Genomic DNA, 576716 nt, shown 5'->3' on the forward strand with positions numbered 1-576716 from the left:
CGAGATGCGCTAGAGCGACTCGGCACTCTGAGAGTTCATCCCGCAGATAGGTGACCAAAGTTCCAACAGGAGATGAGCATGAGAGGAAACTTCTCAGCGCTCATATTCCTTCAGGGCGCTCGGAAGATGAGATGAGCGAATCTCCGGTCTCCCTTTTCATACAAATTATGCCATTCTGTCATAAATATGACCGCATAGCCTCAAAGGTAGAATGAACACGAAAGTTTCGCATTTTTAAAATATCAAAATATGTTTCTATCCCCCTGTGAAGTTGAGTACTTTGCAAATCTGTTAAAAAGTTTAAACTAAAATATTATGATTATTTACTTTCTCGGGAATGGCATATCTGTAAAAACATTTATACAAAAATATGATGATTATTTACTCTCTCGGGATTGGCATAAGTTGCTCTTGTTTTTTTTAACCAGTGTTCTTGTTATTATAGTTCATTTTTTGCTGTAGCATTTTTTTATTTGTTTCGTTAAGAAAAGAAGAGTTTTTTTCGTGTTTGCATCAAATCCAGCTTGGTCTTTGCTCCATTTGCCGTTTTTCACATAGATTTAATGCATTTCTTACGATTAGGTAAGTTATGAAATGGAAAAACATTATAAATAGAAATGAAAATTTTATCTTTACTGCAACTATCTATTTTGTAAAACATGTGCCTGCAAACTGTACTGTATAATTTTTGTTCCTATGGATATTTTTTCCTGAGCCATAAGTATTATTCATCTATCTATCCATTCATATAATGTTAAATAATCCCCAAAATAAAAGAAAAATCAAGTAGAGCATGAGCATGATGCATATATATGCATCATGCTCATGCTCTACATATATTCTTTGAATTAGTCACATCATTTTTATGAATGTTTTTATGTACCTTGTGATTCTGCTTAATTTTCTGAAGTTCATTCGTAGTTTGTTTTAGTTTCTTTTTGATTCTTCAGAGTATTGGTTGAGTAGACGCCTTGGTGACAAGATTAAAACAAATGACTGTTGTACCAGATGCCAAATTAAGATGTGGGGAATAAAGAAAAACCATAATGTCAAGTGATATTGATATTTTTATAAATGCTTTGATACGTTAAGCATGCCCGCAAAGAGATGGTTAAAGGGAGGGTTCACTTATTTACCGTCTATTGTGATGGAAGTAGAAAAAAACAGTTTTTTCCGTTTATCCAAAGTATAATTCAAGTATTCTACTGATTAAAGCAGGTTTTATGGAGAAATTAAGAAGAATTTTGGCAGCCTACTCTTCCTTTAAATACTTCCTCCTTCAATTCAGAATGACACCTACCTTCATGATACCTAACCTATTCTCTTCCTTCCTCTCCCTCGTTTATCCAACACTCTACCCTCTAAAACTGTTTTCAACATCTCATCCCCGCTAACTACTCGCTCCACTGAATAGTTCACTTTCCACGTTCCCCAAATTTTCTTCTTAACATGATGGATGTCATGAGATGGAAAAGTTTTTGTCCACATTATATGAGACAGGTATTTTTTTAGCGCCGGATAATCATAGGAGTCTCTTTCTGACGCATGCGACATAAGCGAGTCGTGACTGCAGTCTGCCTCACCAACTGAATGCACAAGGTTACAACGACGAGGTGCGAAAATTAAAAGGAAAAGCTTACAACCGCACCCTGCCTTGCATTTCAGCAGCACTAACTTCTGAGCGACGCCAGATGTGTCGATATCTCTCGTAACTGGGTCGTCGTAATTAAAAAAAAAGAACGACGTAATCCGAAGATTGGCAACATCAGCACTTCTTTCGTTTCGCAATACAACCATGGTTGGGTTTGTGATCTTTACGCTAACAATCTTTAAAGGCAAAACGCAGATGGAATCCCTTGAGAACAGCCAATTGTTGCTTTAGCGGCGTTAATTGGTTCATTAATTAGTCAGCCAATTAAGGTAATGACTAAAGTCGACGCGTTTGTCCGGCAATATATATAGCACGATTTCATGGAGGCACGCTTCTAAGGCAACCGTTTCGTAAGTAATTAATCACATTTAAATACAAAAACATGGTTTTATATAGGGCTAAACTCACAAGCTACCCCTTAATTACAACATTTAGCTCGTATAGTGCCCGTCTTCCAACATCTGAGGCCCTTATGTGTTCTTCATAGCGTATTAGGACACTCAATTTGCTCGCAAGCTGCAATGGGCAAACGTTGACAGCTCTTGAAAGTCTCAGTAGCCAAGGTTAAAGATCCTCTCACGACCTCAAGAGTTCAGGGCCTACCTCTCTGCGAACTGAAATTAATTAAGAATACACGAAAATAATAACGACCAAAATTTCAGAGAGAAGTCCCGTCATTTATTCACGAATTTATTTAATCTGCTTACCTCACACCTAATCGCAGGATAAAAGATTGCATTTCTTCACCACCAAAGCTATTCACGTCACCCCCTTTCGTTTAGTATGAGTGCTAACAATCCAAACAACTATGACCCTTATTTTATAGAGCCATTAAATTTACTAGAGCATGTGTTTGTACATTATTCCTACCAAATAAATTACCAGTAGCTAGTAGTACCAGTGTGCGATTTTAATTGTCAGATACAATAAAACTCAAAATGGGTGAGATTCCGTAGTCGCATCGTTGATACTCGCTCCAAGTTCTCGTTTATCCAAGCTCAAATATTTCTGTTGAATTGTCAATGATTATTTGGAGACCATTTTAAAAATAAGCTACCATGTTCTCTTTGTGGATAGCATACAATAAACTAAACATATCTTAAGCAAAATTAGCACAATTTTCATATCCCTTCCATCACTACTCATTACATTGTTCAGTGTTTTCACGGTAACTGCAAAGTGCACCCAATAAAATGCTTGCGTTCCCATGTCTCAGTAAATAAGGAGTTTTGGCCCCAATTTAAGGACAATTATTTGCTTAAATTTGTACCTACCACCTCATGTAATATAGCAGATTCCTCCTAAACACCCTGCATACTTCTATCACTAATCAAATATTCAACCTGAAGGGTGTTATATTGGTGAGGGTAGAGCTCACCTCAGACTTAGCTGAAGGTATGTCAATGTCCACAAATTCATGGTAAGGAGGCCCAGTGCATATCGCACCTTGAGGATTGATTAGAGTTTTCCGAGGGCTTTACCCAAATTATGAACCGAAGACCCTTCGATCCAGCCTAGTACTCTACCTACTACCCTCTCTTCCTATTGGCTTAGTTACAAAAACGTATTTCATCTATCTCGGTAAAGGTTCCATAAACATTTCATCTATTTAGCAAACATCTTTCTAGAAAAGTACAAAATAGATTGATTCACTAAATATTGTGATTTTTTTCGAGGTTAAATCCATGATACATTAAAATTTCCTCCTTAATCAGCCCAAATTATACTAAAAATAAACTTCTCCAACCGATAGCGAAATAGCTACAAACTCAGCAAAGTGTAGGTAATTGATTTAATTTTATTGAATGAAGTTATTTTTTTGCATTTATGGCATTCCATTCCGTTCATAATAAAATTATTGAAAATTACTTGGTATTACATTTGTTTATATCGTTCTGTTAAAAATAAATAGGCAGCAATAAATTCTGGGATGGTAACCTCACCACAGATATTTCTTAGAGGCTGCCTTCAACTTCCTTTGAATGTAAAAAAAATAAACTTTTTATAATAAAAAACTGATTATATTGTAACATACTAATAATACTCTATTTAATTTAAAAATTATGCCGATTCTCCCATTGAAAAAGTAATGGAATAGGACTTAAGTTAGTCATTAAATATGAAAACATATATCAATCCGATCCAACTCAAAGGAACGACTAGGGTTAATTAATAATTTACGAATTCTCAGTATTAATCTTTGATTCAAAAAATACGAAATAGATTGATTTACTAAAAGTTGTAATTTTTTTCAAGATTGAATCCATGATTTATTAAAACTTCCTCCGCAATCAGGCTAAATTATACTAAAAATAAACTTCTCCAACTGATAGCGGAATGGTTTATAACTCAGCAAAGGGTAGATAATTCGTTTGATATTATTAAATGAATTTTTTGAATTCCATTTGGTTCATTGTACTATTATTGAAAAAAATACCATTTAACTAAAATTGTTTGCATTGATCTGTTGAAAATAAATACGCAGTTATGAAGTCTGGAATGGCAATCTCACCACAGAAATTTCGTAAAGGTAACCTAAAGTTTCTCTTAGATGTAGCCTTTAAATTATTTGAGAAGATTGTTTTTATGTTTTGGGAAGTAATAAAACTTGTTATATTAAAAACTGATTATAATGTAAAATTCATTATTCTTAACGTAAAAATGTACCATGATGTGTTCTTCCATTGAAAAAGTAATGGAATAGGACGTATATACTTAGTCATTAAATATGAAAACATAAATCAATACGATCTGAGTCAAGGAATGACCAGGGTTAATTAATCATTTAAGAATTCTCTGTATCAATCTTTGATTAAAGGCTACTCAGCACACAAATGCATTAATAAAAAAATCAACTGTTAACTCCATTTCTCATTGACTCATTAATTCCCCCTGACTGTTATTAGCACGAGTTCCCGTTTTCCAACTTCAAAGACGTTAATCACTATTTAGGTCACAAAGACGAGAGAAAAAAATTGTAAATTTTTTCAAGGCTAAATCCATGATATATTAAAATTTCCTCCGTAATCAGGTCAAATGCAAATTCGGAGGAAAAAAACATTCCTTTGTTTCCCAATCTAGCTCATGAAGATTAAAAACCCAATAATCAGATTCTTGGTATTATTAGAAATAAAATGGATACGTGAGAGTATAATTACTTTGTTGAGAAAAAATTACGTTAACAGATCCGACACAAAGTTAGATATTCATCTCTTCCACAAACATTCCTGCACTACGTTCGCAGTAAAAAGGAAAATAATGGATTAATATTAATCGCATACTTCACCAGAAAAACTTAATTTGACCGTTTTGTATGTAGATAGGCTGGAGAAGGAGGCATAAGCTATTCTAATATGTATTGACTACTATGCATGCTTGAGGGAGATAGATATTGGAAGCATATGAAATGGGAAACTCATAACGCTGCCGGTAAAAATACCTTTCTCAAGAAAATCCACAGGCAGGAAATTGAATACTTAGTAAATATGATATTGCAGTATAACTGGAGAGAAAATTAAATTTTCAATCCAATAAGCCGGTCTCACAGATAAGTTCAGAGTTTTAAAAATGTTAGCGAATTTGACGTACTGCCGTATCTGGCCCAGCAATCAAAAAACAAAACAAAAAACCTGTTGGGATAATATAGTAAATTTAGCAAACAATAAGTTCTGTAAAGAAAATACAGCAATCAAATGGTGCTATCGAATCTCAACCACAACTAAAATTTAAATCCAATCACATTGTTACAGCGTTTCTATGAAGATACCGCTTCCTTCCCTTTCTTTTTTTTCTAACTAACACTGTCCATATTCACCAAGTGGCCTGACTGACGCGTGTTGCATGCAATGTCACATAATTAAAAAATAAAAACAGTTTAAGTTGATGGCACAAATGATCTCAGTTGTCGGTTGCCTCCTCCAAATACATTGTTATATCTGCAAATACAACAACCAACCGGCTTATAATTTCGGTGGTAGATAGCCACGCAGGACACGGATATTATTTTATCATGGTTAGTATTCTATCTATAGAAATAGATAATTCCAGCCCTCGTTACGTAATCACTCTACTTTGAACTTACCTTAATAACTACAAGATTTAACATTAATGCAGCGCTACGTCACAAAAACTTTCAATCGTCCATAGCGAGATTAATTTGAGGCCCTAATGCGCTATTTTGCATGCACGTGTGGAATAGATTATTCCCAGCGAAGGATAAAAGGAACTTATAACTCGGCTGGAAAAAATGCCCATTAAATTCACATTTTTACACTCAACTACGTATTCGATAGTAAAAAATGCAAAGGCAGAAGCACAATACATTTTTGCTGCTTGAACACGTAGTATGAAGATGAAAGCCATGAAACGCATCAAAATTATTCGTGTTGATACGAATAATATCCAAAATTTTCCCTTTTTTGAAACTTAATGGTAAATTACTTCGCAAATATGTAACCATGGGAGCAAGCATTGATCCAAAGTAATCCAAGCCTCATGCTTGCATCCTTTCGTCACAGAAAATATTAATTTTCCATTTTAATAAAATATTTTCACTTAAAAATGTTTAACATTATTTATAATTGGAAAGTAAATTTTTGCTAATCGTAGACAATCTATTAAAATATCGATGAAAAAGGGAATATTTCCGACGTACTAGGGAAAAAATAATGCTAATGCTGTGAGTATTTAGAAAGAGGATTAATATATGAAAAGGTATGTGATACTTAGGAATAATAAATGAATATTTATGACACCACTAGCAATGGTTTTATTATCGTTTCGGCATCTATACACGCGTTTTCTTTTTAGCTGCAAATTCCCTCATCTTATTTTTATTCAATCTTCGTAGCGACTGCGCAGAAACCGATTGAGAACAAAGGAGAACACAATAATGGAGGGATAAAGGGAGAACGAGGGAGAATTGGGGATGACAAATGAGGAGAAGAAACTTCGGGAAGAGATAAAGGGTAAACGAGACAAACAGACTCGTTACCAAGTGACAGAATTCAGCTGAATGGGGCAGGGGAGTGAAGATGATGAACTTTATGGATGGAATGAAGGAAGGCACGAGGCTTTCAACGCCGAAGAATACGAAAACTAGCAAGAAATAAATATACTTGAGGACACGTTAGTCTTATTTGGGTGAACTCTTCTCTGGAATTCCGCAAGGGGGTTGGTAAGTAAATTCGAGACCGTCTTCAGATTTGTCTTCGGCGCGGAATTCGACTTCGAGTCCGTTTCCTAAGGCTTGCCCAAGACGAAGACGAAAGACAAAAGAAGTAAGCCTTTTAATTTGAGGTACCTAAGAAACTCTTATAGTTGCACGCACGTATTCTAATAATCCATCGTTACTTTTGAGACGCTAGAAGTTGTCATTTATTGTACAAACACTTTTTTCTTCGATTTCAACGATAAATAACGAAATAACTACCCAGGTGAATTTATCAGGCATTGCTGATAATGGCAAATGGATAATGCCATAATGGAAAACTCCGGCATCGTCTCCAGGGTGTTTAGAACCAAGTCAAGTCAACAAATGATGGAGTGATATTCTTTACATTCCTAACAGTTGCCTTCCAATCAAAAATATGTTACAAAGTACATCATGATAATTGCCCCTTCTTTAATCACACTCCAAACGATCAACTTGTTGGCATACCTGATTCTAGTCTAAATAACATTATCATTATTGTCTCCATGGACCATAATTTTGCTACAAGAACAACGACAAAAAATGTTTGGAAAAATAGGAATGAGACAAATCTATTAATTCCGGTGATTTTTATTTTCGATGAAGAATCATTGGAAAGCAATTCTGCATACTCAATCGGGATGCTGCTGCCACAGAACCTTCGAGTGTTTCGATAGATCGATCTTTCGGATAAAATTTCGATTTTTGCTAAAAAGTCGAACCTTTCGTTTCGATTGAAATTTTATTGGTCGGATAATAGATTTTTTTCTATCACTAACTCTATGGCAATAACACGCTGTTCTAGGTCTCAAAAACCCATTTCAACTGGTTTTCGAATGTATACAATAAAAATGTTTTTTACAAACTGTATTCAATAATTAAGTAAAATTATTTTAAAGAATCTTCGTTTTTTTCGATTAATCGATCTTTTGGTTAAAATTTCCAATATTTTTTGTTGAAAAGTCGAGATTTTCATTCCGATGAAAAATCGATAGTTTGAAAACCCTTTGCTGGAAAAATCGATTCCTCGGACATTCAATTTTGATCGACGTTTTTCCATCACTACCTCTATGGCAGCTAAATGCTCCCATTTCCATACGTACCCGATCTTTAAAGGCTTTCTCGCATAACATGTTGGTGCGAAAGAAGAACCACACTATTTTCCCCAAACCTTCTTCAACCCACCCCTACAATACCCCTAAACACCTGCCGCCTCTAATAAGCTCCTGGAAGACGTTCGACCTTGCTTCTTAAACCGTTTTTCATTGGCTTCTCCACCACCACCACCTCCCCCAGGCTATTGGGCTCCGGAAAACTTTTCCCCAAGTTACTCCCACCCCAAGACAACCGAAAGCATTTTTACGAGCTCTTTTAATCATAAGCCGACCGTTTAAACTTTCGCAAAGATCCTCTTCCTCAACTGCTGGTCTGCCTCATCGGAAATACGATATGAACCAAACTTATGATTGAAAAAGCGGGCAAGGCACATACATAAAAGAGAACTTGCCACCAACCTCCAAAAAGGGTGGGGCCCGGATGTTTTTCCCCTTTTTGATGGAAGTTCTCCTGTCTTTTTAGCGGTTATTACAAAACGGAAAACATCATCATTGGAAGGGAAAAAGAAGGCTATTCAGCCATCAGAAGTTCAGAACATTGCGGCTTTCAATTTTCAGCATTGAGGAAAAGAGATCGATGCAGTTTATCCCCGTCGTACGAACGAGTTGAACAAGATGTCGCTCCCATTTTCGATACCAGCAACAATGGGATCTTCAGAAACACTTACAGGGAAGTTATGCATCGTTTGATACGTCCCTTATGATAGTATATATGCGTTCTCAAGAGGCGCAAGGTGCCTTATCAAGGAAGGTCCCCCTCTTCCACACCAGTAACAATGAGAACTTCAGCCGGGTTTAAGCCGCGTTCACAAGGAGGTTGCAAATATCTGGAGGCGATGTATTCGGGTTTTAAGCGTGGTCAGGATTCCGCCATCTTGGTTTGACAATTTTCGGACTTAGTTTCGAACAGTGTACAGTGTACATATATAATGTACACTGTACACTGTTCGAGATTATAGAATACTTGATTATATATGTACACTGTCTCGAACAGTGTACATTTATAATCAAGTATTCTATTCCTTATATCGCCTCTGATTTATAAACTGAAAATGCAACAATGATTTCTTGATTGTCGTCGGAGTTTTCTGATCGTTCGTCTTACTACTATATATATATATTAAACTGTCCATTTAGTCATATTGTGGTGATAATACATCGTCGTGAACATACTTTCGTACTATTATTGCTACCGGACCGCTATCGTAAGATTTCCATTGGCTATAGTCTTTTTAATTAACAGTAGAAGTGCAGAGGAATGGATATTTTACACTTGTAAATTGTTATTTTCGGCTAAGCTAGTTGCACATCGGAACCACGGTGATTGACATTAATTTTTCCTTGGGAAAAGATATTCGAGGCATATTTTCATGAAGTCTTTCCATAATGATAGAAAAAAGGTTTACTAGGTTCGCTTGCTATAGTTTATTTTAACGTAGCAACGATCATGACAGAATATTTCACCAAATAGTTTGCATTGACTCTTATGGGGTTATCAATGTTTTGGATAAAGTAGGCGTGGCTATTCTTCCCAAGCACCCCCATTCCTGCCACACTGCGCTCAACGCTCGGAACCAGTGGTGCCCCCTCCAGTGTATGTACAACTTCCTTGCCCGTTCGCAACAAGTTAATAAATCAACTTGGATCTTGTTAAAGGCCGTATTACACGGGGAACGTACTTGCACAACGCGGGATTTTAACGCTTTTCAATATTTATTACACTTAACTTACAGCTAAAGCTCAATCTACTTAAATCTAATCTAAAATTATAACCTGCGAGTCAACTCCAGGGTGTTTGGCAGGAAGTTGTCACATTTTTTTAAGTTTAGCCTGAATAACATTTTAACTATCTCTGTGGACCATAACCTGCCTACAAGAACAACGACAAAAAATAATTGGAAAAATAGGTACGAGACAGATCTATTAAATCCGGTGATATTTATGTTCGATGAAGAATCATCATAAAGTAATTCTGGCATACTTAATCCGGATGCTGTTGCCATAGAACCGTCGACTTTTTCGATTGATCGATTTTTTGGTTAAAATTTCTATTTTTGTTGAAAAGTCGAACTTTTCATTTCGATTAAAAATTGATTGCCAGAATAATCATTTTTCTTCTATCACTACATCTATGGCATTTAAACGCTGTTCTACGTCTCAAATACCTATTTTAACTGTTTTTCGAATGTACGATAAAAATGCTTTTGTACAAACAGTATTATTTTGAAGAACCGTCGGTTTTTTCGATTAATCGATATTTCTGTTAAACTTTTACAAGTCGAAATGGATTGCTATAGACATTGATCAATGGTGCCGTCTTTCAGCCAATCACAACGCACGGCCTCTAACAGCGATTCTAATGCCTCGACTGGCTTCTAATTGAAAGACGATTGTAAATTATAAATTATACATGCGCACCCCTACATGCGTACATTTTCGTTTGTCGGTAACAATGTGTACGTCATCCAATGTGCCACTAAATTCATTTGATGCATTATTATTGATAAGTGTAATTTTATTGCAATACATATTAAAAATCGCTGAAACCCCGCTATTCATTTTGAAACACCCGGTATTAATTGCCGATTAAAGAAAACAGTGGCGTAACTATGGAGGGATGAGGGGGATAGATACCCCCCTATCTGATAATTTAAATCTGTCTTCCCGGAAAGCAGGTAATTTCAATATTTTGTGAATTAAACATAATCGCATTTAGAATATTTACTCACATGTCAATGTTTTGTCCGAAAAATAATAAAGAGCCTCAGAGAAATAAAAAAATCTTTGAAACTATTGTCTTGACATACAATAACTCCATCTGTTTGAAAGTAAATCTTTTACCGCCAAAATGGTGTGAAATGTATTTCCAGGCACGTCGTTTTTCAAAACTTTTCCCGGACCCACGTTGCCTGGGGGGGTGTCGCCACTCGCCACCCCAGGCTATCCCATCCCCCCCAAACCATATTCCTAGTTACGCCACTGAAAGAAAGTGTATTCAGAAGAAGGGAGAAGCCAAAGCCCAACATTAATCAAGGGAAATGTAAGCTTGAATAGATGGAAGAGTTTTTCTAACATCAAAACCAGCAAAGGACGAATGAACCCAGGAGTAGTCAGTAAAATGGAACCACAATGGCCAGCCACATTACTTTTTTAAACTATCTGAAAATTTAAATCTGTCTTCCCTGAAAGCAGGTAATTTCAATATTTTGTGTATTAAACATAATCGCATTTAGAATATTTACTCACATGTCAATGTTTTGTCCAAAAAATAATAAACAACATACTTTTAACTTCTCATCCGTGCTATGAAACATGGGCACAGGCCAGACAGCAATCAATCCAGCCCATAGAGCATCTGGAGAGGGCGTTAGCTGAAAAAAGTGAAGCCAGCAGAAACCTGTTTACCCGATGCGCTTTTGTTCGTCCGCCATATCCCTTTACCTCGCTCGCTCGTTTTCCCATAAAGGTATGTGTTAAGAAAATCACCTAATTTTCAGTATACCGAGGCTGCTGAAGCATTCTGAAGGTATGCTGATATTCTAGAATTCATCTTAATACTGGTATATTATTATCTCCGTTAAAAAGTGAGTATTTAACCTTGAAAACGACATATTTATTCAACCTTCGCAGATGGTTTGCTGCGCGGCTTACGGGTGCAGTAATTGCCCCGGTAAAAAGATACCTGGACTCACATTCCACCGGTAAGTTGCAAAATAGTCAATTATTAGTAATATCTATATCATTTGCTTGAAGTGCATGGTCAACCTTGTTAATTGTCTATGTATGTGCCGCGTGCAGCAGGTGGACTCATGTGCGGCAGTGTACTGCGGTTATTTGTTACTTATCCTTATCAGTGCTAAAATTGTATTATACTATGTTGAATTTTGTCATGAGTGATAATGCTTATCGTAATGAAGTAAAATATTTAAAAAAATATCCGTTCTTTTTCGGAACTCTTTTCATCCCTGCGTACCATCGCTGGTGAACATTTTTGTGTATTGAAATAATGGTACAAAAATGTGTGTGCCAATTCGCGGTACAAGTTGTGCGATGTGAGTGAATTTTGTGCTTCATTGAACACTTGGTGTTCAGATATTAGGTCTATTTAGAGCGGAGATACGCATGGCACTCTTAGCCACCGAAATTCGACATTAGTTAAAAATCATAACACATGTACAGGGATTTGTGGTTCTCAACCAAGCATTGGCAAATTAATGTTGTTTTCTACAAATTGTGGAAATTAGATCCAAAATGCAAAATTGTTAAGTTATTATACTGGCCTTACAATTGCGTCTCATGTTTTGAAAGGAATGCTTAGCAATATTTCAATTATCGACCGAAAAGTTATTATGATCATTAGCGATGACCAGTAACAGCACTTACTCGGCAAAAAAGGAACACGAACTTCTTCCTCTGTTGATGGGTTGATATACACCTTAATTGATCTTATTTAGAAATAAAATGCTCAGTCATAAAAATATTGTTGTAAAAAGCATAAGTTGATATGTATTAATGAACCACTTTACATGCCCAGAATGTGTTTTTTCTTGTTTCATAGCCCATTCATGTCACCTAAACTCTTAGAAAGTGGAGGGAACATGTTCTAATTAGTTTTTGCTGAGTTACAGCGATCTCTGGTTAATGTCATTTTTCATATAGCTTTTGTTCATCTTTTTTTGCTCGTAGGTGTTGTTTATATTTGTTTTTGTGATTACAACTTTGCTGAAGCAACAGCTCCTTTATCTATGCTATGATCAAGTTGGTGCCTCTTTCATTTTTTTTCAATTTAGTGCCCCTTTCCCTTTCATTGCTTCTTTGTGAATGTGTTCATCATGATCAATCATGTGTTTGTCTGTTTTGCAATTTGAAAAAAATAAGTAATTACCCTGTATAAGGCGATGAAAGTTTGTGGCACATATGGTGGTCTCCTACTAACTACTCGCCCAGAACTCATGATCTGTCAATGAATTTCCCCCTTTGACTCAACATATTTGTCTTTCGTTACAATTGTCACTTCAATTTTAATCAATGTGAATAACACTCATTAAGGTTATTGCTTACGATACAATAAACAATCTATTTTAGGCTATATGTACATTAGGTGCACGCATATGTCACACCACTACAATACATAGCAAACAAAAGTATGCACCTATTTTGTACCACACATGTGCACCATAATGTCAAGTTACTCAAATACTAGCTTGCAAAAATTCAATTTCATTACTTTCATTGGTTTGGCATTAAAGGGTGACAAAAATATTGCCAATTTTAGACAACATTAAATGGAATAGGATTATTTTGTATATGTGTAGTAAATTGTTCCCAATTTGATAAGGACCAACTCTGTTTACTACCAGTGTGGAAGTGCGGTGGCCTAGTGGATAGACCATTGGGCTACTGCTAGAAGCGTGACACCTTTTGACACATCCAACAGAAATTCTTGCATTTTGTGGTGGTCAAAGAAAGTAATCAGCCCTCCTATTCTGAATAGCTTCCATTCAATCACTTGTTTAATTAGCGACGAACTTCAAACGAACTCGAAATTTAAATTTCTCATTCATTGTTCTCCTGATGAAGTAGAAACTTAAGTAATAGCATTTTTCATAAACATCTAGAGGTTTATCTTGATTGGTGATGCTAAGCATTTGATATATCACACAGATTCTGCCCATTGAAATTGTCAAATAATTCCGATTTAGGTGTAATATAGGTAAAGAATTTATACATTTTTAATTGCAGGTTCAGCTAATCCAGTAGCCGATGTAATTGAGGTTGTATGAACGTACAAAAATTGGAAATGATCCCGGAGGTGTGGCGGCCTTCATCATGTATTCATAATGCTCTTGCCAATCTGAATATATCTTAATAGAATGTTACATCATGTCTGCCTGAGATTTATTGTTAATTTGGTTACTTTGCATTAATTGTATAAATAATCAGTTTCAATAGCATTGTTTAATCATTCTGGATATCTGAAAATGTAACATTTGATGGGTGTGTACATTATATAAGTTGGAAAATGGGAATTGTTTTCTTTTTTAATACCTCCTTCAACGATTCCATTTAACACAGCTGTTACCCACTGTGCATGTTCGCCTGATTTTGGGGAAGGAAAATAATATCTGAATTGTCAGCACTTGAAATTCATCAGACCCATTCTCAATTTCTTAAGACAGTATTGTTTTCATGGCAGTTTACTCGGAATTGTAAGCGAAATCTCTTTCGAGCTTGTCTCATAGATGATATTTTACTTTCCTAATGCTCAAAATTTTCCTTTGATGAGGAAGCCCTTTTGATTAAATGGCCATGAGGTTATTAACAGTAGTTTCGGAAATGATTTACACTGTGTAACACTTAGATATTGAAGTTACATATCCGAAAAAAAATGTCCGGCGATAAGAATCGAAGCTTGACTTCGCTGTGTTTAAAATTTTCTCATCAATACTTTTTGTAGAGAATTCATAAGTAATGGTAGGCATGATTCCCGATTGTTTTAAGTCTTGCTAAACCATATTATTTTCCTTGAATCACGATTTATGTATATTTTTGACGGATTATTAGCCAAATAAAATCTTGTAGTGCACGCAATAGCAATTAAACGTGATTATTATCGTAGCATTCAGTGTCCTCCCATTCCTCTCTCGTCCATTTATCCTTTTTTATTTACTTTCATAATTGAATTTGGTTTAAAACATTCTATTGTAAATATCAGAAGTTATATACTTTAAGGGTTCACATGCATTCGTCAGATATTTTTCAGCTTACGGCCGAAAATTAGTTGCTATTGTCGCAAGTGACTTGTCGTGCGTCATATTTTTAATTTGCCGCACCGTGGTTGAATCGTCTATTTCATCCAAAAGATGCATTTTTTCCGGTTTTATATTCAACAAATAATCTTAGCTCATCGGTGGGGACGACTTTTTCCGGCTGTCAGTAGGGAAAATATTGAGTTTCCTTTGACGAATATCCCATAAGGAACCATGTATTTCTGCTTCACCCGAGGTAAAGGAATATGGCGGACGGGCTGAAGTGCCACGCCCCCCTGGCTTCACTTTCCTACCGTGGGAGGGGTAGCTAACGCCCTCTCCAGATGCTCTATGATCCAGCCGCTTTCTCGGTCATCCCTATTTTCCCATCATAAGGACTCTTAATTGAATGAGGAGACAAGAGCTATTCGTAACAGGCCTCAATTGAAAATTTTTATTTCAAACCTCGATGTTGTCGCTGTGAATTGAAACGCGGGAGCTTTTGAAGAACGACATTTCTGGGACGTTTGCTAAATACAATGACAGTAATAACTGGAGCAGAACGAATGCATCCTGGTGGCCATTAAAAGACTATAAGAAAGGTAAAAGGAAATCAATTTCAGAAATGCCGGCACTTAATCCGGTCAAATTAATCTCGGACTCAAATACTCACTCGTCTCAAATGTCCTCGACAGAAGCAAATGCCGAAGTCACTGCGTTTGAAAAGATAATGTGGTAAAGCCAGCGGTGGATCTAGGTTTGAACCAAGATAGGGGGGGGGGAGGGCAAACCTTGGGCTAATCTGAAAAATTCCCCAAATTATCCAAATTTTGGAAATTTGGGATTTTCAAGATACAAAAAACGGCGGTTTTTACGATAATTCTTTCATTAGAAAAGATACTACTATGCAAAAATAGTAGGTCGTATTATTAGCACCAAATCGTGTAAGATAGGCCTTAAGTTTAATAATTATTTGTATTTTAATTCGTTAAGTTGGTAAATTTACCGGATTATATAAAAAAATACTTTTTAACAAAGTGATAAACTACAAAAATTTCGATTCTATCTAGCATGCGTTTCGACCCATTTGGGTAAAGCCCCCGTATACCCGACAATGTAAAAGCTCGTCATTGTCGGACGAAAGAAAATATTCTCACCTACCTCCGCAAAAAATAACAAATGATTCTATTTAGTTCGACCTTTTTCAGAGACAAATAGTGCTGTAACGACGGGCGTTTGCTTTGTTCCGAATTTATTTCCTTTTCATTACATTATTTATCTCCTTTACCATTTTCTTATTACCTCACTAATTCGAGCAACTTTCCCTTTTCTTTTGTCTCCTCAACAATCCCCATCCACAATTAATTAACAACATATATATACTAACAACATAAATATTTAAATATCAAACGTTACAGGGCTGGACTGGGCTATTAAGAGAATGTGCAACTCCCGCTCGACCGGTCTTTTTCGAGTCAACTATAGTCGGAGTATTTGTTTAAAACTTTATTGATCATCGAGAAAAAGGTCTTTAACCCCGGTCCCTAATTTCTCGTGGCCCCTATAGGCTAAATAAAATATTATAACGCGAACTAAATATAGACACACTCGTCGTTAATAAAACATGTCAAAAATTGAAAATATTTATTGAACTTTTTAACCAATAAAGATTATTTAACGGTGAAATTATACGTTTTTTATTTATTTTATTGATGTGGTGGTAAAACGTCGTGGAGCATTGTGGCCATCCGCATGATATGAAATCGATTTTTGGCCCTTGAATGGAAAAAGGTAGAAGACCCCTGATCCAGAAAGTTCCAGGATGATGAAGCATAATCTGAAATTTTTGGCATGGGTAAATGGTGACAATGGCACACATTGCTATTCCTGAAAGTTTTCAAGATTATAGAAGTTTTGAGGCCACGAAAAAAATACGAAAGCGGATGCAATAAGGCTTAAAAGACTGAAAAGACTTAAGACTTGTTGGCTTAAAAGACTGAATCAAAACCTTTTTCATGGCTGATGAATCCAGGTCCACTCATGGAGTATAGGAAACAAACAGTGCCTTTTCCAAATCCTGGTTAAGCTCTTGGACACTCCTGGCTATAATTAACGAGGTGGAAGCTGGCTATCCAGACTTGGTATGAATTCGACATGATAATTAAACTTGTCCAGCACCGTGAATGTGGAATAAAAATATTCTGGTCCAACCTTAAGGACAGGGAATTAGGGAGTTAAAAATGAACGAAGAGCAGTGATAGCTCTTTTTAAAGAGGCCCTGATATTGCGGCAGATGTCAAAAGTAGAGGCATTATATGGATTAAAATGGTAACGGAGAGAGAGACGCATACTATATTAATCTTCTTCCCCATTCGATAAGTACATTCCTTGATAGACTGTTGAAAATTGAAATATCTCGGTCGAAGCTGGATGCTCTCGTCAGCAGTAGTTACTCAGTGACCTCATTAAGGTGGATTCACACCGACGGTATTGTGGTCTTACCTCCCTTGTACTAAGGTAGGTAGCGAGTAAGACGACGTGGGTTCACACATGTGTGGCTCTTATGAGATTACTAGGGAACGGCATTACTCCGGCAAGAGATTACCTCTGGACCTCCTCAATTGAAATGATGTAGGCGGTCAAGCCATTATCACCTCCCTCCAAATCACGCTTGAGATCCCGTGTAGAGAGGGGTCTCAATGCCATTGTCCCAGAGCCTGCGACCACTGTTAGCTCTATAGATTATTCCAAATCCTCGTAATCTGAATACGATGCAGTTCAATCTATCAAATTAGGGATTTTTACACTGTTTTCCATGAGAGTCAAGCCCATTCGACTATGCTAGAAGCATATCAAGCTTATGGTTCGGCTGAGACAAAAAGAACTATCATCATCATAAGTCAACAATCGTAAGACATATTTGACGTGGCTCTAGAATATTCTCCATTCCGCTCTCCTATCCACTAACCTATTCATAGTTACATATTTCTTCCATTTTACATCTTTTAAAATCTATCCAGTGCAACTCATTCGGCGCGACCTTCTCGGATATTTAGGAAGAAATATGTAGAATGAATACCTTTCGTTTTTTTCGATTAAGTGACTCTCCATTTACATTCACTGGACATAAAAACCAATTAAGGGCACGTTCCTTTGAGCGCGAAGGAAAGTAAACACGCAGCTGAAAACATACGATACTACCTTGAAGGGTCTTCAACCCGCGGCTCCCATACCGCTACGGCCAACGGCTAATTTTTTCGGCCCCTAGAGGCTAAATAAAATATATTATATCACGAACCATGTATCGAAACACTCGTCAAAAATAAGCTATTTTAAAAATTGCATTGATTGATTCAACTTTTTAAACAATAAAGATTATTGCACTCTAAAATTATGTTTTTTAAAATTTTATTGATGTGTCCATGATAAAAAGAAGAACACAATGGTATTTTCCACACTTTTAATGTCACAACTCAGCACCCGACCATGGTTTCAACACGTGTCATTTTCAAGGTGAAAAAACCCAGTACTCTCTCGGTATATATACCCAGGCCAAGGTAGGAGTTGGGGGCACACCGAATTAGGTGTGGGGGAGTGGGAGGGGAAACGGTTTTGGTGAACAAGTGAGTGAAGGACGAAAACATACATCGAGTGGATCGGAGTGAAGGTCAGGGTTTTGACGTCATGGGGATGCATTTTAACAAAGGAGAGTCAGTACAAAATAAAACCTCATTACAAAGTCCATCCGGGCTATTGGCAATTTTGAATTTTTCCATAAAATCTAGTTTAAGCCCTTTGTCAATACAATGTAAAATATGTATGTCAAAATTGCTAAAATGGCTAAAGAGGCATAAATGATTAGCGAAACAAGATTTCCCGTCATTGTACATAAAGCTTCTATGTTCCTTCACTCTGTCTTTGAACCTTCTTCCAGTCTAGCCAACATAACAAATTCCACAATCGTCACATTTTAATTTATAAACTCCAATTTGGTCCAATCGATTATATTTGTCCTTAGAATCGAATAAAATCTTGTCAAGTGTCATAGGGTTATAAAATGATACATTGCAATTATTTTTAGGGAAGACATTCTGGAGTTTATAGGAAATATTTCTAATGAACGGTAGTTTGACCCAGCGGGTGATTTTTGTCGGGATCATACACAGTGATGTCAGTAACTTTGTGGATCTTTTAGAGCGATAGCGTTTAATCATCTTGTCTAAACACACGGTATTGAAGCCATTTCTTCCTGCTATGATTTTTATAATTTGGAGTTCTTTATTGAAGTTGTGGACTGTCATAGGAATATTCATTAGCCGGTGGATCATACACCTAAATGAAGCTAACTTATGTGTGTGGTGATGAGAAGAATCTACAGGAATAATAACATCAGTAAAGGTTTCTTTTCTATATATGTATAGATCATGCTTACCACCTTTTATAGAAACATTTAAATCTGAGAAATTGGTATTGTCTCCTCCAAATTCAGTCGTAAATTTAATATTGCTGTGGATGGAATTTAAAGGATTGTTAAAATTATTTAACTAAAATTGAGCTTAAATACAAAAAAATATCAAAGGGGCAAAATAAAAAATTTAAAAATTATACAACATTAACATACTTTGGGGCAACTGAGTTACCCCTCACAGTCACGGAAGGGTCTGACTTTTGCCTAGGACGTCCAGTAATGTTGGCAATGTGAAAATCATAATAATAATCCCCTTCGTGTGAAGTAGTGATGGGCAAAATCGATCATTTTAGTGATTCAATCATTTTGACTCGAGTCACATAAGTGATTCAATCACTATGATCGAAAAGACTCAAATCAGGATTCAATCACTATGATCGAAAAGACTCAAATCAAGATTCAATCACTATATGATCGTAAAGACTCAAAGGAGTCATGATTGAAAAGACTCAAAAGGAATCATGATCGAAAAGACTCAAAAGGAATCAAGATCGGAAAGACTCAATCAATGGATGTAATAAATCACTTTGAATAATCGAATAAATACTGCCTCATCTGCGTAGAGCATTGGTAACGCTGATTGCTATCCATATTATCATTTCATATACTATTTTAATTGTGAATTCCTAGATGAGTATATTAGATTGCAAAAATGAAGGAAGCAGTGTCATGAAAATATTTGGGAGGGCGAAACTGCCACAGTTTCTTAACACTAATAAAATAATTTCTAACTATAGTTGATCAAAATATAACACAAAATACACCACACACTATGCATGAATCTGATCTGCAGGATAATTTTATGAACGGCACAATAAAATATAACCAGCTTTAACTTCTACTTCTTAACGTTCTCCTACAGGAGTCATCTTAATATTTTCCTTTTACGTGTATTGGTGTTATTAATACTGATAACTGCTGGAAAACATTTAAGAAAAAGATTACACAAGTATTCAGTTCTTCATAACATAGTAAGTATTTAATTTTATCACAACTATTTCTGCCCTGACGAAAAGAGATTAAGCATAGGTCGTTCCAAATTTTGAATCAAACCGGAAACCGAGATGATTGATATGAAACCGGAAGTCGGAGTGATTGATGATTGATGATCGACTTGTTTAACGAAATGAATCATGAGTCATTTGATTCACCTAGTGATTCAATCTTTTTGATCGAATCGTTCATGATCGACCCATCACTAGTGTGAAGAATGCGATTCACATTTGAGTGTGAAACATCCTGACGGAGTGCGATAAATATCGATTCCCTTGAGACAAGCACAATGCCACCTTACATCACACGGTGATTCTCAGGAGCGTTTGTCACGAGTAATTGCCTTTTTAAAGAAAATCAACGTTTTTAACAAACTTTAAATTAATTTAAACTGATGCACACATATTTTTTATTTAAAATATTAATACATTTAATAATGTGTCATAAAACACTTATAATTTGTTTTACATAAGGACGGTTGCGGTGCAAAATAACCTTTGCTGTCGACGCACCCCAAATAACAAACTAACTAACTAATGATAATCGCCCTTGATAATTCCCTCAGAGTACTCCGAAACCAATATATCATCGGACCCCCTTATTGGCGGTGGATACCGCGATGGCGTCATTGTCGCCGAGGTTTAATGTCCACCTCAATCCGGACGTGAAGGGAGAAATTATGACTTTCCTGGCACAGTAAAACGTCAAAGCTCCTGTTCGAACGTCCAAGCTTTCCTGGGGTCGTTGAGAGGTTTGCGAGGAGAAAAGCGAAAGCGACCAAGCACTTAATCGCTTAGGGAAGGACGGACAGGTCGGTGGGCGGTGCGACCTTGAAGAGGCTAACCGGGGGGAAATCACATAACGCCGCGTCGAGCAAAAACCCTTTTCCCACGTACACAGAGCCCTAATACGTCCTCCGAAACGGTGATCTCGCTTCGAAAAGAAGGTTCAGAGGATAAATTTCGTAGTTAAGGTCACCGGAAGGAAAAGGGGTGACCTTTATAGGAAGGGCAGAAGGTTATATACAGTGATATCTCGTTTTTAGTCGGTTATCTCCCGAAAAACCAAAGGGCGAAATCCGAAACCGGATATCAATGAATCTAATTATTGAGCGTGACGTATAACATGAATTAATTAACTTTTGGAATAAGTTAATTCAGATTATTTAATGAGGAAACTCAATGAATTTGTTCTACACAGCTACACTCAAACACGTTTCAAAAGATTTATAACTCATTAAATCGGTGTGAAAATTTCACACAGACATGGTATAGCGACAGTTACTTTCCCTGGACCACTTCGGCTTCGAGGACTTTCATTTGGGAGTCTCCTAAGGCTTCATCTGTCTGTTAACCGAGTGATTAACGGACTAATCAAAAGAACCCGAAATAATAACTTTATTTAAAATAGTAGGATATAATTAGGGTACCAATTCCAAATATTAAAAGTAATTTAAATAGTAAATCGATGCAATGCTGCACCTGCCAAGTCGAAAGAGCTTATGTATGTTGTCTTATGCTATGCAATCTCTGCGCTGAATATTGAGTGCATCAATAATTGCTCCAATATGGGTTCTCATTATTTCCATTTGCTATTTAATCACAGTTACTATACTGATTTTTTTAATAATCCGTTAATCATTCTACAGTTAGCGGGCACATGAAGCTGAGGATGATGAAGAAGAGGATTTTTATTTGGGAGTGTTCAAAGGACATCCAACTGTTAACTGTGGAAAGATTGACGGATTATTGAAAAAAAATCAAAATAATAACTGTACTTAAAATAGTAGTGTATAATGAGAAACTATACTGAAACATACAAATCTTGTTACACTACCTATTAAGCAGAGAGATTATACAGCATAGGAGAGATACATGTATATACCCTTTCGACTGGGCAGGGTTAAGATTGGGCAGGCCAAAAATAGTTTGGTTAATGTCAGAAGTTTCTCACGTCGAACCAAATATTTTCTAATTGTAAAATACAAACCCAAAAATATCGTTATAGAAAATTCAAGCAGATTTAAGACGAGCAAAATTTATTCATGATTTTCCCGAAAAATGGATATGCACCAAACTCGCAAGACTGTGGTTTAGTTCGCGGTGAGATCTACCCACGCTTATCCAAACCAACCTTTGCAGTAAACCAACACTTACTACCTTCGGATTGTATCAATGAGTGACTGAGTGCATTTCCACACTTAGCGTGCACTTGTAGGACACTCCCTAAAGGTACGTCATCACCTATACTTCGGTTATTTCCTAGAATCATAATGCAACAAGGCAGCGCCGATGAATTACAACAAGCCTGTGTTACTTGCGGTTGACTCTGCAAAGGTATAACTCTGGCCACTAAGTAAACATAAGTCTTTTATACTCATTTAGTACAGATTAGATACCCACAAACAGTAAGACATAATTGTATAGAAATTATTCAGTAAAATATCGGTAGGCGGGAATTTATTTGAATAATTAAATCGTTGAAAAATCTTCCTGGAATCGAAATCGATGTAATTGTAGAATTCGGATAAGCATTCACCGCGCAAAACTGAACATGGTAAACGAAACTAAGGAAAACAAAACAATGACTACAAGATACGTAAATCTCATGCCATATAGGCCACCACATCAATAGTATATCGTCAAAATAAAAGTCTAGCTGCTTAATCGTGCATGCTCAAGTAAAAGAGTAGAGTTTATCAAACATGATCGACTCTCGATACCAAACTTCCATAAAAATATGTATACAAATAAAGATAGTACTTACCATCTACCGCGCAGCAACTTCTGAGAGTAAATCCCATTTCTGCTGAGGACTGAACAGGAACAATGTAGATCAAACGAACGGGTCGAGCAACTGATGCCGCGAATCTGCAACGATTCGAACGGGGGAAAAATATGGTTAAAATTTCATGAGAAAAAAAGAGGCATAATTTTTAAGAAATCAGTCAAAAAATGTAATAATTCGTACACTTTTATTGTCTTATTCAAGATCTTAACACAAACTGCATACGCTTATTTCACAGGGCAAATAGCCGGTGTAACACCGGTAGACTGCATCAAGAATTGAGTTATGAAGAAGTCCGCGCTCATAGTTTTGATTCAATACCCACAAGTCTATTAGTTAAGCTTCAACTTTACCTTCTAAAATATTTTGAGACGCGTAATAGAATTAATTTCCAATAATTCAAAGAATATTTTGTTGAATTGCAGCTATTTTAAGTTTTAACTATAATTATTAGATATTTAATGGCGTATATCAGCTTAAACTTAACGAAATTCTTGATTTTATTTGAAATTGTTCTTGAAACCTATGTTGGTTCCAAGAATGGGCCGTAAATTTCAATGTAACGGTGATTTTCAAATTACGAGTGGTTACCAAAAGATAAAACGTGAAGAAAAATTCTTAAAGAGAGTTGGTATCAAGAGTTAAGTAGGGAACAGTTATAATTTTCCCAAAATGTAAACTTCACATCCGCAGGGAAAATCCTTGAACGGGCGCGACAATCATAACTGAACGGTCGGATTATCTTTTTCTCGAAGAATTACTTCTTTAAAACTCAGGTTATCACTTAGAAATTTTCGGGATTTCTCGAGTACAGTCAGTTTAAAATTTTAAGTTTACTTGGTTATTTGACTCCTACGTGTACCAATTCTTTTTCGGGTTTCGATGAGTAATCACCATCATCAGGCATAAAATATTGAGTATTCATTTTATTATTGTAACCTAGTTACCTAACGGAAGAAGAGATGGATTTTGAAATGGACGCCAGAATAGAGGAAAAGGATGAGTAAAGATATTCGTTCACGATAGTGTTGCCCTGGTTTTCAGTAATTTTTTAAATTTCTAACTGCATTCTTAAATCTAATTCGCCGCGGCCGCTGCTTAATTTTATAATATTAATTTTAAAATCACTCCTATGGCAGTGATATACTTAGTATTTAGAAAAATTACTTCTATCATCTTTGTTATTTCTGTAGGCACTGAAAAGTTTTTTCTTCCTGATATCGAAAGATCAAAATTGTAAACTTTTACTTACACTCAACAAAATTTAGAGCCTTTCCCCGTGATCATGCCGAATTTCATGAATATTGCTGGATGCAAAGTTACTAAAATAAGAGGTCAAAAATGACACACGGCCTGTGGGACAGTCTGTACATTCGCCCTCCATTAATGCCGGTACAGCTTCACCAATAAGAATTACTTAAATAGGGTGGAGAAAAACTGTGCCACGAAATTTTAAACCTGGATAACTGATGCCAATAGGATCCAAAATCACCAATGATGTTTAGGTGGAAGACGCACCATTTATAAACTACATGAAGTTTTACCCAAGCGCTCCGATTGGCTGAAATTGTCTCGTATGCACCAAAATGGCAAACTCCAGGCCAATTGGAGCGCTTCGCTCAAAGTTTTATAGCTCAGAAATGGTGCATTTTCGACCTAAACATCATTAAAAATTTTAGTTTCTTCTGGCATTAGATATTCAAGGTTAAAATTTGAGACGAAATTTCTGTTTACCCTGTATATTTGCTTTAAATAAATATTTATTTCAACCGAAATTTTAAAAATGGAAGTTATATTAACTAGAACTTACAGCAAACAAGATGGTTCCGATATTACATTTAATTACTGGTGTTGAACATGATAAGTGTAGATTAATTCAATTTTTGCCCTGAAATTAGTTTCTTCTGGCATTTGCTATTCAAGGTTAAAATTTCGAGACAAAATTTGCTGTTCAACCTGTATGTTTGCTTCAAATACATATTTCTTTCAACCGAAATTTTAAAAAGGGAAGTTAAATCAACAGGAACTTAAAGCAAACAAGATGGTTCCGATAATACATTTAATTACTGGATTTGTAACACACTAATGGTGTTGAGTAATTCACTTTTTACCCTGAAAATTCTACAATGTTTTCTCTTAATAGGAAAATCATTCATTGAGAAATGAACGTTGCCACTTCACCCTATATAGGTAGGGCGTACTTTTCAACACGCCAAAACCCTTACTTAAAGGCCCTTCCTGTCCGCTGTAAGGGATGCTATGGGGGTCGTGGAACGGTTTGTGTGTGGACAAGGCTTTTCTCGGCTACAGCACACGACACCTCTGCCACCAAAACCGACCCGGGGGCGACCCGAGGAAAGCCTACGAAGGGGTCACGTGACCCCCGCAGCGCTGGTTCGCCTCGTTATGGACGCCCACCTCGTTAACCCTCTGGAAATTTCATGAAGCTCCCGCCGTCGCCGCGTCGGACGGGACACGTGGCACTGGGCGGGTGAGATTTGGCCCGCCGCAAAACCGGATTAAAACGCTGAAGGGGGCGTGGCATGGTGGTGGTCTAGTGATCCCTTCCCTGGCTGCGAAGGGGTTGAATTATGTGGGAGGAGGGGTCAGGTGGCTCTTTCGAGACTTTAAGGGGATCTGATCGCGAGACAAAGGTCGTTCCTCAAACAGCAGGTGTTCAACAAATGGAAATGTACACATATTTCCATTGATTGGTAATCGAGTATAAATAATAAGTCATATTATTTATATAAACTAATTATACATTCAAATAATTTCATATGGTGGGAAAGATAGATAGAGTTCAACAGATGGAAAGTTATACATGCACCCATTGACCGGTAATCGAGTATAAAAATACGTTATATTATTTATATCAATTAATAATTATTATATAATCAAATAAATTCATAGGTGAGGAAATATAGATCGTGTTTAACATATCAATAGACAAGTGCTAACAAGGCGTATCTCAAAAATAGCAACTTTTCAGGAGAGCAAAAAAAGATTAATTTTTTTTTACTTGTACAGTGAAATTAAAAACCAAAAGTTCATAAAACTGAAAAAGAAGCATTCATTTGCAAAAAAGAGTTGGTTTTTGCAGGTATTTTATTTTTTTCATGTTATTACACTTTGTTTAATATACCCGTCTCAAACCGGCCGAATTTGAAATAAGTGTTGTTAGAACTTAGCCATCTATATGGAAAGTTATACATATACCCATTGAGCGGAACTCACGTATAAAAATAAGTTATATTATTTATAATAATTATAGATTAAAATTAATGTATTGGCTACAAAAGAAAAGGGACAAGAAAACAGAGTGGAAAAAGGTCGAGGATAACGGTGCTGTGGTAGATGAAAAAGCCTCAGTCAGTCAGTCCCAGTCTGGCCGTATTTTTTCCCCTCTCATTTCTGGCTTTTTCAATTTACCATAGCACCCTTATCCTCGTATTTTTCTACTATGTGTTCCTATCCCTTCTCTTTCCTAACCAATGAATGTATTTGTATGTTAGCGCTTATGGGGTCGTGTGAATGAATGAAGTAATAATTATACATAGTATTTGTAAAAAAATTCATTTTATTACTAATTTCCATTTCACCGAAAAAGCACTACATTAGCCTTTAAATCGGATTTTCTTTCGGCAATCTAAAAATATATATTCACGAAACTCCATGCCCAAGGTAGGGGCAATCAAACCAGGTGGGACTCGAACTCGCGACCGGTTTCTCACCGAGAATGGTTGAATAAAAATAGGTAAATTAAATATTTTATAAAGAACTTAAGAAGGTTAGACCGACAAATTTAGCATGAGTAATTTCCAATAATATTACAAGCATGGTCTTTATAACATATTATCAATAAACTTCATCAAAATGCGGGCAGAAAAATAGGGCTTCTATTCTATAATAACTCGACTTTATCCATCAAAACTCAATTATTGCATATAAGGGCACTGAACGATGTAAGTGTTTAAGCGTATTAAAAAAATGTTAAGTGATGCTCTAAAATAATGCTGTTTCCACAGAGAATTTATAACACACCAAAAATATAGTTATTAAAATAAAATATATTTATATATATAATTTACTACCATAAATTGAGTTTTTTGCATATTAATTCATTATTGAAGTCAAATTAATAAAATTCTATGAAAGCGGTGCTGCTGTGGTCTTAATTGCATGTAAAGAAAATGCTAACTTATAAATATAAGGATGGAACCATACACATTCTCCGCACCCTATTTTTTATGTTAGCCGTTGATGGATTTTGCTTAGTATAGGAAATTTTTAGGATAGCATAGAATTTTTTGTAACATGTCAATTAACCAACACAAGAGACAGGAGAGAGAGAGGAGAGACATCATCATCACCTGACCGTCTGTCTTTCTGTTTGTCATACCACCTGTCTAAAAATTTGACCCCAGAAATTTTAGATACATCTCTCAGAAAAAAATAATGAAAATTCTTCTCTCTTCAGCCTCCTAATGAAAACGAAACAATGAAATTCCTGCGAATGTTCCCGCGGCGATATACGGGAACACGGTGTATAACAGGGGCCGGGGCTGAATGAGGTTCGGGGTTTATTGCATCTAGGAGATGCTATCAACTATCAGAGAGTATTGTCAATAGATTGAACAGTTATTGCTCATCTTCTGAAGCTATATTGGTTTAGTTAATTGAGTGCTAACGCGTGAGCTGAGAGTAAAGTGAATTTTAGCTCTTGTTTTCTAACTTCATATGATTTTGCATCCATGGTAAATTCATATTTAAGAGCTCAAATTACATTCATTCTTGGCATTTGTTTGAAGTACGTATAGTTATCGTTATTTTTGTGCAATTAAACGTTTCACTAAACGTCATTTTCGGGAATCAGTTCCTTGGTAGGCGTAAACGTGTTCAATGGTGTCAGGCTCAACTTTGTGGAAGTTGAAGTTCACAAATGAAAAAAACGACTTCGTTTTCTTCCACTAGTTCAAAATAAATTAGTGGAAGAAAACGAAGTCGTTTTTTCATTTGTAAACGTGTTCTTTGGGCGGAACAGGTGTGGCGGAACGGGGAAGAAAGAAAAAAATGGATAAAAGAATGATGGGATGAAGAGACAATTCTATGTTTATACTGCGGCGATTTTCCTTCAAAATCAGTTGAAGGCTTGGTCACTTGTTCCATTTGTAAGAAAAGGGGTCACAAATTTTTGTGCAGGAGTGGATTGCAAAGCAAATGATTATGTACTTGTGTATGCATGTTGTGATTTGGCCTCACAAAAGACTAAGTATAAATGTACTGCACCTAAAACTTCATTAATATCAAAAGACAAGAACATATAAGTTGAGTTTTTCTTTTGTCTCACATATTACATTTGTGTTTGTAATTCATTTTTTACACTGCCCCATTCCGCCTCATACCTGGGGCAGGACGGGGCCATAATTTTTCGTTTTTGGAAAAAATATAAAATTAAGATTATTTTCCAATAAATTATTGTATTTCCATGTTCAATACATTTCAAAAGGTGAGGTAGTTTTATTACACCACTGTGTGCTTGTTTTATTAATGTTTTGAACTTGATACCCCATTCTGCTCCGGGTTCTCCTATATGATGTGTGCAGTTTTCCGGCTACTCCAGCCGCATTCATCTGTTGCGAGTGCTGACAGTTTAAGCAGGATGAATTTCGAAACTGTAACACTCGTAACAGACTAACGCGCCTGAAGAACCCGGAAAACTGCACTCATCACCAACAAAATAAACTATCATAGGCTCATCCTGGATAATGCACATCATATCAGCCGATATATAACGAGACCCGTACCGTCTCGTTATATATCGGTTGTATACCGTAATATATCGTATCTCGTCATATATCGTAAACCATACCATTAATAGGTTGTTTAAAATATAATGTTTTGGATAGATCTCAAGATTAATTATTCATTTATTGCTGTGTAACGATCGCATTATTGACTTTAAGTTTTGAAAATTTTACATATATATTCGTCACAGATTTAAATAAAATATGGTAGCAGTTTTCCACAGTTTTCCGTGGAATAGTGCTACCATCTTTAATTTAAATATGCCGAACTTCCACCATACAACGCCTGAATCTATTGAACTTATTCGTCATAAAGGTATGATTTCGAGAATATTATTTAGATTGTCATAGAAATTTTGTACTGGTGATATTTTGGTTTATGTCATTACAATGCCATTAAACCAAGGTCTCCTCATGCTCTATCCAAGCCGACTTTTCTAAACATCTCACAGAGACTACTCCTTCTTCATCTTCAATGTACCGGGTATTTCAAAATTTAAAGTGAGCTAAAACGCTTCATAATATTTATAACACTGAACTGACAGCTATAAATGATACTTCAACTGAATGATCAAATCAATTTTTTTTTGTTTATTGTCAACAATGCTCATGTACACCCAATGTTTCCATCGTCATCAGCTAGGAAGAGCTAGTGGCAAGGATTTTGACGAGTGAAAAAATCGTTTTTTTTTTATTTTACTGTTCTCAAAGATGGAATCTGAAGTTAATGTGTTCCGTATCAAATTCGGCTGTAATACTCGAGATGAAAAAAAACATCCGTTCCTGCACTACCATCTGACCTTTCAGAATTACGAAACAGGATTAAAGCAGCTGCTGCAAGGATTACTCGAGAGGAACTAATTAAAATTTAGGAATAACTAACACATAGTCTTGACGTGTGACGTGAGATGATTCAGGTGCTCACATTGACCACTTTTAGGTTTTCATGTAGAACCGTTTGAGTAGCTCTTTTGAGGAGTAGCATATGATAAGTAACGAGTCATCAATCGCTCACAAGGGATTCCAAGTGTGACATAATGGATCGGTTATCCAGCTACAAGCCTCACATCCTTTTCCCCCTAACCCCTGCCTCCCAGCGTTCTCCCCACGCCCGGCAATCATCCCCTAGATTAAAAGCGATTTGCGCCAATTATTTTCGCGCTCTCTCGACAGCGGCTGCTACCGTCTGGCCATTAATGACGCGCCTCGTCGCCAATTCCAGCCTCAATGACGTTGACGTCTCGCGTCATCCTATTGGGAAGGATATTGATAGGGACTGCGCGGTGAGGTGATGACGCAATTACACCATCCAATCCGTAGCAATTATCACGATCGCAGCAAAAAACGTACTATACACCTTCGGGTAAAATTTGAGTATACTTTGCATACTTTGTTCGAAAATACTATCTAGATCGTCACAGAAAGGTTTTGCTGGTGATATTTTGGTGTATGTCATTACAATGCCATTAAACCAAGATCTCGTCATGCTCTATCCAAGCCGACTTTTCTAAGCATCTCACATTGACTACTCCTTCCTCATCTTCGATGTACCGGGTATTTCAAAATTTATAATGGGGTTTTAACGCTTCGTAATATTTATAATTGATTTCTATTTTTTTATACTTTGCATGTTGCAGCCGCTAAGGTTACATACGTTTTGAAAAAAATATCCCTCTCATCTGATCGTTTCTGACGCATCTATAAACATTGGAACGTTCAAAGACGCACACATTTTCTCTAAGTCGCTCCGAAAGGTAGGTACCTGACATTAATAGTTCAAGAAATCGAATTCTAGCACGTAACTTCAACTAATTTATCCACCAAATCCGTGAAAAAGGAAAGAATTTCTGCTTAAAAAGGCATACAATATGAGCTAGGTGATTTACGTTTCTTGAAAGAAATGAATCAAATAATGATAGCAAAGCAAAGAATTATCAGCAAATAAAGTGTTACGTATCGCGTAAAATATTAAAAACGGCGTATGATGAGCCTTCTTTGAGGAAAACAAGAATACAGGAAAGGTATAAGCGTTTCCAAGATGGCCGTGAAGACGTTAAAGATGACGAATATCACATCAACAACCGATGAAAACAAGAAAATGGTTATGAATAACTAGTATAATAAATATCTAATTGGGACTATTTGAAGGTGACAACACAAATATAGACGAATAAATGATTTTTTAAACTAAAATTCTCGTTATTTTCTGAAAACACCTCGCAGATACTATCCCGCAAGCCGCTCTAATAGACGTAAGGCGAGGTTGTTAGGACAACAGCCGTTAACAATAATAAGAAACGGACAAAATATGCGCTTTGGAGATAGTTTACTTCTGAGTCCCCCCTGGCATTCATTTAAGTACTTTGTTGTTCGGCGGAGAAACGAATTTTTGCACCAATTCGTTCTGAATAAAATATCCCTCTCATATCATCGTTTCTGAAGTATCTATAAACATTGGAACGTTCAAAGACGTGCAACTTTTCTTTAAGTCACTACGAAAGGCAGGTACATGATTTTTATAGTTCAAGCTATCGAATGCTAGCACGTAACTTCAACTAATTTATCCACCAAATCCGTGAAAAAGGAAAGAATTTCTGCTAACTATCAATCGCGTGTATTCATTAATTTACCCTCTAAAATATCCATTGAGACCATTGATATTTTAAAGTCAGTTTGGCATTCATTGAACAAATTTTTCTCTTGCACAAAAATCAACCTAGACACACCTCTCATGTCAATAACCGATACATGCTTATGCGAAAGGGCTGCATAAATCAGAAAAGATTACATCAAACAATAAAACCTAAAACTTTTCCAAATGACTAAATTATGACTAAAAATTATAATGCTGATAATTCTCCTGGCTTCAATTTTTAAAATTGCACTTGCTGCATCACGCATAAAATTAATTTGTAAACATGGTATTGTTTTGCATGTTCACAATTGAATAAAAAAGCAAGGAAAGATTTTTCAAATTATCACCAAAAATTGAGAAATGAAAATATTTCTATTTTATTTTTACGATTACTTTACCTTCCCCTTCCTTGTAGTCAACCCAAACGTCTTTTATTTGTGAAAGGAAAATGTAATTCACCTACACATTTGAAATAAAATACAGCCTATGGTACAACTAGAATTGTTAAAATTAAAAAAGGGGATGTAAAACTGTTGAATAATTTTAAATGATCATTCCGTTGGAATTGGTAAAACCGAAACGTAGAAAAGGTCATCAACACTCTGGCCGGGAAGATTTTTCATAAGTTAATGAATTATGTTATAAAATTGTAACGATCAATGCTGCAAGAGTCCCAACTTCCACAAAATTCCGCGAGATTTTCCAAATAAATTAATTTAAACGTACCATAATTCCATTATTACGAATTACTCCGACTTCGTGTCAAAACTCGGGTGATTTCCATAAATTCGTAAATTCGAACTCACAAATTTGTTCCTCATTATTCAGTTGTGGATAACATCGTCCACATCAACCCGGAAGACATTCTCTGGTCATAACTTATCTCGCTAATAGAGATAGCATCGACAAGTACGACGCCAGGTAAGATACCGCGATGAGATAATAGCGGTGACAGCCGTTGATGGATGTTGTCAAGATGGACGACTTTTGATAAGGTGCACGAACAGAACTTAGTCAGCGGAGAGATCACGATCGGTCAAGTCGGTCATGATCGGTCACAGGAAGAGATAAGACGATTCTGTAATACGTACACCTCTGTTTAGTTAATCAGTCAGGCAATTCCCTACGAGCGAAGTTTAGAGCTTTATGTCGGAGGGCAGCCATGCCAAGGATTTGGGGACTACGGAATAACCCCTAGTGAAACAGGGAGGTCCCCGGGGCTCTTCCATAGGAAATTTGTTTTAAATTAGCCTCTGAAAACAGCATTTCAAGTACTACCTACAAAGGTTAGTCCCTTAAGTTTCACCACCAGATCACGTTCATATTCTGTTAGGCGATAGGAAATGGATACCCACGAGGTGTAGTTTTTGTTTCAGCCGCCAACGCCAAATACCTTTCGAGATAATAACGATGGAAAGTACCAAGGAAACGCCTAAATGTATGCATCCCACATCACAACAATACACCGCTGGTGCTCTTCGTCTTGCAACGGAGTGTAAGGGTCTATTGTTGCACTTCGGTTTGCATACATTTAGTAGTTTTTCCTGCACTTTCTATTGCTAATATTCCGTGAAGTATAGAGCGTTGGCGGATTAAAAAAACGGCACCCCATGGGTATCCATTACCTTTCAATTTGCAAAATTTAAACGAGATCTGGTAGTGACACTTGAGGGACTCCCTTAGTAAGACTTAAATTTACATAAGCTTTTATATTTTGATTTCATTTTACTTCAGTGTACAGGCTTCGTACTTCTTTTTCGGATAAATTAAATATATTAAAATTTATTAAGTTGGGGACCAGGCTCCACCTGTACCCCCAAAAGTCCGCTCCTGTCCGTTCGAGTACGAGGAAGTGGTAGTGGGGTTTAATCTCGGAATGACCCTCTCCATGATAACCTGCGAGCCAGCTCTAGAGTGAAAAAAGATTTGATGCTTTCCTGGAGAGTTATTCTGGTGCACTTCTCTCGGGATTCCCATCGGGTTATAAACTCCGTTCCTGCCGGCGCACAGTGGGCTGAAATCCAAAAAAAGCTGGCCAAAACCACAAAAACGAATTTGTTTAGCTAGGAAGTTGAAAATTCACATAAATATGTTCAAATAAACTGTGCATAGCAATGGATAATCATCAATTAAAATCTTCAAAAACCCTCAAAATGAAAGAAGTGTTTATTAAAGTAGCATTACATTTTTTGTCAATAAAGCAATTCATGTAACCACAGTAAAGTTTTCTCGGGTTCCGCACCGGGTCATGTCCTCCATATCTCCTTCAGACGTTTCGATGAACGACTCGCCCAACGTCATCAGGGATACAGGAATCCAATCCAATCCATCCTTGGATTCCTGATGACGATCGGAGAATTGTTCATCGAAACGTCGGAAGGAGATACGGAAGACCCGACCCGGTGCAAAACCCGAGAAAATTTTACTGCAATTTTTCGTCGGGGGGGGAAAAAAACAAAAATTATATCATGTAACCCCAGCGATAGGATAAGGTTGGCAATTTTCAGAAAAAATCGAGGGTGGTAGCTTTTCGCTTCATTTATTCGATTTTGACATCATGTATATCGTAAACGTGTAGGCACTGGAAAGAATAAATCAGGAAAGTCATGCACAATTTGTTTAAAATTTTCATGTGAAGTTTCAATTTCCTAGCACAAAAAAATCGTTTTTGAGGTTTTGGCCAGCTTTTTTCGATGTCAGCCCACTGTGCGACGTTTCGTGCTCCGACTCAAGGCTCATCCACGGGGCAGCTGAATAACGTTTCGAGGAAATTGGCATTGTTATCGTGGAGCCACAAAACATTCATTACTGTTCATTCATTGAATAAAATTGTTACCGTTACCATTTCCTCCTCCGGCAACTTTTCACATTAAGAATATACCCTCTATAAACTGCTCAAAATCATCATTATAAATCGAAACTTTCAGGGAAAAAATGATCACCCGATGAAAATAAAGTGCCGATCACAAATAAATAAACGAAAAGCAGTTCTTCTTGACATGACCATGCGGGACTGGAAAGACCTATCAGCAAAAATGTTTGAGCCGCTCCGGAAAATGCATTTTTTCCAATCGGTTATAGATGTAGGTTTCTAGAGCTTTTTTATTATTTATTTTTCAATAGTCTTAACCGCATGTTCATTTTACCACCAGGCCAATGGTCTACTTGCAACGATTAAATGATAATATTAATAATAATTTTCGCTATCTTTCAATATTTCTTCGAATTGTTCTCTTTCCATTAAAAAGCGATAACATTTTCATTGAGAAAATATAACTTGATTAATTGTAGGTAATTTATTTAGTTCATGAATACTTCTATACCCCCTCAGGTATCCACCTGAATTAGCCGGGCAGGCTTCTCAACTTGTACATTCTAGTTTAATTAGGCTAAGACACGATTGGAAGTTATTACCAGCGAATTTTCGTGCTGCAGATACATTATTAAGAGAGCTTTATATCCACAGACATTTATATACCGTTAAAATATCTTAAAATAGTATGAAATATAATTCCTAATTTTTATTATTAATTTTAGTTTCTATTGGAATGATACTATGTTTATACTTTTAATATTACTGTTTTTTTACATAATATACTTAAAAGAGTATAAGCACGTTGATCTGGAATAAAAAGTTATACTAATAACTATGAGCAAGTATATTTTCAATCTCTCCAATTTTAAAGTCCCAACCCGTTCTTTCGACATGAAAGTAAAATTACATGAAAGCATTCTTTATTTCCTCAGATTCACTTACGTTGATGAATTTAAAAAAAATACGAGACACATTAATTAATGAATTATCAATTTTAAGAGGAAAAATGAAGAATTACTCAAGATATTAAACGCTTCCTTCTTACGGTCAAAAGGTAAGAAATCCTTTCTCCCCCAAGTTAACTCCATTCATTCGATTTCCAAACCAAATATTGGCATACCACACTCCCCCTCTCATTATTAATTCCCCCATGCCGATATACCCAGTCCCTTCCCTCCACTATTTGGCCTTCGTATTTGTCTCTCGTTCCCCTCAAAATCCAGCATTTTCGATTCTCCTTCAAAGTCGCTTTCTTCACAAACCAATGGTAGCTCACCTCATGCATTCGAACTGAATGTAGGTTTTTTTTTTTCAAGAAAAGAAATCCAAGCTAGCCATTTCTCCGTCCAACCTTCCGCAAACATCTATGCTTCTCATTTTCAGTCATTTATTACCTCAAACATTTCTCAAGGCAGTGGCGTAGTGAAAGGGGGAGGGTCCGGACCCCCCAAAATAAAAACAAAATTACTTTGCTTCAGCATAACAGAAAACCAAATATTGAAAAATTATTACATTTGCAAAAGGTCTGTATGAAAAATGAAGTTTTTTATCATGAAAGGTGTTAAAATTAGTTTAAAACCCTCTACTTAGTACCCTGTTTTCCAAAACATTTCCCCCTGCTTTTTGATATCCCCGAACGAAATTTCTGGTAACGCTACAATCTTCAAGAGAATGAATCAATGACAGAATCTAATTCGCTTATTTAGTATCGTGTCCAAGTTTTATTTTCATTGCTGTTCTAGAGAAAATTCGTACGTTATATCAGCTTTAATAGAAAGTATAAAACATTAAAATTCCCTGCCAAGGAAAAACTATTTCCTGAACTTGGAATCGAACTGTGCATCAATAGACACCCTTGCTACTACGTTACTCAGTTTCCTCAAATCCAGCTACAATTTTATCGACGTCATTGACGCCGGGAAGTTATGGTCCCTGCGGTCCACTCACGATGGCAGTCCGGGGGATGAGAGAGTTCCAAGAAGCATAAACCAAAAACAGAACCTCAAATCTGAATCGGTGAAATAGAATTTAATTTAATTTGAATTTAATGTATAATAAAACTAAAAGTAGAGCTAAATATTTTTTCAACCCAAAAGATCCAATACATAAATATAGCGTATAAAAACACGCTGACCAGCAGCAAACATAATGCCCTCATAAGAGAAGGTCAAAATTTTGCCATTTAATGGCAAAAATGTTTATTTATAAAAATATTACTTCAATATTACGGTCAATCACACGCATAAACTCGATTCAAAAACAATTAAATTGCTTGAAGTTAGCAAATCATGCATGAGAGGGTTAACTACGGGAGTACATGATTTTAGCTACCAGCCTGTGCGGAAGAGAACCAGGAAAAGTTTTACCCTCCAGCGTAGCGGAGTGTCTCGCAAAGGAGTGAACGCGGCAAAACTTCTTTCTTTCCTTTTCCCACTCTAACTACCTTATAAAATTCACGGTTTTTCCCAGGTTTACACGGTCTAAATGTCATCAAATCCACGGTTTGTAGATAGGGGAATTTAGGCAGAAATATTGATCACGTAACTAAAATCGGACGCACGTTAACTAAATATTTAACAAACGCAAAAGATGCCTTGAATGCAAACGCAGCAATGAAAGTGCTATCTCTCATGACGTCACCTATCGTTCGCAAAATTCAGGTCCGGCTAAAGGGTGCAGTGGTACAGCGACGGGGGAGGTTTTGGGGGATAAACCCCTCCCCCCCCGGAGCTCAAAGAAATTTTAAGTTTAATCAATTTTACTTAATTTGATCGATATTAATAATAGATTAGTGTAAGGATTAATAAAATATCCCTCAGAAAGCAGTAAAACTCACCATTTTCAACCATTTATCTTAAAATTCCGCAATTTATTAATCTCGTACCTACCGCTTATCCTGGTGGGTATTCCATACCCCCACACCCTGGTATTAATTGCACCCCCCCCCCCAGCCTTAATTCCTAGCTGCGCCCCAAAAGGGTGTGAGTGGGAAATTGGAGAGAGCAGGGTGGCAGGGAATTGAAGAAGTGCCTGATTTTTTGTCAGGGTTTAAGCAACATCAAAAATGTATAAATTTTCAGCTCCTTTTAGGAAATATCTAAACTACGCATTATTTTGACTAGAATTTCAATGATGAAATATATAGCTTCCACAGTAATTATGATTGAATGCAAAATTCTCAAGTTTTGACAGTGAACAATCTTGAAATTTGATCACTCCCAAAGGCTTCCCTGGGTTATAAAGGGTTAAGGTCATTGTGCTGTCATGGCTCACGGACCAATACATATAATTGCGCTTCGAACACACGTGTGTAGATAAATGCGTGGACAGTTTCTGCACGTGACTCGGCCTTGAAACATGATCAAAATATCGATGTTTCTGCCCTCTTAGTGCTATCCTTCTTCCTGGGTTACCGGCGAGAAATGCGGAGGGTATTTTCATAAAATGTAGCAACTAGGAAAAAAAACAATACAAAGCTATTTTATTATATATCCATAAGCAGTTTTTTTTTTATTATTGAGGTTAAACTGGTTAATCAAAAAAAAATATTTTTACGTATACTGAAAAAAAATATATCAATGTAATAAGATATAGCAAATTAGATAATGTACTATGTAAGGGCCGATATATCGGCCCGCCGCACTTTTCGCCCGAGCAGCAAAAGCCGATATATCGGCCCGCCGCACTAAAAGGGTTAATAATCTGTCAATCGTAGTTTTACAATCAAGTTTGAGAGATTTTTAAGGTTTTGATGACGAAATCCACGGCTTTTTCCGGTTTTTTTTTCACGGTAGACGAAATTCACGGCTTATTCACGGTTTTAAGGTTTCTACGGTTGAGTAGGAACACTGTTCTTTCTTTCTTATGCCTTTTGCAATTAGCATACAACACTTTTAAAAACGTTCCCGCAGTACAAGGGTTAAACGTCGTCAAGGGGCAGGTTTCACATAGATTGAAAAAATGAAAAAAGATTAAAACAAAAGATGCTTTTTTCTATAAAAAAAATAAGTATAAAATGCACTAAAAAGAAAAGAATAAGATTTTCATCACACGAATAATAAAGCACGGTTGCTGATTAGGTTCGTCAGATTTGAGCGTAGAAGAGCTAGGTAAGTGAGTAAGGATTGGCACGCAATAGTAATATCTAATTAGCACACACACGCTTTTTTTCCAAGTGATGAAAAGCCTTTTTTTATACGGTTTTTTTGGCAAAAGCACGCTTTTGATCTTTTGTTATTTTCTACTTTTTGGGTGGTGAATTATAAAATAGATTAAAACAGAGTTGATAAATAAATTTCTGAAAATAAGTTGTACCTAAAACCATCTGTTGAGAATAATTTTAAATTAGTCACTTCGATTTTAAGACTCCTAGTGGTATCCCGGCAAAACTGTCGTCAAACTATGACAACGTACGCGGCGAAAAACCCGGAAGAGACATGGAGAGATCCTCGAATCCTTGGTGATGTTTTCAAACAAAGCACGAAATACCTAAATATAAAATTTGACGAGCGAGTAGTTACTGGCCTCTATACCTTGGCTTAATACAGGGTGTTTATAAATGAATATCTATCTTTGCTACTACAGCTTTCTAGCGGATCGCGGCGGAAACATTTCACACACATGTGCATTGTTGCTAAAAAATAAAACTGTTTGAGTTGCTCTTTCATTTGACAGATAATTTATAACTGTAAGTATAATGTAATAAATATTATAAAGCTTTAAAACCCTGATATTCATTTATAAACAACCTTTATAATACACACGGCTTCGGCCTAATTCGGGGTGAGCTCTACCCTCACCAAACCGTACCAACCTTCCCGCTGAATCACTGATTACAAGAGTGAGTGAGATATTAATTATATTCAATGATAACCCTCACTTCTATGCATACGAAAAAGTTCTCTGCTTATTTTTAAATTCAAAACCAAGCAATGTCACATTCATTCGGTGAGGAAAAAATAATATAATGAAGTGGAAGATTTTTTCACCCTGGGATAGAGAATTTTCTGTGGCAGGTGAAACATGATGGAAACGAAATCCACTCTGTTTCACGAGAGAACTATCTTATAGATAGAGAAAGAGGAACAATGCAGCACTCCTATGGTGTTGCCAAGAGAACTAAACTAGTTTCTTGAGTTCTGTGGAGTTTCAGTCGGTACGAAACTGGGTTAAATCAGTGAAGAAGAGTCGCCCTTCGCTTTCAAGGTGGGACCCGAACCGCGATGGAGGATATATATTCAGCGTAAAAGACGTCGTCGGAGGGGGACAGTGAAAGAATGTTTGCCAAAGTTTGGTGAAATAGAGGCCCACGTGAAAACCCAGAGGAGCAGAGGCAAAACTTTCTCGGAACGTTCCGATGTAATGGGATGGTTTTAGGAACTGCAAAAGCTCGCGCAACGTGTCTTAAATGACGTTAAATGATCGGTTCCGAAAAGCAGATTGATGGAGGAACAGAATGTCTCAGCCCAGCACACGGAAAACCAATAGTAATTCGGATGGAAAGGCGATTCTCACATCAGTTTGCCTCACGGTTGACTTGCTACAGAGGAAACGAACGATAATAGGGCGGTTTCCCATTTTTTTAAATTGCCTAAATCGAAAGGTTATTACCCCTGGAGTACATACTTCACGCTTTCAGATGTTTTAATGACGATATCTATTTTTCGCGATTGAATGAAAAGTGAAAATTTTCAAGCGCGCGAAAACGCGACGGCCAAGTATGAATGCTGGGAAAAGCCCGTGTGACGTGTTTCTGGTTTCGGCTTCCGCCATGTGAGGCCACCTTGGTGCGAGTCTATGAGCGCCGCTACTATGCAGGCTGCTAGCACGTAGAAGTGATCTCCGCTATCAGGTAGCACTTGGCTTAAATAAGGATTATTAATACCCTATCAAACGAAGGAAACTTTCCGATCATCGGAAATTTTAATTGGTGATTATTGAGACATGTTTCCCTGAGCTTTGTGCCTCATGCATGAATTGGTAATCTCACACGATGTAAAACTCCTGACTACTCGTGTAGCATCTAGGTCCCTGTGAATCACGTGGAGTGGCATCGCATGGCCGCCAATCCGGCCTTTTTCAAATGGAGTTAAGTTTACCATTAACATTCGTCTAAACTGGGATTTCTTAAACCAAATAATTCGTATATTATGAATACACTAATGGTGGGTAACGAATCGCAATCAATGCCTTTCGTTTTCTTTGATGAAAGAAACTACCCTATTTGTCCTATATGTTTGGTTGTAATTTTTTGCTACTACTACATTTCTCAACATTTTTTGATAGCACGTTTACGCAGGCTGAATTAATTCTTCAGAAGCAATTTGTAAAAATTACTGTTTTTTTTCTTTTTGTAGCAAATAAAACTGTGAAAAAATTCACGAACTCATTTTTAACCGTATTTTATTTATTTTAAGGTTTCTTGGTTGCGGAAACATCACTTATACCACTCCTTTTTTTTAATAAAGCGACCTGGGTTTCGATGAAAAATCATCGTTATCACAGCTACGTTTGTGACATCGTTATCACAGTCGACCCCTTGAACTCAGCACGCAACATTACACCATTTAGGATAAAGTGCAGGTACGGATTAGGAATATAATATTAGGAATAAGGTTACGGATTAACCCTAAATTACTGAACCCGGCTCAGAGTCACGTGGTCACTACATCTTCGCTATTTTGAAGACGCTTTTTTACCTTCCAATGAGGTTATTTTTGTGTTTTAGTCAAATTAACTTACTGTTACATGATTGTTTATGCATATTTTAAAGTTCAAGTCATATACCTACATAGGTTTTTCATTGAACATATTTTTTCAACAATTTTTTTCACTATGATTTATAAAAATATTTCTTGATTATTCATAAAAAATACTTCTTAAGAATTTCGTCGATTTTTATATGTCAGAATTTTGATCAGTAAATGCTACACCAATCAAATTAGGCATTCTATGTTGATTTCATACACTTTAAACACGAAATATATTTTCCTTCGATATGATATCAGCACATCTTCATCCTTCAAGATGCATTACAGCGCGGAATTTTAAACACAGTTATTTATTTCAAGCGAAATTTATCGGAGAGCGTTTTATAAATAAGGGCTTCAGGCTAACAACATGACTATTATCTGACATTTAATTATTGGATTCGAAATATAGTGCTGGTGCAGAGGAAATCACAGGAGAAGACAGAAAATCAATAGTTTCTTCGGATGGAAAGGAGTTCATCCAAGTTTTTTTTCACGTTTGCCTCGTTAGGGGTGAAACCAAAGGTAGAATCCATTTCACCCTTTCATGGAGTGATTTTTGGCTCGTGAGATGACTATAATGAAGCCGAAATTACTGCCGCGATAAATTGATCCCAATAGATGTTTTCTCCCAATAAATGTTTAGGTGAAACGAAAGATATGGTTGGAGAGAGTGGCGGATCTATGGGGGGGTGTGAGTGGCGTAGCCAGAAAGAGGGTCCGGGGGTTTCGAACTCCTCTCCCCTCCCCCCCCCCCCCGAAATATAAAAACACAATTATTTTCCTTCGTAAAAGAAAACAAAATAGTAAAAAATCATGAATTTTCAAAATATTTCTTTGATAAATGAAGTTTTTTCGACTATGAAAAGCGTTAACATTATTTTATAATCCATTACTTAGTACCCAGTTTCTCAAAAATTTTCCCCCCTCGTTTTGGACCCCCCCCCTGAACGAAATCCCTGACTACGCCACTGGGGGTAGGGGGCTATAGCTCCCCCTTTGGATATACATTTTACACTAGATAGAATGGTAATTTTGTTCGGACCCCCACTACTACTAGGAGTTTGCCCCCTACTTACCCCCCCCCCCTTGTCTCTATCCAGGACGACTGTCACTATCGTACTGCCAGGGTACGGTAGTGACAGTCGTCCTATTAGCAAAACTATTGGGAATAGCGGACTATGCAAGGGGATAGAGGAGCGGCTATCAGGGGCCCATATTGGTTTTCCACAGTGAAAAGTAAATATTTTTGTTCGATTTCTTTTGATGATATTTGTTGCATGAATATAGGAACAAAGTTGAGTATTTTTCCTCGATATAAAATAGACATCTTTTGTATAATAGCTGCGATTACTTTGCAAGGAAGTTATTTTGTATCGACATGGCATTTGTGTTTCTGCGAAAGAGTGCTATGAGTATACGGTTGTGATATTTTTCCTGGGTAAGGCTTTGACACAAGTGAAAGTTATTTTTTCTTGTTTTAGATGCCCAGAATATGCGTGAGAAAGACTAAAACAGGACAGTGTGGCGGATTGCTCTATGAATACGGTTACAAAGAAGTAAAACAAGGGAGTTATTTACGGGAAGCTGCGGTAATACGCACAGTTAATCGCATGCCTTTGCTAAGATATGTTCGTAAACGTGATAGCTCTGGAGCGGACGAAAATGAAAACATTGTCAGCATGGGGTATGTTGCTCCCAGCCAAGTATTTTCGCCTCTCGACAGAACAATAGCAGCAGTTATCAAAATACTTAACACGTAGCGCGGACATTTATTTTAGACTATCTCCTTAAGGACTTAATATTTAGATAAAATTTCTTTAAGCCATAACTAGAAATGTTCACTCAACTTCTCAACTAATTTTTAATGAAGACTGATGCATTAACTATAGAGTATATGTGAAGACTGACATAATAATTTCAGATGCTAACCTACTGTATTAGTTGTAAATGATTGAAGTGCTCCAAGATTTTATATCTTTTGCTATTAAGTTGCATTGTTTTCAGAAAGAAGATTATGTCAAATACTTCATGCAATTAAAATGATTTCAGACCATTTTAGAGCATTTTGTAAACCTGTCGCTATCGACTCGAAGAACTGTCACAAACGCCCTTGGAGTGCGTGAGTTATACTTTTTTGTGGTAAGTTGCTCCTATGAGCTTAACAGTTGCGTTCAGGGATACAAATTTAATGAGTAATAATGTACAAATTACATTTAGATACACTCTTTGTTCAGCTTAGTAGACTACTTACAGAACTAAGGGCGATCACATGAAAACTGTCACAACTGTACCCAGTCTCCTCTACTAGCTCACATTAATACTTAATGAAATGCCGTACGGGATATCATTATAGGTTTTCATAAGTTTTGGGATGCTTTAATTGCATTCGGACGAATCATGAAGGCTGATAGAAATGTATTAAATGAGCAACTATTTCATGTACTAGAGGTCTATTTTTCTCTAGTACTCTATTTTTACAGTAAAAAATCTGAAAAAAACAGGCCTCCAGGCTGCGAAACACTCCTTCTCTCACAGTCCTCATAAACAACTCAGCGAGATGGTCTCACTCACCTCATAGTCATTAAGAGTAGACGTGTTTCTAGCGACGGGAATCCTTTTGGATCATTTCCAAGTACCTACCTACATACACCAAGTTACCGTAGCTTTGAGACAAGGGACGCTCTCCCCAGCTGGAATAAAACAAAGCGAACTTCGTCAATATCCCCTCTTAATCTCAGGGAACGGTAGGTGCGCAAGGAGCAATTTAGAAGATTAAAAACGATAAAAATGAATTCAGTTGAAACTGGATATACCGTCGAGTCGCGGAGGCAGCCAAGTCTGCAGACGCGGAAAGATTCGAATTAAAAGGGCATTATTTCATCGCGGGGATAAATCAAGGAATCGTTAAAATACGGGAGTGGGCGGATGGGACTCGCACCTCATCAACTTGGTAATGCGCCTCACGGTTCGTGGCTTAATCTCTCGAGGGTTATAAACTCGTCCGCATAAATGAATAATATCAACTGATAGCCGTCTCTTTTTTCCGGAATTCATCGATCGTTTTTAGGACCATTCAACTCAGTCGGTGAGGGATGAAGTTTTGTTCAGACAATAGGGTGGTTTCCTATTATTTTCTTTTCCCAAAATCGAAAGAATATTACTCCTGGAGTGCGCATTTCTTAGATTTTCGAATGACAATATCTATTTTTCGCGATTAAACGAAAAGTGAAAAATTTCAAGCGCACGAAAATGCGACTGCTAAGTAGGAATGATGGGAAAAGCCCGTGTGACGTATTTCTGGTTCCAGCTGTCGGCGTGTGAGGTGACCTTGGGGCGAGGCTTGAGCGCTGATACGACGAATGCTGCTAGCAGGTAGCTGAGTACCCTGCTAGCAGGTAGCGCTTGGCTTAAATAAGGGTTATTATTCCCCTATCAAACGAAGGAAACTTTCCGAACTTAGGTATTTTTAATGTGTGATTATTAAGAGATATTTTCTGTGCCTCATGCATGCATTAGTTATTTCAGACAATGTAAAACTCCTATATACTCGTACAGAAACTAGGTCCCTGTGACGTCACGTGGAGTGGAATCGCATGGGCGCCAATCTGGCCTTTTTCAAATGCGGTTAAAATTGACCGTTGCCATTCGTCTAAACTGGGATTTCTAAAACCAAATAATTTGTATATTATGAATGCACTAATGGTGGGTAAGGAATCGCAATAAATGCATTTCGTTTTCTTCGATGAAAGAAACTACCCTATTTCCACAGGGTCCCACAATCCTTCGCTCTATAAAGTTTCACGATTGAAATATAACTAACATTTTTGCAGCAGGTGATGACTTGAAAGAGTACAAATGTACGGTGTGGTAGTTAAACTGCGAAGTGTATTTTCCGACGAATACCTTACAAACGCCAAAAAACTAGCGGTAGATCAGATAATATTAACAAAATAAGTAAGATAGACTGCAGAACAGATAGATTCATAATGTCGATTTTTCTACGATCAATAAGAGATTATAACGGCAGCGTTAGAACTTACAAATAGGTTAGTTAAGTTGTAGTTTAGCCAACTAACTTATATATCCCTTTATGCATGTTAGTAGCAAGTAGTTAGCAATTTCTGCCTTCGCACGAATATGGGAGTATAATTTGTTAGCATGGGTAACATTTTAATGTTCATGTGGTGTACATATGGGAATCCTCTAACATGCTGATGATTAAACAACATCTGCCAAACACCCTAGAGTTGGCTTGCCAGTTAATATGTAGATGTAGACGTGTTTCGAACTTTTTATCTCTGGATTTATTCCACAGCATCAAGCCAAGATCTTTCAACCACAGAGTTACTCTTAAGGAGGCTGATGTATTTACGGAAGAACACGTAACACATTTGGTACTTTCCTCGATTTAAAATGAATAATATGAGCATTACTTTTACAGCTAAAAAACAGCAGTACATATAAAAGCTGTGAAACTCTCGGAATTCAACCCTGAATTCCCAGAAGTTATGATGAAGCTACGTTATAACTTCCGATAGTAGCATACTCTCCCGCTCAAATACAATGAAGAGGAACACAGGGTATACCTAACGGATGAGGTGTCGTTACGTTGAGCGAAATTCAAGAGGCCGTAAAGAAGAATACTAAGAACAAAAAGCAAAAGAATTGAAAGCCTTGAAATTAATCCAACAATAAAATATTGTAACGTTTTAATTAATTTACTCTTATTTTCACTTCACTTTCAAATATTTTATTAAACTTTAAATGATACAAACTCGGGAGCAAGGGAACACCCACGGCCGTCTTTAAACAGGCCGGAGTGACCGATATGGCAACGTCGCGCGCCCGTCATCTAGGAGGCCTGCGGGATTGCTCTCACCTGCGATCAAGTCTATTGTTTCGGCGTAGAATATCGGCAAAAGAAATCGTTTTGCGGCAAGGAAATCCACTAAAAAACTGCTGTTTTACTTACCTCGGCATAATCGTGCATCCATTGCTGATTGTGAAGCAGGAGCAGACAGGAATGATACAAATTAGTTATGTATAAAACAGATGATTTTATTGAAATATATAGTCACCGAATTGAAAGCTGTCACATAATTGTAGAGTATTTTCTCTTATTGGAAGTGTGTCTAGCGACATCCAATCTGTTATTCCTCACTTTAGTATAATTATTTAGAAATACATTTGCCAGAGTTTTAATAAATTTTGCAAAAAAATAACTGTTCGGTACATTGCACTGAAAACAGCTGTCTTCATAAATTCCTCTTAAATTATCGTCAAGGAGGATAATTTTAAGAAATGTAGCCTCATACTTTGGTTCTGCTAAAGTCATCATAATGGCCAAAGCATTAAGACCAACACTTATTACAGACATACAAGGAGAAATAAGTCCGTTTTACACGGTACACGGAATTGCGCAATCTGACGTACGTGCGAAGGCGCAATCAAAATTGCGTCGTGTAAAGCGGTGAATTGCTAGAACAGATGCGAGACGGCAAAATTGTAGCCCAATACCTGGAAATCCTGGGTAATAAACTAGAAGAAGGAGCAGAGAACCTGAGTGTAAATGACTCGGTAGAGAGAAAATGGCTTAATATAAAGAAGGCTATGGAAGAGGCTGCAAAGGAGACCATAGGAGAAAGAAAGAGAACAAGGATTGAAGAATCGTTTGATAATGAGTGCAGAAAAGCTATAGAAAGGAAGAATACGGATCGAAGAAACACCATCCAGAAAGAGACAAGGCAAAATGTCGAAATATATAAAGAAAGCAGAGGACAAGCAAATAAAATACTACGAAAAAAGAAAAAACAGCACTTAAAAGGGTATGTGGAAAAGATTGAGGAACTGAACGCACAAAATGAAGGTAGAAAGTTATACCAGGCAATCAAACGGATGACAAATAAATTTCAACCAAGAACAAACGCATGTAAGGATAAGAATGGGAGGTAGGTTGGAACAGAGGAAGAAGTAATGGGAAGATGGGCCGAGTACTTTAAGGAATTGCTGAATGTCAATGAGATAGATGAGGAGGATGGAGAAATGTTGGACATGAGGGTGGACACCAGTATTAGTAGGCTATCAATTGAGGAGGCGGAGGAGTCGTTGAAACGGCAGCGGAATGGGAGAGCTCCCGGGGAAGATCAAATTGTACCGGAGTTAATCAAGTATGGAGGAAAAAAATTAACAAAGAACCTACGTTGACTGATATGTGAAAATGGGAGAAAAAAGAGATGCCTGAGAAATGGAAGATTGGTTTAATTTGCCCTATATTCAAGAAGGGAGATAAATTGCAATGAAGCAACTATAGGGGAATCACATTACTAAATGTCACTTATAAGATACTTTCTTGTATACTGCAGAGGAGACTTAACACGTATGCTGAAGTAATCCTTGGTGAATACCAATGTGGCTTCATGCCCGGAAGAGGAACAACCGACCAAATCTTTGTAATGAGACATGCATGCATGGAGAAATGTTAGGAGTACAACATTGACCTACATATATTTTTCATTGATTTCCAGTAAGCTTTTGATAGTGTCAATAGAAGAAAAATGTTGAAGGCATTGGAGGGATTTGGAATACCAAAAAAACTAAGTTGGTAAATATGACTATGGAAGGATCTCAAGCTAAGGCCTATATCGGGGGCAAGACTAGTGAAGCCTTTAAGATAACAACTGGAGTAAGAAAAGGAGATTCTCTATCAGCAGTACTATTAAATCTGTGTCTACATGAAGCCATGAAAGAACTGGGGTTAGAGGGGACAATTGTGCATAAATCTACTCAGGCATGTGCCCATGCCGACGACATAGTTCTAATGGCACGGAATATGGATTCTCTGAAAGAAATATTCAAAATCTTAGAACAGAAGAGTAAGACTATAGGGCTCAGAATCAATGAGAGAAAAACGAAATACATGAAAATGTCGACCACGGAAGACAGAAGATAGACTCAAAACGTTACATTTGGGCAGTACAACTTTGAAATGTAAAATATTTCAGCTATCTCGGTACTAATTTAAACTGTAAGAACTCAATGACAGATGGGATTAACAAGAGGATAATGGGTGGAAATAGGGCTTACTTTGCTAATATTATGCTCCTGAAGACAACTCTTCTATCTAAGGAGATGAAATTCAAGATCTATAAGACACTTATGAGACCGGTCGTGACATACGGAGCAGAAACGTGGAGCATCTCCGCTGGAAACGAGCAAGCTCTGCGGATATTTGAACGGAAGATTTTGCGAAAGATATATGGTCCCGTGACAGATGAGGTAACTTGGAGGATAAGAACAAACAAGGAAATAGAAAATATTATCCGACACGAAGACATAGTGAGATTTGTGAAGACCCAGCGGCTAGCTTGGCTAGGTCATGTAAAAAGAATGAGTGAAGAAAGGATGCCTAAGAAGATTCTACATGGAAATATGGATGGAAAGAGAAAAAGAGGAAGACCGAGGAAAAGATGGATGCAGGATGTGGAAGAAGACATAAAGGCTATGAGGATTGTCAGATGGTGGGAGGAAGTGCAGAACAGGAGAGAATGGACAGGCGTCTTTACGGAGGCCAAAGCCCATACCGGGCTGTAGTAGAGACGGCAAAATAGCCCCTGTTCTAACGAAAATAGAACATGGGCTATTTTGCCGTCTCGCGTCCACGCATTCTCGCATCTGTTCTAGCAATTCACCGCTGTACACGACGCAATTTTGATTGCGCCTTCGTACGTACGTCAGATTCCGCAATTCCGTTTGCCGTGTAAAGTCTATGAAATAGGCATCTTCACTACCCTCATTTGAAATAAATGAACATGCACATATATCAATGGTTAAGTGCTGCAATGCCTTCCTGACAGCATACCCACAAACGTAATTGAGACCCGAATATTCCTCGGCAGTGATTAATATTGGTTTGCTCATAGTTTCCAGGAGGTCGAACTGATTGAGTATGAGCTCATCACCTTCCAACGCTTCAACTTGCAAATAAATAACTTACCTTCGACTACAGCTAATATGATAGGTTAAAAATGAATCTTCTAACGTCATCTCCTGCAAAAATAGGGTTTAGAGGAAGAAAATTAACTTCAAACGAGTCATGTCGAGTATCTTATTCACCACGAGTCCACTGTTGTAGAATGATAAACAAATAATAAATAGGCCTCCTCCGCGTTGTTGCCAAATATCATCCCTCCGGCCTGTTTAAAGACGGCCGTGGAACACCCGTCCGCCATAACTATCACCATCCGACTCCCCTTCCTTTTTCTTCCTCCCGCCGTCAACAATCACAACAATTACCTCACTCCACCTCTACTGCTTATTATTGCTTGAATTACGTCACACTAGTGATGGGGAAAAACTTTCCGTAATCGATTAATCGTATCATATGATAAAATTCAAGCATAATCGATTCAGGGAAAAAATCGGGCCGAAATAATCGATTACGCAGAGAATCGGTGAATAATCGAATCCAGCGCACGATTCTTGATGCCCCGTTCACACCACGATCGTCGCGACGTTGATCGCGACTACTGCACGTCTACACGTCTAAAAGTTACCATCGTAACTCAGTGCTGCCCTCGTTGTGGAATTGTGTCATTTAACAACTGACGACGATACTGCGTGAGGACATTGAAATCTTTGAAATTGAGAAGCAAATAAATAATATTAATGTTTTCATGTGCTAAAACTAAAGCTAGACCGAACTGCCGGTAAAACTTTAAAGAATGTAGGATTCATTATGGGAATCTGTCCACAGTTTAATAATATTCATGCGGTAAAGACAGTAGATATGTCGCTTTGCTACGTTCCAAATTGGAATATAATGTCAACTGGTCATCTTATTACAATATCGACTCAATCCGGCTTAAACGTGTCCAAAATAAATTTCTGAAGTTAAATAATTACGATATAGGGATCTCAATGTCTGATTACAACACTTCATATCTTCAATCTCTTGTTAATATGAAAACTCTTGTACGGCAAAGGATCCTCCAACAAAGGCCTATTCCTCTAGAAAATTATCAATAAATATTTAGATTGTTCCTATCTCCTTTATTAGTAAATATTAATGGATCCCGTCATTGCTATACAAATCCTCACTTGCTTGTTTTTAATTACCATAGAGGAAATTATGTCTTCAACTCCCAGCTACCCAGAATGATGAGGTAAAACTTATAACTAGTCATAACAGACCGTGAAGCCTTTAAGAATCTAAATTCTTCGAGAGAATATGTCAAAACATTCAAGAATATTCACGCATTAAAGACAGTACATATTGCTGTTATAATTTAACGAGAAAAGGCTTAGATTTCGGCTTGATTCGGCACAAGTATTGATATCTCCATGTCCTCATCTAAATGTTATAGTTATTTCTGGCGAATTTAATCGTGAAACCCTGTATACCATGATTTAATTGGTTTAAAGTTTGTGCATGTTTGTTATTTCCATCATCTGTGAAGTATAATGTAAGGATATATGGTTATGGGTTAACCTGTAAATAAATAAATGCATAAAACTGGTATAGTATAAAATATCCGACATCATTTGGTAAATAGAACATCAGAAAAAACTTTCCCACTACGTCCTTCCATTACCTGCTCAATAATGTCTTCAATCATTGCCATATATCTTTGATATATTAGAGTTATTTATGAAATATCAATTATTGTACCAAGATTGCAACGGCGCGAAAGAATCGTATATGCATCGATCTTCATTTCGATCTCTTTTTTCTTGGTACACTAGCGCTAACCATCGTAAGTTCGGCAGTGTTAGGTACTAAGGCCTACGATGGTAACTCTGCGCGTCCACACGACGTTTTGAGGTTACGATCGTACGGATCAACGTCCCGACGATCGTTGTGTAAACGGGGCATTGTGCACCGATTATCATCATACGATTATGGGGCGATTCTTTGGGCAAAATAATCGTGTGCTGAAGGTTAGGCGCTCCCGATTCTTTTGTCCATTATCGTCAACAATGACGCTGCGATTCTGTGGGTGAGGAGAACCCACCCACCCACAGAATCGCAATAATGGACAAAATAATCGGAAGCGCCTAACCTTCAGCACACGATTATTTGTCCAAAGAATCGGCCCATAATCGTATGATGATAATCGGTGCATAATCGTCTCAAGAATCGTGCGCTGGCCAAGTATTCGATTATTCACCGATTCTCTGCGTAAGCTAGGAAGATTGTTATTCTGTCCTGAATCGCTACCGTGCGCTACCGATTATTTGAGTGTGAAGCGATTCTTTTTGTGGCGTGGTAGAATAATCGTCTCGTAGGAACGCTAAAGACCTAAAGATATCGGCGCGCACCGTCTCATTTGTATTGAGTGAAAAATAAAATGCAAAGAATCGGTTTTATTGTCGTATTTTGAGATTGTGCGGATGCTGTAATGGTGGTATTTTGAAGGTGGGTGTCATGATGCGTGTCAAATAATTTAGTTCGTTTTTTAACTTGTAATATTAAGTTATTTTATCCCTGACATTCTTAGATCCGGATGATGAGTGGTAGCAATGCCTTCTTAAGCTTACGAAGGCATTAAGCTTAAGAACTTCTTAAGCTTAAGAAGGCATTGGTGGTAGTAATAAAGTAGCTAAGTTTTTGTCTTGTTCTTGACGGTGATATCGTCAATAGGTTTTTCATGCCATTATAGTACATGACTAGGAGATTGTTTTTCTTTACTCTCACTCAAATTTTTGTGGAAGTACTTCCACAAGTGACTCTTTACTGGTGCCATATCACTTTCATTTCTTAGCTTACACCGAACAAAGGATTTTAGTGACTTATGGGTGAATCGGCTTCAGATGAGGTGTCTGGGCTCTTCCACTTACGAGGTGTTATACATTTATTTACGATTGATTATTAGGTAAGAGTTGCCCAATTAGCTTTATTACTTATTGGCGGTGAAAAAAAATTGTTCGCCCTTGACCAATTAGGCCCTGTATTCCATATGAACGCTTCTTATTCCCGCCGATTATATTCAAATAATCGATTATGCAAAATAATCGGATGTCCATAATCGATTCAATAATCGCAATAATCGAAAGCAAATAATCGATTTTTACGTATAATCGATTATTTTTGCCCATCTCTACGTCACACCAAAACCAAAACAAACCACTCAAAATTAGGTGTTACAATATGAACATTTATGAAAGGATTGAAACGTAATTTAACTATCGTTATTAATTTAAGTAGCGTCGTCTAAATCTCAGAAAAACGATATTACATGTAGGATGGCAATTATAAATACAAGTATATTTTCAAAAGCTTAGAATTATCTCCCACATATCTCTTAAACAAATTTCTGGATTCCTATCGAATCGGTGGCGGCGGGGTAAAGTCTACGCCTGCCACACAGCAGGCCGCGGGTTCGAGCCCCGCCTAAGTTACGCCTGGGCATGATTGTTTGTATACATTAAAATTATCTACCGATTCGATCGATGGATTTTTCTTCCTCCTAGGAAAATCCACTAGGATTGGTAGAATATTAATTGCGTTTCGCTTGGTTTCGCTGTTGGTAGGGCCCGCCCGCCTTTGTGACGGTGCGGGATTCCTATTCCCTTCCCTTCCTTCCCTATCCCCGGAGGCGTCGTTGGGCTCTCATCGCGGCGGCGCCTCTTTCCTTGCTCCTTCCCGTCCTTCCCCTTCTGGGTGCAGAGGAGAAAAGCTAGCGGTTACAGTTCCTGCCCCAGGAGTGTATCCCCGCGAGCCCGCCCTAGGGTTTCGTTTCCATACATTAAAATTGTCAACATGTTAATAACCCCGATGTAAAAGGCCGCATAGAGCTATTTTAGGTGGTATGGAAAAAAAATTCTTGGGAGAATATGAAATGATGGATATAACTACGATTTTTGGAGCGAGTTCCATGATTTTTTAAATTATAAAAATTAGAATATTTCCACATTTCCTCTTTTTCAATCACTTTCTTAACAAATTGTGTAAAATTAATTAATTTTCAAAATATTTTTCATGCCAGGTTGCTGAAATATCTACAAATAACCGTAAGTTAAAGGAAATTACTACAAATCTCCTTCATTTCACGGACACAAAACTATTTTCGCTCTCCATTTCTGAAACAGGAGGAAGAGTTCTCGGGTTTCCAGCACGGACGTTACGAGGGCTAAGTCAGGTTGACATTCACCCTGAAGACGACAGTGGCGCCGACTCCATGGGGCATGAGGGGGCCCGAGCCCCCCCAAAAATTCGTTACAGATGTGAGGAAAAAATGTTTCAGGCTAGTTGATTTTCCCCGGAGTGTCCAGATATCGAGATTCGAGTGATCAGGGCTCTAAAGTTGATGATATGACTCTTCTAAAATGCTTAAAAAACCTAAAATTCACTACTTATAAAATTTACCGGGGCAAGGTCCCCGGTTTGGGCCCCCCCAATATTTTTTATAAGTCGGCGCCTCTGGAAGACGATGACAGGCTTAGCCTTCGAAACGTCGGTGCCGAAAAACCCTTGGACCCGGCTGGAAACCCTAGAACTCTTCCTCCAGTCTATTCGCCGGGAAAACCTTAAATCCATCAATTTCAGAAACATTTTAATGCTACGAGATACCACTATAGATACACACGGAGATTGATTCTTCCAACAGAATAACATGTCTCTAAACATTTCTGATCGATGCATTTCCAAATAAGTTAAAGTCACTCTGATTATTGAACTAACGAAATACCCACCGCATTTAAAATATACTTTTGCAGTTGATAAATGTGATCAGGCAATACAATTATCAGCAATGGAATGATGTTGGTGCCATAAATTTTCGATGAAGTAAACAGCAGACGCGTTGATAAAGAAAAATATTGGTCCTGACATCGGTAGTTTTTCATGATAGTCATGAGGGGTTTTGCGTAGGATCACTGACGTCACGTGACCTTTTGAGTTGGGCTGTGCAAGTTTAACTCGAAACAACTAACATAAATTCACGTCATGAATGGGCTTCCAATGTGTTTATATAAATAAATTTGACGTCAGAAGCCCTGGATGAAGTGACGTTTAACTGTCTCGTTGGTAAATTGGTGCTGTATCTGTTCACACACACGATCAAAGCCCTTACAAATAAATAAACAAAAATTTTATTTCATTAAAAAACTTAACGGAAGAAATTTTAAACAGCGAACCCTTGCTATAATCCACATCCAATATTAATAGTCTTGCCAACTTCGCCTACTATGAAAAATTCGACACTACCGCCACCAACGGCGAGCCAAAAAGGGAAAGCGATATACATCCTGTCACTTAATTAAAATAATATGGTTTATTAATCTTGAACATTGTCCTTTTGGAACATATTGGTTTTATACCGCACAATAGAGATCATGGTAAACTAACTAAAGAATTATTAATGGGAAAATAGAGGGATGGGAGGATAAATTACGGTAAAATAATAATAAAATATAAAACAGAAGGAGTAAAAATAGAAATTAGACATTCTAAAGGTTTACATATCGCAAAAAATGTTACTGACGAGTGTAACATAACATAAAAAAGCCACCATATTGTTTTTATATAATTTAAAACTGACAATGGTAGTAAGGGACGGGGGGATTGTTGTGAAGGAAAACGGGGAGTTGTGTATAGAGAGTTGAAGGAGACAGACGTGTTTAAAGGAAGGATCGGGATAAGGACTAAGAAAGGTGGCGGTGTAGCATAGAAAGGAAGAGAAAGCAGAGAAGGGGAGGCGCCTACGAGAGGAGAAGAGAGCGGGAGGAGAGGAATATAGCGGAACTCAGGATCCACGCTGATGCAGTTCATGGCGGTGGTTCAGAAGAGTGGTGGTGGTAGATATAAATGGAATTGTGATATCATGGTGGCTTTTGATGTTGGTTTTATGCTCTAAGTTTCAAAATATAGAGTTTGTTTCGAATTATATTGGAATTATTTGTTTATAAAGAAGAGAGGAGATTTTTAAAAAGTTACACGAGTTAGCATGAATAAGTACCTATGTTAGTATGAATAGTAATTACTCATGAACGAAACATTTTCCCAGCAAATCCCATGTTCAGTGAAGAGTAAAATATTTCACGCAAGGATTCATAATGAAGGAAGAAATTATGCAGACCATGGAAGGTAACCTCAAAGCTGCTATAAAATCCCATACTTCCTAAACATTTGCATTTTCACGGCCGTTTGCACCCATTATTTGAAGTCACACTATGACATTCCTCCACCTTGAAGTATGCGACAAAGGGAATAAGGCTCTTTATTTATTGAGAATGCAAAAGAAAAAATCTTCCTGTTTCCACTAGAATGACGCTTGTTACACGTATTATCTTCCCCATTAATGATTGTAGTACATTACTTTTAAATTTATTTATTTATTTATTTATTTCCAACTTCCCCGTAAACAGCACTTCAAGGCAATGACAACGGAGGATAAACAACACACTACACAAAAATCCATTCCCTGGATAGGGACCACCTACCCAAGAGGGATTCGAACCCACGACCTACGGTTTGGCAGGCGAGGGCTTCACCCCACCGCCACCGAGGCCGGCGAGAGATGAATTTTCGGTGGACAAACTATAATTGAATAACGAAATTTGGGGAAAATTGACAAATTCAACACGTATCTACAAATTTGACGGTGGAATATAAAGTTCGCCATGATTTTCTGAAGTCAAAAGCCACTACACTACTAAGGAAATCATAACAGAATATATGTAGTGTACAATTCTCGGTAGCCTAAATACAATTGCGTGATAGAATACGAGGAAGAAATTATCTCTAAAGCACGCCATAAAAATTGATTGTACATCGAAAAGCAATGCATTACAAGCATACCGTAGTCACGTGACAATTCGTTCACACACCTGAGGAGACCAAAATATTTAAGCGAGAAGAATTTAAGAAGAACTACATTCGCAGTGGCCGAACTACAATCTCCTTAGATCCAGGTAAAATATTCGGATATAAATTGAAGGTGTTCACAGATTTTGTTATCTTAGACCTTCAAATGGGAAAATTTACTCTTTATTTTCTAATCTACGATAAATTAACCAGGAACTCATGTCGCACAAGTATGTTAGACCTCATTCATGTAAAATAATGAAGTGGGGAAAAAAAGAGGAGGAAAATTTAACAGATATAATACATTCAGTCAAAGGCGATAGTGAAATGTAGGGGAATGAATGAAAAAACGCATCGAAGTCTCGTGACATTCTGCTCAACACCATGGAGGTAAAAGAATTCAAAGAAGAAGAATAATTCATAGATAACTATCAATGCAGTAGCTTAACTACAAAAGTGTGACAGAGAAAAGGTTCAAAAAATACAACATGCTCCCTTAAAAGTTAATAGAAGAATGCTGGGAAAAGAATCCCAAGCACACCGAAGTCATGTGAAAATTCGCCCAGCACCCAGGAGACCAAAACTAACAAACAAACAAACAAACAAGAAAATTTTGCCGTCAGCGACATCCGAGACAATTCTCTTCCGCGTCAAAAACTTCAAAGAAACGCGAGGAATGAACAAAAAAACATCAATGAAAGTAGTAAATTAAATAGCCCGTTGCAACGATCCGCGCTCCACATTAATATTCGCGAAAGTTTCGCCAACTCGGGAGGTGCCTCGCGTGCGACCGTGCCGCCACCAACGGTTATTTCACACAACTGAAATTTTTGAGCGTGCGGTTTCCTGCCGCTTCGTCGGCTCCCTTCTGCGCGCTCGCTTTTCGCTCGTCTTTTTTTTCGGTTTTAAGGGTATTGCCCCAGAACAATAAATCCCCCTTCGCATGACTCCCCACCCTACCCTCCTACTCCACCCGCACCCTCGCAAAGGACCGACTCACTCTCGACGAGAATAACAATCCCCCCGCGATGGAGGGAAAACCCTTACTCCCTTCTCAAAAACCTCCCATTCCAGCCCCCCGATACACCTTTTTCCACGACCCCGTACCCTAGCGTCTTTATTTTCCCCTACGCCCAACCTCCATCCCACGTACCCTTATAACCTCTTATCTCTGTCTCATACCTCAGTTGCAGTCCTTGTCTCCCTTCCTGATACCGTAAGCCCTTGCTTCGCCATTATCTCGCTACCTACCTGTGACCCTTTAAATCCACGCTCTTTATAACTTAACTACGTATTAATGATTTTAGATTAGCAGACATGAGAAAATTTTGTAACACCATTATTGAAGTGAACATTAGTGGCACAATTGACAGTAAATCGGTGGTAGTAGTAAATTTAATCAGTGAATTAAATAATAACGATTATTATTAAATATTTTACCGAATAAGGTAGGCTTACATGGAGTACTTGAGAAGTATTCTGGCAGTCTCCCTTCCCTTCATGTACTTCCCGTTTAAATACAGAATAAGATATTTAAGTACATTTTGGAAATGAAATAGGTGTTATTGGTAAATGTAAGTACTGATGTAAATAATATTTCAAATTTGAGTATAATTAGTGAAGTAAATAATAACAATTTTACAAAGTATTCCACCGATTAAGGTAGGTTTTCATGGAGTATTTGTCATATCTGGCAGTCTCCCATCCCTTCAATCCATATCTAAAAAAAAAGATAAAATAATTCTTGGAGTATAGGTTATATACATGTTGCAAAAAAGTTGTTAGCCAACGTTTCAGTTTATTTAAAACTTCTTCAGGGCTTAGTTTTGCACATATTTGTTTTTTTTATTAATATATATGCAAAACTAAGCCCTGATGAAGGTTTTAAATAGACTGAAACGTTGGCTAACAACTTTTTTGCATTATATATATGTGACATATACTCAAAGAATTATTTTATCGTCAATTAAATGAGGAAAAAGAATATTTATCTACGCACGTACGGAAACACAAATCGATCAATTTAGTGGAGCGGGGTGTAAGCTGATCCCATGCACGGTATACAGAAATCGTTTTTTACAATATTTGCTGTTACATATGAATACCATCATCGTACCCACTTTGTTCCCTTACCTAAAAACCCTACCACATGGCTATGAATTCCAAGTTCCAAATTTCCCACTTCTCTGGATACTATCTTTCCCGAGCAGCGCCGAGTGGCCTGCTAGTTCATAATAAGGCCTACTCCCTTTTATTCTATCTAACAAACTGGATACTTTCCTTCCTATCCCTCGTTTATTAAACATGCTCTTCCCTAACACTGTCCTCGCTAAGTATTCGTTCCATCCACATCTTCTTCTCCTTCATATCTCATCAAGAAACTGCCTCTCCTCACCCATCATGTCCAGCACTTCGTTGTTCCTCCTCCTTTCCGTCCACCTCACCTTCTCGATTATTCTCCACACCCGCATCTCGAACGCCTACAGCCTTTGATGTAAATAATATGGGAAACAATTTATTCTCAAAATGAATGCACTTGAATAACTAATTTTAAGAAACGTATCAATATTTTCCTTCACTTAGTGATTCAATACGAAGATTGCTTTGGATAGGTGATGGTAGATCTCACAGTGGAATAAGTCACAGCGCGAATTTCACATAATCAGTGCAAACCAAGTGGGGGGTGGAGCATTTCCTTTCCCAAGAATATTTAATACCTTGAGGATTTTTCTTTTGGAGAGTGCGAAGACTTTGAAGTTCGGGACACGAACCCGGGACCCTAAGTTAAGCAACCAAGTCCTCCATCTAATAGGTTATTCTCTCTACATATTCACCCTACGCTCCCCTACTTCCAGAATTCCTTTTCAAAGCCTCCATCCCCTTAAATCTAATCTGAATTATCTATTCTACGCACGCATCTACTCCACGTACCCCTATTGCCTCTTATTTTCCTTCTTATCTCAGTTGCAGCCCTTTCCTCTTTTCCTTATACCGTAAAGCCTCACTCCGCTATTATCTCTCAACATAGTGAATCTTCATATCCACACACTAATAACTTTACGACGCTTAAATAATTATTCGCAAGCGATCGAGAGTATATTTTAGAATATCATTAACCATGATTAATTGGTAAAAATTACATTCCCAAAACAAATTCACTCGAAAATCTAATTTGAGGAGTGGATCAAAATTTACAAATGCTCAGTTATTCAACCCGAAGGGTAGGTGTGTTTGGATAGGTGAGGGCAGAGCTCACTTCAGATAAAGCCACAATTGAGACCCATGGTTTTCCGTCTTTCGATTCGTTGTCAACATATCCACCTCAAAAAATTGATGCCCTCGCAGATAAGTTGATGACGTTACGCAATCGTGCCGAATATTTCACCTCTTCTCCGCTATTCCTCAGCCATTCATCGAGCATGAAACTTATGTGGTTTGTTGTCGTTCTCATCATTGTGACCAATTCTTCCAGTTCAACCTTAACAAGTAAATTTCACTCTGTCACTCAACCAGTAACTCAACCCTTCCGCGGATGTTTACACAGTTGAGCAATGGTAAAGCTCGCCCAAGGCTAAGATACAGGAAATTCCTTTCCCCGGGCTCCGTACACTTCGAGCATTTTGTTTAGGGTGTTCGAAGGGATTCCCCGGGATTCGAACCCGGGACACTTCAGTCAGATGACAAGCTTCCTCCCAACCTATGGGGCCATTCTGTGCTTCTGCTTTAAAATGACCGAATTCGTAGACCTGTAGGATCTTTAAATGAATCATTCAATGAGTCATTCATTACTCCAGTAATAAAAAATAGCAGGAAGGAAATTACCCATTCCCTTGAAAGTAACCATTTTAAGTGAGCCATCGCTCGTGTGATTTGCGGTCACTTATTGAACTACCAAGAAAAGGCCAGTATGGTGCATAATTTCTCACGTCATGTGAATTTGGGCCCAAGTTCGGAAATACATAATAACCCCCAGGTAACGGTGTCTCAATCAATAGAATTAGTAGCATCACTCGCTAGGACGACTCATTGTATGTTTTTTTTTCTTCCATTTTCCCAACCTTGCATGTATTTGCTATAGGAATTACTAACCGTTGGAAAGTTTTGTCTTTTCATGAATATGCACGAATATTTTATATTATGCGTTATATATCTATGACCGTGCGGAGTGCATGTAGCGCTTCTCTAGCATGCTGCATGTTGGTTTATTGATCACCGCCTGCCAAAACACCCTAGAGGTGGCTCGCAGGGTATTATGTAGATTTTTCACCCGTATCCAACGCTCTACTCAAATGGCGACCACGCTCCCCCATGAGCAAATTTAACAACTTTAAAACGCTCTAAATCACCAAAAACATTTCCCCAAAGAAGGTTGTTGATACCGTTATAACTCACTTCCCTTTCCAAACACTCACTTCATTCTATCCGCTCAATTATTTTTTGGGCACCCTCGTCTACTTCCCGAAATCCTCTCCTGATCCCCTTGCATTCGCACATCACCGAAGCCTTCTCCTGCAGACCTTAGCCACTTATTATCATGACCATCCCCTTCTTAGCGGCCATGCATAAATTATGTTATAAACTTTGCGGAGGAGAGGAGGTCGCCTTAAAATCCTACGGCAGCTCGAAGGGGAAGCGGGGGCGTAATCCAAAGTAAAGCAGATGTTACAAATGCATTTTTTTAAGTTTCTCACCTTAATATTAATGATTCTAACCTGTCGTGGATTAACTTATGTTGTCCATGGTTTCAACCGGTGCTGTAATTGGGAAAAAAATTTAGGCGGTACTCACCAAAAATTGCTAACAACTGAATATATATAATACATCCGGCCGCGATTGAAATGTCAAACTCCAACTCTAATATTATTTCCAAGGTGTGCCACAAGATAACTCTGAACAAACAAGTAAATAATCACCGTTTTTTCTTTCTGAGATCCATTGGACAGAGAGATCAGGACTCTCTGGAGATCAGGACAGGATAGGTGGGACCTTCGAAGGATACAACACACCGGGGCCGGGAACCAAGTCCGAGACTTACAGTCCGGCCGCCGAGAGTTGTCCGATGACAGCTAGGAGTAGGGGGCAAGGTTGCCAGGTAAGAAATGGAAACGCCCACACCACACGTAAACAAAAGGGTTCCCTTAAGAAAGGAACCAGAAGGGACGACGAGCGTGAAGGACCCAAAGGAAGATTCCTTTGTTTTGGCGATTCGCAGAAAGGGCTTGTTTTGGTGGCTCAGGCTTGTTTCAGTGCTTCATATCCATGAGACAACGTTGTATGACTGGGCGAGGGTATGAGGTGCGTTTGGGGGACAGCAATTGGCTGCAAACCGTGCAGGCGCAGGGTTCTCCGCCCCTCCTTTTGAACTGTCATCGGACAACTCTCGACGGCCGGACTGTACACGCCCGCGCTCCCGGCGAGGGGTTTGGATGGGAAGGAGCAGGGAAAGAGGCGCCGCCGCGATAGGGGCCCGTCGACGCCTCTGGGGAAGGGATAGGTTTGGAAGGGATCGGACGGGGTAAAACACCTTACCGCTATAGAATTGGAAAGGGCCCACTAAATAGCGAAACCAGGCATCAGCCATTAATGTGCCAACGATTTTGGTGGATTTTCCTATTAAAGAGAAAAATCCATCGATGAAATCGTTGGAAAATTTACAGTAGGGCTATTATTTTACAAATTTAAAAAGGCAGTTTAAACGGTCTGGCCTTTTTCTAGTGAGGTTAAAATTGACCATTGACATTACTCTAAACTGGGATTTCTAAAACCAAATAATTTGTATATTATGAATGCACTAATGGTGGGTAACGAATCGCAATCAATGCCTTTCGTTTTCTTTGATGAAGAAATCTACCCTATTTCAATGGGACATTTTCGATCACCCGTTATGCAGTGCCAACCGAGTGCCGTGTGCCTTCCATCTTTACGCTGAAATGAAGATGTGGCTATGAGGGAAGTGTTTTCAATCGGACGATGAGCTTCAGGACAAAGGCATAATTCATTGGAAGTCATTGACGGCAACATCCTATGAAGAACGTATAGTAAAGCCTGTCCACTGTCACGACCAATTCCTCAAATACCGAGGCCATTATGTCGAAAAAACACAAGTGGGCTCAATACGTACCAATGAAATAATTTTTATCAATCACTTAGTCTTCTGTTCATGACCCATCGCAGTTTGAAAAAACGCCCTAGTATGTTAATTGCGAATAAAATATTAATATTGTTATTATAACAGAGAACTATTTCAAAAAAGAGCATTAAATGCCATGTAAAAATACACATTGTATGGTCAAACACAACAGCAGTTTGTTAATTAAAAATTTTTATTATTATTATAACGCTGATTAAAATTACTATAAATGAGAGAAGAAGAGCCTGATAGACGAGTAAGTATTGGTAGCCGCGCTATATTATCCGACTGTATTCTCCTAGTGATGAAAAGCTTAGTTTTTTACTTTTAGCGCATTTCCTACTGTTTAGGAAAAAGCGTGTTTTCTTAATATTTGTATAATATTTTTATTTTCTACATTCTAATGGTGAATCATTTAATCGTTCAAAGCAGAGCTATAAAATAAATTTCTGCCAAAAAAATTATATATAAAGCAATCTATTTAGAACATTTTAAAGTATTTTTCCACGTGGAAATTTAGTTAATTGATTTTAGTACAATGGACGAAAATTTCAAATTTCTGATTGTTGATTATCGTATTGTCATCAGAAGCAAAGATGTGTGACAAATTTCAAGCAGATTTGACAATGGCAGTAGGTTAAAAAAAATTTACGATCCCATAGGTGAAACAGAGACACGAAGCAAGTTCAGAAAAGGCGTGTAAAAATAACAGAATGTGAATGTTTTAATATTAATATTTCAATTTACCTCACATTCACCATCTACGAATAGTATTCCTTTATACACCCATCCACACCATTATCTCTCCTCGTCCATCCAATCAAGCACCTCCTATTTCTATTTTTCAACCTCTCAATCTCTTCGTTAAATGGGAACTGGGTTAAAAATCTATCACAAATAACAATGTTTACAAAAACGAAACACCACAATGTGATGAAACGGAAACCGTTCCATATATACGAATATAATACAAATAATAATGGTGTCTCCGTCATTTATCCGAGCTTCAACTAAATTAGCCATTAATTAACATGCATAACAATAAAAAAATGATTAATCATGCATAATAATAAAAAAAAAACAAATTCAAACAAATTCACATTGTGAGGACCACCGATACTATGGAAACAAGTCGGTATAACAATAATGCTATACACACAATAAAGTTAAACAAAAAATAAAGATCACAGTGTGATGTAACAAAAACCACTCCATTGTATAGGTTAGTCGGAATTTCCTTCGTTATATGAGCCTTACACTGCAGAGCCGATTCCTTCGGGGCTGATTCCAGCCTATTCTAAGGAGGCCCCACATTTCCTCGCAATCACATACCTTAGCCGAAAAACCCCAGCTCCGTCCCTCGAAGGCCTTCCCATTTTTCCCAGCACCCGCCTCACCCTATACCTCCACTCATCTATTTCCTTTCCAATACCCTTAATGTCTCCCCTGCAAACCCTTACTGCCTATCCCCTCAATTTCCATTCCAAAGGCCCTTGTCCCCATCCTACTCCATACCCTAAACAATTCCGCTCACTCCTCCAATTCCAGTATCCTTAAGCCTATCCTTTTCAATACCCCTTTCAATACCCCATTTCCCCTTTTACTATATTACGCCAGCTCATTCAGGTTTCATACCAAATTTCTATCCACCAATTCCCTGACTTTTCTTTGATTTCCAGTCCTATTTATTTAGTTTCCTCGATCTAGACCCGCTACCTCTTCCCTGTATCAGCTAGAAGTATCTCCTAGCCCAGCATGTCTGGCACTTTGTTTCTCTTCCATTCTGTCTGTTTTTCTTCTCTATATCTGAACACCTCCAGCCTTTTCTCGTCCTTCCTAAGCGTCACATCACGCGGCATGCACCCCTATGACTCTCTTTAATAATCATAATGATATTTAATCAATTTCCCTACCATGAAATACAGGGTCTTTCAGGTGGAATCTGCAAAACCTCAGGAAGTGGTAGGGGAGAGAATTTTAAGCATTATTCGTCCATGAATATGGTGTTGCAACTCCTTAGTTACCGAGCTATGGCAACGCAAACATTTTTGGATGCACTTTGCAGTAGCAATGAAAACGGTTTTTCTTGGGTTTCCAGCCTTTTCGATATTTTATTTCACACTCGGGAATTTTAAAGACATTCAATAATTAAGGTTAGACGATTATAATTTTCTGACAAAATTAACCTTCGAGTTTAATTAAACGGGAGCTTTGAGCGAGTATCAACTATACGATTCAGCAATCTCGCCCATTATAAGATTAAACGATTCAAGCCTTAAAAATCCAGAGTAAGTATAAGATAAAATATCAACAAGGCTGGATGGCCATGAAAAACAGTTTCCATGGTAACTGCAAAGTCAATCCAAAAAGTGTTTGCGTTGCCATTGTTCAGTAACTAAGGAGTTGGGACCCCATGTTTATGAACAAAAACTGCTTAAATATGTCTCCCCTACCACCTCCTGAAAACTGCAGATTCATCCTCAAACATCCTGTGTATCGGTGTTGTGTATTTCGTTTTGCGATGTTGGTACCAGATGGTCCCAGCCGCTTTGCCAGTTTCAGGCAGTTTTTCGCAAATATCTCTCTTGCTTTATCACGCACTTATACTTTCCCGTACATATTTAGATTTTTCACAAAATTTTGCTCCTAATGAGTGCCGTCTCAACAACTTCTTGTTACAAACAGCTTCGCTAGCTTAAAAACCGTATTTCCCCATAAGATCCCATGTTAAATACTAATTTCATCGTCAAAATTTTCAAAAACGGCACATGGGAATCTCTTTTTATTTGAATAATTTAAAGTGCGTCTTTCAAATAATGTGCGACTAAAGTTTCATCAAATTCTTGTCACTTTTACGACCCCTTCAATTCATACCAATAGTTTGATTCGCCGACAAGAATCACTCCACCAATAGCCTAACTTGTGGCCTTAATGCCAGCAATTCCAATTCCAACGTCCTCTACGCTTATCGTTCCCTCACACCTCAACTCCCATTACAGAACCCTTCCCTCCAAAAACCCTTCTCTACTACACTCAACTCTTCCTTTTTCCGCACCCTCTACCTTAAAACCCTTAATCCTACCCTCCCTACCCTTGTCACCTGAGACTTTCCCCTCGCACGGCTTGGAAAACGCCAATTCCCGCCGGAATGAATTAACCTCATCCTCATTCCTCCGCTCCTCCATTCCCCACATTCTCCAGAGGGAGGGAATGAGACAGATGAAGAACGAAAAGAAGGGGAGTGCCGCGTCCCCTCTTCATCACCGCGAGACCGCTCGAGAGTCTCGCAAACCGTAATTACTGCTGAGTGCACACATTAACCTATTCCTGCATTATACTCTCCTCCCGCACACGCCCGCACAAGAGGTGAGACAGATGCGTGTGCGCGACGCTGTAACACGGCTGCTGGATTAGAATCACGAAATAAAAAAAAACATCGACACGAAGCAAATACAACGTTCTAACGTGAAATGCTTACCACTTGTTTTCCTAAATAATGAGAAATCATTTCCCAGATTAGTGTGTCGGAGTGTCAATTTAATAATAATAATAATAATAAAATGTCTTTATTCGGGCGAGGTTGAGACTATGAAGTCCCCTCTTCCACCTAACCCCTCCATAGCGTCAATGCAAACATATTAGAAAATAGTACACATACGTTTACAACACAAAGGATATACTATATTTGTGAAATGTCAGAAATATGAACAACTCTATGTGAAATTTTTGTGGAAAAAGATTTCTGTTTGTGGGAAAAAACATGAGGATAAGGGTGTAGTATCCTTCAGCGAAAAAACCCACAGCAGGTAAACGCCCACACAAGAAGGGGGGCGTGAAAAACCTGCGAATTTATATCAATTGATTGAATTAAATTAATTACATTTTAATTTAACGAATAGAAATTGAGCATATAACGAAAAAATATTTGGATTAGCGCCACCAGAGAAGTAGGCTGTGGCGGAACACTGTATTAATGAAGATCATGCCATTAGAAGGGGAGATGCCAAAATTCTCTGCCGCTCACAACACTATTGGGATCGCATAATTAAGGAAGCCATCGAGATCCGCCTCAGTCCAAAAAATATTTCAATCGTGATACTGGCTTTCATCCAAGCAATACTTGGAAACCTGTAATCAATAGCATAAAAATCATTAGGAAAGTATATCAAGAACTTCAAAAGACTATATATAGCTACCAGCCAATCGGACGACCCCTGAGCCTCATTGTTGTACCCGCCAAACGGTCTATTCGGTTCAGAGTGAAATTGGGCATTCAGACAGTAACACGTCTCAAGAATGGAAGACAAGTCGTTTTCCGAAACGTTGGCCAATACGACTGCATTAACCCGGCGTAGATACTGAGAAGAATACCTGAATAGTATTCACCAGGAAAAATTGAATTCGTTCAAATAACGAAAATTTTCCCCCAGCCCATGCGGGTTTATTTACTGTTGCTATGGCTCCGGATATGATGCTCCTAGCCCGTGCCGGCAGATGGAAAAAAGTGTGAAAATATTGAGGCTAATGATGGAGAATATTTTTCTATACATCTAAAAGAAGTACAATAGAGACTTTAAATAATATATCCTAGCGGTTCCAGTAGCCAACTATTCCAAATACTCAATGCTGATAAACAAAATAAGCGAAATGATGTCCGCAATATTGTCTACATGAGCTAAAGAGGGAATTAATACAAAATTTTTAATAAAAATTATATGCAATAACTTACTTGTGCACTTATTATTTCAGTTTAACATTACTCGTACTTTGACCAAATTATATACTTTCAACGTAAAAAAGGAGTGACTAGTGACCGCCCGGAGGCTGTGACTTGCTTTCGATTTTTTTACGTCGTTTCTTCGGCAACATATGGAACAGTAGCCGTCGACCCTTACTTGAAATTGTTTTCTGACTTTTTCATAAGTCCTACCTAATAGTATTCAATTTCGTTTTTAAAGTCACCGGCGAATCTAGAGATGACCGCACGCTTCGCCAATACTAAGGATGGATCACAATGCCATTTTTCCGCTCGCAGGGGGCAAGGGGGCAATAAAAATTCTGACGTGCCTGTCTAAAGGCCGTTTTACACGGGGCACGCACTTGCACAATCTGACGTGTGTGCGAAAGCGCAGATGCGTCGTGTAAAGTGAGGAATTACTATAAAACATGCGAGAATGCGTGGAAATGGTGGCAAAATAGCCCCTGTTCTAATTTCGTTCATGCATTCGCGCAATTCCACGCCATTTTGGAAATTAATGCAGTTCTAACCTGCGCAATTCCGTGCCCCGTGTAAAACGGCCTTGAAGGCCGTAATACACGGAGCGCGTATATGCACAATCTGACGTGTTTGCGGATGCGCAGTAAATATTGCGTCGTGTAAAGGCCGCTATACTCGGTGAACGACCATGCGCATGAAATCATCCATCGTGTACAACGGAAAAATTCGCGAATGAACTGTCATGCGCATGATCATTCAGTGAAAATTAGAACATGTTCTACTTTGATCCAACGATACTGCGATCGATCACGTGATCCTTCAGCATGATCATTCTCCGTGTACAACGACCATAGGCGGATCTAAGGGAGGGCACGGGGGTACGTTCCCCCCACCAGACCCTTGAATAATATGTAAAATTTTTAATACGGTCCCGTCATCATTGCGTTCGTTTTGTATTACGAGGTATCCTTGTGCCCCCTCCCAGAACGAAATGCTGGATACGGCCTTGCTTGTGCCCCCCCCCCCCCCCAGAAATAAATCCTGGATCCGCCCTTATAACGACCTTAACCCATTAGTGCATAAAGTTATTTTTTGTTGAATTTCATTTAGGAAGTAATTATTCTGGCAATTAAGGTTCATTTTAACTTATTTCTGCAGTTTTTAAATTTTTACAATCAATAGTTTAAATAATACAGCCCGTATGATATATCGGACGGTCAGTTTTCAGAGTTGATTACAGATTCAAAACGGTACAGAAAAACTTGATAGTTAAGAAAATAAAAAGACCATACTTGAGAAGGAAAATGAGATAAAATTTATCAACATATGGAGCAAAATACTACAATAAAAGTTAATTTACTTACCCCGTGCGGGTGACTGAAAATTCTTTGTCTCACATAAATGCTTCTCAAATCGATAAATTTAACGAGTCAGCCAAAATATTAGCAGGGCGGTGAAGACAGACATCCACTTGAACTTAATATGGTATCAAAATGTAGCACAAGTCAACTGGAGCCCAGAAAATAAATTAAACACGCGCGTCCGATATATCGGACGCTATTCACTGATGGGTTAAGGCGATGAATTGGCAGAATGCACGGACGTGAGCTAGAAATATAGCCGGTTCCAATTTCGTTTCTTCATTCGCGCAATTGCACGCCATAAAGAGAAATTAACGCAGTTCTAACCTGCGAAATTACGTGCCCCGAGTAAAATGATCTTCACACAGTGGGGCCTCCAGGAATTCAAACCGTGCCAACATTTTTGGGAGATGCGATCCAATAAGTGAATACCATTTCCCGAAAAATAACAAAAATCTCTCCAAAAACACCAGTCCCGAATTTTTCTCCGCTTACGGCCTATTCATTCAATCAACTGAACGACTTATTACTTCAATAGGAGAACTACCACATCAATCCAGGCCCGCGCTTGATCCCCCAATATGAGAGACTGTTTCAAATGAACGTTAAAGAGTCACTCGAACGGATAGTGGACTTGAAAAATTTTTAACTGTTCAATGACCGACCGAACACGACCAAAATGTCGTAACATGAAAAACTAAATAATTTTACCGTCGATTGCTCCCAGAGCAAATCGACTTCGTCGCAAGCTCCATAAATCGACCAAATAATCCAAAAGATACCTTTAATGAACTACAACAATAATATAAAGCAGCACTCGTATTTTTCACCAAAATTAAAGGATACCGTCAAGCCATTGATGGAAATTCGTCCGAATAGACTGATAACCTGTCGGTCACAAAGGCAACTAATATTCGAGGTAAGCATCTTACAATGCAGAAAACCCGTTGCCATAGAAACCAAATATAAATACACAGAAACCTCTACAGGAATGGAGATTTAAGATAAAAATTTTAAATAAATATTTTACCTTCACGCTTCAGTACTACAGTTGCACATAGGGGCGGATTCAGAATGGCTGGGTCCAGGGACTATGGAATACCCTTCATGAGAGAGGGGCGTTTTTACAGTTTTAGGGAGTGCTATTCTCCACTAAAAATACAACTTCTCTCACGTTTGGGACTTGTAGCCATGAATTTGCGTATACCCTGCCTTTACTTCTTCGCAATAATACAAAGCTATTAAACTACTAAAATTTTTTTGATAAAATTGGGGGGTCATGACCCCTGGGAGTTAATCCGCCCCAGGCTGCACAATGCTGAGTACAGATTCCAGTCATCATCAAGTAAAGGACGCTACCACACAGTGACAGCCTACGTCATGGATTTCACGCCTCACACAATTAATGATAGATGACCCATCACCATTAAAAGCTTTCAATAACCGCTTGAGAAAGACATACTTTCATCGACAAAATAAAAATTAATTCAAAATGTAAGTAACCACTATCAATAGATGTGTGCCATAATAAGTCACCCAATAAAGATCCACTGACACTTCCCGACATATCTTTGCTCCCCAATAACTATACCCATGAACATATATGTTCATGACTATACCTATGCATTCACGCACAGGCTGTTGACCCTGTTGACTGACCTGCAAATCAAGTAGGGCAACGGGAAAAGACACGATTCTTCTATTTATATCGACGAAATGAAGAGTTACCATAAGAAATTAAGGCTCAGACGTACCTACCTCACGCAGCACTTTTCCTGGAACTTGCACGATTACCAATGTCTCACTATAATTCCAAAAGTAATTAAATCCACGCAAGCATTCAAACTCACGCTCATATTCTGCCATTAAACTCGCACGCTCATATAAAAAAAGACTACCGTAATATAGAAAGCGCAATTTTTCCTTCCCAGCGAGGTAAATACGGTAAATTCATTAGCAGGCGATGTTTTGCGTTGACCTTCAACTTCTTCGAGCATCGAGATCTCCTCGAATACTTTCATCCGAAAGTGTTTATCTTTGGTGAATGACATAGCAATTTATCGAATAAATTTCTTGCCTTATTTTCATTCCAACGCAGAAATCTCAAAGAGTAAATAAACTGCAACTTTTTCTTTCGAACAGCAGGTGATGCAATGGAACATTTTATATTCTCTTTGAAGAATAGGTTTATGTATTATAAATCGTAAGAGCCCAGGATAACCGTAGATTGAGTGAAAGTATAGCATGACACGGCTTTGTGTATTATTTAATATCACGGCTCCAATAAATCATTAGGTACTTAACCCCTCCAAACTCAGTCAAAACTGGTTACAAGCAGATACCAATGTGAGCTTCTTATACCATAAATGAATGGAAACAACTCTGAATTGCAAATACTTGAATTAACTGTCCATAAATATTGTATTTTACGACTAAGTGGTGGAAATTTTTCGCAATCGATGGCATATTGTTATTCACTTTCAGATACCTACATGAATTTAAGAATTTTATTTGCGTTTCATCAATGAATTTTGATCTCCTGTTTCATTTTACAGACCTAGTCCAGGGTGAGCTCTCCCCTCACCTTACCAAACTAACCTTCTAGTTGAATCATTGAGTGAGAGAGAGTGATGATCTAGTGCAAAGTAGGTAATAGTTAGAATTATGGAGATGTTATCATTGATGCCATCACATTTCTTGCTCAAGTAAATGTTACTCTGGAAGGGTACCACTGGTCCATTAACCCCTTCAATTTATTTTCTAAATATCATACTCCTTTCTCCATTTATTTTTCCTGTGGTTCTTTTTAAACGGAATGGTTGGGAATGAAATGATATTTTGTACTTTGTAATCAGTAGAACAATGAAATAAAAGTTATTATTATTTAATATTAGCAAACCCTCTTCTGAGAAGAATATCCAGAACACAGCTATCGCTACTAATCTAAAATCATTTCATTCCTTCCAAGGCATCATATTTCATTTGGTATGAGTTCTTTATGCATACTATGGATGTTTTAACAATGTTTAACTTTCAAAATATATATGTTGTTCCCCTAAAAAGAGCTAAAAGTATGAAAATTTCATGACTAGCTGCTCTCGTCATTGTGCAATTTGGCACCGGAAGTTCATGACAAGCTAGGCTTGTCATTTCAGCGCAAGAGGTTAGCACTTGTTGGTGCCAATTGTCCCCTTAGTCCATTCTGATGCACAGTCAATTCCAATGAAAAGGTGGAAAATTTCACCCCTGCGACCAGCATACAGGGTGGAGAAAAATTGTCACAAAATTTTAACCCTGAATATTTGTTGCCAAGAATGAGAACCCAAGGGGAGTTCTTAGAAGGAATTAACACACCTGAGGAGGAACCCTGGAATTCTGCTGATACACCTGCGCTTCCTGGGAGGGGAGTGGAATGGGAAGGAACAAGGGAAGAGGCGCTGCCATGATTAGAGTCCATTGACGCCTGTGGGGTAGGGATAGGGTAATATCCTCGCCACTATGTACCAGAGAGTATGAGGGTTCTGGGCGAACCCTTAGAAGGATACAACGCACCGGGGCCGGGAACCAAGCCAGTGGCTTATACGCCCAATCACCCGGGTAGGGGCTGGAGAGGAAGGAAAAAGGAAAGACGCCGCCGCGATAGGAGCCGGTCGAGGCCTCTGGGAAGGGATAGGTACGGAAGGGACAGGACGAGGGAAAAAACACCCCAACGCTATAGAAGCGAAGGGGGCCCTATTATTATTAGCGAAACCAAGCATAAGCAATTAATGCTCTAACGATCTTGGAGGACCCTTCTATGAGGAAGAAGGATCCGTCAATCAAATCGCTAGAGCGCCACTATGTACCAGTAGGGAAACAAAATTACTGATGACATTTAGGTTGAAAATGCACCATTTTTAAACAATGGAAACTTTTCAACAAGAGCTCCAATTGGCCGCAAATTTGCCAGATGCTCTGGAGAGCTCATGATCGCAAATGCTTTGGCTGATGGAGATCAAAATGCATCCAAGGCAGCTTGCTAGTGCAGTGGCAGTGCGGCAGCCTTCAGCTAGTCGTGCCAGAGGATCCAGAAACAGGGCAACCTCGTGGCCAATTGAAGCACTTGATGCAAAGGTTCTGTAGTTTGCAAATTGTGTGTTAACGACCTAACCATCGTCAGTAATTTTGGTTCCTACTGGCATCAGCTATCCTGTGTAAAAATTTGGAGACAATTTTTCTCTACCCTGTATAACCAGAGTTTTAGTTTTGGATCATTGTCATCATAAATGTTTGACTATTTTTAAGCTGCTAAAAATGTAAAAAAATCCATTGCTGAAAAATGAAGTGAACACTTGAGCCGTCCATCCTTACTATGTCCGTTACAAGAACTTGTGGAGGGCCACAAAAAATTCAAATTCCCGCAACTTCTTCAGCCAGTCTCTGAAAAATAACTTTTAAGGGCTTTTTTCATGTTTTTATAATAAAAAATATCTCTAATAGAAATTGGAAGGTGTTCAGAGGCAGAATAAGAGTAAAATATTCTCTCAATCAGCATTTTCGCTGACATTTTTAATAAAATTTGGCAGTGCTACCATTAATCACAATCATACAAAAATATTTTACATCACAAGAGAAGAAGAAATTACCAAGTAAAAGACAAATAGTAATTTCTACCATACGGGAGGTAATAATTACATAGGACGTTCTATCTTTTAAATAGTTTTCCACATATGGCAATCATTTACAATGATGATATGAAAGAGCAGTCTTAAATAAAAAAAACTCTTATTATATAGAAATATCCATTCAATTGCACAGCAGTTACTAGAAGATCATTCACACATGAACGCACTCATTACCTGGTCACTTACCAGAGAAAATAATTTCTAATTAATTACAGGCAGACACATACTTTGTGAACTGATGGAAAACAAAAATACTGGCATTTACGTTAATTGCATAATTGAACGTCACTCTCAACAATTGCATCCCTCTCTTTTGTCTTCATTGTTGAATGTTTTTAGAATTCCATTATAACTGATACATTCAAATATTTCCTGACATGAATTTTTTTTAAATTTCATGCAAATTCATTGATCATGAGTTGGACACAATGTCATATTAAAGTAAGGCTCCGACTGAATAATAATCATATCCAGCATTTGAAAAGATAGTAGAAAAAGTCAAAAATATTTCAAATAAAAGATGAAGATTTGTGAAGCCACAATCCTATGGTTCACAGCATGTAAGCCAGTGCATTATTCACAAGAAAAATTGAAATGACTGGTGAATATCACAATTCATGACACATGTGAGGGAAATACAATTGGCTCAAATATTCTCTTTCACACACCATTACTGCAGATATTTCCTAGTACCCTACACACCAAAGGGCAATGTAGCAAAGACTACCATTAAGATCACGCAACTATCAAAGACATTTCATTCACTCAAAAAGCAGCTAAAGCGAAAGAGTCCAAGCTCTGCATAAAATGACTTGTTTCCGATCATAGTTTACTATGCAGTGATGTAACTCAAATAAAGAACACACGGCTAAAATGACACTTCCTATTTACGAAAATTAAACAGAATCTAGTCTTCATGAGGGAAAAATCACCATCCAACACTTATTATCCACATTCACATCTGTACGAACAATAGTTGGAAAAAGTTATTGCAGTACCTTCTATACTGCCAAGATTAGTTCAAATATTTTTCTCCTCAAACTCAATGGAATCCACTCCATGTCCTTAAGTGCTTGATGAATTTCTATCACAGAATTTGCATTTCTTGATCACAAATGCCTCATCAGAAATACATCATTACATAGGTAAGTTTTTTATGCAATATATATGACACAAAAGAGAATCCTTTCGTTACAAGGATTCCAAGCATTGAAATCAGCACCAAAATCACCAAATGAGATCCTAATGCAGACCTGTGTTTTTCACCTGTACAATTGCACATACTGCCTCTGAGGCAAGTCGTTTCACTCTCTTTTATGATGAGAGGTACACACTCAAATGTCACTTCATTCTGATGAGGCACCTCTCAAAGTTCCCTATAGTTCAATCATATTCATGGCAATGAGTACAAAGAGATACACATCCAGGATTAAATAATGCAATCCATTTTGTAAATTAAGTATAACAGTGACACGAATCAAGTAAAATGATGCCTTTCAGTGACAATAAAATTATTCCAGCATAAAAATAAAATATGTATGTAGCAAACATCGAATTGCTAAATTCAACAATAAGTTAAGAAAGAATAAACAATGTGGAGAACACTTCTGCATACACCAATTTGTTATATAGACAGAAATGTAGTGATGCAGGATGATAGCAATAGGAAAAAATAAAGAAGCATAGGTGATTAAAAATATTAATACCAGGACATTTTTCATAAATATAGAAAATAATAAGAAAATTTCATGATTAGAAACTTCAATATTATTTGCCTTACTTTGCTTCAGGGAGTTCTGAGCCTGAGGAAAGCCGTGTGATAACTGAATCGTAAACACAAAAAAACAAATTAAAGAGGTCCTAGCCATTTAAAATACTAAATAAAAAATTTCTATTATATGAAATTAATTTGAAAGGCTGGACATTAAAATTTCTACACAAATGCAATTAATAAAGTCATAAAAACTTCGACATAATTTAAATTACACATAATCTCCACAGTGTTTACTCCTTAAGAGTATAAGCAGGAAAAACAAACTGCCACTATTTCAATAATTTTTAGCAAAAATTCTTGTGACTACAGAGTCTGCCAACGTCATATAAATATTTCCTCAAGAAATAAATATGCCATTTATATGGTACATAAAATCACATCCCATCCTTCTCACTGAGATCCCATTTTATAACAAACTTGAGTTTTCATAAAGCTTCCTTGCAAACATAGACTTCCAGCTACTGGAATGTTTGCCAAAAATTGCTTAAGCCAGAGATTTACTTCGGCTGCCCTTACAAAATTCATATCTCTAGGGCAGACAGTAATAAGTATGTGAAAAAGAAAAAAAAGAGACCTCTGAATCGGCTATGAATAGAACTCAGATAACAGCAATTGTAACCCACTGTTTACTGAATAAAATCAGCTTCTTTCCACAGCTTAAAACTTTAGCCCGATAACAAGTAAGTACTGTTATCAATGAATCTCTTTATGTCAAGCCTTAGAGGGATGAAAGTCACCAATTCTAGAGGAAAAGGCACCAAATTGAAAAAGTATTGAGATTAAAACAACAGCTTAAAAACTGAGACCAACGTATAGTGAGAATTAATTAAGTAAAATATATCTGCCCAACTATTCCCGAATAGAATGTGAAGAATGAAAGGCATCCACTCAATAAAATACTCATTGCCATGCAGAATTTAAATATCATACGGATCTGTGATTGTTTCATGGGTCTACAATCCCAAATTCAGAGTTTGCTCCATGAACACTTCAGCACAGATTACACAGGAATCCGAATAAAGAGAATGCCTTGTGCAATGCAGCTTCAGATACACACAGGGATGTTTTTTTTATTACAGACGCACAGTTTTGGGAGAAGAATTGTCTCACACAAAAGACGAAAAGCCTGGGAGAGGTGCACGCGACCTTGCCATATTGTTGAGAACTATGCGCCCTCCATTAAGTCCGGGTTGTTGTTGCTGGGGGAGGGGAGGAGGTATTGCGCTGCAGTCGGACGTCTCCGACTTGTCGATTGGAGGGGGGAGGGGAGGAGGGGGCAGAAGAGATTGCGCATGGAGGTGTTGCGCATTGTGGCTTCGTAAGGCGTCCCTCATCAACTGAGACTGTTGCTGCTGAACGGAGGACGGCCTCACCACCGGTCTCTGCCGTTTCCAAGACTGACGCAACGAGTCATTGACGTTTGCGTAGTGGTTGACAAAAGAATGATCCGGATCCTCCGCTGGCGACGTCTCATGTGGCACTGAGGGACAGTCAACCATGTCTGAACCCTCGCTCAGGTCATCAGTCTCTGAGCCCTGGAAACATTAAGAAAAGCCATGAATTCTTTTTCTCTAAGGCAAAACAACATGCTCCTTCAGAAAGTTTCAAGCCAGTACTACAAAAGAACAAAAAATATATTCAACAAACAAGATCAGGAATAAATAAATAATTTAGAATCGCACAATGCATTATAAGTCACGAAATATCTACAATTTTTAATCATCGTAAAAGAATAGAAGACCAATTGAAATTCAAAAATGGTCAAAATGACTGGTTCGGCACTTTTAGTTTTAAGCCTGAATCACATGATCAATTTTTCCATTCCTTACTAGGAAAAGCTCCGGAAGTCCATTGATGCCAGAAAAAATTACCATTTCACAGAATTATTTTCCCCGATGGCTCCAGGAATGGAAGTCCCATCCCTTTTCCCATCACTTGGCATGTCCCTTTTTTCCTCTCTAAAACCTTAAAGCACTACACACATTCCGACCAGACCACCCAACTGTCGGGACCAACTACATTGGGAGCGACGGTTTGAGGGTGTGTAGGTCTGTTGCCCGACAAAAACAGTCGGACACGACGGTCGGGTGGTTGGTCCTGTCAGATCATCCAACCGCCAATTGTTCTACCCCGATTTCTGTGGCGTTGCAACGTCTGTACCATTATCTATCAATTTGAGGTTTGACCTTGCCAAGCAACTCCATAAAACACACTTTGCCCATCCACAAATAATTTCAGAAATCATTTCCATCCCATTCTCGAAGTAAATTCATAATAGTGAAACTTTAAGTATCCACTTCTTCACCCATATTCTTCTCTTTTTTTTTATGTCATCAATGAGAACTTAATTGGCTAAAGCCAAACCCACTTTTTGATTTTTCGAAAATTGCAGAGCAATAGCCAACACAAGCCGAAACCAACTTCAATCCACACAATCACGTTGTGTGCTAAGGAATATTTGGTAAGTTTGTTGGGTGGATCGGTTGGGCATCTGTAGAGCTGGCCCCGACAGGGATAAGGTCAGGGAGTTCGGTCGTGTCGGCTGATCGGGTGGGAATGTGTGTAGCACCTGGCTCCATTCTTCAGCAATCAAAATAAACAGCTGCTAACAGCAATTGTAAAGCCACGCTTGGCTTTTAATTGAATGGCGGAATCAAATACAGAAAGAGGCAGAATTAGCAATGAAGAAAGGGACAGTCGAAATAACCAATTGATTCAGAAAAGTCATGGGTAAAGCAATCACTCCTATGGGTACTCCATGAGAGTAAACTATAAATGTTAAACTTTATTCTCATGGAGATCAAACATTTCCACAAGATATTGCTGGACACTGTTGATTACATTCTTTTGAATCCTGAAAACCTATCATTGGAGATATCCATTTGAGGGATAGAAGATTGATCATGTGATTCAGGTTTTAGAACCAGCCATGAACATTTAACAGAGTCACGAGAAGGTTATTTACCTGAGAGTCAGTAGAACTCATTTCCGAGGGCTTCTCCGTGAGACTACTGTCGTCCGGGTTCTCGTCGTAACCCTTAGTGCTGCCCTCTTCCTCCTCTTCTTCATCCTCGTCTTCACTGTGGTATGCTACAGAAGCAGGGCTCGGACGAGGTGGCGATTTGCCTAGCATGGGCGTGGGGCCTGACGCCCCCAGACAACTTCCACCGCCCACCAATGCCCCCAGGGCCCCCTTGCGGCCAAGGGTACCGCCTCCTCCACCCCCACCTCCCCGCCTCATCGAGTGGTACATCTCCATGGCCAACTCCTGTCGTTCCTCCATGTCCATACGCATCGACTCCTCCAAAGTCTTCTGTGCCTCTTCTGGAATGGATAACAATATTTTAGTTAGTTTATTAATACAATAGAGAATATATATTGCATCTCTCTGGACTGTTTGTTAACCATGATTGGCAATACAATACGCTCTGAGATTGCTCAGTGAATTTAATTAGCGGCCTAATTTTGAATTTTCTAACCCTTCCAACTGGATTTAGGGAGACACACATGCCCCCCCAGACGCTTAAAACATAGGCAACGTTATTAGAATGGTTTTCATTTCAAGTTTGTTTCGTTTTGTGTGTTTATGGAGCCTAAATCCTTTAATGTCATATTAATAACTTTCATATCAAAATAAAGAGAATATTTTGTACAGTACTTTGTACATGTGTATCTTGTTTTTAATTTCAAGTACAAAGAGATCGTTTGCCTGCCAGACCTTCATGCCTCCCCAGAAAAAAATTCCTGGATCCGCCCTTGTTAACCCCTCAACGCTATCATGCGTACCCAGTACGCGCCCTTTCAATTTCGTATGCCGCCGTCATGCGTACCCAGTACGCTTCCTGACCTACTGTATATAATATTTTTTCTCCGCCAGATATTGCATGTTAAATTAAAACTAATTACTCTACCATTCGAAGCAATTTTTTTCCTCTCCAATAAAATATCCATAACGGCTTTATGCCTTCAAGATGTTTTTAAAATGCTTCGATAAAATTCCGTTTTAAACCAGCGCATTGACGACTTCGGTACAAAAACTCAACGCCTTCCTTCGACTGTTCTATCGTGAAAACTTCCGCCTATTCTGCTTGAGAGTCGTCAAGAGGGGTCAGCTACTTTAGCTTGAGATACGGTATCTTCTGAGCTGAATGCCTTCTCTCCGTCTTCTGCTTGTTTGTCGTCACCTCGAGCCCCAAGTGTGTTTGGCCCGCCTCATTAGTCCTCATAAGCTTAGCGTCCTAGGCGAAGGGGCCATGTGCTTCGCTCTGCATTTATTTTTTTATATTTTTTTTCTGGACAGTAATCAACGAAGATAAGATTCCATCTAAACAGTCAGCATATACCAGGGCCCCTTCGAGATATTTTCTCGTCTCTTGAGGGAGCTTCTGAACCACGAGCTTCAGTCCACTAGAGTCATTCATGCTGTGTGGTGTTCTTTCAGGCAGTGTGTTGAAATTCTCATCGGGTGTACTACCTGTAAGTGGTATTTTTTTATAATTGGGGATCCTACGAAATGGGAATAGCATTGAAAGGCAAAAAAAAGACTCGTAAGTGTGTTAGGTTATAGTAAATTCATTGGTGGGGTGAATTTCAAGGACCTGTTATTGCATTCGTAACTAATGGAAAGAAAACGCCATTAAAAGTGGTGTATGAAGTTATTTAGGAGACTATTGAATGCGGCAGACCTAAATTCATATGTTGATCATAGGAAAAAAACGTATAAAAATTTGACTTATCATTGGTCGAGGTAATATTTTTGAAATATCAAACGTCATACGAACTGTTTGGACATGGCCGTCACTCATTACACAATTTAGTTCCAAGACTCACAGAAATACATTTCCTAAAAAAAACTCCTGCAGCTGGGAAGAAATCAAAGTTTCAAAGGAGGTGTGCAGTTAGTGCCTAATATGGGAAATGAAGAGACTGCGTGTACTGGTGTGAAAAATGTGCAGTAGGATTATGTTTGGAATGCTTCAAATCATGTCACACAATGCAGATTTTCTAAGGTAAAATCATTTGAATATTCACATGTTGACGTTTGAAACATTAGCATGTGATTACCTAAATGAAATGATACGGTAATAATGGAAAAAAGTCAGACAAGTGGGCGGAAAGGTAAATTTCAAGTAGACAAAACGGGTAATCCTATCGAAAGTATCCGATATGTTATGACATTTTCAACCCCAAATAACTAAATTACATCATATAATTGTATTTTATAAATGCATGGAATGTTAGAGATCTCGTTGCTTAATCGAAACCAAATTAAAATCTTTCGATATTGAAAATTTATTCATTAGTTTATAAAAGGAGATACATAAAACAATAAATATTTTTTCAAATCGCTCGAAAAATTATTATGTAGTAGCGCATTATATTACGCAAGTTTACTAAAATTTTCAACGATACTGATCGTATATTACGAAAGATATAAATTATTGAATGATAGTATGCCAAAAAGGTGAAGTCATTTAAATCTCATCCGGCCGCTGAGATGGGATTTAATTAAATGCCCGCCGCGCTTGAGGGGTTAAGGGAGAACATGGGTAACCAAATGGAGGAAGTACACCTCTTTCATTTGGAGAGATCTATTTCCTTCCTTACCAAATCTATAAGGGTTAAAATTGGGACATTAGTTAAAAGATATGTCACAGTCAGAGTACAATCTTCCAGGGTTCACAAATTGTAAAGATATTTGCTAATATTGAAGGTTTTGAGCTGACAACATAATTTGCCTTAAGAAAGCGTCGTCAGCTGGAACGTAGGTTTATCTGATAATTCTTAGTCCACAGTGAATCTAAGGAAACTTTACTCATGCTATTCCAGGGTAAGTGTAACATCATAAAAGCCACTCTTTCTTTCTCTTTTCCTTCAGGAAATATTAAATATCCTCTCAAAGAAAGTATGTATGTATGTACAAAATCCCCAAGAACTAATCATGTGATACTCACGTTTATACTTGTAGCTTTTACTCTTGACGCACAGAACTGCAATTACAGTGATAATGAGGATAAGTGAGGTAGCAGCTAAGGCCACCATGAACCAAGTCTGACGATAAAATGGCTTTTGCTGCAAATATCCATACTCTAGGTAAAGCTTTGAAGGTGTCACAACCTGAAATCGAAAAATAAATATCAATTCCTCAAGTAAATAGAAAAATCCACTAAATAATAAGGGAAGATAGTTTTCGTGATTTCATCGCACCTACCCAAAGCAGCTTCATAAAATGCATATTTTTTCCCCATTCTTTACCTCTGAATTTTGTCATATCCAAGAATTTTTAAAATCGTATTTCCGCTCATTGGAGAAAGAAAAGTAGAGAGTTTGTGTAATAGTTTACTTCCTCAAGTGTGCAGAAAACAATACAGCTAATTCTTTGTTAATATTTTCACGGGTACTCGTCATGTTAAATAAAAGCTTTTGGGCCATGTCGCCACGTCAATTTTTGGGTGGCCCCAACGTTTCCTAACCAATGCTGGTTACTTTCTCAAGGGATTCTGTTAACTCAGAATCTATCACAGGATCCCTTGAGAAAGCGACCAGCCATAGATCACAGAATCCTTGAGAAAGGAACCAGCTTCGGTCGGGAAACGTAGGGGCCACCCAAAAATTGATGCGGCAACATAGCCCACAAGTTTTTATGTAACATGACAATACGGCTACTACACAACAGAGCAGTTTGTCTCCGGATATCCCTGTTTTATAAATATACTCCAGTTATAAAAGACAGACCCAAAATAAATGTCCAAAGCTATTCATAAAATTCATCTCATATAGGTAAGAACCTGATCAATTTTCAGTAGCAGCACTTAAAGTCACTATAAGAGTGCCCTTGCCTAAAGAGATGAGCATTCAGCTATGGAATTCTTGGTTCATATCTGTAATAAGCCAATTTTCCCCATACAATTGTATTCAATGATCTAAATAAATTTTTTTTCACATACCAATAAATAAATCATGTTCCTCCCTTCTTTATTCATCAATTGATAGCCAATTAAACGTATACATTCCCGTGAATTTTATATGGAAACAAATATGTTAACACTATGTTATGTAAAGCAAGGCACAGAAAAAAGTCGCACTTGAAAGCAACATAAATTTTTGAAAATAAGAAGTCCAAAATTGTTCCATGCATTTGTAAATTTTTTAGAATTATCTTTTACAGCCTTAAACTCAGTAAAATAATAGTTAAAATGTAACTCACAGCATCATCAGAGTAAGCAGGACAGCTGACTCCATATTTGTTGTGAGCGATGACTCTAAAAGAATAAGATGTGGACGGAAGGAGATTTTGATAAGAAATAGAGTATTCCTCCAGTGGGCCATTGCCAGTCCGTACCACTGTCTGCCAACGGCCATCCTCTGAAACACAAGTCACAGACACCAATTATAACAACACAGTACTCTAACAATGTATACACAGAGCAAAGGCGTCTCTCCATGTATACACAGAGCAAAGGCGTCAAAGTGAAGTTTTTGTAGCTAACCCACAGATCAATCGTGAGTTAAAATTCTAACAAGAGCTTTGCCACCCCTCCAGGGTAAGGATATTAGTGATTTTTCAAAAAGTAAAGTTTTCAGAGAAGATTATATAGCATTAATTTTGCAAGTTCACCAAACAAAATTATTAAATGACATCGAGGCTTACCATTACGCTGGCTCTCTATGTAGTAACCAAGGAGAGGTCCTTTTCCAGATGGCCCATTTCCCCAGCTGAGACGGACCGAAGAGGCTGTCCTTGCCACTGCTAATCCTCTTGGAGGAGTCGGAGATCCATCCTGAAAAAAATAAAATAACAGGATAAGTAATCCACCAATGAAAAAAAGTCGTAAAACCATAGTGGACCCAAAATATTTTGAGAGCCAATTTTAAAGTTTTGTAAAATAGCTTGAAATGTCAACTCTGCAATCTTTTATTTCATTTAATTATTTTTGATCTTGCTACAATTTACAAGAATATTCTTCCAAGATAGTCTAGAATTCAAAGAGGGAGATAATTTCAGGTTACAAGCCATTTTTTTCCATCCATCATCCCATTTTTAATGGGAGTTGTGTTAAGTAAGTTAAAAGTCCTCACAGAAAGGAAAATGATCTTAACACTGGAAATACTGCAATAAGACCTGACTACTCCTGGTCTTGCATTTTTCATATTATTGATTAAATAGTGAGTTAACACTTTAGAGATAACAGATAATGCAACATATATGCTCAAAAAATAATATTTGTAATTATTTTGCCACTTAGTCATGTCATTTTACCCAATTGAGCCCCAATATAATTTTCTAATCTGCTCTTAGGGCAACTTGCATAGGAATCAACACCCAAAATCACCTTTAATATACTACCTCAATCTAACACATGATTTTAAGGTTCCACTATTCTTATCCCATCTTTTTCACTCACCTGAGGACCAGTGGTGACATTTGCAGAGATGGCCGGACCAATCCCTGCACCATTTTGCACCTTCACAGTGAACATATACGTTGCCTCTTCCTCCAATCCTTGAACAAGCAACCAATGGCGACCAGCGGTTGTGGCACTTCCAGATGACACCACTTGTTTAACCTGCTTGCTGAATCCTGATTAGAAATAAGATGGAAAATATTAGGCATGATTTTACTACAAGTCACAATAATTATGTATATAGGGAACCCCATTACTTTACTTTGTATTTCATAGTGGCCACGTGATAACCCACAATTCACTATGCTTGGCAGTTGGCTTAAATCAGTAACCATGAGTCCATGTGGTGTAACGATTCTCTTTGCGTTTATAATAAATATTATGTGAACCTACATAGTGAGTATCCAAAGTCATTAACCAATATTACAGAAATTCAACACCCACTGCAGCTATTGATAAAATTAAAATAATTGCTTAACATTATCCTATGGCTAATCGATACCTCCACTGCAAAAACACTCAACAATCGCCCACTGAATGAAATCCGCTCATCTAATACTATTAGGGCTACTAGATGATTGGATTTGATTTGGTGGGCAATAGTTGAGCATATGTGCAGTGGAGGTATCATAATATCAACAGGCCTATATCTCAGGTTCTCTTTTTTGCTCTGAGTTTTTTAAATAGTGCTTGCTCATTGATGAGAGTTTTTTTCAAACAATTATATGGCTCAACAGAGTTGGAAATGTGAAGTGAACATGAAAAATTGACGTAGAATTTGAGTTTTTCCCGGCGTATGCTCTGCAGAAATAGTTCTTGGGTTTCCAAACAGGTGTGGATTTGGGTCACAGCTCTCAACGTTCATTCAACCCCTGAAGACGATGGTGGACTTAGTCATCAAAACGTTGGGACCTAAATCTACACCAGGTGGGAAACCCAAGAACTAATCCTTAATGAAAAATTGACACTCAAAAACATCTTATATGGACGTGGACTTACGTTCATTTGGCATTCGTGTCTCATATGCCACAACATATCCAAAAATCTCGCCGTTGGGATTTTGAGGAGGATCCCAGCCAACACGTAAACTATTCATTGTTATCTCCGAGAAGACAAGTGGTCCTGGAGGGCCAGGTATGCCCTGAAAGTAAAAAAGAATAGCATAAAATGAAACATTAATTGTAACTCTGCCGTAAAATTTGAACATTCACCTATAAGTTAAAGAAGTAATTTGCTAATAAATGTTACAGATTTTCAAAAAGGAAGTAGAAAAAGAGATTGATTTTCTTACAAAATACAGCTTTCTCAACAACAACTTAACTTCATTGGTCCATTGGTAGAAAATTAATTTGAGGGAGTAAACTTTGTCATTTATTGTTTTACATGGATTAATATCACTTTTAAAACATTTAGGTATTTTCCTTAGTGTATTCCAACGATTATTCTATGGTTTTATGTATTTATATTGTGACGAAAAGCCTCGTCACGGCGCATTCTGCGTCCATCTCTTCTCCCCGATTCATATTGGCGCGCGGCAACAGCGAGTGATGAGCGACCTTCTTTTCTTTTTCCTATGTTGTCTGCTAGAATTTAGCATGTCTTTTGTTTTGTAATGGGTATATAAGGCCCGGTATTGTGGGATGTGGGGTTGGATTCCTGAGAAAGCGGCAGTTGATCCGCTAGAGAAGACGGAGGTCAGCTGTGACAGTGCCAAGGTGGGGCGACAAGACGGGGCTGTGGCAGACGAGGGCTACGGCAATTTCGGAGGTCGGGCAACGCGACCAGGGGAAGGGCGTGCGGAGAGAGAAGCGTGGAGTACAGCGAGACACGAGAAAAGTGTCCTTGCTTTTTCGTCAGGACATCACGACATCGTCCAAGGATTTGCGGGAGGTGGTTCCCCGCGATCGACGCATCGTGACCCGGCGGCCAGGATTCGGACCCGCCGTCTTTGACACTTAAGTACTCTAAACCCTCTCCCGGGACGGGGAAATAATCCCGATCCCTCCCCCGCTCCAGCCAGCCCACGCGCCCTGTACGAAGAAAGTCCCCCAGTGTGCACGTGTGTCATCCTAATACTCATGTGGCTTCTGACACAAACTCACGTCTCTCTTTCTCGGTCTAAAGACCATTTTTAATTGTATCACGATTCTCCCGTTCTCGTCATCCCTTCTGGTTGACGTCAGACTCATTTTTGATTGAACAGAACGTGGAGCATGTAACATTTGAAAGTAGAACGACGAACATTACTCATAATTGCCTTTGAAGTGCAGCAAGATTTCGAGTGCCCGTGTCATAGCAATCTCTGAGAGTATACAGTGTTATTTTTGTCCATTTTTGTTCATTTACCCCAATAATCATCTCATCCCTCATTTACTAGATATAAGATTTCTCTTTCTTTTTGTGTATGGCATATTTGCTTCATTTTTATTTTTGCAAGTGTATCATTGATGTCTCGCCCAATTCAGCATCACTATTCCATCCCTCATTAGCGTTTAAGGACAGAAGTGTTCGTTTATTTTTCCCTAATAAATTTTTGTATGACAGTCATTCGCTGTGTACGAGGTCATTCATCCCCTTGCTGTGCCATTGTGTTTAATGCCGCGAGTTCCCATCTTGACCGCGAGCCCCAGAACCTACGAAAAATTAAGAACTCGGATAATAATCTCAGTTCGACGGTGCATGGCTCACGGGAGTGTACCGTCACATCTGGCGCCCGACAACGCGGGGCTCGATCAGGGGAGAACTTGCCATTTAATGTTAATGTTCGTTTTTGATGCCACGAGGTTGGCACGTGTTGATCAAACGGCGTGTCGGGAGTGTACCGTCACATCTGGCGCCCAACAACGCGGGGCTCGATCAGGGGAGAACTTGCCATTTAATTTTAATGTTCGTTTTTGATGCCACGAGGTTGGCACGTTTTGATCAAACGGCGTGTTGGGCGCGTACCGTCACATCTGGCGGCCAAGAACGCGCAGCTCGATCACGAGAAAACTTTCCATTTAATTTTAATGTTTGTTTTCGATGCCACTGTATTGGCACATTTTGATCATTCGGCGCTCGCGTCAGCTATTAGTGCATTTCACCCATATGAATGCGCGTGACCACGAGCCAACTCGTGATTATTATGTAATTGGGTTCAGGTTAGTCGACCATTTGTTAGTTATAGTGTCACGCCATTGGCAATCCATTCTCAAGTTTGAATCCGATTGTGTGTTTTTCTTGTACCATTGCGTTGTCGGTTTTCTTTTCTATTTTTTTTTTTTTGGTGTTTGTGGCCGATGAATGGTGGTCTACGGGTCGTTGGGGTATCCCTTTGTTTTATTCCTGCTGTTTAAGGGGATTCAATTATGGATACGTCCGACGATAAGGCACCCGCGTTTACCGTGTATCGGGAGGTCGCGAACGAAGTAGACGACTCCGATGACAAGAGCGTGAATTCAGAAACCGATGATTTAACTGACACATTCCGGGGAATGCTGTTAGATACGCCGGGTTCTGGCATGAGTGGGCAACGTAAAACACAGCGTGAAGGTGACGAGGGGGGCGAAGCCAGCCGAACTGAATCGAGTCACGATTCTAATGATGATTATGTGTCTAATAAAACAATCTTATTGATGTTACAAAATATGAGCGCTCAGCTTAACGCTAATAATGAAGCCATACAGAGCATGCGCTCTGAGATGAGTACAAATATTGAAGCATTGCGTCAGGAAATTAATCATAATCTACGACAGGAAGTTAGGAGTTGTCATGATATTCTAATGCAGGAAGTTAATAGTTGTCATGATATTCTACGGCAGGAAAAGTCCGTAATTAAAGATAAACTAAACAATGGTGAAACTCATTGCCTAGAAAAGGTGAATGAGATCGCGAAAAATGATCGCGATGAATGTCTAAGGGTGGTTGATTCACAAGTTGAAAACCTAGAGGTGCGCACAGACGCTCTAGAACGCTCTTATAATGACATTGCAAATCTTAAAAAGCACGAGGAAAATGCCGTCGAAATAGACGAACGCAGGGTAAAATCGCTCGAAGCGGAATTTGAGGCATTGAAGGATAGCGGCACGCCAGTAGCAACGGCGACGTTATCAAGTGAGTCATTGACGAAGCCCGTGTTCTCCGCTCGAGACACCGATCACCCGATAGCGTTTTTAAAAGAAGTGGAAAATTGTCTCTCGAGGATTACCGTTCCGGAAACGATGAAATCAAAAATGATTTTTACTGAAGATTCGGAAATCGGGAGGGAAAATTTAATTTTGATTGCCACCCGCCAGTTAAGAAAGGCTGGGTTAAAAAGAAAGCGTAGTCAAGACAAGACCCATTCTAATTTTCATGTCAGGGATTTAGTCTTGTTAAGGACACCTAAGGTGTCTGATACCCAGCTTGGGTTGTTTCATAAGTTTTTTCATTTGCTCTCGGGTCTATTTAGAATCTCAAGTTTAGTTTTTAGTTTGTTGCTCGTTCATCTGGCTTATTCTTTCCGCGATATGCATGGATTCATCTCTTTCGTTTGGACACATCTTTTTCATTCACCCCTTAGGAAAGAGATGCATCCATGCAGGGGGGCGATGTGACGAAAAGCCTCGTCACGGCGCATTCTGCGTCCATCTCTTCTCCCCGATTCATATTGGCGCGCGGCAACAGCGAGTGATGAGCGACCTTCTTTTCTTTTTCCTATGTTGTCTGCTAGAATTTAGCATGTCTTTTGTTTTGTAATGGGTATATAAGGCCCGGTATTGTGGGATGTGGGGTTGGATTCCTGAGAAAGCGGCAGTTGATCCGCTAGAGAAGACGGAGGTCAGCTGTGACAGTGCCAAGGTGGGGCGACAAGACGGGGCTGTGGCAGACGAGGGCTACGGCAATTTCGGAGGTCGGGCAACGCGACCAGGGGAAGGGCGTGCGGAGAGAGAAGCGTGGAGTACAGCGAGACACGAGAAAAGTGTCCTTGCTTTTTCGTCAGGACATCACGACATCGTCCAAGGATTTGCGGGAGGTGGTTCCCCGCGATCGACGCATCGTGACCCGGCGGCCAGGATTCGGACCCGCCGTCTTTGACACTTAAGTACTCTAAACCCTCTCCCGGGACGGGGAAATAATCCCGATCCCTCCCCCGCTCCAGCCAGCCCACGCGCCCTGTACGAAGAAAGTCCCCCAGTGTGCACGTGTGTCATCCTAATACTCATGTGGCTTCTGACACAAACTCACGTCTCTCTTTCTCGGTCTAAAGACCATTTTTAATTGTATCACGATTCTCCCGTTCTCGTCATCCCTTCTGGTTGACGTCACTCATTTTTGATTGAACAGAACGTGGAGCATGTAACATTTGAAAGTAGAACGACGAACATTACTCATAATTGCCTTTGAAGTGCAGCAAGATTTCGAGTGCCCGTGTCATAGCAATCTCTGAGAGTATACAGTGTTATTTTTGTCCATTTTTGTTCATTTACCCCAATAATCATCTCATCCCTCATTTACTAGATATAAGATTTCTCTTTCTTTTTGTGTATGGCATATTTGCTTCATTTTTATTTTTGCAAGTGTATCATTGATGTCTCGCCCAATTCAGCATCACTATTCCATCCCTCATTAGCGTTTAAGGACAGAAGTGTTCGTTTATTTTTCCCTAATAAATTTTTGTATGACAGTCATTCGCTGTGTACGAGGTCATTCATCCCCTTGCTGTGCCATTGTGTTTAATGCCGCGAGTTCCCATCTTGACCGCGAGCCCCAGAACCTACGAAAAATTAAGAACTCGGATAATAATCTCAGTTCGACGGTGCATGGCTCACGGGAGTGTACCGTCACAATATGTTTATATTATATATTCCATGGTTTAGAATATTATGACTCTTTGAACATGTTATGGACATAAATTTTTCATGACCTTTTAAGATGTGAGAAATATGATTACAGAACACTTTCTGTATCGAAAAAGCTTTAATCCATAACTGTTCTTAATGTTATACACATTGCCAACATCAAATTACCATTTTGGTAGATTAATTGTATTTTCCTTGACCTTTTGCGCTGAAAGTCAGGTGGAGTCGATTGGCATTTTCATATGCAGAAGACTTGACATCGGGTATAGCTGACATGGATTTTTTAATGCAAATGTTCAGACGCTACCTATAGCTGGCATGAAGATGGGAAGTGACCACTGAGGTAGCAATTGTTGGATGCATTCAGGCCTAGCCTCAGACCCAGCTTAGCGAGTCCTTAGGGCCACTCCTCGGCAATTAAGCCCGACCCTCCCACTCATTTATGATTATCCTCAACACAGGAATCCGTTGCGAAGTGGTTATGTTTTCAATAGTTTTTTCAATGATATATTTTGTTGCATACTACAATTTTTTTATACTTTGAAATGAATTCTTCGTTTTGTTCTGTGCGTAAGAAATTTTTGTCTTAAAAATAACGTACTTCTGGACTAGTAGCCTTATTACCTGGTATTTACTACTTTTTTTGTTATTAGCACTAGCGCTGTTTAAAATTCCACAATGCTTAAAAAATGTTCGTAATTCCTTTAGAAGAGTAAATTATTGAAAATAAAATGCAAAATGGTTGAAAAAACACTGGTAACGCAATAAGTTGACCTTGGTTTCGTGCTAAGATAGGGTTAGAGGGTCGGGGTAAGGGACAGTTGAGTTGGGTCCCACATCAGAGGCCGAGAATGCCACGGTAATTCCACCCCTAAAAAGAGCTCCGGACAGGGATGTTTCAAATATTCTTATGCTACTCGTAGCACAGAAAACGTTTTCCTATTGCAGGTACTGGCAGGAAAGGGTTAATTACTACAAGTCTACAAAGATGATATCACAAATTTTTTCCTTGGTATTTCCACAATATCCGGCCTGAAGCAGTCTTCACAATCCTGTTTTTGACCTAATGGGAAACTGACAGAGTACTGGTTTTCCTAAGAGTAATATGGTCACACTAAACCCATGCAGTCAGTGGCATAGCCAGGGAGGGTCCAGTGGGTCCCCTACCCCCCCTAAATATAAAAATTCAATTATTTTCCTTCATAAAAGAAAACAAAATATTTAAAAATCGTAAATTCACAAAACATTTCTTTAACAAACGAAGTTTTTTCAATTATGAAAAGTTTTAAAATTAGTTTAAAACGCATTACTTAGTACCCTGTCTTTCAAAAATTTTCCCTCCTCATTTTTGACCACCCCCGAACAAAATTCCTGGCTATGCCACTGCATGCAGTGCATACAAATGAAGAAGAGATGTTATAGTTACCTGAAGTGTCTTGACGGTCACAGGAGATGACCTCGGCCCATCCCCAGCTGGGTTGAAAGCAAGGACCTGAATGCGGTACGTCGTGTATTTGTCAAGGAATGCCAGGGTGTGTGAAGTGTGAGAGGCAGGAACCACTTCCAACTCCTCTTCCTCTTCCTCCACTGTTCCTTCTAGCGATTCTTCTTCCGTTTCCTCCTCCATCATCCTTCCATACTCTCCAGCCTGCAAATTCAACATGATATGGACTTAGGAACCCTTTAGACAAAGTTAACAATCAAAGAAAAAACATTTAATCACAAGTGCATTGACAAATATGTATGTTTCTAATTTCCAAACAGGAGAATTTGCCCTGAGTTTAGTTTTATTGTCAATATATTTTCGTTTAATCTTGACATGTCCAGGAGCGGATTCAGAATCAAATTTGGGGAAGGAGGATGATGACCTAGGTTCGGGAGTTAAGATATACCCCTGGGAGAGAGGGGCATTCTACCATGTAAAGTTTTTGTAGGGAGAGCTACACTCTATGATAAATACAACTCAATCTTTTCTTGCATTTTGGACATGCAGCCATGCATTTGCATGTACGCTCCCGTCATTCCTTAATAAAGATAAAAAAATTATTGAACTAATTATAATTAAAAATTTTTGATAAAATTTTGGGGGAGGGGCAAGACCCCTGTAACCCTCCCCCCCTAAATCTGCCCCTGCTTATAGCATTTAGATATCATCTTAAGACAAATAAGCAATAATAATGAAGATGGTTCCATTGAGAGCGGAAGAAATGCACCAAATAAAATCAAAATTTTTACTTGGAGCTAATGTGTTATGCTTCAATTTGTATCTATCAGAATTTTTGCATGCCAACTGCCACACTAGTCATGATGACTGACAATGTAAGTTTGTACCACACCATACCAGTTCTATCGCCATTGGTCACAGAGCAAAAAATCCTAGTAAATATTTGATACTGCTGGCGACTGAGAATGATTATTTGAGTTATGCTTTCCCTCTGATCGAGTGAGGAGGTGTGCCTACCCAGCAGGATGTCCAACAACAGAATTTGAATGACGTGAAGTAACAAACTGTTATGAGAAAACGGCACAAAGGATGAGTTGAACACAATCAGAAGTAGCATAATAGGGTTTGGAAACATGAGACGCATCTATGCACAAACTTTGGTTGCAATCAGTGCAGTCATATGGAAATGCATCACGGACAGACATCCTCTATTACATACACAGATTTCTCCACAGTTTAACAGATCAATCAATGGGGTGGTTTCCTATTATTTTTTTATAACCTAAATCGAAAGATTAATACTCCTGAAGTGCGTATTTCTTGCTTTAATATTTTTAAATGACGATATCTATTTTTTGCGATAAAATGAAAAGGGAAGATTTTCAAGTGCGCGATAACAAGACGGCTAAGTATGAATACTCGGAAAAGCCCGTGTGACATCATTCTGGTTCCGACTGCCGCTGTGTGAGGCCACCTTGGTGCAAGGCTATGAGTGCCGTTATGATACAAGCTACTATCAGGTAGCGCTTGGCTTAAATAAGCATTATTAATACCCAATCAAGCAAGGGAAACTTTCCGACCTTAGGCAATTTTAATAGGTGATTATTAAGAGATGTTTCCCTGAGTTTGATTGGTAATCTCAGACGATGTAAAACTCCTAACTAATCGTATAGCATTTAGGTCCTGGTGACGCCATGTGGAGTGGCATTGCATGGGCACCAATCTGGCCTTTTTCAAATGAGGTTGAAATTGACCATTGACATTCCTCTAAACTGGGATTTCTAAAACCAAATTTGTATATTATGAATGCACTAATCTTTGGTAATGAATCGCAATCAATGCCTTTCATTTCCTTTGATGAAGGAAACTACCCTATTACACAATCATGCTACACAACAGAAGCTCACCTCAAGAAGTGGATCAATGTCTACTGCTGAGTTCTCAGCAGAGATAGAATAGCCAACTTTCTTCCCACGCATTCTCCTGCTTCCCCCTTTCCGTGGCTTACCCTTTGCACCTTTTCGACCAGGAGCCTCCAACACCAAGTAGAATATCTGAAAATATTACATTCCAAATTAAAATTCCAGTACCCAACCTCAATGAACCAGAATAAAAGAATCTCTTATGAGATTCACATATTATATATACATAATAAATAATTAAGCCCATAACTTTGAGAATTAATATTAGCATAACTGATGGCAGTTAATATTCTGTAAGCATGAGTTAGTAGATTAGCTTAAAGAACTCAAGGAATTTTTCATCATATCCTATATGACACAAATAATAAAATAATCTTTCTTTCTTCTGCAAGCATACATAAGTATAAAAATACAATAAATGCAAAAATAACATGAAGGTAATATGTGCTATATGCAATTAGAGATTATTATATTCAGGGATGTTCGTGCAAAAGTATAAATGGGGAAAATAGAAATAAATATATGGGATGACACTAAACATTTCACTGAAAAAGGGGGATGAATATAGATAAGTAACATGAATAGCTAATGGTAAAAGTGATTTTTAGCCTAGAGTAACTACATGTGCTGCAGCTAAATTGTGTTGCAAAGCAATCACAGCAGATACACAACACAACAAACCTTATAGCCAGAGATATCTGACTCCTCCAAATTGTAGATGCGCAAAAGGAATTGAACAGCAATTTGAACACAAAAGGCATAGATTAGTACTGTACTCCCAAATCACATTTTATACACATAATTACTTCACCATATCATCAGTCATTAATCAGCATAACATAAAAAATCAAAAAAGACTTTGTTAGAGCTTTGAGAATTCTCAATTTAAAACTTGAGTTACATTTTAGTCAAGTTGAGCTATCAATTTTAAGTAAAATTTGTCTCTCAATGCATACTATATTTCGCATTTCTTCTGAAATTCACATTCATACTTACGAATGGGTATTGCATGTTCAATACAGCATGCACAATTAGTTGCTCAACCTTAAGGTCATAGCACTGCATAGAAAAAGCTTCTTTGTACAGAGTCACTTGCATAGGTCCAAATTTATCAAGGTCGATTTAAAATGTGAGTGGCTCAGGGCTCATTTTGATGGGAGGCAACTCAATTTGAATTGAATTGAAGGCCCCATTGTTGCAAGGGGTAATAACTGGAAATGTACGCAACACAATTTCCAGCAAATTTATTAACAATATATGTATATACATATAATTAAACAGATACAGTGTTTTTTATCAGCAGCATGTTATTATTTATTTATTTCAATGTTGATGACTACATGTTAACCAAACCAACCCTGCTTCACTTCAAATCCTTGCACAAATTAAGTTTTATTTTCTGTTTTTTCCCATTTTGAGAGACTTAACTCTATATGGGCGAAAGGCTCGTGCTTGGTAGGTAGCCCGGGGTTGGTGGGTGGCCCAGGGCAGGGGCCCCTTTTGCTTTCCCCCTTAGATTCAACCGCAAATATGCACAGGCTTTCAGAAGTATACTATACACCGAAGATGAAATTTGCCATGAAAAATCATTAGGCTCAGCACACATTCACACCTGGATCTCCCAATTGCTGGTCAGGTATGCTACCAGTTATAGCACTAAGCCATGTTCTGCCAAGATAAATCTCAGACTGGGTTAACTTAACAAGGTATTCACATCTTAAGTCTAACTCTGTGGCACAGGAGACAGAAATCGTGCCTACTAAGCCAATGTGGGAGAATACCTAATAAACCCCTCTAGTGTGCATGACTGGGTACAAAGTCACTTGTTCTAAGCAGTGCTTTAGAAAACCTCCATCGTGGAACAATATTATCTACTTATTAGTAGAGATAGACTTATTTTTTTCAACTTGACTTTGAGTAACTTGCACAGCCCAACTATTTAAATTCTATTTGTGTTGGTACAAAGCATAAGTTTGAATCCCTCTTAATTTGAAACTTCAATCCTAATCCATATTCTCCTTGAATTCTCACCTAAATTCTTTTACATTTCACTTTCTAAAGTTCAATGGCAATTCTGCATTATCATTAAGCAGCATAAACAATGACCAAATATGAAAGAACAATTTTCTACAAGGAATACCCGAGTTCAGTTAAATATTTACAGATCCAATATCAATAGAATCTCTGTTTGGACTTCTTGTACCATCTTTTTGCACTAAGATGTGTCATTATCCAACAGATGATTTCAATCAATAGCAATGATTAGATGAGATGTCATTCAACATAAATATAGAAATATTTTTTAAAATGTTTGTTGGTGATGTTTTTGTATCTGAGAAAAATTTATAAGCACTACAAGGGAGCTAATAGTATTTTGTAGCATGACTGCAAATCTAATCCTACGCTATCATTACCATAAGAAAGAGGTAATTGTACATAAATTCCTCTAGAGGTATGCATTAGAAGCCCTTATTAACCAGTTTCATCTAAGGCAAGTGAATTTTTGCACAACATTTTCCTAGTGAAAAGGCATAGTGATTTCAGAGGCTCATAGCAAGTGTCTATTTTAGCCATATCACAGTAACACATCAACTTTGCCACAGTTACAGTTAATGAAACATACATTACAAGGGGCCACCAAATAGTTCATCAGGCAGTGGCGCCAACTCCATGGGGCCTGAGGGGGCCCGAGCCCCCCCAAAAATTCGTTACAGATGTGAGGAAAAAATGTGTCAGGCTTGTCGATTTTCCCCAGAGTCCAGATATCGAGAGTGGAGTGATCAGGGTTCTAATGTTGATCTTATGACTCTTCTAAAATGCATAAAAAACTTAAAATTCACTATTTATAAAATTTACCGGGGCCAGGTCCCCAGTTTGGGCCCCCCCAATATTTTTTGTAAGTCGGCACCCCTGTCATCAGGAATGCAATGGCCCCCTAATCGTAGGGGAAGGGCAAGTTGAATTCTCATGTTTGGTGGGGGCAATGACCCCCCCTAGAATCCCCACATTTTTGCATCCCTGGTTCATTAACGTAAATGGGAAACTAAAAATTTATCCTCAACACTGTTCCATACAACGGGATGGGAGTGGAGTTTCATCTTATCCCTAAAAAATTTTGCGAGGCATTCTAAATCGGAGCACCAAGAATGAAGGTAAATATATGAATATGTGCTAAAATAATGTTGTAAATTCAGCAGCATACATTAAATTGCCAGTCTGGTTGCTTGTAGGGGCCAGACCTCCCCTAATTGTGCTATAGGGTGAGCTGATTGTTCCCCCTTCCCAGTTGTCCCTGTGGATTACATGGTGACTCTAGTAAGTTTAAGGCCAATTCTGATACATTTCATGACAGCTTTCAACTTCTATTATTGGCAGAGAACAGGGTTGCACCACCAGAAAGTCTCGGACATCAACTGACTCTACCTATAGTATCTACATCATCTATGCAAAATGTCAACTCACATTATTTTGGGCATTTGTCATGACGTAAGAAATGCAGAGAGAATGCAAACATGTTCCTCACCTAAATATTTGCCACATATGAAATGTTAACAATGAATATATGCAGGGGTGGATACAGAGAGGGACAAGGGGGGGGGGGGGCTACAGTTACCCATTTAGGTATCCAATCTACACTAGATGAAATGGTAATTATGTTCAGTTGTCGAATATATTCAGGAGTGGAGAGCATCCTCGCCTCCCCTCGTCCCTATCCTGGATCCGCTACTGAATATATGTACACTCGAGAGGTGGGAAGCATTGCTAAATATAAGTTCAAGCTCACCTTATACCCAAGCAGTTCTCCGTTGCGGGTTGCAGGAGCTGGAGCCTCCCATTCCAGGGCAACCTCAGTGGGGGCAAGGGCCGTGGCCTTGAGGGCCTTGGGCTCCCCAGTTGGCACGGCCTCACCCACATAGACGGAAGCAGGGGGAGAAGATGGAGGGCCTTCCCCCTGGCTGTTGAACGCCAACACCCAAACCTCGTAGGTCACATCTCGCTGGAGGCCTTCAAGGACCAAACGACCCACCTGAAGAAGTAAAACAAAACACAAGACACCTGATGAGACTGAGCACTTATCATGATGGGACTCGCTAATGCCACACTAACCCTCTTACAATTAGTGCCACCAACTTGCAGAAGCACTGGCGAGAAATGCCAAAGGTATTGTAATAGGTCAATTAGAAAGGCATAATAAGCTCCCGAGGCACCATCTGACAATAGTAAAAATTAATTCAATAGGTAAAAGAACTTCCTGCTTAACAAGAAAATGTAGATGTGAAAAAACTTCATATGAAATCAAGAACAGCTAATTCATTAAAAAATGGGGTGACATTAAAGTGTTAGGAGAAGTAACTACTGCAAAGAGACCTAAAGCAAACATTAATTACAATTTAAGTTACCAATGCCAAAATCCAAAAGGAGAACATTTTGAAGAACCTCACCAATAACCAAATGATCATCTCTGTAATAAACCACTGTTCATCCTTTTAAAAATTCCACTCAACCAATGGGGACTGTGACGTCAGGATCCCTAAAATAATATAAACTTCCCTGAAATCTCAATTTGGCATTGCCCCACTTTACTACATCTCTTGTCTCTTAAACTTTCTTTCCTACAATCCCCTTCTTATTATAAACAACACACAGCAAAGTTATTTGAAACAATAAACAATCGAAAACATCAGCCCAGCAAAACAAACATTAACGCATAAATTAATACAATAAAATAACCAAATAACGAAAACATTTAAATAAATAAATTCAAATAAAATTTAAAAAATTGGAGTTACACAAGCCACAATGTTACAGGACCATGAATTACTTACATTAGTCCCTTTGACTTCCTTGCTTGGCACTGGCGATGGGGGAGGCACAGGAAAATCTGCAGTGGGGCGGTAGTGCACCCTGTAGCCCCCTCCCTTTGAGTCACCACTCCACGCGCCACCACCACCTTTGCCACCAGCACTCAGAGGGGTCCAGTCCACACGCACACTTGTTGTTGTGATCGGGACCACACGGACATTCTCCACTGCTCTGCTGGGGGCTGATCAAAGTAAGAGAAAAAGATTAGAGGTTGAAAAAACATTTGATAGCTTAAGAATATAAATACAGGCATCCCCCGAGTTACGTAAGAGATGCGTTCCGGCAGACTATGCGTAAGTCGAAATTTACGTAAGTCGAACCTTTGCGTTGGCGCTTCAGAGATTGCTGTATAACAAGTTGTATCGTACAGGAATGAGCGCAACCACATACGCCACCACATCCATCGCTAGAACTGCAAATTTTCACGTTGATTGCTGACTTGGGATTTATAAGCGATTTTTCTACAGAAATTAATGAAATTTCCTTCGAGGAATGACAAAAATGGGTCACTTTGTTATTTTTAGCACGTAAAAAACTCTATAACTATTCGATATTTTTTCTACCATAGGTTGTACAAGCGAATATCTACTTCTTCGCGCTCGCATTCGAAAATTAACGTAATCATTTGAAATACGGTTATCGCTTACGTAAGTATGGATTTACGTAAGTCGAGACATACGTAACTCGGGGGATGCCTGTACATGGAACTTAAAGCATGACATATCGATGGCTAAGTTCTAACAACACATATCTCAAATTATCGGCCCGTTTGAGTAAAGTATCTTAAACAAAGTGTAATAAAACTAAAAAAAACAAATTACAAGCAAAAAACAACTCTTTGTTTGCAAATGAATGCTTCTTTTTCAGTTTTATGAACTTATGATTTTTGATTTCAGTGGACAAGTAAAAAAAATTAATCGTTTTTTTGCTCTCCTGAGAAGTTGCTATTTTTGAGACACACGTTGTTTGATCTTAGCCATCGATACGGAAATTTCCTGTTTCACATTCATAATCATATAACCCCACTGCGTGCAGGAAAACAAGAGGGCAATGCAGAATAAAAAATTCAGCCTATCAGCAGTTGCCAAGCATGCCTGGAGTGAACCCGGATATGACATGAAATTTGACGGAGACAAAATCATCGCCGTAAAATTAATTTGATGCCAAAGCAAAGTCAAACTTAGTGCAGAACTTTACTACTAAATTTCTTTGAATAAAACCACAATTTTATATCTTAGATTATTACAGCACAATTTTGCCACCATTTTGAGGAATTTTTACTTCACATAAAGAGCATGACTCACCTGCAGGAAGAGTCCTAACAACTTCAGACCGAGGAGACCAGGTGCTATGCCCCATGTCGTTGGTTGCACGGATTCGGAATGCGTAGCTCGTGGCTGGCTGGAGTCCTGAGGCAGTGAGGGAAGTGGCTCCACCTTCGACCCTGGCCCCTAAGGGACCCCCTTCTCCAGGGCCCACCTCCACCCAAGGGCCAAACACAGTCCCCTGGCCATCCTCACCCTCCATTACCTCACTCCTCTGCACCGTGTAATACCTACAAGTATAAAAATGAGCTCTCATTATGAATTAGTAGAGGTGCTTGTTTTCCCAATGCATGATAAAAACAACAAATTAATGCTAATTTTGGTTGCTTTAATGAAATACCACTAACTTCAACAGTTTCAGTAGGCAACACAAATTTTTTGAGATTTTCATTAGGTTCATTGCTTTTAAAGGAAACAAAATTGTTTTCAGTGTAATTTAAATAAAATTTACAATATGCATTTGCCATTTACATATTTATTGTCATGTTTCTGTTCACTCTTTTATGTTCAAATACATACATATATGCCAGTTCATATATGGCTTGAGTTTTTCATTATCAATTCGTGCAAGTAAACTACTACCTAAAATACATGTTGGAAGTTTTGCAATGAATTACAGCTTAATACAAGTCTTATATGGCTGCCACCACAAAGTTATGATGCATAAACATGCATAACATTGTGGAAGGAGGCACTAAAGGTTTATCATAAAATAAATACAAAATATTATTTCGTGTGGAGTAGAATTGCAGAAGTGTATCTTTATTGTTTGTTAAAATCTACAGACTACATATATCAAGAATTCTTTACATACCTGATAGGAGCATAACCATCACGTCCAGGAGTCCAGCTGAAAGTAATTCGATGACTCTGAATCTGAGACCTGCATGAGAGAGTTGATATGTAATTAGCGGAGAAGATAATATAGAATTTTTTATTACCAGCCTAATTTCTCCAGTGAATTTATTCTTAATTACTACATCGATGTGTGGTTATGGATTTTTCATTTCAGTTAAACATAATTTAAAAACAATTAACAGCGGTTAAGTTAAAATTTTGGTAAATTAATTTTTTCACATCAATTTTTTAATGCTTACTTTCTTTTGTTTTTCCCGTTTTTATGTAGTACAAAATTGCATACTTTTAATAATTAATTAAAAAATTCAATGATGTGCCGATATGTATTATTTTCATTGAAAACTGCACTGTAATATTTTCACTAGTATGAAAATTCAAAATATGACAACAACCTATCATAATTCACTCCACGATTCTTCACTTTGAATTGCATGTTTTTTCACACAAACAAGTTATAGCTAAGTGTCACCTCCACTGACAGTAAAAAGCCATTGGTGGCAGCACCACGGCTAGTGGACAGGTGATCGGTAGCAATTTGAAATACGTTTTGGCAAGTGGAGTTTAATAATTAAAATTTAGTAACTTTCTCGATAGTTAAACCATTTCAGCCAGTAAAATATCTTAATGCTGGACCAGGGACGCCGACTTACAAAAAATATTGGGGGGGCCCAAACCGGAGATATCGCCCCGGGAAATTTTATAAGTAGTGACTTTTGAGTTTTTTAGCATTTTATAAGTCTTTTGATCAACATTAGAACCCTGATAACTCGAATCTCGATATCTGGACACTCCGGGGAAAATCGACAAGCCTGACACATTTTTTCCTCACAGCCATAAGGAATTTTTGATGGGGCTCGGGTCCCCTCAGGCCCCATGGAGTCGGCGCCACTGTGCTAGACAACGGCCTTAGATTGAAGGCCCAGAATGGTTAAATCCTTAAACTATAATTAATTAATTACAAGCAGTAGACATGATACATAGCTCGTCCGCAATAATGCAGAGTTCCCGCTAGGAAGGGTCAAAAAAGGTTAGCGCTGAGAGTGTGTGATTATCGATGACACCCTCCTTCACGAATGTCCTGCAAAATTGCTCTGTACAGAGGGGATGGAAGGATCTCTCGGGGCTCACTACAGCAGTCATGCTAAGGCGAGAACTTCACCGTCTCGAAAGGGTTAAATGCCTACTTGGATAAAAACCTGAAAGGTATGCAACCTGCGCAACATTCGTGTAGAATAGGGTGGTTTCCTATTATTTTTTTATTGCCTGAATCGAAAGATTATTACTCCTGGAGTACGTATTTCACGCTTTTAGATTTTTAAATGACGATATCTATTTTTCGCGATTAAATGAAAATTGAAAATTTTCAAGCGCGCGAAAACGCGACGCGTAAGTATGAATGCCGGGAAATCTCTCCGTGCGACGTATTTCTGGTTCCCGCTGCCGCCCTGTGAGGTGATCTTGAGGCGAGGCTTAGCGCTGATACGACGCAGGCTGCTAGCGGGTAGCTGAGTACCCTGCTGGCTGGTAGCGCTTGGCTTAAATAAGGATTATTAATACATACCTTAACAAACGAGGAAAACTTTCCGACCTTAGCCAGTTCTAATAAGTGATTATTAAGACATGTTTCCCTGAGCTCTGCGCCTCATGCATGCATTGGTAACCTCAGACGATGTATAACTCCTATCTTCTCGTATAGAAACTAGGTCCCTGTGACGTCACGTGGAGTAGCATCGCATGGGCGCCAATCTGGCCCTTTTCAAATGAGGATAGAAATGGACCATTGCAATTCGTCCAAACCGGTATTTCTAAAACGAAGTAATTTGTATATTATGAATACAGTACTGGTGGGTAACGAATTGCAATCAATGCCTTTCGTTTTCTTTGATGAAGGAAACTACCCTATTCTATAAGAAATGCAGAGTTCCTTTAAGAATTTCTGTAAGAATCATAAAATCCTATGAGAGTTACTGTAAGACTTATAAAATCCTAAAAGAATTCTGGAAGACTTACAGCATCCTATAAGTCTTACAGATTTTCTGCAGACTTATTAGAAATTATCAATAGGGAATGGTAATAATTATGCATTTGTGATATGAAAAATAAATTTAACGATCATAAATAGCATTTCCTTAATTGAAGGTTGATTATCCACTGAAGAAGTCTTCTAAAATTAATTGTTTCCCCCCCCACTCATCATCTTCTGCAAAACCAGAGCAGACCGCCATGTAAATTTGAAACATTTCTTTTCAGCAAGTAAAGAAAATAATTACATTTTACAATTGGAATTGGAATGGAAACAATAAGCCTTTTGTATCCTTGCATTAAAATGTGATAATCTTGGTGTTTTTGCATCCCATTTTATTTTTCATAAAGACCGCAGAAAACATTAACCCTTTCGAGACGGCAGAGTTTTCGTCTAATAATGACTGCTGTACTGAGCCCCAAGAGACTCTTCTTTCTCATGGTGTGGAGCATTTTTGGAGGACATTCGTTAAGAAGGGTCTCGCGGAACATTTTTCGACCCCTGGGACTGGGACTCCATATTATCTCGGACTCCAAGAGTAGTTGTGCTCCCTCCTTTCCGGGTTTACGACCATACCTGCGGCATTGGTTCACGGTCAACTTATGTATTGCTTATATGTATTTAGCAAAGGGATAAGTGTTGCTTGCACGTGAATTGTAGACTTTGAATTGAATTCCTCATTTTATTCTGAGCAGTGTCAAATTTTAAATGAAGTTCTAAGTTCTAAGCATTTAATGCCGCAACAATTTCCATGTTGACGTTTATACATAACTCGAGATATAAGTTAATATTTATCGTAGAATTTCGTTTAAAAATTGTACACGCTGCTCAAAAGACAACTAATTCAATTCTTAGTTTATTTTTTATGAGAAATGAACAAATATTTATTTCGAAAACTGACTGGATAAACAATTGTATGACCGCTGTCCCTTACTGCTAAGAGGGGTTATAAAAGACGAGGGGTCCGGGTACCTGCTCCTGGATTCCGAGGGTGAATCCTAAACCCCACAGGGTTGGGTCCCGAGACAAAGATGACGTAAACCGCGACCGTCCTAAAGGGTGGAGAACTAGAAAACGTATATATACAGCTTTCGTCCTCCTGGCCAGGGAAATCTCACACGTAAATATACAGCCATCGTCTCCCGGGTCAGGAAACGTCCACACGCATATATACGTGTATAGTAGGGAAAAGGTTAAAGGAGTGCGAAACTCAGGCACAGATAATCTGCAGCACGAATAATTAAGAGTAAACCGTAGCATGATTTAAAACAACACAGGTTCAGTCATCACTTACCTTGAGATGTGAGGAGCTGATGGAGCTTGCGGAGGCTCCCGACTAGCTGTTGTGTACACCAATGCGTGAGCCGCTCGTCCCCACCCTAGCCTTGTCTGTGCTTCCACGGAAAAAGAATAGTATCGCTCTGGTTGGAGTTCCACAGCCCTGGAGAAAAATTTTAGATGAATAATTAGAATACACATACTGGCTCCTTAGTCTACAGTTGAATGTGAGCCAAAAATCAGCTGAGAGATAAATCTGAATATTGGAGAATGATAATTGATTAAGAAATCATCAATGTGACACTTATGTAATTACTTATGGAATATTATGGCCAAATAACTTTAAAAGAGACAGGAAGATGGAAAACATTATTTTACTCGATTATCATCATGCTCATACTAAAATAATTAAGTATAAATAGAATTTAATAAATATTCTCTAACAATCAGAGCATGTGCAGTAAAATAATGCGATAGCACCATTTAGCCTTCAGAAAAAAAGATAAGCATCATTTATTGCTAGTAAAATGTAAGTGTTGCATAAAAACACATGAAGGCTAATATGAAGACAAAAGAAAATGATATAAGTAACACTACAAATAAAAAGGGACTGAAGATTATCCTGAAAATCAGGATAAAGAGTTCTATATAAAATTAAATATATTATCGCACAGAGAGTAACACCAGTTTCAATGGGCTGATTTGAGTTCAGTAACATGATACTGAAAAAATTAGCAATATGAGCAAAAATATGATTTTAAACAACTAAGGCACATTAGTCCGAAAAATCTCACCTGTAAGTACGATCTGATGGAGGGAATTCCTTGGAAAAGTTGAGAGACTGGTCTGTGTGCAAGTGGTATGATACTTTGTATGCCAAGATGCGGCCATTTGGCTCAAGGGGAACATCCCAAATGATTCTCGCAGTGGTCAGAGACACGTCAGGGAAGGAAACATTGGAAGGAGGGCCAGGAACTAGAAAAAAAATCATTCACTACTTAGAAACATCAGTCAAACAATATCCCTAGACTGGAAATAACTACTCCAATTAGATAATCACCATTATTTCATGATTTTAGAATATACTGCAACTGTTGTTTTGCAACATATGTATAATCATACTTGTAACTGTAAAGGCTATTTAACATTTCACAGAAGTGAAAGTATAAAAAAATTTAAATGAACAATCCGAAGTTGGAGTTCAAGAGATTTTTTTATTACAAAAAAATTAACGTTGAAGGCTGATACTTTTTGGAAGTCTATTGTAGAATACAAAGTAAAGACACTTTGCACTTTTCCACATACATAAATATTTATTTAAAAATGAGTCAACATGTTTCACTGCACTGCAGAATCACCAAGAAACTGGAGTCCAAGTAATCCTCATGATGTTGCAGAGCAGTGAAACATGATGAATCATTCATAAATAAATTTTTATGTGGAAAAGGGCAAAGTATCTTGGCATCATATCACATTTTTATTACAATTGTTAACTACATTGCTACTGCTGGAAATTTTAAATTATTTATAAGGAGTACCATCTAATTGCATCTGTGTACCACATAATATGCTTTCTTACCATCTTCAAAAGTCAGGAGAGAAACAGGAGGCTGAGAAGGAACACCATCTCCCAAACGGTTGTACGCCAAGACAAAGACCTGCATGATGTAAGAAAAATTTGGATTGATTCATTTAATGCTATTTCATTATTTAGCTTCAATATAAATCTATGATAAAATTTATTGTTGGGGCACAGATTTTCATGGAGATAAATTTTTACAACAAAAATAACAACAGCTCAAGCTCACATTAACACCCGGGGCGCCCCCCTTGCGGGGCCGCCCACATTGCCGAACATTTTAGAACCACAATTATAATTAGTTTTTATCATAAGATGATATTGTGTTGAATGTATATTATCAGTTTAATTGTAACTTTCTTAAACTTAGCATGTGACTCTATTATTTTATATTATTTTATATTTTATACTCGATCTAATTACGATATAAGTAAAGGTAGCTCAAGATATCTTTTGTGCCCTCCCTTGAGTTTTTTCTGTATCTGTCACTGTACCACCAATGATTAGGGATGGTCTGATAAGATACATTGGATCGAAATAACTGTGGTCATTACGTTTTGCAACATAGTGAAATTGGTGCCAAATTCACTACAAAAAATTGGACCTGAATTCAAAATTTAAAAGCTTTTGTGGACAAAGCATCCTAAACAAGGGAGTAAAAAGGTCATATTTCTAACTCCCTTATTGCATATGATAAATTTGTGTTATGTTCTCATGCAACAACTTGTTTCAAAGCTCTCTTAGGCAATAGGCATGAGTAGTGCATAATCAAAACAGCATTTATTGTATGTACCCATAAGAAACTTGACAACACCTTGGTTTTACTGCAAGCAATTAAAAATGCACTTGAATCTGAATTTCTAATGCATCTGAGTCTGAATTAAAAATACACTTGCATTCAAGGTTCTGAGCTGTTTCCCAAAAAATTCCAACAACCCCAAGTGATGACAGCGATCAAATTCAACTCACCTGGTAGGTGACGTATTTTCTCAATTCAGTGAGTGTAGTGGTGTGGGTGCTGTTTGACGGTATCTCCTTATACTGCAAAAGATAATAAAATCAAAATTAGAATTCATATATTCTTAATGAAATTCAGGGAGATATAGTGACCTGTGTACTGAAAAAATCCATTTTGACCAATGTGTTGAAAAAAAAATTTAATACACTTCTGACTTCATCAGACTTTTTTTTCAAGACCTATTATTAGATGCATCAAGAGGGCAAGATTCTATCGACATATACACTGATTGCACTCCATGACTTGAAAAATTATTTGAACAATTTTACAGTAATTTGTCTGAATTAAGATTGCATACAAATAGCAAGGAATAATAGTACAATAACTAGTCCGTGAAGCAAAAAATAATTGTCACTTAATTCCAGACTATAAATGCCTTGTAAATTGTTCACAGAAAGTAACTAACGTTGCCAGGATTTCAGCTATTCCAAGGGTTTCAGGTACGACCATTTCTTTTCCCTTTGTCACGAATTCCGTTCTTTACCAACAAATTTATCTCATACCTGAAGAGGAGTCCTCGGATTGGTGCTGTAGTAAGCAACCTTAAATCCTTCAATCAATCCATTTTGGTGTCTCTTTGGCACATCTCCCCATCGGACCACAACTGTTGTAGATGAAGTTGCATTGGCTTCCACTCCAACAGGACCCATAGATGGCACTGTTCAAGGAGGAACATTATCTTTTAATGTATGTAAATGGAGGAAAATATGAAAGAATATAAGGATCAAGTAAATTTCAGAAGAACACTTATTTGGGTAACAATGCTGAAAGAAAAGACCCACTCAGATAGGTACATTCCAAGTCGAAGGGAGTGAACTCTCCCTTGAGTCTCTTCTCCTAACAAACTACAGTAAAACCCACATTTTGTATGTTTTAAGGTACACTCCAAAACATGCATAAAAAGTAAGAAAGTGTAGATTATAAGACAGTTTATAATGAGCAACATTTGATGCAAACAAAAAAAAATGGTACAGAAAGTAGGAAAATAGTAAAATCTAAAAACCAAAAATGGAGTTTCATTATAATATCAAGCCTTCCTTAAAATTGTTAAAAAGTATTTCATTCTAAAATTGGTAACAACAACCACACACTTTTAATTGATAGATAGTTTTGGATATGTATGCATCTTTACAAAGTATTTTAGGATTATATCACATAGAAATTACTTAGGCATGAGATAAACCCCAGAGAGGTGTTAGATGCCAGCACCACAATCAGAATTTGTTGTGTTTGAAAATTTGACATTCATTATGAGGGGTGATATTATCATTGCCAACCATTTGGAATCAACAATTTGAAATAAAAACGATTGAAATGATGTTGATAAGTGTCAAGTACAGCCTCCAGGACATAAAAAAAGGAGTGGATTAAGGCTGTTCTTTAAGCAACTTTTCACAGTAACTAAGGAATACACAATATGTATCTATAAAAAATATAATAGATATCCCTTAAATAAAAAACTAAATGGATTTTCCATAAAAATAGTCCTTGATTATGGGGAAAAGCCACCTAATAATTCGAAAATAGGTATTTAAAAAAATTTATTTAAAACTAGTAACACAACTTGTGGGTATCAGTCATTTGAAGGAACTATACAAACTGAGGAGGTCACTATAAGTCTATATTTTATTACCATCATGGAGGCCAGCCCTCAACTCAAAGTTTGTGTTTATGTGAATTACTTGCTGAGCACCACCAAACATTTATAAACTTCAAGACAGTCACAGATACTTGAGACAGGACTCACCAGCTTCACGAGTTCTCTCTTGAGCAGGAGGTGAGCTGACATCTGAAGCACCAACTTCATTGATGGCCCTTACCACCACTTCATAGAGTGTCCACTCTTCCAGTGGTCCAAGAATCAGAGAGTTGGCCGTAGGGTCATTGGTAAATTTACTCTGCCACCCAGCTTCTACTTTCGGGATTGGCTCACCAGAAAGTGTTATTGTAGTTGTGTTCTCTGCAAGGAATATCATTAAAAGAATGATATGAATGAAGCTCACAAGTGTACTGCTCCATTAATTACTGGTAAACTAACGGTACACTAAAATGATAACAGGACAGGAAGAAATGTTAAACTCACCAATTATATTCTCCACCATAATTTCGCGATACGATACATTGTATCCTTTAGGGTTTCCATACCATTCAATTGGTTGCAAAGGCTGTAAAAGAAATAAATCACTTTAAGTGATATTGTGATTGGAGTCATGCTTTCATGTACCATCCTTAGTGATACTCTTATAATAATAACACTAATCTCTGCCATGCAAAAAGTTTTCTTAAATTATTAGCATTTTGATACATACAAAACACATTTAAAATCTGGTGAAATCTTCTCAGGTTTTCCACTGGGTGAGAGGTTTTCCACTATGTGAGTTGCTTGTAAACTGACTTTTCGATAGCTACCTCTGCCATCGTCCAGAGGGGATTCATTCATGCCCTGAGGGCAATGGCGGAGGTAGCTATTGAAATGTTGGCCAACAAGCAACTCACCCGGCGGGAAACCCATGAATATTTCTCCAGAATCATACGCCGGGAAAGAACAAAATTATATCATCACATATAAAATCACCCCCGCCAGGTTACCAAATGCACTACATATTTAAATGTTTTAATATATGTACCTCTTGTACTAAATGAAAGAAGGCAATATATTTTCTAATGTCATAGGTCCTGAGTAAAAAATCAGTCACTGAAAACATTATGAAACATAAAATACTTACAATCCATCTAACTCTGAGCTGGGTTGCACTCAGGGCCCTAACCGTAACATTTGCAGGTGGGTGAGCTGGTGGAGCCTGTGAAAACATAAGCATCTAAAGTCAAGATCTGACACTAATAGATTTACAGGTTACAGATAGTCATACAATGACGTGAAGTACGAACTACTTGTCAAGATTAGCAATACACAACCTCAAAGAAAGGAGAGAAACCTGGCAGTGGTATTAGTCTGCTATAAACAAAATGCACCATGGGGCTTAGCAGACTGTATAGAGTTGTGTACTTGAAGTATACTCTCCATAAAGCACCCAAGCTGGGATTAGGCGGTCGATAAAAATTCTTAGCTACAACCATGAATAGGGTGGTTTCCTATATTTTTTATTGCCTAAATTGAAAGATTATTACTCCTGGAGTACGTATTTCATGTTTTGGGGGACAGCGATTGGCTGTATACCTTGCTTGCACAAGGTTGTCTGCCCCTCCTACCCAGACGGCACAGAATCCTCCGTATCTAATTTGTATGCAGATAGTATCCATTAACTACCGCTCCGTCGCTTTTCGTCAATGGATATTATCTGCATACGAATTAGATACGGAGGATTCTGTGCCGTCTGGGTATTGTGCTGTCATCGGGCAACTCTCGCCGGTCGGACTGTATGCAAGGAATCGAGGAGTACGGTTATCCTGCAGAATGTAACACTGCATCACACTTATGCTCTAACTCAGGATTGTGACAAACTGTTCTAGGGTATGTGACTCATTTGGAGCTGGAAAAATAGCTCCCCCCGGTGACGAAGAATAGGCGAAACGATGAACAGTTCCCAAATTCACACCGGAATCAATGATACTTTGTTCAGATTGTGCCCACAGTGAGAGTTTCTTCAATGCCACACCGCGTAGCACTGGTCAAATCGAAAGATGCTAAATTTAAAATTTGAAAATTTTGAATGCTCGTATTTCTGAAAATTCATGAATCGAATGTGCTTAGGAAGAGGACTAACTGTGCGTTCAATTTACAAGCGGTCATGAGTGGGTCACCATGACTCCACAGGAATGAAGCATATTATATGATGTTACGTGTGTACACAGAATAAAGAACCATAATTGACACTCTTGGGCACAGTACACGAGAAGAACTTAAACGCGGCACGATTTTTAAAACTTAGCATTTTGAATATCCACCTTAATGCCATTGCTTATGGGCGGAACTTCGTAATAAAGTTCATTTTATAACTGCTGGGACCGGGACTGAGGTTTCGTAATTTTGTAAAAACAAAAATTTCGTAATAACATTTCTTTTACTATAGCCTGAATAGGCCTTTCCATCAGGACCAACGGTTTGGTTCGTAATAACGAGAACTTCGTAATAACTTTTTACGTATTAACGAGAGTCTACTGTAATGTTTTTTTCATACCTGTGCCTGGCAGGCACATTGCACCTGAACTCAGCGTTTCCAATATTGCGCCTGAAGAAAGGTTAAAAAAAGATAGATTGAGGTTCCACTGTACTGCTTAAGTCACTTAAATTCCTCATACTATAACGAGTGTTTTTTCCCAACTGTTAATTAACCCTCTTTGCGCCACCGAAATTTGATGGTACTAGTAAAAAGTGCCAACCTAAATTTAAGAGTTTTGTAGCACTTTATGAAAAAACACGATATGAGGTTACTATTTGAGATATTAATGTAATGTTATTTTTTTACTAAAAAGGAATTATTTGCTGATTATAGTACTGTAACACATTGGATAAAGGATAAATATAATTATTACAACAATATTAGTTTGAAAATCTGGTCTACCCTAGAGCCGATATATCGGCTCCTGGCACTTTTCGCCCGTGGAGCAAAAGCCGATATATCGGCCCGTGGCACTAAGAGGGTTGAACATGCCCCTTACCTGGATGGTCTGGAAAGTATTGGTGGGCTGAGATGGTGGTGATGGGCCGACAACATTGTGAGCCGTGAGTCGGAGGCGATATTCAGCAAATGGAATCAGTCCACCCACGACCAATGTCCTCGCTGATGGGATGTCCCTCTCCTCATGGACAATCCACCAAGCACCATTTGGCTTGCTCTGAGCCTACAAATTTCAAATAGTGGTTCATGCAAGATAATATTGCAGGCGCAACAGAATATGCATCAGGAGATAATTATTTTTCACATTTTTATTCCTTGAATGAAATTTTCACAAAAAGTACGCACATCGAAGTATTTACAAAGATCTACATAATTACAAATAATATTGAGTAGAAATAAATTTAATGCCATATTAGAATCTGAACTTGAAGATTACATAAGATTACTCTTTACCATTCATTCTCAGCATTGAACACTTAATTTGATTAGAAATTTTACTTATACATGGACCTAATGCAAAGCTTTTATATTGAATAATTATGAATGACAAAATGTTTAATCAACAGCTGAAATTGACAGCGGCAAAGTTCCCATGCGTAAAACATCAGATGAAGAAAAATATTGTTAGTAACATTCATTTTGATGATGAAATTCGATGAAATAAGCAAACAATGATTCATATTCTCATACATGACTCGCAACTTGGAAATTCCAGGTTAAGAGGGTTTTCATTCCATCCATTAGTAACCAAATAGTCTTACATTTCCCTAATTCTTCACTTTCTAAAAACCAACCATTCCCTAAAACGTGAAATGTCTTACCTCCACTGTCCACTTCACAATAGAAGAATTGCCATCAAATGGTAGAGCAAACTGTAGTACCACAGATGTGGCACCAATGTTTGAAAGAGCCAATCTCACTGGAGCATGTGGCAACACTGGCTCAACACCCGACTGGATAACGGCTGAACGGGAAGGTCCTCGTCCCATTTTGGTAACTCCCCACACCTCAAATGAATAGTGAGTCAATGCCTGTGAAGGAACAAAAAGACAAAGATTAAAAACTAAAAGTTAATTTACTTGCTGATAAAACTAAATCCTGTATCAAATGGTTCTACTTTGGTCAGGGCAATATTGAAAATACAACATCAGATTACCATAATTTTCAGATATTGATCAATGGCAATCACATTAACTAATATTGGGACTATAACTGTTGTCCAATGAAAATCACCAACCAATAGAACATGACAATGTATCACGCTATTAAAAAATAAAAAAGCGTAAATAAAAATACAGTGTCCATGAAATAATAAATCAACTATGACACAACACCATCAATTCATGATCTTTCCAAAAATTATCATTCCCAAACTTTCATTATGCAATCAAGTGTATTTGATTGAAATGGATGAGATAATCTCTGCATTTCTCCAGGGTTTTCTTCCGCGTCAGATTGTTGGTTGACAACAGTTTCGCTGGCTATCCTGCCAGCGTCTTCAGGTCGAAGGGGCAGAAACTGTTGTCAACCAACAATCTGACACGGAAGAAAACCCTGGAGAAATGCAGAGATCAAACCATCGCCGCGGAAACCTACGCTCTAACATGGATGAGATAAATTCAAAATACTCACAAAAAAGAGGGCAGAAAATCCAAAAGTTTTAATAACCGATTCCAGGGACAGAAATACCACATTTCTCCGAATATAGTCCCCCTCTGAATATAGTCCCCCTCCCCTAATTTTGAGACTTCAGTTTCAGGAAATAATTTAAAAAACGCATTTGAATATAGTCCCCCCTTTACTTTTACCACAGACATTTTTGGAAAAAAAGGGGGGACCATATTCAGCCATACACAGTAATCAATTTTCGGAATTTAGCTGGAGTTAAATAAAACTTTGAAATTGATTTTTTTCTATCCATAAAAAGAAGAATGAAGAGAGGAGTGAAATTGAAAAGACCTACCCTCAGGTTTTCAACTTTGACGCTGTGAACATCAGCAGGGAATTTCCTCTCGACCGCACCGGGAAGTTCCGTTGGAGCAGGAGGTGCACTAACTGTGCCATTCTCATCTTCTTCTGAAGATGACGGAGACTGCATGGGAGAGTACCTGAGGCCGTAGCTGATGATGACCCCATTTGGGTGCCTTGGCGGTGTCCATGTCACCCTCACAGCTCGATCACTAACGTCATCAAATTGCAAACTTCCAACCTCCTCCGGAACTGTTCAGGGGAAATTAATGAGGAGTCAAATGAAAAAAAAAAACAATTAAAATGGCCCAAATCATGTCTATGAGATTTTTAAAGAGCTGTGCACAAACACCAAATTTCTAGAAAGAGTTGTGGTCAAGACAAGTCTGAATTAAGTTGAGTTAAAACTTTTTAGTTCCGAGTCAAGTTTGAGTTACACTGCTATATTTTAGTCTTATAGCAAAAATTAAATTTTCTAGCCTATTTTCATTACAGATTTACTTGCAAACTACCATCAAAGAATCAAATGGAACAAACCACTTAAATTTTTATTACATTCAATGAAGCACATAAATATTTTTGAAAATATATAACATGATAACAGGAAATAAATTTACGCTTTCAACGTATTTTGAGGTAATATGTGAAAAAAATTCTTTTCAAAGAAAAATATTATTCATTTAAATGTATTTGATGAAAGGTATCTATTGACTCCTTGTAAAAGCAACAAATTAATTCCAACCAAAATAAAGTCAGCCAAGCAGCACCTTCAGGTGAATATATACCATAGCATATTAGTAAACTACCTTAGAGTTCTAGCTATAACTCACTTCCTTATTAAAAACAATGCCGCCTAATCATTGGAAGTTGTTTTGAATAAATGAGTACATTTTTAAACTACAGTAAAACCCCTTATTTACACTTTTCTAGGGACCCAAGAAAAATAGTGTAAATTGCGGGAAAATGCATATATGTAGTGGGAAAAACAGAATTTTCACTTTTACTCGCATACTGGCTTTGGAAATGTTAATTTTGTAATTGCTCACTAAGCATTATTCCATAACACTAGTCCCCTCTGAAGCACAGTGTTTTTGCTGGCAGCAAAAATTAAAAAAATAATCCTGTTTCATTGAAAGCATCTTTTGGGCTGTAACCTTCCAGAAGTCTATAATCAATTCAGATTCTTTCCACTGAGTTGCTGCTATGCTAACATCTTTGATTTCACCACTCACCGTCTTATACACAAGACTGTACCTATTTTTGAATAAATCCAACCAATCATTATAGATACCGTGGAATCTTCAATTCTCAATCTTGCGGGGAAATAAAATGCTTTTTCTCAAGGGCCTTTGGGCCTGTTTACATGATATATTAACACGTAAGAGTCTGTTTGCATGCATGATTTTTGTGGATCGGAACGCTACATGTACAAATGCATGCAGGGGCAGATCCAGGATTTTTTCTGGGAGGGGCACGGAGGGCCTGACAGGTAAACGATCTTCTCTTGAGATTAAAAACAAGATATAATGATGGATTTACAAAATTCTTTTTATTTTTACATCAAAGTTATTAATATTGAATTAAATGGATTTCTTTCTGGGGGGCACAAGCAAGGCCGTATCCAGAATTTTGTTCTGAGGGGGGGCACAAGGATACCTCGTAATGCAAACGAATGCAATGATAACGGGGCCATATTAAAAATCTTGCATATGGAGGGCACGTGCCCCCCCACCCCTAGATCCGCCTTGATAACCGCATTCAAATTTTGTCTAGTTTTTAAGCATCTGGGGAGGAGGGGCTCGTGTCCCTCCCCTTTTGAAATTTTGCATGAACAGAAAGTTGAACGGGTTCAATTTTCTGTTCATGCATTCGCACTAGTTGGGCGAATACACGGTGCATTTTCGTGTTCATTCGCGCGTTTATAAATTTAGACATTTAACTCGCACGGGTTAATGTACTACGTAAACAGGCCTTTAGATGACAGCATTTGCAGGGACATTTGATGATCTTGAACCTAAAAACTACTCTTTTAGAATTCGTTCTAATTCTTCTTACCTGGAATTCCTTTCATATTTTCTCTTTTTTTTATAAATGTCCGCACTGGTTTGCATGTTTTACAATGGCATCGCGATTTTTCACCACGGTATTGAATGTGGAGACTGGCAATCCGATCGGATCTCCTCAATTAAAAATGTCCGTTTTTCACATCGAATTTCCATTTTCAGCAGGATAAATTCTATTTCCCGTACTAATTGAAGGTAACTTAATGGCAACAAACGAGTATCTGAACTACTCGGCGATCAAGTAGTACAAACTGTCGTGCGACTTCATAATTTTTTAAAGTTACAATAGTTTGCGATGCACTGCGATTTGAATGGGATAATTCAAGTTAAAATAAGTATTTAACTAACCCATAATTACTTCGCAACTGTGAAAGAAGTCAGCGCAAATGATCCCAGTTGTCGGTCAAGTTTTATAGTTTCGGCATTTATCACGTTTCATCTCGTATGGTTTCCTTTCAAACTCTCGTATCAAATTATAGTTTACATGATTATTGTCAACATTCCTTGAGGAGTTCTTACGTTATAATTATTACATCGCTGGATTGCTCAAAACACCTACTTTCATATCGTGAATCTTTTTGCCGCTGGCAGAAAACGAGATGACGTAGTTCAACTTTCCGACGCTAGAGGCGTTTTGTCCCGCCACATTCAAATTCTTCCCGAAAATAGTTCTCTTTACGTATCTCTCTCTTGTATTTTTAAATACAAATGCGCGAAAGGAAGCCAAAAGACAGTTTTTTAGGGCTGATATGCAAGATTAATTGTTTTAGTAGGCAAATATTTTTTTTTAGTCGGCACCATGGTCGGCACATCGTGATGCACATGGCGGGAAAACGAAAAAAACACGGCGTAAATACAGGGTTCTATTTACGTTAGAGAGATAGGAAATATGATGGGACCCAGAAAAAAACTTGCAATTTGCGGGAAAACGTAAATTCCGATAACGTAAATACGGGGTTCTACTGTAATACCCCATCCATTACTCACATCAAATTCATTTCATATAAAAAAGTGGGAACTTAAAAAGGTTCCAGTACTGATCACACATGTACCTGCCACAACTACTATTACTTTTTAATCAAATAATTAAGTAAGAGTTTGTGTAGAAGTGGGAGGAAAAAAAATGCTCACCATCTTCCTGAGTTTGCACCGCTACCGGCCTGCTTCGAGGTCCATCACCTGGGTCAGTGAAGCAAACCACCGTGATGTTGTAGTGTGTTGCTTTGGCAAGGTTGCCAACAACAGCAGTCTGCTCCGCTAGGGGGTCGAACAGACTTGGAGGCACGCTGACCACAACGAAATCCTTAGCACCACCACCCTCCACCTCTTCATCCAGATCCACCGAGTCGATGCTGTTCTTATGTGGACTCACTACAGCAAGAAAAAACAATAACTCTTTTAACTCTTTGAGTTCCACTCAGAACTTCCTAATATTACGTGAAAATTGACAGACTATATTACAGAGAAATGCATACTTAATGAAATATGACTCTTAAATCATTAATATGTCAAATAATTTTCTTAAAATTTTACAGGCTACAGAAAAACATTCCCTTCTTCATTAAACAATCTTCATGTAAGACACCAAGCTAAAAATGTCGATGAAAAATATTTTACTATGACAAATATTTTAAAAGAGTCACTGGAAGAGTAACATTGGCACTAAGACAAAAATTTGCCAGCTTCACTATTAGTTATATCGGCATTTATAAGGGTTCGACTACTATTCAACACTCCTCAAGTTATGGAATGATACTTCAAAATGGGATAAAAAAGAGCTAAAGGTAGACACACCATGATATACCATAGGCATGTAGCAAGAACAAAATTAATGGCAAAAATGTCCAGATAATCCAGAGCCAAAATGGAAAATTTTAATCTAGGGTACATTAAGGGGAACAAGATGATCTAGTGTCATTTTCGGATGATATTTTTATGTATCCTCAATTTCTCAGATTCATCAATCTTACTTGGAAACTTCAATAGTTTATTTTGTATGTGTATACTTCAAAAGTTAATAAGCTCAAACTCTGGATACAAGAATTGAATAACATGAAATTCATAAACACTACACAATAAAAGAAGCAGGATAGCTTAGTAATTACCTCTCCATGCCTGCAGTTTGTACCCTTGGTTGATGCCATTGATTTTCTGTGGATCAGGAGGCGTCCACCAGACGCGAACTGCCGTGGAATTCGCAGCTTCAGCACGGACTTGAGTAGGAGGAGCCTCAGGGACTAAAAACCACGATACAAATTATTTATCAAATGCCACTATTTAACTAGACGAAATTAATAAAATTAAGCAAAAAACAGGGGCAAAAAGGACAATTAACTTTGAGACCATAAGGACTCAGAGCAAACTGCCACTCTTAGTACATCCCCTCTGTGCAACATGATCATCCAGTTGTAAAAGCATAACTTTTATTTAGCTCCCAAATAATTTATTGTATTAATATACATGCTTATAAATGATAATAATTTATATTTTATTGATAATAAAAAATAAACTCAAGTTTTAAATATTTTATAGATATTATCTTAACAAAAAATATCCTGTAAGCAACAAAAAAATAACCAATTTAGTGAATCAATCAGAAGTACACGCATAAGTTTTATTTAGCTCCCAAATAATTTGTTTTATTAATATAAATGCTTATAAATGATAATAATTTGAATTTTATTTACGATAAAAAAATAAACTCAGGTTTTAAATGAAATATTTCATATGGACCAAGACATTATCTAAACAAAAAATCCTGAAAACAAAAAAAAACTAACCAATTTAGTAAAACTTGAAATTTTTGAGAAAAAAAAGTATTTCAGTTGTCTCACCTCCTTCTTTGGTTTTAATTCTGATCCCATCACTGAACTCTCCAACACCTTTGGCATTGTACGCAGCAATCTGAACCTCATAATCTTTCCATGTGATCAAATCCCTTATTAGGTAATTTCTCTGGGCCTGTTAGGTACAAGGAAATAAAAAATAACAAAAACATTTAACATGAAACTCAAAAGACATTCAAAGATCAAGAATACACAAGAATTTAATAAAATTTAAAACATGATTCTAAAAACCATAAACATAAAAATTTTAAGTTTCAAATATCCGTATAAGTTCTTAGTAAAATGAACTCTTAAAACAAAAGTTGTGAATATATATATAGGTATATTTTTAAAAATAAGGCGTAAAATTAATTTAAGAAGGAATTCAAAGAGCAAAACAGCAAAAACTAGTTGACAACTTCAATGATTAACAACTCAGATGTAAGTAAGTAAAATCAAAACAAATAGTCTCAAAAAGTATGTTTAAGATTAATTTATTGACACATGATGCACCAATAATAATTTGCTAAACTATATTTAACATAATTGATGTCATCCTGTGAATTAAATGATTTTTACTTTATGGATATTATGACTTCAATTTGCACCCCATTTTAAGGTATGATATAAAATTAGTTCCTACCTCATTTGTGATATTCCTGAATGACCATGGAGAACTGTGGTACCCATACAAGCGATAACGAACCAGGTATCCTAGGAGAAGCCCATTTCTATGATCTTCATTGGGTGGCTGCCACTGTACAATGATCTCTGATGATGACCTGGCTGTTCCAACTAAACCCAGGGGAGGTCCTGATGGTGCTGTAGGGATAAGAGTGTTTACATTAACAATTGTTCATCAATTTTAATAAACATGAGCATTTGTCAAAAGTGGAGTTAATTATAAATCCATTAAGAACTGTAGCCCTTGGAATTTTGCGATAGGGAAAAAGCCAGATAAAGCAAATAAAATTATGGAGAATAAATAAATAAAAACCTGAATCTCGTTAGGTTCCTGAAAGCAACCTTTTGCATATCCCAATCAAAATGGGCTGGGAAATTGCTTGCGATTTTTAGAACTTAAAATGTCTTTCGGCAATCTCAATTATCCATATTTTTCTGGTAGCTGGACACTTAGCCATGGCTATCAGTTTCCCCTCTTAGACATTAAAAATACCATATGTACATATATTTAACCCAGCATAACTTTACCTCTAATCTAGATTTTGAATATGCACCCATAATTTTCAAGGTGAACAGAACAGAAGCTGGGACAGGAGTAATTTTGAAAGAGAGGAATATACTAAGTGAATGTTTTCATCATGTATGTGACTGCAATCCAAAAATTATGCGTGCAACCAAGAAGTTTATTTATTTTCTACTTACGCTCCTGAGGCAAGGTGACTGTGTTGCTGGGAGTGGACGGTGGCCCTTCTCCCACAGCATTGACAGCAGACACGCGGAACTGGTAGGCTGCCGCTGCTCTCAGCTTCTTCAGGACAACCCAACGCATGTTGCCATGGACGGATCCGGCCTCCCCACCCCCTTCCTCTCCTCCTAAGTCCTCATCCTCAGTCAGCCATGGAGATAGAAGTACCTCCCCCGTTGCAGCGTCAACTACCATGTCATCAGCTAAGATATAGGAGAGTTAAACATAATCAGCAACAGATAAAGACAGAGAAGGATAGGATTCAGATTCAGTTTAACCCGTCAGCACCCAAAGTTTTTTTAAATTAACACATATTTCACTTTAAAAAAATATGATACATATGAGCTCAATATGGACAATGACCGCAGCGGAGAAAGCAAGGATAGAGGCCTTTGAAATGTGGTGCTACAGAAGAATGATGAAAATCAAATGGATCGACCGAGTTAGTAACGAGGAAGTCCTAAGAAGGGTAGGAGAGAAGAGAAGCCTCATGAAAACCTTAACAAGAAGGCGGAACAACCTTATAGGCCACATCTTGAGACATGATGGCCTGATGAAGACAATCATCGAGGGACAAGTGGATGGCAAGAACGGAAAAGGAAGACCTCGAACAAAATATATGGAACAATTAAAGAAGGATGCGAAAGAGAAGAAATACGTAGGAGTGAAAAGATTAGCTGATAGGAGAACTGAGTGGAGAGCTGTGTCAAACCAATCCTAGGATTGTTGACCAGTGATGATGATGATGACAATGAACATAATTCAAACTGACTGAGTAATAGAGGAAACCTTCAACTAAGCATGTGCACCGAAATGTACGCTAAAATTCACATATTAACCCCTTCCACTTCCATTCATTTTCTGAATATCGTGCGCTTATTCTCCATTTATTTTTACTGTGGTTCTCTTTTAAATGGTAGGAAGTGAAATGATATTTTGTAATTTTTAATCAACGTAGAACCGTGAATAAAAATGTGATTATTGAACCTGGAGAACACAGCTATAGCAACTTGAATAAAATCATTTTAATCCTTCCAATGCATCATGTTTCATGAAATATGAATTGTTTATGCATAAAATGTATGTTTTAACATTTTTAAGGTTTCAAAATAATTATATTGTTCCTCTAAATAGTGCTAAAATTATGAAAATCTGATGACGAGATACACTCGTCATTGCACTGTTTGGCACCGAAAGTTCATGATTTGCTAGACTCGTCATTACAGCGCAAGGGGTTAAATGCATCGCAGGAGTATTGGCTCAGCACTGCACTGGGTGCCATATGGCACCCGTGGGCGTTGACGGGTTAAGAACAATAAGAAAAAAAGGTAAGAGGTTTGAATAATAGACATACTGAAAATACTAACTACATAAATTGGTGACAGGCGTGAAAAAAAAAATCAATCTAAATCACTTCTTGAACAGATTCTTAGCCTCTTCTAAAAAGTAGCATTTCCTTACGTATAAGTCCAGTGGTTGGGACTTGACTTTTCTAGAGATATATGGCAGAAAATTTCTATTTTCAGAAATGAGTTTCACAATATAATGGATCAAACCCATTCCCTGCCAAATAAAATCGTGAACTGAACCCAAAAACTGAAATATGAGTCTTGAATATTTGAATAAATATGTTTGGCTATTGGGCATATATTCTCCAATTGAGTACCTACACAGCCAAAGGATTTAAGTGAGAATTTAGGAGGTCACAGGCCTTGCTTAAAAATTTTACGACAAGAGAAAAATTATGATTTGAGAAGATTCAAACAGGATTTGGCATTAGAATTTGATGGAAATAGATTTTGGTAAAAGATTCAACTTTGAAAATAAAAGAATTAAACTTTGAGATTCAGATTCAGTAAAACTTTAAATTTGACACATCTTTCAATAAAAATGTTGTAGAAGTTTTTCAAAGTATGTATGGGTGACTTCACACTACATCTTCACCAGTATTTTTGATGGAAAACATTTCCTAAGTTAACATGGCTCTTGTACCAAGAATCAACAGTACATATAAAAATAAAATTAAAACCAAAATTAATAGCCTAGATATATTGTATGAGTCTGACATAAAAATATAAGCAGGGGTAAAAAGTCTAGCCAGGTCAAAGATGTATAAGAGCTTATGACACATACATAAATATGCGCCAAAAATGAACATAAAAATTTTTACAAGCACAATACGATAGAAAAAAAAGTGCTTTATGGCTTAAATGCAGGAGTTCCTTTGTGCATATTCTCCAAAATCAATGAATTATGGAATTATATGCAAAGTTATAATAGAAAAGATTTATTACCTCCATCTCCATGAGCAGTGGGCACTTCTCTCCTCTGCAGAATGAACTTCACAATTTGGCTGTTACCATCAAATCCTGGAGTCCAACTTACATTCACATGCTTGCCAATTGTATTTGTAGAGGCTGAAATCATTAGAAGACACATTGCTGTAAACCATGATACAAAAAAATACTTGAATTGCAAACAATTGTCAAAGCAGCAATAAAATGAAAAACCCTCACCAGGTAGGTCTTGTTGAACAAAAGTAATGAGACACAAAATCGGCAATGTAAAAAATATCCTTTCAATGGTCACAAATGATTTGCACTAAAGCAAAAACTTAAGATTTTAGTGCAAAGTTTTACAGTGCAGAACAGTGATGGCGAATAGTAAGAGTTATGGGGAGGAGCAGCTTCTTGGAAACACATTTCACTCCCAGTAATTCCTAAGCCTTATGAAATATTCCTTTGACATTCTGACCCTCACTTGCAACTCACACTGATGTACAATATGGAGATTTTGATAAATTTTTTAACAAATAGATAGAAATTGACTGAGAAAATTCCCAAGCAATTGCAAATTATCTCTGCAGGTGATCCCTTATAATTGGGTTCACTAATACCTACACATATTGGTTTAAATTTGCCATTAACATGGTCTGGCAATGATGACGAAACAAAAATACCATCATCTTAAGTTCCATATAAAGACACTAGTTGATAGAGAGAGACACTAAAAACTATTAACACACAGACGGGAGGCAAACAAAGGAGAGGCAGAATTGATAGGTGAAGATCGATATCTTAACCCTTTTGTGCCGGATGTCAGGTGGAGCCAACAGGCATTTTTATGCGCAGAATACCTGACATCAGGTATAGCTATCGCAGATTTTTCAACGCTAATGACGAGATGTCGGATCTGGCCAACGTGAGGGAAGGGAAGTGACCGCTGAAGTAGCAATTGCCTGGTGCATTCAGGCCTGGCCTGAGACCCAGCTTAGTGAGTCCTTAAGGCCAATCCTCGGCAATTAAGCCCGACCCTCCCACTCATTTATGATCATCCTCACCGCAGGAATCTGTTGCAAAGTGGTTACATTGCCATTGGTTTTTGAAATGATATATTTTGATGCATACTGGGCTGCACTTTGGCCCTACCATGTTTGCATGTTTGTAAATGCAACATCCCGAGTGAGGTCATTTTTACAAATGAATTGCCTAGAGAAAAAATTCTGGACCAGAAATCAAACCATGGGCTTTTGGCTTTTCTGGCCATTGCACAGGCCACTACGATATCCAGATTCCTGATATACCATCGCAATTGTACCTCCTGAGCCTGAGCTCAATTTCATCGGTCTGAATACAGACTGATCTGAGTTTGATATGGCAAACATGGTGATTCCCTTACCTGGGCTTGGGGTAATCCTTTGTGCTCTCACATGAACAGGGGCATAGGGGAGCTCTACGACCTTCAGCTTAGCAGATCGAGTATCATTGCCTCCTGGAGAGTGGAGCGAACAGGAATAAGTACCTGCATCTCCTGCCCTAACCTCTCGAACAGAAAGGGTGTGAGTTTCTGGCTCAATTGTAAACCGTCCAGTGCCGCCAGGAGGGATGGGCCTGAAAATAAAACAAATTTAGATGCAATCAGTATGGATGGGAGATTTGAATGCTCGAACGGCATGAGTGCAAAAAAAATTCAAAGATCAAATACCGTATTCATGGCATATGAGACGCACCTTTTTTTTTCTAAAATAATAGGTAAAAAAAATCACCTGCGTCATATACATGAAGGTTCCACCTCCATGGGTCAATTTTCAATGATGATTCCACTATACTTAATAATAAAACATACAGTAGACTCTCTTATTATAGAAAATTTCTTTTACAATAGATTGGATTTGCCTTTTTGTCAAGACCAAAGATTTGCTTAGTAAAAACAAGAACTTTTTAATATGGTTTTTCGTATTAACGAGAATCTACTGTTTTTATTGTTCAGTAGAAGAATGCTGTATTTTTAATTGTTGCTACTAACTTCATTGGTAATATGTGATGTTATTCATCATAAACAGTTAAACCTCAATAAGTGAGAACTAGATAAGAGAAAAAAACCTCTTAGAGTGAGACTAGTTGCCAGGTCCCATCAGTTTCACCCTTGAAAGCCTCTATAAGTGAGAACCTATAGGTTATATACACCTATAGGTTCTCCTATAGGAACTTCTATAAGTGAGAGATTTTTTGACTGATGAGATTTCAGATGAGGAATTATTTGCACACTGTCCGCTTCCATATGGAATGACCTTTGCATCAATTTTAGTGAACTACATAAATATTAGTCCTACAAAACTACAAAATATATTACTACTAATACTTCACACTTACTGATTGTTGGTAAACCACTGGACAGTGTATGGGACCGCAGGATCTCCAGAAACCTTGCACTGAAATGTTGCTGTGAGTCCCAGAATAACTTGTGCATTATCTGGAGGCTGTACAATACGTGTGCGGACTAAAAGAGAAAAAAGAACATTCTTTATGAAAATTGAACATTAAATATTTATGACATATTTAAATACATATGTACATGTCATTGATATCCTACAAAAGACAGCACTTCCATCTTAAGCCTAAAAGAAAAACTAATTTAGTGCTCAAGAGCATTACCTTCCTACATTTTTAAAAATATTTAAGGCTTGTTTAAATAGATAATTAGATCAAATATTTACAAGGGTCATATTTTTATAATTAAGAGGCCAATATACTGGCTATATCAAAAATACATATACTGTTGAATCCTACAACATTGCAATAATTACTAAATTAATTTTTCAGGCAATGTGAATTTTTTATCATTATCAATTAGTTCAACTTAACCCTCTTAGGTGCAGCCTGTTTTTCTTGGTATACTAAGGGAATACCAGGACATTTTTGGCAAATTTGTAGGTTTGCACTTAAAAATTTATATCGAGCTTAATAAGCATTTTCATAAGCTATTTTTTTTCATGGGCTCTCAATACATAAGGGCATGAATGTTACAAAAGGGGATTCTAAAGTCGGCCTCTAAATGCGTTGTCACCCATTGTGCCTTTAAATGGGTAAACAAAAGTCCCCAATCGCAACATTGACAGACAAATTGATCAGAATTTCATGGAGAAATAAGACATTATTAGGAGTGTCTACCAAAATTTATATACTCGATGATGTTACTTATCACATTCAAAACTCTTCAATGCTAGTCCTTGTATTTGTAAAAGCCATTAGGCAAAATATTGGAAAAAAAGTGGATCGCATTGCACTCATCACTGTGCCGCGGACATTTTTGAATGCCGATCAAAATGCGAGTGAAGTGGCAACAGAAATCAGCCTTCTCTGGGATGGAATTGGGCCTCCTGTATACAGTCCCCTTGCTTACGGGCATATTAAAGCATGACAGATACTAAAAAATAGTTACAAAAGCTACATGAAGCTCAAAAAATATAAGGTGCAAGTTTAAAAAAACCCAGCAAATAGATCAGCCCTTGGCACTACATGTATGGGTTAAATTATGTATAAAAATTTGCATATGAATACATAAAAAGTAGCTTCGTTATACACATTTTTTATCATAAGGTGTTACATTTTATTAAAAAGCCCTTCAATGCCAATGGAAGAAGAGTAGCACAAAGAAATTAAGATAAGTGTACTCACCCAGGACTGACAGGAATGCAGAGGCAGTAACTGATCCGGCTTCGTTGGCCCGTGTACATACGTACTCTCCAGCATCGCTCTCCCTGACTGCAGCCACGAGCAGGCTGCCCCCTTCCACCACCTGCACCCTTCCCCCACCCCCTTCACCACTCGACACCAGGGAGCCATCTGCGGAGGAGAAAAGAAATTAAAGAGATGGGGGCATAAATTTAATGCGTGAGAAAAGTCCATTGGAGAAAATTAATTTATGATGAAGGGATGAAACTTCGTATTTTCCACAGAAATTTATCCAAATGAATTCAAACAACCTTTGTAAATTTTCACAGAATTTTTTATTGAAATGATATGTTTTGATGGTAAGGCATCATTCTCGAGTACAGTTGAGGGAACTCGAAAATTATGCATTAGCATCGAAATGTGCCGTACCAATAAAAACTTCAATGAAAATTTACCAAGGTTGTTTTTATTTATTCAACATGAATTTTCACCAAGTGAAAGCAGAATTTATTGAAATTTATCTAGATTGCACAACTTGTTTCCCTGCTCAGTAGCGTAAAGATGTTAGTTAGTCCTCCTAAACAATTTCATACTATAATGCCAAAAATATAATCCAAATAAATATTTTTTCCAACTGATCATGTCCCACTTTTCATCTTGAGAATTAAGGCATGAAGGGGCTATAGCTTGCATTTGCACTGCCTCTGTCCACTTCCTACCTGCCCTGGTCCAAGTGATATTGGGTGTAGGAGCTCCAGCTGCCTGGCATATGAGAGTAGCATCCTTTCCATCCAGAATGGTCAAATTTTGGGGAGGGTGCTCCATCACAGGTGCAGACGCTAAAAATGGGGAGAAAAAGAAAATAAAGAGAAAAAATTAGACATGTCTCGGTTCCTCCTATCCTCCACAATTACCAAAAAGGTAATCAATATTATTGCTGGCATAATTTAGACATAAAAACTGGAATTTAATTATAAAAACAAACCATAAATTGGTAGGAAATATATTTTTCCATTAAGAAGAACTACCAGAAATGCTAAATCACTTCCACTTAATCCACACTGGATTGCTCAATGCACCCAACAAAATTCTACAGCAAAGATGGCTAATTGGATATGCATGAATTAATTTATAGAAAAAAAAAATAATTTATGCTTTCAGTGCATTTAGAAATTTCATGAAAATATTAAAAAAATTAACCATAAAAAATTAAATCTTAATAAAAAATCAAATACTAGTTAAGGAATCAAACAATTTGGTAGGCAACATCACGCAGCATCAACAGGCAGCATTAAAATTTGAAACATTGGGAAATATTTACAGTAAGAATGCATTTATCAATTTTAAAAAAAATCCATAAGCTAATCAGGAACTTAACTAAAATACAATAATTTCAATGCGTCACTAATTTAGCTGAAACAAACTACAAATGCTAAAAAAAAATAACACCAAAGACATATGATAACTATATGGTTATCAAAATACTCAGCTAAAATTCTGAAACATTTATCTGATGTAAGATTATGACTAAAATTTCACTAACTACAAAAATAAATGGATATAAAGGTTTCCATTCTTAATACTATGTACAGTACCTACTAAGATAACAAATGTCATAACTGGCAGAAATACGTAGTAAGAAGAAACATATAGGTAATTATTTTGAAAATTAATTTATTTCTTCTTAAACACACATGTAGGAAGATAACCTAAACATATTAAAGGTAACTATCATATGAGAAATAACTGATTTGAAATGAATTTAAAAATCTGTTATTTTGTGTATTTAGCAAAATAAATGCCAATTGGTATATTAATTATGATTGGAGATGAAAATGAACTGAAATTATTACGTCACATATCACCAAGTATTACTTATGTGCTTAAAATAATTCTTACAGCAATATCATATTCAATTAACCCAGTTATCATGCAACTCCCATTTGCAGCTTCATAACTCTTTTAATGACAATGAATTCTACCCAAACTGTTTCCTACAGAACTAAGGACTACTTGAACTTGTGTTACGCAATAGCAGTTTCTATATGAAATCATAATTTCTAATCTTAACTGATAGCTAACAGAGGTTAAAAAACTAATGCAGGACCCTAAAAGTTTCAAATGAAGGAATTTCCCTTAGCTATCACTAAATCATTGAAAGAGATACACAAAAATTATAGCTTGAGTTTCCCAATTTTGGCAAATCATTATATGTACCTATATTTACTAACATGACTTGCAGAGCAGAAAGCCTTAATGTACAGTGAAACCGGTCTTAAATCCAAACCGAATGGGAAAAATAAAAGTGGCTTCTTAAGGAGAGGTGACAGCTGAATAAAAGCTAGAGATTTTTGGTTTCCAGTCATGAGGTACAATAAGATGAACTAATAACCCTTGATACTCAAGGTGCCGATATATTGGCTAATAAGGTTAGCTGAAAGTTGAATGAGTTTGTATTTCTTGTATGGGACTTTACACAACATATACAGGAAATATGCTCTGTCCAAGGATAAGTGGCTGTTTATGGAGGTGGTACATGCATACACCCTATTGGAAAAAATCAGCCGATTCCATTGAAAATTCCAATTGAAATCAATTGAAAATGCCAATTTTCAATGGAATTTCCTTGTTTTCAATGGAATATCTAAAAATTCCATTGGATTTTCAAATTTACAACTGAAAATACGAATATTCCATTGAATATTAGGAAATTCAATGGAATTCGAAGAAAAGATACAATTGAATTTTCAAGTATTCCATTGGATTCTCAAATTTTCAATGGAATTCCCAAATATCCTATTGAAATCTCAATTACTCCATTGAAATCTCAAATACTCAATTGAAATCAAAAATACCGTTATACCATTATTCATATGTTTACGTGCACATGGTTGACTGGGTTGTGTTCAGTTGTGGTTAATTTTTTGCTTGTGGAGAAAAGACTATTTAGTATCGTTGTTATTTAACCTGTGCTTGATCCCCACAGCGTTGTTTTAGGTCATTCCTGTGTTTCTTCCGTGATATATAGTGGAAGTCTTGATGTGATTGTTGTGCTGTAGTGTGTTCATTTAGTAATGTATCGTTTGCCTTCAGTTTTTTGACTGGTTATACTAACGTTTGTGTTTAAAATGTAAGCATATTTATATAACTTAATTATGTGTACGTGCGTTACGTCGCCGACAAAAAACTACTAGCATTGTCGGAATAGTGTGTATCACGCAGGTTTGTTTGTGTGAAGTGAAATTCCCGTGTTCTTGTATAAACATGAGTGACATGTTTCTGTTGTGAAAAACAAGTTATGTTGGCTTCATGTCAAACCAGAAGTATATTTATCAGTATTTTAAAGAAGCCTTTCTTAGATAAAGACGTGTGAGATATTTGTTGGTGAAGTTGTTATCGCTAATCGCGGAAAAACGTCTTCTTTTCGACAACTATTCAACGTTGTTTGAACTGGTAAAAGATGTGGCTCTCATGGTATAGTTGTTGTTCTGATAATCATGGCAAAACTATACAGATTTTCGATAACTATTCATGAGATTCATTGTGAGAAGTGATGTAAGATGTGGAAAAGCCCAATTAAAGTTTTCATGACACTGCTTCTAAAAATATTTCAACTTTAATTTTTGTTCACATGTTTTATTTATTCAGAATTCGGGATTCGTGAAATTTAGATGTTAAGTATATTCTACCTAATAATAAGTTTACCATATTGGATGCATTAATGTATTTGTAATTTTTTCAATTGAACTGTTCCATTGAAAAGTGATAAATTTCAATGGATATTTTTTTTCAATTGTAAAAATTTTCATTTGAACTGTTCCATTGAAAATTTTTCAATGGAACTGTTCCATTGAAATTTGTCACTTTTCAATGGAACATTTCAATTGAATTTTTTCCCATTGATTTTTTCCAATAGGGCAGATAGTGGTTTGGACATGTTTCACTGTACCTATTTACAAATTTTTTTCAAAAGGATACTAAAACACTTTCCATAACATTGCACCCAGCAGTTTTACAAACATTTATGCTTAAAATTATAAAAGTGCATATTTCTCCAGACACCACAGAGGTTACAATTTATAGCATAAAACACATTTGGTGTAAAAAATACCGTAATCATGAAATATAACATTAGATAATTTCATCAAATCAACAAACACTGAATCACACCAAACCAAAAATAAAAGCCTCATTAAAACTATGAATGATAACAGAGTAATTTTTTTACAAATCATAAGTGAAATTGTGCACATTTAAATTTGAGTGCTTAGCACGAGTGAAAACATTTAATTGACCAATTATTTGAACAGAACAACATAGTATTAAAGTGCCAGGGAATAATACTACAATAGTAACAAAAAACTGCGCATTAGATTTTGAAGCAATTACATAGAAGGATTTCCAAATTTTGCAAAAATCAATGTTAACAATCAATATATCAACGTATAATACCCTGCATTTAAGACGAGTTAAGGAATGAAGATGATATGGTATAATCACTAATTTGAAATAATTTCTGGTTCAATATCCTGAGGAATTTGCCTTATTGTAGAATAATAATAAAGGAATATGTATTTGATCTCAAACCATCACTTCTCAATTTTTTACTGGTACACTTAAAATAAATACATTGTATGAATTCGGCACACCAGTCTACTTTATCCTGTCCTGCCTAATTCTCACCTTCAAACAAAAAATACTGAGAAACAAGCACTACTGCAACTGATCTAGAGTAACATGTTTCTTTTTCAAGAAATTTTCAATCCTACTGAATACATTCCAATACAAGAATATATTGGACAAGCATACATGTTTTCCAGGCAATACTATAACATCAATATGACTAACTTTACTATTGCATCCAGTTTACTTCAATCACAGGACACAAATACTTGATTTCGTACTTGTATATATCACATGCAACACATAATCAGTGATGACACACATAATTCTGTGCTTACGTCCAAAACTATTGGGTGCAGTGCAGCTGGCAATAGCTCTAATAAGCTATTGGGACCAAGAGCCAAGCAATCTGGTCCTTGACCTATGGGACTACGATCATAAATAAAAATGGGTGCAAAGTCTATCTACACACAATTTCAATCTTCACAAGTGCTGGTGTCATTCTTACACATCAATTCTTCCTCTTCGAAAGTTTTGTTGGCACTGGACTCGGTTGAATTCTTGTCGAGTTGTAAGCCACGTGCATTTGGACGCTTCCCCAAATCTTTCTTGCGTACACGAACAATAGATCCAGGGGGAACCTCACGTTTTGTACGCACAATTCTTGTTCCTTAGGTGCGCAAAAAATATCACTTTTATCAACCAAATGAGAACTTTTGGGAGAGGCTAGAACACAATCTTTGATGAATATGAATGGGTGAAAATAACTCAGCTAAACTCAAAAAGTACATACCTCATTCCTCCCTAAAATGTAACTCCACAATTCATTATTTCAGAGTACTTAAAGCATAAACTAAAAATTAGGAAATACATTTTGAAAAACACACAAGACAATTCAGAAGTACTAACATTGAGAACATCAATCTGACTGTAATAAACAAAAGAGAAAAAACTTGCCAATGATGTCAGTCAAATTATTGCTAAGAGGCTACATGATGTTTGTTTTAACTGGAATCTTTGGGGAGAAAGATTCCTTTTAAAACATCACTTCGCTTAATTTTTTCAGCAACTTAGCAAATCAACATAACTGATTAGTGAAGAGTCATACTTAAATTATTTTGTTACCATGTCTCATACAAGTCCATAATTAAAGAAAAAGATTACAGGCAGTATTACCAGATGGACATGGGTAATTGAGAAATATTCACATATTTTTTTCCATGAACGAAAAAGAAGACAAGGAATACGAAAGAATAAACATATCATATAATGCATGTTCAAAGTATATCATTTCCGTATTATCTCAAACTCTATAAAATTCTAACATAGTGATGCAGGAAAATGTACTGGCAATTAAGAGATAAAAATATCATTAGCAATAAACGGTTACATTACTAAATACCAATGATAAATTAAATCTTACTTTTGACACGAAGCCATGTTGTCAGTGACTCCTCCCCAGCATCATTGGTTGCTATGCACTGAAACATTCCTGAGTCTTCCATTCTGAGCTTGCGTATCTGCAAGGAGCCATCCTCTGCAACCACATACCTAGGCCAAAAAAACCTTAATTACATTCTGTTTTAAAGAATTTTAACTGTAGTAGCTAGAAATCAAATACATTTCTTGTAATCTACAACCATTGGTTCTAGGTTTTACCAAAGAATGGTAACCCATGAAAATAACACACTTATAACATTAAAGCAAAGCCAAATAAACAAATATTAATACTCCGTGCATTATTTTCTATGTCTATTCATGAAAAAATATACACTTTGCCATATATTATCCAATAATGTAGATAAGAAAAAGGACCTTTGTTGTTAAATGATGCTTTGAAAATTTATACATCGCATTTAATGCTAAAAAACATCATTTGCTTCTAGATGCTTCAAATATACAAAACATCCCATCACATGTAAACCCTCATAAATCTAAAATTCAAAGTTTACAGTATGAACAAAAAATGTTTATTTTTCCTGCCATTAAGTATTTAAATAACTGTTGTGGTTTTAAAATTCATTGAATTCAATTTCAATAGAATTTTTCTCAGCTGTATTATACAAAATACAAGGTTTTACAAATAATAACATAAAAATCTTATTCTTATGGAATTTTTGATTAGTGAGGTTTTACATTTAAGGCGATGGTAAGTGGAATTATTGGACATAGGAAATACTTTGCTTACCTTTTAGAGTCAATCTCATTCACTTTGACTGTATTTCTGTACCAAACAATTTTAGGCTGTGGTACACCCTGGGCCTCACAGGGTAGGGTAACAGTCGAGCCAAACTCTCCTAATGTTTCAGCTCGCACCTTGTTGGTGAAGGAGGGCCTCTCTGTAGAGCAATGAAAAAACAAATAAACACCGTAGAATAAAAACTGAGGGAGTACAAAGGAATACAGTGAGAACTAATAGAGGGTCAAGAGTGGTCATATAATGCATATACATAGAGAGATTATCTACTATTACAATCTCATTAAAAATCAATGGTAAAATAAAAGATTAAGTTTTTCACAAATATTGAATAAGTATGTATTCCAAGATCATAATTTGAGATGGGACATATGAATCTTAGAATAACTAAGCCAGTTAAATCTCAAAAGAGAGTTCAATATTAATGCTATTTTCATCATTTGAATCTTTCAAATTTTATTTTTGAAAAAGAATTTGAGAGGAATCAAGTTAATTTCTCCAACTCATCTTTCGATTTGACCACTAGATTGAGTTGTCCCTTAACAATTTTTATCCACCAATAACTTAACAAATCCATGGTTTATAGACTAACAAAATTATTCACAAATGAATATTCAACAATCCTTAATGCCTATGTCCTTATTCTTCCCTACCAGAACTTTTGAGGACTCAAAATAAATCTCATAAAAGAAGAGATTTACCAATTGAAATCTCACCCAATCCACCACAAAAGGCAAAGGAGGGCCTACTCATCTCACATAAAGACCAGCATCATTAAATAAGTTAATAATCGTGGACTAGTCAATGGTGCACCTTTTGAGAGTCATCTTAAAGTGTATGCAAAGAGCAAAAATTCCACTGGAGGATGAAACATTTGTCTTAACAGGAAATTCGAACCAGCATCCCAGTCTTAGTAGATGACATTTTCTCTGTGGAATTTCCCCTCTTGAACCAACACACGAGTGAGGGGGTCTTGAAAAAAATATAAGAAGTCAAAAGCCTCACCAATGATGTTGACGTATGCACTTGCACTGGCTGGGGGGTGACCTCCAGAACGCATACGGACGTGGCAGGAATAGTGGCCGTGATGAGCAAGACCAACTGAGAGCAAGGAGAGAGTTCTATTCCAGGGGTCATTGAAGCTGTAGCCTCCTCCATCCATCCCATCACCAGGCTCCAGTCGCACACCGTCCTTGAGCCAAGTGGTTTCCAGCTGATGTAGTGGCCTGTTGAGGGGTGAATGAATGAATTATTATTTATTTATGCTATAGGGCAGCGGTTCCTAACCTTTTTTTCCTCTCATACTCCTATATGTGCATAAAACTAATATTGCAACCCCAAAAATTTAACTTGCACATTTTATTACATAATTTCACTACGGGTAAGGGACACTTTTAGTTATCAATAATTTTATAAACAGAAAATTTGTTTTAAATACCCCATATAATATGCAAACATACATCATGGTTAAGAGATGCGTAATTCCTGGCGTCCGCCATTACCGATTATTTTCACCATACCATCGACTGGCTCATCAATTACCCCAGAAGGATACTCATACCACAGGTTGGGAACCGCTTTTCTAGGGTAACTCATAACACTTTGCATACTATGGGCGTAATATTATGCCATCTGTTTTCACAAAAACCATAGTTTACATTTTTTCACAAAGTAGTAAACCTCTAAATCTAACCTTTAAATAAACAAATGAAAAAAACAAAAGCAAAATTCATCCTTTAAAGTGATATCAAACACCTATTCTTCGCATCAAAGGTTGTAAGTCAAGAAATAACACAATGAAAATGGCCCAAACTGGGGTACAGATCAGCACTAGTAAGGTCATCACACTAAGTGATATGAGAAAAAATTAAATTACATTTTGTTTATAGGCTGCAGGAAGCGGGAGTTAGAGGTTTGGCTTTGAATTGGTTTCACATTTATTTTATCAGTAGGACACAATATGTAAAATTCTAAGAAGGTTACTGCGCAAAGAAACACTTTGTACATGGTGTTCCTCAAGTATCAGTTCTAGGCCCAATTTTATTCCTAGTGTATGTACTTTAACAAATTGTGTGCTGGCTTACTCAAAGGGGATTTGACTTGTGTTACTGATGACACTGCTCTGATATACTCTGCCAAAGGCTTACCAACAGTTATGGATAACATGCAGCATGACATTGATTAACTTAAGTGGAGGTTTGTTGTGAATAAGCTTATATTGAGTGAAAGAAACAAAATTATTTGGCATTTTTCATCTGTCAAGTCTTTTTTGTTTTTGCTTCCTTGTGTTGAAAAATTACTTCATTACCCTTGTATCTCAAAAAAAAATAAATAAATAAAAAAACATTAATATAAGTACTGCTAATGTGAACATAGCGTTCATCTAATTTTTCCAAAAAATCAATAAGGGCAAATGTTTAATAATATTAAACTGACAAATTGATTACTGCATACCTTGCATTTGCAATGCAGTGGAGTTCGGCCAATGACTCCCCTTTGACGACTGTGATGTTTGCAGGTGCAACCACAATCTCTGGGGGCACCTCTGCATCATCATTACTCCCATCTGGGACCACAATTAGGCGGATGTAAGCACTGTTCTCCTCTTTGCCGATTTGTGTGTTTGTTGCTTGTGCACTGCAAGAGATAAATAACATTAAGGCATTTCAATTAAATCAATTATTATTTTGTGGGGGTCTGAACTACTGCCCATCTCCCTTCTTTCTCTATCGCTTGGTATTTTCAACAAGAGACCTAATTCAGCTAACAAGCTCCACATGTATGAATTTGTCTACTCAGACAAAACTTTTTCCTCTTTTGTGATATCATTTCATTCATAAATGCCTTTGCAATTGCATTCTATCAAGGGTAAGGTGAGAGGGGGAAGATTAGGGGTTCAAACACCCCACAAAATGCTCAGATACAGCCATGAGTGTACCGAGGAGGTTGGAGAGGGTACAGGGTACCCCTCCAACTAAGAGCTTACGCACCACATAAGGTACAGAATCCGCAAATACACCCCTACTCCAACCCTACCATGAAATATTTTTATCTCTAATGGCTTGACAAAAAAAAAGGATGCCTATAAATGTACAGGCAAAAATATCCATTTACCATAAATTGAGGTAATTGAGTTTTGAAAATTCAATAATTCAGATTTCAAGGGCTTGTGGGCATCCTATTACTAAGGTCTTAACACACACAGTGAGTTATTGCTGAAGCTAATGACTGAATCACACGATCAGTTTTCCCATCCCTCTGAGAGTTAGCTCCAGCAATAGATTTTGGCTGAAGGACGGTGCTAGTGATGGTTTTAGCGACGCAAAAAGGGACGTGCCGCGTGATGGAAAAAGGATGGAAATTACATTCCTCTAGCCACCGTGGAAAAGACTGGAAGAACCAGTTTTTTGAAGATTTTTTTGTGTGGACAGCTCCAGCCACCGTTTACTCATAGAGATGGAATAAATGATCATGTGATTGAGGTTTAACCTTTCGTCAGGTGCAATATAGGCATTGCTAAGTTCAAGCACAATATGCCTGACATGCACAGATGTGAAAGAAGATTATTAACTCTTAATGGCTCAGTGGTACAACTTTTACGTTTAAAGCACCATTATTGGAGTAGTCTAACATTTCAATGATGTCTTACGTGCTACGCACAGACCCTTTTACATGCCGTCATACGGCCCTGGACTGATTCTGCAAGGTGCGATTTAACATGCTCTTTAGGCTATTAAGTATTATTATATAAGTAATGAATTTTAGAATGTGAATTTTATTAGATCAGTGTTTCCATTTTGCTATCTTATTTATCTAGTACCTTTAACCATTACCTATTATCTCTTTATGGATTAACATGCTCTTTAGGCTATTAAGTATTACTATAAAAGTAATGAATTTTAGAATGTGAATTATATTAGATCAGTGTTTTTATTTTGCTATCTTATTTATCTATTACCTTTAACCGTTACCTATTATATCTTTATGGATTAACATGCTCTTTAGGCTATTAAGTATTATTATATGTAATGTATTTTAGCATGTGAATTCTATAAGATCAGTGTTTTTTATTTTGTGAACTTATTTAGTTAATAATGCTTTTATTTTGCCATTATTTTTCTTACTTGTGCTGAATAATCCGCCACTGGCCTGTCGGTACACAAAAATCAAAAGGCTGCACTGAGCATACCAAAACAAACAGCTACTATAAGCGTCTATGCCGCCTATTTACGAGGAGAAATGAAAAAAACGCTCGTTCTGAGCCTGTCAGATCCAATGCGCCCGATGGGAGGCTAAGGATTGTAGACCAGTGATGATGAGTGGACTTACCGGTATGCCTTCTGATCTCCGGCGTCCGCGGAGAGGATGACCAGCTGGTGAACGGCTTCCTGCTCTCCGTAGGTGTCGTTGGTCGTCCAGAAGTGCGGCGGGGAGGGCGGTGGGGCGACTGGCGCGTATTTGGCGCCGTAGAGGTGCGTGGCGTCGTCCGCCACCCACGACACGGCCGGCGGCGGGTGCGAGCGGATCGGAGGCATGGTGAGCACGGCCGCACGGCCCGAAGACACGCGAAGCACGCTCTCCCCGGAATCACCCTCGAACGAACCCATGTCTGTAACAGCAAAAACACAATAAAAAATTAATAGATTATTAGGGGACATCCTATTAAGTAGGCGAGGCGTTTAAGGGGGGAAGGAGGTCACGCCGATTCTCACCCAATCTCAAGTGGGGGAGAGATAAAAGGGGGAAAGATACCGTGGCAAATATCACGAAATTTTTTTCCGTAAGAATCAGTTTTAAATTGCCCGAAAACTGGGTTGAATTAAACAAAACGTGTATCTTTACTTCTCCAGGAATTAATCTGAATGAATATTCTTCTAGCAATTTCAGCATTCTCATTTTATTGTTCAATTTATTTTCGCTGTAATTCTACACTACGATCTTAGTAACCTTAAATACTATAATAATAATTGATACAAAATGCTTAACTTAAAAACTAAATACTTAACTAAGCTTAATTAAAAATTATTAAACAATTTTTTACAAATCCAGTGCAATTAAGCATATATTAACGTATTAACACTGAATATATGCATTTTGAACAATCTTACGTGAGATAAGAGGAAGGGGGGGAGAGGGTCGAGTCACATCTCACGATCTCACTAAAGGGGGAGGTAGGTCCAAAGGTCACAAAAATTCATCACACGTAATTAATGGACGCTCCCTTACGGAAACCACAAAACCCAATTTTTTTTCGATTTTGACTTTTTGGTTATATGATTTTTTTTGTTCTTTATCGGCGCATGATACTGATGAAATCTTCTCGGGTTTTCCACCGAGTGAGTCACTTGTAGGCCGACGTTTCGATGGCTGCCTCTGCCATCGAAATAAAACGAACGTGATCAACTAGATATTTAGTAGTGAATCTGATTTTCCACTTGATGCCAGCAAAGTTCAGAGACTCTCTCGTATACCTTGGCCTCCTAAGTTTTTGTTTATTACTTTTTTAATGCGTGTCTAACACTGTTTAGAAAGAAAATCACTCGTACTCCTGGGCTTATCACCCCCTAATTCACAAATAGTAAGAAATAACGTACACAATGATGAACAAAATAATATTTAACAATCTTCTATATTATTTCTACTGTATAGATACCTTTTTCTCAACTTATACGCAACCAAACTCTTCAAATGAGGTACCAAAATGCACAGAATTTATCAGAGAACATGCGAAGGCATATCTTACTTCCTAAATATTGCTATTGTTTCCTAACATTGGTTTTTAAATAATGTAAAAAAAAACAAAAAAAACGGTAAATATTCCTGACGTTAACGGCGCACAAACTGATACATTTGTTCATTTGCAACAATATCTCGCATTCATACTCAAATAACTTTTATCAAAATGCGGCTGATTCCACAAGTCTCCTGCTGATACGTAAGTATGAGTCATCATGTGCGTTAAACAGAGGATAGTGTAATTACTTCCAATGTTGTGTTTAAAGAGGTCCTCTGACCTCAATTTGTACATGAACATTCCAATTAAATTTGTACATAAGACCCTGCCTTTTTTTCTATATTTTAAAATTAGAAACGCGCCTATCCCTCTGTGGACCTGCATTGAAAAGAGCGGGGGAAGCCCGCTGGGAGCGGGCGCATCACGCTCGTGTAACTGTATTATCAAATAGCAAACAAAGAATGGTAGTAAATCCGTTGGGTGGTGTGACCAGCAGGGGTAAAATTACGATGGAGATGGTGAAATTTAGATGAGGGATGAAGAAAATTATTAAAATTTTGAACGTACTTTGAATAGGAGTTGATGGAAGAAAGTAGTATGAATAGAAAAGTGCATTATGTATCTACAACTTTACCTCGATAGGCGCAGAAACGGATTATCGGATTTATATCGTTTGGAAAGCAGAAAAACTAGCTGTGAGATATTAGAGCATTGTTTCAATATTTATAAAATTAAATATTGAAAGGTTTTAGTAATACACACTAAACGACGCAATTACAACACAAAAAACTGAGCCATAATCGTCCGGATAGAAGTCCACATTGAATAGCGGATACCTCTTAATAGCGGACACATTTTCCGGTCCCATACATGCCCGTTATATGGAGGTTTGACTGCATTTACTTTGATTACTTTTTCCATAACCCATAATAAGGGAAATCTGGGGCTTCAATGTTGACTTCGACTTTTTCTCACTGAGCCATGCGTGTAGCCATCCGGCACACTGGTATATATTTACTCTGAGGTTGGGAGAATTATTTGCGCATATACGATTTACATACTATGATGTGGAAGTCGGTATTTGGGCTATCATAATCGTATGGAACCACATTAGCGAGTAAGCCAAGCATGCTATAAAATTTCTAGAGGACCTTCACGCGGCCTTTGATTGAGAAGGGAAAGACTATTCGACCAAATTCATGGATGGATTAATGGTAGCTTCTCAATCATTCGTACATCGGAATCGTTTAAGCCAGTAGCATCGTAAACCAGATTATACGGCGCAATTAAAATTTTTATTTGCGTCGGAATGAGAAAGCTCCTTCTTCAATTGTATAAAGAATGTCAGGAAGAACGTCATTAAATAATTAGTCATTTAATACAAAAGGTCGTAAAGATTCATTAACATTTAAGTACCCTCAAAAATAAAATTTAAACTTGATTATTGCACCTCGTAAAGTATGCTCTTAATATTTAACATATTCTGGCAAATAAAAGTTTATATTCCGGCGCACAAGAATAAAAGATAACAGCTGAAGCCTTATCGTGTCCTACAATAGTAATACTTATATAGAAATGCGAAACCACGTGAAAATGTATGACAAATGACACCTGAATTATATTTCTAGAATCTTATTTATATCTTATCTCATCTATATGTTAATCTTAAATGTGAGACCAACTGAGATATTCAATAAAATAAATCCTAGTTTCAAATCAAATGAGAATTTATACCTAAAAAACTAGTAAATCAAACATTAATTTATGATCTAAGCAGAAATGAAACAGCACAGCACTCACTGCGCGAACCATGATGAAAGTTTCTTTTCAGACCAAATGCAACCCGATATTAGGAGGATTATCTTACACTAAATTAAAGATGAAGTGCTGAGAAGAGAGAGAGAAAAGAGATGCCTTCAAAACAAATTATGGATATGACGGGACAGCTTATTTGACCATATTATGAAGCATAATGGCCTGATGAAAACAATCATACTTAGAAGGACAGGTGGAAGGGAAGAAGGGCAATTGACGGCCCCGAATGAGTTACATAGGACAGGTTTTAAAGGATGTAAAAGATAAGAAATACGCCTATTCCATGAAACGGCTAGCTGATAGTAGGGTTGCATCAAACCAATCTTAGGATCGTTGTCTTCTGGTGATGATCTTACATTAGCGTCCAAAATTTTGCAGATACGCAATGTAGTCAATTTTAACGATTCGCGCGCAAGAGAAAATTCACGAGTATAATTTTAAAGCGAAGAAATTGCTAAATTAAGCTGCAAACATAGACGTTCTTGTATTCACAGCGACTGATTCCCATGCCTTTGAATACCCCCGGCCGGTCTCAGTAGCGGCGTGGTCAAGTCCTCGCCTTACAACCCCAAGGTCGCGGGTTCGATTCCAGCCAGGGTAGTTCACCCCTATCCAGGATACAGATGTTCGAGTACGTTTAATTGTTAACATGTCATGAACCCCGATGTAAAGGCCAAGAAAGAGCAGCTTTCGGTGGAATGGTAATAAATAAATATCGTAACTGAGACACCTGTAGCCAATGTAATAGCACCCACCACTTACAAACGCACATTTTCAAAAACAGACTCTTGATTTCGAAGCCCTAAGACATTCAAAAGTCTCGTACAATTTGCAAGAAATATATATTATCGCTCGTTTCGCGAATGTGACTTTTCGTTGGGCTTATACCCAGAAGCTTTCCTTCCGGAGAGAGCAAGCAGCGGAACGTTGTCCAAGGCTTTCTCGGAAGTAAATTATCATCAACACTTAAACGACAGTAAAAAATAACAGGTTTTATGAACATAATTGGAAAAAATTATACATGGTGAAAAAGGCGGTCAGTGTGTGCAACTAGTTTTTTTAAATGCTTTATCGAAACTGTATCATAGCGAAAATGAAATTCAACCATTGTTACACCTTTCAACCTCGTCTACTACAGCCACGAAAGAATATTTTTAAGAATGTCAGTTTGGATTGTTTCTCGAGGCTGCGAATGAAGATAGCGAGTTAAAAGGGCCATCATTTATTTACGATCATCATTTTCCCGAAATGATGGAGAATAGTAAAATTATGTACAATAACGATAATTAGTAGCAAGCGTCTATGTAGCATCGGCGACAGTCTAATGCATTGACCAATTATTTCGACTGAAAGAACCATTGATAGAGACAACTTTAAAATGTTTGTTTAGGTATGAATTACGGTAAATAAATATAAAATGAAGCACATTAATGATAAAATAGGTAACAAACTTGTCCTTCTCTAAACTAAGTGCTTATCTAAGAAAATAGCAGCGAAAGTTTGCAAAGTAAGAGAGAAAATCTACCTATACCCCTAAATTATGCTACATCATTAAGGAAATTACATCTCGGCACACACTATTTGATTTCTTTTTTTTTAATTTAAGCTGATATAATGCCTGACGAAAAATGTATATCCAGTAAATGGGATTGAACAACGTCCTATATGCTACAATAATTATTTTCTATTGTTATTCCAAGCACTTTGTTAGAGAAGGAGGAGGCATACATGTAAAGTAACAATAACAGATAGAAATTTTACAACCATTACTGAAGTAAAATGATTTCAAAATTTCAATGTCTAACGTTATTTCTAATTAAAGTTGATTATAGTGTTTCCTCGACGGTTTTAAGAAACGGAAAAGGCCGGTGTAGCCGAGCTGAACCTTCCAGAGCAAAAAGTAACCGAGTTATATTTACTCATATGATGGAAATAGAATAGAAAAAATATTATCATCGATACTCATTTCGTTCGTGAATACGGTTTTAGCAGGTATTTTATGATTATTTATAATTTAAGATCAGTTTTCAGCATCTAAAACGTCATTACCACCTGATTTTTTTTCAGCTTCGTGCGAGTAAAATATGCAATAGCTTACAAGTAATAATGTTTCCATAGGAACCTACTTCAGCCATTTACTCCTCACTTAAGTCATTTATTACTCACCAACCCTTTGAGTTCCGTTACAGTGAACGGAGTTATGTGGAAAACTTCCAGACGGCTCCCGCGCCGCTCAACAGGTCATATTTGACCCATTTTGGTTTAAAATTTACATTAAAACTGAAGCCCAATAACAACCTATCTCAAAGTCTCGCTTTCAATGCTCTGCTCAAGCTGGTATCCTTCCTAAAAGGATTAACTACACGGCCGACATACCGCTGCTAGCGACCAACGATTCGAAGGTGTATATATATATACTGTGGAATGGTGTCCCAAGTCTCTATTGACTTTCATCGTTCCCTGAAGAGGACAAGTAAATGAACACTCATTCACTTTTGGCTATTTTTATTGCTGAAAACATTCCATGATAGCTGTACCTCATAGCTATCACCACCCGAACAAATAAGATAGAAACAGCCATAGTAATTTTCCACACTAATTTATTAACTCAACCGGTTTCAACGCTAACACGTCATATTCAAGAGCTGTGTTAGTCTCAGAGCTTTCTCGGGAGACAGATCTTGAAATGACGTGTAAACGTTGTAACAGGTTGAGCTAATAAATACGCGCGGAAAAATACTGCTATAACTAATTAAATTACGAAATACCATTCTTATTACAATGAATTACCTTATAGTAAAATCTCGTCGAAAATCTATCTGACAATCATCGCCATTCCTATCGAACTCATAATGATAGGTGGCAAAAAATAAGTGTGAAACGGTGATTAATATCGAGAGCTTCAGAGGAACACCTATAAATATCATCTCACTTCCGTGGTGCAACATGAGTCAAAGATTTTTTATCAAATATATAATTTTTTTAATCATTCGAAAAGAGAGATCATTTTTAACTTTTCGTAACAGATCAAATCCAACTGAAATTTTTCGTTTTCAAATCAAATTTAAATTATGGGAAAATTATGGCGCTTTTAAAGAACTGAGAATTTGTTTTCGCGGGTGAAACGAATCAATTTATGCCTTATTCAATTAAGTTCCTTATATTTGTAAAATTGGACATTTCAACATTTACGTGGAAATAAGGCAATGTCCAATTTCACTAATATAAGGATTTTCATTGTATAAGGCATAAATCCATGCAGATCCACCAATCCAGATTTCCATGGAAATATTGAAATGTCCAATTTATAATACAAAAAATGTTTGAAATGCAAAATAATACAAAAAATATTTGAAATACAAGAAAATCCATGTATTTACCACGGCAACGCTTGTGGTTACCACGCAGTCACCATACGGGATATTTTATATATTTTCTCCTCCAAGAGAGAGACCACCAAGTTTTGAAAAGCATTTATTTAAAATACTTGTGATGAAAGGAAAATGAATGAAATAAATAGTGGCGCGGGGATAAGAGAGATTGCATGGAAGTACGAAAAATTGCCGAGGAAAATTTATGAGAGACCATCTATTACATTAAGACCGAGAGAAATCATCGCTTTCCGAGTGAAAATCAGAGGGGGGCCGGATGGGGAAGAATAAGATTCATTCGAAAGAGCCATGCAAAGTTTCTCCTGGTTCGTAAGTTATGAGACAGGAGTTATTAAATTATTTGCACACGGGATATCTATCAGCTTCGATATGATTGAATGTAAAAATGTAAGGTTTACAGATAAAAAAATAGTAAAAAATTTTAAATTAGGATAAAAAAGAGCTTCAAAGCTTCGGGGCGTACATAGAAAAATATTATCGCGTACTAGAGGCCTTAAACCCATTAACTCCCGGTGATCCCACTTGAAATCACTGAAAATTAATAGATTTTTTAATTATCTGTGTGTATATTTGCATATCTAACCTCCATGCTACATCTATTATGTATGTAACTCTGATATCCCAATGGGATTTTAAACATTTTCGCTTTTAAATGATTGATATACAAGCTTTCGCTAGAAATCTGATAATGTTTACGTGATCTCATATCAGGTCAACGGGTGGTAATGTAATGACGTAAACAATTCTTCTACACAACTGTAACAGCAAACTGCCGAACATAAGGTATTAAAATTGAGTTAAGCTCTAACTTGGCCTCATCGATTTGTATTATGGATTTTACACTTTCCCGGCGAACAGAATAATTAAAATTTTCTAGGGATTCCGCACGGGTAAGATTTTCATAACAGATCAAATCCAACTGAGGTTTTTCGCTTTCAAATCAGATTTTTACCATAGGAAAATTATCGGTACCCGAAACGTCGGCGCTCTTAGAAAATCTCAAACGCGCGGAATCCCGAGAAAAATTTTAATATGTATATTGTCTTATGGAGTTTACTTCTACCAGATCGAGTTTTTATGACTGGATCGGTAAGGCTTGGAGATTGAGCAAAGAAAGAGGCACCCATACACAACATCACAAGACGAGCCAGAGAATAATGTATGGTATAATGAACTGGGAGTATAGGTCAGGGAAATGAAATGCAAAAATGTTTGCCGACGTTTAGATATTTTCTTTCTTCATCAGTGCTATGAGTCATAGTGGTTAACGCTTCGGAGTTACTGCTATTGCAGTCTTCTTGCAAGCGCAAAACCAGGCTTAAAGAGTGGATGAAGGAGTCTGAATGCTGCAAGAGGGGAATGACATCTCGCAGGAAGACGCCGAACCCGAGGACGGAGCCCTAAAGAGGCGACCACACAAAGGAGACAATCTCAACGGACGTATTCCCCGCGGGGTGCGGGAGACAGTAGGGAAGGCGACGTGAGCTACTGTCTGAAGAACCGAGGACTCGCCGATCTCAAGAATGGACCCAGATGGCTCGCCCAGAACGGGAGAGGGGCGAGGGGACGGCGGTTTAAGTGGGATAAAGAGGTTTGGGTACGATTAGCCCGACGAAGGGAAAATTGCGGGACACCCCGAGACCAACCATACCCAATAGTCGATGTGGCTTGGAGATGGCAGCGGTGATGAGGGACGGATAATTACTCGTTGGGTACAGTATTTATACATGGGTATTTACATCCACATAGCCTGGGCGATACCCAAAACGAGTATGTACATTAAAAGATTTGGAGTGGAGTGGGATCGACGTTACCTATTGCGCCACTTAACGGAGTTTTTCTACAATTCAATTATCATCATAGGTCAACAATCCTAAGATTTGTTTGGTGCAGATATCCATTCCTCCTATCCGCTAGCCATTTCATAGCGATATATGTCTTATTTTTTACATCCAGTCCTATTAAACTGATTCGGTGCTGTCCTCCATTATTCTTCGGTAACACCACATTTCGAATGATTTCATTCTTGACTTCTCTGCACCCGTCCACGTCCAAGCCGGGTCGATTGTACAGGATCGGAGAGGTTTTTTAATGAATGTAACTTACGTTCAGTTAAATATTTTAGCATTTTGCGTCTCATATAATCTTATAAATTACTTTTCTCCTTCTTCCCATGCCATTTTTGTGTCCGGAAATATGCATTATGTATCACGGCGTTTTCCCCCGATGCCAGTATATGTGTCTAGAAAAATAACTCGTGCACTGGTGACTACGAGTTGTGCATTTAAAATGTGATACACGAAGGTAGTACTTGCAAATTATCTGTAAAACTACGCATTACAGCCCTGATTCTTACGGATAAACAATATTAAAATTGCTTCATGTTTCAGTTTTTATTTCTTAACCCATATTTATTTCCAGTGACGTTACCATTATTACTTTAACACTTAGAAGCCAGTGGCATTTTCATATGCGGGTTGTGTGAAACCCACAGTTTTTTTTAATCCAGAGCATTTAGGAGCTGTTAAATGGCAGCAACTTCTATACATGAAGACAAGAAGAAGATAGCTAAAGAAATAGCTACATGGTTGGGGTCCGAGAAAAATGCGCGGAATTTTTTTCCACGGAATCAAATACGACAACACGAGCTCTACTCGGGCTCGGGTCCCTCGTAAATATATATCCCGAGGCATACTCGAGCTTGGGCTTCAAATTTAATTCTGGGTCAATATGATCCGACGCAGGCAGTTACGTAACTTTGCCTTACGCGAGTACGGGGTTACCATAGGGTTAAGGCGGCACGAACTGTATTCACACCAGCAGGCCAACCGGCGTTGCTCGGGAAGAATAGTATCGAGAGAGGTGGAAAACTTGGAATTCATAGTTACATGGCAGAATGTTTAGGTAAAGGAACAAAGCAGATAAGATAATGGTATACATAGGTAACGGCAAACAATGGAAAAAAAACAATTTCCGTGTACCGTGCATGGGATCAGCTTATATCCCGCTCCACAACATTTATAATTATTTTATTTTTTATTTATCTCAAGTGCCCCCAAAACAGCACGATGTGGCCTTTACATCGGGAGTGTAAACAACCAACAATAGACGATCACACACACCCATGTCCTGGAAGGGGAAATCTACACAGGCGGGACTCGAACCCGCGACATTTTTGGTATGGCAGGCGAGGACTTATCCCCGTCACCACCGAGGCCGACATTATGTGTCCGAACGTGCGTAGACCAAAAACGTCGAGTTAACGTACAACCCAGCAAAATGGTCTGCACAGAGAGGATAATATTCAAGTGTAGAATCCTTTGAGTTACGTTTTCTCTTTGAGCGTGTCAAGAGGTGTGCCCACCCATCAGGATGACCAGCAACAGAAGATCATAACGTAACGTAACAAACGGCAAGGAGAAAATGACGCAAAAGACGCGTTGGACTCGACCAAAAGTAGCACAATGGGCTTTGGGAGCATGGGATGCACCTACGTACTAACTTTGGTTGCAATCCGTGAAGCCGTATGGAAATGCGTAGCGGACAAACAAACAGACATTCTCTTTCACGTATATGGATAGATAGATATGGCTACTAAATAGAGAGAAGACCATCATGTACAAGAGATGGCCCAATATATATGGCTGATATTTCCATAAATATGTGCAGAAGTGCATGAAGATAAACTTACGCGCTACGGAGACCCTTATCCTCTCGCCGAAAATTGCGCCCGCAATGTTCCGCGCGACGCACTGGTACACTCCGGCGTCCTCCCGCCTTGTTGCGTGGATCCTGTGGTAATGCTGCGGAGAGAACACTCCACCGCCCAAGGGAATTCCATCCTTGAGCCACTGGTATTCGGGCTCCGGATAACCTATGAAACAAGAGAAAGAAAGAAGCAAATGATTAGACAAAGAGGATAAAAATAAGTTTTTCAATTCAGGAGCATAAAAATGTGACCATTTTTAAATGGGAAATTTCTGTGTTTAAACATAATTAATTTCCGAATTTCAATAATACATTAACTCCAAAATTATTGGTCAATTTCCGTTTAGTTTTTTAAATGGAAAGAGTTCTTAACAATGAACAAAAACCTACAAAGTGTAAAATTCAATTGAATGCTTCAAAATTTTCGCTGATGGAATTCCACGCAATTAGCCAATAACTAAATAGATACGCTTGAATAAAATTGATTAATTCAGGAGTAACTTGTTGGAAATGTTGAACGTTCATGATAGAATCATCAAAACTTTGCGTTTTCAACCAAAATCTTATTTTAACTCATGCAACGCGTTTTATCTCATTGTAGGATTTTCATGCGCTGTGAACAGAGTGGTGATATCAAATTTCAGAGGAAATTACGAGGTTTTGATCATTCCATCACAAATGTGCGATTGAATATTCCACTCACGGTATTTCTTTACCATAAATGCAGCATTATATTGTGTTATAAAACCAAAATTTCTAAGCAATCGCTGCTGTTACATCGTAGTGTGCCCACATAAATACGCCAACGGCGATGAAAGGAAGCAATGTGCAGACATAACCGCAAACGCGGACTTAAGAGTCGCCAATCTCGGTCCGACATTAAAAGAAGCATCATTCTCCTGGATAAGACTGGAAATACGAGTTCGGAAGCATCGGCAAGTCGTAAAGAAAAAGAGATCCGGCAACGCGAAACGCTGAGTTTTTTGTCCATTTTAAACGCAAAGGGAAAATATGAAAATGGAATTGAGAGAAGATTTTATCGTGCCATCTCGTAAGAGAATTCTCATGAGCGAATTCCACTTTAATGGCGCAAAAATTGTTTTTGTAGGTGCACGCAAAACACAGACTAGAAGCAATCTTAAAAAGCAAAGAGATGTCTTCCACCTGGCTTTCCTTACATTTCTCCTACCAGTCCAGAGTAAGCAGTCCTCATACCACGGGTTTACTGCACATCCGAAAATTTCGCAGTATCGAAGGGAGAGCTTTGACTGGGGACTGCATACCGCCCATCCCATCCCACGTAAGGCTGACATCTGTAGCCACTTCGGTCGCATTTTAATCGGTTTTCAAAAATGTCCGCGGCGCGGTCATGAGTGCAATGCGATCCACTTTTTCCCATATATTTTGCAGTATAATATTTGTAGCTGCGAGGAATAGCATTAAAAAGTTATAATATGATATATCACATTATCACGTATGTAAATTTCGGTCAAAGCCTCTGGTTTTACCTTATTTTCCCGTGAAACTTCGTCACTATAAATTGGCAGAAATGCTGTATGTGAGCAACTCCTTAAATAATATAAAAATAAAACTCGGGTCACTTTGTCCGTCAACGACGCAAGCGGTGATTTTTGTAAACCCTTTTAAATGCGCGGTGTGTGACAACGCATTTAGAGGCTGACTTGGGGATCCTCTTTTGTAATGATCGTGACGCAAGCAGTAGGTATATTTTACAATTTACTAAGCAGCAATCAAACACCACTAAAACATTTTTTTTTTTTTCAAAACATTTTCGGGATGCGGAATAATTTAAGGTAATGGAAGTCCTTTGCGAATGTAAATAGGACAAGAAATTCCTATCGTAAAATGTGGTTCAGGAAGGCGAGTTTCTCGTAACGTTCACCACACTGCCTCTCAATGATTTCGGCGAAGCGTTTATCACAAAATCTCGCATGAATTGGAGAAGCTGACGGGTCTAAAAGATGTCGCACAGCTAATAAATTGTTAGTAATTCCAAAAATACATTTAAATTCTGCTCACCTTCTCGATCGAAGAAAGCAAATAAGACAAAAAATCCCTAGCCTATATTGTGGTTAAGGAATGTTTTTCTGTAATATACGTGCCTATGCCTATCTGGCTCGGCTTATGGCGGTGGAGAGAATAGGACACAAAAATGAACTCTGTTTTCAAATATCCAATGCCGAAAGGATATAAAAAGCGACCACAACTGAATGATTACAAATCATATAGTCACCACCTAATGGATCATAAATCAAGAGAAGACCGATTAATAACGAATGAGGCGAGAGTTTCCACGCGCCGTAATAACCAATTGAACACCCAACGGATGACCTTTCGGAAAATTGGCCAAGTCATTCAGGAATGGAAGATGACATCAACAGCGCCACGAAATCGCAGAGAAATCGAAAGATAAAATAAAGTAAGAAAATACCATGGAAAATATGAACAGTAGGTTTGGTGATAAAATATGATAATTTTTAAAGAAAATAGTTTAAATTCCGACAAGAAGTTTCTCATTTTTCAAGGAAGAGAAAAGAACAATATGAAAAGACGCTCAATAATCCATTAAAACCATCATTTTTATTCCTTGACTTTACTACCACGTAAAATACGAGAGCAGCGATGGTGTCATTTAGGATAGTATACAATGCATTACGTCACTCTGGTTCGAAATGAAAATTGAGTTACCTCCTTAAAATTCTCTTTCTTGGAATCATTCTCCGTTTCAACCTATTGTCATATTTCACCAGCCCCCCCCCCCCCCCCCCCCGCTAGCTTCGCCTTTTTATTTTAAAACCTGATATCATCGATAAAATACTGACATAGCTATCAGGGGAGCTAATGAAATATCGTCGTATGTTTAACGGAAACGCGAAATCAATTCTGGAAAATGACATTGATAGTGCTTCTGCGGAATTTTACGAATACTGATACGGACGAAGTAACCCAGGGTACCAAAATATTTAGCTGGAACATGCACCAAATTTCATTTCTCTTATTAAATTACCACGAAAAAAATCACACACAAGTCATGCCTGATGAGAAATAAACGATTTCTTTGCTTTCCTCACGATGAATATACGCTCGACCGTGGAAAACTTGAACGTTTTACCGGTCGTATGTATAAATTTGTTAACTTTTCTGCCTTGATGGCTTTCCCGCCGATGACTTTTGACAGAAAATGAAAGACTGAATAGAAGGAACTCAGACAAATAACTGAAGAAATCAGAGAAACAAAAAATACGAAACCTGGAATCTACCAATTTAAATCATATGGTCAATATTTAGACATTTTCTGAAAGTATGATTAGGTTTAGATTAGATTAGATTGCCTTCATACGCTGGAATACATAATGAAGTGAATTAAAACGCATTTATTTCATATTTTAGGTATTTTCTGACGCCTAAATGGTACTGAGGGGTGTTATTAGTGAAAGTGGAATTTCTTGTAGACAAGAGAATCAAATTATCTGCACTCATTATTTAAATTAATCACATATTCACAGCGGAAATTCCTTAGCCTGTGGGGAAATCCGAGTTGAGTTCCTGAAGAATTCGTCTCATGTCCTCGCTTTTATAGCCGCTACTCAAAAAACTCCGTTCCACGCGCCCTGAGGGCACACGGACTACAAATGAAAATTCATAAGCCCAAAAAAAGTGAATTTTTTTACAGTCAATTCGCGCAGGGGTAGGAAGAATATGGAAAAGAGTGACGTCAACCATCTAGGGGCAAGTGTCCCCCGTCCTGCCAAGGGCTGCGAAGGGTCAACGAAGCATTAAGAAAGGTCAAAAGACGACACAGGCAAGAGTCGGGTAAGCTACGAGGGCGGGGGTCGCATCCATTAAAAGATAACCGACGGTGTTTCACTCATCGCCCGGAGATTGGCGAAGGATGTGATTGAACTTCGGTGCAGCGCAATCTTCACCCGCGAGTAGGTCGAATTTTATTGGCTGTATTAGCAAGGCCTGGAGATTTAGCATGGTAAGAGACGCCGGCACAAGGAATGACATAACAAGAAGTTACAGAGGGCAAAGAAAACAATTTTCAACTTGCAATAGTTATTCATATTTGACCACTTTTATTTAATTTGAGGACTTTTTTGCATATAAGATTTTGTTCTTTCCCGGCGTATGATACTGGTAAAATCTTCTCGGGTTTTCCACCGGGTGAGTTGCTTGTAGGCCGAGGTTTCGATAGCTACCTCCGCCATGAGGACGATGGCGGAGCCAACGTCGGCCTATAAGCAAATCACCCGGTGGAAAACCTGAGAAAAATTCATCCGAAATTTTTTAAGTTTATTATTCATTTCGTCATTTAGACGTTAATATATGGGCGGTAACTGTACGCATACAATTTTATTTCACTGAAACTTCGACCACACCTAACGTTTTGAAATACGTTTAGTTTTCATTTTAAAAAAATTGAGGGCAAAACCAAAGGGTTCCACTTTATTGCTGAACATGATGTTCCACTAACCTTCCATTACACGGTCTCAACGGCATTAGACTATCAGCATTGATATTTGTACGAGTCACATTACTTGTGAACCAACCTTCACCTAAACTAGTTTATAAGGCAGCTCTGGTAATAAAGACCAAATTACGCACATGTTACTCTTTGCAAGAAACGTTAGACGAAAAGAATATATCCTGTTTTCACTCTTTGAGATATGTTTCACCGAATACGATAAATTATTATTTTCTGTGAAATTATGTTTTCTTCCAGAGCTAAATGATTGAGAAATTCCAGTGAGTAACTGCTGAGACTCCTTATTTTATAGTGAATAGAATGAACAGATGGTACACGGACGTATTTATTTCCACGAATAGATCAGCGTAAAATTTTAAATGCGTTCTCTAGTAAAAATGCATGTGGATGACGTTGAAATTATTTCAACACCAAAACTCATTTTTATGAAAATCCAATTGTTTTAAAAACTTTTTTCTACTTCACACCTCTATTTGTTTTTCCGATTTTTTTTAGTTACAAGTAAGTCCCATTTTCATGAAAGAATTGCAAAAAAATATGACACTAAAAATGGACGATTCCAAGTAATCTCTGCACGCTCCAGTATTACTTCTTTTCATGCAACCATAAATCTTGTTTTCTTAATATTTCCTTTATGTCACTAGCCTAGTGCTTCTTTCGGGAAGAAACGACAGACCATCCAACCGTGTACAATATCGGAGTCACTCACCATTACAGTTAAGAGTGAAATATCACTAGCCTAGTGCTTCTTTCGGGAAGAAACTACAGACCATCCAACTGTGTACAATATCGGAGTCACTCACCATTACAGTTAAGAGTGAAATATCACCACCATTCACCTCAACTCAAACTCGGATCTTAAATTTCACGTCAAGTGCTTTAACCAATTAAATGGAAAGGCTTTCGGTTTGAGTCCTTATAGAGGCGGAAGCTATTTTCCAATGAAATGTTTGCCCGGGAGTTTCAACTATGAATATGTTAAAGAAAAAAAGTTTTAATATTTTCACAGTAGAAAACCTGAAGTTTTAGCACATCTACGAGATATATCATCCAAATTAAGAAAAAATCAAATAAGCTATGAAAACCTATTTAATTACACAACCGACGTAGGAGGTTCAAAATTGCAGAAATTCGAAATACTTTTTCTAACTCAAACAATAATCATAAATGATATTTGATAAGACAGAAATACTAACTAGTTTTTACGACCGGAAAACCTCCAACATCATTTACAACCAGTTTTCCTAGATAGAGCGTACATACATCGTGCGCAAAATAAACACGAGTGTTCCATAGTTGGCAATGAGAAAAAAATCCAACTCGCCAAGAAGTAACCATTTAACATAACCGGGTTTCGAACCCGGATATCACCTTAGACAGTCAAGTTGAATATCGTCCAATTAAAATGATTTTTCATCGTCACATAAACCAAAATACATTGAACTGCTAAATAGCAACACAAAGACAAACGATTTCTCCATAGCTACATATTTTAAAAGCCGTTTTACAGAAAACAAAAAAGTATACTATGATTCACACTATGTGATGCAGAGAAAATTGTAGTAAATGTATTCATGAGCGTCAAATGAAGTACTATAGATGTTCTTAAATGTATCAAGAGCGGTAGAATGAAAAAACGAACACGTAAGCACCTCACGTGACACAACCTTAACTCCATGATGACAACACTACAGCATTGACGGTCACATAGAATCGTTGAACGAAGTTTTTAAAAAGTTGAACTTGCGAACATACCTACTATTTCCTCTTAATATGAAACAGTGCCACCACGTCTCACCGGCGACAGCACCGTATAAATTATTACATCTTTTCTAACTCCGACTGTCGTCATCAGTCGCTTCAAGTCCAGCGCGACGAGGACTTGAACATGAGTAGGGGTCGAGTAGGAACATCGCGGACTAACGGTGAATGCATTATAGAAAGGGGGAGAGAAGGGAAAGAAGTTAATGGTGGGGGGCGAGAAATGAAAGTAGCTATTCTTTTTTTTTAAAGGAAGAGAGACGGCGACCTCGAACAAGGAACGAAGGATAAGCGTAGGCGGGGAAAAGGGGAGGGATATAGGATTATAGGAAGGGTTTTGTGGTATAAACGTGGGCGGGGAAGGGGTGGAAATGCAGGGAGCAAGGCTGTTTCTCGCGTTACATTCATCAAATCGGACAGGAGAAAATAAAAATCGAAGACATCTATAAACAGCATCAACACTTAATGCGTTCATCGCCATAAATAATCTGATCGATGATCAACTTAAAAAGCGAGAACATAAGACCGCACAGTCATACGGACTTCATATGGATTCCGAAAGAGAAAACACTTATTCCGGCCCGAGAGATATCAAGGTAGGACGAGAATTCAATTTAAAAAATGAAATATATGATTCCTCAAAATTTTTTGCCCAATTGTAATTCCATAAGAGGTGCTGGAAGAAAGTAACAAGAATATGTTTATTTATAAAGAATATGAATGACGTGACATAAAGAGTTCCGTCCAGGAAAGTGTCTTTGCTACATACCTGTTCCTTAAAATCGAAATACATAACCATAAGTAGTTAAGTTTCTGATAGTTTTCGGGGCGTTCAGGTTCGCAGTAGGTTTGATTTCCGGTTTCCATCCAGTTTGTCATTTTGATAGCGACGATGTGACGTTGACTTCAGCCTGAGGACGCCTACAGCACAAGAGGCGAAACGTCGCCATCAAAATGACAACGCGGACGGAACCCAAAAATCTACCCTACAGCGAGTATACCTAAGTAGTTAAGTTAGAGATGGGAAAAATAAAATTAACTCAGCAAGATAAAATTAGGTTAAAAATAAATCTGTTAAGCTGATAAAGAAAGGCAAAGGCACATCTAGTGATGAGAGGAGCAAGAAGTTGTTAAATAATAAAACTTAGACCGAATAAAAGATAATTCTTCCGATAGTGATTTTATTTGAGGTCATGGTCGTAACAATCATCAGACTGGAAAAAAATTCAAAAGGATAAGCATTGGCAGAAATGTAGTCTATGAAAAATGAAGAGTACCCCATAGGAGCATCTTAGGTCCACTTTTGTTTCCTTCACATGGAGTAACAATAAATACATAAAGATATTCAATTCATCATTATCATCATTGTCTCGTGCTTTCATGAACTTGCAGCTTGAATGGCAAAGGGATGTAGTATGAAGAATGCGAAACGGACCTCAGGCCGCACTTTAAGACGGGCAAGAACTGTAACGCGAGCCTCGGAAGGGGGCGTGTGAGCCAGAAATGACAGGGATGGGTTTTGAATTCGAGAGGGACACATGCATTTACACGCTTCGTACCCGCAGGCAAAACTCCTAACCGCCCCCTCGGCACGACCACGTCCACCTGCTAACGAACCCCTTCTCAATGTCTCACGCACGGCTGGACACGCGGGAAAACGGCCGACGGAGATGGCATGCATGAGGATCTCTCCTTCTGTGCATCTCGACCGCTAATAGAAAAAAGACTGAAACGCGACCGATACTCGAGGGCGCAAACACGCGATACACAACATGCTCTCCTGCAACTGATACTTGTCTCGGAAGCGAGTCGAGGTTGGTCGTAATGATAATGAGACCGGATGGATTCTTCTCGTGTTGTCGCCTGTGTCTCTCCAGGACTTACCGCAATGTCGCCGCCTCTCCGGCAATTACTCATACTCGCCTTGAAGTAGAGTAAAGGGAATACGAAAATTTACTTCCATCGCGATTTTAACAACAGCGTCAAATGAGCCCAAGCCGTTGTCTTTTAACCAAAGGGACTGCATAGAGAAGGCACAATTCCATCTCATAGAAAGCTGATTGCCGGCCACGGTGGCGTAAAGTCCTCGCCTGCCAATCGGTAGATCGTTGGTTCGGATCCCGCCAGAGTAGGTAATCCCTAACCAGGGCACGGATGTTTGTATTGTGCTTTGTTAATGTTGAAAACCCGTTATAAATGCCGCAATGTGTTGTTTACGGGGAAGTGTGAAATAAATAAATAAATTTCTGATGCCACTTCGGCCGCATTTAAATCAGTTTTCAAAAATGTCCGCGGCGCGGTGATGAGTGCAATGCGATCCACTTTTTTCAATATTTTGTTGCATAATGTCTGTAATTGCGAGGGATAGCATTGAAAAGTTATGAATTTTATAGATCACAATCATCATTTATAAAAAAATTGGTCAATATCCCTAATTATACCTTATTTCCTTGAGAAAGTCGGATCACTTCGTCCGTCAGCGACACGAGTGGCGACTTTTGTAAACCCATTTAAATACGCGGTGGGTGACAACACATTTATCGGCGGAGTAAGTACCTTAAGTACTTGAGTAAGTACCAGGGACTCTTTTGTGAAATTCGATGTTATAACTGCAGAAAAGTTTCTCGGGTTTTCCACCGCTTGATGTCTTCCACGTTTCGAGCAGCGACTTGCTGTTCATCCTCAGGGGATCATCCGAATGAGAATAAAATAAAATGGTAAACTTCCACACAATTTTATTTACTAAATACCGACCCGGTTTCGACACGTAGGCTATCAGATAAATATTCCAATGATGCTGACCGAGGGGAGATTTCATAACAGGTGTTTAAACACCTCGAGCAAATTTTCTCGCGATGTTTGCAGCATAAGTCAAACACAAAGGGAGATAAAAAAGGAATCTAGTGCAGACATAATATCTACTACAAACAGAAAGACGGGATAAGAACTGGTTAGATAAGGATGAATACGGTTCAATTCCTGGAAGTATTTACGCGTTACGAATTTGAGATTTTTCTTAGAATAAAAAGGAGAGGGATAATTATGAAATAAATTCCACAAAAAACTATTTATATTAAATACAATTTACTTTATAACATTTCATATTAAACAACAAAAGCCACACGAGGCGTATATAAAATAAATTTCGCGTAGTTTGTAGAAGAAAAAGAGAAAGATAGGAGCCCAACTGGATATGGCAGGCGACCGTGGAATGTGGAGGCGCCTAGTTAGTGAGGCCAAAGACCCAAGTTTCGAAAGGCCACAGGAGTGAATGAGTAGTCCGTAATAAACCAGACATATCCGTTTTTGAGCTTAAAAATGTATAGTTGAAAGATGATTTCATTCGATAAAGGGAATTAAAATGGGATCATTAAAAAAATTGATTGTATAGATTCGAATACACATCCACGGCACTGATTTTTCGATGAATTACTTGAATAAATCATTTTGCGCCATTGTGATTGCTTGAAAAACTCTCTAAAGGACGAAGCGTACTGATGAAGCCTTCCATGAATAACTTGAGCAAAATTTTGTTATCAAATATTAAGAAGGGAAAAACTGGTATTGAAATATAAAAACAAAGTACATTTTATATTTCATCAAATAAGGGGATATGAAATTTTTAAAGATAGAATTTATTTTGAAGTCGCAGTCATTCATTCCACAGTGAAGAAAGCAAAAGTATAGGTCCGTTATCGATTTAATCCACGAATTCAAATCCTTAAATGCAAAGCAAGCAACAGCCGACGCGATACAAGACCAGAGGTAGCCGATGTTTGGCCGATACGCACAGATATTTCTTGCCACATGAATGGTCACGTCCGATTAAGCCTTATTTTGCACCATCAACTTCACACCAAACCCGAAGACCTTTACACGTCATGCGTGAAAGATTCTTGAAAAAAAAAGCTAACCCATTCGGTAGCCATTGTGGTTTTGGCTCGAAAAATGTCAGGCTCCGGAACAGAAGAAGAACGAGGATAAATAAGCCGGAAATGGAATTTCCTTTCGCAGGTGAAACTGAAATTCACGAACGATAACACTTGGCAATGAAAAAAAACATGGTGTGGACGGAAAGAGTCTGACTTTTTCCTGGTGAATGATTTGAGTGAACTCGTCTCAGGTTTCCAACCGGGTTGGGGTCTGATGTTGTGGGCCAACGTTTCGATGATAGATTTTCGCAGCATCTCCAAGGCTGATGATCATGTTTAATTTCAATATCTGATATGGACTTTATGGAGCTTGGGTATAGTTTAAAGTAATTATTTGTTTTTTCACGTACGCGAGTTCCAAATACTTTTTATCGGCTGATGCTGATCATGAGCCCTGAAGAAGTTGGGGATTCTTCCAAAGAAACGTTGTCCTACAAAATGCAGACCCTATGCCCGATTGGAAATCCGAGAAGAATTCATTTCAGAAGTAGCGTAATTAGGAATATAATTCGTGGGACCCCCCCTTCCCAGGCAACAGGGTTCGGGAATGTTTTTGAAAAATGACATGCCTGGAGATACATTTTACATCATTTTGGCAATAAAAAATTAACTTTAAGCAGATGCAGCTATCATGTACATCAAAACTAGACAATAGTTTTAAATATTTTTTTTTATTTCGCTGAGGCTTTGGGGGGGGATCTATCCCCTTATCCCCCCCATAGTTACGCCACTGCATTTCAGTGTGGACATTTTCACATTCGTGGTACTCCGCTCTGCTATTTTCCAGAATTCAGAAGTGAAGGCGGGTTTACCCTTACTGCAACTCGAGGTGGTCTACACATGAAGGAAAGCTTAGAAAACATTTAATTTTAATATCTGATACGGAAGGTATGGATATAAAGTCGAGCTTAAAGAAATTATTTGTTTTTCTCCTTAAATGTTCTCCTAATTTTTTTCAGCTCAGTCCCGACAATTTTCAGGATTGTACATTACACACACATGTAACGAAATCATATTTAACGATATGAATTTTTCATTAGATTTCGGGAAGAATTCATTACCTGTCCATCAACTGGTTTACATGTGGGACGGTTAGGGGCTCGATGAAGGCCAAAATTAGGCTATCATCACTACAAACCATAACAATACTGAGATTAGTTCGACGAGTTTTTACCACCCAAGTCTCCTATCAGCTAACATTTTTTTTTGTTTTACATCCTTCATCGACTCATTTATAAATGCCACAAGAGGCTTCCTTTTGTTGTTCTTTGAGTCTTTAGCCATGGCCTATCCATCACGTCTTTTTTCTAAAGTAGGGTACTCCACAAGCCCCTTTCTTCTCCTATTCATAGATAATACTCGTATTTTCTCGGTCTTTCCATCCAGTTGACCTTCAGCTCCTCCCCCGCTAGCGCCAGATCATGCATGATTCTACTCTTTCCAACGATCCACGTTTCTGATCCAGAGATTCCGATTACCCGCACTAAAGTTTTCACATGCTGTTTCCTTACCTCCAGCATAATGCTTTCGGAGCGGCGTTTTTGTCATGAAGACCGTCTAATTATGGGATATGTGACACGTCATCGGCCGTGTAAGCAATGAGGAAGTGCTTAGAAGCGTGGGAGAAAAGAAAAGTCTTCTAAAAACCTTAAGTAGAAGACGGGACAACTTAGTTGGCCACATTATGAGACATGAAGGCCTCATGAAAACAATCGTAGACGGACAGGTGGAAGGGAAGAAGGGCAAGGGACGGCCCCGATTGAGTTACATAGGACAGGTTATAAAGGATGTGAAGGAGAAGAAATACGTCGCTATGAAAAGGTTAGCGGATAGGAGAGAGGAATGGAGAGCTGCGTCAAAGCAATCTTAGGATTGTTGACTTATGATGATGATGATACGACGCTTCATGTCGGTTATACTTTTTCCATTGAAAGTAATCTCGTTCTTTGTGGTGAATGATTCCACTAACGTTAATTATACGAGATGCCGAAAATTATTTCCATATGTATATATATCCTTGACTACGAAGACTGAGGAATGAGTAAAGAGCTCCCCAAGGTAACGCGAACGACTCATGGATCGATACATCGAATGCCGCTCCTAATCGCGTGACACAAGGACGGACATGGGGTGAAGCACCCCAATAGAGTGGGAGCACCCCTCACCACCACGAATAACCCTTCCGAGACCCTATCGCCTTCATCAGCAGACATTATGAGGCAAAGGCACAACAATCCTCCCACGCGCTCAGGGTCAGCCGTAGCCAAAGGCTTCAATTCATTCTAAGTGACGCTGGCTATGAATATCATGAACCTTATGGCTCTTTTATGTAAGGAATTTACATTTGGTACATTCTGACGCTCACCCTCACCACCACGAATAACCCTTCCGGGACCCTATCGCCTTCATCAGCAGACATTATGAGGCAAAGGCACAACAATCCTCCCACGCGCTCAGGGTCAGCCGTAGCCAAAGGCTTCAATTCATTCTAAGTGACGCTGGCTATGAATATCATGAACCTTATGGCTCTTTTATGTAAGGAATTTACATTTGGTACATTCTGACGCTCACCCTCACCACCACGAATAACCCTTCCGGGACCCTATCGCCTTCATCAGCAGACATTATGAGGCAAAGGCATAACAATCCTCCCACGCGCTCAGGGTCAGCCGTAGCCAAAGGCTTCAATTCATTTTAAGTGACGCTGGCTATGAATATCATGAACCTTAAGGCTCTTTTATGCAAGGAATTTACATTTGGTACATTCTGACGCTCGTGGTGACTCGCAGTGCACATAAAATCAACGTAAGACGACGCTTCACTCGAGTTCGAGCGGTCGTATTCGGTTATTTTTCATGACGTTAAAGTCGTTTGAAGAATTTTGAAATTTACTGGATATATAGTATAAAAATTTGCAAAAATCAGCAGGTATCTCATTTTTTTAAATTGCATTAGAATATTATAGTAGGCTACGCAAAATGTTCAAATTTTAGATACCTTAAAATTCAAAATACGGTTTGATCTAAACACGCAGAAAATTTCATTTTTCATTAGAAATACCTGGAAAGAATGCAATGGTGATTATGGTCTAATAAGAGGTAAAATACTTCTTAAAAATTTAGATTTTGCGCAAAAAAACTGATATTAAATCTGCTATGGAAGCGTAAGGACGTAAACACGTCATCCTACCAACTCTTCGTAACTCAACTTAGATAATGGACCAACAAACGGAGCAACGCAAAATATTTCAGCTGGGGAGAGGATGAACATATTCGTTTGTAGTTAGAATTTTACCCACATTAATATAATATTTATCTTTCCTTTTTGGGTAACCACTCTCAATCCGGGGGACATATGATTCAAGGTTATCATTATTACCATTCATTTTTCATAACAATAGAGTACATATACACTGCACTCTTCTGAGCGGCGCAAAGCGTTATGTAAACAAATGATTACTTTACTTAAGCCTGAGTATCCATGAACTAAAGGTATTAAAAATTCAACTATTTAAGCAATACATCAAAGAAAAGCGAAAAAAGCAGTAAGGACATCAAGAAGAGAATTTCGTTAGCAAAGGAGGCGCTCATGAACAGTAAAGAGGTTATCAGAGGATCGTTAAGAAAGTGTTTAAAGAAAAGGTTAGTAAAGAGTCTGATCTGGAGTGTTGCGCTTAACGGTGGATAAACATGAACACTTGGGAGCTAAGACGAGAAGAAACTGGAAGAGTTGGAGATGTGAGTCACGAAAATAATGGAGAAAGTGAAGCGGACGGAAAGGATAAGGAACGACGAAGTGCTGGATATGATGGGTGAGGAGAGGCAGCTTTTAGATGAGATACGGAGGAGACAGAAGGTATGGATTGCGGGAGTACTTAGCGGGGAGGGGATGTTGAAAACAGTGTTAGATGGTAGAATTTTGGGTAAACGAGGGAGAGGAAGGAAAAGAATAGGAGTTTTAGATGGAATGAAAGGGAGTACGCCTTGCTGTGAACTGAAAAGGGAAGTCTATGAAGGGAGGAGATACGGCCAAAATAATTCTTAAATACTTCATGAAAACCTACCTTAATTGGCAGAATAGCTTTATGAAAAGGTATAAACGGCTGTGATTATCAAGAGAATATACCATGAGTTATAAATACTCAGATATTTTACATCACTACCCCTAACGTTCAAACAAAGTTTAAAATTAACCCGATAGGAATAGTGGGCTTTTCTGGAGGGAGAAAAGAGATGGGGCATATCTCGATGCGCAAGCAATTATTAAGGAGCACTTTCACCAGATAATCGACACGACCTTCGCAGGGATCATTAACGACAGTACCAGCGTCGGGGAAGAGCTTAATGGATTGAGTTTCAACGAAGAACGCAAACCGGTCTCTGGGCATGGATATGAGATGATATTCAACTGGCTCCATTACCCAGCAGCAGATGAGGAAGAAAGGATAAGCTTACGAGGAAGCAAAACAACACTTAATAACGTTGGATAATTTTAAGGCCCCAATAGCCTTCAAACCATTACAGGAAACTGTTAAGTGTGCACAAATATTTTGATAAGATATACTGGCGGTTGACTAGTTGCACAACTATTAGGTAATATTCGATTAAGGCGATAATTGTTTGCGTAAACGAAGTGCTTCTCTAAATTGTGGCTTTACAATTGGAGGTGAATACAACTTTCCATGTAAGATTTATTCCCAATTAACGTAAAGATGAACATATGACTACCTACTTCAGAAAACTGAGGTGGTTATACTATTAGCGATATAAATTAGATAAAATGTCTCATATTAAAGAAATGTTTTGGAGTAAAAAACTGCGTTACTCGATTGAAATTTTTGACAAAAAATATTGCAACCTTAGTTATTTCAACCGATCAAATACAGTCATCATCAGTTATCTATGTTTGAATGAAGTACCTACTGCAAATATTTAATCGAACAACAGAAAACCTGAAGCTGGAATATGCTTGCTACGATGCTACAGTGAAATATAAATTATAAATTTGAGCATGAAGACGGAGGGTCCACACAAATTATACGAATTAAATAGCTCAAAATCATGTGTTTTACATGTTTTTACAGCAAATAATTAAAAGATTTTTCAGGGTATTCGGTCGATGAATGAAAGATGCTATATTTTAGTCGAAACTTAGGGTAGAAATAAATATTAAAAGTGTGGAACATAGTTCATTTTCATCAACCCTTCGGCAGGCTCATACAACGTTTTACTAGGGAATTCAGTAAATGATTGATATGATGGAACATTTTTTTCTCCCGACGAGGTTACAGATGACACAAGGAAGAAATTGGAGACGCATTGGTTCTGTTCGATTAAGATCGCCACCCCTTGATGGCGTGATGTAAGCAGCGGTGGCGACCCCTGTAGGCGGCAAGGACAAGGGAAGAAAACGACGGCAGGTGAGAAGGGTGGGAGCCGGCAGACCAACGCGCCTTCCGCGGTGACGCAACTTCCGCCGCCCCCACGGTGAGCGACTCCTCTGGGGACGGCAGAGAGCAAACCAAGCGAAGAAGGGGATGAAGTTATACGGCAACAAGGGTGGGAACGTGTCATATACATTTACTACAACGCAATGGCGAAACTACGGGGGGGATGAGGGGATATATCCCACCCAAAGCCTCAGAGAAATAAAAACAACTATTTAAAACTATTGTCTAGTTTTGACACATAAAGACTGCGTCTGCTTAAAGTAAAATTTTTATTGCCAAAATAATGTAAAATGTATTTTCAGGCATGTCATTTTTCAAAAATTTTCCCGAACCCAGGAGGGGGGGAGGGTCGTCACCCAGGCCATAATTAGCCCCCCCCCCCAAAGCATATTCCTAGATACACCACTGCAAAAACGCCAGTGACAGGATTTAGAAATAGGTTGGTTGAATGTTTGTGTAACTTACTTATGTATTGGCTCTGAATATTTACCGGGGTTCCCACAGGGTTACGCACTCCATTTCCGTCGACGTTTCGATTGAGTACTTTTTCATCGACTTCAGAGCTGGTTGGGCAACAATATGCACTTTAACGGCAGTTTTTGGATTAAGAAATAAGTTGGTTGACTGTTAGTGTAGCTTAGTAACTTATGTGTTGGCTTTTAATGTTACTCGGGCTTCCCACCGGGTTAGGCACTACATTTCTGCCGACGCTAAAGATAAATATTATCTCATCGTTCAGAGGACTGATTGATGACCAACCAACTCCTAGGACAATGAAAGAGTACTTCATCGAACCGTCGGCAGAAATGGAGAGCATAACCCGGAGGAAAGCCTGAAAAACATTCACAACCACTATGCACCGGGAAAGAATCCAATCCTTCTTAAGTTTTCTTTAATGCATGATTCTGAATTTTCCTGGTAATTATAACTGCATGATTAGCATGTTTTAGCTTCTGAGTTACGTTAATTAAAGAGCAGTTCATTTTCCGACGAAGTTAACCGTATCTTGCGATCGCCAACATACTACGGTAAATCAGATCATAGAAATAAAATAAGAGGAATAGACGGCAGAATAGATAGATTTAAAATGTTGAATTTTCCGCAATCGAACGGAGAGCATAACAAATCCGTTAGAACTTATAGAAAAAGGTTAGTTGACTGGTAGTGTAGCTTGCTAACTTATGAGTTCTTTAATGCAAATTTCTGAAATTTCCTGGTATTTCTGAGGGCCTGTTTACACGATACATTAACACGTACGAGTTAATGTCTGTTTGCGTGAATGATTCATGTGGACCGGAACGGAACATGCGCGAATGCATGAACCAAATTAGAACAGGCTCTATTTTATGTTCATGCATTCGCACAAGTTAGGGTGGTTACACGGTGCATTTTCGTGTTCATTATCACGTTCATACATTTAGACATTAACTCGTACGGGTTAATGTAGCGTGTAAACAGGTCATAACAGCATGTTTGGCATGTTTTAGCTTCAAAGGCGGATTGCCTTCACGACTACAGTATCGCAGATTATGTCAAATATAGCGTACACGACGCGTGGAGAATGTTGGTGGAAGTAAATTATAATCCTTTGTAGCTTTTTGGTGAGGATTAACCCCCTGCCAAAAACCTCTTCGCACTTCCTCAGTATTCTTTTCAGATAACGAACAACTAGCCAATGATTTCTGGGATAGAGACGCAAGGATTAATGGACATTTTTTTAAACTTCTTTTGGCGGTAATAAAATGAGCGGAATACGGATGCGTCCATAGTGTTTACCATGCGTTTCCACCCGCCGTTGAACGTAAACCCACGAAATCGGGGGCGATCCATTCAAAAAGCCAAACCCTTAGACATCCGCCCGCCGACGTGTTCCGGTCCGTGGGACCCTGAGAGAGACGGAAGTCGAGGGGCGTGTCTTGTCAGGGGCGGAGGCTTTTAGGGGCAGATGCACCCCTTCTTCACCCTACTACGACTGCACCCTTGAATATTAAGCCGCTCGCGTATGTAAGTTAACCACATAGAAGAAGAGGGAGAATTCCCGATGATAAAAAATACAAACGTGCAAAAAATACGGTATAACTCGCTTTTAAAGAATTTTTGGGGACCATCACTCTATTTTGTAATACACGTAATTTCGTTACATCCATAATAAAGGATTTTGCCATATGCGTCACAGGGTTTCCGGCTAATGTACCGTAAATTTTATTATTTTAAGCAGCATACCCGTAACAATTAACCATTATCCCATCCTTTCCATCAAACGGCTGCAACGAGAACGATTTTAAGATCATCAGTAGAACAATGTGGTGATGGCTACACGTGAGAACAACTGATGATAAGGTTAGGAACGGCTAAGTAGCATAGATGGCCGAAATTTCTTCATAAAAGAGGAAATAATTTCCCAATGAACCAAAGAATAGTTTGTAATAGCGGGGATTCCGTTTCATCCGAACTCGTTACATGCGAGGAAATTAACATTAGCGATCGAAGGACAATCCAAGAGACCGGAAACTCACCTCGTTATAGGCGGGATTTCTTTGCATGCATGATCGTTATAAGCGAGTTTTACTGAAGTCAAGAAAACTAGGCACAGTTTCTCCACGAGTTGAATCTTTTTAATCAATTTTATTTAACTTCGTACTTCCGAATTGCTGCCTTTCGTATGACCAGAAAAGACATGAAGCCTTCGAGACCTAGTGCTTGCGGCGGGTGCTGAAGAAAAAAATTGATGGATACGGTGTGAAAGGAGGAGAAGCGTCGAAGAATACGGGAAGTGTGAAGTCCAGTCTCCAGGGGAATGTGAAGCACCATAAGCCAAGGAAGAAAGACTTCGGATTGGCCACAGCATAAGTCTCGGTGATTATCTGAGGAATACGGAATACATACAGGCGCCCATACCACGACATGTTACAAAATTACAGGCAGTTTTTTCTCATTCATCATTATTAAAATATTCTACCGATTAAGGCAAGTTTCCATGGAGTACTTTGAAAAGTATTCTGGCAGCCTTCCTTCCTTCATGGGCTCCCCTCTTCAATTCACAATGAGGCCTACTTCCTTTCATTCTATCTCAAAATCCTATTCTTTTCCTTCCTCTCCCTCGTTGACCTAACACTCTACCCTCTAATACTGTTTTCAATACTCCCTCCCCGCAAAGTGCTCGCTCCATCCATACCTTCTGTATCCTCCGTATCTCATCCAATTTATATAGTTGTTCTATAAAAATTATTTATACTAGTAAAAAAGGCTATAATTTCGCGGTCTTTATAAGAATACACAGGCGCACTGGGTCTGCTTTACTTTCAATCCTCGAACAGATAACTAACCCTCCGCAGTGATGACAGATACTCATAACGGTGCATGATGGAGTTCTTTCGGGTAACAGACAGGAAATATAGTTTAAATGACCGTACAAATCGCTTCATCCTAGAGCCATCAAACAATGTCGCTCATCCATATTTCCCAGGATTTCTTTCACCCTATACCTCACTACTAGGGATGGATACTAACGGAGGGATGTCGGCTGCCACGACCTTCCTCAAGACAGGAAGCTCCATACCAAGAAAACTTTTGAAGAGAGTTTTCTGCACACATTGAAAACGGGGCACGAAATATTAAACCATATTACATGGGAAAAATAAAATTATACTCTTTTATTAAGAGAACGCATCCCACTCGATCTTTTAAAACTTACCCTATCTTTCTTTAATGTTGTGGGTAGGTCAAATATTTTCTTTAAACAACGGCATATCTGACCAGCTTCCGATCTTTAATTCGCCAAAACACTTTAAAATGTCTACCGTTTAGGGCTGCCTCTTCTCTGATATAGGAATTTCTACGTTCAAGTGAAAGTCAAGGGAGTGTTAAATCCTTCATTCCCGGTCATTTTCCTAACGTGAAAGCTCGAATGTTTTTTTAAGATAAAGCAACACTTCCATAGCTTACAACCAGAATTATTCATGCTCCTGGTAAGGCCATTTAAGCATGAGATTGATATTTTAAACCTTACAGACAAATAGGAATGCCAGTTAAAATTATAATAAGTCCTTTAAATAAATCCTTTAAAAACTTATTTTATCATTATTCATTCCTGAAAAACTCACATCAAAGCCAATATCCATTCAATGGTTACCTCCTGACGGGATCACAGTCATTTTACACATTAGGTATTATTAGAAACAAACAACTCTCAAAAATGTGAGAAGTACCCTCTCTCCCTAAAATTATTTTTATAACTCAAAGTGTTTCCTAAGCTGAATCCAGGAGCCGGAGATTGCGATGATCAGGGCACATCATGAGAAAAAAGCGAGAGGGCCTATTAAAACACGTTCGGACAGAAAGCCCTGATGGAGGACGAAAGTCAGGATGACAGAAACAAGATGGAATGATGCTATTTTGATTGATATGGGAAGAATTGGAGACAGACAGTTGACGAGGCTAAATACTATTCAGGAGATAAATGGCCATGGGAGTAAGTAAGTAAGTAAGTAATCCAATGTGTTAATATAAGTTGCAGCTAATTATTAAAATCCCTTGTTGCTTATATGAATCGCTAACTGCAGAAAGGCATCATGTCTTATTTGGTCGATGCATCTTTTTTTATTTAAGTTGTTGCTATGTGCAAGGCTAAACGTTTCCTACTAAAAGGAAACGTGTCATACTAATAACACAGAGCATATGTTTCCATCAAATGTTTCCTTATAATAGGAAACTTTGAGTATTGCACTTAGCAACAACTTAAAGAAATAAAAAGAAAATCGTCCACCTTGGATATGATGCCTTTCTGCAGTTAGCGATTCATTATTTTTTATAAATTAAAATAATCTTTTAATATAATTCTCTTATAAAAATGTATTGTAGCAGTCAATGTCAATATTATACGAACGAAAATCACTATTTGCGCCAAAAGATGTAGTAACATGTATGAACCATAAGCATGGTGCATTATTTAATTCCCTTGTTGCCAATTCCGTAACAATTTTATGCCGAAGGCTACCAACCCCTGGATAAAAGGTCCATACGCTTCAACTTCTCAACCAAGGGAGGCCTCATCACCTCCCCCTCCACCCACTTCCGCCACTTCAACGGACTTTTCTGCAAGGCGGAAGTGAACCCATGCAGCTGCTACAGTTGCTCACCCACTCACGGCCGTTAAAATCCCTTGGCAACACAAGAGCCAATTGGCGCGATTTCTTCTCACATTTTAAACTGAAAGAAAAATTGCGTACGTAGGGAGAACGCTGAACAGAGGTTGTCGTTTGGCCTGGTTTCACAGCACGCATGTTCTTATTTTCTTCACACGAAGTCATATCAGTTGGATCATGTAGCGCAAAGTGAAAATATCTCTGCATCTCTCGGAAAAAAATATCTGTTCTTAATTTCTCTGATAATCAAAGCCTGGGACGATGCCTCCGAGTCCTTGTCGACTCCCAAATTAGCCCGCGTGAAAGCTGTGTAACGCATTATGCTCGCGCTCAGTGGTTTCTGATGGAATCCCTAAATATACCTTTACATATTTTTAGTTCAAGGATTAAATATTTCTCCACCTGACAGCGTATTCTTGCCGCGTATTCCTCTTTGAGGTTCAGCCTGTGGCGGAAAAAACTCCTCTTTCGCGGGGATCGAACCCACGACTTGAAGAAAAACTCCCTCATACTCTACAAACTGAACTAGTCACAATCACAACAGTACGCGGGACTTTCTTAACAGTACTCAACAACCATAGTATCAACACATGTTTCATATGTGCGTTCTACTAATTGCTCGGGTTTACCATACGAACCCTTATTCAATTTGTTTCAACTTTTTTCGGGATTTCCACCGGGTTAGATACTCCAATTTTGCGGACGTTTCAAGCTCCCACTTGTTCCTCATCCTCAGGGCAGCTGAATGCCGTTTTATTTGTTTGTTTTTTTATTTAAATTAATTTTTAATAAAAAACAAATAAAACGAGAATCAGCTACTCTGAGGATGAGCCCCGAGTCAGAGCTCGAAACGACGGCTAAAAGAGTTTTTAACCCAATGGGAATCCCGAGAAAGGTTTCCCCACATTATTCGGCGGGAAAAATATTTTTTAACCTTCTCTAGTGGTCAACGTAAATATTAGACATAAGAAAACCTCAACGTGTGCCAGAAGACGTAGCAACACGCATGAACCATGAACATGATGCATCATTGGAAAGCGTGGGCAAAAACCGGAGTAAATTTATTATTATACATGATTATAAAAACCGCATCCTTTCCGGAGAGAGCATAAAAAAATCAAAGAAATCTATTCCGCAGAACTAGGGTACTAACAATAAGATGAGAGATAAAACGAAGGCATAGTGTGAGATTGCTCGGGAGAAGTCGCGTCCGGTTTTGGAAGGAAAGACAGGAGATAGAGAAGACAGCTGTGCACGGATGGGCCTATTAAGGGTCCGTGGAGACCCCTCTCAAGACACGGGACCCTTCCTCAAGGGCCCCTGGGAGATTTTTTTTCGGGAGCACATGCGTGGGTGCGTCTAGGGGCGGTTGAGGGACAAGGGTTTCCCGGGTGGGAAGGTCATATCCTCTGTTCTATTTTCTGTCAGGATTCTGAGAGAATAATACATCTTGCTCCAATTTTGTCGTCAGGAAACGGTGGTTGAAAACGTGACGGAAAGTAATGTCTTTAGTTCACATAAAAGCGATCCCCGTGAGATTTCCGCAAGGATAAGTATCCACTGCGTTCTGAAGATGTGTTTGTCTATTCGATAGAACGCTGGGCTGCTGGCCTTAAGGCCGATATACACGGTGAATGATCATGCAAATGAAATCATTCGCCGTGTACTACGGAAAAGTTCGTAAATGGTCATGCAAATGATTTTCATTCCGTGAAAATTAGAACATGTTCTCTTTTTTGCTCGCATGATCCTGTGAATGATCACGTGAAAATTCAGCATGATCATTCGCATGATCATTCACCGTGTATATCGGCCTTTAAGAAGTCCGGGGTCCAAGCTTGTGACAATCGGCTCATCCGTACTCCGCACGTTTTACCTGCTTCAGTAGACAAGAATGACCGTATTCGACAAATTACACAAAGCTGCCTGGAACGTGACACTATCTTCCGTAAATTACCCTAAGACAGAAATCTTCCGCTTACCCTAAACCCAAGTTTCCTGACTGCGAGCGTCAAAATCTTGCATAATGCTGCAATGGCAACGACAACAGGTCGTTTCTCGGATCTTAGTAGGTTTTAGTATGGTTATGGTACCTAAAGGCAGATAATATCCTGATTTTTTTCTGAAAAAAGTAGCGGCTGTTCGAGACACATAATAGACACAATTGACCAAACCGAAAACCAAAATTAAATTTTCACTTTCAAGTTTCAGCGAAGTTTTAATCAGTAGAAGAGCAATAATATAAATTTACACCTTCGCACTATGTCTTACAACTAGCACCTATCAAACATAACACCCAGAAGGAGTATCCCACACACAACACTACACCCGTAAGGAACAACTAGCAACTGGTCATTTGCGGAATACGATCGTAAGGATTCGTGGACCTCTTTTAGATCCTTTACGACGGTTATAAATACGCGGAATAAGGATGCGACTGCGAAAACTCAACCTGATAAATCATGCGACGCGATTTTCTACTTGAAGGATTTAAGCGAGTAGTTCAAATCGAATTTTATATTTTCTTTCAAAACCGGGAAATAATACGTTTTTCCCCATTTTTCTCGTCACAAAACTCAGGAGGCGGAAAGAAATGTAACTTATTCCTCACATTAAAGATATTTCCCCAGATTTTTTTATATTATATGATGCTGTGGTGTTTCAGTGAGTTGCGAGCTGAGCCACGGCCAAGAGATTCGGTGTATCAAGCTTCGAGACACATTATATTTATAAGTCCGTTGGTTCGGATGAGTGAGGGTAAAGCTCACCCCGGACTAAGCAAAAGGTGTGGGAATAATACACATTCATGTTATAGGGGCCAATTTCTTTCCCTGGACCACTACGCGATTCAAGGATTTTTTTGCAGGATGTCCGAATCGTCGGAATGCTTCACCAGGGATTCGAACCATAGATTCAATTGTCAGAAGCCCGAATCATAAAATCATAAATACCTACTCTCATTTTGGGGATTGGCCTGTTTCATTCATAAATACCCATTTATGTATAAATGAATGTCTCACCCACTGGGGTACTGCCCAGCCCAAATACCAGCCTTAATAATTGAGGGGTGTGTTACGAGATAACAACTGCTTCGGCTATTACAAACGAAACCACGCCTTTTCGGGAAGCGGCGACAATCGCACGTCAACTGTCTCGTATGTGACTGCATTCCTTTCGTCACCGCGTCTCCCAGGCGTAAACAGGCGTGTACCATTATGGGCGTGTTCTTCCCCGTTTTATGCTCTCACATGACGCCAATTTAAGACACCATCAACATTTGTCCTCTGATGTTAAAAACGACAGAAGGATGCTCCACACCTCATTCTCTAACCGCAACTCCAAAACACTTGTTGAACATAAACTCTGTCATTTAAGTATGACCGAACTTCCTGATATTCTTCCTGGTTAAATGGTCCAACTAATTCAGTGAACGAACTTTCGTTTTCCTCTTTTCATACCATAATTACTGAAAACACATGTATGTATAGAAGTTAAAATATACTGCATAGTCTGTCAGATAGTCCTCTGAGTACATATCCATCTCCATAGTGCCCTAAAACGTTATCTATAGAGTATTTGGGGCTTTACAGCATCTTCAGGCTTGTATAATCCTTCAAATAAATATAACTTCCGCGACTCATGTTCGTTAATTCTAATGGCTTTTGGAGTAACCCGCGTCGAGATTTTAAACAAGCAGAAGTTTCTTCTCCTATGCCAAAGACTTCATTAGGGCTAATGTCACCTTTATGGATTATTAAATGATACTCAAAAGCCATTATTATTGACATAGCTACAGTAGGAATAACTTGGTTATAACGTCATTTAAGGGACCACACAATTAATGACGCTATATCAGAGTAACACTATAAAATGGCTTTGGAACTAAATAACCAATAAATCTATTAAAATTTTATGTAAAAAAAGTCATCAAAATAGTGTTTACGCAACGAATACAGCATGTTTACTTAAAGGCACAATAAGGTTTGTTTAAAAAATTTAAAACTTACAAGCACGTTTAAATGAAGTCCCACAGCTGAAAGAAATATGTATTTTTCTTTTGGGCTTGGGCGTGACTGATGAATACGTTCCGTGTTGACGTTACGAACGAAGCCGTAATAACCAAGTTGCACTAAATACCATCGCTGAAAATCCCCTCTGCATTCCGTAAAAATGTTCTTATTCGTCCAAAAAGATTCCAAATGACGCGACAAAAAATAAAAATAACGCTGGTTGAAACACTGTGAATGTGGTAAACATCCGAATGACAGGAGAGATATAACGGCCGACTAAGGTTCTTACCTTTGCAGTATGATGCTAATAAATGTCGAGATACGGTTGTAGAGGCGTGACAAGCACAAACAATCTTAACGCAACAGGCTCAAAACACCAAGGAAACGCTAAAATAACCACGATGCCGTAAAATTTACACGTCAAAGATGCATAAAACATCTTTTCAAAAGCCGTGATTCATTCTTTTGCATTCACTCCCATTGTGTGAAAAACCTTAAGTAACGCACGAATTTCACTCGAGAAAATCATAGTCAGGAAACAAAGGATTCATTCTTATATCGGATACACGAAGTTCGAGATGCGTTCATTTTAACGGTTAAATTTTTTTCTTACAAAGATTTTGTGCTATAAGACTTATAGAATAGGAAAAATATTCAAGACGTTATGAATTAATAAATGAATACATACATATGAGGCAGGGGCTAATGTAAGGGGAATGGGACCCTCGATATGGAAAAAATTAATTTATCTGAATAAATATAAACATAAAGCACGAGGGAAAATAGTGACACAAAGTAAGTACATTTTTAATACAATTTTAATAATGAACCTACAAATAAGTTTATTTTTATTTACTTTCTGAATTTGGCTACCAAAAACAAATGTAAAACATTTATTGTGATTGTTAATAACTTATTATTGTTATTGGCCCCCCTCTCAAAAATATTATCTATATTTGCGACTGATTATAGGTCATAGCGAAGACCAGTGTCACGAAAGATATGGTTTATCATCCGATAAGACGAACGGACACCTCTCATGGCAAATTGATAAAAAATATTGATTACTGTTCAAAAACGGTGATAAAAACCTTTACTGCCATTTCAAGGCTTAAAGTTTTAAATAACGAAATCACCATTGATATGCCTCATCACATAAATTCACCCCGGAAGATGGTTTGTAAAGGTATTGCTAAAAATAATATCATCTTCATTTCAAGTGCAATTGTGGGTGCAAGAAAATGGTTGAGTTCACTCCGATATAAGTTTTAATAAGTATTCAGGGTAGAGGGCCAAATCATTTCCCTAGAAAACCTAGCTCTCCCAGTATTCTTGCTTGAGGTTGTCCAAGTCTTAACCCTCGTTTTAAAAATAAATACTTGCAATTTCCCAAGACTATAAAAATTATGTTGACCTAGGTATCAAATTTACTACACAACCTTGAAAATGATGTATAACATTAAAACATAGGTGGTACAAAATTTTATAATCGTGAAAAATTGTAAGTATTATTCTCAACATGGAAAACTTCCACTCTATTACGCTTGAATCTTTGGATTTTATTCTTCAACCTGGATTTGAACCCTTAACTCTTCGAGTGCCAGTGCTCTACCCATTAGACTACCACGCCTTCTTTAAAAAGATCACCAATATAAATTGAAATGAAAGGTTGGCCTTTAATAACTGTCATTCTGACTAGGTGTCTTCCCCGAGTTTAATTAAATAACTTGCCTTCTTACTCCTATTAACACAAAACCTTCGACGCGTTGATCTTCCCATAAATTCTCCCATTAACGCCTCGACGGCAATGATATCCTTGATGTATGTAAATTTCACTTTTACTTTACTCGAATTTCTGCAGAACAAAAAGGAACTTTTTCTAAATGCCGGCCTTTTTTTATGGCCGAAGTCCAAAGACCTTATGCCACACGTCCTTGTGCGGCAACCTGTGAGAGCAATCCGTGTACATTGACACGTACTCAAATGAAAAAAAGTTTTATGAAGCCAATTCTTACCGGGGAAAAAGAAAAGGGAGGAGATAAAGACGCAAACTTTTTTATTTGTGCCGAACGCACCTACCAAACCAGGTCATCAAGCGAAACTTATTCGAAAAATTACATCAAATTAGATTTTTCACGACTTCTCAGAAAAGGAAGGCTGCTGAAGGCGTTTGTTATTTTTGTCCCAACTTCCTGAAGTGGCCCCATCACTCCAGAGATTTGAGGTACACTTGCTTGCACACAAAAATAATTGCACAATTTCTTGTATTGCTCCTTTTTTTATTGTCAGAACCTATGAATTACAGCATGTACACATCAGTGGGGACATTGGCAGTCATATTAACGTTAATTACAATATGTGAATAATTTGGACATGAATCGTATCCGGATCATGATTTTGGTAAAAAATAAGAGCAACGTAGGTTTCCAGAAGAAATGGTTGGAGAGATTTTCCGGAAAGAATCCAAAATACGGGTACATGTAACTATCGATTCTAACAACTAAAATGTTTTTGATTTTGTACTACGGTGTCAATGTTGATAACGTAACGACCGCAAAATTGCCATAAATATTCTGCTCTAGGACTTATTTTCCTACTTAAAAAAAAAATAATTCATTTATTTATATCATTATCGACCACTACTAATTCCCTAATACGATAGGCTACCTCTGAGATACACAGAGCAGCTGGTGAAGGGTTCAATGCATAATAATTAGAATAGCTGCATAAGAATTTATTGGTGACAAAGCGACTACAGCGGGAAACTTACACAGAGAAGAAAAGACACAATTTATAAGAACCTACATTTGGAGTTTGCTTCCATACGGAAGTGAGGCATGAACAATGACAGCAGCGGAGAAAGCTACGATACAGACCTTCAAAGTGTGGTGACGAGGATCGAACGGATCGACCGAGTTAGTAATGAGGAAGTCCGTAGAAGAGTAGGAATGAAGAAAAGCCTCATGAAAGACTTAATAAGAAGACGGAACAACCTTATACGCCACATCTTGAGACCTGATAGTCTGATGAAGACAAACGTCGAGGGACAAGTAGATGGAAATAGTTCAGTACAGATTTGCGTCATACTAATCTATAAAACAGTGGCGTAACTAGGAATATGCTTTGAGGGGATGAGGGGGCTTTGGAGGGGGATTAAGGGAGTAAATGGGGGCTACCCTCCCAGAAAACGGGAAGTTCAGGAAAAATTTTGAAGTATATCATGCCTAAAAATGCATTTTACACCATTTTGGCACTTAAAAAGTTAACCTTGCCTAAAATAACCTTGCCTTAACCTTTAACCAAAAATTTAGCAGTGCAGTTGCTATACATCAAATCCAGACAACATTTGTAATTTTTTTTCTTAGAGGCTTTGGCGGGGATCTATCCCCTCATCCCTCCTCCCCCAAAGTTACGCCACTGCTATGAAATAATGACTAATCTCAGGAAGATATGATGACCCTCAATTGCTTTCGTCGTTTCTCTATACCTACAGCAATCTCGATTTTCTGCGAAAAATACCACTCAGTAATTGAATAATATTTCTCTAAATATGCTCCGTTGGATAACCCTCAAGAATGTGTAGCACTCTTAAGCAAGAGAGGAGAGGGCGGGGGTTGCTATGGCGACCAGCGGCTGGATAAAAGAATGATTCACGATCTCCGTGTGAGGGAACTGCGGTTGAGCAACCCATTGTCGTTCTCACCGGTCGGAGATCACAGGCAAGCTCACGGTCACGCTCTTCACGTCGCCGCTACGTGAAGGCGTTCTAGAACACCAAAAGTAGGTGATACGTAAGGATATTAATTATGCGTAGATGATGACCACGCGAACGAAGTCCAACGAGGCTTCGAAGAAAAAAATCATGGTGGCTCTCCATCTTCATTAACGTCTACGAACTACCCTAGTAGCTCATCCTCATCACTGGTCATCATTCGTAATGCCTTAATCAAACGATCATTTTTCCCATCCCTAAGGAGGGCAGATCCAGCGATGGCGGAAAAATGACTGTTTCTCGCGATCATTTTCCGCGATGGCTTGAGGGATGGGATTTCAATCCCTTTTTCTGTCGCTGAAGCCATAGAACCAATGAGAAAGTACGGCCGCTAACAGCGATTGCAGAAGCAGCAACTCCGCGCTTGGCTTTAAATTGAAAGACGATTGTAAAGACGGAAACATTTGGAGTAAGCGATGGAAAAAGGGATGGTAGGAATGATCGCGTGATTCAGAAAATGATGGGTCGAACGATCACTCTTTTGGTCCCTTAAAAGCTATCGATTGAGCTATTATTCTGAGGGACAGAAAATGATCGTGGTATTCATGCTTAACATTAAAAACTATAAAAATGGGAAAGGGGATAGGATTGAATGGATGGCTAGCGTCGTCTTTCCTCTCTAAAGGCTAATGATCATACGACGGTTGGAGAGATATTTACAGGAGGACATGCACCTCTTTAGACTGGGACCTGTATGGAGGATTTTCAGAATTTAAGTACACCCTTCAGCTTGTCGAATTAGAGTGTGATCGTGTGATTCAGGCTTAAGATTGGTGTGACGCAGTTCTCCACTCAATTCTCCTTCAGAACATCTTTTCACGCCCACGTATTTCTCCTCTTTCACATCCTTCTTTATATGTTCCATATATTTTGTTAGAGGCCTTCCATTTCCGTTCTTGTAATCTACTTGTCCCCAGACGATTGTCCTCATCAGGCCATGATGTCTCAAGACGCGACCTATGAGGTTGTTCCATCTTCTTATCAAGGTTTTCAAGAGGGTTCTCCTCTCTCATACTCTTCTAAGGACTTTCTTATTACTTTTTCGGTCGATCTATTTGATCCACATCATTCTTCTGCAGCACCACATTTCAAAGACCCTAAATTTCTCCGCTGCTGTCATTGTGCACCCCTCACTTCCGTAGACAAGTATATTCCAAATGTTAATTCTGATAAATTGTTTCCTTACTTCAATGTTTAAATTTCCTGCTGTAAGTAGATATTTCTTTTGTTGGAATGCTTTCTTCGCCTTTGCTATTCACGGGTGTATGGCATGTAGTGAGGCTCCACCAGCACTACACAAGATAATCACATAATCCTTCTTTATCTGTTCCATATATTTTGTTCGAGGCATTCCATTTCTGTTCTTTCCATCTACTTGTACCCAGACGATTGTCTTCATCAGGCCATCATGTCTCAAGATGGGGCCTATGAGGTTGTTCCGTCTTCTTATCAAGGCTTTCATGAGGCTACTCTTCTCTCCCATTCTCCTTAGGATCTAGCAATTACTTACCCAATACATCCATTTGGTCCTAATCTTTCTTCTTCTGTATCACAAAATTTCGAAGGTCTCAGTCTTTGATTTGATATCGCCACAAAAAATTGGCTTGACACGGCGTAATTATGCAGTTGAAAACTCAAAAAGAGCTTATTTTGCTTAAAAACAGTTAAATGGCATTAATGAACTTTAAAATACTCATTATTTGACAAATGTTCAAATTCATCATGAAAGAGACCAGCTTCCAGCTAGAAAAAAGTTTTTTTTGGTCGCAAGGCATGAAAACTATCGTAAGCCCTCCAAATTGATTTGACGATTGACGCTCGGTTTGTGTCAGTACAAGAATGTTTCACTAATTCATGTCGTTTTTAATGATCCAAGCAACCATAGGTAAAGTTGTAGTGAATGGTGTTTAATTATAAACTCTGATTTAAATCAGAGTAACAGTGATTTTTGAATTCCATCACGATTTCCGGGATGATAAAATTATTTTAAAAACAGAACATCAAGTTTACATGGAAATATTGTTTTTCCATAGTAAATCAAGGTTAAAAAGAGCCCCGGACACAAGATATGGGATAGCTGGAGTGGTGGACGAGGAAAAAGGAAGGGGCATGCCTGGAAAATGAGCTGGCCTACCGGTGGCACGCGAGCACATATGGCGAACGGCTGCAGGAGGTGGAATGACAGTAAAGAGGTAGGGAAGATGATGGGAGAAGGGGTTGTCGCCAAGGAGTCCGGCCACCAGAGATAATAAGGTGATGCTATGGTCTCTTAAAGGACAGAGACCTCCAGTGACCCCATCCAAGAAAATCTGTACGTTGTTTTCAATTCAATTTCAAAATTGTCACCGGATACGTTTATATTTACATGCACCAAAGGATGAGGTTTGCTATGAACAAAATATTTGACTTAGCCATAATCTTTATTTAAGTCACTTGTTGCATGCTGTACGTTTATAGGTATTAGTTTGTTGAACTGATATGATGTAATAAGATCTTAACTATGCATTAAAATTAGGCTCGTCACCAGAATACTTTTATAGTTATTAAAAAATGCACGAATATTTCAAAAGAGGATCCTCAAGTCTGTCCCTAAATGTGTAATATGAATTAATACAGCCTGGAGCATTTGCTTGTTTACAATTGGGGCGACTATGAAAGCGGACAAGCTCGCCTCATTACTAGGCGAACTCGATCAAGATCGCCTTATTCAACAATGACTTGAGACCGTCTTGTTTGGCGACTATGAAATGGAAGTTACGAATATAATCATGCTTGAGACGATCTTCGACAAGCAAATGCTCAAGATGTGACAATGAATACGGGCCTAAATGTGTTGTCAACCAGCGCGCATTTAAATGTGTTTACAAAAGTCTCCAATCGTGTCGCTGACGGACGACTTGATCTGAATTTCACGGGGAAACGAGGCGTAATTACGGTTATTGACCACAGATTATGCACATGATGATGTGATCTATGAAGTTCATTACTTTTCAATTCTATTCCTCGCAATGACAAACATTGTACAGCAAAATGTTGGATAAAAGTGGATTGAATTGCAGGTATAATTCATGTCGTGATGAAGATGAACGAATCATTCATCGAAATATCGGTCGTGATGGAGAACCTGACCCGGAGGAAATCCCGAATAACTTTCCATGATAAAATACGACGGGAAAGCCTACGATCATTCTTCATAATACACCTATACTTATTTAACCTAACCTAACAAGTAAAGAAGGATGTGAAAGAGAAGAAATACGTAGGTGTGAAAAGCTTAGCTGATAGGAGAACTGAGTGGAGAGCTGCGTCAAACCAATCTTAGCATTGTTGACCAATGATGTGACTTATTTATGGTCTAGATATCACCCTCGGAGGAAATCACGATTTAAAATGATTGGCTCATCAAAAAGCTAATTAGGTACATGTAAATTCAAAAAAGGAATACCGTTATAGCAGTATGATACAAAAATGATACCGAGATAGCAAAGGAACAAGGATTTTAATTTAACAACATGCAAGCTGTATTTTATAAAGCAAAGTTTAATTTTACTCTATATCAAGTAGAGCCATGTATAATTTGTATCTGAATACATGAATGGAGCCCTCCTATTTTAAAGCCCCAGAGAGAAAATTTCAAAAATTAAGATTTTAAATTCCGGTATTTTGGTAAGCTTAGTATCATCAGGCGCACTGCTTCACTGGCGAAAACGTGTAAGTATACGATATTTAAAGAGCTGTGATATAAACAGATACAGGGGAGACAGAGGATTCGAATGGAAGAAGCCGTGAAGTCAGGGGATAAGGTGATGAAATCCGTGTCAGGCAACCAAGGGAGGGGAAGGAAGATAAAAAGATTAATGGATAGAATGAAAGGAGAGAGGCGTTGTGAATTGAAAAAGGGAAGTCCTATTTGGGGAGGAGAGATAGGCCGCGGAAACTTGCAAATGTCTCCAATTCCCAATATAATCCATGAAAACCTACCATTGCAAAAAGAAAACATTTCTCTCAACAGAAGAAAAAAAGCTAGTTTTCTTTCAATTTTATAAATTTGTTTTTAACGGCAACAACCGAAACTATCAAGCTTAATGGCTTCAAGCGTTACTTAGCTAAATTTGCATGATATTAACTATCAATAAAAACGTTTTTTTCCCTCCGAAATGAAAATGTTGAATGCACTATCGGCTACTCGAGTAATCAGGAATTTTGGTTAGCTTATTATCATAAGGTGCACTGTTTACTAACGGGTTGTAAGTAGACGACATTTAAATGCCGAGAAACAAACAATGATACCTACTAAGGGTGGTTGGCGATGGCGTTGGTGGAAATGTGTAACAGGAAACATAATCACAGATACACTAATATTTTATGTTCCACAAAATAATCAACGAAAACCTAATAACAATATTGCAAGTGGAACATATAAAATTCGTGTATATGTGATTATGTTTCCTGAAACAATGATACTATCGATGATTAAAACCTGTCCCTATGGGTAAACTTGAACGTAACTACAAGCGGTTAGCTCGGATAGGGTCGCTCGCTTCGTCTTCTGCTGGGTGGCCTTGTGTGAGGGTGGAAGAGCAAAGGGTGAAATTACATCCATCCCCCATTCACGCGACGGAGGGAGGGAGGAATGGTCGTCGGACTGACGGGCGGTTGGGGCATGCGGGAAGGGCGACGCACATGTTAGGATACGAGAGGAGGGTTATGCACGGGGGATGAAGAAAGAGGAAGTTGGTTGACCACACCGATGGAGGCTCAGGCAGGGATGGCTTAGTCGTACACAGGCCGGGGAGTATTTGAAACACAAAATAACGCTCCAAATGTAATGAAAAATGGAAAAGCATGAGCAATTTCCACAATTTTAAATTTAATGGTACTACCGGTTTCGCTTTACAGCCATCATCAGGTACGAAATATCATCATCAGGTTTGTGAAGCGAAACCGGTAGTACCAATAAATTTGAAATTGTGGAAATTGCTCATGCTTTTTCATTTTTCATTATGTCACGTTTCCACTCCATCTCGCCTGAAACCTCAGATTATGCTCCAAATGTATTTGAAATTCAAAATACAAAATTGCATTTAAATACGTTCAAAAATCCAAAATATATTTGTAAGGAAACTAAGAGGTATTTAAAAAAATATAACCCGCCTTTGCACGTTATGGATAATTGCAAAGAAGAAGAAAACGATACTAACGAAAACGTAGTAATCTCTGAAGCATAATGCTACAGAAGTGTTATCAGAGGTACTTAAAAGTATTTCACAAATGATTTTTTTATTTTATAATTGGAAAATACCAAAGACAAATTACAAACTTATTTCAAATACTTATTTAAAAATAACTATTTGATATACTGCTCAGCCCTGAGCGTACTCTGCACATTTTAACTGTCTCATTACATAAGAACGTCCGTTTTCCGCACAGTGCCTAACGCTGCCTAGATCGCGACTACCCGTATTCACATTACCACTTACCCAGCTTTCCTGACCGCGAGCGTCCGAACTTTGCATATTGCTGCTACGCCAATGACAAAACGTCATCTCCCGTATCTCCAGTAGGTATATACTTATAAGTATATGTCTAGTAAAATAGGTGGAAAATATTTTTATTCGCCGAGGAAAAAAGTTGTTAGCTGGTCGAGGTATATATAAAGCATCACAAAACAAAACGACCAGCTACTGGTCATTTGTTGAATTAGGGCGTGCAGACGTACGAATTAGTGGACCTTTTTTCGAGCCTGTTGACAATCAAAAAATGAGGGGAATACGGATGCGACCCTCAGGAAACACCGCTCGACTCAGACTTGCTCAACAGCTCGATTAATCGAAATCAGTAACGATAATTATTGTCCATCAATGATGCGATGGTGACTTTACACGGCGCTGTCTAACAAGGACCCATGGAACTGTAAGCAGAGAGATATTTACACTCCTCCTCAAGTGAAAACAATAAATTACTATCTGGCCATCTTGAGAAAAACTCAACTATATGGGCAACGCATTTGAAGAAAATTGATATAGCAGTGAGTACATCAGGAAGAGAATTGCGAACAGGAAAGAGCTTATGAGAGGATCTTTATGTAAGAGTTTAAAGAAAATATTAGGGAAGAGTTTGATCGGGAGTGTAGCTCTCAACGGTTCGTAAACGTGTACAGTAAGGAAGGCGGACGAGAGAAGACAGCAGGCGTTCGAGATATGGATGTGGAGGAGAATGGAGAAGGTGAAGTGGAAGAAGAAAAGGAACGACGAAGTGTTGAAATAAAATTGATCTTTGCCAAAATGTATCAGTCTCCAAAGTATAAGAAATTAACATCTGAGAAAATAAAGAGGTTATTCTTTCAAAAGTGAGACATAGATAAATATTGACATTACAACTGCTATACAAACACCCTGAAAATGTCAAGATGATAATGCAAGTTTTTTTTAAATAGTAATTTGATTATTTCGTTGTGCGCAATGGATGCGCCCACTTAATAATGTCAGAAAATTTAAGAAATATAATAGAATTCGACCAAAAAATATGCTCGTCCCATTGAAAAAAGAACAGATTGTCAACAAACGGATGAAATGTTGAATGAACCGAATAGAGAAAAATAATGATTTTGACCAAAAAAGATATGCTTTTCCATCGAAACAAAAACCAGATTATCAATTAATTTCAATTATTAAATAAACTAAATTCAAGGATTGAACGAACCGCAGAAATATAACTCCAAAAAATTTTCAAAAACGGTTGTTGACCTTGTTGGGGAACATTACAAAAAGTCCACTTCCCCAAGTATAAAAAATTAAAATCTGAGGAAATATAGAGATTATCCTTTCAAGTTTGAAACATAGCTTGATATGGAAAAGATCCTCAAAAAAACACAATGAAAATGTCAAGATCATAATGTCAGTTTTAAAAGGGAAAATTGAATCAAAGAAATACTGGTTGTGTGCCATAGATGCGGTCTCCTAATAGTGTCTTTAAACTTGAGAAAAATAATAGGATTCTACAAAAAAATAGGCTCCCAGTATTGAATCAAAAATCAGATTCTCAATTAACGGATCAAAAATTCAACGAACCGCAGAAAAATAATTCAAAAAATGTTATGGAGACGGTTGTTGACCTTTTTGGGAGAAAATACAAAAAACAGCATTCAGAATACTCCCCCCACCATTCAAAGGGGAAAAAAAGGCGTTCGTCACAAGTCTGGAACGACTGCCCAATCACTTCCGAGACCGCCTTTCTTGATGCGAAACCAGGCATGACCGAAACCAGAAGGTCCTCTCGGCACAAACAAACACACCCGGACCCATTTTCAACTCAAAAGTCTCTCGCACAATTTCCCGCTCGATCGCCCGAACATAACGGCTTCTGTTTTTACACTCGCCATTTCGGAGGATTGATTTGTCAAGTCCAGACAGACTAATAGACCTCTGAGGAATATAAAGCAGAGCACCATACATAGAGCAACAGCTAGTTAGTTAATACAGAGAACAGACAACCATGAATTAAGACTTGACGACGGCCATAACTTAAGAATTCGGAGAAAACAATACCAAGTCCTTTTCCTTAATTTTTTCCTTTCTTAAATTTCTTTGGTTTACTTCCCTGAAAATCCATGTGCATAAAATTCCTCGCACGCCGACACAATAGGCGCGTAACTAGAGGCTTTAGGTCACTTAGTTGTTAATCTACAGCAGCGGTTCCCGACCATTTTTCCTCCCGTACTCCTTCATATGTACATAACTAATCTTGTACCCCCAAAAATGTAACGTGCGCATTTTATTGCATAATTACACTAATGGTAGGTGACACTTTTAGCTATAAATGATTGCAAAAAGAGAAACCTTGTTTTAAATACCCCATGTAACATGCATACACATTTCCTGGTTAATCGAGATACATATTTCCTGGCGTCCGCCTTTACCGATTTTTTTGGCGCATCCCTGACTGGTTCGTCATGTACCGCTAAGGGGTACGCGTACCACTAATTGGGAAACGCTGATCTATTGGAAAGTTTTACAATGAAAATCAAAAAATATAAAATCCGAATATTCAAGCATGATGAAGTGGAATTTTTCCATACTAAAATAAATCCTCGCAATTTTCCACGATTTTAAAATTTATTACGACCAAGGTTACAATGTCACTACATCATCTTCAAGATCCAAATAAATAAAAAGGTGCACATTGTGAGAGATTTGACTTCCGAAGTCAGAACAATAATTCATTTCTATCCTTCATTATTCGGGGTAAAATACAATCCTATGACTATTCGGCGAAATATCTCTCTTAATTTACCACTATAGAACAGACCGATTCAGAATGTCTTTTTTCCACTCAATAAGAGATTATAGAACTCGGCAGCGTTAGAACTCACAAATAGATTTGATGACTAGTAGCGTAGCCTACTAAGTTATGTATACCTTAATGAATGTTTCTGAATTTTATAATTATTTCTAACAGCATGTGGTAGTATAATTTGCTAGTATGTGTAACGTTTTTGGACCGTGTGGAGTGCATGTGGGAGTCCAATGGCATGCTTCAAGCTGGAGATTGATCACCTCCTGCCAAACACCCTTGAGGTGGCTCGCAGGGTAATATTTCTGTTGGACCTAAATATACCATATCGTTAAGTCCTAAGATAATGTCCTCCGTGTCACACTAAAAGATATCTCTCCTTAATTTCTTAATCAACTGAACCCCAGCACGTAGCCCATGAGTATATAGTGCTCCAAACCAAATTTAACGGCCTCTGTTTTTCTACTTGCCAATTCGGAGGATTGATTTGTCACGTGCAGACGGACTAATAGACATCCAAGGAATATAAAGCAGAGCACCAAACACAGCGTAACAGCTAGTTAATTAATACAGATCACAGACAACCATGAATTAGAATTGATGGCGGACATAACTTAAGAATTCGAAGAAAACAAGACCATTTCCTTTTCCTCAATTTTTTTGTGTTGGGTCCCGGAAAAGCTAAGTATGTGCACAAAATTCCTTGCAAACCATCTCAATAATAGCTCGAGGTCTTAGGACGCCAGTCGTTAATCCATAAGAAAAACTTTAGGTGCAATAAAAACATTTTTTTCTGGGGGGACACAAGGGTCTGACAGGTCTTCTCATATTTGAGATTTAAAAAAATACTACAATTACTCTAAGAAACATTGTTTATTTTGATGTGAATGTTATTAATATTAAATTAAATGAATGAGGCTCCATAATACACCAAATAAAACGTAACGATAACTGCATTAGAAATATTGTCTATTTTTTAGCGACTGGGAGGGGGGCACGTGCCCCCGTCCCCTCCTTAAATCCGCATACGGATGCAGATGATGCAGGAACAGTGAAATACGGTAACATTGCAGAAACTTTAAAATGCTATTTTTGTGGCAAACTGTGACTCGTCATTCCTATATATCTTTAATAATAATTCTTCACTCAACATTAATGTATGCAGACATTTTTACATGAATGATCGAAGGAAGAGTGATTTAGGCTTTTAAAACATACATGAGTAAAATAAAAATATAGATGATCAAGTGAAGAGTTATTTACGCCTTTAATAATAACTCCTCACTCAACATTAATGCTTGGACACATTTTTACATGCATGATCGAGTGAAGAGTAATTTCGGCTGTCAAAAAAATACATGAGGAAAACAAAAAAATACATGATCTAGTGAAGTGTGATTTACGCTCAACAGGCAGATAGTTAGGAGTCCCACCCTCGAACCAAATCGAAAGACGACTTGGGCGGTCTCTGGAGATAAAAGCCGCGAATACGGATAAGAGGATTACGCCACGCGCAAACGCGGTCTCAAAAGATAGAGGGGCCATGTAGCGTATCACCAGCTAAAGAAGGACCCCTGCCGTGAATTGGCCAAACTCCACCGTGAGCGGACCACCCTGGATTACGATTTGAACAGATAACGTTCGCGATAAGATAAAGGGGATAATACTTGAGACAGGGGTGACGAAGCTCTTAGCTATGAACGACAGCTTTATAGCCAGACACCGATCATAAAATATAAATACTTTGCTCTATTCAACACTTTATTTTAAATAGTACGACGGGTCGTACCTACTATTAACGCCGGAGACGGTGTCTTATATCCAGATACCGATTTCCAGGCTATCAATACGAAGGAAGAAAGATAATATTCAGATAATTGGAGGAGGCGACCGACAACTTAGGACATTTGCGCCATGAGGAAAGGGTATGAAGGTAAGGGTGGAAGGAAACCCGGCGTCGCCATTAGCCTGCTCTTAACGAATGGCGCCAAGCGGACCACGGCTTAACGTCCCATCCGACGGACGGAGTCTTGCGCCTGAAAATGTTCTCCACATAGCTTTCGATCATGAATTGGGCAGTCTCTAAAATATCCTTGCCACCGCCGGGTTTTGAACCCGAGCCCACAGGGTGGGAAACCAACACCCTAGCCACCACACTAACCCAATCCACGGGAGTCAATACGACTACATCAAAATAATACCCCGCATGCCGTCTAAATAAGCGTGTAGCGTGTTGGGACACGATCCGTTAACCTGAGCGTGAATACAAAAAGATTATATGCGCGTTGTGAGATTTTTGACTGCATGATTGGTCGTTGACGGCAGCAAAGAAGTCAAGAGGGGAAGCATTAGAAATGTGGTGAAGCCGAAGAATGATGAATATACAATGGATCGACCGCGTAGGTAATGAGGAAGTACTCAGAAGAGAGGGAGAAGTCTTCTAAAAACCTGAATGAGAAAACGGGACAATTTAGTTGGGCACATAATGAGGCATGATGGCCTGATGAATACAACTGTAGAAGAACAGGTGTAGGAAAGAAGGGCAAAGGACGACCGCGAATGAGTTACATACAATGAGTACATGAGTTGTAGGGTAGGTTGTAAATGATGTAAAGGAGAAGAAACACGTCACTATGAAAAGGCTGTCGTATAGGAGATAGAAATGGATAGCTGCATCAAACCAATTTTAGTGTTGTTCACTAATGATGATGAAGTTCGACCAATCACTTTATAGCTCATGGTAAAAATGAATTCCCATACGGATCCGTGCGACAAAATACCTTATTCAAGCAATTTATCGTTTCTTTTGGAGCGAAAATTATAGTGCGGCACCAAGATGATGGTTCCCGAGTAGGTACTATGGATATGTTCTTAATTGCTCAATCACACTAAGCCTACACGTAGCATACGAGTCTCTGTCGGCGCGGGATTCAAGTATGTTCTTACCCTGAGTCCCAACTCGAAAGAAGACGCTTCTGGGCCCAAGATAAAGGCTCTGGGGAAGGATAACACAATTAAGCCGGGCAAGAACTCCAGATAGAGGAGCCATGTGGTGCACAGTCAGCTAAAGAGGGGACACGTGAATTGACCAACCCACGCGACAAGTTGGACCACACACGCTTGAAAATGTTACTGCGTCTGATCCAAATGGTATAGATAATAAATTATTGTAAAAGTGAAGTGAGTTGTTGAATATATTTTTAAACAGACTGGTTTAAGAAGTAGAATTTATTTTTTTAATTATGCAGTTTTTTTTATTTTTCAAGGAATAGAACAATAACTTTTTCCCATTACACGCAAATGATGTAATTTTTTTCGTATAAGTTCAGCGATAATTATATATTTGTGAAATAAGATTAAAATTTCTAGCTTCTCATCTCATCAAACTGGTACAGACAAATAATTAATGTAAAGGAGCAATGAGTCGTTAAATATATTTTGCTCGCGAAACAAACTGATTTAAAAAGTATAATTTAGTTATTAAAATTATGCAGTTTCTTTACTTCTAAAGGAATTTTGCAATAACTTGTTTTCCATTGCACACAAACGATGCATTTTTTTTACTTCTGCTATAAGATGAAAATTCGGAAACATTTTTTGTTTACTCAAGTCACTGGCTGTTATTTTACAGTACGAGGTCATTTCAAAAAATAGGTCCACCGTTTCAATTGTGCCGACATTGTTTGTTCCTTATGAATCCGCTTGGTGCCATCTCCTTCGCAAACATCAGATGACACAAGGCATTTTTTGTGGATAACATCGTTTGTTGATTAGTAACGCAGTTATCTATGAAGTGCTTGTTTTGTTTGGCGGATTTAAGAATGAAAGACTTGAACGAGCAAAGATCTGCTGTGAAGTTTTGTGCTAACTCGGAAAATCTGCGGCCTCGTATTTAATTTTTGGGGCAAATCCACAGCCATAATGTAAGTGTACGGAATGTACCACCCTATGACATCTCTTCAAAACGAGTTGACCCGACGCTGGCGACTCGGAGGGCTGAGTTCAAACCTCTGCACACGTCCCACATTTCCCCACAGCGCCACCTGCACATCTTAAGGAGAATAACTGCTCCGAAACGGGATTTGAAAACGTATACTCGGAAGTGACATCACGAAGAGTAAGAGGAGATAGGGTGGCAGATGAGGGGGGAGGGAGGTCACAGGGAGGAAAGAGGTCACGGCGGTTAAGACAACGAGTGACAGTAGGGAAGACGTGAAGGGAACCATCGCGCATTATATTAAACCACCCACGGCCTTTGCCGCTTAGGACGAGGTCCGATGACCCTGCTACTCAGGGTCAATGAAGGAACTGTCCAGAATCCCTCCAATCCAGGCAGAGATAAATCTATTATAATACAGGAATACTACTGTCCGTTACGCTTAATTCGTCTAAACTTACCGGAACACAATTTTGTCGGCCTCGGTGGCGGCGGGGATAAGTCCCATCCTACCATACCAAATGTCGCGGGTTCGAGTCCCGCCTGGGTAACTTACTCTTATCCAGGGCATGGATATTTGTGGTCGTGTAATTGTAAAACAAACCCCGATGTGAAGGCCTAGGTAGAGCTGTTTTCGGAGGCGAGGAAATAATTTTTTTTTAAATAAATGCCTGTTTTCTGGGGACCAATCCTTTCAGGACATAGGGGTGTGTGGGATCACCTGTTATTGATTGTTTAAACTTCCGATGAAAAAGTATTTATTATGCTGTTTTCGGGGATAATAGAGAAAAATAAATAAAATAAAAAACACTAGAAAGTCCATACCCGTTATTTTACGGGTAGCCTCCACTTAATCATGTTGCTTAGATTTTTTATAGCAAGTATTCTGGCAAAATATACTTAACATTTTTCACAGAGAAATGGAGTTATGTCACCTGGTTACCTTAAAAGGGGGCCTTCTTTTCAGCAAGAAATAGTGTTAAATGTGATTCTAGGCTACGATCTTAGTAATATTAAAATACTAGTCTTAACTAATCTAAAATAAACATAATTAAAGAAATTTTTTTATAAATACAACGCATCGAAGCACAGATTAATTTACACGGAAAATACGCATTTTGAACAAGACGCATGACTAGCACCGTTAGTTAGGTCGCTTCGCCTGATACAACCCCGTTTGGGAAATTGACACTCACAATTAAAAGGAGATTTTTCCAGGGGCCCATGAGCCATGGAGTTATAGACATACTGTAAATGGACGTAGTGTGCACCTTGGCTGGATCTCAATGGTCAAAAAGGATAAAATATAGGATAGATTCAATGCCTGGAGGGCAAAGGTCGATAACCGGTGGTGTGCACCGTCAAGAATAATATTGCAAGGCATTTCGACAATTATTACTGCATAAAACGCCGGAGAGAAAAGAGTTACGTAATAAGGAAGACAGGATGATTTCACTAGAAAACTGCTGACAACGAAATTTTTATTATTGTTATATAGTTAAAACTAGAAGACATCATTCCCATGTCTACGATAAGAAGCAAATATTTCGGTATCGCGAGCAAGAATTATCATATCATAAATGAAAAGAAAAACTTTTTCATATTCCCCCATTTTATTTTCCGGTACAACTAGTTTCGACAAAGCGGTGTTCATGATGACGAAACTAGTAGTACCGGAAAATAAATTGGTGGAATATAACAAAGTTTTTCTTTTGTTTACGATAAAATGAACTTCCATTAGGTTGAGATTGAGACGTTAGAGATGAACAACAATCATCATGTGCACGGTAGATACCATAAAAGGCGGATATAATAATAATTACGTCCACACGACTAACGATATGAATGTATGAGTTACCCTGAGCTTTTAATTCTAGCGGGAAACTACCCAAGATCTATCCACTACGCACTGCCCATTTGAGATACCATATGATGAAGAAATCCGTGCTGTCCTTGGGGTGGTAGACTAACACTAAATTCCCTAGTAATATTCCAGAACTTGGACGCCAAATGGGGCTTGGACGTACGCTGACCTCCCAAAGAACTGGATCGTCACTTTTAATGATGGGTTGGAAAATGGAACGGAGAAAGCAAATTGAACGGAAATCGAGTGATACAAAGAGCACCGTTCATAAAAGTAGACCCATTGGTGGGAGTAGCATAAGATTCATTAGGGCCTTCTAATAAAATATCATTTCTTAGCCCACGAGCCTTGAAAGGAACACATGAGTCATAAAGGAGATGAATACCTCTTCTGCTCCGATTTGATATGCTCCACCAAGCAATGTATGCCTTTACAAGAAGCTATGAAGGTATGGGTGACTCGGATGCTATTGATGTAACTAACCTGGTACACCGAAGGTACATTAAGATAGATAAACGAAACCTCATAACATGAGTTGACGCCCATTTTTGACTCTACATGGCTTCAATTTATTTACCAACTCACTTATGCTGAACACAGTGTTGGAGGAATGTTAAAGTGCGTTTACACTGAGTAACATGTTATATAAACAAGTTACATGTAAATGAATTGGATGGATGAGGCAGATACTTTGAGGAGATCCATTATGAGATATGAAGTGAAACACTTTGCACTTCATATCTCAAGTTACATATATCTGTTTCACGAAAAAGTTTCAAATCTTTGTAACATATGTTACATGTAACATTGTGATATAAAACAATGTTCATGTAACGTGTTACGCGGATTTGAAACTTTTTCGTAAAACATGTTCTATGTAACTTGTTTCATATAACATGTTACATAGTGTAAACGTACCATTAGGTAAACTAGGGAGAGGAAGGAAGAGAGTTAGATTTTTAGATTGAAAGCAAGTTTGAATTTGAAAAACGTATTGCGAATTGAAGAGGAAAGTTCATGGAGATAGGGGAGAATGCCAATCTTAAATACTCCATGCTATCCTACCTGAATTGGTAGAATACTTCAAATAATAAAAATAACTCTTCCGCAGTGGCATTAAAATACCTTTCTTGCAGTCAGTCATATCGAAAAATATATGAGGATATGATAAAGAAAGGAAGGGTCATAATTTATCAAAGATAAATAGATAAGGAGAATGCTTATAAATAATTTCCTGTATATAAAAACTAAATTCCGCCACACATATCAAACCGAATGTTTCGTCTAGCAATCTACGCAGCCACTCCCGAATAAAATACATTGACTTTTGAATACTTCCTCGAATAATCTCTACCATTCTAAGCAAAACGGACAGAACTATGTTCGTTGTATTTCTACATTTGTAGCACATCGAAACGTAAGCATCAACTCTGGTATCCCAACATTTCAACCTTTTGAGTGCCATGCAGAGTTACCTAATTTCGTAGTAACCTAAAATTTCCAGACTACTTTGCAGATATTCACATCTTATGAAAAAATATATAAAAAATCATTGGAATTCCAGTTGTTTTCCAGAAATTTTTTTACTGATTATTGAGAAATTACCTTCTTTATTGAGTAACCATTATTTAATAACTAAACTGAACATAAAAAATAATCATGGTAAAATTATTTTTTATAACAAAGGACGATGCCAGCACACACAAAAAGTTTTCAACATCGCCTTGAGCAACGGATTGATTTTTGATAGCTATGATTAATAGAATGGATAGAGATTTTATGTGATCCTTGGAACTACTTCGTAATTGGAAGTAAGGAAATAAAACTTTGTAAGATTTCCTTACTTCCAATATGGAGAGGTTTCACAAAATAAAGCCTGAAGTTATTAGTACTACTTCGTAAATTTAAGTACAGAGTGTCAGACTATTTTGCGGGACCGAATAACTTTCTTCCAAATTAACGCAGCCATCCGGCCCGGCAATGAAACAGATGCATAGTGTGGGACAAAATCATAGACTACAAATCATTTCCTTGGAGATAATTGAATTTCTAGGAATTTCTAGAATTTCACAGCATAATTTCATTAAAAATTAGCCATATTGTTGTCTCAAAACGGGAAAAATTCTTACCAAAGAACTCTACCCATGACAATTCAAGAAAATTCGAGACCATCCCGCCAAAATTTTTAACGTCTGAATACAGAATACCCCTTTACAATCTAAATTAACAGAGTACATTGCAGTCCTCCATTACACAATTGAGTCTATTGCTTGATACGATTCTGAGTGTTTTGAATTGGGTACGATTTTCATTGCTCATACAAGAGCCGCGCTAAACGACCCCAGGGATGGTAATTGCATGAACGCAAGGAGTAATGCATCGACCCCACGGCGATGGGTTCCACGAAAGGACAAAGAGAGGCACTCTTTATTGTCGGACGACAGCTGCGTTTAAGTAGGTACTGCAAGAGAATACAATGAATGGGTGCTTATGAAGAGCTTCAAGGGGGAGATAAAAACGTCTAGACGTCAAACCAGGTGAGTGGTTATCGTAAAGACGGTGAACGCCGAGGAAGAGAGGGTATTGAACGGAGTACCATATTAAACCACGGATAAGATCTTTGAACCGTTAGAGGATTAATTTACCTAATATTCAAATGTCGATTGTTATAGAATTATAAATAATAAATAGACGCTTATTTTACCTACTCCATCTGATATCCTAACTGTCGAGCTATTCCCTCCGAAAAATCGACGGCCTTAACAATTTTGCCGATGAGTCGATGACGTCACAAACTCCTCCCAAGAGGGTCACCGCACCCCGGCCTCGCGCATCGGCCTCGTGTGCTTCATTGCTGTTTCCATTCTTGTGAGCGATTCCTTCCCTAAAACTACGGGGCGCTAGGATTGAGTTAATGAAAAGAGACTTTACTGACGTCATAAAGTCACGGAAAGTAGGCGGAAAAATTCGAATTTCGAGATTTTAAACTTAGAAGAGGAAACTGTAGAAATGAAAATTTATTTTTAACAATATAAGTACATGAATTCGAAGCTATGACCGGGAATTGCATCTTGATCTCTCAAGTTTTGCAAAGAGTACCTACTCGTAATATCAATTCAGTCTCTCGGAGTGTAGGTCTTAAAAAATATTTTAAATTCAATTGGCGAAATATTGCATATAAAATATTTTTCAAGAACTACTCTCCAAGACTTTGAATTGGTATTAAATATAAAGGTCACGAGAGAAAAACTCAAATTATGAAATAACTAATATCATACCACTTCGAAAATCGGAATATCCGGATTTATATTCGGGATAAGATTTACAGCCTTTTATGCACCGGAAAGGATAACAAATACAAAGCATCACCTTCCTAGTCCAGTAATACGCTTGGCAAGACCTATAATCAAAGTTCGTCCGACGGTCAAAATTTAAACTTACTGGTTTTCTTATGTTTAATTAATGAAACCAAAACACTAGTTACTCATTCTTCAAATTATAAATATTCTTTCCCTCTTGATTTAATTTTTTGCACATATATTACATTTTAGAAGATAATGCTTTGTAAAGAAGTTAAAGCGTAAACGTGAACTTTAATACTTAACTCGACCGTAAGAAAAACCAACTTTCACAATAGAAAGAATCGCATAATTGTATAGCTACGGGCTCCACTAGAAATAAGATAAAATATTACAGGTATAAAATTAATGAATTTCCTCGTTCTCCATAGACTATTCCTACATATACGTCCCAACATCACGGCTCAGTTTCTTCATAAAGGCCTGTTTACATGATACATGAACGTGTACGAGTTAATGTCTGTTTGCATGAACGATTTTCGTGGACCGGAACGGAACATGAGCCAAATTTGAACAGGTTCTACTATCTGTGCATGCATTCGCTTCAAGTATGGTGGTTACACGGTGCATTTGCGTGTTTATTCACGCGTCCGTACATTTACATACTATTTATTAGACATTAACTAGTGCTATGTAAACAGGCCTTTCTAGCCAAGTGTGACGAATAAAACTCTGAAGATATAACTTTCTTGTTCACGGTGAAGTTATGCATTATATTCACACAAAAATACTCTGCATGAATGGAAAGAGGCAGGGGACACTGTATGGTTAAATGCCCGGAGAACTGAACCGGATACAGAAAAGACGTTTCCCTCCGTTTTACCCACATGCCCCGAGGACTATAGACGACTTCTTCCTCTCTTTGAGATACGAAAAAAATAAACACGACGAAAAAAGAACGATAATTGAAAGGAGAAGGGAACAGTAGTGCCTCTTCCGCTGACTTCAGGAAACACGGGACATCTTTCATTAATCTCCCGCCTTCAATCCAATCCCTCAAGGCATGTGCCCTCTGTTTGGCGTTCCTTGAGGAGAAAAAAAAAACAAAAACGAAACGGCGAGCGCCGCTTATAATGCGTTCCTTCCGTTCACCCACGTGTCCCCACGCCTGCAGACAAACCATGTCTTTCAATGGGTTCGGAGACTGAGGGAGTACTTGAGCGTGGGTGATGCTATCGGATATAAACAGAGGGCTGGATTGTCTCCACGATATCTCACTGGTGCGCGCTAGAACGACTGATAAACAGATAAGCAACTCCGATCTCCATATCAATAAGGCCTGGAACCATTTAACCCGTCACGAAAGTACGTTCTCTGAAACCCTAGAATCTTTTTCCATCATTTTTGTGTTTCATATTTTTCATGGCCGTCTAAATGATCAATAAACACGCATTAAAATGGGTGTTTGTTTATCCTAGGTCAGTGGACTAGCACTTAGTATCCAAATACTTAAAACGCTGTCATTTTAATTGTCTTTTTCGTATATTACTATGGTCTTTTTTCGTATATTACGTCTATTTTCGGTGAATTATTCGCGTATAGGGCTTCATTTTATCCTGCCCTTGCATATTTTTTCTTCTCCACTGCGAAGCATTTAAGAAATTCCCTGGGATTTTCAGCTTTTCCAGGGAAATTACTTTGTTTTCCACGGAGCATAGCCAGTCCTAAGCATAAGAAATTTCGGCAAAATATTGCTGATGAGGTAGAATAACTGGACACAGGAATAATTTTAAATTAATTATCACATTGTGATTAATATTTAGAGATGATAGAAAATTATGTAATCAGTAGATTCGTAGCCAGGGCAAAATATTGGTGCCAGCATCGAAACGTTTTCATCAAGTGTCACAGAACTCTGAACAACTACTGTAAAAGCGAACATTTTGCACCGACAATGGGACTATGAATCTAAAATATACTTATTAAGGCACCAACTACCATTGAAGGTTGATAACTGACAGCACAAAGCTCTTTGGGAAGTAAAGAAACCATTGATAAATCACTAAAATTCCAAGAACATGAAGTATTAACACAATGTTGGGTTTAAAAGAGCCTCTTCCACTGCTTTGATATATTTCTATCAAGCGTGTCGTCACAGCTCTTTTCACGTGGCTGGGATTCTTTCACTTCAACCGTCCAAAAATACGCCCAACGAAACAGTTCTTATTTATTCTCATTGTAAACGGGACTTATCTCCATTCATCCGTCGCCATGGGGACGACGGAAGGGTGGGAGGTGAATGAGGGAATGAGGAAAACAGTGAAAGGGCGGACTGCGCACTAGGATGTATAAATCACGGAGGACGAAAAAGAAAACAAGGGGCGGGGAGGACTACTACCACATTTCTCTAAAAGGCTGGAGAAATATTTCAATCGTTTTTCGGAGTTTTGTATGGTAAGACGGAGGCTAGAACGTGTTATAGTAATTACCACACAGGAAATAAATAATATACAAAGAAACCAGGAAGAACTTTTCCTGCCCGCGTATGCTTTTTTATATCAGCACTCGTGAGTATTAAAAAAAACGCTAATCGAAAAAGAAACACGTGATTGGTACGGAGGTTTCCGCGGTGATTATATTGATAATTATCTTTCGGGTTAATGCCGCGCTGACTCATTTTGGTGGACGACAGTTTTGCGCGTATTCCACCTCCCGTCTTCGGATCAAAAAGCTAAACCATTGAACTAAAAATACTCTGAAATGTTTAATATATTAGAATAAGTCAACGCGGCATTAGCCCGAAAAACAAATATCAGAAATTCGTAATCATGAAAACGACCAGTACTAAACAAAATAATAACTAAATTGGATAATAGTTAAAATTCATTCTTCAATTTCAATCACAATAAGTATTTACTTTTATTTTTATCAATCGTTGCCAATTAAAGCAAGGAAAATGCGTGATTTTTTATAGAAAAAACTTTATTAGTACGAATCATGAGTGAAAATAAATTGAAGGAGAGGAACGACGAATGGTACAGTTAAAATGCTAGTCGTAGTTCGGCACAGTTTCGTTAATTTAGCTGTCAAAAAGAAACAGCTCTATCCATGAATGCGTCTCTTTAGTGCTGGGTTGAATATCAAGCTGAATCATCAATTTTTCTGCATTAAATTATACAATTCTGTTGATAGAAAATATTGCGCACCCTTTTCCTTAATGTCCTCAATAATAGTTCTTTAATACCATACTTCAGCTAAACTGTTTTCTGCCATATCCGCACTAACCATTATGATTTTCCAATTCGTCTTTCCTGAAGAGGAGGATCTTTCCTGCTTGGCCGATGTTGTCAATGACGCATAATACTTACGAATTCATCTTGAAATTTTCAGAGAAACGGTGCAGAAACGTGGGCACTTAGGAAAGAGGACGAGAGAATACTGGAGGCATTCAAGATGTGGGTATGGAGTAGAATGGGGAAGGTGAAATGGACGGAGAGGAGGAGGAACGACGAAGTTCTGGTCGTGGTGGGTGAGGAGAGGCAGCTTTTAGATGAGATACGGAACTCTTCTTAAGCACTCCATGGAAACCTAACATAATCGGTAGAATACCTTAATAATAACGGAGCAGAAAGAAGATATGAATGGAGAGAGTACTTAGAGGGGAGGGAATGTTGAATACAGTGTAAGAGGGTACAATGTTAGGTAAACGAGGGAGAGGAAGGAAAAGAATAGGATTTTAGATAGAATAAAAGGGAGTACAGTGAATTGAAGAGGGAAGTGCTTGATGGAAGGGGTGGCTCATAGAATTCTTCTTAAGTACTCGATGGAAACCTACCTTAATCGGTAGAGTAATTTAAAAATAATAATAGAGAAGACGGTGTTTAAAGTTTTCCAGAATCTATTTTATTTAAATTTTCTTGCACGTATAATGCTTGTCCATACCCTGATATTCTCAGTATATTAACATAAGTTTAAACGAGTGGTACGCCACCAAAAAAATAACACACGACCAAAAGGGCCGGATTGATGCGTCACCTTAGCTTCAAATCTTATTGTCATCTCCTCATTTTTCTTCATTATTTACATTCTTCTCTTATTCCATATTTTTATTTGGGATAGGACAATAGAATACACGAAGCTTAATTTACTGTAATTCGTAGGCTGCAGAAACTCTAAACGTCCGATTCACACAAGGCAGAACCTTGGTCGTTTTAACTTCTATATGGTGTCCATTCACGAAATGGTCTACAAGAAATGCAAATTACCGCTCGATTACCTCTCGCATCTCAAGGGCACTTAAGAATTGCCTGGAGATTATATAGCCCTGCGTGACTTCAACCTGCTACTGGTTGAAAGAGATTGTCTGGTTGATAAGGGATTACAAGAGGTCAACATGAGGGCAGGAGGGGTAAAACTATGCCTACGATCGATGTAATAAAATTCGTTCTTAGTGAAGCGACCAGCTAGTTCACGTTTACCGAAATTTTCAGATTTGAAGATGAAACAAGGGCATACTTAATTCATTTTTCATTTTTTTACAACATTTAGAGTAACAAATGGTTTATCAATGAAATACTTAACAATTAATTACCCAGTTAATTATGAATGGCTTAGAACTGATTAATTGACAAATAAACGATTTTATGTCGCAGCCGCAACGTCTAGTATGAGAGAACTTTTTCAGGGTGTCCCATCACCAGGGGCGGATCCAACATAAAATTTCGTGGGGGGGGGGGCATGACCTGGGTATGGGGAGCATGGAATACTTCAATGGAGGGAGGGGCTTTTTCTTAGTCGGGAGTGTCATGCTCTACGATAAATAAAACTCAAACTTCTCTCACGTTTGGGACATGTAGCCACGTATTTTCAGATACTCTCCCTTCACTCCTTTACAAGGATACCAAGGCTATAAAACTAATAAAAAAATTTAAGAAGTTGATAAATTTGGATAAATCTTGATCGTTGTGAATCTGTCCCCTCCCCCCAATAAATCCGCAATAGTTTCACCCCCTATCCTGCAGACTTCCGCAAGTCTAGTAGATATGCGTCGAAAATGCTCTGTAAAATTTTACTTACCCAGTAGAATACGACTTTAACACACCCTTTCCTTTTCTTCACCATTCACAAGAGATAGATTCAATGGCAGACGTAAAAAAAGGGAAAAAATGTTTGATTGATGGATTTATTAACTTGTAATTAGCTGTAATATCAGACGTATTTAATATCACGTACAGCTGATACGTACTACTCGTTTATCCTTATGCCATTATATTGAAAATTCCATGAAATGTACTAACATTTTACATCTGAGAAAATTAAAATAAAACTGCTTCTGGAAAACTTAAAATACCGTCTTCTCTCTACATACTGAGCTCATCTAATTAGTGATTAAGATGGTAATTAATAATTTATTAGCCAAATCGAAAATATGATGGCACCTGTCGCTTAAACTAGTAGTACCACTTTAAAGTGAACTACTAAACCGTTAGTTAAATGAGGCATTGCAATATTTCCTTTGGATTTTATTTTTACACGAAGCGTTTCGTTTTTACAAGCAACATTATCGATAATTTTGTTTTTAAAAATGCGTTATGTTAGAATGAAATCCAGTGGAAATATTGCAATGTCTCATTCAACTAATATCAAGAATTTCTACCACATGGTGTCTCATATCATGCAAGATACTAAACGGTTGTTGTTGTATGATTTGTAATGACATTTTTATAAGATCACACGTGAAAGGACATGCTTCGTAAGTATTTGTACGCGCTGTGGCCCTTCCAAATAAAACGTGATGTTTTACAATATGAATTCTGGTGACATCTGCCTAGTATTAATGATCCAAAAATACTTCAATGACGCAAAGGCCTATATCTACAAATTAGTAACCACCGGATGGTTATTAACTTCCTAAATACAGGAGCGCTGTCTGGCCATTTTACGAGTTTGCCATTTAACGGAACGCCAAGCGCTCCGCATGCAAAAGTCAATATTGATACACCCGTATTTTCTTTTCCGCAAGGAGAAAAAAAAGGGAATGAATCGAAAACACAAGGATAACGAAGGAACTCCTTCGCTATTAAGGTCATATGGTTAGCCATAAATGAAGGGCTCACAAGAGGTAATGAAATTGCTAGGATATTTCCTCATCTCCGATAAAATATTAAACACGGCAATAAAGTACGCTACTGCACCTAGTAATTAGACCTTTTCCTATGGTAATTCGCCTTTATCGCAGATACTTAAGGAAATAATAATTACCTTGCATGGTTGTAAAATACTTCAATAACATCCCTTCAATAAAGGCGAGTTTAACACACTAAATCAATGCATCAGGAACGAAATACCAACAAAACTATTATTACGAGTACGACACTGGAGAAAGCATTCGTTAACAATTTTATGCATCGATTATACAGTGAAAATAAATTTGGTTCGATAGATAAAAATACTGCACAAACTAAATCCTATAATTTTAAATACAAATTGGGAACATTTGCCGCGTTGTAAATGATATAATAATAATAATGCGGATGATATAGTCAGGGTTCCCACTCTAACTTAATTATAAAATTCACGGTTTTTTCCTGGTTTTCACGGTCTAAATGTCATCAAATTCACGGTTTGTAGATCAGGGATTTTAGGTAGAAATATTGATCACGTAACAATCATCGGATGGAAATTAACTAAAAATGTAACAAACGCAAAAGATGCCTTGAATGCAAACGCAGCAATGAAAGTGCTTTCTCTTATGACGTCACCTGTAGTTAGCAAAATTCAGGTCCGGCTAAAGGCTGTGAGTGGGAAAATGGAGAGAGCAGGGTGGCAGGGAAGTGAAGAAGTGCCTGATTTTTTGGCAGGGTTAATGTCTTCCAACCATAGGTCAATGTGCTGTCATGGCACACGGACCAATTAATAATTACGCTTCGAATACACGTGTGCAGATAAATGCTTGGACAGTACCTGCACGTGACTCGGCCTTGAAACATGATCGAAACATCGATTTTTCTTTTAATCTGTCTATCGTAGTTCTACAATCAAGTTTGAGAGATTTCTAAGGTTTCATGGCGAGATTCACGGCTTTTTCCAGGTTTTTTCACGGTAGACGAAATACACGGCTTATTCACGGTTTTAAGGTTTTCACGGTTGATCCCTGATAGTCATGAAGATGGAGAAGAGGTGCGGATCGCGTTTTGAGAAGCGCGGTATATTCAAGTAGTAATCCTTGGATAAGTCATTTTTAGGAAGTGTTTTTTCTGGACATGAGTACTCACCCAGAGCTTTGCAGTAGAGGATCTTGGTATGTCCCTCCGCCACGACGCTACTCGACGCTGATTGGTTACCCGTGAACCTCGGTGCCTGCACATCTTCCAGCAAAACAACTGCAAAGACAAAGGCAAAAGGAGATGAGTTAAGTTGGTTATGCTGAGTAAACATTTAAAAAATAAATTACTTCGAAACTCACACACTGGAAAAAAAACAATTAGGGCAAAACAGAAAATAGAAAAAATTCGATGTGCACATACGGGCAGAATTCGATTTTAAACCATAATGCTTAAAGAGGGCCTTTATAATATTTTAAATTCAATCGATTACACGTAGCCAGTTTAGCTTCCTCAACCCCCATCAGAACACCACTCAGAGATAAAACTTTACCTCTCTTAAGTTTAATGGATGTGGGACTTAAAATCAGTGACATTGGATATCCTCGGACAAAATTCAAATCAAGATACTATCGACTAATTTTCATTGCCAACAGGTGTACTCCAATAGGAATGCTAGGATTATCTCTCTAATGTACCTGAGGAAATTAGTTTAAAAGAATAAAAAGAGTTACACCTTACTTTCGACGTATTCCTAAAAAAATCCAGGAGAAAACTCTACTTTCAAACGAAATAAATATGAACTAGAAGCATCAAATCAAGAGTAAAACTAATTGAAAGATAAAGAATGTAATTAAAAATCATAAAAGGAAGAAGTATCCATTGATTTCTTTAATTGGACTCCAATAAAAACAGCAATTAATCCAAGAAAGTCGAGCGTGTTTATGACCAGGACCATTGATCTCTACGATAAATCTACATAAAGAATGGCTCCCTAAAAAAATATACATCCCCTCCTCTTTCAAGTTAATCTAAAAAATGATGTATAGTATATCAATTTCGCGTGAAAAAATACGCAATGAAACGTTGATTTCACTTAGGTTGGCCTAAAAAGCAAACATCAAAAATTTCAGTCGGTGAGTTACAAAGCATCAATTCAATTATAAGTACTACGTACAGAAATTCGGAATTATTACAATATAGAATTTTTTTTAAATAGCAACAGGTACTAATATGTGAAACTTCATGGTGAACCATCTTGCTCAAATAGGAATTCGTTCATAATTTTAATTAGACCAAACTTACGAAGATAGTTCCCTAAATTTCGAGTGAATGGACAATCGATGTCTTTACCTTTCCCATTCCTAAGTTGAAAATAATGTAGCTCAAAGACATCCTGAGCTGAATTCATTGAAAGATGCCACCGGATAATTTTGAAAGCCGACGCGACGGTATAGGTATTCCAAATAAGTAAGCTGAAATTATCTCCCCCATCCCACTTTACAAAAAAGGAGTCGTGTCTCCCCCAAAAAAAGCCCACTACCCTTTCTCTCCTTCTACACGGATTCCCGAAAGAATGCAGGAGGGGGACGGGGTATCGATTTTCGATCGTATCGAATGATCGAAGAGGAGGACAAGGATAAGTATCAGTGGAGACGTCGCTCACATACACAAGGAGACACAGAGAATGAAAGAGGAGGACTCGCGAGGGTTGAAGACTGGGGGGAAGGGGTTACAGTAGGGTGGAAGTAGGTTAAGAAGGCTTAAGCAAGTGTGCACATCGTTCAGTCGAGCGCTTGAAAGATGAAGACAAGAACGTATCGAGGTAAATCTAAGGCGAGACAACGTTTAAGGAGGTAGTATCGCGACTGCGAGATTTAAAACAAATATTTTTCGCAAATATCATTAAAAATGTTTTGTTGAAATAAACAACATCCTTTGAGGATGCAAAGAAAAACATGCGCACATAATATGGGGAATCATTAACCCTCGAATTTTTCATTTCACTAAAATTAACTTAACTTAAACTTAGCCATTGATATATTGATCTCATGAATAAATGAGTATTTGTTACCGGAGTGTAGAGAAGAATATCGAATAAACCGAGATTGAATAGAAAAAAGATATGGCTCCTATTGTATTCAATGATCCAACATTCGGTAAACTTGTACTATTTATAAGTTTACCGTTTCGATGCATTCATTTATATGTCAAAAACTCCACTGAGAAAAAAATCAGTCGCCTTGACCGGGATTCGGACTCCCGGGTTCGAGTCCTGGATTGTCCGAATTCGAACCCGGATCCCTCGATTTCCGAGCGTGAAATTTCCACAAAGGAAAATGACTCCTCCGTACCTTAACTGGCTAAAGCACTCGGCCTCAAATCGATAGATCCGGGTTCGAATCCCGGTCAAGGCGAATGATTTTTTTCTCTGTGGATTTTTCGCACAATTTGTGTATAGCGGGTGACTCCCGTAAAGTTATCACCGCGGTTAGTCCCGGTATACTTAAATGCACAAATATTGTTTAAAATAAATCGGGCCTCTCATACGCATCTCTGTATATGAGAGGCCCGAGTGAATTCGGAGCACTAGACGCAAAGTACTTACCACACATGGATATACCATTAACCAGAGATGGCAAGTGAAACGAAAATATTTCGTTTCGACCCGAAGCGAATCGAAAATACAAGGCCTAGGTTTAGTTTCGTTCCCACATGAAATTAAAATCACCAAGGAGTTTAGTTTCGACACGAGACAAAACTTTACTCCCCGTAACGAGACTAAATTAATCGAAACTCCGAAACTCATAGCTATGTTTCGATTACAGCAATTGAATGAAGGGGGATAAGGGAAAATAGTTTCGACCCATTTCGTTTGACATACGTGCGGAGAGTTTAAAACATCGATCTTAAAAATCAAATGGCCAGTTTGCGTTCACCGTTCTCCTGCTAGTGGTAAAAATATGAGTGCCTCATGCATCTAATGGCGGTAGGATGAACCTCTACTTCATTCAACCATACTTCATACTCGGTGTGTGGGTCGAAACTAGACTGTACGAAGATGCAGCACGTGGTCCCTCCGGTACGAAACATTATCTGCGTTTCGTTTCGAACCAGAGTTTTAGTTTGGTTTCGACCCGAAGTAGTTATGACTCCGATTTCGTTTCAACCCTGAGTTTAGCTCCCCGGGTTTAAATCCATTTCGTTTCTACATTTCGCTCCAGGGAACGAAACTATTAAAATTTTGCTGAAGTTATTTTGGGTTTCCCACCGGATGAGGTTCTCCATCTCTGCCGACGTTTCGATGGTCGTGTCGTCCATCGTCATCAGGGCTTGATGTTTGAGGGCAGGGATTCAAGACCTGATGACGATGGACGACACGACCATCGAAACGTCGGCAGAGATGGAGAACCTCATCCGGTGGGAAACCCGAAATAACTTCAACATCATCATACGCCGGGAAAACCTCAGATCCTTCTATTAAAATTTTACTGGTTTTGACTTTCCTTTAGTTTCTATTGCCATCCATGCCATTAACTACACACTCTCCCTAACTTGACGCTCTTTTCTGGACCGATGAAGACAGCTTACGCCACCTAATGACAGGAAAATAATTTTCGTTCGCATGCAAATCAGACGTTTAGTAAACGAGTTCACCGTCAACATCGCGTGACGCCACTTAAAGAGATAAACTGAAAAGCTTCTTCGACTTTCTCATCCCCCGGCGCCAATCATCCATGACACCATATCACACGGTCAAAAATATTCCTTTATTGAAACGTTCAACTCTTAACTAAGAACTCTATATTTACCGAGAAGAACTATAGAGCCAATCATAATTGGACGCTGCTTAGAATAATATTATGATATAAAAGTATAGTTTTTATTAAAAAACACGTTTTAAAAAAAGAAGGAAATAACGACCTAGAGCCTCATACACTATCGAAATTTCAAACACGGTTGATGAGAATATTGCAAAAAGTTCTAGATGAGCATTTCATGCAGACATGTAATAACTCTACTGATACATTATAAAAGGCACTTCCTGATAAGCCAAGAGTATCTTAGCAGCACCATATGTTAAATTAATTAAATTGTGCACATTTAATGTGAAACTGACACATTATAAAAATGTTTTTAGAATGTGCAATTTAGATTCATGTTACATACTTTTTTTCAAAATCGTTGATTTTCTGTTTTTTTTCTGTATTTAAATAAATTAATTAATTAAATGATATCAAAACGAAAAACGTGATGTGCAGTCTCAGCTTTGTTTCGCTTTCGCTAAGGGATTAGTATGCATCTGTTGACAAGCAAGTATAACTTTTATAATATTAAATGCGCACCACGTTTTTTCGCTTTTGATATATGAAATGTTCTTCTAAAACTTACTGTAATTATCTCATCAAACATATTTGAAATTTTCAATAATTTGAGAGGGTATAGGCCGTTATTTTCTTCTTTTTAATTAAAAGTGTATTTTATAAAAAATATTTTTATATTCATCATCATCACTGGTCAACAATCCTAGGATTGGTTTGACGCAGCTCTCCACTCAGTTCTCCTATCAGCTGATCTTTTCACTCCTACGTATTTCTTCTCTTTCACATCTCCCTTTACTTGTTCCATATATTTTGTTCGAGGTCTTCCTTTTCCATTCTTGCCTTCCACCTGTCCTTCGACGATTGTCTTCATCAGGCCATCATGTATCAAGATGTGGCCTATAAGGTTGTTCCGTCTTCTTATTAAGGTTTTCATGAGGCTTCTCTTCTCTCCTACCCTTCTTAGGACTTCCTCGTTACTAACTCGGTCGATCCATTTGATTTTCATCATTCTTCTGTAGCACCACATTTCAAAGGCCTCTATCCTTGCTTTCTCCGCTGCGGTCATTGTCCATGCCTCACTCCCGTATAGGAGCATACTCCAGATGTAGGTTCTTATAAATTGTTTCTTTACATCCATATTTAAGTTTCCCGCTGTAAGCAGGTCTCTCTTTTGGTGGAATGCTCTCTTCGCCTGGGCTATTCTGCTGATAATTTCTTTCTTGCTTCTCCCGTCACTAGTTATCTTGCTTCCCAAATAACAGAATTCATCCACTTCTATCAGTTTTTGCCTCCCTATTTTTTATATTGTACATTTTTTTAGACTGTTCAGTTTAGGTGGAGTGAAAGAAAGGTTACCCGAGAAAAACGGCTACACGAGAGCCTCTACCCGCAAAGTAATGCTTTCGTAAAAATTTTCTGTTTGACTAAGATACGAGGAGGTTAAGTTTCATTTTTCAAAAGTTCTGAACAACAAGTGATTTTAGGAATTACAGATAAACCTTTGAATATACACCAATTTTTACACTTTTATGCAAAGTGCAAGCTTACAATTAATCCCGATTCCAGCAACACTTTAAGTCTCCAATATTCAACTATAAATATTCCTGGAGAACATCCTTTCTTAGCGGTGACGTTATGGACTCGTGACCATAAATTAGCCGGCGAATTGACCCAACGTTATTCGCTTCGATAGGTCGATTGGATGATGGGAATAAAGTGAGGGGGATGAAGGACTTTCAATGTCCCCCTTGACAACGAATTCAATTACCACAACGAGCCAACAACAAAGGACACGCGAATAAAGGTTCGGTAAGCCAAGGAAAAATGCGCAAAATAAATCCGAATAAGGCATTCCCATAACAGAAATGAAGTGGCCACAAGAAGGAGGCTTTTGGGGTTGAAGCTAAAGAATGATGCACACATATCGCTAAATGATAATGTTGGAGTAAAGATAACGCTTAGAAAGATGGCCAGGATGCGAGTGAAAAGCAACCCGCAATTTAATAAAAGGATAATAATTGTGAAGATCGAAACCAAACACGTAGCTACTGCAGTGGTGCCGGTTTAGATGCCTACGTCCGATTATGAAGATGAAGAAGTAGAAGACGTCTACCAGGATTTAACAGAGGTAATCAAATAGGTCGAAGAGGAAGAAAATCTTAGTGTTTAGTTAACTGGAATGTCGTCATCGGAAAAAAATTGAAACGGAATAAAAATCGAAACATTTGGATTAGGAAACCGAAATGAAAGCGGAGAAAGGCTACTTGAATTTTTCCCCAGAAGACAGGCATTTATTTTTAAAAATTTATTTCCACAGCTCAGAAAACAGCACTATTCGGCCTTTACACCGGGGTTTTTGATAACGTTTAACAATTAAATGTGCACAAACAACCATCCCCGGGATAAGGGTGACTTACCCAGGCGGAACTCGAACCTGCGACCTTTCGGTTTTGTATCAGAGGACATGGCCGGACCAAGGCCGGCTTAGTTTGATTGCCAATACATAATTCAAAAATCCTATGCAAAGAATACGTAAAATAATTAGGAATGGAATAAGCAAGAATAAGCAAAAAATGCACTAATGTGTTGGCAACAAGTGTGCAAAGTTTCAACTTCTATACTCAAAAAAACCATTTTCGAGGTTTTGTCCAGCTTTTTTCGATTTCAGCCCACTGTGCGTCGGCGTAATATTTACCAGCAAAGTGGATAAACGAGGAAGGAAACCCGGAAGAATCGCAGCCTACCGTCATAATCTCCGCGGGAGCCTACTTGGAAATTGCACTTGAATTAGTTTTCTCCGAAGGAACCTGTATAAGTTCATTGAAATCCATAATCGATCCAAGTTTCATTTTTTACCCATGGATTCTGACCACGACCAAAATGAAATAACTTCAAGACAACACGGGCACATCTCGATAACAGTTTTCATCTCTCTCGCCTATCGCCACTTAACTCCGTCGCATTAGGAATTCAGGTCCATACCTAAAGGCACTAAAGCCCTCGAGACACCCGGTTAACCAGCCCGCGGCCCAGTTCAACACCTGCCATCCGCACCCTTATATTTACACGGGCAGGCCTCCGCCCATAAGGGACCCGCCCCCTTCCCACCTCCTCCTATAAGCCTCTTCATTGAATCAACTCCCACTTACATCGAACGCGACGTCACGCTGTCTAACCATAGCCGTCTCCTCCATTCACGAACTATAAGCGAGGGCGCGGTACCATTGTTCCACGGGTAATGTCACCTGCGGGGTCGTTTACTATTATATGACGGCTCTTGTTAAGCAGGGCGCCCTAAATGGCCCGCTAGAAAAATTAATTATGCACGATCCTGAAAAATTTACAGCCGATGGCCTCCTTTGATACTTCCTTTCACCCGATCTATAGGTATACTGCTTGCCTAAGAACTTGATAAACGCCTGGGTAATTATCAATTTTATATGAGTGGGTGAGAAGCCAAGGGGTACAAGTTTTTTCTTTTTTTATACAGAGTTTGGTACAGAAATTAGCTATAGAAAGCAAACGAGATCAATTAGATACTTAGGAGTGCATTTCATTTTCCACTCGATGTCAGCTCAGAACAGAATCTCACTTACTTGTTAGATCCCTTGGCAACCAAGTTTTTGTGTATTTCTTCTAAGAATTTACTTCACATAACTCTGTTTAGAAATAAATCACTTGCACTATTGGCCTCTCACCCCCTCATATGTTATCACTGCATGAAAACCTTGACAAGAAGACGGGACAAGCTTACAGGCCATATCTTGAGACACGATGACTAGACAAAGACAATCGTCGAGGGACAAGTGGATGGCAAGAACAAAAAATGAAGACCTCTAATTAAATATAGAAAAGGACGTGTAGGAGAAACATGTGGGTGTGAAAAGATTAGCTGGTAGGAGAATTGAGTAAAGAGCTACGTCAAACCAATCTTAGGATTGTGTACCAGTGATGACGATGATATGTTAGCAGATAGGTAGGAGGAGCGAGTTTTCTAAGAATATCCCCCTTAAGGTGTTCGGATTAGTCGGTGAAAAAAATCAAGACTTCCTTTAACTTAGTTGAATGAAAGTTTATTAATGGTTTCCCCATTAGAGCAAATACTTAAAAACTCATAGAATCGATTTCTGTTCAAACGACAAAAATTAAAATGTCTGGAACAATTTTATAAGAAACAAAAAGTCAAAAATTACCCAAAGTAAACAATGAAAACATATAGAAATGTACAACAGGAAGAGAAACTCTTGAGGCTTAGCAAGTTTTTTTTAATTTTGCACACATTTAATTGAAACCTTACAGCCCAAAAAGGCACTAGTCCACTAGGCACAAGCAGAACGGTGGAATTGACAATTTTTACGTATACTTCTGGGGCTATAAGATGCATACACAAAATGTTATGTCTAATAGACTTGTGCCGTTTTGGAATTCATGACTGCGATTTTTTCATCTGATTTTTGCTATAATTTGCTTACTCTACCAATTCTCGAAAAAGATTTCCTCCCACGAATTTTCTTCATGATGCCGAAAGGCAATACATTTTTGTTCTTTTTTTTCCTTAAATTTCTCCTACCTCTCAAAAATGATTTAAATCACTGAATTGAAACTATTCAGCAAAATTTCAATATGCGATTGGGATCCTTTCCAGATCAAATTTGTAGAATTCATAGACTGTTACCTATGTATCATAGGGCTGTATTTTTTTTAAAATAAACACTTGCAATTTTCCACAAACATATATACGTGGAGTATTGCAAAAGTTTACTTCAATATGGAAAAATTCCACTCCATCACGCTTGCATCTTCGGATTTTATATGAATTTATTCGACATCATACAAATTACACGGCCTAAATTGACATAATGTCCGACCCACTACCAATGCACCCATTTTTGAAAACGATCAATGCAACCTTAATTATTACTGGTTCATTACAAATTTTAAAAGCATATGAATAAAGAATAATAAAGTGCTAGCTTTCATTAAAATTGGTAAAGATATTTTTATCTATTTCCCATTGTTGAATTGGGAGTCATTTAAACACCAACATAAAAGATGCACCCATGTGTTAACTTCGAAAAATATGTTTTTCTTTTATAATAGACAACATTTTAAAATCCCCCACTGACACCATTGTGACCTTCACCAGGTTGGTGCTGTTATGAAAGGGGCAGAAAACCCCGATAAAAGAAGTATCCTCTCATAACCCTTTGAGAACTGAATCCACAACCCTCTCCAAAAAGGATTTCCTCTTATCCTTCATTCTTCAGATCTCCACTTATCGATACTCGACCTCGTCGATACCAATCGATCGGAATTCCAGAATTAGCGATGAAGTTTTATCTCGAAGGGTCGTCGAAATTCACGATACTTGATACGAGGCACCCAATCGCTCATTCCCTACATTCGCTTGTAAAATTACATTACAAGAACACTACAGCTGAGCCGTGGTACGGATACAAGAGAGGGAAATCAGAATCTCAACAATAAAAGATATTTCTATCATTGATGATGTTTTTTTCATTTTTTCCTTTTAAAAGAAAAAAAATTAACAGAACTTAACTTGACAGAATGAGTAGGTACTTTTAAATCAATCCTTTTCACTGGGTAGGTCCAAAGATTTACTACATAAAATTCTCCTCCATAACTTCACCAGCGGTGAAAGGCATAATAAATAATGTATATTGAATACTTTAAGTACAACGTATGTTTCCCAAAGCCAACTTCGCGACAAAGCAAACGAGTGAATGAGTGTGTTCCCCTCTCCTTAAGCAATAACAACAACATCTAAACGCTACCCTGGAAATTCAAAACCTCCAAATGGCATTGATTTATTAAAGAAAGACGTCAATAAAAACGAAATCCTTTAATTTAAACCCGTTATTCCTTAAACCGTAATTCCTACCATAATTGGTTCATCACAAAATTCAAGAAATAATTCAGTGCACAGTGCCCATAACAAGCACTGCCCTCAGAATATTGTAATTGTAACGGCTAAAAGTAACAGGAATGCACATATAATTTCTTTCGGACATCATAACATGTTTACATTCTATTTAATGCCAATTACTCATCAATAAACAATTAAAAATGACAGATAATAAGGTTTCTTAATGAAATTCCATAATGAATTGAATAGATAATAACTCAGCGACTTACTAGAGACAATTATACACAATTTCAATTAAAAAAATGCGACAAGTTTTCACGTAACGTATTGTGTAGATAAAATTTCCCTTCATAGTACAATTAAAATCTGGAGTTGATACATGCGGATTTTACACTAAATACCACCCTACAAAGTAACTGAATTCACGATAGTTCACTGATATGATTCTGTATCTAATCCGTTTTTTCTATCTTTATCTGATCAGTTTTGCAGAAAAAAAACAATGAATGGAGGCGAGTTAAATAGACTTTTTGGATCGTTCTCAATGAACGAAACTATCAATTACTTAGCAATAGAATAACTGAATTAACGATTTCTGATTGACATGAATTATTTATCTAACGGATCATTTTTGCAGAAAGGAAAACAAATTAATAGAGACGAGCTAAATAGACTTTTTGGTTCGTTCAAAGTGAACGAAACTATGAATTAAATAGCAAATATTGACAAGGTAAGAGAAATAATTTGTTTCCACTTACAGATTTAATCGCGCATTATTATTAAACGTACGACATCATCCAAGAGCTCTTTCTCAGGTCATAATTCCTCCTCGTAAATATTTCTCGGCGAATCACCATAAACTTCCTTTTCTGAAGCTTCTCAGCTAAGACTTACGAGAGTGTGTGACTTATCTGTGTCATCCCTTAAATCCTAATTCTAAAACCCTTTCCCTCAGCTTCCACCATCTCAAATTCCCTTTTCAAACACCGATGGTAGCGAACATCAACCCCTTTCCATTTTAAGCCGGAACCCAGTCTCCATTGGGTGACAAAGGATGTCGACCGGAGCAAGACACACTCGAACACCTCTCGAAAACAATCGATCGACGACAGCGCCGTCCTCGACTTTCCCACGGTGGAGGAAGAGTGCGTTACAAACAATGGAACTCGATGACGCGTACCTAAAAGGTATTAAACACCAGGACACCGATGCCCTGCCACTTACCAAATTTACTATACATTATAACACCTTAGAAATTTAACGATAGTTGTTTAGACAGTACTTATCGGGATACACGCACGCTAAATGAAAGGTCACAAATTAATAACCACTGTTTCTGTTCAATTAAGATAGTTACAGCGCCTCGGTAAATGTAACGAGCATTAGATGAAACTTTGGTGCCATATTCTTTGAAAACGCACTTTCAATGCTCTAAAGAAAAAAGGATTCCCATGTGTCATTTTTGAGATATTTGACGGTGAAATTACAGGATAATTTAACATGGCCTTTTATGGAGAAATACGGTTTTTTGATCTAGCGAAGCTGCTTGTGACAAGAAGTTGTTGAGACGGAGAGAAGTCATTTGAAGCAAAGGTTCGCGATAAATCCAAATATATGCAGGAAAGTACAAGTTCATGATAAAATAAGATAGATATTTGCGAAAAACTCCCAAAAACTAGCAAGATGGGCGCCGGGATCTCTGGTGCCAACATCATAAAACGAAAATCACTACACCGACTTCGCTTAAATTACGCAAATATATATAGTTTCCCGGCTTTCACATAAGTCTTACATATCTTTTGTTTATAAAATATATTTATTAAGGATTTACCACTTAGATTGTGAATATTTAGTCTAAGTTTGTCGTCAACAGTTCAATGCGCAAAGGTTAGAAGCAGTGTCGAAACTATTCAAGTCGACTACTGTAAATACCTTTACAAAATTATTTTTCACGTTTGCATTGTGCTGAGGTCTAAAATTGCACTCACATTTCATCCCTAATTATATTTTATTTTGTTGATAGTTTTGGCGACTCTTTAGCATAAACAATAGGTAGCCCGAGTATATTTTTTGACTTCAACCAATGCCGCTCTAACAGCAATATGGATGTAGATGAAACAATCCGAGCTTGCACTACTGGGAGGATTCTCCCAAATCAGCTATTGGAGCAGCGAATTTCATAACACTAAACAACGACTAAGAAAAAGGGGGCATTGAATTTCTCAGTACAAACACACATATCTAAAAATCTACAACAATCTCAATTCTTAGGAAAATAAGCATTAATAGAAAAAGCAAACATAAAATACTATAAAAGATAGTATGGCTGACTCTAAAAATTCCTGGCGTAAATCGCGATTGTGGAAGGCGAGTTTCTTGTTAAGTCCACCACATTCTCTCTCATGATTTCGGCGAATTTTATCTTGAAGTCTCGGATGCATTGCAGAAGCTAACGAGGCTGAAATAGGTCCTGCTAATATTTAGCTATTATTTTCGACAAGGTAAGATTAGTATTTTCCCAAAATATAACAGTTAGGCACAGCTATACGGTGTCTCTGCCAATCGCGAGCTCGCATACTTTCACCCAAAAAGTAATCGACACGCCTGAGGTAGTTACTAGCTCGAAAATTCGCCGAGATCAGCCAATGGAGCAGCGAATTCGCCAACACAAAAAAGCGTCCCTTGTTTGCACAACACTTTCAAAAGAGTCACCATTGCCGTATAGATCTGGCAGGGGCGTAGAATCAAGGGTGCCCATTGTGCCCGGCAACTTATCGCGGAGTTTCCGCTGACGGCGCGGAGGTTCATATAGGGCAATGAATGATTGGTCCTGTTTCGCGCACGTGCGTGATTCTTCCCCCATTTGAGTGCACGCGAAGTGCGGGATATTCAAGAGACGACTTGAGGACTTGCGGAATAAGTGGGAACCTCCTCCATCAAGGGGTGGCCACGTTGAGTTATACGAGTGGTGAGCCAACCCTTCTTGCCTTGAACCCTACGACGCTTCAATTAATACAGTCGCTTGACTCCACACCCTGAGGTGATAAAAGGGTTCACGAAATTCTTTCACAGCACTTACCACTTTTAGTGCGGCGGGCCGATATATCGGCTCCTACGTAGTGCATTATTTAATATGCCATAACTTATTACACTGATTTATTTTATTTCAGTAAACGTAAAAATATTTTGTCAATATTAACCAGTTTAAACTGATAATTAAAAGAAAAACGCCCATGGAAATGAAATAAAATAGCTTTGTATTTTTTTCCCTAGTTTTTACATTTTATGTAAATACCCTCCGCTTTTCTCGCCAGTACCCCAGGAGGAAGTGTAGCACAAAGAGGGTTAAGATACACTGGAAATATTTTCAGATAGTTACCGTCTCCAAGCAACTTCGACTTAAATTGAGAAAATTTTCATGACTTCTCCACTAGTGGCGTTGTCAGGATTTTGCAATGTTTATAGGAGTATTTATCGGAGATTTTAGGGCCCTGTGGGGGTGCATAAAAACACCCCATAGAAAATGGGGGTCCTCTCCCGAAATATAGGGATTTTGGACGTTTAAAACGTGATTTTTAGAACTCAAAAACAGTAATTTTGTACGAGTATTTACTAAAAGTTATTTACTGAGGCCATCTCACACGATTTTGGCCCCTTTTTAATGGCTCAAAGTGGGGGTTGTAACTCGGAAAACCAATCCCCCACGCTACCAGTTCTCCACCACACTAAAAGTAAGCATATTTTTTTTACAGTAATCAGCCATGAAATACAACTAAAACAATGATTTCTTTCAGAACGTTTTCGGTATACGGATTTATTTAAGGTGATGGAAGTGCTTGTGGATGTAAGTAAGACAAAGAAATTCCTAGCGTAAATCGTGGTGAAATAAGGTGAGTTTCTCGTTATGTTGACTACATTCTCCATGATTTCAGCGAAGCGTTTATCACGAAATCTTGAATGCACTGCAGAAGTTAACAGGTCTGAAATTAGTTATAATGCTATTTAATTGTTAGTAATTCCAAAAGTACTGTTGAATTCTGCACACCTTCTCGATCGAAGAAATTGAATAAGACAAAAAATTCTTCGCGTAAATTGTAACTAAGGAAGCCGAGTTTCGCGTTATGTCCACCACAATTGTCTCCCCATGATTTCGGAGAAGCGTTTATCGCGACGTCTTGGATGCATTGCAGAAGTTAACGGGTCTAAAATAGGTCTTGCTTCTATTAAATTGTAAGTAATTCCAAAAATACGGTTGATTCAGCACACGTTCTCGATAGAAGCAAATTAGTTATTCCTTCGTTGAATGACTTAAATTAACATTTTCCATACTCGTTAAGCCATAAAAGTTTACGAGACAATGATTGCATTTTTCATCATATCTATCATATCAGAGATAATGTCCAGAGACAAGAAAATCAGACTGACTGTCAAAATTGGAAAAAATATCTCCGAAATCGGCTATTCGTGTAACTTTTGATATTTAAATACTGTTGATACGTTTAATTTTTAAATACTGTTAATATTTAATGATTACTGATATTTAATGTTGTTAGGAGAGAGTTTATTTGTGATGTAAAATACAGGTAAACGTTACAATATCAAGAAGGTAGAGCCAAGTGAATGAATATGGTTTTCTGTCCCATCATCCTTTTCAAGGAACTAAAAATCCATAAAAATGAGTTGCATGCGTCCGTCAAAGTACAGCATAAAATCCCTCACAGTACCAATAGTTTTTCTTAAAGATAGATAAGGAGTTCAACCTTCCTCACGAGCAAGTAATAAACATCTCCCTCAGCGGTTATTCCACAAACATTTTGAAGCCATTCCAGCCGACATCCCATTCCATCTTCTCCCTTATAGTGTTTCAGTCATGAGACAGGTTTCGATAGGTAAGGATGGATCTTAACTCCGTCTAAGACAAAGGTACGTCAATATCACACATTCAAATTCAGAATTCAAGGGAAAGATCTTTTCCATCTCAAACTCGGAGGAATTTGGTTTTAGGGACGTCAAAAGGCTTCGATTGGTTTTTGAACCACGAACCCTCTCATCAGGATCCCCATACTCAACCCACCGGGCCACAACGCTCCTCTCCAATCATCCTTGAGTACTACATCCGCTCCGTGCAAAGACGATCAAGTCAATTAAATGCGTTTCCGCCCATCAAACATTCTTAACTCTCTCTACAGACTGACATGTTCCGAGCCACAAATGAATTTCAACGACCCGTCTTCTTAAAATGCCTTTGCCTCCTGTCCTTGCTTTCACCTACAAAGACTAGCTTCCTCGAACAAAACCATTGGTGCTGTGAGAGAATATACCATCTGCCCTATCTCATTGTTTAAGCGAACCGGCTAAAGTTCACTGCATAGTGGACCGATTCTTATGGAACAAAATTCTATCTATTCAATCAATGTTGCAAATTTTGGAATAGGTATGCGACGTAAGACATAGAGCACCTAGGAACGCCACTATTTACTTTCTGGAAGTCTAGAGTTCGCTGTAAAGAAGATGAAATGTGGCGCTATTTTCAAATCGCTGGATGGGCTATATTTTAGGGGATGATAATTGATCTCCGTTTAATAGTGGGAAAATATAAAACGATTCAGATCACATTAACTCAAACAACTACAAGGTAAAAGACCAGAAAAATAATTTTTTATATTTTTTTCTTTCTTAACAAAAACAAGACTATAAAAAGTAAATTATGAATTGAATTAGATTAACAAAATTTTCACCACTCCTCAGAGATCCTTCTCATAAAATTTCAAATTATATGGAACCTTACCTCCCTTTTAACTATGGAAACAGTTGTCTTTAGTTTCGTCTTGGTAATTTTGGCTGCACAACGTCAACGTTAAGTCCTTCACTCGGCGCCACGAGTCACTGGGCCCTTATCACGTGAGAGATACGCGCGATGCACCGTGGCGACGCGTGCTGACGTTCGCGGTCTCCGTGCAGAGCGTGCCTCGGACAGAATTAGGGATTTTTTCTTCGGCTGACACTACAGACTCATCCGCACGTGCTAGGTATGAGAGCCATACTAAAGGAGATAATTTTGCATACCTCTCTCTTTCTCCAGTGCAAACCCCAGCTAAATAGCAAGGAATTTTCTTTTCCTTGAGACTTGTTTTCTTGGCATCTTAAATTTAAAATTTTAGATGCCTTATTCGGAATTTAAAGTCTCAATAATGCATCGGTTATCTTTGCCAAAGTTTCGGAAGTAAATAACTCTTTCATGAAGTCTTTAAAAGTGTACTCTATTGTTCGTAAACACTGCTCAACCTTTAGTTCCTTCAAGTTGACAAATTTCAAACAAAAAAAAGGTTATTGAAAAGGTTAACTGAAATCAGGATTGGCATTTTATAACTCACGACCTTATTTGTACCCAAAATTACAGCTGAAACAAGAAAATCACAGTAAGTGGGAGCTTAAATGTGCCGTTACTTGGTGTGTGGTCATGGAACTCTATAGGGAACGTAATAGGCGATTTAGAGCAAGTTCCTAGTACGCTATGCGCAATGTTTTCAGTATAATAATTAACGAGGAGATGCATTAGATTAGACTGAAGCCCTAGCTACTAAAGGAGTTAAAAAGTGCATTACTGAAAAAATGTTTCCCCCTTAGAAAAACACGTATCTTGGCATAGGTACGAGACTTAAGCCGGTTCGCTTAAATAATCAGACAGGGGAGACGGAATATTCTCTCGGAGCACACTAATGGTTTTTGTCCATTCCCCTTGCAGATGGAACGCGGGGGCGTTGGGTCTATATTTGGACTCAGAAGTGAGGATGGAGGACATAATCTTCACGGCTACCCTCAAGACGGTAATCCTTGCAGAGGCGTTTGGATTCCTCGCCGGAAAATCCAATTGAGGAGAGTAAACGAACCGAGAAATTCAAATTTTCTTTCCGAGATTTATGGCCGATACACAAACCCATTTAATTTAAACGCTTGGAAACCTTAGATTTTCCCGGCGTATGAAGTGCAGAAAGGATTCTGGGGTTTTCCACCGGGTAATTGGCTGCATACCTCCCGACGTTTCGAATAACAACTTGTTCTTCATCCTCAGGGGATCTTCTTCATTTAGTATCCTGAATGACGAAGATCCCATGAAGATGAAGAGTATGTCACTCTTCGAAATGTCGAGATACATGCAGCCAATTACCCGGTGAAAAACCCGAAAATACTTTCTGCATTTGGAAATTTTCTCCAAGACTGCCTAATAGGTTCATCCTTTGCCACAAATACAACTAATTACCAGATAGGCCACTGGTTTCAGATTTGGAATCCGATCTACGGTTGACAATAACTTCCGCGCTTTTAGTAAATGCATGATGGCAGTGGCGGATTCAGGGTGAGGGGAAAAACAGGGGTCATCACCCCTCCCCAAAACTTATCCAGAAGTATTATTATTTAATTATTTTTGACTTCAAGTTGGCTATTTGTTCCTTCTTCAATGCTAAACTTCTCCGTTTTTAAGAATAAAAATGAAATTTTAGGCTCCAAGATACGTTAAGATGGTGTTTAAAAAAATTAAACGAGAGGTATTTTTTTACTTAATTAGATCAGAAAATAAAAATAAAATACCGACAAAAATTTGGCTCCACGTTCTACCCCTGAAGATGATGGCAGACTCAGCCTTCGAAACGTTGGGGCCAACCATTCAAAAGCACACCCGGTGGAAAACCCCAAAATTATTCCTTCAGATACCCTCTGCTCCCCAACTGCCACCGTCATATTCCTCTTGCCATTTGCCATTGCCTTATTTTCAGCGCGCGAGTAACGGCTCCCATAAAGGGCTTACATTTACTCATACGAGAAAATAAAAGTAAATAAATATAAATTTAAAAAAACCGACAAGAATTTGGCTCCACCTACAACCCCTGAAGGCGATGGCATACTCAGACTCCGAAACGTTGGGACCAATCACCCAAAACCACACCCGGTTGGAAACCCGAGAAGTATCCCTTCAAATCGTATACCGGGAAAAAACTCATTCTACCGAGGGCATCTGAGGTCGCGTGCCGAGAGACTAGGAGAGATACGGAGGGGAGGCTTGCGTCGGATGAGTGAGACAGAGCCTGGAGGGATGAGCATGAGGAGAGAGGTTGGGGGGAGGAGCAGCAGCGTCCCCACTCGAAAATGCATTAAGAATGAGTTCTCCTTAAGGGCTATGGCGGGCCACGACGAGTAGACGCACCCCTTGTGTGTGTAGGAGGGTCCTCCGGCGCGCCTTATGGTACAAACCCCCCTCCCCAAAACACGTCCTCATCCCCCTCAATCACGGGGACCAAAACAGCTGCCACACTGAGAAGCTGCGCGTGCACCCTGCCTCGTTCATCTGCTGCCGCATATCCAAGAACTACCCAACCCAACTAACCACCACATAAACGGATGATGAGGAATAAGTGGCAATCTTTAAACAAAACTTTGGCCAAACCTAGAAAAGATACCAAAGCTGGAAACTTGAAAGTGCGTACTCAGGATCATAACTAGGGGAGGACAAGCCATGGTCTATGGGGGGCAAGCCATGGTCTAGGGGGGCAAGCCAAGTTGTGACATATTAGCAAGGAAAAGGAGAATGAAACCAATATTTTAAGAAAATTGTAACAGCCTTTAATTAGTTTATGAGATTATTTCCTTGAAAAAAATAGTTTAATCATAGTTTCATACCTTATACTAGTACATATCATTTTTCGTGGGTTAAAAAAAATTGTTGAATACTTTCGTTTCAATTCAGTACTGATTTTGCTTATAGACTTTTGCGATTTTTGCTTCTTGGGGGGGAAAGCTGCCCCCCCCCTGTCCCTCGCTGGGTACGCACATGCAGATGTAGTATTCGAATGGGGAACATCGTTTAAAAAGTCCCAGACTGCCTCAATATGGCTCCACCTTTTTTTCGCGACAAGAAAATGTTGATATCGGCACTTCGACCTGATGACGCCTGGGTGGAATCCCGGCGAAACTGTCGTCGACCCATGGCAAACAACGCGGCGAAAACCCGAAAGATAGGAGAGAATAACCGATGAACGCCACGGAAGACTACGAGAAAAATACGTCACAAGAGGTTTTAAATGCGTCAAAAACATGAGCGCGTTTTTTCGAAGATGCTACGCGATTATTTGAACGCGGACATCTTTCAATGCGAGTCCCATGAATGCTTGTAAATATCTGTTTTGAATTCGTGCTGTGAGCTCTCTATTGGTGCCTTCAAATTGACTTTTGTGAGTGATTTCGAAGGAATACGCGTTGCCCTATCATACTTTTGTAAACACCTTCTGGGTCTTCCTAGGGGGACTTTTCCTTCAAATTTTCCCTTCCGAATATATATTACGTAATTGCTGTGTGTAATGACATACGTGATGGTGACGAAATACACGACATGATAATTACGACAGACCTCGACGGTAGGAATAGAATTAATAATATTTTAAAGTCGATGAATGCTGATTGGCTCTTGAGTTCCGGTCACGGAACCAAATAGAATACTATAAGTTCAACAGATGCAGGCGTTGGGATGGAATACATATATACAATAAAGAACACAATAAATCACTTTAAGCCCATAACTCGGTGGATTAACACCTATTCTCTTCTGTAGATTATTGCCACGTTAATCGAAAAAAAACACCTGTTTCGGGGACATTTAAATTTAACAACGCTATTTTATATTCTGTGTTTCTCTATCTCCATAAATTTTCATTTAAACCACCTAATGGTTCCAGTTGATTATTTTAATAGATAAATAAAATACAATAGAACCTCGCTCACCCAAGCCTTAATGATTCGGATCTCCGGTTTATCCGGATCAAAGATCTAAGACAAGATTCCACCAAAAGTACTGTGTGAGATTACACCTGACACTGGACCAGCTTAACGTTATGCAACCAAGCGATTGCGCATTTGTTCAGCGGTTAAGCGCCACATAAAATTAAAACAAAGGAAGATTGACTATTTCTTCGTAAACAAAAAGCAAAATACTGTTTTCCTTGAATATAGTTTATTGTGCCGTGAGTTGTGCTTATGGACAATATCATCAGTGACGCAGCGAGGGGGGGTTTGGGGATAACCCCCCCCCCCCCAGAGCTCAGAGAATTAATTTTTTTTGTTAAATCCATTTTACTTAATTGCATTAATATCACTCATAGAATAGTGTAAGGATTTAAAAAATATCCCTCAGAAAGCGGTAAAAGTCACTATTTATCCTAATTTTTTTTCTGGGGAGGGCCCTTGCACCTCCCGCTTACCCTGACGGGTATGCCATACCCGCAGACACCTCAGTATTAGTTGCGCCTAAAACCCCGTAGCCTTAATTCGTAGCTGCGCCCCTGGATATCATGATAATTAAATGTATAGTAAAGTAGCAGCATTACAGTACAGTAGCTCCAGCACAGTACAGTACCTACTTATTGTTTTCATTGATATTCCTATTTCTTCCGGTTCATCCCGATTATAGTTTATCCGGATAAAACCCCGTCCGGTCCGGTTCTACTGCATCGGCAATCACCTATTGACCAAATCTACGGGCAGGTTCTGGTCCCTCCCATTTGCGCCACGCACTCCACTGCGCTACAGTGAATGGTGTCCCTGAGAAGCGAGGTCGGAATTGGCCAGACAGAAAAAAATCGAGCTTTTGGAACGCGTTCGTAGGGGCACGAAGATGCAGCGCTCGTCCCTGCAGTAAACATCAAAATAAGCATTCTAAAGCGTTGGAGACGTCAGCCACGCACGGCTTTTCTTCGCGACCGTCGTATAATGCCCATTAGGAAACAAACAAGCATCACCGTCGGGCTCCAGCTAAGTGCCCTCGTAAAAAGGGAAGTTTTTCCTTCTTTTTTTTTAATCGTCTTTCGACACCCTCAGAACTGAAATCCGTCTAGCGCCCAATACACCAGAGGAAACTCATGAGATTATTTACCTGAGTTCCTCAGCCGGTGGACAGGCTCATTTTCATAATTGCAGTCGGAACAATATTCAATATAATGGTAATCCATGAATGTCATGCTGACCACCGATGGGTAGGAATGCATTACTAATATTATTAAATCGATAGCTATCAATGGGATCTCTGGGTGGCTGTCACGGACTTCCGATCATAATACTTGAGCTTGAATCACCAGATTTTTCCTTCGACCCATCAATTTCTGAATCACACGGTAACGTCCCTTTTTCCATCGCTTATTTCGTCATTTTCCGTATTCGCAACAGTCATTCAATTAATTGCCAAGCGTGGCGTAACAATCGCAGTTAATTCGTACTGATTGGCTGAAGGATGGTGCCAGAGACGGAAAAAGGGGCGTGCCGAGTGATGGAAAAAGGGATGGGATTTCCATCCCTGGAGCCATCGCGGAAAATGATCGTGTGAAACGGTCAATTTTCCCACCATCATTTGAGCGATAGCTGGAACTGTCCTTCGAAATGGATGGAAAAAATGATCGTGTGATTCAAGCTTTAGTATTATTTTTTGAAAACGGACGGGATTTTGTACATTTTTTCTCAGAGCACATAATTCGGATTTGACAACAATTTGGATTATCAAATACCTCAACCTTTCATGACAGCAAAGCGCTTCTAACATCAATATCCTCGCAATTGAACACAGTAGACCGTCTACATAAGATGTTAGTCCGTTCCGGATGACCGATATAGCAACGGAAAAATGCCAGTCGAAATCTATTTTTCAAGCAATTGATTTCTAATCGAACTGAAAAGCTCGACCTTTCAATAAAAACAGAAATTACGGTTTTTCTTGGGTAATCTCAAAATGAGTGATATTGCGCAACCGTTTTGTTGGTACTCGCCTAAAGCTCTCGTTTAATTAAGCTAAAGACAATTGTTTCAGACAATTATAATCTCAAATTTTCGTCCAACCTTTTTATCTACTGCCCTTAAAAATCAAGAGTATAAAATAAAATGTCAAGAAGGCTGGATACCCAAGAAAAACTGATTTAATGGTAACTTCAAAGTGCATCCAAAAAGGTCTGCGTTGCCATAGCTCAGTAACTAAGGAGTGGCGACCCCATGTTTATGGAGAAAACAAATGATTTAAATTCTCTCCCCTACCACCTGAAATATTGCAGATTCCTCCTGAAACACCCTCCATACGGTAAATGCCTGACAGATGTATGATGTTGTACCAACGGCAATAAAAGCGATAGATAGAAAACTAAATCCCTTTTTAATCTAAACATGCTTAAAATTGCATCCCCTACCACCTCCTGAAGTAGATGCAGATTCCCCTTGAAACACTTGCAATAGAATCAACGTTACGCATTTTTAATCCAAATCAGTCTACTTTGTCATCAACATTTCAAATTCTGTGCCTATGCATATTTACCATATGCTTCAAATTAATCGGGTACAATGCACCGGTATCGACGGGTACCAATTAACTGAAATCTACTTCGAATACGATATAATGAACAACCAACTACATAAAATAAGATGGCAGTCTTTCACTCCCAAAGATGAACTCCAAAACTGCGTCGACGTTTTTTTCGAAACGTGAAATTTTTACTCGCCAAAATTGAGGGGGTGAGAATCCAAGGGGTACTTGTGGACAAAACATTATCAAAATTATGCTAACAAAATAAATAAATGAGCGATTTGTTTTATTCTAAACCGTGTTAGGTAGAGAATTTGATTGAAGAAATATACAAATATTGGAGGACAAAAAATAAGAACGAGTCTCTAATCTGTGCAGAAATCGAGCCGAAAATTAAATGCACTACTAAATATCTAGTTGATTTAGTAGTTTGTTTTGTAAAACTAATTTCTGTGCCTAACTCCGCTTGGAAAAAAATAATCACTTGTACTCCTTGCTTTCTCAACCCCTCAATCATGAAGAACTCGAGCAGGCTTTGGAGAGGGGAGAAAAATTAAATTACCTAAAAGCAGACGCGTCAATTCCCAAGACGAGTCTCAGATAAACACCACGGTGACAGCGGTACCTTCGCCCACGCATCGATGATGAACACGTCAAAAAGAATCTGAAGGGGAACGGAGAAGGAACCAGGCAGAGCGGTAAAGCGTTTGGCTGCATCCTAAATAACAAGGTGATTATGACTCCCTACCAGTCCCCATAAAGATCTCATCATCTTGAATTTCCAATGAAAGTCGACCTGTTGCCAAGTTTTTGATCCCGCTGGGACTTAGAAGAGCGGGAAGAGTACATCCGGAAAGTACTACTGGCAGCAAATGGTCCTCTACATGAAAAGAGTATATGCATAATTGTAATATTGCGATCCCGCCACGTTTAAGATGGAGAAATTAACATAAATTGCCATGAGAAAAAATTCCCTAGGATCGGGTTGGTGAGGTGGCTCGAGTGTTGGCTTCCCACCCCGTGGACTCGGGTTCAAATCCCGGCGGTGGCAGAGATTTTTCCAAGACTGCCTTAATTGTGTGGAGGACATTTCAAGCGCAACACTCAGTCCGTCGGATGGAACGTTTAGCCGTGGTCCCTTTGGCGCCTTTCTTTGAGAGCAGGCAAATGCCGACGCCGGATGTTTCTCCAACCTTACTTTCATACCCTTCCCTCATGGCAAAAATGTTCTCAGCTGTCGAACGCCACCTCAAAATGCTATACCATACCAAAAATATTCCACTGATCCGGGAATCGAACCACGGACCTTGGCTTTCCGGGTCACTGCGCAGACCACTACAATGTCCAGGTTCTTTGTTCCCCTGGAAATAGTACCGAAGCTCACGGCACTAAATTTTATGCCCTCGCGGTCCATTAAGGATGGCTATCCATGAGCCTCGGTACAATTTCCATGGGATATCAGGAACCTCGATAGCGTAGTGGTCTGCGCAGTGGCCCGAGAAGGCGAAAGGTCCGTGGTTCGATTCACAGTCCTGGGGAATTTTTTTCTCATGGAAATTTATGAGAAGCATATGCAAAAGGTTGAGCCGTAAAAGGTTTTCCAGATCAAATCCAATCCACGGGAATAATGTGTGCCAAAAATGTGTACATAAAAAATGTGTGTAAGTCGAGTTTCGATTTCAGGATTCCTCTATCAATATTAATATGGAATTGGCATAGTATTATCTGTTGCCGCCCGAACTCTTATTTTTCAAAAACATTGCGGCGGAATGCAGAAACAAAAGGCAATGGAGACCAACGTGTTCAAAATACTGACTACCTAATACGAAATAATCAACGATAGGTGTATATTACCCGATTGCAACAATGAAATATGAAGCTTATTTGAATAAATCTATGGCATACATAATGTCTATCAAAATACAGATAATTAAGAGTGTTTACTCTACATATACCGCAAACTTCAAGACGCTTTCAAAACTTTTACGCAAGCAATGCGCGATAAAAAAACATCGGTTGAGTCGGAGTGATGCATTCTCTAATTCCACACCACTCGTCCGCATAAAATCACATAACCTTCAATTTCATGTAGATTTCAGCCTGCAACTTAAGTTTTGAACTCCAAACGGATTAAGAAAGGGAAAATCCCCATTTATCACAGCAATTGAAGAAGACTTTGATTAAGCTTGCCCTCAAGCGATACCTTCATCCCATTGGCTGCATTTAAGATTGAACGAGACGGGAGCTTCATTTCCATACATCGAGTCACTTGAATCATATGAAATACATACGTAGCTAATGAAATAGTTAAATGAAGGTAACAGCCAACTCTAAGGCACTGAAATACGAGTAACAAGATATAATTTTATTCTCAGCTTGTATAGATTTGATCTGCACGGGGGATCATAAACCAAGATTGAATAGAACTAAATTGCCTTTAAACGAGAAATATATCCCTCGATTGACTTACATGACCACCGATAATGTCACTAAAGATTTAAGATAAAGGGTTTATACAAATAGAATCTACAAAGTATGGCAATGCCGAAGTAACTGTCTCCCTGTAAAATTAATAAAATTATATCTCTTTATGACATACTTCAGACTATAGCTAAAATTTTTGGGCTTTACATTCAGTTGTTTTTATTCAAATAGCATTCGAAAATATGAAAATTTCAGCTGCAATGCTTGCCAGCGAGCATTACCATACGGTGATCACTTATCATATTTGTGAGTGGCAAATATTATTGATTGAAAATTATTTCTACTAAATGTTCCATATACAATACTATGCATGAAGTATGTATAGGCCAACATTTCCGCATCTCAAAATTGAATATATTCCCATTCCATCCAGATTCAAAATATTTCAATCAAAGCGCAGAAAAATGCAGACAAAGGTCTAATCTGAGTATCCTGAAAATCCAGAGATCATTGCGTGTTATAAGTTTTAACGGCGAAATACCACCGGATGAGATGAAGTGAAGCGTTTTCTTAAAAAAATTTCTCGCAAGTGCAAAATTCTACAAGCAGGAAGCGAAAACTTTTTTGCATATCACTCTCCTCTTCGACTTTATTTTCCTTGGGTAGCAAAAAATTGATTCTAGCTCTTGGAAATCTGGTTCACAGAATGCTCATCGGCAAAACGAACAAATGAGCGCTTTTCATAACAAAATGCCTACGAGGGAATCATCTGCCTACCACGCAATCAGCTTTGAAGTGATACTGAAGAATAAGCTTCGAAAGCTGTTACTAGAAACATTATTGTTTCAGGGGATACGGATAAAAAGCTTTCTACTACAACTATGACTCGACGATTTCAACCGAATTCTGGAGTACAGCACTCTTTAAAGACCAAGAATTATAAATACCGAGGAAAATAAATACCATGAATTAGTCTTAAACATTAAAAAATTATGAAATGAATAAAATTTTTGTATTCTGATGTAACCCTTGGAGAAAAAACTGAACAATTCGCATGTTCTGCTCATAAAAAATAATGCACAAATACGAAAGCAAATTCAATTTACCAAATAAAGAGTAATCCTGAAATATATAGTTAGACATTAAGTGATGTTTCAAGCATTTATTTCTCTGCTTTTAAACAACAAAAAGTATTACTCAGTATTCTTAACGATAGGTAGACAAATTATAAGTTACACCATAAACAGATTTCTGAAAATATCGAAAGGATGACGGCCAAAATTGCGCAAGCTTTGAAAGTATGTACCAATAGCGTAAGTATTTTGTAAATAAACCTTTATTCTTGAGATATTATGCATCCAAAAGAAGATTTGAAAAATCTGTCAAAACCAGACCGATAACGAAATGTTCAACTCTTTGCGTGGAAGTCGCATTAAAGATCGCTTTTATGAATCACATAATTACGAGCAATCGGGTTTTATGAAATTCATTATTTCAACCTAAGAAAGTATAAGCTTTTGGTGAACACGAATGTCGGAGTATTAGAAACCAAAATATAGAAACAATAAAGAGATGGCAAAAACCAAAATACGGCATTTTCCACGCTTACGCGTAAAGCAATATCTTCACAACCGATAAATGAATGCGTGAACTCCGCTATGTAATAGCAAATATATTACAAATCACAACGTAAAAGCCATAAAAAATGGAAAACTTGGCATTACAGTCTATGCAGCGTGAGCTAACATCGTATTTGATGATTAGAAGGTCTACTGCCTCATTGACACCAGTTGAGAGATAAATAAATCGTGGCGACATGACTGGTCGACCTAAATAGGTGATAATAAAGCCCTCTATGGCAACTACGACCGTGTATCACGGCTTCGCGGACAGAAATAGCGCGACTATCGGGCGTCGCCAATCGACGATGCGTAGGGATGGAGAATGCGATAATTGACAACACCTATACCATCACCGACAACGGGGCCAGGAGAGACCGCCTAGCGGAAACAGCACGGCCGATAGCGGTGAATCCTAATACGTTCGCAGAAAGCCTAGTTCGCACCTCTCCCTCGATGGAAAGCGAAAGCAATGGGGGACGCAACTCGAACAGGAAACACTGGATTAGCGCGAATGACTACCACGTACAAACGAGTACACCACGCGCGCAACTACTGATGTGATCAAGGTACGCACCCAAACATATGTTCTGGGGAAAATGTATTCGGGGTATTGAAATGAAAGAAAAGTTGCACTTTTCGACGATAATGTAACACGTACCACGCGTTTCGGCTCCAAGAGCCATCACGAAACTTGTACCAGAAGCCTTGTCGACCACTTGAACAAGTGAGTTCTTGAAAGTGCATATAGTAAGATCTCGCTGATTTCCCTATTCCTTAAATTCGCTTTTATGGTGCATTAAAATTTATGGTTACAATTAATCTCACCCAATAATGGTTACAATTTTACTGTCTCTAAAAGTAAATGCGAATGTGGATAAAATCTTCTTGGGATTTGTACCGGATAAATTTTTCCATTATAGCCAACGTTTCATGCTCCAACTCTTGGCTCATTCTTTGGGCTGAATTTCGTTTTTTTTATGTACTCAGCACAAGCACATTGTCCTTAGAAACAACATTTTATTTTTTTTAAATTTACAACATTCAGCCCTGAGAATGATCCCTGAGTCGGAGCATGAAACGTTGGCCATTATGGGTAAATTAACCCGATGGGAATCCCGAGAAGAGTTTACCCACATCATTAGCCGGGAGAGCATCAAATCATATTTCATTAATGCCGATATTCTATATTCTAATTGGTACATAATATCTACTTCAGGGTTTGGAAGTCTACAAAAAGAGCAATAATGTATATTATTTTAGTTTCGTTGTTAAATTGTACATCATAGGCTTCCTATTTTATACCCAGTTATTTCGGGAGCAGTGCTGAGAAAATATGATTTAACTGCTTAAAAAAATCCGCCACCTGCCCTATCGCGTTGACCGCATCTGAACTAAATCCATGCCATGAAGTCACCACATCTTTAGCTAGTTAGAAACTTATTTAAAAGTGATATTCTCAGTACCACAGCTGCAAAGCTGGGAACTTTAGTTCCTATAAAAATATAGTGTTATTCCAGCGAAGCGCTATTTATGTATCTCATGTTGCATAACTCAAGACGTGTACAATTAATTTCCATCGACAATTAACTATGGCCCATTGGACGCTTGAACAATAATAATATCCCCTAAAAATTTCATTTTCCATCGCTCTGCGAAGTTAGCAGTAACTTTATAATTTACTCGGCAAGCCAGCTTTCTGTCCCTGTGACCACGCCTGCATCCAGAAAAATATGCTCGATTTTAACTCGCTTGTTTTTAACGCACTCTAGTGTTTCAATACAGTTGCACCTCGGGTTGAATTAGTAATGGCATTTACTATTAATTTCCTTCAACGATATCTCGAAAACTAAGGCAAATTTGACGCTTGTGCAAAAATAATTATTCTAAGAAATTTTATTTTCTATCACTCTGCGAAGTTTGCACGCGATATGGTGGTGTTGACACTTGGGTACCTTACCTTGTGAGTGATAAGTAAGAACAATAGTACACACAATAGTATGTGCAATGGCTCAAGTAAACACAATAGTATGTATAATGGCTCAAACAATGCCACGTCTAACGAGATGCAATAATACTAAACCGTTGAGGGAGAACACGAGGCGGCTTAAACGTGCTTTATCTCGGTCGAGCGAAAATAAATCTTTTACGATTTCCTTGAAGAGGTATTTCAGGAATGGGCACCGATTGGGCTGCGATAAGGACTCGCAGAGCAGATATCAATTTCAGGGAGAGAGTGGGGGAATAAATGACGAGACGGAGGGGAAAAAGACCGGACCAAGTCGAGAGGATGCATGAATGAGGAGAGTGTGTGAGAAGCACACTAGATACCCCGAGGGGAGGTTGTCATCTCGACTCGTATAATGAGGAGCACGTCGGCACGGCGCCTCCCTTTTCATTGGAGGCGAGTGGCCACGAAGGGACAAAAGCACGCATAAAACTCACGTGGAAGGGTGAAAGCGAGGAGTGATTAACTCCGAGCCGCGAGGAAAGGTGGTGGAATGCATTAAGAATTTATGGGTTGCGAGCCGAGAACGGATCCCAGGAAAAAGGCTGAGATTTGCACGGAAAAAATGGAAAGGAAGGAGATCAAAAACATCATCTACTGTGGAGAAATCTGGCCGGAATAACTTACGCATTGAGGTAAAATACAGGTGATTAAAAATCACTCTTTAAAACGAATCGTTTTCCGCGCCACTAGCGCAGTCACGCAACGTGTTACCTTGAAATTTTCAGAGATTTACCATTCATTTATACACCGAATAGGTAATGAGGAAGTTAGAGTCGGAGAAAAGAGAAGTCTTCTAAACACCGTAAGGAGAAGACGGGACAACTCAGGAGGCCACATTATGAGGCACGATGGCCTTATAAAAACAATCGTGGAAGGAAAGGTGGAAGGGAAGAAGGGCAAGGGAGGACCGCGAATGAGTACATAGGACAGGTTATAAAGGATGTAAAAGAGAAGAAATATGTAGCTATGAAAAGATTAGCGGATAGAAGAGAGAAATGGAGAGCTGCGTCGAAAAATTCTTAGGATTGTTGACTAATGACGATGATGATAAAGATACTTGTAAACATCTACATACATCTCAAATTTAAAAATTCTACAGCTATAAATTGATAAAATTCAGGGGTAATCTAAGAAAATTCTGAAGAAAAAAGTAACATCTTTGGGTTAAATGAAAAAGTTTCCAAGATGATAGCTCAAATTTTAGAGAAGTAATAGGTCACAAAACTATGGTACTCAATGGAATAGCTGTGGAATTGTTTTGCAGATATTTTACTTCCACCAAAATCCATGTATAGAGGAAATCCACGTCTTTCTGATATAATTCGTCCAGGGATGCATAGAGCTAAAAACCATTAGAAATATCCTGGGAAGATTGTAAATTTGTGTTCTACACGATTGCACTTTTAAACTCAAGCACGGGCTAGAAAACGGGGTAAAATGAGCTCTACGTCCTCTATAGATATGTGATTCAAAAGGGGTACTCAAATGGCCGTAAAAATGTTTCCAAGATGATAGCTCAAATTTTAGAGAAGTAATAGGTCACAAAACTATGGCACTCAATTGGCAATGGCATTTTACGGCCATTTGAGAACTCCGTTTGAATCACATATCAAGCTCTGGCCTTACTTTCATTCCCAACGATGAACCTGCCACCTTCCGTTGCCCCTCTTGTTCACCCAACATGCTCATCTTCATCACGGACTTCCGCAACGACCCCTGCTCCTGCCACTTACCCAGCCCCCTCTGAACATCTTTCAGAAGAATTGTTCTCCTTGTCCACCACTTCAAGCACCACCTCATTCGCCCTTCTTTGCCTCTGACTCAACTCTTCCAGTCTCCTTCATACTCAAATCTTGAACGCCTAAGGTCTTCTCGCATCCTCATTTCGCACACTCCACATTTCTGGGAAAACTCCACATGAAAATGGTATTCTCAAGGCTTTTACCATTATTTGTACGTAAAGAAAAGCGCAGGCGAGGAGGCCTTTCAACAAAAGGAAGACTCTTCTTACAGCTGAGAATACAAGCATAGAAGTAAGGAAACAATTCATCAGATGCTACATATGGAGTATGCTTCTTTATGGAAGGTCATTATTAACCGTGTAGTATTCCATTATAAGGTTTCTTGCTTGGATAACTTTTACTTATACCACTTTTTACAAAAGATGTGGTGTAAGTAAATGCCACCCTAGCAAGAAACCTTAAAAATAAGACTCTTCTTACAGCTGAGAATGCAAGCATAGAGGTATGGAATCAATTTATTTATTTATTTATTTATTTCATCACCAAAAACGGCACAAAGGCCTTTACATTGGCTGTTCCTAAATAAATAATATATAAAAGATAACGAACAACAGCACAGTAAATGAAAAGTAACAGAAAACAAAATTTCTAAACGTGAGAAGGGGCACTATTGATTAGACAATGGTGAATTATTGAGATGGCACTTTAAGGTGGCTTTGTAACTAGTAGCAGAGGAAAATAGGTCCAGGGAAGGGATTTTCGAAGCGATGGAGTTAAACAAGGAGGGGATTCGGAAGAACAGAGATTCGGAAGAACAAAGAATTCATCAGATGCTAGATACGGAGCATGTTTTCCCATGGGAGCGAGGCTTAGGCGCTGACAGCAGAAGAGAATTGTTTTTGCAATGTTCCACTAAATTATAAGTTTTAAGTTTATGCTCACACAAACATAACGCTACCCCCATTACACAAACACTTGCGCACAATTTTGATCAATTGTCAACTGGCTGGTTTGGGTGAACATGGTTCACTGGGACAGCTTCATCGCGCAACAATTAATACCTGGTTTATGCATCCCTACGTCTGACCTGAAGACGCCAGCTGGATGGCTGGAGAAAATGACGTCACCTATGGACAATTCAACGTGAAGGAACGCCCGAAAGCCGAGACTCACATGGAGAAACGCGGCGTAAACCTTAGATCTAACTTAAAGATTTTCTGAACGGAGTCTTACCCATAAGCTACTCCTAAGACAGCGGACAGCCTTTTTTTGTGGTGACTTTTGCTTGACTTTTATTGCGTCAACGATGAAGAAATGCATGAGGAATATGAGACTTCAAGCCAGTGATGAAAGTACGTTCTCTGACTACGTCACCATTTGACTACGCCCTGATGCTATCACCTCCATGAGAATGCATAATGAGGCAAAAGGCCAAGGGCAAAAGAATATTGAACCAGGCGAACCCGGCAGAATAATAACGACAGTAAAATATATTTCTCTGTCCACATAATCGATAGATTGATAACAAAAGGACAGATTATGACGTCTAGACCGACTGGTGAGGACTTTGAGGAAAGAAACGCAATTCACTACAGTACTGTTCAGGCAAGGAATCGTATCAGTCATCAACGAAAAATGTAATTTATGAGTAAAAATTCAATCAAAAGCCAAAAATTCACAGAAAAAAGATGCTTTAACTTAAGAACTTATGACACATGCGTAGTAACTTAAATTTTGATAGGCACAAGATTCATAAGCACAATCGTGTAAAAAAAATGCTATATTTCTATTTTTTTATGCGTAATATTTTATTTACCCTTCCCACAGGTTCACACCACAGTTAAATATAAAATTGTCTTAATAATATAATAGTCTAATAGTCTTAACGAGTTAATCTTCCAACATCGAAATAAATCATTAATGAAACCAATAATTGCAATGCATAAACCAATGCATTATCTTAATATTTCGCCATGACCAAAAATGGCGGAGTGAAACTAGAAATGTATCCTTATGAATTTTCCTCCTCGGCAGACGACAATCAAGAATCGCGACTTTCTTTTCTTTCCGAGCTACCGACGCGAAGCCCCCAACCGCCGACGCAGCGGCGGTTTATAAGACGACACCGAAAGGGGATGGATGGAACGCGAGGAAAATTAAAAAACAGCCGACAGTCGAGCCGCGATGCGACGTCAACCGTTTCTTGCGCGCTAAAACCGGATCTGGACCGCGACCGCTCATCTCATCTTTCCTTCCACCTAGGGGACGCTCCCGTTTTGAAAAAGGGAATATCTTGAGGGTAGGAGTTGGCAAATGTCCTTAAATGGCGAACGCGTCGCGTCGAAGCAGGCGGAGACAGTGAGAGAGTGAGAGACGGCGAAGGAAATGAGCCTTGTGGCGGGACGCAGCTGCACTGGACGACTCAGTTGACTAAGGGATGCAATACGAGAGGATGAAACGTTCATTCCAAGACAGACCAAGCTCTCGAAAGTGACTGAAACCGTCCTCCAACGAAGCCATGCGATTCAATGCGATGTCATACAGTGCGAATCCGGTACCGGTTGAGATCGACAAGGCCGTAGCCAGAAAATATTTTCAGGGGGGGGGGAGTTTATGGAATAGTAGACCAACATAAAATTATTTAAATTAGATAAATAAAATAGGGTATATGGTTAAATATACATATTTATTATAAACCCTTAAAGGAAAATATAAAAATATTATTATAAAATTGAATTTAGCCTTCTAGCTTTTTTTTGCAGGGACCAAATGAATTAACTCCTCGGTGTCGATGTCAATTCTGCGGTCCCTCAGGAGGCTCACAAGTCACTCACCTCTCTACTAATTCACAGCACTATTATTTCACACACTGCACTACAACTACACACACTGCACCTACAAATTTGCTTAGATAATTATTGACTTAAGTCGCATTGGACTACTAGACGTCCCTGTGCCGCTGTATAATATCGTCGTGTGAGCACCAAGCGAGCATAAAGTATCTATTTAATTATTTTCATTTCGGGGGGGGGGGGATCAATCTCCCTTGATCCCTCCCCTGGCTACGGCCTTGGAGATCGTATCCGTTGCGATACTGCCTGGTGGCTTCCTCTTTAGTGAACCTAATTGAATGAATAAGGCCACTCCCGCAGTGATTTACGGAAAAATTGATAAGATGGCAATCTTAAGTTCTACGTACAGCGGAAAATTAAATATAGTATAGTGAGGAAACAATTTACCACAACTTACATTCGGAGTATGCTTCTCTGCGGAAGTGAGGCTTAGACCTAAGCAGAGACCATAGTAGAGAAGTCAAGAGCATTTGAGATATGGTGCTACAGAAGAATGATGAGGATCAAATGGATGGGCCGGAGGAGGTCCTCAGAGGAGTAGGAGAGAGGGGAAGCCTCATGAAACCCATGACAAGAAGACGGAACAATATCCATACCTTGAGACGTGATGGCCTGATTAAACAATCGTCGAGGGATAAGTAGATGGCAAGAACAGGAAAGGAAGACTTCGAGTAACATATGCGGAACAGGTAAAGAAGGATGCGAGAGAGAAGAAATACGAAGGTGTTAAAAGTTAGCTTGTAGGAGAAATAAGTGGACAGTTTTGTCAAACCAACCTTAGGAATGCTGACCAGTGATGATGATGATGATAATCTTTAAGGTGGTTCTCCAATGAAAGTTTTATTTCACCAACTTAACAAACTATGTTTACAAATTATTGCACAATATCTTAAAGCCACTTGTCTACGCACATCAGACCTTTAACGTTTAGGGTATTGCATACCATCAAGGCGCTTTGGAAAGTAATGCTTCGGATATTATTGCTCTGTTAAGTCCTATAGCCGCCCCTGGAATCTTATGCTAGTATTATTTTCACGAGTTTCCAATTATAGCGAGTACCTGTCACAAAGGACCTATGCAAAAACGTTCTCTTGACTGCAACGACTTGCCAGCAAAAGTTAAACATCCAGAAGACAAATTATATCCGCCTACCAGAAGATAGGGGATATAATATGTCTTTTACCCAATTGTCTTTCGACATGAGTCTAAAATTGGTCGACATACTTCGATTTCGATGATGGCACTAGAAAGTCTAGTAATGAATAAGAATGATCTCATAGATAATGGCCGATTTTCGATTGTGATCGACTACCCACGGTTCTTGACAACCATTGGTCGCCTATGATTGACGAGCTAATTTACAGTTCGTGATCTTCACTCTTTCGGAGATTCTAATATAGCCGACTGCTGACAAGGATAATTGACAAGTTGGGTCTTCACTGATGAATGCTGTAAATAGTTGAGGGCATTTTTAGTCGTTCGTTCCCCTTGAATCCCTCAAGCAATATACATTTCAAGTCAAACATGATTAATAGAAGCCATCGCAGATGAAAGAGCATGCATTTCATGTAGCAACTAAAAAAAGACGCAAACAACCATGAATACTAATAAATTTAAAATATAAACATTGAATTTAGGCCTTTGATGACGCATTTTAATTCTTCTCCCACGATTTGAAAAGTAATACATTCAAAGCAGAGATCTTCAAGAAACGATACTTTTCAGGGATTTAATATGAAATGAGAAAAAACACCATTTAATGTCAATTTCGGTATTTTGCGATAAAAATAACGGACAACATTTTTTTTAAAACAAGAGAAATAAATGAAAATAAACTAAAAATGAATACAACTACACCATTTTATGCCATTTCCGGTTGTGCAAGAAAATTCGAACTCATAAAAAAACTAACCATTTTAACCCAATTTTGTCTGCGTACGAAAAAAACAACAAATGACTTTATCCAAAAACAAAGAAAAAACTAAAATAAGATAAAATGAAAAAACTAAACATTTTAATCCAATTTCGTCGGTAAACTACAACAAAAACGAACCTCTTCAAGGAAAAACAAAATAAAAAGAAGCTAAATTTAAAAGAAAATTGAATCGCACGAAAAATCAAACTAATAATTTGATCCAGCAACGAGAAAATCAAAAGGAAAGAAGATATATTCAACGAAAACCGCGATGAAAGCAAACACAAAAAAGAATTTGAAAACGTATGCCCAACTCATAGGGCCACTACAGTCATTGTAATTAGCTACCTGAATACCCGCTCATGATACTGAGCACGAAAATGAGAGTTGAAACACGACCTTAGTACAGTGAACCGTTAACGAGTTGCCCACGCCTTTAAAGGAAGGGAAAAAGTGGACTTCGACCATGCTGGGCACTGGCCTTCGTCAACTCACCCTTCTGTGGCGACATGACTCGCTGTTAGGGGGATGCGTTACACTCTAAGACCAAAAGTTTTTGGGGGGAATGAATCCTTACATGGAGAGCTGGGTTCCTGGGAGTCACCGCCAGCATATTTGTCCGGGTACCAATGTATGCTACCGCACATAACCAGCGATCAGCCAAAAAGGGATTTAAATAAGTAAAATTACGAAGTTTAATGGAAATAACTAGCTATTAGTTGGTTTTACGGAAATTGTACAGCCGAATTTATAAACATGACTAGCAACCAGCCCAAAAAATTATTTAAATTATAATGAAATTTACGATAATTTTATGGAAATAACTAATAATTAGTTGATTTTTACGAACATTGCTCAAACGAATTTATGACTTAAATATTTTTAATTTTTTTGCCAAGGTGAATCTGCCACAGTGCTATTTTAGAGGAGCTATGATGTCTAAAAAACATTTTGTATCCCAAGTCGTCCACGTTAGAACAGCAAATTTGTTAACATGGGTTCTTTTTACCTGGTTTATTTTAGCTATTGTAAATCAGCATACGAGCCCCTCATGTCTACGTAGAGCTTAGAGCGATGCCATGATTTGCGGGAGCTCACGGTACCTGTATGCATTTTCATGTGTTAGAGATTTTCGTAATTACTCGCGTATTGAAAAGAGCAGTGTAACATCTAGAGGGATTTCAACTCCCGCTTGACCATCGTGTGGTAGCTCGAGGTACTATTTTGATGTATATCCTCGGAGTAAATTCAAAGGCCAGAGCATGATTTTCATCGTTTCGGTAGGTAAGACGATAGAGTAAGTAAGAATATAGAGTAAGCAAGTAAGAATATACTTACTCTATGGTAAGACATAGCAAATTATTTCCACTGAACTCAAAGGAAAAAACTAGCAATTCTCCTTCTGACAATATTTTGAATTTCTATCACATTTTACAGCAAAACACAAATTTAAAAGCATAATAGGGTGGTTTCCAATTACTTTTTTATAGCCTAATTAGAAATATTATTACTCCTGGAGTACGTAATTCACGTTTTTAGATTTTTAAATGACGATATCTATTTTTCGCGATTGAATGAAAAGCGAACATTTTCAAGCGCGCGAAAACGCGACAGCTAAGTATGAATGCTGGGAAAAGCCCATGTGAAGTCATTCTGGTTCCGGCTGCCGCCGTGTGAGGCCAACTTCGTGCGAGGCTATGAGCACCGCTACGATGCAGGCTGCTATCAGGTAGCGCTTGGCTTAAATAAGGATTATTAATACCCTATCAAACGAAGGAAACTTTCCGACCTAAGGCAATTTTAATAGATGATTATTAAGAGATGTTTCCCTGAGCTCTGTGACTCATGCATGAATTGGTGATATTAGACGATGTAAAACTCCTATCTACTCGTATAACATAGATGTCACATGGAGTGGCATCGCATGGGCGCCAATATGCCCTTTTTCAAATGAGGTTAAAATTGACCATTAACATTCGTCTAAACTGGGATTTCTAAAATCGAATAATTTGTATATTATGAATAAACTAATGGTGGCTAACGAATCGCAATCAATGCCTTTCGTTTTCTGTGATGAAGGAAACTACCCTATTCACTTTCGCTCGTTGGTGGGGCTCTCTCCTCCTGAGAACCTTCTAGTCTGCGGCCTTTTCTTGTCCCTCTGCCAGTTCTTACAATTTTAGTTTTTTTCGTAAAGGATCGTTATTTTCGGTAAAATCTAACTTACTTAAATTAAATCACAGGAATACGAGACAGGTATTCATTTTAAGGCTTTCTGACTGTCACAAGGTGTAGACTAATGGCTGTCACATTAACTTTGGTGTCATTAACAAGCTTCTCCGCAATGCTCAAATTCTTCATCACTATCTATTTTGTTGACCCCAAATGCCCCCAAAAATTAAATAAGCATCGAAGCAGTTGGCAACATTGTAATAGATAGAAAATTAGTGTTACGACAATTTTTCCTGCGGCTTCAGACGATTGCCATGGGCGATTTACGTAAAAATACTGCCGCAGGCTTTCCCTTCGCCAGATCCGAGCGTCATCGATAGATGGTGGCAGAAAATCTTAAATAACGTAAACATTTTTGTGCGTAGCGACTTATTTCGACCATGTTTGATAAAGTAAAACACTTCAAAGTCTAAATGACGAAAAAAAATATTTTCGGATCACAGAAAAGTTAAAATTTTTACCTTCGGGCTGAAAGTGTAAAAAGGGATCGATTGTATGACTATTTACTGTATCACCTTCTGTTCACTCCAAACATTAGTACGCGTGAGCGAGTCGATCAGTCAGTGGTCGGAAGTGGATTTTGTAGCATATATATTCCTTCCTGGAAAAAAAACCTGCAATATATTATTTTTCTAACATTAATAAAACATTAATAATTTCCACCACAGCGTGCCGTAAGCCTCCTTAATACGTAAAATACTATGTATGTTTGTTTGTCCGCTATGCATTTCCATACGGCTGTACGGAGTACAACTAAAGCTAGTGTATAGGTGCATCTCGTGCTCCCGAAGCCCGTTGCGCTACTTTTGGTTGGTTCCGACGCGTCCTTTGCGTCGTTTTCTCATTAACGTTTGTAACGACACGTCACAAAACTTCTGAGGTTGGACGTCCTGCAGGGTAGGGTACGCCCCTTGACACTCTCCTGCGGAAAATGTAACTCAAAGGTTACTACATTCATCTTGGTGCTAATCTTTATTGCTGGAGTATGCGTTCACGCGACGCTTTTGGTCTACGCACGAACGGACACACGTAACGATCAATGTTGTGAACGGAAATCGTTTTTCCATTGTTTGCTGCTCTATACCATCATCATATCTGCTGTTTTTCTTTGCCTAAAAATCCTGTCACATGACCAGTCGTTAAGCCTTACGTGCGCAAACGTGCTCTACATAAATACGTAAGTATTCGTCACACGAAGGGAAGCTGTCTTGATGAACGGCATACCAAACACTGACAAAGGGAGGGAAGACGATAAAACGAATCTCTCCGTCCTTCAAAGACATAGCCTACTCTTAAGAAACCATACTTCTATGAATTCGCATCATTCACAGCAGCATGATGTGACATTTAAATTTTTTCGCATTTTACCAAAATATATGTGCTTTAAATCATAAAATTCATTCTATTTCGCCACAAAATTGCTGCAGAGCCATCATATATAGCTCATTTAAAACATTCAAACAGGCACTAAATTTATACAAAAATTCATTTTATGCCTTTCCCTTTTACTGCTATAATTGATATTTTTTTATTGTTTGTTAACTTTTCTCAAATGCTTACTCTCAGATATGGCCCAAACGTTTATTGTACAACATAGACACATTTTACTTACTATTTCAAGAATGAAATTTAGTGGAAACTCAGAAGTGGAATTACAGGTTTCCCATTTCTTTGGATAATATCCTTACGGAGCAAAGCCGGGTGGCCTGTTAGTAAATGATAAGCGTTATTCCTCTGGATCACGACAAACCATTCTTACGATGCTCTACTTGGTACCTTAGTAAATTGGCATCGCGGTGTTTTTTCGAACGATAGCGCCAAATCCCTCGCTCAGCGCATTCGAGAAATGAATCCCCTCCCTATTTTCAGTTTCCCAGAAGCCTCTCTTCCGCATAGCGCGCTTCGCGTGATTTCTCACCAACCTTTCGCATAAATCCATTTCCAAGTACCTACCCACTGTCACGCTTCCAAAGCCTTCGAAATCGAGCGCGCATACCGTTACTTTCCCAGTAACGCAGGTTTGCTGAGCGATGAAACTTGACTGGGTACATTCAAATAATCACAACTAATGCAAAAAAAGGCATGACTGCACCAATGATTCGCATTAACTTAACGCTTCCAAGTACCACACTCAACCATAATTAGTACAGAATGCATTTTCGCAAACAGGCCTCAAACTGAATACTAGTAATTGACGTAAACATTAATCCACACCTCGCGTAAGCAACAGGAAAAAGTTACGGGGATAACAGCTATAATATTTGCAAGGGTACCACCATTGCTAAAAGCATAATGATGCCCTAGTTTCACTCTATATATCAATCAATTAATTATGACGATGTACGAACATCTAAGAAGTCGATTTGCCCAAAACTCTTGCTCATCTGGGCATCCGTTCTTCTCTCTTTATGCGTATGATAAATTCTAAGTGCTCTTTTCCTATTCTCTCAAAATCTTCCTTTAAATCAAGAAATTCTGAATTCCTTCAACACAGAAAATATAACAAGCGTCCCAAGCACGCCGCTTCGCGAGAATACCACGTGGGGATCAAAATATGATTTTAACAATGAAAGCAGGTTGCTTCAGAAAAAATATCGCATTTTAAAAATAAAGGCGGAAGAGAGTTCGTAATTGAACACAAAACATGATTCGAAGAAGATAATTATATAAACTTCAATTCTTTTGTGATTCCATAATAATTTATATGTTAATACCAACGTTTATTTGTCCTCCATTGCATGTAACTAGGAAACAATATTTTCTCGGGATTATGATAAAATAGTTTCAATTCAATGCCTGACAAAAATTACTCCAAGCTAGCCCAAAACTAACAGCAATAAAATTTCTACTGAAAAACGCATACCTGGATATTTTAAACGAAATTACTTCAGAAAATTGATTTTATGAATAATTTTCTTTCACTTCAATACATTGGATTGGTTATCATAAGTTTTCTTAAAATATTTTCCGAATTTCGATCATAAAAGTGAAAGTAAGTTCCACGTCACAAATGCTTCCGATCACTCTAAAAGAATAAGCGAAAATACCATCACTGAACGAGAAACAATGATAAAAGTTTGTACACAACCTTTCTCTGACGTTCCCCAAGGCATACACCCTCCCCCTAATTCCTTCCAATACTTCCGACGATATTCGAGAGCCACGAGGATTTCAGGGGGGTGCGGAGTTCGCCCTTCCGTGACGGACGACCGTGAAATCGATATACAAAGGCAGCCGCACGCGAGTTGTAAAGCCTTACGTGCGCAAACGTGCTCTTCATAAACACACACAAATATATATGTATGTAAGTATTCGTCTAAGGAGGGGAAGCTGTCTTGACGAACGGCATACCAAGCACTGACAAAGGGAAGGAAGACAACAAAATGAAACTCTCCGTCCTTCAAAGAGATAGCTTACTCTCAAGAAATCATACTTCTATGAATTAGCATCATTCACAGCAGCTTGATGTGACATTTAAATTTTTTCGCATTTTATTCGCACTCTATTTAACCACCAAATTGCTGTTTAGCCATCATATATGGCTTATTTTAATGATAAAACATCGCACGAGGCACTAAATTCATAAAAAAATCATTTTATGCCTTTCCCTTTTATTGTTATATAAATTAATATTTTTTTACTTGTTAGTTAACTTTTCTCAAATGTTCCACCTCAGAAATGGCCCAAACTCTTATTGTACAACATAGACACATTTAAATTACTATTTCAATGATAATATTTAGTGGAAAGTCAGAAATGGGTTCTATGAAAATATTTAAACATTAACTTTTTTCTCCTGCGCGGCTTCCCGGTTTCTCGGTTAGAAATACGTACCGTAGCCTAATGATACAAGCATGTGGTGGTGAGAACTTTACCAAAACATAGTAATATGACCTGCAGCTCTAAATTTGAACTATATACTGAAGTTTTTGATCATACAAGCAGCTATTATGACTTAATTTAGAAGAGATTGCAACTACATTGAGTAATAAAATGTTTTAACTGAAAAAAAATCACTTTGTAGCTGCAATACTCGTAATCAAAACGTCGAATAAACATTAACTTCCAACCATAACAACGAGGAGCAATATAGGAGTAAAACGAGTATATTTAAATTTAATTCACCTTTTCTGATGATTAAACAAGTTTTTTAAATACTATGTTATCTTTGAAAAATAATAAATACCCTCTTGCTAAACCATAATGGTATGAGTAAACTCGAGGGACAAACACTTCTTGAAATGAGGAGTACACGCATATATCTGTTACCGTACATGATTGTAACTGAGAAAATCCTCCAAGGAAAATGTTATGCGTTAATTGCGATGAAAACAACTTCATACTTTGTCGATTTTCAGCCTATTTACAATCAATTAAGTACAGAGTATAATACTTTTTGGGGGAAAATATAAATAAATTACAACCACTGCCAAACATCCTGTAAGTTAATCATACCTTATCATGAAGAAAAATTTCTCGGGATTCCCACCGGGTGTGGTATTGGGTTAATTCTCCCAACGCTTCGACGGCTAAGTCTGCCATCGTCTTCAGGGGTTCACTTGTAATGGTACTTTTTACAGTACTTATTTATTTATTTATTGATATCCCTGGTTGCCGTTATTGTTGAGTGCGGATGTAGCGATTGATTATGGCATTCCAGGCACTGCTCAGTTGGAAGCCTTTATCTATATTTAACCTCTTCTCCTCAAGGCTAATAGCAATTGCCTCCTTTACAATCCTATCCCAATAGTTAGAAGTGCGGCACAAAACCTTATCATATAGATTAACCAATACTAATACGATAACTCCTAGCTCAATAAAAGGTCAGCATCCGAACTTGAATATGCTTGTCATTTGCAACAATGGGAAGACTTAAAAGGGAACCTACGTAAATAGATGGTCTAAAGAAGCCCAGGAAAGAAGGTTAGGATACGTAAATGGGTGGAAGGATGAGGGATAAGTGGAAGAGAGGTTGACTCTCTTATGCAACGACACGCGGACCAAAGTCGTACTGGGAAGGTAATAAATGGCTGGTAAATAAATTGCGACTCTCACAAAAATTAAATTGTAAATTTATAAATACAGCAAGATCCAAATATAAATACGAGGAAGGCTATGGCAATGTAAGACTATGCAGGCAAGATGCATTTCTTCGGTAGCTTGTAAGGAAAAGAAAGTCGTGCGGTACCTCGATTATCGTGCCGAGAATGAGAAATTACTAGGGTATTATCTCGTTTAACTTGGTCTTTTATTAGAAACGGGTTTTTATAAATGATGGAATACCTTTGTAGCTTCGCGAATCATTTATTATGCTAAAATAAGCAAAATTAATTAGAGTTGTTAACACGTATTGGCTTCTTAACTGATTTCTTCGGGTGTTGGAAGATGGAAATATATTTAAGTTTAACTATTTTGCGGAACTCTGGACGCAGAAAACAATAAAAATATTATAAATATCGCATTTTACGCGATTTTTCTGGTGAATCTTAAGCCTATCATAATTAGTTTTTTCTAAGGAATTCATATTGACGAATTAAGGTATAGTAGGGTATTTGGAGGGGACAACCGACAGATGGTGCCACGTGCGCCATGAGAAAAGGGTACTCGAAGGGATGGTGGAGAGAAACCCGGCGTCGACACTAGCCTTCTTCAACGGAAGGCATCAAGGGTACAATGGTTTAACGTCTTGCCCGACGGACTCTTTGTGGAGAGCTGTACTCGAAGTGCTCTCCACAAAGCCCTCCAGTAGGGATCGCACAGTCTCCGAAAATTCTCCACCATCGCCGGTATTTGAACCATGGCCGACGGGGTGAAAAGCCAACACCCTAGCCACTAAACCAGCCCCAAACGGCCACCAATAAAGAGATTACAGAAAAAACACCTCTAAGCTGACACGTACGCAGAGCGTCTTCGGTGACTTTTCACCCTCTTCCACCCTGATTGGCAATTTATATTATCGTTGTCTTTTCCTTATGCAAGGTTGTCTTTGCCAATGTAACCTCAACCAACAAAAAAATGTCTCAGTATATGAAATAGATCAATTCCTATAGACCCCACATTTCTAGCAGAAACATTTCGGACAGGATGCAATCATACACTCAGAAGAAACTGATTCGCAAAAAATATTGGTGAAATGGAGAAAATTAAAAATGGTAAGTGAATTAAAAGCTTTACTCTAATATATTTGCTGCTACAACCATGTAATTTCCAATTTCCTAGAATAATGAAGTTATTGTTACAATAATAACAGTATTCATTTCTCTAAAAATCTATTGATAATATGTAATTAATATTTAAACAAAGAGTCGTCCCACAATATGCAGGATATACCGATTGATACATATTGATCATCATGTTCCGCTACATTGACTTTTAGTGTGAAATTGTCACTTATAGACGCATGATGCAACGTTCCCGAATAATCAAGTTTCTATAATACCAATGCACTCATTCATGTCTTAATGGCCCTGTTTCCGATCCAGAAGGATGAGCCTGTAGCTTATAGTTTATAAAGTCCCTTACAAATCCTGAGTAAACTATTGAGTAAATATCTTGTACAATATGTGGCACGATGAGATGGAAGTTGTTAACGTTAGTGAAATGAAGCATTGCAATCTTTCAACTGAATTTATGACGCTCTCAAATAAAATCTGTGGAAAAATTGCAATGTTTCCTTAACTTATATTAAGTAAATATTTCCATTTTATTGAAACATTAGATCAGTGAAGTTTTTGCCCTGCCCTACTTAAAAAAAGGAGGATTTCCAGTCATTTTGAACAATCGTGCTCAGTTTAATTAAAAAAATTGGGTTACGAAATGTGTCAGCAAAACACTTCGTTGAGCACGAGATACATTGAAAAAGACTTCACGGTTAAGATAATTGGTTTTACAATTGACGTGGAGACAATTTCGTTCGCTAGGGGCGTCCCATTTATGTACACGCTCGTGGAGAAATGCTAACACCTGTTGCGACTCAGCTGAATAAATGGAAGGAGTAGGTAAACAAGAGACGGATCACATCGAAGGAAACACCGAGAGCACACACATATCTATAAAATCACTATCATTAACTACGTCTAAGACTTGGAAGACATGTAGAGAGTTGTTTCAGAATTAATTTGGTCCAATTCTAACACATTTGTACATTAATATTTTATAGAAATTTTTCACAAATACCTTCATGTTCCTTTCATGACCGGTTTCAATGTATTTTATCAGGTGACTTCTTCTCATAACATTTCTTTTGAGAAGAAGCCACCCGAACTCAATAAAATAGGTACTGAAATCTGTTGTGAAAGGAAGATTAAGGCACGATTTTGATTTTTCCCGGAGTATGAAACTGGTGAAATCTTCACGGGTTTTCCACCAGGTAGGTTACTTGTAGCTCGACGTTTCAAAAGATACCTCTGCCAACGTCCTCAGGGCATAATCACTACAATAGAGGAATCGATGACTCAAAAGTGGTACAAATGATGCCTACAGCTTCACATGATGAATACACGATGTCCTGAGGACGATAGGCATGGGTACCTATCAAAACGTCGGCCCACAAGCTACTCACCCGGTGGAAAACCCAAATTGATTTTAAAAAATAATTAAAGTATCTGAAAAAAAATTACAGTAACTTTTAATACTAGGACATTTTCAGTATTCTCAGAACTTTCATGTTGTTTTCATTGAAATATAAATGTAATTTTGCGCTCAAAATTTAAATTTCTGTGAATATTTCTGATTTCCTGATTGATATCGCATTTACGGTATTTTATCATTAAAAAGGATGGAGAAAACCAAATTTTCCTTCCATATATGTCGTAGCAACGGGATTTCCTCATAGTCATACGAGTTTTAATGCTAATAATGGCATCTTTGCGGAAATTGTTTGTCGATGTACTTAAACATTTCCTTAGAGGTGCGAGCTCATCAAACCTCCAAGATTCATGCGAAAAGGGATAGAAAAAGGGGATACTTTTGCACAGTCAGGTTCGTCGCAAAATTGCACCGCTCGAGGCCAAGTAAAAAAAACCTATTGAAAGCAAGGCCAATAATATGCAATCTCCAGTTTAGTCAGGTCAACGGAATAAGTCGGGTTCAAAAAAACTCGACCTTCAAAAGACGTTTAAGTTCAAAAGAAATTCTCGACTGTCGAACTGTCGCAACTGTCCACCGTTTTCCACGAAACATCTTTTGAAGGTCGAGTTTTTTTGAACCCGACTTATTCCGTTGACCTGACTAAACTGGAGATTGCATATTATTGGCCTTGCTTTCAATAGGTTTTTTTTACTTGGCCTTTCTAAATCAGCATAGTTTTTTCAATAAAAACCAATTTGGATTTATGAGTGGTAAGAGTACAGAGGATGCATTATTAAAATTCTGTTCAGAGCTGAACGACGGACTGAATAAGAACTGTAGAGTTGCTGGCTTATTTGTAGACATTACCAAAGCCTTTGACTCCATTAATCATAACATACTAATGAATCGATTATGGGAAGCGGGTATACGTGGAACCGCATATGATTGGTTTCAAAGTTATCTTTGTGATCGAGATCAATGTGTGCGTCTCAAAAATTGCTACAGTGAAAAGATTCGACTCACCTGTGGTGTCCCACAGGGTTCTGTGTTGGGACCCATACTGTTTTTAATATATGTAAACAATTTATGTGCTGGCAGGTTTAAAGGTCAATTAACGTCATTCGCAGATGACACTGCACTAAGTTACTCTGTTAATAGTGTTGATGATCTATATGAACACATACAAAGTGATCTATTAACACTCAATATGTGGTTTTCGGCTAATTATATGTTGTTAAGTGAAAAAACGAAATATATTATGTTTAGCATGAGTAAATCTACCTCAAACAAAAGTAAACTATACTATCAATGTGCAAATTGTATAAAAGATAATGTTACTTCCTGTGATAAATGTATTTTGATCGAACAGGTTAGTCACATAAAATATTTAGGTATATATTTTGACCAAAATTGTAAATGGAAGTCTCACATAAATAAATTAAAATCAGAAATGATTACTATTGTAAGAAAATTCTACTTCCTCAGATACATATGCCCTGAATCAGTGTTAAAAATGGTATATTATGCTCTCGTTAATTCAAGATTGCAATACGGAATAGCCTGCTGGGGTGGAGCATATTTTATCAACATTAAACCATTGATAGTGGCGCAAAAAAGGGTTATCAGGGTTATAACACGATCGTATAGGAAAAGCCACTCATTTCCTCTATTCAAAAAATTAGATGTCCTCCCACTAAGGCATTTATTCATTTATAAAGTCCTTAGAATATTCTATAACCGTAGTGGTGAAAAGGCCCGACCACAAAACTATGACATTAGAGCTTGGAGAAACTTCCATATACCTAGGCCGACGACCGAAATTTATCGACAGTCATACAATTACTTAGGGCCTAAATTGTTTAGCATGTTGCCGAGTAATGTAGCAAACTCGGAAAAAAGATGGGGATTTAAATCCGCCGTTAAAAAATGGCTTATGATGTGTGAGGAAGTAGAGTTTCTACTAAGAAAGGTGGGTTGAAAAAGTTTACAATAAAAGGTATATTGTATATTCTATGTATGTAATTATGCGTTTATATAAGAAAAATAAGAAAAATAGTTATCCTTGTCCAAATATTTGAAATACGTTTTGTAATAATGAATGCAATCGGCAATAGAACAAATAACTGAATACAAAGAAATTTTACTTCTCATGTGTGCTAGCACCAGACCTATGTAAAAAGTTTATGATGGTAGCCCCAAAACTACTAAAAGGGGTACCTATATATTCCAAAATATTTAAGTATGTTCTAAAATGTAATATTTGATTGTAAATGGAATAAATTATATATTATTATTATTAAAAACATCTTTTCACGACGCGACAAACCTCTCGTTAAAACCGACGTATGACAGCGAAACATCGCCGGTCGCGTTGTTTCTCGGAACGGCAAATAACAATGAGAATTACGAATCGCCAATAATTTTATGTTTACCGTGAGAACTAGGGATGGCTTGGAATACCTCTCTAAGGAATCGCGAGTGGTTGCCAAGAAGGAAATGTCACGAGCACGAACTGCAGTTCATAGTGACGCCAGAACGACGGAATGGCAGAAAGACGTTAGAGCTATTCCCCGCTGCAAAGAATACAATGTGGAACCGGACATATGTGCGCCTTAGGAATATAAATATAGTATACACTTAATTCTCCGTCGTTGAATAAAATTCAAGAACATTATAAACCTATATTCCATAAATATGTATAATTTAAGAATACCGGGACTAGCCACGGTGATATCTATACAGAGTCACCCGCAATACACAAATTGTGCGAAAAATCCACAGAGAAAAAAATCATTCGCCTTGACCAGGATTCGAACCCGGATTTCCGGTCGAGTGCTTTAGCCAAATAAGCTACTTTACATAAGCGATGTATGTATAGTTACGGCATCCGGAAGTTCAAAATTATTTAGGATTATATCTCATTCGGGTTCTGTGTATAGAACCTTTCGGTCAGTAGCACAAACTATCAAGCCCCCAGTGCAATGGTCTTCGACTCGCGGCCCCCGGGCCGCATGCGCCCCGCCGACTAATTTCTTGCCGCCCCTAGAGGCTAAAGAAAATATTGCATCACGAACCAAACAAACATCGACACACTCGTCAAAAATAAACAATGCCAAAAATCGCATTGATTGATTGATCTTTTTAGCCAATTAACATAATTGCACTTTGAAATTATATGTTTTTTTATTTATTTCATTGATGTGGTGGTAAAATGACGTGAAGTATTGTGACCTTCAGGACGACGTGAAATCAATTTTTGGTCCTAGCATGAAAAAAGGTTGAAGACCCCTGCTCTTGAGTTCATCATGCAACATAATAGGATGGTAAATAAATTATTAATATTTGGCAAAAATTAATTAATAAGATAAGGGAATTAACCTCAAGAGGACGGAATCGATGCAGCTTCATAAGCCATCGCAATCAAGGCTTAACATAAAAGTAAACACATTAAAGGACACAACCGTGGCCAACTCCCTTTACGTAGTCACCCGCAAGCACACGTGGAATACCTAGAATAATATTTCCCTAAAATCTTCGTGTCTACTTCTTCATTTGCGCGTGTAGGTTATTACTCACGGACTTAACAGCTCCAAAGCAGAGGAAATTCTCGAAAACGTGTGAAGGCTCATGGATTTCACTCACCTGGAAACAGAAAGGAAATACATTAGTTTCTAAGTAAGTTCACAATTTACAAGAGATTTATATTATTTATTATCATAGTCACTGCTTATGCAAACCACGGGGCGAAACAGGAAGTCGTCAAACATTTATTTAACATTCATTCTTCAGAAAACATGACATGCAGTAACACCCACTCCCAGCATCTATGAACAGACGTTAGGTATATCCTCGAATTATCAACTAAATATTTTAGGACCATAGATATTAACCATAGAATTTTGTAGTAAACGAAGAAACCTTTTTATTAGTAAACTGTAATTCCTAAATTATCATTGCATTCCTTTAAAAAATATCGACGACATTAATGTCTTAATGTATAGAAAATATGTAAAAATATCTATGTTGATAAGTTTATAGGCTAGTAGCAAGTAGAATTATGTTCAAAAATATGAAAAGTAATTAATAAGAGTATTCCACTGCTACGTGATCAGTTATAACGTTAATTCAATTACAATGACTTAAAAACTAGTCCCATGCATTATTTTCATAAAGATAATTAAGGTTAACGAAAATTATACGCTTTTTGTAAAAAAAACATATGTTTCACCATAATCGACATTTACTGATTAACGAGCAAGCTTATATTATTTTCGCCCAGTGGCGTAACTAGGAATAGGTTTTGGGGGGGGGGGGGGCGGCCCCCCCAAAGGCAACCCCAAGTCCGGGGAAATTGATGAAAAATGACATGCCTATAAATACATTTTGTATCATTTATAAATGATCTTTAACTTCAAGCAGATACAGTTATTTTATGTCAAAAATAGACCATAGTTTCTCATTATTTATCTATTTCTCTGAGGCTTTGGGGGGGTCTATCCCCTAATCCCCCATAGTTCCGCCACTGCTTTCGCCCACAGGACCTGTATGAAAAAGGCAGGCTATAAATTACAATTAAAATAAAATATAGCACGATTAGGCCAGTTGTTATGCTTGTTTTTCGATAAGGTACAAATAAAAAGAGCATATCTTGAAATTCTCATGAACATGACACAAATTTCGCAAACAAGACCAACCTCCAAAATAAGTTTCTCTCCATTTCACATGTGATGACAGCCACTACTGTTAGGAAAGAGTGCATGCTAGTGTAATCAGGTGAATTTTTCGGTCTCGACAAGTGCTGGGGGATGTGGAAGAATGGGGGGGAGAAGTAGGTACTATGAGGACGAGATTATAAATAAGCCGTGTGCTCACATGGCCGCGAGAGTGCTTCCTACAATAAGCGAGAGGTGACGTCACGAGAAACCGGTTGCGTGGATACGGAGGCAAATAATGAAGGAAAGTGACGAGAGGGGATGCCGGAGGCAACGCTGTCGCTATAGAAACGCGTATTGAGGCCGGCGACTGGATTCTTTCACGCTGCCGAGGAGGAGAAAGGGCGCACGGAGGTATGAAAAGAAAAAGATTGAATGATGACTTGGGCACAGGTGCACGTACTTACTGCATATCTTTCCCTTCCTTAAGCAGAGGTGCCCACAGTATCTTATGCGAGGGATAAGGGTAAACATTAGACGACGGTTTAGGCACTTACGTGTTTTCGCTATGCTTCAGAAATATGCACGCACGTAGGGATCTTTCACCGATAAACGACTTGAATCTTATTTTCGTGAAAAAAATGTAGATTTCTTTTCTACTACGCTGTTGACCGAAAAGAAGTATTACATTATTTACTTTACAAATACAATCTGTTTTATACAATTCACCGATATAACTAAAATATTAAATAGTTCAACGACTCATTAAAATAGAGAGGGTGGTTCTTAAATTGGAAAAAAATCTAAAACCAATACTATTTCCAGGGAAACATTTAAAAAATCCAGCCACAGAGAGAGAACCAGGAAATACAATCAAAAGAGAAACTACAGCATACTTTCATTGCACACAGTGTTTTGTTAGCAGAGCGTGATTCTTGGTATAAACTCGCCCAATATATTACCAGAAATGCACTCCTGGGACAGGGAATCAGTAAAAATAAATACACCACCTTTGCTTGACAAGAGCACAACCAACAAATGCTTTATTTATATTTACCTCTCTACAAAAGTAAATAGATACCAGTAGCGACTATGCAATTCCTATACTTGCCGCTAGATAGTGTACCCATCGGTATAATCGCAGCTGATATCATATGATCGCAACTTCCAACATGTTTGAAGTATACTCTCAAGTATTAGTGACTGATAGTTGAGTCCCGTCCGAAGGAGTGCTGCAATGGAAGTGCCCTTCTCAAGGCACTTAAGTAAGGCTCTGAAAAATCTCTGCCACCCTACCGCTACTATCCTTCTATGAATTGAAACCGCACCGTTACTTTACGATAACTCTAGGCTTCTTACCCCAGGTTTATCTCTTGTCGGGCGACAAAGGGCGCACACATTTAAATTTATTAATCACATAAAAAACTATTTGAGACGACAAATTCGTAACATAAAAAAAACATAAACTGTAAAAAATGACGGGCCTCAGTGGCGGCGAGGAACAGTCCTCGCCTGCCAAATCAAAGGTCGCAGGTACGAGTCCCGCTTGGGTTTAAGTTACCCTTATCCAGGGCATGGATGCTAGTGAACGCTCGATTGTTAAATGATATCAACCCGACGTAAAGGCCAAACAGTGCTGTTTTCGGTGGTGTGTGAAATAAATAAATTGTATTTTCATTTAATTCATATTCAAAACCGCAACATGCTTTTACGATAATTCCGTATGGACTAACGCCAAAAGTGAGAATTGAGCACATACATGGTAGGTACACACATACAGGTGGAGAAAAGGATGCCACGAAATTTTAACCTCATATAGCTGATGCTAGTAAGAACAGAAATTACCAATGACGTTTAGGTCGAGTACGCAGCATTTATAAACCACAGAAGCTTTTAGCCAAGCGCTCCGATTGGCCGCGAGTTGGCCCTGTTGCCGGATTCTCCGGACAAATCATGACTTGGAAATCTTTGCCTTCTGGGGATCGCAATTTATGCGAGGCATTCGGCAACAATGCAAACTCGCGGCCATTCGGAGCGCTTGGCTCAAAGTTTCTGTTGCTTAAAAATGGTGAGTTTCGATTTAAACACAATTAGTAACTTTGGTTTCTACTGGCATCATCTATCCAGGTTTCAAATTTCGCGACACAAATTTTCTCCATCCCGTATAATGAATCCCAAATTTGCAACAACCCCGCACTAATATCCACCGTTTTATAATGATGTCCATCTACCCCATACTCCAGCCAAGGTCTTTCCCCAGGGGTGGGCCTCTTCAGGCAGGTGTGCAGACATCGCGTTAAGAGCTTTCGCGAAGTAGCGAGCAAGTAGGCAGGTACTACATGCGCGAATTCTCTTGACGGGGAGATACGAGTGGGATGGAACGCAGCAACGCCCCCTTTCCCCGACCCACTGGAGAAATTCCATGCGTTCGAGTGAAACACCTTTACTTACTTGTTCGCCAGGCTATTTCGCCACACACGGCTCAAGTGGGAAACGAAAGTGGCGTGTGGCTGTAAATAATTGAGTTAGGCAGTGCGTCGATCGCGAAACACTACTAAATATCTCACACAATATACCCTCAGCACTACCATCATCACTGGTCAACAATCCTAAGATTGGTTTGACGCAGCTCACCACTCAATTCTCCTATCAGGTAATCTTTTCACACCAGAGTATTTATAATCTTTCACGTCCTTCTTGACGTGTTCCGTATACTTCATTGGAGGTATTCCTTTCCCGTTCTTGTCATCTACTTGTCTCTCAAAGATTGTCTTCATCAGGCTATCATGTCTCAAGATATGGCCTATACGGTTGTTCCGTCTATTTATCAGGTGATTCATGAGACTTCTCTTCTCTCCTACCCTTCTTACAACTTCCTCACTTTGTCAATCCCTTTGAATTCCTTCATTATTGTGTAATAACACATCTCGAATGCTTCCACTCAAGATTGGTTTGTTGCAGCTCTCCAATCATCAAAAAATCTTATCACTCTTACGTATTTCTTTTCTTTCACATCCTTCTTTACTTGTTCCACATATTTTGTTCGAGGTCTTCCATTTCCATTCTTACCATCCACTTGTCCCTCGACGATTGTATTCATCAGGCCATCATGTCTCAATATATGGTCTATAAAGTTGTTCCACCTTCTTATCAAGGTTTTCACGAGAGTTCTCCTCTCTCATACTCTTCTGAGGGCTTTCTTATTACTTAATCGGTGCCCTTTATATAAATTAATAAAGCCCTTTGATTTACGTCATTCTTCTGCAGCACCACATTTAGAAGACCGTAAATTTCTCCGCGGCTGTGATTGTGCACCCCTCACTTCCGTAGACGAGTATACTCCAAATGTTAATTCTGATAAATTGTTTCCTTACTTCAATGTTTAAATTTCCCGCTGTAAGTCGATATTTCTTTTGTTGGAATGCTCTTTTCGCCTGTGATATTCACGATTGTATGGCACGTAGTGAGGCTCCACCAGCACTACACAATATAATCACATAAATGAAGGTTTCAAAATGCAGGTAAGTTTGAATAGAAGAGGGCAGAGTTCACCCCAGACGTGTCAAGTCCATACATTCAAGGTAGCAGGGCCCGTTTCATTGTTTTCTCTAGCACAAAAAGAATGTATGTAACTCGTAGGCTTCACTCGGAGTTCGAACCAGGCATGGTTTGGTGAGTAGTCTAGTGCTTGACCAACTAGGCTACCAGCTTCCACATATTTTTTACTTAATGAAAATGCTCACATACAGCAATACCGTAAATTTACAGAGGCCCAATAACAAGCAAACGCATACAACGATAATCAGATCCATAAATAAAACGAGGATCAAATACATCAAATATAACGCGAATCAAAAGCATAAAAATATAGAAAACGAGTACATGAAAAAAAGAGAATCGGAAAAATTGTTAGAAAAGTATCGGAAGTGATGCTACTGATGATCAGAGAGGTGCAGAATGCAAATTTGCGAATACGTTCGGATATTGAGATAAGGGATCAACGCTCTGTGGAAGGGAATTAAGAAGTGAGGGAAAAAAGCGAGCGTTGAATGGGTGTTAATCTGGAACTGCCTTAGTCAAGGAACATTAGGTGGATGCGTATATAGCGGGAGGGCACTCGGAAATTAAGAGAAGAAAAGAGTTCACAACAGTCTGTGATAGAGGTTACTGTAGATTAATTTAAGGTCTCCTTTTAGGCGTAGAAAAGGAAGATTGTGAATGGAGAGAGAAAAGAGAATGATGTTAGTGGGATGCTACGCATGTGAGGGATACGCATCATAATATAATACTTAATAGTTGGCTAAAAATTTCGGAGAAAAAAATGTTAGGATATTGGGTACTAGCCTTAATACATACATATTTCATCTCATTAAGCCGATTTTCACTGAAAGTATTTTTTTTGTGAAAGTTAACTTTCACGAACGACTTTCGATGTGACTAATGGAAATGTTCATGTTAGATTCTGCAAGACACCAGCAGACGCATATTTTTAGTTAATAAATAGCCCAATTAGTGGCGAATTACAGATTTATTTCACCATTTCTCGCAGAACTAAGATCTATAACAAGATCCCATTAAGGTAACTTTCTCACACAATAGACAGGTCAATCAAGATTTCGTCCGTCTTCAAGTTCAAATTTTGAAGGAAATTTTTTTTAAGTCGTTAAATACCGAAGGATATTATACAGACAAGGGATATTACTAAATACAAAGATAGATTTTCAGCTTAAAATATCACCTCTTTCCAAAGCTGCTATGCTATCTGCTATGCTGCTATCGCGAAAATTCACATTTTCCGAAAAATATTTTTTCCGAAACAGTACTTACGTAGTCGTCAATCTTTCTCATTTAGAATAGGTAAGTACCAGTGATAATGCCTCAATACAATGTTCATGAATGGCCCCAATAGTTAAATAATAAAAAGGAATTCATCCACCTCACAAAAATGTAAATTTATTTTCGAACAAAATATCTCAAATTTAGAGGTTCCATGACAACTGGAAATGCACTCAAGGAACTGTTAACGTTGATACAGCTACAGTAATTCAAACATTAACACGGATGGCTTAATGTATCGTGTAACCACGTAGCAAAATTCGGTCATGCAGAGAAAAAGTTTATCCCCCCCTACCTTCTCCTAAAGTATTGAACATTCGTCATTATGAAGCAAACTTTTTCGGGAGAAATACCGCTGTACATCACCATGAAAAGATACATAAGAGATCGTGCTGTCTACTTATTTTAATTTCATAAACTCTACCATACGTGTTGCAACTAGCCTGCAGTAAGATGCAGAGACGGTATGCAAAGGATGCATCTCTGTACCTGTGTAATAGAGTTTTTGAAATTAAAATAAGCAGACGGTACGATATCCTTGCGTATCTTTCCATTCGTCATTAATCACCTCTCATAGATGTATCACGTGTAACGTACATTTTGTCACTTTGATGCGTGTGTAGTAATTCTCATTAAACTTTATCATACGTTGTCCACTCAATACCAATCTCGTTTAGCTGGATAGGTAGCCAAGTAATTTCTCACCTCACCGACCTTTTCCTGGAGACGTGGGGTGGCGCCAGTGTCACAGCACTGGCAAGGACAGCACTCAAGCGTAGTGCTGATTCATATTCTTCGCTTGGTAAAACGAGGGATTTGCCATTGCAAAACTCACTCCATAAAAAAACCCCAACGGAAAACTAAGTACAGCTTTACCTCGAATACCTTGGACAGGACGCAATGACTTACTTTATAGTCCTCCTCTATCACTACCATGTTGAATGAACAAGAATATAGCGAGGATAAAACTCCCACGCTTGACTATAAACATATCTTGGAAGAAGGTTAATTGAAATATTTGATGAAGGATGCAACGGCGCTATTTGCCGTCCGCGGAAATGAGAAAGGCATATCTGGTCCGAATAAAAAATAACTTGAAGGTTGTCTCGGCGAAAAGGAAAACTGCAGGTCATTCCATATTGGGAAGTCCAGGTAAACTTGATAAAAAAAAGGCAATTAATGACACCTGCTCTGAAAAAAATTGTTCATACTTGAGTACCGGATGACGAAAGCAGCATGTTTCATCAAATGGAACTTAAAATTAAACAAATGGTCGGGAACCATAGGATCTAATGACAAGGCATGGATTCATGCACGAAAATCTGATAAACAAACAAAGTAAAAGGATAAAAACTGTTTCACGTTATAGCCCACAACGGGCGCACAAAATAAGAAAATAAAGTAAATTTTTCTGCCCAGACTTAAAGTCTGGTTCATCATTCATTGACGCGCACGAGATAATACTTAAATGAATGAAAGATAGAACGCGATACTATAACGTGTATACGCTCAACTAGTGTGAATCTACGAACAGAAAATATAAGCTGTTCAAACTTGTTTTATACATTCGTGCTCTTCCCCGATCCACCAAAATCGTTCATGCTATCTCAAATTAACAAGAAAGGTGTAATACATCATATAACCAACCTTAATGAGACTTGACAATGAGATCCCATTGCCACAGGTCGTCAACACCAGGTAGATACCTAATAATGAATGCAATTTCCTTTCCAAATATTCCCACAAAAAATTCACCTGGTAGAGAGTCGAGTCGAACGCACCAAAGAAAGTTTTCACACCACTAGAAAGTTAAAAGAGTTAAATTCTGATGCATGAGAGATTAAACTGTTCTCACCGCACAACAGTGCAACATGCTGCCACCTAGATACAAAAGAGAGTTTATTGCGAAAGGAAATAAATACATGGAGATAGGTTCATGGTAGCTACTGATATCTAATATTTTAATTCCCTGACGATATCCTCATTTTTCTATCGTGGATACACTAATTTCATGAGGTCTCGCAAAATGTTGTAAATCATTTATTTTTTTAATGTTCTTTTATTACCCTGAAAACAGCACGACGGGGATCGGGTTGGTGTGGTGGCTAGAGTGTTGGCTTCCCACCCGGTGGGCCCGGGTGCAAATCCCGGCAGCGGCAGAGAATTTTCAGAGACTGCCCGATCCCTGCTTGAATGTTGTGTGGAGGATATTTCAAGCGCTACACTCCGTCCGTCGGATCGGACATTAAGCCGTGGTCCCCTTGGCGCCTTTCGTTAAGAGCAGGCTAATGCCGACGCCGGGTTTCTCTCCACCCTTCCTTCCATACCCTTCCCTCATGGCGCAAATGACCTCAGCTGTTGGTCGCCTCCTCCAAATACCATACCATACCCAACAGCACGACAAGGTTTGAAAATAGGGAGGGTTGACAACACGAAACAACAGACAATGACAAATATTCATATCTTGGAAGAAGGCAACCTAACTTGGTGGGATTCGAACTCTTGACCTTCGTTATTCCGGGCGAGGACTTAATCCCGCAGCCACCGAAGAGAATTATACGAAAAAAATAATTCAATATTCCGCTCCATATAAACTCTATTAGGTAACCTTAAGGTATCGACATGTCTATAGCGCACACTTATTGGCAAGGCCTGGCCCGGTTAAAGGTGTCATATTCTAGACGTATCAATATATCGACCAGCAGAGATATCGAACCAATAGCACGTGTTCCCAGAGAGCAATGCGAAGCGACTGTTTTGGCACGTGAATATGGGAGGACCTCCCTTAATCACTTACCAAAACGATCGTTTCTTATTGGTAGGGCTCTGCTGGATACTTGCTGACAAGGGGAATGTCCGAAAACCGGGTCTCAGAATTCAATCAAATTTTGTGGTGTTATAGTCCTGCTGTGCAGGGCGCTGTCCTCGAATTACCCTCATATGGGGGCTATATAACCGATTGTTTAAACAAAAAAACGTATTTAAAAATGTATAGGTCATATTTATTCCCGTATAAGTGCCGAGCTGGTAAGGATGAACGGTAGTCCAGTGTGACTGCGTAGGTTTCCGCGGTGTCGAGGTTCCAAATTCTCCATTCTTTAGGTGCCACCGCGTTGGTTGTTTCTAATGACAACAGTTTCGCTGGCAGTAGTGCCAGTTGTGCTGTTGTCATCAGAAACAACCGACGTGGTAGCACCGAAAGCATGGAGAATTTGGTAGTCCAGTGGTTAAAGTGTCTGTCATGCCGAGGACCCAGGAGGCAGCAGTTTTTTTCATAATTTATTTCCACTTTATATTTTACAGGAGCCCGTTTTTCATCGTCATTTCCACGAAGTTCACTGAAAATTTTACTTTCGTGCGTAAATGCATGCTTTAAATTTATTTATTTTACTACAATTCGGCGTCATATTTTCCCATTTTTTCACTCATAAACTAACTTTCAATTGTGTTACTCCCGTGTCGGAACACGACGCGTTTTCACGATACAAATGTAGTTGGATAGTCTAAATTTTAATTATTTGAATTTAAACCGAAATCCATCCCACAATGTTTCTGGAAACGAATTTGTCAGGCGGAACCTCCAATTTTAAGTCTCCTGGCGGTCACGCAAGTTTGCAGGAATACTTCCTATATTCCCTTACATTATTTGGAACCCTATCACAGAAAAGGCTCGCCATTCCACCTCCGGGGGGAGGATAATAGAGAAATGGTTCGACAGGTGTTTTCGGCGTTGTTGACCCTACCGCGGGCGCTACGACGGTGCCCACGCGCTAGACAGACTCGGGGACGACACGCGTGGGACGGCATGCGGCGTACAGACGTGGAGGAGGGCAGGCGGCTCCGGATAGACGCCTACACGCGGCTCAGAGCAGGCGCTAAACGAGGCGACGCACGCCAGCGCTAACGGCCTATTCCCCCACCACTCGGGGTAGATTTGAGAACGAGTACGAACATACAAGTTGCCTGCCTTCAAACGAACGAACCTATCTAAAAGAAGTGAGGAGTGTTTTAACCGGCCATCGAACAGGTTGAAGAAAAGCGATCCCTAAATACATGTGAGAGATAATTAGGGCGTTTCCATGAAAATGTCAACTTTCTATTTCAAATTAAAATTTAGGCTGGAAATATTTTTGATAAATCAACAATATCAACAAATCACCTGAGAATTAATCTAGTGTGTGCTCAACCTTCACCTATTCAAAGCAACCCTCGCGTTGTATCACAGAGTGAGTACTATAAATAAAATCAGCCATTAATTTATATCCTATCTAAAAATAGAACGATGTATAATCTGGCTATATTTTTTTAAATTTCAATCATATGCATTAATAGTATTGCCATGGATATGAATGATGCAATAATGGACGTAGGCCACGGAGAGACGGCTATAATTTTAGTCAGGAGTGAGTTCCGTCCTCACAGGTCCATATGAACCTTAGGGTTTAAACTCATTGAGAGACAGCTGAAGGATTACAAGATATCGAGATAGAAAAGAGATTTGTGTACATTCTACTTTAACACTTGATAAATATAACGAGGAAAAATAATTTTGTCTGATGACTGAGTAAATAAGGTGTAATTAGCCCCTTAATCAGTAATATTTATTTCTGAAATTAGCGAAAGAGTGCATTATGACATGCCAGCTACTTCAAAAACGGCCTGAATGAAAACTATTGTCGTCATCTGAGTTCTATGGAAAAGAGTACACTGCAGATATTACGATCTGATTAAGAGAGTGCTAAGGAACAAGCTCTGCAAGCAATGAGTGTACATTTGGAACAGAAAGACAAACACACTACGGCATAAGAAATTAAACGTCATATTAATTTCACTTGTCAGATTAAAAAAAGCAGTATCATAATAGCTTTACTACAACATTCTAGGACTTGTTTAAAAGAGTTTACGACAACATTCATCTTAGACATCTAAGACATCTAATTCTGAAGGGTGCATGGTGGGGTAATTTTACCGTTATGTCAGTAGTATTTGATTTATTCGCTAGTACCGATTAAAGAATTCCAAATAAAATCATAAACAAAGAGTTAACTCACCTTGTCCTCAAAAGGAAGTCATAAGTCTTCTTGACCTATGGCATTTACAGGTTTTCTTTAATGCACAAATCAAATAACACGAAGTGCAAACACAATTGATAAGTTTTCAGGACGAAAAGTCGGAAGCGACGAATTGTACCACCAAACGCCACTATTTTCATTACACGACTCCTTTTTTTATTTATTTCCAGGTCGTCAACAAGAATTGTTGTTCATTATTATTTGCCTCCCACTGCTTTCTCCCGTCGTCAAGGAGAATTGTAGCAACATTAACTGCCATTCTTCATGGATCCGCCTCAACTATGGAGACACATGAAAAACCCAACAATCCAATGAGCAGGACGTCCACCACAGAGGTAGAGTAAGTAATATCATGAAGGAGAGAAGTCCTTCGAGCGAAGTTCTCGTCCTTGAGAAACATTATTGATTTCCCGCGCCAGGTTGAGAGCGCACTTAATTCCACATTAAGCTGACGAAAGCCGTCTCGGAGAACCGAAGAGGAGGATTTAAAAAAATGAAGGACCAGATAGCGTCGTTCTCGAAGAATCATTAACGTGATCTTCCGGCAAAATCATTTAGCGTTTGACCCTCTTGAATGTTCGGATCACCGTAAGAGATCTAATATTAACTTCCGCCTGCCGAGACTGACTTTTTGGCTTCTTCCTAAGATATGAAAGTTCTAACAGCCATGCATACAAAAAGCGAAAAATAACAATCACAAATATTTGAATTTATAAGAAATATTCTCCATGATGCAGCCCTGGGGTACATACTGAATGAAGGCACACTATCCACACATACGAATGGCATTCTTAGGAATATACAAGCCGTCTGTAGTTACAGTTAAAAAATTAATTTGAGCATGAATTGCTTTCATATTCAAGGTTTTGAAAAGTAAATTATTTTTAATCAGAGAGCATTTCAATCTTTACATGATATGTATCCTAAACATTCCACACATTTAAAACAATTAAAATTGAAGGCTAAATAAAGATTTCTGACAGCAGATCTATTTCTTTCCAAATCCTAATTATTATTAATTCTAATTTACCATCGGTTATTGATAGTAGTTAGCAAATCGTTACATTATTTCTTAATGTATTTTCCAAACAATAACTTCGACGGTGTACATTTGGTCTGAAGAATGTGCTTTTCAAGCCTTTTCTATGAATCAATACATTACGTAAACATACACGTCACATTAACGTCACTTGAGCAAAAGACGAAACTTTTTCCACAACTGGAATTATAATACCAAAATAATTCAAGTCATATGTACCATTAAATATTTTACTTGGGTATTCAATGCGAGCTATAAATATTCGGGAATTTTTCCAAGCCAATGTTAGCGAGGCTACCTTACTAAATCCGCCGAGAAAAAAATTATCTTCTTTACTTTTCCAGTCATATCTCCACCTTCAAGGATACGATGGGATCACACCCATGAGCCCCCTAGCGACTGATTAATCTCATATCAGCCCCGATGAGAATGACTGAGATCAGGGCCAGCTTACGTTGATGCCAGCGGGAGATTCAGTTCGACCCATTCAGGGATTTCGTAGGAAGAGGACGCGACACATCCAGACGGGACGTTCCGTATCAAAAGGCGTAATGTAAAAGATAGTCCTGAATAGGACCCGACGATATTGGACGCTATATAGAAGAAGCGATGAAATGGTACCAGCTGTGAGAAGTCAATTTCGACCAGAAGGAGGGCGCTTTTCTTCAAAAATTTCTTGAACTCGACAATTTTTTGAAAAAAATCGATAAATTATGTCCTAAAACATCATTTAAAAAGTAAGATCCACAACTTTCATTTGCTCAGAAGAATTTTCTTTCTAAATTATTGAAAGAGATGGAGAGAGGGTGTAAAATACTCGTCATATTTTTTGTCTCTTGAGTAAAAGACAAAACAGTTCCCGCAGCTGCAACTTAAACGGTTATCTTTCAAAATATAAAATATCTTTAGGAGCGACACGGAAAACATCATCTTAGGGCCCCAATGTATTTCCAGGTCCGACAGAAGCGATGAATTAAGAGAGACATTTTGCCGAATGGATAGATATGGGAATTCGTTTTTATAAAACTAATAAACTATAATAAATGCCAGTTGTAATTTTGTTTAAGTATTATTTGCTTTTTATAAGTAGACTGCTAGTATCATAACACCCACTGCCACACGCCTTTTTATACAGCTTTTGGTGTAGCACGTAGATGTATATGATTATAAAAACGTAGTTTTTTAGTTGATTATTTCACACTAGTTATAGACATCCGGGAATTTTAACTCACATTTCTAAAGAAAATTATATCACACTTCACGGTCCTGAATAATAAAATATCAAACTATCGGACTCACCGAAATTGCGAGAAATTTAAAAATTTAGTTCCCGTTATTTTTTAAATACATTTCGTAGGATCAACTTGAATTCTCAGTCGGCGTCAGAATGATCGTCACAACCGATCTCCAAACGCAAAAATGAGCCACGCACACGAAGTTAAAAATATAGCATGTAATCACCTTACGCATGGATTTCCTTGTCAGGTAAAATAGACAACAAAATGACCGTCAATGCATTCTAGAGAACACGTGCGACGAAATGGAGAAAAAGACTCGGCAAAAAAAATTGCCGGCGGCCATAAAACCACGGATGCTGGTTCAAATCTAAACCACCCCAACAAGAGTTCAAAATATAACTTAACCTTAACTGCTTTACTAGCGTTATGAACGTATAAACCCATTTCAGGCTTAACTTGGCATGATAATTTCCACACTATAACTCTAAAGTTGTCGTTTTTAATCATGATACATATCATTTCCACCAAGTCGACCCTGAAACGATTTTTATACGTTCGTATCATCCCTACAAATCCTACTTGGTGTGGTATGAAAGGGCGGTAAGCTAAAGCTATGTTAATTTGACGATGGTGTGGATTAACAAGTCATGAAGAGAGAGACAAAAAAGCTTCGAAAATATGAAAATAAGGCAGGATGGAAATATTTTTCCACCTACTATTTACCTTTAGCAACATTTCGACAGAAAAATTGAGGGTAAGAAGTTAAGCAAGTGCTTGATGATCGTCGCAACCGGTCTTCATACGCAAAAGTGACCCATGCACACGAGGCTAAAAATATAAGATGCCATCACCCCACGCATGCATGTCCTTGGTCAGGTAATAAAGAAAATAAAATACCCGTCAATGCATTCCAGAGAGTATGTGCGAAGAAATGTTAACTACCACATCAAATAAGGCTTCACGGGGTCATACGGCAACGTGAAATCTGCTTATTCCCATTCCACACCATTCTGACGCTGCATGAAAATAGATGTTGGTCGTATGAGGTGCATTAAAAAATAACGGGAAATAATTTTTTTAATTTATCACAAGTTTGGATAGTCTCACTGTCGTAAGCTTTAAAATATGTTGGTATATATGCCTCTGAAGCATGATAAAATTGTCAGCTGTATTCATTGTTTACTTTGTCGGCGGCAGCCGCTAAGGTTAGACGCGTTTTTACTAGTTCGACAATTTTCCGCTCGCACTTCATTGCTAGCTCGTAAATTTTTGGCCAAAAACAATACTATCACGATGCCCCAGCTTCTATATTCGTCAAATATGGCTCCGTGCGACTTTTTCCTACCTCTAAAAATAAAGAAAACCTTAAAGGACGGAGGGAGGAAGAAAATAGGATTTTTAGATGGAATAAAAGGGAGTAGGTCTTATTGTGAATTGAAGAGGTGAGTACATGAAGGAAGGGGAAGATACCAAACGCTTCTAAAGTACCTACTCCATGGAAGTACTCGCTACCATAATCGCTAGTTTACTTAAATGATAATAATCTGAGTGAATGATAGGATAATGGTTAAACAAGGAATTCATAAGTAAATCAGACTGGTCAACCCAGTCCGCAAATCGGAAAAGGACTGGAAAACTAAAAACCATTTTCTTCGAGAGAAACAGCGCAGAAAGATGAGCAGATAGCCATAAGAATAGAATTAATAGGATGAGTCAACCCGTCCGAACATTTACTCGAGACTGAGTGGGCCACACTTCAAACTGTCAACAGTCGCTATGGAAACTGTCACTGCCGCGCGCCGTTTCTTCCCCGAGACATCACAGCCAGGTGATAATGGCGCGTTGGCACGTCACACGCGAGGGAGGATACCCACGTAAAAAAATCGATGGCCAAACAGTCGAGACAAGCATGGGAAGAGGGTACCATCCGCACCTTGCAGAGCCACACTCACATATATATATAAAAGGTAAACATAAAACCAGCGTCCGGAATAGACCCGTCCAAATCACCGAAAGTGAAATGTGAAAGGAATACGTCATACTGGCAAAAAAGAGTACTGCCAAATAAATCTTCGGCAAAGAAAATATTGAACAATTTTTGTGGAATTCGTTGTGTCGGTCTTAGAATGGAATAGACTTAACACAATGTAATTTTTAAAAACTTTGTAATTTGACATTTAAAAGTAATACTGTAATACCTAGGCTTCAACGTAGCACGTCACCAGATGATAACGAGCCACGTAGGAACCTAGGTCGTACAGCAAAAAATTTATGTAGAATCACAGAGTTTTTTTTACATTTCATTACACTTTGTGTGTGCCCATTCATTTACCAATTCAACTATTTGGGCAGCACATTAGATGAAAACGGATACAGCAGTAAGGACACCAGGAAGAGAATTGCGTAGGCAAAGGAGGCGTTCATTAACAGAAAGAAGCTTACGAGAGGATCGTTAAGTAAGAGTTTAAAGAAAAGGTTAGTGAAGAGTCTGATCTGAAGTGCAGCGCTTTATGGTGCGGGATGAGTTGGAAGCTGTAGTAAAAGTGGGGGGGACTGTTCAATGAGGTTTTCGAATGATCAGGTGTTGATTATCAGCGAGAGGGCTGCAGGCTCCAGTGCTCCAACCCGATCCCTCCAACAAATTGATTACCCACATATTTACATGGGAGGTCATGCCAATATCACATATCAGTGATGTTACATCTACTATCTTATGGGTACACGCCATTTATTGAAATGAATTTTTAAAAACTTCTCTCTTATGAACGGATATTCCACCGTTGTAATATTTACATTCTTCCTAATTACATTGAGCTTGTTTCGTCCTCCAAACAACACCCAAGCAGGGATCGGGCAGTCGCTGAAAATTCCTTGCCACCGCTTGGAGTTGAACCCGAGTCCGCGCGGTGGGAAGCCTGCAATAACCACACCAACCCGATTCCCAATTGACCTGCGGGAAGTGTTAACACAATATCTAGGAAAAGCTGTACTTGACTAAATGTTTTGGATTACATAGAATTGAACCCTCCAAATTTGATAACTATTTCCGACGGCATTTTGATTGCCCTTAGGCGTCGGAGCATAAACTGAAGCCTGGGTAATTCACGGGTGTCCGCACCAATAACCCGGTCACTGGCGGGGGAGGACGGCTGACAGTATGCGGGCATCACCGGACATCCGCCGACCACACAAGAGACAACAGACCCCGGAGGATATGGGGGCAGGGGGGTTCATAGCCGAAAAGAGAGGGGAGGGTGAATGGGAACAGTTGAGGAGGAACAAGCGGAAGTTTTGCGCCCGTAAATAACGGAAGCAAAATCTTTTTTTATACACAGATACAAATTCGCAACGTAGGCTAAAACTTGAAGTGAATCAGGCGCCATTGTTGCCTCGTGCAAAAAAACAATAAAAATAAGAAAAGATGTTAAAAAAAACTCGTTTATTGCAAAACAGTACAAAATGAAGATTAATCGTAACATTTACGAAGAGTTCAATTTCTATTTTATCTCTCTGTTATCGCCGCACGATAGTCATGAAAAATTGACGGCAGATTTTTACGGTTATGTCTCGCAAACGAAGGTTAATTCATCAATTTTTAAATGTATTATAAATAAATTAAAAATAATAAAAAACGCCCTTTTGCAAGTATAAAATGCACTAAAAAGTAAACAAAGCGCAACACTCGGAGAATGAAAAGAGGGTTCTTCTTAGGTTCATTAAAAAATGAGAATTTTAGAGCCTAATAAGCGAGTAAAGATTGGTCAGTAATATCAATATCTAAACCTAATTGGCACCCACGGCTTATTCTCGAGTGATGAAAAGCTTTTTTACTATTAAGGGCATTATATACTATTTTTGGAAAAGTGTGCTATTTAATCTTTTGTATTCTATTTTTCTTTTATACTTTTTAACTGTGAATCATGCAATCGATGAAAAGAGAGCGATTAAACAAATTTCTGCATAAAATATAACTACTGCCATATATTAAGCAAAATTTAGAACTATTTCCTCCATATGGGAATTTAGCTGATTAATTAGAGCACTATGGAGTTAAAGTTGGAATATCTGATAATTGAATATACTTGGACATCACAAGCCCGCCCTCAAATGTGCAAAATATTTAGCTGATCCGACATTGGGAAGTGGGAGCGCGTGATTCTAAATCTTTTTTTTTTTTCGTTTTCATTTTTCTAATTTTTAATTAAGAATCACGTAACTGATTAAACCAGAGGTCTTAAAGTAACTTCGGACAAAAATGTATAACTAACGCCATCTATAGAGAACATTTAAAATTATCTTTCATGCGGAAATGTATTTCATAAACTATAGTACAATGGAAAAAATTCAATATTATGAATATTGAATATTGTATTTTCATATGAGGAAAGTAAACATGAAATAATAAACATACCATACGCCTGTGTATCATTTAAAAGCCTGCCCCATGAACGGCGGGAAAACGTACATTAATTTCCCTAAAAAAAAATCCCCCTGGACCGGGAGTAGAACCACGGGCCTTTAGTTTTCCGAGCCACAGCGCAGACTACAACGCTATTCAAATTCCTGATCTTCCAAGGAAATTTTGCTCAGATTTGGTCATGGCCTGCACAGTGACCTGGGAAGCCAAATGCTTGTGATTCGATTCCCGGCCCCAAGGAATTTTCTTCTCATGGCAATTCATGTGTATACCATACGTTACCAGCTATTTAAATCCTGAAACGTTGATACTTTAAGTTTTATGAAGATACTTAAAGATACGTAACAGGTAAGGCGTCACGGAAAAAACATCGGTTGAGCGGGAATGAAGCGTCCTCTCAGGTTAGAAAACTTCGAAATTATGTCATCACCTAAGAATCTCCAACCTAAATCGTTACATGACACTGTACTTTCATCGAATACCCCCACTTCATAACTTATGGACGTAAAGGCGTACCCAGGATCATAACTGGGGGGGGGGGAGCCATGGTCTAGGGAGGGCCAAGCCATGGTCTAGGGGGGGTCAAGCCAAGTTGTGACATTAGTTTATGAGATTATTTCCTTAAAAAATACTTTCATTTTAGTTACATATCTTATACTAATGAATATCATTTTTCGTGGGTTTTAAGAAAATTTTGTAGAATACTTTCGTTTCATTTCAGTACTGATTTTGCTTAAAGACTTTTGCAATTTTGCTTCTAGGGGGGGGGGGAAGCTGCCCCCTCCCTGACCCTCGCTGGGTAGGCCCATGTACGGACGCAAACATTCTAACATATTTCCTCCATCATCCAGACTTTCAACACGATACTTATTTCTACTTAATCATGCCCTGTCAGCAACCTTAACCAATTACGCAATAAACTCCCTTCCCTTGCAAGGATCAATGGCACTGCATCTAGTAAACTAATGAGACAGTGTCATCTACGCGTTCCTTCAAACGGAATAAAGGTATCCATCCTTCTTATCCGATGAGAACGCTTACAAGCAAAACACCTTTCTGCCTTCATCACCCCTCATAAATTGATGACCGGCGGTTTTCCTTGAGAATATTTATTATTTTCCTTTAATGACGCATCCGCGAATATAAAAATAAAGAATTCTTCAGCCATGGATTCACAAACGTTGCCCATCGCGTCGCTGACGGGCATAAAGATCCAAATTTCACGGAGAAATAAGCTGAAATTAGGGCTGTGAACCAAAATATAATTTCGAGGTGAAGTGATTTATTAAATTCACAGCTTTTCTATGATTATAAAAAATATTATATTAGGTATTATAATTTCCTCACGATTATGAAAATTGCATCGTAAACATTGGGAGTAAATTGTTCCCTCTCTGGATTTTGTTTTTGGTGGCAACGCCGCAAAAGAACGCCATCTCTTTTCGCCCTGATCCGCCGCTCCACTAATATTACAATATAGGATTTTACAGACGGCTAGATGTGTAGTTTATTCAACAATGTTTCGTTTTCACGGATGTTACAATAAGTAAAATCTCTGAAAATAATACCGACAACATCAATAATAACAATAACATGCCAGAAAGCTGTTTAGGCATAGCCACCAGTATATTTAAATAGGTTTACAAAAATCGTCATTCACGTCGCCGATGCAAATTATAGAATTTCGGACTTTTTCCTAGTGGTATTCACTCTTAAACGGAACTGTCAAAGAAGATAAAGCCAAACATATCGGTAGATAAGAGAATAGGCCCTTATCGAACGACAAACATAATTAGAAGCGAGTTCATGTCCCACGAGAAATAATGAACGAATTTTAACGTTATCTTAAATTTTAAATCGTTGGCTCAATAACATACAGTAGAAACAGTATAGTACCTATTTCAGGTGGTAGGCATCCAGTCCCTTTTCATACATGACTTGATTTGAGTAATAATTTTCGAAAACACTTAGCAGATAGAACACTGCCACAAGCTATCTCACTTTCACATACCATATTACTCTCCGGAAAATCAAAGCAGCTGTGACACTTCTCCAATGGAGAAAATAAAATGGGGATATATGGACGGAAAGACTACTACAATGATTTTTGGTAGAGCTATTTGTTGCCATAGTAATAATATTCGTCTCATAAGGCTAGAAGTTCGTGAAACGCGTTTTACTAAAAATATTTTTAGAGAAAGCACTACCATATTAAAGTTGTTTTCAGGTGATGGAATTAGAATCATTGCACTGAGCAGATGTTTTCTTTGATAAAAAAATCGATCCTTAAACTTTTCTTTACGGCTCCAAAGAACTTATTCGAAAGACTGAGGTACTGCAGCGAAGGACAACTTTCCCGAAAGTCTTTCAAGCGGTTCAGGACTTGAGACTCGGTCTACTAAACACATGAATTCAGTCAGGCATAAATAGCAAGTACCGGAACAATGAGAAAATCATAAAATATCTTTACCGACAACTCCTTTAGTTTATGTACAAAAATCCACAAAAGAAACTAACACTCCCATCATTTGAGGAAACGCAATTTCCATTCTGCTGAACCGTGACGACACCAAAATGACAAGAAGTAAAAAATATGGAGGAATTTAGGGGATACAAGAATCTAATGACCGAGAACCACGAATCAGTTTTCTGATAAAAATTCGCAAAAGTTTAAATGAATTTTTAACAAAACATTTGCTTCACAGCTCTGGGCATTTAATTTTTTTTAAATTTACTCTATCACGTACGGTCGCGATGTATTCTTCATTTGAGAACTAAGAGCGAACTCCTGCACATCTTGTTTTAAAATTGAGTTGAACTGTCCCATAGCTCAGATTGATTGTCGACGAGTTCACTCGGTAGAAATTCATCGATAGTAATAATACAAACAGCTGTCTACTCAGAAAGCTCATGACAATTATGTGAAAATATTGAATTCGGTTGAGCATATAAAAAAGCGTGGAAAATTACTATAGCTGTTTGTATTTTACTATGTTCCGTAGCTGTCTTGATGCCGTGTCAGGAGCGTATTTCAAAAATACCAATATCATTTTTCATCCCATGATGCCTCCCTCCACGATTCAGCGTTTCGGTAACGAAAACACAAGAGAAAAGCGCCAAAAAAAAGACTACGATATTGCGCACCCAAAAATTCGAAATCGGCCAAGTCCACGCTTATTTTTCCCCATGTTTCGCGCTATTTTTTTCTATGATCGCCGCCATATGGCCAAGGGAAACATAATCTCAAGTTAAGTGCTTTCCATGGTATATTTAGGCGCTATGATTTCATAGCTTGTTGATGAATTTTTGGATATAAACCATACTGTAACGATGCCCCAGCAATCATATCCGCCAGACATGGCCCCGTGTGACTTTTTCCAATTTCCAAAAATATAACGAACCTTAAAGGGCCGCCGTATTACAGGCATGGATGACATTAAAAGAAATCGCTGACAGAGCTAAGGGATATCCCAAAGATCGGTTTTGAGATGTTTGAAAATTATTTTTAAAGCGATAATATTAATGTAGACGAATGAATATTTTTTTTCATAAATCTCAAATTCCCATTATTTTCTGAACATACATCATACATCTAGGTAGGGCGTAACCTTCACGCACAAAAAGGACGACAGTGTTTTTTTAATGTAAATGATAGAGGTGGATAATTATTAATGACCATGGATTAAATTTTTACGAATGTAAGCAGATAAGAAACGCCGAAAAAAAAATATTTGTAAGCTGGATTTAATCATTGCGATACATTATCCAAACGATCGATTTTGAGAAATTTTTCGACAACTGGATAAAACACTTGAAATAGAGCATGATATCTATTGGGGACTATTTTGATGGCGATAACATAAATGTAGACGAATATAAAAAATTCAGCCTCGGTGGCGGCGGGGTTAAGTCCTCACCTGTCAAACAGGAGATGGCGAGTTCGTGTCCCGCCTGGGTAAGTTGCCCCTAACCAGGGCATGGGTGTTTGAGTACGTAAAGTTGTTAACACATTAATAACCCCGCTGAATAAGGCCGTATTGCACTGTTTTCGGTGGTATGGAAATAAATAAAAAATATTTTTTTCGAAAAACTAAAATTCTTGTTGTTATTTATCACACCTCGTGCAGTGACATAGGCGGTTTCTCAATAGCCTCCATTAGGATCAATGGCGACGCGATAACTGCCCAACTATTCCAGCACAAAAAAGAGTACACCACGGCTGTTATTTGGCACCCACGAAACCGTTCGCACGCTATGTCGCTCCACTACAAAGAATCAACGACCGGCGAAATTTATCGCGGATTCTCGCTGAGGTCTTAACAGCCGCTCAAGGACTCCTCAGGCCACCCTCTCGTGGAAGGGAGAGGACCGCTCCACTTGAGCCACTTGAGGATGAGACAGCGGTCTTTCTTTCGGAACTTTCTTTCGCTCGAGTGGGATGGGGAGAGCGGGGAATTGAGGAAGAGAGAGGGAGAGAGAAAAGAAGACACGAAAATAAGGATGAGGCAAAAAAAAGTGGTAAATAAGAGGTGGGTCAGATTCGGTAAAATACAATATCCTTGAAGTCAGCCTGTAAGCATAGCGACGATGTACTTTTATTTTCTGTACATAATACGCATTAAAAGGTGTACTCCGGTTTTTACGAGCAAAATTTACGTCGGTACATATGAGCTTACGTACCTTTTCTACGTCATAATAAAAATTTAACAGGCGAAAATGAGTAAGCTATTAACAGGTAGATTATACTCCATACGCGGGCAATAGCCTACGTTCATAGCCGGTATCGTCCATCAAGAATATCATCCGAAAAAATGACGTACTTTTAATACCTGCTCAGATACATGTTTACTTATATTCAGTGAAAGATGCACCTCAGTTTTTAGGAGAATAACGTGAGTTAGTACAAGAAAGCAAAAAAAAGTCTCGGTCTATTAGAAAATGAAGTATTTAATAATAGGCGGATAAGAACTACGAAAAACATTCTCATAGTCGATACACTACGTCATTCTCAAAGGTCGTCTGTGGAGGACAAAATTTTGGTTAAAGTCGTATATAAATGTTATTTTTTTAACCTACCATTAATTCACACAAGCTGAGCCCGAAAGTAGTCATCGTAAGTTGAAAGTGATATCGTTAGCTGTGTCATTTAAAATTAATTATTTACTTGCTTACCGAACTGAGAATATCTGTCTCGCCTCTCTACTAAGTGAATTTAATGGCTCAAACTATGGAATTCTTTCCACTAGACAGTTTTTTTTTCTTTACTCATATTCAACTTCTTCCTTCAATGGATTTATTTAATTTTCTTTAAATTTAATTTTTAATATACCATCAATTCTCACAACTCGAGCCCTAAAGTATTCAATATATCAGCCGATTATATTTGCACGAATGGTAAAATGACCAATAATATCACCTGCTAGTATCTCACGTATTACGAATGTGCGCTTCACTAGGGCCAACTAAGAGGAGATGGTACGGTCTTTCTTTAGTATCATGTGCCGCTTGCGTTGTCTGGGAATGGGATGGGAAGTTGAGGGAGTCGAAGGAGAGGAAGAGAATTAGAGGGAGACGAAAATGGTGATAATCACCGCCCAAGAGTCGGGAACGTCGTGGAAGAAAAGACATCGACCTCACCACGGACGGACCAAGACAATGCGACGAGCATTGCAACAATGGGCATCTTAAGAGTTCCCTGTGAACAATGAGATAATTGAATAAAGGACGAATGGTACCGAATCGTTGATATCTAAAGAGATGCAAAATACCCGGGCATTATGAACTCACATTAAATACCCGTAATTCATAATAACCCGGGTATTTACGACTCGGACGAAATGTAATAATAGCCTGCAATGTATTAGCCCGTTAAATAAAGCGAAGGGAGTTAAAGACATAAGTTTCACCCAATCGGGGATTTTCTGATCGAGAGGAATAGTAGACACCATACCTAAATGAATTCTTTATATTTCAAAAGAGCAAAATAGAAGCTCCAATCCAGAAAAAGGCAATATGAGGTCCCTTTTATTGCTATAATGCCAATGCACAACACACTATATAACTTATGCTTATTTCTTATGATATATTCAAAAACAAACTTCGTAATATTTCACACAGTATTTATTAAAAACTCCCCTGGTGTCAACCTTTTTAGATCACTATCAAGAGGTAATAAAACGTATTATGTTTCCTCTTGATAAAGACCTGAAAAGGTCGAAACCATTAGAGATTTTAATATATATATTGTGCGGAATATAACAAAGTTTAGTTTTGAATGTATCATATCACCATTACACGAAGTGAACTCGCGAACCATTGATTTTATTGTTGAAGTTATTTCGGGTTTCCCACCGGATAAGGTTCTCCATCTCTGCCGACGTTTCGATGGTCGTGTCGTCCATCGAAACGTCGGCAGAGATGGAGAACCTTATCCGATGGGAAACCCGAAATAACTTCAACAACATCATACGCCGGGAAAACCTCAGATCTTTCTTCATTGATTTTATTACTTGCCCTCATTAATATAGTCGATATTTACCGAGGCGATGGGTACATCGGCACATAAATAGTTCATTCAAAGGGTGGCTACTATTTACGGCTTCACGCTGTTAGTACAAGTACACTTCTATTATTTTCCAGAAATCAAGAAAAAAACACGGCTTAGGCAAAGAACCATGAATATAAATTTTGGTCTTCGTTAAAAGGATGAAATGGTTTTGAAAATAACTTCCATCTCTAAAATCAAAAATTAATACTTACAATTAGTAATCGGCACTACATAATTATCTTGAGAGCTTGACACTTTCTGAAAGGTAGGAGTTCCCAAGCGTACTGAAACCAAATCTTCGAGTTGCAACCAGTAGGGGAGGTTACGGCGCACCGCGGCCCTTGAGCGACATCTAAAGATTTACAATAATGGCAGAAAGTGGGTGTTTCAAAATTAATAGCCGGTTTTAACACTCTCTAATATTTGATTCACCGAACTTAAAGCTAAAATCATACATCAAATGAAAGAGCAGCTCAAACAGTTTTACATAAAATCCTACAAGTGTAAAATGTGAGAGGCATTCGTCACACGGCACACGTCAAGACGTTTTACGAATCCTTCCCAAATGTTGATTAGTGTCTCGCGAGTAATTTTTGCAACAGCTGCTTCAGTCCTGATTCTAAATTTGGAAAGGTCGGCTGGTAGTGGAGGCACGGATGTTATTATCACCTGGAGGATCACAACCGAACTTAAAACGGAACGCACGTTGATCTACAAGAGAATCCGCCTTTGCAAACAGTAGAACACAAAAACCTTTCTGTTCACAAGTTGCCATCTTTGCTACCAGCGCCACAGAGTAGATATATACAGAGGGGACATTAGGTGGCTGTACCCATAAATACTCTACACAGGATTCTCCACTCCCTTGGTTCCTGTGATTCCCACCGATCGCATCAAATAGCGGCGCTGATGTAGCGAGCCCCGGTTGTCACGCCCACAAGAGGCACGCTACGCGGCGAATTTGAATCCACGTTTCGCAACGCAGAGCTGTGAAGGGCAAAATTTGCTGGCGGAGCGGGAGCTCTCGTGGCGTCGACGCAACGCGGAGCTGTGAAGGCACCCTAATATGGCCGCGAGAGGCACGCTTTGCGGCGAATTTGAATCCATGTCTCAATCGTTCATTGCTAAGAAATAAAGTTCGTGTCAACTGTCCACGAAAATATAACTATCACCGTGAGTTTATGTAGTTTCCTGGTGGTGAAAATGTACGTAATCACAAAATCGGTACGCTAATTCACGTTGAGAGAAGGGAAGAATAAGTGGGTAAGGAAACGCTGTTAACTTTCCCTAGCCTGAATTAAGTTTGAGGGCCCATAGATATCAACCATGTCTTTAAACTTCCGACACCTATGTTTTAGAGAATTAAGAATGATTCCTGCGCAGCTCATAAAGAAGAGCACTCGTTGACATCATTACCAGACCACCTAGGCACACTTGGGGAAGGGTCAGATGTCAGATCCGGTATTAGGACCATAGCAAGAATTTTTATCATACAGACTGTCCCAAGGGTCGTGTGTCATTTTTGACCTGTAATTTTAGTAACTTTGCATGGAGCAATATTCATGAAAATTGTCACACTTATGGGGAAAGGTCCTAAGTTTTGTTAAGTGTAAGCAAAATTTTACAATTTTGACCTTTTGACCTCACAAAGTGGGTCCAAACCAAAAATTTGAATTTGCCTTATGGGGTTTCAATGTTAAAAAAATCGAGATAGACAAAAGTGTGAATTTCATTGACCAATATGTCAATTCTTAGGTTTTCGGACACGAGAAACCCGAAAATAACACTTTTATTTACGAATATTCAACCGTTGACCCAGTAAGGTCACCGTCAAGGTCATAAGGGTGGCAAAAGGAATAGCATACCAACAAAGGTGTCGATCCATGGGTTTTGTAGGGTGCCCAAGTCATTGGTATTGTCCAAATACCCGTATTAATCACTAATTGACCTCCGAGGGTCACCACGGGGGTCAAAGGTCATAGAGTTAAAAGTCGGGCAATCATAAAAACCAAGGGGTCAAATCATAGGTTTTGAAGGGTGCCAAAGTCGGTTAGGCTGTTCGTAGATCCGTATTGTTGATATTTTGACCTCCGAAGGTCACAATTGGGGTCAAAGGTCATAGAGTCAAACGTCGAGCCATCATGACAACCAAGGTGTCAAACCATAGGTTTTCAAGGGTGCCAAAGTCGGTTAGGCTGTTCGTACATCCGTATTGTTGATATTTTGACCTCCGAAGGTCACAATTGGGGTCAAAGGCCACCCTTATGACCTTGACGGTGGCCTTACTGGGTCAACGGTTGAATATTCGTAAATAAAAGTGTTATTTTCGGTTCTCTCGTGTCCGAAAACCTAAGAATTGACATATTGGTCAATGAAATTCACACTTTTGTCTATCTCGATTTTTTTAACATTGAAGGCAATAAGGCAAATTCAAATTTTTGGTTTGGACCCACTTTGTGAGGTCAAAAGGTCAAAATTGTAAAATTTTGCTTACACTTAACAAAACTTAGGACCTTTCCCCATAAGTGTGACAATTTTCATGAATATTGCTCCATGCAAAGTTACTAAAATTACAGGTCAAAAATGACACACGACCCTTGGTACAGTCTGTATGATAAAAATTCTTGCTATGGTCCTGTATGGCCCAGCCGGCACAAACCATCAAATTTCTTTTTGGCAGCTGGATGTCATCCAGATGCAAAGAGTATGAGTGCATCCTTTTATACAGATGCCATCCATATGCCGGTCCACCGCCGAGGGGATGAACCGCCGCACTTAGAGAGATGCCGTGAGGATGAGGATGCACGAAAGTGCTGCCATCTAACGGCGGAAAATTGAACTCGGTCATACTAGTATTCCTATATTGCTTGTCTAGTTCTCTTTATCTCGTGATTGTTTTACACTACTCGGGATAAATCAGAGCACGTTTTATTTCATGAATATAACTTTAATGACTCAGCATAAAACAAGAGGCAGGCGAACACAGGAATACAGGCGTACACAAGACAACATATGAGAACTTCAGTACAACATTGCTATCCATCGGAGTCCAAAACAAACGCAAGAGTTCAAATCTAGGAAAGTAGAGGCCAATGAGTGCGCGAGGGTCGATACCGGGAGATTAGACAAAATTGCTGCAATGGTCAGAATAAAAATATATCACTATAAAACACGCCCAACACAACACTCAATCTACGAGGTACAACATCGCTATCCATCGAAGTACAAAACAAACGCAGATTTCAAATCCAGGAGAGTACAGGCCTATGAGTGAGCGAGGGTCGACACCGGGAGATTAGTCAAAATTGCTGCAATGGTCAGAATTAAAAAATATCACTATAAAACATACCCAACACAACACTCTATCTACGAGGCTCCAACACGTCGAGATAGGGATAGATGGCTACAAGACGACAAGTCCATACCTACTGCTGTAGTCATTGGTAGTTCCGTATGTCCGTGAAAATCTTGAATACAATGAATAGTTATAATAATAATAGTTCTTGAAATTTTATAATAATTAATGCGAGGACTTGCAGATATTTTTAAGTACTAAACCACATCATGAAAAATATGGCATTCATAGGCGCAACTAGCAAAGGATGGCAGAAGGATATTTGGTACCTAGCGCATTCTGTCACGCATTGCATCCACTTCACATATAGATGCGGTATGGGCTGTGCCGGCTGGGAAGGGTGGCAAAAGGAATAGCATACCAACAAAGGTGTCGATCCATGGGTTTTGTAGGGTGCCCAAGTCATTGGTATTGTCCAAATACCCGTATTAATCACTAATTGACCTCCGAGGGTCACCACGGGGGTCAAAGGTCATAGAGTTAAAAGTCGGGCAATCATAAAAACCAAGGGGTCAAATCATAGGTTTTGAAGGGTGCCAAAGTCGGTTAGGCTGTTCGTAGATCCGTATTGTTGATATTTTGACCTCCGAAGGTCACAATTGGGGTCAAAGGTCATAGAGTCAAACGTCGAGCCATCATGACAACCAAGGTGTCAAACCATAGGTTTTCAAGGGTGCCAAAGTCGGTTAGGCTGTTCGTACATCCGTATTGTTGATATTTTGACCTCCGAAGGTCACAATTGGGGTCAAAGGCCACCCTTATGACCTTGACGGTGGCCTTACTGGGTCAACGGTTGAATATTCGTAAATAAAAGTGTTATTTTCGGTTCTCTCGTGTCCGAAAACCTAAGAATTGACATATTGGTCAATGAAATTCACACTTTTGTCTATCTCGATTTTTTTAACATTGAAGGCAATAAGGCAAATTCAAATTTTTGGTTTGGACCCACTTTGTGAGGTCAAAAGGTCAAAATTGTAAAATTTTGCTTACACTTAACAAAACTTAGGACCTTTCCCCATAAGTGTGACAATTTTCATGAATATTGCTCCATGCAAAGTTACTAAAATTACAGGTCAAAAATGACACACGACCCTTGGGACAGTCTGTATGATAAAAATTCTTGCTATGGTCCTGTATCCCCAACCGCTTATTTTCCCTCAGCTCCCAATCGTAGCCTGAGCTGCATCCGGGCACAAAACACCGAGATTTACCCATGATATTTCGTAAATATCTTACTGGTGGAGAAATACTAAAAAAAAAACACCAAAATCGGTGAAATTCTCGGCTCACAGAGGATGATAACAGCCGCTCACTCATAAGCCGCCATTGACAACAAGCCAAATGAAAGGAATAGTAGTGTCGGTCGCGCCACAAGTGGCAAAAGTTGGAACTTGAATTAATGCGCGGGACCCGTGTTCAAATTATGACTGCTACCGCCACCTAGTGGGGCCTCCTTAGTAATGTAAACTCTATGGCTGTACCATAGGTTTCTCTGTAATGAAAAATGCGCACGGCGGCCATATTGAAAATAAGTAAAATTATGCTGTAAATTCAAACCAAATAGTGCTAACGACTTACCATCCACCGAAAAAAGAGGGTTTTAAATTCGAAGTAGCCTAATTATTTCTTTACTAATAAAGGTAGAGCTAGGACTGCCAAATCGCACGCACAAATCCGGCAGTTATTTTGTAAATAACTGACAGTCTTGTTTTCTAAATCCGACCGACGACATCGAATCACCCATTCCTTGGACCTGCGCCAACACCACAAGTTCTTATTAAACTTTTTCGACAATTTAATTTCGCATGCAAAATAATACTCGAATATAAGTTTAGTTTCTTCGATCACAATGTAACTCAGAAAAAAATATGAAATTAGTTACCCCCCAGGGTTTTTATGGAAACTGAAGAAACTCAACTTTGCTTCCGTCATGCCCGCATTGGTTTAACAGTTAGGTAATGGCTGAACACCAAGCAATACCTTTTCTTCTCGTCTTATTTACCACTTCCTTCATTTTCCACATTTCTTTAAAACACTAGCACACTACGTGAAAGCATTGAAGAGTGGAGGAATAAAAAAAAAATTTGCCCGACAATACTCAACGCCAAGCGCGAATGATAGCAACGATAGCAACCAAATAGCAACTGAAGCCACGTTTCCTTATTTAGAACATGGTGAAATGCACAATGAGATGATTACCGCCTTCAGCCGTTTTGTCCTCTCTGTATATCCCTCCTCTGTGCCAGCGCTTTATGGCGGGCGGCAAGGGAAACATTGGGCGCATATGCACATTGTTACTAACAAAAAAAATTGTTTGAATTGCTCTTTCTTTTGATGCATCATTCATGGCTGTAAGTTAAGTTTAATAAATATTATAAATCGTTAAAAAAAAACCTATTTATTTCGAAACACCCGGCATAATATCAAACGTGGACAATCTAACTCTTTCCCGCGATTGAGAACAACGCCCGTGCGACTCCAAGCAAACACTTTTTCTCAACCGCCAAGTCGCTTCTTCACCTACCCATTAAAAATGTTCACAGAATAGCCGAAATTTTAAGGGAAAATAGCCCAAATTGTCCCAAACCAATCCAAATTACAAGTAATGCATTCTAAAAAATACTACCCTGCAATAAACAAAACTGGCAACAAAGAAAAACACTTGACATCTGGCAACATTAATTCTGGTCGTTGATATCCTTATAGGTTGAGGTGATCTATGTTTTCCTTGAAACGGAAACGGCCGAATTTATGCCAAACATCCGTTATTTCCTATTTATCAGAATGAATTATACGGCGCATAATTTTCATCGATAAATCTTTTTCGACTTCATGAAAAATCCCAGGACAACTTTTTTCGTATGTTGCACGGAACAATCGGATACCGTTTCCAACGTGTAACCCTTTCAGAGAAGATATTTCGGCCTTTCCCACAGAAAGAACCCGTTTTAGTACACTCATATACGGCAGCTTTGAACGGAAATCTGAGCATTAGGGATCATTATGGATTAGAGCTAAGAAAATAAGGAATAACTGCATTTTAACGCCAGCTTTCCGAGATTTCAGCTTAGTTTGAAGTAAACAGAGGGACGGAATCTGAGTTCACTACTTTTACGATGTTCTTTCAAGCAAATGGTGTAACTCTAGCCTTTAAATTGCCTTAAATCATCATCAGAATAAATATATAACAAAATGAACTACTCCACATCAATATTGGCACGCTACTATTTAAAAGTGTTATAAATTAATACTGGAAAATCCTTGGTACCACATTTCTATGCATATTTAAAAAAACAAATGCATACATTTTTATTCATACAGAAAATAAACAGGTACCTTTTAAGAAGTATTGTTATCAACATTATTGTTATCAAGCGAACAGTTACACATTCGTAATAAAAAGCACTTCCGCAGAGTATAAAGAATGAAAAAGAAGAACTGAATGACAGGGCGATAAGACTTACGATAGATTCAACCCAAAGTCAGGTAACAAATTGAAAAATAAATCAATGCCACCCTGCGTGTTATCACAGATATATTTGCTAGAGTTTCCCAAAAATGTGGGAAACCAGCGGTGCGTTTTGCAATGGATTCCTGGGTAACTGCAACAATAACAACCTTTAATGTTCATGAGCGTGCATTCTAAGATAATTATACTCCACCAAAACACACCAAATAGAACACTTGCTAGCTTTTCACGGTAAATTTCTCACGGATGAGTCACGTTTACATCGAATCACGTGATATGCCTAAATTGCCACAATTGATGTCAGCAAAGAATATGCATCCAAAATATGGCAACGCCAACAATAAAAGCTACATTTGTAGCAAAAGTCACGATACACAAGTAGGCAATTTATAGGTTTTTAGAAACAGGGAAGTGCCTATTTGCACCCAGGCCAAGGTAAGCCTAAAATGACATATGCTACCACCAAATTATTTCCACACGCGAAGAAAATGATACCAGGTAATAGGCTTGAATATAATTATCAACACAAACATGTCAACACAGAGGTCATTGAATGCGTACATTTCCGCAAGTCTACACTGCTGCTTCAATTTCCGCGTGCTCTCGTCGGGGGACAGGAAATGAAGCGCATGGAATCGAGGAAGAGAAAGAACTCCCAGGGAAGGGGCCTTCGTTAACAACACACAAAACACTATTCAGCAAAGACGTTTCTCAATACATAGATACTTACGCTCTTAAGTTCTGATAACCACTACCTTCTGCTTCCTTTCCCACAGTGTCCCTTCGATGGAGGAAATGATATGTGGCGCATGGAATCGTCGACGAGTTGAGCAATAGTTTCCACAACGTGAAACTGCTTTTACCCAATTGGGTAAAAACAATCCATTAATTTTGTATTGATACAAAATTAATAGATTTTAGCGAAGAAATAAATTTTAGGTCATAAATTTATTTGTTTATTTCCATACCACCTAAAACAGCTCTATACGGCCTTTTACATCGGGGCTATTAACATGCTAACAGTTTAACGTACACAAACATCCATGCCCTGGATACAGGTAGCATACCCAGGCGGGACTCGAACCCGCGACCTCTTGTTTGGCAGGCGAGCACTTAACCCCGCCGCCACCGAGGCCGGCATTCGCCACTAGCATTGTTTTTTGCGAGAAAGATAAGATTCATATTCAATTCAATGAACGTTTATTTCACGAGTAACATAGCAACATATAAAATATATAACACTTTAACAAGGTAACAAAATATATATATAACTCGTGAAGCTGCTTAGGCTAGAGCCTCTTCAGCATTACTTGGGTTAAACACTGGTACGAGAATTGGCCCGGCATTCGGCTAAGTCCGCGTTTGGCATTATATTTACTTTCTGCCACTATTTCAAAATTGTAGAGGTCGTTCAAACGCCATAACCTCCCCTATTAGGTGCTACGCGGATTTTTTGTTTCAGTACGCCAGGGAACTCATACCTTTCAAAAAGAGTCAGCACTCATGAAAATAATTTACTGCTATTTACTTGGTATTCTTTTATGATTTTAGATTGAAGGCAACACTAACTTTAACAGGCAACAGTAACGAGAGCGGAATTTTGCGATGCTCTCGTTAATTGTCATCGGAAACAATAAGGCACACATAAGCCTTGCTAAATAGATAAGGTGTAATCAGTACGTAATAGACGATATTTCATGAAAGTGAGAAGGCGTTTACAAAATAGGTTACCACTCCAGGTTTGCGGGCACAACTAGGTTTGTTTCTCTCACTCAGTGATTGAACCATAAGGTTGATTAGTTTAGGTGAGGGGAAAGTTCAATCCAAACTAAGCCAGACGCGGGTGAATCTTTCGAACGTTTGTATGATAAGTTTCTAAACGAGTAAGGGAAGTTGGATACCATGGAAAACCATGCCCAAAAACAGGTCAACATTGAAGAAGCCGCTTTAAATGCAGCGAATTTAACTTATGCAATTAAAAACAACACATAAATGTAGTCCCTGATAAAAATATTACTTAGGATTTCGATGAATTTCGTTTTGGGCTGTCCGAAGGATTCACGATGTATTCGAACCCTGGATCAATCAGTCAGCAGCGAAAGCTGTAATCATTAGACTACCAAACTCCCCAATAACTTATTATAAATATTACGTAAGTTTACCCAATAACTTCACGATATTAGTAATGTTAAGCAAGTTTCTAACAACCACTTCTTTTCCCTACATAAATATATTGATTTACCCTCCCCGAGCAAAGGAAGGATTTACCGCGACTTACGTCGGCGTGGACTACCCTCAGAGGTCACGGAACCGCGTTAAGGCTTCGCCCTTTACAGTATGCCGCTAACCCGGAATCGAGGGACTCTTGTCGTGGGTGGAAGCATTCACTGGTAGAGGGATCAAAAACAGAAGGCGGGGGAGGTAGGTCGGCCGCAAGCGAGGGAGATGCGCTAAGGGGAATACAACCAAGAGGCACCCGTCTATCCCACAGAAGTTTGTTTTCTGATGGATAAAATTTAAATGGATTTCAAAAATATCCACAACGCGGGAGGGAACAAAACGTCTATTCTCAATATTTTCCCTTTATTATTTACAAATGTGAGGAATAGGGTAAAGTATTTGATAGACCTCATCAAAGCTCGTATTAATATCGGTATAAATAAACAGTCATAATTGCCCAAATAAATTTCGGTTAACAGACCTGATTACTCGTTATTATTCCGCAAAATTAGGATCGCTCTGATCGTCAGCGACGCGAGTGGAGATTTTTGTAAATCAATTTAAAGGCACCAGTGACTTAGCCAAAACATCTTACAAGCATGTTATTGTTTACTTTATCTTTCTTCAAATAGTTTACGCATTCCTACATCCGTGAAATTATAACATTGTTTACTTGACAACACATCTAGAGGCTGTTTGGAGAACCCTCTACAGTGATATTACTGGGGGGGCGGTCGAGGGCGAAACAAGATGGCGGCGCCCGCAAGGTGGCGCGCTTTTGCGGCGTTGTCACCGGAAACAAATTCCAGGGAGAGCAGTGCCTCCGGGCAAGAAACAGGAGAAGGTGGGGACGGAGAAGAATGATGAGGGAGGGGAGGGAAAAGGTGAGGGAGAGGAGGGGAACAGATGGGAAAAAATACGGAGAAAAGGAGAATGGGTAGGTGTTTGGAAGGCTTGCGGGTGGTGAGGGGGGGGGGAGGAAACCACTGCAGCACGACAATGGCTGCTCTGTGGAGAGATCGTAAAGGTGAGAAATGTGAGGCAGAAGGCAGTGGGCCCGGAAAGAAAGGGCCCTCAAGGTCCTCAGGTGGTGAGGGGCCCTGAATGAGGCGCGGTCTGAAGGTGGACCCAAGCGAAAGTTTCATGAAACGGGTAGAGGGCCTTTTGAAGGGGTATCAACGAGGACAACCACGAGGTATTACGGGTAGCAGTACGGAGCATCCACTTACTTTACTATCTGTTCTGTCCAAAAAAAGCAGGACACCCGAGTTGGATAATAGCTCTAAATTCCTAACGCTTTCATTTATTTCATTACTTTATTTATTTCAAACTTCCCCGTTAACAGCACAATAAGGCCATTACATCGGAGGACTAACAAAGCACAACACAAACATCAATGCCCTGGATAGGGTACGCCTACCCAGGCGGGATTCGAACCCACGACCTTCGGCTAGGCAGGCGAGGACTTTACCACACCGCCACCGAGGCAGGCAATTTGAAAACAGATAACCTCTTGCCCTGAAATGAAAAGTCCTTGTCATGAACTTCCACTGCCAAATAACGTAAAGACGAGTGTAGCTCGTCAGCAGATTTTCATTAATTTAGCACTATTTAGGGGAACAACATAAATATGTTTAAAGTATAACAATGTTAAAACATCCATAATGTGCATAAAGAACTCATATTTCATGAAATATGATGCATTGGAAGGAATAACATGATTTTATATGAGTAGCGAGAGATGTGTTGAATAATCACTTTTCATTTCACTGTTCTCCGTTGGTTACAAACTACAAAATAGCTTTTCATTACCTAGAATACCATTTTAAAAGAACCACCAAAAAAATAAAGAGGATAGGAGCACGATATTCAGAAAATAAATTGAAGTGGAAAGGGTGAAGCACGGACCTGGGATTCTATTATCAAAATTTGCCTGTCTTTGAAACATAAAGTAAACACAAAAAAACGGGTACTTTATTGATAAAAAGTATTTTATAACAAATAATACCAAGCCTAAGGATTTCAAATTGACTAATCCCAAGTAAAATTAAATAATCTCTCTTTTCTCTATTTCTGCATTGAAATCGGAAGTTTTTTTGCTGATAGAGTTCCAAAAAGTCGGATGTGTTGCTTTTTTTACAGTCGACATTGTCATCGCCCCCTAAAATATTTAAATGGTAAAAATATAAAAAAATCCATCGAAGATTTACATAGTAAATACAAGATATAATAATGCTTCCTGATTTCATCAAGTTAGCGCCGAAATGAGGCAACGAGGAATGTGCTTGAGTTTTCATCTCAAGTACCTTTGCTACTATGAATAAGAGGCACAGGCACCAGAGAACTAAAATTTGATTTTTAAATAAGAATTGGATAAGATGGATGAAATGTGAAGACAAAATGAGCTCTGAATGGAGTAAATAACAAATATAAATGAAATTTGAAGTAACAAATCTAAAAAATTCAATATGGTGCCCTTTAAAAATTCATTGAGTGCTAAATCGAACGTTAAAAATGAACGCCGCATATGACACATAGCCTATCAGAATAATCTATATCCTACTAATAACGTCAATCAGCAGCCTATGTCGTGCATGCAAAACTTGCTCTTGGAAATAGTAGGAAAGTTCAGAAAAATGCATTGACGAATACATAAGTTAGTTAACGCTGCCGTTACGGTCTCTTATCGATCGCGGAAAAAAGATACTCCAAATCCATCCACTCTACGTTCCATTTCTCTTATTATGTTTTTATGATCTGATCTCAGGTTGATCAAATGAATCACCGATGAAGATAAGTGAGACATGCGCGACTCACGATATCTAATCATAGAGCGAAGTAATTAATGGGACGTAATTCAAAATAAACCTTTTAAGAGGTCTGAGATAGAAGGAAAAACGTACTTGTAAATAATTGAATCAACTTTCCACATGCCACTGATAACCATATCGCCATTCTTTATTTCTTGCGGTATTCAGGACATGAGATAAAATACCGAAGCTATCAACAAACAAATAGTAGGATCAGAAATTGCTATCGCCTATCATGGGACTCGAACTAGGCGCAAAAACCGTTTCAGACGTAGGGGAAAAGGAATGGCGGTTAACCACTTCACGATACTTAGCTCAGGTGCGAGCCTTCAGCAAAGAAAATAAATATTCAGTTGACTCAACAAAAGAGAATTCTTTTCTCCTTAAGTCGAAGCCGTGAAAGTCCTCGAGAACAATGATTTCACCTTTGCAACAGCGGGACACTTCATCAAAAGGATAAGAATTCATGGGTTGACAACCGGATCTCCCAACTGAGGTCATTTTCAACACACAATTCTTAGCGGGATACATTTTACCAGGCTTTCCAAGCAGCTAACGTACAGAAAATATTTTCGGGTGACCTCACGGGTCAGCTACTCCATCTGATTCGAATGCTTCGACAACTACAATGCCATAGTTATCCTCATATTATTTCGACCTCTGCCTCCACGTCTTAATATCAGTGAAAGACAGCAACGGTTTTTGTCGTGGTATTCAGCTCACTTGAGATGCATTATTATCTTACAACGCTAGAGACAGTAGGTAAAATCCTAGGAAATTTCAACCGTTGGTATTGAGCAGTGATTTCAACGACACGGTTCGGAACTGCAGCGACCTAATTATTCTGCACGACTCACTCGCCAGCAGTCGTTGAAATCACCACTAGTCGCACCCGCGCAAGAAATGCATTGCAACTCCCAAAACAACTGCCGATATATGTAAGGTCATAAAAATGCATTTAACTCTGACAAGGCCAAAAAACTCTTTAAATATGTATTCATTTGCTTTCAATAACAAAGAAAAAATGCCTATTTGATTTTTTTATTATCGTTTCTAATACACTGCCACAGTTAGGATGGGCAAAATTATCTGACAGTTGTTAAAATCTACGAATTAACCTTTCAAATATGTTCCTAGGCGACATTTTCGTATATGGAGCCAACTGTACATTTGAGAAACTCAAAGTACCACAGTACATTGGACGATCAACACAAAATTGGGGAAATATATACGAGAAAAGAGACGTTCAAATGTTCACCCTTACCAATAAAGATAGAAGGCCATAACAGAATTGACTACGAAATAAAGCAATTACCTTTCGCTCGACAATTTTGTTACTAACTTAGAGTCACCGAATAATATACCCAGCACTACCAAAATATATAGCTTTTCTTCCATGACCTAGGCTGTGGAAAATAAAAGAATAAACTTTGTAAGGTTCAATAATATTTAATAAAATACGAACCGGGTTTCTTAACATAGTTATATCTTAATATGAAATTATGTTATGAAGATCAACCTATGTTATGAAACCCGGGTCGTGTTTTTTAGCATATATTGGTGAACCTAACAAAGTTCATTTTTTATTTTTAATAATGGAAAGGTTTCGCAAAGTTAAGCCTGAAGTTATCAGTTATATGAGCAAAGTATGTGATGCATGAAGATCGAGGTCTAAATATTGTCATTGGTAGCAGAATGCTGCGTTCTTAGTGAGACCTAAACTTTGCCTAACAATTACACGTGCAATTGTGGTACCTACATACAGAACCTACATGTGACGTGAACCTACATGATGAGGAGAAATATTCACCAAGATCAATGGAAACTACCAACACGAGGACATAATGGTTTCAAAAGACGTAGCATAAGAAATTTATTCGCTCTCCAGATCGTGCGACGTCAATACATAACAAAAGTCACAATACATTCGCATCTTTATTTAACTTTCCCAATACCTTGATACAAAAGGACACTTCAGTGGCTGCAAGAAAAGTAACCTCCAGTGCTATTGTCCAACATCCACTCACCGATACCCTTTTTTAAATTAGTGCAGGACGAGTAAAGAATGCATATGAAGAGTTGTGGTCATAAAAGAGCCATGGATGCAAGCGAATTGATAAGAACTAGTCCTCGATAGGGATGCACTTCGTTAAAAAAGGCAATCCTTTGAGTGGACAGGTGCACGGTATGTTAAATCTGGCCGAGGGAAAATCTCAGTTACACACATGCGTAACATGTGCTTTAATGAGAAGCAGGCTGTAGTAGCGCAACCAATCGCAAAACTAAACACAAAAGGATGGGTCCAGCTGCCCGTATTTTTTTTATTCCGCGCCGACAAACCAAGCTTGAAGCCTTATCTATTGTTTCCGTCGCCTTCCAGAGTGAAAAAGCCGGCCAGTTGCACCCTCTCGGCACACGAAATGCATCCCCTCCCTATTCACCCAGCCAATACGAGTGGAAGCTTTTCCAAGCGTCCTTCCCCGAGTGTGAGATTCGGCAACACCGCACACACTTCAGAGGGAATGGAAGGGGCAAGGCCGCTGGCTGCCCCCGGGCGACACGACACCAGGGTTCAATCACAACACGCACTGGGAAGATAGTTGTGCCCAGCAGTATCCCTTTCGGAGAGGTAAATATTAGTTATTTAAGGCCGGTTTAGAGATAGGATTAGCAATAAATATAATGTAAACCTCCATCGAAAAGATAAGCTTCGTGGCCCATCATTCTTCTGCAGAAATATAGCAGAAAACTATCGTAAACACGTGCTGAAATGAGTTAAGCTGTTAATAAGTTACACCGATGCCTTTCCCGGAGTTTACTCCTCAATTGAATAACGTATCCTTTTTTCATTTCGAAGTTCGTCTTTCACGCTTAGAACTAGCAAAAAAAATGCTGCGAAGCGACTGAAAAAATTACGACGGCACTGCCCTTTCCAAAGGTTCACGCTAATTCAATATCGACAAAATACCAAACTAATTGCATCAGGTGCCAAGAACAAGTTCTAATAATAAAAATTAATAGCCATTCTGACTGCGATCTGAGAAAGTGGTTGAAATTTAACATCCATTGAGATTGACTCCAGTTCTAGGTTATAACATGAATAACTTCCTCTTTCCTTTTGAGTTTTTAGGGAGTTTTATGCTGAGGTAGAAGAGCTATTATTATTATTATTAGAGTATTCTATTGATTAAGGTTTCTAAGGAGTTCTTAAGAAGTATTCTGGGATCCTCCCCACCCTTCATGGACTTCCCTCTTCAATTCATAATAAGGCCTAAACTCCCTTTCATTATATCGAGAAATCTTGATCTCTTCCTTCCTCTCCCTCGTTTACCCAACATTCTATCCCCTAACACCGTTTTCAACATCCCCACCCGCTTGTTACTCCCACGAACCATAATGTCTTTTCCGTATCTCTCCTAAAAGCTGCCTCACCTAACCCATGTCCAGAACTTCGTCGATCCTACGCCTCTCTCCGTTTCACCTTCTCCATTCTTCTCCAGACCAACATATCGAACGCCTCTAGTCTTCTCTTTTCCTACTTCCTAAGTGTCCATGTTTCCGCACCCGTTAAGCGCCACACTCCATATCAGACTCATCACTAGCCTTTTCTTTAAACTCTTGCATAACGATCCTCTCATAAGCTTCTTCTTGTTCGTGAACTCCTCCTTCCAGACGCAATTCTCTTTCTGATGTCCTTACAGCTGTATCCGTTTTCTTCTAATGTTCTGCCCAAATAGCTAATTATTCAAGGGTTTATTCACAGACAGTAGAATAGCATTGCTAACATTACCTATGCATTTTTGTTGTGATACAAACAATAACCATTTATTAGGGCGCATGACCACTGCTCCACCGTATTTTGAACTATTACCCGAAACTTCTTTAAAACTTGCACGCTATCATATTGAAATTTTCCGGTGTAAATTACCTTTGTCACATTTTCCAGCAAAAAACACGAGAAAATGCAGCTCGGTATTTTCTCAGGGGTTAAATTTTCGTACAAGAAATACATGTAAGTAAATGTGGGTAATAGTTAATACTATTTCAAGCCTGAACATTCCTGAAAGATGGCCAACAGATATTGTATCTTCACATACCTTAGAACACTATGAGAAAATAGCAACGTTAATGGCGTCAGAAATATGGTTGGAATGAAATTGTAAAAATTTGGTCAAAGGATAGAAAAATTGGGAGTTACACTGAGAAAAAACATTTGAAATATTCTCTAAAAGACTTAGTTATTCTACTTATGAAACTCTAGATATCTAATCAGATTGGATAACCATTAAGCTTTTAAAAGCTATCTCTAGTCACTCTCACAGATGAGGAAAGCTTTTGTGACAAATTCCAGATCATTACAGATTAGCAGTGAGTTGAACATTCTCCTACTCCCGTTTTTACCGTTGAGTCCTCTAGAAGGTTTGACGACGGTAGTTTGAAATTGAAGTCATATTGACCCTTAAAGGCGAAAAGGCATGGTTGATGAACACTCGCATAATTTAACCAATGACATAAAGATGGCTTTGTGATCGATTTTATTGAAAATAAAATAATATTTTTAAAATTTTACAGCCAAAATAAGTACGTCACAGGGTTAATTCTGTTAGTAACCTTTTAAGCTTTTATTTTTCCATAAATAAATCAGGTAACAATCAAGTAATTTATATTTCTGCATGGTTCTCATCTAAGATCCATAGTTTCGCACGTACTTCCTTTTACTGAAACATATACACTCAGGTTATGACACTCATATTGACTTATAAATTGCCAAGAAAAATAATTTCAAAGTAAGATCAGTATGCACATCAAAATAAACGAGAAGTTGTACCAACTATAAGTAATTAATCCTTAAATATTGCAAAACTTCTGCTTCAATGTCATCCGTGATGCGAACCACCATAATTAAAACCATAAATCCCAAAACTCAATAACTATATCTTCAAAACTCGATCAACGCGAACATATTCGAGGAATAATCACAGCAATTACAGAAACATTTGTTCCAAACACAATACAGCTCGTGACTTACAGATATCACCCAAATTCGAGAAAGGGTTCCTTCAGAAATCGATTTTAATCACGAGTAGCCCGTTCATTTATCCATAAAATATGATACGAAAAACTTTTGTTTCAATATTTACCATTATGAGAAGCATCAAAATTAAATTTGAAGCCCGCACTATCCATTGGTATTTATGAAAAATGCGTAACGCGTACGAATCCGAGAATAAATCACAGCCATTAAAAAAAAACATCCTTTTCAATTGCTGTATGGTTTATGATTTGTAGACATTACTTATATTCGAATATAGATTCATGTTAAAAATCCAGTTTGATCATGAGTACCCTGGTCCCTCATGCGTACAAAAACTGGCTGTGACATAAATCTTTAAAAAGGCACAGGTCACGACTTTATGATCAATCTGGGGAGACCTCTCATTCTGGACCCCTGTCCGACGGACAAAAGGCAAACGCTAGACAGGCAGACAGACATCTGGGGACAAGTGAATAGGAGGGGAAAGGGTGAAAGTGGAGGGGGTTAAGCAGCATATTATATTCCATTCCGGGGATGCACGCGGCCTTTTGGACCCTCGTATCGGAGGGAGGACAGAAGGGATGGGTAAAAACTCTCTAAAGAGGACCTTCCTATCGCGTGCTGGGTAAGACAACGGGTCACAGACCGGCCGCTTGCGTAATCACAGCATCACGCCCACGAGAAGGGGACCGGACGGACGCGTCGCTCGGGACGACAGACAACAAACAACCTGTGCTCCATCTGCATTCACGGTCTACATCCGCGTGTAGTAAGGAAGATTATGGGGGCACAATAGGTACCGCAGTGGAACACGCAAAGTAAGAGCAGGGAATGGTATTCCACATATTTTTCCGTGAAAATGCTATGAAAGACTGAATTCACAATACACAAATACAAAATATAATTCACGAAAACTTTTATTGAGTTTTATTCCGATAGCGCCGTGAAATCATAAATTATCGAAATTGATTTAAATTAACTAAATTATAAAAAATCGAAAATAATTCATTAATCAGCTAAAAAAATGTCACACCTGTGTTGAGTACTTTCCGAAACCAAAACTAAATACAGCACGCGATAGCAGCAAAGTTTTGGCGCTTAAATCTATGAATAAAGAGTTACTTTCAAAGTAAATTTTATCAAATGAAAGCTAAAATTATTAATGAATAATGTATTATATACCATTTAAATTCGACAATAATTAACAAAATTTGCAACTATCCAGTGATAAAATTACTTCAGAGCTCGAAAAGGAAATTTTTTTCATAATGACAAAACATAATTGGGCAATGTCACGTTATGGCAGCACAAATTCATCTTTAACATACTGGAAAATTGAAGTGCGCCCTTGCCAAGGTTAAATTGAGAAATGGAAAATTGGGAACGCTTTCCGTCGAGTTAGGGAATTCCTCTAAGAAACACCTGAATGCGCGATTAAAAAGAAATATGCGGAAACCTGTCTTAGGCGGGCCACCGCACGGGCGGAAGCAAATTGGCCGCTCAAGAAGGTGACAAATCCACGTTCTCGAAGAATTAGTCATCATGAATTTGCATTATTATGTAACATTATTTTATAGTTTAAAATTATTTTAATACAAATGTTTTTAAATGGCATAAAAATCGGAGGAGAGTTTCAAAACTATGATTTGATGCATAAATGCCGTTTACAGGGCATTTTATAGGCATTTTTTGGCGTAAGTATATCGATTTTTTGCAAGCATACCGCAAGCCTTATAGGACATAAAATGTTTATAGGAAAGGGTACTATTTCAAAGTATTATGTTGAAGTAGAGGCCGGCTTTCCACATAGAGATATAGGCCGTACACAGGCCGAAACAAAAAGTTGGCCGCTGAAAAGACGTGGAATTAACATTGCTAATTTGAGAAATGCGTTCGGTTCCGGGCAAAACTGACTGCTAATGGAGGTGGCCAGTTGAATGAAAGAGGTCGTTTGAACAGATTTTACTGAACTTTTCGCGAATACTTATGAAAAATATGTTTTGCCATCTTAGACGACAATCATTTAGGTTACCAGCAAACTTGAAAGCGTACATTGTGGATGAATGAATCCTTAAACTTTTCATTCAATAAATAGCCAAACTATTTGAACCCATTCTATAGTCATTTGCAAGCCACTACCGTGATTACACAGCAATGACAGCATTCATTCACTAGTAACTCAAACAGCCGGACAATAACTTGCCTAAGTTTCATTTATTTAACATGGTACTTCAGATTTCACGCATATTTTATCAGTTTTTTTGCCAAAAAGGCTGAATTATTCTATTATTATTCGCCATATTTCACTTTCAACACCAGTAGTATGGTCATAAGAATCTGTTACGAGTAAAAAGCCAGTTTCCTGAAAATTTCTGAAAATTTCATTTCAAAAAAATGCAAACACTATTTTTTTTCTGATTAATCGATGAAGTAAATCTAGAAGAGCATTTTCTCGCGGTGCAACAATGAAGTGATATTTTCGCAAGTAAAATTAATTCGCAAAATATTCTCCACTTCCTGTTTTCGACATTGGATATACCCGACTCAGAAATTGTACTTCAACTACAAGTACTCTCCAATTCTTTTCGATACCTAACCGCATATTAGAAGCTTATATTCCATCGTGTGTTGCCCTCTAGAAAAGCCGACAATGGTCTTCGTTAGAAGACATAGCGCTGTGGCAATACCAAAGGCCTGTACACAAGATGTTTAACGGGACTCCACGCGAGGATCAAGTGGCGCCAGGTCGACAAAAAAAGGCAATAAAACATTCCATAATTCACCTTATAATGCCTCATAAGACAAATAGCACGCACAATGATAATAATCGTTAAGTCGTAGCATCTTTCTAACGTCATGCGGGAACAAAACATTTATTGTAACTGTTTTTAAGATTGCGGCCGTTTTTGTCCTCTTTCACAGTTTTGTTTCACATGATAACGGATGTATATACCCCCTTATCCTCACACCATTCCATTCAAAAGTACATTCAAATTGACGTCAATCGCAGGTGGTAATGCATGTGTAAATATTGAAGTAACCTTACTTAACAAAATGAGAGACGCATTCCACCATTCCGCATTCATCCTGAGCATTAGCACAACTATACTAACATCACGATTCCAATGTAAACGTAATACTCTTCATAAAACAAAAAAGGTAAATTTCAGGAGCCTAAGAACAATACCGGTTATTACAACAACCGCAATAGCAACGGCCGTTGTACCGCTTCATAATCGTACAGCACCGCTATCTTGAATGTACAGACTAAAAATGCCGGGATTCCTATGAAAAATGTTTTCAAAATCTAAATTTATAACAAGGAATAAGAGATTTGATACTATGTAGTTATTCTGTAACAAATACGAGGTAGAGGACCGTCAACATACGGCAAGGGACTATATACTACGATTATATTTTTTCCAGAAACAAGTACTCGACAGTTTCTTTTAAATTAGCAATAAAATACATCAAAACAGATCACCGACAGCAATTAAACCACGCAAGGCAATCTTCTTATACAACCAAACAACATCGTTTTTTTCCAACAGTTACCCACGATGCGTCTCAAACTTATGGACCACAACACCAAGGAGACTGCTGAGACGCAAGAGCATTGTGGAAGATGATCACGAAGCGTCAGAAAAAAAGGAAAAAAGATTAGCTCGGGCTTTCTCAGACGATGAGCAGTCGGTCAGTCATTCCAGCAATCTCCGGGCATATACGGGCGGGCGGCCTGCAGTGGTACCACCCCCTTTCTCTCGGAATGGAGGTGTACAGTAGTGGGAGGGGAAGATTCCATCCGATTGGGAAGGCAAGTCATCGCTCAGGCGTTCCGTGGGCACCATAAAAAAACCCCAAGTCGTGAGGGACGGAAGGAAACAGGAGAATTACAGCGGCCAGCCTCCCGCGCCTCCACTTCTATCACTCACGAGGCCAGGTCGAGGCGTTCTTGAAGGAGAGAGACGGCCAACTGCATAACTTTGGTCTTCGAACGATTACCAGCTTAAATCGTATCTAAGCTATGCACCAACCCCATCTAAAACGAACTCCAAATATGTCTACAATGCTTTCCTTGCCCATACAAAAAGGGTCGAAATACAGGCTACGATTAAGAGAACTCGATGGAAAAGTACCCAAAGGAAGATCGATTGACGAATAACTAGGACGAATAGGATAAAGACGAATACGGGGAAGATGAGCATAAGGGTGGGAACAGAACTAGCTAGGGATAAGGAGAAATTGAGGGCCGCAGTTTTAGCAATCTCCGGATTGCAATAATGTGTATATATAGGGATGGGTCGATTCCACTCTTTTTCGATTCCGATTCTTTCAAATCGATTCCCGATTCCATCGATTCTTATTAATACTAACCCGAGGAATATCGGTATGTCATCAGCATAGCTGTCATTAAAATATAATAATTGAATGGAATAACACAGACAATTAAGTGGTCCAAAAAGTATATTCATTGAAAATAGCGAGTTATTATTTTAGTAATACATCCTATCTTTAATTAAATAATATACTCTGCACAATTGCTCAGCTGTGTGGCGGCCTTTACGCTCCACACTTATAGTCAAGAGTAAAAATATTTGTTTACAAATATTTGTTTACCTAGAATCGATGGTATCGGAATCGACTTTAGGCAATCGATGGTATCGGAATCGACTTTAGGCGATCGATTCTCGATTCCGGTTCGTTGCCCGAGAATCGGTGGAATCGAGAATCGACATTTGGAATCGACTCTTCCCTAGTATATATGTAAGAGAACGCATCACTTCCTCTCGACCGATAGTATATGGTCTTTTTTCGTGACGCTTTACTCGTTGAAGAAATTTAGAGCGGGATATGAATTTACATATAATTTTATTACAATGGCCTCATTTTAAAGAAATTAATCTCATCTTTCGAATTATGTAAAAATATTAACCCCTTAGCGAGTTTTTGACACATTTGACTTGTAATATGCACGGTTTAACATGCCAAGCAATAAGGCTGTGTACACAGAGCGACAAAATGAATTGACTAACGTCGGTAGCACAAAAAAACGAGTCAAACACTTGATTAAAGCATACTGATACTTTGTTAATTAGCTCTACCAGTTTCACCTATGAGACAAAACCCAACTACTATATTATTTTAATGAACACCAGATCAAAATTAATTTAAAAAGACGGATACTTGCCGTAACCATTGGAGTGTAAACTGAACACATCAATACGTTTATATGTATGAATAACCCCCAATAATAACTGTAAAAGTCACCCGTCACCTACCAATAATTCCTATAAGTAAGTTAAACCAAATCAGATGGATATGATACTACCACCCTATAAAGGGTTCGTTACGATATAGTTCTCCTATGGGACGGTAGATTCACTACTTTTCCGGTAGCAATGCTATTACGTTGACCAACAACTGTAACATATCAGACCTATCCAAAAATAACATAATCAAAATTCCATCCTGTACCGTCAAACTTAGCTAATTTTTCTACCACAGGCATAGATTTGATTTCTTCTACAATTAATCATGTTTAGCACTCAGTTTATACTTCCAAATGCTATTCTGAGTCAGAGACAAAAGAGGAAACTGTAGCCGGAAGGTGCCTACTCTCACACCAGGCATTTTTATAACCCCAGTCAAGGCCAACCGGCCATTAAGGAAAAGAGAGAAGATGAATACAAATTAAAGTTAAAAGCAAATTAAATTTTTGGATTTCAAATGCACAGAAAATAATTTAATTTTGCAACCAGAAAAGAAGCTACATATAAATAATCCTTATTTATTTAGGTAATGACTACAAATCCATTCTTTAAGATTAGTCTACTATATTAATCGACTGGGAGCAGTCAACAGCCTAGTCTAAGCGTCGCCCATGAATATAAAAATGTGAAATATACCGTTATAACCCTTTAAATTTCACTACGATACCGTTTGAATTTTTGTGATCGTTCAACGATTATTCAAAGTAAACAGGAAGCTTCAACAATATAATTCATCATACTCCCTTATCATGAGTTAGGCCTTGTAAGGTAATGGATTACAATAGGGTGGTTTCCTATTATTTTTTTATTGCCTAAATCGAAAGATTATTACTCCTGGAGTACGTATTTCACGCTTATAGATTTTTAAATAACGATATCCATTTTTCGCGATTAAATGAAAAGTGAAAATTTTAAAGAGCGCGAAAACGCGACGGGTAAGTATGAATGCCGGCAATAAGTCCGAGTGACGTCGTTCTGGTTCCCGCTGCCGCAACTGAGGTGACCTTGGGGCGAGGCTCTGAGCGCTGATACGACGCAGGATACTAGCAGGTAGCAGAGTACCATGCTAGCTGGTAGCGCTTGGCTTATTTAAGGATTATTAATAATACCTTATCAAACGAAGAAAACTTTACGACCTTAGCCAATTTTAATAGGTGATTATTAAGACATGTTTCCCTGAGCTCTGTGCCTCATGCATGCATTGGTAACCTCAGACGATGTAAAACTCTTATCTACTCGTACAGAAACTAGGTTCCTTTGACGTCACGTGGAGTGACATCGCATGGGCGCCAATCTGGCCTTTTTCAAATGAGGATAAAATTCACCATTGCATTCGTCTAAACCGGTATTTCTAAAACCAAATAATTTGTATATTATGAATACACTAATTGTGGGTAACGAATCGCAATCCATGCCTTTCGTTTTTCTTTGATGAAGGAAACTACCCTATTACAAGATTAAATTCCATGAATGCTACTCACACTCCACGTAAAAAACACACCACCCTATATCACGCCAACGCCAAGACACGGTTCCAATGGAGGCCCTCAAACGAACACGGAGATCAAATAAACACACATTGACCAGGATACAAAATAAATATCTCCATCGCACCACTTTTCAAATTTGAATTCACAGCTCAAAAAACACAAAGTACAAATACAAGCACACGTTCTCAACACCGCTTAAAAATTTTGGATAGTAAGACACTCTCATTTTGTTATAATTGATTGAGGAGGGCACACAAAACTTCTGGAGTTAAGTGAAGAATAAACTCAGGAACTCAGTAAGAGAAATGATCAGATAAAAACGATTGAACTTATCGATGGCTAAGTTCTAACTACCGTTGTATCTCAAATTCGGCTGGTTTGAGGCAGGTATCTTAAAAAAAGCGTAATAACATTTTAAAAAAATAAAATAAAAGTAAAAAAACACGTCTTTGTTTGCAAATGAATGCTTCTTTTTCAATTCTATGAACTTTTGGTTTTTAATTTCAGTGTGCAAGTAACAAATATTTATCGTTTTTTGCTCTCCTGAAAATTTGCACCTTTTGAGATACGTGTTGTCAGAACTTAGCCATCGGTATAAGGGAGAAATAAAAGATAGGAGAAGAGTGAGATTGCATTTAGAGTAAGCATATACGGATGATCCAAAGGAGACTCAATTATAAGATGTGAAATAAGCCTAGGGATTTTTAAAGAAATGCAATCATAGTACTCCGTTACAGTACTTCCAAGAGTTCACTTGGGGCCATATTCCAGAGAATGACTTTTTCCTAAATCTACCTCGGTGGTTCAGATCTCAGACCAAAGTTGTTTGAGTTAAAGTTAGAAAGCTCAAGCTTTTAGAAAACTAGCAACACTTGAGCTATGATAAATGCGGCAACTTTTAATAGAAAAAAATTACAAAATAGAACATTTACTTAAATTCTTGTCACTCACGGTCTTACACTCATGACAAAGTAGTACAACTGGAGTACAATATCACATGAAGAAGTATTTATACTAGAGATATTTCATAACAAAAGCGTGAGGCAATGGCGGCGGACATCTTGGAACTTGGCGACTCAATTTGAGGCAGGACTTTTCAACTGTCACATAGTCTGAGCAAACTTATGAACGATGGTGAAGACTAGTAATACCGAAGGGTAAACCAACTCGAATTAGATTCTGAATCAAGGTAATCAACTAACTCCTGAGTCAAGACAACAACGTTAAAACCTCTCAGCAAGTTGTGGCACTCAACTGATAAGAAAAAATAATAAAAGTTACGGCTGATCAGAAATAGATTTACGCGTAAGATGGGTACCCATTATCTATAGGGGAGTAATCCTAATGATCCAACGCCTATACAATGATATTCGACGATATAAAAGAGGAATCATACAAAATAAAGGGAGTAAGAAGAACACCAAGGTGAATTATATGACAAAAAGAAAACATTGGCACGGAAACACCCCATGATACAACATACACGTAGATAACATAATAGAGAGAAACATCCCTAATATATTCCAACAAGGAAAGAAAAAAGCCAAATATGTACATAGAATAAGTTAAAAAGGAGGGGGGAAGACTCGAGAGGAATGAAAAGCAATTTGCATGGCAACGAGTAAGATAGGGGACTACGGTTAACGAATTCGGCACAGTAAAAAATTAATGATACCATCCACTTCTTCACAAAGTTTCAAGCATTACTCACAACTCAATTCAAGTTCGTCTCCGATGCGAATATTTTATTTTCTAAGATCTTACGGTAGCGAGACAACGGGAGAGGGAAGACGGACGCAGGCACGGCAGCTTTTGTCGGATGGAGAGAAGTTTGGTAAGTCATGCATCTTGTGCCTCACTCAGCGCCTTCTTCACGCACATTAAGGCATGCCCGAGCGCCTGCATACATAAAGACCCAATTGCACATTCATACGCATCGCGGACCGCGGAGGAATAACAATAACACCTCTTTCATCCCTCTCCCTCTATGTGCCCAATCAGATAAAAAGGGAATGACACCAAACGGCGAGACGGTCGAATACGCGGAAAGACTATGAGGGGCGTCGCCGAGAATACAGAATGCCGATAACTGCTGAGGTGGAAGACTCCAGACGCATTTGATTGGAGGGTTGAAGAGGGACTCTTCAAACAAAACGCAGTGTGTGACAGGATAAAGAGATACGGTGGGGGTGGTTTTTTTAAAGCTACCTAGCTACTTAGTATCCATTTCCGACGAAGAAACGTCGTTACATTATAAACTATCCAGTGAGGCTTATCAGATATTCCACTGCTCGCATGCGTTAAATTTCTCAACATTAGAAATTGCAAAAACCAGCGGCGTATTCGGGGTGGAGAAACATTGTTTCACGAAAATTGAACCCTGGATAGCTGATGCCAGTAGGAACCAAAATTACCAATGATGTTTGGGTCGAAAACAAACCTTTTTTAAACTGCAGAAACTTCGAGGCAAGCGCTCCAATCGGCCACAAGTTTCCCCGTCGACGGATGTTCTATAGACAAAGGCAAAATCATGCATTTCATGCATTTTTCCTGCGGGTAAAGAATTCGATGTCATGAGCTTTCCAGAGCATCTGGCAACAGGGCAAACTCGCAGTCAATCCGAGAGCTTGACTCAAAGTTTATGTAGTTAAAAAAAATGGTAGGTTTTCAAACTAAACATCACCATTAATGTAGTGTCGTAGTCTTCCGTGGCGTTCAGAATTCATGGATCTCTCCATATCCCGGGTCTCCGCCGCGTTTTGTTGTCAGAGGTGATGGTCTAAGGAGGTGATGATAGTTTCACCAGGATTCCACCAGGCGTCTTCAGGTCGAAATGAAGCGAACTTCGACCTAAAGACGCCTGGTGGAACCCTCGCGAAACTATCATCACCTCTGACAACAAAACGCGGCGAAAACCCGGGAAATAGAGAGTTACACGAACATCACTGGTAATTTTGGTTCCTACAGGCATCCAGTATCAAGGATTAAAATGTCATAACACAATTTTGCTCCGCCCTCTATAAATCCTCATGGCGGGAGGAGAGGATTACCATTGGCAACTCTAAATGTTGGTTTGGCCCCGATGCAGAGGTGTGACAGTGCCTGCCAAGAAAATTCAGGAATACTCGTCACATTCATTTTGGCGATTTTGGCACTTTGGTTTGCCTCTCCTTATCTCCTCACGTACCTTGTTTGACGACACCTAACGACAGCCAATGATATTTTATATTTGAATATACATTAATAATAATACACATGACGGAGTATAAATGCATGCCGCGACATTATCGTGGGACATGATTCACTTAAATAATTCAGACTACAGTCCTTAACATTTCTGATTTTCCTCATATGGGGGAAAGGGGTTGGGCCAGGCCTCCCTTGCCCAAGAACACTGCCAATACCATAGAAATAACGCATTTTCAATAGACAAAACTTCAACAAATCGCCAAATTACCTACGTAAACTCGAAAACAAAACAAAATATTGCCGCTGGCTGTTATCCGAGGAGCCATTTGGGGAGGTTCCAACGGCTTTTTATTCTACAGTAAGGCTAAGCATGAATAAAATAAAATTTACTTCGTTCTTCCATACGACCTCTCATATAGATAAGTAACACCGATTCCCAGAAATTGAAGCAGGCAAGCAAACAGGAGAAATGGGAAACGGGAATTATTTGGACAGATTTGACATCCGAGTACCCGCTATGTATTCAATCGGCGTAAAGGAGAAGAATAATTCAGAACGTTCTCCACCTCCTCCAAGTTCTCACGGTCGCCTACGGAGTCCAGCAGCTTGGGTCGACTACGTAATTACTATGAGAAGAGGGAGAGGAAGAAAGACTGGAGGGAAAAGCCTTTTCCCCACCCCTAGTCGAAGTTCTCACAAGAAACATTCCACGTTGGTATTCCGCCGCGAAGAGAAAAAAATTAGTCGTCCGCCCCGTAAAAGTGCTAGTGCAGAAAATCAGAAAGCGGTATTGTGACGAAACTTGGTCTCATGGAACGGCAGGTCTTGCATTGTTTTACACCGAGGTGATTTTTTTCCCCAAAAACATTACAACCGGACACTCTCACCCGCTCCAGTCTCGCTGAGTGCACGCAAAAAAAACAAACTACGCTCACATCCGGATAAATTGACGCCTCGAGCAATTTCAGAAGATTTCGCAGATGTCTCCCGTCATCCGTTCCGACCATAATTCAACCCATTTTTCTGCCAACGGGCGGAAGAGTAAGCCCTCGTGAGATGTACGAAAATTTCCACGAGCCCATTGATAGGCCCGTAACCTTTCACAATATCCGTCTCACAAAACAACATTCAACTCCCATACTTATTCAATGGATGTAAGCCAAAAATATCTACGACAATTAGTAAAAATTCTGGATTCATTAACCCCATGGGCTGAAATGACGATTCTAGCTCGTCAGAAACTTCGGGTGCCACACCTCGCAATCACGAGTGTAGCTCGTCATCAGATTTTCGTAATGTTAGCACTATTTAGGGGAACAGTATGAATATTTTGAAAGTTTAACGACGTTAAAACATCCATTATATATACCTAAATAACTAATATTTTATGAAATATGATGCTTTGGAAGCAAGAAAATGATTTTATACTAGTAACGATAGTTGCGTTCTCGATATATTTAACAGGATACTTTACAATATGAAATACAGAGGAACCTGAATAACTCGAACTTTTTTAATTCGAATATTTCTCTTGGACCTCAGCATTTTGTATTCAAGCAATGCTACAAAAAATCGTGATAATTCGAATGTTATTTTGGATAATTCGAATTTTTGGTGAGTGAAAATAAGGTATAAATTATAATCTGCAACACAAAATACCTGTGAATCCAGCGGAAAATATGCTTTACTAACGCTATTGTCAAAAGGTTTGTGTTCGACAAAATGAGTACCAGCGATGACTCACCATTCTCCTCACGTCTTAATTCTTAGAGGGGACTTAATTTGAGGAAACGGGCAAAAATATTGATATGGCCATCCTTTTTTGAAAAAACAGTAGGTTTTGTTTTATGCAAGTACGAGCGTGATGCGCCCGCTCCCGGCGGGCTTCCCCCGCTCTTTTCAATGCAGGTCCACAGAGGGATAGGCGCGTTCCTAATTTTAAAATGTAGAAAAAAAGGCAGGGCCTTATGTGCAAATTTAATTGGAATGTTCATGTACAAATCGAGGTTAGAGGACCTCTTTAAACACAACATTGGAAGTAATTACACTATCCTCTGTTAAACGCAGATGATGACTCATACTTACGTATCAACAGGACACTTGAATGTGGAATCAGCCGCATTTTGATAAAAGTTTTTTCAAAGAATGCGAGTTATTGTTGCAAATGAACAAATGTATCAGTTTGTGTGCCGTTAACGTCAGGAATATTTACCGTTTTTTTTTTTTTATTTAAAAACCAATTTTAGGAAACAATAGCAATATTTAGGAAATAAGATATGCCGTCGCATATTCTCTGATAAATTCTGTGCATATTGGTACCTCATTTGTAGAGTTTGGTAGCATATAAGTTGAGAAAAAGGTATCTATACAGTAGACATAATATAGAAGATTGTTGCCATCCCAGGAGCTTTATGTTTATTTTTCAATATCCTGTCAGTCAATAAAATACGTATTCAATGTTTTTAATCTCTTTGGTTATTATGATTCTATTACAATATGTTATACTATATCATCTTGTCTGAACGTATACGATTACGAGTTAAGTTGGTTGTGCACAGCAGTTTAGATGTTGCTAAGGGTTAGAATAAAAAGGTTACTATACTACACTTCGAAGCTCGTTGAAATAAATATTCCTGTTTTAAGGTTACTTAAACCTTGTTAATAGGCGTTAATCAAAAAGTACTTATATTTCAAGAGTGTCAGTTTAATAAAGATTTTTGATTGGAAATATGAATTTTATTGTTTTGGCCCTATTTATAAAGGACTTCTTTAATTCGATTTTTTGGACAATTCGAAGTTTTTAACTGGTCCCTTGATGTTCGAATTATCCAAGTTCCACAGTAATAATCACTTTTTATTACCAAACATTCCAATTAAAAAGAACCATAGAAAAAATAAAAAGAGGACAGGAGCACGATATTCAGAAAATAAATTGAAGTGGAAGGGGTTGTATAAAATTAAGTGCTACGGTTGAAATACCAGAGAATGGCAGTTAAAGTGCGTTGAAGAGAAAGTGGTCTCTTGTGTATGCATAAATTTACAATATAATACTGAGAATCAATGCGTGAGAATTGATAACAACTCGCTTCACAACTATACACACCAACGATAACGAAAGCGCACTTCAAAGGTAGCAAGACGGTATAGTACAGATAGCAATTGGGGGAAGTTATGCAATGGTAAACTAAACATATATACACAAACTTCTTTATGATAGAAGAAAATATTTGATTTTGATAAAACCAAAGTCAACAACTGCTTCGAGCACAATTCAAAGAACTCGCGAAATATTTTGGAGACTTCAATGCTCGAAGCGAAAGCGATATGAGCCTATGCAAAGTCGAAATCGGGGATAAAGGATGATGCATGCTGATTTCTATAATGACCAACGCTCTATTGGCACTGAACGGGAATAAACTCGTGCCGTTACAGTGCCTTTTGGTATTCTTCACTTCCTTTCCCCTCAATAAGAGATAACAAAACCGCTCGAGTTAGGCAAAAAATACCTCACTGCGGCAATTTATATTAAAGATTGGGGTCAATTAAGATTCTCTACTCTTTAAAAAGATCTCTCAAACGCTGATTAATGGATTACAGTCAATTTCTATGAATCACTCCAATAGGGTAGTTTCCTTCATCAAAGAAAACGAAAGGCATTGATTGCGATTCGTTACCCACCATTAGTGTATTCATAATATACAAATTATTTGGTTTTTGAAATACCGGTTTAGACGAATGGCAAGGGTCAAATTTTATCCTCATTTGAAAAAGGCCAGATTGGCGCCCATGCGATTCCACTCCGCATGACGTCACAGGGACCTAGTTTCTACACGAGAGGATAGGAGTTATACATCGTCTGAGGTTACCAATGCATGCAAGAGGCACAGAGCTCAGGGGAACATGTCTTAATAATAACCTATTAAAACTGGCTAAGGTCGGAAAGTTTTCTTCGTTTGATAAGGTATTAATAAACCTTTTTTAAGCCAAGCGCTACCAGATAGCATGGTACTCGGCTAGCCGCTAGCATCCTGCGACGTATCAGCGCTCAGAGCCTCTCCAAGGTCACCTCACAAGGCGGGAGGGGGAACCAGAAATGCGTCACACGGACTTTTTTCCCATCATTCCTACTTACGCGTCGCGTTTTCGCGCGCTTGAAAATTTTCACTTTTCATTTAATCGCGAAAAATAGATATCGTCATAGAAATCTAAAAGCATGAAATACGTACTCCAGGAGTAATAATCTTTCGATTAAAGCAATAAAAAAATAATAGGAAACCACCCTATTCAGAGTAATTCCTAGCATATCTTTCCTTTAGTAAGGGAAAAGAGATAACAGTTTTCAGGAATTAAAATCATTTAACAACTATGATAACATACTTCAATTCTTCAATTTCGCTAATTACATTGAAATGATTCCACAATCAGACCACGCACCAAGAAATGAAACGATAACAGTATGCTTAACATAGACTCCTCACATTAGTAAGATGCCGATATCAGCTTCAGTGTTCAAATGCTTGTTATCGCCGGCGTAGCACGACAGCAGTTACGCCGAATTCTCGCTCTTAGATGACAAAAAAACTCTAAGAATTCATCTATTTGAATGGTCATCAGTCTAATTGTAGACATGCATAAGATACGGGAACAATTATTCATGTTGTACTGACATCGGCTCGTTCCAAAATAGCAGATTTCGAGGCCCTCCACATCACTTCCCCAAGAAAATATAAAGACCGTCACTCTTATAATAGAGATGCTAACTGCACAAAATGAGCGCTCTTCAAAAGGTGCTTGAGATCATTATCATGAGGAAACCACGCTTACGCTGGCAGAAATTTAAATTCTTTTCTAAAAGGTTCCTAAAGTCAATAGTTAACGATCAATAGAATGTTTATTAGCGTCACGGAGCATTTTTTAAAGAAAGATATGCAAAATTTTTGGCCAAACTTTCGATACATTTTTATATCTTCTTCAGGGAACTTTTGCAATGATCTGTTTAATGATTGTCAACAGAAAAATATTAAAAATAAATAAAAATACTGTAGCAAAAAAATCGGAAGAAGATACAAAAAGATATATCAAAACGTTGGCCAAAAAGTTTGCGTATCATTCTTATACTATACTCCGAGGAGCTAATCAACATAAAAAAATTGAGGCCAAAAGAAAGAAAAAATAAATCGGTCAATAAAATTAGAAAGCTTGCGAAAATATAAGCATAACGGTTCATAACCAATCTCGCCGAGATTTTACAAAAATGTCTTGGAGCAACTCGCAATTTCAAAAAGTGAATTCTCCTTACGACGCGACGGGGAGGCAAACATTTTCCAATATTTTAAAAAAATAAATATTCCTTATGACTTAGGCTGCCTACCACAGGACTTACACTCGAAAATTCGGGAAAATGGTTAGGCGGGATTTTGGTTATCTTGAGAAAATAACATCATTTAATGTCACATCAAAATTGACTCGAAATATTACAGAAAAATTGAAGTACTAGATTAACAATATAACAATATAAGTCAATGCATATAATTAAACTTTTCGAATTGCCATCAAAACTTCGAGCAATGGATTTCGACATTACGGAGTTGCATTTTAGTTACCTATAAATTTTCACGTCGGTACGGCGTGCAAAGAGCACAAATCTTCTCCGTGTCATAGTCGTTATACTATGGCGTCATCGTCCTTTCCTTTCCGGCCACTCCCCGAAGAAACTGAGATATACAAACTGGCATTTCCCCCACTTTCATCCTTAACGTCCGTCCTTTCAACCTACCCATCATGATTTCCTGTCATAAGCCGAACTTATGGGGCTTTCAGCTCTCACCAACAGCTACCGGTCAACACATCCATGCCCCGGGCGTCAACGACATAAAACCAGTCCAACCAAAGCACCTTTACCTCGATCGGAGAGGATTTAAAATTCAATTCGGCAGAAGGCAAGAGATTCCACGGAGGGCAGTTAGAGCACCAAATCGCAATAGCATCCCCGAGTTACAGGAATTTAATGATAAGTTCTTACTTAACTACGTACAAACTGAGGGAGAATAGTCCAAAATTTTCCTCGAAAGAAAATATACAATTCACTAGCAAACAAGCTACATGAAGGCATTTGTACCCCATAACGGATTAGAATCGATGGTATTATACTGCATTGCCAACATGAGGGATTATAAATGACGGATGCATTAAGGCATGATTGGGCCCATGAAGAGTTTATAAGATCTGTGATAAGGGAAACAAAAAAGTGAAGTAAAATATAAAATGATGGTACTAGATTATAATGAGAAAGAATGAATGGAAAATTATCTCTTCAGAGATTCGCTTTTGACCGCCAGCTATAATACTCGTGGAGTAAGCATGAATGACCTGATAAAATCACTTTTGATTAAGAAAAGAATGATAGATACACTGATGTGACATTAATAATGGTTTTATTTCAATTTGATCACTGCAATCCCATACGACAGTATGCTTACTGCATTTTTTTTACTTTCCTTTCGGTCTGCGAAAAGTAATGTACTTCATAATTCGTCTTTCCGTAATTGGAAAAATATGCATGATAATATATAGACTTCTTTAAATCAGGTATTAAAAAAGCAAGTTATTTTCTAGAAGGAGTTTAACGGCGTACAGAAGAGAATTACGCTTTCCGTCAAGGAAGCGACAGTGAGTGAGTTCATTTCACATTGACTCAACTAATTCAGCTCAATTAAAACACCATTAGTGATTTCATGGGATTACTGCGTTGATACCTATTCGACGCTATTATGTTCATGTATTAATGATCTGATTTCAGCTTGTTGTCTTGTTGAAGCTGTGTGGGACCCAGGAGTAACTCTCACGGGAACAAGCGTAGACGAAAGATCAAACCATCTGGGTCTGAGCATAAAATATAATTTTTCGTGTAAAAAGAATTAAAAAATGTAAAGTACGAATCTGTGGGTCATTTTGAACCGCTCTTAAGCTACGGAATGAATGGTATGTATCATCGCCAGCGCGAAATTTAGATAGGAAGAATAAGTTTTGCTTCTATCGAAAATACCGTTGATTGGGGTAACTTTTGACAGCCGTAGTCTGTACATTGTACAGTACACCGTATTTGTGGTTGCAACATTCTGGTATAGTTGATTCCATAATTATGTTATTTCGCATGTGTGCATAATCTGGATAAGATTGTTGCTTTTATTTGATGTGATGATATGTATGATCATTGGAACGGATTGTGGTGGAATCTGATATCAAGCCTCTAGCTTAGCAGGATCTAAATGTTATTTTCAAATTCTCTACCTAAAACGAAAACTCTGTAATAGTAAACAAGTATATAATTTCATTGAATTTAACGTGGTGTAACTGTGGAATGATATATTACAATAATTTTTATCGTGAAACGTGACTTTGACGGTCAGAAAAATTATTTTACCAATGAATGTTTTCGTACTTTTTCGAAAAAAATTAAGTTGTACCAAATATATAATCATCATTCGCCATGACTGTTTTTGGCATAGCATTCACCACGGATTTAGAAACTAATTCGCGCATTATTGACGTGAATTTCTTTTTGGGGCAATCTTCTTCGCTAACCTAGAAGTTGGCGTGATTCGGGTGGGACCTAGTTTTCCAAATCGACACGTCACGCTTTTTGTGTTATCGTCGCAATATTTATAAGAATCGTGCCTTCGACTAGAAATCATAATTTTCTCTTGACTCTCCCGTTCAAATTTTTCGGGCGTTTTCGATTTGTGGGTTTGCTAATGGGAAAACGTGTTTTATTCCCATGTTTCCGTGATATTTAAAGAAAATCCTTCGAACGTAGATCGATAGCAATTTTCTGCGTCTGAGTCAGAAAGATAGAAATTCTACTGCTACATAATAACACTAGAGTATGTTGGCGGGTTTCTGGCACGGAATCAGTGTCGGCTCATTACACTACACTATAGTTTCATAATAAAATTATGCACTTACAAATACTCGTCCTTATGGGTAGTGTGAGCACTCACAATTATGCATCGCTCGATGCAACGCGTAGAACCATAGAGAAAAACCTGACAAATTCAGTGAAATGAATTGTGGAGACTAATACTTTATGGAATTCCATTGAAGGATATGAAGTAAAGGTACTGTGCACTTTTCCAAATTAATATTTATTTAAAAATGGGTCAACATGTTTCACTGCACTACAGCATCATCAGGACTAACATTGAAATTAACCCTGAATTTTAAACCTGCCAGAATAAATAGTCACGTGAGAAGGGTGGGGGGGTGGAACGATATTGTCTTCAGAAAAGAAGTATACCTCAGAAGTATTGTTCACTACTATGTCGCATTCAAATATTTTATGCTCACATTCAAATTTTCAGGGCTGAAGAAGGAATGAAAAACCAGTCTATAATGTAAACAGAACTGAAGAAAATATACATTGCAGTACCCGCTAACCATTTCTACTTTATTACAATTATTTAACTCTATATTTTGAGTGAAAATACCCATCACGCCGTATTTTTGGAAATATATCACATGACAAACACTCAACTACATTAAAAAGATACAGATTTCTAGTAAGATTAGATTCTTTGTAAGACAAGTACAGTTGCGATCTCTTACATACCTTACTAAGGTCAACCTTGCAACGATAATATCCAAGGGTAGGACGGATGGTAACGGCCTCCATAAAGATTCATTGTTGCATAAAATAAACAGAATGATAACTATTTTGAGTAAACAAAAGAGATTATATGTAAACGACGAGAATTTTGACTATGTATTAGCACAATTTTACATATTATTTTTGTTTTTTTTCCGGCGAACAATTGCAGTGAAGTTTTCTCGGGTTTCACACCGGGTGAGATTCTCCATTCTCCTTGGAAGGAGAACAATTCTACATGAAAGGGTAAATTTTGAGCTAAGTAGCGAAAATTGGGGATATTAACCCAGATTGATAGCCCCCCTCGATTTCATTCATAGCAATAAAAAAATGTATGAAATTTGCTAATAAAAATAGAAGGCGACAAATTAGGCATGCAGGACCATTACGGAGCCATTCTGTGAGGATCATATCCTTAGATGCGGTTAAACGTTACTAATTCAAGACGTATTTGCACTGGAAACGACATCAATAATGAAAACATGCACCTATGACGGGTAATACTATATCCAATTTAAACGCGCGAGTATCTTGACCCTTTCACCATAAATGTAGAGCTTTTTACAAAGCAGTGCGGCAATCCAATTGGTTTGAGATCGTTCAATGATGGCTGCAATGTATACCTTTGAACTAACCTAGCAAGAAAATCAGAAAAACACTACCTCCTAAATATAAAAATTATTCCTACACACGATATATCCCATTTTGATCCTAAACCAGGCAGTTTTGAGTGTAAAGCTTTCCGTGTATATATAAAAAAAATTTTGACTTGAAGAAATATCTGAGGTTTTCCGCCTTACGATGATATTGAAGTTGTTTCGGGTTTCCCACCGGGTGAGGTTCTCTATCTCTGCCGACGTTACGATGGCCATCGTCATCAGGGCCCCGACGTTGATTCCTGTCAAACCCTGATGACGATGGACGACACGGCCATCGAAACGTCGGCTGAGATAGAGAACCTCACCCGGTGGGAAACCCGAAACAACTTCGACATGAATATTTTCCTTAGTGGGTATCCTAATGGAAGCCGAATATACACACAGAAAACCATCCAATAATAGGGGAAGAAATTAAAAGATTAGAATATTTATTCTACGTTCATTGAGAAATTACAAGTACCTACACAGGGAGAATGAAATAGAAAATAATAAGCACGTGACTGAAAAACAACGTTTTTCGGAAAAAATGACATTGCTCAACAGTCATAACTCGTGCCATCACGATTTAAGTAACAATGACGTGAATCACGTGGACGTTTATTTCTTTATAGACATCATGTTCTAAGTGAATCCAATAAACCTGCGCTACGCTGAATCATTAGAGTAAACATTTCTAAGAAATAGGAACTTTGTAATTGCATGGCAGAAATAACACATTTGAAACCGATCTGGATGATATCATAGAAATTTCTAAAGCATGAATCACACCGTCATTTTTTCCGTGCCTTTCGAGGGACAGCTCCAGCGATTGGTCCGATATGGGCGAAAAAAAAAGATCGTTTCTCCCTATCATTTTCCGCGATGGCTCGAAGGACGGAAATATCATCCCTTATTCCATCACTCCGTACGTCCCTTTTTCCGTCGCTGAAACCATCGCTGGTTCCGTCCTTCAGCCAATAAGAACGTGCGGCCGCTAACAGTGATTATAATGCTACACCTGGCTTTTACCATGAATGACAGTTATAAATACGGAAAGCGTCGGAATAAGCGATGGAAAAAGCGACAGTTGGAATAGCCGTGTGATTCAGAAAATCTACATCTACATACTACCCCGAAAGCCGCTTAAAAGGCGTGTGGCAGGCGGTGTTAGGACACCAGTCGTTTACACATAAAAGGAAATGCTCTAATGTAAGACTAGCATTCATTTAAGTCCTTTATGGTTCAGGAAAAAAAAGGAATTGCCATGTATATCGGATCGGCAAAATATCTCTCTTAATTTATCGCTTCTTTCGGACCCGAAGATCGCTTCTTTCGGACCTGAAGATATATGGGGCTCTAACATTATCTTCTCCGTGTCGCTCTAAAAGATATCCATTCTCAATTGTTCAAGCAATCTAAGCCCAGCGCGCAGCCTCCGTGTTTCCCAACCTAATTCGCTTAGCATCTGGGTAACCCTTAAAAGGCGAAAATGATAGGTTGAGCGATCACTCTTTTGGTCCCTGAAAAACTATCACTGGAGCTATAGCTCTAGAGAACGGGAAAAACTGATCGTGTTCTTAACGCAAAATAACAAGTAAAAATTGTTTCATCACATTTAGAGGAGGTGTGAACCGTGCATCTTGATGGATTGAGTACCCTGGAGCATACAGTAAGAAGAACATCCTAGTAGCAACCCCAATTCCGAATACACCATGAAGCGTTTGATGTTGGCAGGTGAAACAAATTATGTCATCGAGAATAGGAGGGTAATTTCCGGAGCTAGTAGGTACTCCGGGTATCCCGTCGCGTCGGTTGACTAGGATTTTATTTTACCTTCCAACGGTCAAGAAACGATTTACAATATTTAAACATAAATAATGACATATTTGAAACGGGCTATAAATATAAAGATGTAACATCCCTGTTATCAGATTTGCGATAATTGATAGGCGGAATTGGTAATTATACAAAGAAAAATGTCTGGATATGAATGAAGAATGGGGAAATATACAGGTGATCGGTCCCATCAATCACAAAAACAGGGAAGTTTTGGAAGTACTTCTTTTCAAAGTATGTAAGTTTATGCATAGGGATATGTAAGTTTGAGATACATACAGTTAACCAGAAAGGATTCTACGAGTCCAGTCAATAATAGCCCAGGCTACAGTCGTAATCCGTGATTCCGACAATAAATCTCGAGCAAGAAAAATGTATTTAAGCTGGAACAGCCACCGATTGAATTTTTTACAGCTGTCAACTAAAAATTATATTGTTGATAAAAAGTAAACGACATAATACGTCTACGTTGATATCAAATATTTAAACGGAAAATTCGTTTTCAATGCATTTCGGATGATTTCCGCGGCTATTCCTCCAAAAAAAAGTAAAAACTGAAATACATTTCCAATTCAAGAAAAGTACGGTTACTTTGGTGAAGTTTTCAGGAACAAAAACACAACAATACCTACCGGGAATCTGAAAGCAAACAGAGTAGAATGAACAGAAACAATAACTAAATATAAGACTGAATCAAGGGATAAAATGTTTATTACGTCGCCAGGGACTCGTTAAAAATCCATTCCATAAACTCCTACACCGCAGAAATAATTCAGCACATGCCACAGGTAAATAAATGCTTAGCAATGACAGATCATCGGTCCATAGGATCCTATAATATTTTTCTGGTGAACATACTTAAGACACTTCTTCTCCAGATGTACACAAATACTTCGTTTATTTCACGTCGGATTTTAGAATTTTCCAATTTCGGAATGATAAGAGAGACAATATAAGTCGCAGATAGCCTTAAGCTATTTTTGATGAACAAATAATTACATACAGTGACAGAAAGAGGACCATGAAATCCTTCATGACTCATTCAAATGCAAGACAATAAATAGACGACTATGACCGCTTAGAAGACTACAGTCGGAAAGTTAAAAGTCAGGCAAAAACCAAAAAGCAAAGCTGAAAGATTTCAGCATCTCCTGAGTATGGCTTTCAGGAACTTTTCTCAGGTTACCCGCAGAGTTGTGAATTCGTTATATTCCGACGTTTCGCGGGCTTAGCCCGCCTTTCCACCCTGAAGATGATGGCCCTCGAAACGTTGGTAAAGTGAAGTCACCACAACGTTTTACCACTCGATGAAAAACCCGGGAAATCTTTGAGTAAACTCAATAAATGCACGAAAGAATTCAGGATAAAAGAAACGCAACACCTTGGATACACTGAAAACCAAGCAGGACCCCCGGATTAAGTTTTAATGTTGGAGAAAATTCGTGATCGTGATAAGTTAGGGATCATTACCTTGAATAACAGCCAGGAGAATCCCGAAGGTGCACAACAATCTCAGCGGAAAGATGCTCGACGAGGCAGCCATGGCAACGAGTAATGGGGAGGAAACACAAAAAGTTAACGGGGAAACCTGTTGATTCGTATCCAAAACAGCGATGAGCAGAAGTGCAGACACTTATCACACGCACTCAAACACAACAACAACAACAAAAAAACACACGCACACCGGTGTTGAGACACCAAAGATTTCTGCTGGACGAGCACCTTCGGCGTGACGACCACCTATAGTTTAAAAACCGCTCGTCCAAAAATAATTATAAAAAAATACGAGTATCCAAAACGATCCGCTAATCCGAAAAGTCTTACATTCTGCACTATTAAGTTAAATCCATATCGTCCCCCGCCTGCTTCCACGACGAAAGAGCATAACCAAACTATAAGTTTTCACGTTTTAGGAAACATATTTTGGAGTGACAACATGGTCACGTCTTTGTTTCTTTTATAATCCACAACAAAACACACACAAATCGAAAGTAATCACACTTCGGAAGGAAATAAATATCCACGGGTTGAACACAAAAAGTGGCATAAACTTCGCAAAAAATTGTGAACAAGAGTCAGAAACCCTGAGCCAGCTGAAAGCACAAAACGTTCCAGGTAAGGAGATTAGCCGTCAACCGTTAACTTTCGATCTTGACCGCTGGCAAGCGTGAGATACACACCTGAGACTTTCATCCATCCGTCCACCACGAACACGGCAACCAACTGGCCATACTATTATGATTATCTATAAAGAGTCCAGATTATTCCACTGTCGTCACTTAAACGCGACGCTAAGCATAAAAAAGATATCTTCTTCCTTCACAGGTAAGGGCACTCGAACATCGTTGAGTCAAGTTTTCGAAAATCTTGCCGGTTGCTGGGTAACACTGTTTGTTTAGGCGACGCGCGAAACTGTCACACGTTTGCAATGAACTTCCGAAAGGTGAGAAAATATCCAAGGGAGTAATCCTTCAGGATTTCAGGTGATTCCAGGATTCCAGTCTTAACCGCTCGGGACAGAGCCACAACACTCGATCGTACCTTCCCTCCACTCTCCAGCTCCGTCCACGACTGAATTGTGGAGGGGGTTAGAGAGAGGGGAAGGGGAGGAAAAGAAGGAAAAAAAACGTGGAATTCGACGCGGCGAGTCTACTGCGCATGCGCGGACGCCCTCCGTTTCGTGCAGGCAGAACTTGCGGGGCTTCTTTCAAGCGCACGTCTCGAAAACCGGTCTTTTTCCTTTCCCTTCAACCGTCCGCCGCTACCCCAGTGCCTCATCTCTTGGGACCGTTGCGGTCTGCACACGAACTACGTGGCGGAGTAGAAGCACCTGCCATCCGCGGCCGTTAGAAAAGGTACTTCGAATACGAATGGTCGGTCAACAATACTTTAGGAGCATCGAAAACGGTGAATTAGTCATAGTGGGTCAAAATTGGGGTTGAAAAGATCAATATGAAAAGCTAGATTATATTTTCGGTCATTATGCCGAAAAGTGACTCTAAATTTTAAGTGTATAATATATTTTATGCTACCCCAAGCAGCAATTGATTCCAACAACATCCAAGCAATATTTTTGGCGTTAACATATGATATCCGTGCAATAACTGTGTAAATCCAACTGAGGTTTATGGGTATCAGTCAAATATCCAAAAGACCAAAGAACAACGTCGCAGCAATGTGCAACGGTGGACGTGGAGGTCCATATTACAACTTTTAGCAGTGGCTCAGCCAGGGGGGGGATGCGGGGGGTCCGGACAACCCCCTGAAATATAAAATATAGTTATTTTCCTCCTTCATAAAAGAAAATAAAATATTGAAAAATCATGAATTTACAAAATATTTCTTTAAAAAATGAAGTTTTTTCGTTTATGAAAGGTGTTAAAATTAGTTTAAAACGCATTACTTAGTACCCTGTTTTTAAAAAATTTTCCACCCTGGTTTTGGACCCCCCCTGGCCTGGCTACGCCACTGTCTCTTAGATATCTTCATCATTGGCACAGCGAGGGGGGTTTTGGAGGATAAACCCCCCCAGAGCTCAGAGAAATTTTTAAGTTTAATCCATTTAACTTATTGGATTCATATTGCCAATAGAATAGTGTAAGGATTAATAAAATATCTCTCAGAATGTCTTAAAACTCACCATTAGGAACCATTTATCTTAAAATTGTTCTTGGGGAGGGTTCCCAAACCTCCTGCTTACCTTGGCGGGTATACCACCCCCTGCCGCCCCTCCGTTATAGTTGCGCCTCAAACCCCCCCCTCCTCCTCATGCCTCAACTCCTAGCTGTGCCCCAGATCTTATTCATATCATGTAACGAGTCGATAATAGCTCGTCATGGATGTTATGAGTGGGATATCTATGTAACATTGTCAAAATATCCATTCTATAATAACAACGAGTTTTGGATATATAGCATCCTAATTTAGATATTTGATGGATATTATCTGCTGCTTGAGACTTTCCGTCAAAGGTTCTCGCTTTTAAATTGCCATGGGAATTAAGTAACCTAGATAGCGCAGTAGCCCAGAAAGTCGAAGATCCACGGTTCAATTCTTGATTCAGAGGAATATTTTTCCGTGACAATTAATGTGAACTTCACCACTGAAGGCTTAAAATATACCACATGATATTTTAATTTTAAGTCACAGAATTTCTCTCAGCTGCAACAATTTTTAAGGAAATTTCTTTCGAATGATATGCACATTAAAAAAATATTTTGTTTTTCATCTTAAGAGTACGGTCTCACTGCTTTGCCTGGATTCACAAACACAATCCAATTAATATGAATGATGTGAGAGTGAATCCCGACATAGCCATGAGAACATGCTCTGAAGGTCATTTTTTTGAAACTTCAGCATTGTAAAAAAAACATTATCCTGTCAGAAGGCCAAAAGTATTTTGCATTCTATCAGTTAGGAAAATAAATAGCATTTAACATCAGGATTATTAGTAATTGATAATGAGTAAGTAAATTTCAGTTTGTATTAAAAAGTACACTGTCGAGCACTAAGGATATTGTCTAACTCACTTTTGAAAAACTTAATGTCAATGCTAATCAATTTATGTTCATTTCCTTCTTACCAATTCTTTCTCTCTCTGCCTAAGTTAACTTCTCCATTCTCCTTCGTACCCTCATTCAGATGGTAAAAGCCAATTCTTGTATTTGTTTCTCATCATCAACATTGCAACTCTGCCAGGTCCCTTGTTCCATATCACACTCTTGATTGGACTGTACTGAGCATGATTACAAAAAATCTACTCATTGAATCTCTCCCATTAATTAGTTATGTTCTAACAATATGACAAGAAAGTGAATTACACCCATCATTCACTCAGCAACCATTGTTTCAAATAAATTGCAATCATTCATGATTTCTTTACTTTTAGATATTTCAATGGCATAACAGTTCTTAGCATAATTCACAACCTTCCCAGACGGCACAGAATCCTCCGTATCTAATTCGTATGCAGATAGTATCCATTGACAAAAAGTGACGGAGCGGTAGTCAATGGATACTATCTGCATACGAATTAGATACGGAGGATTCTGTGCCGTCTGGGTTGGCTTGTCTATATGGGGCTGCAACAACATTTTAAATTACTTATTAATAGGTTGATGCTGGTAATAATATGGAGCTAAGTTGTTGTGTAGCAAGGAGTGGAAATATCCCATGGTTGAATGACAAAGCAGATGTCATCAAAAACTGAAAATATTGATTAATCAAATACATTTCATGTGAAAAATTGATTCATTAACCATATCTCATATTCTCAAGCAGTTAATGGGAACTTCCCTATTTTTGTGAGCAATGTGGAATGATTTCATGCTAGTATATGTGTAATCTTGACGGTATTAATTTTCATAGACCATTGGTCGCAATATCATAGAGATGTATACCACGATGATATTTGTTAACATTAAGAGCAAAATTCAATATGTATTAGATTCAAAGTTACCAGATTTATCAGACTTAGTTGGTCAAATGAAATTCCATGTTTTTCATTTTTCTCGCAAATGTCATCATATTCAGAGTGACTCAAGGGTCGAATAAAGGCATGCATATTATAAACAAGCTTCACTAGGATTTCCACAGCTTCAATCCTTACTTATTCGGCACATATGTTATCTTACATGCATATTCAAGGGTAAGCTAAAGTATACTTACATATGAAGAATGATCGCAGGCTTTCCCGGTGTATCGAATCATGGAAGGTTATTCAGGCATTCCACCGGGTCAGGTGCTGCAACTCCATCCAATGTTTCGATGAACGAGTTTGGAGAACGAGACAACTCATTCATTAAAACGTTGGTTGAGATGGAGTTGGAGCGCTTGACCCGGTGGAATGCCCGAATAACTTTCCACCATATGCTTGACTATATTTACACATATTTTTCCATATGCATTCTTTGACTGAAGGATGGGTTCTCCTTATCTGGATCTAATGTAATAAAGCAACGCCAAATAAAAGAGGAATAACCAAGATGTTTCCGATTTGATTCTGATTTTATCTGACAGTGAGTTGATATTTAGGAGATGTAACCAAGGCCACTGACAAGGGATAATGCATTGTGCAATTTGCACAAATGAGAAAAATATTGAGGGATGTAGAATTCGTAAGGAATCACCCATTGCAAGGTAACCGAAAAGCAAAGGAACATTGGTTTTGCTACCCTTCGGTTATTTCTGGAAAACTTGGAAAGACAGGACTCTTGACAGACGCTCGAGCTCTTGATCACCTTCTTTGCATATCTCCAGAGAAAGTGATTCCAGCATCTTTACAAAATATGCTTAAAAATAATTTATGGGCATCAAAAAGCCACTTGTCCATGCATATTACACCTCAGATGTATATTCATTGGGAGGTACATATTGCTTACTACCAAAGCCCTGCAGAAAATAATAAACCACCTCCAAACAACAACCTTAATCCAACGTTTTCCAAATAGAACTCACATATAAAAATTATTATAGGCATTGATGAGCCTCTTTTTATTGCCAAACTGAGGTCAATGTTTCTGCTGATGGGGCTGACTTCCATTCAGTAGTTCGTGCGAATATTTCTCGAAATTATTACACAGAGTTTTAAATCTAACATCTCTCCATGGTCAACAATGAGCACTCATTGCTTCTTGGTTATTTTCTCTCAAAATACCAGACACAGTGTCATTTCAGCTGTATGCTTTCGCATTCACCGAGGAACAACAATTGAACCAACTTGAAGATCCATTTGTCATAATCACTTCCACTCTTAAGTGTTCAGTGGTATATCTGTTCCATCTTGCACTGGATTCCTCTTAGCTTGATTTTTGTCTCTGATGTATAAATATCTGTAACAAATATTAAAACTTCATAATTACTGGACACAGGAAGCAAGCCACTGCTAGTGAGAACAAAAATAATGGATAGATAAGTGGGGATTGAGCTCACCCTAGACTAGACCACTGGCCTCAACCCACACTTCCACAATAAGAATAGGGTGGTTTCCTATTATTTTTGTATTGCCTGAATCGAAATATTATTACTCCTGGAGTATGTATTTCATGTTTTTAGATTTTTAAAAGGTGATACCTATTTTTCGCCATTAAATGAAAAGTGAAAATTTTCAAGCGTGCGAAAATGCGATGGCTAAGTATGATTGCTGGAAAAAGCCTGTGTGACTTCTGGCTGCTGCTGTGTGAGGCCACCTGGGTGTAAGACTATGAAAACCGCTACAATGCAGGCTGCTTGCTGCTGAGCATGGCGGTAACATAGAGTAGGTATCCTGATAGCAGGTAGCTCTTGGCTTAAATAAGGATTATTAATACCCTGTCATGCGAAGGAAACTTGCTAACCTTAGGCAATTTTAATAGGTGATTATCAAGAGATGTTTCCCTGAGCTCTGTGCCTCATGCATGTATTGGTAATCTCAGACGATGTAAAATGCCTATCTACTCGTATAGAATCTAGGTCCCTGTGACGTCACATTGAGTGGTATTGCATGGGTGCCAATCTGGCCTTTTTCAAATGAGATTAAAATTGACCACTAACATTCATCTAAACTGGGATATCTAAAACCAAATAATTTGTATACATATATTATGAATACACTAATGGTGGGTAACGAATCGCAATCAATGCCTTTCGTTTCCTTTGATGAAGAAAACTACCCTATTGCTGAAGGCATTCATATTCATCAAAATTACATGATATTAAAGTGAAAGTTTGGGTTACTCCTGTTTTCTGATTATTTTCCGCCTCTCCCCATCATTGGCCTGGATCATCGGGAGTTTGCTGTGCATCATTAATTCAACAAATTTAGATTATATTTTTGGAGAGAGGCAAGATCATTCTAAGGTTAGGTTACCTAATTTTGAATAAGTGTAAGTTCCTAATGTGCTCTTCATTTTCCTCGCTTTGAGGTCAAGGGAAGATAAATTCCATGTATCCCCCCTTACAGTGGCAAAACTATGGGGTTGTAACTCGAAAAACCCCTCCCATGACTAAGCCAGTGCCCCAGGCATATCAGTTTTTTCCCCAGCTGAAAGTCATAAACCTACTTCTAGCACACCTCGCACACGGGATCAAGGTTTAATGATATGCCTCAATGAAGGAGAATGCTCAAATCTAATCTAAAATGGATAATCTACAGAGGCAAATAAACCATTCAAGATCATGGTTTTAACATTAGACGTCATCTTCAGGTGAACTCTACAGAGGTCCATCACATAATTTATACCAGGCTTGGAGGGGGAGGGAGGAAGGTAACTAGGTTGAACGGATTGGTCAACAGAGATGAGGGAGGGGGAAAGCTCTTTAAACCCTAATACGGTCAAGGTGAGTCTCTTGGACTCATCGCATCACATTTTTGAGAATTTTATTATGTTAGTGAAATGTCAGCATGTTGTAATTTTTTTACTTCTTCTAATTGTATATTTCCTATAAATTAGAGTAATTCAAACTTGTTACGGAATTAAAGTAACTTAAAAAATAAATTTTTTCCCTGAATTTCCACAAATCTGGGCAAGGTGAGTCTGCTTGCACGAAATGTAAAAAGTAATGTGCATTTTACAAATATTTGGTTTGAATTGTCAAAATAATGTAAAATTATCACCATGTACATGTAACGATAAATATATAGTGAAAACAGAAAGAATTAATCAAAAGAGTCTACTGTACTCGCTTTTTGACTATGTATGAAATTAATAAGTAATGTAAAACTTTTGTTAAACAAAAAATAATCAATTTTATGTAAAATGGTTCTATAGTGCACAATATGTACAAATAGATGTTAAAAGTAATATTTTTCACTGTTTAATAGTTCAAATTAAAAGCATAAGTTAAAAGAGTCCATTGGACTCACCTTGCCTGATTACGTCAGAAAAATATGTTGCCCGTATTAGGCCTCGGGTATGATACGAGCGGCGAGCGGCAAGGGGCGAGTGACAACCTGAGCGGCACGTGAGCGGCATCGGTGGCTTCAATACGAGCGGCAACGCTCAGGTTTCTCACCTTTTCTAACTTCAGTCTTCCTTTGTTTGGCCGTATTCTCACCACTTTGATGTTTCTCTGCTTACATTTTCAACTACACTGAAGGATGAATCTACTGTGTGGCAAGCGGCAGTGGAAAAGAAATCGGTCTGGACTTGGAACCATGAGCGGCACTGGGCGGTGCCGCTCACTGTCGCTCGCCGCTCAAACGTATCGTACCTACCCTCGATAGATTTACACGCAACTAAATGAGGCCCGATGTCAGAGCGGCGCTGCTCACGCCGCTTGCCGCTCGCCGCCCGCCTCTCGCCACTCGCATTGTACCCGAGGCCTAAGGGTTAAGCCTTCCACTCCTAAATTCCTGGGCTAATGACATGACGAACCCTTCGGCCTCTCTCTCATCTGAAACCCCCCTCCACTTGCCATACCTTTCCTAAGGGAGGCTGGTATATAATGATGTGATGGACCTCTGTAGAGTTCACCTGATGATAACGTCTAATGTTGAAACCATGGTCGAGTAAATGTGTGAATAAATACATATTCATGTGAAAGCACAAAGTTTCTTCTTTTTCGTTTTTCATGATGAATCGCTTTCACGACGAGATGCCTCAAACTATCAATTCATGCAGGATCTTTTTAAAAGAAATTTTTTCTTTGACTTCTGTTTATTACTCTCTCTTCATCTTTCATACTTATTCGAGTGAAAGATTATTACCAAATTAATAAGAAGGGAAGTGTAGAAAATGGAAAATAGAAGATGATAAGAAAGGGGAAGTAGCAGTGTTGTGGAGACTGGCTTGGGCATAGATAGGCAGATAATAACTAAATGATCAAGTAATTGTTAAAAGAATCTCTACCATGCATGCAGAAATGATATCATTCATTGCTGCGAGGCCACCTGAAAAAAATCACCCCCTTACGTTGCAGAGAAAATGAATCACACCTGCCCAGTGGCGGATGCATGCCACCCCCTTGCAGGACTGCCCGCATTGCCTAACATTCCAGATCCACAATTGTAACTTTTTTATATCATAAGATGGCATTGCTGTGTATTAATGTATAATCAATTTAAATAAAACTTTCTTAAAATTTGCACGCCACTTCTTTTTCATTACGATGAAAGTAAAGGTAGCTCAAAGATATATAGAGGGTATACTTACACGAACAAAGCCGTTGGTGGCAAAGCCAAAATGGCTGATAAAAGAAAAAATGCTTGAGGAAAAGGAGAAGCCAAAGTGTCAGAATATAATCGGTTATAAATTGGCTCAAATATCAGCGGAATGAGTGCCTCCATACAGCCAAGAAGTGAGTTGACCCGACCTAGAATGGAAGAAATAATGCATTTGTCTATTAGACATTTGTAGAGTTAAGATCCTTATTTTTGGGTTTACCCATGTCACAAATTAAAATTCCAACAGTTTCGTCCCCACTGCTGGAGACTTCATCAGGGCGATGACACTTTTTCTTTGTGCGCGTGAATATATATCCTCACCCAACCTTCCTGAGAATATATATTCACGCACACGAAGAAAAAGTGTCAAGATGAAGTCTCCAGCAGCGGGGATGAAACTGTTGGAATTTTAATTTGTGACACAGGTAAACCCAAAAATAAGGATCTTAATACCATGGACCGTGAAAGTTTTAACCATTTGCAGAGTTATGTAGAGTTCAAATTAATAAGTGCTACTACTGAAAGGCAGCACCACCTGAAAGGAGAGAGGCGGAGGACTCTTGGCACCATAGGGTGATAGGACCAAGGATTTAGCATCCTTAGCTGGAGAGTAGCATCCCTGATTCCTCTAGAGACAGATCAGACTGCCCACCCGTGAAGGTTTCCTGAATCCACATCCATCTGCTATTTTACTTATTTTGCCGAGTACAACAAGTTTTGCATTTTATCCTTCAACAAACAGATATGTTAATGCATAGGGTGCAGTTATTTCGCTCAACACGAATATCCGTTAATCCAAAAGGCCATTAAAGCTACATGCACATTATACATAACATGGATCAAATTGAGTCTCTCCTACTATAAGCATGCTAATATAATCGATGCTTTATTATACCTTTTTTTACCCTCAACCACATGGGGATTGAATAATTAGGATTTTTGAAGACAGAATGGCCCCATACTTCTTATACCTTTACTACAATTATCCTCATACCTATCGACAAAGCCAAAGCGATTTGATAACTAATATTTTAACATTCTCTTTTGGTTTCAACATTTTCAAGTTTGATATATGGGAGTAATAGAGGCAGAAGGGGAGCTGCCACTCTAAATGCAAAAAAAACTAAAATCAAATGGTAAATATAATTTTGAACAAGTATGTAAATATTTTTTTCAAAACTAGGAAAAATTTATATAAAACATGAAACTGGAATTAAAATTGATTTTTTCTGGTAAATACTTTTTATAAATAATGATGCACTGCTATTATTAAACATACTGTATTTACTCGTTTAAGCCACACCCTCATGTATACCGCACACCTCCATTTATGGGCCGGCTCGTGAGGAAAAAATAACTTCCTTGTGCTTTTTTGGTGCGGTTTAATATAGGTACTCGTGATTTGTTGCTAAATCGATAAATTTATGTTACTGTGTTTAATAAGGTTAAATAATGTTAGAAATGTAATTCCTGCGAATGTTTCCTGGTTCAATGTTAAACTCTATAGAAATATGGAAAAAGAATTTGAGGGAAAATGGTATGCGGCTTACATTAAAATTTGGAGGATTTGCGTAAGCCTTGCACCCCCTTTTTTTCACTGGCATTTCCTGGATTAAAGGTGCGAGGCTTCTGTGGGTAAATACGGTATGTAATTTTCTCAAAATTTTGGCTTCATTCACCATTACTGTGCAGAAATGTCATAACCTGAATGACCATGGTTTGCCTTCCTAGCTTTGATCGCGGCTATGCTCTAGACTCTTGGTTTGAGTCCTTAATCCACTTATCCCATTTCTACAGTTACCCACTGAACAGACAATCCTCAACTCAACAACATATTCCAACCACTCTTTTTTTAATTTCTTTACTATTTATTTAATTTAGAATGACTCATTACTCAGCTCTTAACCTTCTCCCACAGTCATCAAAATTTACCCCCTTTAAGCTTCTGTTTTTCCATAACAACTCTAATAACACTACCAGTTTATAATATGGAAATTCATCATATTTTTTAGATAGGTTCAACAATTGAAATATGTGGTAGATTTCAGAATGAAAACTGTGGCAAATTATATGGGGGCTCTGTCATTTGTGATGGTGAATATACATAATGTATGCACTAACCTTGTTCATTTTTTGTGACTAGCTTTGTGATAATAGCTCTTGGTATTACCACGACTTGCCCATTTGCCATCTCCACCAGAGGAGCTGGAAAGAAAAGCAGCAGTGAAACACAAACCAAATGTAAATAACTTGAGGAAATACATACAGTCAGGGTATTTATTTCTGAACAAAGGCTGTGGAACTGCTATTTCAACATCACTACATATTACATAGTAAAGGGTCCTGTATAAGCAAACTTTTGCCAGCTAACAAAGGTGCTGGACGACCATTCTGATGCATTTCCAAAGTAAAAAAAGCCTCCATTAAGTAATGTCAGGAGGATTGGTTAGTGCGGCAGCTAGAATTCTCACTTCACACCCCGTGGGTCAACATTCGAATCCCAGTGGTGGCAGAGATTTTTCAGTTATTGCCTGATTCTTGTTGAAGTGCTTTTGGAAGGGCACCTCAACTACGTCACTCTGCCCATCGGATTGGACATTAAACCGTGGTCCCCTTGATGCCTTCATTAACACATTCAATGCAGGCCCGATTTTCATGAAAGTCATCAGAATCGGTTGTTAAAATAAGAAAGAAAAACAGAGAGAGGTTTTCGTGCCATAACTTCCGTTCAAATACTGCTAATTACAATTGGCGCACGCAGGTCAAAAGAGGGAAGCTTGCTGAAGGCCATACACTCGATTGGAAGACTCAGAAGTGGATATTAGTCACGTACAGAGGCAGAGAAAGGCCCCGTCCAACCGGCTGAGCATGTCAATTGACGTGCTCCTTTTCTCGGCTTGGATGGGGCCACGTAAATTGACGTGCTCCGAGCTGAATGTGTTAAGACCAGGCTGATGCCAATGCTTGGTATCTCACCATCCTTCCCCTGACTCTTCCCTCATGATGCTACCAGCCTCAGTTGCTAGATGATTCCTCCAAATGTTATATCAAGTAAACATAACTGGCACATATGTTCAGCGAGTCAGGACCCAAGGGGGGCCCTCTGAGGGTTACAAGTTACAACACACCGGGGGCGGGACCCAGTAATACAACTGATACGCCCACGCTCCCAAGGAGAGGAGTGGAAGGGAAGGAAAAAGGATGGAAGCGCCACCACGACAGGAGCCCAACGATGCCTCCGGGATAGGGATAGAAGACACGACACGACACGATAGAAGATAGACACGAAAACCTTTGCCGCTATGGAAGCGACCAGGGCCCATCACTAGCGAAACCATGATTTAATGTTTCTACAGAAAGGAAAAAAAATTTCCTATGAGGAAGGAAATTTCTACAATTTTCTGTAGATTGGCACATATGTACAGTGGGCCTCAAATATAAATTTCAACCACTCAGATCTAGGTTGAAGCGCTTTGAATTTGTATTAGAGCTTCTATTAAGTTTTCAATGCTTTTGAAAGCTGATGTGGCAAAAAGAGCATCGAGTGAATTGAAAGGTAGAAGTTATTGAGGAAAGTTATGAATAGAAAGACAGGGTTTATTTCACTCAGTTACCCCTTTCTTACCGGCACATACAACCCAGCTGTAAGTCATTATAAGTCATTGAGATAAGGTGAAATGAGGAAATTAGGAAGGCACTTATCAAGTAAGCTTGTTATGGGTTTTTTACAGCCAGGCCGACAAACATCCAGAGTAATGACAAAATGGAAATTAATTAAAATAGAAATGGAAAATGGAAATGGAAAATATAATTTAATTAAAATAGAAATTTTGTAATATAAAATGAGCCTTTGACACACCTTATAAAATTTTAAAAAGTGTTATGGTTCCATTATCTATATTGTGAATGTTTTCCTTGATACTGCATTGAAATCTAAAAAAACTCTGAAATACCCTTTCCGAATAACCCTTACCATAAAGCATCGAGTTCTCTTTTACCTCTATTTCATTTATTTTTTACTTATATTTATGCTGAGTACATATGCTGTAAATAAATCAAACGATGATCAACGTAGAATTTTATCATACCAAAAAAACATTTGTTCAAGTAATCTGATTATTTATTAATAACACCTTTCATATACGCAAGACAATAGATGCCACCGTTGTGGGGGTCACATAAGATCGGGGCCCTTGGCGATCACCGACCAGCCGACCTGGCCAGACCACCACTGTATGCATGCTGGTTGAACTCTTGGCTCCATAATTGCTTATTAGGGTCTTTAATACAGGGTATGAACTAATTTTGTATTACTTACCAACATACATTTGCCATCCAGTGTTAGCAAAGAGGTAGAAAGTGCTGGAAAGTAGGTGGCTGGTACAGGACATTGCACCAATGATAGGGTCTGCCATTTTCAAATAATAATTAAAAAATCCCATCGCGATGAATGAACCTGAATAATCAAAATGAAAACAAATTATTAGTCATGAACTTTTAGTTCATGGTATACTTACATAATTAGGAGAAAGACTAAGGTGAATGATTAATCCAGAGAATTTCATGAATTTGTAGCATAAAACATACTAGATGAATGAAGATGAATATAAATAAGCTATCAAAAACAATGAAAATTGAAGAAGTTTGTGTGGAGATTACAATCTTTTATCACACTATTCTTAAGATGCTCAAGAGGGATTGTGACTAATTTCACATCTACCATCCACAATATCCTGACCCATGGTAGCATGAAACAACAAGTACAGACATATATCATTCTCCACAATCACTAAACTGTTTCTCAACCGCAGCATTTTTCAATGAGTGCCAAAATAACTAGGGCTGTAGCTCGAAAAATGTTTTCGGCATGGATTCACTAGAGAGGGAGTAGGTACCTTTCGGACAAGGTTCATTTGGATACGGTATTCTAATGATAGTGTTTTAGCCAATGGGAGGGTCCGGGGGGTCCAGACCCCCCCTGAAATATGAAAACACAATTATTTTCCTTCATAAAAAAATATTGAACAATCATGAATTTACAAAATATGTCTTCAAAAAATAAGTATTTTTGATTATGAAAAATGTTAAAATTAGTTTAAAACCCTCTACGTAGTACTCTATTTTTCAAAAATATTCCCCCCTGGTTTTGGACCCTCTCCCCGAACCAAATTCCTGGCTATGCCACTGATTCTCCCAAAAACTTATAAAAAATGAAATAGAAGAATCTTTAGAGGCTCCCTTAGGGAGCTCCCTAAGGGAGCCTCCTCCCCCTAACTTCTTTCTACCGTATGACCAAGTTCTTTCCCCTTCCCTCATCTCCATTGACCAATCCATTCAACCTAGTGACCTTCCTCCCTCCCCCTCCAAGCCTGGTATAAAATGATGTGATGTAGAGTTCACCTGATGATGACGTCTAACGTTGAAACTATGGTCGTGTAAATGTGTGAATAAATATGAATGTGAAAGCACAAAGATTCTTCTTTTTCATTTTTCATAATGAATCGCTTTCACACAGTTAAGTCTCAAACCATCAATTTTCCCAAATATTTCTTGGGGTTTGGGGTGGTAGCAGTGGCGTAAACCCCCCCCAGAGCTCAGAGAAATTTTTAAGTTAAATCCATTTTACTAAATTGGATTGATATTACTAATAGAATAGTGAAAGGATTAATAAGATATCCCTCAGAAAGCCATAAAAAAACACCATTTTGAACCATTTATCCTTAAAGTCGGCAATTTATTAATCTCGCACATGCCGCTTATCCTAGTGGGTATTCCATACCCCACACGCCCCGGTATTAGTAGCGCCTAAGCCCCCCCCAGCCTTAATTCCTGGCTGCGCCCCTGGGTGGTAGGGCTACTATTGGACTGTAGCCAGGAACAATATTTAGGGAATATCTTTCAAAGGGAGTACATTTTAGCTGGGACATTTGGATGGGGTACTCTTCGTGTAATACCTCCCAAACATTATGGGGGGCTTGAACCCTCAGCGGGCTCTCCCTGATTGGTATGGCCTTGGACCAAACTACCAAAAAATAATTCAATCCACAGTGGCGCCGACTCCATGGGGCCTCAGGGTGCCAGAGCCCCTCAAAAATTCTTTATAGGTGTGAGGAAAAAATGTGTCAGGCTTGTCGATTTTCTCTGGAGTGTCCAGATATTGAGATTCGAGTTATCAGGGTTCTGATGTTGATCATATGACTCTTCTAAAATGCTTAAAAAACTTAAAACTCACTACTTATAAAATTTCCCGGGGCAAGATCCCCGGTTTGGGCCCCCCAAATATTTTTTGTAAGTCAATCCACACCAATTTGACTCAATTCACAGAAATATTTCCAATACATCCTAATGTCAACTGTACGAGCTAACATTATCATGTGAAACAAAAAAATGAATGCAACAAAGTATTAGCAAAGCCATGCATCTTAAATGATCTCTAAGTGAGATAAGAGTTAAAAAATGTGGTTGTATGCATAAGACACTGCATTGTTACATTTATTATTAGTGTAAATAATGCTGGCCTTACCCATGTTATTTAATGCCAATTTATTTCTCGTTCTATAATTGAAGGTAGAAAAGCCTGATGCTAGATAAAGGCACTGGTCTAATTGGATGAATCTTATCAATAAATGCCTTGATATAGAAAATTTAACTGCCTTTCTATTTACTTGTCATAATATGTAATTACAGGCACAATTTTCTTCAGTTTCAATTAAAAATAAAATCCTACCCTCACATATATTTATAAAAAATGATATAATTGTTCCATTAATTTCCTAGAAATAATCATTCATATCAAATACATTCTACATATTTTCTACCAAGCTACCTAATTTTATTTGGTTTCATTCAAAAGATGAGTAAAATTGCACTGACATCCTAACATAAAAATTAGTATCCTTGGAAACTATTTATTTTGATATGCAGAGGAAAACATGGACAGCATTAGAGATCACATTCTTATCGTTGAAATATATGAAAAAGAGAACAAATTAATTAAAATCAATACTATTTTCAAGCCCAATATTGGCTCAAAATGTACCACATAATTCTGTTTGATCCATGTTCTTTTCTTTACTGCATGCTAATTTTAACTACTGACTATTGCAGATCAGAGTCTGGCAAGAAAATTTTATGCAAGGCATGATGTTGATCAACAAGTTGAAATCGATGAAGATCTTGTGAAGCAAATAAAAAAGAAATCACTTCTAGGACCAAAGGACAGACTTGATTGGCCTGAGACTGAAAGCCATGAAATTGGTTGGTACTACAATGAGCAGCTTGTTCCCCCAGAGAGCATTGCATGTAAATTTTCTCATCACAGACATGAATCACCCATGACAAAATTTGGCTGTGACATTTTCAAAAAGAAATAGACTTATAGAAGTTTGTACTATAAATTCTTCTCAAGCGTAGGTTATAAGCCATCTAAGTATGTATTTGATAAAAAAATAGAGGTAATAAACTTATAACCGATACAGAACCTTACTCTGTACATTCCATGAAACTTCTTAATTATACATTGCATTAAGACGCAATCATTTTGGCTATTTAAAAGAAATGTATTGTTTCATCAAAAAATCTTTCATACGCAATAAGGATACGGATGCCTTGATATTATACTGACCAAAAATGCTTCGGTGTTTAAAATATTAATTTTTTTCTTCAGATGAGAAGTCATTCAATGAATCCATTCCATCATGACCGAGGTACACCAAAAAGATTACAAGGGAAGCAGCAAATTTTAAGATATATTATAGGCACTAAAATAACAAGGATTTTAGCAAAGAGTTCCCAAAATCACATAGGTTATCAGTGGCAGATGTGGATTCAGGCCCCAGGATTAAACTAATGAAGGCAGATTGAAATGGTTTATAAAAAATGGAGGGGCTAGGAGGTGGATTGTGGAGACTCTTAAGGTGGTATAAATGGTTTCTTGGCAGCCAATCCGGCATTAGGAGTGCTCTTTTATGTAAGATGCACTTTCCCAGCAAACAACATGTAAAAACTCTTCTCGGGATCTACTCAGAGCGCCGACTTTTCGGGTACCGACTTGCTACCCATGCTCACAGCTAATGACAGAAAATTTGAAGAAACCGTTGAAGCTCAGCATTAGGAATGGCCGGATTGGTTGAGTCCTGATTGTTGTCGCAGAGGACTGTGGACCAGCGTAGACTTAGCTCTGGCAAGCATAACTCTTTTAAGAGTTCTATTCCAAGTGCTGCTGATCGAATATCCAGTGTCTCTGTTGACATTTTTAGTCTCAAGCCTTATTTCAATAGCCTTTTTAGTTAAACGATCCCAAAATTGATGTGATCGCCATAAAATATAATACTTAATATATAATCATATAATTTTACCAGTGCAGTATCCTAAGAAGAGTTTTTAAGTGCTCTTTTAGTTTTTTAGTACCTACTTTCAACATGAGTTTCTGGGCTTTGCTAATTGAGGAGCACATGCGCAATTGAAATTTATGTTTTCTAATAAAATTTCCATTGCTTCCCTGACAAAATTTTCCCTTATCTAAACTTAATTTTCATTTTACTATTTTTCTACCCTATAATCTTGAGGATTGTGCCGGAGTCTTGGCATTGCTGAATCTGATAGTGTGGCTATGATTGTGAGCTAGTATGTACTATCACTTGTTGCAGCGGATTGGCTGCCATGAATCCATGCTACTATATCTACTAATCACATGGCACTGGACCTCCTGGTATATGAGGCAATCATAACCCTCAGTTTTCATCTCCCCTAATGATGATGCCCACATCAGCATCAAAATTTGGCCACTGATAATTTGAAGCAGAGAACCCAAGGAGAAATCCTCAATGCAAAGAGGGATTTCCATGACTTTTAGAAATCATTTCTCATCATGGAGGACCCTTAAAAATGCTAATTTATGCTGCACATACCGAATGGGTATTACCCATTTAATTTTAATTAAAAAAATAAATTCAATTTTAATTTTAATAGTTGTTGTGAAAATGAAATTCTCTCATGATGCCTGATTGTTGAACCATCATTTCTTTCATTGCTTTTGCTGTGAAAGACCTGGGCCTACAGAAATAATGGGAGTTACAAGAACAAAGAATGTTTTTCATGTGAATTTCAGTTCACTAAGTTATATTGCAGAGTGAAATGATCCTCTCACTGCAAATTAGCTGTCACAAATCTATATTAGGTAGAAAATCATTTTCAATATTTCTTTTGAACAAAATTTTTTTTTCTAAGATAATCCTCACTTGGGGTAAGACAAAATTTCATGAGTACCTCAGCTCCAACTCACTTGAATAAAATGATTTTTCTTTACCTATTACCTCCATCACCATTAAAAACATGCCGTAGAGGCCATATTCCACTTCATCCCATTGGAAACGATATCTTGTGTACAGGAACAGCACAGACTGCCTACCTGGAATGAGAAAATGGTAGTAATATATGCACATAGTCTCCAATTAAGCTACAACAAACAAAAAATGAATATGATTTCCCATAAATATGTATTCAAGGATAACTTATGAAATGTCGGGAAAATTACCCTGGTGCATCTCATACGGTATACACCTGTTTATCTAATGTACATATTAAGCTTGACATATTGGAAGTAGGTAACTAAGAAACAATATCAAATGAGAACAAATTTTCTATCCCATTGAAGCTGAGTTATTATCATCCTTGTATGGGTTAAACTTGTGGGAGGCAGGCGGATGACCCTTGGTGCCGGTAACGGAACCCTAGAGATTTGGCACCCTTATTTGATAGTAGCGTGAGGGGGTGGTGTAGCATTCAAATCAGTGCGCGCTACCCCCTAAAGGCAGCACCCCCCCTAATGTATCCTGCAGTTGAATCAAAATTGAAATAAGACGGTGAGCGGAGGACGCTTAACAGTAAACAATAGAAAAAACTATTTCCGCATACCGGGCGTGGGATAAGCTTATACTCAACACTCCATAGCATTGATCATTATGTGTGTCCGTACGGGTATAGACCAAAAACGTCGTAAGATCGCATAACCCAGCAAAACGGCTTGCACGGAGAGGGTTTAATAGGCGAGTGTAGAATCCTTTGAGTTATGTTTTCCCTTGGTTCGTGTCAAGAGGAGTGCTTATCCGGCAGGATGACCAACCACAGATGCTGAATGATGTGTGATGCTGAATGATGAGCAACAAACAGTAATGAGAAGACGACCCCAAAGACTCGTCGGAAACAACCAGGAGTAGTACTACGGGGTTTGTGAGCATGACATGCGGAGGGCCGGATTTACCCAAAGTTACGCTAAAGGCACCTCTCCACTGAGCGCCCCACCTCACTTGAGCCCCCCCTCTCCCTAATTTTTATGATAAGGCATAGCCACTCGCATCAGGTAAGGTTCGGAAGAAAGGAATAAACAGATATATGGCTGACAGTATAAGTTTATGCTTGAATTTTTACGCAGACAAAACCTAGACAATTCAATTAAAGAAAAACAGCTTGGAGTACAACTACATGAAACAGTTTAACTTTTATGCAACTAAAACACTTTATGAATATCCTTTTCAAAAATAATGTCTAGCCTTAATTCATACAACAAAAAATAAGAGTAACTTTAAAAATAAAAACATTACGTACTGCTGTCATTGAGTGAACTGCCGCCCTTGAAGGCGCCCTTTGGACTGCGACGCCCCTAGGCACGTGCTTATTTTGCCTTACGGTAAATCCGGCCCTGGACATGCACCTATGTGCGATACTAACTTTGGTCGCAATTATTTTGTAAGCCGTATGGAAACGCTCAGCGGACAGACAAACAGACATCTTCTTTTATATTGTAAGGTAGATGACTGGGCGTCACTTGTGAGTATAAGTGTGATCAGAACCTTTCCAAAGGATGAGAAAATCGAGAACAAAAATGATTTCAATAGTCCTTACCGCTGGACGCTCCGTAGGAAAGGATAAGACAGAACAGCATCAGGAAAATCAGACGCCTGCTGTTATTTGGCCTTTGTCGGAACGTGACTTTCAGTGGTCCCAGAACCTCTCTCGGATCTATACAATTATCTAGGGAGGAAAAGAAGTATGAGTCTCGGCTTGCGGGCGTTCCTCCGTGTTGAGTTGTCTCCTGGAAGTCCCGGAAGCCGAGACTCGTATGAAGAAACGCCGCGGAAACCTCAGATCAAACGAGGAAAAGAAGTCTTTTCAGGCAATTTTTAGTTTTATATCCAAATTAGCAATCACGAGCATAACAGTAAAGGCCGTTTTACACGGTACACGGAATTGCGCAATCTGACGTACGTGCGAAGGCGCAATCAAAATTGCGTCGTGTGAAGCGGTGAATTGCTAGAACACATACGAGAATGCGTAGATGCGAGACGGCAAAATAGCCCCTGTTCTAATTTCGTTCATGCATTCGCGTAATTCCACGCCATTTTAGAAATAAATGCAGCTCTAACCTGCGCAATTCCGTGCCCTGTGTGAAACGGCCTTTAGAAAAATGAGGCATACAAACTATTATGAGAGTTATCGATACAATCCTTACAAACGGACTTCTAAAATTTTCTTAGGAAGTAGTAGAATTAATTCAAAACTCAAATTTACAATTTTATATCCACAATAATTATCGCGAAAGCAATAAAAAATAAAAATAAGGAATATATCTAATGCTCTAAGGAATTTATATAATCTATGATATAGCATCTATTCAATTATCTAACAAAGTAAAGAACATATTCAAATTCAAATTTAAATTTAGATCCAAAATAACACTGACGAAAACAATAATAGCAGTAATAAATGAAAAAATTTTACTCTTACCAAATGAATAAATGCAATCGCATCTACAGCACTACATAAGGGGAAAAGGAATTCATTCAAATTTCCAATTATAGACCAAATAAAAAATACCATGAAAACTTATAAATAATAAAAATTGAGGAATCATACGACAATATTTGTACTTGATGGCAGACGCTTTCACAGGATTCTCTTTTACTTTCTTCTCTTTCACAAGGCACATCGTGAGGGCAATAGCTAACAGTTCCAAAGCGGCAGCCGTCCCGAAAACCCCTGAAAAGAGAAAACGGGTATATAATAAGCACCAGGGGTAGTCTAGCCAGTTCGGCTGGTGGGCGATCGCCGAGGGCCCCGAGCCTAAGGGACCCCCACAACGCTCGCGTCTATCGTGAAGTGTATCTGGATGAAACGTGTTACAAAAAGAATAAGAATCCTTGAACCAATGTTTTCTTTTATTATAAAGTTCTACTTTTTCATTAGTAGCTTTATTTACAACATATTAAGTGAGAAAATACCATGTACAAAATAACTAAAATAAAGGTATTAGAAGATTATAGAGAATCTGACGCTTATTAAAGGGCTATTCGAAAAGATCATTTATAGATTTTTAGATTACAGTGAAATTACATGGAAGAAATTCACTAAATACTTAATAGAACCACGACACATTATTACAGTTTATAAGCTGTGAAATAGTATTTTTCATAACTTTTGTCTAGTATTTTAGAGCTAGAATAGCTTCAAAATCCATTTCCGGGCATGTAATATTCTAAAACTTTGCCCGGGGCGGGGGCATAATAAGTCCCAGCCGAGGGCCCCCAATCACACCAGACCGCCCCTGATAAGCACCACTGGATTGTACAATCAGATCGAGAGGAACCGCAACGAAATGAGGTGCGCCTGAAATTCAACCAATTCACCCAAAAACTGGCCAGCAAAGGCCGCGGAATGCCGGCTAATATACTGTGTTAATAATAACACTGATAATAGCCTAGTGCTCAGCAGATGGCAGCACCTGCATAAGGATGACCCAATTGATGCTCCCTTCAGGTAGGCTGCCCAGAATCTGGCTGCCCAAATACATGGTGCCTAATGGCTAACCAGTTGGGACACGGCTTTTCCCTTTTTACAGAGCATTTGGAAACAGGGCAAACTCGCGGATAATCGTAGCGCTTGGCTCAAAGTTTCTGCAGTTAAAAAATGGTGCGTTTTCGACTTAAACATCATCAGTAATTTTTGTTCCTACTGGCATCAGCTATCCTGGGCTATAATTTCGTGACATAATTTTTTCTCTACCTTGCATGTATATAAACCTGTCTTTTCCGTGTTTTCCCATGTTTTTCATTGTACCTCCAGATGTCTTGACAGCCGAAACCGTTCGTTGTGTGTTAAATAAACTATGAAGTCGCAAAGTCCCTTCATTGCTATTCCACAGTTTACTATTTAGCTGTGGCGGATCTATGTGGAGGCGAATGGGGCTATTGGGTCGATACATACACTCGATAAAATCGAAATTTTTGGAGGTTGCCACTTTACACAAAAATATTTAGTTCTGTATTCAACGCTGTTCGGCGAGATGTTGTGGAACATATCGCAATGACAAATGAAAAAACTTCGAGTATGTCCACAGTTTTCATTAGCGTCCGACGCGTTTCAGCGAATCTGTACGTACGCTAATAAAATATGTGGACATGCACTAAGTTTTTTTCATTTATCATATTTAGCTGTATTTTCGGGTAAATTTACTTACTACAATGAAACCTCGGTTAGCGAACGCCTCTGATAACGAACAATTCGGATAACGACCAAAAATTTCGATAAAAATTTGCCTCGGATAGCGAACAGATGTGTAGCGGCCATGTTTGTGTTCGGTGCTGTACGATCCCAAATGGGTACAAATTAATACCTCCATCCACTCACGCCATCACATGGCAGTAAAAACGGTTAGTTTTCCTATGTTTCCATACAAATTAGTTTCAAACTTGGGAATATTCGTATCTTTTTTGTCAAAGAATTAGCCTAAAGCATCTGTTTTGGAGCTTTGAAAATCTCAAATTTCCAAATCTCCCTTTGACTGGGAGGGATTCCCCAGAATCCCAGTTTGCCTTTCCCCCACTTGGTCCAATCCTTTATCCGCAGCGAGGGGGGTTTTGGGGGATAAACCCCCCCCCCCCCAGGGCTCAGAGAAATTTTAAATGTTAATCCATTTTACTTAATTGGATTAATAATAATCATAGAATAGTGTAAAGATTGATAAAATATCCCTCAGAGTGCCGTAAAACTCACCATTTTGAACCATTTATCTATAAAAAATTCTGGGAGTGGGCTCCCGAACCTCCCGCTTACTCTGGCGGGTATGTAATACCCCCGGACTCCCCGGTATCAGTTGTGCCTAAAACCCCCCCTAAACTTAATTCCTAGCTGCGCCCCTGTGATCCACCACTAGTGTTTAGGAGCCGTGACATTGATAACGTGTCGCCCAGGATTATTTTTCCCTGTGCCCATTCATGTGAACCTCCGGACCGATTCTCTTGTTGAGTGGTAAGGTGCGTCTTTGTCTCCGTCTGCTTACCCGAGAACCCGAGCGATTTGAAGAGGAATCCCGAGATGACAAATCCGACGACGGTCCCCACGCACCAGAATCCGTTGGCGAGCCCCAGTCGGAAGGTGTGGCGCTTGGGGGGCGCCTGGCATGCCACGTGAGCGTAGGCGGCCGCGTCGAAGGCCGTGGTGGACCCCGTTAGGGCCACTGGAAGGGCCATTGTGAGAGCGGCAAGCGTCGAAGGCCGAACAACTGTGTGCGGCAGAGACCTTGAAGGGAAAAAAAGGACGGATTATTTTCAACTAGCGGGCCACCCGTCGTTGCTCGGGAAGGATAGTAATCAGAGAAAAGGGACACTTGAAACTTGGAATTCATGGTCACATGCAGGGGCGCAGCAAGGAACTTAGGCTGAGGGGTTAAGGTGCAACTAATACCGGGATATTTAGGGGTATCGAATATCCATCAGGATAAGCGGTAGGTGCGAGATTAATAAATGGCGGACTTTTAAGATAAACGGTTCAAAATGGTGAGTTTTACGGTTTTCTGAGGGATATTTTATTAATCCTAACACCCTATAAGTAATAGCAATCCAATTAAGTAAAATGGATTAAACTTAAATATTTATTTGAGCTCTGGGGGGGGGGTTTAACCCCCAAACCCCTCTCCCCTCCCCCTCGCTACGCCACAGGTCACATGGTAGGAGTTTTAGGCAGGGATGGCAGTAGAAACTAAACGAAAGTGAAAACCAGTTAAATTTCAATAGTTTCGTTCCCAGGAGAGAAATTTAGAAACGAAATGGATTTAAACCCGGGGAGCTAAACTCAAGGTCGAAATGAAATCGGAGTCAAAACTACTTCGGGTAGAAATTCAACTAAAAATCTGGGACGAAACGAAACGCAGGTAATGTTTCGCACCAGAGGGACCACGTGCTTCACCATCGAACCCTTCCGTTTCGACCCATAACCGAGTGCAAAGTATGGTTAAATTAAGTAGAGAATCGGCCTACTGCCATTACATGCATTGGGCAGTGTGAACTCATATTTTTACCACTAACTGTAAAACGGTGAACGCAAAATGGCCATTCGATTTTTAAGCTCAATGTTTTAACCTCTCTGCACGTATGTCAAACGTAATGGGTCGCAACTATTCCCTCTTATCTCCCTCCACTGAACTTCTGAGATCGAAATTTAACTTTGAGCAGCGGAGTTTCGATTAATTTAGTTTCGTTCCCGGGAGTAAAGTTTCGTCCAAGGTCGAAACTAAACTCCTTGGTGATTTTAATTTCGGGCGGGAACGAAACTATACCTAGACCTCTTATTTTCGTCTACGTCCGGGTGGAAATGAAACATTTTCGTTTCATTTAACTTGCCATCCCTGGTTTTAGGAAAAGAAACAAAGCAAGTATGATGATGGTGTACATAAGAGAAAACAAACGATGGAAAAAATTATTTTTATATACCACGCGCGGGATCAGCTTCTACCCCGCTCCACAACATTAATAGTAATGCGCCCGTTCGTGACTAGATCAAAAACGTGTGAACCCTACCCCAGCAAAAAGTTTGACCGGGAGGATTAAAGGCTAACATAAGTGCAGAATCCTTTGAGTTATGTTTTCTCTTTGAGCGTGTAAAGAGGTGTGCCTACACAGTAGGATGTCCAACCATAGAAGGTGTTTGACGTTAAAATCTGTTTATTATTCATTCGGAAAACAAATTTAAATACCAATAAACACTTAAAATACACGTCCAAAAAAAATCCCAAAAAAATACTCACAATCAGAATATATGATTGCCTTATTAGTAATAAAACTTTACAAATGATCGTACATTAACGTTTTGGTATCACCGCTTGGAACCATTCGACATAACTAACATTTTAAAGAAATATCTACTAATTAAGGTGCTTTCTTGATGATCGAGGGCGTCTCTTTCCAATTTACCGGCCCAAGAGAAAAGTATTTCACTCGGGATGGTTGATGTTATCATAGGCCGGTAGTGAAGCTGCTGAGATCAGACTAAATGGTAAATATCGAAGTTGAAAAATCGGGTTTCGTACGAAACTCAAAGATCATGGCTCAATATCGATTTTATCGATAGTTTACTATTAGAAATCGATTTTCAATTTCAATGGATTTCTGTTTTTCCGTTACCAGACGGGAAGGTAATTACTCACCCATCACGGAAGATGCTGTTCAGGATGAAAAGGAAAGTAGCTTGTAGGAATCTTCCTGTCAGTGAGAGCAGCATAACGGCCTTGCGGTTGGTGCGCGACTTATTGGCACCATCGCTCCACGCACCGAGAAGCAGCACCACGGGAACCAGGATAGCGAACTCGACAGCTGCTCGCCATGCCTGCGTATAATGAACAGCGTACGGTTGACATCGATAGTAATTAATTCCGGGAGAAGCATAGTCAAGTTCAAAATAAATAAAGTTAAACAACTTATTTATCATTCTATTTTCGTTGAATGGTATTAGGCTCAACTATATGGAAGTTAATTTTCGAAAATGAAAAGGAGACTTCGTTAACTTCCACTGATTTATTTCGTCCGTACGACCGAACCTATGATGATCTCTATGGTTCTATGTTCCGAACCATAGAGATCATTATCAAGGCAAGTCGTACGGACGAAATAAATCAGGGGAAGTTAAAGAAGTCTCCTTTTCATTTTCGAATCACTCTATTTTCTTAAGCTTCGTGAATTCGTGTATATTTCAGTGATATTATATTAATAAAGAAATTAAATGTAGTTTCTACTGTTGGCTTTCGCAGTGCTGGATTGCAGTTACTTCAATTGTTTTCGGAATGGCTACGCCGAAGTTGTTTTTAAGGGTGACGTTTCGTAACCTTTGCTGCTCACATCTTCAAATAAGGTAAGAGCCTGATCTCTGACCCAGAGTTCTGACTTGATCTGAAGATGTGGCCAACATAGGCTACGAAACGTCATCCTAAAAACAATTTCGACTTAGCTTACTCAAAATGCATGCGGAGAATTGCAAATAAAATTTAATCTTTGCTCATTTATTTTTTAAACTATGCGTAACAAGAAGGATGGTTATGGGTGAAAATGATCCACCTCTCAATGCATATATTGGGATAAGTTTTCTCTTTATTTTCTTCTTACACAGACTCCAGATAATTATTTCCAGAAATTATAACACATTGGTATTCATTAATAGATCAGTAATCAGATCGAAATAAGAAACCTAATTTCTCCGTATGGGTGGTGTCTTTCGATTACGGTGTCTATTCTGCTTTGCGCGTCGCCAGAATCCCAATAATTTTCATAAAAATTTGTAGTAATTTTTATAAAAATTTGTACGAGAAAGTACGTTTCATTAATTCTATCGTGAGGTATTTCACCTTTGATAGCCGCAATATTTCTAAAAAATTACTTATTAACAAAGATGAGCGTAAAGCTAGAAACATTTTGAATGTTCCAAAGAATCCATGCCCGTCCTTGGAGGTATTGGCCCGCATTCTTAATATTTAAACCTAAATATCATTCATCCTTTGATACAAAAATATTTTTTCTCTTACTTTTAGGGTGTTTTATACTGTTTTTTTAGAAAGCGTCTTTTGAAATCTTTTTATTTATTTATAATAACAAGTGAATGTTACACATAAATAAATTAATATTTGAAAAACAAAAATTTTGGAATGGACTGACATTGAATTAGTTTCCTCCGACAACTTTCAATGTTCAATGTCCTTGAAGAAACTAACGCCATATTTGGAAAAAATTAAAAATATTTTCCGTATGGAAATTTAGTCAATCAATTAGAGCACAATGGAAAAATGGCACAATTTCAAATATTTGATTATTGAAAATTGTATTGTCATAAGAAGGAAGCAAGGATCAAAAATTTCAAGTCGATACGGTAATGAGAAATGAGTAAAAATTTAATTGCAATATTCCATCGATTAAACAGACATACAGAAGAACCAAGTTAATTAAAGCCGTGTAAAAAATAGGAGGAAAAATAATACCTGAATTTTAGCGGCATCACTCTGGATAACAGCTTCCGCCTGGTCCAGATCATCTTCCGCAACAACGGTGAGAAGCCGATGACAAATGGCTGGAGTGATATTCTTGCCTCCTAAAGTTGAGTTTTGTGTTGCAAATTCGGTACAAACCAAGTTCAGCAAGAAGCTTTGCCAGACTACCTAGTGAATGAAATATTGATCAATCTCTCATACATATAACATTGCTGTTTGGTCGGAAATTTATAATGCTCATTACTCGAAGATCAACCTTTTATTCATTGATATTTATTTATTTTATTTTTTGTTAAGATATGTACCAAAAGATGAACTATTTATAAAAACCAAAAGAAAGCTATAATTACAACGAAAAGTGTTTTTTTACTCACTACTAATAAGTTTATCATTTCGTGAATATTACTTTTATTGATATAGCCTTTTAATATAGTACTTACATATTTTATTAACTTAAAAAATTCGTTTTATCAGTTCAAATATAATGTTTAAATTCCCTCCCGAGGTTCAAGGGTGAAAAGTGAAGACTTACAGACTCGGCCGTCGGGAGAATAGCCCCGCGAGCCCGCCCTGGGTTCTCGTTTCCCTTGCATCTGTCACCTTCAGCCTTCTTCTTCCTCTTCTCTTTTCTCCTTCCCTCGACTGCTGTATTTAAAATCCCCTTCCCTCTTAAAATATGCCTGATACAATAGGGTAGTTTCCTTCATCAAAGAAAACGAAAGGCATTGATTGCGATTCGTTACCCACCATTAGTGTATTCATAATGTACAAATTATTTGGTTTTAGAAATCCCAGTTTTGACGAATGTTAATGATCAATTTTAACCTCACTAGAAAAAGGCCAGATTGGTGCCCATGCGATGCCACTCCACGTCACAGGGACCTAGATTATATACAGGTAGTCAGGCGTTTAACATCATCTGAGGTTACAAATGCATGCATAAGGCATAGACGTCAGGGAAACATCTGTTAATAATCACTTATTAAAATTGCCTGTGGTCGGAAAGTTTTCGTTCACTTGATAGGGTTTTAATAATCCTTATTTTAGCCAAGCGCTACCTGCTAGCAGGGTACTCTGCTACCTCCTAGCAGCCTGCATCCTAATGGCGCTCATAGCCTCACACCAAGGTGGCCTTACACAGCGGCATCCGGAACCAGAATGACGTCACAAGGGCTTTTCCCAGCATTCATACATAGCTGTCGCGTTTTCGTGCGCTTTAAAATTTTCAATTTTAATTTAATCGCGAAAAATAGATATAGCCCCGCATCGCATTTGCATCCCGGTCAAGGCGAATGATTTTTCCTCAGTGGATTTTTTCGCACTATTTGTGCATTGCGGGTGACTCCGTAAAAAGTTATCACCGTGGCTAGTCCCGGTATACTTAAATAAAAATAGATATAATGATTAAAAATTCTAAAGGCGTGAAATACGTACTCTAGGTGTAATAATATTTCGATTTAGGCAAAAAAAAAAAGAAATAGGAAACCACTCTATTCCCCTCTCTCTTTAGTACACCTCTAAATAATGCTCCCTCCTCCCCAACTCTTTCCAGATCCTTCTCATTATAATTAAATCTATAGATTACTTACTGATAGCATGTTACCCACCTGGATAAGCATGGCAGACGTCATATGAACGATCATCACAGGCTCCACAGTTGCACCAGCAAAGAACGCCCTCGTTCGGTCTAAGAAGGAACCTCTGACTCGCACATCCAATGGCAAATCGCTGATCATCGGCGACTCCGGCTTCTCTTCCGTGTCTTTAGGGTATGGAACGGTATCCCCCATGACGTGAGAGTAGACGAGTAAGTTTATTTCTTAAAAATGGGATGCGTTGGCTTCTCTTTCCGGTTTCTTCGAGATTGCCTCAGTTATGTCTATTTCCGACGTTCAAACCTTTTGCCTACTCCACACATAATCTTGGCCCATATTACTGCTCTAGCTGACCAAAGTCACCACAGCTAATCGAAGGTAGCCTTGTCTTTAAGAATTTAATATGTCTTATCTCTCCATCGCTCGCTTGTAAATATCATTCCTGGAAATAAAAATAGAATTTCTTTTATTAGACGATGTTAGTCAAATGCGTAGATATCTGTACTCAAACTCAGTTTACACCATGGGCGTACCCAGTGAGGGGCAGCTGCCACCCTCCCTAGAAGCAAAATTTTCAAAGGTCTTTAAGGAAAATAATATTTTTTCAAGCAAAAAATTTTAAAAACTAATAAAGAGCTGATACAGTTTCCCTAAAATGTTGATTTCATTCATCTTTTCCATGCTTAAATCTTATCTACAACTTAAGCAACCATGGCTTGCCCCCCCTACCCCCCTAGTTTTGATCTTGGGTACGCCCTTAGTTTACACGAAGAATTTCAATGCACAAGCTGATGCAGATGCACAAGCTGAAGCAAAGCATTTCAAAATGCATCGCCTAAAGCCGTAAATTGTATGAAAGCATGCGCAAATGCATGAACGAAAGGTGGTAAAAAAACCCCCACCTTTAACTCTAAAATTATTGCACTCCCGATCGAGAAAATGATATAGCCTAAATACAAGAAATTTCAACCGGATAATAGGGACACATAAAGATGACATTTATTCACGAAATTTCCTGCAACATATAGTTTAAACAGAGTGTTTCAGGAGAAACCTGCCATACTCCATCCATAAAATAATTAATCTCAAATTTTGTGAGATTGCGCAATCATAATCTTGATACAGACTCAAAGATCTCGTTTGATTATGCTCAAAGATTTATTGTTTCCGACAGCTATAATAGCAAATTTTCGTCCAATCTTGATTATTTAATCACCTCAAAAGTCCAGAATGTTGAATAAGATGTCGAAACGGCTGGATACCAAAGTACAATACGTTCTCATGGTAACTGCAAACTATACCCAACAAAATGTTTAAGTAAATAAAATGGTTAAGTAGTAAGGATTTGCGACCCCATGTTTATGGACAAAAAATGCTTACTCCACTACCTTCTGATAAAGTATCGTAGATTCCTCCTGAAACGCCCTTTATATTTTTTTCCATGGACGCAGGTGTTGATATTGATAGCTCAGTAACTGAGAAGTTGTTACCCACTTTTTTTGCAATTAATTTTTTACAATGCTTAAAATTGTCTCCCCAACCACTTCCTGAAGTATTTATTATTCCTCCAGAGACACCATAACCTAACGCCTGTGAATGATAATAGTGATATTAATAAATACATTGAAAATAAATTAAAAATGAACGCATAAAAATAAAATACTCTAGCGAATTGGTATGCTTTCGAGTACTTATCGAGTATGAAACTTTATCCGCCAAATAAAGGCTCTTGGTTCGTGACAGAAAATTATTGGATCGGGCTGGATGAATCAAGGTTTCTGATGTCTTAGCTCATTCGAGTCGGGTATCTAATGAACTATGGAAATTTTGACGCAATTTTTATTCACAACCTTTAGTAGTAGAAGTACCGAAACTCATATCTCAACAGGTGAATGATCGCCTGTGTTACCACGATTTTATGTACAAACATTCTGGAGTTCTTTGACTTCTTGGAATAAATTTTATATTTTAATAAAATTAGCCACTAAGATGATCATATAATATTCCGAGGTCGTATTTTTAATTGAGTATAATGAGTAAAGAAAATTCACTGACACTTAGTGATGTAACGAGCATCAGAAACAACAGATAGTGTATAATATTTGTAACTGGCAATTATTTAACCGCTGATTCTTTGAATTTCATAATTAAGTAAATTATTAATCTAATTTCCATCCCATCCGCCAACATTTGGTCAGATTTATATGATATCATAAGAGCTATAAATCACATGAAAATGAATGCAGCAACATGATCCAGATAAAAAATGAACTGCAGAGAAAAATTAAACGATGTGGGAATAAAATCTCATTTTTACATAAGATTTAGGAATTTAAACACAAAAAATATTTTGATTCCACTGTCGAATATTTGAAAGATATAGGAATTACAATAAACCACGGTAGCTGTCGCAATCTGGCTATTTAAGAAAATTAGATGATGCTTGAAACGAAGGTCGCGACTTCGCTATTGACGCAGAAGGTACATGTAAAAAAATAAGGATTTAGTGAACTTAAGTGTATGAGCAAGTTCACACTGAACGAGATTGCAAGAAACTAGATAACAAGTTGAAATAAAGGCATCAATAGGAAACCATTGAAAAGCTTACACGCGTGGTCTCAGACACTGGTAACGAGAACGATACACTGGGTGTTGGGATTACGGTACTATATATCTGTCCAGAGAAAAAGAATTATGTGACAAAGGCCACTGAAAAAAATCATTGATATTAGTGCACGGGAAAAGAGCTTCATAAAATGCGTTGTTATTAGGCACAAATTTGTGTTAGAGTGATGAAATCACCGAGTTGTATTATGGAGCCAAAAATTAGCGAGCACAACCATAATTTAACAGAAAACGTACATGTTTAACAATGCGATTCGTCCAGCGGAGGCTTGGAAAAACCGAGGTTGGCGAGGCCAACAATCGAGACTTAAATTTGAGTGGCCAATGGAATTGTCAATTTTGGCTTCATCTCCTTTTCCTTGCTGATTTTCCTGAGCTGAACGACCGCGGGAAGTATTATTTGTGCATGTCCTTCGGGTAAAACAAGATAAAAGGTTATACCTTGAAAATTTCAATAAAATGACATATACCTACTTTGTACCTCGCACCAATCTCCTTCAACCGTATTCGATCTGAAGTACTGCTTAGAACAAGTGACTTTGTGCGCAGTGACGAGCACAGGTGTGAAGTTATGTACCCCAAAAATGAAATTAGCTAAACCATTTGAAAGCAAAGAAAAGCAAAAAAAACATTTGACTTAGCCGAGATTCGAACCCGCATCTCCCAATTGTCGGCCATAAAAGTTATCTGTTAGACCATCATAACCACCCACTGGCAATCAGGAGATCCGGGTTCGAATCCCGGCATTAGCCGAATGTTTTTTCTCATGGGGTACTACATCCTTGGTGTTCATACGTATTCACTCTTACGACAGAACTTTTTGGAAAATCCATGACGTCGAATTAATACTAAGAAATGTTTGACATTTTTTTAAATTTTGCCCATCCCAGCCGTAACTCTTTAAGCACCGTTATCGAGAGAGCTAATTATCATTGAAAACTTCTGATTTTACATTCAAGTGTCTTATGTATTGCGTTAACCGTTCACAATTGACGACAATCTCCATACATTCCCCATCGTCCCCGATACACTTTTTCCTTCCTGGGAAAACCAAAGATACATTACGTCGCGACGAATTAGAATTAATGGCGCGGAGATGTTAACTTCCAATTTGCATTTTGATGATGATGGAATGAATAAAATATTTTACTCTCTCATTTATCGCTTGAGTAACATGCGATACAGATTCAAGGTCATCCGTCTCCTTAAGTGCTTTCTTAAACACGTCCCCATTCCCATTGAATGGACGGTGCTACGCGATATTCTTTCTAATAACGTAATCACGAATATTTGTTGACGCTAATTGTCTTGGCTAATCATCGGCGCGTTTGAAATTGCTCGAACGTCATAACTAATGGTTGAATTGGATATTTCTTTGATATTTCCACAACATTTATCGCACTTACTCCACGTTGCTGAAGTTTGCAAACGTATCGATGGCTAATTTCTAACAACGCGTACCTTAAATTCAGCCGGTTTGAGACAGGTATCTTAAACAAAGTGTAATAACATCAAAAAAATAAAATACAAGCTAAAAACAACTATTTTCTTGCAAATGAATGCTTCTTTTTCAGTTTTATGAACTTTTGGCTTTTAATTTATGCGTACAAGTAAAAAAATAAATCGTTTTTACGATCATTATCGAAATAAATCGAAAAGTTGCTATTCTTGAGATACGTGTTGTTAGAACTTAGCCATCGATATATAGAAAGTGTCATTATATCGAAATGGAGCTAGACTCACGTACTTTTAATCTACATCTACGTACTTAGTACCGTACAAGCCACTACCATGGAGTGTGGCACGAAGTGATTCCACACCAAGCATGCAGTGCTCATCCTAACCTTAATCATAAAAGTGATCGCTTGCCGGGCACAGGCCAAGCACACAGGACAACGACACGCGGTCAGACCACAAACTAGGAGAGTGCTTAGGACACGAACCAATGTCGTCATGGCAAAATTAGCAGAGCCAGAACGCACTTTCCTTAACTTTTTTTAGAAGTGAAGTATTATTCTGTGTTTTTATTACAGGTTATTATTTATATTATATAGCATTTTTTTGTTTTGTTTACGAATGTATTTGAGTGGGTGAGAATCTAAGGGGTAAAGTGATTTCTTTCTTCTAAACAATTGGTTACAGAAAGTAGGTAGAGAAAACGAACGAGATTAATTAGATGTTTGATATTGTGCGCTTGATTTTCCTCTGCATGTCAGCGCAGAACAGAGACTCACTCATATCCCTTGGCAACCAAGTTTTTGTACATTTCATCTATCAATTTCTGTACCTAGCTCTGTTTAGAAAAAAATCACTTGTGCCCCTTGCCTTCTCAACCCCTCATATATTAAGAGTTTTGATGCAACAAAATGATAAAATCGTTACTTGACTATTATGTCTTTTGTTAAACAGTGCCGCAGCGGCGTTACGACGCGTTCCGGCACCATGAAAACACTGACGCGAACATGCTACCATCAGTGGCGCCGACTCCATGGGGCCTGAGGGGGCCCGAGCCCCCTCAAAAATTCGTCATGGTTGTAAGGAAAAATGTGTCAGGCTTGTCGATTTTCCCCGGAGTGTCCAGATATCGAGATTGGAGTTATCAGGGGTCTAATGTTGATCATATGACTCTTACAAATACTTTAAAAACTTAAAACTCACTGGTTATAAAATGTCCCGGGGCAAGATCCCCGGTTTGGGCCCCCCCAATATTTTTTGTAAGTCGGCTACCATGGCTACCATGCATGTAAAACTATTTTCTAGTCATAGAAAACGAAAATTTAGCGTATTAATTAATTCATGCATGAGTTATAGCATGCCAAAAAAGTCAGGAGCGTACAGAGGATGGCCGGGGACCCCCCTCCGAAATGAAGAAAATAAAGAAAAAAATGAGGACTATAGACTCAATTAGTTTGATGGGTTATAAGCCAGTGATTAACCGCGGAATGCAGTGATACTCCCGTCATATACTTGTGCGTACCCAGGTAAGAGCTGCCCCCCACCCCCTCCCCCCGGAAGCAAAAAAAAATGGATGTAGTGTTTTTAACAAGTTTTTTTCAAACCCACGAAAAATGACATTGGAGCAAGACAAGTAACTAGAAGATAAAAGTAATTTTTATCAAGCAAAACATCGGAGTTTATAATAAGTGGCATTGCTATAATTATGTTTAATTTTTTTATAATTTTGGTTTCAGTCGTTTTTTCCGTGCTGAAATGAATCAAGCTTAACTACCTTGGCTTGCCCCCCTGATTTCTTAGTTTTGATATCAGGCACGCACTTAGTACGTTCAAGCGTCTCAGTCTCCAGATCTCAGAAATGTAAAATTGCACACGCGAGGGTATCACCATAAAAAGTCGTGTTTTAGTTGGCTTTTTAAGGTAACCCTCTGCTATTTTCTCGAAATACTTAGAATTGGTTTCAATTTTCTCCATAGATATGCCAAATAAGACCGTTCATATATTTTATGAGCAATGAAGCCCACAACAAAATAATGGTTTTCTTCGTTTAAATAACTTAATTCCGAAGTATTCTTTTATTCCGAACCTGAAACACATTTTGTTTGTATAATTGTAGGAAAGTGTCAAGTGACTCGCTTGAATTCAGACCTAGCATGATGTCAACATAAGAAAACCTCAATGGAGATTTATGCGCACATTTTAACACAATTATTATTGTTCATTAAATGCTATAAATGCGATGGCAATAATGCGATAGATCACTAATTAGCCAATATAGGTTCGATCTTAGCCATTAATCTTGAAATGTTTCAATAAAACTGTATCCTCAAAGTTAGGGACATATAATTATAGGGAAAATGTAAATAATGTAAAAATATTCGTGTTTGGTCCTTATTTCCATAGAAAATATCCATAGACCATTGGAAAAGCTTTTAAAAAGAATAAAAGATGATAACTGAACAACAAAATGAGGAGAAATTGGGGAAAAGGATAATGGGCGAAAACATTAAGGCCAAAAAAGAAAGTAATTCGTCAGAACAAAAAGTTTCTCTTTTAGGCAAGACAAGAAAATTCGGTGCGAATGAGCTGTATGGAATTGTAACTACACAAAAATGCATTTCTAACGTAAAACTAATCATGATACAATTAAACTTTGAATTTAAAAACTATCCTCTACAGTCCAGTATAATTCACTCTGCTTTTCCGGCGATATTTCATTCACTTTTTTCCTTTTTACTATTTATTACTATACCACCGAAAACAGAGCTATTTGTGAATTTACATCGGGGTCTTCATAACATTTATCAATTAAACGTACACGACCATCCATGCCCTGAATAGGGGCACCCATTCAAACGGGACTCGAACCCGCGACCTCTGATTTGGTAAACTGGGACTTTATCCCACAGCCACCGAGGCCGGCTTCACTAAACATAGCGATTCAACTCAAGGGCTAGTTTGGGTAGAATCAAATAGAACTCACCCCAGACTATGTACTTGGAGTGTTAATTTCACACATTCGAGGTGGGGAGGGGATTGTTCTTTTCCTTGGGTCACCTCGCCCTTCGAGGATTTAGCTTGATTACAAAACCTTAACTCTGGATTTTAACTCGGGACCCATCGATCAGTTGCCAAGCGAAAGAGGCGTATCGAGGGGGGGAAGTCTAGGAGTGGTGACCCCCCCACCCCAGGGAGCGGGGGGTCCAGGATAATTTTTGAACAATGACATATATTATACATCATTTTGGCACTAAAAATTTAACTTTAAGCAGATGCAGTTATTGAACGTCAAAACTAGACAATAGTTTTAAATATTTTTAAAAATATCTCTGAGGCTTTGGGGGGGGGGGGAATCTATCCCCTCATCCCCCCGTAGTTACGCCACATGTTATGTTATTACCACATTTGTTATTCTCTCTCAAAGCACTAGCCTAGTCACGTCACTGATCACAGCAATGATATATCTATCTGATTATATATATTCTGTCTCATGTAATTTACAAACTCAAAAATGGAAGGTGAAGGGGCCTCATAAGTGGGATAGCCCAGACCTATTTCAGCGCTGGACCACTAAACCCTCGTAATTTTTACGACGCGCCAAATTAAAATTCCAAAGTTTTAAAAAATCAATTTGTAATAAAAAATTACGTATTATACGGTACCTAGTTTAAATATTCATGCATCAAAATCTTCTTATATAAAGAACTTTTTGCTATAAATCATAGTAAAAATATATTTTTAAATATTTTCAATTAAAGATTAATGACTTTAACTTTAAAAATGAACATTAAGAGTAATAAAACTTTAAGTTAATTGGTTGCAAGCAGTAAAATAACCTGATTGGAAGGTAAAAAATAGCATGGTAAAATGATGAAGGTTTAATGACTACGTGGCTATGAGCCTGGTTTAGTAATCCAGGGTTAATCTAAATCCGACCCTGCACTTACCCCTTGATGATGTGAGGTTGTTTGCAGAGCTCAATGGGTCGACAGGTGTAGAACAAGTGCAAGTCCGCCGATAATCCAATGCAGTGGCGACCGTCTCTAGTGTTATCGTCTAATGAAGAGGTGTTCTCTTAGATATCGACGGTAGCGATCGTGAGATCATGGGGTGTGGAAAGGGGAGGAATGAGGGGAGGGAATATTTCCGGAGGAGGGGGAAGACATTAGTGACAGCTTGTGACTTAATAAGCACGACTGTTTGACGAGAGCGAGGGAGGTAGTCACAGTCCTTTTCGTCAAACCTTGTGTTAAGGCCGTTTTACACGGGGCACGGAATTGCGCAGGTTGGAGCTACATTAATTTCTGAAATGGCGCGGAATTGCGCGAATGCATGAACGAAATTAGAACGGGCTATTTTGCCGTCTTGCATCCAAGCATTCTCGCATGTGTTCTAGCAATTCACCGCTTTACACGACGCAATTTTGATTGCCTCTTCGCACGTACGTCAGATTGCGCAATTCCGTGCACCGTGTAAAACGGCCTAACACATTTTCATCAGTTACGCTACCTAACACATTTTCATCGGTTGTCAAAAAGGTCGGAAGAGGGGCGATGAGCAAAGGGCGATCTTACTATTCCTCAATCCCGTATGACACTTTCCACTTTATTGACCGATAAATCTGCGTGCAATATCGTTTGAAAAATATTGTGCGTTACGTACCGTACGAAATTTATCAATATTTGCAAAGTATTGGCTGAAGTAGTGTTATAATGTCCCGCTAGAGAACGCCATTGTATTCCGATGATTTTACGTTGCATAAGCATTCGTGTGATTTGTACGCTTCAATCAGTACCGATACAACTTTTTTCCTCAACATTTTAGAAAATTCAAGGGAATTTTCGGGAAAAAACAATGCTTTACAGCCAAACCTGATGTTTTGCAGAGAACTTCGTATTTTGGCCTCCAGGAGTCAGCATAACTGACTTCTGATTGGAGATTGGCCGCGAGAAAATAGAACCCGTTCTAAATTCCAACTTGGGCAAGAAATTGTGTCCAATATTAGGAAAAAGATATTGGACTAGAAATCGGTGCGTGTCAGTTGGACCACAATCCAATATCCAATAGATAGGCCAATAAATTGGGAAGTGTCATACAAGCTTTATTCTCGATTATTACAAAATGACGGATGGAGTAAAGGGGTCTGCATAGAGGAGGCCCAATTCCATCCCTTAGTAGTATGATTTTTGCTGTCACTTCGGTCGTATATTAATCGGCTTTCAAAAATGTCTGTGATGTGTGCAATGCGATCCTCTTTTTTACCACGTTTCATTATACTCGCTTTCTTGTTCATCCGTCCGGGAAAACTTGCCACTCAAATTTCGACCACTTCTCTATTACCTAGAGCGCTGAAATTTACAAGATAGGTCAGAACTTGACGACATTGCAATTTCCTTACTCTTTTACCACAACCTAAACAGTATTTCGTGTAATATTTAGGAATAAAAATCAAATCTGGAGTTCCAAAAATGGTCACCCAAATGCAGGCGCTGCAATCATTATAGCAGCAGAGTCCTCTCGATTGCTCTCTCAACACTACTCTCTCACCAAGTCATTATATGGCAATATAAAGGACTCTGTATAGCTGTATTTAACTGACTTTAGAACGTAACTGCAACAACTTACGCCGTAGTCTAGTTGTTATAAAATGCGAATACTGTGCGGGAGAGTCTCTGATCGAGACTCTCAATGAGCATAGAAGAGTTATGAAATTGAAAAATCACATCATCATGAATGTAAATTTCGGTTGACACCAATAATTATACCTTATTTCCCCGTGAAACTCGGATCAATTTGTCCGTCAGCGACGCGAGTGGCGGCTTCTGCAAACTCATTTAAATGAGTGGTGGTTGACAACACATTTAAGAGGCCAAATTGAGGATTCCTCTTTTTAATATTCGTGGATGCAGTGTTGAGCTTGAATTTTCCTCCACACAACACTCAAGCAAGGATCTCTGAAAATTCTCTCCCACCGTCGGAGTTTGAACCCGATTCCACGGGGTGGGATGCCAACACCACCCACACCTACCCGATTCCATTTTTGTTCATTTTCTCATTTGGGGGAGAGGGACGTTTACTTGTAACTCCCCCCCTTCTAAATTAAATAAATCAAGGCAAATAAATTTGAAGTTTTCCATAATTTTTCCTTACTAATCCTACTTCTGAGAATTGTGACAGGGTAACCTGGTATTCAATAATAAATGTTATTTTTATGTGTGAAATCTTATACCTCTATCTTCAAGCCTATTGGAGAGTTTTGAAGTTTAAAATACTAATATTTGTAGCCATTTAGCTTTCATTTTATGTAAAAATGAATTCCCTGAGAATAAAGAAGGTAAATTGGTGCGAGATGATCCCAAAGATAAAGCACGCTTCAAATAAATCTCACATATACGTAGATACTGGCCGTATCAACTAGACTATCGACAAAATTAAAATTGATTTCAAGAAATGAGCCTCCTTTTTCCAATCGATCAATCTATTTTATATCAATACATCCATGTGAAATTTTACTATTCATTTTATTAATTAGCAATCGTGAAAATTAGAAGGTATAGTGGAGCTGAATGACCCCACCGATGAAGCATGCTTAAAAAATCACTAATACGTAGATGAGGGTCTTATTAACTAGCTTAGCGACAAAATAAAAGCTAACTGCATGGTATAAGAATTCCATGTCTTATCAATCTATTAAGTGCATCCATGTTTATCGATAAGATGCAATTCATGGACGACCGCTTTAGATTGCTCTCTAACACGTCGTCAATCTTTATCTAACACAGTCATGATTAATAATCGGCATGACAGACTAATTTCTTGAGATTTCCTCTCTTATAAGAGTTTTTGAAATTCTCGGAGATTTCCACCTTTGGCGGAAAGCATCAAAGCTCATAATGAAGATAAAAAAATTTAAATTCACCAACGAGACGACGTATAACATGGTCTTTATTGATTGAAATTTATAATCACGCATCATGCATTCGTAATTTCACAAAGTGACGCTTTCCTTTCGTATTGCATCAGAGCGTAACGATGTTTACAATCAAGTATGATTGGAAGAATCTTGGAATGAAAGGTATTCAGGAACAAGCGTTTATTTTCTTCGAAGTTTCACAATAAGTAGGTCGGGAAAATAAAAAGTCAGACTTTGTTGAACCAGCCTTTTTTTAATCGGGGGAAAATTAAAAAAAAAAAGATGACCGTGGGGTGGCACGGTGCCAAATTTCACGCATACCTTTTACCGGTGAAAATTGTCGCAGCGGAAAGACTAAAATATAACATGATCAATATCTGGTTGATGAACAACGTTTATACATTTATCCAAAATAAAAGGCTTCATCGCAATTATAGTGCAAGTCTTTGGGGTATTTTGACCGCGGCGGCCAGTTGGATGGAACATCATCCAAAGTTATCTCCAAAAGATACAGTAATATGAATTCAAAACGGGTGATTGAAAAGCAGTAATGACACAAAAACCATGAGTAAGTACATTAGCATTTCTGCCTCATCATCTCTTATTTTCCAACAAAGGGCGCTACACATATTTGTGCATGAATTAGGTTAGGAGGCCATAGAGACTCAGAGGATAGCCTTAGACATCTCGAGCAATTATGTACCGATATCATTCCGAGGACACGGAAAAATATCATCTTGTGATCCCGCTGTATCTCCCGCTATATATATAAATCCCACTATAATTCCTGGTCTGCGAGAACCGATTAAATGAGATATATATTTTTGCGAACGGATAGGTATAGAATTCGTTTTTCCCCCGAAACATAAAACACTTCGAAGAATGCAAGATAGGCAGTAAAATCACCCATAGAGCACAACTAATTTATGCAGTATCCTCGTACACCCTACTGGTAGCCCAGAACCTCCCACTATGCACCTATTTAAGCAGATAGAGGTGCAGTTTGCAGATGTAGATTTCAATCAATGTAGCATAAAGCTGTTACACTGTGAATAGCGCATTTATACAGAGCAAAATATGGAATTTGAAATCGTATATTTCTGAATTTCTTTCAATTTCAATTCAGCGTGGGGTCAAATAATTTTCTTAAAAAAATTCTTAGTTGTACGCAGAAGAATTCATTAGAATCAGCAATCAGACTGCTACCGATTTCATACTGCACAAAATAAGGGGAATGATATAGAGCGCTAAATGGTATTTGAAATGGCTTATTTCTGAATTTAGTTTTAACGCATAGCTCAGATAAGAACTTGAAAATCTTTTAGTAATATTTCCACGATTGACTTAAGCCGAACCCCTATCATGAGTATTTTCAAGTTATTTTTCTAAGAATAAATTTTGATGTACATAAGTAGAAGTAGATCAAATTGTAATCTCCAAACACAGTTTTACGTCGCTATCTGATGATTAGGATACAAAAGCAAAGCGGAAGTTATAAGTTTTATGGAGTTTGGATCATAGAGACATAAGTTGGCACTTATAAGAGAAGACAAGCCGAAGGTTTAAAACTATGCAAAAGGCACGTGGGAAATGCCCATGAGATACATCAAATCCCGAGTGGGCAAGTATCAATTGAATTCCGATAAACATGGAAACTATTATAAATAAAGCGTTAATATGTTTAAAATGCATGCGCGTAAAATATATTTGCTGATCACATAAATTGCCATCAGAAAAATTCCCCTGGACCGGCAAACCATTTAAAAGGGAAATATTTTTATTAATTATTAATTAATGTGAATTTCACCACCGTTCGCGGGACAGGTTTGAAATAATTCACATTTACCGTCAAGCTCGGCATTAACCCATTGAGTGCCAAACGATTTTCCGATTACTATTACTGATTAACCGATTACTATGCTAAAAGTGTTGAGGCATTTTTGCTGCTTTTGCCGTAGGTTAGGAAATAATAGGTCACAAAAACAACTAAAGGTACATATTCAAAAACTCTGGGAAATATTTATTGTATGTGATTTCACCTTTTCAATGTATTATTTGACGAATTTTTGGTAACGTGAGTTAATTTTTATAAATCAAAGAAAAAAGTTAATTTTAAAATAATATGAATGTTGACTATTGAATGGTTAGTGACCTATCAGAATCTAAGAGTGACGTAACAAGAGTTGGCACTTTACGCCAGAAATAGGAGGAAGGCGATAGCGTTCCCTGGCACTCTTAAAGCCCGCAGGACACTTTATTGGCCAATAAATCGGCGCGCAGTATTGTTTAAAATATTGGGCGTTATGTGCAGTATGACACGCATCAATATTTACACCAATATTGGCCATATTAGTGTTCTAATGTCCCGCTAGAGAACGCCATTGCATTTCGATTATTTTACGTTGTGTAAACATTGGTGTGATTGTACGCTTCTATCAATAGCGAAACAACTTATTTCATCCATATTTTACAAATTTAAAGCAAATTCTCAGAAAAAAAACAATGTTTTACATCGAAACCGGATGTTTTGCAATGAGCTTCTTGTTTTGGCCACTAGGACACAAAGGTTCAACAAAACTGACTTCTGATTGGAGATGGCCGCGAGGAAATAGAACCTGTTCTAAATAGGGTGGTTTCCTATTATTTTTTTATTGCCTTAATCGAAAGATTATTACTCCTGGAGTACGTATTTCACACTTTTAGATTTTAAATGACAATATCTATTTTTCGCGATTAAATGAAAAGCGAAAATTTTCAAGCGCGCGAAAACGCGACGCTTAAGTATGAATGCCGGGAAATATCTCCGTACGTCGTATTTCTGGTTCCCCCTCCCGCCCGGTGAGGTGACCTTGAGGTGAGGCTTAACGATGATACGTCGCAGGCTGCTAGGGGGTAGCTGAGTACCTTGCTGGATGGTAGCGCTTGGCTTAAAAAAGGTTTATTAATACCTTATCAAACGAAGAAAACTTTCCGACCTTAGCCAGTTTTAAAAGGTGATTATTAAGACATGTTTCCCTGAGCTCTGTGCCTCATGCATGCAATGGTAACCTCAGACGATGTATAACTCCTATCCTCTCGTGTAGAAACTAGGTCCCTGTGACGTCATGTGGAGTGGAATCGCATGGGCGCCAATCTGGCCTTTTTCAAATGAGGATAAAATTTGACCCTTGCCATTCGTCTAAACCGGTATTTCAAAAACCAAATAATGTGTGTATTATGAATACACTAATGGTGGGTAACGAATCGCAATCAATGCCTTTCGTTTTCTTTGATGAAGGAAACTACCCTATTCCAAATTGGGCGAGAAATTCTGTCCAAATATTGCAAATGATATTGGACTAGAAATTGGTGTGTGTCGGTTGGATCACAATCCAATATCCAGTGGATTGGCCAATAAATTAGGAAGTGTTATACGGGCTCAAGGGTTGAGGGCTGCCATGAGGTCCACCTTTCGGTAGTTGCTTCTTTGAAGTCTACATTCCCTCGCGAAGCTATCCCTGATGGAATGCAAGGGTCCAACTCCTAGCACCGTTGAACCTCGGATAAATTGCAATGGGAATTAAAGAAACGTAGTGATCTGCGCAGTGGCCCGGAAAGGCAAAGGTCCGTGGTTCGATACCCGGGGATTTTTTTTTCATGCCAATCACTGTGAATTTCACCTTGGTTCACGCGGCAGGTTTGAAATAAACCAGGTATGTGCTAAGAATGCTTGCAGGCCTACCCGGCGTATAGAATTGTGGAAGGTTACTCGCGATTTCCACCGGGTTAGGTTGGTATGGTATGGTGGTATGGTATTTCGAGGAGGCGTCCCATCCGACGGACGGAGTGTTGCCCCTGAAATGTCCTCCACGCAACACTCAAGCAGGGATCGGACAGTCTCTGAAAATTCTCTGCCACTGCCGGGATTTGAACCCGAGCCCGCCGGGTGGGAAGCCAACACTCTAGCCACCGCACCAACCCGATCCCCCCGGGTCAGGTTCTCCAGCTACATATCGGCCGACGTTACCCTGATGACGATGGACCACTCGTTCATCGAAACGTCGGCCGGAGTTGAAGAACCTGACCAGGTAGAAATCCCGAATAACCTTCAACACGTATATACTCTTGTGTACTAGTTCATGAAGTCAATAGTCGAAAATGAAAAGGAGACTTCGTAGACTTCCACTGATTTATTTCGTCCATACGACATGTTTCGAACCATAGAGGTCATTATGAAGTGTTGATAATGACCTCTATGGTTCGAAACATGTCGTACGGACGAAATAAATCCGTGGAAGTCAACGAAGCCTCCTTTTCATTTTCGAATATTAACTTCCACATAGTTGAGCCTAATACCATTGAACGAAATCAATAGTCTACTATTACTGCTCAGCTGTTACCCTATTATACCTCTGTTGTTCGGAGGGAGTTCACTTTCCAATGGTCGTTTAACGACCTTGGGCCTCGCACGTGTTCAAGACTCCCTTATCTCGGCATGACATCCTTATCGAGAACCTGACTAGACGTAAGAGGGAGTCTTAATGTACGTGAACGTAAACATATCCACTCTGCAGGTGTTACTCCCTCGCTTCAAGGATGCCGCTGGTTGGATACCCTGGGGTGTGGGGGAGGGACCTCACAAGAATGGCTGATCAGTTCGATTTGGAGTGGAGCGTTGGGTATGGAATGGGAAAGAGGAGGGGTAAATTTGGAGGGGAGATTTGTTTGGTGACGGTTGCCATGACCTGCCCATAGGCGAATGTTATGTAGCGGCGCGCGATGAGAACGTTACGAAAAAAATTAACTGATTGAATTTAAAGTTAATCTTGGTAAAAAGTAAACAGTCATGACTTTGTTCGAATTCTTAAGTTTTCCCGCATTAATTATTCCAGTAAAACTTATAATGCATAATAAAATTACAATAAATGCATAATAATAAATATATAATAATAAATAAAAAATGTATTATAAAATTGTAATGTTCCAGTAAAACTTGTAATGCATTTTTGAATATGTATACGCGGAAGGTATCAAAAGTAACTTGATGAAATTATTCCAAAATTCAGAATTTGTTTTTTTTGTCACAAACGTTAGTACGAAGTTTTCTCCATTACCACCGATAAATTGGTCATTTCCGAAACTTTGCAGCGCCGCCTTCGGTTCTATTTTCACCTCCGGAATGTCATCAAAACTGTCATCATTTCCGGAATCCGGAATGTAATCATTTCCCTTTTATCACCCTTTTTATTCGAGGGAACAAAAAATCGCAACGCGTAAAATCTGGTAAATAGGGTGGGTGATGAAGCGATGTCATACGGTTTGATCGGGAGTCAACATGCGAGGGATGAATATCGCCGCGATTCGTCTCATTTGCAAATATGCATCTCAAGTGCACGGCACTAACCCTATTCGCGAAGAAAAATCGATGACCTTTCACAAATGAGTTGATGACGTCATGAAATAATGCCGAGCGAGTCCTTGTTTCTCATCTACTCCTCGACCATGCATATGGGCCTTGCGAGGTTCGTCTTTGTTCATAATTCTTGTGGGAAAATACTTTACCTAGTGAAAGGTTTTTTCTGTACTCGTAAAAGAACTAAAACTCTCATAACGTCACAAACTCCTGAAAAATGGGCGGCAATTTCGCAATCTTTTTTAAGCTCACAAGAAAATGGCTGAATGGAGAAGATTTTTCTCGTCGTGAAGTAAGATCTTATGCTTTCCCGACGAATACAGTCAAAGAAGGCTATTTGGGCTTCCAGCTGGGTGGTCTCTCTCTATTCTGACGTTTCGGAACTCAGCCCTATGGATGGAATACGACTGGAGTATTGTGCGACAGATGTGGAAGCAGTTAGATCTTTTCACGAGCGTAGAACTGTTGATGAACACTCAAGCTACATGCTAAATATCTTAATCAAGGCAATTTACTAATTTTAATATGAGAATGTAGAATTTAAGTTTTTCCCGGTGTATACTGTGCAGGAATAATTCTCGGGTTTCCCATAGGGTTTAGATTTGGGTCACAGGTACCAAGAACCAGATACCAGCAAGAACTTGGCTCGACATTCAACCCTATAAGACAGTGGCGGACATCGAAACGTTGAGACCTGTGACCCAAATCTACACCCGGAGGGGAAACCCGAGAACTATTCCTAGATATGAGAATGCCATTAAATTTTAAAAACTCCTTAAGTTAAAATTAAATAAATTATTTATGAACTTGAAGTTGGTGACTGCGAAAAAATGTCGTTATGATTATTTTTTTAAATAACCGAAAAAATTATTTTTTAACGTCAAAGATACTGGTGAAGTCTTCTCGGGGTTTCCACAGGGTGAATTGACTGTAAACCGACGTTTCGATCGCTGCCTCTGCCATCGTCTTCAGGGTTTCAGGACGAAAAGTCGGGCTAAATCAACTCACCCTGTGGAAAACCCGAGAAGAGGTCACTAGCACCATACGCCCGAAAAGAACAAGATCAACGTCAAAGATATTTTTTTTAACTTTAATTATAATTAGTTACTTTTTCAGAATAGTACCATTTAGTTGAAAAGGTATACCAAATTCGTTTTGCATGAGGGAAAAAACGTTTGAAACAATTTCTTAGTGTTCAGATATTGAGTGCCGGTCACTAATTTAAAAGTCTTTCAGAAATATCCAGCCATTTTGACTAAATTCATATAATTTTTTCAGGAATCAGCATAAAATTTATTTTTATTACGTAAAGTATTTCAATAAAATAAACTTTGTTTTTAATTTATTAATGAGTAATGAATAAAACATTTTGCTGATTTTTAAGTATATCATGTAACCATGAAAATATACTGTTTTTTGAAAAGGAAAAGGAGTTGAAACAATTGATCTACAGTCATTAAAGGCGTTATAATTTTTAATATATTCAATATGAACTATTTTATTCAGGAAAATCTTTTAAAAAATTTTGTTTCAAATGCAATATTACATACAAGGCAATCTATAGAGATATTACTAAGAAGTAATATTACTTCCTTGGCACTTAAAGTGCTGATGGAGACCATTTCGTAAATGTCTTACGCTTGTAACAAAAAAAATAAATTCTGATTTTTTTTTAAATTTCGTCTTGTTACTCTTGAGTTCCCCTTCGTTCTATTTAAGTTCAAGAAACGCAGAATGGTGATTAAAAATGAGGAATACTGTTGCCGTTTGACTTGGCTAGTCTACCACGTTCCCCAAGAAGCAAGTTCAATAATTTAAATTCATTCTAAAATAATTTTTTATTGAATAAATACAACTTTAAAATTGAAACATTTTTTTTGCTCAGGTATCGAAGGGATTTAAATTCGGGATTGAAAACTTTAAGCATTCAAAAAATGAGATTATTTCACTCGTACTTACCACACGGCCAACTTAGACAGAAAACCCACGTAAGAAAGAATAATTAATATGAAGTAGTATGCGTTTGTACTGAATCAATTACTCTTTGCTAGTAGACTACAAAATATTTTTGTCACATTTACAGAGATAATCAGGTGAATTAATTTTAAAATGGACAATGTTTTACTAATGAATAAATATACTTACAATTTCAATTCCTAAACTTAATTTCAAATTTAATTATTATTTATTCATTTTACATTGGTTAGTTACTCTTGACTGTCTACTGATGAGAAAAAGTTTAAGGTAATATACTAATAGCGTCTTTGGTCAAAAATACGATCCACTATGTAGAAGGTTTAGATGTAACATTATTTCCATGCTTTTTTTCAACTCTAACTCTTCTAATGACTTTTGAATTGTCTCAGAAAAGGGAGCTATGCTAATATCAAATCCATTAAAAACGTCCAGCGCATTGATCAACTAAATAATATACCTGGTGCTAATCTAATTTGGTAAAATGTACAAAATTAATGGAAGAACACAAGTGAATAAACTCGCAGCCATTCATTGACAATGATGCGTGCGAATGAGTTCGAATATTATGAGACATAAGAAGTAAAGTATGCATAAAGGTCCATTCCAGTGTCATAAAAGGTATTCCATCGTTTTATCGTGGAAAACACGTGTGGGTCAGTTTATTCATATTTTATCCCGCAACATATTATCACAGGAAACGGAACATTTGTTCCACTAAGTTTCTTGAAGTGCGCAACATTGTTCACAATCTTCACGTGAAGTCATTCATCACATATACACACACAGGCACGACACTGTTCTCTGTTGAGGTGAAGAACTTCGGTCGAATGAACTATGAACGAAGATATTAAAGTCCTAAGGCCTGTTAAAGTTCGAAGGCATCCCTCTCGACTTCGAGGTTAAAGATGCTACCTCGAGCAACTCCCGGAATCCTCCACGTGGTCACGGCTGCACCTGATTGGCCCCTGCTTTCGGGTTCCTCCGGGCGATTGCGCCACATGTAGTATGTTGCGGCGGCGCAGATAACCAACAGCGCTGAAGCTATCAGAGACAGTGGCTTCAAAGAGAAATGGGAAAATTTTTGTTTAAAAATTATGGTATTCTAATCAGCCAGTTGCAAGTATTACAGCAACAAATTGCAAGATCACTGAAATGTTTTTCGAAAATGTAGGTGTACCCTTGGTATTTTAAACTCCCGAATCAGTGGCGCCGACTCCATGGGGCCTGAGGCGGCCCGAGCCCCCTCAAAAATTCGTTATGGGTGTGAGGAAAAAATGCGTCAGGCTTGTTGATTTCCCCGGAGTGTCCAGATATCGAGATTAGAGTTATCAGGGTTCTAATGTTGATCATATGACTCTTCTAACATGCTTAAAAAAACTTGAAACTCACTACTTGTAAAATTTCCCGGGGCAAGATCCCCGGTTTGGGCCCCCAATATTTTTTGTAAGTCGGCATCCATGTCGCGAATAGGAAAGTGATACGATACTCAAGACCAGTGGTGCAGCGAGGGGGGGGGGGTTTGGGGGATAAAACCCCCACCAGAACTGAGATAAATTTTAATCCGTTTATAATTTTGTAATTTTAAACCATTCATCTTAAAAATCCGCAATTTATTAATCTCGCACCTACCGCTTATCCTGGTGAGTATTCCATACCCCCACACACCCCGGCATTATACTCTGTTCATTTTATCTCTGCGGGTGAGCTTGTGTGGCCAAAGAAAGTGGAGATGAGGGGAGGGAAAGTTTCTCGACATGTGACTTTGCCTTTGCCAATCAGCAAACAGTAGGCGTGGCCTCAGTCAGTCGCTCTCAGACCTCCGCCGAGTGAACATCGTGAATGTGCTCGTGGAGCAGTGTTGCCAAGCCTCACGCGTTTTCTTTGTACGTGACTAATTGTAAGTATGCCTTTCACCAACGGTGCCTGATTCAGCTCGGTAGCTGACAATGTCATGGGCTTCTGTGCAAAGATTATCCCGAATGCCTTCCAAATGAGTAGGTATATTGTCTCGGCGCCGGGGCCAAAATACCTGTGGCCACCTATGACTCGCACGTTTTCAGTGACAAAGTAGGGTGGCTATGTAGTACATTTGGCAACGTGAAGTTCGCTCCTCCTCTCTCTCGGTATCCCCTATCCCCTCCCCTATCAGCGAAGCCATCCGAGAGTGTCCGGGCTCCTACGGAAGCTCACCCGCAGACATAAAGTGAATAGACTATAGTTACACCTTAATTTCTAGCTGCGCCCCTGCTCAAGACATCGTATCGCCCACAGATTTTGCAGAAATTTTAATATATTTCAGTAAAATATTTTCAAGATCTCAGTCGACCGACAAAAATATTAGATGACAGAGCAATGGTTGTTTCAATATTTGAAGAAAATTCCAGTATTTTTTATTTCTACCTTAAATGCTAATATTTTTTTTCTTTTTATGGCCTGGGTACACGGTTCATTAACACGTACAAGTAAATGTGTGAATGTATGAACGATTCTGTTGGACCGAAACGGAGCATATACGAATGCACAGTGGCGTAACTATGGGGGGGTGAGGGGATAGACCCCCCCCCCCCCGAAGCTTCAAGGAAATAAAAAAATATATTTAAAACTATTGACTAGTTTCGACATATAATAACAGCATCTGCTTGAGGTTCAATTTTTATTGCCAAAATGGTGTAAAATGTATTTCATGGCATGCCATTTTTAAAAAATTTTACCAGATTTTGCCCTGGGGGGAGAGGGAGTGGTCGCCACCCTAGGCCATCCCATCCCTCCCCGAGGCATATCCATAGTTACGCCACTGCGAATGCATGAATCAAATTAGAACGTTCTATTTTCTGTTCATGTGTTGGCACAAGTTGGGTGTTTACACGGTTAATTTTGGAGTTCATTCACGCGTTCATACATTTAGAAATTAACTCGTGTGCGTTAATGTATCGTATAACCAGGCCTTTTCAGGATTAAGTTACGTCACACAGACTCCTGAGAAAAAATGTATACCTATTAGTAATAATTTCTGATTTTTTTACTAGTTTTCCGCATTTTTGCGTAGCGGAATTATTGGGATTATTAGTGAAGAGTTCTCGGGATCGCCACCGGGTCAGGAACTCCATCTCTACCAACGTTTCGATGTCTGACCCATTAAAGAGTCTATTGAAATTAGACTGTCTAAGAACACCATCAGTAGAGACTCCGGATATGCTCTGAGCAGCACCTGGAAACCTGTGCTCAAAACTATACAAAAGGCTAGGCAAAACCACCAATCAGAGCATGCCGCTGACGACAGCCAATCAGCAGTCACCTGACCACCAGAGTGACTGTATATAAGCAAGTCAAAATTCTCACTCGACATTCACAGCCCTGAGGACGATGACCGAGTCGGACATCGAAACGTTGGCAGAGATGGAGTTCCTGACCCGGTGGCGATCCTGAGAACATTTCACGAAGTCTATTCGCCGGGAAAGCATTAAATCTTTCTTCATTGAGATTATTGATCATAATTTATTTTGGCATGATAATTTTAAAAATCAGGCTGAACAGAATCAGTTTTAATGAACATTGTTCTTTGCAGGTTTTCGTTTGCTAAAAGATTGTATGAGAATGATTATTATTTTTTAAATTAATATTTGAGGTATCGTCTTTGCGACTTTCCTAGTTGACTTACCGCAGGTACGCCCTGTGCAGAATTGGCCGCTGGGCACTGCGTCAGGACAAAGACAGCTACAACGAGGTTGGCGATGGCGAAGACGGTGCACAAGGTGACATCCTGAGAGGACAAAACAGTTGATAGGAGACCGCATGAGTTCACTTTAAAGACAATCAATATGCATTTTAATATCATTCCTCTGCATCTCCAGATATCAGTACCACGTTTTAAGTACAGAATAGAGACCAGCTATATAAAGAGTGTTTCAGAAGGAATCTGCAAGACTTCAGGAGGTGGTGGGGGAGATAATTTAAAGTATTTTTGTCTTATAAACATGGGGTCGTAACTCCTTAGTTACTGAGCTATGGTTACCATTTTTAATGCACTTTGCAGTTACCATGAAAACGCTTTTTTTTGGTACCTAGGCTTTTCAACATTTTATTTATAGCTCTAGAATTTTAAGGAAATTAAATAATTATGGTTGGACGAAAATGTGCGATTATAATTGTCCGAAAAAATAATCTTTGAGCTTAATGAAACGAGAGTTGTAGGTGAGTATCAAAAATACTATTTTAATGAATGTACAATACTTCAAAATTATTAAGTTTAGACAAAAAACGGTATTATAATTGAATAGATCGGGTTAAAAGACTGCCAACAATCATTTTGGCCATACTCACAATCAGAGTCCTCTGTATTGCCTTATAATAACTACAAGAGTAGTGTTGAGAGAACAATCTAGAGGACTCTGGCCAAATTGAGTTTCCCATGCTATCTGCGTTATCTGCTGAGGAAAAATATGAACTACAAGCTCTAACTTAATATGTAATTTATCTTTTAAATGTATAGAATTAATACTAATGTGTTGCAGCTGGTACTTAAATAACTACAAAGATTTATGAATTCAACCAAAATTTAAAATGTGAATATCTCACTACATTGGAAATGATGGTTGGCACTTTTTAAGCCGACCCATCCAATTGTCAGTAATAGTTATTCTCAACATGGATAAGATTGCACGATGAAATTGTTGATACTTACATAAAAGTCTCGTTTAATTAAGCTCAAAGATGAAATGTTTCAGACTTTGTAATTAAGGAGTTGCAACCCCCTGTTTACAGACAAAATGTGCCTAAAATTGCTTCACCTACCACCCCTAAACTATTTTAGATTCCTCCTGGGAAGTTCTGGATAACCCCTAAAAATATTACGGATCTATTCATTACTGTCATATTTATATTAACTATATTTTTGCTTATTGTTTTGCTTATTTAAAATTATAATCAAAATTTTAATTTTATAATAATATTGATTCTTGTGATTATTTTACACATTTATTCTTATCATCCTCATGTTAACATAATGTCTTATGTGTCACATTTTAAATAATTGTATATATTGTGAATTTTTATGCTCTGTTGTGCCTCATCCATGCTGTCCCATTGGTGTCTGTGTTAGATAAATATCACACTCACCAAGCGCACCCAAGTCTTGAGGAATCTTTTGGCGCATCCGATGGCAAATATTGCGTAGACGAATGCCGAGATTCCGGCTGAGACGACGGACAGCAGAGGAAAGACCAAATCCAACGCCTTATATGAGCCGAGACTGGATGCAGCACACTGGGATTGACTGGTGGTGAGGTATAGGATTCCAGATACCAGGAAGATTACCTATTGTACGAAAAAAAAGCCTTAATCTGTCTTCATAACTCTCTGCAAGCCAACTCAAGAGCATATGACGTGGTATGAGTTTTAAATAAAATACACGTTCGTTTTTTGACCGCAAGACTACTGTAGATCATTTCAAATATCTTTGCGACTGAATGGCAGGCCCAAGTTTTTTGGGGTATGAGGGAGGAGGGCACTTGACTTCCTGAAAACCAACCAAAATGCGATAGGGGGACCCAGTGGCGTAACTAGAAATATACTTTGGGGGAATGAAGGGGCACGGGAGGGGACCCCCCCAGGCAACGGGGGTTCCGGGAAAATTTTTGAAAATTGACACGCCTGGAAATACATTTTACATCATTTTAGCGCTTAAAATTTAACTTTCAGCAGATGCAGTTGTTTCATGTCAAAACTAGACAACATTTTTAAAACAATTTTTTTACTTGTCTAAGGCTTTTGGGGAGATCTATCCCCTCATCCCTCCTATAGTTAAGCCACTGGGTGAAGCCTAGTCAACGGGAAATGCAGTCGCTTTCAGACCTCCGTGTTGTACACTTCGTGAGTAAGTTAGCTGTGTTGCCAGGTGGGAAGAGGGTTTTTGAGACAGTATTTTGCTTCCATGCACTGATAAAGTCTTTTGAGAAAACATGGCAACGCCCGCCACCCTCTCTCTCTCCCCATTCCACATCCCTAGTGACGTTGGTTCCACCCCCTGCTCCACCGTGACGCCGCTCGCAACAGTCCGAAATTGCATGACTGGGCCAATCGCAAAGATATTTGAAAAGGATTACAGTGATGTGGACCGTATAATACAAAGTTTATTAATAAACTTTAATATATTTGGTCTGTAAATTTGTATCATCATTAAAAAACGAGAATAAATAGTACAGTGAGGGGTTATTCCCCATACTGTATTTAACTAGTAAGTATGTGCGCAGTAACGCACGGAATTGTAAAGTATGCTGATTTTGGGTGACTTTCCTATCCCATAATTCCTTCTATTAAAACTAATCATAGAACAATGGAGCTCGAATAATACGTTTTATATGATGAAACACATTTTTTTACGATTAAATAAAACCTGAATTCAAACATATGGCTTAGCCGGAGTTCAAACAAAAAAATATAACTTTTTTCCTTACACAAAAAATGTGATTGGAACAAAAACGCATAAAAAAGAACATCATGATGGGATAGCAACCAATCTTTCGCGTTTTTACGAAAATTAACCATACTCTTTAAGTGTTTAATTAAGCAAAATAAATAATAAAAGTGTTAGCAAATTTTATAAAATTATTTCATATTAAATAATATTATATATTTTATAGAATTATTTCACATAAAAAACATTATTTATTTATTTTATATTCTTTAAAGCCCATCTAAGTGCCAAAAATCTCTACCTAAACCATGAATAGTAGAGGGATAACTTACGATAGCGAGTATTTTCGGCACGCCAGCCTTTGAGAAAATATATCTTGAGCTTGAGAACCTCTTCTTCGCTCTGTTCTTAGCGGATGTTGGATTGTAATCCATGGCTCTCTGTTCATTGTCCCGTCAGGAGGATTTCTGCAAGCCGGTTACATCTCACACATGAAATAGGATGCAGAAGAGAGCCAATCCTTCACCAATAAGTCCGTCCTCTTGGGCTCTCATTCCGTGCTTCTGATGATGAAATTGATATCCATAAGGTTTAGTGTGATAGAATCATTTCAAAGCAAAGTGTTAACAATGTTGGTGGTATCAAATATCGTATGCAATTTCCTTAATATCCTTTGTATAGCAATAGTGGTATTGTGAGTTGTTCCCTCTATAATGTAGAAGTACCAATTGTTTATTTAGGCTGATATTTTGTAAGAAGCATCAATGAAAAATATCAAAGAAAAAAGTGATGGTTGACTAAAAATGTGATTTCTAGGCAACACAGTGAAACTTTAGCCTACCTAAAAGCAATGATACACTATGCATTGGCTACAGGAAAGCAAAAAATAACGACATTGTAGTTGTCTATCCGCACAATTTTGTGAGCAATGAAGTTTTATCATGTTCTTTTAGTCTCTGATGTCTCCAATACATTTCTATGTTTGTCTTGATATTACGCTTCATGAAATTTCAAGATCATATAAATACAAGTTTATCTTATTTCTTGCATTTTTATTCCAGACACGTTTCTTTTGTCAACTTAAGTATCGGCGAAGACCAGTGTTAGCCTTGATTTCCTTAAGTCATCTTACGAAATATTTGGACTGTTCAGCAAAAAAAGTGTCGATTACACCGGCTTTTTAGCTTGTTTCCTGTACCGCGTTCTTTGTGGTGCGATGAATTGCGAAAAAAGTTTTTGCTGCTTCTTGTTTTGACATTGTAGAGCAGGTTGAGTCACCTTACAAACTGTCTATTGCACGTCAAAAGAAAAATCCGATGATGCTTTTTAAGGGCAGACTAGTTTCCGTGATAGCATACCATATCGCTATCGGTATTTAGTTGCAGATAATGAAATCCATTTATTTTATCTTCACTGTATACGGTTGAGATTTCAGAGAATGATAGTAGGTACCTAATTGATTGTAAGACAAAATTCCATACCGTCAACTGCCCTATTATTCATTTATAAACTATTGGACTTTATGATAGAAATAGATTCTTAAGTAGCGTCGTAGTAGTATTCTTAAGGGCGATTCCAATGTTATTTTCAAGGAAAATATGAAATACCTATATGTGTCATAAAAATACATGTCGTGGTTAAAATAAAACTTATCTCGGCCTTGAAAAAGCCGTAGTATTTGTTCCGTTTATAAGAAACACTCAAAACTTTTTTCAAATTATACAATAGAAATATTAGTTTAATCATCGTTGTCAATACTTTTTATTGTCAAATTAATGATCCAGCTATACTTCCTTTTTTGTAATTATTTCCCTATAGTTTAATTTTATAGATATTCTACTATTCAAAAATATCTTCCAGAACATCAAGCTAAATGATTGAACTATGCATTTAACGCGGGTGACGTATCGTCGAGAGACAAGTGGAAGGCAAGAAGGAAAAAGGAAGACCAGAATATATGGAATAAGTCAAGAATGATGTGAAAGAGAAGAAATACATAAGTGTGAAAAGATTAGCTGATAGGAGAACTGAGTGGAGAGCTGCGTCAAACCAATCCTAGGATTGTTGACCAGTGATGATGATGATGATGATGGGGGTGACATATTACAACCAAAGTAGCTCTTTCATGATTGTACTTCTTGTCTTATTTTTAGCTTGTTTCCTGACTATTTTGTGATTGAAATTACTAAACATAGTTAAAGTGCATGCTTTGATCAAATAGCATACCACGATACACGCGATAGCATCCAAAATCATCTTTTTAACAAATACACTCCAATATTTTTGAGATACCCAATTATGCATATTTATAGCTTCATTATAGCTTGATACTTTATGAAGTTCACCCAAATATGATGCAGTATCAACGACGCAGCTAATTACTGAATTGCGGAAAGTATTCATCAGTAGTCTATTCCCAAATTTATTGAAGTTATTGGCCTAATATTTTATGATAATAAATTCAATTTCCTCTGCTACTCATACGTCACGTCATACGTTTAGAAATGCGTTAGATTAAAAAAAAAACAGATATGAAGACTCACATCCAAAAATATTGAAATTATGGGTAGCAAAAATCACGATTTCCTGAAAGTTTTCTTAAGCATGCAATATTAGTATGTAGCAGTAAGATAGGTATGTAGTACTTGGATTCGGAAAAAATGTGACCTTCCGATAGTCATCCAAAAATAATGTCGAACGCTTACTTTTTTATAGCATTTTTTCGAAGATATGCTGGTAAAACAAATAATGAACACCATTGAATCAGATGTCGCAGATCATAACTGATTCTCAGATGATAATTGAGAAAATAAGTTACAAAAAAGAGTATGCCCCTTAGTTTGTGAGATCTGATTATTTCCAAATTATCTTAAAAATTCCTTTAACTTGCAATATCATGCGTTAAAGAAGGAAAGCATCAAGTGAAATTCATTTCAGCTGTCGTAAACGTCCATCACCATCTTCATAACTTGAGGATTTTATCGAAAATTCAATCGAATCGCAAATAACAGCAGTTCTTGGAAAGATAACAGCAAACATTTAGTGTCAGACTGAGATTTTCCTTTCAGTCCATTTAAAAGCTAGTATATTTTCTTTGGTAGATCAAGATAACTTTTTTCACATATTTTTGAGCCGACTGTTGGAGAGCTATTGCTACATAGATCCTAAAATTGATCAGAAATTTCACTTCCACTGCTTTTCATACCGAAATAAATTTTGATTGTCAGTCAAACTCAATGGGCAATATGACAGTAGCCTCTAAATCTGAAACGGCTGCGGGCTTATTAAAAACTAAAGTGCTAATGAAGTATTTAGGAAAGTATTCACATTACCGCAAATGGAGCAACGGATAAGTATCGTACAATATTTGGTAACATACCCTTAATATGATTACATTCCTTCCTCGCTTAATTATCCATACTGAAATCTATTATGTATTTTAAATCTCATTTTATCGATTCATTAAAGTTGGTCCAATAAAGTGAATAAATTTCATTGGATCCGTAAAAAAGAGTATATAATACTTTTACGGCACGAGAAGATACACCATTTCAGCCTAGAATACAATTATTTTAATAAAAACGGTATGAATTATCATAAATTAAATTATATCCCAAAATTATTTTTATATCATTGCGCCTTTGATTCCATTACGTATTTTCGTTAGCTAGGGACCTGAAATAAGATCTAGCGATGGTGATAATTGATATAAAGCTAGGACGCAGGAGTTTTGATTTAGATTTTATGTTGTGAGATCGCTAAAGCTATTTCTTTCATGAAATTGGAATATTATACCACCACAGGACAGATATAAAAACTCTTGAATACTGCTCGCTTAGTTAATTTCAGTTAAAATTCTCTAAAGACCTCCAAGCCTCATTTGATTTGAAGTGAAAATTTATCATGCAAACCAATTTTTTTCAGGTATAGCACGTGATATCGTGATACGTTTCCAAATTTGACCGGGATGTAGCTCTAAGTCAATCAACCGATTAAATTCATCTCAAATCTTCACATTTATCAAGAAAAATATCTACTGATCAGTACCAAGGGATTAATGTCACTGGATTTTGGTGATAATTCACCCCGACACCGAAAACTTTTTCCCTCATTATCAATATTTCCCACAACAATGCGAAGAACAAACCTGATAAATGATTACATTATCAACGAATCCGTCGATTACTGTACGAAACTCAATGCCATGACAGCAACTGGAGTAATCTAGAATTTGAAACGGTATTACATCAGGTGCATAATTGCCTATGGTAGTAGGAATTGTTCATTACAGCTGTAGGATATTCTATTCACCAATATAATTAAACATTGGTGAATAGAATATCCTACAGCTATAATGAACAATTCCTACTACCATAGGCAATTATGCACCTGATGTAATACCGTTTCAAATTCTAGATTACCTTACCATCAAGATTATTTTAATAGCATATTTTAAGATCATTTATTATTAAGCTGTAAAAAACCTATTACTTATAACAACGGTTATTGATTGTGTCCGTTATATCAAATTGGACGAGCAGATTTAAATTTATGTCAGATGATCAGTTTTAACGATTCAGAGTGCAAAACTGTTCAAAATGACAGCATACTAGGTCGATAAGTTAATTTGTGCATATTATACTAAATGAATTTGCAAAAAATTTCAATATAATTATCTTTAGTGAGAATAATTTACCGGATTTCTGGATGGAACTAAGCATTTATCATAATTGCATGACACGTTATGACAAAAATAGCCTTAGAAGATGAATATATTTCGCATGGAATATAATCATCAATAAGCCGGGAAATCAAGTAGAAAATTATTGGAAATTTAGTGTTATAGATGAATGATGAAAATTAAATTGTATAAACGAGTGCTTAGTGAAGAAGTAATGAGAAAAAAGGGAAGCCGTATGAATATCCCGGGAAGAAGACGGCAAAACATAAGCGGCCATATCATGAGACAATGCGGCCTGGTGTAGGCAATCCTCGAGGGACAAGTAAGTGGAAAGAAAAGCGAAGAAAGGTCTCGGATTAAATATAGGGAACATGTAATCAAGGATTTGAAAGAGAAGAACCATGTACGCTACATGAGAAAAGATGAGCTCAATAGGTAATTCAGCGGGGAACGGCGTCAAACTAATCTTCAGAGCGCTGAAATGTGACTTTACGGGATCAATTACATTCTATTGATCTCATCAATATTAATCTGTATACTATAAAACCCTCTTACGACCACTCATTGACTGACTCGCTGACTCATACAAATGTTTGAGGTGACTTGAGACGAGATAAGACAAAAACTCATGGAATCAACCGTCAGTAAAATTGTCTGAAACCCTTGGAAATACTGTCGAATCACTAAACTTTCTATTTCATATCTATGAAAGTGCTGCCAACTGCCTATGTCTCTAATTTTTGGGGGGAATTTGTGGATCAAAAAATTCGTTTTTCAAAATATTATTTTTTTTAATCTAGACAACGTGATACGTCCAGAAAATAATTTTCAGACCAATTGGAGCACTTTTAATTTTAGGCAAATCGTGCAATTTCACTATTTCATAAATTATATTATCTCAAAAGCGGATGGAGATACAGTGTTGCGTCGTAGAGAGTGACCAGAAAAGGCGTTAAGGCTTTTACGGGGTATCTGGGAGGTAGAGCCCTCCCCACTCAAGTATGGTCATTACAGCCGGCAATGGCATAAAAGAGCATAATCTCATCCTAGTGTCTTCCCTTGACCACTTCAGACATGATTTCTACGTTTTTGACTGAAACATCTCTATTTCGCGTCATTTATCGCATGCATAGAGTACAATGAGGCGGCGTGTTGCGGGTTGCCTACCCCTTAAAACAGCTTTCGGGGACACGTTAAAAGATCATTTTCTCGATAATTAAAAGCAATAGAGCCGACATTTTTGGTCTTAAATATCAAGGAAAGACCAATGCTGTACTCCATTGGAAAGAATGAGTGCTTGCTAAAACTAAGTTGAAATTATTTACATTTTTAACGTTTTTCTTTAAAAATTTCGAAATTTCAAGACAAAATGGCGAACAGAAGATAATAATAATTTTTTTTTCCTCTTCTATTCTTGACCTTGTTTAATACATTTTATAATATTTCTTGGAGTTTAGGTCAATAAACTCCAAGAAATATTGTAAAATGAACAGAAGATATTAACCGAATTTGAAAAGAAAATCATTTCCGTAATACCCACCCGGGTACGCAATTTTTTCCGGGTATTACGATTCGACCCTTAAAAAAAGTGGCAAAACGACGCACCCTAGTGGTGGTCGATTTATGCGCATTTTAGCCAGAATTCAGCCATGAGTAGTACTCTATGTTAATACTGTTGTATTCCTGGACGTCAAACTACAACAATTATTGCCCCCACATAATTACATCTTCATTTATATGATGAAAGAAAGTTGAAGTAACTTTTGCTGTAGTCCTTGAGGAGGAATCTTGAGGGCGCATCGCGGAAAATTTTGGCATTCAAAACCAAACGCATCATATACATTCCCACTATCTTATAAATAACTGAAATTGCTTGGCGTAATGTTTGAAGATTAGGAGTTTCAGTTCATAGGTACTTGTGCGAGCTCATAAAGTACTCCATCATATCACGAGAGGGTCAACTTCGGGCGGATTATCTAACTCTACACGAACTCATCACTCATCTATGCCGATATATCAGTCGGTAATAACAGTAAATAATATGTGTTTCCTTCTAGAAACTCGTCGAGAATACTTTCAATAATAAAAACGAGACGAACCACGGCCAGTGGTGTCATGGCAAAATTAGCAGTGCCGGAACGCACTTTCTTTATCTTTTTTTACGAGAGAAATATTAATCTGTGTTTCTATTAGTTACGTCTGCATATTTTAAAATTATATGTTATTTATTTTTATTTTCATTCTCAAACCATCGGATACTGCTCTTATTGGCCATTTTACACCGGGGTGTTCAACAAATGTAACAAGAAAACGTACACAAACGACCATGCACTGGACCGGGGAAACCTACCCAGGCGGGACTCGCGACCCGCGACCTCTTGTTTGGCAGGCGAGAACGTTACCCCACCGCCACCGAGGCCGACCTATTATTTCTTTTCCTAAACCATCACACCGCTGAGCACGACACAAAACCGCAAGAAGAAAGAACTCCGCTACCTCAAAGAATGCGTAGCAAACAGAACGAAATCGGAACCCAAAGACAGTTATGGCGTCAAGCACCCGTTTCCAGAAAGCTGCGTTTTAAACTGTGCCGTGCCTCATAATCGCTCGAGAAATATTGGTCGCTTGTTTGAATTAAAATATATTTATGGAAAAAATATCAGCCATATATTAGATGCGTGGGTTGTAGTGGCTGCATAGAAACCTTACAAGTTCTCCCTTGAGCGAATAACTTTACGTACCAATGAATTACTTGATAGCTAATTACTTACCTGTTTTGAATTCCGAAATGGCGGTATCCAGGAAAAACAGAAAATGTGAGCGCTGGGCTGTAAGGAATACGTTTACTGAGGCGTTGCTCTGCTTGCTTATCACGGCGAGAAACTGGGACGAATATCACTTATCCAGAGGCTGGGGAGATACGTTGTTATCGACGCTCGCTTGTTCTTGAGCTCCTATTCCGAATCTGACAGATAGCAATTATCTGCCAGATTGCTCCCTTTATCAATTCCTTGTCCGGCAAGGTTAAATTTACGAGTTTAATAGATCGACTCAACTCCCGCCAAATATTCAAAACTTGCTGTTTTCCTGTCCTCATCGCCAATATGGTTTGCTCAACAATTCTTCGAAACCATCTATTATGGTAGACCTCGGAAAATGAAGTGATCCATATATTTCCGTTTTTACATATCGTGACTACTAGAGTTCATTTTGTAGTGATCCGGAAAATTTCCATTTCCAAAATATGCATTAATATGTTGTTGTGTGACGTCTCAGAATAGCCGGCGATGTCAAACTTTGCCTCGTGTTTTGTACCTTTCACTTTCAAAACCCACTGAACCTTCCTCTTCCTGTTCAATATTTCCGAGCCTGCCGCGTGAACGGCGGTGAAATATGCTAGAATTGCCATGAGAAAAAATTCCCCCGGACCGGGAATCGAACCACGTATCTTTGGCTTTCCGGGCCACTGCGCAGACCACTACGCTATCCAGGTTGTTTAATTCTCAGAGCAATTACCCACGAGCCCACACTTCGAAGCGTGCGACCCGCGACTTTAGGTCCTGGGCCGAGACGCTACAATTTTAAATATCTTTGCGATTGATAAGGCCTGTTTACACGATACAATAACATGTGCAAGTTAATGTCAGTTTGCGTGAATGATTTTTGTGGACCGGAACGGAACATGTACGAATGCATGAACCAAATTAGAACAGGTTCTATTGTCTGTTCATACATTCGCACAGGGTAAGTGGTTGCCCGGTACATTTTCGTGTACATTCTCGCGTTCATGCATTAAGACATTAATTCCTACGGTTTATGCAGTTCGGCATAATTGGATAAAATATTCATTGTTGACAGAATAGCAATGTGAATAATCAAAGAATGACTCTTTACTGCTTGGAGATAAGTATCTGTCATGTATTTATACATAATATAAATTATCCATTAGATTGTGGAGCTTTTGTATCAATTTGAAGGTAAGTAGATATACTTATATATGTAATTTGCTACATTAGGCACAGGGTACATAATTTCGCTTCGGAATTCAGGCCAGGCATGCAATCATCTGTACACTTGGGATGATCCATTTGTGTTATAGTTATAAATGATGATTTTTGTGACATTGAGTTTTCGGGCCTGCATTTTTCATAGCTAGAATTTTCAGGAAAAAACTGTGAAAATAATAGCTGCAACCTACGTCTTATGAAAGGACCTCGGTTTCATAGTGTGGTCACGGAAACAATATTCTCACTGGAAATATTCAATATAAAATCTTATAAAACATGAAAAAGTAGATTTTTTATTTCAATATTTCTTGCAAGGTTAGTGAAGAAATTGTCAAAATGTGTGCTCTGATTAATTTTAAACCTTATATTTGTGAAACCCTCCGAGTATAGCCCACAAGATCTTAATTAGAAAGTTGAAAATCCGTCATCGCCTCAGATAAAGACATCAGTTTAAATCTTGACACCACTTTCGCAATGACAGCGATGAAAATTACTCATTGTCCAGCGGTGATCATTATAACCGAAAAATAAGTGAAAAAATTACCGTTAACGGCGCACTGATCAGTTAGGCCGCCGAGAGTTTCCGATGACAGGTCTAGTTCGGGGTAGGGGGCAAGGTTGCCAGGTAAGTAAGGGAAACGCACAGGTCACATGTAAACAAAAGGCTTTCTGAAGAAAAGATCCGGAGGGTACGACGAGCCTGTGGGGCCCAAAGGAATAGTCCATGATCTTTGAAGAATCTCTTATTTTGGTGATTCGAAGAAAAGGCTTATTTAGGTGGTTCAAATGCATGTGACAATGTTGCATGACTAGGCGAGGGTGTGATGTGCATTTGGGGGACAAGGATAGGCTGCGAACCGTGCTGGCGCAGGGTTATCCACCCCTCCTGCGCTGTCATCGGACAACCCTTGCCGGCCGGATTGTAGGTCATAACATCTGTGCGTACGGCTTAAAAAACACGGTTTGTATTAATCAATGAAATCAATGGAAGTAATGAATATTACAAAGTATACAAGAATTGCCATGAGAAAAAATTCCCCTGGACCGGGAATCGAACCATTGATCTTTGACTATCCGGGCCAATGCGCAGACCACTACGCTATCCAGGTTCTTTAATTGCTATGGCAATTATACCGAGCCTCATCTGGTACTATGAGCTACACCTAGTACTATGAGCCTCGGTATAATTGGCATGGGAAATAAAGAACCTGGATAGCGTGGCGGTCTGCGCATTGACCCGGAAAGCCGAAGGTCCGTAGTTCGATTCCCGTTCCAGGGGAATTTTTTTCTCATGGCAATTCTTGTATATTTCACCGCCGTTCACGCGGCAGGGTTAGAAATATTACAAAATTACAAAGGTTTAAAAATGAAATTTGAACCATAAGGTGGACATTTTTGTGATTGCGGTGAAACAGAATATACAAATATCACTGCGATATTTATTGCCAAAGCAATTGACTGATTCATGTCTTATTTCGGTACTCCATGTGGTTCTGAAACACATTCCTCCCTCAAAAGATAATAAAAGTTATTGAGATTATCGTTGAGATTATTTTCGTCCATAGTTATTTCATTTCAATTCTATCACGTGGGTATAAGTACGCTGTCACGATTGAATTACTTCCTCTGCTAAAAGGGCAATATATAATTATTCCAGCTGTTGACAGTTACCATTGATCAAATATGTTTCTTCGGATATTCTGCGATCTCACGAAGAGTATTTATTTTCCGATATACTGTCGATGTTCTACTCTAACATCTATTGAGAAAAAGGATTTTATTAATTCTCTAATGTTAATGAAAGCTTATTAACGGCTATTACTGGCCGTAATAATAAGAGATGCTCGTATATGGGCGCTGCTGTCGACGACGACACAAACGCTTTCAATTTAGCGCAAAATTTTGCTATACTAAAGTGTCAATTCATTGGACAGCAGCAAAAACTATCGAATCTATTTTTAAAAATCTTAATCAAAGTACTCGTGATATGAAAGTAATAAATTGGAATTTATAAGGCTACCATTTAGGAAGTTTGAGGAACAAAGACAAAATAAATTTTAAAATGAAATGGACACTGAAAAAAACAAAATCTCAATACCCGGATACGTATTAGGAAACCATGAAACCTAAAATACATGGCCAAGAAATGGATAACATGGCTCCATTCAAATATATAATTTTCATTTTCCTCTTTTGCCAATTGATAAAACAGAATGCGCTTAGCAGTTGATTGATAACTTGAATAAATTCAATTAATTGATAGCAATGAGATGATTGATTCATCCGATCGCAAATCAAATCTAACAAGGAAAAATTCTCGAAACAAGCTAAAGAAACACTGTCAAATGATTAAGCTCATACTAGTAAGTAATTTCTTCTTATCTTCTTATGCTACAAAAGATAACAAAGAACTACCTTGTTGAAATATATATGAACATGTGGGATAAATATTTGCTTTAGATCTACTACTGACGAAGTCCCAAGCCGTAAGAGACCGGAATAAATAATATTACTCATTTTTGCTTGTGTGATAAATATTTGCCAATTTTTGTGACTATACTTTTTCGAATCCAAATAAAATTTAAATTTGTATATGGGAGGAACTAAGGATTTCATGGACCGCAATATGGCAGTAAACCACTTCATTAGTTCCTGATTCTAAAGATTGATTTCACTAGAGTAATTTCCCGGCATTCATTCATCCCCACTAATTTACTGGAAAACAAAAAATTTAGAATCATAGAACTAGTGATACCGCATATTGACCAATCGTTTCGCTAATATAAAAAAATTCTTATCTTTGTGTCTAATCGGCATGGAGTTTATTTAACGGACAATGAGTAATTGATTACATTACGTTTGAAGCTGTCGACGAGGTCAGCAAGCATATTTTGACATCAATTGCAACAATTTTCTAATAATTCAATAAGTGTACGGTGTGCCGCATTTGTTTTATTTTTACGACAACCTTCATCTTGTAATGCACCTTAGATCAGCTGATTTTGTCTGAATGAGGCATGTATCATAATTGTTGGCTACATTTGTTATATGTATATAATAAATGTCATTAGAGCTTATAAATATTTTCCAATTTATTAATGTGATTTCCAAAGTAGCACAATGCAGGAAGTCCAATTTTCCCCGCAATAATCGATAGGGAATAGATTATAAATACGGCATATTCTAAAATTCCAAGAAATAGATATTTATTCGTTTCTAGATATAGTCTTCTAAGGAACAATTCATCCAAACTGTTTGGATTTTTTCCTGTTCAGATCTTCAGCAATACTCGCTGTGAATATAATTCAAAAAGACCATTTTTGAATCAAAATTGTTTTATACAATTCGTAATATAATAATCTAATAATCCTTAGGAGTTTTTACCCCCGCTGTGAAGAGTTTAGAACGTTATGAGAGAAAAATTGATTTTCCAGCAGTAAATTAAATAAAAATATTTTAAAAACATCGTTCATTCAGTAAACCGGTACATGACAATGGATAAACATGGTCATGAACAACGAATATAATGGGACTATGACTTGATATTTTCCAGAACATGACACTAGTTATAAAAACAGAGAGGAAATACTATCAAATTTTCTTTCTCGTAGTATTTATAACTTTATGGTACAAATATTGTTACTCATTACTTACATCTTCTTGCAGTGATATCAGTTGTGTAATTCGTAATAATGTATATCCGTTGTGTACAGGTCACAAAACTTCAATAGAAAAATTTATTAACGAACATGAAATTTGATAAAAAAACAAAGAAAACAGTGGTAATTTATTGAAGCAGGTGCTTCACAATGGACAAAACATAGTCAGGACAATGAATTTAAAGAGACAATGGCTTGTATTTACCAGAAAATAATAAGTAAAAGAAGGTAATATTGTCAAATATTCTCTATTCAATAGGTAATATTGTCAAATATTCAAATCTATGGTATTTACTTCGTATCGCAGTGATATCAGCTGTGTAATTAGTATAATGTATCTATATACGTTGTGAATAAGTCACAACATTACGACAGAAAAATTGATTAACGGACATTAAATTAGATAGGAAACCACAGAAAACAGTGGCACCAGAAAATAATAATGATAAAATAGGAAGGTAATATTGTCAAGTTTTCTATTTATGGTAAAGTATTTAGGTTATTTTGACTGTATGGTATAAATAAATGGTATTTGACTCGTTTGTATGATGTGATGATATTCGTGTGCTCGTGGTGGTATTCGGCTTGGAGTGGTATCTATGGTTAAGAATTTAATTGCTTAAGAAGGGCAATAAAGATGTTTTTAGGTGACGGAAACGGAGCGTGAGTTATCCGCTCATTTGAATGCATATATCATCGGTTCGCTTATCGGCTGTCATTTGCGCGATGAGACTCCCTCTAGGTCTGAATGAAAGAGCAAGGCATCATAGAGCCTTTCCATAGCCCCCCACCCCCGCGGAACCCCGACTATCTGCTCACCCGCCCTTGCACGGACCATACCCTCATTTTTCCCCGAGTGCCATCTTTATTCGGCTCGCATTTCTTCGTCCCCCGGCCGACCACATTCCCCGCTTATTGCATTCCGAGCCGACGAATCCTTAAGTCTCCCACGCCTCTCTCCATTTCCCTCCAACTCCCTTCCAAACTACTCCATTATGTGTGCAGCTTAAGGGGATAGCATTTACACCCTTAAGGTGGTTGGAAAGACATTACATTTACGCGCAGATTTAAGCGAAATTAATAGTTAAAGAAAATCTCTACAATGACCTTAAAATTTGGCACAACTGGTCACCCCAAAAGCAACGAATTTTACAAAAGAGGTTCGTCAAGTGAGCATCCAAATGCGTTGTCGCCCAACGCGCATCTAAGAGGGTTTCCCAAAGTCGCCACATGCGTCGCAAAAGGACAAATTGATCCGAGTTTCGCGGGGAAATACGGTATTAGTTATTAATAATAATAATAATATATAATAATTTCCCTGATAGGCCTATCAGGGAACGATTGATTTATTTAGTATTTTTCACGCCCATGTATCACCACGCAAGGTGACATTTGAGAGAGTAATAAAATTTTGTACCTGAATTTACCAGCAAAAAGTATCTAACACTGCTGTGTAACTTTAGAATTAAAACAATTTTACCTGAGTCACTGACTTACAACGTCTCACGTGTTAAACATGATTAATACGATTCTTAATTAAATATTTAGTCGTACATTTCTCGAAAGAATGTCGAATAATGGAGTCTCTTGCTAACGATGCGGTAAATTTCGACAGTGAATCAATATTTTCAACAAGTTTTACATATTGTTATTATCCTTTTCTGTATATGCATATTCTTTGCGTGAAAAGGCTAAATTCCATTGCAATGTAAGCAAAAAAATTACTTCTTTATTCATGCGATCTGAGAATTTCATCTTGCACAAGATAAAAACGCTTTTGGACCGAATTTTTCGCAACGGATGCCACAGAATTGAATGATCCAGGAAACTGATTAGTTAGGTTTTTTTTCTCTATCAGCCAATATATTCAACAACAAAAATGTGCCACGAATTATTGGCTGACAGAGAAAAACTGTAAAAATGCATTTGATTGCTGAAATATTGGTTAAAATTTGAGATTGCTCTAATATGTGTAACTTACGTAGCATAAGCACGAGGCCACCAAAGCCCGAATTTAATTATCTCATACCGCCAAGGATTGGGCCGCGGAAATCTTATTTTTGGATAAACAGTTAATGGTGTACAAATATACACAGAAATTTTTGTCTCTTCCGCAGGAGACTTACTCATTTATTCTGAGAAAGTTACAAGCAGCAGAAACGAAACTGCTCGTGTCTGCCTTGAAATTATGACGCGAGATTATCCAAAAAGATCATAATTTTACACCTATGCCCACCTAATTGATGATTCTACTATGTTTTTAAATATAATTTTAACCTAATAATGAAAGCTTTATCGAAAAAAATTATGCCAAAAAGTTAATTTGCCAGTATAATATATAGTTATTTGGACCCATTTTATTGCATTCATTAGCCAGATACCGAATTTGTAAAAAAGCTGACACCATGGATAGGATAATAAAATTAATTTCGAAAAGGTATAAATTGAAGAAAACTAAATGTTTTTTATTCCAAAAATTTACTTAAATGATGAATGCATAGAGCGTATTCCAGTGATGCAATAAACCCCACAGTTTGCGTATAGTATGGCAATAAAAAACTTATATGCGTCACGTATGTGTCAGATGAAAACAAGAGATAAGTAGTGATAACTGCAAAATATGAATTCAATTCACGTGAAAGAAATTCGCTGGCAAAAGGCAGGTATTATCTACTACCTTTTTGATCTGAGTATTTCACTTAAAACTTCTTTCTCACATAAGACTAATACTTAGAAATAAATATTTCAAAAAGATAAGGATAAAATCTCCATTTACGCCACATTAGGTTAACTTGCTATGTAAATACGTGTTTTACGAATTGAATTCCACTGAAACTGATAGAGTATTAAAGAATAATAAATGATAACGGGGGTCACTTATGACATCTTAACGTCCTTCAAGGTTGCTACGCAAGCGGCGACCTTCCAGTGCTAAAAGGTGATTTGCGTGATTGAAAGAGACTTAGGCCTAAAAATGTATATTATCTACCCAGAATAACATGTATAATTTAGAGATTGCTTAGATAATATCAGGTCAGAGCTAACTCTTGCCTTATCCATATGAGTCTGAATTTTACACATTCAGGTTACGGGGACCAGTCAATTTCATCAGGTAACCTCGAACTCCGAGGGTTTTTGCTTGAGCTGTGCTCTAAGTTACCACCCGGAATTGAACAGAGGACCCTTACATCCGTAGCCATGACCTCTATCCAACAAACCAAAGGGCGCCCATTTAAATGCCTTCTAATGCTAAAAGGTGATTATCGTGATTGAAATAGTCTGAAAATATAAGTAGGTATATGATCTTCTGGGAATGAAACCTGAAAGATGGTTCGAGAGAATTATGTCAGAGCCAACTCCTCACTTATGCATATGCCAGTGGCAACGACTCCATGGAGCCTGAGGGGCCCGAGCCCCCTCAAAAATTCGTTATGAGTGTGAGGAAAAAATGTGTCAGGCTTGTCGATTTTCCCCGGAGCGTCCAGATATCGAGATTCGAGGTATCAGGGTTCTAATGCTGATCATATGACTATTATAAAATGCTTAAAAAACTTATAACTCACTTCTTATAAAATTTCCCGGGGCAAGATCCCCAGTTTGGGCCCCCCCAATATTTTTTGTAAGTCGGCATCCCTGGCATATGCGCCAGAATTTTACTCATCCAGGGTAAGAAAACCAGTTCATTTCCGCTGGCAACCTCGAACTTCAACCTATAGGTGTGCTTGAAGTCATAACCCAGCGTTGAATACAGGACCCTAATAACAGTAGCCATGCCGTCCTTTACACCAGGCCAAAGATTTACCACTTAATGACCTTGTCGCAATTTAAAACGATAAAACAATCGCTGGTCGATTTGCAGTCTCATTGGGTGGTAAGCGGGCTTTATCTGGTGGCGAGGAATTCTGTCTGGAATCCAATAAAAGTGATTTCGAAATTCCTCGCATAGTTTCCCACTGCATTGAGGTCGACCTTCTCCCATTTTTACGACGTCACATCTCCACATCTTCGGTAGCTTTCAAGCGATCTCTTCTTTATGCTCAGATCTACGACCACGCTTTTTGACAAGCACTTGTTGCTTTGGTAATCATAAAAGCTAAAAATTAGTATTTTTTATCTCAAATTAACCCTCTATTCCCCAATTTTTTACATGTGCATGTGCAGAGATCTGACAGAGAACGCCCTCAGGAGGGGAAAAAACAAACTAAAAGTAATACATGAGAGGGGATTGGGTAGGCTAAGTGTTACTTTGAAGTCACAATGGTATACAGAGGCCAAGAAATGAAAAAAATAACAAAAAGTGCATAAATGCAGTATGTTACCTCAAAGTCACCCTGGGGCATAGAGGGTTAAATATACAATCGATAAACTCCGATTCATTGAGACGCATAGGGACCGGAATAATTTGTCCCAACGAAGTGTTTGCTCCATTTATCCGAGTAATTCCGTCAATATGAATATGTGGAGATGGATAATCAGAATCTTGCCGGCCTCGGTGGCGGTGGGGTAAAGTCCTCGCCTACCAATCCGTAGGTCGTGGGTTCGAATCCCGCCTGGGTAGATGATCCCCAACCAGGGCATGGGTGTCGATCGATTGGAGCAAATAAAAGCTGTTATCAGCAAGACATACACAGCAAGTCTTGAAAAATAATTGTGATGCAATTATTTGCCAACTTTAAGGTATATTTATACGCCTTCAAAAGAGCTTGGATTGCAAATGAGTAAATGATTTGGATACATAAAGAGCATAAAATATTTAAAAAATGTTTTATAAATAATAGAATTTTTTAAATCAGTTGAAAATTAAGAAAAAGGAAGAGGCCAGAATTTTGATATAATACCTTTTTGCAATGCTTATTGATGGTGACTAAGCTAATGCAGTTCATGGTTACCCATCGATTTTGATTTATATGAATATATGCAGTGGCGTAACTAGCAGTATGCTTTGGGGGTGGGGGGATGGGATGGCCTGGGGTGGCGACCTCCCCCTCACCCCAAGACAAAAAATGACATGCCTGGATATACAATTCACATCATTTTAGCACTAAAAAATTAACTTTAACCAGATGATATTATTATATGTCAAAACTAGACAATGGTATTAAATATTGTTTTATTTCTCAGAGGCATTGGCAAAGGCAACTTTCCCCTCATTTCCCCCATTGTTACGTCACTGAATATATAGATGTTGATATGGAGCAAATAAGATAATTTGATGATTAAAATAGATTATTTTCTATTTATAAACTAGTTGAACTAAGATTACAATAACATTAAAATTACAAAACTTTTTTCTAAAATTCTGTGGGTAGATTGAAAATTATGCATTTTTTCTTAGTCTCCTCAAATGGGAACGGAATGTTAATGGAGCGGCAGGAGCAACGATTGTAAAGGACACGGGCTCAGAATTAGTTCAACGTAGAAGGAGATAGTACAAAATCGGTGTCTAGCGCTTAAAAAAATGTATGTCTTCGCGTAAGTATCGGGAAAATACCACCTTACCGGGCCAGTTTAAGTGGCTTTTTTCCCAAGAGAAAACTCGGGGTAATTCATCAATAGACGTATATTCCGTGAGATGTTCCGAAGAAATGTCTGTCCCTAATTTATTGAGGCCCAAATAACCGGAGTCTGCTAGATTTTCTATTACCAGCCCGCTTAGAAATCGGAATTTTTATAACAAAAAAACATGATTAAATGGTGAAAAGTTCTTCGTGAAAATTTTATTTAAAAAATAAGTATCGATTGCTGCCCTCGGTGGCGGCGGGGTGAAATCCTTGCCAGCCAAACATGAGATCGCGGGTTCGAGTCCCGCCAGAGTAAATTACCCCTATACAGGGTATGGTTATTTATGTGCTGTTAAACTGTTAATATGCTAATAACCCCGATTTAAAAGGTCGTATAGAGCTATTTTCGTAGCTATGGAAATAAATAAAAATATACTTGAAGTATTAAGTACCTTTACAATCATGTTGAGGCGCTCTCTACGTAGGGCTTTATATTTATTTATCTCAATTATCGCTCACCTATCCCAACAAACTTTTTTATTTGCCTCGGTAAGCATAGAGCCAAGTTTTATCTATTCCCATTATCTCCTCCATTATTAGTCGGATATTAGTTTCCTTTTGATCTCCTCATTCACCTCTATCAGCGAGTTGAAATCAGTCCTCTGTCAATATGAGTGAAGGTGAGGCGTAGGTCTATCTTTCATTCATTGTAATGAAAATCTTGATCTCGCTGTGTGCAGTCGAAAAGGCTCAGCATATCTGTATGAATGCAATATCTGTATTAGTTCTCATTATATTTACCCAAAAGCGCCATCATGGTATTTAAAAATAAAATCCACATAATAGTTATTCCTATTGAATCTAATGGCAAAAAATATTCCGTCACCGCTGCTCTCAAAATGGATTTTTTTAACTTATTAAATTAAAAGTTAGAGGCAATTTTCCTAAAATACATTACTTTTTCTTCACAACCGCTTTCAACACATTTGGTGTCATTATCAGGAACAAAATGTATTTAAATCAGCCGTGTAGTAAAATTGAAGTATTTGTGAAAAATTGCAAATAAATTAAAATTTACAATTTTTCTAAATTCCACTAGATTAAGCTTGATACAACTCTTTACACTGGTCAAGGTATGTATTGAAACTGTTATAACTACGACAATATTTTACTGTATATTATTTTTCTTGCTATTATAAAGAAACGTATTTTATACACTTAAAAATTATTAAAAAATAACCATGTGAAAAAATGTAGGATGCAAAATAATATTATTTTCGTGTGACTGAAGTCCTACGCTCAGTGGTAACTCATAAACAAATGTTCTGTGGCACAAATAAGCGCGGCATATTCCACTCATAGTAGCTGTTCTGTTTTTAACTTTAGCTTTTAGCCGCATTGAACCTTTACGTCAGTGCTTATTTTCGGTAACAAACGCGTCGGATTTCGTGTTCCAGCATTAATATTTTAATAATTTTCAATCGCTGCGCTGCGGCAAGCAAATTTGATGGAATTTTTCTTCACTTTTGAGTACGGCATATAAATAAACAGTTTTAAAAAGGTCTCTATAGTTACAGGCTCAACTTTGTGGAAGTTCATTTCAATGAGTAAAAACGAACAAAACTTTGTTTAAATCCACCAATTTATTTAAGCGGTACTACTAGTTTCGACGCAGCGGCGTCATCCTCAGGTACAAAGGTTACAAGCAATCAAACATCCTTATATATCTTGTGGTACCTATTCCTTTCTCTGTTCTAATCTATCCCTTTCTTTTTCTTTCTGCCTCTCCTCACAAGAAGATATTATGTGACGCTTTTAACAATATTGTATATTTTATTTGGAAATTTAGGAAAAAAATGTATTTCAGTAGTTTCTCCGCATGAGTTGAGATACCACATGATATATAAGGATGTTTGATTGCTTGTAACCTTTGTACCTGAGGATGACGCCGCTGCGTCGAAACAAGTTGTACCGCTTAAATAAATTGGTGGATTTAAACAAAGTTTTGTTCGTTTTTACTCATTTAAAAAGGTCATTGTTTTTTTAATATTTGGTACAACGTGATTCCTAATTGCAACATTTATTGGATCATGATAAAAGCACAAGTGGTAATTTCCACACTATTTAATTTAGCACTTAACTACCGACAATGGTTTCAACACTTTGTGTCATTTTCAAGGTGTTCAATGCCACCTTGAAAATTACACAAATTAAATTAAATAAAGCTCAAAAATTAAATTGTGTGGAAATTAACTTATGAGTTTTTATCATGGATATATCAATATTCCACAAAACCAAGCCTGAAACGATTTTATACGTTTTATTACAAGATTTAAAAAAATCGGAAGTTTTAGGGTTTATGTTTAAAAATCACATATGATTTTGTTCTTTCCCGGTGTATCACGGCATGAGGACGATGGCAGGTGCACTGAGATCTGAGATGCAGCCATCGAGACGTCGCCCGATAAGAAACTCACCTGGTAGAAAACCCGAGAAAATTTCACCACTTTAAAAATTCTGTTTGGATAAAATGCGGGGGTATGTGTTCCGGCACCTAAAATTTTAGAAATTAAGCACTGCCTTACTTCAATTGCTGTGTTTAACAGCAACAATTGTAGAAGACATACAGATTCATCGAAGGTGTATGACGAATTTCAGGTTTATCGACGTAATTCGTAAACATCAGCCCGTCTGTAATACCCTACCATCCTCGGAAAGATTCCCATAACGGAATTGGAAGGGCTGCTCACAGAATGGTAAATGCGAGAGAAAGGGTAATTGTTGAATGGGGAGAGCTAAGGAGTTTTGAGATGATGCCAAGTGTCTCCCTATTGTCCCCAAATCCAACCTCGAAATCCCATCCACCGGAATGAATGAAGGCGTAATTACAAATCCCTCTCTTAAGACACTAACCTTTCCTCATTATCTTCATCACCGTTTTCCTTAATCTCTTACTCTTTAAGAGAAGGTGTCATATTCTCCATCACCTCTCTAAAGAAACGCATAACTCATGCTTTCTGAGGGACGAAATGATTATAAACCATAAGAGCTGAAGTCAAATATGATAAGCATTAAAGGATAATATAAAGTTAAATCAATTTAACTTTACCTTCTTATTTCACGAAGAAGGGCAAATATACGACTTTGAATGTCGATAAAAGGTGTGATAATGGGAGATATGCATATTACTCTGATGTCGTTCACAGGTGGCATTTTTTAAGTAGAAGAAAAAATCGTTTCATAGAAAATACTTAATCTTTTTAAAGTTCCTTTGTTATTAATGTGTCTCTTGAGACTTAATTTATTCCTCTAATTCATGCCCTCTGAAGGACAGAATGCTATAATAGACCATTAGTGAAGTAGATTAATTATGTTATAGATGATAGACAATAAGTCGAGAAGTTTAAATATTTGGGATCTGTCATCAGCAACGATGGAAGCACAATCGCCAACACACGAGCTCGAATCAATGCAACATGGCTGAAATGGCGCCAAGTGACTGGCGTATTGTGCGACCGTCGAATGCCCGAACGATTCAGGGCCAAAGTATACAAGACCGTAGTCCGCCCAGTGGCCCTATATGGAACAGAATGTTGGCCAGCCACAGCAAATCAAGAACAGGCCATGCATGTCATGGAAATGAGGATGCTGCGATGGATCCTAGGCATCTCCCGCCTGGATCACATCAGGAATGAAGACATTCGGAAAAGAATGGGAGTTGCATCGATCACAGACAAGATGCGGGAGGCTCGACTGCGGTGGTATGGGCATGTGGTGCGTAGTGATGAGAACTCCGTGGCCAAAACAGCAATGCGGCTGAGTACTGAAGGACGCCGACCACGAGGACGACCAAAGATGCGCTGGCTCGACAAAATTAAGGCGGACATGAAGACCATCAACGCCACGCCAGTAGACGCCCTGGATCGAGCCAAGTGGAGAAGGCTTTGCAGAAAAGCGGACCCTGCAATAGCGCGGGGCAAACGCTAGGATGAAGAAGAAGAAGAAGATAGATGATAGACAATAAGTAAAATAAATAAATTATGTTTAAATATACTTTCATAATGAATAGAAAATCCACTACTTTGGATGCCGAAACTATCATTTTAGTTACTCCACATTAGGGAACAACTATTTTTTTATAAATCCAAGGTACACTTGCAGATTCACTTTCAATTAGTGAAAGAAAAATCACCACGCTCGTAAAAATGCAGGAAATTGGGGTTTGATAGGTGAAATACAATATCTTTTCATTGTAATTTACGGAAAAACTTTATTTTGCACTCATCATTAAAAAAAATTGTAGAACAGAAAAACACCCAATCAGTAAGGTATTTATGAATGGATATTTTACTATGGCCTGATCAAACACCCACGATAAATGCTAAGAAGTCTTTTACATGGTTTCATAATCTTCACATACAAGTAGAATTTTAATACTAACAAGACAAATTAATAACATATGGCCTTTAAATAAACTAGATATTTTCAGCAAAATGAATTTTTACTGCTTAAAAAATGGTATGAGTGTACGAAATCAGAGATATATGAATAACTCCAATTATCTCACTATCGTATTTAACAGGTTACAGCGTCGAGGTTTGTGATTCTTGTTTACGTCCAAAATAATAGGATTTTAATGTGACGTGTTTAGTTATTTGGTTACATTTTTACGGGTGATACTTTCAAAAGAACTCAAATGCGTAATACCGGTCAACGATTATAATTTAACATATTTAGCTACGACAGGCGTGGATAATTAATCGTAGGAGATGCATTGACAGGAGTACCTTTATCTTTTTATCAATTGAAATTCCGGTCGCTCCTCTACTTATTGCGGTCAACCCAGATATATGTAAAACCTTTCACATAAGCCTTTCACCATTCCTCTCCTCGCGCGCCATATAAATCGACCAGGTTTGATTGGCGCAAAAATCTTCTGAAAATTTCCCTTCAGGTTTTCGAGCTCTTAATTTATATTTGATTCCTGTCGCCAATTTTGAAGGTGGCGTCAATAAAATAAAGATCTATTTCCAACAATGTGACCATTATTACTTCAGTGGTTTAAATTTTGGGTAAATATGACCCGACGCGAGTAGCGACGTCACTTTACGTCACACGACTCGATGAGGGTGAACACAACAAACATTTTTGTTTTGACGAGACTGAAATTTCCTGCCGTTCCAAAAAGTATATAAGTTCTTAAGTGAACGTAATCTGAGGTGAAACACACCCCACTGTAATTATGTGCGTTTGGGTCAAATTGGACGTTCAATAAAAAAACAAGGGTTGTGGAGCATAACTCTTAGATAAGTTTTGATCCAAGCACAAATTTCTCCAAGTATTTGCTATACCACAAACATACGAGTGATTTTAATGCCAAGATTCTACACAAGCAATGCAAAGGGAAAAAATTGGAGAAATGATTATGTCTATAAATATACAGTCGATCCATATCTCCTTCCAAAGTTTCCATTAACAACTCGCCCATTGCCATTAGGAATTCAATCCTAGATTCAAAAGAGGCAAGGTCATTAGACCCAAACTAAAGAGCGCATTACTGTTCCATTTAGAATAATAAAAACTCCAGTCACGCCGAATCTAGGGATTATAATAGATAGAGAATCTAGAGATAATAATCGCATTTAATCCTTGGATTCCTGAATCCCTGAAGATGATGGGCGAGTTGTTCATCGAAACGTCGGAAAGAGATATGGTGGATCTGACCCGGGGCGAAACCCGAGAAATCTTTACTGCAATTGTTCGCCGGGGGGGGGGGGGGGGGAACAAATTTTATATACAGTCGTTATTTCCCTCCATCTGTCTTTGAGAAAAATGGGCAAACCTAACTTCTTGAGTCATAGCGAAATACCTAGGAGTGAAAAAATTAGCCTAAAGGAGAAATGAGTGGAGAGCTGCGACAAATCGTTCATAAAGGATTGTTGACCAATGATGATGATCAGCAGGCTCCAATATCAGCTGGTTGTTATTTTCATCAATTACGTAATTTTCAATGTATTTTCCTAGCTTTTCGTGCACTTTTGACGAAAATCTGCGTCGATCACGTGCTTATGAAGATGTGCCGTGAAGCATTATCATCGTTGCAGTAGGTTCCACGAATAAAATATATGGAACAGGTAAAGAAAGATGTGATAGAGAAGAAATACGCAGGTGTGAAAAGATTAGATGATAGGAGAGTTGAGTGGAGAGCTGCGTCAAACCAACCCTAGGATTGTTGACCAGTGATGATGATCGGTAGGTTCCAATAACAGCTGGTTGTTATTTGCTTCAATTACGTGATTTTCAATGTATTTTCCTGGAAGTGCGATACCGTTTAATATGTAATTTTTAGCACCAATTAAATTGTCATTTAGCTCCTTGGAGATGATGCTGCCTGACGTATGTGATAAACAGCATAGTATGCCAGGGTCAATCTCCTAATTAAAATTATATATTATGCGGCGAATTCAATATTTTTCGAAGTAACGCTCATGTATTCGAAGTGATTCATCCTCAGACATCGTGGAGATATAGATTGTGTATCTCGCGTTGTGAGTGAGAAAATTATCTCTAGATTAATGATAAGTATTCTCCAGTTAAGTAGCTAGTGGGGTTTAATGACCTTGCCTCACTTGAAATCATTTATTCTTTTTGTTTTTTATGCAGTTAGAAGGTGGGTTCGCAATTGCGCCATATTTTTTACCTATATTTATAAAATATCTTGCCATTGTAAACGACATCTGCTGAGCTGAGAATGCAAAATTTGTGTTAGGGCATATTCCTTTCATGACCCTTCAGCTGCTCGCGAGTAGAAGCCATGCGTTACACGCGCACGGTAGTCGTACAGAGCCTGAACACTCCAATATTCCTTTAAAAACTTATCTCGTACCTCCTCATAGTGGATGGGGACGGGCCGAATGTTGTTCTTCCACTACCTGGCCGTTCCCTCCATTAAACTCAAAAATGTCAGTGTCCACATAGACGGTGCAATTCCTAACAATCTAAAGTAGTCCTCGGCTTCATTTACGAACTCAACCGGGTTTTGATATGCTTTGCCTTTGAAACTGGGCTTGGTGACGCATGTGCTGGGGAGGACTATCGGGTGGAATCCCGTTCCCACTTGTTCCCCATTCATTACGCATTTCGAGACTTGCTCAATTTTTTTCGAAAGTCTCTCCTCAAGGCAACGAGCTTCCTCCCTCTCCGCACTAATTAAATTTTCGACTTTCCTATCTAAAATACCTACGTTAGCCTGAACTCCTTCCGTTTCTTTCTTAAATTCATCCTTCACAACATCTACACGTCCCATTACCAGTCGCATAATCTCATTAAATCGCTCATCCCTTCTTTCCTCCCGTTCTAATTCATTTCTTTCCCGTTCTTCCTTTTCCCTCTTATCTCTTTCTTTCCCGTTCTAATTCTTTTCTTTCCCGTTCTTCCTTTTCCCGTTTTAGCCAATCAATGACCCACGCGTCTCCCATGTTTGACACTTCTTGCATTAGGGGCGCCTCAAATGGTTCCGTTTGAACGTCGGCGAGAACAGTTCGAGATACTGGTTCTATTATCTGTACCTCCTCTCCTTCACTTGAATCGTTCAATCCACTCATGTCACGCCCAAGCATAAATTTATCGCTCCGACTGGTCATTTTTCAATATTCGTTACCGCAAAACTCAAATACCTAATCACACTACCCATAACAAACAATACAAAGTCGCTCGTACGGTTTAGTTTCAATTCTATTATACTAATTCAATTCTTTGCGTGAATAATAATTTCGTGAATCTTGTATTCCCACACAACCTCCGGCAGATAATACGTCCTTTTCAAATCCCACGGCCGATTAAACAACACCTTATCCAACAAAATGAAGAGAAAAGAAAAAAAAATACACATGGTCTCATTCAAGAAATTCAAACTAGACAAACAGGTCCCTGTTCGGGCGCCATTATGTAATGGTTCAACGTCGGTTGCCCGGATGAAAAACCGCGAAAACCACCCATAAATGATAAACCTCCTTAAGTTGCCAGCCAGGACGATTTATCGAAAGATTTAAATTAGCATTACAATAAATGCGGGGGATTCCTGTTCGCAGCTTATTTCGTGGTGAAGAGATCCTAATTGGGGTAAGGCGCGTGACGAATCGACGCCAGGTGAAGGAAAATAGGTTTCGTAGGAATACCCAAAGAAATGCAAGGACCCTTTCATTCAGCATTCACACAAATATATTCAAAATAAGAAACATCTTACATGAGATATTTAACCAGATGAGTGAAAATGATTGGGTTAGTGATGAATGGATGAAATAACAAGTAATTTATGCACTTGGCATTTGAAATTACCATGAAATAATAATAATAAAAAATATTTAACAAAAGCAAAAAATATATGCCGTTAAGCGGACTCGTTTCAATTATTAGACTTCGTTACACTTTTTAATATCTGGGAAGTAATAAAGTTTATCCCAATTGCACATTTAAGTTCCGTTACTGACTAAGTTTGAGAATCATGAGAAAAATCACTGAATTTCACAAGGTGCCTTAACAGTGGCGTATTGCTGCATACGGGGACAAGTACACGGACAGGGGTGGTATCACTGGGGTCAGGGCAATGTAACTTTACGTGACCTGGATGACCACCGGATGACTCCGTTCCTTGGTGCCGTGGTTCGGGCTGGACGCAGGCTCGTCTATTTCTGTGCGGCCTCCTTTTTTTCTTGGAGACGGCAATGTGCGCGGCCTGGCTGCCCCTAGAACCTCCTTGGCGACCACTTTCGGATTTCAGAGTGGATCCTCCGACTTGGCTTCCCGTCTTTTACGCCGATCGCTGCCTTTCGCCTCACTTTTTCTCGTAGTGCACAGTCAGCAACACAATTTACAATTCTCTCTTTTTTCTTCGGTGCGTTCGGCTTTTATACACTCCCATCGTGGAGTGAGGGGGTTCCGATGCACACGCAACACATACACACAAAACATAGGGGGAAACCTTGGGCCATTCAACGGGGCTGACCTCCACTCACACCGACTCACTCATCCACTCCACCTTGCATACTTGGGTAGGAAAAAGGGGAGGAGGAGGATGAGAAACGGGTGAGGACGGTGAACAAGGGAATAAAGGCTAGGGTTGGGACGGCCGCAACCGTCACAATATAAACACATGCAAACTCATACTGAAAGTTGATACATAAAAAAATCATAAAAAAAATCTCGATATAAATTTAGTAAACAGGAAAACGTAGATAACAAATTCTCATTCCAATTAAAATATTGTATTTTGATCAAAACTAAACGAAATAAATCTACTTTAGCAGAAATTAACAAATTTTCTGAGCTTCTTGTTCTGGTTAAATACGTACTGTCGTAAGAGCCTGAATTACAACGTGTACTTTCAAGCACAATTTCCTGAAAATATAGCACAGGAAGCCTATATTTTGTGTTTGTCTCTTAAAGAAGATAATATCCTCTGTGGAAGACATTGGCTAAAATTAACTGATTATAATTACACCATACGCGAGGGATCAAGTGTGTTACAAATGTATGAAATAGTTTTAAGTATGTTATTGCTACCTCTAATCAAATCCTCATGTAGCCCCTCGTAGATGATGATACTGACGTATCAGATAAACAACGTAATAGGCCCGGGCCCAGCTCCTGATCAAAATGCTACAATTCCCAATTAACAGAGCCAATAGCGATATGTTATGTCATTAGCAGGTAGAATAGGAAAAAAATACGGATAAATATGAGTTACTTGTACTGTAAGTAAGCTTTCCGTAAGGTGTTGACGCCACGACTCGAGTGAATGAGGAACCAGTTTCTACATTCAATAAGCAATCAACGAATATGATTAAATGGGACTAGACGTGGATTACATAAATTATTATGCGGGAGAAAGCTTTAAATGTATGCTGTGATATTTTAAATCGGCTCAAGGTGCTCTCTTTTAGTTTATTTGCTTAGGATCAATGATGAAACTGTTCTGTTTTCCCGGAGATAAGGCTTATAAGGATAATTAATTCTTGTTTTCCGGAGATAAGGCATTAGCCACACTGCCGTAGAATGAACATCTTTGATGTTTTATCGTTACTTATAAGAGTTATTTAATGTGCCAAATGTGAAAGGAATTGCAGATAATAAGGTAAAGCAATATGATGAAATCAAATTAAATCATCTCGATATGTTTTACACGCTTTTTCTTAACTTGTTTCATCGATGGAATCTTATGATTGATTTTTAACCCACTTCCCACTGTCAAATCGGCTTGAAATACTGCACACTTCCTTGCTTCTGATGTCAATAAATTATTCAATAATCAGACATTCGAAATTTTATTATTTTGTGCTAGAATTAACTAAATCCAATGAACTAAATCTTCATATGGAAAAAATAGTTTTAAATTTTCTCCATAGGTGACGTAAGTTACTTTTTTTGGCATTAATTTCTTTAATTTCTCTGGTTAAATTGATTACATGATTTACCAACAAAAAAAGATTTAAAAAAAGTAAAATAAAAAATTTCAAAGATACTTTTTTTCCAAAAACAGCATGAAGTACACTAAAAATTAAAAAAATAAACTTTTCATGACTCATAGAACAAAGAGTAGGTACCTAGATTTAGATATAAATTTTGCGTGATTACATTTGGAGTTAGGTAATAATTAGATTTAGATATTAATGTTGCATTACTGAATTTTCTCCAATCATGCTCTTCTAAAGCTATGAAAATCCTAATCAATTCACTTGAGTTTCCGAGTGCTGAAAAGCAAGTTGTTTTACATTATAGTACATTTTACACTGGTTTTGGGAAATACTGTGCTAAATATCTCTTTCATTTAATTTAAATTGTAGATAGCGAGACGGACATGAAAAAGTCTTCCTCTTTCCCTAAAACCAACATAGTCAGCGTTCATTGTTTCTCATACATTATGCGAAGCCATGAAGGCATCTACGAATATTTTTACGTATGACGTCCCAAACTACATTCACCCAAGTGGGAAAGAATTTTTCCAAGCGAATGTGAGAAAATTTCACTCCAACATCATTGTATGCGAGCATTTGACCCCATAAGTAGTACATTCACTCTAATAAATGAAGTCAAGCCGACTCAAATTGTTTTACTTCTTCAATGAATCAGAATGATTTTTCTAAGTCAGAGATGGAATTTCATCTAATCGACCCCCTGCCGTTTCCATTCTTCTCCATCCCCTTTTCTGTGGTACTTTCCCCAGCGTCTTCCTTCTACAGTTATAACTAAAGTCCTCCTACCCCTGAGTTTAATTTGTATGTTTTATCACAGTCTCTACACTGTACGCCTGTTTCCCACCCCTTCCTCAAACTTGTGAAATCCTCCCCCATTTCTTTCTTAAAGGTATAAATGTGATTTTCTTATGTACTGCACTGTCTTGTACCATATGTTGGCTCTGTGAGCCGAAACGATTCGTACGCATTAAATAACTGTGGAAAAGTACAACTGTCTTTCATTTCAATGCAGGAAATAGCAATTGAGTGGGTGAGAAGCCAAGGTGTACAAGGGATTTCTTTTTTCTATACAGAGTTACGCACAGATATTAGGCAAATAAATCAAACGGGATCAATTAAATCTTTAGTAGTGTATTTGATTTTCCACGCAATGTCAGCACAGAATAGAGACTCACTCGCATCCCATGGCAACCAAGTTTTTGTGTATTTCCTCTAACAATTAACTGTACCTAACTCTGTTGAAAAAAAAATCACTCGTACCCCTTGGCTTCTCAACCCCTCAATTGAACTTAATTATAGTCCGTTAATTGAGTCATTTGCTCCCGTCCGGTTGGGTAGTATGAGATTAAATTTGGATCAGAAATGATCAACTCGACAAGTGGACCATCACAAAGTTAAATCACCATGATTTATTGAAGGAGTAAAAAAATTAATTTTTTACATTGTGATTCATTTTGTCCAACCATGTTTTTGTTACAGCGTAGCATTTTCAAAGTTCAGTTTTCAATTTTTCACCTTGATCATGTCACGCTGTAACGAAACCATGTTCGGGCAAAATAAATCACCATGTGAAAAAATCAAAGTTTTTATTCCTTCAACTCCTACGATAAAGAATTTCCACCGAGTTAAACCCGCTACTATTACTAACGTTAATTTTTAATTGATGTGTCGAGTGTCGAAAATTAATGCTATCAAGTAGAGATGGGCCAAAAAGAACCGATCTGCCAAAACTAACTGTTTACTGAAATGAACAGTTCTCTAAAATTAAAAAATAGTGACATACGGGTGTATGCCGCGTGTCGTAGTGGAGATTGCCCCGACGTTTCGCGACCGACTGCTGGTCACTTCTTAAAGACTTCTTCAATCAAGAAAGACCTCTAAAACTCCCTGTTCACTGTTCATGTCAAATTTTGATTTCATGTTAATTTGAAAATTTGCGTTCGATTAACTGGATGCGATGGTTCAGGTTCGCGGTCAATTTACGGGTCGGTTATCTGTTCGTAATTTTAGCTATGGTTCAAATTTAATTTAAACATTGGGTTAAAACTTTATTTTGATTGGTTATATTAAGGGAAAAAATCTGTTTCAGCAAACGGAAAAGTTAACACAGAAATGATTAAGTTATGTTATATTCACTATTTACTTTTGTTATTAAATTATTCGTGATGACATTAAATTTTAACTGAGTCAATCTATATTTTACTGTGCGTTACTTTAATCTTACAGATACCTGACACAGGCTGTAACGGGGAGAAAAAAGTATATCTTACCGAGGAGTCTAAAAGACAGTGGCGCCGACTCCATGGGGCCTGAGGGGGCCCGAGCCCCTTCAAAAATTCGTTATGGGCGTGAGGAAAAAAATGTGTCAGCCTAGTCGACCTTCCCCGGAGTGTCCAGATATCGAGATTTGAGTTATCAGGGCCCTAATGTTGATCATATGACTTTTCTAAAATGCTAAAAAAAAAACTTTAAACTCACTATGTACTTATAAAATTTTCCGGGGCAAGATCCCCGGTTTGGGCCCCCCAATATTTTTTGTAAGTCGGCATCCCTGCGAAAAGAGAGATACAAAAATGACGTTTATACTCAAAATATTTATAAAGAACGATCAGCTGTATATAAGAATCTAAGATTCTCATAAGAAGAGCATTTGAGAACTTTTCTGGCGCTAAATGCGCGAAATGAAGAATACATCTGACGCTGAGTTGATCAATATTCATTCTGACTTATTCTGGACAGCAGATATTTTCCTGCTTACAGATAACCAAGCAAAGGCCCGGGACAGAATTTGCTCCAAATTACTGTAACACGATGCACAAAGCATATGGCACCACACTAAGCTTTAATATGTTCTAAACGCCCGATAAACAGTATTTACTACCAAAATGACCATAACTTTTTGCCATAAACAGATATTTTGAACTGTTTTTTTACTGCGGAAAATCAAAGTGAATAGCTCATCAAAATGAACTGTTTAACCCACCTCGAGTATCAAGGATATTTTACCATTGAGAGACGATCGTAGAATTTTTTCAATCATCTCGTCCCTTTACGGTGCCCTCATTAGAACATTTTTCTCCGTGCTCAAGAACTCTCGGACTCTTTTTGGGTTGGAAGAGCTGGTTATGGGGGCAGCAGTATGTCTGCCGCAAAACCCTGATACCCCTTCCCATCCACCCCTACCCCACGACACGCTCTTCATTCACGCCCTATATTAAAACCCCTTTACCCTTTCCCTAAACCTAATAATTCCTCCACCCCTGATCCCCTTGTCCTTTCAAAAGAATTCTCTCCTTCCCCAGTCTTCAGGGGTTGAACTCCACCCCCAATTTCTCCGGTTACGTGGGTCAGGACCGAATATATCGCGCATGCTCGCAGGCTTTCCAGCAAGAAGGCTCCGACCTCTAGACTGCAGCGCCGTCCCAGAACCTCTCCAGCTCATCATTCGACCCTTTTGCCATCGGACAGAGAGGAGAGCTTAAGGGTAACTCGCAGTCGGTTTTTATTTCCACGGACGCTCGTTAGGTGGAGTTACAATATACGATTGCAGAGCTTCCAGGATACTTGAAAGTCTTGGCTGTCCCGGTAGCTTCGCCTGCCCCAATGGACGGAGGCGTTCGCGCGAAGACCGCCATGCATCCCCGGCGATCGGCGGCTCCTGGCTCCGTGGTCCGTCGCTGCCGCACTCACGTGTTCCCGCCTTCGCTCCAGCTCATCCCGCTGCTGTTGTTACTAGCTCCCCAGGGTCGCAGCGCCATGTCATTCTTCGCGCGGTCTCCCGTGTTTCAGGTTAGTCAGGAATATAAGGCAGCACCTTAATTCAGGGCCCGATCGAAGGGGGACCCTTCAGGCCAGGGCCCTGGGACTGGAAGTCTTCGGACCCCGGGTCGGGAAGATCCGGACACTAATGTTCCTATGTTTATAATATGTATTTCAAAACCTTTGGAGAATAAATCACTAAGCCCAAATACTAGCCCATTTTGGCAATAAACAATGATAAATATAGCATTCAAGATTATTTTGACGAAGTTTAAAGCTTATCTAAAGGATTTTATGGCTTTACGATGAGTAGGAATGATCAACAAATATTGAGCGTATGCAACTCTTGCGGGTGGCCTCACTCTTGGGGTGTTTTCTCGGGAACGACTAGTCACAATTGGAAAATATTTTAATTGCAGCATGTCAAATGTCTAATGTATTATTGGTTAGCATTGAAAATCAGTTGAAAAATACCAGCGCCTTTTTATCACCATCTATATCCGAAATATAGCCAAAAATGTCAAAATTTCTCAACATTGAGAAAGATGCGGCACGTCTTCCTGTTGTCCAATTGCAATGATATTTTACATGATATGTTTTTACACCGCATGACATAAAATGAGGCGGTGTTCCGAAATAAATTCGAAAAATCGAAAAATAAGGACTACCGACCAGCTCAGGGCCAACTACCAAGAATGAGCCTTTCGCCAATTTAGAGGAAAATCTCACAAAATCGGAAAAACAGAAAAAAACGTCATGTATGAGGGGATGCGAAGTGAAGTTGTTTTTTTTTTACATATAGTCGTCGCATTTGCGTTAAGAAATGCCAATTACTGAAAATTGTGTTACTTGCATTTCCTGTTACAGTGGAGCCCCGCTAATCCGAAAATCCGCTTAATCCGAAATCAAAATCAGGAAAAAACAAAACTTTATAAAATCTAGAAAAAACATGGTAAAATTTATTTTTGAAAATTACAGTATGTTTTTCGGTTGGAAAATGTAATAAACAAAATAAAACAGAGTCACAGAACAAAACTACATTGGCTTAAAAAAAGTCCGTAACATTTTTCTTCTACAACGCTTCTACAACGTAGGTTGTGCTGCTACCTATCGGATTTCTTTGCAACTACGAACTCAAGCGGTAGCCGTGCAGAGCGTTGCTGTACGGCGTACATAATGAAGTTGGTTGTTTCTCGTACCGTATGGACGTGAAACGGCGTTTCGACGATTAATTTATGTAGTTGCACGTTTTATTTAATAATTTATCGTTAAATTAATAACAGTCCGCTTAATCCGAAATATTCGCTAATCCGAAATGGGTCCCAATTATTTCGGATTAGCGGGGCTCCACTGTATTACGTTACGAATTGAAACACCTTGAAACAGGGGCCTTCCCGGACTTATGAAAATCGACCCGGGACCACCTACGTCCTAATTCCGACCCTAACTTCATTAATTTTTGTAAGCCAACAATCGTGAAATCGGCTTGACGCAGCTCTCCATTCCACTCTCCTATCTGATAGTCTTTTCTTAAGGCCATTTTACGCGGAGTACGTACTTGCCAGTAGCGGATACAGAAAAAACTCAAGGGGGGGGGGGGGGGGGAGCAAAATATATCTTGAGCTACGTATATTTTTATCGTTATGAAAAATAATCAAGTCACATGGAAAGTTTAAGAAAGTTTCATTTTAACTGATTATACACATATATAAGACAATGATATCCTATGCTATGAAAAAGCTATAATTGTGGTTTTGCAATGTTACATAATACGGACCGCAGTTGGCAAAACTGTAATTAACAAAAATTTAGTGTTTCGAATATTTTTCCTAGGATTTCAGACGATTTTAGAGGAGGTCGATACCAAAATTGATACGGTGTAAGTATTGGTTGGTAAAAGCTATTCAAAAGCTACGAAAGGTATTTTTTTCGCCTCCCACTATTTTCCCGATGAAAGGCTGCGTAGTACTTTAGTGAGCCCTCTGAAAATGATATTATACACCAGATATGAGTACCTGGTCTTTATAAAACGCTACTTTCTATAGTTTTGAATGCTATAGCTTACTTACATGCCATTCGAAATTTGAATGGAAAACAATATTAAATGACAGTACAGGAGCAGAAGTTACCTCCAGCCATTCACAAACATTTAGTTAAGATGAAGATCATTTGCAAATCATTTATTATGACTCATTTATTGAAAAAGTGTTTATATTTTGTATCATGGCCTCTCTGGGATTCCATTTTCATTTTTATAGTATTTTGTAGTTTCAGCGGGCAGCAAGTCAAATTTCTATGACCCCATAAAGAGAAATCAAAATTTATGTTAATCTTGGCCTGTTTGTGATAATGATTGACTCATGGATTTCATTTTATAAACAAAAATAAGAGAAACATACCACAACTCCTGGCAAAAAAAAACGAAAAATAAGAGTTCGCTAGGATTTTACTTGCCAATAAATATGTGCAATCCAAATCTTTTCTCTCCACCGTCATCAAAAGGTTCCTCTTGGTCCATCCCTGGGCTCCCACGGTGGGCACGGCAGCATGAGGGATGGAGCCACCCCTGCCGCCCCTGCCACCATGTACTGGCGCGTCGAGTACGGCTCCGAAGGGAAGATATTCGCCGAGGTTCACGTGCCGAGCCTAGAGCCCATGTCCTGGTTCGCCGTCGGCTTCTCGGACCGTGGGGAACCCGCTCCTGCGGACTACTGCGTCCTCTGGACGGACTGGAAGGGCAAAGTAACGCTGTCGGTGAGTTTAGGGACTTGGAGTGATGCTGAGTAATCGAGTAAATGTAATCAGGTACTTGTAACGATTACTCTTTATGAAACGTAATTTTTATTTGTAATTTACTCCTTACGATGAAAAAGGAATCGTTACTTTCGTTGTAACCGATACTTTTTCGTAATCAACGATTTATTTACTGATTTCACTGATAAATTTAGGCCTACAAATAATTTTGAGTTCCTTAGTACCATAATTGGCTTTTTTAGCTTCAGCCACTCTTATGCTGCAGCCTACTTACGATAGGCACAAAATATGGCACTCCGTGTGTTATTACACCAGTTATAATTGTAGGTATCCCACTGACTATAGGTTCAAAGTTAACATGATTAATGGAAGAAAAAAATACGCTCATTTATTATTTGACCACAGAAACTTTGGAAACAAAAAAAACAGCATTTATACAATTCCATAACGAAGCAGACGTATTAAAATATCGCAATCAACTATGAAAAATTTAAAAAAATTGTTCAAACATTATGAATTTTAAATAAAATTTTGAAGAAGACATTTTAGGCATGTAATATCCTTTATAACCGAGAATCACTACAGGACTTTTTGATATTAAAGTTATCCCCATGCTTTTCAGGACACGTGGGCTGACGAAGACGGTCGTCTGAGGATGGACGATTCCCAGGATTGCGAAGACTTCATGTTCAAGCGACACGGTGATTCCGTCAAGTTTGCATTCAATAGGAAATTCGACACGTGTGACTCAAAAGACTACATCATTGAGGTGAGTTTATCGAGCACATCATCAATCAATACTTCTCAGACGCACAACGGCTGTCCCATAAATCTTGAGCCATTTCTGACGTAAAATATTTGACAATAAAAATTAAACTTTATCGGTGATAATTATAATAGCTTTGGGAAATCACAGAATTTGAGATACCATCAAATGTTTAAAAAATATTTAATCAATATACAAGTATCCTGAACTTTTCGATACGGTATCATAAATATTTAAAAAGTTATTCGTTGCGGAAAAATACTTGTTCAGCGGTAGAGAATCGTTCTCATAATAACTTAACGGAAAAATTGCGAGCGATTCATATAATTGAATTGCTTTTTCGTCTCATTTTCTGAAGTAATTCCTTTTAAGGGTAATGATTGAAAACTTTGCATCCCACGACAATTATCTACTAATATTTTTTAACAAATAGTTTCTCTACGCTGTAGCATTGTCAGATGCAAATACCAGAGTCGACTTGATTGTACTGTCAACATTACTACGTCACTGAGTCTTCAAGATTCTACACTTAACATTTCTCCGTAACCAAGGCGTCAGTCAACGCTTTGCTCGACCATTATATCGTAATATTTCTGTAGAATGCAATTTTTTCGTTTCATTAACCTATAAAATGGAGTTCCACAAAATATTGGCCAATTTCAAAGGGACTGCATAGAGGAGGTCTAATTCCATTCCATAGAAGGCTGATTACTGTTGCCACTTCGGTTGCGATTTAATCGGCTTTCAAAAATATCCGCGACGCGGTGATGAATGCAATGCGATCCAGTTTTTCCAATATTTTGCAGTATAGTTTTTGCAAATGTGAAGAATAGATTTAAGATTTATGAATTTCATAAATCATACCATCATAAATGTAAACTTCGGTTGACATCCCTAATTATTCCTTTATTTCCCCGCGAAACTCGGATCAATTTGTCCGTCAGCGACACGAGTGGCGGCTTCTATAAACTCATTTAAGTGCGCGGTGGTTGACAACGCATTTAGACACTGACTTGAGAATCCTTCTTTATAATATTCGTGGCCACATTCATCAATTTCATATCTTACCTCCGTTTCTCAGGACGGTACTACTCACGTAGTGTGGTCTACTGGTGTCGGACCCCTGTTTAGGGTCCCAGGCCTGGACGTGGTGGGTCAGGCGGAGGCAAACGGAATGGTGAGGGTCCAACTTCTCAAGACCCTCGGGCCTAAGCCCCTGGAGCCGGAGGAAGTGCCGTCGGAGCCATCGGAGGGCAGCACTTGGAGCCTCGAGGTTCGAGCTGACAAAGTAAAGGTCCCCTCTGGCGAGACCACTTACTGGTGTCACGTACACCGGCTGCCAGACCAGCTGAGAAGCAAGCACCATGTGGTTCAGGTGGGTGCATTATCCCAAACAATGAGCAAGCTCGTAATTTCTTTATTAATATTTTCGGTTGTGTTAAAGTATGGAATACAAAAGTGTTATGAATTTCGGAGGAGATAATTCATGCAAAAAATTGAAAAAATGCTTACAATTTTCCACGACTTTAAAATTGATTTAGATGTAGGTTTTAATGTTACTACAAAGCTTGCCCATAGCCTCTGAGGGGATCGGGTCGTTGTGGGGGCTATAGTGTAGGCTTCCAAACCCGAGTATCTTTTTATCAAAAAGAAGAAAATAAAAAAGATAAACACACACTTTTTCCAAAAACATAACAAAATGCAGTAAATGGTAAAAAATAAGCTTTTCATCACTCGGAGAATGTTGAGTGGATGCCAATCATTAATGACATATCAGACTGTTCTACACTCATTTCTAATAAACTTTGTCAGCATTTATTTTGGAAAAAGCGTGTTTTTATCTCTTTTTATCCATTTATTTTCATATGTGATCTTTCTCTTTCTCCCGTCGCAGTACGAACCCGTCATTCAGGTGGGCAACGAAGCCCTCGTCCACCACATGGAAGTGTTCCACTGCGAATTATCCCCAGACGTCGACGTTCCTCCATACCGCGGCTCGTGTACGGACCCGGACAGGCCCGAGCTCACCATGCCCTGCAAGAGGGTCCTCGCAGCGTGGGCGATGGGTGCTGGACCCTTCGTATACCCGCAGGTGAGTAATCAAGAAATTAACAAAAGCTTTACATACTTATAGTATCTTGCGTAAGGGTAGGAAAGCGGTAGGCGGGAATGTGAAAGAATGGAGAGGGTGAAGTGAACGGAAAGGCGGAGGAACGACGAAGTGTTTATCATGGTGGTTGAGGAGAGGCAGCTTTTAGATGATATACGGAGGAGACAGAAGGTATGGATGGAGCGAGTACTTAGCGGGGATGGGATGTTGAAAACAGTGTTAAGGCCGTTTTACACGGTACACGGAATTGCGCAATCTGACGTACGTGCGAAGGCGCAATCAAAATTGCGTCGTGTAAAGCGGTGAATTGCTAAAACAGATGCGAGAATGCATGGATGCGAGACGGCAAAATAGCCCCTGTTCTAATTTCGTTCATGCATTCGCGCAATTCCACGCCATTTTAGAAATCAATGCAGCTCTAACCTGCGCAATTCCGTGCCCCGTGTAAAACGGCCTTTAGAGGGTAGAATGTTAGATAAACGAGGGAGAGGAAGGAAGAGAATAGTATTTTTATAGATAGAATGAAGGGCTGTAATGGGCAGGGGACATCATGAGAAGAGAATAAGAGACCCAATTATAACAAATCTGGAGAGAAATATCCTGAACAAAGACGACCTCCGAGAGGAATACGAAAAATATAGAAGGATGAGGTGTTGATTGATATGGGGATAATGGGAGTCAGCGAGGAGGATGCAGAAGATAGGAAGAATTGGAGACGGACAGTTGGCGAGACTAAATACCATCTAGGGTATAAATGGCCATGGAAGCAAGAGTAAGTAAGTAAATATGAAGGGCATTAGACCTTATTATGAATTAAAGAGGGAAGTCCATGACGGTGGAGGAGATTGCCAGAATACTTCTTAAATACTTCATGGTAACCTACCTTAATCGATACAATACTTAATGACATTATGATAATAATATGGGGTGAACCTAAATAAATATTTTTTGAACTTCAAATGTTAGAAAAATTAATTTGAAAAAAACACCGGGTAATTTTTATATATTTTTGTGTGCAGCGAAGTTTTTATTGTTTTTTTTTTATTTACTTCCACACCATCAAAATCAGCACTATTTGTCCTTTACAGCGGGGTTTTTGATAACATATAGTAATCAAACCCACACAAACATACATGCCCTGGATAAGGGTAACTTACCCAGTCAGGATTCAAACCCACCACCTTTGATTTAGTAGGCGAGGGCTTTAGTCCGCTGCCAGTGAGTTAACTATGTTCTATTCCCAAGATCCTGAAATTTTAGTGATGATAGCTTGAGTTTTTACCAAGAATTGCGCCACCAAAAAGGCCTGTCTAGTGTGATGCGTCCTTTTAACGTGAATCTGATTCACTGTTTGAAGGGAGTTTGAACTGAGAGTAGTCTAGAATAGAATAGTAGAAAATTCTCTTGAAATTGCGGCTTGATTCATATTAATACCTAACTCGTATTTTTTGCAGGAAACTGGCCTTCCAATTGGTGGCGAAGGCTTCAACCCTTACGTAATGCTGGAAGTCCACTATAACAATCCTGAACTAAGGGACGGTGAGTTGCAATAATATTTATAGAGCATATCTCTCGTGATTCAGAATATTTTCCAATTGATCACACTTGTCATTATGAACTTCACCAATTTCTATTCTGTAGCTTGAATGAGGTCAAGTCTTCAATAGAAATTTCACCTCTTGGATCGTTTTTTATCGACGACGAGGTTTTGAGGAATTGTGACGTAGGGCTCACAACATTTATAACAGGTTTCTATTGTTAAGTTGATAATGATAACGATGATTTTGACAAAATGAAGCAATAAAACTGGGTAGTCTTTATTTATTCATACTGCTATGCAACCGGAACTGAGCACGTTCAGCAATTTTTAACTACCATAGATTGTGATATAGTTTGAAAAATTATGAGACCTGTATTTTTACCTTTAAAAACCCTAAAATTTCGTCTAGCGTGTAATTAAAGCCATTGAAAAGTGCATTAACCTTTTGATTTCTTGAAAATGAAATTTATTTCTTTTCTTTATTTGTGTACCACCGAAAACAGCATTCGCCTTTTACCTTGTTGTTTTTAACTTGACTAATCTACACGAACGTCCATGCCCTGGATAGGGGCACCCTACGGAAACGGGACTCGAACCTGCGACCTCTGGTATGGCAGGCAATGACTTTATCCCGCCGCCACCTAGGCCAGTACTTCCGCCACATGCAGCCTGATTCGGTTAATTATATCTCGAGGAATATTTTTATATGCTCCTTAATTTCCAGATTGGGTGGACAGTTCCGGAGTTCGCCTTTACTTGACCCCCAAGCCAAGGCGCTTCGACGGCGGAGTGTTAGAGCTTGGCCTCGAGTACACGGACAAGATGGCGATCCCTCCTCACCAAGTCGAATACCCGCTCAGCGGGCACTGTATCTCCGAGTGCACGGCAGTGGTGAGTAATTGTCAGCCAGTTTCTAAAATTATTGATTGTATTCAGTGCAATTTATCAATGATGCCTTGATTGAAGTGGCAACGTCACTGAACTCAACACGATATAATGTAAGTAGCTATAGTCTGTATAACGTAGGTTGGCGCACGGGCCCGCCGGCTACCTTAGTCGCTCCCATAGAGTTTTTATGGTTATTGCTGCCCCGGCGCCCGCGGCTCGCGGACCGACTCAGGTAGCTGGCGGGCCAGTGCGCCACCCTACGGTATACAGACTATAGGCAGTCGAGGCCAGTCTGAAGCACGTCCGGGACCTTCATAAATAGGCGACTCCCATATATTTCAAATGGAAATTTTTTAAATATAATAATAATATTCATACCTCCTTAACAATGTACAGATAAATTTATATTCATTCATTCGTCTCGTCCGTACTTCGCACATTTTACCCTCCTCGGTAAATAAGGACGTCCGTTTTCATCACATAGGCTAAGACTGCCTTGGCCTTACCCTGCACAGTACCAATAACAAGACTTTACTGACTGCGAGCGTCCAATCTTCGCATATTGCCTCTAAGCCAATTGTAGTAGGTGTTTTCTAGGATCTTAAGTAGTTATACAGTTCCGTATATCTGGTCGGAAGTATATGGACACTAGTTATACAAGTGTGGTACCCAAAAACAGAAAACATCTTGATTTGTTGTGAATAAAATTGTTGGCTTTTCAAAGAAAGATAATTGACATAACTCACCAAAACAATGCCAAACATGCCAAAATTAAATTCCACTTTCAAGTTTCAGTGAATTTTTAATCAGTAAAACAGAATTATTACAAAATCACAACTTCGCAACTTCACAAGGTCAACTAATCCGTACTTCCATATTCCGCAAATAACTAGCGGGTGCGAGGACTGTGCGCGGGAAACTCCTGCCTGCTGCAACGTCATGTGGTGGCGTATATGGGGTAAGGGGTGTTAAAACCAGTGGGATTCATGTCCAATTGTCCAGGTATGATTCATATATTAGTAAAATCGCTTGCAAAATTTGGTGCAGTTTATGGTAGTGCTGTTCCACTGATTATAACATAACTAAAACTTGAAAGTAAAATTTTGGTTGCTACTATAACCAGTTAAACAGCTAACAAACCAAAGGTACCATACAGGTAACTTTATACCTACTTAAGATCCGAGGGACGACCGATTGCCGTTGGTATGGCAGCAATGAGAAAACGTTTGACGATCGCGGTCAGGAAAGTTGGGTTATTGTAATGTGCGGAATATGAAAAGTCGCGGTCAAGGCAGCTTTGGGTACCAGTGGTGCAGCGAGGGGTTTTTGGGGGATAACCCCCCCAGAGCTCAGAGAAATTTTGAAGTTTAATCCATTTTACTCAATTGGATTAATATGACTTATAGCATACTGTAAATAAAATAATAAAAATATTAATAAAATATCCCTCAGAAGGCCGCAAAACTCACCATTTTGAACCATTTATATGAAATTTTTTTCTAGGGGAGGGCCCCCGCACCTCCCGCTTACCCGGGCGGGTATTCCACACCCTCAGACCCCAGTGTTTTGCGCCTAAAACCCCTCTAGCCTTATACAAGAATTGCCATGAGAAAAAATTCCCCTGGACCGGGAATCGAACCACGGACCTTTGGCTTTCCGGGCCACTGCGCAGACCACTACGCTATCCAGGTTCTTTAATTCTCATGGCAATTATACCGAGGCTCTTGGTACTAGGTGTTAGGCCCTCGCGGTCCATCAAGGATGGCAACGCGAGGGAGAAAGGACTTCCAAGAAGCCACAACCGGTTGAGAGCCTCAAACCTGCGCTAAAGCCGCGCAAAGCGGTATGTGTAATATTTCTAAACCCTGCCGCGTGAACGGCGGTGAAATATACAAGAATTGCCATGAGAAAAAATTCCCCTGGACCGGGAATCGAACCACGGACCTTTGGCTTTCCGGGCCACTGCGCAGACCACTACGCTATCCAGGTTCTTTAAAGCAAAGTTCGGAAAGCCAAAGGTCCGTGGTTCGATTCCCGGTCCAGGGGAATTTTTTCTCATGGCAATTCTTGTATATTTCACCGCCGTTCACGCGGCAGGGTTTAGAAATATTACCCTCTAGCCTTAATTCCTAGCTGCGCCCCTGTTGTGTACTGTGCGGTAAATTATGTTCTTACCTACCAACCCAGGTAAAATGTGCGGAGAGCGGATCAGCTGTCTGAAATAAGGAGCTCTCCGGCACCCTGCACACCCCTTGTGGGGTGGGTTATCTTGGGGTGGTCCCATACTCCCAAAGAGATTGGAGTATCTGGGGTTGCTGTGTCCGACTTTTTAGCGCATTCATAGTTCCACAAATTTAGTTTGACAATTTTTGGACATACACCCTCACTGATATTTTGAGAGGGTTAACTTTTTTACTACAAATGCGCTACACTAAGTGAAAAATGCTACCGTAATCACTAGTTTTAAGTCGGTGATTGTCATCTTAATTTTCCCGTCATTCGCGTTACTTTTATTAATGTAGACACTCTTTTTACTGTTAGCCACTTAAATGGTGGAGATATCCTTGGAAACATACTTTTGTACTGTAATTTTTAGATTTCCATTGGCTATAATAAAATTAAATACCAGTATAAGTGCTGAAAAATGACTAATTTACTTTCGTAAAATTTTATTTTTATCTGAGCTAGTTGTAGAACGTTACCGTAGCGATTGATGTTAATTTTTCCCTTGGAAAAGATGTTTGGTACTTAACTTTTCGAGGCCTACCGATGGAGTAAGAAAAAAAAGTTTACGGCGTGCCTTTCATAATTAATTTTAATATATTAACGAGTTATGACCAAAAATCTCACCAAAACGTGCGCATGAACCCTTATGGGATTGCTAATGTTCTGTTCGAGGTAGACGTGGCCTATGGTACCCAAGCACCCCAATTCCTGCCTTATTTTGCTCAGCGTTCGGAACCAGTGGTGCCCTCTCCAGTATACTCCATCCTTCTTCCATACACCTCTTAACCTTCGCAAAATTCCCTGATTATGCCCATGTCTGCAGGCCATTCCACCAGAGGGCATCGTGGTCTTCGCATCGCAGCTGCACACCCACCTGACCGGCGTTCGCGTGGTCACGAGGCACATAAGGGACGGCCGGGAACTCCCCGAGATGAACCGCGACGATCACTACAGCACGCACTTCCAAGAGATACGCATGCTCAAGCGACGAGTGCGCATTCTACCGGTAAGTGAGAGAAATACATGTGCAGTCTGAACATTGTATCGTAAAAAATAAGCCTAAGAAAGTTGAAATGCCCACAATTATTCGGAGTCCTTTGTAAATATAAGCTTCCAGTCTCTTTTTGAATGGCATAAAATGAGTTAAACATACTTCAAGCAGAATCAGAACAAGTTCTAGATCCCTTCCATTACTGTAAATTACATAATTCAGCAATAATTACAATGGAAATTAATGTAAATAGTTCATTGGAATATAGATACCCTCTAGGTCAGTGGCGCAGCGAGGGGGGGTTTGGGGGTTAAACCCCCCCAGAGCTCAGAGAAATGCTTAAGTTTAATCCATTTTACTTAATTGGATTGATATTACTAATAGAATAGTGTAAGGATTAATAAAATATCCCTCAGAAAGCCGTAAAACTCACCATTTTGAACCATTTATCTTAAAATTCCCCAATTTATTAATCTCGTGCGCACTTACCACTTATCCTGGTGGGTATTCCATACCCCCACACACCCTGGTATTGGTTGCTCCTACGCACCCCCCAGCCTTAATTCCTGGCTGCGCCCCTGCTCTAGGTTAACCTGAATTGGCATCAAATGTTCGGATGGTGTCTAATGGTGGTTTTTAATGGTGTCTCAAAAAAAAAAACTGAATTGGATAGTTCAGGAAGAATGGGTGTTAAAATTTTTTTTAGCTGAGAGAGCATCTTCATTTTGATATGTGAACGCATGAAAAAACATCCCAAAATATTTCAGCTCAGTCGGACAAAGTATTGTTCTAGGATGTTCATCGTTTAAGGGTTTGATTGGACTGAGGAAGATATACACACATATTCCTAATCCAAATAAAATCATAAGAGGGTAAAATAATGTCACACTTTTATTCATCATTTATTTCTACTTTTTAAATACTTCATGGAAACTTAGATTAATCGTTAGAATACTTAAATTGTACTAATTAATTCTTTTTTCTATCCTCCCATTTATTTCCCAGGGGGATGCTCTGTTGACCACGTGCTGGTATACGACCACGGATCGCCAAAATGTCACCCTCGGCGGATTCTCCATCAGCGATGAGATGTGCGTCAACTACGTCCACTACTACCCAAAGATCTCACTTGAGGTGTGCAAGAGTGCCATTAGCGAAGCCAGCCTCAAGGGATACTTCCGATTCCTCCGCGAGTAAGTGCATCTTTTATTTTAAATTAGCTGGCCACCCGGCGTTGCTAGGTAAGGGTAATACCCAGAGGAGTGGAAAACTTATAAGTTAGAATAAATCGCCGCATAGCCGGATTTATATATTTTCCCTTTGATCTTGTCAAGAGGTGTGCCTACCGGGCAGGATGTCCGGCCGCAGAATTCGAATGACTTGACATGACAAACGGTAAGGAGAAAACGACGCGACCGACGCAACGGAAAGTAGTACTCTGGGGTTTGAAAGCATCAGATACATCTACGTACTAAATTTGGTGGTAATTCGTCCAGCCTTATGGAAACTCATAGCAGATAGACAAACAAACTCTTTTACATATATACAAATAAATTCACAGGTAAGGAAAGAAAGGGATAGGAACATAAAATAGAAAAAGGACGAGGACAACGGTGCTGTGGTAGATGGTATAAAAGAGGAAGAGTTTTTTATTAAATTGTGTCTTTTACCGTGTGTATCCAACCTGGGATATTTTCGTGCTAGTATTTGTATGTACTGCCGACCAGTGCTGCAGTTGGGCCGGTACGGCGTACCCCCTAAAATCCAAACTCGTTATAACCGTACCGTTTAAACTAACTTTTTAAATCTTTAAAAAGTAGCCCTACAGTAAATTGTCTAATGGATTTCAGAAAGAAAAATCGGAAATGATTATTTACTTGTTCATAGTTATCTCGTGGCACAATTTGGAACTAATATAAGAGTTGGAGTTTGACATTTCAATCGCAGCCGGATGTACAATACATGTTCAGATGTTGGCAAATTTTTGTGAGTACCTATCGCCAAAATTTTTTCCCCATCTACAGCACTGCTGCTGACTCACTTCTTAGTGATTTCGAAAAGCATAAAGATCATTACAGCGACGGTAGCTGTGACCTGATTTAATTTATTTTAATAAATGATCAACTAAAATTTTTGCAGATGGAACGACGAGCCAACGGACGAAGTTAACAAGGGAGTATCGCAGAACTACGGCTCCGTGCGGTGGCTGGAACGTCCGCTGGAAGCGTCTTTACTCCAGAGGTTGTACGAGGACACTACGTTGTCGATGCAGTGCAATCGGAGCGATGGCCGGAGGTTCCAGGGAGAGTGGGAAGGAGTCCCCAACATTAAAGTGGAGCTACCTTTACCCCCACCAACAAGGCCTTGCGACACCCAACCGAAGGAGGAGGGCGAGGACGAAGAGGAGGAGGAGGGGGAAGAAGAGCACTAGAGGGAAACCCGGTGCTCGCGAGCTCAAGAAACTATCCATTCTGACGGCCTGGTGACACGGTACATCAACCCATTACCTCCTGATGATCTCATATGAGATCAGTTAAAAATTTGCAGATTTCGTAATTATCTGTCAGTATATTTGCGTATCTAACCTCCATGATATATCTATTCGGTATATTTCTCCGATATCCACATGAATTTTTTTTTATTCTCTTTAAATTCATTGATATACAAAGCTTTCTCCCGATATCTGTTAATTTTTAAGTGATCCCATGTGAAATCACTGGGAGGTAATAGTTAAACACTCAAAACACGAGTCAATGTCTAAATGTTTGAACGCGAGAATGAACGCAAAAATACACTGCGTATACCAGATTGATTGTCGACGAGTATCCTTTGTGGAAATTGTTTGTAATAAGACGGGAAAAAAAAGTTTTAATTTTCCAATCATTTTTAGTATCTCTACCATTTTCAACGTTAAGACGTAATCTGCAAGAGCTGTCTTCACCGATATTCTCCAGAGACAACACTTGAAAATGACGTGTAAAATCTGAAAACGGTTGAGTTAAAAAAAATGGGACAATACTACGGCTGTTTCCATCTTATCACAGTGTAAACGCGAAACTTGCGTGAATGTATGAACGAATTTGGTTTATCCATTCCTAAATGTTGCGGTCCTGTAATAATCATTCTGTTCATGCATTTAGTCATTAAGTCGTACGGGTTAATGCATCGAGTAACCAGGTCTAAAGGCCGCGTCCGAAGATGACAGTGTACCTTCGTGAAGTTCTTGCTCATTGATTTCATTTATACTTTGTAGGTTTATTGTTCCCAAGTCCCTTATCAGACGAGTTGACCAGGCCATGCAGCCTCACGATGCAACTTGCTATTGAATCCAGTGCACAGTGGATTTGCCACTTGAGTTCGGTAATTAAGTAATTGAAATGTATTGTGGCATTCGGATTGGGATCAAACTGCTTGTGGAATAAAAAATGAAACACTTCATAAAAATCGCGCTCTCAAGATTTCATAGATTTTATGTATTTGGCGAGCATTAAAAATCAAACAAATTATTTTGGGAAAAAATAACCTCACTTTTACATGTCCTGATCATTATAAAATTCTGATTTACTGTTCCCGGTGAGAAAAGTCGATATTTTTATTTTTGGCCAGCCTTTTTCGATTTCAGCCCACTGTGCGACGGCGCGTAATATTTCATACCGTTGAGTTTTCCATTAATAGAAATACACCAACACAGCATGTATGAAATCTATGAGTAGCACTTCGCAAAGGTTCATTGCGAAAGTAAATTTAAACACAACGCTCAAGATGGCTGCGCTGTATCAAGAGCTGAGGACAACCCTGATACTCCCAGTTTATAAAGGAGATGAACTCTTTGGCACAAAAAAGTATAGAATCTTTCCTATATGTGAAAAAATAAAAAATTTGAAGCTTTTTATTGATCAACTCTTCACATATTCGCTCTCATATAACTCTATTCCTCGACTTGCGTGCACCTAAGTCGACAAATAAGTCGATATTAAAGTCGACATAAATAACCTGTTAAGTAGGTCGACATTATGGCACAAACCAGTGACCAAAAAATATTCAAACCTTTCCAATAGTTTGGGAACATTCACCATTGTAAAATCTTTCTGTTTTTCCTATAAAATGGAAGTATTAGCATGGTGGACATTCCCGGAAACGGCCGAGACAACTTAACACAAAAAATCACCTTAAAAGCATCAAAAAGTCATATTCGCTCAATCTGCCAATGTTGAATGCCAGAATATGTTCCATCAGCAGTAACATTGACCCCAAATTGGCAATAAAAGGAGTTTACCAATGTTTATAACTTTTTGATTGTTGGAGTTATATTTTTCCCATCCTCCTTCCCAACACCAATTATTCCCTTCTTTTTGTGCATTTATGTGACCTCGTTTGAATTACACATACCTCCCTCGATTCAACATTTGCACCATACTGTCCCCTTGTAAAAGGCCGGTTATACCCCTTAATTAAGGGGTATAACCGGCTAAATAATATTTAAATAGCAGCTGTGATGCACTTTGAACCATCTCCCTTATTACAACATTATTCAGTGATATTTCATTTAATCAGAGGTGAATTATAAGAATCGAGGACATTCAAAATACACCCCCTAAATCCTGGAGTTCTAGAAGTTGTTAACCCTCCTTTGGTCGTGTTGCGTCTACCAGAATAAAGGCCATTTTCTTCTCTTTTCCCACATCGTATTTTATTAGTTAGGAAACTCATATTCCTTGTATCTCATTATTTTATGATTCTGAAATATTCACCAATATGATTAAACGTTTCGTCACATTTATGGAACAAATTTTGATACATTGCTGTTTTGGAGTCTGGTATACACCACGCGACAACTTGAGTTTAAATACGTTACATGGGTAATAGCTTCGTGATACTCATCGCAACGTTTTAAATACGTTTAAATTTTAAACTACTTACTATTTAAAGCGTTAAATTATGGATATGCGTTTTACTACCACGAATTTTTTTTTAATTGTAATCAATTTACAACCTGAAAAATCTGTTATTGCGAAGAATTTACTATGGTTCTCACATAATTTGAGTGAACTTTGGCGTGTAATACACCGTTTTCTCCTCTGCTATACACATTTATGGTGGCTTATTACATTGATGTAGATGGATAAAATTAACTGAAAACGTACACATAACAATTTTGTGGTTGCATCGGATAATATCTTTTCAATCTGATAGCAGTTAATGTGTTTCAAGTTTAACTGAACACGCTATCAATATAAAATGTCTCCAAATCAATAATTCCCCTTTTATTCAAAGTTATTTGTTAGTTATTAGAAAAATCTTAACAGTGAAATTTCGGAAAATATGTTTGCATTTACCGTTCAAATTAAACATGTTGACATAATTTTGATGAAAGAAAAAGTGTAAGAAACGAAAAAATATGTAGTATTCAGTCTTTTATACAAATATCTCAATCACTATAATGCATAGATTTGTTGCCCATTCATGAAATTAAGTATTCAATGGATGTGTTAATGAAGTTAAAACAGTAATTTCTACGTACATACACTTAGTTTAACCAATCCAAATATGTGCCTTTGAGACGCCGCGCAACAAATAGCGTTCCAAAATGTGACGTGACTAACATATTATATATATGTTAATCAATATCTCTATATATTAAGTTTGTAGTGGGTCAATATTATATATATGTTAATCAATATCTCTATATATATTAAGTTTGTAGTGGGTCAATCTGTTTGCGTCGAACGCAAACTTTGCCTCGCACCCGATATAGCGAGAGCGGCAAGAAGTGAATTCGTGGATTGAAGTGGAATTGGTCAGCTCTCATTGAATACGAAAATAAAATGCAGTCCGCCGACGGAAGATAGAGCGACGCTTCTGCGACGGACGTTCACCACATCACGGCGACAGGAGAACGATTCGTGGTTGGAGTCGAAGTGGTCCGAAGGCCTTGATTGAGAACAAAAAATTCTCGCCCGTAGGGTGCACGTCGTGAGACGAGTAAACTTGTGCTCGTATGACATCATTAATTCTTGGGAAAATACATGACGTAGTTTGCGTTCGACGCAGAATCTCTGCACGCACATTTTAGACTTGGTCCCAGCGCCGTTGCTCGCCATTTGCGGGCAAAAAACGTACAAAAACAGACCAAAAACAGCCTGCCCACAAAACGGGAGACAAACAACAAAGCAACTAGGTAACAACCGGTAGCCCAGCGAGGTCAACCTGGGTGGAGAGCACGTTGGTGGGCACTGCTAGTCATTGTTATGATTCCCCTCTTAAATGAGGTAAGCATACATTTATCATACGCTTTAATGTGCGAGTAAGACTATACAAGTATTAAGTAAGGAATGGAATTACAGAAATCCCATTGGAACCAGTATCTTATAATGCCAAAATCCATGAAGTCGTTGAGTTAGTCCAACTGACGACACTCATGGTCTGAACGTTCTGGACGTCGAATTACACATACCTTAATACATTTTCCTCATTTGCACCATACAGCCGCCCTGTAAAAGGCCGGTTATACCCCTTAAATAGCAACTGTGATGCACTAAGAAACATCTCCCTTGTTACACCATTATTCAGTAATATTTCAGTTATTTCACCATTATTCCATCCTTACTCTGAGTTATTATATATTACACCATTGTCCAGTCTTCAGAAAGGCATTGTTGCAAATGGCATTGGAAGCGTTGTCAAATATATGGGTTAAAAACCTTATCGGCAGGGTATTTATTCTATTTATTCGGTTAGAAGTATGTCAACGCTCTAAAAAATTGGCATTTAATTCTCTCTTTGAGTGGTGCCTACTCATCCAGACTGTCTGATGTGTCTCAAAGGACTGTATGCATATTCTCACAATTTTCTCTGCATATCTCTTTTCAAAGTCGATCACAAATTCTCGATATCCTTAGAGATTTCTGTTAAAGGCTAGGATGAGTGCTGCATGCCGGCTGTGAAATCAACCCGTATCACACACCCTGATGTTACGGTACCTTGTGACATATTCCACTAAATATGTCTCCCAAGGCTACAGGCAATTTATCCCAATTTTTCTCCGCATATCGCCTTGGGCCCTGGTATACCAGACCAAACCACTGTTCGAGCGCGACCATTCTCTGGACTTTTCCTCCATCTAGGACAGATAATCCGGGTCCTCGGGAGGCGGCCTTAACAGTGCTAAATTGCCCCTGCCCATATGACCTGATGTAGTACATTTTAGACTTAACTAATTCCAACACTCAGAGGTAAACAAATTCTCTAATCATATTCCTCACGATGTATCAATTATTTGCAACTTTTGATCTAGGTTTAACGATTAGAAATAAGGATATCACGAAAAGTGAGCAGTAATAAACAAAGTATTCCGCTATATGGACTCAATCCAACTCCACTTTACCACCGCAGACATGTTTGATTTTCAACAGATATCCGTCACGTAGCGTGGGCCGACTATGTTGTTGCGGACGCCTTGTCCCGGATTGAAGAAGTTACTCGTGCAATTGATTTTGAGGCACTAGGCCATTCCCAGGAGACTGATGAGGAACTGGCCTCCCTTCTCAACTCCCAGACAGCTTTAATCCTCAATAAAGTGCCAATCCCCGGATGCAGTGTGTAATTAATTCGTGATACATCAACATCAAACGTTCGACCGTATGACACACCAGCTTTCCGCCGCCAAGCATTCAATTCAATCCATAACCTTGCACACCCTGGAGTGAGAGCCACCACCAAATTAGCGACTACTCGTTTTTTGTGTCCATCGATAAACAAAGATTGCCGTCAGTGGGCTCGTTCGTGCATCCCCTGCCAGCGATCCAAAATAACACAGCACGTCTCCTCACCCCTTTCTGATTTCACTCTACCAGGAAGGAGATTTGAACATGTCCATATTGATCTAATTGGTTCCCTTCCCATCTGCCGTGATTATCCCAACTGCCTCACATGTGAAGACAGCTTTACACGGTGGCCTGAGGCCATTCCTGTGGAGGACATCTCCACCGAAACCCTGGCACATACCTTCCTTCGGGATTGGTCGTCATGCTTCAGCATGCCTCAGCAAATCACCACGGACCAAGGCAGGCAATTTGAGAGTGCCCTTTTCCACCAGCTCTCCAAATAGCTGGTGCAGTCCACTTGAGGACATCAGCATATCATCCGGCAGCAAACAGGATGGTGGAGCGCTTCCACCGCCAATTAAAATCTGTCATCCGCTGCCACAACACGCAGCAGAACATACCCTGCCTATCGGCCACCCTAAGAGACGCATCCGTTTCCCTCAGCATCTTTTGGACTACCAACTCAAACCTTTTCCAATTTTTCTTCCTCCAAAAGTTGCCAATTTTCCGCTTTTTTCTTTCTTTTCCCTTTTTTTTCTTCTCCACACTGGGGTAACTCACTACCAGGGGGGTGATGTGGCAGAGCTCTTAGTTTCAAGTGCTATCACCAAGGCCAGCCACCTGACTGAGGTTGTTCCGCTGGGACCCTGAGGTCCCTGCTGTCACCAATAGGGTATGCGGAAGCTAGCGCCAGGGAGGCGCCGCGAGAGATAGATGCTGATGAAACTGTAACGGAGAAGGACATCCCCACTGAGAGATATAGAACAACTGTATCGATTACCATCGTAATAAACGTGGTTGAATTTATTTCTGTTTAATTTATTGAAGTGAGGTTAATTACTGGAGTATCCCATACCGCTTCAATTATATTAATTCAAATTAGTGCTTAGTTTACTCAAGATGGTATTAATTATGCTGTTAAATGTGGTATGATTGAAAAAAAGTTGAGTGCTCAATGTTGGTATTGTGACTGTAAAAATTGTCAGTTTTGGAACAGGAGGGTGCCAAAGATTTCTAGGCAGGGGGTGTGCTAGGATACGTCCCGGTGGCCCAGCACAGGCCTAGATCACAGGGGTAATGAACCCCCAAATTTTATCGAAAATATTTAATCTTTATTAGTTTAATAGTTTTTTATTCTTGTAGAGGAGTAAAGGGAGTGTATATGCAAATGAATGGCTACAAGCCGGTGCGGTCTGGCTATAGTTTGGCTGGTCGGCAATCGCTGAGGGCCCTGAGCTTAGGTGGCCCACACAGCACTTGTGTCTATCGTGAAGCATGTATGGAAGGTGAAATATAAAGGACCTAGATAACTTAAAATCAAAGTATTTTTGCAATTATAAAGTTCAAAGTTTTTATTTGTTGCTTTATTTACAATCAGTATAGAAAGATTGCATTAAAAAATGAATAAAATAAAGGTGTCAGAAGATAAAAGATAACCTGATGTTTTTTTGAAAGGGTTATTCTAAAAGGATTTTTTTCTTGATTTCAGTGCAGTTTCAAGGAGAAAATTCAGTAAATGAATAATAAAACCATAATAATTAATCAAATTTTATTTTCTGTGAAAATCTCACTTTTCATGGTATTTTTTCTTACAAAATTGCTAATTTTTATTAACCTTTATCTGGTATTTAAGAGACAGAATAGGGTAAAATCCTCTTCCAGGCATGCAATTTCCTAAAATTTTCCAGGTAAGGGCTCCATCATGATCCCCTGCCAAGGGACCCCGTTCACCCCAGACCGTCCCTGGTAGTACTCCCTACCAAGGGCGGATTCAGGATTTTTTCTGCGGGAGGACACAAGGGTCTGAAGATTAAAAAAAAAGATACAACAATTACTATACGAAATATTCTCCTTATTTTAATACGAAAGTTATGAATGTGAAATTAAATGAGTGATGCTCCATAATGCACAAAACAAAATGGTCGTAATGATAACCTTATTAAAACCTTTTGTCTATTTTTTTAGTGTCTGGAGGGCATGTGCCCCCATAGCAGTACAGAAAAAATCTCAAGGGGGGTGCAAAAGATATCTTGAACTACAGGCATCCCCCGAGTTACGTATGTCTCGACTTACGTAAATCCGTACTTACGTAAGCGATAACCGTATTTCAAATGATTACGTTAATTTTCGAATGCGAGCACGAAGAAGTAGATATTCGCTCATACAACCTATGGTAGAAAAAATATCGAATAGTTATAGAGTTTTTCAAGTGCTAAAAATAACAAAGTGACCCATTTTTGTCATTCCTCGAAGGAAATTTCATTAATTTCTGTAGAAAAATCGCTTATAAATCCCAAGTCAGCAATCAACGTGAAAATTTGCAGTTCTAGCGATGGATGTGGTGGCGTATGTGGTTGCTCTCATTCCTGTATGATACAACTTGTTATACAGCAATCTCTGAAGCGCCAACGCAAAGGTTCGACTTACGTAAATTTTGACTTACGCATAGTCTGCCGGAACGCATCTCTTATGTAACTCGGGGGATGCCTGTACTTTAATCGTAATGAAAAATAATCAACTTACATTCAAAGTTTAAGAAAGTTTTATATGAACTGGTTATACACATATGTATATAAGACAATGCCATCTTGTGACATAAAAAAGTTACAATTATGGTTCAGGAATGTTTGGCAATGAAGGCGGCCCAGCAAGGGGGGAACGTGCCTCCTGAATCCCCTCTAGCATCCGTCACTGATGTGCCCTGAGCCTGCACCCCCCAACCTCCCTACTGTAAAGGCCTGGTTACACGATACATTAACACGTAGGTACCGGTTAATGTCTAAATGTATGAATGCGAGAATGAACACCAAAATGCACTGTGTAACCACCCAACTTGTGCGAATGCATGCACAGAAAATAGAACCTGTTCTAATTTGGTTCATGCATTCGTACATGTTCCGTTATGGTCCACTAAAATCATTCACACAAACGTACATTAGCTTGTGTGTGTTAATGTAGCGTGTAACCAGGCCTTAAAAACACTTCTTTCTTCCGGGAGGTATTCCATACTCCCTGAACTGAGGTCACGACCCCCCCAAAATTTGATGCTGAATCTGCCTTTGTAACTGCTACACTACTGCCGCCCTTAATTTTCATTTGAGTATCATTCATATGAAACTACGAGGGCCGTTCGGAAAGAAACCTCTGATTTTTATATGTACATAAAACACTGAAGTAGATTTACAAAATTTATTATTTATATCTTAAAACTATGACTATTCTCTATTTTTCAACATAATTTCCATGGAAATTTAGGCACTCATCATACCTATAAACTAACTTTGAAATCCCTACTGCAAAAAAATCTTTCACCTGTGCCTTGAGTCATCAGGTGACCACATCTTCCAGCTCTTTATCGTCCTCAAATTGCTAGGAGCAAAGCAATTTGTATGCATATACCCATTCATATGCATTTTATATATATATATTCATATGCATAAACCCAATCCAGAACAACTCCTTCACTCATACTGTTTGGGCCATACACAGCATACACAGCTCACTAAGAACTGCTGCTGCCGAATATCGTAGAACTGCAAACAATCCAATAACAGCACACACTTGGCAGAAATTTCGATTGCAGCACACATTTTGACAAGCTCCTAAAAAACAACTAGCAATCAATCAACCTTCAATCTATGCAATGGTGGTTGGCGTAACATGGTGGAACTCCTTCATGATGGACAAAGGTTAAGAAAAAGACTTTGCTGTTCCACAAAATAAAATATATTTGCGACCAGTTTCGATGATACGCTGTATCGAAACCGGTCGCAATTCACACATGCTCATAGATGCACCTCGGGACTCCTAATTTCTGAGCTTTCCCAACCTGATCCTTAGACTGAGGCTAGTGGTAGGAGCAACACCCTGGAGTCACCAATTAAATTTTATTCAATTCTAGTTGCAAGCCTCAGTTCTGATTTAAGTATACCGGGACTAGCCACAGTGATAACTAAATCTACTCTACAGAGTCGCTCGCAATGCACAAATCGTGCGAAAAATCCACAGAGGAAAAGCATTCACTTTGACCGGGATTCAAACCCGTATCCCTCGATTTCCGGCCGAGTGCTTTAGCCAGTTAAGCTACCGAGAAGTCAATCTCCCTTGTGGATATTTGTGGACTATATACCACTCCATGTGTGTAAAAAATTGCACTCAATTTATAAGATGGTCTGCTTTGTTAGTGTTAAGTTCTCATACACTCTCACTCAACCAATGCTCAATAAAAACGTGGGAGTGGATTCATTTTATCACCAAAGAAACTAGTAGTATTTTATATTTACCTCTCCAAGCAGCAAGACCTTGAAATCTTTAGAGCAGGCTTTGGGTTGGCAGAGATTTTCAACCTCAGCTTGAGCATTTCTAGCTCCCTTTTTTTATGTCTCTCAAAGAAACCAGCCTATAAATAATTTTATTTGCCTCATTAATCATTTTTAATTTAAATATTATAAAATTAATTTCCATTGCAAGGTCTCACCTTAGCTTGAAAGTATTTATTATTACCTTAAAGAGAACTAAAATTATAAGAAATAATGCCATAATTCCTCCTGAAATAGTGACTAGGAGAATCCATATGTCGAATTCGGCTTCTTCATATTTAGCAAAAAACGCTGTTGAAACATTTACATAATCCGGCCTGTAAAAGAATTGATTTGGTTATGTTAAGGAAGTACAAGTATGGCATTTTTAATAATAACATGCAGAGAAGGTCATACATCAGGTATATAGCCGGGATCCAAGCAGCAATCAATATCCCAGCAACATCCAGTCAACATTTTCAGCGTTAACATATGGCGTCTCTACAATATCCTCATTAATCCAATTATCATTGTATGGTTATCTGTCAAATATCCAAAGGACCCACTAAACAATGTTGCAGGGATGTCCAACAGTGGACTTATCGTAACATCTCTTAGATATCTTCACAACATATGATGAGTAGATAATGGACGTGTTTATTATGGTTTTTGGTAACCCACGTACATACAGGCAAAACATTTGTGCTCTTCAATTCTATATGGAACATATGCTACCAATGAATACTGTTTGGACCAACAATTTTTTAATATTACGGGTAGTACAACTTGGATATCTATGAAACGCCATTTTTACAACTCATTTTGGATGCTACAAATGGGATGTCTAAGTAATTTGGTCAAAATATCCATTGTGTGATAACAACAGGTTTTGGATTTATCAACCTTATTTTTATATCCAATGGATATTGTCTACTGCTTGGGTCATAAGTCAAATTTAGGTAGTGTATACTAATACGTACAAAAACTTGTTTTGCTTTTAAATGCATAGTTCCACAATTTTGCATAAATCTCTCAATAAAGTGGTCTAAATACCAAGGGAATGTGTTCACTTTTGGAATTTAAAGGGAACTGTTGATTTGAATTAGACTTAGCCCTTCCGAAAATAAATTTCTGGCTACATGCCTGCATAGAATGTAATTATCCTGCTATTGTTTAATGCATAAGGTACATTAACTCACTCATGAATGGCTGGCTGATATAAGGAAGGTATCTCTTCAGCAGTTATTGCACCAAATGAATGCAGTATCATCAGATCTTTTCCATCTAGTAATTTTTCTGTGAATAAAATTTATTCTTTTCCACCATACATCATTTCATAATAACTTAAAACAATCCCAAACTTATTACATAATTACTAATATTTCCCAGTTAAGCATATTTGAATCATTTGGTAAGAAAAAGTGAGACAGATGTTGACCCACCTGCAATAGCTGGGTAAAGTTCCATTGGAATAGTTATGACTGCCCTTGTTACGGTTACATGCATGGGGCCAACGACACAATAGAGTATTGTGCACTTGAAGGTAGGCTTTGTGCAATCTGCATGAAATGCTTGGCTTAATGGCAGAGGACTAAGCTGAATGTTGCCATCCTCTTCTTCTTCTTCTTCAATATATTCCAACTGTCTCTTTTTTCTGGCTTTACCATGATAATTTTCCATCATCATTTGGTGTTCACCTGACGTGAGGATGAGGATTGGTAATGAGTCAACTGCACAAAGAAAATTAATCAATGTATATCCTTCACCTTCTTATAGCCAACCTACTTTAAGGGGAATGTGCAAAGACTGCCAAGCTGTATTCAGGAAGTTTGCAGTATGTATTTCACGTTTTTAATTAGTATTTGTAGCAATAAATTTATTATTATTTATTTATTTATCAAACCTCTTTCACTTAAATTTGTTTTCTGAATATCATGCTCTCATCCTCAATTTATTTTCTGTGGTTCTTTTTAAATTGAATGGTAGATAATGAGATGATATTTTGTAGTAACCAATATAGAAGAGGGAATTAAAATGTGATTATAATTATTATTATTCATTGAGAATACAGCTGTTGCTACTTGTATAAAATCCTTCCAATGCATCATATTTCATGAAATTAGAGTTCTCTATGCCAGGCAGGCTGCTAGGAATTAAGGCCAGGAGGGGTTTTAAGTGCAACTAATACCGGGGGTATAGAATACCTGCCAGGGTAAGCGGGAGGTGCGTGTGCCCTTCCTCTGAAAATGTTTAAGTCACATGGTGCAAAATGGTGAGTTTTACTGCTTACTGAGGGATATTTTATTAAAACTTACACTATTCTATAAGTAATATTTATCCAATTAAGTATTATGGATTGAATTTATAAGTTTCTCTGATCTATGGGGGGAGGTTATATCCCCCAAAAACCCCCTCTCGCTGCGCCACTGCTTTATGCACATTATGGATGTTTTAGCATTGTTAAATTTCAAAATATTTATATTGTTCCCTTAAATAGTGATAAAATTATTATGAAAATCTGATGATGAGCTACACTCCTCATTGCGTGATTTGGCATTGGAAGTTCATGACGAGTTAGACTCGTCATTTCAGTGCAAGGGGTTAATGGGTCCAGAAATTTCTCCAATGCTTTAGATATGCTTGGGGGGCAAAAAAATGAGAGGATTATGCGACCTAAATGTTATTTTTAGAAAGGAAACAAAATAATGATAGAATTCATATTAATATAATACGGTGTACACCCATGTCTCGTATAGCGCAAGGGATGCGTTCCTTGGGGTCTTTGCGCTATACGAATTTGCGTTATACGAGAGCGTTTTAACATAGGGAAGATAGGGATGCGTTCCTGGTAGCATAGGTCTTGGGTATTGAATTTCCTCTAAAACATCTATATTCCCATAAAAAGCCTTAGAAAACATTATTTCTATAAATATTTATAGTTAAAAACATCTTTAAAGATAGTATTCACGCATTCAAAGACTTTTATTCACGTTAAAAAAAATTCTTACGTGCTTTCGAAATTCCGTCCTGTCGTGCGGGTGGGCTAACATCTGCTATCTCAGGGGATCGTAATGCGTTGCCGGCAGTTGATGATTTTTCAAACTAGTCTAAAAACAACTATTGTGTCACCCAGGCCCTTTTGTCGCTCATCGAAATGACAGGAAAATGCAACTTTAAATGCCGTTTCAAAGCTAGCGGAGTTTATGAATGATAAATCATTTTAATTTTAAGTCCTCCGAGTCATTAGCAGCTACGTGAAACAGTCTTTAAATGCCTTGAAACCTGACCCAGGTTTTCCTTCCCTGAAAATGAATGAACGAGAATGCATTCTTTTCCAAAAGAATATCGTCTCGTCAACACTAGATCTAGTTGAGGGGGAAAGGAGCCACTTTCAATAACAGCTTGGAGTTCATCAGAAAATGTTGTGGTGGCTGCGCTATCAACACTTGCAGATTCACCAGCTGATATCGCCGCACTGAAAATACCTACTTGCCGTTTAAATTCTGGAACCAACCGGAGCTTTCACTTAATGTCTCGGAGCGATTACCACTCTCGTCTTTTTGTACTGATTCACCATGAACTTTCCGTATGTGTAGACCGCTTGGTTGAAGTTGGTGCGGCTGAGGTCACTGATATTTTAGCTTCGTCTTTATTCAGAATAAGGCATCGTGAGTTTAAACTTCCGCGCAATATCGCTTTGACGCTCTCCATTTTCAATGCAATTGACCTCTCTCAAGTCCTCTTCTAGGTTAATGGTTTTTCTTGATAAATTCTTGATTTTTCTACACGCATTCCTATTTTTTGCCATATTCTCTTGGTTTTTACCCTGTATGGCTCTATCTAAATCACCTTCTTCTGCTGAACTGTATTCCTGAGACGCAGAAGGGCTATGACTGCGGGGAGGGAACGAAGCCATTGTGTTTAAGACTCTATAGCGGACCCTTTTATGTGTTGATGTTATTCATGCGCAACTCGGTCACCGCTCCGTGAATACCGATGACCTTGAAGGCTTTAGCGTAGACGCTCTACCTGGAAGTCAATCGCCCGGTAACCTACGACGGCAAAAATACGTCTCAAACCGTATTGCTGAAAAAAAACTCATTTCCACTAGCCCCACGCTTAATTAACGATCTAAATTATTTATTACCATTCTGTTAAGGAGACGAGATAAATCTTCGGTAGGCCGGCTATCTAGACCCAATGACGAGTAATACTTTTGGCAATTGCGCAGCAATGAATTTCGATTAATATATAAACAAAAAAGAAGATTTGAGGAAAGAAATAATATTAATAAGCGTAAATTGATAGAAATTTCGTGTGTACTTAGCGCAAGTTCACGTTTTATCACGAGAGCGTTTAAGATTTTTGATTAGGCTACACTGCGTTGCAATGTTTCCCCGAGGGACGAATTTGCGCTATATCGAAATTGCGCTATACGAGACATGGGTGTACTAATATATAGGTCTGAGGAAGTTTTTGTATATCCAGAAAACCCGATGTATTGGACCACCAGCAGTAAAGAAACTTCGTGGCTTTGCAGACCAAATAAATACATAGGTACATATATGCTATTGGATTCATGTATGTATTTGACATACTTATTCAAATTGCGAATGAACAGGGATGGCTACATCAATCAAGAGAGAAAATGATGAATGCTGGCCTCGTTAAATCTATGAATATGAGTATTCTAATCCAATGGCTCCTCATTCCTCTACATTTTTTATATTTCCTCTCTCATTAATGTAAAAAATTGCATTTCTTAACAAAAAAAATTGAACAGTTGAGGACCTCAAATCCGGAAAGCTTGGGACCAAAAGGTTTCTGGATTACTGATTTTTCTGGATTTCTGGTCTTGAGGGCCTTCCCAAAGATATTTCCTATATTTAATAACTCCTCTTTGATTTAAAGTAGGACAGGTGAATTCTCCGTTTCTCTAAGTCATATTATCAAGGAGAGTGAAGCTGATGACTTGTTTCATCACTTGTATTTTTCCATAGTGAAGGGTGTGCATGCGGTCACTCATGACACATCTAAAGGTTGAGTTGAGGGTTGAGTGAAGGTCCCAAAGAGTGGGCCTGATCCCTTGTTAATCTGCATCCCAAGGGGTAGGGACATGCCTGATTTTATTGCTTGGGATGTGGTCACTCCCCATCCCCTGTGTTGGGAATAGGTCACATTTATTCTTTTCCATTTGAAAAACTTTGCTGGCTATAGCCAACAATAGGCATGCAAGGGTAATATCTGGGTATTAACCATTGCCTTTATAACAGAAATTAATAAAAATTACCCACTATTTCTAGTGTTCTCCACTTTCACATGATGGTTTTCGTTGGTATGATTTTCAAAAGGAAGAAAATTTGAGTCATCTGATGAGTCATGTTCAGTTGAACACATGAGTGATGGGTACCCATTATAAGTCTGAAATATGTCAAATAAATCAAAATTATTCACCAACCTTTGCACTCCAAAAGGAAAAAATCATTAATTGATGAAATTAAATTAGGTATATTTGAATGTATACTTAACAACTCAAAGTCATGTGTATCACACAAAAATATGTGCTGACCTGAGGATGGTACACTTTCAGGAACTCTTTCCTCCCTGATGATGTTTCCACAGATGTAGGAACTTTGAAAATGAATCTAGCCAGATTTAATGGGCTGGGACCAAGGGTGTATGCCTGTTTGTAAATCAAGTAAATAGAGGTATGCATATAAAATTAAAACCATACATTTATTCAACACTGAGATAATCACATTGGACAAGATAAAAATTAAAATTATATTTTTATTGTACAAGGGCTGTACCAAAAGTAATCTCCATTTTTTTAAATAAAAAAACGCTAAAGTAGATTTGCAAAATTTATTATCCAATAGGGTAGTTTCCTTCATCAAAGAAAACAAAAGGCATTGATGGCGATTCGTTACCCACCATTAGTGTATTCATAATACACAAATTATTTGGTTTTTGAAATACCGGTTTAGACGAATGGCAAGGGTCAAATTTTATCCTCATTTGAAAAAGGCCAGATTGGCGCCCATGCGATTCCACTCCACGTGACGTCACAGGGACCTAGTTTCTACACGAGAGGATAGGAGTTATACATCGTCTGAGGTTACCAATGCATGCATGATGCACAGAGCTCAGGGAAACATGTCTTAGTAATCACCTATTAAAACTGGCTAAGGTCGGAAAGTTTTCTTCGCTTGATAAGGTATTAATAAACCTTTTTTAAGCCATGCGCTACCAGACAGGAAGGTACTCAGCTACCCGTTAGCATCCTGCGTCCTATCAGCGCTCAGAGCCTCAATCAAGGTCACCTACCAGGCGGGAGGGGGAACCAGAAATGCATCGCACGGACTTTTTCCCTTCATTCCTACTTACGCGTCGCGTTTTCGCGCGCTTGAAATTTTTCACTTTTCATTTGATCGCGAAAAATAGATATCGTCATTTAAAAATCTAAAAGCGTGAAATACGTACTCCAGGAGTAATAATCTTTCGATTTAGGCAATAAAAAAATAATAGGAAACCACCCTATTGTAAGAGTGCCCACTTCCCATTCCCGCATCGGCTCAGTTTCGCTCTCGGGGTCTCAGCAAATAGGGAGACTGAGTCACATTAAGACGAGGGTCTAATATCACAGTTTTAATACCATTAGCATGTTTAAAAATTTTGACTATGCTATTCGAAAGTATTTACTGATTTTCGAACTTGTAAAGTATGCATTTAGTCATCATTGTGATTTCAATTATTCATAATTAATGTTTAATTATATTTACCTCAGGTCTGTTTGAAATTGCATGCCATATTTGTAGGAGTAGATGATTTATCATTATTCATGTTCTACCCTAAATACTGTGATGAGTGTGTGTGTATACTATGTATACTTAGGTTTTATTGCTATGATTGATTGAGTAACTTCAAGATTTCATTTTTATGTCCTGATGTGTTATTTGCATGCTGTATTCGATTTGAAAATATTTCATCTATTTTGTAAAAGTTTATTATGTGATCTCTTGTGTATGCTGTAGTTATAGCTATGCGTGCTGACTAAACAGTGGCAGCACTACCCCCCTCCCCTTTTCACGTAGTGAGTAAATGGAGGTTACTTTCCAAGTAGCCCTCGTAATTGGTCGATTTATTTAAAATGAGAGTGCTCTTGAAATTAAACTTACTTCGTACACATGTTTAAACGGAATTATATCTTGCAGGGTATAGTTGTTTTTGTAAAAGTATACAGATTCTTGATACGATTTCCTGGAATAAAATATAAACCTTGTTTATTTTTATGTTTCAAATTTTTACAGAGTCAGCAAGCAATCTTAGTCTAAAACTTTGAAGCTAGACGTATTCACTGCCAAGGGTGGAAACCAGCACCTTTCTCATACGATTCTGTGAGTGAAAATAAAAATATATTATAGAAAGATTTTGGGTACTAGAGGGCTAATTTTAAGGGCCTCTATCTATCTGTAAGTGTAATGGGTGCTTTTTTTGTACCATACAGTGGCGGATACATATGGTGGGCGATGGGGGCACACGCCCCCCCTTGCGGGGCTGCCCACATTGCCTAACATTGCAGAACCACAATAATAACTTTTTTATACCATAAGATGGCATTGTATTGTATATGCATATTATTAGTTTAAATAAAACTTTGTTAAACTTTGCATGTGACTTAATAATTTGTAATTATGACAAAAGTAAAGGTAGCTAAATATGTATATCTTTTGCGCCCCCCTCTTGACTTTTTTCTGTTTCCTGTATTGGTACCATATCACATCTATACTATATGATAGTCATTTTGCTCATCACTCGTAATTGCAAAAGAGATGAATTTTCAAACATTTCCATGGATTGATATTATTATTTCTACGTATTTAATTGTTATAATAGGGTGGTTTCCTATATTTTTTTTATTGCCTAAATTGAAAGATTATTACTCCTGGAGTACGTATTTCATGCTTTTAGATTTTTAAATGACGGTATCTATTTTTCGCAATTAAATGAAAAGTGAAAATTTTCAAGCGCGCGAAAACGCGACGCCTAAGTATGAATGCTGGGAAATTTCTCCGTACGACGTATTTCTGGTCCCCAGTGCCGCCCTGTGAGGTGACCTTGAGGCGAGGCTTAGCGTTGATACGACGCAGGCTGCTAGCGGGTAGCTGAGTACCCTGCTGGCTGGTAGCGCTTGGCTTAAATAAGGATTATTAATACCTCATCAAACGAGGAAAACTTTCCGACCTTAGCCAGTTTTAATAAGTGATTATTAAGACATGTTTCCCTGAGCTCTGCGCCTCATGCATGCATTGGTAACCTCAGACGATGTATAACTCCTATCTTCTCCTATAGAAACTAGGTCCCTGTGACGTCACGTGGAGTGGCATCGCATGGGCGCCAATCTGACCCTTTTCAAATGAGGATAAAAATGGACCATTGCCATTCGTCTAAACCGGTATTTCTAAAACGAAATAATTTGTGTATTATGAATACACTAATGGTGGGTAACGAATCGCAATCAATACCTTTCGTTTTCTTTGATGAAGGAAACTACCCTATTACCTAGTTGTTTCCTGTGTGTCTTTATGGAATCAACTTGACATATTGAAAAGTAAGGAAAACTTTGTAATTCCACATAATAATATTTAATATACGGCCTAGGTTTTGACAAAGCATATGATACTGTGGTACAGATGCATAGGACAGATTCTCTGCCTTCTATGCATCATAATAGACGATGACATGCCACGTCGAAACCTGGGTCGTACAGTACATATTTTTATGTGGAATTACAAAGTTCTCTTAACTTTTCATCATAGATTTAATTGCTAAATTTAAATGGATAACTGATCGAAAAGAACATTTCATATAACATGACCTTACCCAGCAATAGATACATCTGAAATAGTCTGCAAGGGGATTACTAATTCTTTGTCATTATTCTCTGGGTGAAGATCTTCACCTGCAGAAGTTGTGATTATTTTATATACAAGTTTTTCTTGATTACTGGTTATATTCTTCATATCAAATGATAAATGTATGCGTCTCTGAAATTGGAAAGCAGTTGTGTGTATTAAATCATCAGGAAATAGATACTGTACAAAATATTCATTAAAAAAATAATGCAAGATGCTCCAGCATCTCATGATCTATATAATTATTGAATATAATTCTTAAAATATTCTTAAATAATAATATTAAAATAATTAGATAGAATTTGATTAGAAGCAAAATTGAATATCAGGCTCTGCACTTCCTTGAGATGGTAGTGCATATACTAATAATCATGAAAAAGTACATACATTTTTTCAGCTGATTGGAAAATTTAGCAAAATAAGAAAAGAACAACTAATGCAAATATCAAGACAATCTGTTAATATTGTTAATTGATTGATGTTAATAGTAAAAAAATTGTGAGAAAAAGTAAATATCTGAACTTACCCTTTCCTTCTTAGCCATGAGGTTACTTATGTCACACACCAGCAATGATGAAATGAACTTAGACCCAGATTTAGTGTAATCTTGACAGACTTGAGGTATGCTTCTGAGAGGAGTAATCTTGGGGTAAATAATCTTGGCTTTGACCAAACTTGCTGGCTCCTTATGGTTTATTATTACCACTGTCATGTTCATAAATTTTCTGGACCCAATAAGGAATGGAATCCTGGAATGAAGTCATTATCATTATTGTGGTGGCAATTTCTCCATAGATGACTCTTCTCAATTTTTTTATGCATAATATTGCTAAAAGAGCTCTCTTCAGAGCAGAGAAAGCACAAAGGACACTCAGCTAAGGCCTAGGGTGGATCCAGGATTTTTTCTGGGGGGAGGGCACACAGATCTGTCAGGCAAAAGGTCTTCTCATATTTGAGATTAAAAACAACATACAACATTTACTGTACGAAATGTTCTCTTTATTTTAATATGCAAGTTATTAACATGAAAACATTAATAAATTACATATATTATAATGACAGTTATCGATCCTCTTTCCCACTTGGGCACTGCTTTTTTTTTCGAGCGCTGACTAGTGAATGATCAATGACTGGCAAATCTGTCTTTTGACTCGGGTTCAAGACTAAAATGATTGAGGCTCCATGATACACAAAACAAAATGAATGTAATGATAACCATATTAAAAATCTTGTCAATATTTAAGTGTGTGGGGGGGGTCATGTATCCCCATAAATCTGCCCATGGCAATGGTAGCTAGATATTAAATCTTCCATTATTTTCTACCAGGATGGGTAGAATAGGTTAAAGACCCTTGTAATTCCCCCTGATCCTTTAATCCAGGGCCAGCAGGAAGGGCCCTACCCATTATGGGACTTAGGAAAGAAACATCGGATAATTTTGAGAAATTATTCCTTCAACCAAAATCTAAAAAACATATTAAAATGTTTTGTTTGTAATTTTTTTTTAATTTTACACCAAAAGTCAAGGAAATCGGTTGATATATGTACACCCACTATGGTTAAAATTCTTCCATGAATCTAATTTCTCAAATCCAGCCTCCAGAGATCATTGAGAGGATAATGGAAAGACATGTAGTGGCAGAACCCATAGAATTTATTTAATGTGCACTACCGCCAAAAGGCAGCACCACATGGAGGAAGACGAGTGGAGGACACTTGGTGCCTTAAAATAATGGGAATAGGGATTTGGCACCCTTAGCTGAAAGTAGCGTCCATGAATTCAGCAAAGGACCCTTACTGCTTGGGCACAATAAAAATTGTGTTGCAAAGTCCAGTGTGGTTTTAATGGATCATTATTAATGAGCAGATGACATTTAAACTTACATCACTCCAGATATTGTGATCAGGGTCTCAATGTCTGTTGTGCATATGTGGTCATCTCCACAGTTAAGTGGTTGAGGCAGCATATATATTGAGCTGTTCGGAAGTGCAGGGTCAGCCATTGGAGAATGTAGGATTCCACTTTCTGTCATTATAAATAAAAGTATATTTTTGTGCAATAGTTTTAGTTTTTATAATAGTAATAGTTTTATAAATAAAATCAAATAGCAAATTTAAATTGGAGGTCAGATCTTTAAAGACAATTGGGTCAAAAAATAATTATCATTGAGGTAATCTCAATGGAATATGGAGCAATCCCTAAATTATTGAGAAGGAACATGATCACATTCATTTATTTGCATCATTTGAAGTAGAGGAAAAATGGTTAATTTAAAATATTGGTACTCATAACATTTGCTGACACAGTAAATAGATACATTTGCATTATTGTTTTGTGTATTTTTACTCTTTTTTCCTTTATAATTTTGTGTTTTCTCAAGCAAGGGGAAAGAGAGCAATAATAATGAAAATTATTTGAAGTTATTCCATTGTTGTAAAAAATGAGAATATTCATTGATATCCTTTAGTCAATGACTCTCTAGGAATGCTGTAAGTAATCTACCTGGTATTTCTCTTTCTGATGCTATTTTGAAATCCATCTTCATCATGATTGGTGTTGAAGAACCTCAAATTCTCATTATTGAAAGATTTGAAAGCCTCAATTCCTCAAAATGTCAATGAGAATTATAATTTCATGTAATATTCATGAGATATTGTTAATTTTTTTCAAATACTCACTCTTATTTCCAAACCAAATCTATCACAGTGGATAATGTTATTTTTAAGTTCTGGATAATATGTATAGATTTCATGCTTGGTACCATTTACCACTATCTTCACCTCTTTGGCCAATTTTTTAGCTGATAAATTTATGGCGGCAACTAAAATTATAAAAAGTAAAGTAGTGTATCAAGTTACATTACGGAAGATTGAACATAATGAAAATTTCTCTCTGCTTGAATTCATTTAAGAGAGTAAAAAACATACCCAAAGACGGGAGAGTATGAATTCCAGAGTAATTAATGCAGACCCTCATAAATCCATTGGCATTGACATCCATTTTGCCTAAATTTGAAGTTAGGCTTGTTTGAAACTTAATTATAGGTCGTGATTTCAAAAGAACAACATTTCCTGATAGGGGTGCACCTATGGCAATATCTGAAAGATTAAAACAGAATCTATGACAGCATTAGTAGATTTAATATCTCATTGATGGGTGATGTGATGGTATTTTACCCAGTTTTGTCAGTACTATAATCCATTGTATTTTTATATATAAAATGATGTTTCCTGGAGTTTAGGATTTTTGCAATTTTATTATGCATGCATGAAACACATAGCCTTGAGTCAGTTTTTTTTTATAATTATCTCAGGTTTTCTGGGAAAATATAAATACTGATGAGTGCTGAAGTTTCCCACCAGGTTTAGGGTTTGATAGCCATCAAATTTTTGAAGATATAGCCAGCCATTTTCTTACAACATGGTGAATGCAAGATTCACCCTAAAGATGGTGGGGCTAATTAACCTTTATACCTGGTAACGCTTTCCGCGTTTTCTAATATTTCATTGACAGAAGTAAAATTTTAAATATCATAGTACTGGATTAAAATGATTTCAAGCAACTCATGTTTTTATTATGGCACCCGAGTATTCAAATTAGCATTGGAAATCCATCAGTTGATGCCATTCATGATAACAACTAGTTTCAAAATACCCATAAAATTAAGAAAATTTAATAATTATGATATGCGCTTTATTTTTTTCCAAAGCTTCAAATTTTCTAGCAATGAGCATACATTCATTTGAAGTACATACGTATTCATTTCGTTTTTTTCTTTAATCCCGCTAAGTTGACTTCACTGCACAACTTTTATGTAACACAAGTTGCGTTAACACGAGGATACGTATTGTAGCCAAATTTTAAAAATTATTACAAGTTAACATATTGGGATTTGTATTACATATAACTTATCAGGAATACGTTTTCATTAAATTTGAGTTATTTTGAGTGAGAAGATAATTTTTGAAACATTAGTGACCACTTTTTCTCTTTGTAGGAGATAGGAGTTTATCAAAAGTATTGAATATTATTTCACCTGGCACTGACTGCAATCTTCTTGGGGCCAGAAGTTGATACGAAAGCCAGTGGCGTAACTATATGGGGGATCTCCCCCCAAAGCCTCAGAGAAATAAAAATAATATTCAAAAGTATTGTCTAGTTGTGACATATTACAAATTTTAACCTAACCTTTTCATGAAACACAAATGTTAAGTGCCAAAATGATGTAAAATGTATTTCCAGCCATGTCATTTTTCAAAAATTTTCCCGGATCCCCATTGCCTGGGGGAGTCATCCCTGTATACCCCTCAACTCCCCTCCCCCCAAAGCATATCCCTAGTTACGCCACTGACAGAAACTACATTAATGTGTAGTAAATTATAGATACTAATTTATGCATAAGAATGTAAATTACCAGTATATTGATGGATATAATTACCATTATAATTATTGCCATCCAAGTCAGTTCCATTTGAAATGGCAATTCCAAACCCCATCAAAGAATGGTTTATCTCGGTGGCAGAGATTCTCTGCTTGTATTGAGAAATGAGGCCATCTCTTGATCCATGATAAATATACACAGCACCATGACCTAACCCCTCATACGGAGCCCCAACAGCAACATCTAAAAGTGCAAATTTGATTTGAAGCACAAATATCAGAAATTTGCATATCTCTACCTCTACTGCACAAATAATTTGCATCACCTGAAAAACCATCATTGTTAATATCTCCAATATTAGCTATTGATGTGCCAAATCTAGCTCCAGCCTGTTTTGTCCCCATTATTTGGAGTCCGGAATCAGCCATTGCAGTCTGCAAATAAGATTTGAATTTTATCACCTTCTAACGTGCTTGCAAAGTTTATAATAAAATGTTTATGTTGAAATCGATTGATATTTAAGTATCTAAGTCATGTTCAGTAAAATCAAAAAATACTGTGAAGCAATTTTTTTACTCTCTGAAATAGCTGAAGGCTTCATTTGGATATAAGGAAAAGTTTGAAATGCTTGAAAAATGAAGTGCAAATTTGGTTGGAGATACATATTATAAAAGGCAAAAATGTATGTAGACAAATTTATGGTTGATGGACTTTAGGAAGATGTGATGTAAGGCAAGGTATTGCTTCTCTAGCTATGATTATATATCACAGTGAAGTGCAGCCTAGCTAAACTGGTATGAATGTCCAAAAATGCAAAATAAGTCATTAACATTGCTCTCTGCTGGAACTTAAAAATGAACTATTAATGTTTACCATCATACCAGAATAGCCAAGGGCACTATACTTCAAATACTTATTCCAAAAAAGATGCCACAGAAAAATTAAAAAAGTATAAGATGCCTACTCTTCAAAAAAAATTTGCAACTGAGCTTGAAGCCTGAGTGTTCATAGTATTTTGGTCAACAATTAGTTTTTTTGTGGCACTTTAAGTATGTACTTAGGTTCCGTTCAAGTTTTTTATAACATAATCAGTATATCTATTTCAACTCCATGAATAAGAACACATGCTTATTTTCTGGAAAGGGATGAAAAGAGAATGAGCCTAAGTAAAAAAAAATCACACATGTGTGAATTACTAAAACGACAAAAATAATTTCTTTTCCATAAAGTCCATTTCATTTGAATATACTCTCTCAGCTTTAGTGCATTTAATTAACACACCAGTATTTTAAAACTTACTCCAATCTGATTCATATAAACATATATTCTGCCTTCATCCCAGGAATGCTTGTGAATATCTTTTGTGTTATCATCCAATGTGTGATAGGGTGCCCCTATGACTAAGTCATCCAGTCCATCAGAGTCAAGGTCCACCACACATAAGGAGTAGCCAAAATATTCCCCTAATTGAGATCCTTCCAGCTCAAACCTCATTGAAATTGGTTCTCCAGGGTTCTCTGGAAAATCAAAAATGAACACCTAGGAGGAAAAGGTTTTGGTATCATAAACATCTTCAATTGATTCATACCTATCTCATCAAATATGCAGAGTGCAGGTTATTCATGAGAATATACAATATGTAGATTCATGGGTTTAAAAGCTTTAAGGCATAATACGAGGAGTGTTCCAAAAATAAAAGGAAATAAATTTTTAAATTCCTCGAGAGTTTCGATAGCCTGATTATCAAAATATTAAAGAACCTAGAAGTATGATAAAAATTTCAGTCTGCAGCAGCCTCTAAGGTTAGACATTTTTATGAGCTCGGCTATTTTTGGCTCTAGCTTCATTGCTTGTAGATGAATTTTTGGCCAAAAAAAATGCTTAAATGATGCCCCAGCCTCTGTATTCACCAGGCATGGCTTCACATGACTTTTTCCTATTTTCAAAAATAAAGACAACTTAAAAGGGCCATCGATTAACAAGCATTGATGGTATTAAAAAAATCACTGACAGAGCAAAAGGCTATACTAAAGATAGAGTATGAGTAGTGTTTTAAGGATTGGAAGATGGCGCTGTCACAAGTGTATAATATCTAATAGGGACTATTTTGAAGGCAACTACATTAATGTAGAGGAATAAATAAGCATTTTTCAAAAAACTAAAATTCTCATTACATATTTTAAGAAAACACCTCACATATATTATGGTTAAGGTTATTTAATACGTAATTAAACCAACCCTTATGCGAATGTACATGGCCTTATTGGCCAGCATTTTAATTCTCTTCTTCATTACATTGAGGATTCATGGCCATACCCGGCAAGGAGCGGGAGGGGGCAACTGCCTCCCTCTAGAAGCAAAAATTGCAGATGTTTTTAAGGGAAATAATATTTTTTCAAGCAAATACTTCAATGATTTTACTTTTGAAACTTCTTAGAGTTCTGTGCTATGATAACAGCAATAAGTTAGGCAGACTTAATGTTTTATACCAAATAAACACCCATTTCCATCTCTTTTCATCAACCAACTCACCTTTCCCTTCAATGAATTTGACCTTGGAGCACTGGCAACGTACATAGTCTTATTCACTTGACTAAACTTTCCAGATGATATTGAGTATCCTGAAAAACAAGTGAGATACCCAGTATAGGTTCATTACAGAGGACTTATTAAAAAACAAACAGGTGAAAGTGATATATATAAAATATAATATATGATAACATAAATAACCCTAGGATGGGCAGTATCAGAACACACAGGAAAAAGAATATAAACTCACACTCACTAAATTTTCGGTGGCATTACCACCTTCCTCGGAGTTAGGTAAGAGTCTCTTACCTAACTCCGAGGAAGGTGGTAATGCCACCGAAAATTTAGTGAGTGTGAGTTTATATTCTTTTTCCTGTGTGTTCTGATACTGCCCATCCTAGGGTTATTTATGTTATTTACCTCGCCGAGGAACATTTCGAAATATAATATATGTATATACATATGTAATATAAATCCTCTATTCTAAGATTCTACTCTGCTGATATGTTTTAGCAAAACAGCTTCCTGACGACCCATCAATTGTGTAATTTCAAGTGCCAAAGTAGCATAAAATGTGATTTCTAGAGTTGACCTCTTCAATTTTTGAAATGGCTGATATTCGAGAACATCGTACAGTGTTGAAATTTTGCTCTCTGCTCAGTAAAATTGAGTCAGACATGGTTAATGTGTTGTCTATAGCTTATAAAGAACACACTTTAAAAATACTCATGTGCACAAGTGGTATTCATAATTCAAACATAGTAGCATGTCGATCAAAGACATTCAACGCCCAGACCAGCCTTCCAGGTCCAGAACTGATCAAATTGTTGAAAAAAAAACTCTAACCCTTGTGTGTGAGGATAAGAGGCGTATTATTGACGGACTCACTGAACAACCTGGTCATTCGTGTAGTTCATTACAGCAAATTTTAGCAGAAGATTAGCAATTGAGACGAATCATGGCAAAATTCATAGCCCCAAATTCGAAATTCATCCAGGCTTGTTGCCTCCTGATCAAAAGCAGCACATGTCGCTGATTGCCGCAACTTGAGTTTTTGGTATAAATTGCATGATACAGCTTCCTCACCCACCCTACTCACCAGATCTCGCACCTATAAACCGGATGAAAATGGTAATGAAAGGGAAATGTTTTGGTCATATTATGGAGGTGAAAAGAAAATCAAAGGCAGCGATGCAAGGCATCAGAAACAATGAGTACCAAAGGTGTTCTGCGTAGTGGAAAAAACATTTCAAACAATATAATAGTGTAAATGGAGAGTACTTCGGAGGTGACTAACGTTTGTAAGACAAAAAATTTAATTTTTAATTTTTTAAAAATTTTGTCCCGGTTATTTTTGGGTATTTGAGGTAACCAATGCATAGTGAGTCCCTACACCCAAGAATGAACAAGGAAGCATATGATATTGAAGGAGGTAAATCACTTACCAAAGTAAGCTTCATGGCTCATTTCCTTTGTCAGGAATGGTTTGGATGCAATGTAGTTAGAATAAGGTAGTGTTGAGTTGTTGATTAACACTTGGTTTCCCATTCTATTCCCACGATCACGATATTGGGCAACTGCTCCTAAAAATTCACAGGTGCAAAGAGCAATGAGCAATAATATATTGGTTTAGAAACTTATTTTGTGGAAATTAATTCATGATTCCTTAAAGTAAGGTATTTTTTACCATGACCATTAAAGGCTGCAGGTGCACCGATGATTATTTCGGCAGTCTTCTGAAAATGAAATGAGCAGAAAAAATTTAAGAAGCTGTTTCTTTTTTAAATATTAATGTTACAGCTGAGTAATTGGTTGGTTGATGTGGATAAATTCCTTACCTTCACAAAATGTGGAGAAAATCCACCTCTTTGATTTGTGTGACATACTGATCCCTTGCGGTGGGCTGTTATTTCTAAAACAGAAAAAATAGTAGAAATTTCACTCCGAAGCATAAATTTTCATCTTCAGATATAAATTGAACATTGTTTTGTGCCCCTTATATTGCGGGTGAAATGAACTGGTAATTATTCCGATCCAAAATGAGAGATCAATGCATGCAAGAAAATAATTTAGTAGATGCTGAAAGAAAATCGTTATGCTCTTAATAATAGATAGCCAAATATTATGGAGTTGCATACGTGCATTTTATGTAATTTGTGACAGTCTGCTTGCAGGAAGATGCTTCAGCCATGAGAATATTGAATTCAAATTGTCTGAACTGTCCTACATAATTATACCAAATAAGTCTAAATTAATTGATCCAAAGTCATCCACAGCCTCTGAATGATTTTCTAAACTTTATATATTATTTGCATATTCTCAGAGAGTTTCTGTCAGAATTGTTTTTGGTTCCCTGTCGAACAAAAAGATAGATTTAGGATTTTTTATACCACTCCTTAAAAAATAGTCCATTAGAAGAAAACTAGAGGAGTAATGTAGGCTACCGAGGATCAAGATCGAGAAATTTAGTCTAGTATCAACGTCACAGCATGACGTGATGGCAACTGTTACGGTAATATATATATTTGGTTGTTCACGTACAAGGTTCATTTTAATAGGTGAGGGTGGAGCTCACCCCGTACTAAACCAAAGGCAAATGCATTTCTTACATTCGGGGTACATCACTGCCTACAGCTTATGATTAGAGGTCCGTGAAAGTGGTTTTATTTTTTGCTAAAATTCGTTTTAAAACCATGTGATTTCGGTGTTATAGAAAATCTTGGCGGTGTTATTATAATGCTACATTTGTCCCAGGTTTATAGGCGTTTTATTATTTTATGGTACATGTTTCATGAATATTTATACTTTTATTAAGCATTTTACATAACATTTAACACAATTTCGATTGTACAAAATTTCTGATAAAACTAAATGAAAGAAATGGTTCAACTTATATTGGTTCAAGGCATATGAATGGTTCAAGTTAGTAATCTTGGTGAATACGATCGGCAAACGGCAAATCCCCACTACCTTATATGTGTATACTTTGAGAGCCATTCCAGAAATTTTGGATTGTCAAGTTTCTCTATACTAAATAAACCCTTTAAAAATGCTTCTGTAGTAGCAACAACAAGCTCCTCATTTGCTTTCTTTGACTAAGTTACTGTGTGTTCGAATGATAGCTGTCGTTTTGCGGGTCCCCTTTCTTTCGCACGTATATGTATATCGCTACCGACGTGCTTTAACAAAGTGTCACATCTTTAGAATTAAAATTGGTATTTTAAAATTCCTATCCTTCGTTTGATATTTAAAGCTGGAACCACGATAAAAAAACAGTCCAACCCCAAAACAACCTATCATGGTGGTGTTTTCAAACTTAGTGCTGGGTAGCTACGGTATAACCATAGTACTGTATAACGTACAAATTGGCTGAAATGTTTCATGTCGTGGGTTCCCTTTCGATACCCCTCACCCAGGTGTTGAGGGAAGGTAGGACAGCAGCTAGATACAACAAAATCGCATAGTTTGGATTACAGCTGTTGCCAATCGGTCAGGAAAGGCAGGGAAAGAAGCACACATTACTAAACATATTCGGATTCAAAGAAAATTGAAAAATTATTTCCCATTTATCGATCCTGAAACATCTAGAATGAGACGCTTTCTCACCCGAAGAATTAGATATTAGATTTGGCCGATGTCGAAATGATTTTTATTTTGCATTGTAGATCAGTGGAGAGCCGAATATCCGACGATCCGTCCGCTAATAAGGAGATTCCCCTCTCCTTCTATCCTTTCTGTTCCTTCCTTCCCTTCCCCCAACTGCTAGCGCTTCGTGCTTTCAAATAACCATACGTGTCCATTGATGTCTTTAAACGAATCGAATCGCGCAGTTGACGGCACGGCGCCGTTGACGGCCGTCGTGGTCACCTCGGCGCCCATTTTAATCCGGCCCGGCGGTGCGCCGTCTACGGCGTGAAATACAGGCAGTGCTACATTGAGGCCGCTTTCTGACGAAACGACTTTTCGCCGGCCGCCGTTCACGTCGCGACGCCGTGAAATTTAGGCTGCTTTCAGACGAGACGACTCTGCCACGCTGTGGGCCGTGCCGTGAACGGCGGCCCGGTCCCAGCGAGCGGCCGTGTTTAAGTCAACGAAATTGTTACATTAGACCCACACTCAAGGTTTTCCTGTAACAAGTTATCTAATAACCTGTCTAATGCGTCGCGGTGAGTCACCGGAATTACTACTCGGTATTGACGCGTACCGGGCGCGTAAGCTTGTATTTCCGCTCTCCCGCGGCCGCGTTAAATTTCTTTCTTCACATTTTTAATTCATAATATCTAATTCTTCAGGTGAGAAAGCGCCCTATTCTAAATATTTCATGATTGATGCATGGGAATCGAAGAGAGAGGCTGTGATAAATTTAACGGCAAATTCTGGCGGAGAAATCACTATCGAGGTGGAGACAGTGCGCGATATTACGCGGATGCGTTATGCTCGAGACTAAACGAGCCAATAGGGAAGTGCACTAGTGTTTCAAATGCACCAAACTCATTTTTTAAATTAGAGTTCAGAATAACATAATGTCGTAAAACCACAGTTTAAATCCTAATAGTGAATAGTTGATTCGAGATGACCGTCTGAAATATGGAAAAATTCAAAGGCCGCGAAAACGGGTGTCCATGTTGAATATTGGCCGTGACGTCACAAGGCAGTAGCAGAAGGCAGCTTCTACACCGTTTAGTTCTACCACTATTATTGCATAGAAAAAATTACAGAATTTGAGGGTATCCGTTTTTTGCTGTCATAAAATATCTTCAGATTATATATGTGGCTGCTTCTCTTTTGAGTAAACGACTTCATCATTGCGTAATATATTAATATTCATTTACGTGTCAACTTCAAGTTTGGAAAGAGTACGAAAGAGTACGAATAGCACATTGAATCTTTAGTAAATGCATGATGGCATTTATTTTTCGCTGGGTATATTTTGGGACAATGCCGTTTATCATTCCAAAACTTTTTTTGTAAGAACCGAGTCAAACTAATAAACCTATTTCAGACGTTTGCTGCAAGACTTATTCGTTGCGTATGTATTCACGCCGGCCGGAACGTTCGCCCTTCGCTACTAGAATCATGGGATGTTAGCCTTATTTCCGAGCTGGCTGGTTGTTGCAATGGTTCGCTGTCCAGGATGGGTTCAAGAAAAGAATCTTGGTTGGGAGAAGGAAAATTCCAACGATTTATAAATGGTATACCAAACTTTGATGTATTTATGGTTACCGAATTTTTGAATAAGGAGGACAGGTTCAACGCTCCATAGAAATGCGAGACGTTAAGGCTAACAAGGGGAGACCGCGTACCTTGCTGCATCTTTTTCAATTAGGGCGTTAGTTAGGCTGTAATTAATTAATTTTCATGCGTTACTTTTTACAAGTTATATATATATAAATTCAAAATATCCACATTTACCCAATGGGTCGGTTGGGGCAGTGTTAGAGTGGAAGATTCAAAGGAAAGATGTAACCCGAAGGACAGTGGTTCAAGCCTACGTCATGGCATTATTTTTTGTTGCCTTCATTGTGATCATACGGCGTCTAGTTTATCATTAATTATAATTGCAGCAGTCATAGACGTGAGACAATTTTTTATCGTCATTATGGCGTTTAGGTATTTTAGCAGTGTCATTACAAACACCGAGATACGATGACTACAAGGGTTGTTGTGCGCTAAAATGTTAATTTTTTCTTTGCTTATACTGACCAACTTCCACATTAAAAATGAAAACCACTCTTGCAAGAGCACATACCATTAAAGGCTCGCGGCCAGCAACAATATGCGTACAGGCATAATTAATAAGAACACAAAGCGAATATAAAATGCCATATATCTCGAACACTTGTAATTCACATTACTCCAAAGGGAGTTTACTTACTCAGTACCTACCAGTTTACCTCAGTAGCTGTGCTAAAAGAACCATTCTGAAATATAATTTCAACTAACAAATAGGATGAAATAAAAGTTGATAACCCTGGACCGGGCGCGCTGGCGTATAAAATACGTCAATCTTTGAAAACCAAGGATTTCGACATTGTACGTACATTCTGGGCTATAATGGTCTCGTGTATTCTTACAATGTACTTTGACTGCCTATATTGCGAGTTTTCATAGTCCGAGGTATTGTAGCTAATTTTTTAGATCAGCAAGATGAACCCGTCACCAGTGGAATACAAATTACGCCGCGCGACCTACCGTGTACCTTTATATCTGTATCACCTATAAATGTGCTAATTTCAACAAATAAAGATTAACTTTAACAAAAATCGTTTGTTATCATATATGCACATATCATGGGCAAAGTACGCATTTTGCCCGGTCGTGTAAAAAAACAGTCGCGCCATAATTCTTTAACCAAACTACTTTCAGTTTATAAATTACGTAGGTCTACGCGGAAGATGCTATATTTTGACTCAACACACTTTCTGATGTGACTGAGGTACCTATTAAGTAAATTATTATAATATAAATATCAATTTGATCTTACAATAACAAAACAGAATATCATCGATAGGTAAGAGTCAGGAGCAGCCTTGAACCATTTATTCCGTATAGCTTGTGCTTAAGGCACGGGAATGAATATCTTCTCCAGGCTTTTGTTTCGACGTCGAGATGAAATTTGGAACAAAAATCATTTATAATTCTATTTTGAATTCATGTTTTCGGTACTAGACGACATTTTTAGGAAGCAAACTCCACCGATTCCCGGAAACTCTCGCCGCGCTAAAGAAGGCGACGGAATACAGCGATACTCCACTGGTGACTACTGCCTTGTGACGTCACATCTCAATCAAGATGGAGGCACTGTGTTTCAGCGCAACATGAAATTTTCCGACTTTCAAAACGTTTTAAAGTGCATACCCCAGATGCAGAAAATAAAAGTGACTATACTAATGTTTCTTTTTTAAAACTAAACTTTCTAATTCAGCAATAAAAAAAAATTAGTGCACTTCCCTATTGACCTTGGAATCGTAATGAGATAGAACAAATGAACGTCGGCAGCGTTAAACAATGAAGACTTATGCTTTAATAGATTATGACTCATTAGATTTGATTTTTTCGCTAATTTACCAAAAATCGCTAATAACGCGAAATTTCGTTTTTAATCACCGATTTCGCGTTATTTCGTGTTATTTTGCGTTATGTCGCGATATCGCGTCTCGCGAAATTCACGGACCTCTACTTATGATACATCCTTATATCTTATGTCCAGTTCCTTTCAATTGGCCACCTCACACAATGAGGAGTTTTGTTTGAGAGCATCCAGCCATGAATTGAAGCAGGACCCTTTAATCAGTACCCCAACTCTCATTCATGGTGCGATTATGCTCCTCTGTTAAAATATTATGCAAATAAAATAAAAATCTGATCAGATCTTCTGGCTATTTCAAAGCCTCACCATTCAAAGATGCTGAACATAGGAATTTCTTACATCCTCTCAATGCCACCAAAATTTGGTGGTACTAGGAAAAAGTACCAACGTGAATTTAAGAATTTTGTATTACATTATGAAAAAACACAATATGAAGGGGATTGGGCTGTTATGGTGGCTGGAGTGTTGGCTTCCCACCCCGTGGGCTCAGGTTCAAAACCCGGCGGTGGCAGAGAATTTTCAGAGACTGCCCAATCCCTGCTTGAATGTTATGTGGAGGACATTTCAAGGGCAACACTCTGTCCCTCAGATAGGACGTTAAGCAGTGGTCCCCTTGGTACCTTTCTCTAAGAGCAGGCTAATGTCGACGCTGAGATTCTCAACACGATTCCTTACCAACCCTTCCCCCATGATGCAAATGACCTCAGCTGTCGGTTACCTCCGCCAAATACTATACCATACTACAATATTAAGATACTACATTAGATAACAATTTATCCCTTAGCTACACCCGCCTGTAAGGATATCGCCAGTGCATGCTTGAGGCTTTTTTGCTTTACTTAAATATATTTGGTTTTCCTAAATATACATACATTAAAATTTTAGGGTATTTTAACGCATTTTGATAACTTCTAATAATGAAAAGCACTATTTTTCTCTTTCATTAATAAACAAAAATAAAGCATATTAAGATACAAATTTCTTGATAAATACTTTGAATAATTTTTCTTTAGGAATTGCTGACAATCATGTTCTTTATTGAGCTGGAAAAGTACAGAAATAAAATACCAAAGTGTGCCACCAGAGATATATGCGCAGTAAATGCACTACATATTTTGAATTTTCGAAAAATGTGGCAAAATCCCCGCTAGGCGTGTAACTAAGGGTTAATGTTTTTTTTATTTCACTAAAATGGAATTATTTGTTGGTCATCATATTCTAATACATTGGATTTTTAATCAGTCTAAATCTATGCTCAAGTGGATACAGCAGCTCGTGGGACTTATCACCCGTGAAGCAATAACCAATACATCTGTCCGTAGAACTAATTAACGAATGTGTCCTGGTGTAAGTCCTTTTATGTGGGTATGTTAGATTCCAGGATCAGTCACTAAGCCAGAAATATGCTTCAGGCATTGCTCGAGTGGTATGAGGGTTGCCTATACTGGAATATTTTTTCTCCTCTATTCCCACGCAAAAGAAAGCAATAAATTTCATTGAATAAGCTATAAACTTTGTTGGCATAGTGCTGAAATTTATATTTATCATGGATTTTACTAAAATGCTGTAGCTGTAATGGCTTGATCTACAAAGTTTTTTTTAATCACCCTGACTTTGTTAAAAAATATTTTAAACTTTAAGGCACTGGCAGTAGAATTTAATATAACATATCCGATTTTGAGAAAATTTCATAAGTGAAACCCTGATCTCAGTCCTTAACTTTTAATAGTTGAGAGAAAGTTAGAGGATAAGCGCTCTGGGGCTACTTGTTCGCAATAAATTTTAGGTACGTTAAGTTTCTGTTCAGTTTATTTGCTGTCCATGTCACATAAAAACCATAGTGCGATTGAGGGGGTGAGAAGCCAAGGGGTAGGAGTGATTTTTTTACTCTGAACAGATTTAGGTACAGAAATTGATAGAAGAAATGTAAAAAAGCTTGATGGCTGAGGGAGTGATTCTCTGTTCTGTGCTGACATTGAGTGGGAAGTCAAATGCACTACTAAATATCTAGTCTGGGCTGATGTAAGTGGTAGGCAAAGTACATGGCCGCATAGGGTGCCAAGCAAAAAGGGGTGTCTAAGTTATGGTTTTTAAGACCTAAAAATATCACATTCAGTATATAAGAGCAAGTACGTTATAAGTTGTTGTGATTGTTTTTGTTTGAATATGGCTGGTAATCTCCCAACTATCGTATTACTGTATTCATTTGTTTTTTTGTTCTTCACCGGAAGTTGGTTCTTTTAATAAATTGCAGTTTCGCCATGTTATTCAACACGTGTGGTCGTGTTCATTTACCACTCCTCCTGAATCTAAAACCATCGTCCCCCCAGTAACTATTTACAACAGGTTATGGGCCCAGCGCACTTTCCACTGCGCTGCTGAATTCAGATTTCTTTATTTTTGTGGTAAACCGTGTGGTAGCAAAGATGCAAGAATCTCAGGTCACTTCGCAGGCGTATGGTTTCGAAAAACTCGTTGGGCGGGAAAACTATTATGACTGGTCGTTCGCGATGACGAACTATTTACGTCGTAATGGATTGTGGAGTTGTGTCCAGGGAAGTGATAATGGCGAAGGTAAAGAACGTAGGGACGAGAAAGCTTTAGCAGACATTTGCCTTATGGTGCAGCCTGTGGTATATCCCCATGTAAGGCCAGCTAAAACGGCAAAGGATGCCTGGAATGCTTTATCCAAGGCATATGAGGATAAAGGCAAGTGGCGGTATGTATCCCTGCTTCGTTCTATGTGCCAAATGAGGCTCGAAAAGTTTGAAACCATGGACACTTATATCAGCGAGGTGATAATGTTGGCACACAAGCTCGAGGGTATCGGTGAGCCGATGGCGGAAAACTTTGTTGCAGCAATGTTGCTTCAGGGGCTGCCAAATTCGTATGACAATCTTGTCATGGCCATCACGAGTGGGGAGAATGTCTTAAATTTGGATCGTGTGAAGACGATTTTGCTAGACGAAAGCTACCGGAAGAGCGTGAGTGCCGGTCAAAATGCGAGTGTTCCCGAAACCACTGCCCTGTATTCCAAGGGCAAGAAGTACAACTCTTCGACCATGGCTGGGAGTTCATCAGTTGTGAAGGCGTGGAAGTGCTGGAACTGTGGTGAAAAGGGGCATCTTAAAACACAATGCCCGCAGTCGCAGAAGAAGAGGGATCCGAACGAGAACAGAGCCGAGGTTAAGGGAGAGAAGAAAGGAGAAAATAGGAAACCGCTGAGAAGTCTTCTGTGTGCCCTGTCGGCTGCATCGTGTGACTCAGATTGGTTTGTAGATTCCGGAGCATCCGTGCATATGTCACCCCATGAAGACCGTATGCATGATTATTGTCGTGACGTTGACAGTCATATTGAGATTACTGTCGGAAATAACGGTAAGCTTAAAAGCAGAGGTGTTGGATCTGTGAACCTAAATGTAAGTGATCACATTTGTGAACTTAAACATGTTGTGCATGTTCCTGGATTGAAAGAAAATTTGATTTCTGTAAGTCAAGTTGCCGACAAAGGGATCACTGTTGTTTATGATAAAAAGGGTTGTAAAATGTATGATGATGACTTTGTCTGTAATGGTACAGAACTAGCTACTGCAAGTAGAACGAGTAATGGGTTATACCGTTTGGATGTTAAATCAAAGCAGGCATTTGTGTGCAATATTAATGATTATGAATTGTGGCATCAAAGAATGGGTCATTTGGGTATGCAAAATATGATATTGTTGCGGGATAAATTAAGTGATTGCATTGATTTCAAGTATGAACCTGCTGATGATTGTAATGCTTGTGTTCTTGGAAAACAGCACAGAAATCCTTTTCCTAAGGAAGGAGGTACTAGGGCAGATGAGGTACTAGGTCTTGTTCACTCTGATCTGTGTGATTTTGGTTCTAATGTAAAGTCATGGAGTGGGTCAAGGTACATTCTTACTTTGATAGATGATTTCTCTCGCAGAACGACTGTTTATTTCTTAAAGAGCAAGTCTGAAACCAAGCAGAGAGTGATTGATTTTGTAAATATGGCTGAAAATGTAACTGGTAAAAGGTTGAAAATTTTCAGGTCTGATAATGGAACTGAGTTCTTGAGTGATGAGTTACAGAATTTCTTTAAAAGCAGAGGAATCACACATCAGAGAACTGTAAGGTATACTCCACAGCAAAATGGTGTAGCAGAGAGACTGAATCGCACCATTCTGGAGAAAGTGCGATGCATGCTCTTTCACGCAGGAAGTCCTAAGGAGATGTGGGCAGAAGCAGCTAACACTGCTGTGTACTTATTAAACAGAAGCCCCCACAGGAGTGTCCCTGACAATGTCCCTGAGGTCCTGTGGTCAGGTAAGAAAGTCAGCTATGATCAGCTCAGGGTGTTTGGTTCTGATGCATATGCTCTAATCCCTGAGGAAATAAGGGGGGATAAACTAAATCCTAGGAGCAAGAAAATGGTCTTTGTGGGTTACTCTTCAGCTTCCAAGGGGTATCGTTTGCTTAATCCTGAAAACCCGAGAGAAATTCTTGTTGCTCGTGATGTTAAATTCATTGAAAATAGTTTCACTGCAATTAAGGCTATTGGTAAAGGGAAGAAGGGTTCTTTCAGTATGCCTGTGCCTGTAAACTTAGATGATGATTTGCCATTTACTTCAGTGTGTAATGTCAGTGATGATGTTCATTGTCAGAGTGAAACAAATGCCAATGTCAATCACATTCATGGAGCAGAGAATGATATTGAAAATCTGTCTTTTGCGGATGCAAATGAGGTGCAAATAAATCCTGGAAATAATGTCGATGAAGGTGAAAGGAGGTATCCTATGAGGGAAAGGCAAAGGAAGGAATTTCCTGGTTTTGAGTTATATTTAGCATGTGATGAAAAGGTAGAACCTACATCAGTTACCGAGGCATTAAATGGTACTGATAAAATTCATTGGAAAGAAGCTATGGAAAGAGAGATCAGTTCTTTTCAGGAAAACGATGTGTGGGATCTTGTAGACAGACCTAAGGGTGGAAATATAGTGCAATGCAAATGGGTTTTTAAATTGAAGCGGAATGGGGAGGGAGAAGTGGACAAGTATAAGGCTCGCCTGGTAGCTAAGGGTTTCTCTCAGCGTTATGGTATTGATTATCTTGACACTTTTGCTCCTGTGGTGAGACATGATACCTTACGATTGTGTTTTTCAATTGCTGTTGCTCATGGTTTGCATGTACATCACTTGGATGTTTCCACAGCCTTTTTGAATGGTTCACTAAGTGAAGACATTTTCATGTACCAACCGGAAGGTTTTGTTTCAGATGCAAGTAAAGTGTATAAGTTAAAGAAGGCCATTTATGGCCTGAAACAGGCTTCGCGTTCCTGGTATGAGAGAATGGATGAAGTCGTATTAAGTGTTGGTTTTAAGAAATCTCAACATGAGCCTTGTGTTTATTTTTGGAGAGATGGTGCATCCATGGTTATAATATGTGTTTATGTTGATGACTTTTTTGTATTCTTTAATGATGAAGTTCAAGCTGAGAAACTGAAACAAAAGCTCCACTCTTGTTTTAAGGTAAAAGACTTAGGATCAGTCGTGGATTGCCTGGGAATGAGGGTAGAAATGGGTAATGGTAAAGTAAAGTTGAACCAAAAACAGGTAATTTTGAACTTGCTGAGTAAGGTGGGGATGGCAGAATGTAAATCTGTGTCAACCCCTATGGTTCCTGGCACTCGACTGACCAAGGGTGAATCGATAACGTGTGATAGTGTACCTTACCAACAAGTGATTGGAAGTTTACTGTATTTATCAGTGTGTACCAGGCCTGATATATCCTATGCTACCAATTACCTCAGCCAGTTCAACAACTGCTATGGAAATGAACACTGGCAGTGTGTGAAAAGAGTGTTAAGGTATTTAAAAGGAACAATTGATGCAGGAATAGAATTCCGAAGGACTGAGAATAATCCGGATATTTGTGGTTTTGTTGATGCGTCATTTGCTAATGACGTCAACAGAAAATCAGTGACTGGGTATGTTTTTGTGTCTGCTGGTGGACCAATCTGCTGGGAGAGTAAAAAACAAAGTGTAACTGCCTTGTCTTCAACCGAGGCAGAGTATATTGCCATTGACTCTGCAGGTAGGAAGGCCACTTACTTGAAGGGGTTACTCTCTGAGTTATGTGGTAGGAAGGGGCCAATTCTTTTATGGAATGATAACCAGAGTGCACTAAAATTAGCCTCTGACAATGGATTGCATGCTCGCACTCAGCATATAGAAGTGAAGTTTCATCACATCAGGGAACTTGTTAAGCATAAGAAGGTTGTCCTCAATTACATGGAATCTGAAAAAATGATTGCCGATGTGTTTACTAAGGCACTTAATGTGACTGCACACCGCAAGTGCATTATTCCTCTGGGTATGGTTAATTGTAAAAATGCAATGTAAAGTTGGTAGATTAAGGGAGAGTGTTGTGATTGTTTTTGTTTGAATATGGCTGGTAATCTCCTAACTATCGTATTACTGTATTCATTTGTTTTTTTGTTCTTCACCGGAAGTTGGTTCTTTTAATAAATTGCAGTTTCGCCATGTTATTCAACACGTGTGGTCGTGTTCATTTACCACTCCTCCTGAATCTAAAACCATCGTCCCCCCAGTAACTATTTACAACATAAGTTCATGCTGATATTTAATTCTCGACCCTTATTTCTAAAATACTTTTTTATTTTGAAATGTATCCGGAGAGAATCCCTACTAGGTACATAACTCTCAGGTTATTTTGAGGGGGGACAGAATGCTGTTTGGTTACACTAGAAAAATTTCTCGAACCAGCCTTTGTATCTAGTTGATCTCATTTGTTATTTTTACATATTTTCTGTACCTAACTCTGTATAGATCAAAATATTTCTTGTGCCCCTTGGTTTTTCACCCCCTCAATTGAAATATATATTGAATGAACCACATGGGGCATGAAAATAGTGGAGAAAATATTCCATAAAGCATAAATTCTTTAAGCTCCCACCTTGCTTGAAAGGAGTCATTTTTCTAGCCTCTGATTTGGTCCCAGACAGCCAATAGCATGCCCCTCCGACTCCACATTGGGAAGGATGATGCATCACATGATGAGAACACACCTACAAGAACAAATGCACTATAGGAAAATTTTGCCAATTTTTTTATAGAGATGGAAGATACTAATGAGGATAGACATATCATTTCACCAGATTATGAACTATCTTCTACCACCTTCTGAGGGAAAGTCAATTATTATCCGTGATTTAGTTATATCATTGTTTAATTTGGTAGTGCATACTCTCATTTCACGTTGATGTCGTATGCTTTTTTTATTTGTTGTTATGTTTATACAAGTAAGTTTCAAGCTGCCAAGTTAATTTCATTATTGCTGTCATGCTTTTAATCTTGGCTTATTCCCTTTCTACGTGGGACTATGACAACTTTTATTTTTAATCGATTGACTAATTACCACGATTCTTCCATCTTCAATGTCCTCTACATCAATTGTCCATCCAGTCAAACTGCTCTCCACATCATGTGAGCCTTCATGAGTGGAATTTTCCATTTCTGAAAAGGAGACGAAAATTATTTCTGCAAAATTATTTTAAAAGCATGCATTTTGGTGTGATGTGTTTGGCATGCATTCGGCAGGGACAGGATATGGTCATTGTTTTGGGGGAGGTGGTAGTTCATTGCTTTTCATGATGCCTTGATGGTATGCAATACCTCTTAGCAAAAATGCATGCACGATATGGTACAAGTGGAAAAGAGTTCTTATCACCCATCAACTATTTTTAAACCTTGTTTGTTAATCTGATGAAACAAAAACTTATCACTTTCATCATAGAGACTGCTATCTTTTCAATTAATTGAGTTATTATGGGGGGCAATCTGCGACCCTTAACTGCAACTGGAATAGGGCCAATTTTTGATCACTCCAGTGTCCAGACAGTGACGACTTACACCTCTGTATTTAATCTCACATACCTGGAAGAGGAATAGGTGAACAGGGGTCACTGCCACCATCAGTTCGGCACTTATAAATGACCCCACCTCTCGTTAAGGATTTGGCAGATCCTTGGCAGTCTTTACTATCCTGCGGTGCTCCCACCAACAGCCTGGGAGAAACATGGAAGGAAGAATATATAAATATTTAGCCCTTGTGTACATGGGCACACCTAGCGGGGGAGGGGGGGCAGGAGGGGGCAGATGCCACTTAGAAGCAAAAATTGCAAAAGTCTTCATGAAAATCAGGACTGGATTGACACAAAAGTTTTCAACAAACTTCCCTTAAACCCACAAAAAATGGCATTAGTATAAGGCATATAACTAAAATTAAAATATTTTTAGCACATAATTTTAAAAACAAATAAAGCGCTGTTATAATTTTCTAAAACTATTGGTTTCACTCACCTTTTCTATGCTAAAATGTTACAGCTTGAATGACCATGGCTTGCCCCCCACCCCTAGTTTTGATCCTGGGTATGTCCTTGCTTGTGTAGTATTTCAAGCCTGCTGCATGAGCAGTGGTGAAATCCAAATAACTTTTAATGGGATATAATTCCCCTTGACAGGGGCGGATCCAGGATTTTTTTCTGGGAGGGGCACAAGCAAGGCCGTATCCAGGATTTTGTTCTGGGTGGGGCACAAGGATACCTCGTAATACAAAACGAACGCAATGATAATGGGACCGTATTAAAAATCTTACATATTTTTGAGGGTCTGGGGGGGGGGGCACGTGCCCCCGTGCCCCCCCCCTGGATCCGCCTATGCCCCTTGACTTTGATTCCCACCTTGGAAGCAATGGTGGATACATTAAATGGCGGCTCCACAAGGGGGGCATGCGACCCCCCCTTGTGGAGCCGCCTGCATTGCCGAACATTGTAGAACCACAGTTATAATTTCTTTATATCATAAGATGGCATTGTCTTGTGTATGCGTATTACCAATTTAAATAAAAATTTCTTAAACTTTGCATGTGACTTAACTAATTGTCATTACTACAAAAGTAAATGTAGCTCAAGTTATCTTTTGCGCACCACCCTCGAGTTTTTTCTGTATCTGCAACTGCTTGGAAGAGGGAAAGGAACCGTCTTTAAAAACCGTCGTGAAAGAAGTATAGACAAAACGTAGGGAACCTCATGATTTATGCAATTTTGGTGCCAATAAGGACAATTTTGAATTCAATATATTGCAAACTGATATTTTACGAGTTTTTGTGCACAGTTTCTGCAATTAGGATAGCATAAAGGAAAAGGCAATATACCAAGAGAAAGTAAATGCACCAATGTTTAGCTGCACAATAATATGGTAATGAAGCAAAAGAAAAAAGAGCAATTGCTATTTTTTCTATCGTTTACAGCAATGGGCAGCGCAAAAGACAGTCGCAATCGTTGTAAATGGCATAAAATTGGTATTTTGGTTGAGGACTTAATGCAGAAGAATACCTGCCTGAAATTTTGCCCATATTCCTGGTGAAATGAGATTTTGAGAAAAATAAAAAAAGATTTCTGCGGAAAACTAATTGAATTTTTGCCGTAAAGTGACAGAAAAGTTTCATGTATGTATTAAAGGGGATATGAATAAGATCGTATGACCGTTTTGGGTTTTAGAAAAAAATATTCTCTCCGACGGATTCAAACCACCACATTTGTATTACTATAAATGAGCATACCCAGCAAGGGGGAGCTGCCCCCCCCCCCCCCCCTAGAAGCAAAAATCGCAAAAGTCTTTAAGCAAAATCATTACTGAATTGAAACAAAAGTATTCAACAAATTTTCTTTAAACCCACGAAAAATAATATATGTATTGGTATAAGATATGTTACTAAATAAAACTATTTTTTCAAGGAAATAATCTCATAAATCCCATGGCTTGCCCTCCAGTTATGATCCTAGTTATGCCCTAGTTACCATATTGATAAATCCTCAGGTTTATTACTAATTTAAGCGACTCACTCATTCAATAAGTGTCTCACTACGAGTTTTATTAAGTCACGCACGAGAATGAACCAGTATTCTATTGTCATTAAATCAAACTGAATTTTAACACGCGGCGGCATTATTTGCAGTGATATTGCAGCAGATATTTTGTATATTTTGCACTCGTTATCTCTCATCCAAAGGCTACTGTGTTAGTTGTAAGAGAATATACTTCGATGGATCGGCCAATTCACGAGAGAAAGTAAATTGAAGTTCTGGAGGTGGGTCTTTTATCTAACTATAAGCTGCACAATTCATGTGGCATTAAACATAACGCATATCCCATATACATTTTCTTTGATAATGTCAGGGGTGCAGCTAGGAATTAAGGCTGGGGGCGGTATAGGTGCAACTAATACCGGGGTGTATGGGGGTGTGGAATACCCACTAGGATAAGCGGTAGATGCGAGATTAATAAATTGCGGAATTTTAAGATAAATGGTTCAAAATGGTGAGTTTTACGGCTTTTTGAGGGATAATTTATTAATCCTTACACAATTCTATTAGTAATATCAATCCAAATAAGTAAAATGGATTAAACTTAAAATTTCTCTGAGCTCTGGGGGGAATTTTATCCCCCAAAACTTACCCTCGCTGCGCCCCTGCCCGAGGTAGCAATAAAAATACTGCGGGAGATGTGAATGCTGTTCAAATTTCCATCCTTTTAGTATTGTGGAACTTACCGAAACTCCATTTCCAAACTACGGTGAACAGGGGCGCAGCTAGGAATGAAGCCTGGGAGGGGTTTCAGGCGCATCTAATACTGGGGTGTCTGGGGTGTGGCATACCCGCCAGGGTAATCGATTGTGCGGGGGCCCTCCCCAGAAAATTTTTAGGATAAATAGTGAGTTTTGCAGTTTTCTGAAGGATATTTTATAGATACTTAGAATATTCTCTAAGTAATATTAATGAAATTAAGTAAAATTGATTTAACTTAAAATTTTCTCCGAGCTCTGGTGGGGGTTTTATCCCCCAAAATCCCCCCTCGCTGCGCCACTGACGGTGAAATGGCATAGCTCCATTCGTTGAAATACTTTTGAATTCGTTCGTACGTTCGATACGTAAGTTGCATTTCTAGTATTCTCTACGGCAGCGCTAGGATCGCAGTTCCGCACATGAGTGGCAGTCACTTTTTCCAAGAAAAACTAAATGATGCCTTTTAGAGCTCGATATTGGCTGTTTGCATTGCGTAGCGCTTGTTTGAAATGGCCGAGTTGATTCGAAGTGCGAAATTCGATCGGATATTCGTTTTCTGAATGCGAGACACGTTAAACCTCAACGACAAATAGAGATGAGAGGTTTATGGCGAGTCAATGGTGAGAAAATGGGTTTTGCAGTTTTCAGTGGAGAATGTGGTTTTCATTGACGGCAAAGTTCGACCACACACTGCGAATGTGACAAAATGACTCCCACAGGACTTTTGCTGTGAGATTTTTTTGCCATCGTCCCTAGAGCCCCGACATCGCTCCAAGCGACTTTCATTTGTTTCTGTATCTGAAGTCTTATGTTGGCGGTCAGCGTTACAACCATAGAGGTTCTACGGGTACTTCTATGGATACAAAAGAATTGAAAAATTGAAAGAAAATCGTACATCACGGTTGATTACACAGGCGAAATCATTCTACGAAGAGGGTACTATGAAAAACTTCTACCATGCTATTGCAGATGTCTGGAAAATTACGCTATGTCGAAAAATGTAAGAATGGTTCATATTTGCGATAAATTTCTTTAGATAAATCGATTTCTTGACCCCAACTTATATGGTAATTAATAGTCCTTGAATACAGGTCGGGGAATTGAAATGCTAAAATGTTTGACGACGTTTCGATATTTTCTCATGTCTTCGTCAGGGCTATGAATAATGGTTACAATAAATTAATGCACGAAGGCATCAACGATTTTACAATAATAAAATTAAAAAATATAAATTTACTCATTTGTACATAAATCAAAAAAGAAAAGACTAGAATTATTTTGACATAGCGTTTTTGCACTTAATTTATCGATTGTAACTAGGCTAGTATCGTAAAATATCGTTGTTACCCTCAATTTGGATTTACTAAATGTAACTAACTTTTTCTGGGAATGCTAATATCTGATCTTTTATTGCAGTTATTATTAATTTTATACATATGAAATAATTAAAAATTATAAGTTTACAATGGGTTGCATCGGAAAAACATACTTTTTTACGAACAATTTTCGGGTACCGTATCTACTACGGCTATCAAGAATGGAAATACGTTGCCTAAGTTCTGTTTTGGCTGCATAAAATAATTGATAGCATCTCTTATTGTGAAAAAGACAAGTGATTTATTTTTAGACTAGCAGGCCATCCGGCGTTGCTTGGTAAGAATAGTAACCAGAGAAGGGGAAACTAAGAACTTGGAATTCATGGTCATATTGACCTCTCAAGGGGAAAATATGAAAGAAAGTAAGTTGAAACAAGGGCGTACCCAGGATGAAAACTAAGGGGGGGGGGGAAGTCATGGCTGTTCAAGTTGTAGGTAAGATTTAAGCATGGAAAAGGTGAATGAAATCAACATTTTAAGGAAACTGTAGCAGCTCTTTATTGTTTTTTTTTAATTATTTGCTTGAAAAAATATTATTTTCCTGAAAGACATTTTGCCTCTAGGGGGAGGGACAGCTGCCCCCTCCTGCCTCTCGCTGGGTACTCCAATAAGAGGAAACACGTTTTGTTGGAAAGAAAGGTTATAAGGACAGCAAGGTTATTCGCGGGTCATATGCCTATGAACGGTGGATTTGCGAAAAAAGGCAATATTGGAACTGTAAGTCGCCAAATCGGCATTCACCTCGCACCCAGCGTGCACGAAGATATACAAACATGGCGGAGTGAATGGGGATGTTACTGGAAGGTGAGAAAGTAAGCAGGGGGTGGGGAATGTGTGCAAGGTGGCGCTGAGCGCACTTGCAGGGTAATGAAAAACGACGCAAAAGACGCGTCGGACGCAACCGAAAGTAGCAGCACGGGGCTTAGGAGCATGAGATGCATCTACTCTACTAACTTTGGTCGCAATCCATGCAGCCGTATGGAAATGCATTGCAGACAGTCTTCTTTAATACACATAAAGATATTGATATATAAATTTCTAGGGATGTGCGAGTAGTACTTTTTGATCTCGAGTCGAGTTGAAAACTACTCGCGAGTATCGAGTCGAGTATAGTAATTTCTGAACCAGGCAATACAACATTGCATGCACCAACATATTATAATTTTTCCGGAAGATAATGAGGAAAGTTGATGGTAAATGTGTCAGAATTAGGAGAGGAATGAAAAAATGCGTCTTAAACAGTTGCATAAGCACAATTAAAATTAATTAACCTCTAGTAATATGCCGTCAAAATAAATGCATTTGCACAATTGTAATAAATATTATTTACGCAAATGAATCCGGTATTATTTCATCCTCTCAAATACTCATGCAGAAAAACCAATTGTTTTATAAGTTCAGACAGCAGGTTATGACTCCCCAAGTGACAGAATCACTGACAGCATAAATATTTCTTTCGCTACACACTTGCGTGGCTGGACATTGGAACGACTGGAACGACTTTAAAACAATATTATCACATGAATTTCATGATAGCGCCCCCTATCGGCAGATTTCTGAACTTACTGACAGTGGCGGATACAGATGGGGGGCGCCCCTCTTTGTGGGGCCGCCCGTATTGCCAAACATTGCAGAACCACAATTTTATATTTTTTATATCAAAATATAGCATTGACTTGAATTTTTACATAATCACTCTCATTAAAACTTCTTGAATTTTGCATGTGATTTGATTATTTTTTATTACGATAAAAGTAAAGGTAACTTTTGGAGGTACAAAGGTAACAAGGTATATTTTGCCCCCCCCCCTCTTGAGTTTTTTCTGTATTCGCTACTGCCTACTATCGTTGACAACTCTGTGCCCGAAACTACTCGACTCGACTCGAAATTTGAAATACTACTCGAATCATTCGAGTCGAATACCATTCGACTCGACTCGAATTTTCTAGTACTCGCACATCCCTATAAATTTCTTTCTTTTATCTCTACGAGTTCTTTTCTTATTTCAAAACGGAGCTTACTTTCTGAACATACCTCTAATTATAGTGGCAGGAGAGGATGAAGGAGGGAACAAGGGGGGATCAGTGGAGGGGGGTCGGCAAACTGATCTTTGCCTCCCCTGACAAACTCCGGCTCCAGTACTCGCAAACACATGGATCGCTGCTCAATCGAAAGCAGCGGCATCGGTATATCCATCGTCACCCTTTTCACTCTCCCCACCTCCACGTGTCCTCCAACCATTACCCTGGCTCTTCTATTCTCGTTCGGCATCAAAACAAACAAGTGGAAGAGTGAAAGATAACAAAAAGAACACGCGCCCTAATTCTCTTTCAGTCTCGCGAAATGGGTTTTTATTTATCTTCCAGCTAATATACATTCGTGATGCAAAGCAGCTATTCGTGGGTAGGAAAATATGGCGCTGCCACTGTTGACGCGTAGTCGAGTTTGGAATGGGTTAACTAAACTTCTACAAGAGATACGCAAAAATTATTCGCATAATTATTTTTCTTGTTTAATACTAAGTAATTTAAGATACGCGTTTTACAAGTAGTAGTTCGTTACAATCACGGTTGTAAGAAAGTCACCCGTTTTGTAGGGTGTTCGAGCGAAGCACCGACTTTGACCGCTTGTTAGCTTAGCACATTTTCTTCAAACATTGTTCATAAGTTAAATATTGTTTTGCTATGAAAGATGCTATCAATTTTTTATGAGGACAAAACTGAACTAAGGCGATAAAGTTTCATTAGATCTGTCGGCGTGAAAATTATGTGCCGCTGTACTTTGCAAATTTATATCTGGACTTCAGTGCATGCCATAATAATAAATGATACGTTATTTAAAGGAAATTTTATTTTAAATTCTGATTTTTTTTCATGAAAAATTCAAAAATATAAACACGCGAGTACAATAAATGACTCCGCGCACCATAAAATTAGCCGTTTTGTCAACTTCATGAACTTTGTAACTCAGCCAAGGGAAAACTACTTCATCTGCATTCCTCTTCCACAATAAGTAGCAAACATTAATGTTGATTAATAAAATGGCTTTTATGTATTTTTAGAACTCATATTTTGTTGTAAAATAACGAAAATGTTTAAACACTATCTAGTCCTACAGTCCGCCCCGAAAGAAAAAATAAAATAATAGAAAGGCCGGCCTGAATGGAGATGGTTAAGTGGTCAGAGAGGGGAAGAAATTACTGAATTCTAGACATAGTGGGCAAGGCGAGAAATTTTTAAACGGTATTGTGGAGATGGAGGATGAGGCGGGTACCAAGTGAGGAAGGGACACTAAAAATCGTGTTAGATGGAAAAATATTACTAAGCTAAGGCTGGGAAGGAAAGGAATAGAATTTAAAGATAAAAGAAAGGGTTAAGGTCTTATTTTCAATTGAGAATGGAAATTAAATTTTTGAGAGCAGAAAGGTGCGAAGATTCTCAAAATACTTTGTGTGATTAGAGCTGAAAGAAACTTAAGTGAAATTTGAAAAAATTAGAAAATTTTTTGTTTCTCATACTCTTCTCGTTAAGTTTCCCACACGCATTCATGGAAACATAGGCATATTTGGGGGGAGGGGCACGTCCCCCCCAGACGCCTAGTAAACAAACAAAATTTTAATACGGTTATCATTAACCCCTTCCACTTCAATTTATTTTCTGCATACCGTGCTCCTATCCTCTATTTACATGTCTGTGGTTCTTTTTAAATGGAGTGGTAGCTAATGAAATAATATTTCGTAGTTTGTAATCAACCTGGAACAGTGAAATAAAAAGTGGTTATTATTATTATAGTATTCTACCGATTAAGGTAGGTTTCCATGGAGTACGCAAGAAGTGATCTGGGAGCCTCCCTTTCCTTCCAGCACTGCCTTCTTTAACTCACAGTAAGGCCTACTCTCTTTCAATCTATCTAAAAATCCTATTCTTCTCCTTCCCCTCCCTCGTTTCCCTAACATTCTACCCTCTAGCACCATTTTCAACATCCCCTCACCACTAAGCACTAACCCCATCCATACCTTCTGTCTCCTCCGTATCTCATCTAAAAGCTGCCTCTCCTCGCCAACCATATCCAGCACTTCGTCGTTCCTTTTCCTCTCCGTCCATTTCACCCTCTCCATTCTTCTCCATACCCACATCTCGAATGCCTCCAATCTTCTCTCGTCTTCTTTCCTTAGTGTCCACGTTTCCGCACCGTAGAGAGCTACACTCCAGATCAAACTCTTCACTAACCTTTTCTTTAAACTCTTACATAACGATCCTCTTAGAAGCTCCTTCCGGTTCATGAACGCCTCCTTCGCTAATGCAATTCTCTTCCTAATGTCCTTACTACTGTATCCGTTTTCCTCTAACGTACTGCCTAAATAGTTGAATTGCTCAACCTGCTCAAGTTTTTCACCACCCATCTTTATCTTAAGTCTCACATTCCTCGCTCGTGATGCTTTACAAAACCGCATTACCTTAGTTTTCTTGTGATTAATCCTCATCCCATATTCCTCGCAACGCTCGTATAACGCATCCACTAGAGCCTGAAGCCCCCTTGCTGACTGGCTAATCAGCGCCTGATCATCCGCGAATCTCACTGATTTGAACATCATTCCTCCCACTTTTATTCCAGCTTCTAACTCATCCCATGCTTCCCTTACCATCTCTTCAGCGTACACGTTAAAGAGCAGCGGCGACAGAGGACAGCCTTGCCTCACACCTCGGCCAATGCTTGCCCACCCGGATTCTCCGTCCGCTACCCTCACTTGCGCAGTCTGGGCCATATACAGATTACGAATCAGTCGTCTATCCCTCCAATCTACACCTATTCTCTTCAGAATATCCATTAACTTCACCCAGTTCACTCTATCAAACGCTTTTTCAAAATCCACGAAACACGCATATACGTCCTGGTCGTATTCTAGGTTCCTCTCCACGAGGGACCTCATTATTGCTATTGCATCACGAGTTGACTTCCCCTTTCTGAAACCAAATTGATCTTCGCCCAAATACTCGTTTGCCCTCGCCTCCATTCGTCTGTTCAATATCCTCAGCACCACTTTCGCCGCATGCGATATTAAGCTGATAGTCCTATAATCTCCGCATTCCACAGCTTTCTTCTTTTTCGGAAGCGGAATTAAAACCGTCTTCACGAAATCTTCCGGCCAGCATCCCTCCTCATAGATCCTGCGCACTAGTTCGAAAAACCTATTCTTACCTTCCTTCCCTAGATTCTTCAGAAGCTCACACGGGATATTGTCCACGCCTACTGCTTTCCTAGCCTTCATATCACGAAGTGCTCTCTCTATTTCCGAATCTAATATCCCCGGCCCATGATTATCCTCATCCACTGCACTTTCCTCCTCTAGAGTCAATCTCTCTGGTCTGTTCATTCCGTCATACAGGTCCTCCACGTATTCCTTCCATCTACTCTGTACCTCTTCTCGCTCGGTTAGCATCCACCCATCTTTGGCCTTAATTTTAGACATGGCTTGTCCTCTTTTGCCACCCGATAGCGACTTAACTTTGGCGTACAACGCGCCTATTTCTCCATCCTTCTGGAACTTTTCCATTTCCCCACACTGTCTTTTCCACCAAGCCTCCCTTGCCCTCTTAGTTTCACGTCGTAATCGATTATTCAGTTCCCTATACATTCTTTTTCCCTGTTCCGTGTCCACGTTCTTCCACTTCCTCCTCTCCTCCAATTCCCTTATCATGTTCTCCGTTACCCACGGCTTCTTTATCCTTCTACTGTCAACGTAACCAATTGACTTCTCCGCCGCTTTGACTATTCCCGTTTTAATATTATCCCATCTTTCCTCAACAGTCTTAGTACTTTCAATCTCCCGTATACTAATGTCCACTAGTTCCTGATATTCTCTCCTCATACTCCCCTTCAGGGCTCCTACGTTCCATTTCTTCGCCTTCCTAACTTTCATAAGTCTTTTGAATCTTACATTGCATTTCATGAGTACTAGATTGTGGTCCGAATCCGCATCCACTGCGGGGAAGCTGCGCGAGTTTTTCACACTATTCCTAAACCTCTGTCTTACCATAATGTAGTCTATTTGATATCTCCCCACATCCCCTGGACTTTTCCACGTGTACCTTCGCCCTTTATGATGATTGAACCACGTGTTAGTGATGAATAATTTGTTTCTCCTACAAAATTCTGCTGCTTTCTCTCCCCTGTCGTTTCGTATTCCTAGACCAAAATCTCCTATTTCGTTTCCATCCCTCCCTTCCCCCACTGAGGCATTCCAGTCCCCCATCACTACCAGATTTTTCTTACCCGGTGTGTCTCTAATTATTTCCTCGAGCTGTTCATACACCTCATCTACTTCTTCTTCCCTATGATTGCTAGTGGGCATGTAAACTTGGACCACCACCAGGTTGGTGGGCCGCGCCTCAATTTCTACCACCAGAATCCTATCGCTTACCTGGTCTATACCTACCACACGCTTACCCATCTTCCCGTTTAATACTAAAGCTACCCCTCGCTGGCTCTCTTCCCCTCCACTATATATAACCCTATACCCATCACTCCAATAGTCCCCGCCATCCCTCCACCTCACCTCGCATAATCCTAATATATCTATCCTCCCTTTATCCATTTCCCTTTTGATATTTTCTAACTTTCCCGCCCTCATCATAGTCCTCACATTCCACGTCCCCACATTTATAGCCGACTTCTTCTTCTCCATCTTCTTGGTCTTCTTTTCTTCCTTCTCCATTGCTGCTGCAGCTGATGATGATGATGATAAGTCTCTGCAAGGATTTCGCATGTTGGCGACCCCGAGGACCTTGCCGACCTCGCTGCCGTGCCCGACACCCGCCCTTTGCGGACGGGTCCCGGGCGATGAGATTCCGAGGCTCATTTGGTTGTACTCCATGTGTTCAGGGAAGAGATAGTTGGTAGGGTTTCCCACTTCCATTCCAACAGTGTTTTTTACGTGACACCATCACGTGGACTACCTTTCGTCTGGCTCCTACCCTTCGACCTATCTGGCATGGGTGGCCCTACCGGGAATAATTTAGAATTAATCCCGCCAGTGCAGCTCTAGGGGTCATAGGAACGCGCAAGCCTTTCCACCTCGACAAGGTTGTAGCCCAATGGAAAGGAAAAAGTGGTTATTATTTCATATTGTTCACCAACGAATCCTCCTCCCGCAAGGACCTCGAGTACACAGTCATTGATACTCGTATAAAATCATTTTATTCCTTCCAATGCATAATATTTCATGAAATATTTGTTATTAATGTATACTATGGATGTTTTTAACATTGTTAATTTTTCAAAATATCTATTCTTTGCCCTAAATTGCTTAAGTCTGATGACGAGTGTAACGTCGCGTCCTTGATGTTCGGCGTGATTATTATGCCATGGTCCTTGTATTATTTGCATTGATGTTTGAATTGTATTTTTATTTGTTTGTATTTTTATGTTTATACTGCTGTTTTGGGAGTTGAGGGCGCTATGATGATGGAGGAGTAAATAAGGGATTGTTATTAAGAGAGCCATATTGGATGCAGGAGAGAGAATAAAGCTCCAGAGATTATAGATGTCTATTATTGTTTGAGAAGCAAAAAATAAAAGGGTTGCGACATCACACGAGATACACTCGTCATTGTGCGATTTGGCATCAGAAGTTCATGACGAGATAGACTCGTCATTTCAGCGCAAGGGGTTAAGTTCGTTTTATTTCGTGGATTTAATATTAATAACTTTCCTAACTAAGTAAAGAGAATGTTGTCTACAGAAATTGTTGCGTTTTGTTTTTAATCTCAAATATGAGAGAACGTGTCAGACCCTTGTGCCCCCCCCCCCAGTAAAAAGTCCTGGATCCGCCACTGCAGGGAAACATGACATTTCTATCCTTTGACCGAATGAAAGCTAGTCGTGAGAATGCAGAATCCACTAACTCATATTTAACTGTTTAATATTCTATTTTCAGTTTTCTTGGATGAATATCTGTCAATCATACCACTTTTTTTAATAAAGCAACCAGAGTTTCGATGAATGGTCATTATTATCAGGTAAAAATTATTAGCTGACATAAATTTACGCCGTGTGCTGCTGTTTACTCATTGAAACCTGACTCGCTTTGTAAAAGTATCAATGGTATAAGTTAGAGGTGGGTTAAACTGTTCATTTTTATGAACCGTTCACTTTGATCCTGTTCAGTAAAAAGAACAGTTCAAAATATCGGTTCATAGTGAACAGGTAGGGTCATTCGGTAGAAAATATTGTTTATCATGCGTTTAGAGTACATGAAAGCTTAGTGTGGTGTGCAATTAATAGGTTATTACAAGCTTGCCAAAGTTTGCAGATACAAACAAGTAATTTGATGTAATTTGGAGCCAAATATGTGTTTCCCACTATCATCAGTTGAGAACTCTTAAGCGACGCAGGGTAAAATATAGATTAAACCAGTTAAAAGTAAATATCTGTACGACCAACCTAAGAAAAACATAAATAGTGGATACAATGTACACATTTTATATTGTCATCATATACTCTTTTTTAGTTATAGACTTATTTTTTGGCGCCTACGATGAAATTTTTTAAGTGCGATGTGATGTGAAATGTGGATGCATCTCCAAAAATATTGTTTAAAACGCGATTCATGAACTTAAGAAACGATTAAACACCTAGTTAGATGATGCACCTGAAAAAACTAAGTCCAAAGACTTTAATTTTTTCTCAAGTTCATGAATCGTGTTTTAAACAACATTTTTGGAGATGCATCCACATTGCACAATACAGCGCACTTAAAAAATTAAAATTTCATCGTAGGCGCCAAAAACTAAGTCCAAATATCAACTTGGTAAAGGGACCGAAAAAAATGTTCCACAATCATGAGTTCAATCGTTTCCTAAGTTCATGAATCACGTTTTAAACAATATTTTTGGAGATGCATCCACAGATCCACAAATGTTCAAAATACGAAATCAAAATGAACGCGATATCCCAACTGAACGCCCCGAGGAAACTAATATTTGATCTAATATTTCGAACGGTTCGAAAGAACTGATATTTTAAATATCAGTTCAAATATTAGTTATTTCGAACGGTTCGAAAGAACTAATATTTTAAATATCAGTTCAAATATTAGTTATTTCGAACGGTTCGAAAGAACTAATATTTTAAATATCAGTTCAAATATTAGTTGGAACGAACCGTTCAGTGGCTATCGGAGGGGAATAGTAGAGAAAGAAGGGGAGGGGCTCGGTCGTCTACGACGCACTTCGGCGGCCTTGGATGGCCTCCCTCGTAACCGCCATCTGTTGTACCCACAACGCACTTGCTCGAGTAAGCTGCAGTTCAAAATGCCTCTTGATGATCATACCTACTGTACCGAGTACGCCGCAATTGTGCAGTGCCGACATGAACAGTGAACAGGGTGTTTTAGAGAACGGTTCATTTTCGAACCGGTTCATTTCAGTGAACAGTTCGTTTTGGCAGTTCGGTTCTTCTTGACCCATCTCTAGTATAAGTAGTAGATATTCATCCAAGAAATCGTGATAATAGAAGGGATTACAATACCAAATATTATGCTTGATTTATAATGCAATGGGTGCAAGGGCGTACCCAGGATCAAAAACAGGGGGGGGGCAAGTAATGGTCGTTCAAGTTGTAACATTTTAACAAAGGTGAATGAAACCAACATTTTAAGAAAATTTTAACAGCGCTTTATTAGTTTTGAAAATATTTGCTCGAAAAAATTATTTTAGTTACTTGCATTATTATACTAATATCATTTTTGGTGGGTTTAAAGAAAATTTGTTGAAAACTTTCGTTTCAATCAAGTCCTGATTTTCCTAAAAACTTATGCGATTTTTGCTTCTTGGGGGTGGGGGGGCTGGGGGGGGTGGGGGGGGGATGAATTTTGTTGTGCCAAATGACCCAGACCGAAGAAGGCGGTGGCACGACGCTGCACGGAGACAGCACATTCCTTCAGAAATTGGCTGTTATAGAATTTGTGTGGGCCTTTTTAGTGTAAGTCACTTATGCGCCTCAAAGAGATTTAGCCCTTCCGCGCCAGACCTTCGTTGAAGGAAATTCTTCCTCAATACGAGTCTCTTGAAAGTTTTCTTTACTCCTCTGTACGAAGCCTTTCCATGGAACTTCTTCCATGACCTTTCCTCGTCGACTAAAGGCAGTGGGTCCCTCCCGAGACATTTTTGGACCCAACTCGGTGGGGCGCCGATCCTTTTCCTCGGCCTCTGTCCCAGACCCTAGAGGGATTAAAAGCCCCTTCCTAGCACGAGTCCGCGGTCAACTAGCTAAAATATTAACGCAGAATATATGCAAATACTTGTTGTTCGTATCAATTTATTTTTTATTCAAAATGAATTTCGTGTTTTTTTCTGAGCGTGCAGAAATTTTAAACGAAATTCTAACGTTGATTTAGACGGATTTAATGTTTTTACTAGTTGTTTTATAACTCCGTTGAGATTAACGTTAGAATTTTGTTTGAAATTTCCATGTGGTCAGCAAAAAAAGATGAATTTATTTCTAGCATTGGATTTCAAAAGTAAGCAACAAATATTTTTTTGGAAAAAACACTGCAAATAACAGTAGTTGACTGCGTGGAGAGGATAGGAAAGGGTCGACCTGAGCGGCCGAAGAAGGGGCTGGGCTCGCGCTAAGGCGGATCACAAGGGGCGACTGCGTCCGTGGGTCTATTGTGTCCGCCACGGTCACTTTTTTCGACCTGTGCCGCACAGGCGCGGCATTCGTTGGTTAGGGTAAGAACATTCAGGACGCACTGGTGTGGCATTCGTAGTTGAGGAAAAAAAATCCTCGCCGCACAGGTACGGAATTCGGCGCGAAAGGGTTAGTTTCCATTTCTCTTTTTGTTATCTTTGGCCACACATAGCAAATAATTCGTATGTGCTTACATATATACGCACTCATCGGGAAAGTTTTCCTTGTAATTGCAAATATATCATTCTGCCTCAATTTATGTTGGATTTAATGATTGTTTCGTGTGCATTAAAGCACTAACAGTCTTAAGTCTTAACCATTTATAGACCAAACTAACTTATCAACTGTTTATTATTATTTTTTGCGTATCCTATTTATTTTACAATTAATTACGAGATATTACGAAAAAGAAAACGCGAACAAAAATTTAAAATGCGTTTTCATGGGAATCTGTGAAAAAATACTTTCCTGTAAAGTATTCTATAGTGTAGATGATTTTCTAACTGAAAATAATTTAAATGTATAATTGAAATGTGTTAATCCAAAAAAAATGTAAATTGTATGTATTGTATTTTTCATATTTTTTTCATGTTTTGATATTGTTAATTATATTTTTTTATTTATAAGGAATTTAAAACATGTTATATATTGACAAAGCCATGCATAATTCATATGCTTATGGTGACTGAATAAATTTATTAATTGAATTAAATTAATTGAATTGAATTGTTCCCAAATGGGAACACACCGCAACAAATTGCTATTGCTTGAAAAATAAATACACACTTGACAAAAAAACTAAGTTTAACAATGTAATATACGAGTATATTGATCTTTTGAATAAATGAGCATTTGTTACTGGAGAGAAAGTGTAGAGAAAGATATCGAATAAATCACATACTGAATACAGAGGTGATGAAAATAACCAATTTTGAAAAGGTTTAGCTAACGACCAATTTATATAATAGTCATACCATTCACTTAAAAAAATACTTCCATACTTAATTTACGTAGCAAAAGCTATAAAAGTAATCGCATATAAGGATTATAATTTTCATGATTTTTTTATATATCTGTTCCCAAAAGGGAATATTGGACTGTAAACAGTTAATCTACTCTCACATCTCATCAAACAAGTGTATTTCAACGGTGCCAGTGCAAATAAAATAAACGGTAGTATCTCGTGAATTACTATATTTTTCTTTTTCTTGCCGCTTATGATATCATGCCCTTATCATTTCAAAGAACGTATCACTTCTGCTCGACTGGTTGTACCTCCATCGTATTTCATGCCTGACGTATTTTTTTAAGTTTTCGGTATTATATTGATAATTTCTGGGCATAAACAATACACCGTTATCAATAATGGCCTCAACATCGATACTATTTTTTCATATCTGAGGTGGAGGTGATTATCACCTGAGTGTACTGTGATTCAGCTCACGATTTCATAATACTATCGTTGGTCATGTCATATAATTCGTCAAAAAATCATAACAATGTATGACCGATGACCCAGAAATGTTTACTAAAGATGATACTAAAATTTTTTTTCGACTTATTCTTCGTGAAAGAAAGACTGAACGAGAGGGAGTGACGCGTCATCTTAAGTGACTTCGCCTCAGAATTCACTCTACCTCAAACTTTATTCGCCCCAACGCATCTGGTCCATAATCGAGATAAATGCCCTCAAAGAGGGAGTTATAGACGTACTGGCTGATAAATGGATACACACGGATTCTCTGGAAACCTTCCAGCTACTTAAAAATTCTTTTCTTTCGAGCTCCTCCAAGATGTCTGCCGTCATAAAGTTGAGCATCGTATGCACCCTTAGGATTCAATCTTCTTTTCTATATATAGCTCTCTGTTTAACTAACATTTCAATAGCGATCTGGTAAATAGGCGGACACTTATGTTTTCAGTAAAAATTATTGAAAATTTATACTTTTTCTATTCTCAAAATGAAATTTATGTTCATGAACTAAAATTTGGTTACTTTCAAATGACGGGAACCAGTGTTGCAAGGACCTGAAATTTGAATTTTTAGTGGTTGAATAAACTGCATTCCTACATCAATCGTGACATCCGACTTTCGAAGCGGCTGTTGTACGGTTAGTTGAAGTTTGGCGTCCGATTGTAAAATGAGCCCACTTTTTCTTTGAAGGTTTGTGTGGTAAAACACGCCATCTGAGTATTAATTAAATTACACTATGCAATATTTCCTATAGAAATATTGTATAGTGTAATTTACCTATACTTTATACTATAATTAATTATAGTATATATAATGGTGTAATTACACGATTCAATATTTGCTATAAAATTATATAATAGTGTCATTACTTTTATCTTCTGACACCTTTAATTAATTTATTTTTATATAAACTTATTAAAATGAGTACGTTGTAAATGAAGCAGCTGATGAAAACAAAGAATGTCATAAGTTTCAACAAAATTGGTACAAGTTATCTGAGGAATTTATTTATTATCTGAGGAATATATTTACTTATTTATTTATATGAGCTCGTAAATGCGAATTTTAAAATAAACGCATAACTGTGTCTGGCATAAAATTACAACAACAACAACAACATAATCAAGTTCACCATGTGCAGCTAAGTTCCTCCTTAAATGAAAAACTTTGGCGCACATGATAAAGTTGTTGCAACATAGACACGCATCGTCGAAAAATTTTAACGACAAAAATTCTAAAATCAAGCTATTCATTATTTCCCATAGAAATATAATGGTTGAGGCCAGTTACTTTTTCTCCGAACTTTTCCAACACTGAATGTGACGCCCCTGAGTCATATACGCCCAAGGCCGTAGCCGTAAAATATTGTCGGGGGGGGGGGGGGTTCTTGGAATCGTAGACAAAAATAAAATTATTTTATAAGATAAATGAAATAGCGTATACGGTTAAATATACATATTTATTATAAACCCTTAAAGTAAAATATAAAAATATTGTTATTAAATTGAATTTAGCCGACTATCTTTCTTTGAAGCGAACAAATGAATTAACTCCTGGGTGTCGAAGTCAAACCTCAGTAGGCTCATAAGTCACTCACCTCTCTACTAATTCACAGCTCTATTATTTCACACATTGCACTACAACTACACTCACTGCACCTACTAATTCGCTTAGATAATTATTGACTTAAGTCGCATTGGACTAATAGATGTCCCTGCGCCGCTATATAATATCGTCGTGTGATCACCAAGCGAGCATAAAGTATCTATTTATTTTTTTCATTTCGGGGGGGGATCAATCCCCCTTGAACCCCCCCCCCTGGCTACGGCCTTGTATACGCCCATACGGCCCGCAAATTCTGTGCGAAACGTTTCACTCACCACGTGACGCCTTTCTCCTTCAAGAAAGCCACCGAGTACCCGAAGAGGCTGTCGCCGCACCCGCTGGGATGCGATATGACCTCGGCATTCCGAACGTCAAAGTTGAAGGCGTCGACGGAGATGCTCAGAAAGATGAAGGTCCATAGATGTGAAGCAAATCGCAAATTCCGCTTCCCGATCGCGAAAATCGTTGCGTCGCGGATACTCCTGGAGCTGGCGTCTGGCATTTCGCCGGGACGGTGAGTAGGTAACTGTTCGCGTTGGCTGGAGGCGAAGATTCTACCACTCAAGGGGAAGCTCCCAATCGAAGGGGGGGGGGGGGGGGGGAGGAGAGCTTCGAGTCAATGTTGTACACAGTGGCGTATATTTCGGGGGCTGACTCTTCCTTGCATTTGCTCCTGTAGGCAGGTCCGTGCTGGACCCTTTCTTGAGGCCGTTTTACATGGGGTACGGAATTGCGCAGGTTAGAGCTGCATTTATTTCGAAAATGGCGTGGAATTGCGCGAATGCATGAACGAAATTAGAATTAGAACAGGGGCTATTTTGCCGTCTCGCATCCACGCATTCTCGCATGTGTTCTAGCAATTCACCGCTTTAGACGACGCAATTTTGATTGCGCCTTCGCACGTAGGTACGTCATATTGCGCATTTCCATGTACCGTGTAATACGGCCTTTAGGGCAGTGGACGGCCAAGGGCAGAGGGCGCAGGCACTGTGCAAGTGGAGGACTACCGATATGATTCAGAATTAATTATAATAATTTAAATTATTGTTTTGTTTTTCTAAAGATGGTGTTAATTATCCTGTTAAATGAGACACGATTTAGAACAAGTTAACTGCTCAATACTGGAAATACAGTATCTAGTTGACCATAGGCGGATCTAGGGGTGGCACGGGGGCACGTGCTCTCCCCAGAACCTTGATGAAATATGGAAGATTTTAATAAAGTCCCATTATCATTGTGTTCGTTTTGTATTACGAGGTATTCTTGTGCCCTCCCAGAAAAAAATCCTGGACACGGCCTTGCTTGTGCCCCCCCCCCCAGAAACAAATCCTGGATCCGCCCCTGTAGTTGACATTAGTATACGGGAGATTGGAACTACACAGACTGTAGAGGAAGGGTGGGATATTGATATGGGATAGTAATAATGAGATAAAGAGGAGGCAGAAGGAATGAATAGAGTGAGTCCTTAGCGGGGATGGGATGTTAAAACGATGTTAGAGGGTAGAATGTTAGGTAAACGAGGGAGGGGAAGGAAGAGAAAAGGATATTTATATAGATTGAAAGGGAGTAGGCCTTACAGTGAATTGAAGACGGCATTGCTGGAAGGAAAGGAAGGCTCCCAGACTACTTCTTAAGTAATCCATGGAAACCTACCTTAATCAGTAGAATATTTTCACGAAACATCAAAATTCTCTCATTGTCAGTAACGCGAAAAAATATTTTGGTTGTTCCTGGGTAATTTTTCACCAATTAAATTGTACTCAAAAGGAAAAGTAGAAATTGAATTTATTCGTGTGCATTAAGAATTGATTTTTAGTAAAATTGAATAAGTCATTACAATATGATTGCTCTATTATTTCCTCTTTGCAACTCTCTAAAAAAGTGGTATCAACCGATGAGCTAATTCCGATGATTCTCTCTTTGTTTTTTCTGGAGATTAATTTTGCCATATGAATAATTTACTGCCAGAAACATTGATATTCTAATGGACATTTAAATGGCAAGGGGAGAGTGGACATACATTGAAATGAGCAGTGTAATAGTACATTCTTGAGGTAAAGCTGATTGAAGACTATTTAATGTACAGATCGAAGTATATCAAGTTTATTTCATGTATATTTTCCATTCATACGTCCATATATATGCATTTAGCTCGCGAAAAATAAATTAAAACCAGCCAAGTCGACCTAAAATAATTACAGCTGAAAAAAAAAGTGATTTAAAAGAAGCAGTTTCGAAGCTATCGAGCTTATCGATTTACCGTCAATCGATGGGTCGATAATGTTCGATATAGACTATTGCGCATGCGCGAGCTGCAAGCGCAAGCGGCGAAAGTTGCCTCATGGAAAACGTGCGTGAGTCGAAGCAAAAATGTGAGAATTCGGAAGTTGTTGGTGTGTTTTTATTACATTTGGAAAAAAACGTCGTAATAAGTGGCCATAGAACATTATATCCTCCACTAGCAATGAAATTCGGGCTGAAATTTTTATCAAATACTTAAAATTGTGCTGGTAGGGGAACATGAGGTGAAGCGGCATCATCTAAACGAGCGTTACTAGAGTTATATTCGAATCGCAGTTTCATGTAATTAGTTACATCTACCAAGTTGTGGTAAACGGCGTGAAAATGGATGACCAAGTTTGCCCTCGTTGCAAAACCACGAAGTATCGGAACCCCTCGTTGAAGTTGATGGTAAATGTGTGTGGACACACGTTGTGCGAAAGTTGTGTAGATCTTCTCTTTTTGAAAGGTAATTTCGTTCATGTTTCTCACCTTCAATTTTGAATATTATGTTAGCATTAGACATATTTTTGTGTTTGCAAATTGTAAGCGTATTGTAATACCTGGGTTTATTTACCCTTTTGCATGGATTTCAACTCGGGTGTCCGTTCTTTCATCAGGTTCCGGCTCTTGTCCCGAATGTAATGTACCTCTTCGTCGTAGTAACTTTCGGGTACAGCTATTTGAAGATCCAGTTGTGGAGAAGGAAGTTGATATTAGGAAACGAATTTTGAAGGATTTCAACAAACGGCAGGAAGATTTCTCCACATTGAGAGAGTACAATGATTATTTAGAGGTAAGGATGTAATTATTTTATCTCCTCTTTATTGCTTCATATTTTATTGCTCAAAATTAACCGCAATAAGTTATCACAATTGACGCAGTCACTCCCTGGGGTAAGTTCTTTGATTGAATTCGGGAGCTTCGAGCTGTTCTATTTATTCTCGTTAATTTAATGATGGCTCTAATTCCTACGAAGAAGCTGGTGCGATTGAAAGATGGTTGTGTCTACGCATCGGTCATAAGTCCATTCTATTCGCACTTCTCCCGCTTATAAGTTATTGCCTATAGCTTACAGACTATTCTTAGTACTCATATTAGGTTTGGAGCTACCTTCCTAGGTAACCTATTAGTAATGTTATTGTTACGGCCCAGGGGAAAAAATATTTATTGATATTGGTCATGTTGGAAATGCAAACCATTTTCAGGCCGTTATGTCATGGAGTTATTCATCGCCCATTTTGTTGAAAATTAATTTAAAAAGTAATATGTTCAATAGTGATGAAGTGTGTTCGTTAAAGATCTTATCATGTGACAATTAACGTACGACTTCGAGTTATTTTCAAATCTCTTCTTAAAATTTTAAGGAAGCCTCTGCTTCCTTAGTCTTTTAGCTTCTTTCGTCTTCCTTTTGTAATAAATAGTTCGTGGCGTTACTTAATAAATCTTTTTAAATTTCACATCCATGTATATTTTTTGACGACTTCAGAACCGAAGTTTGAATGCAGGCCGTGCTCGCAAAACAGTGTAAAATATTATACAATCCTATAGTAGCTATGGCTATGATTGCAGAAATGAAAGCATTAATCAATTCTTTAGCATTGCAAGTATTTTACATTTCACTGTGGAGTTAAATTATCTGTACTCCATATCTACATGATACTTATTTGCATATTTCATTTAAAGTTTGTTAAAAAAAATTCGGTCAAATCTTACTTGCTATATTACAATTTGTGTGCGTCATTACAATCGTAATCAACCATACCTTGGAACCCACCCCTTCTCATTTCCGTGTAATTCGCGTTGGATGTGAATTTTGGCAATAATAGTGAATAATGTTAGACTTCATTAGTTCCTGAATGTGGACTATTGAAATATTTAGAATTTCTTGAGGGCCTTAACATGCACAAGAGGTGGATTTACTGTTGGTTTGGTGAGTGTTGATATGAATTGTGTTGTAGCATTTTTGCCTTGCGTGTGGGTCATTTCATGTCAGCTTAACCAATTTTGAGGGGGGTCCCACGCCCACCATCTCAGATTTTGATTATATTTTCCATGTTGTTAGTTTCAACCTTCATTAAGAAAAATCCAAAATATTAAGGACCCATTGCAAGTATTTTTCCAAGATATGAGTGTTTGAAGTCAATGTGGCACACACAAAAATTCTGCCCACCAGTCAAATTATTCCAAACTTCCATATTTGTGCCCCTGTAAAACCTAAACCAAAAGAGCCAAGCTAGTGAATCTTGTAGAGGCTATAACATGCCGCTATAGTTTTCACAAGTGTTATCAAAATGATTTTCACTTGAAAATTTTTATTTCAATTAATGTTCAATAGTTTCACTTTTGACAAAATTCGACAACAAATTGACATTTTTAAACACATGTAAAAATCACATATATCAAGCCATGACATGAATATGAAAGCCATAACAATCTCACACATATATGAAAGCCATAACAATCTCTGTAAACATGGTAAAGACCACCAACTTTAAGTGATGTTTTGGGTAATTTTGGATTTAATTGTGTATAAATCATGTGAAAATAAGCATTTGAGCAAAATGAGCATCATTCCAGTAATGTTTTTTGCTGAAATATGCCACTTTTTCAGCATGCCTGTACTTTTTAGGAGGATGCAAAGTTAAATAGTGTGCCCAAATGCTTCATATTTAATTAAGCTTTTAATTGCAGGCATTCTACTTATGAATTTTGAATGGCATCAGGTAGTTTTATTTCCATCAGTTTTAAGGCACTAGTTGGAAATGAGATAGCATTGTTGAATCGTAAATTATGATCAGTTCGTCAATTAGTGTTAAGTGTATTAGAAAAAGCTATCATCCAACCAGGTATTTCATTGAACATGAAAAAGTGATTGTGACAATTAAAGTTTCACTTCTGTTGCCTTAATAGGTGGTCATGAGTTGAGAATGAGAAGACGTCACTATTCTTAGTACAGAGTTTATTGCTAAAGATGTGTGGCTCTTGTTAAGTTGAATGTTTTTAGTAAACACTTAACCGTTGGGATAACTTTTGCTCAATCATGTGTTGACTGAATTAGCTCTTTTCTACTGGTACTGAGGGCTGAAGGTTTTGGTTATAATTTAGGCTTTTATGTGTCAGAAGATTTTTAGCACACTAATGATTCCAGAGAAAGTGATTCATTGACCTAAGGCATGAAAGTCAACTATAGAGGTTATATTGGTTGTTAAATGAAACATTTTCTAAGTTTGGCATGACATTATGCTTACTAGGTAACTGCTCTATTTAAAGCCTGATACCTTGCAATGTGTGAGTATATTGCACGAATGTTTTGGGCAGTTTTATCTTTAGCCATGACGAATTGGATGGATGAGGCAGATACTTCGTGGAGATCCATTATGAGATATGAAGTGAAACACTGTACTTTCCATGTAAAATTTATTAAACTACAGTTGACATGTTTTGCTGCACTTCTCACACAGCAATATATTTTATGTGGAAAGTGCAAAGTGTTTCACTTCATATCTCTTTAACCATTAGAAATTTCCTGAGATTACTCATACCAGACAGATTTGCTCCTCAACCTAGCAAGCATTTTAGTGCAGCCAACAGTATAACCATATGCCTTCATAATGGGCAGCGTGCATGTGTTAAGATTTCAAGGACTTTTAATTATTATGTATACCACCACCTACCATTTTCATTTTTTATGATGAATTGGAACTTATCTTTCTTAGTAAATAGTTTCAGCTGCTAAATCCCCTCTGAATTGAAAATAAATACAGTGGAACTTGGATAGTACGTTCCTCCTTAGTACGTTTTCCTCCTTAGTACGGCGATTTCCCTTGGTCCCGGTACCATCCGAACAAAATACAGGTAAAAGAATTTGGTTAGTACGTTTGAAAAAATTGCGCTTTCCTGGTTAGTACGCTCAATTGCTTGCCGTGACGCAACCCGCAATTCGTTCTCTAGTGTCTTCTTAAGGGTCGCAAACGTCTGAATTCATGATTTAATTTATTATTATTAGCCATTAACATTCTTCCATTCATTCCACATCTCTTTCTTCTACCGTAATTTATCCAAATGCATTTCTAAATTCTTGTGACGTGATGAAAAATAAAATGCGGCCATTTTTTGGGAATGTCTGACTATGAAAAACTACAGCCAATAAGAAGCCCCAATTTTCCCCACCCCGAGCTCCTCACCTTCTGTTGCCTTTGGAGCTTGGGAGTGCCCACTGCTGCGCACGAAGTTCATGAGTGGGCAATTGTTGCTATTGCACGAGTTATCATGATGAAGAAATGAGTCTTAACGGTATTAGACAATTCCCACATTATCTAAAACAGTACTGCTCCATAAACTCGACGTCGTGCGTATTTACTTGACTACTGTTGCGGGAGCAGACGATCCTCTGGATCTCCACGCGAAGCTATCTATAGCTTAAAAATACTTGATGTCGGAACGAAAGCAGACGACATTAGACAAATTTTGAAAGTAAATTTCAACTGTTTAATATAAAATTTTCTTGTAATTACGTCGTAATCTAATAATCTTGCGTGTCATCAGTTGATATATCGATCGATTTTACAATCGAAATGGTATCATTCCAGAAGCGAATGTCTACGGCTGTTGCCGTAATTTGAAAGTCAATATAATTTTGCCCAATTTTTATGATGTTTAAAAAACCAGTTGACTTACTCCGGGTTGTTGTTATATTCTCCGAGTACGCTGTGAGAAAGAAAAATGACTTGTCTTCGCTTGTCTGAGCTTCACTCGTCCTCGTTCTGTAAATAGATATGGGATAAATCACGGGAGATAGACGCCGTAATCATGAAATCCTCTCCGGGATGTCCATGAAAAATTGCGATTTTTATTCACATGGTATTGTTTTTCATGATAGCGCTCATTTTCTTGATTTTAAATGTGAAAAGAGTTCAGGAAGGCGATCTTATGAGAACTACTGATAGTAATTGTAATTATGACGACTTTTTCACTGATTGCAATAACCCCGACTGCTATTATTTACTTTCCTCGTTAGTACGTTTTCCTGGTTAGTACGTTCATTTTTCGTGGTCCCTTCAGAAACGTACTAACCAAGTTCCACTGTATATGGCAATAGGTTGTTCTTTGTTATGATAATAATTATTCAGTTATCGGTCCATTGCTTAAATTATTACTGCCTGGTTACATCTGGGATCCGCATTTTGCATTAGACATTCTCATTTGGTTTATATTTCAGTTCATCATCATAAATCTCGGTTAGATAATAGATTGGTATAATCTCATAGAGCTTTGTTCAATGAAAATACTGTATGGACTGAAACATGTCACCAATTTTTGACCCCATTTCTTTCACCTTCTAGGAACTTGAAACAATAATATGGAATCTAACCAACAACATAGATGTGATAGCAACCAATAAAAGAATTGAACAGTTTAAACGGGAAAATAGAGAAGTCATTTTGAAGAATAAGGTAAGTGAATCTTTAATAGTTCGATATGAGATTTAACTGATTATCTCACCATTTTTTTGGTGGTATATCTGGAAAGAGCCTGATTTGACTACAATTCCTTTAACGAGTCCTCTTTATTGCGGAAGTTTTGGAGTTTCTCTCTATCTTTTAACCAAGATTTATTAATGTAAGGTATATTATAATAACATCAGTCATACCATTGAATGCTAGCAATCAGTTGTTGGAAACAAGATGTGTACATTGGATTTGGGAGTAATGATTTCTATAGGAAAGAGGAGAATATATATATAAATTGTATGACAGTTGAATTTGAAGAAATCAAGTATGATTTGTGAGGAAGAAGGCTATCTGGGAAATCTGTTCCTTTCTTACATTATTGCAACTTGAAAATCTGAGTACATTTGTCATGTCTAACCTGCATTCCTCTTATTTTAGAGAAATGATTCCTTTAAAGGCTGTTTTACTCGGTACACGGAATTGTGCAATCTGACGTACGTGCGAAGGCGCAATCAAAATTGCGTTGTGTAAAGCGGTGAATTGCCAGAACACATGCGAGAATGTGTTGATGCGAGACGGCAAAATAGCCCCTGTTCTAATTTCGTTCATGCATTCGCGCAATTCCACGCCATTTTATAAATGAATGCAGCTGTCACCTGCGCAATTCCAACCCCGTGTAAAACGGCCTTAACACATTCCGTGCTGACCGTTTTTTGGAGAAAATGCCCTGTGGCTGACTTTTTGGTAAAAATTTGTATTTTTTTATCATTATTTTAATGACGTGATATTATGATTTATGATACCTGGTACATGTTTTTCACACTTTTTCAAAGTAACCCTTCATTTGTTAAAAATTTGAAATTAAAATTTTCTAAAAGTATCCTGTCAAACTTGTGATACCTTCTCGCAACACACCTACATGTTTCCCATAGTTCTTTGCTCTTTCATCAATACTGTAGCGAAAACCAGTTCAGACTTTCTGGAAACTTTATCTTATTAAACTATCACTTTGTGGAAAAAAACTAATGAAAATAGTAATGCAGCTAATAGTATTTTTTAAATATGGAAATGATACATTTAAATACTACTAGCTGACCCGGCGAACTTCGTACCGCCTAAAATTCAATGAAATTATTGTTTAGTTGCATCATTTATAAATAGAGAGCGGCTGTATCGTTTTAATCATATTTGATTTATTATAAATTAAATGAGAAAATATTGATGAAATAAAAATTATACGCATTCAGTTGTTGGCTATTTGTGTTATTAACCTTAAAAAAATATTTTTAGGTCTAAGTCCGCAGCGTAAACTTGAATCGTTCACGGGGCAGGTTAACGCAACGCTAGACCAACGCTTGACAGATGCTCAAAATAGTTTTAGAATAGCCCCTATGAAGCAGCATTCGTATCAAATGACTTTAGGGGCGCTACTTATAGCATCCCTATTTGGAAAAAATGCACTGCGTAAACGTGCTGCATGCGTAAACGCACCACGGTGTGCCCTACACATTCGGGTTTAATTTCTTGCGTCAAGCACCATCTGATAAACAACAGTTTTTGTTTTGTTATCAGGCGCAAGATAAAGCGAATGAAGCTAAATAAAAATAGCGAAGCAAAGCAGGCAGGCAGCGAGGGGGGTTTTTGGGGGTTAAAACCCCCCAAAAGCTCAGCATTTTATAAAACATTTGGTTATTAATATTAGGGGGACGGATGAGTCACAAAATATTTAACTGTTCTCACAGTCGCAAAACCTACCATTTTGAACCTTTTATCCTAAAAAATGTCAGGGGAGGGCCCCCACACCTCTTGCTTACCTTGGCGAGTTTTCTATACCCTACAGACCCGCCAGTATAAGCTGCACCTATCCTTAATTCCTAGCTGCGCTCTTGAAGCAAAGGAAGAAATACAGCGGATGATTTACCGACTCGTTAACATACCACATATTATTTACCATGAAAAAATCATGGGTTTTCACTGACACATGAGAACAAACATAAAAAAACTGAAAGACTGACCATGCGATTTGTTAATCGTTATCACGAATGCAACACGAATTGGAAATTGAATACGCTTAAGTCAAAAGGACATATAAGTTGGGATCATGGAATCTTCGGATTGAGAACTTCCTCATCTTTGAATTTTCCTTATAGTGTATAGTGGCGTGAATCACTTTCATTGTCAGTTTTTTAACAACTAAACACGTTCCGTTGTATAGTTTTGGTTGGCTTAGGTTTCGAAAGATCATGAACACAGAGCCTACCTTTAGCTGTAAATCGTGCCGTGGTAAGCAGGGTGCGTCCAAGGACTTTAAATATTCAGATAGATAGTTGGTGACTTCGCTTTCGTTTATTACAAAGTTAAAAGATTTGAATTCATGCAGAGTACACGGACATTGCAGATAATCAACAATTGCTTGGAGATTTGTTTACACACACGGTAGTTATGTGTTTGTTGACAACTCAATTCGAGCTGACAAGAGCTTACCTCTAATTCAATTATTTTAATACTATTTTAACATTACTTTAATATTTTTAACATGTTTGAGCATTTAAATTTTTTTAATATTGCTAAAAAGATCAGTCAATACATTGGTAAATGGGAAAAAATCTTATTTTTTTGACAGTCTTAACAATCAACTCCTAAAACCATATCTCTAAGATAAAGTTGAATTTTTTTTGTGAACTTTTCCTATTTTTTAATGTCCTATATGTTATCCGGGGATGAGACGAATCCAAAGAGCCTAATGTCACTAAAATCGGTGCAGCCGTTCTCGAGTTTTAAGTGTTCTAACACGATTTTCGACTTTCTTTTATATATATAGATTTTAAATGTTTTATTGCTCTAAATAAAATATAGTGAGTATTACTAATATTTCCAGCAAAAGTGTTGCTCCCTATGATGGAAAAATTATACTGAACGATATGATATCCTCTGGATAAGATTTTATGATGATATACAGGCGGTCCCCGACTTTCGTACACAATGCGTTCCCGAAAACTTGTACGAAAGTCGAACCATGGACTTCCATACTATTTAGGGGTTACGTTCCTAAAGAGCGGAATATATGTACTAAAACCTTTTTTTTCCACGGAATTCATTTAAATTGACTTAATTTTAATAATATGTTAATAAAACTCCTCAAATCATCTAATTTCTTTCGAAAATACACAGAAAATGCAAATAAAAGTTTAAAAAACAAGAACTCCGTTGGCTATCAATTGAAACTTCCTCTTGGCGTTTAAGTTGATATTCCACTTATTACGTCCATTATAAATAAAAAGACATATCAAGAAGCATAACAAAATGTAGTTGTTGAACTCGCACTCTGGATAACTTTTAATTTTTACACCAAAATTCAACATTTGGCAGGTGACATTCGTGATCGCGTATATTTCGCATGTTATTCAAAAAAGACGAAAGACAAACGGAATTCGGGTGATATTTCGTGCAATATCGTTGCTGAAGGTGTTCATGAATTAAACAGCACTCAAACGAAAAAACACAATTAGAAAGAAGATCTTACTAGTTTTATTGAAAGCTACTTGATGATGTCTTATCAACTTCTTTTGAAAAATATCTTCAATGAAGGCCTTCTTCTTCTCTTGATAAAGGAGCCTATAGCAGGCAGTCTCTCTCCCTAACAAATCACCTAGATTAGAGTCAACTACCAACAATTCCCTTCATTATACACCCATGTCTCGAATAGCGCAATTTCGATTAGCGCAATTTCGATATAGCGCAAATTCGTTTCTCGGGGAAACATTGCAACGCAGTGTAGCCTAATCAAAAATCTTAAACGCTCTCGTGATAAAACGTGAACTTGCGCTAAGTACACACGAAATTTCTATCAATTTACGCATATTAATATTATTTCTTGCCTCAAATCTTCTTTTTTGTTTACATATTAATCGAAATTCATTGCTGCGCAATTTCCAAAAGTATTACTCGTCATTGGGTCTAGATGGCCGGCCTACCGAAGATTTATCTCGTCTCCTTAACAGAATGATAATAAATAATTTAGATCGTTAATTAAGCGTGGGGCTAGTGGAAATGAGTTTTTTTTCAGCAATACGGTTTGAGACGTATTTTTGCCGTCGTAGGTTACCGGGCGATTGACTTCCAGGTAGAGAGTCTACGCTAAAGCCTTCAAGGTCATCGGTATTCACGGGGGAGAAATGGAGCGGTGACCGAGTTGCGCATGAATAGCATCAACACATAAAAGGGTCCCCTATAAAGTCTTAAACACAATGGCTTCGTTCCCTCCCCGCTGTCATAGCCCTTCTGCGTCTCAGGAATACAGTTCAGCAGAAGAAGGTGATTTAGATAGAGCCATACAGAGTAAAAACCAAGAGAATATGGCAAAAAATAGGAATGCGTGTAGAAAAATCAAGAATTTATCAAGAAAAACAATTAACCTAGAAGAGGACTTGAGAGAGGTCAATTGCTTTGAAAATGGAGAGCGTCAAAGCGATATTGCGCGGAAGTTTAAACTCACGATGCCTTATTCTGAATAAAGACGAAGCTAAAATATCAGTGACCTCAGCCGCACCAACTTCAACCAAGCGGTCTACACATACGGAAAGTTCATGGTGAATCAGTACAAAAAGACGAGAGTGGTAATCGCTCCGAGACATTAAGTGAAAGCTCCGGTTGGTTCCAGAATTTAAACGGCAAGCAGGTATTTTCAGTGCGGCGATATCAGGTGAATCTGCAAGTGTTGATAGCGCAGCCACCACAACATTTTCTGATGAACTCCAAGCTGTTATTGAAAGCGGCTCCTTTCCCCCTCAACTAGTTTTTAGTGTTGATGAGACGATATTATTTTGGAAAAGAATGCATTCTCGTTCATTCATTTTCAGGGAAGGAAAACCTGGGTCAGGTTTCAAGGCATTTAAAGACTGTTTCACGTAGCTGCTAATGACTCGGAGGACTTCAAATTAAAATGATTTATCATTCATAAACTCCGCTAGCTATGAAATGACATTTAAAGTAGCATTTTCCTGTCATTTCGATGAGAGACAAAAGGGCCTGGGTGACACAATAGTTGTTTTTAGACTAGTTTGAAAAATCATCAACTGCCGGCAACGCATTACGATCCCCTGAGATAGCAGATGTTAGCCCACCCGCACGACAGGATGGAATTTCGAAAGCACGTAAGAATTTTTTTTAACGTGAATAAAAGTCTTTGAATGCGTGAATACTATCATTAAAGATGTTTTAAACTATAAATATTTATAGAAACAATGTTTTCTAAGACTTTTTATGGGAATATAGATGTTTTAGAGGAAATTCAATACCCAAGACCTATGCTACCAGGAACGCATCCCTATCTTCCCTATGTTAAAACGCACTCGTATAACGCAAATTCGTATAGCGCAAAGACCCCAAGGAACGCAGCCCTTGCGCTATACGAGACATGGGTGTATACGTTCGTATTGTTCGCATATACTGCCATTTGAAACAATTGAATGTTGGGATGCGCAATAAACACCGCGGGAATTTTAAAAAAATTACAGACCAACGTCCGAAAGTCCGAATTTAGCGTACGAAAGTCAAGTATAAGGTGTCAATTTTGAACGTACGAAAGTGCGAATTGTACGAAGGTCGGGTGTGCGAAAGTCGAGGACCGCCTGTACATTGGTTTATAAATGGAAAGGAAAATTTGTATAAACGAAGAGTTATTGCAATGAAACATATTGTTTTACAAATCAGAAATTGACCAGCATAATTAGAATAATTTTTCATTTACTAATTACTATGCATAAAACAATATCATTTTAAAAAATAAACATTGAAATAGAAAATATAAAAGGTATGCATTAAAAAATAATTTTTTCCTGCTGGGTAAATAATTTTCTGCATAACAAATACTTGTGATACTTCTGGAAACATTCAAGACACAATTGAGGCTCAACCAGGCAGGTGGGGCTATAATATGATGTGTCCTGGAGGACATTCTTCTTGAAGCACTATCTACATCTCTTCTGTTTATCGAACTTTCTATCTTTCGTGTTTTTCATATAATCGGGGAAATGTCCTGATAAGCCCTTGGTTTTGGTTGAGGCGGGCTAGGATGACTATCTCTTCAAAGGGATCGAATGTACAGATATTGTCATAAGAGATTCTATAATTTGAATTAGAAAGTCGATTAGAGGAATTTTCCAAAAATTTTATTTGAATAAAAAATAACGATTCAGCAACAGTAATTTCAGTAGGTGGATTCCCAATTTTTAGTACCATTTGATGGTTTCCTTTCAATGGGAAATTAAGACATCATTTGATCCCAATGATCGATGCCACAATTGTAATTGCTATATTCAACCACTGCCTGAGGCTTTCTTGGCGTGCACCCTTGTCTTTTCGTGGATTCATTCATTCTTTTGCACCGAATTCAGCGCTGATCATCCGCTTTTACCTCTTATTCTTCCACCTTAGGTTACAGATTTTATCCTCAGAATAAGCCTCTACCACCTAACCTGTCTCTAATTTGTGGCAGAGTACCACAAGAGGAATACCTTTCTTGCCTCTCCTCAGTGTCCCCGTCAAGTTAGGTTTCCCATTTGGATGGAATCTAGAACTGGCTACACTGTTATAAAAGTTATCCATATAAAAGGATTGGCTAAAGTCAGAATGATCCTCCGCCATTTGTTTCCCATCTTCTCCAAATGCCCTTTTCCAGACACTTCTGAGTTGGAGGACTTGCAGCGCCAAACCCTTTGCTTCCGTCAACATATACAACTGCATTGTGAACCTGTAGCGCTTTCCCCTCATATATTCAATATATCCAAGCCTAGCACTCCATGGAACCATAGACTCTTCCAAACTTAGGTCATTTGAGGGGGTCACTACTTTGTCCATTGTTTCCTTGAATGCGTCTATAATGGGGCTAATTTTGAATAATCAGTCGGTCAGAGGACTGTTAGTGTCAGAGAACATAGACAAGTTCTCGTTGATTTGAAGGGCTTGGAGGATTGACATGTATTGATCAAGCGACTTCTCTCTCCTGAAGCAATGCAAGTCATATAAAGGATGAGCTTTTCAATAATTGGAAATATGGGAAATTTTGATAATTCTTGTGTGAAAAATAAGGCCAAAAAGTGGGGAAATTCTTCTATGGTTAAATATTTCCATCTAGTAATTTTCCTTCAGGACACGCATTGCCAATTTTATATCCTCGGGCTGGATCAGTTGCTCCGAGTTCGGTGGCATGAAACTGGGTTAGGGGAAGTTGTTCTCGTAGGAATTTTTTTGTTATGCTACCTATCTTTTCATTGATGAAATGCCCTTGCGTTTTATATTCATAGAGTCGTGTGAGTCGTGAGGAGTTGGAGCTGGAGGAAGCCTTAGATGAGGAGGTGCGACGAGAGGAGTTGCGCAAGAAGGAGCTAATGTGGGAGGAGAAGGAAGAGAAACGGCGCAAGGTGAAAGCGAAAGAGGCACTCATTGATGAGCTCATGTTCTCGGATGGAGATGCGCGGGGGATTTTGCAGACATTTGCTCAGAAGCAAGAGATGGAGGAATTGGAAGAGGAAGCAAGACTGGAGGCTGAGAGAAAGGTATTGTCTCCTCTCGATCCCATTGATCTTATTTTGTTATTTTCCATTTGATATAATGCTCCAATTGCAGTGTTTTTATTGGGTGTGGTATTGCTAAAATTAGAGGATGAACATAGTCTAGTTAGACTTGTGAATATGTAGTATGTTCTGTGGAGACCATTCATACTGGGAAATATGGCCTTTTCTATTTCTGTTTTAATTTTTGATGTTAATCATGTGCAAGTATTTTTTTATTTTCATCTCTATGGTATTTTCTGTTACTGCGCCTACATTTCATGGCTAAAGTTGTCCTTAATATTAATAATGTGTAAGAGATACATTATGTAGATATAATTATTATTTGAATGGGTTGGGGAAATGTCAGCTGTGGGAAAATGGTTTTCAGAACATCAATCTTCCAGGTGATCTGGCTTTTTTATTGTTACCTTGCCATTTTGTGTAATCTTTAAAAACACCATTCTTGAATTAACATCTGATGTGACATCTAAATACAGGAAACTACTGGTACAAAAATATTTGCATGTGCTCATGTAATGTTTTCTACCATGTTAAAAATTAAGTCATATCCACCTGGGAAATAGTTAAATCAGGATTTACTTGTGCATGGTCGTGAAGTACCTGACATCATCCACCTTTGAATATTACCCAAAGATGGCCTTTGTTGTCTGCGTTAGTGATGTGAAACTTGTGACACATGTGTTAAAATATTCTCATCTATTACCAAGACAAAAGTCCTGGTAATTGATGGGAGACTATAGTCTTGGTTATAATGTATACAGTAAAACTTTGATTTTACGCAGTTGGAGGGACCGAAATATGGGCACTGTGTAAAATCAAAGTGTGTAAAATCAAGAGTTGGTATTGAGGAGGAGTATAGTTTTCAGGATAACACTAGCTCATTATTGCTCGGAAAATGAAGCCTAATAATCTTATTAACTCAAAAGCAACACCACAGATGACGTGTTACCTTAAGAGAAACAACTTTGCATTCCTGAACAGTGTTTCCCATGGTTGAACAAAATGGTTGAAATGCCAGCATTTCTGGGACTAAGATTACTTCTGTTACCCAGGAGAAATTTCGGAATGGTGATACTAAATGGTCGCAGAGAAGCTAATTTTCGAAAATATTCTCATTAGAAGCAGTTTTCAGGATATCCGTTTAACCACCAGCAGACAAACAAAGATTGGAGATTGAAGAAATGAGATACCTGAGGATAGTCATCCAAATTAACCCCATTAACAGGGTGCAAAATTTTGCTAATACATCACAAAGGCTTTACACCCTGTGGGCCTGGGTTCAAGTCCTGGCAGTAGCAGAGACTTATCAGAGATGGCCCTATCCCTACTTGAGTCTAATGTGGAGGGCACTTTCAGTGCACCACTCTGTCCATCAGATGGGAAGTTAAGTCCTGGTCCCTTTTGAGCTTATCATTACAACCTGTCTAATGCCAACATAGGGTACCTATCCCCCCAGCCCTTACTTCATGGCCCTAATGACCCCAGTTGTTGGTTCCCTCCAAATAGCATACCATAGATAATACGGAGCACACAGGACCCGGGATATTCGGAAATTCAGATTTTTCCGGTGCTTAGATCACTTTTTTTAAGTGAGCTATTTTAATGACCACGCAACTGCCGTCATGCCGCCCGTGATGAATAAAAAATGACTAACAGTCCTGAAAAATTCTCCTTCTTTATAATTTATATGCATTAAAAAAGCATTTCCCCATGAAATTTTAGCATTAGTAGATTGACTCTTCCGGGAATAGCTTCTCTGTCGGCATTCTTCCGCCGCATTTCTTCCGGCAATTCAGCGCCGGGACCTTCGACTCACAAGCCGTGTAACTCAGCTTCACGTAATATTTTGCTTTCCCATATCTGATTACAACACCGGACACTTTTTGTATTTCGATTTAATGGTACTAAGCCATTCCTGAGTTTAAAGGGACTGCCTTATCACTCACGTCTTGAATTTGACTTCAATGATTACATGACGATTGACGACGCGAGTTATTCTCCGAGGGCATTAACTCCCGTTCCGTTAAAACGCTTGCCACCTAGCGGAGTTAAGCTAATAGCTATTCAAGTTCCAACCATGTTTAACTTAAACCGTCTGACAATGAGATACAAGTTGAGTCGGTTCTGATAAGCGCGCAGCGCAAGCAATTTTCCCTCGCCTCCATTTGTCCCGCAGATGTGGGGTTAGCCTGGGAATGAGACAATGCAGGCTGCTTTTACCATCGTGTTGAATCACCATCGACTTACGTCCATACTAGAAGTACGACTATCTTTTTTGGATCACCTTGGAAGCCAAAATTTTGGCACGGGAGTATTTTTAACGACTCATTTCGCGGTTATATTTCGCTGGGGCGACGGAAAACATGGCGTTGGCAAAATTCTAGAAAGCCTTGCGTTGGGGATAGATATTCCGTAGCTCATAATTGTGGATACAAACAGCGTCGATCAACAAGTCGAATAATAAACGAAAGGTGATAATGTTAATATCCCCAGCGATCATGTCTTAATCAAAAGTAGTTACGCATACACGGCGATTGCCGTGTGTTTTAGGTTTCGATATCCTTCTACGGCGAATTTGAACTAAGAGCGACATTCGTGTTCGTAATGGAGCCTGAAATATTACTGAGAGGGCTCACGGGGAAGCAATAATTAGATTCGCGATGTATTTAGTTTCACGCTCAACAGCGCGATGTCATTTCAACGGTTCCTGTATTCATTTTTGCACTCATTGAGACGAAATAATAACCTAACTGCATATTGCTCTAGTCGGATTTTCAAAACAAGCCGAAAGACAACTGCGTAAAATCAAGATTAGCGACCTCTTAGGGGCTGGGGTTATGCTGCGCAAAACCGAAAAACTGCGTAAAATCAAGAAAAGATGTAAAATCGAAGTTTCACCATTGCAATTCCCTATGCTTTCCGGCCGGACTGGAGTGCCGCTGCGTAAAAACGAGACTTGATGTAAAATCGAAGTGCGTAAAATCGAAGTTTTACTGTATGTCTGGATAGTGTTGTTCCCAAATTGGTTTTCTTAAAAATTACATGAATACTAAGTGATTATAATCTGCGTACCCAAATACTTTTTTGTAAGTTCGCCTTGCCTGGATTGAATCAGGATCACTCAAACTCATGCCAGGGATTCCATTCACATATGCTAAGTAAGCATTTGAGCCTGTATATTTTTGGTAGCTTCGGAGGGCGTTTTGGTGCATATTGTTGGGCTTAAATTCTTACAGAGAATGAGTTGGACGGAAAAACTTCCACATTATATAAATTAGTTGTGACTGCTGTCAGCGCATTATCATCATCTGGAATTATATTAAAATTCAGATGTGTTGACCCCTCTCATAAAAAATGTTTGCGTTGAATGGTAGAGCTTTTCTTTAAATTACAGAGCTTGGCAAAATTTTTAACTTTGGTAACAAAAGAATCCTCATGGTCACAACGTTGTCACTTGAAATGATTGCAAGAATTCCTTGAAAATCAGTAGATTGATATCTGAACATGAGGAAAATAGACATTGATTTCTATTAATCTAGAAAAACATATAAATGAATATTGGAAATGACAGAATTGAAAATAAATATGTCCTCCATGCTGTTATTAATACCTTCACAGTGATGTTCTGGCTGCCTAATCAGTGACTCAAGTACTTGCATTCCATTTTAAACATGGCATTTTTTAATGTTTTGTTTAAGTAAAAAGTGATCCTATGATAAGGGCACCCAAATAACTTAAAAAGGGGGAGGACTCCATTTGGAGATATGCAGTAATTATTTTCAAAATTTAAATGTTTTTCCTGGTAGGGTTCCAAAGGAGGGTTGTCTTGGAATAGTGCTTGTCTTAGATTTGTTCAAATACAGCCTGCGCCTTATTATACAATTTTTTATGTTAATTGGGAATTTGTCTTCATAATTTATTTTGCCCATGTCTGAGTATGGGAAATGTTTTGGAGATCGAGGTAGGTCAATGATAGGTTGAATATTGAAGGAATATTCATTTAAACGATTTAAAACGTTCTATTCGTAGTGGGTGCAAATTTTGTATTTTCAAATTTCATAAATTGAGATCCTTGACTATTATTTTCTTGCCTTACTTTGTAACAGGAGGCCTTGCGTGCTGTGGCACCGAGTCAGTTCTCAACCGGGATTCAGTTTGGTCGATCTGGCTTCCTACCAGTTCCTAAGCCCAGTGAGGAAGGTACTCCGTTTGACTACGAACCTCCAGAACCCCCTGTGGGTCCCGAGGATGGACCGCCTTTGCCTGCAGGCTTTGTTGCCCTTGAGAGCCTTGGTTATTTAGCCCATGTGAAGTCAGTCTCACCCGGAGATGGAGCTGGAGGCTTCACCCCACTTGTTGCCTGCTACAGGGCTCTCCAAGAGGCCTTGGCTGGCCTTTACCATGTATCAGAGAGGAAGGAAGTGATGAAGGTTACGGAAGATGGTAGCAGCGGCAACTCTTCTCCAAACTCCAGGGCGGAAGATGATGACAGTATGCATATTGAGTCTGAGAATTCCCTTGGTGGGAGGGAAGACATTGTGGCCCATTCATAATGCTAAGCTGTTTCCTCTCAGGAGCATTGACACTCGTTATTGGTGCTTATGAGACAATGTCCACCCTTAAATGTCCTCAGGGCAAGAGGTTAATTTTTCCTTTTGAAGGGAAGTGTGATTTTAGCCTCGTGGATTGTACTACTTCAAACCAGCAAATGATTGTGATATCTACTGTGTATATATTTGGATAACTTATGAAGATTTTTATAATTTATTGTTGACCTTGTTGATGCAATGTAGTTGAACTCTATTTGGAGTTCTTGTGCTGTTATGTAGGTTTTAGAGAACTAAAAGTGAGTCATGTTTTCTGAATATTTCTCACATGCAGAATAATTAATTTCAATGATGCGGAAGGTACAGTATTTTTATTTTTCTGGCATTGCTTCTTACCTTCATGGTCCTTAAATACTTTCAATTCATACTCTGGTCTTTCATTTATGGCATGCAGAAGTGCATATATGAACAGTTAGCTAGTCTGATGCCTGTTTTGGAAACACACGTGTCTGAAGAAAATGACACCATTTGCAGTGTAGGGAATATTTTTGTTAGGGTTAGCTGCATCTTCATCCCTTGCCTCAAGATTTTTTTGTTTAATTTAAGATAGTTGAGACGTGCAGAAATGAAAAGGAGACTTCGAGGGACTTATGTTTTTTGTGAGTAGTTTTTGTAATTTATTATTTAGCCCTCTTACCAGTATTACTCCAAATAATCTCACTTGTTAAACACACCAGTATTACATTTGGTATTTTATAGCCAAGGTGGTTCATATATTCATTATTTGCTTCCTGGCTTGAAGGTGGTTATTATTTCATTATTGTATGATTGCAGGATCAATTGTTAATGCAAAACTGATGTTGTAGCAGATTCAAAGACTTGAAAGGTGTATTATTTTGTTTTTAGGGTACATATATCTGAGAAAATCGTGCATCTCATTATTCAGTGTGACTAATAATCTTGCATAGTTGTTGAATTTTTCGGCAATCGCTTAAAGAATTCCCTAGTCCTGATATTGGTTATTTATTTATAATATAGCTGGGATATACATGCATTATGTTACTTGTAGAATGCGTTTCCTTAATAGGTGATTATTTTTTCATATCAGTTTTTAAAATTCAGAATAAGTAATATTTTTTTTAGCATAGTGCAATGAAAATCTGAGAATTGTAATGACTGAAAATCTAGGATCTGCATGTGGCAAGCAATTAGGTTTGATATATAGATGGTGAGTAACAAATATTGATCATTTCTCAATTAATTGAATTTGATTTGGAAACTCTGTGCATTTTTGTTTGTTCTGGCAGCATCATGTCCATGCAAATTTCTGATGTATTAATACTAGAAACTTCATATTGATCAATATAACAAGACTGTCTCTACAATTGTGTACTTAGGTATCGCAGCACAAGATGCGGAAGATAATAGCCAGAGAAGAACAGCAGATGTGGCTGTTGAGAAAGGGTGGAAGTTGTCCTGTGTGAAAAGCCTGAATTACATGATCATTTTTTTTAGTCATTTTTTTGTGCTCTCTCAAGTGATCATTTTCAAATGAGCATCACAATCAATTATTTTTCCTGATGGGATGCAGGTGATGAGGATTTCCATCACTTTTTTCATCACTCGCTTAACATTGCTTTTACCATCGCTGAAACTGCTTGTCAGCCAATCAGAATGCATGACTGTATAGAGCGATTGCCGTACAGTGTTTGACAATCATAAGATGACATGGATAAACATGAATGACTTGCTCTGAGGATGCTGAAAAATGACGGACGGACTGATAAAAATGACTGTTTGATTCAAAAAGTGATATCTCAAGGGGTCACTTTTCTGGCCTTGAAAAGCTCGAGTGAGCACTATGGGGGACAAAAAATGGCTTAACTGGGGTGTTTAGCTCAGTGGATGGTGTGAGAGGGAGCTAGTGTGTTGTTAGCTTATTAGATATCCCAAGAAGTCTAGTTCAGGTGATATGGATTGCTACTTGAGCATTTGTGTGTGAAAGTAAATATTTACTGCTAGAGCTCTATCTGAAAATGAATATCATACTGCCATAATCTTGTAACGTCTGAGAAAAAGTTTCTCGTACAGATAAAATATAGCTTGCTACAAGACCATCTTAGTTATACGTGCGGTTCATTGCAGTATTTCTATTTTAAAAGCAGAGAGGTATGCATGACAACAGGGCATGAGGGTAAGTAGTTTCCTATGGCAGTTCAGCATTCTTTCAGTTTTTCTGCCAATGTTTCCCTTCCGATGTCTAATGCTGGTGTTGTATAATTGTTAAATGACATATTTAACATACAACATGGAATTAGTGAGTTTTATTCAAATCTGGAATAGGCCTTTTCTGACTGGAAATGGCATTGTCATTGATTTATACTTGGCTTTATTGGCTCAACTGTTTGAACATAATCCCCTGTGGGTAGGGGGAGAGAGTACTCCCACAGTATCCCTGCTTGTCGTAAGAGGCGACTAAAAGGGTTGTTGACATCCTGTGGCCTTCTAAGGACATGGTAGCAGCGTGGCCCTCCTCAGCTCGTAGTAATCGGAGAGAGGAAGTAGTACTTACACGATTGAGGATAGGGCACAGCCCCCTGACCCATGCGTATCTCTTTACTGAAGAGAAGGAACCTCCCCAATGTGGGGATTGTAAATGTCCATTAAGTATTAGACACATCATGCTAGATTGTGTTAAGTACCGCGAAGCGCGAAGACGAAATAATCTAGGGGGAGACCTAAAAACCCTTTTAGGGGACCACCCTACCAACTTAATCTGTACATTTCGGTTTCTCAGAGAAATAAACATTTTTAATAAAGTCTAATTATGTACACTTTCAACGAAGACATCAGATGCAGTAGATTACTTTATACATAACTTTTGTAATTAAATAGCACAGTAGTGGTGCAAAATGACCTTGCCGTCGACACACCCTAAATCCAAATACTACTACTACTATGAATGTGCAATCTGCTAATTGGTAAATATAGATAGTGTTGGACTTGGCGTACGGGTAATTATGGAATAACTATGACAACCAGCACCAGTGTAGTTTCTCAGGAGTTTATTGAGACTCCAAATAGTTACAACACGCAATGTAATATAACAGAATCACTAAGGTGGCCTGCACTCGCAACACGTATTCATCGTCCTATCTCCTGGAACTAACTATTCACTACACACCCCTTAGGTGGCACTTCGCATCCCTCTGTCGGCGAGACCGTAAACCATCGCCAAGTGACTTGCACAGGGGCTATACATGTTTTGTTGGTTCATTTATTTTGTCAGGGAATATTTTTGGTTCTCATATACACGTGCACAAATGTTAAGCACCTAATAACCTATTTAGCAGAGGACAAGGATTTCGTTTTTAATTAACCATGGGAAAGTCCTTATCTGACTGGAAATGGCTTAAGCTTTATGCAAAAGGCAAAGCAGTTCCATTCTCTTCTCGAAGAAGGTGTCGTCCACCCCACTGATGCATAGGAGATGAGCGGTGACGTCAATCACTCAAACCACCCCTGGTGACAAGTCACCCATTATCCTATGGGATAGTTGGGTTACGGCCGTTAGAGTGCAAAAGCGTAAGGAACATAGAATATGTTACATCTCTCAGACATTGTGTAGCCTTTGACCCTAAAAGCTGGTTAATTATCAGTGTCCAATATAGGGACCTCTCATCAAAATATCTTGGGATTACATGCCCTATGGAAACGAAGTATAAAAAATGATGAAATTTTAACCAACTGAGACACCGTAGCTTGTTTAAATAAACCTGTCTCAGTTGATGAGTGAACCAACAGTCCTCATATGATACACCTAACTGTTTCCACAGCTCTAAGTTTGTGCTGGCATTATCACACACCACAGCTTCAACCTTGTATCCCACCGACGCAACATTATCAAGGACTTCTTCCAAAATCTCTTTCGTCATTGTGGTATCAAAGTTCACATAAACTGGCTGCTTCCACTGGGAAAACAATCCCCGTGCCATTACGACCATAATCTTTCTATGTTATCCCACGATTTCTTCAGCGGAAATGTGACAAAAATCAATTTGTTGTCAAAGAAATATTCATTATATGGAATACTTCGAATTCCTCAAGTAACTTCTAGTGGTCCTTGAGAAGAATCGTATATTGTTCCTCCTCAGTTTCGTCAACAAGTTCATAGAATAGTAAACCTTTTGTTTAAGTAATACATAACATTCAAGAACCTTAGGATATATACTGTCGCGACTCCAGCAACCTCCGGTAGGGGGAGGGATACTCACCCTGGCACGCGGGAGCGGGTAATCAATCATTAAAAGGAAAAACTCATAGACGTATAGTTGTCGTGCCATCCCCCCTTGTAGGAGGGTGTCCGACTCGAACTCGGGTTCGGAACAGGGGGGTTAGATCAGCGGAAAGAAAAACCTCATTCCCTCGAGAGTTTTATTTTTTTGTTTTTTAAAGATGGGCGCTAGGCAGCTCTCGCCGTTTACTTGTCTCCCGCAGATGGGTTGAATCCTGTGCCAACGGTCCCACTCGCAATGGACCAACCCTTCGTATTACAGGCCGCCTCCCAGTCGTCGCAACAATTGCCCCCCTCTCCCAAAAGATTTTCCCTTTTATCTCCATGTTGCAATGTTTTAAACAATAGATTTTGTTTGAACAAATATATCAACGTTTTTCAATGTTGCTAAAATTGCCTATTTTCAGGCGGCAAAATGTTTAAACGATGTCTCGGAATTGTTTTAAACTAATGTGGCAATGTTGTAAACAATAGTTTTTATTTTAACAAACAAAGCAACAATTTTTGCAAAAGAGGGGTCGTCAGTATAGGGAAAGGAAAGATAGAGGGAAAGGAGAGGAAGGTTTCTCTCGAACATTCTAGGCGCCCTTTGACCATCACGCGCCCCGCCCTCGCCCGTGCGCCTAGTCATCCGCGGCCGACGCCCAACATCTGAGCGAAAGGAGGAAGCGCCCGAGGGGATTTCCTATTATTCTGAGAAGCGGAATATCACAATACTCCCACCCCATTAAAATTAGTCTGCCCCTTCACTGGGCAGACTACATTTTCCCTTCTAATTATTGCTTCGTCGTTAAGTTAAACATTTTCCGTGGCGAGAGCTGCCTGTTCACCCGTGATAATAGTTCAATATACACAACCGGTTGTGGCTTCTTGGAAGTCCTCTCTCCCTCGCGTTGCCATCCTTGATGGACCGCGAGGGCCTAACACCTAGTACCATGAGCCTCGGTATAATTGCCATGAGAATTAAAGAACCTGGATAGCGTAGTGGTCTGCGCAGTGGCCCGGAAAGCCAAAGGTCCGTGGTTCGATTCCCGGTCCAGGGGATTTTTTTCTCATGGCAATTCTTGAAAGAACACTTACTATTTACGTTGTTAAGGGTAACACTTTCATTTCGTTTATCTTTTCGAAATTAATTTCGATGTCACTACTCGCGTTGTGTTCTAATGGAAAACCTTTCGGGGATCAGAATGAACTCTCGAAAGAATAGTTAAACTCATTTGCACTGTCGTTTATATAATCCCTTCCTGGCGAATGCCTTTGGAAGTAAAAGTCAGCCGCATCTTTTTTTGGAGTTGACATCACCGGCCGTACAAAAGGCATCAAGTGTTTAACGCGGCTGTACTCCTTAACCCCCCGCACGGGGGGAAGAGAGTAATCTCTTCCTTTGGGGAGCCGCGCCCCCACGGACCCGAGCCCACCGGGGAGACAACCTCGTCAAAAAACCCTTCGCACGCTAGGATAGCGTCCAGACAGCATGTGACTGCTGTGCTGAGTAGCCGATACATCTGGCGTCCAGATTCACCCACGTGTTTGCCGTGCGTGGAGACCCGTACAAGGGGGAGAAGGGGATCCTGGTGGGTGAGTTCTCCGGCTCCCAGCTGGGCGTCGGAAACCCGGTATGGGCCGGAGTTCAATACCCCACTTCGGCCCTGGATTCCCCGAAAAACGGGCGGCCGAGAAGAGCCCAGCTCGGTCAATCGGCTCCTGGCGGCTGGGGAGCTTGGCGGCTCCTTCCGAGCGTACGCCAGGACGGGTTAGTGCTGGAGATATGGGGGTCTCCGTAGGGCGGCCGAAGGTGCGTGGGTTCGGAGGGCCCCCGCGCTGGAGGTTCTAACCCAAAAGAGACCCCCTATCAAAGGTTCCTATATCCCTTGGTTAGCCCTGGCGGCCACACCGGATCTCGGTGTGGCGTCCCGAATGTGTGGCTCCGTGGTGGGTGGGGAGCCCAGGGGATGAATAAAGGGTTAGTCTATGGATCACAATTTATCTCCACCTCCAAAAAGATCCCGTCCGGAAACGGGCGGGGGAGAAATGAAAAACAACAAGTTCTTGGTAATGAAAAGCCAGAAGGAAGGGGAAACGCTGAAAAAAGTGTCCCCCTTCTTAATCCGTAAAGTGTTATCTGCAGCAGTACCGGGAGACATAAAGTCTGCAAAGAAGTTACGCGACGGGACCCTATTAATTGAAACATCGAACAAGGCGCAAAGCGAGAAGATCCTTAAAATGAAGCTGTTAAATGATATCCCAGTGACAGTGGAGGTCCACCGAACCCTAAACACTTGTCGGGGCGTAATTAGTCACTACGATCTTTTGTATGTGGAAGTCGACGAAATAAAGCATGAGATGGCATCTCAGGGAGTGAGCGATGTTCGTCGACTAACCACAAAACGGAACGGAGAAGTAACAAATACCACATCCGTAGTGCTTACGTTTTCGTGCGATCGGCTCCCCGACAAGGTGTTCATAGGGTATGAATCAGTTCCCGTGCGGCCATTCATACCAGCCCCGATGCGCTGCTTCCAGTGCCAGCGCTTCGGTCACATCGCAACGCGATGCGAAGGCAAGGCCACCTGCCCACGCTGCGGCCAGGATTCACACGGTGACTCCAGCTGCCCCAAGGGTCCGCAATGTGTGAACTGCGAAGGCACACACCCCGCTTATTCCCGCAAATGCCCAAAAATGTTAGAAGAGCGTAAAATAATGGAGATTAAAACAACAGAGAAAATTACATATTTCGACGCAAGGAAGAAGTATAGATCAATAACTGCCCCGACCTTCTCGAAATCCTTTGCTAAGGTTGTCGAATCAACGGTCACTAAGGCCTCAATTGGTACACAAACCGACTATCCACAAGAATGATAATAACACTGTAGAACCTGCCAAACCGGATAAGGCATCTAAACCGGCTGCTAAAAATAATTCCACCGCTGTGGGTTCCCCTAAAAGGAACCCAACCAATCAACCCACTGGCGTAACGCAAAAGAAGCGTGAGGTTACGCCACCCCCAACTACCTCCGGCGTCACAAAAGGTAAACTGAACCAACCAGAGTCAATGGAGGAAGACGAAAGTCTCTCAGAGACAGAGATCCTCCAAGCCAAGAAAAAGACAAAGAAGAATAGACTTAAGCGCTGAACATACCTCACGCAGTTCAAGTTTTTTATTTATCTTTAATCATGGCTTTTATTTTACAATGGAATTGTAATGGTTTTTATCGGCACAAGGAGGAGCTGGCCATTTTACTGCGTGATTTCAATCCAATGTGCATTTGCCTGCAAGAAACACATTTTAAAGCAACGGACAAGGGTATTTTAAGTGGTTTTAACGTTTTTAGATATGACGACATAAGTGGCCAACGGGCACACGGTGGTGTTATGATCGCCACTAGGGAGACCCTTCATGTCTCCCGGGTGGCGCTTAACACGCCTTTTCAGGCGGTAGCGGTAACGCTGCACGGCCCCCAGTCGGTGACTCTATGTAACGTATACCTTCCAGAGGGGGCACCGGTGACCCTTTTTTATTTAGACTCCCTTATCTGCCAACTGTCAAAACCCTTTATTATAGTAGGTGATTTTAATGCCCATGATACACTATGGGGTAGCTCCAGGGCACAGTGCAATCAGAGAGGACGCATTTTATCGCAGTTTTTAACAGTCTCTAACCTGGTTTTATTAAACGACGGAAAGAAAACTAGGTTCAATAGTTATAACGGCAATTATTCGACTATTGACCTGTGTTTTACTTCGAGCACATTAATGGACAAATTCCAAATGAATGTTCACGACGATCTATGTGGGAGTGATCACTTCCCCATTACTATTAATAGAGAGGAATATTTTAACCCCAATATTTTACGTCCTAGCAATTGGAGTATCCGGAGAGCCGACTGGGCTCTTTTTAAGGAATCATTCAATTTTACATTTAACGAAGGCCGCTGTGGTATCCAGAATATTGAATTTTTGACAAACAGTATCGGCGAATGTGCAAATAGTAGTGTGCCGAGGTCAGGACACGCCCGTATGAAGCCTTCCGTTCCATGGTGGAACGACGATTGCGCCAAGGCTATTCAGGCACGCAAGAGAGCGCTAAGAATTTTTAATAAATACCCAACAGCCATAAATTTGGCTTCCTTTCGCCGTCTCCGAGCCAAAGCCCGAAAGGTGGTCAAAGAGGCGAAGAAAGACTCCTGGATGTCATTTGTATCCGGGATAAACTGCCGGACACCAGTGTCGCAGGTGTGGAAAAAGGTGAGGAGTATCTGTGGTGACCACCGTCAGCATGGAGTCACATACATTAAAAACAATGACAACATCGTAACCTCATCGGCCGCCATCAGCGAGATATTCGGACGGCTGTTAGCTAACATAAGCGGCAACTCCAATTATGAGGACTCCTTCCTATCCTTGAAGAGACGCTGCGAATTGCACACACTTTCTTTCGCTGATAGGGGGACACTGGCGGACTGCAATGTCCCATTTTCCCTTTGGGAACTAAAATCAGCAATCGCAGCTTCCCGCGACACGTCTCCGGGGATGGATGAGATCCATAATGCCTTTCTCCGGAATCTTCCAGAGAGAGCTTTATTGGAAGTTCTTTTATGTTTCAATCAACTTTGGGCAGAGAGAAGCTTCCCACCGTCCTGGCGCGAATCTATAGTTATTCCAATTTTAAAACAGGGCAAGGATAAATCTGATCCGAACAACTATCGTCCAATATCCCTCACCAGCTGTCTGTGTAAGGTAATGGAAAGAATGGTGTACCGACGACTTGTTTGGTGGCTGGAGCGTCGAAACCTTCTTTCCACTGTCCAATGTGGCTTCCGACGCGGCCGATCGACAGTTGACCACCTTGTCAGGACAGAGAACTACATCCAGGAGGCCTTTGTCCTTCGTCAGCACGTTGTTGGTATTTTCTTTGATCTAGAGAAGGCTTACGACCGGGTCTGGCGCCGGAAAATACTCTTGACGCTCCACAAATGGGGATTTAGAGGGCCGGACAGGCGTCAGGGGCAACCTAGAATTTATTCTGGGCGATGACCCTGGCCGCCTATGCCGCGTCATAGAATTCGTTAAGAAAACTGGTCTTGTGAATTCGATTTGATAGGCTCGAAGTTTACATCAATATTGTCAACAGTGCCGCACCAAACTGAAATTATAGTATATGCTTATGTCGCAATTTGATTGCGCGTGGTGCTAATGACCTTAGCTGTCGACGCACCCTTAACCCCAAACCTACTACTCCTTAACCCATGGAGGCTGGTCTTCCAGATCGGACCAGTGGGTGATCTGAAAAAAATACAGCACGGTATTAAATAACAGCATAAGAAAATGGAATTTTAAAATTTAAAATGAAAAAAAAATTAAATTAGCAATTACTTTTGAAACATTAAACTCACTGAATCATTTTTATCCTTAGCATCTTCCTCGTTGAATAGTTTCCTCTTCGCGTTCCTCACAAGGAATAACGTTATTGGTCTAAATAAGAGTGAGTTCTTATTGGCTGCGCCGTCTCCATGTGAGGTATGAGGATACCTTTGCTGCATTACTCTTCGCTGCACACGCCTTGCAATAGCTCTTGGGCCTCCAACTTCTTGAGCAGCATGAACTGCTACGTGAAGCTGTCCACCTCTAACATCTCGGTATGCAGCAATTTCATTCTTTTCTATATCCTGGGGAAGGCGATGATAAATGCGCATATTATGCAGGACAGCACAGGCATTCACAATCCTTCGTCAAAATGCAGGAGCATACTTCAAAACTCTTAAAAAAATATATAATTACAATTACACAACGTTGTCTACAAACAACAGATAAATTGAAGCACTTGAGAAGCATAAAAAATATATAATAATGTTCGTACGGTATTTTTTGCATAAAAATTTCATTATTCACTTTTAGTTTGTAGTTTTTTTTTTAATCGGGAAATAGCAACAGTTCACTAATCGCAAATATTTCACCTAGTACAAAAACAAATAGTTAACCGAACACAAAAACAAAAATATTGCACTGAACACTAAAAAAAACACAAATACTTCACTGTCGAGCGGCAGCCTTATGTTCAATGTCCTTATGTTCAGTTCCCGCCGTCTCTTATGGTGTTGGCGGCGGGAAACCTTCCTATTCTGATCCTCCCTTACGCCTTCCATCTCCGCACCGCTCCAGTCACTAGCACACAATTGAAGTGTGTACTCCATGGTGCAGTCGTTCGGAGGTGGCGGCGGCTGGTGATGGACGGGTTCACTCCCTGGCCAAGGCGATTATAAATACGCATATTATGCAGGACAGCACAGGCATTAACTATCCATCCACAAAATGCAGGAGCATACTTCAAAACATTTTGGTATGACAGGCACCGCCGCTTTCCCTTAAATACCCCTAAGAAACGTTCCAAAACATTTCTGGCTTTGCACAGGTCTTCGTTGTACTGAAACTGCCTTGTACCAGGTGGGTAGTTTGGCAGTGGAATAAGGAGCCACGGCTCAAGGGCATAGCCAGCATCACCTATAATCAATTGTTCTTTTTATGCTAATCAAATTTGTAAAAATATATTGAAAAGGAGAAACAGTCCAGGAATTATGACATACCTATCAGCTGTGTGTGCCTCTCACCAGCTTCATGATTTTGCTCCATCACCTGACGAATTGGAGATACGCTCCATGTGTATGCATCATTGCGAGCCCCTGGGTACCTGGCGTTTATGTTTAACACAAGTGTCGAATCCACCACCTGCAAAAAATGCATTATTTTCGTAAAATAGACTGAACTAAACGTGGACGTTTTATAGGAAAAGATCATCTCTTAAAGTATTCCTTGCCAGAGCAGAAGAGACAGCATAAATGAGATTGCTTTATGAAGGAATACTCACCGCTTGTACATTTGAACTGTGACTTTGATGATGGCTCACAAATGCTTCCTCATGCTTTACTGGTGCAAGTATGTAAATGTAGGTGTAGTCAGTGGCACCCAAAGTTCCTTCGAAAGGCTGTGGAGCATTCCTAAATTTCAATCTAGCAGCCTGCCTATCTTCCCGAGATACAGGAAATGTAACCCACGGCCTCAGCAAACGCTAATTAATCAAGTCGGTGACTGTCTGTAGGCATCGACTCACAGTAGTACTCTCACAGAAGTGAAAACGATCACCAGTTGCTCTTTGGTAACTACCGTTCGCGTAGAAACTCACTGCAATCAGAACCTAAGTATCGATGAAAACGTATAAATAATTTAAGCGTATGTACCGATAAACGCACAAACATTCGTTTACCTAAATGTCACTTAAACAATATGAATTATATAAAAAGCAAATAGTATAAAAAGTAAATAACATGAAAATAAAGAGTATAAAAATATCACAAAAAGACACAAATCTTTGAATCCCAAGATGTTTTCCGATGCTCGCGAATGGCATCACTGACTTGATGCCGCATCGCGTTTGCTCTGGCTTTGTCCGCGGCGTGGCGAGTTCTGTGGAATTTGCGCTGAAGATGGTTTTTCGTGCGGATGAGGCAAAGAATGTGATGCGGCAACGCGAGATGATTCCATCTGCGGACGGTTTTAGTCGGCACGGCTTTCTCTAATGCGGTGTTTATGGTCTCCGTTAGCTCCGGGCATCCGGGGAATCGAGAGGGATGGTTGGCAGCTGGTGCTGAATGCCAGCCGCGACTTCCTCTCTGTAAATCTCCCAGTCGGCGTTGCGAAAGTCTTTTATCTTTGTCTCTGGCAATGCAACTGGACGGCGATTAAGATGTAATAAAACTGGCAAGTGATCGCTTTCCAGTGCATGAATTGACTTTACGCTGAGCGCCGACGAGAGATTGTGAGCCGCGATGTCAAGCACGTCGCCTTCTCCGCAATGATGAAAGTGCGTCATCGTGCGCGGCCCGCAGACGGCGATTTCGCGATCGATGGACCAACTGCGCAGCAGCAGGCCTTTTGGGTTGTCCACCGTGGAGTGCCAGGAGTGATGCTTGGCGTTGAAATCTCCCGCTGCGATCGTCGCGGCGCCGCCTTCGAAGAGAGTGTCTAATTCGTCCGCTCGCAATGGATTTTGCGGCGGACAATAGACACTTACGAGACGCAGCGGGCCTTTAGCTGTCTCCACGGTTATGGCAGTGGCTTCGATGCGTGATGGTGGAGTCCTGAAAAGATATCTTTGTGCAGAAATGTGTTCTGCGACAATGATCGCGGTGCTTCCCCCCCTTTTAATCCCTCCGCGATCATTGCGGAACACGGTGAAATTGGGAATGGTCCAGCGGAAGTCGGGTTTGAGGTATGTTTCTTGGATAAGCGCAATGTCGCATTTCTGGCGAGCCAGAAATGCGAGTAGCTCAGATGATTTTCTCTGAATGCCGCCCCCAGCATTCCAAGAAGTGATAGTTAGCGCATTTCTTGATGGCGGTTTAAGGGCCATTTCGAATTGCGTTCAAAACTGTGGGAAGTTGCTCCAGCGTTGCCGCAAAGTGCGCAGTATTTGCCTGCAGCTGCGCTGTGATGCTGGCTAGCGTCTGGAAGAAGTGATTGAGCGGCTGCTGTAAGGATGCGGGTTCCAGCGCGGCGCGGGCTGCGGCGGCGTCCTTCGTCTTCGCGTGTCTCTTTGGGATGCGGATTGATGCCGCAGTCTCTGCAGGGGGAGCGGGTGCGGGCGTTGGCAGCTCTGGGAAGACCACATCCATGCGGCGCCTGGGTGCAGATATCGGTGGCGGCAGCGATCTCGAGAAATTTCCTGTCTTCCAGGCGTTTTGTATGCCAAGATGAGGCATGTTTGTTGTCGTGAATTTGGGCGCGGGTGCGCGCGGCATGGCGGGTGCGGGTGGTGTGGCGTCGCGTCGGTTTCAGCGTCTGTAGACTCAGAGAAGGTGTCGGAGTCGCAGCTGCTGGATGCGGCATCCCTGGGGGCGGCTCTTTTCCGCTGCTTTCGGCGTTTACTGCGCTCTCGTTCGCGTTCTCGTTCGCGCACCTTCTTCTCTGCGAACGATTCGCGAGCGTTTGCCTTTCTGTTTTTGTTCAGAGAAAACGGGGCAATCTTTGGAGAATGCGGGATACTTCCCTTTGCAATTAGGGCAGCATAGTTGAGCATCCTTGTGGCAATCTCGCAGCTCGTGCGGCCTGGAGCAGCGAATGCATCTTGCCGCCGCCGTGCAGCGATCCGATCCTTGACTGAATCGCGCACAGCGGTAGCAAATTTGCGGATCTTTGTGTATGTGTAGTGATAGATGACACGATTGGAAGCCGATTTCCTTAAGCTTGAGGATGCGATCCGTGGGCCATTCCTCCGAAGGGATGATGGAGACGACGAAGACTGGCATGGGGCAATTTTCGCGTCTTATTTGTCGTATTCTACGAGCGTTCAGTCCCATCTCGATGAGGTCTTCGAGAATGTCATTCCCGTTCTGATGCGCGGGGAAACCGCGGATTGTAAATGAAACTAATCTCTCATCTGATGAAGCCCAAGTAGCCATCTGCGCATTGTTGTCTGCGAGCGCCTTGCGGAGCGTCTCGCAGTCAGCTTGCTGAGAACATGTCAGCATGACACTAGCCCTTTTTGGTTGTCCACCAAGGAGTGCTAGGAGTGATGTTTGGCGTTAAAGGCGCCTGTTGAGATTGTCGCTGCGCCGCCTTCGAAGAGAGTGTTTAATTCGAGAGAGTGAACTCGTTCTGCTCACTTCAAGGGCAATACAGTAACTGACAAGATCACGTTCAAAAGCGTCCAATATATCCCCCCGTGTCAGAGATTCACTTGCGTCATTAAGGATGGTCCTTCCGCCGCTGCCTTATCTCCGCCGACCCGGCTGACGTTGACCTTGCCCTCCGGACATAGAATCTGAAAGGGAGATAAGAGTGTGTTACAAGTTATTCTATTACACACATGCGGGAAAATATCCTAAGTCCCTTATCAGTCTGACGCAGTCGAACGACCCAGCGATCACGTGGAACATATCTTTGTCTTAATAATCCTGGTACTTTTTTGTTTGTTTTGCCATTCACTGTGAAATTACGTCACAGATCACAATAGAACCAATACGTCTCAAATGCAAATGAATTATAATTTGAATACTATTCATTATAAATAACTTAATGTTCCACTCAGCTTTCCACATAGAAAGAAGGTCAAGGTTTCCTTTATCTCAATTCTACTTCTACTACTAACACGCATTCACTCTGGAGCAAAGTGGAGAGAACCGTCACCTATCGCACACCAATGAATTGTCTTCCCCCATTTTCCCTAATTTGTTCTGATTCTCGAAGCATTTGATGTTCATAAATTTTCTCTTGCATTGATCGCAAGTAATTGTCATTGCTCCAGAGACGACACTACGGCAAGAATCATCTCCATGACAACACGGGCATTTCTTATTACATCTATGGGCACCCTTCTGATTGTACGGGACTCGACACTTGCGGCAGTAAAATGAACAAGAAAATGCACCAGTTACAGAAGTAATTACATTAAAATGACCGTTTAAATTAAATCGATATTTTCCTCTGTGTCGCAGGAGTAGAATCAGGATCAGCAAAAATGAAACTGTGCCCCTTCCTGTCAGAGAATACAGTTACCGTGAAGTAAGAAAGATGCTCTTGATAAGCCTTCAGCTCTTCTATTCCACCACCGTTTTCCTAGTTTACATTCAACTTCTTACAAAATTCCAATGCCCTCTTTGACTGCTCGTTTCCGGTGTTTTTTTCTGACTGTTAGTTGAGCAGAAGGACAATCTTGATGCCTTGACAATGCAACTGCTAGAGCTCTCGCGAGACAGCGAATCATCGTTACTAATTAATATTATGCTTTTTTTCTGCAAAAATCCTCAAAAGTCAAAATATTAGGGTACATTAACCTCTTCCCCTACCAACAGGCATAATGAAATGGTGTGCAGTTGCGATCAATTGATCGGAGAGCAAGTATTCGTCATTACTTTGAGCAAACTTGGCGAATGTATCAAACACTACATCAGGAGAAAGCTGGTCCGCCCGCCTAAATGATATCCCTATGGACTTCTCGCGTGAAATATCTGTGGATATAGTCATTCCTAGATCACTCTCCATAACATTTTTGGATTATATATGTTCCAACATGTCAGTCACCGTTCCCTCAATCCAATGCAATGGGGAAACATTTGGAGGGCATTTCCTTAATTTAATCCTCATCGATCAGCAAAAATTTACATTCATCATGCAAATTTGTAATTTCGCCGCCGTCGTCGTCTCCAACTTCCTGGTCAGTCATTCTGCCACTGCTATTTCCCTCTTCGTTCTCCGCACCATCTTTCCCATGTTTCACGCCCGCTGCATTCTCGTCTTCTTCCTTTTCCAAATTCTCTGCTTCCAGTGATTTCCTCTTTCTCCTTCACCACCAACTTTACCACATCCCAATCGAAGAGGCTGACGGGATTCTGCTCCTGATCACCATCGACTGAACGAGAGTATCATTCCTGAATGGTTCTCTCCGCTAGCATCCGGGTTTCTCGATTGAGGTCATATATGTCTCTGCTGAGCTGTCTACATCCCCCGTCTCTGCCCCAATTGGCGCTGATCTTAGATCAGGGGACCAGAATCCGTCAGGGAAATCTCTGTCGGTTGATGCAGTGTGCGTCGAGCAGCGGAATTCATTAAAAGGCGTCGAGTCTTCGAAATCTGAATAATCAGAATCCAAGGAATAAAGTTCTTCGGCCCGCAACTTGGAAGAGACTATATAGGCATAGTTTTTAGGGCCTCCCGGTACGAACTCTGATATCTTACCTCCAAGGGGAGAGATCTCGTCCGTCATATCCCCCAGAGAATCACCTACCGGAGGCGACCAGGCGCCAGGACACTGATTGAAGATCACAGAGTCGGTATCATGGAAGTGTGTGCGCCTGTCTCATTTTTCCAAATATCTATATAGCTCAAGTCTTGCATTCGCCATTGTATAATTTGCGAACACTACATTGCTGCTTTGAGCGGGTGAAATGACTTCGCCGACCTCCCCCCAGTGAGCGTAGATGACTTCGTCGTTTACCTCTATCGCCCTTGACACCTCAGTATTTGGGCTTGTGAGTAATGAGTAAAGTTCATCGATCTTTCTGATGACACCGGTGTGAGAAATATTCTCCCTCTGCCCAAACTTTCCCCAAAAGGTGTTCAACACGAGCTTTGAATGGGAGTGTCTTCCGGCGTGTCCGGAAAAAAGTCCTCGTCCCGTCTGCCAAGAAACTCGGTGGTTGTATTATGCCTGATGCTGATTCTCTGTCAGCGCGCATTCACGATAGAAAGGGAAAAATATTTTTCCGTTTGCCTTCATTGGCAGGACCGGCGAATAAAGATCTCTTGGAAGGAGTACGACGCACTTTACCAGGCCTTCAACGGCCTCCAGAGGCGGATATTCACTGCCCACGTACACAATTGGATGTCCAACTTTTTTTTTTGTATTTGTTTACGTATGGATTTAGGGAACATTGTCGTATCCTCCGCTTCCGGGTCGTTGAGGGGTCCTTGCTGGGAACGGGTCCTCATGAGTGGACTGGGAGAAGACAAGCGTAAAGTAAACACAGAAACTCCAATTGCAGTTTGACCCCGATTTATTGGTCTATTTGTAACACATAGTTGCCTTACTCCATGTATGGAGTAGGTTAAAACAAACAGCAAGACAATGCCTGAAGGGCGTCAGGCGGTGGTCTGCAGGGGCCTAGTTGGTCCTGGGTGCTGGCCTCCCGGATGGCTGCTTCTGGGGTGAGGGTCCGAACAGCATTCTCACCACCCTCGGGTCGCTGAGCCGCCGCGGCAGCCTGGTCACTGAAGCGTACGGGGTGAGCGGTGAGTCGATAGGTCGCAGCTCATACTGCGGCGCCGTCGGCGGCAGCGGGCCGAGGATCGGCTCGATCGGGTGCAGCGGCGGCGGCGAGAGCGGGCTGAGGATCGGCCAGGGCTGGTTGCTGGTTCCGTTGCCCGCCTGTAGTAGTCCTCGTAACTCGGCGACTGCGTCGGTGGTCTGGCCGCGGGTGCTGTCCCCGGTGGCGGCGTCGGGCTGGAACATCCGGGTTGACTCTGCTGGTGGCGTGCTGCTTCGTTCTGCCGGCGGCGGGCTCGGGCGGCGTTCCGGGCGAGACGGGGTTGTCTCGGCATTCGTCCTCTGTGATGCCTGCACCGTGGAATGATGTACCGAGTCGCAAAAAGCGCGATTATGGCGTAGGGGTGAGGATGTACTCTCTCCACCCCTGTAATTGATGAAGGTAACGACTCGAGGCTGCGCGCGCTGCGATCCGACTCCTTGTCCTCCCCCCTCCGTTCTGTTTTTTTCGGGTCCCGAGGCCCTCCTTACATTCGGTGCTGGGCCCTGACGCCAGCCAATGAGTGCTCGTCTTGGGGCCCGGGTAGGGGAAAAGAGAAAGTTGCAGCGGCGTCCGCGTGGATGGAAATGTAAATCGAGGAGAAGTGAGGGGAGATTCGGGTTTTCCGTCCTCGTGGCCCGATTACGTCACTCTGTGGGGGCAAAGCCCCCGCGGACCCTCCTCCACCCCACTAGGTTTCAAATTTGTAACTTATCTCTTAGGGGCCGCTTTTCTAAGCCTTTTGGTAATTTAGCCGATTAGTTGTTCGTGCGTTTGAAACGCAGTAAAGTTTGTCCCGGCTTTCGCCGGGCGAGTGTCCCCCTCACCTTTTGCAAGCAAAAGGATCATTGGGATCGGCTTAGGCTTTTATCAAGCCGTGTTGTCGTGTTGCCGGTGTCCTCCTCGGCGCGTGGGAATGTCGCAACCGGTGCCGTGAGAACTCAGCCGCCGGCAGCGGAGAATTCTCAAAGGCCGAGTTGCGTCGCTGGCGCGTGCGCGGCGGCTCCTTTGATGATCCTTCGTCGGCTGGGCTCACCGCTCGGTCGGTCGAACCGCAAGGGGCGGGGAGAGTGCTTACGTCAGCGCGCTCCCCCAGCTGCAGCTGGGCTGTCCTCTCGGCCGGTCTTCGGTCGGCTTCCTCTGTTCTCTCGTCCTCTGATATTCTTGCGTCACAGCTGGGCTCTCTCCACCGCTCCCTTTGATGTGCCGGCAAAGGCACGGGCCGCTCCAAGGGACAAGGCGCACCGGCCTTTGGTGGAATTGGTCTGAAAATATTCTCTAAATATTCCGCCATCGCGTCAGCCTTGGATTGATTGGAGAAAACCGTGCCGAATTCAGTCTTAAGCGGCGCTTCCTCTGATGTTGGTTGCCGCAACGCTCTTGCCATCTGCCAAAGCGAGCCGTCTTGGAGATTCAAAGATGCGATCTTTGCATCCCATGTTGTTGTTCTGTGCTCGCGAATAGCGTCGCGGACTTGATGCCGCTTCGCGTTCGCTCTTGCTTTGTCCGCGGCGCGGCGCGTGCGATAAAATTTGCGCCGTAGATGATTTTTTTCTCGAATGAGGCAAAGAATATGTTGCGGCAACGCGAGATGGTTCCATCTGCGGACGGTTTTATTCGGCACGGCTTTCTCTAAGGCGCTGTTGATGATCGTTGTCAGTTGGGAAATTTGAGTGTCAATCGCCTCCGTGGAATCCAGCGGGATGGTTGGCAGGTGTTGATCGATGCCGGCGGCGACTTCATCTCGATAAATCTCCCAGTCGGCGCTGCGAAAATCTTAAATGGTTTTCTCTGGCAATGCGACTGGACGACGATTAAGATGTAATGACAGGTAAATGATCGCTGTCCAGTGCATGGATTGATTTAGCGCATAACGCCGATGGGAGATTATGAATCGCGATGTCGAGGACGTCGCCATCTCCATCGTTGTGGAAGTGGGTCAAAGTGCGCGTTTAATAATAAAGTGAAAGTTTAATACATAATTTGTTTTACCTTTGCTGAACTTTAATCGGTTGGAGATTTGGAAAGTGATCAACTGATGATCACTTGTTATTATGTTTGAGTTGACTTTCCACCCGAATATATATCTCACTATCTTTGAATTGGTTATTGTTAGATCTATATTTGACGAGCCGCATGGTCCGTTGAAAGTAGGCTGATTATCAGGTTCATTGTGGATGAATAGGTTGTTGTTATATATCACTTCCTCAAGCCTTCTTCCTCTGTCATCGGTTCGATCACTAAACCACAGATCGTTTTTGGAGTTTGAGTCAATTCCTATTATTAATTTGCGCTCACTGAAAACCTTCTGAATTTTGTCTAGTTCTTGTAAAAATGTCATAATGTCTTTGCTGGGAGGAAAATAACCACTCACTAGGATGAATGACTCATTTTTAGTTGTTATTTCTACTGTGGTCCAAAACTCATTGGTGAAGTTAGGTATTTCAATGACGTCTAATTCTGGATTGAATATGATTATGGCGGATTTAACTTTTACTGTGCTGCTTGAAGGTATGGTTCGGGTATTTAATCCCATTCCGGGAATTCTCCAGTGTTTTATTTCTCCTGGTCGAATGAGGTAAGGTTCTTGAGTGAGTACGACGTCTAGTTTTAGATTTTCAGAAACGATCTTGAGTTCAGAAGTTGGGGTTTTTCCTCCTTGTAAGTTGACTTGCCCTACGTTTATGGAGCGCTTGCTTTTATGATCCATAGTCTATAGTACTTGCTAGCCATTCTGCTTTCAGTTCCCTAATTGGACATTTGTTGTAATGCGCATCGTGATCTACGGCGCTGGATTTGGCTGCAAGGCAGTTTACACAACGGGGTGTTTCGTCTTTCTTGGGGCACTCCCTCGTGTCATGCTCTTCAGCACAGTGGCTGTATATTTCGGTTTCATTCTCGCAGGATTTTGCTAAGTGGCTATATTTCTGGCATTTATAACATTGAATAATGTTGAGATGGTCCCTTATCGGGTGTGCTTCGTAATCTATGTATACTCTTTCCCTACAAAGAAGATGTTTTCTTGTTTGACCATCCACTTCGATTACCCAATTTATTCTGTTTCCATTACGTTTCCAAAATTTGTATTTTAGGGACATTCTAATCTCGTCCGGAAGATCGTTTTGTGACCTGAGTGCATTCAAAACTTCCTCATCACTTATGTCTGTTTTAATACCACTGATTAACATTCTTGGGTATGTTTTCCTTTCTTCTTTTATCACTAGTCTTTTTTCCCTAAAACACTTATACTTAGTAAGCTTGTTTTCTAATTCAGAGTCATCTGATTCCAGCTTTAGTCCTTTATTTTTCACTTTAAGTATTCTCGACACTCGCATTCCTGTTGCTTTGGGGTCTACTAATTTCAGGAGGGTATTTTTCGTATCTTCACTTGTTTCTATTGTTTTATCTTCTTCGTTTGGGAATACAAGCACTGCCTTAACTTTATTTGGGGTGTATGTCTTTCCCTCAGGAAGATACACTTTGTTTCCATCTTTAGCCTTTTTTCCAGAGCTTACCATGCTGGCGAAACTTGGGATTAGTGTTTCCCTAGGAATACTAATTTTGCTGATTTCATCCTTGATTACTTTTTTAATATCCTCGCTTGATGGAGTCGCGTCAATTTTGGCTCTAAGTCTAATATTTTCTGCCCACAGCTTATCGAAATCCTTTCTCATTTCACTGAAAGCGTCAACTACTTCATTCCTTTTAATAGCTGTGAAGTTTTTCTCCACAGCCATTAGTTTAAGTGCTGCATCTAATTTATTTTCGAAGCTACTTTTTATTTCGGCTTCTACGTCCACCGGAGAGGGGTGATGTTCCTCCCCGGGTGGCGTCATATTGGCACCGGTGCGTGTCAGTTATTATTTATTGTCCATGACCATTCCTTTGTGATGGCCAGTCAAGAATCCCCTTTGTGAATCTGCCTCTAAGAAGCTCCAGGAACCTTAAAATCACTCTACTTCAATTTGCGCCGGACCTCCTAATTTTTCCGTACGTACCCTCAGAATGACAATTTTTATAAACACTTAAATAACAGAGATTGTTTTGGTTTGATTACACCGGGGAACGTATATTGACGCACAGAACAAGAATAAATTTAGACGTAGCAAAAATGTTGATTTTTTACGGAGCAGTTAGGGATCAAATTTTCCCACTTCGGGAATTTTTTACGAGGCACTTGAATTAATTAATCCTGATTTTGTTCGGTGGGTAAACACAAAATATTTAAATGTACTTACGGGATTTTCCCTCAGATGTCAGGCCGGCCACAACGGAGAAATCGCACTTCCGGTTGTCCAGTCACATTTTCCGGTCTGGGTGACTTGCTCCGATTTGCTTCAAATTTGCACACGGGAGGCGGGAGGGGGTGTCAAACAAGGGGGAAAAATATGGGGCCACAGAAGGGTACGGATACGGCACTAAAAATTATTTTATGAACCTTTAATCCACCACCCGCACTCGGAACTACCGCACTTAGGCAAAAGATTTTTTGGCGGGGAGCACCTCTTGGGGAGATAACATCACTGTATAAATCCCACTGTCGCAGCACTAATAGGTTTCTCACAATTAATTTTTAAATTTCCAAAATGTCACCACGTGCCCGGGAAACTATTGCAATTGGGGGGGAGATATTTGGGCGGGAGGGACCTCTTGTGTGTAGAACTCAACACTGTTAATGCCACTCACTCAACTCCCACCGTTTCGACACAATCGAATTTTTAAACTTTCGAAAATTCAAAGCAGCGGAGGACCGCTCTCGTCACGTCCGTTCGCTTCGGAGGCTCTCAGTGGTGCATTATCCATCTTGTGTTTTGTTATTTTAAATGTTTATATAATCCCTTCCTGGCGAATGGCTTTGGATGTAAAAGTCAGCCGCATCTTTTTTTGGAGTTGACATCACCGGCCGTACAAAATGCGTCATGTGTTTAACGCGGCTGTACTCCTTAACCCATGGAGGCTGGTCTCCAAAATCGGAGTCCGAGTCCACATCGGACCAGTGGGTTATCCGAAAAAAATACAGCACGGTATTAAATAACAGCATAAAAAAATAGAATTTTAAAATCTAACATGAAAAAAAAATAAATTAGCAATTACTTTTTAATCATTAAACTCACTAAATCATTGTTATCCTTAGCATTCTCGTTAAATAGTTTCCTCTTCGCGTTCCTCACAAGGAATAACGTTATTGGTCTAAATAAGAGTGAGTTTTTATTGGCTGCGCCGTCTCCATGTGAGATATGAGGATACCTTTGCTGCATTACTCTTCGCTGCACACGCCTTGCAATAGCTCTTGGGCCTCCAACTTCTTGAGCAGCATGAACTGCTACGTGAAGCTGTCCACCTCTAACATCTCGGCATGCAGCAATTTCATCCTCCTCTTTATCCAGGGGAAGGCGATTATAAATGCGCATATTATGCAGGACAGCACAGGCATTCACTATCCTTCGTCAAAATGCAGAAGCATACTTCAAAACTCTTAAAAAAATATATAATTACAATTACACAACATTGTCTACAAACAACAGATAAATTGAAGCACTTGAGAAGCATAATAAAAAATATATAATAATGTTCGTACGGTATTTTTTGCATAAAAATTTCATTATTCACTTTTAGTTTGTAGTTTTTTTTTTAATCGGGAAATAGCAACAGTTCACTAATCGCAAATATTTCACTAAGTACAAAAACAAATAGTTCACCGAACACAAAAACAAAAATATGGCACTGAACACAAAAAAAAAAACACAAATTCTTCACTGTCGAGCGGCAGCCTTATGTTCAATGTCCTTATGTTCAGTTCCCGCCGTCTCTTATGGTGTTGGCGGCGGGAAACCTTCCTATTCTGATCCTCCCTTACGCCTTCCATCTCCGCACCGCTCCAGTCACTAGCACACAATTGAAGTGTGTACTCCATGGTGCAGTCGTTCGGAGGTGGCGGCGGCTGGTGATGGACGAGTTCACTCCCTGGCCAAGGCGATTATAAATACGCATATTATACAGGACAGCACAGGCATTCACTATCCATCCACAAAATGCAGGAGCATACTTCAAAACATTTTGGTATGATAGGCACCGCCGCTTTCCCTTAAATACCCCTAAGAAACGTTCCAAAACATTTCTGGCTTTGCACCGGTCTTCGTTGTACTGAAACTGCCTTGTACCAGGTGGGTAGTTTGGCAGTGGAATAAGGAGCCACGGCTCAAGGGCATAGCCAGCATCACCTATAATCAATTGTTCTTTTTATGCTAATCAAATTTGTAAAAATATATTGAAAAGGAGAAACAGTCCAGGAATTATGACATACCTATCAGCTGTGTGTGCCTCTCACCAGCTTCATGATTTTGCTCCATCGCCTGCCGAATTGGAGATGCGCTCCATATGTATGCATCATTGCGAGCCCCTGGGTACCTGGCGTTTATGTTTAACACCTCAAGTGTCGAATCCACCACCTGCAAAAAGTGCATAATGTTCGTAAAACAGACTGAATTAAACGTGGACGTTTTATAGGAAAAGATCATCTCTGAAAGTATTCCTTGCCAGAGCAGAAGAGGCAATATAAATAAGATTGCTTTATGAAGGAATACTCACCGCTTGTACATTTGAACTGTGACTTTGATGATGGTTCACAAATGCCTCCTCATGCTCTACTGGTGCAAGTATGTTTATGTAGGTGCAGTCAATGGCACCCAAAGTTCCCTCGAAATGCTGTGGAGCATTCCTAAATTTCAATCTAGCAGCCTGCCTATCTTCCCGAGATACACGAAATTAAACCCACGGCCGCAGCAAATGCTAATTAATCAAGTCGGACAATAGACACTTACGAGACGCAGCGGGCCTTCAGCTGTCTCCACGGTGATGGCAGTGGCTTCGATGCGTGATGGTTGAGTCCTAAAAAGATATCTTTGTGCAGAAATGTGTTCTGCGACAATGATCGCGGTGCCTCCCCCCTTTTTAATGCCTCCGCGATCATTGCGGAACACGGTGAAATTGGGAATGGTCCAGCGGAAGTCGGGTTTGAAGTATGTTTCTTGGATTAGCGCAATGCGAGTAGCTCAGGTGATTTTCTCTGAATGCCGCCCCCAGCATCCAAGAAGTGATAGTTAGCGCATTTCTTGATGGCGGTTGAAGGGCCATTTCGAATTGCATTCAAAACTGTGAAGTTGCTCCAGCGTTGCCGCGAAGAGCGCAATATTTGCCTGCAGCTGAGCTGTGATGCTGGCTAGCGTCTGGAAGAAGTGAGTGAGCGGCTGCTCTAAGGATGCGGGTTCCGGCGCGGCGCGGGCTGCGGCGGCGTCCTTCGTGTTCGCGTGTCTCTTTGGGATGCGGATTGATGCCGCAGGGTCTGCTGGGGGAGCGGGTGCGGGCGGTAGCAGCTCTGGGAAGACCACATACAAGCGGCGCCTGGGTGCAGATCTCGGCGGCGGCAGCGATCTCGAGAAATTTCCTGTCTTCCAGGCGTTTTGTATGCCAAGATCAGGCATGTTTGTTGCGGTGAATTTGGGCGCGGGTGCGCGCGGCTTGGCGGGTGCGGGTGGTGTGGCGTCGGTTTCAGCGTCTGTAGACTCAGAGAAGGTGTCGGAGTCGCAGCTGCTGGATGCGGCATCCCTGCGGGCGGCTCTTTTCCGCTGCTTTCGGCGTTTTCTGCGCTCTCGTTCGCGTTCTCGTTCGCGTTCTCGTTCGCGTTCTCGTTCGCGTTCTCGTTCGCGTTCTCGTTCGCGCTCCTTCTTCTCTGCGAACGATTCGCGAGCGTTGTTCTTTCTCTGTTTTTGTTCAGTGAACACGGGGTAATCTTTGGAGAATGCGGGATGCTTCCCTTTACAATTAGGGCAGCATAGTTAAGCATTCTTGTGGCAATCTCGCAGCGCGTGCGGCCCGGAGCAGCGAATGCATCTTGCCGCCGCCGTGCAGCGATCCGATCCGTGACCGAATCGCGCACAGCGGTAGCAAATTTGCGGATCTTTGTGTATGTGTCGTGATAGATGGCACGATTGGAAGCCGATTTCCTTAAGCTTGAGGATGCTATCCGTGGGCCATTCCTCCAAAGGGATGATGGAGACGACGGAGACCGGCATGGGGCGATTTTCGCGTCTTATTTGTCGTATTCTACGAGCGTTCAGTCCCATCTCGATGAGGTCTTCGAGAATGTCATTCCCGTTATGATGCGCGGGGAAACCGCGGATTGTAAATGAAACTAATCTCTCATCTGATGAAGCCCAAGTAGCCATCTGCGCATTGTTGTCTGCGAGCGCCTTGCGGAGTGTCTCGCAGTCAGCTTTCTGAGAGAGAGTGACTTTGGCGTCTTGGCCGATGTATTGGATCTTAAATTCTTTTCCCTTAATAGTGGCTTTGACGAAATTTCTAAATAGTGTGGTATCTTCCACGTCGTATACGATGACCGCTGGTAGTTTTCGTTTCGCTTGCGGCTGCTGCGATGCGCGCGCTGGACCAACGGATGCTGGAGGCGCGGCGGCGGTCGGTGTGATAGCGTTTCGGCCGGCTGGCTTGCTATCGGCGGGGAAACCTCCATGGAAGTGGGAGAATTTCTACCCGAAGGCGGAGTTGATGACGCGGAATTACGTCGATTATTTTTTCCTGCTAAAGTTTTCTGAATTTCGCTCTCGTCTCCGGAGAGGACATTGAATCTGTTTTTTAGTAAGAGAGGCTCCGCGGAAGCCTTAAATCGTTTGACCGTGGCCTCGGTGGCCGTCACGAAAGGGCGTCGCTTGAGCGAGCCGTTTTCGGAGAAAATAGCCCCGGTGACTACGGCTGTGTGCGTCCGCACGGGCACAAAGGACGCATCCTCCAAGAAGTGGGAAGCGAGGCGGGGTCGGAGGCTCCGAGAGCTTCGCTCTCGAGGGTGGTCATAATGTTCTTTGTCGGCACCCCCTTTCAGGGCAGCCGCCAAAGAGGCCGAGGAGAGAGAGGTCCAAGCGGGCGTGGGTCGGGTACGGGAGAGTAGGGAAAACCAGGAGGACCGTGAGTCTTTATTTTTCGGAAAGAACGGAGCGTAGGAAAAACACGTCTGTCTCGCACGGAGGTTTGAGAGCAACCTGAAACTGTATTGACGCTGTGTATGACGGCAAGAAACTTGCCGCCTTCTTACGACTGCTCAGCACACCATCGGGCTCTTCAGTCATTGGGCTCTTCGGACAGGAAAAAACGCAAAAAAATTTAAATTTTTCGCGTTACTCCAACTCTGGACTATCGTACCATTTCGGAGAGTGCTCGGGCGGAGGCGCCTGCTTAGAATTCACCGCCGCTCGGAGGGCGGCAGCGGTTGATCTTCTTTTCGTCCCGTTCCGGCGCGCGGGCGGCGAAATTTATCCCATGGCATCACATGAAATGAAGAGATATGTCTGATCTCACCGTGAGTCGAATTTGCAGAGGATTCGAAGAATTCTTGCGCGCGGAGCTGGAGGAGTTCTTCGAGAGGAAGTAGCTTGGAGATAGTCCAGAGAGCATTGTTGTGTGGCCAAGGCGGAGTGCTGTCCGAAGGCACTTGCGATCCGCGACGCAGAGGATGTGCTGAGCAGCTTTGGAGGCGAGTCCAATCCATGCAGGAGCGGCGTATTTTATGATGGGCCTGAGAATCATCTGATGCAGCAGGATCCGGCGACGGAGCGGCAGGCTGATGTTCCCTAGCATGGAAGCGAGTTGGTTTCTTCGTGCGAGCATGATAACAGCTTTGCGGCGGGCGTGAGGCAGCATCGTGAGGCGTCTATCCAAGAAGACGCCGAGGTATTGTATGACGTCTTTCCATAACACTTCCGAAGCGCCGACGAGGAGTTCGCCGGGCTCCTTCCGCGCTCTGGAATAGACGATCGCTTGAGTTTTCGCCTCGTTGACTGCCATACGCCAACGCTCGTACCACTCCACGAGATCGTCGGTCGCCCGTTGCAAATATTCGACAGCTTTGAACTGCCGCGACGATCTCGCGAGCAATGCCGCGTCATCAGCATACAGCGCCGCCATCACGTTCGGTCCAAAATCGCTCGGGAAATCAGCCGTAAAGATGTTAAAGAGCAGCGGCGAATGAACAGATCCCTGCGGGACGCCTGCTCTAATTTTCCGCTGCGCCGATGTCGCCGGTCCCCACGCCACGGAGAAGGTCCTCTCCCGGAGCCAGGCCGCAATGATGCGTAGACACCACCGCGGAAAACCGAAGCATTTCAGCTTCCAGAGCAAGCCTTCGTGCCACACTTTATCAAATGCCTTACTAATATCGAAGAAGGCTCCCGCTGTGTGACGTTCACAGTTGAAGCCCTCAACGATAAAGTTTAGCAAACGTGTGACCTGATGTGTTGTCGAATGCTCGCTCCGGAAGCCGAACTGGTAATCCGTAAGAAGATCCAGGTCCTACGTGATGCTGCGTAGATGCTGCAATAAGATGATCTCGAAGAGTTTGCCCATCGTGTTTAGGAGAGAAATCGGCCGATAATTCTCTAAGCGGCTGGGCGATTTACCGGGTTTAGGAATGCAGATGACGCGTGCAGTTTTCCATTGTGATGGAAAATGGCCGATGGACATACACGCGTTCATGATGCAGAGCAAGACGAATGCCATTGAGCGCGGCATTGCTCTGCTCATGTCATCATCTCTGTGATGCTGTTTTAAATCCAACACTCGCACCCAGAAGAGGGCGGTAGTGTAGTATTCCAGCATGTGTGGTGTGAGATGGTTGATGATTGAGGGTGTCGACGTCTCGAGACTACGATATATCTCAGTTGTCAAAACACTGAGACCAGCGAAATTTGGAGTAATCTTCTCGCGGTCTGTGATGGGGTACGGATCCATGTCTATCCCGAATATCGAATCCTTGAAGTATGGTTCACTTCTTGGTGGTGTGGGATTCTTGTTCTTATCGAGATTGGTAGGTCCTACCAAAGTGGCCTGGGGTTGCGGTTTAGAGGCGGGGGCCTCCTTAGACTGCTGCGCCTGTGATCTCTTTTCTGCCTTCTTCTGTTTCTTGAAGTTAGGCTTGAAGTTCTTAGGCTTTCCCTTATAGTTGGGAGCAATCTGCGCAATTTGCTCAGGTGTCATCAGTGGTGCATTATCCATCTTGTGTTTTGTTATTTTAAATGTTTATATAATCCCTTCCTGGCGAATGGCTTTGGATGTAAAAGACAGCCGCATCTTTTTTTGGAGTTGACATCACCGGCCGTACAAAAGGCGTCAAGTGTTTAACGCGGCTGTACTCCTTAACCCATGGAGGCTGGTCTCCAAAATCGGAGTCCGAGTCCAGATCGGACCAGTGGGCGATCCGAAAAAAATACAGCACGGTATTAAATAACAGCATAAAAAAATAGAATTTTAAAATCTAACATGAAAAAAAAATTAAATTAGCAATTACTTTTTAATCATTAAACTCACTAAATCATTGTTATCCTTAGCATCATCCTCGTTGAATAGGATCCTCTTCGCGTTCCTCACAAGGAATAACGTTATTGGTCTAAATAAGAGTGAGTTTTTATTGGCTGCGCCGTCTCCATGTGAGATATGAGGATACCTTTGCTGCATTACTCTTCGCTGCACACGCCTTGCAATAGCTCTTGGGCCTCCAACTTCTTGAGCAGCATGAACTGCTACGTGAAGCTGTCCACCTCTAACATCTCGGCATGCAGCAATTTCGTCCTCCTCTTTATCCAGGGGAAGGCGATTATAAATGCGCATATTATGCAGGACAGCACAGGCATTCACAATCCTTCTACAAAATGCTGGCGCATACTTAAAAACTCTTTGGTATGATTGGCACCGCCGCGTTCCCTTAATTATGACATACCTATCAGCTGTGTATGCCTCTCACCAGCTTCATGATTTGGCTCCATCACCTGCCGAATAGGAGATACGCTCCATATGTATGCATCATTGCCAGCCCCTGGGTACCTGGCGTTTATGTTTAACACCTCAAGTGTCGAATCCTTCACCTGCAAAAATGCATTATTTTCGTAAAATAGACTGAATTAAACGTGGACGTTTTATAGGAAGAGATCCATCTCCGAAAGTATTCCTTGCCAGAGCAGAAGAGGCAATATGAATAAGATTGCTTAATGAAGGAATACTCACCGCTTGTGCATTTGAACTGTGACTTTAATGCTGGTTCACAAATGCCTCCTCATGCTCTACTGGTGCAAGAATGTAAATGTATGTGCAGTCAGTGGCACCCAAAGTTCCTTCGAAAGGCTGTGGAGCATTCCTAAATTTCAATCAAGCAGCCTATGTTCCCGAGATACAGGAAATGTAACCCACAGCCGCAGCAAATGCTAATTAATCCAGTCGGTGACTGTCTGTAGGCATCGACTCACAGTAGTACTCTCACAGAAGTGAAAACGATCACCAGTTGCTCTTTGGTAACTAACGTTCGCGTAGAAACTCACAGCAACCAGAACCTAAGTATCGATGAAAACGTATAAATAATTTAAGCGTATGTACCTATGATCGCACAAACATTCGTTTACCTAAATGCCACTTAAACAATATGAATAATATAAAAAGTAAATAATATAAAAATAAATAGTATAAAAATATAAAAAATAAATAAGGTAAAAATTTACATTAAGGAAGGGCAAAGTAACCTCTCTTCCGGTGAAAATGCACACATTTGGTCTTTTCCAGTGAAAATTTAAAACCATTCATCCGCGACCAGTTGCCTAGGCTATTTAATGCTAGCTGTTGCGACGACCTTGACAACGCAACTGCTAAAGCTCTCGCGAGACAGCGAATCATCGTTACTAATTAATATTATGCTATTTTTGTTCTGCAAAAATCCTCAAAAGTCAAAATATTTGGGTACATTAACCTCTTCCCCTACCCAAAGGCATAATAGCATGGTGTGTAGTTGCGATCAAGTGATCGGAGAGCAATTATTCGTCATTACTTTGAGCAAACTTGGCGAATTTATCAAACACTACTTCAGGAGAAAGCTGGTCCGCCCGCCTAAATGATATCCCTATGGACTTCTCGGGTGTAATATCTGTGGATATAGTCATTCCTAGATGATCACTCTCCTTAACATTTTTGGATTTCATATTTTCCAATATGTCAGTCAACGTTCCCTCAATCCAATTCAATTGGGAAACATTTGGAGGGCATTTCCTTAATTTAATTCTCATCGATCAGCAAAAATCTACCTTCATCACGCAAATTTGTAATTTGCCGCCGTCGTCGTCTCCAACGTCCTGGTCGGTCATTCTGCCACTGCTATTTCCCTCTTCGTCCTCCGCACCATCTTTCCCAAGTTCCACGCCCTCTGCATTCTCGGCTTCTTCCTTTTCCAAATTCTCAGCTTCCAGTGATTTCCTCTTTCTCCTTCCACCACCGACTTGTACCACATCCCAATCGAAGAGTCTGACGGGATTCTGCTCTTGATCACCATCAGACTTCTTTCTCTTACTGGATATTGCTGTTTCTTCATCAGAGGCAACGTCGGAATCTGCAACTGTTAAAGGGGTTTGCTATTAAAATTTTTAAAGCGTGATGGCTAGGACCCCAGAAGATTATGCTGTAAGTAACGTGGGTAAAATTTCCCATAACGTATTCCTAGCAATGTAGTGTTTCCCAATGTGGAGCGAAGCTGTCTCAGCAAGTAGCAGGTAGAATTTAATTTACTGCTGATGTAATTGATATGGTCATCCCAGGTAATTTTATAATTCAGAGTAATACCTAGAAATTTACATGTATTAGCTCGCTCAATTGATTTACCGTCCAGTCTTACTAACACGCTTTCCATTGGCTGGCCACTAGACTTAAAATGAATTAGTTTGCTTTTATTTGGGTTTACAATTAAAAAGTTGTCATGGTAATCAAATCACTATCCGCCATATTGTCTCGAGTCTTCAGTATAAATGGTATAAATGTCACCTTCTTCCTCATTCAGCCAGTGTTCTGTAAGACAGGATATTGTATTTGTTGTGATGAAGGTAGTGTTCTAGTTAACTTATTTTGTTCCGTAAACACTGAACATTTAAGCAACCTAGTCACATTGTCTTCGGTTTTTTTATTCCACTTTGACCTCTCGTAACTATTTTCTCAGTTTCTCTTTCTTTTGTAGTGGTGAGTACACTTTTGGACACTTCGCCTTCATTTATGCCGCTTCGGTTTTTTGATTTGGTGCGGGTGTGCAGTGGTCTCGTCTCACCATTGAATCCTCAACGCCAGGCTCAGTCCGCTGTGTAGCGGCTATACGGCAGAACTGTTCGCCATAAAGATGGCTCTAGGTGGTGTTAAGTATAGCAACGCGTCCATATGGTCTGCAGCGAGTCCATGAGCGCTCTGCAGGCCTTTTCCAGTTTTTCTCCCTGTCACCCAATCGTGCAGGAAATTAAAAATAAACTACTTTCCCTTGATCGGAAAAGAGTGAAAATCCGTTTTCTGTGGGTTCCTGGACATGTGGGTATTGCTGGAAATGAGAAGGCCGACTCGGTCGCGGAGGCAGCCAGCGAGGACGACGTCGCTGCCTCTGTGCTGGTACCATACGAGGATTTGAAGGCGACCATGAAAAAGTCTCAGAAAAGTGGAAAGAGACCTGGCGCTCTATGACCGGGAATAAACTACGCGCAATCAAGCAGGCAATCTCAGCGTGGCACACGTCTGTCAGGAGGAATCGCAGGGAGGAGGTCGCAATCGCACGATTGAGAATTGGGTACTGCGCTCTCACCCACTCGTACCTCTACACTGTAGAGAGAATTCCGCACCTATGTGATGATTGCGATTCTCCTATTACTGTGAGATATCTCCTGACAGAGTGTGAGAAATACCGTTCCGTGCGCCAATGGCTGAACATCGGAGAAGACCTAGGGCACATCCTAGGAGACGACCGTGATAGTGTCAGCCGAGTGATAAAGTTTTTAATTGATACCGGGCTAATTAACAGTGTTTAAATTCCAACCTTTTTGTAATCTGACTACCCCTTTTATTTCAAAACTTCTATAAATGTTTAAACGATTTTTTAATGTATCTTTTAAAAATTTTGATTTTATAGATTGTCAGTGGTGAAAATGACCTTAGTTGTCGAGGCACCCTAAAAACAAAATACTACTACTAGGAATGTTTATGATGTCAGGGAAGCTGATCATAACTTCCTTCACTATATCATTAGTACAATTATCGCACAGTTTACATTCGCACTTATCTTCGGACGAGGGCAGGCTGAACGAGAGTATCAATCCTGAATGGTTCTTTCCGCTAGCATCCGGGGTTCTCGATTGAGGTCATCGGGGTTCTCGATTGAGGTCATATATGTCTCTGCTGAGCTGTCTACATCCCCTGTCTCTGCCCCAATTGCCGCTGATCTTAGATCAGGGGACCAGAATCCGTCAGGGAAATCTGTCCGTCCGGTTGATGCAGTGGGCGTCGAGCAGCGAAATTCATTAAAAGGCGTCGAGTAGCGGAATTCATTAAAAGGCGTCGAGTCTTCGAAATCTAAATAATCAGAATCCCAGGAATAAAGTTCTTCGGCCCGCAACTTGGAACATACTATATAGGCATAGTTTTTAGGGCCTCCTGGTACGAACTCTGATATATAGCACTTGCCTCCAAGGGGAGAGATCTCGTCCGACATATCCCCCAGAGAATCACCTACCGGAGGCGACCACTCCCCAGGACACTGATTGAAGATCACAGAGTCGGTATCATGGAAGTGTGTGCGCCTGTCTCATTTTTCCAAATATCTATATAGCTCAAGTCTTGCATTCGCCATTGTATAATTTGCGAACACTACATTGCTGCTTGGCGCGGGTGAAATGACTTCGCCGACCTCCCCCCAGTGAGCGTAAATGACTTCGTCGTTGACCTCTATCGCCCTTGACACCTCAGTATTTGGGCTTGTGAGTAATGAGTAAAGTTCATCGATCTTTCTGATGACACCGGTGTGAGAAATATTCTCCCTCTGCCCAAACTTTCCCCAAAAGCTGTTCAAAATGAGCTTTGATAGGGAGTGTCTTCCGGGCTGTCCGGAAAAAAGTCCTCCTCGTCCCGTCTGCCAAGAATACTCGGTGGTTGTATTATGCCTGATGCTGATTCTCTGTCGGCGAGCACTCACGACAGAAAGGGAAAAATATTTTTCCGTTTGCCTTCATTGGCAGGACCGGCGAATAAAGATCTCTTGGAGGGAGTACGACGCACTTTACCAGGCCTTCAACGGCCTCCAGAGGCGGATATTCACTGCCCACTTACACAATTGGATGTCCAACTTTTTTGTTTGTATTTGTTTACGTATGGATATAGGGAACATTGTCGTATCCTCCGCTTCCGGGTCGTTTGAGGGGTCCTTGCTGGGAACGGGTCCTCATGAGTGGACTGGGAGAAGACATGCGTAAAGTAAACACAGAAACTCCAATTGCAGTTTGACCCCGATTTATTGGTCTATTTGTAACACATAGTTGCCTTACTCCATGTATGGAGTAGGTTAAAACAAACAGCAAGACAATGCCTGAAGGGCGTCAGGCGGTGGTCTGCAGGGGCCTAGTTGGTCCTGGGTGCTGGCCTCCCGGATGGCTGCTTCTGGGGTGAGGGTCCGAACAGCATTCTCACCACCCTCGGGTCGCTGAGCCGCCGCGGCAGCCTGGTCACTGAAGCGTACGGGGTGAGCGGTGAGTCGATAGGTCGCAGCTCATACTGCGGCGCCGTCGGCGGCAGCGGGCCGAGGATCGGCTCGATCGGGTGCAGCGGCGGCGGCGAGAGCGGGCTGAGGATCGGCCAGGGCTGGTTGCTGGTTCCGTTGCCCACCTGTAGTAGTCCTCGTAACTCGGCGACTGCGTCGGTGGTCTGGCCGCGGGTGCTGTCCCCGGTGGCGGCGTCGGGCTGGAACATCCGGGTTGACTCTGCTGGTGGCGTGCTGCTTCGTTCTGCCGGCGGCGGGCTCGGGCGGCGTTCCGGGCGAGACGGGGTTGTCTCGGCATTCGTCCTCTGTGATGCCTGCACCGTGGAATGATGTACCGAGTCGCAAAAAGCGCGATTATGGCGTAGGGGTGAGGATGTACTCTCTCCACCCCTGTAATTGATGAAGGTAACGACTCGAGGCTGCGCGCGCTGCGATCCGACTCCTTGTCCTCCCCCCTCCGTTCTGTTTTTTTCGGGTCCCGAGGCCCTCCTTATATTCGGTGCTGGGCCCTGACGCCAGCCAATGAGTGCTCGTCTTGGGGCCCGGGTAGGGGAAAAGAGAAAGTTGCAGCGGCGTCCGCGTGGATGGAAATGTAAATCGAGGAGAAGTGAGGGGAGATTCGGGTTTTCCGTCCTCGTGGCCCGATTACGTCACTCTGTGGGTGCAAAGCCCCCGCGGACCCTCCTCCACCCCACTAGGTTTCAAATTTGTAACTTATCTCTTAGGGGCCGCTTTTCTAAGCCTTTTGGTAATTTAGCCGATTAGTTGTTCGTGCGTTTGAAACGTAGTAAAGTTTGTCCCGGCTTTCGCCGGGCGAGTGTCCCCCTCACCTTTTGCAAGCAAAAGGATCATTGGGATCGGCTTAGGCTTTTATCAAGCCGTGTTGTCGTGTTGCCGGTGTCCTCCTCGGCGCGTGGGAATGTCGCAACCGGTGCCGTGAGAACTCAGCCGCCGGCAGCGGAGAATTCTCAAAGGCCGAGTTGCGTCGCTGGCGCGTGCGCGGCGGCTCCTTTGATGATCCTTCGTCGGCTGGGCTCACCGCTCGGTCGGTCGAACCGCAAGGGGCGGGGAGAGTGCTTACGTCAGCGCGCTCCCCCAGCTGCAGCTGGGCTGTCCTCTCGGCCGGTCTTCGGTCGGCTTCCTCTGTTCTCTCGTCCTCTGATATTCTTGCGTCACAGCTGGGCTCTCTCCACCGCTCCCTTTGATGTGCCGGCAAAGGCACGGGCCGCTCCAAGGGACAAGGCGCACCGGCCTTTGGTGGAATTGGTCTGAAAATATTCTCTAAATATTCCGCCATCGCGTCAGCCTTGGATTGATTGGAGAAAACCGTGCCGAATTCAGTCTTAAGCGGCGCTTCCTCTGATGTTGGTTGCCGCAACGCTCTTGCCATCTGCCAAAGCGAGCCGTCTTGGAGATTCAAAGATGCGATCTTTGCATCCCATGTTGTTGTTCTGTGCTCGCGAATAGCGTCGCGGACTTGATGCCGCTTCGCGTTCGCTCTTGCTTTGTCCGCGGCGCGGCGCGTGCGATAAAATTTGCGCCGTAGATGATTTTTTTCTCGAATGAGGCAAAGAATATGTTGCGGCAACGCGAGATGGTTCCATCTGCGGACGGTTTTATTCGGCACGGCTTTCTCTAAGGCGCTGTTGATGATCGTTGTCAGTTGGGCAATTTGAGTGTCAATCGCCTCCGTGGAATCCAGCGGGATGGTTGGCAGGTGTTGATCGATGCCGGCGGCGACTTCATCTCGATAAATCTCCCAGTCGGCGCTGCGAAAATCTTAAATGGTTTTCTCTGGCAATGCGACTGGACGACGATTAAGATGTAATGACACAGGTAAATGATCGCTGTCCAGTGCATGGATTGATTTAGCGCATAACGCCGATGGGAGATTATGAATCGCGATGTCGAGGACGTCGCCATCTCCATCGTTGTGGAAGTGGGTCAAAGTGCGCGTTTAATAATAAAGTGAAAGTTTAATACATAATTTGTTTTACCTTTGCTGAACTTTAATCGGTTGGAGATTTGGAAAGTGATCAACTGATGATCACTTGTTATTATGTTTGAGTTGACTTTTCACCCGAATATATATCTCACTATCTTTGAATTGGTTATTGTTAGATCTATATTTGACGAGCCGCATGGTCCGTTGAAAGTAGGCTGATTATCAGGTTCATTGTGGATGAATAGGTTGTTGTTATATATCACTTCCTCAAGCCTTCTTCCTCTGTCATCGGTTCGATCACTAAACCACAGATCGTTTTTGGAGTTTGAGTCAATTCCTATTATTAATTTGCGCTCACTGAAAACCTTCTGAATTTTGTCTAGTTCTTGTAAAAATGTCATAATGTCTTTGCTGGGAGGAAAATAACCACTCACTAGGATGAATGACTCATTTTTAGTTGTTATTTCTACTGTGGTCCAAAACTCATTGGTGAAGTTAGGTATTTCAATGACGTCTAATTCTGGATTGAATATGATTATGGCGGATTTAACTTTTACTGTGCTGTTTGAAGGTATGGTTCGGGTATTTAATCCCATTCCGGGAATTCTCCAGTGTTTTCTTTCTCCTGGTCGAATGAGGTAAGGTTCTTGAGTGAGTACGACGTCTAGTTTTAGATTTTCAGAAACGATCTTGAGTTCAGAAGTTGGGGTTTTTCCTCCTTGTAAGTTGACTTGCCCTACGTTTATGGAGCGCTTGCTTTTATGATCCATAGTCTATAGTACTTGCTAGCCATTCTGCTTTCAGTTCCCTAATTGGACATTTGTTGTAATGCGCATCGTGATCTACGGCGCTGGATTTGGCTGCAAGGCAGTTTACACAACGGGGTGTTTCGTCTTTCTTGGGGCACTCCCTCGTGTCATGCTCTTCAGCACAGTGGCTGCATATTTCGGTTTCATTCTCGCAGGATTTTGCTAAGTGGCCATATTTCTGGCATTTATAACATTGAATAATGTTGAGATGGTCCCTTATCGGGTGTGCTTCGTAATCTATGTATACTCTTTCCCTACAAAGAAGATTTTTCTTGTTTGACCATCCACTTCGATTACCCAATTTATTCTGTTTCCATTACGTTTCCCAAATTTGTATTTTAGGGACATTCTAATCTCGTCCGGAAGATCGTTTTGTGACCTGAGTGCATTCAAAACTTCCTCATCACTTATGTCTGTTTTAATACCACTGATTAACATTCTTGGGTATGTTTTCCTTTCTTCTTTTATCACTAGTCTTTTTTCACTAAAACACTGATACTTAGTAAGCTTGTTTTCTAATTCAGAGTCATCTGATTCCAGCTTTAGTCCTTTATTTTTCACTTTAAGTATTCTCGACACTCGCATTCCTGTTGCTTTGGGGTCTACTAATTTCAGGAGGGTATTTTTCGTATCTTCACTTGTTTCTATTGTTTTATCTTCTTCGTTTGGGAATACAAGCACTGCCTTAACTTTATTTGGGGTGTATGTCTTTCCCTCAGGAAGATACACTTTGTTTCCATCTTTAGCCTTTTTTCCAGAGCTTACCATGCTGGCGAAACTTGGGATTAGTGTTTCCCTAGGAATACTAATTTTGCTGATTTCATCCTTGATTACTTTTTTAATATCCTCGCTTGATGGAGTCGCGTCAATTTTGGCTCTAAGTCTAATATTTTCTGCCCACAGCTTATCGAAATCCTTTCTCATTTCACTGAAAGCGTCAATTACTTCATTCCTTTTAATAGCTGTGAAGTTTTTCTCCACAGCCATTAGTTTAAGTGCTGCATCTAATTTATTTTCGAAGCTACTTTTTATTTCGGCTTCTACGTCCACCGGAGAGGGGTGATGTTCCTCCCCGGGTGGCGTCATATTGGCACCAGTGCGTGTCAGTTATTATTTATTGTCCATGACCATTCCTTTGTGATGGCCAGTCAAGAATCCCCTTTGTGAATCTGCCTCTAAGAAGCTCCAGGAACCTTAAAATCACTCTACTTCAATTTGCGCCGGACCTCCTAATTTTTCCCTACGTACCCTCAGAATGACAATTTTTATAAACACTTAAATAACAGAGATTGTTTTGGTTTGATTACACCGGGGAACGTATATTGACGCACAGAACAAGAATAAATTTAGACGTAGCAAAAATGTTGATTTTTTACGGAGCAGTTAGGGATCAAATTTTCCCAATTCGGGAATTTTTTACGAGGCACTGAATTAATTAATCCTGATTTTGTTCGGTGGGTAAACACAAAATATTTAAATGTACTTACGGGATTTTTCCCTCAGATGTCAGGCCGGCCACAACGGAGAAATCGCACTTCCGGTTGTCCAGTCACATTTTCCGGTCTGGGTGACTTGCTCCGATTTGCTTCACATTTGCACACGGGAGGCGGGAGGGGGTGTCAAACAAGGGGGAAAAATATGGGGCCACAGAAGGGTACGGATACGGCACTAAAAATTATTTTATGAACCTTAAATCCACCACGTGCACTCGGAACTACCGCACTTAGGCAAAAGATTTTTTGGCGGGGAGCACCTCTTGGGGAGATAACATCACTGTATAAATCCCACTGTCGCAGCACTAATAGGTTTCTCACAATTAATTTTTAAATTTCCAAAATGTCACCACGTGCCCGGGAAACTATTGCACTTGGGGGGGAGATATTTGGGCGGGAGGGACCTCTTGTGTGTAGAACTCAACACTGTTAATGCCACTCACTCAACTCCCACCGTTTCCACACAATCGAATTTTTAAATTTCCAAAATGTCACCACGTGCCCGGGAAACTATTGCACTTGGGGAGGAGATATTTGGGCGGGGGGGACCTCTTGCGTGTAGAACTCAACACTGTTAATGCCACTCACTCAACTCCCACCGTTTCGACACAATCGAATTTTTAAACTTTCGAAAATTCAAAGCAGCGGAGGACCGCTCTCGTCACGTCCGTTCGCTTCGGAGGCTCTCAGTGGTGCATTATCCATCTTGTGTTTTGTTATTTTAAATGTTTATATAATCCCTTCCTGGCGAATGGCTTTGGATGTAAAAGTCAGCCGCATCTTTTTTTGGAGTTGACATCACCGGCCGTACAAAATGCGTCATGTGTTTAACGCGGCTGTACTCCTTAACCCATGGAGGCTGGTCTCCAAAATCGGAGTCCGAGTCCAGATCGGACCAGTGGGCGATCCGAAAAAAATACAGCACGGTATTAAATAACAGCATAAGAAAATGGAATTTTAAAATTTAAAATGAAAAAAAAATTAAATTAGCAATTACTTTTGAAACATTAAACTCACTGAATCATTTTTATCCTTAGCATCTTCCTCGTTGAATAGTTTCCTCTTCGCGTTCCTCACAAGGAATAACGTTATTGGTCTAAATAAGAGTGAGTTCTTATTGGCTGCGCCGTCTCCATGTGAGGTATGAGGATACCTTTGCTGCATTACTCTTCGCTGCACACGCCTTGCAATAGCTCTTGGGCCTCCAACTTCTTGAGCAGCATGAACTGCTACGTGAAGCTGTCCACCTCTAACATCTCGGCATGCAGCAATTTCATCCTCTTTATCCTGGGGAAGGCGATGATAAATGCGCATATTATGCAGGACAGCACAGGCATTCAGTATCCTTCTACAAAATGCAGGAGCATACTTAAAAACTCTTTGGTATGATTGGCACCGCCGCTTTCCCTTAAATACCCCTAAGAAACGTTCCACAACATTTCTGGCTTTGCACAGGTCTTCGTTGTACTGAAACTGCCTCGTACCAGGTGGGTAGTTTGGCAGTGGAATAAGGAGCCATGGCTCAAGGGCATAGCCAGCATCACCTATAATCAATTTTTATTTTTATGCAAATCAAATTTATAAAAAAATATTCAAAAGGAGAAACAGTCCAGGAATTATGACATACCTATCGGCTGTGTATGCCTCTCACCAGCTTCATGATTTTGTTCCATCACCTGCCGAATTGGAGATACGCTCCATATGTATGCATCATTGCGAGCCCCTGTGTACCTGGCGTTTATGTTTAACACCTTAAGTGTCGAATCCAACACCTGCAAAAAATGCATTATGTTCGTAAAATAGACTGAATTAAACGTGGACGTTTTATAGGAAAAGATCATCTCTGAAAGTATTCCTTGCCAGAGCAGAAGAGACAGCATAAATAAGATTGCTTTATGGAGGAATACTCACCGCTTGTACATTTGAACTGTGACTTTGATGATGGTTCACAAATGCCTCCTCATGCTTTACTGGTGCAAGTATGTAAATATAGGTGCAGTCAGTGGCACCCAAAGTTCCCTCGAAAGGCTGTGGAGCATTCCTAAATTTCAATCTAGCAGCCTGCCTATCTTCCCGAGATACAGGAAATGTAACCCACGGCCTCAGCAAACGCTAATTAATCAAGTCGGTGACTGTCTGTAGGCATCGACTCACAGTAGGACTCACAGAAGTCAAAACGATCACCATTTGGTAACTACCGTTCGCGTAGAAACTCACTGCAACCAGCACCTAAGTATAGATGAAAACGTATAAATAATTTAAGCGTATGTACCGATGAACGCACAAACATTCGTTTACCTAAATGTTACTTAAACAATATGTATGATATAAAAAATAAATAAGGTAAAAAATTAATTAATAAATAGTAACACATTAAGGAATGTGTTACTATTTATTAATAACATACCTGACTTTCGAGGGACAGCCCAGAGCTACGCTGGCGTACCAAAAAAGGCCTCAATGAGTCGGTAATCACGAGTGACAATTCGGGACTTATTCTAAACTATCTCCTTAATTCACCATCGGGCAAATCGTATGGATTTTGGGCATCCCTCAGTCGTCTTCTTTGCACCCGACGATCTATCATTTTCACTCTCCCTCAATGAGCATTAGCTCCCAAGCTAAGAAGTGAAGAGCCATCTGTCGCGACGGGACGACAGCTGCTACCTACTAGGATGACTTCTACCTACTTGGTACTTAAAGGATAAAGTTCCGAAGGGGGAGCGAATCAAATGCCTTTCGGGAGTTACTAAACTCAGCTTTTATTGTTCTTTGCTCTTCAGTCCTTCGCTTGCACGGGGGGGTATTTGACGCTGGCGCGCACGGAGGTGGAATTCTGGGGTATAAAACTTACGTGGCGGCAAGTTGGGAGATGCGATGATGATGGTCGGGGTACTGGTCGTACCCGGTTCGAGTCCCATACGAGTCGTCGTTCGAGATTTACCGCAGCTCCCGCGTCAAGGTCCCGAAGATTCCCCGGAGGAGAATCGCAGAAGTCCTCGAACGACGAACTCGTCCCGACCTAGTACTAACGCACCGCACTCACTGTCCTGCCTAAAAACTGTCCAGCGCGGGACAGAATTTCTGCCCTATATATCTACTTCCTTGGGGTGCGGATGACAGGAAGGGGTAGGAGCGGGAAAGGGTAGAGTACCCTATTGCATGGTCTGAATTCTCAGAAATGCTCCTTGGACCCACGCACCCTAGGGCGGGAAAAGTAGCGTCACGTTCTTACAAAGTTCCAATGCCCTCTTTGACTGCTCGTTTCCGGTGTTTTTTTCTGACTTTTAGTTGAGCAGAAGGACGATCTTGATGCCTTGACAATGCAGCTGCTAAAGCTCTCGCGAGACAAAGCGAATCATCGTTACTAATTAATATTATGATTTTTTTGCTCTGCAAAAATCCTCAAAAGTCAAAATATTAGAGTACATTAACCTCTTCCCCTACCCACAGGCATAATAACATGGTTTGCAGTTGCGATCAATTGATCGGAGAGCAAGTATTCGTCATTACTTTGAGCAAACTTGGCGAATGTATCAAACACTACATCAGGAGAAAGCTGGTCCGCCCGCCTAAATGATATCCCTATGGACTTTTCGGGTGAAATATCTGTGAATAATTCCTAGATGATCACTCTCCTTAACATTTTTGGATTTTATATGTTCCAACATGTCAGTCACCGTTCCCTCAATCCAATTCAATGGGGAAACATTTGGAGGGCATTTCCTTAATTTAATCCTCATCGATCAGCAAAAATTTACCTTCATCATGCAAATTTGTAATTTCGCCGCCGTCGTCGTCTCCAACTTCGTGGTCAGTCATTCTGCCACTGCTATTTCCCTCTTCGTCCTCCGCACCATCTTTCCCATGTTCCACGCCCGCTGCATTCTATTCTTCTTCCTTTTCCAAATTCTCTGCTTCCAGTGATTTCCTCTTTCTGCTTCCACCACCAACTTGTGCCACATCCCAAAGGTTGAGGCTGACGGGATTCTGCTCCTGATCACCATCAGCCGTCTTTCTCTTGCTGGATATTGCTGTTTCTTCATCAAAGGCCACGTAGGATTCAGTAACAGTTAAAGGGGTGTGTTATTGAAACAAAAATTTTTAAAGCGTAATGGCTAGGGCCCCAGAAGATAATGCTGTTAGTAACATGAGGGTAAAAGTCCCCTTAATATAAACTTAGAGAATGTAGTCTTTCCCACTGTGGAGCGAAGCTGTCTCAGCAAGTAGCAGGTAGAATTTAATGTACTGCTGATGTAATTGATATGGTCATCCCAGGTAATTTTATAATTCAGAGTTATACCTCGAAATTTACATGTATTAGCTTGCTCAATTGATTTACCGTCCAGTCTTACTAACACGCTTTCCATTGGCTGGCCACTAGACTTAAAATGAATTAGTTTGCTTTTATTTGGGTTTACAATTAAAAAGTTGTCATGCTAATCAAATCACTATCCGCCATCTTGTCTCGAGTCTTCAGTATAAATGGTATAAATGTCACCTTCTTCCTCATTCAGCCAGTGTTCTGTAAGACAGGATATTGTATTTGTTATGATGAAGGTAGTGTTCCAGTTAACTAATTTTGTTCCGTAAACACTGAACATTTAAGCAACCTAGTCACATTGTCTTCGGTTTTTTTATTCCACTTTGACCTCTCGTAACTATTTTCTCAGTTTCTCTTTCTTTTGTAGTGGTGAGTACACTTTTGGACACTTTGCCTTCATTTATGCCGCTTCGGTTTTTTGATTTGGTGCGGGTGTGCAGTGGTCTCGTCTCACCATTGATTCCTCACGGCCAGGCTCAGTCCGCTGTGTAGCGGCTATACGGCAGAACTGTTCGCCATAAAGATGGCTCTAGATGGTATTAAGTATAGCAACGCGTCCTTATGGTCTGCAGCGAGTCCATGAGCGCCCAGCAGGCCTTTTCCAGTTTTTCTCCCTGTCACCCAATCGTCCAGGAAATTAAAAATAAACTACTTTCCCTTGATCGGAAAAGAGTGAAAATCCGTTTTCTGTGGGTTCCTGGACATGTGGGTATTGCTGGAAATGAGAAGGCCGACTCGGTCGCGGAGGCAGCCAGCGAGGACGACGTCGCTGCCTCTGTGCTGGTACCATACGAGGATTTGAAGGCGACCATGAAAAAGTCTTAGAAAAGTGGAAAGAGACCTGGCGCTCTCTGACCGGGAATAAACTACGCGCAATCAAGCAGGCAATCTCAGCGTGGCACACGTCTGTCAGGAGGAATCGCAGGGAGGAGGTCGCAATCGCACGATTGAGAATTGGGCACTGCGCTCTCACCCACTCGTACCTCTTCACTGTAGAGAGGATTCCGCACCTATGTGATGATTGCGACTCTCCTATTACTGTGAGATATCTCCTGACAGAGTGAGAAATGCCGTTCCGTGCGCCAATGGCTGAACATCGGAGGAGACCTAGGGCACATCCTAGGAGACGACCGTGATAGTGTCAGCCGAGTGATAAAGTTTTTAATTGATACCGGGCTAATTAACAGTGCTTAAATTCCAACCTTTTTATAATCTGACTACCCCTTTTATTTCAAAACTTCTATAAATGTTTAAACGATTTTTTAATGTATCTTTTAAAATTTTTGATTTTATAGATTGGTGGTGCAAATGACCTTAGTTGTCGAGGCACCCTAAAAACAAAATACTACTACTAGGAATGTTTATGATGTCAGGGAAGCTGATCATAACTTCCTTCACTATATCATTAGTACAATTATCGCACAGTTTACACTCGCACTTATCTTCGGACGAGGGCAGGCTGAACGAGAGTGTCAATCCTGAATGGTTCTCTCCGCTAGTATCCGGGGTTCTCGATTGAGGTCATATATGTCTCTGCTGAGCTGTCTACATCCCCCATCTCTGCCCCAATTGCCGCTGATCTTAGATCAGGGGACCAGAATCCGTCAGGGAAATCTGTCCGTCCGGTCGATGCAGTGGGCGTCGAGCAGCGGAATTCATTAAAAGGCGTCGAGTCTTCGAAATCTAAATAATCAGAATCCCAGGAATAAAGTTCTTCGGCCCGCAACTTGGAACATACTATATAGGCATAGTTTTTAGGGCCTCCTGGTACGAACTCTGATGTATAGCACTTGCCTCCAAGGGGAGAGATCTCGTCCGTCATATCCCCCAGAGAATCTTCTACCGGAGGCGACCACTCCCCAGGACACTGATTGAAGATCACAGAGTCGGTATCATGGTAGAGTGTGCGCCTGTGTCACTTTTCCAAATATCTATATAGCTCAAGTCTTGCATTCGCCATTGTATAATTTGCGAACACTACATTGCTGCTTGGCGCGGGTGAAATGACTTCGCCGACCTCCCCCCAGTGAGCGTTAATGACTTCGTCGTTGACCTCTATCGCCCTTGACACCTCAGTATTTGGGCTTGTGAGTAATGAGTAAAGTTCATCGATCTTTCTGATGACACCGGTGTGAGAAATATTCTCCCTCTGCCCAAACTTTCCCCAAAAGCTGTTCAAAATGAGCTTTGATAGGGAGTGTCTTCCGGGCTGTCCGGAAAAAAGTCCTCCTAGTCCCGTCTGCCAAGAATACTCGGTGGTTGTATTATGCCTGATGCTGATTCTGTCAGCGCGCACTCACGACAGAAAGGGAAAAATAGTTTTCCGTTTGCCTTCATTGGCAGGACCGGCAAATAAAGATCTCTTGGATGGAGTACGACGCACTTTACCAGGCCTTCAACAGCCTCCAGAGGCGGACATTCACTGCCCACGTACAGAATTGGATGTCCAACTGGGCATTTTTTGTATTTGTTTACGTATGGATATGGGGAAGATATATCAATATATCTTATCTCCTCCCTTCCCCCTCATTTGCCTTGTGGTAAAGCTTTATAGCGTTCGTCTTTCCGACGTAGAACACATCACGAGGGTTCAGGGGAGGAGATTGAAATATTGGGTGGCTCGTCAAAAATGTTTTTAATTCAGTCTCGATCGACCTCACTGCGGAACTCACATTCCCATTTCTAAATCACTTAGCAGCCTCGGTCTGTAAAAAATTTCATTTTCTTGTCAGTCGTCTCAAATATGGACTGCATTGTTTCCGTGCGATTATTTATAATGGCTTCGTGCCGGTTTTGGTAGCATCTAGGGCATCCATGAAAGAAGCGGCCATGAAATTCAAGAATTTAATTTCCCGCTTCGAAAAATCCATCAACCTTCTACCCCCATTTTTTGATCTCCCTTCCGTTGGCCGCGTGCTGAATGCTGATACCGCACTTTCTTTCTTCAGCGAGGAGCCATTAGGTTGCCTCCCGAGATTGTCTGTCGCCACAGCGTTAGCCTCCTGGAGGGATGATGGCTATTTCATCGTTCTTGAGGTATTTCTTGCGGAAAACGCGCATGCAGGCACTAGCAATCGTGAGGGCCTCGTGAAGGGGGTCTGTGTCATTTAGGGAAAAAAACTCCTGGCGGAATTTCACTCCGGCCAAACGCAAGATGTTTACATTTTGTATGCAGTGCCTTTCCAATTCCTCGTCCAAGAAACGCAAGATGTTTACATCTTGTATGCAGTACCTTTCCAATTCCTCGGTCATTTTAAGTATGTAATTTTTAGCGACCTTCTCGTTACACCACTTTTGAAATTTTTTCAACTCTTCGCGCGTCATTCCCTTAGTGCCATAGTCGCTAGCCGGTGGCATTGGTCCTTCATAGTCTTTGTTGGCATTGGTCCTTCTTAGTCTTTGTTGGCGCCGGTGTTGAAGAGATGAGGAAAATATCCCTTTGCCGGAGAAGCGTCCAGTCCTAACGCCGATGGAAGCTTAGTCAGGGACATCGGCAGAAAGTTTAACGAATCGATGAACTTTACTCCTTCATATTCAATGGACACCAGCTTCGCTCCATTGGAAATAAGTTTTGGCTGCCAACCCATCTTCTCCATCATTGTCTTAACAATGATATGGCTCTCGTAGCCTTTTCCGTTGTGGGCTATACAAATAATTTCGGTGAAGCCTTTTTTCCTCAGCGCAACTATGCTATTCAAAAAAGTATGGCCTGGATCTGAGCCTTTGAAAATATGTTTTCTTTTTCCACAACCAGTGCGCATCTCCATAGACCCTTCTTCAATACAAATTTCAAATGCTGTCTGACAAACCAAAAGATTTGGCGTGTGGAGAAAATAACTGCTTTCAAGGCAGTGGCATATCCTGTGTGCATTCAATGTCTTCTTCTTCACCACCGGAGACATGTAACAATATTTTCCTGCTTGGTGTCTCTTAAATCATAAGCAAGATCAAGAGCATAATCATTGCAAGCATAGCAATATACCTCCCCGCATTTATGCTCCCCCTTAGCTCGAAAATGATTGTATACCCTTTGGCACAGAGTGAAAAATTTAACTACTTCGCAGGCAGATTTTCCATTTCCCCTCTTCTGAATATGGTTGACGAAGCAGTTCACTCCGTAGAAATTCCTTTTACACGCGTCGCAGTCAACAGTTGGCAAACCAGTGTCACATGCAGGAGATATAATGCACCTACTGCATTCCGATGCACATTTATGATTATACTGGTTGGAGTACCCAGTCCTACAATTTCGACAATAGTAAGAATAACTAAATGCTCCTTGGAGAGAACTAATGTAGTTGAAATGTCTCTCACCGTATATCAACTCTATATGCTATGCGTCCCTCGTAAAGGACTTCCTTCCCTTTATGATCCCCGAACACAGTTATATTATGCTCTGCTAGGCGATCTTGGAAAGCGGCGATGTCTTCCAACTCTCCACCATTAGTAAGGTCAATTCCATACTCCTCACACATTGACTGCCCTTTCAGTTTGCAGTACTTCGCCACGCCTTACTGCATTAAATGTCTTTGCATTGTCACAATGCTTCGAGGTTCCGACGCAAATTGCTCGGGAGAGGCAGAGATTATCACTGCTTGAAGTCACAACAATTGAGTTTTTGATCCTGCAGAACTCTTCAAAAGTGCATAATCGGTTCTTACTCCTTGCGCCGCCGGTATAAGTCCCGGTATACGTTGAGCCGAAGTGCTCAACGCCAATCCCCGCCAGCTGTAGTCTTCTAATTAGAGAGTCCATGGCCACCTCTAAGAGGACCATGGACAGGGTACACTGAATTCTTGATTGAAAGGGCCCAGAAAACCCTCCCCCAACCCGAAGATATGCCAGTACAATTAAACATCAGGGAAAGCCATTCGTTTTAAAACAGTTAAAATAAACTCGATGCGGGTAAGATCAAATGCTTTATTCAGGTCTATATCTAAAACTATAAAAAGTGTCGGTAGTTGGCGTGATAAATAAATTTTAATGAAACCGTATTATCTAAGGTGCTACGTTGCTTAGATATTGCATACTGAGAGGAGCTGCCACGGCCGTAGTGAAGAGGGAGCGATTACTTAAGGGACGATCTCAACATACGTGCATTCTGAGGGCTTTTTGGGCTCGCACAGATTCCATAACACCCCGTACGTTTCTTTGCCTATAGAAGGAAGGAGAATGGCACGTTTCTTCACTTCTTAATTTGCTTCTGATACAAGGTCACAAATAAAATATTCCGCTAGCCTCTCCTCGTTAGTTTCAGAAAATAATATCCGCATCCGGATCCCGAACATCACTTTGACAATGTCTCCTTGTTAGTATACATACCCAACTGATGATCTTGACGCCTTTCAATCAGATTATATAGGCGATTGGTTGAGTGGGGGTGGGGAATTGAGGGACACGTGGAAGGGGTGGTGGAATTATGCGTTTCATCCGGCTTATATGAGTGAATGGAATGGTGGGGTGGAGTGTTTGCATCTATAGCAATCTTTTTTCACAGACCATCAGTAAATGGACCACCTACATTATAGTGTTCATAACACAGGCTGTACTCACTGTCACATTTTCCATGAAGTCTTTTAATCAGAACGTGCACTTGCCTTGGGCGATAAACTTAAAAAAGGCTACGGGTAGATTCTATACATGGTTTTCACCTAACTTCTCCGCATTACCACTCACAGCCTTTCTTTTTACCGAAGGGAAGCAAGCTCCTCAATGTAATGAGTGTAGGTGCCCCTTAAGTATCCTACATATCTTGACCCCGCACGGGGGGAAGAGAGTAATCTCTTCCTTTGGGGAGCCGCGCCCCCACGGACCCGAGCCCACCGGGGAGACAACCTCGTCAAAAAACCCTTCGCACGCTAGGATAGCGTCCAGACAGCATGTGACTCTGCTGTGCTGAGTAGCCGATACATCTGGCGTCCAGATTCACCCACGTGTTTGCCGTGCGTGGAGACCCGTACAAGGGGGAGAAGGGGATCCTGGTGGGTGAGTTCTCCGGCTCCCAGCTGGGCGTCGGAAACCCGGTATGGGCCGGAGTTCAATACCCCACTTCGGCCCTGGATTCCCCGAAAAACGGGCGGCCGAGAAGAGCCCAGCTCGGTCAATCGGCTCCTGGCGGCTGGGGAGCTTGGCGGCTCCTTCCGAGCGTACGCCAGGACGGGTTAGTGCTGGAGATATGGGGGTCTCCGTAGGGCGGCCGAAGGTGCGTGGGTTCGGAGGGCCCCCGCGCTGGAGGTTCTAACCCAAAAGAGACCCCCTATCAAAGGTTCCTATATCCCTTGGGTAGCCCTGGCGACCACACCGGATCTCGGTGTGGCGTCCCGAATGTGTGGCTCCGTGGTGGGTGGGGAGCCCAGGGGATGAATTATGTTCTTACTTTCATGGAGACGATTACTCTTCCTCCACCAAAAAGATCCCGCCCGGACACGGGCGGAGGAGAAAAGTCTTTTGAAAGCTCGAAGCGTTTTTTGTCTATGAAATGCGCCAAAGAAGGTGACACTCTGAAAAAGGTGTCTCCCTTTTTCATAAAAAAAGCTATGCAATCGATAATTACTGGAGAGCCAAATTCGGTGAAAAAACTAAGAGATGGTACCCTACTAATAGAGACTGCGAACAACATCCAAGCTGAAAAATTGCTTAAAACTGAAAAATTACACGACATCCCAGTTAAAGTCGAGATCCACCGCACTCTAAATACCTCTAAGGGAGTAATAAGTCACTACGACCTTCTTTACGTGGAACCAGAAGAGATCAAGAGAGAGATGGCCCCCCAGGGCGTCATCGACTGCCGCAGACTGACTACGAAGCGAAACGGTGAAGTGATAAATACCACGTCAGTAATTCTCACGTTCGCTCTAGACAAACTGCCCGTTAAAGTCTTCTTAGGATACGAATCTGTAACTGTGCGACCATTCTTCCCTCAACCGATGCGCTGCTTCCAATGCCAAAAATTCGGCCACATCGCACCGCGATGTGAGGGCAAGGCCACCTGCCCGCGCTGCGGCAAGGACAAGCACGATGGGGACAAATGTGCGGAAGCGGCCTGCTGCGTGAATTGCGAGGGTACCCACGCGGCTTACTCTCGCGATTGCCCGAAAATGAAAGAGGAACGGAAGATTATGGAAATAAAAACTATGGAAAAAATATCTTACCTGGAGGCAAGGAAAAAGTTCAAAGCCCTTAGTGCCCCCTCTTTCTCGCGTTCCTTTGCCGCAATCGCCTCTGCTCCAGTTAAGAAGTGCACCATTTCTACACAGACGGAACCTGAAAAGCAGATAGATTTATTAAAAAAAACAAATGCGAGTAACAATAGCAATACTAAAACAAACACCCCTAACTCCTCCGTAGTGTCTCCCAAAAATACAACAAAGAAAACCACCAGAAAACCTGACCAGCGAGAGAAAACTCCCTCTCCTGGTCCCTCCGGCAAAGGTATGGAACCGATGCAGGAGGACATAGACGAAGATCTCTGTATTTCGGACACAGAGATCGAAAAAGTCAGGAATAAGGGAAGGAAAAGTCGCTTAAAGCGATGATTCCACAGACTTCCGGGCTAATGCTGCTCCAAGTTTCAATATTGACATCCTTTTTTTTCTGTTTTATTTATCTTTTACCCTTTTTAAACCCTTTTTATGAATTTTATATTACAATGGAATTGTAATGGATTTTATCGGCATAAGGAGGAGCTGGCTGTTTTAATAAATGATTTTAACCCTTTCTGTATATGTTTGCAGGAAACGCGTTTTAAAGATACAGACAAGGGATATTTAAAACATTTTAACACTTTTAGACTGGACGATACTAGTGGCCAACGAGCCCATGGTGGAGTTTCGGTTTTTGTCCGGGAGGCTCTTTACACCTCCCGAATAAATCTTAACACACCGTTCCAAGCGGTAGCGGTGACGGTGCACGCTCCCGAGGCGATAACGGTGTGCAACGTTTACCTGCCGGAGGGTGCACCCGTCACCCGTTTTAATCTAGAATCCCTTGTTCACCAGCTACCTCAGCCTTTTATTTTACTCGGAGATTTTAATGCTCACGATCGTCTATGGGGAAGCACCCCGGAACAGTGCAACCGCAGGGGACGTATTTTTATCAAGTTTTATTAGTGATTTTAACCTTTTTTTACTCAATAACGGCGAGAAAACCCGTTTTAACTCTTATAGCGGCGATTCTTCCTCCATTGACTTGAGTATTTTATCGACTAGTTTGGTCAATAAACTCAAACTCTCTGTGCATAAGGATCTTAGTGGGAGCGATCACTTTCCCCTTTTAATCAAAAGGGAGCAAAATATAAACCCCGATTTTATTAGACCAGGCTGTTGGATTGTCCGGAAAGCTGATTGGCATCTTTTTGACTCAAATTTTAACTACGTGTGGGATAAAAACAACGACTGTGTAACAAACGTAAATCTTTTGACATCCAGCATCATTCAAGCCGCCGAAATTAGCATACCACGATCTCGAAGCATCCTTCCAAGAAATGCGGTGCCATGGTGGAATGAAACCTGCGCAGAAGCCATTAAAAAACGTAAGAAAGCTCTCCGAATTTTCAACAAGTATCCTACAGCAAATAATCTCTCCGCTTTTCGGCGACTAAGAGCGAAAGCGCGTCAGGTAATAAAGGACGCAAAGAGGATTTCTTGGATGAATTTTGTCTCCGGTGTCAACCACAGGACTCCACTTGCACAGGTATGGCGTAAGGTGAGGAGCATATCGGGTAGCAGCCAGCATCTAGGTATATCCTTCCTAGAAGTCGAAGGAAAGGTTATCACTTCTCCAGCTGCGATAGGGAACGTATTCGCCCAATTACTCGCCAAAGTGAGCAGCGACGAATGCTATGACCCTTCTTTTGCGATCCTCAAGAAAAGGCTCGAGAACGTCCCTATATCCTTTATGGAGCCTAAAACAACGGCAGACTACAATATGCCATTTACCATTTGGGAGCTGAAATCTGCCATCCATGACTCCCACGACACGTCCCCAGGACCCGACGAGATCCACAATGCCTTCCTCCGAAATCTATCGGAATCGGCGTTGCTGGAAATCCTTGAAACTTTTAATCAGCTCTGGGCCAATGGGGATTTTCCTCCGTCCTGGCGGGAGTCCGTCATTGTCCCCATCCCAAAACATGGAAAAGACCGAGCTGACCCGAATTCTTACCGGCCGATTTCTCTCACCAGCTGCCTGTGCAAGTTAATGGAGCGAATGGTAAATCGACGTCTCATTTGGTGGCTGGAGCGTCGAAAACTCCTCTCTAGGATACAATGCGGATTCAGACGGAACCGTTCCACAATGGACCACTTGGTCAGAATTGAAAATTTCATCCAAGAAGCCTTCCTTCTCCGCCAACACGTAGTCGGTGTATTTTCGACTTAGAGAAGGCTTACGACCGGGTCTGGCGACGTAAGATTCTACGCGTATTACGCGAGTGGGGTTTTAGAGGCTGTTTGCCCATTTTTATACAAAATTTTTTAACCAACCGTGTTTTTAAAGTAAGGACGGGACAGTTGTTGTCAAATTTTTACCCTCTTGACAACGGAGTTCCCCAAGGCTCGGTTCTGAGCGTGACGTTGTTCGCTATTGCGATCAACGACATAGCTCACTGCATCAAGGAGCCAGTGTTAGGGTCACTGTTTGTGGATGATCTCGCGATTTTCTGCAGATCATCTAGGGTCGTGAATGCATCGCGTATGGCGCAACTCACCATCAATAAACTTCACAAATGGACCCAAAATAACGGCTTCCTTTTCTCTTTGGAGAAAACAAAGTGCGTTCACTTTTCTCGCACTCGGGGCGTCCATGTAAATCCCACGTTACACCTAGGTGGTAGAAACCTCCCATTTGTGGAATCAGTCCGGTTTCTGGGGATGACCCTCGACCACAAACTCAACTGGAAGGAGCACATTAATTCTGTCAAGGTAAACTGTTTGAAGTCTTTAAACATTTTAAAGTTTTTAAGCCACGCATCTTGGGGAGCAGACCGCACCACCTTAATTTTACTTTACCGCACACTGGTGCGGTCGAAATTAGACTACGGCTCATTCGTGTATGCGTCCGCACGCGAGACGTATTTGAAAGCACTTAATTCAGTGCACAACGCAGGTCTGCGACTATGCACTGGGGCATTTAGGACCAGCCCGATTCCCAGTATATATACCGACGCAGGCGAGCCTCCTCTATGCTACCGAAGGACCTGGCTTCTTTGTAGCTACGTTTCCAAAATTTTAGCAATGACGAGTCACCCATGTTATAGTTTACTTTTTAAACCCCGTTTTATTAATGTTTTTAACCGAAGGACTAAAGCAACCAGACCAGTAAGCGTTCGTTTTAACGATTTTATTCGCGGATGCGAATTCACGCTACCTGAAGTGTTACCTGTTTCATTCTCGGAACACCCCCCTTGGATTACTCCCACTCCGGTGGTGAATATTCTTTCACGATCTCGACCGAAGTCTTCCACAACTCCCTCGGAGTACCAGCGTTTGTTTGCCATGTTCCGATGGAATCACCCCAACCTTACCCCCGTTTACACTGACGGTTCGAAAGATAACTCTGCTTGTGCATGTGCAGTGGTCTCCCCTATCCACGGGAACATCAGAGCAAAGCTTCACCCGATGTGCAGTGTGTACACGGCGGAGCTTTATGCCATAAGGACAGCTCTAGAAGCCCTAGATGACCACGGCGGCTCCTTTGTGATATGCACTGACTCCAGGAGCTCGCTACAAGCCATCTCTGGCTTCTCACCCGTGCACCCGATCGTGCAAGAAATACACTCTCTCCTGCTGACCCTTTCGAGAAAGGGTTTGAATATCCATTTTCTGTGGGTACCGGGACATGAGGGGATAGCCGGGAATGAGATAGCAGACGCTATGGCCAAGGAAGCTCTGAATAACGAAGTTCTAGTCTCAACGCTGGTTCCCCACGAGGACTTACGAGCATCTCTAAGAAACGTGGTATTTGGAAAATGGAGGGAGTCATGGAGGATTCTAAATAATAACAAGCTCCGTGGCATCAAGGACACGGTAGCAGCGTGGCCCTCCTCAGCTCGTAGTAATCGGAGAGAGGAAGTAGTACTTACACGATTGAGGATAGGGCACAGCCCCCTGACCCATGCGTATCTCTTTACTGAAGAGAAGGAACCTCCCCAATGTGGGGATTGTAAATGTCCATTAAGTATTAGACACATCATGCTAGATTGTGTTAAGTACCGCGAAGCGCGAAGGCGAAATAATCTAGGGGGAGACCTAAAAACCCTTTTAGGAGACCACCCTACCAACTTAATCTGTACATTTCGGTTTCTCAGAGAAATAAACATTTTTAATAAAGTCTAATTATGTACACTTTCAACGAAGACATCAGATGCATTAGATTACTTTATACATAACAATTGTAATTAAATAGCACAGTAGTGGTGCAAAATGACCTTGCCGTCGACGCACCCTAAATCCAAACACTACTACTACTACATATCTTGACAGTGCGACATAAACTGTGACGCGCGGACACGGTTCAATCTAGATTGGGACCTAGAATCTATTCTAGGAGACCACCCCACCAATTTAAGTAGCACAATTTTGTTTATCAAGGAAATAGGTCTTTTCAATAAAATTTAAAAGTTCCCCTCTATTTTATGTAAACAAATTGCGTAGTAAAGATCCATTTATAATGCGTCTTGAATCAAACGATTGAGTAGTGGTGCAAAATGACCCAGCTGTCGACGCATCCTTCCGCTCAACTCTACTACTACTCGAACTTCCCCCAGTCATTGATGAACGATGCACCATGACTGTTGAAAAAAGGATGAGCTATGTTTCAATGGTAGCAATAGAAAAATAACACGAAGAAGCTCATATTTTCAATGAAGGTGATATTACCGAGACACAAAATCATGTAAGAGGAGATTGAGTCTCTCAATCTCAATATTCATCCTCTTAATGTGGTTGTATCCCCATGCTGACTCAGGCCTGAACCTATTTAGGCCCCGCAATAGAACACTGGGTATGTACAAGCGCACACTGGGGTTCCCTGCATATATCTTCTCCACCAGTGCCGCATAGTGGCTCACCACTTCTTCAGGTGATTGACCTGTGATGGAAGAATGACCACAGAATACATTGCATGCTTAATACTTGTTAGAATAATGAAATTGTGTAAGTGCCAACATGAATAGAACAAACTCACCACAAATAAGATTATTAGTCCCCAAATGGAGCACAACGTCATTTAAAAATGAAGTGGCCAACATCTGTAGGTAAGGTGATCTGTATCTCCTTACCTACATAACCTGGGATTGGGCCGTTTCTTTTTTTTGAAATCTTGCATTATGATTGCCATCGATTACACTAATGAATACACAAGGACAAGTAACACAAACACATTGTAAACGCAAAAGAGAGTAACTTCCCAGAACTCCTGGGTGTGTTGCCGCTTCCTGGTGAACCTAGCGCTTCTTGCACCGTCTCTTAGGCATGACCTTGGCTCTGCCCTAGAGGTACCCGGCTGCGGCTCGTGGGGCACTTCAGGGGCAAGAGGAGGTTCGGGCCTTACATGTTTGGGGGAATCACTGGGTCGGCCCGGATGGCGCGTGCCTCTGCAACGCGGGCATTGACCTCTTCTGGGGAGAGCATAGAATGGGGAACTGTCCCTGCTGCACAAGAGTTGAAGATTGTACAAATCGTGCGCAGGTCGTCTCGAATGAGTCGCTATAGTCGGGATAGCTCTGAATCTTGCCGCGGCGGAAGTGGGGAGACTTTGCCAGGGTACTACGACCTAGCACGTTGTTGACGTAGACACTTCATGGACACCCATTCCAGAGTTGGAAATTATGGTTACATCAAACCCTGGAAATTTGTGTGCGTACATGCTGGCATATTTCCATTGAGAGGCCCCAATGACCAGCAACCCAGGAGCAGCCCTTACTGAGGGACAAATGGGAGGATAACATTATTATAAAATAGGTAGAACACAATTTCAACCGTTATTACACAAAGGGACACTCACCGAAAAGAAAAAAAACTGCGCCCAAATGAGGAATTACCACCACAAAAAATCTCCACCTGTGTAACGAAACGTGGTAATTTGTAATTATGAGCATTTCCTGGGTCCATAACATGGGGAGGAACATAAATGAACTCACCGACGGTGAACTTCAGATGCCGTTCTACACGGGGCACGTAATTGCACAATGCGACATATGAACGATAGCACAGTCAAAATTGCGTCGCGCACAGCGGTGAATTGCAAAATATTCTTATTTCGTGCTAGTATTCGCGCGATAGCACGCTATCATGAGACATTAATGCACTCTATCCGGCGCAATCACGTGCAAAGTGTAAAACGGTATCTATAAAAAGAGCATATTTCATATTTATAGGTAAATAATGCACACGTTCAAAAAACAAACACCAAGTACATGTGACCATGAGACAAACAAGAAAAAAAAGCAAAAGGTCAATTACAACCAACGCACCTGTAAATTTTAAATACGATTCGTAGGTTAAGAATGAGCACGCTAAAATCACAACCAAGATTAGCAGGAATGCAATAAGAATAAGCAAGCAAAAGGAGAAATAGGTAGCAACAGTTCCATTACAATCATGAGTAATTTATTTACCTCCATGTAAGATGACCATGAGTGAAGTTTCAACACTTACCGCCTAGAAAAATCAAGCCTACAACTACCCACAACCTTTCTCCTGGAAGTCCCGCCACGATGTGAGAAGGAAAAGGTGATGAACGATGATATATAATAGTTTCAAGGGCGCCGCGAAAAAGGCTGCGGCGCTGGCGTCAGGTATGCCAAAAACGTTATCCCTTCCTCCGGTCTAAAACTCAAAAGCAATTGGAGGCAAGCACGGGGAATAGCCGTTGGCCGGTGGCCAACCGTAGAGGAGAATCGTGGCGTGGCCCGCGCGAAGCTGAAGTGGATCAGTGGCTCCTCTGGGCCAGGGGTAGGGGAAAAGTGAAAGGTTCTCCGCGCGGGGAAGTTGGGAAGGTGCTCGGCCACGATGAAAACGCCGACCGAACGGCCGTTACTTTTTAATTAGCGAACTTTCTTCGCCGGGATGTCCATTTCCTGGAGATCCTCGATCAGATCTTCCTCGCTCTGCCGGCTAGACTGACCGCGGAAAGCTGAAGAAGTGGTGCGCTCATCACCGTGCGACCACGCACTGATTTGCGCACCCTTCTCAGTCAATACGCGCTTCAACGCGTAGAAAATGAAAAGTGGCCTAGCTATTCCCATGGACCTCTTATAACACCCGGCCAAGCCACACCCTTTCAATTGTTTCATAGTTTTAGGCTTCGGGAATTCCTGCACCTTTCTCACCTTCTCCTTGTCAGCACGCACGCCATCCTCCGATATTACATGATTCAAATACGTGACCTCTTTTATCAGAAATTCACACTTATCGGGATGTAATTTCAAAATATGAACTCTCATTCTCTGCAGAACGTCTGTTTCTCGTTTTGGTTGCTTAGGGAGCTCCCACAAATAATTACATCATCGAGATATACTTGACATTTCTCTCCTTGTGGACCACTTAATATTGTATTGATTAATCAATGAAATGTGGCCGGGGCTGCTTTCGCTCCGAATGGCATCCTAAGGAAATGGTAATGATTATTAGGAGTGCCGAATGCAGTTTTCTCGCGGTCTTCTTTAATTGGGACCTCATGATAACCGCTAGCCAAATCTAGGGTTGAGAAATATCGCGCCTTCCCAAGGTGGTCGAGGATCTCCAAAATGTTCGGCAGGAGAAAATCATCTCTCACTGATACGTTATTTAGTCGGCGATAATCTATCACCACACTCCATTTTCTTTACCCAGAGGCGTCCATGTTCTTCGGATTTTCTTCAATTTGACATCTCGCAGCATTTTCTGCATTTGATTCTCCACTTCACACTTAAGAGCCCCCGCGATCCGGTAGGGCCCCAGGCTTGGAGTGGGAATTGCATGCTCCACCGCCGTCGTGCATGAGAATCTGGGAGGTAGACGACATCACTTTATTCTTCAAGGTCCCTACGAGTTCTCTTTTTTCTTCTCCATTCAAATGGTTTAATCTAAGGAGAGGGATCATTTTATCGCTTCTGTCAACTGCCTTTTCTACCTTTTGCATTTCCGGGGAATTTGTGGTTATCCACCATGGAGTGCCAGGAGTTGTGCTTGGCGTTGAAGTCGCCCGCTGCGATCGTCGCGGCGCCGCCTTCAAAAACAATGTTTAAATCGGCCGCCCGCAACGGTTTTGCGGCGGACAATAGACACTAATGAGTCGCAGCAGACCTTCAGCTGTCCCTGATGGTGGAGTACTGAAATGATAAGATTGAGCCGCAATGTGTTCCCCACCTATGATCGCGGTGCCTCCCCCCTTTGTAGCGCCACCGCGATCATTGCGGAACACTTTGTATTGCGGTACGGTCCAATGGTGTTCTGGTTGTAAGAATGTTTCTTGTGTCAGAGCTACGTCACATTTCTGCCGGGCCAAAAATGTGAGCAGCTCTGAGGTCTTCCTTTGAATGCCGCCCCCAGCATTCCAGGAAGTTATGACTAATGAACTTCGCGATGGCGATTTAAGGGCCATTGGCGCCGGCAGCTCGGGGAAAACCACATCCAAACGGCGCCTGGGTGTGGATTCCGGCGGCGGCAGCGGGCGCGAGGAATTGCCTGATTTCCAGGCGTTTTGAACGCCTAGAAAAGGCATGTTTGAAGTCTTAAATTTGGGCGCGGGTGCGCGCGGCTTTGCGGGTGCGGATGGTGCGGCATCAGAGTCGGCATCCGAAGACTCCCGAGGAGGAGACGCGATGAAAACTGGCATAGGGCGGTTTTCGCGTCGAATTTGACGGATGCGGCGAGCGTTTATCCCCATCTCGTTCAGATCATCCAGGATATCGTCGAGAACGAGATGACGTAGGATGGTGAGCCGGAAAGCCGCGAATCGTGAACGATACGAGTCGTTCATCCGCTGAGGCCCAGGTGGCCATTTGCGCGTTATTTTCCGCGAGTGCCTTGTGGAGCGTCGCGTAATCTGCTTGGTTTGACAGCGGAACTTGTCGTCCTGACCGATATTTTGAATTTTGAAATCCTTCCCTTTGACGGTGGCTCGCACGAAATTGCGGAAAAGCGTGGTGTCGTCCACGTCATACACTATCAGTGCCGAAAGCTGTCTTTTCGTGAGAGATTGGGTGGCTGCGCGCGCTGGTCCAGCGGATGCTGCGGGCGTGGTGGTTGCCGACTTTGCAACGTCGCCGTCAGTTGGCTTGGTTGCAGTGGAGTCTTGAGGCGGGGCGATCTCCTTAGGGGAGGGAGAAGACCTACCCGAGGACAAAACTGCCGATGCAGAGTTTCGCCGTTTGTTTTTGCCGGCTGTATTTTTAGGAAGTTCGGTTTCTTCGTGAGAGAGGACCGCGAATCTATTCTGAGTGAGGAAAGGCTGGGCGGAAGCCCCAACTGGAAGGTCTCCCGGGGAAGGACGTGGTGACCCAACTGGAAGGTCTCCCGGTGAAGGACGTGGTGACCCAACTGGAAGGTCTCCCGGTGAAGGACGTGGTGACCCAACTGGAGGTCTCCCGAGGAAGCGCGGTGATCTGGCAAGGAGGTCGTCTCCCGACGCGGGGAATGGTGTCCCGGTGATGGGGTCTCCTTTAGTCGGGATCAGCTTTTTGTGAAGGAGACGGACGGGTTGATTTGATGTGGTGAACGGAGATAATTGGGAAACCAAGTGATTGAAGCTCAGAGAGAATTTCACTATCAGATATAGAAGGTAATATGCCCCGAAGCGCAAATTCCCTACGGCGATTAGCTGCAAGTTGGTAGGTCGTGAAGGGCACATCTAAAGACTTGAGGATTGCTCGAGCGTTATTAAAATCTTCTACGGACTTGCCTTTAATGATAGCAGAAGACGTGCTGGTTGCGTGAGAAACGGGAGGGGAGGAACAAGACTTAGCAATTTTGGGGTAAAATGAAGACCATTTAGTGGTGTCAGCTACGCAGATTGGCGGAATTTTAACCTTTTTAGGTGTACTAGGGGGAGAAGCAGAGACTACGTTATTATCAGTTAAAGTTTCATTAGTCAAAGGGGCATCAGACAAAAGAGTATATTGATTTGAAATTTTAATTTGGACAGCGGCAGAAGGAACTTTACTAACAACGGCCTTAAGGCGAGGTGGCACCACTTTAAAACCGTCCAGGCTTGAACAATTGGCATGCGCACTGAGAGATTGGCTGGTTCAGGGAATTGGACTCACCAAATCTGGATCAGAAGCAGATGTAGCGCTCCCAGTTGGCAGCACAGCGATGTCAGCGTCGTTCCCTGTTAGGTCCGTTGATGGGTTGTGGGTTGTTTCCGGCGTCGCACGGGATGCTGGTGACTCGTTGGGGCAAGCTGTGGAGCCAGATGGCTGCGGGCTGGCATCCGGAATGGACAGGTTGGCGGCTGCTCTTTATTTCAGTTACGGGCCGCAGAACTTTATTCCTGGGATTTAGATTATTCAGATTTCGAAGACTCAACGCCTTTAAATGAATTCCGCTGCTCGACGCCCACTGCATCAACCGACAGAGAATTCCCTGACGGATTCTGGTCCCCTGATGTAAGATCAGTGGCAATTGGGGCAGAGACGGAGGATGTCGACGGCTCAGCAGAGATAGTCCTCGTCTGGGAGGATATATGCCCTCAATCGAGAACCCCAGATATTAGCGGAGAGATCGATTCAGGAATGATACTCTCGTTCAGTCTGCCCACGTCCGAAGATAAGTGCGAGTGTAAACTGTGCGGTATTCGAACTAATGATATAGCGAAGGAAGTTATGATCAGCTTCCCTGAAACCATAAACATTCCTGCTCTACGTTTGGCACCGAACACACACTTAGCAGAGTTAATGAGTAACCCGTAACTAGCGAAACGAGAGAATACTTGCTTCAGATGGTTCTCGTGTTCCTCGTGAGAGGAGGAAGCGACAAGAATGTCATCGATATACGCGTAGCAAAAATCCAACCCTCGTATTACTTCGTCTATAAACCTTTGAAATATCTGTGCTGCGTTTCTGAGTCAGAAAGACATAAACGGGAATTCGAATAAGCCAAATGGTGTAATGAAGGCGGTTTTCTGCACATCCTCAGGATTGACAGGGATCTGATGTTATGCTCTCACAAGGTCCAATCTCGGAAACACCGACTTACCACACAGGGAATGAGAAAAGTCTTGAATATTAGGAACGGGGTATCTGCCCGGCAAGGTCAGTGCGTTTAGGGACCTATAATCGTCACACGGGCGCCACTCACCAAAGCGTTGGTCGGTCACTCACCAGATTTTTTCGTCACCAAGTGGAGAGGTGACGGACGACCAGCTACTTTGTGAGCGGCGAACGATGCCTAAACGGAGCATGGTGTCGAATACACGTTTAGCGAGGGCCAGCCTGTCAGGTACCAACCGACGGGGCTTGCATGCGATCGTACGTCCCGGCGTGGTGCTGATATGATGCACTGTATAGTGAGAAACCCTCAGAGAGGGGCTCCGGGTATTCGCTCAGTAATTCATGGTATCGCGAGTGGCCGACCAACGCTTTGACATGCGCCGGAAATAGATTTGAACTATAGATTTGAACTGGTACCCTCACTGGTACAGAAATTGAAGTAATGGCGTCTATAAGTCTCTGGTTCCTTATGTCCACAAGTAACCCATAAAAATTTAGGAAATCGGCGCCTATTACAGGTTTAGGCACTCCTGCTACGACGAAACACCAAGAAAAATCTCATCGCAAGTCTAGGTTTAGGGACAAAGAGATCCAGCCGTACGTGGAAATCTCTGAATTATTTGCGGCGTACAACTGGTATTTAACTTTTTACCTCGGGCCTCTCAGATATTGTCGGGGATAAGCACTCAAGTCAGAGCCAGTGTCCACTAAAAATGTACCTTGGTGGTGACGTCTGACAAATAGGCGGCAGGCGTGAAAGCACGAGTCGGTGGCCGCGTCAACCGACCGGCTTAACGGTTTTCCGTGTGTGGCGGCTGGAAAGAGCACGGTTGCTGGCACTTGTTTGCATTTACGCCGAATTTTCGGTGATACCAGCAAAGTCGCGGAGTGTTGGCATGGCTAGGGGAGCTGCTACGGGGAGTTCTACGGGTATTGATGCGGGACCTCCAGCGCCAACGGTACATAGACTCATTTACATCAGACCCAGCACTGCAACACCAAAATGTGAGGCTGAATGTCATTACATTTCTTCTGAAACTTAAGAAATACTGAAGTCGAAGCATTCAAGCATTTCATGTAAACCACAATGGCAATTTCAGTGTAGAGATTATTTTTCTGAGTAAACCCATGAAGTAAGCCATTGAATTGCAAGCGACGATTTGCTATGATAACTAATCGGGATAACAATATTTCGATAGTTTTATTAACTAGAGAATATTCCTTACTTACTTTCTGGCACACAAGTGATCGTCCAGGAAGCCCAGAAGCGAATACAAATTATTGCTTCCTCTTTCATCACCTCCAGCGCCACTTCTCGGCTTCTTTTTGTCCCTCACATATTTATCCCAGAGGGCTTTCCATCGAGCGGACACAAAATTTGATGCAAAACGAATTATATTACCACCAATACATCAACGCATGTATGATTTAATAATCATTGGAAATAAATATTGTTCTTACCTTCCACTCCAGCAGAAAGTCCAACCTCCCTCCAAGCCTTCTCCCTCAGGTTTCTATAGCGGTGGCGATAATCTTTGAAATTGTATGCATATGTATCTTGTTTCGGATTTCCGAAATAATAACTTCATCCACGAAACCTCGCTGGCCGGCCATGTTTGAGATTCTACGCGTCCTACGCGTCGAAAGTTGAACATATTTCATCTCGGGTGACGCGAAGCTAGGCGAACGTACGCGATATCACACGAAGAAATCCGGGCTTCTGATTGGCTGAAAATCTCGCTTTCGCGTCGCTTCGCCTGAAACGCGTTCATGAAAACGTACCTTAATAGGGTCCTCCTGCGGCTTCGTACCTCAATGCTAATGCTGTATCGAGCATTAGTACGCTCGAGGCTAGACTACGGATCGATTGTGTACACATCCGCCCGTGAGACCTACATGAAACCGCTCTCGACGGTTCATAATACTGGACTGCGTTTAGCAACCGGTGCCTTCAGGATCTCCCCTGTCTTGAGCATTTACGCCGATACAGGAGAGCCTCCCCTAGTCAATCGTAGAGAGACGTTGATGTGCAATTATGCCACAAAAATTTTATCTGCGCCGAACCACCCCTGTTTTAACATTATTTCTCACCCACTGCTTTTAGACCTTTTTAACCGAAAGACAAGATCCACTAAACCTCTAAGTGTTCGCTTTAGAAACCTAATCGCAGAACGCAATTTTACCTTGCCCGCCACGTACCCCACGGGATACAGTAACGTGCCGCCGTGGTTAATTCCCCGGCCAGCTTTGAGACTTGACCTTACTCGTTGCTCTAAATCTACTACTATGCCGGGAGAATACCAACAACTTTTAATGGAATTCCGCGCCGAAAACTCCGAATTTGCGTTCGTATACACTGGCGGTTCCAAATCGGATACCGCATGTGGGTGCGCTGTGGTATCCCCATATCATGGAGTCCTTAAGGCAAAATTGCATCCGTACTGTTCCATTTTTACGGCTGAGCTCACTGCCATTAGGATTGCTCTCCGATCCATTAAAAACAGTGTTGCGTCATTTATGATCTGTACAGATTCATACAGTGCTCTCCAATCAATATCTCTTTATTCTCCTTGTCACCCCATTGTTCAGGACATACAAAGCACTCTGTTATCCCTGAGTAAAAAAGGGACCACTATAAGCTTCGCTTGGGTCCCTGTACATGTGGGCATACCAGGGAATGAGAAAGCAGATTCTGCAGCCAAAGATGCGCTCAGGTCTCCGGATACAGATTTTCAGTTAATGCCAGCGGAAGATTTAGGGAAAACCATGAGGGGTATGATGAGACAAAATTGGAAGACGCAATGGCTCGAAATCCAAAATAACAAACTTCGGGAAATTAAGCCCGTAATAACTGCGTGGCAGACCTCTATAAGAAATGTCCGCAGGGAGGAAGTGGTTTTAACACGCTTAAGAATTGGTCACTGCTTATTAACCCATTCATACCTCTTCACTGAAGAGAGAATACAGCCCCAATGCTTAAATTGCAATTGTCCACTAACAGTGCGACATATCCTTACGGACTGTGCAAGATATCGTACTGCACGGGTGAATCACAACCTCGGAGTCAACCTAGCTGAGGTACTAGGAGACACTCCCGAAAACATTTCCCGACTGATAGCATTCCTACACTCAACTCGACTTTTCAATAAAATATAAATGATACCTCTTGTAAATTATTGACACGTTCATTTCAGAACGGGCCTAATCCCCTTTATCAATACCAGTCAGTGAGTGGTGCAAAATGGCCTTAGCCGCCGACGCACCCTATAAAAGAAACACTACTACTACTCGAAAATTATATCCAAGAAGCCTTCATCCGCCGCCAACACGTGGTTGGGGTATTCTTCGACATAGAGAAGGCCTACGATCGGGTTTGGCGCAGAAAAATCTTACGCACTCTGCATGATTGGGGTTTTAGGGGCAACATACCAACTTTTATTCAACATTTTTTAACAAACCTCATTTTTAAAGTAAGGACGGGGCAGTTCCCAACGCGTCCTTACCCTCTTGGCAACGGAGTCTCCCAGGGGTCCGTCTTGAGCGTGACGCTTTTCGCTATTGCGATCAACGACGTAGCTGAGTACATCCAAACGTCGATAATGGCCACTCTGTACGTTGATGACCTGGAGATTTTCTGCAGGTTTTGAGTCACATATCGTGGGGAGCAGACCGTAACACCCTACTCTTACTATACCGCACATTGGTGCGGTCTAAAATAGACTACGGCTCCTTTGTTTATGCATCTGCCCGCCCATCGTATCTACGAGCGTTAAATTCTTTGCACAACGCCGCGCTACGACTCTGCACTGGGGCCTTTCGAACCAGCCCAGTTCCAAGCATCCACTCTGACGCTGGAGAACCTGCCTTGTGCTATCGTAGGACTTGGCTGCTTTGCAGTTACGCATCCAAAATTTTATCTATGACGAGTCACCCATGTTACGACATACTTTTTAAACCACGTTTTATAAACGTTTTTAATCGAAGGACTAGGGCAACGAGACCTGTAAGTATTCGTTTTAATGATTTTATTATCGGGTGTGATTTGCAATTACCCGACGTATACCCTGTTGCGTACTCTTCTTACGCACCTTGGCTGACTCCCACTCCTACGGTTAATATGTCTTTACTATCTCGACCAAAATCCTCCACTACTCCCTTGGAATACCAACGTGAGTATTTTAAGTTTCGGTGGAATCACCCCAATTTAATCCCCATTTACACGGACGGATCGAAATGTAACTCTGCCTGTGCATGTGCAGCGTTCTCTCCTCAACATGGAGCCATTAAGGCGAAGCTACATCCGCTGTGCAGCATTTACACGGCGGAACTCATCGCAATTAAAATGGCTTTGGAAGCCTTGAGTGACGGAAATGGCTCGTTTGTCATATGCACTGACTCCCGTAGCTCCTTACAATCCATTTCTGGCTTCTTACCCATGCATCCAGTTGTTCAACACATTCATTCCACGCAGCTAACTCTCATGAACAAGGGAATAAGTGTTTGTTTTCTTTGGGTTCCGGGACATACTGGGATACGTGTAAACGAAAAGGCAGATTTGTTGGCCAAGGAAGCTCTTACTAACGAAGAGATTACATCAACGCTAGTTCCGTACGAAGACCTAAGAGTGTCACTAAAAAATGTTGTATTTGAACAGTGGAGGGAGTCGTGGAGGACTTCGAACAACAGTAAACTGCGAAGCATCAAACATACAACGTCAGCTTGGCCTTCCTCTACCAGGATCAATCGAAGGGAGGAAGTAGTTATCACTCCTTTGAGGATAGGGCACTGCCCTCTGACTCATGGCTTTCTTTTTACCGAAGAGAAGCAAGCTCCTCAATGTGATGAGTGTAGGTGCCCTTTAAGCATCCGACATATCTTGACAGAGTGCGACAAATACCGTGACGTGCGAACACGGTTCAATCTAGATGGGGACCTAGAATCTATTCTAGGAGACCACCCCACCAATCTAAGTAGTACAATTTTGTTTCTCAAGGAAATAGGTCTTTTCAATAAAATTTAAAAGCTTCCCTCTATTTTATGTAAATTAATTGCGTAGTAAAAATCCATTTATAATGCGTCATGAATCAAACAATTGAGTAGTGGTGCAAAATGACCTTGCCGTCGACGCACCCTTAATCTCAATTCTACCTAATACCGTTCTGTGCGCCATCGGCTGAACATAGGAGACCTAAGGCACATCCTAGGAGACGACCGTGATAGTGTCAGCCGAGTGATAAAGTTTTTAATAGAGACCGGGCTAATTAACGGTGTTTAAATTCTAACCTTTTTATAATATGTCTACCCCTTTTATTTCAAAACTTTTATTAATGTTTAAATTTTTTTATGTATCTTTTAAAATTTTGATTTTATAGATTGTCAGTGGTGCAAATGACCTTAGTTGTCGAGGCACCCTAAAAACAAAATACTACTACTAGGAATGTTTATGATGTCAGGGAAGCTGATCATAACTTCCTTCACTATATCATTAGTACAATTATCGCACAGTTTACACTCGCACTTATCTTCGGACGAGGGCAGGCTGAACGAGAGTATCAATCCTGAATGGTTCTCTCCGCTAGTATCCGGGGTTCTCGATTGAGGTCATATATGTCTCTGCTGAGCTGTCTACATCCCACGTCTCTGCCCCAATTGCCGCTGATCTTAGATCAGGGGACCAGAATCCGTCAGGGAAATCTCTGTCGGTTGATGCAGTGGGCGTTGAGCAGCGGAATTCATTAAAAGGCGTCGAGTCTTCGAAATCTGAATAATCAGATTCCCAGGAATAAAGTTCTTCGGCCCGCAACTTGGAACAGACTGTATAGGCATAGTTTTTAGGGCCTCCTGGTAAGAACTCTGATATATAGCACTTCCACACTGGGGTCTGAAAAAAGGGCATTCAGCGTGTCTGATTTGTTTATGACTGTTGCACGCGTCAGATTTTCCCTCTGCCCAAACTTCCCCCAAAAGCTATTCAACATCAGCTTCGCCAAGGATCTTTTGCCCGGATTATGGCTGATGGAATGCCTATCCAACTCCACTCCTTCACGCTCCTTGAAAGAAGTCAAGTAGGCATTTTTGTCATCGTCGGTGATACACCATGCAGGCCAACCGCTGGCTTCCTGCTTGATTTTCAAGAAAGCATTGATGTATCCTGCAAAGAGACCGCCTTCTCCACTCTCCCGAGAATAAGTAGTTTCGGTGTAATCCCATGCTTCGTGCATTTTTTTAACAGTGTATCCCAGAGATATCGCCTTTTTCAATTCACCAGTCACCCATGTTCCGCTGATGATGCGTTCCTCCTCGCTATGCCCACACTCGCCATTTTTTTCCTCAAGGGCACATGACCGGCATAGAGGGAATTGAAGTTTCCCGTTCCCTTTCAAGGGGAGTACGGGTAGGTAGAGGTTTGTCGGGGGAAGAACGTCACATTTAACGAGTCCCTCCAGTTCGTCCAGAGGGGGACACTCTGCCCCTACGTAGATGGTCGGGTGACGTATTGGATACGGGCGGTACTTATTCACAAAAGGATATAAGGAGCAAATATCTAGGTATTTTATTTGCTCCCCCTCGTTCTCACAAGCTCGGTGATATAGGCGCAGAGCATTCGTCCTCTCTCCATAGAAAGCGTCCCGGGGGTCGAGAGGTTTTTCCTTCCTCGCGGGATGCTGTCTCACAAAACTCAATAGGACGGAGTCTCGTTCCAGCTCCCTCTTAAAGTCACATTCCCACTTTTCAATTAATTTATAGCCGCCCGCTAGAAGCAATTTTCGTCTGCACTCCGTGCTTTCTAACCGCATCTGCATCGTCTCGGTGATGCTGTTCGAAATTGGCACATTTCTTTGGGGAAAACATTTTGGGCATACGTGGAAGAAACACCCATAAAATTCAAACGCAGTTTCTTCCTCATCGGTTTTCAGGTACCCGTCGACTTTCTTGCCCAAAAGTCGCACTTTTCGACCATTGCCTGCGTGGCGTATCCTTTGTCCTCTCTTTCTCTCTTCGGTTAGAAGCCATTCGATCGCCTTTTGAGATTGCATGTCTGCCCAGCGATAATCTCCATGAGGGACGATGGGAATGGTCTCCTCCTTTAAATACTTCTTCCTAAAAACTCGCATACACGCGCTCGCGATAGTTAGATTCTCTGAACGGGTCAACGTTGCTGAGAGCGATAAATTCTTCTCTAAATTTTAAACAAGCAAGTCTTAGTTATGTTACATCTTGCACGCAGTATTTTTCAATCTCTTCTCGCATGCAAAAGATATAGTTTTCCGTACGCAGCTGACAATGCCACTTCCTGAATTTTGCAACTTCCGCCGAGCTCATTTCCAACACTCCGTAACTTTCCTCTGCCGGAATGGGGCCCACATAGCTCCGGTTTTCTCTGGTGTTAAAAAATGAGGAAAATAGCCTTTTGATAAGGAGTTTGCAAGGCCTAGCGCTGATGGTAGTTTGGCGAGGCGAATTGGAAGAAAGTTCAAGGAATCAATGAATTTCAAGCCGTTGAATTCCACACTCATTAGCTGTGCGCCGTTTACAATTAATTTTGGGGCCCACTTCATTTTTTCTAAAAGCACTTTCAGAATAAAGTGGCAGTCGTAACCCTTCTAAATTATGGGCGATGCATATAATTTTTGCGAACCCTTCGCGACGTAGATCCATCAGGGATTTCACGAAGGAATACACTGGATCTGAATCCCTGAACACATGCTGCCTCTCCCCACACTGCTCACAGTTTTCATCGGAGTGATCCTCAATGCACGCCATGCAACTGCGCTGGGACACCAACAAATTCGGCGTGTGTAAAAAACTTCCAATTCTTCCCGGCAACGGCTCATCCTGTCGGGATTCGATGTCATAAAATACGAACACATGCTTTCCGCTACCTGACTGTCTACCGCTGGCAGGTTTCATGAAGCATTTATTTTGTTGTTGCCGACTCTTACATGTTTGACAATAAACCTCCCCACATACATGAGCTTTTCTAATAGTGATTGTGCTGTAAACCTTACCACACGATTTGCAGTACTTGAAAATCTCACAGGGGCTTCTGTTCCATTCTTCTTCATCAAATGCTTCCTATAGCAGTCAGCATTGAAAAAGTTTCTGTTACAGACATCACAGGATATGGTGGCATTGCTTTCTTCACGTGGAGGAGAAGACATGCATTTTGGGCACTCATTCGGACATTTATGAGTGTGCATTGTATTAAACGGCATCCGACACGGCCGACAATAATAGCCGCAGCTAAAGGCTCCAGTGATCGAAGAAATCACATTAAAATGATTCTCCCCGTAGATCAAATTGATTTATTTTCGCGGACGACCGTCAAGGGCAGAGATCGCAGGACCCTCATACAAAACCTCGCGTCCTTTTCGATCGCCGAATACCGTTATCCGGTATAAATCCAAGTGATTTTGAAACTCTTTCACTTCCTTTATTCCTCCACCATTATTCAAGGAGACACCCGCTTTCTCGCACAATGCTAGGGCTCTTGCTCGCTGAATTTTCCGTCCCTTCCGCATTGACATGAAAACATCCTCTGCGTCCTCATGTCGCGATATAGCGACACAGATAGCTCTCGCGAGACACAGGTTGTCATCGTTGTCAATCACCAAGATAGAACTCTTCGTGCGGCAAAAGTCGTGGAATGAAAGCGATCAAATCCTTCCTATTACGCCCTCCTTCCGGCTGCTCAACATAGGTGAACGAAACGCTCAAAATACCGTTTAAAATGAAATTATCATTGGACTGAACCACTTTTTCTATTATCTGAAGAATAAGCTCTGAGCCGTGGGAACCGCGCTGCTCGACGCCTATCGTGACCAACAAGGAATTCCCGGATGGCTTCTGGTCTCCTAACGACCGAGGAAGGCTCGCGGATGTGTCAATGATCACAGATGTCGACAGCTCCGCAGAAACCTTTATCGTTGGCGAAGATGCATGCCTTCAAGCTTCTTTTTTAGATAAGAGTGGAGAGAGTCAATCGAGTTTACTGCTCTCGTTTCAGCTGCCAATACCATGTGATAATTGCGAGTGTTATCCCTGTAAAATGTGCACTAGTGACATTGTGAAGGAAGTTATAAAAAACTTTCCAGAAATAATAAATATGGAAAACAGTGAAATCGCAAATACTCTTCGTTCAAGCCAGAGCGTAAACAATTCTCAAAATCAGTCGGTTTCCAATGAATGCACCTGTATTCATTGTGAAAACTGTATTGATGGTGAAATTGGAAGAATAATTGAAAATTATATAGATGTGGAAATAAATAACCAAAAACCATCCAATGCATTTCATTGTATCATCAACATGCCCAACCTACGAAATCATTCCATCCTGATACCGTCTTGGCCAATTAATATCAATTTCCGGTTTAGATATTAAACTTTTAAAGCCTTTAATAATCGAATGCGGGAGAAACAGCGATCCCATAGCATCCTCATAATTTTCCTTTTCCAAGAGATGTAGCGGTAGTAAGAGACCCGCGTTCGAGACCACTACAAGGTATTTTATTCCAATATTAAAATTAATTCTAATAGGCGACAATAGGGGGAAGGCGTGACATCAGGGGAACGGGGCGGCGACAGATGGGTGGGTGTAACGTAAGGGGCCCACAGTGGATCATGTGTTGCAATTTACCTAATTATCACCCCGAGAGTGACGTAGTGGCAGGGGGTGCCAAAATTAGGGGGGAGAATGAACCCCTGAGGAAGGGGAAGCGTACTCAACTGTCCTGAGGGAGGGGAAGTGCCCTGGACAGTCCCGTTCTGGGGGGTGGGGAAGGGGAAGTGCCCCAAACAGTCCCGTGGGAGGGGCGGGGAAGGGGGGAGTGGAAAGTGAAAGTGCCCCCAACAGTCCCGATTAATAATGACTCCTATATCGAAGGTATGGGAAAAGGTGAATAAAATCACAGGAAGCCGAACGTCCACTGCTATCGCTGGCCTAAAAGCGGGACCCAAAATTGCAACTTCCAGACAGGAAGTCGCGGAAGCATTTGTGGAGCACTTCGCTGAAGTAAGCTCTTCCAAAAATTATGACCAGGCATTCATATCAATGAGACGGATAGCTGAGGCAGCCCCTATGAATTTTGACAATAAAGCAGACTTTCCATATAAAGAGCCCTTTAGTCTATGGGAACTCGAAGCTGCTATCGCATGCTCAAAGAATACAGCTCCAGGTGGCGATAACATCCACTATGCCTTCATACGGAATCTCCCCGTAAAGGCTTTTGCTGATATATTGTCAACGTTCAACCAGATCTGGTATGATGGATCTTTCCCGGATGCATGGCGGGAATCTATAGTCATCCCTGTCCTTAAAGAGGGTAAGGATCGCAGCGATCCTGGGAGCTACCGCCCCATATCATTAACAAGTAGCCTCTGTAAAATAATGGAGAGAATGGTTAACCGACGCCTGGTTTGGTATCTGGAAAGCCGAGACCTTCTCTCCAAAATTCAATGTGGTTTTCGCCGTAACCGATCGACAACGGATCATCTCGTCAGAAGCACCAACTTCATACATGAAGCCTTTTTGCTCCGACAGCACGTCATAGCAGTATTTTTCGATATAGAAAAAGCTTATGACCGATTATGGCGACGCAAAGTTTTAAAAACTCTGCATGAATGGGGTTTTAGGGGCAACCTTTTAACTTTTATCAGGAATTTCCTAGAAGAACGGGTATTTAGAGTTAGGGTCCACAACATCCTGTCAACCTCCCGCACCCAAGAAAATGGGGTCCCTCAAGGTTGTATTTTAAGTGTCACGCTGTTTGCTATCGCAATTAACAGCATTGAGGAATGCATAATACCTCCGGTAATGGGATCCTTATTCGTTGATGAATTGGCAGTTTTTTGCCGGGCATTCACGCTCCATTCCGCTACGAGGCAAATTCAGATGACCCTCAATCGGATCGAGAAGTGGTCCAACTGCAATGGTCTTCGATTCTCGACCTAGAAGACAAAATGCATGCACTTTTACCGAATACGTGGAATATTCCCTATACCATCCCTGTTCCTCGGCAGAAAGAAGCTACCTTTTGTGCAGACGACTCGTTTTTTAGGGCTGACATTTGACTTTCGGTTGAATTGGCGCGACCACATTTCTATTGTCCGGGACAAATGTTTTAAAAATTTGAACGTAATGAGAGTTTTAGCAAGTACGACATGGGGTGCTGACCGAACCACGATGCTCATGTTGTATAGAGCTTTGGTGAGGTCTCAACTTGAGTATGGATCGGTTGCCTACTCTTCGACCCGAGAGTCCTATTTAAGACCTTTGACAACAGTACACAATGCTGGCCTCCGGCTGGCCACTGGTGCGTTCAGGACCAGCCCGATTACCAGTATTTACGCTGACTGTGGAGAACCACCGTTGTACATCCGGAGAAATATTTTAATGTGCAATTATGCTGCCAAAATTTTATCATTAAAAGATCACCCTTGTTTTAATGCAATTTTTAAACCTAGATTTATGGATGTTTTTAACCGTAGGACAAGATCTACGAAGCCTTTAGGCGTGAGATTTCGTAATTTTATGAATGAAGCTGAATTTCGGCTACCCGAGATCATCCACCATGGATGCTCAGCTAACCCGCCGTGGGTCATTCCACGACCAGATGTTATTTTTTCTTTAGCGCGGGGAGTTAAGTCCTCCACTTTAGATTTGGAGTACAAGCTCCTTTTTAAAGAAGTTCTCGACCGCAAACCGCGGCTTATATCCATTTATACTGATGGCTCAAAATCTGAATCAACTTGTGCCTGCGCCGTCATTCCTTATTATGGCGGCACGATCCAAGCTAAACTCAACCCGCTCTGCAGTATATACAACGCAGGACTTCTTGTCATAAAATATGCTCTGGAAAATATATCTTTACGCAAGTCCTATTTAATCTGCTCAGACTCCTCAAGTGCACTCCGTGCCATTTCAGATTACTACCCCTCTCATCCCTTGGTGCAGTCCATACATGATACCCTTTACTCTTTGAGCAGGAAGGGCATTACAATTTCTTTCACGTGGATCCCGGGGCATGTCGGAATTCGAGGCAACGAGATAGCGGATGGAGCAGCGAAGAAGGCACTTAGTAAAACCAACATCGATTTCGATAGGATTTCCTCGGACGATCTAAGATCCGCACTGAAGAGATTATGCATGGAGCAATGGCAAGATGTGTGGAATAATATCGCTGGCAATAAACTAAGAAACATCAAAGTAGAGACGACCGCTTGGTCCACCTCAGCCAGGAATAGTCGTAGGGAAGAGGTCGCCCTCACTAGGCTTAGAATTGGTCATTCCGCGCTCACACATGCATACCTCTTCGCCGAAGAGAAACAACCTCCCCGCTGTGATTGCCTCCTTACTGTGAGACACGTTCTGGAGGAATATACAAAATACTCTTTTGAACGCAGGGAACTAGTTGGAAACCAAGATATACGAACCATTCTGGGTAATAATCTGGATAATATTAATAATGTAATGCAATATATCGTCAACTCAGGAATAATTAAACTTTTGTTACCTCATACAATGGGATACCCTATTTTTGTTGAAAGCGCTTAATAGAACCCAATAAGCTTCCTTAAGGCAAGGGAACTATGAGCGGTGCTAATGACCTTGCTGTCGACGCACCCCAAAAAACGCATCTCTACTACTACTACTTTACTCTTTCATATTCAATGGACATAAGCTTCGCTCCACTGGAAATAAGTTTGGGCTGCCAACTCATCTTCTCCAACATTGTCTTAACAATGATATCGCTATCGTAGCCTTTTCCGTAGTGGGCTATACAAATAATTACGGTGAAGCCTTTTTTTCTTGAGCGCAACTATGCTTTTAAAAAAGTATGGCCTGGATCTGAGCCTTTGAAAATATGTTCTCTATTTCCACAGCCAGTGCACTCTCTATAGACCCTTCTTCAATACAAATTTCACATGCTGTCGGACAAACCAAAAGATTTGGCGTGTGGAGAAAATGACTGCTTTCCAGGCAGTGGCGTATCCTGTGTGCATTCAATGTGGTATAAGATGAAGATAAACTTTCCCGACGACTTCTTTTTCTTCTTCACCACCGGAGACATGTAATAATATTTTCCTGCTTGGTGTCTCTTAAATCATAAGCAAGATCAAGAGCATAATCATTGCAAGCATGGCAATATACCTCCCCGCATTTATGCTCCCCCTTAGCTCGAAAAAGATTGTATACCCTTTGGCATAGAGTGAAAAATTTAACTTCTTCGCTGGCAGATTTTCCATTTCCCTCTTCTGAATATAGTTGACGAAGCAGTTCACTCCGTAGGGATTCCTTTTACACGCGTCACAGTCAACAGTTGGCAAACCAGTGTAACATGCAGGAGATATCATGAACCTACTGCATTCTGGTGCACATTTACGATCATACTGGTTGTAGTACCCATTCCTACATTTTCTTCAGTAGTAGGAATAACTAAATGCTCCTTGGAGAAAACTAGTGTAGTTGAAATGTCTCTCACCGTATATCAAGTCTATATGCTTGCGAGCACTTCCGTCAGGAGCTGGCGTCGCGGGTCCCTCGTAAAGGACTTCCTTCCCCTTATGATCCCCGAACACAGTTATTTTATGCTCTGCTAGGCGATCTTGGAAAGTGGAAAGTGGCGATGTCTTCCAACTCTCCACCGTTAGTAAGGTCAATTCCATATTCCTCACATATTGACTCTGCCCTTTCAGTTTGCAGTACGCCACCACACCTTACTGCATTAAATGTCTTTGCATTGTCACTATGCTTCGTGATTCCGACGCAAATTGCTCAGGCTAGGCAGAGATTATCACTGCTTGACATCACAACAGTTGAGTTTTTGATCCTACAGAACTCTTCCAAAGTGCATAATCGGTTCTTATTCCTTGCGCCGCCCATCGGCGTCTCCACATGGGTAAATGTAACGTGCAAAACTCCACAGACAAATGAACAGCCCTCTTAAAAACACGGCCTTACATATCGAACACCATTGGATATTCCAGAACGTTCGAGGGATCAGGAAAACTTCAAAAAGAAATGGAATTGTGTTGCCGTCTTCATTCGTCGCTATTTTGAGAATCCTTAAGGGCATGTGCCCTCGGTTGACGCCTCTTGATGTATTGCCTACTATAACACCCATGTCACCTGTGATGTCGAAGACAGGTCGCGTCATGGAGAATTAGAAAAGTGCCGAAAAAAGAAATGGACTTGTGTTGTCACCCATATTCTTCGTTATTTCGAGAATACTTAAGGGCATACGCTCTCAGTTGTTGACTCTTAACGTTTTGCCTATTATTGCACCTATGTCACCTGAGATGTCGGAGACCTGTCACGTTATGATACATTAGACAGGCTTCTCCAGCACTGCTCTATTTCACTCCCTCCACGATGAGTGTGAGGGATTTTCCCGTGTCTTTCTCGGGGAGCGTATTTCCGAAACCTCTTTTCCCCCTCCTCTCCCGCACCCTAGCATACTTAAGGACGCCTCCTCTCCACTACTGCTTGGGTCGCTTCTCATAAGTAGTTCTCTCTCAGCTCTGGTACCATTGAGGTTATTAGCGCTCATTGAAATGAATAACAGCGAATCAAGGATATTCACCAACGAGGAAATCGCAAGAGAGGTAAGCACTTTACCCTTTCTTATGTTCCATCCCTTCCGATTTTCATTTACTTCGAAAAATAGCCGGATGAGAAACTCATGAAATCTTCATTTCAGTTGCGGGCCGCAGAACTTTATTCCTGGGATTCTGATTATTCAGATTTTGAAGAGTCAACGCTTTTAAATGAATTCCGCTGCTCGACGCCCACTGCATCAACCGACAGAGAATTCCCTGACGGTTTCTGGTCCCCTGATGTAAGATCAGTGGCAATTGGGGCAGAGATGGAGGATGTAGACAGCTCAGCAGAGATATTCCTCTTCGGTGAGGACATATGCCCTCAATCGAGAACCCCGGATACTAGCGGAGAGATCGATTCAGGAATGATACTCTCGTTCAGTCTGCCCTCGTTCGAAGATAAGTGCGAGTGTAAACTGTGCGATAATTGTACTAATGATATAGTGAAGGACGTTATGATCAGCTTCCCTGAAATCATTAACATTCCTGCTCCACGTGTGGCACTGAACAGGCACTTAGCAGAGTTAATGAGTAACCCGTAACTAGCGAAACGAGAAAATACTTGATTCAGATGGTTCTCGTGTTCCTCGTGAGAGGAGGAAGCGACAAGAATGTCATCGATATACACGTAGCAAAAATCCAGCCCTCGTATTACTTCGTCTATAAACCTTTGAAATGTCCGTGCTGCGTTTCCGAGTCCGAAAGATATAAAGGGGAATTCGAATAAGCCAAATGGTGTAATCAAGGCGATTTTCTGCACGTCCTCAGGATTCACAGGCTCGCTGCGCTCGCTGGCCGGAGCCTCCATGCCGGACGACATCCTGCGGTCGCTTTGGCTTAATCGTTTGCCATCACATGGCCAGTCGATCCTAGCGGTTCAAGACGGAGCCGAATTGGACAACCTGGCCAAACTTGCAGATAAAGTTCAGGAGGTGACTCCGCGGCCGCATATTGCCGCTGTTTCCCACCACCCCGAGATGGACCCACTCCGGAAACAGATCGAGGAGCTAACGTGTCAGGTAGCCGCGCTTAGCGCCGCCCGCTCACATTTCCGTGGCCGCAGCCGCTGAAGGGGTCGACGACGGCGTTCTCGAAGCCCCTCATCCCATGATAACCCCAATTGGTGTTGGTATCACAACACTTTTGGAACCGAGGCATCGAAGTGCAGGCAACCGTGTTCTTTTGTGGCGGGAAACAGGCAGGGCAGTGTTTAACGGCGGCTGATGATCACTGCCCCAACGCCCGCCGCCTTTAAGTTACCGACTCCGCGTCGAAAGTGCGATTTTTGATTGACACGGGATCGGATCTGTGCGTGCTGGACGGTAGCGGTTGCGAGACTGTCCTGCCGTGCAGAGTCCTCTAGATTGCTCTCTCAACACTACTCTCTCATCATGTCGAGTCGTCGCATAGGCTTCCACTATGGCAACCACGACGTCCGCCATTTTCGGTGTAAATACTCCGTTTTCCCATAAGGAGATGTGGTAAAATTTCTTCGTTTTTTTGGTAAGCGAAGAATGTTGGTAATTTTCGGATAGGTGATATTGATTTTCGAAACCTTCAGTAACATAAGTACAAATTTTCTAGGCATGACAACAATGCAAACGGCGAAAATAAAGGTAAAACCAGGGCAAAGGCTAAACGTATTACGACCTGATCGAACCCTTGTTTTAATGGGTTGACACCCAATTGCGCTAAATAATCACTGAAAATACTATTAACGGAAACTCTTACCCTCAATAAAAAGGCTCTTTGCAAAATATGTACTGACACAAGCAATTCCGCCGCGAGTTTAATGACTGAAATCTGATAGTAGGACAGCGGGTAGATGGGCGTAACCAGCTGGAGACGGCCTTTCAGCGGCGTAGTGCGGTGGGATAGGACCCCCCTGTCCCCCGGACAATATGAAAACAGTTACTTTGATTAATTTAAAAAACAAAATATTGAGAAATGACGAGTTTACAAAAGATTTCTTTGACAAATAGTTTTTTCGATCATTAACCCGAACGAAATTCCTGGCTACGCCCCCCCCCCCTTAGAAGCGAAAAGAAATTAAGCTCGTAACGAAAATTTTAAAGAAATTATTTAAAAACTTATATTCGCATAAGACATGTAACAAATTTAAGTCATTCTCTTCATTGTATAGACCAATGAAACGCTGTCATAATTTACTTACAATTTTGACTTCTTCATTCTTTGCAAAAATGTTACTACTTGAAAAACCACGACATGTCCTCCTTGCTTTGATCCTGGGTACCAATGGAGCAGCGAGGGGGGTTATGGGGGATAAATTCCTCCCCCATAGAGATCAGAGAAATTTTTAATTTTAATCCATTTTACTTAATTGGATTAATATTACTAATAGAATAGTGTAAGGACTAATAAAATATCCCTCAGAAAGCCATAAAACTCACCATTTATCTTAAAATTCGCCAATTTACTAATCTCGCACTGACCGCTTATCCTGGAGGGTATTCCGTTCCCCCACACACCCTGGTATTAGTTGCACCTAAACCCACCCCCCCAGTCTTTAAGTACTACCTGGGCCCCTGCAGGGTACTCACATGGATGGATGTGCTCAATACCAAATGCCAATGATAGAAACAGACAAGAGGGCATATCTGTTCCAATGATAGTAGTATCCAGCGGTCTGGGGTCCTGATGGGGGGAATTCGGAGGTCTTCCTTGGAAAATTTTAGGGAACTGCATGCCCGAAAATGGATTTTGACAATATTCTCGCTCTTAAATAGTAGATAAAGTTAATAAAAAATACTATGAAAATTGAGAAAATTAATAATTTATTATGGAGCTGATATCTCTTTAATGACTTTGTCCCAGAAACAGCACTGAAATCTAAAAAAAAGAAACTAAATACAATCTTTCCAAATAACCATTCCAAATAAGCACTTGCAGTTTTTTTTTACCTTCCGGACACCTAACTCACTTCATTTAATTTACAATGAGTATGCAGTAAAGAAAGCAACCAATGAACACAAAACTTTTTATAATTACAAAAAATATTGGTGCAAGTAACCTAAGTAATGAATATCTTTTTTTAATTACACCTTTGATATCCCCTCAAGATGGAGCAGGGCCCCCCTAAGCTTGGGTGACTCAGAGATTGCAAACCTGGCCAGCCCGTCCTTGTACCCAAATAGCAATGCAAGCCGGAATCAGGCTTGCAGCAACCTAGAAAAAACAAACTTGAATCACGGTTTAACAACTTGCTTATTATCATCCCTATGCAAGCCCTTCCACTGTTTACTGCATTACTAATTGAAAAAAAATTTAATAACTACAAGCCTAGGTGAACCACTGGGGTCTTTTCCTGGGAAATAAGTCCTTGGAATAGAGAACACATAGCAAAAGAAAACAATTCTAAAATGAACATCCATACAATTCCTTGAAAAGTAAACGTAGAACAAAATCTAACAGGGGATCATGTCAGACCATTCTCAAAAAAACCTAGTACGTACACTAAGACGCACTCTTGCAATTAAATCAACACAAAAAATTTGTGGGATACAATGAATGAATGCCTATAATAACACAACATAGCTCCGTGAACAGTTAATTGTGATTAATAACAGCAGTAGGTAATACTTAACTAGACATATAAAATTAACTTCTACAATCTGAGTTGACACAAGGGTACTAACTTTCAAAGTCCAAGCAGACACATTTGGTAAAAAATTTATTTATGACTGAAAAAGAGATCATTTCTCCCATAATATCCCAATCCCAGATAAGATATTTGTGATTATAAGCAATTCCCATCTCTGCTTAAGGTGAAATGAAGTGAAACATAAGATAAATAAAGAAGAACCAAAGTGCTCATATTAAGGCCAAAATGCCTAATATATACCGGGGCACTAATGTAGGAATAAAATTCAATCTATATATGACATGAACTATTTTGTTATTAATCCAAAAACGATTACTGAAGTCTTTTATGACCAGGACACAACTCCTCTAATGGCATGCCCATGCATTTTGTAACAAAACACTCAAAAGTATATGATAAGATATGGAAATAAGTCTTCCTTCTTAGTTAGCTTCAAGTCAGCTAGATTGCTATGACTTTTGTCAACAGCAGGCTCCTCATTTAGTCCACTCTTGTCTCAATTCAATTCCGTGAAAGATTTACAACAGGACATCTCTGTTAACCTAACTGAAATATGCCATGGAATAAAATACAATTTCCATACACTTAGGTATCAATATCCTTAAATTGGAGATTAATGTGAATGACATCCATATCTTAGTAGCCATTTTTTACATCCTCATCATATGCTTAGGATAATTAACATAATAATAGAATGATTTCCATACGTCTGCATAATAGTTACAAAAATTTAACATGCATGAATCACCTAAGTTTATTCATGAGTCCTTTGATGTGATCTCATGTGTTCTCTCTAAACAAGTGGACTAGTAGTAGTACTGTATGGGAATAAATGTGAAAAATGGCTCTTAATCTTGACAATATGTTAAGCAAAGGTAAATACATTTTTTAAAGACCGAACCATGCACCTTTTAGAAGTGATGTAAGAATCTTTCTCTTACTTGAAAATTCATTAAAATCTTAGGTAAGGAGTGTTCTTGGAAATCATTCCTGCAAATTAAGGACTTCTAAGGATATTTAAACAGAAAGATCTGATACTAGGTGGTAAATTATAATAAACTTTGCTCTTTTCATGCCAAAATAATGAAATATCTGATGTAACAGTTGATTTTATATCTCTATATAAGACAACTTAATGCAAACATGTTTCACTAGAATGTGTAAAGCCGTCAACAATCCACATTAACCACGACTCAACTGGTAGATAACCAAGTATTCATGGTATAAACATTATACATATTGGTAATGATAAAATGTGTATATGCCAAAGAGGGATATATGCAATAAGAACTGATTAGTCATCGTATCAACACACAACAAACAAAGAGGGAAAAACCACTTAACCAGGCCAAATATACCTATGTCAAAGCATTAGAATAAAGGTGCTTCCATGCTATTGAATAGATTGAGAATTCCATATCAGCAACTCATCTTCAAATTTGATGTAAAGAACTCAAAAATGTAACCACTTATGTGAATTACCAGAGTAAAGCAATGGAACAGGTAGTTAAGAGGTAATCATTTAAAAAAATTACTCTTGTATAAAATACATCAAGGCCAGGTAAACACTGACAGAAGTGATGCTCTAATAACTAGCTATGTGGAGCAACATCAAACACTTGCTCATAAATAAATAATACAGATGACACCCCATGGAATCAGTTTTAACATAATAGAAGTTCAATATGATTTAGACTGAGCGTTGAACTTGAATATAGAAAAAACAAAGAACAAGTTAGAAAATTTATGAAAAAATACATTTTGCTACTCCAGATATATTCTCTCATTAAGCAAAATACATGGTGACTCCACAATGCCAATGCAGAAGATGATTGCTGTGAATATAACGCTGCACATGCTTCTTCTGCTTAGGTTATTTGGACATGAAATGCAGTAATTGTATCTTATCATTGTAGAAGTTGTTCCATTATATAGCCATCAATTCCAAACATGATACAACAGGCAGCATTGAATCTGGAACAAAGGAATAATCTTGGTGACATCAACTGAGTGAACTTGAGTAACATATAAGAATAAAACAAATCACCACTGGTATTCACATAACATGCATTTCAATTTAATGCACAATATATGCACTGCAGAACACCTTGGTAAGAGGACTATCCACTTAGAAAATAAAAAAAGCTAATCCATACAATATTATGGGCCAAATTCAGTACCAAAATATTCTTAAGCACTCCACTTAGGAGGATCTGAATTCAAGATATTGCCCACCCTGTTCCTCTAAATGATGCAACAAGATGATGAGCCCAGGTATGAAGAAACATTTATGCACATTATTGAATAAGACACTCAAGTTTAATGCAATAGAAGCATAATTATAATAGCATCCAAAGTATATTAATCAAGAAACGATACTGAATTTCAAAGTGTCAGAATGATTTTAGCAAACACGATGGTAGTTCTCAAATCAGACAGTCACCAAAACAGCTTAACATAAGAGCAACCAGTGACTCCATTTAATTAATATTACTACTAAGTATTTTGAAAACACTTTTTCAATGTAAAGAAGCAATTTGGATGCTATGGAAGTAATGAAAAATGGTATAACTGAAAAATTGTCCCAATATAAGCAAAGGCAATGTGAAAAAGAACTTGCAATAGATATAGTTTAATCTTACATTCAAGAAAACTTGTCAATTTGAGAAGCTACCTTATTTGATAGATGATAAGCATTAGCAAAGACTGCATGCTTATTTTACAACAAATGTGCTGATTTCTCAAAATATAATAGATGAATGAGAATGTTAACAAATAGTCATTTAAAAATATACACATGTAGTCATATCTCAGCAAAATACCAAGTCCAGGTGACATGTATGGAAGATAGGAAAGAAATGACTTACACCACCTAAAGACAATAAAATGAGGCATAATAGAAACAGACAAACTATGTACAAGAGATTTTAGAAGTCCATGACTCAGGGTAATATAGGTGCTTATGACATGAATAAACACACAAATAAAGACATGCTCAATATCTCCAGCTCATAAGACTGCATTTAGTCTTCAAAAAACACTTAACCTATCCTAAAAACAAGACCTTGGATTCATCCAGCCTTCGACTATGCCAAACATGAATTACACACAGGTGATTTTTTCCAAGGAAAACTATCGAGAAACCACTGGTCAATGATTTTGGTTTCAAACAAAAAAATTGCATCATTTCACATTTTAATATAGCATTGAAGTACTCTCTCAAAGAAGTAAACAAATAGGACTTTAACAATGAAAATAGCAATGAGGTACTTCTTCATTAATTACTAAAAAATCCTCTTTATTTTCTTCCTTTAGCCGCAGTAAGTTCAAATATTGTATCACAAAATGAAGGTAGTTTCAAAATCATTTGAATTGTCAATATCAGCAATGTTTTTGATTTGTAAATTAGTTCACAGACCCCAAGAATACAATGAAGCTATGAAGGGAAAGTAGAGATATCACTTGCTTGTGCATGCTTGCCACGTCTTACTTTGTACAAACGTGAACCAATAATTAAAGAGTATGTTTAATTACCACTTCCTTTTGATAATAATACTTCAGGCAGCGCCTGACACTGAGAACCTAAACTATTGAATGGACGATGAGGATACATAAATGCTTTGTTGATGCCATTCCCTAATAAATGCCCTGGCATCACTATCAATCCACCAGTTGTTTGTAAGAAACATTTCCAATGAACCCATTTATAAAGGGATCGATAGTACTTGTACAATCATATTTTTACAGCCTAGAGCTAATAGGTAATTGTCTCTCAGGCTGGTTAATAATCTAAACAGGACAGCCGTTAGCGCTACTTTTGAATAATTTCATAATTTAATCGTCATAAGAAGAGATAAGTGGGCAGTGAAACTTGTGCGTAGGTATGTGGGTGACAGCAAAGGACGATGGAATTGAAAATGCTACTCAAGATGAACAAAAGAAAACAAAGCCCAACAACCAGATGACTGATAGACAATAACCCAATTGAACGGTGCCACAATACTTCGTTATCACCAATAATAATACCGTTCATTACAATGCACTGACACTGATAACATCATAAACACACTCTCAGCAAATGCCAATAGTATGAATAACAGAACAACCTTAATACGTACATACCACACTCGATGGCTCTTCAACTTCAGCAAAGGAAAAGACTTTCAATTCAAGACCGGCAATCGAATATTAGAGGTCTCCTCTTGGTGTAATAGGCTTCGGACGATTCGCGACGCCGAAAATCGTCGGAACATCATTGGGCTTTTAATATTTTCCAGCCTCTCTTCCGAGCGGATTCAAATTTTGATTCGTATAAGTGCACCTGTGGTAAGGAAAACTCGCAGGAAAATGTTTTCATAATGATTAAATGGCTAAATAAATACATGCATGTAATATATGTTGACTATAATATTAATTAAGGAAGGTTTCGCGGCTTATATAAATCGCATTAATTACAAGGTGTAAAATCCAAAATGGATTCGAATGCAATTACCTACAAACATTCGTTACCAACAACATATAGTTCCAAAAGGGACATGAATATTACATGATTTCAGTAAGTCTTTAATGAAAACTGGTATCATTGATTGTATCACACGTAAAGTTCCTCACGATATTTCAAACGTGAAAGCACTTATATGTTACAGGTATAACTTTCAAGGACACTTACAAGTATAACTTTCACGCGACGAAATAATAACAACCTACCACATTCCATTGTGTGAATAAGTTGCGTATTCTAGTTTATTGTTTAAATTAATTAATTGAATGTAGCACGGGTTAATTGTATCAGTATTACGACACTATCAAAGTTTAAAAACCATTGACACAAATAACCTTAAACCTATACATGAAAAACTCTCAACAATAGCAGGAATTATTATGCACTCTTTTCTGTTTACATTACGTATACAACGTAAAACTGATTGGCAAAGGTATTAATCTTTGAAGTAAATCACAGCCTTTCATGAAATTATGCCGAAACTAAGTAAGAACTTGATCTTCATATGAATAATTACCCAATACATTGAATTACATCAACTTCTAACTCACCTCACAAATAGTGGAAGACGGCTACGGTTGCCACTCATCCATCCCCCACATTTGTAGCCATTTAGCCCTTACCTCAGGATTACAAGGAAAAACAAAAGCGCGGAACACATCCCTACAACTAATGGAACAGTTTGGTGCAGAAGAACCGCCCATCTCTCTTATTTATCAATTACAAAAATGTAAAAAACTGCACCAACTCGACGTTACGCCTATGCTACAACACAGGCCGCCATTAATGATGAGAGTGAAGATGGCAGACTGCGACGACTCAACTTCGTAGTTATTATATGGCAATATAGAGGACTCTGCTGCCGTGCTCCTGGAGGCGGAATCTGGTGGCGGCTGTCGTAAGGATGAATAGTTGACTGACGGAATGCGTCTCTCCTTAAGCCGCCACAAATACCAGTTGTACGCCGCAAATAATTCAGAGATTTCCACGTACGGCTGGATCTCCTTGTCCCTAAACCTAGGCTTGCGACGACTTTTCTTGGCGTTTCGTCGTAGCAGACGTGTCTAAACCTATATTAGGCGCCGATTTCCTAAATTTTTATGGGTGGACATAAGGACCCAGAGACTTAAGCCGGTTTCACACGGTCAAATTTTGCTTCAAATTCTGATCAAGATTCATTGATCAAGGTTTCTCGAATGGACATGACGTCATTGAAACGTCATGATAGCGGCCATGCCGTCTTGAAACCTCTTTGAAGGCTTCTTCGCAATCAAATTTCTCTTGTCTTGAACGGTTCTAAAAATTTTCGAATATTGAATCAGTTTGAAGCCTCTCGGCCAATAGCGAGCGACTATTGGCCCTCCCAGAATGCCACTTGCTTCTCCTGCTCATCGTCCATCGTCCCGCATTACAACGATCAACATCATCTGTCTACATCATCAGTAATATTTGTCAAATCCCTTCCTGAACTATTTACCCTAAACGATCAAGAAGAACATCAATACTACACTCCCCAACAGGTTAAATAACAACCAATGTAGATGATATACATGCAGAATTGTTGAAAAATTAAGGTAATGACGTGAAAGACTGATTATTTGAAGCTGTATATTAATTAGAAACATTAAGGCAGAAGGTTTCACACAATACAGACCCATTAGTATACCTTAAGTAGGAAATGGAATTAAGTAGTTAAATCAAGTTATATCAGGGCAGACTTGGTAGAACTTATTCATAATATCTTGAATAATTAGCGAAATAATATCCATCACAGATGTCACGTGAATGAAATATATAACCACTTAAAAATAAATGAAGAGAAGAACTCAATTCCTGATAAGGAGAAGTAAGCAGAAGTGAATCATGCAGAATGGAGAGGGAAATAAGTAATCCAGGGTTGGACTGGAAAAGTGGCCAAGGAATAATTCATTCTGAAACAAGGAATACATGAAGGTAACTATTGAATATCTCAAACATGACAACCTAAGGGTGTTAGATTCAATACTTTTTAAACCAAATTTGTCTTGTCAGCATCGCAATAGGTTCCTTTTCGTAAGGAAATAAATGTATCTAAGCAACAGCAGAAACAAGCGTATATGGTCAAAATCACTTTATGGCTAGACTTGAACCTTCCCGTCAATTCAAATCATTAAGACCTTACCTGCCAGCATACTTGCAAACAAAAAGCTTGCATCTACATATGTAATATCCTGCAAGCCAACTTCGGGTGTTTGGCAGGGGGATAAGCTAATGAAGACTGCATTTAGGAAATGATTAGGAAGAGAAATAGTATGATTATGCACTTACCAATAATAAACGAAAACATTTCTTCTATGAAAATATCTAGCATTTATTTACAGAATTTTCAAAGTCCAGTACTTTAATTTTGGTCCTCTAAAAAGGCGTTCATTAAAACATTATTAATATCGCAAATCGCCTTTTTTCTCACAATAGAATTATCAATTTGTCAAGCTCCATGCCAACGAAGAGGCCAAAGTTCTCATTAGAGGTGTCTTCTTTTTGTATCTTCAAGGGCACTAGAGGCTCGCTCCAGGAACTGGCTAATATCTGGTTCTTGGCCCCTCTTCTTCGCCGTACGGGCTGACCCAGTAGTGGGTGTATCCACCCTGTCCAAGGCCACAAAATCTGTTGCTTGCCCCTCTGATGATGAACTCATTTCCGCTACCACACAGCTACCGTTGTCAAAGGGTGATATAACTGGGCTCTAAAGCAAATGAAAAGAGATCATGCTTGAATTCACTGAACCAGAGGAAAATAAATGGATGCAACTGAACAACAAGCACACTACAATAAAGAGTAGGAAAAATCATTTTAAGGCATTACAGCCCTTCAACATGGTAATGATCCATTATATCAACCACATGTAATGTTGATAATAAATATAATGACCATCTGCTGACACTAACAACTAGCCTCAATCAGGTATTCAGTATAAGTTGCCGGACTAATCTGAGGGATGCCAACAAACTGCAAAGAATAAGTGATGACATTGGGACAATAAGTGCATGACAAAGATAGGTTCAAGGATTAAACTTGGTGATCTGGTAGGTTTTGGGGCACTTAACTGAAAATTTTTGGCATAATATCAAATACACAGATATAAGACATATCAATAGTGACTGATGCACAAAAAAAGTTTAACAATGTCAGACAGTCATGAGGATAGAATGAAATTGGTCCAGGACTGAGATATGATCCATTGGGGGAAGCTGAACTCTGACTACCAAACAAGAATGCATCCAGGGGGAGAGATCATACTCGAATTCACTGAACCTCAGGAAAATAAATGCCCTGCCCCCCTACCAACATGGAAAATGTTTCATTGTGAATTTATTGTATGACATTATGTACCACCTACCTCCACAATTGTTCAAAATTAATTTTTCAAACATATAGGTATTTTTTAAATAATGTCCACTTTTCTCCCTTCCTTCATTGGTTTTAACCCCTTCCCTCATGAATTAGAATTCAGGAAGCTATCCCCATCCAGTTTTAAGCCGGAAATGCCCTTTTACCCAAAAGATTGTGTAGTCTAGATTTAGAGCAGGAAGATCAACAGAAGACAGTACTTCCACAGTTTAAATTGCAGATAAGATAAGTAAACTTTTCAACATACACAGTACTGTTGGACCTCAAAAAAGCTTGTTATAATATTCCAATAGTAAACACAGTGGGAAGTGGAAATTACTGAAGCCAACATAAATGCAATGAAAGCACAGGAGAGGTTTACATGGAAGTAGCACTGCTAACATAAATATATGTCTGCACACAAATTACAGATGGAATTAATTAACGAAGGGGAAGTCACATATTAGTCCCTCCTTACTGAATTAGAATATGGCAAGGCAAAGCACAGGTCATAGGGTGGTAAGGAAAATATAGTAACCTGTGGTTGCTCGTTACAGAAAACTTTTTTCGTGCTTGTCATTTCAGATAAGGGGTTTCAGCCCTTAGGTTTCAGATAGAGGGAATATGGGAAGCTGAGATATGAATATAAATGAATGAGGATCAATGTAAATAGAGAAATGGAAGCTAATCATGGGAAGACAACATATTTTTTGATACCCACTGTATGAACGTATATAAAATCTAATTTCACTGAAAGTCATGAATGGGACACTTAGTTCAATGACTACTCACCTCACAGCTGCTTGTAGACCCATTGTCATTACCCACTTCAACTAGGTTTGAGACACTCTGCCTGGGAATACTGTGCCTCTCCAAGAATTGCAATGCATTATAGCACCACAATGTGGGCTTGGGGATGTCATCCAGGCCGGCTCCACTTTTTTTTCCCTTCCTCATCTTATTTCTTTCTGCCATAAATTGGGTCCGGAGACCATTAATTTTGGCCCTAACATCTTCCTGGGATGTCCCGGGTCGCACCTGAGAGTAAAAACAGGCAGCATTCATAATTTGGACAAAACTCAAGAGGCGATATCGAAGAAGAAATTGCTTAACGATTAAATGTAACCATTTTAATGTAAAGAGACTTAAAGAGTTACTACATACTAACAGTCATGGAGAGGGACGATTGGCGATGGTCGCCCACACCTGATAATGCTAAGGAAAAGCGAATATTTTTCTATAACAATTTAAAAAAATCAGTCTTACTTGTGACTAGTTCTCTTAGGCATGGAGTTAATTTCCACCTAAGTAGGATGTTTATATACGATTAACCCGGGAAAACTTTTGATATTATAAGCTTCAAAGTTCAATTAAAAGGAATCACAAAAGAATAACAAAACACCCGACGGGGGAACTCTTAGAAGAATGATTCTATAATTAATCTCAGATTTTCCCACTAGAATCGATTGCTAAAGTCCTTCCATGCCAAGAAAATGTAACCGTCAACGCCAAAAACAAAACGAAAAAAAAAACGAATTCTGTAATAGATCGCAGGATCACAGTACAAGTATTATCCACATTAACGAAAGTACCTAACTTATCACCGTTATTAACAGTCACTTATACACGTTCAAAGTTTGCATGTTTCAAGAACCAAGTTTTCTATAAAAAGGAATCCCAGGATACGTAGAGTTTTATAAATGCAGTTAGCATTTTGAGTTCAGCATTACAGATGAACTACAACCATTTTTTGTAACGAAATATTTAATAAATTTATCAACATCCCCCAACCGAGCATCAGTTACGATGCAAAACTCGTCTGAATTGGCGAAATGAACCTACACTACAAGGAATAGTGAATCCATTAAGATAACAAGGGTTTAAAATACACGTGGTCCGTAGGGAAATACATCACCATCGACCCCAAAAAACAAAGTATTCATTAGCCATTCTTAACGCTAAACACATCACCGCTGCACATTTTACGGATTTTGCACGAAGAAATTTCGTCTGAGAGGACTACCAAATTAAAATGTTTGTCGTTCACACGTAGCGTAAAATCGTCAACTTCAATGCATTGAAAGATATAATACTGAAATAATTTACTTACATCTGCTATAGAAGCAGCCATCTCCTTCAGGGCAGTATTCCTCTTCTCCTTGTTGTGGTAGTTAGGGGATGATATCTCATAGAGGCACCTATTTTCTGCATATGCAGTAATTAGAAGCTCCACTGCTTGCCTACTCCAGGAGGCCATGCAGGAGGTGGGAGGACTTCCGGACGCCCAACTCTTCCTGCTCGAGTAACTGGCGGATCTTCTGATCCCGTGATACGGACAGCCCCTGAATTAATACTTCCTTGATCCTTTTGTATGGTTCACCCTCCGGCGGGTTGAGTATGATGTCCTCGACTCTACTGCGTGGCGCTGGTCGAGTTGTGCGACTACGTGCGAGAACTTTGTGGTCTCGGTCGTGACGCCTGAGAGTGAAAATTGCACCTCGAGCTGCGAAAACCACAAAGCCGGGCGCTCGGGCCAAAAGGGTGGGATGCGCATAGCTACATGATTCACTTGTTCTGCCATTTCGGGAGCCAGCGCAAATGGCGTGCACGTTTCCAAACACGAATATAAGTGTTTTCACTGGATCATGTCGGGGTCACCAATACTGAAGGGGATATCAACACTTCAGTAACACGCAGGCGTAAACAATTCATAAAAACTTTATTTTCGAGCGACATGTTACAGCCATGAGGCGGCGTGGTGTAGACAAGATGGACTCGCTATACTGTACAGCGGCGAATTGCGTCGTGCGTGCTGGACGGTAGCGGTTTCGAGACTATCCTGCCGTGCTCCCGGAGGCG

At 39.3% G+C, this 576716-nt stretch overlaps 8 protein-coding genes and 2 long non-coding RNA genes across 10 annotated transcripts; 4 read left to right on the top strand and 6 right to left on the bottom strand.

Moving 5' to 3' along the window:
* Window positions 1-11314: 11314 nt before the first annotated feature.
* LOC124169289 lies at window positions 11315-13745 on the top strand. Its single transcript, XR_006867078.1, has 3 exons — window positions 11315-11423; window positions 11588-11658; window positions 13700-13745. It is a non-coding gene; the product is annotated as an uncharacterized LOC124169289 (long non-coding RNA).
* Window positions 13746-72492: 58747 nt separating this feature from the next.
* LOC124168978 (protein sidekick) lies at window positions 72493-311025 on the bottom strand. The gene is made up of 42 exons (XM_046547402.1): window positions 309938-311025; window positions 198479-198586; window positions 145218-145400; window positions 134915-135194; window positions 133040-133222; window positions 131591-131811; window positions 130577-130727; window positions 129812-129939; window positions 124485-124604; window positions 123769-123936; window positions 122464-122590; window positions 121490-121701; window positions 120106-120228; window positions 117769-118014; window positions 117026-117204; window positions 116392-116518; window positions 115663-115794; window positions 114689-114928; window positions 111490-111746; window positions 110348-110557; window positions 109567-109749; window positions 107673-107747; window positions 107030-107111; window positions 106694-106906; window positions 105450-105604; window positions 104898-104969; window positions 103929-104007; window positions 103144-103324; window positions 102366-102512; window positions 99005-99073; window positions 98170-98420; window positions 96829-97046; window positions 95787-96029; window positions 91988-92134; window positions 90063-90284; window positions 83817-83958; window positions 82818-82993; window positions 82064-82193; window positions 81620-81777; window positions 80367-80529; window positions 77378-77736; window positions 72493-75947 (listed from the first exon to the last, which is right to left on the bottom strand). Exons 1-42 carry the CDS (start codon window positions 310008-310010, stop codon window positions 75519-75521), a joined length of 7362 nt encoding a protein of 2453 aa, XP_046403358.1. The 5' UTR covers window positions 310011-311025; the 3' UTR covers window positions 72493-75518.
* Window positions 311026-314926: 3901 nt separating this feature from the next.
* LOC124169619 lies at window positions 314927-346636 on the bottom strand. The gene is made up of 12 exons (XM_046548264.1): window positions 346535-346636; window positions 338520-338949; window positions 336904-337080; window positions 335086-335264; window positions 332944-333182; window positions 330522-330644; window positions 329511-329639; window positions 327916-328017; window positions 322927-323064; window positions 320730-320813; window positions 318598-318757; window positions 314927-315297 (listed from the first exon to the last, which is right to left on the bottom strand). The coding sequence occupies exons 2-12, from the start codon at window positions 338700-338702 to the stop codon at window positions 315219-315221; spliced, it is 1593 nt and encodes a 530-aa protein (XP_046404220.1). The 5' UTR covers window positions 338703-338949; window positions 346535-346636; the 3' UTR covers window positions 314927-315218.
* On the top strand, window positions 325157-326044 carry LOC124169620. Its single transcript, XR_006867178.1, has 2 exons — window positions 325157-325643; window positions 325716-326044. It is a non-coding gene; the product is annotated as an uncharacterized LOC124169620 (long non-coding RNA).
* A 10593-nt stretch (window positions 346637-357229) lies between the features above and the next one.
* On the bottom strand, window positions 357230-370874 carry LOC124169077. Its single transcript, XM_046547553.1, has 5 exons — window positions 370734-370874; window positions 363614-363844; window positions 361985-362182; window positions 360528-360629; window positions 357230-357926 (listed from the first exon to the last, which is right to left on the bottom strand). The coding sequence occupies exons 2-5, from the start codon at window positions 363713-363715 to the stop codon at window positions 357735-357737; spliced, it is 594 nt and encodes a 197-aa protein (XP_046403509.1). The 5' UTR covers window positions 363716-363844; window positions 370734-370874; the 3' UTR covers window positions 357230-357734.
* Window positions 370875-394989: 24115 nt separating this feature from the next.
* LOC124169473 (dopamine beta-hydroxylase) lies at window positions 394990-410918 on the top strand. The gene is made up of 10 exons (XM_046548091.1): window positions 394990-395390; window positions 397863-398114; window positions 398737-398883; window positions 399962-400255; window positions 400775-400972; window positions 402445-402529; window positions 403255-403421; window positions 406468-406650; window positions 407641-407828; window positions 408775-410918. Exons 1-10 carry the CDS (start codon window positions 395205-395207, stop codon window positions 409064-409066), a joined length of 1992 nt encoding a protein of 663 aa, XP_046404047.1. The 5' UTR covers window positions 394990-395204; the 3' UTR covers window positions 409067-410918.
* Window positions 410919-416009: 5091 nt separating this feature from the next.
* LOC124169660 (integrin alpha-V-like) lies at window positions 416010-429694 on the bottom strand. The gene is made up of 11 exons (XM_046548312.1): window positions 429556-429694; window positions 428198-428420; window positions 427640-427803; window positions 425935-426016; window positions 424326-424439; window positions 424051-424177; window positions 420199-420453; window positions 419956-420052; window positions 418962-419094; window positions 418742-418857; window positions 416010-416261 (listed from the first exon to the last, which is right to left on the bottom strand). The coding sequence occupies exons 1-11, from the start codon at window positions 429672-429674 to the stop codon at window positions 416186-416188; spliced, it is 1506 nt and encodes a 501-aa protein (XP_046404268.1). The 5' UTR covers window positions 429675-429694; the 3' UTR covers window positions 416010-416185.
* Window positions 429612-468004, bottom strand: LOC124169659 (integrin alpha-4-like). Its single transcript, XM_046548311.1, has 15 exons — window positions 467743-468004; window positions 449631-449761; window positions 449113-449210; window positions 448651-448762; window positions 436421-436494; window positions 436270-436318; window positions 436028-436165; window positions 434586-434674; window positions 433353-433592; window positions 432379-432487; window positions 432111-432296; window positions 430600-430770; window positions 430351-430493; window positions 430175-430237; window positions 429612-429697 (listed from the first exon to the last, which is right to left on the bottom strand). The coding sequence occupies exons 1-14, from the start codon at window positions 467967-467969 to the stop codon at window positions 430217-430219; spliced, it is 1788 nt and encodes a 595-aa protein (XP_046404267.1). The 5' UTR covers window positions 467970-468004; the 3' UTR covers window positions 429612-429697; window positions 430175-430216.
* A 1768-nt stretch (window positions 468005-469772) lies between these two features.
* Window positions 469773-487680, top strand: LOC124169250 (CDK-activating kinase assembly factor MAT1). The gene is made up of 5 exons (XM_046547807.1): window positions 469773-470216; window positions 470368-470543; window positions 475093-475203; window positions 482505-482756; window positions 486881-487680. Exons 1-5 carry the CDS (start codon window positions 470093-470095, stop codon window positions 487325-487327), a joined length of 1110 nt encoding a protein of 369 aa, XP_046403763.1. The 5' UTR covers window positions 469773-470092; the 3' UTR covers window positions 487328-487680.
* Window positions 487681-572960: 85280 nt separating this feature from the next.
* On the bottom strand, window positions 572961-575367 carry LOC124169687. The gene is made up of 2 exons (XM_046548364.1): window positions 574650-575367; window positions 572961-573213 (listed from the first exon to the last, which is right to left on the bottom strand). The coding sequence occupies exons 1-2, from the start codon at window positions 574920-574922 to the stop codon at window positions 572992-572994; spliced, it is 495 nt and encodes a 164-aa protein (XP_046404320.1). The 5' UTR covers window positions 574923-575367; the 3' UTR covers window positions 572961-572991.
* Window positions 575368-576716: the final 1349 nt, after the last annotated feature.

This window comes from Ischnura elegans, chromosome 12, assembly GCF_921293095.1.
Source record: "Ischnura elegans chromosome 12, ioIscEleg1.1, whole genome shotgun sequence".
Taxonomy (NCBI): domain Eukaryota; kingdom Metazoa; phylum Arthropoda; class Insecta; order Odonata; family Coenagrionidae; genus Ischnura; species Ischnura elegans.

Bases quoted from the DNA above. Each gene is read 5' to 3' on its own strand.
- LOC124168978 (XM_046547402.1), bottom strand. From the start codon at position 310,010: ATGGCTGCCTCGTCGAGCATCTTTCCGCTGAGATTGTTGTGCACCTTC. The intron at 120,229-121,489 runs GTAAGGGAATCA...TAATGATTTCAG, and splicing joins AAGGATTACCCCAAGCCCAG to CCTCTACAAATACAATTGGC. The intron at 81,778-82,063 runs GTAAGCCTCGAT...CTTGTGTTTCAG, and splicing joins CATAGAGAGCCAGCGTAATG to AGGATGGCCGTTGGCAGACA.
- LOC124169619 (XM_046548264.1), bottom strand. From the start codon at position 338,702: ATGGGGGATACCGTTCCATACCCTAAAGACACGGAAGAGAAGCCGGAG. The intron at 333,183-335,085 runs GTGAGTAATTAC...TTTCCCTTCAAG, and splicing joins AACAGCATCTTCCGTGATGG to GTCTCTGCCGCACACAGTTG. The intron at 323,065-327,915 runs GTAAAGAAAAAT...TTGATTATTCAG, and splicing joins AATGGTGATGGAGGTAATAG to GTTCATTCATCGCGATGGGA.
- LOC124169077 (XM_046547553.1), bottom strand. From the start codon at position 363,715: ATGGATTACAATCCAACATCCGCTAAGAACAGAGCGAAGAAGAGGTTC. The intron at 360,630-361,984 runs GTGAGTGTGATA...TTGTCCTCTCAG, and splicing joins TCAAGACTTGGGTGCGCTTG to GATGTCACCTTGTGCACCGT. The intron at 357,927-360,527 runs GTAAGTCAACTA...TTCTCTTTGAAG, and splicing joins CTGCACAGGGCGTACCTGCG to CCACTGTCTCTGATAGCTTC.
- LOC124169473 (XM_046548091.1), top strand. From the start codon at position 395,205: ATGGACGGAGGCGTTCGCGCGAAGACCGCCATGCATCCCCGGCGATCG. The intron at 395,391-397,862 runs GTTAGTCAGGAA...CGTCATCAAAAG, and splicing joins CGCGGTCTCCCGTGTTTCAG to GTTCCTCTTGGTCCATCCCT. The intron at 407,829-408,774 runs GTAAGTGCATCT...AAATTTTTGCAG, and splicing joins TACTTCCGATTCCTCCGCGA to ATGGAACGACGAGCCAACGG.
- LOC124169660 (XM_046548312.1), bottom strand. From the start codon at position 429,674: ATGGCTGACCCTGCACTTCCGAACAGCTCAATATATATGCTGCCTCAA. The intron at 424,178-424,325 runs GTCAGCACATAT...GACATATTTCAG, and splicing joins TGAAAGTGTACCATCCTCAG to ACTTATAATGGGTACCCATC. The intron at 420,053-420,198 runs GTGGGTCAACAT...TTTTATTCACAG, and splicing joins ACTTTACCCAGCTATTGCAG to AAAAATTACTAGATGGAAAA.
- LOC124169659 (XM_046548311.1), bottom strand. From the start codon at position 467,969: ATGCCAGACGCCAGCTCCAGGAGTATCCGCGACGCAACGATTTTCGCG. The intron at 436,319-436,420 runs GTAAGGAATTTA...TTTCATTTTCAG, and splicing joins TTTCTCCACATTTTGTGAAG to AAGACTGCCGAAATAATCAT. The intron at 430,238-430,350 runs GTGAGTATTTGA...TGAGAATTTGAG, and splicing joins GATTTGGTTTGGAAATAAGA to GTTCTTCAACACCAATCATG.
- LOC124169250 (XM_046547807.1), top strand. From the start codon at position 470,093: ATGGATGACCAAGTTTGCCCTCGTTGCAAAACCACGAAGTATCGGAAC. The intron at 470,217-470,367 runs GTAATTTCGTTC...TTCTTTCATCAG, and splicing joins AGATCTTCTCTTTTTGAAAG to GTTCCGGCTCTTGTCCCGAA. The intron at 475,204-482,504 runs GTAAGTGAATCT...TTATATTCATAG, and splicing joins AAGTCATTTTGAAGAATAAG to AGTCGTGTGAGTCGTGAGGA.
- LOC124169687 (XM_046548364.1), bottom strand. From the start codon at position 574,922: ATGAATGCTGCCTGTTTTTACTCTCAGGTGCGACCCGGGACATCCCAG. The intron at 573,214-574,649 runs GTGAGTAGTCAT...CATTTGCTTTAG, and splicing joins GGTCTACAAGCAGCTGTGAG to AGCCCAGTTATATCACCCTT.